Below are 576,716 nucleotides of genomic sequence, written 5' to 3'. Positions count from 1 at the left end.
GCAGGCCCGGTGTGCATGCAATATTTACTAGGAATACCACGAGTTTTATACATTAATATTTATCTGAAAGAAAAAAAACATTTTGATGAGTTCATCTTCATATTAGCAGGAATTTTTTTCATGTTTTGATTGATTTTATCTTTTTACCTTTTTTTAATTCTATACATTTCTTTTATAAGGAATGTAAAAATAGCATACGATAATGACGTGTGTCATATTATTTTGGGTAAATACTTTTATTTCACACACTGTGGTCTACTTGACAATTATTTGGATACAACATAACCTAACTCTGTCGTTATTGTCTATTTTTGTTGTCTATTCTTTGTGGTATAGTTGTAGTAATTATTCAAATTGTAGGATCTAAAAGCAACAAAAAATTGAAATGGCTATAAGACGATATGCCCATGTTTTCAATCGTCTCAAAGAATCTGAAATAATGGAAGAAATTCGAGCAAATTCAACAGTAGACGACTCCGAAACTGATTTGCAAAGCGAGGAAGAAGATGTGAATGATATTGCTTCCGACAATGAATCTGATGCAGACTCGGAAGAAAAATCTGAATATGTACTCCGGTTATGCATCAGAAGAAATTAATAGCAACCCAGAAACATTTATTGGTCGTGTTCAAACGAAATAGAGCTCAGAACCAATCGACAGTCAACGCGAACTTCCGAGTACTCACCTTTTGGAAAAATTGACCTTTTTACATCCATCGCCTTATACGCTGAAATCGGGATTTGCTGTGTGTTCGTACTCATCATCCTGTAATTCCGGAACCAGAAGTCGGATCAATTAGAAATTCAACAGCAGCCAATGGGAATGGTTTCATTTCAAACCAAGTTTGTAAAAATCGGTAAAGAATTCGCTGAGAAATAGGTATGCCATTATCTTAGGAACTTGGTAAGTTCCCCGGGGCATCAAGAACCGCCATAGCTGGCCAATGTGGTCGAAGTGCCTTCGGTGGGTAATTAATGATCTAGACATGCAAAGCCAAGTAATGTTGCACATATTTTAATATATATTGCTTCATTTGGACATCATGGTGGTATCAGTTTCTATGGAAATTCGCTGTGTGATTGTACTCTCCAACACGTAACTCCAGAACCAAAAGTCGGATTAATAAAAAAATCAATAGCGACCGATGGGAAGGCTGTACCTTTCATTTGAGAATAAATTTGTACAAATCGGTGCAGCCACCTCTGAGAAAAATCGGTGAGATTGTTTGCCACACACATACATCCATACATGCATACGTACACACACATACATAAATTTTACGATCTCGGCGAACTGAGTCAAATGGTATAAGAGATTTGGCCCTGCGGGTCTCGGTTAAAAAGTCGAAATTTCGACCGATTGCATAACCTTTGTATAAGAGAACGGCAAAAAGGAGTTTGAATTGTTTATTTGTTCAATACATCAACAGGCATATCAATCATTCGTTATCGAGCACTCAGTCGAGATAGAAGTCTTTTGTCATCGGTCCGTACACTCTATAGCGACAAATAGTGTTAATCCGCGTTCAAGGTTATTTACACACTCTGCGCCTAGTTGAGGTTTCAGTATTTTTTCCCTTCTTTTGTGTTTCTGTTTCTGAGTACCGTTAGCCGGTCAGTGAAGTGAAACAGTGTTCTGCTAGTAAGCCGTCTGGATACCGTTACATACACAAGCTAAGTATTAGTTTTCGTTTCCCCTTCTTGGTTGTCTTAATAACGTGCACTGGGCAATAGGCCCGTGCAAAAATGACTTCCCCTGACGGCGGTTCGTCTCAAGGTGAGATGGACGTCGAAATAAAATCGGCTCCCCGGCTCAAGGTATATCCGAGCTCGTGATCTTCTTTCGGACCAAAGAAAAAAAGTGTTTGAATCTGTTGCAGATTTCTCGAGTTCTGACGGATCGGTATTCGGCCGTGACAGAAATATCGAAAATTCGGCCTGATAAGCTTCGGGTGGTGGTTAACAGTTCAACTCAGGCAAACGATATTGCTGGATACGAGCCCTTTACGAGGGAGTACAGGGTGTATATTCCAGCTAGCAGGGTTGAAGTCAGTGGGGTCGTTTCCGATTCGAGTCTGAATTGCGAGGACCTGCTAAAATATGGGACTGGCTGTTTCAAAGACCCCATGCTTAAGCCAGTGAAGATACTGGAATGCAAACGTTTGCATTCAGCATCAGTCGCAGCTGACGGGAAGAAAACATACGTCAACTCAGACTCTTATCGGGTGACCTTCGCCGGCTCTGCCCTGCCTAATTACCTTCTTTTTGACAAGGTTCGTCTACCTGTTCGCCTCTTTGTGCCGCGGGTCATGAACTGTACTAATTGCAAACAATTGGGACACACAGCCTCCCATTGTAGCAATAAAGCCCGCTGTGGGAAATGCGGTGGGAATCATGCGGATGATTCCTGTGGTAGAGATGTCGAAAAGTGCCTCTACTGTGGGGGAAGCCCACATGATCTCCCTTCATGTCCCGCGTACAAACAGCGCGAGGAAAATCTTAAGCGTTCCCTTCAGGGACGCTCTAAGCGATCTTTTGCAGAAATGCTTAAGATAGCTACGCCACCTGTCTCTACGAACATCTTTACCAACTTGTCTACTGACGAAGGCGACTGTGATGAACCCCAGGAGGGAACATCTTCTGCTGTGCCTAGAAGTAGCAGAAAAAGGAAGAACATTTCCTCTTCCAAGCTTCGTCGTAAAGGCCAGAAGGTGTCTCTTCATGGTCCCCCTAAAATAACTACTCAAGGAAGTACTGGTGCAAAACCGAAGCAAGTCGCTCCCGGTCTCAGTAACCTGAGCTCAGAAAAGGAGTTCCCAGCACTTCCAGGAACATCAAAAACCCCAAGTGTTCCCATATCTCAGCCAGAGAAAGAAAACAGTGCTGGCTTAATAAATTTCTCTGACATTGTGGACCGTATTCTTACAGCGTTAAACATTTCTGACCCCCTTAGAGGTATCTTGATAAGCTTTCTCCCCGCAGTAAAAACATTCTTGATGCAGTTCACTGCGAAATGGCCCCTCCTTTCAGCGATTGTATCCTTCGATGGCTAATTCATCGAACGAGGTCAAGGATTTAATCACTGTTCTACAGTGGAATTGCAGAAGCATTATCCCGAAAATCGATTCGTTTAAAATCTTACTAAATAATTTGAAATGCGATGCATTTGCCCTATGCGAGACATGGCTCACTTCAGAAATAACCCTACACTTTCACGATTTTAATATTATTCGCTTGGATCGAGAAGACTCTTACGGAGGAGTACTTTTGGGGATCAAAAAGTGCTATTCTTTCAATCGGATCGACCTCCCCTCGACACCAGGCATTGAAGTTGTCGCTTGCCAAACCAGAATTAAAGGCAAAGACCTTTGCATTGCTTCCACCTACATCCCCCCTAGAGCCTCAGTTAGCCACCGACGGCTTTGCGATATTGCGGAACTCCTCCCCGCACCGAGGCTAGTTTTAGGTGACTTCAACTCCCACGGCACGGCATGGGGTTGCCTTCATGATGATAATCGATCTACCCTACTCCATGAGCTTTGCGACAACTTCAATATGACTATTTTGAATACGGGTGAAATGACACGGATTCCTGCCCCTCCAGCGCGTCCGAGCGCCTTAGACCTGTCCCTCTGCTCGACATCGCTGCGGTTAGATTGCATGTGGAAGGTAGTCTCTGATCCCCACGGCAGCGACCATCTGCCAATCGTAATTAATATTGCTAACGGTTCAGGGCCACCGAATACAATCAATGTTTCGTATGACCTCACACGAAATATTGATTGGAAGAGCTACGCGTCCGCGATATCCGAAAAAGTAGAATCGACACAAGAGCTTCCTCCGGAGGAAGAGTACGGGTTCCTGGCTGGCTTGATTCTCGATACCGCGATTCAAGCTCAGACTAAACGCGTACCAGACGCGAATTCACGCGGGCGTCCTCCCAATCCATGGTGGGACAAAGAGTGCTCAGACGTGTACGCGGAGAAGGCCGCTGCGTATAAGACCTTCCGGGACGACGGGCTGCCAGCTAGCTACCGACAGTACGCGATGGCGGAAACGCGCATGAAGAGTTTGATAAAAGCCAAAAAACGTAGCTACTGGCGCCGGTTCGTCGACGGACTAACGAGAGAAACATCGATGAGCACTCTTTGGAGTACGGCCCGGCGCTTACGAAACCGAAACAGTACCAATGAGAGCGTGGAATATTCAAACCGTTGGATATTCGATTATGCCAAGAAGGTTTGTCCGGATTCCGCCCCGGCACAGAAGATCTACCGCGCCGCGTCCCCTCACAATAACGCGAACGAAACACCGTTTTCGATGGTGGAGTTCTCACTTGCTCTCTTATCATGTAACAATAAAGCCCCAGGGCCAGACAGAATCAAATTTAACTTGTTAAAGAATCTGCCAGACTCTGCCAAGAGACGCTTGTTGAATTTATTTAATAAGTTTCTTGAGGGTAATATTGTCCCTCATGACTGGAGGCAAGTGAAAGTCATTGCCATTCAAAAACCAGGAAAACCAGCCTCCGACCACAACTCGTATCGACCGATTGCGATGCTGTCCTGTATCCGAAAGTTGTTCGAGAAAATGATCTTGTTTCGCCTCGATAATTGGGTTGAAGCAAATGGCTTACTGTCAGATACACAATTTGGTTTCCGCAAAGGCAAAGGGACGAACGATTGTCTTGCATTGCTCTCAACAGAAATTCAAATGGCTTATGCTAGCAAAGAGCAGATGGCATCAGTTTTCCTAGATATAAAGGGGGCTTTTGACTCAGTTTCCATCAAAATTCTTTCTGAGAAGCTGCACCAGCATGGTCTTTCACCGACTCTAAACAACTTTTTGCTAAACTTGCTGTCTGAAAAACATATGCATTTTTCGCATGGTGATTTATCGACATCACGAATTAGCTACATGGGTCTTCCCCAGGGCTCATGTCTAAGCCCCCTTCTCTATAACTTTTACGTGAATGACATTGACGAATGTCTTGTCAATTCCTGCACGCTAAGGCAGCTTGCAGATGACGGTGTGGTCTCTATTACAGGTCCCAAAGCCGTCGATCTGCAAGGACCATTGCAAGATACCTTGGACAATTTGTCTGCTTGGGCCCTCCAGCTAGGTATCGAGTTCTCCACGGAGAAAACTGAGCTAGTCGTATTTTCAAGGAAGCGTGAACCAGCGCAACTACAGCTTCAATTAATGGGTCAAACTATTGCTCAGGTTTCAACTTTCAAATATCTCGGGGTCTGGTTCGACTCTAAAGGAACCTGGGGATGTCACATTAGGTATCTGAAACAGAAGTGCCAGCAAAGGATCAACTTTCTCCGTACAATAACCGGAACATGGTGGGGTGCCCACCCAGGAGACCTGATCAGGCTGTACCAAACAACAATATTGTCGGTGATGGAGTACGGGAGTTTCTGTTTCCGCTCCGCTGCGAACATACATTTCATCAAACTAGAGCGAATCCAATATTGTTGTTTGCGTATTGCTTTGGGTTGTATGCACTCGACACATACGATGAGTTTAGAAGTGCTGGCGGGCGTCCTTCCGCTGAAAAATCGATTTTGGGAACTCTCCTATCGATTGCTCATCCGATGCGATATCTTGAACCCGTTAGTAATTGCAAATTTCGAAAGGCTTATCGAGCTCAATTCTCAAACCCGATTTATGTCCTTGTACTTCGATTACATGGCACAAAATATCAATCCTTCTTCATACTATCCCAACCGTGTCAATCTCTTTCATGCTTCTGATTCAACTGTTTTCTTTGACACATCCATGAAAGATGAGATTCGTGGAATCCCGGATCACATACGCCCGCAAGTGATCCCAAGCATCTTTCATAGTAAATTTCGAGAAGTCGACTGCAACAAGATGTTTTACACCGACGGGTCAAGCCTCGACGACTCCACTGGCTTCGGTATATTCAATCAAAACCTCACCGCCTCATTCAAACTCAATGATCCTGCTTCAGTTTACGTCGCAGAACTTGCTGCTATTCAGTATACCCTTGGGATCATTGATACTTTGCCCACCGATCATTACTTTATTGTCTCGGATAGCCTCAGCTCAATCGAGGCTCTCCGTTCAATGAAACCTAGAAAGCACATTCCATATTTTCTGGGGAAAATCTGGGAGCGCCTGCGTGCTTTGTCTGCAAGATCGTACAAGATTACCTTAGTTTGGGTTCCCTCGCATTGCTCCATTCCAGGTAATGAAGAAGCGGACTCTTTAGCTAAGGCGGGCGCTTTGCAAGGTGACATATATGAAAGACCAATTAGCTTCAGCGAATTTTTCAGTATTACTCATCAGAGAACCCTCGAAAGTTGGCAAACATCATGGAGCAATGGTGAACTGGGAAGGTGGCTACATTCGATAATCCCTAAGGTATCGACGAAACCTTGGTTCAGAGGGATGGATGTGGGTCGGGATTTCATTCGCGTGATGTCTCGGCTCATGTCCAATCACTACACGCTGGACGCACATCTCCGGCGTATTGGGCTCGTGGATAGCGGTATCTGCGCTTGTGGCAACGGTTATCACGAAATCGAACATGTTGTCTGGGCATGCGCCGAGTACTGTTCTGCCAGATCTCAACTATTCGATTCCCTTCGGGCCCGAGGAAGATCACTCAATGTCCCGGTTCGAGATGTACTAGCAAGCCGCGATATTCTCTACATGTCCCTTATATACACGTTCCTCAAAACCATCAATATCCAAATTTAAATGCCCCTATCTTTTCTCTTATCATTCCCAGAAATGCCCTCTTCCGCCTACCGTACCCCAACGATGGTTTGATACGACTCCAAGACGAGACAAAACATCTGTCGAATGAACCAACAACACGAGATCTACAGTACAACATCACACGCGCAGCGCGGTGTGTTCCCGATCCGTATCTGAGACGTACTACGAAATCGTCTGGAGGAACCCCTGCCGGCTCGAGGAAAACCGCCCGGCGTCTCAATACTTGATACATCCGTTCGAATCTGTAATCCTGGCTGTTGATTCCTGATGCCGGAAACTGAAGTTTATATCCCCCCCCCCGTTCAGTCTTGTCCACCCTCTCTCCCATGTCTCTGATACACAGATGTATGTCTTCACCCCCTTCTCCCCTTGAATATCTTCCCAAAACTTATGTGCCCCCCCTATCTTCTAGTGTTAGTTGATCAATCCATTCAAATCTGTAATCCTGGCCGTTAATTCCTGATGCCGGAAACTGAAAGTTTATATCTCACCCCCCTTCAGCCTTGTCCACCCACCCTCCCATGTCTCTGATACACAGATGTATGACTTCACCCCCTTCTCCCCTTGAATATCTTCCCAAAATTTATGTGCCCCCCTATCTTCTAGTTTTAGTTGAACAATATTTAATCTCGTTAAGAAATGCGCAACAGTACCACTACTTTAAAATAGTCCTAATTAATTCCCCTTAATCTTGAACCACTCTTTCTAGTTATCTCTAGTTAATAAGCTTGTAAAATGTTCCGCTTAGTTAATAATTATTTTTTCTACAATCTCCCTTCTAAAAATCATAAAGTGAATTACTATACAAAGAACACACAAATGACCCGTCCCCCAAATCTTACGAATATTATATTATACCCTCTTTTATATGTATAAGTTAGCTGTAGTTTTTTTTTAGTTTTATTATATAAAACAAAATAATATTGAAATGTGTATCCCCCTAGTTTTAAGAAATTCAAAATGTAAAACAATGAAAAAATGGCACCTTTAAGCTAACGCATACGTGCCTTATCAAATAAACAAATTGAAAAAAAAACAGGCATATCAAAGCCCCAATGATGTTGACTTAAATACTAGTCTAATTACTAGACTAATTAGACAGGCCTGAGAGACCCGGCTTGCCCTTTAACTTAAGGATTTTAGCTTGCCTTCACAAGGGTTAGTGGTGAAGCTGTGTTGTTCACTACATTGGAGATTAATCAGTGTACTTTCTCTTGTTTAATCGTTCTCTTCCATTTCGTCATCGGTATTACTCTCTTGCTGTTCACGGTCGAATGTTTTTGTATGTTTTTTTGTTCCTATGGGTCGCTATTGTATATCCATCCTCTAAAGTGTTCGCTTCCTTTTTTCGCGGTGCTGGTTGTTGGTTTGGAGACATTTGGCGGGATCGTTGTTAAGATAATATTTTTTGCTGCCAGATCCGCAGATATTGGTTTTGCATCCGTCTGTAGGTTAGCATAAGGTGATTGTGTGCGGTTTTTGGTTGTAATAGATATATTTTCCTTAGCTACTTCCGTGCAAGGTTTTCTGTGGTGTAGCGTCTTATTGCCGAATCGTCATGCAGGGATCTGCCGTAGGTGTGTGACTAACGTTGTTTGATTACACGTCCCATTTTCGGTTAATCTTCATAATATGGTTACATAAACTCAACACAAAAATCGTTAGGAGCACCAACGAAGAAATTTCTTCAAGCTGCGACGGAATTCACTTCTTCACACAAAACTGTTAATCACGATATCAGTGCATATTGTTCCACGAAACTTGAACATGATCAGTTGGATGTGGTGCATTTGCAGGGTGTCAACTTCGGCCAGATTGAGCTCCATCTGCACTTTTACTTATTGGTCCTCTTCTTGAATAGCTGGTCTTAAGGGATATTTCGAGAAAAAAAAATAATAGCTTCTTCCCTACACCAGAACCCTAGCGTGCGGTTGGCCGCCGCTATGGCTCCAGCCTTAAGGGGGCGCAGAAATCTTGATCTGTTTAATAAAATTCATGAGAATAAGTTTAAAAACAAGCTGGGATATGTGCGACATTTCAAGGTATACACTAGACAGTTTCACGTAGAATCCGGACACTATTTATTCTATAGTAGCGTTCTAGTGGTCGGATTTGCATTTTTTTCGATAGTGAATTATTTGGGAGAAATAGATGGAAGAAGAGAAAAGAAAATTGATCCTGCACACCTACGTGGAGAACCCGACACTAAACTGGTCAGCGGCAACATTGTGCAAGTGTCCTAAGCCGTGTTCTCCGGTTTTCTTTAACTTTCGATTGAGAATCGACCAATATTTTTCGATCGGGCGGAATTTGTACTTGGCAAATTTTGTTCATCTAACATAATGTCCTAATGAAATATCTTGAAGCTAGTGTGATTGAATGCGTCTCCAAAATCCATATACGGAAAGGGTAAAATTAAATAGTGCGGAGAACTCGTTGAATTTCTGAATTATTGTGATGACTGGACAGCATAATTGACCTCATGTCAGGAAGAAGCGTACCTCATAAACCGTCTCTTTAACCAAGCAACATTACAAGGATTCCAAATTTCATTGCCGAATTCCAGTATCGAACGCACCAACGCTGGCGATCTTAAACATGAATCTCAATTGTCGATTGTAACAGCGAGGTGACGAAAGTAAATTAGCTGGTAATCCATTTTTTATTTCGATTATAGAGGTTTCAACCTTGAGGTCATTCGCCTCTTCGGGTTAGAAAAATCTCTTATGAAAAATTTCTAACGCTATGTGCGGGGTCGGGACTCGAACCCAGGTGCGCTGCGTACAAGGCAATCGATTTACCACCTACGCTACGCTCACCCCCAATCCAAAATTTACACCAAGGTCTTTAGTGTAGTCGTGTAATTGCATACGGTTTCCAGTAATATTGTAGTTATATTTGATGGCGTATTCAGTTCAGCAAAAGTTGATGACAATGCAATTAATAATACACAAAACCATACTATTCTGCACAAATCAGTCGTTGAGAGTATCGAGAATGGTTTGTAGTGCGATGAAGCCAGACTGATTACGAATGACGAAATATATTTTAAAAGTGTCCTACCAGGACTTATAATATCAACAACGTCCTTAACAAACAGCGAAAAAAACAGTGGTGCGAGTGTACTGCCTTGAGCAACTCTATTATTATTTTCGGAAAGTAATTAAATTGAATTGACCAGTGCCAATGCAAAAAGAAACTTGACGATGAATGAGATACGATCTAAGTTAGTAACAGAACCTAGTCGTGCAGCCATCCGGACATTTGTAAGCCCTGATGAAATAATGTGTACATTTCTCTAAAGACTCCTGCTCATACAACTTCGACTCCATCGTTTGATGGTTCTGAAAAACTCTGTTTTGAGTCCAGATCATCAGTTTCCGGGCAAATTTATTGGCGAAAATAAACTTGGGAAACATTACCTCGTGTGGCGGCCAGAAAAACGATTGTCCGGGAATCTACAGAAACATGTACAACTTTTCGACCAGGTCGGATTTTCGGCGTGTGATTTGTAGGATAAAATTTCTTTACTCGTCTTCTTTCTACCACAACTTTTTCAATATTGCGCGTTTCAAAATGACACTTTCTCCTCTAAAATACGTGTATTTTTTAAATATTCCCAATCCGACCACTAGAGGCGCTGCTATAAAATAAATATGATGTCTAAATTCTAATGCCGTTCTTGATTCTGGTGAAACTCTAAGACAAGACGTGACTTCTTATTTTTCCTTGGAGTTTTGTTAATTTATTTTATGCGGGCAACATTTTGTATCTTGAATCCACTGTATTGATGAAGGGCATCATTTTAGTTTTAGGTCACGGGATGTTTAGTAAGGTGTGAAGAAGCCATTTTGTGAAAAATTATAGTTTATAGTGTGGTTTCTGTATTATTTTTGTTAAAGTTAATCAACCACGTATACTGTAAATGCATGATAAATACTTGTTTCACTTTGCGGCACAATTTCTTTTCAATTTAGTCACTTTTACTTTTATGATGATAATAATTTCATTTGTCAAAAGTAATGACAGTCTTTTCCTATAAATATAGCAACACTGCCAAACATTTTTTCGCTATCCCTACAGTAACATTTTGTACGGTAGAATCAATTGGAATCAATTGGAACAGAAACAACCCCTCCTATTGTCACGTCTTGTCTTAGGCGAAACTTAGTTAGGTTCGAACACCAACAGCACACCTTTGGGCAATATTACTTTTTAAAACAATTGATCGTAGTAGTCTATAGAAGATTTATCTTTTGAACCAGAAGAGATAGCGCTTTGCTGTCTTCGACAAAGTTGTTGAAAAGAGTATTTTTATAAATTTTGCAGAAGACATGTTGTCATTCCATCCAAAATTTCCATTTGGTTTATGAATCTTGAGAAAAGATGGGTGAAAGATAAATTTGCTTTAAGACCCTATTTGAATTTTCTTTTGCGATGAACATACGAGCCCCAATTATTTATACTGCATTTCAACTTCAATGACCCGGATAGAAATCGAAAAGCATGATACCAAAAATGATTTTTGAACACTAAAGTGTGTTTTACCATATGAAAAAAAACCTCAATATATTTTTCTTTGCCCTTTTCGAGAACAGAATTTTTGTAAATTAGTAAGGGAACATGATAAAAAACTTCAATGCCTCCTTAAATTATTTTTCGAAAGATCCGGGCCAAAAATATACCAAGGGGGCGCTAAACTGAAACCCCGCCAAGGGCGCCAAAATCCCGCGCTACGGCTCTGCGCTACACTCTCAGAAACGCAAACTTAGAGGTATCGGTCCTGATGCAAGTCTCCTCACCGATTACAATGCAAAACGGGTTTGTGGGCCACTTACCGGACAGTTTGAACCACAATACAAAGATGGTGAAGGTGAATTACGAAGTACCGAAAAAGTCCGTTTCGCCATTATTCACTTACTTATACAACATGTTAAAACGAGTTTAATCGTGTTTAATAAAAGTTCGCAAAGTGTCATAACATTGGAAAAATCATTTTAAAAAGAGCATTTAAAACGTTGTTTTAAAAGAGAGGTATAGAAACTGCACATACTTTGAAGAACTTTTCCGAGACCCGGAGAACCGGTTCTGCTCGATGATTTGAAACAACGTCCATTATGCAAACATCTTATTAAAAAGCATTCTTGCGAGATAAATTTATTCAGAAAAATGGTATTTGAATCATCAAATTTTTTTGTTCAGATTTTTATTGGGATATCTCGTGTAATTTAACCCCCGTGTACGAAGCGTTGCTGCAAATCGTCAGCTACGCAACAAATAAATGTATTTGACTCATCTTTCTCAGATATAAACATTTTGATGGATATAACAGCAGCACAATAAATGCCAGAAACGAAATACTACCAGTGATGCATACAGGAACGGAATAATACCTTGTACTCAGACACTGTAAAATATGCAATATAGTATAGGGAAGGAACTAAAACTACAGGGAACGTAAAACATCGTTATTAAGTGTGCTGAGTCGGCACACTGGTGTTGTTTTTCGATAAGTAGAAGGAAAATAATAAAAAATTGCGTTTATCTCTAGTACGTTATTTATAGGAATTTGAAGATTTTTGTACTATCAACTATAAAAATAATCACCAAATGAGCTTTGAAAATTAAGCGAAATGAGAAAAAGTGATGTACGGGGTTATTTCGGATGCAGATTTGAGTGCTGAACTGAATGCTGTAATTATACAAGGCCGGGTTCTCAAGTTATGCACTTTTAAAATCAATAATTCTAAAATAAATATTAAAAAACATTTTTTTGCGTATTTTCGAAATCGACAACTTTGAAGTTTTAGTATCTTCGAATACGTTTGGTAACACAATACAGCACAACTCTTGAGTAAGTTTGGTAATTAATCTCCCTAGAAGTCGCAAAAACATTATTTAGAGACTTGATGTCTTCATTAAAGTTGTTGAAAATCATTTTAAAAGCAATTTATGGGATATAAGGTTTTCAATAAAAAAATAAACCTACTAAGTGTGATGGACGAGCTCCTTGATAGCCCATTGCATCACAGTCAAGTAACTGTGTGGTGCGGTATGTAAACGAATGGCATTCTGGTCCCATTTTCTCAAACATGATGCTGGAAGCAACGACAACATCACTTGTGAGCAATATCGAGACATGGTTGAGGACTGGTTGCCTCTAAATGTTGTTATACGAATTTCGGAAGTCCTTTTGTCTAAATAAGATGAGGCAACAAGTCATAAGGCCATTCCAACCATCGTTTCATTAAAGACGCTACTCGATAGAACAGTGGTTTTCAACCTTTTTCGTTCCATGTATCCCTTTCCGAATATTGATCCTCATCATGTACCCCTTTGGTGAAAACTGCTAACCATGGGTACACCCCGTCAGAAAAGTAAATTATTTTCAATAGAATGAACACCATAGTATTTCGCTGTGAACTCTGTTGCTGTACTCTCTCATGCGGCATTTTTATTCTTGACTCACTGAGCCACCATGTAAAGGTTTCAAAAAATTAAAAGTTAAAATTTACTTCGCATAATTCACCCTTTACATTAGTCTAATTCACCCCTATTAAAGTAATGTCGATTGACTGCATGGCTCTTGCGAGTTGAGGTCTTTGGATTCTTTTTTCATGGTACTATGTTAAGTTTCTCGTCTATACCGATAAATCGCAAGCAACTGATGGGTTAGAGGCCAACATTGAATGCGTTATTCACGAAATTCACTAAACTAAAATTAGACCGACCGTGTTAAATTTTTAAATCGCGGTCGCGGTGAACCCTAGCAATATGGTGAACAACCTTTTTTGGAATTATCTCGAAAGATTTCGTATCGTTATTAGACCAGCTGATGACTTCTAAAATGTTTTCTGAATATAATAGTCGTGATGTCCATAGTTATTTGATTCACGGTTTGGAAAATGGAACTTGGAAACGCGTTTCCTGATATGCGTTGAGAGTGGTCAAGATTTTGGTAAATCATACACAGAAATTATTTAAGATGTACCTCAAGGAAGCCACTATGGACCACTGGTATCTGTTTTATTTATCAATGATGTTTTTCTTTTTTTTTTTGAGGAAAAAAATATTGATAAATAAAATAAAAATAAAACAGAGTCCGTTGTGGCCTCCTTGAAGTGCTACGGACCACTCGTATCTGTTTTATTTATCAATGATATTTAAACAATAAGCTGCAGTATACTAAATAAACACCTTAACATTAATGATTTACAAAAACAAGTAGGGGAAATGGTGGTAAAATGAACACGTTAAGCAAAGTCATTATTTTCTAACTAATAAGTGATCGAGATACTACAGTCACCTTATACGTTTCTTGTTAAACATGTTTTGTACATATTTGGTGAAAATACTTCGACATAAACACAAGTTTTCAAACATTATTCTTAATTTCAAAACATGTCCAAAAAAGAGACATGTTAATAGCGTGTGGGTAAAATGAACATGTGCTGGTGGTAAAATGAACAACTTCTAGCGACCTGCAAAATGTTCTGTATGTATGCAATGCTTAGCGTTGAAAACCATTTTCCGAGTAATGCTGATGTCCCACCGGCTCATGAGCATTGCATACACACAGGGCATTTTGTAGCCAAAAAAAACTTGTCACGGAAAAATTAAATTTTCATGTAATACTAACCAATTTACAATTCTGTGACATCGAAACACATCTACAAACTTGGGGTTATCCATAGGTGTTTAAACTTTAAGGATCTGTTGGAGAACAGTGAAGATATAGCAACTTGAACTTAGCGATTAATTTTGAGGCTTGGTACTTGGAGCAGCAAGATGGTTCATATTACCCCCACTACAACCTGTTCATTTTACCCCCTAAGACATTTTATTTTCAAACAGCCGTTCCGATTGAGCCAATTTGTCCTGATCCCTAGTACTTGTTGCTGTGAAATATCTGCAAGAGGTTCAATTACTGTCATGTAACACCACTTTCATAATAAAATTAAAATTTCACCACAAAAGACCTTATATTCTACATGCCGAATTTAACATCAACGACAAACATGAATGCCGATTTTGGTTTTCATCATATTTATTTCACATTCGACAGCTTTTTATCAAAAGAAATGGTTTCAATATCCTTTGAATACTTGGCAGGTCACGTTTCTGTGAAGTTTGATCTAAATTTTACTAACATTGACTTGATTTGGCTACCTGTTCATTTTACCCCCCCCCCCCCCCCCTGTTCATTTTACCCACAATTCCCCTACTCACGAAAATGTTGTATTCACACGCTTTTTATTGACACTTTCTGGTTGAATAGGGAGGAGAAGGGGACACGTGCCTCCACCTAGAACCGCCAGTGGCTATTGCATCTTGTAATCGTGTTAGCAATCATGAAATTTTGATTGAGTTTTTTTTAATTGTCTGGCCTGGAAAATTAAAAAAAGGGATCAAATTTCTTTAATCAAATGTTTCGATTTTAGTAGATCTCATCAGCTTAAAATGAACTCCATTTCTTGCGGTACATCACGCTTGACTAGGGGTTTGCTCAGGAACACAAATTGTGTCTCCGTTTTTTGTAGTTAGCGTCAATCTGGCGCTAACTTAGTCCTGTCATTAAGTTAGTGTCGGATTCTGATGAGCCGAAGTCGAAACGTAAATTTCATAACTAATTTAGGGATCTAAACCCAAACAGATGGGCGAAGAATTTATTGGCAAATTAATACATCCGTTCAGAGCACTTCTTCGTGCTCAGTTCGAATCACATTAACATTTCACATTGTGTGCAACTCGAACAGAAAGCCATAAACTTTGTTGGTCTGGTCTCGTTTCCTCCCTGGGAGGTTTGCGTTTTGTTGTCCAGCAGATAGATGGTCGATTGTTGAATAAATTTTATTTATTTTGTCGTCTGTTGTACAAATATATTCAATTGATTTCCTGTTTCCCAGGTACGTAAACATAATTCTAATTCTCTGTCCAAATTTTTGATTTGATTAAAACGCTATTGTAGTTTGCTTTTATAATGAGAATACCGAAAACGTATTGCCACTTCACATAAGTTATGGATTTTTCATTGAATCCTCAAATATTTTTAACACCGTCATTTGAAGAATTAAGATTCTTTTCACCAAAAAAATTAAAAGTGTGATCCAGTTCTGAACTTTCAGCGTCTAATTTCTTGAACATAATGATTTCAGCGAACCAACAATTCATTTGTATAATAGGTGGGAATGTTGCAAAGAGGTTTTCGTAGTAGTGAAAATATACAAGCGTGTTTCGAATATTTTATAACAAATTTTCCATAACCCGCCAAAAGGCGTGGTTGGGCAGTAGAGGGTAGTGTAGTGATCGACCAAAAATGTAATTTCAAATCACACACATGACATCATACTAGAACTTGTGCAAAATCATGGTCACTACAAAATATAAAAATTCCTAATATTTCGATTACGAGTGCGTAGCAAAACGTCACGGCACATTGATTACAGTTATTTACAACTTTTACGATCCTAACGGTCAATAAACCCTTCATTGACTGAAGTGTACCTTATGCGCGAAACAAGCACGGCCTAGCCGACATAGCCGTTTCGTTCGTTCCACATCCGGTGCATCGATCCGCGTTGTTTTCCACAGCACAATACAATAAAGCAAACCCTAATGAGGGATCAATTACCATTCATTATCAACCATTGTTTACCGGCGGTTTATGGTCAAGCTAGCCTGCGCGAATGTCCCATTGTGAATCGTCAAGCTCGCGCAGCAAAGCCATCCAAATTTTAATGAATGATCCAGTCTTTACAAGAGAAAGGTTAATGAATATTAAATTAATTATTTAGAGTATGAGTTCTTTATTAATTTCAGGTGGCATGTATACATTTCAATTGAATATTTGTCCTATACTAACAGTTTCTACGAATACGACCATTGAGTGGCAGCTGTTTGCTAACCAATTCTTCCGACCTTCCGTCGAAACATCGCGTACTGCCATAACTCAGGGTAGCGTGGAAAAAACACATTCATCGCGCAAACGTCTATCCGGAATTTACAACAAAAATTCGACGATAATATAATGGACGACACAAATAGTGCCAACGGATCTTGCATATTAGCAACAATGCTGGAGTAAACTGTTCATTCCATATCTTCTGGCCAAGCTTGTTGATTGGTGAGGGTGTTTGGGCGAGAAGAAGGAAACAATATTTACATCACTATATAAACAGTGTCTGGTTGGTTCAGCTGATACCAAAATTAGATTCAGGTTAATTAGAATAGCGAACCGAAATTGGTACGAAGTTTGGTAGCATTTGTGCAGTGCGTTATAGCCTGTACAGAAATGTAGGGCAATGGTCTTGAGAAACTGTTTTCAGCAGTCTTGGTGTGCTACGCAAACCATATGCCAAAACCTTCGAAAAATGTAGGGCTTTTTGTAAATATTCCGATCTAGATTCGTGTACAAGAGATTTTGACAGTAAGACATTGGATTCTTGCCACTCAGCAAACGCTTCTGGTTTTGCATTTTGTTCCATGTCATTTTACCACCCATAAACGATCTAATTAGTTTGTTTACACCAACACCATCTGAGCAGGGAGCTACGGAGAAAGGCCCAAAAGCAAATTCTCCACAGAACATAAACCGGGCCGGCACACGTCTCCTGACCTAGCTTTGAAGTGCTTCGCTTACCGTCCTGCTGTGAAGCAGCACAGCAACGGTAGAGCAAGAAAAAAGCCAAGACAAACCATGCAATGCTCCTATGTTGTTTACTGGCATTATTATGCTAAAAGATCGAGCGAGTTTATTTTCGTTTGCCAACATATGTCATAGCCAGTCACAACGCGCCTGTCGTCGCCGACGTCTTCGTCATCGACAACACCGACATCGCAAAGATGCTGCACTGCTGTCGCTACCTCTACTGCCAGTTGCCACTGCAGCCACTCCTGCCTAGTCTAGCTACATATTTTCCCTCCTTTCGGTGGGTACCGATGTATTTTGCATGTTCCGCTCTAACGCTTTTGTTTACGACCATAAATATCTTCGAGTGAGTCACACCGGCATATCCCGGATCGGTCGGGTTTGTGGTTAGTCGTCGGTATGCCATGGGAGAGACAGCGTTGAAGTGGATGAAATATAACTGAATTGTCTAGTGCTAGGCCTTTGTCAACAACAATTGCTACTGCACTTGGGAGTACAGGGTCATTGTTTACAAAATCGGGCTCTACGGTGGGTGGTAGTGCCTAAATAGGTGTGTGCTGCAAAATCTCAACTAGTTTAGTGTTATTGTCTGCTTGGCTATTACCAAATTGTTCGGGTTATGTTAGCAAGCCTAAAATCTAAATGATGTTATGCAGAAGGGGTTTTCAAATAATTCCCTGAACATTTGCTTCATGTTAATTCATGTAAGTATTTGAAGAGATGCATCAAGAACGTTGTATGATATACGCCTCGGTAATGAAGTAATAAATTATAGAAAAGATTGCATTGCTACCAGAGGTTAAATTTTACCTCCTCCTATTCCTCTCTAGTTCTTGTCTAGCAATGACGTAGGAATCATTAGTTCATTTTAACTAATGCTTCCTAGGTCATGGCTAGGCAAAAACTAGAGAGGAATCTAAAGAGGTAAAATTTAACCTCTAGGAAGAATTAGTTAAAATGTCACAAATCGGTCTTCATTCGCCAAACAGAAATCGTGTTCGATTCCATTTCAAATAAGAAATTTAATTGTTTTCACTGAATTTTGTTTTTTTATTATATGACATTTATTTTTAAAGAGATTCAATTTTTTTTTCAATCTAAAAAAACCTAAGCCAATGTGCCACGAATGAGAATTAAATGCCTTATTATGTATGGGGTCTATTGCCTGCAAAATCCGGTAAACCATAGAGAACCTAAAATTATCAGGGATGTTTGATTTATCCTGGAATCCTCAGAGAATTTTTCCAATTTACTGTCTCCTCTAGAACAGCCTTATTCCAACAATTAAAATTCACTAGCGCGGTGTATATAAATATATAAATTAACCTAAGTAAGTGATTCAGTTCAATTGACCCTTTTTGCGGATTATTATCCAATTTGTCAAATTTCTTTAATTTATCAAAGCGCCAGAATTGCAGTATTTAATTTCAAAACATTTTAAAAAATTGTATATTTTTACTTTATTCTATCGTGGTTACCGAAAAGCTGAACGTCCCTTCAACCAACCTAAGAAAGTGAAGTCGCAAGCTTAATAATTCTTTTCCCAAAAATGATCAAATATCAAAAACTTTGTCAACCAAAGGAGATAAAACCATAACATCCGAAGGACATAATATAGCATGTGCAACTTCAGGTCGCAATTCTCAATATTGCTGCTAAATAAAATCATTTTTACATCACTAATGTCAAAGTAAAGTTATGCCATTTCATTTCATAAAAGTAAAGCAAAGCCTTGGTGCTACATTTCGTTGCGGAACTTGACCTTCTGTTTCGATAAAACCGATTCTTAGTGCACAGGACATTTGCGAGGCTAGTGCTGCGAATCTATCAGCCCACTTGAACAATCCTCAAAAGCGCGTAAAACCCAGTTTACGTAGAGAGGAATCTCATGAGAAAGCGAGCATAAAACATGACCATCATAAATTCTAAAAAAAACTATGAGGTTGCATCATTTTGGACCAAGAACAATTTATCAAAAACTATCCAAGCATAAGTTAAAATAAATAAATAGCTCTAAGCAAAAAATATACAGAAAATTTTATACAAAATCAAACATTTATATTAAAATAAATTACCAAAAAGCAGGTCTTTGATATTTTTTGTTTTTTTTGTCAACAAAAGCCTTAAAAACACTTTAAATGCCATTGCATTATGGATAAACTATAGCTTAAAAAGTTTTTCTATCGATAATTTTAGCCATGATTTCAAATTTGCATAAGCATAGCATAACAGATCGTCCGTGGTTACTACTCCGTTATTGGCCAGAACCAATTGAGATTGCAAAATGTGGAGCAACACGCTTAGGAATAACATGACGAACCGCATTGTGCATACATTGATCCCTGCATGCTGATTAATACCAGCCAGTGCAGATCTTCTGGGAAAGGAAGGAATGTTAGTCCGTTACATGTCGCTGCTAGAGACCGAGGAATCCTCTGCATCTCCATATGTATCACGGGAAGGGGAGAATTGTTAGTAAGCATGCCATTAGCGTAATCATGTAGAATTGCTCTGGGCAGCCAGCTTCCGAGAATTAGGGAAATTTATTATTTGTCGTATTAAAGATTGTGCAGCTTCGCCAGTTTCCCAACGTTAGACACACAGGTAACTGATCCATGCATAATAACTCAACAAACGAAGAATGATACATTGGAGATAACCAGAGGGCAAATAATGTTGAAGATGTGGGTTGTGCTGCATTTTTGAAAGTCGAAAGTGTCTGACTAAATGGAAGCAATAATACACAAGGTGATCGAAACTGATGAAAACTGATAACAAGTATAAAAGGAGCATGTCTAGTTCAGCAAACCACACTCGTTCACTTCCGACAAGCACGATCGAGGATGGACCAGGCAACGATCCGTTATTTATCAACAAGGGGACTGATCATCTACATGTATATTCCAACAACGCGTACGATTCCGTGAAACAAAACAAATCACGGTAGATTGCTAGAACAGAAGTATGTATTGTCTGTTTCCACCACTGATCTGTGATGATGTGCTGTACCTACATACGGGAAATAAATTTATCGTTCAGAAAACCCGAAATGTTGTCATTCGCCATTTTTGTACAACATCCGCAAGAGGCCAAACACGTTGTGTTATAATAACTATCGGCGGATCAGAAAGGCTGAACCTGAGCATGTCCATAACTTGAATCCCCCGGTCTGCGAAGAAATAAACATTCATTTTCATAGAGATTCGCTGATCAGAACAAGAGCAAAGCCCATTACACTCCGCCCGTGGCTAATTTTTTAAGTCCCTTGAGTCAATCTCGGCCTTCAGCATGAAGAGTTAACTCAATCCAGAGACGCCTCCTGTTGCTATGCGGCTATTTTTTACCATCTTTTCAAATTTGATACTAATTGACAGACAAAACTGAAATTTTATTGTAGAATATGTCATTTCAACTTAAAATGCCTTCAACTAAAATCTCACAAAAGGTTCCAAATATTTCGAAAACTACCCGAGATATTTGGAATTTTGTTTCAACAAAAAAAGTTTTTCGTGTAATTATGCCCCTCCTTTAATTAATTCATGTGTTTGCATCCAACAACTAACAACAACAACATGTTTATCGTTTTAAAGACGAAAAAAAAATTTTAGTGCATTTCAGTCATGGAGATCAATAAAAAAAATTTACTAAAAACTTAACATTTTTTTTTTAATTTATAGAATGTGATTCTAAATGCATTTTCAAATCAAAGTGCTCATAACACAATTTTTAGAAAAATTTACCCGTTTGAAGAATATTTTAAATTTTGTTTCATCAAATACAATTAGTTCATTTGATTACGACCTTTTCGTAAGTTATTCGCTGATTTTATTTTTGGATCGCGGTCGCTCAAGGTTCGCTCTGAACTGTCATTTTAATATGGCTTTTGTAAAACCGAAGTCAGCATTAGTTTGGAAGAGAGCGAGTAAAGGCGCTTTAATCTAGGTTTAATGCGCCAGGGCAAGGTGTAAATACCTCTGTCCCATCCCAAAGGACCAAAGGAGTGAATTAACCTTCTTAGCAAAGTCACTCCCAACGTTTTATTCAAATCCCCTATAAACTGAAACGGTCGGTACGGTTGTCCTCGTTTCTTCCTCATTCAAGTTTCAAAACGATTCGTTGGTTGGATTGTTCATTAAATGAATAATTCAATTTCCGTATAATATTGAAACATCTTCAAACCCAACTCTGCACAATAGGCCTGGCCGTTTTAATATTTGCGACATATTGTAATATGCTTAAAATATTAATGTTGACAAGAAAAACACTAAAGAATATTTGCAGTGTTTTTTTAGGATGCTTTTCAATACTGGCTGTGTAAGGGTTAGAATAAAATAGAATAGAACTTTTGATTGCTTATCGCAAATCTAGCTTGGGCTAACTTTAAAGAGAAATTTAGAAGAAAGTTTACGAATGAGTGTAGTGCGATCGCGGGCGTCGTTTTTATGGCATTAGAAATTTGCGTTTATTAAAAGCTGATGACAAACAGCTATCTAAACAATAATAAGACCAACTAGCGACATATTGTGGGCGATTTTACGATGTAATTTAATCAAATGTATAATTTTCTTGAAGTAATGTATGCCATAAAATCTAAAATACTTTATTTCGAAAAAACTGATATAACCGTATGAGGTCGCTATGATCAAATTATGCAAAATGCACTAGAGTATGTAACGCTCTTTACAATGCTTCCAAAATTCATTGTACGTCCAATAACTTAGAAGCTCACACTTGTCTGTCTCTTCGGTACCTCCCTTTAATTTTTCGTCACTTTTGGATTAGGTAACTTAATATTTTTTCCAGTTCATAAGGGATCAACCCGCCGTTTAAGCCTTCAATGTCAATGCCTAGTAAAGTGCATTTTCGCACAAGCCAGATTTTTTGTTTGAGCCATTTCCAATGTTTTTTTTTAAATCGAGTTCTTTGACGATGTAAAATAGTTAACTTCTTTATTTTACCGTACCGTGCGCACAAAAATTTACGACGGTCTTATTTTGATATCTCAGTTTTCCAACTAAATGTCGCGTGTTACTAATAGCATAAAAGTTGTTCTTCATTCTGCAGAAACAGTTTTAACGATTTGGGCTGTGTTTCACATCCACTGACTGATTCAAAATTTGTTCGGATTTTATTCCTCACGCGTTATTATTCCCTATGTTTATGACATTGCAGAGCAGATCACGTACATATATAGATTGAAAGCGTCTGTTTTACCTGGGATATTACGGGAAGAAGTAAAGGGTAAATGCAATAGCGGCAGAGTTATTAACGGAAGGTAAATTAACAACGTATGACCTTTTGTAAATTTCCTCCAGATTTGTTATACATGACGAATAGGTAACCGTCGCCCATGTGTCCATGTGCAGATTTCAATACCCAGTTTCTAAATGTATATACTCTTACTATACTCTCAATGCTAAACTACACTTCAGTTCACCGCTGTTCCAAACAACAACAATCCAACGCCGCCGAGGATTCAGGGTAACAATGAATCCTCCAGCTCCAAATCACGCCTTCACTTTTCAGATCAGCCATTGCTACAGACGTCGCAAGTAGTTCGACACGGTAATTCAACAGAGGTGCCTTCCCATCGAAATCATCATCCTGAAAACGAAAATTGACGCATCACGTAAAGCTTTATCGACTAAACGTTATTCGTAGGTAGCGCGAACATGCTAGCGAAAAAGAGAACACGCGAATCCTAGAAATTACTTCGGAAGTAGGAAAAGCTGTGATTTAATCCGACGGGATTCACCTAGCTAGTCACGAACATTTATTCGTGTCGAAGTTTGTTACGCAACGTCGCCGGAATCCATTCAAGGTTGTGGAAAACACCTACAGTTAGCTGCGTGATATAGCCGAACGATCCGGATCCAACGAAGGAGCCAGTTGGAAAACTATTTTAACCGATGCAGAGAGTGAGAGAATCAAGTGTCAAAGGAAGAAAAGTGTTTTTAATTATCCCTCTACGAAAGAAGTTGTGTCAGCTGAAAAAGTTTTCTCAGCTCACCCAGCAGTAAAATGAGTGAGTTGAGCTGGTTGGAAAATTGCATCGACAACTTTGAGGAATGCAGATTTACGCGAGCTATACTTTGAATCAGCGGAGAAAAGGTTAAACAGTGTAGTGATTCACGGATGAGCCTTAAACGTTTAATATGTCGTTTTAAAAGGGAAATAGTTTAACTTTGCTGGAAGGAAACGATTAAAGTGCGAAATTAAATTTGTCGCTGACCATTTTAATGAAAATCTATTATGATGGTGGAAAAAGCAGAAGGATTCTTATTCCGGAAACCGGTGTACCAATATTTCCAGTATCTAGAAACAAGGTAAGTAATCTTCAGCATGTGCAACTTTCTGCATTCAATCCCATTACTCTTTGTTAATCTTTTCTCCTTTATTGCACTATGCATCGCTCCATCGTAATGGAACATAGTCAACCAATTCTCAATCTTCCCGCCACGTGTCACTAATCTTCCAGAACGGGAACGCTTTGGTCCAAATCCAATTACGCCTTCTCCGGCGTGCTGTCGCACTGTCGTGAATGTGGGTTAGCCGAAGACGAGGCAAATAAAGCTGTCCTGTATAAGTGCAAACAAAAGCAGTTCAATATGTAAACAGTTTGATATGCGCTAATATTAACATTTTCCAATGGTCCCCTATCAAGATCGAACTCGATGCACAACGGCTGACACGTCGAAGTTCGACCCCACGGAAGAAAGTGATATAGGGTAGACGAGCCCTTGTTCATCCCATTAGTATATCATGACCATTTTATTGATCACTAGGTGTACAATGAATGGAAGGCGCTTAAATAGGTTTCATTATATTTACATCGTTCTAAAGGAAGTTGTAGGTATAATAACATATCTAGCTTGAATTAAAATACCCGTATTTCAGCAAGCTCCCTCCTCACCATACCATTTCAACCAAGCATTGAAGAGATGGCAGATGCTGCACTTACCAATGTGTTCAAATGGGTGGGATGAATAGTGGGGCTAAGATAAAATAGGGCATAGTAACCCTAAATCCTGAAAAACGTTATTGAATCTCGCAACTGAACTCAGATCCCGCAGTGATGCGTCCGGAATAGCATTCCCGCTCACCGAAAGTACAATGTTGGAATCTTGACTAAGTATCTATTTTTAATTTTTATGAGCCGTATCGGAATTCAATTTTCTTCCGAACAACTTGCAACAGTCCGGATTGCGGACGATCCACTGAAAGGAGTTAATGCCATGAGCGAGAGATCAATAAATCAGTTTGCGAAACGAAAATTGAGACAGACGGGTATTATTTATGTTTATGGATTTTCGAGGATGCCTCACGGAGGTACAACAACATAATCACTCAGTGGGCCAAACATATGGTATATATGGTGGTGACGAAACGTGAACCGCGCCGACTTATCGTTTATGTCGTTTATATACTCAGAGAATGTGGCCGGTTAGTTTATTGCGCGCTCTTTCTCTTTCTCTCTTTCCACTCTTCGCCGTTTGTTTTATTCTCTCTGCATAACGGAGAGTGCAGTGTAGGCGAAACATGCTTTTAAAAATTATTCATCAGTTTGTTTCCAACCAGCGACAGAGTCGCATGTCTGGATTGGATGATGGTTTAGGTAATCAATTTTCATGGTGCATGTCTTCTGAAATCAGCAACATGTTCCACTTTCGTCAATTTATTCTGAATTCTACGTGATTTAACATTGCAGCTAATTTTTAATCAAATTGATTAAAGAGTGTATTCGCGAAATATACATGTGCTAAAGGAGAAAAATTGCTTTTAAACCACACCATGCTTGAGGGCACAAAACGTAACAATGAGTTAAGAACTTTACATTTAGACTTCGTCTGTTCAGACTTATGGCAGTTTATTGAGGCTGACGTTAGTCCAAAATTGGAAACAACTTGTAAACAGACCAAAGAACTTCTAACTTACGAAGTCCCGTAAGTAAAGAAGTTTTGTTTGCTGGTGAGACACACTGAAATTGAATCTTGTTTTCAACTAAGCAAGCCGCTGCTTGCTGCAGTATGTCTCATCAGCGAACAGAACTTCTTCCCTTGTGGGACGTCGTAAGGTAGAAGTTTTCAGCTAGCGTTAGCCTGGTGCCTTAGTCAAGTGGTACTGAAGAGACGAGATCAAAACGCAAAATTCTTAACTTATAATCATGATTGATTTTTCATTTACTCATTTTTATTCTCCTCTTCCCACATACTCGTATCATTATTTTCATTTAATTTTTTAAATCTTTTCTGAGGAAGAACGAACGAAACTTTAAGCCTGGTCAGTGCTTATATATTCGGAAATTGATGATTTCCTGTTATTTTTTAATTGTGTAGAATTACTTTAAATGTTGCCTTGAACATTACCGGATCTTGATCTACTATATTGCAAATTTGCTGCGAATCTTTGTTCGGAACTTTATCTTCCTCGATGATGTGACTTTACAATCTCTTCTCTCCGGAAATTAATTTTATTGTTTTTATCATTTACACCAGGGACAAGTTCGTCGCGAATTACTTCGACATAACCAAAAGGAAAATACCGCACCAACCGCTCGTTACATAATTGATCGTCATCCTGGCCGTGGTCGGACAGTCCGGGTGCTCCGAATCAAGGCCAAATGTATTTCAAACTTCCAGATTACTTAGTAATAAGCCACCATTCTCCATAGAGTTGGTCGGGTTTCAATTTTTTCGAGCCCGAAACCGACCCGAACCCGAGAGCTAGAAAATCGAAAAACCCGAACCCGACCCGAGTCCGAAATCATAAAATTTTAAAAATCCGAACCCGACCCGAGCCCGAACATTTTAAAATTGAAAAACCCGACCCGAACCCGAGAATGAAAATATTGTAAAACCAGAGCCCGACCGAACCCGATAATTTCAAAATTTGAAAACCCGACCCGAACCTAAAATTTATAGTTTGAGAAACCCGATCCGAACCCGACTTGTTAATACAGTGAATCAACTTAAGATCCCCAAGATTTTAAATTTTGGTCATCCGCACTGGATCTTAGGCTCATCTAAGAATTATAAAAATACTCGTACCTGAAGTAGCACCATAGGCGGTCAGTTATAGCTTCCTTTGGCAAAACGAATTACTGGCTTGGGGAATTCGCATTTATATATACTGTTATTGAACGTCGAATTTGTAATGTTTTGAGAAACTTATAAATCGCTGATAACTTCACCGGAAAGTAAGATAAATCGACGGTTAACTCATGTGGAAACAAAAAGCTTAAGGGGAGCATCTGGTATAAAGTGCTCAAAACGAAAGTTATTTTATTTTACGATTTTGAATGCAAGGCAACAATGGATCTTTTGTGTAATGTTTAGGATCGTTTTATACATTCATTGTGTATGAAAAAAAATATTTTCAGTCACACAGAGCCACACATACGGGCGTTCCAAGAGTATACGTCCAACCATTTCCAAGTTGAGGAGCGCCGCGGCGAACACGATAACTCTCGATAAAATTGTCTGATACGGGAAATTCAATAAGTTTTGTAAAGCTTAGACTTGTAGTTAGTCGATGAACTACAAAAAAGTTCGAGTTTCTGAAATATTTCATGCAATCATATTTTACTGTAAAATTTGCTCATTTTTCTTCAAAATAATAGGGAGAAAAAAAATTATTCAGCTTTCTAAGATTCATCGAAAGGCTGCACTTATTGGGCATCCTTATAAAAAAAATCAAGTCAATTCGTTGATTAGTTTTTGAGTTATCGTGTTCGCCAATTTGAAAACCGCGGTTTCGAGAAAAACGCTATTAACGGGTGTCCCACATCAAATTGCATCACGGAAAAAAAACGCTGTAGAAAATGACCCTTGGGTATTTTCTCTTGAAAATTTTGGTAGAAGTAGTTTAGACACTCTTGTTTACACTGAATTTTTATCGCTGTCAGTTTTTCGAAAATTGTTGCCGATAGATTGAAATCTGCGTGTGTTATAGCAAATACGTGCGGGGAATGCATGGCTGTTTAAAACAAAAGAAGTTCAACATGGCCCCCGAGATAGCGAGAGACCATTTTAGAGGTTCAATACTAATAATTAAGCGGATAAAAAAGAAGTCGATTATGTTTGCCCTCTGCACCTGACGCCCCCCTTAATGATGACAGTTTCAAACAACCTTTTAATTTTTTTATCGAAAACTATTCCTGCAAGAATAGTTTTGTATAATTTATTACATGTTATTTATTATTAAATTAAGCTATGGCAATTGGTAATTCGCATTCGAAAGTTTACACGACGTCACCCGCGTTACTGGTTGGTAGGTAAAACTTGTGTCGAAGAGTATCAATCAAGATTTTCTGACTTGTTCTTGATGTCACATCATTAGCGTTAGGATGATCGTCTATGACGGGGTATATAATTTTTTATGCTTCAGATTTTTTATGCTTCGGTATGCGCGCCAGTAGAGATGCTTTAACATCTCCAGTGGAATTCTCGGAACGACTCCAAACTTCTACAAATCCGCTATTGGCTTGAACAGAACACACAATTCTTTTACGATTTATTCCTTAAGATCGTGGAAATTCACGTATTTTTATAAAGGAACACTACATGCTACGGCCCGGACAATCTGACAGAAAGTGCGTATTTCATATATGTACCACTGATTTGATAGTATACCATCACCATATGAGTGCTATCGTTGTACATATCATGAAAAAAATCGCAGAGATTTTAGATGCGAAAAACTCATTGTTGAATGCTCTCTCATGAGTGCTTGCTTAAAAATTAAAATAATTCGAGCAGTTTGCGAAAGTGGAGAGAAAAATTTTCATACAGTAGGATTCCGTTTTTGGCAACAATTTTATTTTTTTTCAGTTGCCAAAACCGGAACCGTGCCAAAAATGGAACCTTTTTTAAACTTTAGATTTTCAATTTACGATTTCAAAAATGTTTCAAAGACTTTTAATCATATGTTAAATGGAATGAGATGAAAGAAAAAATAAGCAAATTCAATTTTATTCGTGTTTTTATCAAATTCAGACGTCGTGTGGTGGGGTAAAATGCTACTTTCGACGGTCAAAACCTCTAGCACCTTGGGTATATATCCTGGAGGATTACAATCTTTAGAAAAGTATCTTAGATGGAAATGATAATTATTTTGACAACTTTGGTTTTGATCTAGATAAGTAGAAACTGATCTAGATCAGTTCTATCTTTTGACAGAGGTGTTCTATCAAAAAACTTTCTTCGGCAAAGTTGTTTGTTTGATATTTTTAACACATGTACTGAAGACATTTATACTTTATAACTTATGTAGATGGCGCTACATGGCATTTAAAAAAATACTTGAGAAAATAAATTTTAACATTTTTTTTATGAAAAATATATATAGAAATAAATGTTTTATTCATAAATCTTCGCAAAAAATGCAATAATAAAAAAAAAGCTTCAAAGTGTGATAAATATTATCATGACATTCATTCCTGGGATTGTTATCTTTTCTTTCGTGAATATTAATGAACAATTTTGTTAAAAAACATAGCTCTTTTAAAAAATACATAAATTTTGTTCTCCATAACTAACCACGTCACTGTTGTGCTATCTTATGACAAACGCCATTTTGGGGTAAACTGAGTTAGATATGCCACATTACTTGGTTGAAAAATCTCTACAAAGTGGCGTTTTCAGAATTTTGAAATTCTACTTGGTTAGTTAGATATAGCGAGAAACATGATGAGAAATTGTGAATTTTTTGCATCAAATCACTGTATCTAGGGATTTGTTCAAGTTATATTGAAGTTTTAGATGTTTTTATGTGTGAAAATGTCTGAGGAACACAATGGCATAAACATTTTCAAAAGAAAATTACACGAGTTGTGAGAAAAACACAGTTTTAGTTTTAAACTGGAAATAAAGCATATTTGGCAACACTGTAATCAAAAATAACAATTTTTTCTAGATTCCCTGACCCATTTCCTTCAAAATGCAATTCACCGATTGTTTATAGATCATATGAACGCAAAGATATGAATAAAAGTTAAAAATTGATGATTTTTTTCTATGGAAAATTTTCCATGCACGATTATGACACGTCCTACAAATTTTGTCATCAATACACGCCTATGACACGTGTGAGTGCGACTTTTGTTTACATTCATAGTAAAAACTCGCAACATAGTCAACCGATCTTCGTATTATTTGAGAGATTAATGCAGAATAGATAGAAGCATCAATTGTCTTCTTTGGATTGTTTATACCATTTATAAGTTTCAAAATATTCAATCTCAAACTTTAAAAATCGTTTTTCTCGAAATGTGCTAAATGGCGCTTGTCATAAGATAGCACAACAGCGACGACCAATCGTCGATCATCCAATTGGAATTGATAGATTGAAAATCAAATTGCAATGTTTGAAGATAGTTAGGTTTAAAGAAACCTGTATAAATCACTTGCAACTATCAAAACAAAAGCGATTGAAACATCAGTGCTACTGTGAAAATGTGCTCCAAAAAAAAATTCCAAAAATCTCTAGAACAATGCATTTGCGAAAAATTAACACATCAAAAGATAATATAAGCAACCCTATTTTTCAAGAGCCACTCTACCTTAAATCTTTTTATAAAAAATCATAACAGATTAACCATTATAGATAGCCTTGTTTATTTAGCAAACTTGCTTCAATTCATTTGTGTTAATATATTGTAGGGCATTTCGCAGATAAAATTCACACATCTAAACAGTCGATACTTTGAACACCTCAACCACAAGGACCACCCTAATTCCATTCATTTGAAAAAAATCGCAAAAAAAACTAACAAATTTTCCAAAGCTAAACCAAACTATTTGGGGGCCATCAGTTTTGTATTCCCAAATACGTCTTTGGGACGCACCATGGTCAGCTTTCGATATGTACTGAAAATTTAGTGCCAAGTTTTGTATTGACGTCGTAATAATCCAAAGAGAAAGATGCTCGCAATGTTACTAAGGTTCTATTGAAAAATTTCTCTAGAACTAGTCTTATTATGCAGTGTTGCGCATTCCTCTTTACTTGACTCTTATAGTGCTCTAGGTCTTACTATAAAAATTTATTCCGTCCAAGAGGGTGAATGTTTTGACGTTTCTTTGTAAAATGAGTGAAGCCAACATAAGCTGGCTTGCTGGCTCGGCTAGTTGCCAAAAATGACAGCGAACGCGCTTTAAGCAACGTTTACATCGCTACGAGCCAATGTTGTTAACTCGACCTTAAAATTATCGAATGCAAACAAACTTCATTTGGTTGTGCTTAACTGGTACTCAGGTGATAAAAGCGTTCGAATTTTGTGGAGAAGAAGCGATGCAAGAGAAAGCGTGATTTTTCATATATTGTTAATAATTACTTGTTTTGAATCCAACTTTTAAACAGTGTTGTGCAGTTGATGTGAACAGACCTTGAACATTTGAAACGTAGTTAGCGCTACTGGCATTTGGTGGCAGCTTCAGGCAATAAACAGTTTTCACGGGGCTGATTCCGTCAGACACTAGTTACACTGTTACCAGTTATATTATACATAAATAATACATTTATGTGATCATTAAACACAACACGCATAGTGTACAATATAGTTAACCCTTAAATGCATAACACTGTTTCAAAACAACATTGCGAAAAACATCTCAAAATTATCACAGTAATGAATTGAAACTATGAGACAATTTTAACAAAATTTAAAAAAAATGATTTGCCCCTTTGAGGGTTAATATGACTTCCATGTTTGGAAATAAAGTCAAATGTGATGTCAATTGATATAAAAAATATTTATTGTACAGTTTTAAAAGACTTATTATGTACAACAAGAATGTTGCCAAAAACGTAACCCATTTGTTGCCAAAATCAGAGTGTGCCGAAATGGGAGCATGCCACAAACGCAACGTGCCAAAAATGGAATCTTACTGTATATGATTAAACAATACAATATTTGAGCACTAGAAAATATGACGAATTCTATTTGTCATTCATTCGTATCACGAAGTAAAGTTAATTACTGCAAAAAAAGACTGGGTGTTGTGTATAGACGTAACCAGCGTCAAGGGTGTGATCTGTTCAAAACCCAAGCCCGATCCAAACCCGAATATTCTAAATTTGAAAAACCGAACCCGACCTAAACCCAAAAGTTTAAAATTTCAAAAACCCGAACCCGAGAATTTCAAATTTGAAAACCCAAGAGGTTTAAATTCATAGAAACCTAACCTGAACCGAAACCCGCCGGGTTCGGGTCGGGTCCGGGTTTCGGGTTCAAAAACTCTTCTCTAATTCTCCAGTCTCCTTCAATGACCGCCGCACGCGTTTCTTCTTCGATTGCACGTAGCCACCGAGTGCAAAACAACAACATTAGCTGATACCTCTTCCGGCATTAGCGCTACATGACCGGTTCACTGTAGCTAACTATATTTAATCAGCCTTCAGATGTCAGCATGTTTGTATATTTGGTAGAACTGGTGGTTGTTGCATCTGCGCCATTTTCCATTTTCTACTATGCCGCCGATTATTGCACTCTTAAACACACCGAGGGCATACCTCCTTTAAAGCATATGCCTCTTGGCAGTATAGAACAACAGGGAGTTTCCGCATGTGTGCATAGAGGTTTTTGTTCGCATCTGTAGCCTACCGGATTTTTGCTGACTACGCAAACCATAGAAAGTTCTATTTGCAGCCGTAACATGCCCTTTTTACCTCGCAGTTAGCATGTAACTAGTGTTCCATGAATTCATCGACAACTTCCTAGTATACCTTATCGGTCTTCACCTCGGAACCAACATCGTTGTCAGCTGCCATGTACTTTTGTCTTGTCCGCACAAATGCCTTTTCCGCTGCTCTGCGATCAACGCCAATCATCTTGATGTCGTCTGCGAAACCAAGAAGAACATGAGCAAGCATTCGGCTTCTGGTCTGATTTTTCTCCTCCGTTGCTCTTTCATAGCATTAATAAATGTATTTCTGCTCAACTAATGTTACTTGTCACATAATGAAGCAAAATACATTTACAATTATTTAGACGATTTGCTTAACAAAATCATAATATACTGGAATTTTTGAATCAAATTGCGTTATAAGCCCTGATTATTTGTATATAGTTAAATTTATATAAAATATATAAGAGATATAGGTTTGATAACAATTTGTTGGTATGTATCTGATGATGAAACCATTCAGATTTGTCGAAATCATGTTAAATGTTATGTTCATAAGATAATTTTATTTTACGTAGATTATCACTTCGTGGAGGCAAATGGGACAGTAATTCTTTTAGATTTCTCTCTTTCGCCAAAAATATTTTCACTTTCCATGTATGGCTAACATTCCAGGTTTTGTCAGAAATTGGATGGCCATTTAATTAGTTGTATCATCCTCGCTGACATTATTCATGTCCTGTTTTACGATTGGTCGGTGCTAAGTCAGACTGGACTAAGTGACAAAGTATTGATTTCGAGAAAAACGAGTTTAGAGTTTGAACCGCAGCATTCTTTACGTTATAATTAGAAAATATTTTTGGCTATAATTCTCGTTTATTGTTAGATTTCAAATCTGGCATGAAGGCGAATGTAGCCGAAGAAATCCTTTATCCAGTGCTATCATTATCTCATTCTCTCTCATGTTTTGCGATTTAGTCCGGTCTGACTTAACACCGACCAATTCGATGTTAAGACTAACTAAGCCTGCAGCAGCCATGACGAGCCTCATAATATAGTGCAAAATCATTAAATTTCATATTAATAATCTACACTCAACTCTAATTCATTTAAAAATTCACGATTTCGTTATATGACCTGTTTACGAAAATCGTGACCAAGCTTCCGAAATCTTGAATAATAAACCACGTATTCATGAAACCATTTATGTTTTCCGAAAACTAGTTCACGCAAAAAAAATGCATGGCGTTAGACAGAAATGTTTGGTAGAGTTACTATGGTTGAGTCCTGTATACTTTAAGTTTTTTTTGATTATGTTTAGTCCATAGTTTGATGGTACACTGATTTATAATAACTATATCGACTAATGTCGAAAATCGAACGATGTTCATGATTTCAGGAGGTTAGTCACAATTTGCGTAATTTCTATGTGCGTTGCCATGATATTCGCTCAGGTCAAAAGCTTACTATCGGATTGTTCTGGTCAAGTAATATAACTCATGCTAATTATTTAAGGGCCTTAGTCACGATTTGCATAATTTCCCTACGTTTTATCGTCGCCTTTTCGTTCAGGACATCAAACTGAACCTTATTAAATGAATAACGGCGTGCGAGGCCCAAATAGTTTTGTTATATGTACTGCTCGTACCTATGACTGGTCGCTAGCAGCTTGACACAACTATGTTATATTTCATGAAGTAGTTGAACAGGATTGAATCCATGGATAATGTTCCAAATTTTGTGAAATAGCTCACGTAAAAATTTCAAGACCATGTAAATTCTCCAAATTTTACGAGAACATAAGCTAGATAATGAATAATATATTAAGGCATAATCGTGACAAATAGCTGGTTTCGGGAAGGTTTGGAATTACTTTTAAAATTTTCTTAACTTTCTTTAAATTTAATCTAAACTTCCTTAAAATTTTCATACCGTTTCGAGACGTAAAATATCATTTGAGCTCTTAAAACAAGTCGTTGACGAATTCCGGTGAGGGTGGCTGTAAAGGGATGTAAATCAAGTTGGTGGAAATCTTCAAATCGGCTCAGGTCTCGACAAGTTTCAATATTAGTGACAGTTGAGAGTAAACCACTTACATAGAAAAGGTCGGTCAACGAGATAGTGAGGAAGAAAAACAACAAAAAAATCATACAAAGTCGAAGACAATCGGAATAACGTTGCTCATAGAAATTTCACCATCGGTTATCTCTTCATCGAAGTGACTGAGAGCTAAATAGCTTGCTTGATTTCTAGATTTAATATCTAGAAGGTTGAAAGCTAAACTGAATGTTAATAGAGATTTTCATTGCTTTGAGATCTGAAACATTCCCCACATCAAACTTTTTTTTTAATTCGAAGATTATTTCTCGTGAGGTCCAATTATTTAGAAAAATATTAGTTCGTCTAGTTGATAACCGATTCGATAAAAAAAACGCTTTTTTTAAAACGGTATTTTAAACCTTAAATCCCCCCTTCCCCTTTTAATATAATGAACGAATTTCGTTCAAATTGTTTTTATAAGTAACCCAATGTCGGCCGAAAGAGCAATCTCTTGTTGCTTACTGGAAAGGTAACACGCTTTTCAAAATACAGGTGCAAATTGCCTGCCAAACCAGATTATTATTTTACAGCTTTGACAGTTACATATACCCGGAAATATCAGCCACCTTCTCCTTCCGCTTGCCATCATTTGATTTAGCCATTTATAGCAATTCCGCCAATTCAGTGTGCGAGCAGTTCGGATTCTTGCGATGCATGAGCAAAATCTTTAGACGTTACCCATCTTGCTTAGACGCCCTTTTAATAACTGAACAGCAAATCCAAATTAAAATATAGGCATCACTCTGAAGGCACGATTAAAATAAATACATTAAATTTGAGTAGAGAAAATTTTGATCGTAAACAACCTTCGAGAATATTTTTGGTGATCGCATAATTCATTGTATAAATTGCTGTAACTTATTGTTGAAGAGATCACCTGATATGATCATGTATGACACATTCAAGCTTACCACAGATCGTATGACGGCAGTATCATAAAATGAGTGGATACACACAAAAAAAAATTTTCTCTGTGGTTTGTTCGATCCGCAAACCAGCATCGACTGAGTGATTAATAATTCGATCAATTAGCCAAAGATGCATGAAACTTGTAGTGCGGTTGATTGCTTTACAATGTGCTTGACAGAGCGACAATAGCCACCAAACCACACTCTCTGCTGCTTTCAATCAATGATTAATAATTTGATAAATGGTGCTGTTCACGAACTTCTCAAACTGCGAAAAAACAACGAAAACAACAATTTAAATACAAATTAAAACATCTTCACATAACTATTCTGCAAAATTATGTAATTCGTAAAATAATAAATTGCAAACAATAAAATCAATTGCTGGTCAGCTAAGTCATCGCTACACTATTCGGCGAACCACAATCTCAACTTCACACTTCAGGTTCGCAATGGTTACAGCATAAAATTTTAATATTTGTACGCAATGCCCACTCTCCACTGTACATATTTGCTGCACCGCAGATAACAATTTTGCAATATGCTGCGGGTGGCAGTGGCAAACCATAGAATTGAACAATTACCGCTATCATCACCCAACATCACACTACACCGCATGGCATAGAGTCGAACAGGGTGAAGCAGCCAGCTTCTTTTCATTCACGCAGCCAACGTTTGGCCAAATCACTCGCATGTGACTGTGTAACTGGACTAGGATAGTCCATTATTAATGTTAGATTTACGAACGGCACCAAGAACTTATCTTTTCCGACAAGATCTCTGCAAATCGAAAAATGCCGTCTTGGCTGCATTGCCCCATTCGACTGTAACTCCTAGGTTAATGCGAGAATGGCTCCCCACTTTCCGCTAATTTGGAACAACGGTGTAACAGGCTCAACTCTCGACATCCAACTAGTTCGTAATGTAATAAATAAATACGTTTCAACTGAACGGCTGCCGCGAATGCAAATATATTTATATGTTTGTATGCTAAATAGAATCCGGCTCTTTGACTCATGCTCTGTACGTAACCGTTTTAAAATGCATTTCCCGAATGCGGGCAGCAGTGGGGGAGAGGCAGCGTTCAGGGTGCAATAAACTTTGGCCAGATATCTGTCCGAATATTTCGTTTTTGGAGCCGCAGCAGCTGGTATTTCATCAAATATTTACGCGATCTGAGCCGTAAAGCGGGTCATTCATTGGGGAATGTTAGAATGTGTAACGGTCTGGGAAATGGAAATAGATTCCGAGAATAAGTACGACGTATGCCGAACTCGAGCATCGCAGAGCGGAGCGACACATACTGGTATGTCCGAATGGTATAGAGTAACGGGAATCGGTTGCTTATCGGAAAAATGTGGATTCTAGTTGGTCAAGCCTGGTCTGATGGTATACCAGTAAGGTGCACGGGTCTTTTAAACTATATGTCATATGTTCGAATTTTCACCAAGAAATACCTCTAGGACCACTAAGTGTCGGTTGCGATGTCTATTGTTGATATGCATATTGTACTTGATATGGCATACGCATCACATAATCTCCAGAATATGTTTGGCGGAGTCCATGATTATGTAAAGCAAAGCAAGTCAAAACCATATAACAGAGTTAATTAATGTTTTAATAAATAAATAATCCAACTGAAACAACTGTTTTCTATCAAAATTAAAGCCAATAAATAGGTTCCATATTTGGCGGCTGTGAACTGTTTTTCATTTTCCATAGGCAAACTCTGTACTTCCTTCAGATGGTAACGATCTCGATCTTCGCATCGAATTGAACTTTTTTCATCAGAGAAGCCAGCGAGAGCTCTGTACTCTTTCTCCATACTTTTGGAAGGAAAGGTCGAGTATGCTCTTAACCTTTGGCGCCCCCATCGTTTTACTTCAGGGCTTGCACGGCTTAGTAGTTGTGCAGAGCTGTGGAATAGGCGGTTTCCGAAACACTGTTGGCGGTATGATGTAAGTAGCAGTAGTTGGGAGACTGTCGTTGAATTCTATCAAGCCCTTTTTGTTGTGTATCCATTTCTATTCATTCCTTTACAGTGAGCGACACGCCTTTGTCGTGGGGTTTACTTCGATGATATCTTCAAAACATTGGTTCTAACTAGATAAACTAGAAACAGACACTCTAACTAGTGTGATGAACTAGGGAAGAGTATTTCTACCCCAGCATATGCAATTTATCATGTTCAACAAGGTGAAAAAATCGGTATATTGTGAACTCTTGGGACCTCATTAGATGCTCGTTATAAAAACACGCTTCGTTTGAAACATGGAACACGGAAAGAAGGTATAGAATCTTCGTTTCGCATATGTAAGAGAAAATCGAATATTATACCACTAAATTAGGCTATAATAGTTATTAGGCTTATCTAACAGCTTAACAAAACAAAAGTTCCTACTGCACATTTGAACCAAATCGATTTAGTTTATATGCGATTTATTCCAGTTTATATGTAATAAATCATTTTGAACGTAAAATGACACGTAGACATTAGAACATCCCAATAAAAATGCAAAATGAATTTATTATCCATAAAGTTTTCGAATATTTTAAAGTCAATCTAAAACCATGGTGATCAGAATTATGTCACTGCTCGTATTGATGTGTTTCGATTTTGCTGGTTTTCTATAAACTAAATAGTGAGCAAGTAATTAATTTGACTGTACTTTTTTGGGTTATTGGGTTGCCAATACCTTATTTAAGACTTTTTTGGTGGTATCCAACGAGGAGAACAGATAAAAATGATGAGTTAAACAAAAGCAGTTATGTGAAAAATTCTCCCCAAAGGCGGATTCGAACCTGCAACCCTTGGGACCCCGGCCCAATGCACAATGGTATATCATTAGGTTTTGTGAATTGAGCCGAAGTCCCAAGAGTTGCTGGTTCGAATCTTGTCTCTGGGGGAAATTTTTTTCACATAATTGCTTGCGTTTAACTCACCATTTCTATCTGTTTTCCCCGTTGGATACCACCACAAAAGACTTAGAGAATGAGTTTGCTGGTTTTTATTATAGGTTTTAATGTGCTTAAGATTTTCACAAGGAAGTAGCCGAGCATTTTAAATTGTAGTATATTTTTGAAATATTCGCTTTTTTCTTGATTTTGGAAATAAAATATCTCATGAATAAAGTGACTAAAAAAGAAATCTTGGTCAAATATCCTTTGAGTCCGTAAAAATTTATGGAGCATGCCTTTTTGATTGGTGATGAACAAATTAAAAACATTTATTTTTTTACTTGAAAATATTGCAATTTTGAAAACCTTTTGCTTTTTACAACAACCTAATTGAGAATAGTTTTGTATCGGTAATAAGGCTGTAGTACCGGTATCAAAAATGCTGGGAATACCAACCCATTTTTCATTTTTGGTATCGTAATGCACGTACTGAATAAATAATAGTATCGGTATTTTCGGTACAATGCATCACTTTTGATGGGGAATATAACTAACGTAACCTTTCAGCACATGCAGCGGCCTGTTTCAGTACATCGACCAACAAGCTGGCATTAGAAGATTAACAAATATAGCTCCCATTGTACGTAACGAGATGTTTTAATATGTATATTGTTTTTATATTTATTAATGAATATTCATTCGAAAATTTTGACAACGATCTTTCCTTAAAATAGTATCTTTAGAACTTCTTGGTTAATCTTCTGAGCGTTATCCGTACGCCCGTAATCTAGTTCCTTAATTTTTAGGAAGTATGTCACCTAGTGTACGAGTTTGTTCAGTCGCAATTGTAATTTAGGAACGATACTAACTGTTTGTGAAGTGGATAAGCAACAACGAAGTATAAATTAATTGCTCGTTTTATTGATAGCTATAACGGCACAATTACACACAACTTTTTTCGTATGTTTTTTTTTAGCGGAATGTCCTTAGCACACTTATGTCTTCTTTTTAATTCCACTATGGCTATTATAATGATTTGCACTTGCACTTCTCTATTAGAAAACATATACTAGTACGACGTCTTCTTCAATATTCGTATCAGTCTGCGTGGAATTTCTAGTATTCTTCTCGGTCCAATATAAGCTTTTTCGCAATGTGAACATGATATTTTGTATACCCCCGATTTGCTCAATGTTTCTATCGGAATTTTTGTGGATCGCGGTATTGATTTTAGTTGGTAGTTTCTACTCCTGAAAACAAGATGCACTCCATTTTTTTGTATTTTGTTGTAACTGGATCCACTTGGCTCTTAAGTTGCAATCATTCGGTCAAATGGCCTTTTCGGCATAAAAGCTTTCGGTCAAACAATCCTTTCTCTAGGCTGATTGGATTGGCGGTATTGCAAAAATCTTATAGCAAAATTACATGTACATATTAGCTTGAATAAACCTAGTGCATCAATAATCAACAATTAATACTAGTTTATTCCTAAATCTGCATTTAAAGTGTCAACTAGGAAATATAGTTTTCATATTGGCCTCTAACAGTGAGTTGCTTTAAGATGTTGGTGGCAATACGCCTCAATAGCGGTGCATCGAGGAAGCCGGGAGGGCTTTTTTATGTTTTTCGTAATCTCCCCTGCCCAAACCAAAGTTCAGCTATCAGTTAGTGTTTTTACAATATATGAGGTGTTCGGAATACTTATCTTCCTTTTTCTATGTGCAGTATTTTTTAGCCTTTCTCACATTTAATTTCAATTCTTATTCGCTGTTCTGCGCATGATTGTCACAATATCTAATGTCTTTCTCTAATATATTCTAGTATACTAGTCGTTAGCCCGTCTAATCCTTACTGAATTAATGTCTAATCATCAATGTCCTGTACTTAATGGAATCAATGTCCTGGCAATTAAGTACACGTGGTGGCACTTACAAATTTATAAACGCGGTCTACTGTGCCAACATACATCTCGTCCGGGAGCTCCCACTCTAAAGTAAAAAATCCTCGCATGATTATTGAAACCAACGTAATTGGAAATGAGAGCTCCTCTATGCTTACTTTCTCTTTCGATTACTACGGCCTTACTACAAAATTTACCAATAATTTCACAGTACACATCGAAAGCTACTGCTTTTGGATAGCAAATTCTGTAAAGAGTTCAAGGGGTATCGCAAAATCGACCGAGTAATTAACGAAAGAGAAAGTAAACAAAGAGAGGCTTTCAGTTCCGTTGTTTCAACCCTTTCATGTACAACTTTTTTCTAGTACATGTAAAATTTTAAAACTATTTTTCCTTGAAAACGGTTGGGTCAAGAAACACGAAAAGCCATTTTTCATAAAGATAGGCGCTTCCCTCGCAGTGCTAGAAGCTGCTCGATTTTTACCTTCCGATGCTCAATACAATTCTCCTAGAATTTTTACAATAGTCCACTTGTGTGGAAAACGTAGCCAAAGGTACTCTAAATTGATAAGTTTTGTCAGTTTTCAATAATATTGCAACATAACGAAGATATATGAAAAATTCATTTTTCGTCGTCAACGTAAACTGTCCCTGGCAGCACTGCTCCTATGGAATGCAATCAGACTAACTGCAATAACTTCAGGTCTAGAGTTGATCCTTGTAACTGTTACTACTCAAATGAATGAAAATGGTCACAATTATTAGCCTTACTTGTTTTTGTGAGCAAATCTTGCCTCAATCAAAAGTTATAGCTGTTTAAAAACGTTGTTGTCCACAAACAACATGGGTATGAATGGGTTAAATAATCACGCGAAATTTCTGACCCCCCTCCGATTTAACAAGCCTCAGGGTGCCATTGTTATAGACCACAGTTGGATGCAGGAGCTCACTTTATTTCTTCATGCGAATCGCACACTCAAAATTAGACATCAGAAGGACGACTCGCGCGAACAATTAAAAGTCCATGCGAATATATAAACGGCTACACGGTTATCTAAACGAACGCAAGCCCGCGAAGTTATAAACATGCTAGCATACGAGACATAAAAACGCCCCTGAATACGTTAACATAGAAACGCTCGTGTCATTCGCGATAATTTAAATCAGGTCATATATCCGATCATCTGTGCACACTTACACCAGCGTTCTTGCATACATGGAAACACCTCGGTGGTTAAGTCACTATGTTAGCATTTACGAAATAATAAACGCCTTTTCGAGTGCATTTATACCAACATCCACGTTCCCAAGCGAACATGCATCGGTCACGTTCGAAAGCCACCTTTGGTCCTACCGGCCTATATTCATGCCTTCAATATTAATCTTAAAAATGATTAAAGGGTTGTGTACATTTTTTTAAATGTAGCTTTTTTCAACAGCGTGCAATATAATTCGCAAATGAATTTTGATGTAACACAACTATCGACTCACCTTCAAGCTTCCTTATTTTTAATCTATCACAACTATCTACTTACTTACTCACTTGCTCTCCTGCTACCATATTTTTCATTTTGCTATACTACATCCTCATTAAAACATAATTTATTGAAGGTCAAGAAGCAGTAACAAAATTCCAAAACGCAGTGCAATACCATGCTCTTTGCTATACTTTTAAACTAATCTATTATTTCAATTAATCTATTATCTTATTAGCTGATTGGCTTTATTTAGTTCAGTGGTTTTCAACCTTTTTCGTTCCATGTACCCCTTTTCGAATATTGATCACCCTTTGTGAAAATTGTTTATCATGTCAGAAAAAAATTATTTTCAGTTGGATGCAAGCCAAAATTTTACAATCAGAGACTGTTTCTGACCCCTTTCAGTAAGCTGAAACAAATATAAAGACAAATATCAGACGGAAATGTTTGGATAACAAATAAAACGTTGTCCCGCATAATTCACCCCCTAAATTAGTGTAATTTACCCCTGGGGATGAATTCACCCCTGGTTGAAAACCACTGATTTAGTTGATCCATCTAGCAAACACAGGCTGGTTTATCCATAAAATATATTCAAAACGAGTAGCGCAATGTAAGAACTGTGATGAGGAAGCCGACGCTCGCCGAAGGAAACATTCAGTTCTTCCACAAAATATGGGATTTCATTCTCCAATTAAAGTTTTCAATAATGTACTAATGAACGTAGGTAAACAATCTTTAGCTTAAGTAATTCTTAATTGATTATTGGCCAAACTAATGAAACTATTTAAAATATTACAGTGTTGTTAAGCCGCTTTTAGTTTGAAACTGAAACAAGTAGTGCATCTTTTGCAGTGTTTTATTTTATATACGTGTTTCTATGTCGAACTAGAACTCAAACAATTACATCCCCAGCATAGCGGTTTATTCTATAATTTAAAACAGTTTTGTCTGCTAATTAGTAATGTCTCAGTAATTCACGACTGCAGGATTTTCGCAGTAAAAATCTTTCGTGAAGCGGGATTTTGGGAGATCGTCTTTAGAATTGCCATTTTGGATTATTCATAGAATTTTTTATGAGACCAAAACTATTTTTTAATATAGGCAAGAAACGAAAACGTGTCGGGTTATCCAGAAAATTACGTGAGCTCTGGGTTGAGTGGTCGCCTAAAGCAGTGATTCTCAACCTGGGTTCCGCAAAGAAAAATGTATTTTCCGAGTGCATATTGAAATTTCAAGTCTTGTTTCCTAACAAACTGAAAATAACATATTGATAACATACAAAATCGATGTTTATCCGTGAAGGTCTGCAGCAACCCAGGATGATTTCTAAGGAGTCCATGGTACGAAAAAGGTTGAGAACCGCTAGCCAAAAGATTAGTTATCTCAATAGTGTACTGTACTAGCTTTGAAGTGTCTGCATAAATACATCTAGCTGAGTCAACTAGTATGATGAACACAACTCTCTTTAAATCCTATTTATAATTAGGAATACGAGAATAACAAAAAATCAAAGTCTACGTAGACTTTAGCAAATACCCCCCTTCCCCCTTGTAGGCAAACGTAGAATTTTGCTAGAGACCTCCCCCCATGAATCTACGTGGTTTATGAACGGCCCCTTACTGTGAATCGCTACAGATTATCTCGCATCTTTTTGAAAACAAATTAAAAGTAAAACTGCTCTAACATAACTCAATCTCCTCGCACAGCGAAATCTCCAACTAAACCCCGCCGTTCTGTAGGCGTAAATCCAGTTGAGTCCGCCCGTGCTTATGAAATAACTACAGAAGCATATTGTGTCTTAGTGATCACACACGAGCATGTAATTTTTTTTTTTCAAACGCAAACTCAAGCAGCACACTCACGTTGCACCCTGCAGTATTAAACTTGATCTAAAACTACCCCACTAATGTTTTAGTGGGTGACATTTCCCGTATCCTCTGCAATTGTAGTGTGTAATTCTGACAGCGAGCCCTTCCGAGAATCAAACTCTACTGCTTCAGTTGTTCCACTCCCAGAAAATAGAAAAAGACAGTATAGATTGTAACGATCGAGATGACCTGCAGTGATCGTGATAAGTGTGCTCTGCAATGTATCTGTATGGCCTATTCGAGAAGAGCCCGATTATGTTTATCGTTCTTGAGATATCCATTGCACCGAATGCCGACTTTGAAAATCTGTAAATTTTCCTAATTTTGAACATGTTGTGTTATTTGAAGTGATTTTCAATCTATTCCCCGAATGATTATATTTTTCGATTGTGCGTAAAAAGAGCTTTCAGTAACCGTAAAGATATTACTTGGTGGTGACATACACGGAGCAACTTGACGCTACTAATTACAGTGTGCTTCTTGGAAAACACACATATTCATTTGTTGTAGAAAATGCCTTTGCAGTAAACAATATTCGAAATACAAACTACAATCGGTATCCCATTCGGACCGTATAATATTCTCTATTCAACTTGTAGCGAAACTCGGACAGAATATCAATTTTCATTTAACATCAGAAATAGGAAAAGCCAATTTAACAATATTAAAATCAGCATACGCTTTCTAAATGCAAAGTTTTCTCACGCTTCCCAGCTCCGACGAACAATACACGTTTCGCAATCGTATTTAGGTATATTTGCACACCCGTGGTGTGCCAAACCGACGAGTTAGTTACATCTCGACGACGCGCTATGCCGGTAAGAGCTTCCTGGTCGCAGCGATTTACCGCGTACGATAATGATGATGCACCCTTCCTAACCTTTGTGTTGAACCTCAAACACCAAGGTATAAATGCACAACCTATATGGCTTGTTGGTTTCCCCCCATCAACAGATACGACCCCAAAACGAGTGGTATGGTCGTAGCCCGATTTGGCACTACTTTATTTGCAACCGGTGCACATGTATAATCATAATAAGGTATGGTTTCACTTTACGGCATTTTCGTTTACAGGAAGCTATCGAATCGGATAAATGGTAGCCTCTAAATAGCTGGCTGGAATTACATTGGTCGGAGCAATATTGATTCTATTGAATCATCAAAGTTCAGGATGTCCGGTAAATGGTGAGCACATTAGGTCGGAAATTTTAGCAGTTGATGCTTTCGTGTAGAGTACGTATTTTGTTAACCGAAAGCAATCCAATTCTCTGTAATCAAAACTCTAGAAAAGGTTCCGGTGGGAGCCAGATTCTTCACTTTGATATCGGTTTTAAATTGTGGTTTTTGTGACTCATTGAATGTACTTGACGCTTTGCAAATAAACGAAAGGAGTTACTAAATGAGTATGATGCTCTGTCTGGCTACAATTCGGGAAGTGATGTTCCGTAGCTAATTGAACACCGATCGATTGGTTGCGGTGATTTATTTGTGCAAAGGTACAAGGGTTGAAAAATTTCTTAATGGGTATTGGTACGAAAATAAACGAAAATGAATGTGAATTAAAGTCACTGGTGGGTTCGTAGGCTGCATCGTTCGTATATCCGGAAAGATGTAGTATGGCTTCTAAACAATTGAAAACGGTCAAGGGGTGAAACATCAAACGGGTTCAAAAGTATTGTAACTGCAGTAGTCTGATCGCTAGGAAATGCTACAGCATTGTATATTTCTTGCCGTTTCTAATTCTAGTTATTATATTCAAACATATCCAGAAAGCTTTGTAAACTGATTATCATTCATAATAAATAAGGCTTTCAAAAAATTGCTTCTTTCAATTGTATCTACTGTCTCAATACCTAATAAATCTTACTATACTGTACGATATGAAATTTTTAAACATAAACTAGTCAAACAGCTATTATGTAAAAATAATCAACAGAAAATATGTTGAAATCATTTTGACTAACCGGAAACCGTTTCTTTTTACTTTCAGGTAACAGATTCATCGTCAGATCAGCATTTTCGTGTCGTCGGACTAACCGATAAGTATTACACCATAAGAGTTTAACTAAACAGACAGCGATACCTGCTTAGGTTAAAGCCCACCTTAAGGAGGAGGTGATGAGCCAACATTTTTCCTGTGAAATTCAGGATGATAATCGAAGACCAGGCATTGCATTGGGATAATTTACCACTTCGACAACAAAAACTTCCATTTTCACATTAGAAGTTATTAGCATTCACGCAATTTTACCGGATAAATTAAACGAATTTTTCCGGATAAAAAAATCCGCCGGTGATTGAGCGATTGAGTTTATCACGGTATCCCTTTTGTGCTCGCTGCCTTGCTGGCGCTCATCAAAAACGTGACAAAACAAGTTGATTCTATTTCGGTGTCTGTTTTCTTGGCAATGAAGTGTATATTTGGACACTTTGGTTTTTTTCTACGAAAATGAAAAAAAATTCGTTTTCCGGTGAGAAAGGAGTAATCAGTTAAATTTTATCGGAAAAAATACTCACACGATAGTTGTGGAGACAGAGATTTTTCCAACTCATCTAATTCTGGAAAAGTTTGACATCGGTTAAGCTGTTTCTCGCGTGTGTCAGTGAGAATTACAATGCACGACGTAGCGAAGAATTATCACAACATGATTTTTTTCAAATTTGTGGGTTTGATATACAAGAAACGTAGATCTCGAAAGGAAAGGGAATGAATGTTAGTTTGATACTTGCTTTTGCTAGAGGCCGTATATACTACTGCGCACTCACGGGAGGAGGATATTTGTTAGTAAGTATAGAAGTTGGTGACTCCACTGTTTGGACTAGATATCGATCCATCAACTCATGGACCGGGGACCAATGGCTTTACTTCCCTTCAGAAAGAAGACGTGACCACAGATTTTTTTCATTTCAGAAAAATTTCAACGACCTCGGCTGGGATTGAACCCAGACCAAATGGAATGAGTGGCGGTCACGCTTACCACTCAACCACCGACGCCGTCGGGAAATCGAAGTTTTGGGGCTTTTAGTCACAAAAATCCCCTATTCCTATCACATTCATGCCCAACTTTTTTTTTCGCGCATACAGGGTTTCAACGTTATTCTTTAGGACTGTTGTGGTCAAGAAACGCGAAAAAACTGTTTTGATCAAGCATTGCTAGAATCTGAAATAGTCCAAATGCATCTTCTTCTAGAATTTTTGAAATAGTCCAAATGCATGGGAAAGATAGTCGAAGACAGTCTAAATGAATAGGTTGTTTCAGTTTTCAATAATATTGCAAGAGATCGAAGATATAATAAATTTTAATTTTCATCGCTACTTGAAAATGGTACTGGCAGCACTACTCCAGCGGAATCCTATCAGACCAACAGCAGTAACTTCTTACTCTAAGCGCTCAAATGAAAGCAGATAGTCCCAGTCTAGACTTGCTCATTTTGGTGAGCAAATCTTACCTAAAACAAGAGTTATAGCTGTTCAAAAGCGTTGATGTTTATAAACAACATGGGCATGAAGGGGGTAATAACCATTCTGCTCTATGCTTCAAATCATACATATTTTGTTGTTTTTCTAATCTCAGGAATTGAACGGAATCATTGTGACGTTTGTCAGAATACGAGAAGCTGGGGTTCTAGAGCATTTCGTCATTCATACAAAATTTTATAATTTTCTCTTGCATATACCTCTAATATTCTTCATTCAAATTTTATTAAATGGACCTTGTTTAATTCTCAGGAACAAAAAAGAAGTAGATTTGCTATCGGAAAAATTCAGATATGATGAGTTTGACATTTTACGGTTGAAGTGACACCAGTGCACATATGATCTGCCGTTGCCGTCAACGGAAAAATTCGTCCATCGAACAATTTCTCGAGATATTAAAGACCCCTAAAATCCTACATGAATACTTCTGTATGGTGCAATATGACAACCTGTTGAATGATATATTTCTTCCTAACAAGAACATTTAGGTAAAACCTCCACTAAGAACAAACTGGGTAAAACCATTTTTGTACATAATGAACACAAAGCCTATAACTAATTTAGTTATGGAACTCGCGTTTCGACCTCGTCTCATCAGAATCCGACACTAACTTAGTGCTAGGACTAAGCTAGCGCCGAAATGACACCGCGGCGAACACGATAGCTCTTCATAACATTGTCTGACACAGGAAATCCAATAAGATTTGTAAAGCTTAGACTTGTAGTTACTCGATGAACCAACGAAAATGGATGAAAATTCGAGTTTCAGAAAATGGCTTCATGAAAACAGAAAAATTAAAAACAATAGGGAAGATTTTTTTTTAATTTTCTGTGGTTCATCGACAGGCTACATGTACTGTGCATTCTCAGAAAAAAAAATCAGGTCAATTCGTTGATTACTTTTTAAGCTACCGTTTTCGCCAGTTTGAAAAATGCGGTTTCGAGAATAACGCTATTGAAGGGTGTCCTACATCAAATTACATCACGAAAAAAAAAACGCTGTGGAAAATGCCCTATTGGGTCTTTTCTCTTGAAAATTTGGGTAGAAGTAGTTTAGAGTGTATTGTTACACTGTATTTTGACCGCTGTTAGTTTTTCGAAAATCGTTGCCGATAGATTGGAATCTACGTGTGTTACAGCAAATACGCGCGTGGAATGCAGGGCTGTTTAAAATAAAAGAAGTTCAGCATGGTCACCGAGCTTGCGGGAGACTATTCTAGAGGTTCAATTACAATTACAATTAAGCGAATAAAAAAGAAGTCGATTTTTTTGCTCACTGCACCAGACGCGGCCCCTTAAATATTGTAATTTTAGACCCCTCCCGATTTTTTTTTCTGAATCCGCCCCTGATTAAATTGTTGCGTTTCCTTGAACGAAGTTTCTACCATCGATTCAGTATGTCTAAAACACATACGTCAGGTTTATGTACTTCAGTTATATTGAAATAGTCCCAGATCTAAGTTAGACGAAGTGCGAAACACCAGTCAAGAGCTACAAATGGTAAAACCGTTGGGAAGAATTGCCGAACTACTAAATGTAGGAAAAAGGCGACTATATGAAGTAATCCAGTGCATTATCGGAATGATCTAGTTGGAAGATTAAATGCCTTCGGATTGATTGAATGGCGTCGTATGCCTTATCTATAAAACCAACAACTCGACATCGAGTCATAGTGATCCTCAATACTCTCCTGTGCTCTATTCAGTAGATTGTGAAGTGGGGTCCCTGTCCGACTATACGGCGCACAGTGGCACTTGTTCATACAAAGCTGTGACAAAATTATAAAAATTGGTTTTTGTTGGGGGGTTTTACCTAATTTTTGGGTTGCTGAATCCATTTCTGCTATGAGTTTTAAAATTCCATAATTTTGTTTTTCGACTACTTTTTGATTCGTATTAAACCAAGGGGCAAAAAAAAGTGGTAATATGACAGAGAGTTAGTTAGTATTGGGTAATCTTTGCGTGACAAATTTTTTGAATGTTCCACCATGCCACTTTTAATCTCATTGTTTACGGTCCATTTTACATTGTCGACAACACTCCCGACAGCCGGCTGTCCGGAGTTCAAGTTGTTTTCGATGAAACAATCTCAATAAACGATTAGCCAGAGTTTAAACACCTAGAAGATTTACGTATCCTACAGTCAATAAACTATTCAAACATGCACGAAAATATAGTCTCTGTCGCATCGCTTGCTTGAAGCGAATCCTGACTAACAACCCACCCACTACCCAATCCGTGTTACTTATGGGAGTGTCACTGAGTCGGGGCCTTCCGTTAAGTAAGTACCACATCAACACTTCCTTTCTCATCCCAAGTTACGGTAAAGATGGTCGTGACCCGCAATGGTGGCTGTAAGCACCGCAGGGCACTTTGCGCATACCTGTTTGGTGCACTATCTTGATTCAAAATATCAGAGGTCGCTGGGAAGGGAGAAACGGAAAATCATAATTGTCAAAAGGGAGCATAGAAAGAGTTAGATGGTAAGCAAAAAGTAAAAATTGATGAAAATGGTTCAAAAGTTTTTCGGATTGAAATTATATTAATTAAAACGTTTGAAGGCAGTTGAATTATAGCTGTATTTAGCGAACGATACGTTTAGATTGTAAGTAAAACAGAGTTATAATATTTGGGTGAATCGGCTTACAACTATAACATTTTGTGTCCGATAGGTGAATTATATTTGCTGTACGAAGTCCGTGGTTTCTGAAACGATAAGTACAAAGACTCACCTCATGGTATCCCTGTACGTTGCAGTTCGGTACCTGTAAGTAAAAAATAAGAAAAGAATATAATTTAGAAAAACCCAATTTGACTAAATTTATACAGATTTCGGTGATTGAAGGAAAAGCTGAAAGCAGTTAGGATTAGAAAAAAGAGAAACTATTCATGTAAGCGAATTATTCTGAACTAAATGATTGAATATTTAATGATTAAATAATAATTGCAGTTTTAAGCTGCGCGAATACGGCTGCTATAAAAAAGGTTTGTGATTAATCCGAAAAAACTTAAAAATGAATAAAGCTGTTTTTAACCTAAACGACACCGAGGTAACTGGCTACAACTGTGCGATCTGCAACCGGCCGGATCATGCCGAGGATGAAATGGTCGCCTGCGACTGTTGCCGAAGATGGTTTCACTGTGGATGTGCCGAAGTTGGAAGCGAGGTAGGTGATATTTCTTGGAGCTGTCCAGAATGCAAAAGCAAGCCGAAAAATGGAAATGCGGAAGACAGTGACAAACTTGTGCCAGCCGCAGATAACGATAAAGCAGGAAGCGGGGGAACGTATAAACCAGTCGCTAATCCTGCTACAGATCCGGATGAGGTTTTGCAGAGTTTGCCCGAGAAAACAGGCACATTATCGTTCCAGGAGTTAGAGTTGCAGAAGATAGAGGCATCTCGTAAAAGGCAGGAAGAACAAATGGAGATGGAAAGAGTTTTATATAAACGACGGCTGGAAGTACAACGAGAGCTGTTTGAAAAGAGACAGCAGGTAGAGCGTGAAAAGCGGCAGATGGAACCCGAGTTTGAAAAGCAGAGTCTGCAAATGGCGATTGCTGATGAAGAAGAGCATCATAAGCAGCAACAGCAGATTAGAACCGAACTGACTCGCAAATTAGAACAGCTGCGAATGAGGCGGCTCGAAAATTCACCGGAAGGGATTCGAGCCTCGAATGTAAGAGCAGCCACGAATGACAAAAATCACCCGGATAACAAACAGCGGGGTGACGTTCAGGGAGCGTATCACAAACATTCGACTCCAAAGCCAACCGGGCAACGTCCACCGTTGCAAATAAGTTCTTCGAATAAATCGGAACCAGCCGAACGTCAGAAGAACAGGAGTTCAAAGCAAAGTGTGTCAGCACTGTCTGTAGGAAGCCAGTCGAATCTCGACGAAGATTCAGAGTCCGAAGCGGAGAGCGAGTACTCCATACGAACGCGATCGCAGCGAGATGCTCCTCGGGTAAGGGGGCCAACGAGAGCCCAGCTTTCCGCGAGGCAGTTTTTAGCAAAAAAGCTTCCAATATTTACCGGACGACCAGAAGATTGGCCAATGTTTATCTCCAGCTACGAGACGGCAAACCAGGCTTGTGGATTCTCTAACGTCGAAAACCTAGGACGGTTTCAAGAGAGCTTGAGAGGTCAAGCATTAGAAGCAGTCCGAAGTCGCCTGCTATGGCCAGATGCCGTGCCTCAGATCATCGAATCTCTTCGGATGTTGTACGGACGACCCGAGCAATTATTGAATATGCTGTTGGTCAAAGTTCGGAAGCAAGGCCGATCGTTTGGCGACATACATTGGTTTCGGTATGACAGTGCAGCAACTCGTCGATCATTTGGAAGCAACTACTCTAAAAGACCACTTGGTGAACCCTATGCTGATCCAAGAATTGGTAGAAAAACTACCAGCTAGTACAAAAATGTCTGTTATTCAACATCGCGCTGGAAGGTGTAATAAGCAGGGATCGACACGAGTGGTACGATTTTCACAAAGTCCGTTCAGCTACTTGGCTTCGCCGATGACGTTGATATTATTGCACGAAACTTTGAGAAGATGGAGGAAGCCTACATCAGACTGAAAAGAGAAGCCAAGCACATGATAGGAAGAGGTTCACGAGAAGAAAATGAGAACCGCCCGCTTCGAGTTTGCATCGGTGGCGACGAAATCGAGGTGGTTGAAGAGTTCGTGTACTTGGGCTCACTGGTGACCGCCGACAATGATACCAGCAGAGAGATTCGTAGACGCATCGTGGCAGGAAATCGTGCTTACTTTGGCCTCCGCAAGACACCGGTCGAACAGAGTTCGCCGTCGTACGAAGTTGACCATCTACAAGACGCTGATTAGACCGGTAGTTCTCTACGGGCACGAGACCTGGACCATGCTCGTGGAGGACCAACGCGCACTTGGTGTCTTCGAACAGAAAGTGCTGCGTACCATCTACGGTGGAGTGCAGATGGAAGACGGCACATGGAGAGGGCGAATGAACCATGAGTTGCATCAGCTGTTGGGGGAGCCGCCCATCTGTCATAATCGCGAAAATTGGACGACTACGGTGGGCCGGGCACGTAGCCAGAATGTCGGACAATTGCCCGGTGAAAACGGTTCTCAATTGCAATCCGACCGGTACAAGAAGGCGTGGCGCGCAGCGAGCACGATGGATCGACCAGGTGGAAGACGATTTGCGGACCCTTCGCAGACCGCGTGGCTGGCGACGCGCGGCCATGGACCGAGTGGAATGGAGGAATCTTTTGTATACGGCACAGGCCACTTCGGCCTTAATCTGTTAATAAATAAATATAAAATAGTACAAAAATGGAGTGGGTGCGCTACAAAAGAAGAGAGCGCCGCGTAACTCTTCGAACATTATCCGATTTTCTGTCGGAGATTGTGAGGGATGCCAGCGAGGCCACGTTGTACTGCGGAGGATATTCGCAACTTGAAAGTCATCCAAGAAGCGGGAAAGGTAAACCGAAAGAGCGCGAAGAATTCCTGAATGCTCATTGCGCTTCGGAAAGTGATGCTCGGCGCGAGGTAGAAGGAAAGAAGCCGTGCAAAATCTGCTCTCGGTCAGATCACCGCATCCGTAACTGCCCCGAATTTCGTAAATTGAATCTGGCGATGCGCTGGGAGGCTGTACGAAAATGGAGTCTGTGTAAAACCTGCTTAAATGACCGTGGGGATTCCCCTTGCAAACTAAGTTTTCGCTGCAATGTCGGCAGCTGCAGTGAATCACACAATCCGCTTCTACACCCGGAAGAATTTTACGCTAATTGCAATGTGCATCGATTCCAGCAGCAATCGGTGATCTTTCGAATGATTCCAGTAACACTGTACAATGGACTGTATGCGGTAGACACGATCGCGTTCCTCGACGAAGGTTCTTCATATACGTTAGTAGAGAAAGCCTTGATAAAACAGCTGAAGGCGAAAGGAGTTGTGCAACCGCTTCGTGTAACGTGGACTGCAGGTTGGAAAAAGACTCACAGAGGCTGGACTTGTCGATTTCAGCTAGAGATTCTACACAGCGCTTCCAAATTAAGAATGCACACACGGTAGAAGAGCTGAAACTGCCGAAGCAGACGCTGGGTTTTGAAGAAATTGCTAATCGGTTCAAGCATCTGCGCGAATACGGCTGCTATAAAAAAGGTTTGTGATTAATCCGAACAAGGTTTGTGATTAATCCGAACAGTGGCTCTCAGGCGAAACTCTCGCTTGGACTGGATCAATTGTTATTCCCAAATAATGCTCCTCAAGTAGTCTGGCTGGAAATGAGAGTCATCAGTCTGCAATCTACGAAGTATACCGTGCTTACGCAACGCAACGCAACGCAATTCTGTTTTTCGGCTACTTTTATGTAAACCCATTTGAAGGCATTGGTCGTTAAAAGGTTAATATACACGTTAATGATAATAGCCAATCACATCGGATAGCTGAAATGGTTGAAAAAAATTATAAAAATCACTATTTTTTCAGCAACATGATGTTGTTTAGGCAACCAATTTGTATGAAGATTCATGAGCTACAGGGTGTCTCCATATGGGTATTTTCAAAAACTTAGATATAACAACTTCGGCGCAAAAATTCGCAAAATGATGTCTGTATATCTTGAAACTACACTAAATTTTGAATCAGATTAATAATAAGTGTGATAAGTGAAGCATGGGAGACCATCTCAAAAATTGGAAGACGCATTAAGATAAATTACTGATATGACGTTGAATTTCTCAATTGCTTTTCCTTGATGCAGAACCAATGTAAATGATTTCTGCACCAAAACATTATTTCTATAGTTTAGCATATTCATTTGTCTTTCCAAAGAACTCAAAACTACTCCAATCGGCCGTGTAGTTCTTGAGATATCGCCATTCGTAGGTGCGAACAATTCTAATGAAATTGAATTGAACAGAAATCCTGACATCACTTGCTTCAACGACATGTTAAAAATTCATTTTACATGCGATGTTCTTAGATTTTTGAGATACTTTTATGCAAACTAAGAGAAAAGTAAAATAAATATTTACAAAATAATTACAATACATTGATTTTTGGGGTTTTGTCTGTGCGGCTTGGACGTTGGAAAGACGATCGGTGTTTTTAATAGAAGAGTTTTCCACGATCATTACTCGACGCATAAATAGCAGCACATGGGAATGTTTTGCATTCCTATTTGTTATGAAAATTAATTCCACTAGCTCCAGAATAATAATATGAGCTTTTTTGCTGTACCGGTGAACCGTGTGATCAATGTGGTCAAAGAGATTTTTATTTTTCATCAGTTGTCTAGACCTTCGAAACCAAGGTTCAAACATCCCCGAAAATTGTTTTGTTCTCTTTATATTTTACATTGGCTTAAGTTGCTTTACTTCTATTTTCGGAAAGGATAGGATAGTTTACGTGTTTGCATTTTTTTTTCAATGGGTATGTTTGGAATACGGGAATGAAGGTTACATTCTAGATAACCAAATTTTCATCCCAGAAGACAAACTTTTAATAATTCATTCTCATGTGTACAATTGTCTCATTTTTCCGTTGTTTATTGACAGTTTACCATGTACGGTTTGTAGAAACAAAAAGGAAAGCAAAGTTAGCAGACATAATACGTTTGAAATGGTAGTAAATGCAACCAAACCTAGTTCAATTCACCACAAACGCTAACTAAAGCTTGTTTATGCTGTATTGGTCACCCACTACACTAAAGCTAGCGAGGTTCAACCGCGCAATTGGTAAAAAGATTTGTAGACACGAAAGTGAATTGTTTATTGCACAATTTAAAAAGCCCACGTATTTTGACGAGAAAACCCGTTTCCCCATCAGTTTTACAATCATGCCACATCAATACTATCTATAGCTTTTTGCCTTGGTACATGTAACATATGTGGCATCTGTTCCATGCTAATCCCGAAACGTGTGGTAGTAATTTTCACCTATTCATGCTTTTTTCCACGGCAATAAAATGGGTCCACCACACCACCAACCGCGGCTGCCATGCACTGGTGTGATACAATAAAAATTTCTTTTCCGTTTTCCACGAAATAACAACGAACGAGAAGACACCTTCGTGGGAGTTCCGCTACCGCGAGTCGCCGTCGTTGTTAACATTTCTGTGCAGTAATTGGTGGAATTTATGCCGGAAAATCGAAGAAACCTAGTGCTCATAAATAATCATTCCAGTTTGCTGGAGAATTTATTGGTGTGGTTTGATTGGAATCTTGTACCCCACTAGAACGCGAGAGTATAATTGATTTTCGGCAATATAACGCAGATGTTAGCTTTTGAATGATCTCTCGAGTATACTTCTAACACAATTCAAATTATATTGGAGGGATGAAAACCTATGATTCTGTTTTCTATTTCATCATTTCAATACCAACAATTTCATAAAAAAATTTAAAAAAAGATCCATTTTCGAGGAAATTGGTTTTTCTTCTGGTTCTTCTTGGTTCTTCACAATATTTGAAAACAGAATTTTTCTATTTTCAACTAATCCAAGTCCCTGAAAATGCAATGGACAGAAGTCAAAACCTCAAACATTAACTCGTAAAACCTAACATTGCGGCTCTTATAACATTGCAACAACAAACCGACCCGTGCACGGTGCTACCACCGAGACATTGTGTCGCCTTACAGCAGACACTTTCCGATCCCTTCTACAGACCTGAGCAGGTATCTCAAGGTTGTCCAGTTATGTTGTATACTTTCTTCACCGTACAACCAGCTACAGAAACCCATAGCGAACCTAGTGCCCGGAGCGCTCCATTACGGAGCATAATTTATTGCCAGATGCTTTGTTTGCGTTCTGCGCGGTCTCGGTCAGCGAAGCCAGTTCGCCAAGAGCAGTTAAGTACGGAACATAGTATACTTTACTGTTACAAGTTAGTAGCAATAGTAAAATGGCTCAATTGAGAGGTGAATATAGTGGAAAAGTATAAATAAATACAACATCTTTAAACCAGTTTTTTTTGTTTTCCTGGCTGTTACGTAATGAACAATCGTGCTTTCTTTCTTCAAATAGTGTTGTTTAATGGCAAAATTGGCCATATTTTTACACCTTGTGGATGTTTTTTTGCCAGTAAACGGTCTCATTAAGAGATCGCAGTTGGTTAGATACCTATTTATTGCGATGCTGGCGTGTCGTAAATTAAATTTTCAAGTAATTGAATCAAGGGAAGGTTGGTGATGTTTTTTTCTAATGAAAGGCAATAATCTTCTAACGAAATCTAAACTGCAAGAAACTTTCAACTTGGAAAAGATCATATATGAACGGTCTTGGATATATGTAGGCTTGGGTAGCCTCTTCCATTAGGGGCAAAGGGGTGTAGACCAATCATATATACTTGTTATTAGGGTTTCATTGCCTTAATATTTTTTTTATGTCACACTAAACTATAAAATAAATAATATAAACTATAAACTAAACTATCACACTAAAAATAAACGAAATTTATGAAACCGAAGAACGGATAGATTTTTTTTGACACGGCTCAATGCGTTAGCTTAGAGGAGCCATGGGTCTTTTATAAAGGGCGAACACGAAATTATTGCTACACATTCAACAGGGCATAACTTTTTTACCATTGGGTAAAAATCAACTATATTTTGCACACTTTCTCATTGATGTGTATTGTTTACATGCTGTCAAACTCGAAGTCGTGTTTTTCGGTTCAACAAAAATGGAGGTGAACGCGAGTCGAGAGAACAAATTCTTTCCAAACACCTGGAATTTCCTGACCTGTCGCACCGGCAGTTGGGAAAAATGTTGAACATTCACCATTCAACCGTCTCCAGAGTGTTGAAGCGGTTCCAGGAGCGGTTGACGTTGGACCACGGCAAAGAAGCTGGAAGAAAACCGGGACCGGAGAACAAAAAGACGGAGGGAAAGGTGAAGCGGATGATTAAAGCAAATCCCAACGTCTCAAGCTGTGATTTGGTTAAAAAGATCGGCATGTCGCAGAGCTACGTCCAGAATGCAAAGAAGAGAGCTGGACTATATACATACAAGGTACAGAACTTCCCAAACCGCGATGAGCGGCTACAGTCGACGGCTAAAACTCGGGCACGGAAGCTCTACGAGAAGATGCTGCCAAATATGGCTGCTGTGTGATGGATGACGAAACGTATATAAAAGCCGATTTTAAGCACATTCCGGGGTTGGAGTTTTTCACCGGCTAGAGCAAGTTCTATGTGGACGACAAATTTAAGAAGAAGAAATTGTCGAAGTGCGCCTCCAAATATCTCATTTGGCAGGCCATCTGCTCTTGCGGACTGAGGAGTGAGCCTTTCGTGACAAAAGGCACAGTAAATGGCGAGATCTACAAATCTGAGTGCCTCGAGAAGCGCTTTTTGCCGTTCTTGCAGCAGTACGACGAAGCTCCGCTATTTTGGCCAGATTTGGCATCACGCCACTATTCTAAAAGTGTCCTGGAGTGGTATGAGGCCAATTCTATCCATTTTGTTCCAAAGGACATGAATCCGCCAAACTGTCTGGAGCTGCGCCCGGTGGAGAAATACTGGGCAATGATGAAGCGGGAACTTCGGAAGAGCAAGAAGACAGTTAGTATCTTTTCTGCGACAGATACTCCCGAACAAGCTCACAGAGCAAGAGACCGTGGATACTGTGATCTCCGGGTCGGCTTGCTACTGGGTAATCGGAGGGGCTTCGCGGAACAAGGTGGTGCACAAAACTATTGTCTTTCTAGGATGTTTCACGGTTCAAAAGGAAAAGCTAATTTAAAATGAAATAGGGAAATTTATTTAAGACAAAATGAGCAAACTAGGTGTGGGTGTGTGTGGTGTGGTTCATTGGGCTATTGTACGGGTTCAATGTGGGTAAAATTCCGTTGCGGTACGTACCGGTGCTGCTACGTTGCACGTGGTGTTCGATGCTGGCGAGCGCTCGCTGGTGATTCCGAACGATGCTCGCTGTTCGTTGGGTTCGCTGTTGGGACTGGTGGCACTGCTATGGCGTTCCAATACCCGTGGCTCGCGATGACGCCAGCGGATTGTGGTGGCGGATGGGTGGCGTGGCGGGAAGGGAACTGTACGGCGTCTTCCTTCTTTGGCTCGATCGATGGGCCACGGACGATACCGTATTGGCTTCACCGAGAAGGGCCCTCCTTTACGCTTAGGGCGCACTGCCCGAGGGTTCACAGGGCTCTGTGGCACCTGTAGGCTAACTCTTTGGCAGTTAGACTTCGGCAGATTCCTCTGCCTAGGCCGAAACGTGTGCAGTGAGGAATCCAATCGGTTACAAAAAAGGTCCTGAATGGGACATATAGCGAAAGTGAGACATACAGTACCAGGTTAGGTTCGACGGAGCCATTTACCTGAATGAACAGAAGAATTCTGGATCTCCAAGATGTCGGTTAGGTCCAGTCTCACAATTTAAAAATACTTTCCACTCACTTCTAAATCACACGAACGCCGCGGTACTAATGACCAATGGCGGGTTCCTTCGATTTCCTCTTCCCTTACTACCGCCACCCACAATTTCCACCTTCCTTCTAGGCGTAACCTATCACCACCCCCTTCAGGGGTGTATTATCTCTCCGTATAACACGTTCGACCCTTTCCAGCCCAATGTTTTTATATACAATTATCTGTGTTGTGTATTTGTCCCTACTATTTACATTTTATATTTTATTTATTTATTTATTTTAATACTAACCCTACTAACATTAACATTAAGAAACACAACAGTTTAAAAAAATACAAAAATGCACATAAAAATCATCGGGACTTGTAACGACGGTTACACTATCCTCCCGCCCGGTAAAATAAATAATTAATCTATGATGAATTATTTATTTTAACCTAAACACTTCACAAAATAAACTAATGAAATTGAAAGACAAATGCCAATATAAAATGAAAGTTATTTAAACGACACGGAACAATATAAAACTGATTTGAAATACTAGACATGAAACAACAGTTTAAGATCAACTGGCAATTATAGGTCAGATTTCCCTAGGAAATGTGCCATAATACAACACGTGTGATTTTATCCTGTATGTATACATGTAGATAGCACGAGCACAATTGCGGCGAAAACGATCAATCTAATTCATCCGTTAATCCATTTCATCTTCGAGCGATATCAGCAATGAAACGAGAAAGGATGATTAGTTGAGCTTCGCACGCGAACGCGACTATCTGTTATTCGTACAGATGGGGAAACAAAATGCAAATACAATTAATTAAACAGTTTCATCGTATAAAAACAAATAGTTACACGATATAGACAATGCTTCTAACTGTGGTGAATCTGTGAGATAGGTAAGTAAATATTACTGTATCGTTAATCGTTAAGCTGATTTTATGATTATTTCCAGTATTATTCCATCAGGCGGCCGTCCTGACTGATATAGGAACAATAATGAGAACAAGCTAAATCTGATTAGATACGGGTACATTCTATTGCTATGGTAGGTAATCTTGCATGTTGAGCTGATACGGATTTCTAAAATTCTATATGTGTTAAAACGTGTAAATGGTATCATGATTCACGTGTTAGCACCGTTCTTTTGTATGGCGCCTATACAAAAGAACCTCCTGTTCTCTCTATCCTTCTACCTAAAAATTCTATCTATTTGTGTGACGTCACGATTTCATAGTACTAATATTGATTGATTTTCTCCTAGGTTCATTTCCCATTAGTGAGTGACTCCACTCAGAGGATTTTATCCGTTTCCGTGATAGTGCAAACTCTCAGAGAGGTTTCTAGCGAGAGGAGAAGTAAGCACTTTTCGCGAGAGGAACACTCTCAGAGTGAGATTATTCATTCGGCCTATGGCTCACGATGACTACAGTCTTTACTACGTTGCTATAATTGCTGCCATAATGCATCACATGTTGCAGTTGTAAACACTAGTCAGTCTTTAAAAATTTTCATTCTAACACCTTTTTATGTTTTAGGATCATCACCAGGGCGAAGGTCTGCAGCAGAGAAAACACCAAGATTCCTTCCCGCTTCATCCGCGACCTCGTATGAACTGGTCCCGCGTCTAGCTACGATAACGCACGGTGTGTACACAGGCCCATATTTGGCGTTGTACTTATCCACCGCTGATGACTGCTTGAAATTTCGCTTGTAGACCTTTTGCCCTATCTGGTAAGTCGAACAAAAACGTTTGTGTCTTAAATTATACACCCTGCTACTTTTGTCATGACTTTTCCTCAGGTTCTGTTCAACGATCTGAAACACCTTCTCATTGATCTCGCTACGTCTACCATCCCTTTCTTCCGCTGTAACGTCTGTCCCATCTCTATCTAGCCTATGTTCGTCACCTTTTGTGACCTTCTCATGACCATAGAGAATCCTGTACGGCGAAAGGCCAGTGGATGAATGAATGGTCGTGTTAAGCATTTCCTCGACCTCTGCAATTTTTGTGTCCCACAATCGTTGATCCTGCTGCATATAGGTTCTCAAACAGGCGTTGATGGTCCTATTAGCTCGCTCCACAGGATTAGACTGACTGTGGTGGCGTGAATTTGGCCAATGTTGGATTCCACGGCGTTTTAGAAGAGCCTGGAATTCCTTTCCTACAAATGTTGTGGCATTATCCGTGATGATGATTTCCGGAGTTCCAAAGCGCCTCAGTCAGTAATCCTCCACGATTCGGCATACTTTTTTACTCTCAATCCTCCTTATTGGTACCAGGAGTGTCCATTTAGAGAACAGGTCCATCATGACCATCAAATGACACTTTCCCTGCTTGCTGCGAGGAAGGCTCTGAATAAAGTCCATCGCCAAGATCTGGAAGGGTTTACTACTAAGCCTCTGGTTCCCCATCTCCGGAGCGGTTGCCAACGTTGACGGTTTGCACTGCTTGCATGTACTGCACGACTGCACGTAACGCTTTGTTTGTAAGGCCATTTTTGGCCAGTAGTAGCGAATTTTTAGCTTGTGAATGGTTTTCTCATATCCAGGATGTAAGGATTGATCATGTTCCTGTTTTAAAGCTTCTTCCCGTAGATCGTCTGGCAAGCATAACTTCCATTCATAGCGATAATCCATTACATCCGTGGGCGAGGCTACAAATTTGAATAATTTGTCATTCTCGATTTTGAAATCGGCGTAATCTTCAGGGGTTTCCAGAACCTTCTGGTAGGTCTTGGAATACCAATCGTTTCGTGCCAACTCCACTGTTTCTACCGCGCGGGATAGGGCATCCGGAACCACGTTTTCGGACCCCTTGCGGTGCTTTATAATCATGTCGTGTTGTTGCAGCAACATGCTCCAACGACTCAGCTTGGATGACGGTTTCCATTTGGAGTTCATAATAAATGATAATGCAGAGGAATCGGTGATCAATGTGAACCGACTTCCTTCTACATATGGTCGAAATTTCTCGATGGCTTCTAAAGCTGCCACACCTTCTTTTTCCGCAGCTTTCCATGCTCTTTGCGACATGGTTAGCTTACGTGAAAAATAGGCAATTACGTGCTCCCTGCCATCAGTTTCCTGGGTCAAAACACCCGCGATTGCCGTGTCACTTGCGTCAGTCTGGATCGTGAAGGGCCTCTCGAAGTCTGGACAAGCTAGTATCGGCGCTGTTATTAATTTTTCTTTGAGGGTGGAAAAAGCTTGCTCGGCTTCTTCGTCCCACCGTACAACTTTTGGCTTTCCCTTTAGCAAATTCGTTAAGGGGGCCGTCACTTCGCTAAATCCTTCTATAAAACGCCGATAGTAGTTCACCATCCCTAAAAAGCGCCTTAACGACCTGACCGACGTAGGACGTTCAAAATTTACTATGGCCTCAATCCGATCAGGGTTTGGCCTTAATCCTGTCTTCGAAAGCACGAAACCCAAGTATGGTAGCTCTGGCACACCAAACTTAGATTTCTCCAAATTTATCGACAGATTGGCAGCACGTAATCGTCTAGCTACTTCTTTCAGACTTCGGAGGTGCTCCTCAAACGTGTTGCTTACAATGACAATGTCGTCAAGGTAAACAAACACGTTTGGTTCCAGTTCACCATACCCAAGGACCTGGTCCATAAGCCTAGACAAAGTGGCTGGGCTATTCACCAATCCAAACGGTAATCTGGTGAACTGGAACAGCCCTCTTCCAAACACCCTGAAGGCCGTATACTTTCGAGACTCGGGATCCAAAGGAACTTGCCAAAAAGCCTTCGACAAGTCTATGGTTGATAAGTACTTTGAAGCCCCTAATCTCCCTAGTATTCGGTCCTGATGTGGAAGAGGGTAGGCATCTCTCCGTGTCCTTAGATTCAATTTTCTGGCATCTATACACATCCTAACCTTTAGGCAATCTTCCCCGTCCTCTGCAACTCCCTTTTTCATTACTGGAACTATCAGAAGAGCCCAGTCACTATTCGACCTTTCAACGACCCCTGATTCGATCCATTTATCCAATTCCTCATTCACGCTCTTCTGGACTTCCGGTGACCATGGATACGGATTCAGACGAACTGGATCTGCATTCTTAAAATCTTCCATGAACTCAATATTGTGGGTTATTAGTGGTGTTACATCCAGTTTTTCACCCTTTTTGACCTTTTCTAACTCAGCCTTCTGTTCTGCTGTTAATATTGTCTCTTCATCATCAACCTCTTCTTCCATTTCCTCAAACGATGCTATCTCCGAGCTAACTGCCGGTTCAATGCTAAAAAGTTTCCAAAAATTCATCCCTAATATCAACCGACGACTCAGGGCAGGGGCAACGATAGCGGTAACAATCTTGGTTTGGCCGTTGAACGTGATTGGCACATTAACGAAACCCTTGACTTCCAAGGCGGTTCCTCCTGCGGTCGTTAGCTTCAACTTGGTTGGTTGCAACTTTAGCTTTAGGTCGCGTAACAACTTTCCACTACCTATCCCTAAAACCGTCATTTGTGCACCACAATCCAGCAAACCTAACACCTTTACTCCCATCACGTCTACCTTGGCAAATGGCCGATTATCTCCATCTACTCGCAAAATTAACTCCCCCACTTCTGCCTTAGCCGGAACGAATTTGGTTGAAGGCTTTTTGGAACCATGCCGACGACCTCCTACGACGACATTTTGCAGTTTTTTGCGCAAAAGGGACACTTTTCCTTTGTATAATCATGAAAACCACAATTTGTACAAAAGACTTCCCTTTCCTTCAAGCATGAGCTAAAATGATGATAACTTCCGCGACAATTAAAGCAAACCGACCTGGCCGGAATTCTGTGTGCTGCTATTCGGCTCTCCAGAGTTCCCTTGCTGCTTCCTTGTTGCGGATCTTGCGTGGGAGGGTTCTGCTTCCCGTTTGTTTTGTTTTGTTGGGGTGAATCCTTCTTTGGACCCCAAAACTCTTTTCTATTTCCACCCGGTCCTTCTTGTTTCGCGTTCCGCCAATCACCACTTCTTCCTGAGTCGCGATCTCTCCAGTTCCCACCAGAGTTTCTCGGCCCTCTATTAGACGAGTTGCCGACTATTTCGTGGACCTGGCTCGTTCTAGCGTTTTGTTCCGTGTGCTTTTTGTACAGGAACCAATTCGCTGAATCTAGCTTTCTTCCCCAAACCTTCAACATCCGTAACGATCGCACTCCTTTGACCAATAACGAGTTCTTGTAGTCAGACCTCAGGTTCCGAAATACTATGTCGAACTTTCTCTGCTCCGTTGGCGGAACTGCCATCTGATCAAAAATGTCTTTGATAGCGTTGTAGAAATCTTGAAACTTTTCTGATCGTCTTTGCCTTCGCTGTGCTGCTTGTTGTTCGTAATGGTAATCCATATCGGGGGGTTGGTATTCTAGCTTCAATTCTGTCACCAATTCCCTCCAGTTTCTAAACTCCTTGTTCTTTTTTCCCTCAATATACCAAGATCTGGCATCTCCGGAGAACAAGTGTATTGCTTCGCTAAACAAGGCGCGCTTGCCCAAGTTTTCAGCTTCTGCCATGAATTCCACCTCTGCTATAAATTTATTCAGGTTCCAGTAGAATTTCCAATCCGATACCGGCCTTGGGTTTCGCTTCCGCCGCGTTCTTCTCTCATCATTTTCCTCCTGACTATCTCTCGCGCTTTCACTAGAGTCCCTACACACTTTGTCTAAGTCGCTTTCTACTTCACTAATGCTACCTTCCAAGGATGAACCTGAATCGTCCTTGCTAAACTTCATTCTCTGCTTTTTTGGTTGAGCTCTACTCTTAATTTCCCTCATCATCTTCTTCTTTTCATTATTCTTCTTGCCTTCCTCAGTCTTACTTTTCATTTGCTTTCCTCTCGAATTTGCTGCCTGCACATTGGTTTCCACTCTATTGTCCAAGCCATTCAGCTTAGATGCAACGATCTTATCAATATGCACGATCAATCTCTGGAAAAGATCCTCTGAGCTTTTTGATTTCCTTCCCAAAGTTGCTGGAGTAGAACTCATAGTTTTTGTTAATTTCCTATTCCCCAAAATAAAAACATCCCCTTCATCATCAGAATCGGTATTCTCTGTCTCAGGTTCTAGGACGCTTAATTTACTCATTTCATTCAGAATTCTTGCTTCTGTCTCCCTTGCCGCATCTGGGTCAGTAGAAAACCATGAGAAGTATTCATTCAACAACATCATGGCTGTTTCTTCCAAGCCCATGGTATCAAATTTCTTCCTCAACCGTAGCAACCGAAAATACAAATGAACCAATCGTGTTTGCAACTGTGTCATCTCTGACTTCCTAGCTTTTCTATTTTCTAAAGCATACCGAATCTTAGCGAGTTTCTCATCAATTAGATGGAACTCTTCCTCACACTTTTCATCTTCTATTTCTCGTGTTACAAAATTGTTAGTTTCTCGCTCGATTTTCATTGTTCTGCGTAACTTTCTTCTTTTAATATCTCTAGATTCACCACTAGTAAAATCTGCATTTCGTATGGCAAGTTCGTGTTCCAATTCATCGTCCAGAAGGTGATTTACATTCAGGGAGCGATATTGGAGCGAAAATTCAGAGTTCATCGTGTTTAATTTAACGGAAAATCAATAAAGTTTTTATTTTACAAATTAAAATGAGTTAAATTTGAATTAAGAAAGTAGTAGGATAAATAATAAATTAAAAATATTATAGTACAATTTAAGAAAATTAATTAATTGTAAGATCAATTTGATCGTTCGTGCTATCTTTTGTATATTTGTTATTGTATAGTGTAGTTTTTGGTTCATTCAGGACCTTTTAGAATTGTATTAGTGTAAGTATTTAGTGTTGGTGCGCCAAGTTTGTAGTTTCAGAATCCGGTTATCAAATCAAATTTTTACTGTTGCTTGTGCTAATCTCTTTATTCGCACTTTCCGAACACGATCCTAGACTAATGTCTTGCAATTTTCCTCGTCTACTTTGCGCTATGCTGCGATTGGATTGCTACACAATCAGAGGATCTGAAAGTGTACTCTCCTACCGCCCTGTTAAAAATCCTTAGATTTTTACACTAATCGGACCTCCGATTACCTTTCACGAATTTACGTTGGTCGCCAAGTAGTATCTTTTCTGCGACAGATACTCCCGAACAAGCTCACAGAGCAAGAGACCGTGGATACTGTGATCTCCGGGTCGGCTTGCTACTGGGTAATCGGAGGGGCTTCGCGGAACAAGGTGGTGCACAAAACTATTGTCTTTCTAGGATGTTTCACGGTTCAAAAGGAAAAGCTAATTTAAAATGAAATAGGGAAATTTATTTAAGACAAAATGAGCAAACTAGGTGTGGGTGTGTGTGGTGTGGTTCATTGGGCTATTGTACGGGTTCAATGTGGGTAAAATTCCGTTGCGGTACGTACCGGTGCTGCTACGTTGCATGTGGTGTTCGATGCTGGCGAGCGCTCGCTGGTGATTCCGAACGATGCTCGCTGTTCGTTGGGTTCGCTGTTGGGACTGGTGGCACTGCTATGGCGTTCCAATACCCGTGGCTCGCGATGACGCCAGCGGATTGTGATGGCGGATGGGTGGCGTGGCGGGAAGGGAACTGTACGGCGTCTTCCTTCTTTGGCTCGATCGATGGGCCACGGACGATACCGTATTGGCTTCACCGAGAAGGGCCCTCCTTTACGCTTAGGGCGCACTGCCCGAGGGTTCACAGGGCTCTGTGGCACCTGTAGGCTAACTCTTTGGCAGTTAGACTTCGGCAGATTCCTCTGCCTAGGCCGAAACGTGTGCAGTGAGGAATCCAATCGGTTACAAAAAAGGTCCTGAATGGGACATATAGCGAAAGTGAGACATACAGTACCAGGTTAGGTTCGACGGAGCCATTTACCTGAATGAACAGAAGAATTCTGGATCTCCAAGATGTCGGTTAGGTCCAGTCTCACAATTTAAAAATACTTTCCACTCACTTCTAAATCACACGAACGCCGCGGTACTAATGACCAATGGCTGGTTCCTTCGATTTCCTCTTCCCTTACTACCGCCACCCACAATTTCCACCTTCCTTCTAGGCGTAACCTATCACCACCCCCTTCAGGGGTGTATTATCTCTCCGTATAACACGTTCGACCCTTTCCAGCCCAATGTTTTTATATACAATTATCTGTGTTGTGTATTTGTCCCTACTATTTACATTTTATATTTTATTTATTTATTTATTTTAATACTAACCCTACTAACATTAACATTAAGAAACACAACAGTTTAAAAAAATACAAAAATGCACATAAAAATCATCGGGACTTGTAACGACGGTTACACAGTCAAAGACGAGAAGGACATGTTAAGAAAATGGAAAAAACTGAGAAACTGGTACCGGATGACACTGTAAAGACTTTGATGGAGGGCATCAAGCGAAAATGCGTTCAATTTTACACTCAAGGCTCCATCGATTAACTTTTCTTTTGATTTTTGAAGTAAATATATGTATAAAATGATCTCAACTATATGTATTATGTTTATTTAGTGAATATGTTTGTATTAAAAATAGCGCCCTATCCATTTTTATATACTAGTTGATTGCAATTGCTGTATAAACATCTGAATGTCAAATTCTCATGATAAGTTCAATTCGATAATAAAACTGACAATAGTTAGAGATATGAGCAGATGAACTTGTACTAATAACATCCCCTTTGACCAGTTTTAACATCTGTCAACCCAACCAGCGAATCACGATTGTACAAAATTTCCAAAAAAACCGTATCATAACATAAATTGATCTGAATGAGCAAATATCTTCATATTTTTTAAATTTGTTGTTGTTGTTTGTTTATTAGGACCCTTTAAACGCAAAGCGTTCATTCAAGTCCTTTTTTTAAATTTATGGTTTTATTTTTCCATTATTTGTAGTTTGCGTTCGTTGCATTCAACTAGTGTATAGAAATTGATAGGTCGTCGTTTTGAATATAAAGATATTCACTAAATAGTGATAATACCAAGGGGTGAGTCGCTTAGAACAATGTGCCATACACATTGTATCACCTACGATAACACGATATAAGATTACGATTCACAGTAATACACGATCGTTTCACTCGTTACCACAATGTGTGGCACAATGAGGCACACTTTTGACAACTCAAAAACTGTCAACAAAGTGTAGTTGAATACTCATAGCAACCATTGCTTTTGTTTTACTGAACACCATGGCACACCGTGGCACATCGTGGCACATTGCGGCACAAGCTACCACGCTGTTTGTTTGTGAGCACAATTAGATTTGTGCCAAGCGACTCACCCCTTGGATAATACATATAGTTGAGGATAATTATGTTGTCTATTGTTTGAAGTAGGCAACTCTATTTTATATTCTTCTTAATGAAAATTAACGATGAAACGTCTACTTGATCAATAATGAAAAAATAATTAGAATCGGTCAACAAATCATTTAGATATGGCCTTTTGAAGTAAATATTCCAACTTGTATCCATTTTTTTTAATTTACTCATATTTAACGTTTGGTAGACAACCCTATTTTCATATTTTTTTCAGTGCACCATATAATTAACACCTTTTGTACATTATATTCATGAAATCAAATAATAAGGTTTTCCTTTAAAAAACCGCGACACGTATAAACGATCTAAATAGTCAATGGACAAATATGGATTCACGCTTGAAGTCTGGTAGAAAACCCATCTATGACAGTATACCACATCCAAACCGTTATAAATTTCGATTCCGTCAATGAAATGTTTTCAAACTTGCAGGGGATATACTTGATTACTATATCTTTCGAATGCCATGTACTAAATAAGTAGACAATTTTTTTTTTGTTTATAGAGATAGGACCAAACCCGTGGGTGTTTGCTGGTAGTCTTATGAAACGTGTCATAAAACTTCAAATCGCAATTTCTCTCGAATCTCTCGATGGATCATTTTGAAATTCACTGAGAAAATGCTTGGATACTATATCTTTCTAATGCCGTATGACAAATTTATGGTCATTTTTTGTTAGTAACGGTTTTAGGAACACCGTGATTGGTGTTGCATTTACAGCAATGAAGAATTTTATTGCATTACACGAACAACTCATTTAAGACTGTTAACTTTACATCATTTGATGCGTCGTGGTATATATAAAACAAAGTATCCACGCGAAGTTACTTACACACTAGCACACGCGACAAAAATGTCAACATACAAACGCTCGAGTCCTTCGCGATCATCCACGCACAACCACACCCACGATCTCGCAAACAGGATAACACTCCGGTGACTAAGGTAAACCTCCAAATGCCCGTGTTGGCGCGATCATGAATCGGTTTCGTCCAGAAGTCCCTATTCTCGGCCCTAGTAGCATAAGCCCAATGCTTTCAGGTGGACCAATCAAAAAGAAGACGCTCATATCCACTAAACAACACGTTCCATGGAGAAATAAAAATCTAATTTATACACGCGACAAACAAGCATACAAATGCTTGAGCCCTTCGCGATCATCCACGCAGCCTACAACGGATTCTCGCAGACATTATAACATCCCGGTGATAATATGAACCTCTTAGCACTTATAAACATTCCAGAAGTTTAGGTATATGCCTTCAACGGAACCAATTAAAAAGAAAGCTCTCATATCCACTGGATAACACGTTCCATGGCGACATGACCGGGAACTCTAGTGATATGGGATAACTCACTCCCTGTCAGAATGCGAAATGTACACCGAAAACTAAATATCAGAATGGCGGTCCGCGTGACCATCCAAGAACGCACGCGAATATGTGAATGGCCATACGGTTACAAACTCGAATTTATACACGCGAAGTCACATGTACGCAAGCACACGCTACAAACACTTTAATATACAAACGCTTAAGTCCTTCGCGATCAGCATACCTACGCCCGCAATCGCGCAAACTTGATAACACCCCGTTAATAAGGTGAATGTTTTAGCACTTACGAAGTTTCAAACGCGAACATACAAACGCCCGTGTTCGAGCGTTCATGTATCGGTCACGTCCGGAAATCATTACCCTCCGTCCTAGGAACTTAGGTCCATAAAACCAGTTGGACCAATCAAAAAATAAATCTCATATTTACTAGACGACACTTTCCATGGTGACCGGGAACTATAGAACTATAGAATATAGAAGATCTCACTTTCTTCTAGCATCTACACCGAAAATAAGTATCAGATTCACGGTCCGCGCGCGATCACCCAAGAATACACGAGGTTATGCGAAAGGCACACGGTTATAAAATAGAATTTAACACGCGTAATTACGTACACGTTACATTTTAGTTCTCCATCATACAATCACATTCAAAATGTTTATCTGTAGGTTTTTGTTGACAAAATATAAAAATTAAAAAAAAAAATGATTTTTTTGCAATTTAAATTTTTAACTCAAATTTTTGTTTTTGTGAAAAATGATACAATATTTTTTTCAGTATATATTATTTTCGGACAAAAGTTTTCATTCCTTGTAACTCGTTCTCAGACAGTTTTTCTGTTTAAAAAACAGTAATCGAACGAATTTTTTTTTGAAATTTATGCACGTAGAAACGTTTACGCCCTTTTTAAAAATTTCTGTTGAGTCAAAATAATCTTATTGACTATGGAAAATGTTTAGTCTTCCATGCCGGTGAAATGTATAAAGTTTCATCGGTATCTAAGGTAGTCGGTCACCATTTTAAAGATTTTCGGACGGATCTTCGTGGAATTTCTCAAATATATTGAAATATTAGCTGCAAGTGATAATCATCTCAGTCACGTCACGAAGTAAAATGGTACGTGGTAGCTACAAATAGAGTTTTTACGGTTTGGTTTGTCAGCTATAGTTTCGTAGTTTACATTGATATTTCCTGTTGTTCCTCTGTGCACCCATGAGACAGGGACGTTGAAGACGTGTTTGAGTGAAGAAATCTGCCCCTTAAAACTTGTTAGCAGAATAAAAGATGAGAGTAGCTTAGAAATATGAAACAAGAGCTGTGCAAAATCTAAAAGTGTGCTGACCTAGGAAGGTTAATAAAACACTTATATCGTCGCTGTTGTGCTATCTTATGACAAACGTCATTTTGGGGTAAACTGAGTTAAGTATGCTACATCATTCGTTTAAAAAATTTCTACAAGGAGACGTTTGCAGAATTTTGACACTTTGCATGGTTACTGAGATATAGCGAAAAACGTGCTGAGAAAATTTTAATTTTTTGATTCTAACGACTGTGTCTGGGGATTGGTTCAAGTTATCTTGATGTATAAGATGGTTTTATGTGTAAAACTATCTGAGGAACACAATGACATAATCCTTTTCAAAATAAAAATTAAAAATTGTGAATTGTGGTAAAAAAATGTACAGTAAGTTTTAAACTGGAAACATATTTGGCAACACTGCAACCAAAAATAACTATTTTTCTAGAATCCCTGACTCATTTCCTTCAAAATGCATTTCACCGATTGTTTATAAAACAAATGAAGCCAAAGATATAAATAAAAGTTAATAATTGATGATTTCTTTTCTATGGAAAATTTTCCATGCACGATTATGACACGCCATACAAATTTTGTCATCAATACTTCTATGACACCTGTGAGTGCAACTTTTGTTTACATTTATAATAAAAACTCGCAATATAGTCAACCGATCTTCATAATATTTGAGAGATTACTACAGAATAAATAGAAGCATCAATTGTCTTTTTTTAAATTGTTTCTACCATTTATAAGTTTCAAGATATTAAACTTCAAAATTTAAAAATTGTTTTTTCTCGAAATGTGCTAAATGGCGCTTGTCATAAGATAGCATAACAGCGACGATATAGTGTTTTATTATAGTGCAATTTTTATTTTATTTTGACGTAAGTGCCAATACTTTATTTAAGACTTTTGGTGGTATATACCAGGAAAACAGATCGAAATCGAAAGAAATTATGTAAAAAAATAGCGGGGAAATTAAATAGAATAAATGTGTTGGGTGGAAGCGGCGGTTGTGTGTGATCTCGCTTTAGTGGCAGTAGTACGATCACTGTCGGCAATGCGATCGTCATATGAACATGCTTGGGACATCATCATAGCTAAGAGATAGCATAAGGGTTTGTGCATTAGGCCGGAGTGACAAGGGTTGCAGGTTCGAATCCCTGTCTCTGGGAATTTTTCATCACATTATTGCTTTCGTTTCGTACTCACCATTTCGATCAGTTTTCTACGTTGGATTCCACGAAAAAAGTTTCAAATTATAGTAAGTTGGGCAGAAAGCGAAATTTCCAGAAGAGAGACCAGGTAGAAGAATGTTCTGCATGGGGTCATCGACTACGGGACAGAATTGGCTGTGGTTAATCAAGGAGGATATTCTTGCGGTGGGCGTTCATGGACGCCCAAAATCGAGTATTATGAAAATCTGTAATACTTTTGGTCATTATTCTAACTACCTACACTATTTGTACACTGGATAAGTAACAAAGCCGTAGATAGAATTGGATGCTTTCTATTGCAGAGCGATTTTTAGATTTTGCTCTGGGTGAGATGAGTTTAAATGTTAATATAATTAATGACATTAATATGATTAGCTGATGAAAAACTACATAAAGACAATGAATCCATATAGTACCCAATTATATTTAACTATACATGAAAAGATGAGTAGGGAGAACGGAGATTTAAAATCTTAGTTTTATTTTCGAAACACAACTATTAAGATTTTCAGTAAATTGTAAATATTTGTACCAGTATTTGTGGTAGATTTTCAAATATAATATTCAAAAACTTTGGAAAATTTTCCGTCTTGAAAATGTAGAGGATTGCGTGAAAAGTATATATTACATTCTCGTGGATTTTTATATTTTACTTCGGCTTCTCATCCACAATTTATTTTCAAACTGTGCTGATAGTGTCGGTCTTTGAAGAATTCTTCCTATACACTTCTTCAATTTCTGCTTTAAAACGACTTCTTAAAAAGCCGAAACATTATGCATTATTCGACAGCATTAGAAATTTATCCCATCACAGGTTTTTTTCCAATAATGTCCTTCCTGTATGTGTAAACATACCAAGTTATGAAAAGGGGCGTATCCTAATATTTACCGAGGAAACACATGTGATAATCATAGGGTTAGCAAATCTAGTTCCACATTAATTTACTCACTTCAATCTCGACAGGCACGAATGATCAGATCAGTGTGTTAGCAGTAGCCATACTGTCGGTTTTGCTACGACCAGACTTCGTAAAACACGTCACTAAATAGACTTAATTGCCAAGCGTGGCCGTTTCCGCTGAAGCTAATTGACATACGCGTACTCCGAAAGTCTTATTTTGTTGTTTGCTTCGAACGCTGAATGTGGACATAGTCCGGTGATCGCGACTTGATCGTCTAACTGGAAGCAAAAAAAAAAACTCACAAAGACATGAACACACAACTGCTCAAGAGTTTTTTATCTGGCCCTCTTTGCTATTGATATGCTAATATTTACTTTAAATGCAGTTTCACGGTGTTTGGATTTCTATTCGAATGAAAACATTTCAGACGCAGTTCAGTTTGAGTACAAGGCACCGTGCAACTGTTTCTGCCACCCGTTGTAACATGGGCCATATAAAGCGATGTTATCGCGTCAACCACAATTAGGTAAATTCCGTTGAAAAATAAATATGCGCCTAGCATCCAGGAGTTGTTATTTGTTACAATTATTGCGAAACCCGCACCATTTTTTTATATTCTATATTGTGCCGTTGTGCAATATTATTGAGCTGAGAAATTATAGACATTTCCTGAAATGTTAAATCTTCAGGCTCGTTCCGACAGATCGCACTATTTTTACTGCATTAATTTATGGGAACACCCTATGCATATGTAAATGCTCTGAAAACTTTTATCAACCGCATTTATCGCGCATACTCAACAACACAGTGTGTGCAGCTGTTCAGTTTCAAACTCGTATTCTCATGAATTCCCACTAGCAGACTGAGCCAGCACAAATTCTTGGTCCACTTTTCCTGCGTCAGCCGAAAAAGCCGCACGGAATGGCTGAAACTTTAAACGACATCAACTCACGCATTTCGTGAGAAGTGAGTACAAACTGGCCCACACCGTCCCGTGATGGTTTGATAATAGAGTAAAACATTTGTACAATGGTAAAACTGTACCCGCCGAACGCTACCGCAAAGGAGGGTTTTGGCGATGCCAAAATTCTATTTCAGCGAAATATTATGCCAGCTTTACCAAAACCGGTGAGGAAAAAAACCTCGCAAAACATGAGGAAACAACAATGGCAATAAATAATAGCTATCTGTCTGATTACCGTCGTTCCCAATGCAAACGGTTGTAAATTGATTTAATCCGACGTACAGCAGCAAACAACGGCGCCTTCCGCGGCAAGAGTTTGTAGCATTGAAAAAAGAGAATAGACCGTTTAATCCCATTTGAACGGACTTTTTCATAGGTTTCAGTTATTTTTGGAATTTTTATATTAGCGATTCATGAATTTTTCAATTTAGTATATAAACAAGTACCGAAAAAAATCGATGAAAAGAAACATTTTTTGGTTGTATTTAGGGGGGGGGGGGCTTTAAGAGTTTCAGCGTGAAAAAAAACCCTTTGTTTACGATTTTTTTAGAACTTTACGTGAAGCTAATTGATTAAAACTTTTGTACATTATAGTGTATCATTTCAATAACATTCTGTATTTTTTCGATACAAAAAAACATCTACAAACGACTTGGTGACGAAGCTACCATTCAAAAACTACTTAACTAATTTCTTTCAAACTTTGCATACACATTCTATGTAAAAAACACCGAACATTTTTGTTGAAAATACCTTATACATACTGTAGATGTATTTGTTGAACCGAAATCGTTGTTATTTGGCAGTTTAACTTCCAAATTTATATTTTTTAACCTTTCCATATTGTAATCGTAATTGATCAACTCTATATGTTTTACTTGCCTGTACAATATAACATTTTGTTATTTGTCAATAATGTATATGAATTAAAAATAATAAGAGCACATTTTATGTTATAAACCGTCGTACATGACTGGTCACTCAAACAATGACTATATACTGCTTCTGTGTAATATTAAATTTATTCTTGGAATAATAGAATATTTAAGTAGCCAAAGTTTAGGTACACGAAAGTACCCATGAAAACAGAAATCATTTATGAAAATAGTGTAAATTTATATGAAAAATCGTTTTAGAAGTCAAAATATTGATTTTACGTTGTTAGTTCCTTTATCAACAAGTTGTATTTTAGTGATACCTGCAAGTTCATAGCACATATTAAATTAATCAATTAGAGTTTTTAGCATGGAAAAACATAAGAGATCGCCCGTGGTTGCTACTCGGTTATTGACCAGAACCTATTGAGATTGCAAAATGTCCATTGGAACAACATGCTTGGGAATAACATGATGAGCCACATTGTACAATCCCACATTCTGGGAAATTTAGGGAATGTTAGTCCGATACATGTCGCTGCTAGACCCCAAGGAATCCTCTGCATCTCCACATGTATCACGGGAAGGGGAGAGTTGTTAGTAAGTGTGGAAACAGCGTTATTATGTAATAATTGCGCTAGGCAGCCGGCTGCCGAGAATTTGGGAAATTTATCATTTATCGTATTAAGACGATTGGCCGAATAAGCAACTTGAACTCCGGATAGCTGACTATGAGAAGCATTACTTATATTTTAATATATCGGTAACGTTTCGGTGCTGATTTTACCCGGCGATAGTTTGGATGAAATGCGGAATCTTATACAGTAGCAAACCTTCGACAGTGTTTGGCACAAAGGATTAATTGCCAAAATGTGGGATTTCAATTTTCCAATTTACATAATAAAAATAATTGAAAATTATCTTACTAACTGTACCCTACACGTTTCTTATCAGAATTGTAAATCTAATAAGCTACCCGTTAAAGCAGGCGTCCCTCAAGGATCAAGAGTCGCACCAATACTATACAATATTTTTACCTCTGATCTTCCATATCTACCTACAGGCTGTAAAAAGTCACTTTTCTGTGATGATACTAGCATCTCAGCCACTGGTAAGAGTCTTCGTATTATTTGCAGTCGACTGCAAAGAAGCTTAAATATTTTCAATGATTACCTGAAAAAATTGAAAATTTCCACTAATGCGGCAAAAACACAATTGATTGTGTTTCCGCATAAGCCAAGAGCTTCTTCTCTTAAATCAAACAATAACCATATTATTAAATTTAATGGTTTGAATTTAACGTGGACAGATCAAGTTAAATACTTGGGTTTGATTTACGATAAAAAACTCACTTTTAAGGATCACATTGAAGGAATCCAAACAAAATGCAACAAATATACAGGGTGTTTGGTTCATGGTTAAGAATCTCTCGGGGGGTGATAGACTGCCATATTTGGAGAAAAAAATTGTTCTACACATACCATCAAATCTCAACCGTTACAGAGTTATTGAACATGTAGTGTAAAAAACTTATTTGTCTTAAAATAAGTCTAACTTTAAAAGTATACTTTGTATTTTAAATGTTTTAGTTCCATTCGAAAGGTGAGAAAATTTCGCATTGAGTGATGCCCTCACATGTTTCAGCTAATGAGTTTAAATAGCCTTTTCAAAGTAATTTATTGAAAATTAAACCATTTCAGACGATTTTTCGTTCATTTCTTGAAAATCATAATAGTTAACCTCATCTTTTTAATAATTCAGATTGTTAGTCTTGATGAGCTGCTTAATTTGTTCTTTGACATGATACACTTACCTTTTCTTATTTTCATGATTTTGGGTTATTCAACTTGGATATTTTTATGTTATTTTCACTAGTACCAGCTCTAATTGAAAAATTACGGCACTTATTGTACTTTTTTTCTTTTTATTCGAAAGCCAGGAAAATTTTACAGTGAAAAATGTATTAATACCTTTCAGTTAAGTGAATTTAGTATTCTTTTAAAAGTAACTTAGTTTAAAGTTAGTGCTATTATTAGCATTTTCGTTAATTTTCTTAAAATAGTAAATTATAAACATCACCATTATTATCATGGAAATAATGCATCTCAGCAAGCTCTACATTTCTTTCTTTGACTCCATTCAATTATCTCTTTTGGTTTCGACGCAAAATCGTTTTTATCACATCGTTTCATATGCAAAAATAACGATTTCGAACCCACTACATTTGTGGCGAGCTCATGCTGTGTTAACTATTAAATAGCAGCAAAATGAAAAGAGATGTAGATAAAGTGTCAAATTAAAAGTTATAGAGAACATTAAGGGGCATCAAATGAACAATAGTAACGATAAATTTTGTTGATTAATAATTAGAATAATTAAAAAACTCTCCAAAAAACACAAATTTTGAGATATTTCGTTAGTAAAAAATCATTTAGTACACTTAACTAAAAGACATTTGTACATACATTGATAGGAAATTTTCTCAGCTTTCCAATGAAATCTTGTAAATAATGATATAAAGCATATTTTTTAGATTAGAGTCTTTTAAGCACTTGCAAGTCGGTTACGGGAAAAGTATAGTAATTAAATTACTAAGAAATGAGAAGAGATAGAAATATGACGTCCAAGAACAAATTATGAATCGTCCTAAAACTCAACTTTTGGATACTGGATATTGCTATAATCATACTTCATTATTTCGAGAAAATTAGCAAAAACCTCCACAAAAACACTAACTTTTAACTACTTTACAGTTAAAAGGTAATTAAAACTAATTACTTAAAAGATATGAGAACACCATTCAATAGAAAATTTTCTCACCTTTCGAATGGAACTAAAACATTTAAAATACAAAGTATACTTTTAAAGTTAGAGGTATTTTAAGACAAATAAGTTTTTTACACAAAAAGTTCAATAACTCTGTAACGGTTGAGATTTGATGGTATGTGTAGAACAATTTTTTTCTCCAAATATGGCAGTCTATCACCCCCCGAGAGATTCTTAACCATGAACCAAACACCCTGTATAAAATGTTTATACCCTATTATAAATAGGAATTCTAGGCTCTGCCTAAAGAACAAACTATTAATTTATAAACAAATATTTAGGCCGGCAATGCTATATGCAGTGCCAATCTGGGCAAGTTGTTGTGCTACTAGGAAGAAAACGCTTCAAAGGATTCAGAATAAAATTCTGAAAATGATTTTGAAGCGTCCTCCCTGGTTTAGCACAAATGAGTTGCACAGACTCGCAAACATAGAAACATTAGAAATTATGACGAACAGTATTAATCATGTAAACAATAGGGATGAAAAGTCACCACTTGTGGCTGAACACCCAATATACTAAATTAGAAATGTAATGCAAACAAAACAATATAATCAAATAGAAAATAATATATATAAAAAAATTATACAGTAGCAGGTACTATTCTTGTAGATAGTTGAAATTTCACATGTATAATGGTTTCGTAGTAAGAGGGTCTTTTATTAATATTAAACTGCAAAATAATATGACAACCACAATAGAAAACTGAGTTATTTCCGCAGTAATACTATAACAGAATGCCAAGTCTAAGCAAATAATAGAATGTCGATTCTAATAAATCACTTCTGCGCGCGATTTATTCATTTTCATGAGAACTACTGGTTATGCCAAGTAAGTACTAAGAAAGTATAAAAACATGATATAGTTGACATTATTAAAGTTCTGTGTGAAGATATAGATTGCAGTTAATTAAAACATTATTCATACAGTAAACAAACACCAGCAAAAGGAAAAGCAATAAAAAATCTTGTTGTTGTTTATTAACGACACTTTACACCTAAGGGTGCATTCGTGTCGGAAGAAAATTGGTTTCTATAATCGTATCAACATCTTATAACAATTTACAATTCAGTATTTTATATTCGTTTGTACAAATAAGTCTTGAATAGAAAAAAACAAAAGTGGAACCGAACTGGGAGCACAACTAAACATTATCAACCATTTCCGCGACAAACATGTCTTCGTGCTGATATGACTGCGAAAAATCAATAACTGGCCTTCGATTCCTATTGCGAATGGTGAATTTTCATACATGACTGAATTTATCACTCCGCTCAGGCAAGACCATGCGTCCTCCCCACGCACACCTAATTCCCCGTGGATTTATTGCCTAGTTTGTCAAACAAGCATCAAATAATCATAGAAATTAGTCGGCTCTTTCCAAAACAATGTCAGCCCTATTGACATCACCAGGCGGATACGTCCTCTCTTACAATGCCATCAGTACAACAAACATTTAAAATACCATGCGACAAAATATGTGCAATTTTGAAAATAATAAAATGAAGATTACTAGTTATTTACAACAAAATAGCGGCAAAACACACTGCATAGTGGTCCAAAATGTAAATTTAGCAAGAACTTTGAGATTTTACTAGAACTAAACCGCTTAGACCTATTATGTCTTTGAACCCCTACCTTTTGTTGAAACAACAGTATGGGTGATTCCAATTTATCCAAGATCAAAAAATTAACTTTTTAACCATTCTAGACAGAGCCTTCGGTGCAGTTGTAAAACGAAAAGATTAATAAAAGTGCTGAAGAAAAGTAAGCTCTATCTGCCATACCTTTCATTTTACAACAAATCTAAAATCAAAAGTTTGGGTGTTTCTTAGAAAAACCGTTTTGTTCAAATAAATTTTGCGGTATTAATTTAAAACTGAAGCAGTCTTCAGACAACTTCGAGGTTATTTTTACCAAAAATGGGGTTCTTTGTAATACCAATATCACCCATTTGGGAAAAAAGAATACTTTTTCAACTACATATACGGTCACGATTCGAGGTATAATTGAGCAAATTAAAGTTTTTAGCGTTGAAAAATTGAAAAACTGATTTTTCGGTCATATTTACAAAAAACAACAATTTCAAAAAATAGGTCTGATGTCTGTCGTATCTTAGACGAAGTTATTCAAAGCATAATATTGTACAACTTTATCGAAAACATCCACCGCGCAAATTTTTTTTTTGTTTTGGGCTCTACCTAACTAAAAAATATTCTATTTAAAAAGTTGCAGAATAATATTGTAAACATATCATACGAAGAAATGCTGGCTCTAAAATGACATCTAAGGTCTCAAATAGGTTTTGTCCCACCTTTTTTGGATTGGTCCCACTGTGCGACAGTTCTTGATTCCATTTAAGCAGGAACTGAAAAAAATGTTCAAAGAGGGGAGTAAAGAAAAATTTCAAAATCGAATTTGTATTTTTGATAGTAAGTGTCTTTCAAATGCCTGAACCATAGAGATTTGAAATAAAGCTGAATTTTTTTTTTGGCCGAAATTAACTCTTGGACTTTGGCACATTTTTGCCTTTCTTATATAGCAAGGTTTCACAAAGATCACACGAATAATACTCAGCACGATGAATAATAACCATGCGATAATTGAGTTTCCAGTGTCCAGTCAGTGTTATGACTAGAATGCTGCAATTGTGTTTTGGCATTTTCGAACTCACAAGTTTTATTTTGCACGCAAGCTTGCAAGTTTCGCCAATAGTTGACATGTTCGGATGCAGCCCAAGATTGAAAATTGTGCTTTATCCAGCAGGTGAAGCTGAGTCTGGACCAACGAGGTCAGCCGCAACGTAGCCCGTTCTGGCCAATTCGTCGGCAAAATACAAATACAATAATACCGGAATGACCGAGTACCCATAGAAGTTGGATGCATTTGAAATGCTAAGTTCTTCGATTTGCGTTCGACGTGCGATTACTAATTTCGATCTTGAATCTGCCGAAGTATTGGTTTAACAATTGTTGTATAGATTCACTGAATGTACTTGGGTTTGAGATTTGCCGATAGCCGGTCTACATTAGCCGAAGATCAAGCAAGCTAAAGAATTACCTTAACATAGTAAACTTGATCTTCGACAATACTTTCAGAGTCAACGAACTGCAACGGATGAACTCCGGGTAATGGCACCATTAATGATTTGTTTGGATTAACTGATAGACTAATATGAAGGTACGATTGCTCAACAACATCAAATCAAAAAATGTGTTAATGCAAATACCAGTGATCATTATATGATAATCATCGGCGAAACCACAAATCGGAAATCCAAGCTTACGAAGTTTCCTCAGCAAACCATCGGCGACAAGGTTCCATAGAATTGGTGACAGAAAACCACCTTGAGGACATCCGCAGACACTCAGTTTCCTTGTCTTTACTTGTCCTAACAATAATCACAAATGTCGGTTACTAAGCATTATGTGTATCCAGTTAGTTATATATATGAAGATAGGTACTCAATGACCTCGTGCTGCTTCCAAAATGGATTAGAAAGACACGTTGTCAAAATATACATGTTGCATGGTATGCAGCAGCTGCTTGCCCAAAGCTAACACCCCGAATGTAGTGGTCAATTAAACGTTCCACTGATTTGAGAAGGAAGGAGGTAGGACTGATCGGTCTCATACTTTTTCGCTTCTCATAAGTAACGCGACCCCTAAGTAATAAATTTTTCAATTATTTCTCACCACACTAATGGAATTTATATTGTTGCAAGACTACAAGTATGAACTGGAACGATTCCACCTTTTCCTGGAATCTTATACGGAGCAAAACTTTCAATCGCCTAGTGACCGATTTGGTTATCACAATTACACGAGCAAATGCCCAACAATCAGAACTACCTGGAAAGAACTCAGGAGCAATTGTCGGTGATGGGTCCGTACATAGCAAGTATGGGTGTCGAAATGACAGTTGAGTACTCTGCGATTCGAAGCTCTTCTGCATAACTTTTTGAGTCGAACAAGTTCGGTATTCCACCCTCTAGAAGTATGCATATCTCGAAATGAATAAGCCTCTTGGTATGCAGCTACTATGATAGTTTGGTTTATCCATGACTTCACCAAAGTCACTTGGAGATTCAATCGTCGGAAGATACCCATGAAACCTAGTCTCGAAGCCTTCTTGGTAGAGATCCTAGTTCGTATATTTGGGATTACGATATGTGACGATATTTTTCGAGACGCTGAAAGTATCCAAGATGGTGTACTTATGATCAGATAACGACGATTCGAGTTCGCTAGGTACGAGCCATTTCGCCAACTTATGCGTTATACCGCTAGAGCAAAGAGTTACATCTAACACCTCTTTTCTGCCAGCTCGTACAAATGTTGGGCGATTTCCTACAATAATTATGTGCAGATTAGTACTACTTAAGTATTCCATCAATTCGGTGCGCTCAAAGTGAGATCTGAGCTGCCTCAAATTATGTGGTGGGCATATGCATCACTGCCGATTATGAGAGGAAACACATGTTTGCCACAGTATGGTACAACTCTTTTGAAGTCATCAGAAGGTTGAAGCTTTTCCTTCTTGCACAAGGCTATACTTTTATGCTGAAGATTAATTTGTGCTACTCTAACCATACTCGATCACAGCACTACACATTTCATCATCACCATTTTTTTTTTCATTTTTCACTATTTTTGGCCCATAAGTAACATAAAAAAATATTTTTTGTGCTTTTCAGCCAAAAAGCAGAGCTTCAAAATAAAAGAAAAATTGAGCGTTTAACATGCAAACATTTTTTTTTGAACCACGCACAAAGATTCAGTATGATTTTAAACGTTTATATGATAATCCTCACTTAAGATGCTTAAATCTGTTCAATCAGTGCATAACAAGTAGTATTAGAATTTTACATATACATACAGCCATAGCCACAAATTGTCGAGCTAAAAAATTAAATGTATGTATTTATAGCAATAACAGGTAGATAGGTTCCATTAAAGGGCGAACACGAAATTATTGCGACACATTCAACAACATTTTTACCAAACATCAACCAAATTTTGCACACTTTTTCATTGATGTGTATTGTTTACATGCTGTCAAACTCGAAGTCGTGTTTTTCGATTCAACGAAAATGGAGGTGAACCAACGCGAGTCGAGAGAACAAATTCTTTCCAAACACCTGGAATTTCCTGACCTGTCGCACCGGCAGTTGGGAAAAATGTTGAACATTCACCATTCAACCGTCTCCAGAGTGTTGAAGCGGTTCCAAGAGCGGTTGACGTTGGATCACGGAAGGAGCTGGAAGAAAACCGGGACCGGAGAACAAAAAGACGGAGGGAAAGGTGAAGCGGATGATTAAAGCAAATCCCAACGTCTCAAGCCGTGATTAGGCTAAAAAGATAGGCATGTCGCAGAGCTACGTCCAGAATGCAAAGAAGAGAGCTGGACTACATACATACAAGGTACAGAACTTCCCAAACCGCGATGAGCGGCAACAATCGACGGCTAAAACTCGGACACGGAAGCTCTACGAGAAGATTCTGACAAAATATGGCTGCTGTGTGATGGACGACGAAACGTATATAAAAGCCGATTTTAAGCAAATTCCGGGGTTGAAGTTTTTCACCGGCAAGAGCAAGTTCTATGTGGACGACAAATTTAAGAAGATGAAAATGTCGAAGTTCGCCTCCAAATATCTCATTTGGCAGGCCACCTGCTTTTGCGGACTTAGGAGTGAGCCTTTCGTGACAAAGGGCACAGTAAATGGCGAGATCTACAAATTTGAGTGCCTCGAGAAGCGCTTTTTGCCGTTCTTGCAGCAGCACGACGAAGCTGCGCTATTTTGGCCAGATTTGGCATCATGCCACTATTCTAAAAGTGTCCTGGAGTGGTATGAGGCCAATTCTGTCCATTTTGTTCCAAAGGACATGGGCACTGGGTACTGGGCAATGATGAAGCGGGAACTTCGGAAGAGCAAGAAGACAGTCAAAGAGGAGAAGGACATGTTAATGGAAAAAACTGAGAAACTGGTACCGGATGACACTGTAAAGACTTTGATGGAGGGCATCAAGCGAAAATGTACTCAAGGCTCCATCGATGAACTTTTCTTTTGATTTTTGAAGTAAATATATGTATAAAACTACCCTAAAATTTTGGTTTGATTTTATATATTATAAGAAAATTGGCATGACATTTTCGGTATCGCAATAATTTCGTGTTCGCCCTTTATTTACACCAATTACAATGTGCCCAGAACGTGCTAAGACGCGTGAAAAAATTTTATCACATTGCCTCCATCGATCGTCGATCTACTGAGTAATATCTTTGTTGAACACGGAGGTATCCAAACTACCAATTATTATTTCGAACAATTTGAATTTGAATCTTAGGGTTACTATACGATGTAACCAATTTCGGCTGATCTAATCGTGTTGAGAACAGCGCACTACCCAAAGGCGTCGATCCACATCGTATTAGATTTACTTTAGATCTGATCTACTATTTCATTTGCATTTTTTTGCAATTTAACAACCCTTATTTCTATATAGTCATTCAACATCATCAGTTTATTGGATCTCGCGCAGCGGTTCTTCGTAGAGTGATTAATGGTACCGTACCAGTCACGCCGGATCGTGAAATTTTGCAATCGTGGGTCTCGCGAGAACAATCCTATAGTCGTCTGAACGATCCTATATATTTATTTCACATGCTTTCCACTCTTCATGGACTGTCATTTTTCTTCATTTTCCTCACTTTATATTTGCAATCGTTTTGAACTTTCCATGCTATACCTATTACTGTTGTTTGCTTGGCAAATGGGTGCCTTGGCTGCAGAACTGCAGCTCGTCGCGATTTTGAATAGCAAATTGAGTTGCTACGAAGAATGCAAAACATTACCCGCGCTATCTCTTTATTGATTTACTCAATAGCAACATTATGGAAACAACTTCATGAGGTATGCTAATGGATATGGGGAGGAATATTGTTTTACTTATGTCTTACTCAGCCCACTGAATCTTTTCGCTGCAACTACCAGACTATTGAGTGTGTGTTCCGATTTTTCGAAATATATATACAGTGATTTCTTTTTAATGTAATTTTTTGCGTGTTCTTTTCACTATTTTTCCACGTTGAGCTTTCATTAAATTACACCGACTTTTAACCTGCAAACATCAGCGCAAGAAGAGCATTCAGTATACCTGTATATTGTTAGTGATTTTTCAAATACAGCAGAACTTTTTTTCGACGAGATTGATAAAAAACTGCAAAATTTGCTTCTGTTCTACATCATAAACTTGTGCCAGTTTGACCATATCTTATCACAAGCAAACCTGTAATTATGTTGTACTCCATCATTTAAGCGAATAATTTGCATTTATCATAGCATTTCACGCGTCCAGGCAGCAAACTCGCGAAAAGATCGTAACCATATGCCTAGTACAACAGAGTGCACGAGTTTCATTTTTCATTGAACTGATTTGATGTCTTATTTTCTAGATTAACACCAATTACCATTTCCTGGTCAAGTACATCTCTCGAGTGATATCATTGTTGCGGCTTTTTGTTTCAACGTGCATTGCGTGCTCAGATTTGTAGTACTTAACCACTTAAATTCGTTCGCGCATAGTTCTATTTGGCAAGTGCAGAAATGCAACGTTATGCCATTTCTTTCCTAGCTTTGCTGATGCACAGTCACAGTTCTACGAGTATGAATACCTTCGACGCTGGACTCTGGTGAGTTGACGGAGTTTCTAAAGTTAAAAAAAAAACAATGTAACAGCTCTTCAATTTCAGGATCTTCGGAGCACTTATTGGTGCAGCCCTTGGCCTGCAGCTAAACTGCAGTACATTGCGAATGGACGTCTGCGAACTGAACAACGTAATTATCACCGAATACACAGATGTGTCAACATGGGAATTTCCCGATCATCATGATCTTGTCTTCGGTATCTATCCTATGTCGGACGAAAGTACCATGATCACCGCCGTCACCAAAGAGGTTGCGGAAAAACTAACAAACGCTCAAACGATCGCAATGCAAAACGTTTCCTTGATGTCCTTCTACCTTTGGGAACACCTGCTGAGCTTGGACGTTTCGTACAACTATCTGCCTGAATTGATTGTAAATCCCGATTCGACGTACCACTTAAAATCACTGAATTTGAGCCACAACAGACTTCAGTCGATCAACTTTCTCAAAGGCCTTTACAAACTGCGTGATCTTGACTTGAGCAACAATTATCTGGAGAAGGTTGACCTTTCCAGTTTCGATGTGGCAAAGGATCTCGTTACCTTAAAGCTATCGCATAATCGCATCCGTACCATCACAACCTTCACTGATCTGCTTCATCTACCCCGTTTGACAACCTTGATGCTTAACAACAATCAGTTATCGATCCTGGATGCGAGCCAGTGGCAGTTCAACGTTCTGCAAGAAATGTTTCTCTCCAACAATCGCTTGTCCTACATCAGCATGTGCGAAATACAGAACTCCTTTCCTCGGTTGCAGTCACTGTACCTGGACGGAAATAACTGGGAATGTTCGAATCTCAATAATACCATCTCCCAGCTGCACCAGTATGACGTTAAACTGATTAACTACAGTGCGCACAACTGCACAGAAGCCGTCGAGAACATTTGCTGTCACTAATCTGCCGAAATCACCTCTGGAGGCCACCATGGTTCGTGCCAGTCAATTTCGACAAGCTTACTCAATCCTCCTTATAGGGGGAACAAACTGGATCCAGCCCCGACCGACCCAACCAATGTAGCCAATTATTATTTGTTATACCGATATTTATCCGAGCTTAATAAAGTGAAGTTTGTTTTATACATTCGTTGAGTCAAGTTTCTGCGTGTTTGATAATATCAACCTATTGGTGTTTAGCATTGGTGTGTTGCTGTTTTTTCCGTGTCATCTTATCATACCTGATTAATCGTATTACTTAGCGTCACATTGTCGAAAAGAAGGAATGTTGTTTGGATGGTTGTGTGCTGTTGTTTTTTGGTGAATGGTGCGCTTGTACGGATATCGCTTGTTTTATTCTACAATGCGATGACGCCGTCGAACAATGTTCCCTTCTTTAGGTGACCTTTCTCGGTCGCAAGTAAATACAACGGAATGCTATTAACGTTTTGCGGCAAATTCTTTGTTTCGCTGTCTAGATGGATTTGTGCCAATGCAATTATTAGTAACTGATTTGTTGTTGGAGAACATTTTACTCATTGTATTTTTTCTTCTTTTTTCAGGTAATCAAATATCAGAAAAGCGAAGAAACGGTAGTGCAAAGGTATTTTTGAACAATTAAAATTGGTCGAAAATTTTATGACGAGAAATAGTTTTGTCGTAGATATATTTAGATTGAAAACTAATTATATTCACTCTTTCTTGTTTACGACGAATGCGAGATTCGTTCGAAAGCGATATGGACGAATAACAAGCCAATTTAATTTCGCTGTCGTAAATGAGAATACGAGCCACCTTCGCAAGGTTGTCGCATTCGTCGTGCACAAGAATAAGGGTGATAAACAATAATAAAAACCAAAACTAGTTTTATCAAGATTCAAACCATACATTTAGATATAGATATCTATAGATGAGTTTATTAAATTATAATCAGAATATGATACATGTTACATACCTAAGGTGTTCAGTCGCGAAAGGTCTCGAATTTTATAAATCCTTTATTAGACAGTGCAAGATACCGATTTATTTAGATAATCATAGTTCTCATGGACTCATGCAAAAACTTACTAGGGGCTTTCCCAGACCCAAGTGTTTCGGATCATGACCGAATGTATTTCCAGGTTGCTGGAAGATCTTAGGCCGACAGAATGAAAAAAAAAACAGCGAGTGTGGAGTCTGCTTCGTTCTCTATTTTAGATCTATTCTGACATGCACTACATGACCAGTAGGGCGACAAGAAAAAAACCGGAAATCGCACTGGAACACTGAGTAAGCCACGTTCAGAAGCTCTAGCAAAACTGCCATGAATTTAATTGATCCGGACCTAACCTCAGTATTCCATCAGGTATTGATCGATTATTTTGACAATCGCGAACGTTAGTAAAATTCTCAACAGAAATGCGATTGTTCAAATGAGCAGTGCTGCAGCATGATTTTCCTGGACATTACCAAGTAACAAAAGCGTATAAAATCAATTTAGGCGCTTGATGTTTCCAAATTTTCAGTGTCAGCTCCCGCCAAGCATTTCCAGCTATTTCTTTTGTTCAATTCTATTATCCACAAAGCAATATTATAAGTCCCGAGAAATTTAATTGGTGTCCCTGTAAAATAACCCGTACAAAACTATTAGGGAGTTACATACCTTTTTATTTTTCAAAGAATTACTTACTTATTACTTCAATTACTTATTTTTTTATTACTTTATTTGAAAGTACAACTCCTTGAGAATATTTTCCTAAATTTATATAGGGATCCGATAAATAGATTGAAAGTTACAGTCTACCAAGAGCAAGGTAACTTGAATTTTTAAACTCGATTATCTCGAAAAGACGTTTTTCCAAAAATAGTTTTTCCGTGATCACGAATTGCCGGAAACACACTCAAACTTAATTTTCTTATTAATTTTTGGTTTTTGGTTTTTCAGATGAGAATTTTTTAATACAATTTTTATAGCTTAAAACAGCGGAGGAATTCCACGAAGATCCGTCCGAAAATATTTAAAATCGTGACGGACCATCTTAGATCCCTATGACACTTTACACGTTTCCTTGGCATGGAAGACTAAAAATTTTCCACAATCAGTAAGATTATTTCGACTAAGGAGTAATTCTTTAAAAGGGCGTAAACATTTCTAAGTGCATCATGTTACAATTTTTTTTGTTCGATTATTGTATTTTATACAGCAAAACTTTTTTAAAACGAGTTTCAGGGAATAAATGTTTAAGCACGAAAAAAAATATGCACTGAAAAAAATGCTGTGTCGTTTTTCACAAAAACAAAATTTGTGTTAAAAATTTAAATTGCAAAAAAGCCCATTTTTTCTAATTTTTTATATTTTGTCAACGAAAACCTAAAAGGAAAAGAAACATTTTAAATGTGATTGTATGATTGAGAACTCATCGGTAAATTTTTTTTCTAGCAATAACTTTATACATGTTCTTAAATTTCATACTAATTGACATACAAAACTGTAATTTTTTTACAGAACAGGATTCTAAGTATCATTTTAAATCGAAATGCATTTAACAAAAATCTTCCAAAATGCGATAGTTTCAGAGATATTTGGAATTTTGTTCTAACAAAAACAGTTGATTAGTGTGATTATGCTCTTTTCAAAAGTTATTCGCATTACCCCATCATGAAATGTCAAAAATAATGTTTATTATTTTAAAGACGTAGAAGAAAATTTTTCAGTATATTTGGATCATGGAGAAGCTTTCAATAAAAAAAATTTCCTAACAACAACTTTCGACATATTTTTATAATTACTATTTGCAGTCAAAAATACAATTTTCTTTTTGGATATGATTCTAAGCGCTATTTTATATCAAAATGATTATAACAACAACAAATAATTGAAATGTTGTTGTTCTCGAGATATTTTAAATTTTGTTTTAAAAACACAATTCTTTCGTTTTATTACGGCCTTTTCAGAAGTTTCTCGCGTTTCTCCATCAACAACAATAAGTTTTTCAAAAGGCTCATAACATTTCCTGTAACTTTTTCTTTGACATCAATGTGATATAGTAAACCATTTAAAAGCTATACGAAAACAACCAAAATGCTATTCAACCATAGGGTCTTATGATTAAGCTAAATAGTTCGATCATATTTTGGGTATTTTCATATAACTTTCAAATGGGTTATAATATCGCCTTGATATCAAAAGAGAAGTTGCAGGAAATGTTATAAGACTTTTGAAAAACGTATTGTTGTTGATGGAGAAATTGCGAATAACTTCTGAAAAGGTCGCAATAAAACAAAAGAATTGCGCTGTTAAAACAAAATTTGAAATATCTCGTGAACCACTACATTTTAGAAAATTTTTGTTATGAGCATTTTGATTTAAAATAGCGTTTATTTTTGACTGCAAATAGTATGAATTATAAAAATATGTAAAAAGTTGTTGTTAAGAAAACATCTTTATTCAAAGTTTCTCCATAACCCAAATATATTGAAAAAATTTCTTTTACATCGTTAAAACGATAAACATTTCATTTTTGATATTTTATGACGGGGTAACGCGAATAACTTTCAAAAAGGACATAATCACATTAATTAACTGTTTTCGTTGGAACAAAATTCCGAATATCTCAAAAACTATCGCATTTCGGAAATTTTTTGTTAAATGCATTTCGATTTAAAATGATACATATAATTGTATTCTGTAATAAAATTACAGTTTTGTATGTCAATTAGTATGAAATTTAAAAACATAAATAAAGTTATTGTTAGAAAAACTTTTTTACCGATAAGTTCTCCATCATACAATCACATTCAAAATGTTTCTTTTCTATTTAGGTTTTCGTTGACAAAATATAAAAAATTAGAAAAAAATGGGTTTCTCGCAATTTAAATTTTTAATTCAAATTTTTGTTTTTGTGAAAAATATCACAAAATTTTTTTCGGTGTATATTTTTTTCATACATAATTATTTATTCCCTGAAACTCGTTCTCAGAAAATTATGCTGTATAAAATAGAGTAATCGAACAAACAATTTTTGAAATCAAGGCACGTAGAAATGTTTACACTCTTTTGAAAAATTGCTCTTGTATCACAATATTGCAATTGTCAGAGAAAATGATGGAGATTCATAAACCGAACACAACTTCAAAGTTTCGTTCGAATCGACGATGGTTATATTTTGTGGTCGGCCGGTTTCTTATGGAATCTCTCAGCGATTTTTTAGGAAAAACGTTCCCGAATGCAGGATAAAATTATTATTTAATCAACTAATCGTTAAGGTACGCAGAATACCCATATACTAATGAAATTTTTTGAGTTTCGTTATTTTAGTTGATCTATTGGTCTTCAATCGTGATCACCGCAAACCACTTAAATAAAAAGGGGTTTCGGGAAAACTGCGTCAATTACCATTTTATTTTATGAACTAATGCTTGTTTGTTTCACTGAAAAATGTAGTACCGAAATTCTTTAAATCATTGCTTTATGCCTTTACGTAAATTCAAACTTTCATGACATTTTTCGCACAAAAAGATATGTAACCCCTTAATGTATATAGCAATGAAATAGGATTTAGAGCGTACTAAACCCCTTCATGCCAATGTTGTTTGTAAACAACAACGACTTTAAACAGTTATAAATTTGAGGCAAGATTTGCTCACAAAAACAAATAAGGGTAATATATGTGACTATTGCCTTTCAATGAAGTATTAACAGTTACAAGGATCAGCCCTAGAATTGATGTTATTGTAGTTAGTCTGGTTGGATTCAGACAGAGCAGTGCTGCCAGGAACAGTTGACGGTGACGGCGAAAAATGATTTTTTCATATATCATGTTGCAATATTATTGAAAACTGATAAAACTTATCAATTTAGACTATCTTTAGCTACGTTTTCCATGCAATTGGACTATTGTAAATATTCTAGAAGAATTGTATGGAGAATCGGAAGGTAAAATTTTAGCAGCTTGTAGCACTGCGAGGGAAGCATCTATCTTTATGAAAAAAAGACTTTTCGTGTTTCTTTACCCTACCGTTTTCCAGGAAAATTAGTTTTGAAACCCTACATACTCCAGAAAAAAGTTGGGCATGAAAGGGTTAAATCATTGACTATAAACTTGATCCGATTCCTCAATTAAGGGGTTATATACATAGTTGAAAGAAAAAAGTGCGCTAAGCTCGAGAGTTTTTTAAAAAATTATGCTAGTTTGGATTTAAACAGCATAAATAAAAACAAGTTGTTTTAAAAGAAATATTGAAAATTGCCCGGAGTTATGGGCCCCTCTTCCAAAGCGCATTTTTTTCGCCGAGGCATGCGGTGAAAACTCCCAACTGATAACAAAAAAGTAAAAAAAAATATTGAAGTAAAATTCTATTCTGAACGATTCAATTTTCCAAAAAAAAATTTTGAGATAAAAAACTGTGTTGCGTTTGATGTTTTAGGTGTTTTTCAACAAAATGAATTTCTGTTTTTGTAAAGTAATGTGTATAACGCGAATCAATTTACATCCGATTACCAAAAACGTGGTACCGCTGGAAAGGGTATTCAAAACCCAACAAAATGGTATAACGGTTTCCTGTGTAACCTTCTTTTGTTTTTTTTTAAATCGTGATTGATCTCGAAAATCTGCATTGGGGTAGGTTGGCCGAATTTTGTGTGGGGTTGGTTGGCCGAGTTGTAAATTTAGAGAGCAATGTACACTTTGATATTCGTGAAATGCTAACATTTTTTCTGAGCGAAACTGGATATTATGCGAATATTGATGATTATTAGGAAAAATATGCATGATGAATAAGTAGTAAAAATAAATTTAAGTTAAAGTTCACTAAAATTGCCAGAACTAAGTCTAACAAAATTAAAAGGTAGTTTAAAAGTAATGCGTGGATTTTTTTTGTACCTATTGTAAGGGAATGTAATCTAGGTTGGGACGGGTTTGTTTATAGACTGATATCTTGTTTGCATGACAATATTTTTTAGCTTGTAGTACACCATTTTGTAAATATATTATGTGGCTTAATGTCTGCGAATGGAAGATGTTTACTTGCAATTTTAAATAAGACTCAGGATCAATTTGCTGCATGACGATAAAATGGCCAAAAAAATGTGTCGTATGGGTTGGGACACTTCAAACTATTTAAATAATTAAAGACAATTTGTACGCATGCGTAAGTGCATGGTGTCCCAACCTATACAACACGTTTGTCCCAACCTACTTTTCGAAGAAAAAAAATCCAATTAAACAAACGCAAAATCCTGATCGCTAATAACATTTCATTTAAGAAGTCTTAACACTTTTAAATTATTTAGGGTTACTGTGCCCTAATTCATCTTAGCACCTCTATTCATCCCATCCATTTGAACACATTAGTTAGAGCAGTGTCTGCTATCTCTATTCAACGCATTTGCTCAAATGGTAGGATGAATAAAGGTGCATTGTACTCGACTTTTCGCTTCGCTCTAGCGCGAGTATTATACATTTTCCAAGCTAGATTTTTTATTGATTTGCTTCTTAAGAACGAAGCAAAGATGCTGATACCTATTTAAGCGCAATTCAATCAGTTTAAGCCGAATTATCAGCGAAATAGTGTGATTCCGTGACTAATGAGATGAATAAGGGCACGTCTACCCTACGTTGCAATTTCGATGAAAAAGATTCGATTTATGGCCCAAAAATCAGCACAACAAAAGATTTTTCGCTCGTTTTTTGCTCAGAATGAATGAACTATAACTTCAATATGGCATCAAAAGTGAGCTACGACCGAGTCTAGTATGTGCTAAAAATAACAGAAGGCAACACTGCATAGGAACGAAAATATCGAGTTATCCCATCCTATACAGCGTCCCAACCTATACGACAATCCCTTACATTATACGAATCTATAACAAAGCGTCGAAAGTCAAAAGGTCGAACGACAAAAGGTCGAAACACAAAATGTCGAAAAATAGAAGGTCGGATAAATTAAAAGTAGAAACCAACTTTTTAACCTTTCATTTAAAAAAAATACCATTCAAGAAACTAAAAATCAAATATCATAACTAATATATTCATAGATTTAATTTTAAAGGATTGGCAATGTTCGAACAAAGGCGAATTTGTATTTTTGAAAATATAATTTAAGTTTAGAAAAATAGTTTATAATATATATAGAGATATATTTTTTTGGATATTATAGTGAAACAAAAGATTTTTTAACAATATTATAGGATAAAGTGCCTATAATATTGTTAAAGTGTGAGGGTGCCTCTCTTATTCTTCAACTCCTCGGCCTACAATCGATGGAATGCGTATAAATTGACATCAAGGAGCTTTGCTTCGTTGTTATGATCCAATATAATAACACAAAAGGCTTGAAAACGGTGAAATGCTCGTGTTTCAGTCCAACGAAAACTCGAATCGAGTGACCCTATTATTGGCCCTACCATTTCACTCAATGTGTTGAACAAAGATGGAAGACACTGCTCTAACCAACGGCTTCAAATGGGTAGGGTGATAATATAAACATGGTGGTAGAGCTCATTACCCTATATAGAACTAAAGGTGTCGCATACCAATCATAGTTACTTCATCATGTTTAACACTCGAAAGTAATTGTTGTAGTAAAATAAATAAATAAATAAATGAATATATAAATAAATGAAACAACACTACCGCCTAATATGGCTACGCCACATCGCTTTGCTTCGTATGTTGTCCGACGTTACTCCAATCAGTCGAACCTAAACTAATTTATAGCACCTATGGTTGAGTAAGCCTGGCAAACGAGGGGATCACAGGTTTACTTGCGAGGGGCCGCCGCTTTCGAGCGGGGTGGGGCTTCTGTTCCTTGGCCTTATTTATGCGGCTACATCGCATTACGCTGGCTATGCGGTCAACTTTAAAGCAGTTCCGTCCTAGCCTTTTCGAACATACTTTGTGTCTGGCACATTCGAAAAAAAATTGAGCTATTGGATATTGCAGTACTATTTTCTGTATAATTGATTGCGACAAGCGATCCAAATAAGTGTTGCACCGCAAATCGCAAACCATCATTCAGAAAGGAATATAATTATCAGATCAATCATCATATAAAGAACAGCTCATGTTATAAAAAAGGAAAAACACCGAAATATGTCTCTTCTATGAAAAGTCAGTGTTGGCGCCCTCTATGCTGTCACAGGAGGCACTAAAATTTTCTAACCAAAATATAACTCGCATTATGTACTACAATTCTTCTGAACATACAATTGAGCTAAGTCTAACCATTATTTCACAAAAATGTATAGTTCGTAAGAATCGAGTACTGATACACAACCATGCACTGCTAGGCCCCACGCAAAACTGACTCAGACATCACTTCGTTAAAAGTTTAGTAACTTCTTTTAACAATGCCAGCTTAACTAGCAGTCTTCAATAAAGTTGTAAACAATAAATACAATAATACAATGCATACAGTGCCACCTAGCGGCGAAGATGCGAACTAGTGTGTTTTTTACTTGTAAATTATCTAAAAATCCCATACAAATTTCAGGCACGTTGGTCCGGTAGTTAGACTTGTCCGATTTGTTTCAAATTTGGTGCAAGTACTCCTAGTGGGAATAGGAATCGATTCAGGGGTGGACCGATTGAGTTTTCAAAAATTCATTATTTTTCTGGTCAGTCTTTTGTCCACTGATACATTTGATATGTACTATTTTACTTATTTTACCAAACTCGGCCAACCTACCCCAGCTCAGGGGTTGGTTGACCGATTTTTCACTCCGCATTTGATTGTTAATAACATTTTCACATATGTACAGAAGAGTTGTATCTTCATGATAACGTAAAATGTTTATCAGAAAGTCTAACCAGAATGAGTACAGAAATTCCGAAAACAAAACTCGGCCAGCCGGCCCCGATCTCCCCTATACAACGGTGAGCTACAACATGGCACCTGCCGTGACAGAAATACATAACGATGCAATGCAGACTAAGAACTCACTCCTAAACTTGTTTTGCTGCTTCCTTGGATTCGTGGATGTTGAGCCCCATTGTACCGTTTGATCTAAAAATAAATGTTCGCAAAATCAGCTTCAATTTTTTTATCCCCAAGAAAATCATAGTGAGATAGAAAAATCAAGATTTTGGTAAATTATTGTTATCAATCGCCATATCACTTTAGCCAATGCATTGAACAGAAGGAGCACTCACGGCTCTAACTTAATTTAATATGGGAATATTGGCTTGGCACGTAAAGCATAATAAGTGGCATGGGGGAGTTTTCCGCAAAATCCTGAGAAACATAGTGGTTTCTAAACTAACTTGTTCGACGCCTGTTTTACTTCCACTTTCTGAACACCGTGAAGCAGGCATTAAATAACAGTTTTGCTCTGCCACGCGTACTGCACTTTCAAGCCTTATCCTTATGCTCCCTTGTCATAGCACCGGCAGCAAATTGATAAATCACTTCGCCTAGCCAAAGCAATCTCTACTCTTAATACCCCTTAGGACACAATTAGTCTGTCAAGGTGTGTAATTTCGCTCCATTAATCGAATCGTTTGGTCGTTCAAGAGTGCAGCGATACACCTAACAGCTTATGAAAATTATGTACCAATGCACTACTGCTGGTTTCTTATTTCAGTATCTTGAGCATAGCGCTTGATAAAAACGTTCACCACCGGGTACAAGTGTTCCAAGATAGGTCTAATTGATGTCAATTAGTAAATACTAAATCGCTTAACCGAACTAACGGCGTGTAACTCCATGGAGAACACGAGTCACTGACTACAATCGTACAATATCAATCAGTCGAGTAGCAAAATCAGCTTCAATGTTATGTGTTAGTATCTCGCCATCCTGAGGGCGACATCAGTACATCAAGCTACTCATGCACTTATGGCTGTACATATATTAAGCCAACTTATGACGGATTGTTCAACTCATATCAGCAGATTGCTTTTGCGTTTCTCTCATAGCAGCCGGAGACCGGAAGTCTAGTGTACTAATGACCACATAACATCGGTCGTGTGTAACACTGTTATATGTGGTATTGTGAATATTGCTAAACTTGTTTTAGGGAGTATGTATCAAATGTTGAAAGGATGTGGTTCCTTATAGACAAATGCAATATTTAGCATAACAACATTTTAAAGTTTCTCAAAATTATCGGAATACAACTTGATCAACGTTGCACTTGCACGACGATCAGCTTTATATGGAATGCATCCATTAGTCACAACTGCCTGGGATCGCGGTACGACTGCGAACTAATGTTCTATGACAAGGCGCGGGCTTGCACTTGTATAACGGCGACAATATCCTTCGTGAGCCACTCCAGCTCACGACTCATAAGTCTTATGGGAACTTTGCGCATTCAATGGTATGCCCTACAGCCGCGCTCAAAAAAATATTCGAGTTACAGTCTGTAATATTTCCCCACTTCTCACTGTGTACCTGTTATTATTTATACCTGGCTGGTATAACTTTTAAGTTTAATTAAAACAAAACACCAGCATGTCGTCGTTGGCTGCTTCACATGCAAACGACACCCGCTGGCGAAGATACACACACCCGGCCTGGCGACCTGTTCTCCTCTATGAGCCACCCTAGAGTACAATCACTCTTCGGGAGCTGTCTGTCCTACATTGAACACTAATACCGAGCCATGGTCTCTAATGAGAAAATACACCCAAAGCGATATTTATTCAAATTGAAAAAGATTAGAAATGCACGAAGGTAATCAATTTGCCTTCCTTCAGTGCACCCGCCGTTTATAGGTGCACTTACCTATCATTGGCTGAGACAAGCGATTGGGTTGGATTCAATAGGGCTCGCGCTTGGCCGTGCTGTGCGCATACTGCATCGAGTCAGTTTATTAGTTTGCAGTAATTATAATAAGCCATGTTTAGATTGAAGTATTCACTCCAGCTGGGAATTGTGGGTTAGTCGGTTGATGATTCCTCGTTACAAGGTTACGGCTAATGAGCGTATTACAATATTTAGCAGTGTGCATTGCACGGAACAAGAAAATTACAGCTATTAAACAAGAAGCTATCATCGTTGGCGATAATCAGATCACTTACATATCGGATACACAGAAACCGTAGCATATTTTTTCAAAGGATCTGCATAATTTGGCTCAAATGGCAAGTTCCCATGAGTAGAATTTGTGCCTTGCAGGTACTTTAAGCTCACGAGTAGTATGCGAATCTGGGGGTAGGCGTAGAGTAGTTGGTAAATCGATTGCGTTGTACGCAGCGCACCTGGGTTCGAGTCCCGACCCCGCACTTAGGGTTAGAAATTTTTCATAAGAGATTTTTTTAACCCGAAGAGGCGAATGACCTTAAGGTTAAAATATCTATAATCGAAACAAAAAAAAAGTATGCGAATCGCGTGCGGGAGAGCCTCTACATCACTCTGGAATAAAAATTTTAGTACTCATAAGTACCTCTACAATGCAATTGAGGCACTTTTCAGTAGTTGCATATCAGATGCTATGAGGTTCCGTAGAATGATTCACAAAGATCACATTGAAATGAGTGCACTGAATAGTAACCATGTGATAATTGAGTTTGCTGTTGCCGGTCTTTCACATATAGATAGGTTATGCCATCACTCTAAAAATCGACAACCTGATCGCGGTCTGGAGAGCCGAGTATCATATCATCCGACTCAGTTCGTCAAGATCGGAAAATGATTTTTTTCTAAGCCGATTTGCATTTCCGGAGTTACGGGTTGAAGAGTGCGGCAACACAGCACATATGGACATATAAACTGGTACCACCGTCATATCAAAAAGATGCAAAACTTCTTCAAATGGGAACAAAAATATTGGATTTTCTAATCACTAAACCTGTAAGTAGGGGTTTCCCCGCTACTTGGTCTCTGATATAAATTTGCCCGGCAGACCCTGTCTAAAGCAGGGCGGCCAAGATATCTCTACCGGTAAGACTGGATTTTCGTAACCACAACAAACAAAACAAGAAACAGGAAAACGAACTAACTTTACTAACTTGTTCCAATCCTGCGCTAATCTGCTGCTACTGACGGATACGAGTGGCGGGTTCGCCAACACTTGGCCCCCCGGCACTTCCGTAAGAATGAAATAAACGCTTATCGTGAAGAGGGCGATAGTATTTTTTTTCGCGGTTGAGATTTTCACACGCGGGTATCTTTCGCACAACGGTTTGCGATCTTCTCCCTATTTTTTCTCGTTTTCACACCGTCGCCACCAAAATAAACCTTGCATTTCACCACCGCCACCGCCATCCCTTGCAGAATCGCGAATTCAGCACTCCTTTTTCACAGCAAGCAGAGAATTAGAACCTAGCTAAACCCTAACATTTATATACAAATATATCATCAAATTTACTACACCTATCCAGCCCTACCGAAACGTTCAAACGAGCAAAAACCAACAGCATTTACAGAGAAATGTGAACGATCATGTGGGACAGTTTTGAGCATAAAAAACAAATACATTCTACGTAAAGAGTAACCAAAAACAGGTATATTTCCACCCAGTGCCAAATTGCTACCCTGACGGGTTGCAAACCAAAGTCAATTTGACCACATTGGCCATCTACGACGGAGTAAAGGAAAATTTAAATTTCTGAACCGTCGAAATTTGATTTGATCTCAAAACAATTTTTCGCGAAAATTTACTTGGTTGAACTTGAGTTGATTCTGCTCACTTTTGCCTTTCTCATATAGGAAGGTTAAGCCATCATACTGAAAATCGTCAAGCTAATCCCGGAGTGAGCGGCGAGGGGTTAGCTCTTTCCACATACCACACAACCCATTGTTTTGAACAAGAATTATAAGCAGTACTTTTCGCGACAATTAGGAGCTACAGTGACAAGTCACTGAATTACTAAAGAAGTCCGCCCTTTTGTAACATTTTTAGCGAAAAAAAAATTGTGAAGAGTGTCCCACATAGAATCGCATCACGGAAAAATTGCCTAGTGGACCGATCCTTTTCAAATTTTCGGACAATAAAATATTATTATTCATGAATTCAACTAATAATGTTATTGTGTTTTGGACTGAGTTCCAATCGCCAAATAATATTTTTAGTAGTATCCAATGGGTTAAACAGATTCGAAATATTGAGATAAACGGATGCAATTATGTTAAAAACACCCCTAGAGGCAGCATTCGAACCTACAACCTTTGGGTATCCAACCCAATGCACTAACCCTTACCATTTCCCATTGGACTTCGAATATTACCATTCGAAGTAATTAGAGTAGAAATTAAAATTGATCAAATCGGCGCTGTTGGGCTATCTTATGACAAGCGCGATTTAGCACATTTCGAGAAAAAACCATTTTAAAAGTTTTAGATTGAATATCTTGGAAAGTATAAATGGTAGAAACAATTCAGAGAAGACAATTGGTGCTTCTATATATTCTGTATTAGTCTCTCAAATATTATGAAGATCGATTGACTACATTGCGAGTTTTTAGTAAAAATGTAAACAAAAGTCGCACTCACACTTGTCATAGGTGTGTATTGATGACAAAATTTGTATGGCGTGTTATAACCGTGCATAAAATTTTTTGCATGCAAATAAAGCATCAGTTATTAACTTTTATTCAAATTATTGGCTTAATTTGGTCTATAAACAATCGGTGAGATGCATTTTGAAGGAAATGAGTTAGGGAATCTAGAAAACAGTTATTTTTGGTTACAGTGTTGCCAAATACGCTATATTTGCAGTTTAAAACTCAAACTACATTTTTCTCACAATTCGTGTATTTTTATTTTGAAAATGATTATGCCATTGCATTTTTCAGACAGTTCTACACAGAAAAATATCGTAAACATCAAGATAACTGGAGCCAATCCCTATACACAGCCATTTGAAGCAAAAACCACACAATTTCTCAATGCATTTCTCGCTATATCGCAGTAACCAAACAAACTGTCGAAATTCTAAAAACGCCACTTTGTAGAGATTTTTTTGACAAGTTATGTGGCATATTTAACTCAGTTTATCCCAAAATGGCGTTTGTCATAAGATGGCACAACAGCTACAAAAGGTTTTAGGTCATGGGGAAAGCGGTTTTGTGCGATCTCGTTTCAGAGGAAGTGGCACTGTCGCCACTCGCCAATGCGATAATCATGTGTTCTTCCTGCTACGCCATCATACCCCGGGAATAGCATAATGCATTGGTCGGATACCCAAAGATTTCAGGTACGAATGTTGCCTCAGGGGTGATTTTTTACATAATTGCTTCTGTTTAACTCAATATTTCAAATTACGAATGGATTCAATTTTGTTCCGTGAACTGTTTCATGAAGTATAACATGGTTTTTGATAAGGTTCAGTGGGATGTCCCGAAGGAACACATAAACTGCGCAGCGCAATAATTATGCATTACAGAGTCACAAGTCGAAATAGTTCCCAAAATCATAAGATACCACCGATTGGATACACTTTTATGATCCAGTTCATTTTGACCCGTTTTAGCGCGTGAAAAATCCGATTGGTAACTTATGATGATATCATGATAATGTACATAGAAATTGCGATAGTAAAAAGCTCCTAACATCATGAACTGTTAAAGCACTCAAAATCGTATTTATTTTTGAAAATGGAAACAATTTGGTAAAAGCAGAATGTAGCTGAAGAAATTCTTTATCCAGTGCAATCATTATCTCATTTTTGAAGATGTTACAACTTTGTCCAGTCTGACTTAACCCTGACCATTTCATGAAAATAATTTTCATTTGATAAAAAATGATTGAAGAATAATAGAGATACATATATGTATGAGAAAGTGATTAAGTTTGCTATAGATGACAAACGGCCCTTGAACGGGTTCGCGACAATAGGCATAAATACGTTAGGCGTAAGTACGTCAGGCATAATGTATGTTTAAACAGTTTTGATTCAAGCTCGTTTCAAGCCAATTTGATGTATTATCAATACAATATTCAATATTCAAATATTGAAAAATAAAGCAAAATTATGAATAAAAATTCAGTTTTGGAACCTATGGGAACTTGCAGTGTTATTGGCAGAATCAGCATTAGGGTACGGATGTTACGTTTGTTACGATACCTTTTTTATTTCGGTTACTCGTTACAGTATACGAAAAATATCTCACTCGTATCAGACTGATCCCGTAATTCTATCTCCGTTGGCCTCAAAAATATAATCATTGAACTGAATAACATGAGAGATAATCAATATAAAGCCGCCAATGCATAATTGTTTCCAGCATGAGCAGTTCTTCAAGGCATATATTTTCTTCTTGGATAACTGCAACTGTATGTACGAACTAATCTAAATTAGTGCGCATTATTCATACATTAATACAAATGAAATGGATTTTAAACAAGAATGTTTAGCCTCTTTTAGTAATGTGCAATGTATCGGTTGTACTTCAAGATATTAATGCAAGCTGAGTTTTCGCATGCCAAGCATTCGGTCTGCTTCTTTTATTTGTTGTTCGAGTTTGACCAGCTTCCAGAGTAAATCTACAACTTTTAAAAAAGTTCGAACATTCACGCTCTTTCCACCCGAGGTCATCACCGCCTAAGTTTCGTTAAGTGATAATTCAATGACATAATTTATGCCTAACGTCCATTATGCCAACCGTCTATTATGCCTAACGTATGTTATGCCTAACGTCCATTATACCTAACTTCAATTAATGTGGTACACCTCCTAGAACCTCAAAGGCGCAAATCTCCGATCAACATGGGGAACGTGCCATTTGAGCCAGACGCTACTGAAGGTTGCAAATATTCCGAAAAACTACCAAAAATCTATGAGTTCAGACGTAGAGCAGAAATATTTCTAGAAACAGAGGATCTTGTGCACACCAAAAAAATCTGAATTTTATCGTTGACGTAATTGAAAACATGACACAATTTAACAAACCGTAATTTACGAAATTACGGAACATTACCGTGTTCCATTCAATTTTACATGAAACATATACTTTACATGCGCAATGACGTAAAATTACACTTCCTACCATTCAGAACAAACGCTATATGTGGAGTAAAATTACATGATTTACGAAATTAAACGTCATGTAAAATTAAAATCAAACGTAAAACTAAGTCATTTTTGATGCTCGTATATGTCAGGGTCAGGAGACGTAAATTTACACTATTTTTTCTAGGTGTGTGGGCAACATATCCCAAAACCCCAACTTCTCGCCTTTTTCCAAGAAACGATCATATTTATAATCTAATACTAAGGTCGTTTCTTTTACAAAATATAGGGTGATGTATCTATTATGGCAGTAGAACCTATTGTGACCCTATTTCGTACCTCTTGGTTTCAAACCAAGCATACGAGACAATGACACTATCGATAAGGCTAAAACAGGTGTGCAAAAATAAGCTCAAGTATTATTCTTTATTAGTTATGCACATATTTATTTAATACTGTCCTCTAAATCCAACTTTTAATTAAAATAAAATCACCTTATTGAAATATCTGCTAATTCACCTCACTCACGTAGTGAACCGAAACAGGACGCAACGACGCTTAGCCAGCATTTACCGCCCCATATCTTGTTGTTCCGGAACAAATATATTAAACATTGCACTGATTTTAGCTGGAGAACTTTTTTACGATTATTTCACTTCAAAAGCGCTCGTCAAACACTAGGATAGGCCTAGTGTTATAAAAGGATAATATGAAATACGGGGGTTCACATTATCGCCATGTTTTGTCCGATAAAACAAACTTTTTGCATCCATCTTACAAAAATGAATCGCCAGGGCGGCCAAACTAGAACATGAACTTGCAAATATATTGTAATGCAGTTTCAGGTATGAGTAATCAATTATTCAACTAATTGTTGATTACAGAGATTTTATTTTCATCTGCACTTACAATTCGGATCGGGAAAAAGCAATGTGTGATATGAAACTTGTCATGCTAGTTGTTAACCTTCGCATGGTTATTTCCTGCGAGCGTAATTCTGTGCGCTCTTCTACTAACAGCTGATGAGGTTCTTTCATGTTTACGTTTGTTTTGACTGATTGGCGTCCATGATCTGGATACCTAGTTAGAATCGACGCAACTAGAATATAAGGCATTGCGTTTCAACTAGATTGTTTCTCAATGAGGTGGAAATTGTCACGCACAGGAGGAGATAATTGGATCGCTGATGTGAAAATAGAAGCACATAATAGAACATTTGTTTTCATTTATGCTGAAAATTGAGTCAATTCTGCTAAATAGGCGTTACATAGATGTTTAAGAAACAGTACACTGAAACTTTATTCTGTGAAAGGTTATAGGTAATTTAGCCTCTTTTAAAGTTGTTCTGTTCAAAAATAGTGCGACCCTATAAACTATATTTTTTCTCGGGCTACTAAGTTATAGCATTTAATGTATTTTTCCTGATGAATTTCCCACAGTGCCAATGACAATAACTTCAATCGACATGGGTTGTCCTAATGATGTGAAATTTGGCATATGAGCTTACTTTGATATTTGTAACAAAATAAAGAATGGCGGAGGGGGGGGGGGAGGGCTTGACAATTAAAAAGAATTGCTTGCCCAATTATAGTACAAAAGTAGAGAAGCATAAAACCTCCTCAAAATCAATAAAGTCCAGAATTTACTGACGAAATCATAGTTTCGGATATTTTAACGCGTATTAACTAGTGGTGACAATCATGACGCACAGGCATGCGGCTTGTAGAGCTTATTACCACTGCAATGAGCGGTGTTACGAACAAATTGTTGTAATATTTTTATCCGATTTTCTGTGTTCTTTTAACACAAATTATTTATCGATAGGTTAAATTTTACCATCATTTCGATCAATTTATGATTTTTTGACCATCGGCAAATTCAATAGCGATTATTCGACAACTTTCATTATACATAATATATAAGTCAAGTACTACTCGTAATTTACAATATGTTCTCGTTAAATTGTGTAATGAGTTTACCCGTCGTTTCTTGTCTAGAAATCTACTGCTTTCTGCAGTGATCCGTCCTTATCTTTCCCATACATTTTTAATTCGTAGCTTTTAGTATCTCGAGACATGATAACTTAATTATTGCCGTAAAAATGAAATGACAAGCTTCCCACCCGGTATTCGAAGCTATGAGAACCTCACCGAATTGAACATTTCGTTCGATTCATTCGATGACTTCACCTTTTGGCAGCGACAATAAATCACGCACTAAATCGCCTTCAATGAACCTCCCCGCCATCCATGAGAAACCGGTATCACCAACAACCTGTCCTTATTGCTACTAGGCTAAAAAGTGGCAGCTTTCGACGGCAGCGGTCATCCCCGATCGTGGTTGCTGGCAATACCAAGACCAACAGCCAATACCGACGCTAACATGTTGCTAAGGCGGGACACGATGTCTGTCCCCAACTTTTCTCAACAGCATCCGCGGTTATCCAAATCGCCTCCGGATGGGAGGGAGCCAGTCGGAGTGCAGTATGTCATTTGCATAAACAGAAAACACGATTGCACTTCCAGTTCATGGTTGCATGTACTCCACCCGAGAGATTGAAAACAAATAAACAATCCATTGCCGAAAGGTAAAGAAAAAACAAGAGCAATGTATCAATTTTCGAAAATAAATCAATTATGTACCATACTCTCTACTGCTGTTGTTGGTTGTAGCGGTAGCCCGAGAGTACTCTTGAACCTTATGCCCTCGCGCGTGACGTGGTGTCCATGTACCAATCATCAGATATTGTAGTCGTCGAGTGGCTAGTTGCCTACAATCACGATTCAGAGCTGGGAAATAAAAAGTGAAACACATTCACCACGAGAGACCCAACGGCTAGACGGAATGTACATGCAACCAAGAATTAATTGAATAATTGTATATTAATTCGGTACGATTCGATATAAACTGCTGGTAGAGACAATTGGTTCAGTCGAAGGTAGAGTGTACCGTTACTGGAGAACACCCAAGCGCACCTGTGGCGGTATGCCTGTAGGGTCTTACGGAATCAATGGCGATGGCGTATTGCATACCACGAGATTAGCTCTTTAATGAATATTACTTGCTATCATCCATGCTCAAATGAACCAGACACAAACGAGTATTACAATATAGTAGTAGGGGAATTATGGTTAAAACCGACACCTTAAGCTTAACACTTTTTCTAAGCTGCCACAAAACCAATAAAATTATAATTTTTATGCAGAATTCTTCTTCAGAAAATTCTTAACAAGACTTAATTTTTTCAGCGCTTCAAAAAATTAATTTCATTAAAAAATATTGGTTGTAAAACTTGGAAAACAAAGTGACTTTTTGTAAGCACTGCGGGTAAAACCGACACTCCATAGGGGTAAGATCGACACCCCCTTTAAGTTATTTTCTCTCCACTTTATTAAAATCTTTATCTTTATTAAAAATGAGATATATGCGTGATTAATAAAGTGTGAGTATGTATGATGCAAATATGTGCTTTTTATTGCTTCATCATGTAGTGAGGGGAAGAAAGTTCGAAAGCGTAGTACTATAAATAAGAGTATTTTATGCTATAGGATTATTTATTGATATGAGTATTTCCAAATAATCCTTGCGCACATCATTGGAACCTCCAGTGTCATTTTATTTCATAAGAGAAGATTTTCAAGCGCTCTACGTTCTGCTAATTGGATTCATTCACTTATAAGTGACACACACACTTCTTAGTAAAACTATCTTTTTCAGATTTGATTTTTCGGACTCTGATCATCAACGATCTATTGGGGTATACATAATATCATTGTCTCATTGTGATAAAATTCGTCTACGACAAACCAAGAGAACACTAGAAATTCGGTTTGATGACCTTTTTGCAGAAATAGCAAAAGCTTCGTTAGAATCAGATAAGCAAAAATTCCAATCTTTGATTTTTAAAGAGACTTACAAGAACTAAACACAATAAAAGTATTTCTGTGTATTTCTGCTAATACTATAGTGTTCTAATAGGCTAATTGAAGTGTCACAAAGATCCCCAGTATTTTGAAATGAATCGCAACTATACACAACCATCTTAACAGGGTGTCGGTTTTACCCTAACCATAGGGTGTCGGTTTTACCCCAACAGCGCACATTTTTTTATAAAAGCAAATAAAAATATTGAATTTTTCAAACTCGTCTTCAATGCACCTAGTTGATCATAGGACAGGCTTATAATAATAGGTACTGAAAAATGGGGTGATTTGAAAAGCTTTCGTTCGATTAAAACCTTAAAATCTACCAACGAAATTTTACATCCAGACGAGTATGAACGCTGCTGTCGAATGTTTTGTTAATTTTTATGACATTCGGCGCACTAACGTAAATCCAATTTTTCTTCAAATGCTCTAAATAAACGTACTTATAATATTGTATCATTATGAAACGAATAAAAATTTGATTTCTAGGAAAAGTTGAGGGGTGTCGGTTTTACCCACAGTGTCGGTTTTTCCCACAATTCCCCTAATATTTTAATGATGATATGTAATTTTCACCACTAAAGGCTTCATTAGAACATTAAATTGGATTTAAATTTGCATAAACTTAACATTTTTGTCTCGTTTGTTCATACATACTGAGCACGGTTAATCTGTTTTGTTCTGCTACGATGGGCTTAATTCAATGCGTAACTTCACTCGAAAGGGTTCGACCGTGCAGTAAGCAATTGTAAGTAATTGTTTCAGTTAGGCAGTTAACCGCAAGAAAAAGGAAGCCAACTAGGGTGGATAAGTTTGTGCTAGCCGATAAATTTATTTTTGTTTCTAACACTGACGTTTAGCCTTTCTCATATAGAAAGGCTATGAAATTGCTCCAAAAATTGGCTGTCTAACTGAGGTCCTGAGCGTCGAGTCTCATATACCATACGATTCAGTTCGTCGTCGATATCGGAAAATGCCTGTGTGTATGTATGTATATTGTTTTACAGTAAGCTTTAAAAAGCTTCAAAAGCCTGGAATGTAGTGTATTGGCACTGCGTGGGACTCGCAACTCACGTTCATACCTAACCACTAAAACACTCCTTACTCTTTTTTTCGCCCTGCTTTCCCAAGAAACTACAACAAGGTATTACTTCGCAGAGGAGGGGCTCGTTGTACTTTTATCGCACCTCTTTCTTCTTCTCTATCCCGGAGCCTCACTTGGTTCATGAAATAGCTCGACCGTTGAGATTAGATTTAATTATATAGATATTCTTTCACTATTTTAGCCGTGAGCCGTTCCGATGCTGACTCCATGAACCATTCAGCTCCTGTTTCCGTGAATCACTCCCGGCCTTATAACGATTTACTCGGATAGTCCTCTAGGTGGACTCACCCTACTCCAACCGATAGTTCCCCGACGAAGGAACTGCCAGCAATACCCGCCTCCTTAAGCCATTTAGCTCCCAGCTTTATCGAGATCTACTTCAATATTATCCGGCGGTGACTCACACTGAGCGTTTCCCGGCAACGAAATTTCTCTCGGTACCGGTGTTTGTTTTGTGAGCCAACTAGCTTCCATTTCGTAACGATTCTGTCGGGTAGTCCAAGGCGGCGAATCTACCTTACCGTGAGTTCTACGGCGGTAGATAGCTATCGATACGTTTTTGTGAGCCATTTAGCTCCCCGCTTCGTCCCGATATACTCGATTTAGTCCACGGCGTTGAACCTAGCCTATACAACGGGCCAGTCAGTAGGTGCTGAAGGCCATCCAGCGATTCCGGGTGGAGCGTAGCTCCTGGTTCACTGGCGCCCCAACGCCCCCCGGCTAACTGTTCGACGCGGTATACTCGGTCTAATCCCCGGCGGTGGATCTAGCCCACACATGAGCTTCCCGGTAGGGTGTCGAGGTCAGTCCGGCGATTCCGGTGAAGCCAGGTGTCCGGTTCGCTGGCGCCCCGGCGACCCGAACCCGGTGCTATGTCGCGTACTACTCAACTACTTCTCGGCGGTGGACCTAGTCTACACCGACGAAGAGTTCCCCAGCGACACAATTTCTCCCGGAATCCGATTTGTGGTTTCACGGTGGCTTTTCAGCTGATGGAGCTACTTTGTTGATCCCTTCGCCACTTCCTCTGCAGCTCGGAGAGTATTCTCGTAACTACTCTGTTGACAGCATCCCAGATATGCTCGTCGTGGCACATCTCTTCGACAATACGACAATATTGTCAACTGTCACCCCTACGAACCTCTTCGAATCTAGGGAATTTGAAGACCACGTGTTCCGGTGTCTCATGCACGTTCTCAAACAAAGGGGTGACGAAGCATGTCCAAACCGATACAGGTACTTCCGGAAGCATCAGTGCCCGGACAAAACTGCGTCAAATGGACACATTTGGGAAGAGTTGGTGAGTCCATCTTCCTTTCTCCGCGTTGTCTCACTCTTGCTACCACTTAGCCAATGAGTCCGCTCGGACCAGTCACCTTGCATTACGTGAATTTCTCCGCTGGTAGCATTCCACGTCCTCACCTAGAGTAATGCAGATTGGGATCGTCCCGACAATTACGCATACCTAATCCGACGATATCGTCCTGTACGCCCTCGCGACACGGAAAGCCATTAAGCGAAACGTGCTTGTCAACTTCGTCCGGTTCTGCTTTGAGTTCAGCGCAGCAGTCCAGGCCGGTACGCCATACGTGAGCATTGAGGGGTGTCTCGTGCTGCATCTTGCTCTTTCGTGATTCGGCGTGATCCTTGCCAATACGTTAGTTGTCCTTGCAGCCTTCTCGCATACATAGTCGACATAGCTGTTGTACTTTAACCGATCATCGACTATCCTACCCAGGTGCCTCAGTGCACGCATCGATGGAATTGATGAGCGCTGATCACGATCACGACACGCTGGATTTCTTCGGTTACTGACCAGCACTGGTGAGCCAACTACAACTTGACATCGGCCATCCAGGTTTCCACGATGCCTATTGTCTCTGCATTCAACATCTCTACTTCCTTGAGCGTCTCGCCGGTTATTGTCAAGACAACGTCTTCTGCAAAGCCGACGATCTCGACTGGGCAGTTGCAGTGTTAACATCCGTTGTACATTATATTCCAGAGCGTTGGGCCAAGTATGGAGCTCTGAGGTACTCCCGCCGTGACCCTAATCGACCTTTTCCCTATGTTCGTTTCGTAGAGCAGTACTCGGTTCTCGAAGTAATTTTTCAGAACCTTGCACAGATAGTTCGGATACGCATTCTGTGCGGCGCTACGGCGATCGCCCCCAGTTGGCACTGTTAAACGCGTTCTTCACGTCTATCTCTTTCGCTTCAATGCTTTCTCAGCGCTCGCGATGACTGTACGGATGGCGTCCATCGTCGAGATCCCTTTCCGGAATTCGAACTGGCTCTACGATACTCTGTTCTTACTTTGAGTGTAGTTCGTCAGCCTATTAAGGACGAAGTTTACCAAAAGTATTCAGCAGGCGTATACGGCCGATACGATGCTTGATCTCCTGGTGGCTTCCATGGGTATGACAGCAACTGAATCCACCTGTCCGGGAAGTAGCCTTCGTCCATCAGCCGGAAATGTCATCTTCGTTTTCAGCCCTCTTGCCACTATAAGGAGCTCGTCAGTGGAGACTCGACGTTAGCGTCACAGCTCCTTGTAGCAGGTGGACTTATTAAGCACTATCTAGGGTTTAAAAGTGGCCTTAGCCGCCCGGAATGTCTCTTTACACTCTCCTCTGACTGCCTCATCTTTCTCTCTGAAATCTCCTCCTTCAACAATCGGAGTACGTCCGATTAACGAATCGATTAATGCGTCCAGAATCCGATTGTACTGCTCTAGTGCCTTCGTGTGTGTTATCCACCACTTCTTGGACAGGGCCATCACTTGGATTGCCACCATCCCTGCACTATCCACCGCCCAGTTACCGTTATCGGGAGGAACACGATACGGCTCTGCAATGATTGCAACGTCACACTTCGTTTCTGTTGTTGACTGCCACAAAAGTTACTGTGCAATATCGCAATGATTGAGATTAAGCTGGGTTATCTTCATCATCACTGGCTTGCCTCCGATTTTTTGTACTCTGGGCATAAGAAGTCTTCCATCATGTGGTCCTTTGTACCTTCATTTGTACAGAACAAGCACTTTATGCAGTCTCTAGCAATGTGCCCCATCTTCCCACATTTTCTTGCCTGAAGGCCGAAACCCAGGCACCTGAAACACCTCTCCGTTTGTTTAGTTGCTCTAGGGATTAATCGTAACGAGCACACCGACCATCCGACTTTGATCTTACCGGTCAGCGATTAGCGCTGTCTGTGTGCCACTGTACGCCTTCCTCAACCTGATTGACATCTGGTCTTTCTCCAGGTTACATTACTCTATTAGCGCACTACTCACATAATCTTCCGTTGTGATCTTGTCCAGAATCATGCACTCGACCACTGCTTTCTGGACTAAAGCTCTCACGTTCGCTTGTCATCCCACCGCTTCCGCTTACTTACCTTACCGTTCAGACTAGAGCCTTGTTGTCTCTTGCTGTATGCAGAAGCCGTCTCCACTCCACTCGGTCCATTACTGCTTGTCGCCAGCCTCGCAGTCTTCGAAGGGTCCGCAGGTCGTCCTCTATCTGGTCGATTTACCGTGCTCGCTGAGCGCCCTCAAGAACCATCTTCACCGGGTCGTCGTCCGACATTCTTACGACGTGTCCAGCCCACCGCAAACGCCCTATTTTTGCAGTATGCGCGATGGATGGTTCTTCCAGCAGCTGATGCAACTCATGGTTCATTCGCCTGCGCCACGTTCCGTTTTCCATCTGTCTTCCATGGTACGCAACACCTTTCGTTCGAAAACTCCAAGGGCGCGTTGGTTCTCCACGAGAATAGTCCAGTTCTCGTGGCCGTAGAGGACCACCGGTCTCATCAGCGTCTTGTAGATAATCAACTTCGTGCGGCGACGAATGTTGTTCGACCGGAGCGTCCTCCGGAGTCCAAAGTTGGTACGATTTCCCGCCAAGATCCGTCTCTGAATTTCTCTGCTGGTGTCATTGTCGGAGGTTATCAGTGAGCCCAAATACACGAATTCGTCGACCATTTCGATTTCGTCACCTCTTCCTCTCATGTATTTTGTCTTCAAAACGTTGATGGCAAGTCCAATCCTGCTGGCTTCAGCCTTTAGTCTGATGTACGTTTCCGACATCGCCTCAAAGTTCCGTGTCATTATGTCAATGTCGAAGCCAAGAAGCTGGACGGACTTCCTGAAGATCGTGCCACTCTAACGCAACGTTGAACAGCAGGCACGATAAACCATCACCTTGCCGTAACCTTCTTCTGGATTCAAAGGGACTCGAGAGTGTCCCTGATACTCGAACAACGCACATCACCCGATCCACCGTCGCTTTGACTAATCGTGTTAGCTTATCCGGAAAACAGTACTCGTGCATTATCCGCCATAGCTGATCTCGATCGATTGTGTCATATGCCGATTTGAAATCGATGAACAAATGAACGTGTCCACTGGAAAACAGACAGAGAAAGAATGACCGGAACAGTGAGAATGAAGAAACGGTGAAAATTCACCTTTTTGTTGGAACCACCGAGAAAAGATATGTCCTCAAGCAGGAATCGAACCTGCGATCTCCCAGTCTCTAGCTGGGTGCGTTAACCACTCCGCCATCGAGGAACTGTGATGATGTCATCACAAATTCCCAATAGTATCGTGATTTTATTCGCGGCACTGCTGCAGAACCTGCCGAATCGCGAATATTTGGTCCGTGGTGGCGCGGGAACCCATGAATCCCGCTTGATAGTGCCCCACGACTTCCCTTGCAAATGGTGACTATTGACGGCAAAGAATTTGAGAGAGGACCTAGTAGGCGGCGCTAAGTAGTGAGATCGCGCGGTAGTTGCAGCAATCCAACTTGTCACCCTTTTTGTAGATTGGGCAAACGACACCCTCCATCCACACCTCCGGAAGAGTCCTCCGCTTCCGCTACGAGTTCCCGATAAGTCGAGCTCTTGATCAATGGATCTTTATTCAGCTCGAATAGCATCTCGCCAGTGCGCCTGGTTCTTACTACATTCTCGCCAAGCCTCTCGCACTGTTGAGGATCGCAGCGTACGTCAGGCCGTCGTTTGCTTTGAGGACTAGGACATTTCCCCTATACCTCTCCTGGCGCGGCCGAAGATCTACTTTTTTATTTTCCTTCTTTTCTGCGGCTCACCAATCGCTCTCCATGTTTCGGTTGTTTCGCTGTTTTCCCACGATCTTCTTGGGCTTCTTCGGTTCCTCCGCCTTTCTGTTTTCACAGAACGTGAATACCGGTCACCTTTCGGCGTCTCATAGAATTCTGTTTTTGATAGTTCTATGGTCAGTTTATCACGTGGTGAAGTTGTGTGTAGGTCATATTCTCGTGATTTAGCTCTATTTAGCTTCCATTTTTACAAGCTGTTCCACATAGCGAATTGTAGCTTGTCACATTCATAAGGCTCAATGTAAAAGTAAACCTTGAACAGCGTTTTTCTCTGTTTGCTATTTTACGTATTAAATAGGACTTATTTGCACATATTAAGTCTCCAAAACAAATTCCTTGACGGGTATTGCGCTGTTTTCGAACATTTTCTTTTATTTTTACTAGCACAACATTCATTCACATTCACACCGTGAATATTGAGCTTAAGGTTCAAGTTACCTTTTTTGAGCATGTGTTAGTTTTGAACGCTGGGTAGTATGGGTAGGAAAAATTGTGTTCAGCGTTGCCACCGGATTATACATTTAAACCTTTTCAAAACTCTAAAAGAAGAATATCAGCCGATTTATCAGATCACAACGATTCAAATCATACAAAATAGCTGCTGGAAAAACTATCGGTTTCGCTAAATGGTGCTTTTGAAAAAGTGGCTGTGATTTTTTGTCACACTACCACACCGTGCTGGGGTACGCAACACAACAGCGCAATGAAAAAACCACAGCCACATTTTCAAAAGCACCATTCAGCTAAGCCGATGGCTTTTCCGACAGGTATTTTGCATGAATTGAATCGTGATGATTTAATAAATCGACTGATATTCTTCTTTTAAAGTTTTGAAAAGGTTTAAATGGATAATCTGGTGGCAAAGCTGAGCACAATTTTTCTTACGCACACTACCAAGCCTTGAGGTAACTTGAGCCTTAATCGCTAATGATAAATCAAGCAGTGTCCAGCTGTCTTCACTCCTAACGCCAATATTAGTTCTTTACACTTTTCAAGCTAAATCCAATAAGGCGAAGGTACTTTTTTCGATGTTTTTAAAATCTGGGGGTACGATAGGTCATCCAGATTTTAAAAACATGAACATTCAAGGTTCAATAAAACAATGTACACGCCCAGAAAATCACCGGTTCAACTTTCATTTGAGGAGTATTAATACTGCAGATAATTTAAAAATTAAATTGACGTCATTCAGGTAAGAAAATAAGAAGTGGCAAGTGATGTGAAAAATCGTGAAACCGCGAAAAGAAATGTTGAAAAAACATGTTGTTTCGGCAGCTGCGTCTGGCTTTGTACTTGCGAATGAATTTTTCGGTGTTCTCGTCGTCGCCAGAGTGTGGAATTGAAGTTGTTCATTTCGGCTCACGTGGTTGCTTGGCTGTGAGACGATCAGTAGTGACCTATAGTGCCCCCACACAGCTGACCTATCGTGACCCCAAGCGTATGTTTCATGTTGATACTCGATTTTTTTAAACAAACAATATCGAAAAATAGCGCATTACTCGTGTTTAGCATTAATTTTTGCGTTAGAAAAAACTCACTTGACATTTTTTTACATTCAATAAATGGACTGTACTGAGAATGAAAGACAATGCGTTTTCGCAGAACAACGCACGAAAACATGAATGACGCCGTAACTAATACAGCTAATTCACGGTAACAGCCGAAATGACAGTCGTCAATGATGCTCTCTACCGTGTATCCAATTCACACAAGATGAGCTACCTCTGCAATAACATAGCAAAGATAATCCCTTTGCCTATTGTACCCCCATACATATTTGACCCCATTCTACTTTAATGTAAAAAGAGTCCTATTTTTGGCATAAAGTAACCCTCAATGACGGTAATAAAAATTTTAGCGTTGAACACAAAGCACTGCTATTATACATTCCAAGATCGATAACCAATCACCTACACCTAACAGCAATTTTTGTTTGTTCAGAAATCATGAGCTCAAAAAATTAATCACCCTAGTCTCCGTGCACTCCGACAACAATGTCGGTGTCGATTTAAACATGACCGTGGAATTTGAATAATGTGATTACAGTTGACTTTTTCTCGCGACAAACACTCTCACTTCGACCGATGTAGTTAAGCCTGCGTGGTTATAGACCGCAGATGTATTAAGTGTTGTTCTTTATGATTGTATGCGGAGAGCAACGAAGACAACAACCACAACAACAACAATAAAAGCAGCAAAAGAAGAGCGCGGGAACATTTTACGCGACTTCACAAGGATAGCTAAAAGTGAATGTGCGCTTTGTGTCTTGTTGATAGCTGCAACATGATACCTGCGGATCGCGAACATACCTCTCGACATAAAGCCGTCCTTTGATATGACCGGTCGGACACTATTTCATTCGCTTGATCAACCAGAGACGCCCTAAATCGTACCTGACACGGGAATGATTTGTCATGAGAAATTTTCTGTGCTGCGCGGTTCACATTTTTGGTGACGTTTAGGAACAAAGAGAAAAACGCAGCACTGTATCAATCGTGACATCATATCTGCCGGCCGCCGACGTGTGATGGTAATAAGGCGAGTATGGAACAAGCGCTGAAAACGGTGTGGAACTTCATACACCAAGCTGAATGATAGTCATCAATACCCACCGGTTCTCAAATAGTAATTAAATGGATGGTATTTATGAAATCCTTGAACTTGTTGTACGCTTTCAACCGTAAACTAGGACTTTAGTTTCCAGAATTATTTACGTCGCCTGTAGGGAGCTTAGCAGCAACAAGTCAAACCGGTTCATTAGACCGCTAATACCATCACGTAAATTTGATTTATTGCTTTATTTAGCTGCTTTAACCTTTAAGGTCATTCGCCGCAACGCAAATTTATGTGATGCTTACTATCAATGTCCAAGCTGTATATCGCTGCGGAATGTTTACCATTTTTGCAGTTTATTTGCAAGCCAGCAGCGATTTCACATACATACTTCTAATGGAAGGTATTTAAGCTGACGAAAGCTTCAGTGTGTAATTTAATATTGTTTAATTGCGAATGCAACAATATTAATGACTCCAGTTGATTAAGCGGCATTTAAATGCACTCGTCCAACCAGTCTGCCACAATAATTCGTTGCGCGAATCTTAGCTACGCTCAAAGCTAGCGTCAATGAAATGATTACATTACGATCCTGATTCTTGACCAAAGCCTCGCGCAGTTTTCCTCTTTTTTCATTCTCACCACAGTATCTCATTGTGAATGCATTGCCAGCGAAGGGAAAAACTTCGAACTGGGCAGTCGATCACATCTTAATAACAGTAATTTATAATTACCGCTTCACAACCGAGGAGGCGTCACAAAACTATGCTGCTGCCAGATCGGCTCAACTCCAATAGCCGTAGAATTTCAATCTTGGCGATATACAGATAGCTAAATCTTTCCGCGATACCGGGGTTGAGCTTTACGGTGCAATCGAGTTATAAACTGGGACTGGGAAATGGCAGTAGCACAGTTTAAAGAATAGGGCGTGAAAGGAGTGAAATGTATTTTTATGCGTGGGGCGTTTCGTAGCTGTGATCAGATGCAATGATTGTCAGCTGTGCTGAAAATGGAATTGATGGAGAAAAATACTGAATGAACTGCCCTGTTTGGTGCATATCTGTTACAGATATCTGCAGTAGATATATGTGTGGATTATGTAACGACCACGCGAGTTTTCAAATTTTGTTATATTCACGTGGAGCTAAGAAACAAAGTAAGCTGTCGAACACGAAACCAATATCTGATATTAGGTTATAACATATATAACATATATAATATATATAACAGTAGAGCCTATTCTCAACATATAAACGGGTCTGGCGTCCAAAAGGGGATACCCAAATTTTCCCGTTTTCGCATTTTTTGAACAGTTCTAAGTAGTTAAGATGTACTGTCTGAGAAATTTGAAAATTATTTCTAGTTTTCTGCTATTAGCAATCGAAGATGACAATGGAGGTAAATCTAGTACCAGCTGGCGTCAAAAAGAGGTTTTGTTTTAAGGAATCCCCAGGTTTCTCGTTCGTTTTCCGAGGTTTTAAGTAAAAGTAGTCTAGATCGTGAAGAACAAATTACAATTAGAAAAGATTAGATATAAAATCGTAAAGGAAAAAACATTTTTTTCTAAATCATAAAATGATAAACAAACTCAATTATTTTTTCTCAGCCTTCCAGATTTCTTCTAGATAAACATTTTTAGGTTACTTAACAACTATTTAATGCATATTTGATTATACAATCTTGCCACAATTGAAGCACCTCGACATGATACTTTACCTTGACGTGATCAGGGGATAGTATTACAGTGATTATATCACATACAAACTTTGGCTACGACAGTTTTCTCTTTAGTTAAGTTACATTGTGATAAAATTTAGTATGTACTTAACCTGGCGACCTTTATTACCCACGTAGGCCATAGTCGATATAATATACAAAGTGGGCTTAGGGCCATTTCTCGCTGGAAGTGCCAGGACTCCCGAAGATGACAATATACCAAACGATTTTTGGCAGCCCTTCGCGAACATTCACGCATACCTACGCTCACCATCTCCCAAACATGATAACACCCCGATGATAAAACAAACCGTCTGGTACCTATAAATTTACAAACGCAATCTCAAAAGTGAACCCACAAACGCCCGTGTTCGCGTGATTATGAATCGGTCACATTCGGAAATCTCTAAGCTCGAGCCTAGCAGCATAAGTCCATGCATTCAGTTGGACCACTAAAAACATAACGCTCATATTCACAACACGTTCCATAGCTAGTGATATGGGGAAATTCACTCTCTTATATACTCTTAGAAAAAATGGAAATTACGTCTGACGTAAACAACGTACCGACGTATTTTTTCTGTCTGATAATAGAATTTTACATGTTATGATATGTAAAACTCAGACTGAATAGCCCAGGAAAAGCCGAACACCTCACATTTTTATAAGTCATTAAATGTGAATTTATGTGCATTGGGATGCTCCTTTTATGTGCATCTGGTAAGACGTAAAGTTACAAGATTTTTTTTTGCTGTGTCGTATCGAACTGCACACTGAAAATTAAGTATCCTATTTACGATCCACGCGATCATTCAAGAACACACGCGAAATTGCAAATAGCCACAAGATTACACAATCGAATCAATACACGCAAAGCCATATACGCACTTACACACGCGACATACAGAAACCCACGCGATCGAACACGTTAACATACAAACACTCGAGCCACACGTCATGATACACAAACATGTAATCGGTATAATGCACGCACGACTACACCCAAGATTTCGAAAACATTACATTGCCTCGATGATTTAGTGAACGCCACTGCACTTACAATCTGATTAACGTGGTCTCAAGCGCGAACAGATATACGCTCATTTACACGCGATTGTAAAATCTCTACGCCCGCACATCTGATCCGTACGCTCTATATCACAATCAGAATCGTGGCAATTGGCCTTAAGCAATGTTATAGTGGGTGACATTTCCCGTCCCGTCTGCAATTATAGAGAGTGATTCTGACAGGGAGCCCTTGCGAGAGTCCAGTCCTACAGGTTCAGTAGGAAAACTCAAAAAAGAATCTTACCGCAATTCATTAATCATACTCAAATGGAAACCTGTATTATTTGTTATTTGTCAAAAATACTTTTCTGAGGGACACCCTAATCTCCAGATACCATCCAATAAAGCGCTAGATGCTATGCAATAACTTTGCCAAAGACAAAGCAATTATCCACACATACTTACGCCCGCGATTTCGCCTACATAAAAAAACCCCGGTAGTTAAGTAAACGTAGCATCTTTAAACTTCCAAACGCGGTCTCAAACATTAACCCACCACTCGCGCGATCATGAAACGGTCACGTCCGGAAGTCTTACCTCGGTCCTAGCAGTCTGGACTAATGTCTTCAGTTGAACCAATCAAAAAAGTGACACTATTATTCACTAAACAACACGTTCCATGGTGACATGACCTGGAACTCTAGTGATATGGGGCAACGGACTCTCTTCTACCATCTGAACCAAACACTAAAAATTAAGCATTAGACTCACGGTTCGCGCGCGATCAAGCAAGAATACAGACTACATCATTATAAAATCGAAATTATACACGCGAAGTCACATACACGTGACAAACACGTTAATATACAAATGCTTGAGCCGCGACCATCCACGGCACCTACACCCGCGATCTCGTAAACATGATAACATCCCGGTGATAAAGTGAATGTCTCAGACTTCCTGTCAGAATATGAATTGTACACCGAAAACTATCAGAATGAAGGTCCGCGTGACCATCCAAGAACACACGTGACATACAAACGCACACGCGATCAACACGTTATCGTACAAATGGTCGAGCTCTTCGCGATGATACACGCGATCGCTGGTCCCTGCGCCCGCACATACCTGAACCGTATAATGAATATCACATTCAGAATCACGGCCAGCTATAATTGGCCTAGAGCAGTGTTTTAGTGGGTGACATTGCCTGTCTCGTCTACAAATTGTAGTATGTGATTCTGACGGGGAGCCCTTCCGAGAACCTAGCTCTACAGCTCCAGTAGGACAACTCTCAAAAAAAGAACGAAAATTATTATAAAATACACCGTTTTCCGAAACGAAGCATTTTCGTGCTTTGTAATAGTTGGTTTCATTCAATTGACAAACTAAAAACATACACACCTAGAAAAAATAGTGTAAATTTACGTTTCCTGACCCTGACATATACGAGCATCAAAAATGACTTAGTTTTACGTTTGATTTTAATTTTACATTACGTTTAATTTCGTAAACCTTGTAATTTTACTCCACATACAGCGTTTGTTCTGAATGGTAGGAAGTGTAATTTTATGTCATCGCGCATGTAAAGTATATGTTTCATGTAAAATTAAATGGAACACGGTAATGTTCCGTCATTTCGTAAATTACGGTTTGTTGAATTGTGTCATGTTTGCAATTACGTCAACGATAAAATTCAGATTTTTTTGGTGTTAAAAAATTACGAAAATTTTATTTTATAAACGAAAATGAAATCGTGCTGCTAACGAAATATATGTGTTTAATACAAAAATTTTTGTACAATAACGAAACATTGCGTTTCAATCTCGAAAAATAGTTTCGTCTTCGACGATAAATTTCATGCGACTAAATATGTAAAATTACGAATATTTTCGTTCTTCAAGTCGTCACGTTTTTAGTTCCTGAAATTAACGGAATCAACTATTCTCAATGCACAAAAATGCCTGGATCCATGGAAGTTATTCGTAGCAGATTTACGAATAAATTCATTCAGCGATAAGATTTTTTCATGCCTAATTATTTCAGGAATTTTTTGCAAAAATCGCTCATATAACGAAAGATGCTTGTAAATATTTAAAATACTTTCGTCTAATGAAACCGATTCTTAATAAGCATGCGAAAGTTGTTTCGTGGTTTTTACGAAAAGCTCGTAATAAAAAGAACAACGAATGATTCATCATACGTAAAAAATCGTATATTTTTCGAAGGTTTACTGTACGAAACCCTCTCGTAGCAGATTTACGAATTTATTAATAATTAATATATTATTAATATAGGTCCGAATTACCCTTACATTGTAACAGGATGAAAAAACGTACAGGTTTGCAAATCGTCGCTAGCGCTGCCATTGAGGGGTGCAAATGAACCTTTTATGGCACCAAAATGTAGCTGAGGTTTCAAACTAACAATTAGGACTTTTGACCGGTAACTTTTTTCACATCTATCCACCTAAAAGGGCGATTTGCTTAAGTAGGTCCGAATAACCCCGGGTTCCCCTATAAATTGCATGAAAAAGCTAACGATATGTGTATTCATATTCCATCAAACATCAAACTTACAAATGATCGCAATACATAATGCAAGAGTCAAACACCCTTTCCATATTAAATTTTGAGAAATAGTTAATTCATTGTTGTGTAAACTCACTATTTTTTCCCATAAAATACCAGTTAAGCTATAATCTTTATGTAACGGTCTCATTTTTCACTATTGAAAATTGGTAAATGAGGAATAAACATACAAATTGTTTGATATATCCGCCGTTCGTGAATGGATTTTGACAATCTTGAGCTTATTAGAAAAGTAAATTTATACACACAGAGTGACTAAATCACTCTGTTTGAAAGTTAAGTGCTTAAAACATCGTGTTTTGACAAAAAATAATTGCGTCTAATGGTCATGTTAGGCGTTTCATTTGATAATTATATGACATTAGTGTACATACATACATACACACTCACATACATACCTTATCCCAATTTATCGAGCTGAGTCAATTGGTGCATAAGACTCGGCCCTCCGGGTCTCGGAAACAGCTTTCAAATTTGAAGCGAATCCTATACATTTCTTTTACCAAAATCTTTGTAAAATTTTGGCCGTCTGTTTCAAAAGACTTCGCTTCCGCTTCCCAGCATACATCACAATTTCAGGGATAGTGTTAAAATCCTGCTGATAGTGATAATTCTTCCTGTGTGGGGATCGCTCATTCGATGGCGTACTAATCAGACCAGCGCGTTACTAATATACAAGAGTGTAAAATTGGACAGATTTACATTTGAAAACCTTCTTTCTCAATGTAGTGTTTCAAACTTTATCTGCGAATGAAGATTTCTGCGGTAACGACATTCCTTAATGAAATTTGCACTGTGTTTTTCACATGATGAAACTGGATACAGGTGACCGCTTAACCAGGCTTCGTAAATGTTTATCAGACAATGCTCTTGAAAAATAATTGTTATAATATTTTAATCTTTTTCTGCGCTCTAAATTATTTCACTTTAGAGGAGAGGGGTAATCCCTGTATCCCCACTCGCTGGCTACGTAACTAGTCAGAACAATTTTTCTGCTCTCGATTTTGTTTTTCAAGCGGGAAACGATCAATTTAATAATTTGATTAATCATTACCTTCAATGACACAACATCAAGTTTAGTTTTTCGCTTAACATCAGACTTTGCTCGGGTATAGTATTAACTTTTGTTGCAAATCGCTGTATTTTTAGTACATATATCAGTTGAAGGGTTGTTTGAACAAATACATAACAATTACGACGAAAGCAATCGCATAAATCAGAGCTCCACCTTCACAACTACCGCATTATGGAACACATCGGAGATAGAAGTATAATATAATTAAATTTACCCTAGCGCACTTTATCTTGCACATGTAGCTGCCTGGTAGATATCCTCCTAAGTGCATCCCCAAGTTGCACTGGTCAATGTTCAAAAGTAATTTCAACTCTGTATGTCGTCCCGGCCATCAAGTCTACCGAACAGTAAGACATACTATAAAACTAAAGTTTTAAACTATTTGTCTTCTGTACGGCTTACTCACAGCGAACGGTGGTAGGTTCGTGAACTTGGGAATATTGGTGGAGTGGCAAAACATGTTGAAGCATTTTCGCACCCAGGACTGATGAAAGCTTGATTTAATGACTCCGATGGCCGCAAGGTTGCAATTTTTTTTATTCTTAGCTCTTACCAACTAAACTAGCCGGACAATACACAACCCGGCCGGTGCAAAGGGAAGTAATTAGCTATTTTTTATTGGAGAACGTGTGTGACTGTAGCATGGCAGATTGGGTGGTAAAATGTCTATTCATTTTGGACCCAGGTTCAATACGTGACAACCTGCTTCGTTCCGGTATGAAACCTACAAAGCAGTGGCTGCTGCTACCACCGACGAAGTTGTTGCACGAACCGGTACTTAACGCATCTTTGAACTGCATTTTAATGCAAATGTCTAGCCCGTGGGCTCCATCCCAGTCAGCGCCCACAGGCCTGTCTGCAAACTTCGTGTCAGCCAGCAGCAGCAAACCAACCGTGCTGCAGTTAAAGTTGTGTCGAAGTTTCAGCTAAATGACCTCAAAAAGGAAAGCTGATGTTTAGTGTACAACATTTTCGTTTGACGAAATTTTATTATATTGTAACAACATTTAATAGTGTCGCTAATAAATTAGATATTTAAATAGATATGTGTTTAGCGAATATGGAAGGAAAAATCTGCATACCACACGCACGGGAACGGAGTATGCCATTAAACAAGATTTTATCCAATTCGTTGCCCCTGTTGCATATTACCAACCATACGTGATCGAAAGCAAACGAGTCATCACATTCGCAACCGCTTGTATCGAAGGGCGAGGCACATTACGAATAATAAGCGCAACTGTGCAGAGTTTGTAAGCGATGATGGATACTAAAAGTGCGCCATCGGTAGTCTTTGATGTCGACCACTGCATTGGCGCTAACCGGCAGGCACAATGTTCTTCTGATGAACTATGTTTGATAGTCCGTGCTGGTTAGAGATGAAGGGAATGCCGAGTATCAGTTTTTTTGGTTCTTTTTTATCCATTTATTCTATTGGATTTAATCAATGTGCATGATTCGTAAAGTATATGTGTCTTTTTGTCTATTGTTAGGTTCTTGGAAAAGATAGTTGTTCTGATTAACTTTGTCTTCATGACACATTGTCAATATTGAGAAAGTTTTTCCAATGATATTTTCTGTATATTTCTAACACAGTTGGACATTGTAGTGCAGTGAATGGTTAAAGGGTTGAAACCGAATATGTTCAGCCTAGAACCGTCAAAGCACCTTGATTTACAAATGCGAGCCCCTCGCGATAATAAACAAAGACGAACATTAAAATCGCGATCATCCACGCACAACCACGCGCAAGATTTCGCAAACGCAATGATTTAGTGAACTCTACAGCACTTACAATCTGATTCTCAAGCGTGCACCAAGAAACGCTCATTCCCACGCGATCTTTAAGTCCCTATAACTGCACAACTGAACCTTACACTCAATATCACGCCTCGCTGCAATTGGCCTTAAGCAGTGTTTTAGTGGGTGACATTTCTCGTCTCGTCTGCAATTGTAGTGAGTGATTCTTACAGGGAGCCCTGCCGAGATTCTAGCTCTACAGCTCCAATAGGACAACCCTCGAAAAGCAAAGATCAAGTTGAGCACATTTTTGACTCAAAAATTAATCGGCCAGCTCAGATCGATTTTGGAATCAAAAGAGCTTACATGGTATTCGGCCAATGTAGACGGGCTTTGGGAAAATCTTAGGGACTCTAACCCAAATATATTCAGTGGATCTACACAACAATTGTTAGACCAATACTGGCATACGGGTGCCTCGTGTGGTAGCAGAAGGGAGAAGTAACGACAATTCAAAAAAAGTTAAACCATCTTCTGGATGGCGATGACTGGTTCATTCACATAAAACCATTATATATGTGTCTAAAACAAGATGGACGTTCTTGCACATACCGTCTTTAGGTTACTGGGCTCTGGAACAGTAATCCATTAGCTCGTGCAACTATCCTTACAAGACTGTGTGTGTTTATACAATCCATCTCCCACTGACTGGCAGTGCTTTTATTGAAGAAACTAGTCTGCATCTATGTAATGGTATACTTGGTTTTATCGATAGATGTACACATGTTTAGCCCTGGAGATGGAAGACGACAGCTCTATTGTACATACAACGACCCGCTCCAAGAATGCCTGTTCATACACGTACATTCTGAGACCGCTTTCATATACACTAAGTCCTGCGCGAATGCATCCACGTATAAATTCGATATTTGCAATATATTCGCACTTCCAGAATGAAAAATAATATTTACTAAAAGGAAAATATTTGGGAAAAACATATAATCGTTGAAAAATAACATGAAACGATGTCACCAAAAACATGTAATCTATTATTAACGCCAAAACGGCTGATTTTAGGTCAATAGTATATTCGGAGAATTTAATGGAGGTAATATGCCCTTTCTTTTGGTATTGTGCTTTTGCTGATTAATCCCCCTATGAGTGAGATATTTTCACAAATTTTCTTGGAAGTGATTATATCGAAATGATGTCTTCAGCAAATTTGTAGCTCTTACTTTTGCGAATGACTTTACTAAAGACTTTAAATATCTATTTTGAATACTTTAAAAGTTATGGCTTGTTGCTTGTGGATTACTCTTTGTCGCCTATTTATTGTTCAATATAGTAATAATCCATTGAAATAAGCTAAACATTATTTCGATAAAACGAATTTTGTATTTCATTTTACTATCTACAACCGCTAGAAATAATCACCGAACACTTCCAAGTTGTCTGGAAGGAACTTGATAACTTATCAGTACAAAAATGTTCATTTGTGCTAACATTCTGACTGCAATTTTTCTAACTTATAACCATCGTATCGATCAGAAACATATCGGAAAATGAAAAGCGAAATAAATAACTCCAAGCAACGGCGTAGCCAAGAAAAGGTTTTGGGGCTCAACACCATACAATCCCCCTCCCCTCCCCCCCTCCCCACCACACCAAAAAAAAAATATTGGATTGAAGTTGAAAATTTATTGATGCAGACTGATTTAATTAAATTTTACAATAACAATTATCTGATCCGTAGATTGATAACCTGTTGTTGTAAACATCATGAGGACTTTTGATAAATTGTCGGAATGTGGTCCTGACATGTAACTGATCTATTGGTCTTGATTTCACAGTTGTCTAATAGCATCAATATCAAATTCCTGCCTGAAAACATTCCAATAGAAAATTCCAGAGTTCTGCAATCAATCATAATCCTCAGATTTATTTTCAAATTGAGCTCGTTTTTTGTAGAAATGTACTGTAATAAGGGTCTTTATTTAATAGGAAGCGAAGTTAAAATTGATTTAATGTCTATGAAACATAGAACTGCTCACCAAAAAATGCATAACTTTCAACATTTGCTAAAAATGTTTTTGCCTTTCTCATTCACTCTAAAATTCGTCAATCTAATCCCGACCTGGAAAGCCGAGTGTCATATGCCAATCGACTGAGTTCGTCAAGATCGGAAAATGTCTGTGTATGTATGTGTGTATGTGTAAAAAAATGCTGCTATTGAATTGACCTCTTTCTCAGAGACGGCTGGACCGATTTGCACAGTTAGTCAGTTAGTCTCAAATTAAAGGTACAACCTTCCCATCGGCTGCTATTGAATTTTTTATTGATTGGACTTCCGGTTCCGGAGTTACGAGTTGAAGAGTGCAATCACACAGCAAATTCCCATATAAACTGAAAAGGAAAATTTTCAAAATCAAATTTGTATTTTTGATGCCAAATGACTTTAAAATGCATGAAACATTGAGATGTTTGACAAAAATTGACTTCTTTGGACTTTGGTACATTTTTGCCTTTCTAATATAGAAAGGTTATGCAATCACTCCAAAAATCTTCAATCATACCGGCCCGGAGGGAGTATGCAGTGAGGGGTTGCTACTTTAAAATTAAAACTAGTTTAAAATTACTTAACAAGTTGAAAATTTTCGGCATGACCTGGACCTCCCGGATCTTTCTCCATGATCCGCCGCTGGTTTCAAGCGATGTTTCAGTATCACATAGTATCTCAAGATCGTGGCTGTCGATTCATTGTATGTATGTGCAAATCGTACTGAACATGTAATATTCATTTCCACCATTGTATTGAACATAACCAGCCATGGAATCGTAGTCTGGACAAATGAGAAAAGCACAATTGCACCACTAGGTGGATTAAAACAGGTTTTTATTTTGGGAATGCGTCCAGTTGAGACGAAAACGTAATATGATTAATAACGAGGATAACACTTTCCGAATGTAGAGAGAAATTTATGAAAAATGACGATTTCCATTCGATTCTAGCAGGTTCTGATCGATTTTGATGAGCATTTGATTTTTGTTGTATGACCAATTGTATGTATAGGTCAAATGTTTAAAAACAGTAAGTTAAGGTCAAGATAGCATCATTTTGAAACCGCCAATTTCGGAGGTTTAGTATCTTCGATGAGTTTTACAAACGTTAAACAGGGCATCATTTGATAAAATAATGTTGACGGTATATCGTCCAAGAAGTATTTATGGTGAATTTTCTCCGGTTAATATTCATGACTACAATAAAGTTTCAACAAATTCGCTAAAGACACGAACTCTGTTACTATTTTCTGAAAAATTAATTCTGCATAATTTTAAAACTTCAAAAATTACGGTTTCGGAATTATGCCGTTTGGACAGTATGATCGATTTTCACCAAACCGAATTTATGGCTACGCCGCTGATTTCAAGTAAGTAGAAACAAAGTCGTTCTACACTCGTTCAAAAGAAACTTCTTCGAATGCTGAATATCTATTATAACACATTGAAACCCCGATTTTATCAGCCAAAAATGAATGATGGGCTCTAGCAGACGAACAAGACTGAATTCGACTAAATCCTTTCTTGAGCATGTTTTCCTTATCATGAAGATATGCGAAATATGCGAAAATAAAAAGTTCATCATAATCAGACATAGTTATCAGACTACATCAAGGGACGAGAAGAATATTTTAACAGCTTCAGTTTATTATAAAGAAAAAAATTGCCCGATTTAGTCAATGTCCCCATTTTGTCAGCCTAAAGTACACCATGAGATTGATAAAAATGGGTCTTTATTGTATGTATTATTCGCTGTGTTTCACATTAATAGGTACATTTCATTGTTGGAGATTTTTTTATTGCATCGAACTACAACAATTTTTAGGTAGTTTTCAAGGGGTTATTTTATAGAATTCTTCCAAAATTTGGCGAACCTATTCCAATTCGTATACCAATTAATTGGTATACTTAAGGGTTTATATGTTGCAGATAGAGAAAATACTGAAATTTTCAGCTTTTTTCCTACACAATATTACGAAAGCTTATTAAACAATTTTTCCTAATAAGTTTGTGAAAATTATAAACTATTTAAAATTTTTTAATAGTTTTATTTATAATTTAACCGTGATTTTTTAATAAATAGTGACCATCGCTTCACAACGTCTATTTTTCATGGCTTGCGGTGAGCACGATCTCTCGAATTGCTGAACTGAAAATTGTGGAATAGAAATTAATTTTTAGCATTCTTTACAGATTTAACTCGCCGCGCAGATAGCTCTGATTTAGACCCGCTGGTACCCTAAGACGATTTCGCTAGATTTTCAGAGCACTGTGCAACCAGTGCATTAAGGCAAGTGACGGAAGGTTATCGAAAAGTTTCGTGAAAATGAAAATTCCAGTAATGATGATGATTTTCCCAAACGGTTCGTTTTCGTGAGGTTTTTATTTGTTCTTTGGCATTAGGATTAGCGATAATAATTCAAATCAAGGATACTACTGGGAAGTCACCTTTAGAAAAAGTTGATGTCGAAGAAAAATTTGAAACTATGCACGCATGCACTTCAGAGATAGCGTGATATCAGGAGCTGTGAATTCATTTCAACGCTTTTTGTGAAAAGGGCGATACTTACAAATGTAAACATAGGGCTTTTTTCATACATGCGAATGAGGGCTTTGAAACGCAACAAATTAACCTAAAAATTTGGATTCTACGATATTGCTTTCTTAAACTACAGCAAAAAATACAACGGGCGAAACTGTATTTTTGTTTGTTTATTTAAAGTTTCACCCTCCACACTCCATGCAAACAAACAGGGCGATAATTTTTTTTGCTAGCAGTTTAGAGGCGAAACTGTTATTTTCGTATTTTTTTAGGATTATCAAGTTGATACCAGCTGTAAATAGTAACAATGATCTCTATTAAAAAACACGGACGAAATCGGTGGTGTAGAACGGTAGTTATTGTAAAAAAACGTAAGGGCGATACTTCAATGCTGATAGGTGGGACCGAAAAAGTAAACAATCGCCAAAGGGGCGATACTATCATTTTGTCAATTTCAATAGCAAAAACAAATTTTAATTTAATAATTTCAAATACTTTATGAAGTTTTGGGTTTCGATCACTGAATCATGCAATCTAGGATGTAAAAAAACAATAGTTCTTAAATAGGAAATAAAACCAAGTCTGGAAATATTCACTGTTGATTTTCTTTGAATTGTATCACTGCTAGTATCGCTTTTTTCAAGAAAAAGCGTTGATTTCTTAGTTCTCAGTCGCGTTGGAAATTTGAGTAAAGTATAAACTTCAAATCGATTCAAAAAAAAAATTTCAATTTTTTTTGGCTCAGTGCAATATATAACCCCTTTAGGAAAATTCAGTTTTCCCACCACAATATAGATATTTTATTACCAGAGCATTAACAATAATTCGTTGGTATATCTATTTTATGGGCCATTTTTTCGCTTTCCCATTGATTTGGTTTGAGATTTCTAGCACTGATGTTGTCCTATGCTGATTTGAGCGATTCTCTGAGTCCTGCCACTATCCCATGTAGTATGTGTTATCAAAAACATCGCGAAGCATCAAGTTCTAAATGTTCTCAAACGATATATGAACCGAAGAGTGATAAGAGTTATAATAAATGTCTCATCACACTGTTAGGTGGATTAAAAACGTTTTTTTTATCGAAAATTCAGTCCGCTCCCTCACAATTTTTGTTCTGGATCCGCCCCTGATTGGTTCCCAATCCCTGTGTTTTGCAAATCTTCCGAAAATCGAAGAATCGGGTGACCCTAAGCATAACATAATAAAATAAAAAACACAATAATTAAAATAATAGTACATAATATCGTCACAGTTGATAGTATGTACTATTGTATGTATATTAACTTGCGTTATAAATTATCATTTCACCATTATGTTAATGTTCCTTTTTTATCTTTTCCAGGTAAGAGCTATCTCCACGGCGTTGACCCCAAGTTGTTGCACCTACGGTAAGGTAGTCGTTGAATTAAAGTCTAACATAGCTCTACTGCTGCACTTGTTAACTGAACACAGCGCTCAGACAGGGCTTTTAATTTCTATAAGACCAATAAAGTTTCAACCGCCCACTTAGAAAAATGATACTTGCAATATAGACTACTACTACCGGTTCAATGAAAAGCATATTAAACTTGCTTGTCATAACATAACTTCTTGCACGAGACACTGCAAATACTGGACCGCGTAGGTTGCATTTATTTCCATCCCTTGCGAGAAGAGGCGTTTTTGCATACAACGATTTCCACCATTCTCCTGTCGGTTGCACGCCGCACAGCGAGTGTGAATATAGTGCGATCGTAAAAATAGAGCATGTATTTTGTCTCTCCGCTAAGCCACTCAACTCGATCTTCTACAGCCACGACCGCTTTCAGGCAAACCTGTTCCCCTGGATTTAGCTACACAGATCATTACAAGCGGAAATTGCACCGCTCTCGAACCAGTCACACCCGTCGACCGATCGTAAAAAGTCGGCAGCACGATTCGTAATCGGGCCCGCATCGTCAATCAGATTTGCAGTCTTATCAATTACTTACTCAATTGATGATCAGACTCACTCAAGGCTTGTACTTATCATGGCGCTAAGCGATTGCAATTTGTTTAATCAACGATTTCTCTTTCCGGCTGCGGGTACAGTAATGCACTCGAGGGGATCGCCCGAAAATTACGCCTTTGTTAGCAGCATTTTTTAAAAACATTTTTTGCGGTTGTCATACCACATAAAAATTTTGTTTTTTAAGTATGGATCGGTCTAGAATGTTAAAAACACATCGGTAACAGCTACTAACCCATTTTTAAGTGAATCCCTAAAGTTCCTATACTGGATTTCTACCGCACGGAACAATCTGACTCTTTGTATAGCACAGTATCGAATCATGCGCGACGTCTCACTCCAAGAAATCAAAACATTCAACAGAAAATGATCCAGATGGCTTACGTCTGTAATCTTGCCTCTTCACAGGCAGGGTTGCCAAAAATACAGAATAATCTGTATTTATACAGATTTTTCAGCCATTTTCAGACCAAGAATCTGTATGCACAGATATACAGATTTTTCCGTGTATGTACAGATACACAGATTTTTGAGAAGTGATGTTACAAATACTGTTTTTAGACATATTTTTTCAGTTTCAGTAATGCTTCCTCTCTGTCTCTCTCAGCTTAGCCCACTATATTAAAATATATCTTCACTTTTAAGATTGGTCGCTCACTCTGAAGACAAAAGTTTGTAATACACTCAGGTTAGCACCCAGCAAACGTCTGGCTGAAGTCTACTTCCAGAAACGTTAACGGCCAATTTCTTCAAATGAATGAAACGGTTTTCGGAAAATTGGTCACCAGCAACCTGAAAACTGGTTTTCATCCAGTGAAGAAATTGGCCGTAATTGTAATGCTCTGTGTCTTTGTTAATTCTCAATTTTTCCGAGAATTCGACAGCTGCATTGGTCGACTTAATGTATATAACATTATATATCAACAAAAGTGATTAAATGAAGAAGAAAATTATTTTTCAATTGCGCACATTGCTAAAGTTCAAGTTTCTGGATGTAAAATATCAGAACGACTTGTAGTGTTTTTTATAAAAATGTAAACAGGTCCTTGCTTGACTGATTTAAACCACAAGAATTAATATCTTCGATAGATTATCCAGCAAAAGGTTAAACGACTCAACAGATTCGATACAGATATCGACACAGATTTTGCGAAGAGTAAATACAGATGAAAAGATTTTTTAGGACAAAAATACAGATTTAATTTTGGCAACCCTGTTCACAGGCACTCGGTGCTCCAAAGTACGAGAGCGCTAATCCATGCTGGTCTGGCCTGCTTGTAGCTAAATCCTCAATAAATTTTAACGTTATGCAAATTCCACTGCGGACAAACACACCGCTTGTAACAAAGATTTTGCTTCCTTCTATGCGCTTTCTCGTCCGGGTCCGTTCTGGATCGGTTAGCAGTGATTGTAGACTTTTTTCTGAATGGACGCTTGCTGTTTTTTTTTTGCGCACAAGCAATGTTTAACTCGTCTTGTTAGCTGCTTCTGTCTCACTCACACAAACCCAGCATGAAAAGCGGCTTCTTTGTGCTTGTTTCACGATAATTAGAGGTTGTCCCCGATGTTTTTTTTCGTCTGCCTAAGCTGAGATTATCATGAAGCAACTTCTTAATTTGAGGACCAACTGTGATAATGCGAATATCAGCCGAACATTTCGCTGCTGGAATTGTTGAAAAATTAACATAGTTAATTATGTTTTGCTTTCTTTGGATACTGTTCGAAACATGCCCTTCACTTTCTACAATCGTTCGCAGATTTGTTGTTGTTTTTCATTTCGTCAGGTAAAGTACGAAAAGTTTCACAAAGTCACGCATAGCTATTTAATTCATATATAGAAAATAATGAATCAAAATCGAATTCTAAGCCAATAACAATCGGACTCTGCTACTACATTGCTGAATGATTTTTGAATCTTCTACTGATGTACTTATGCTGTATATTACAATTAATGTAGTATCTGGTTCGTTTAGCTTATCATCAAGCATTTCATCTAAATTTATCACATAATCAATTGTTTATTGAGCAAGTCTATTATTATATTTTACAATACCATTCCATTTAAACTGAGAGCCAAAATTTGCTAAAGATGTACTTGTCGATTTTGTCTCATCAGTACATAGGCAAGTCACAAGATAAACACTAAATACAAAAAATGGAACACAACTTTCGCTCACAAACCAACAATTAATCGCCGATGAAGTCTCGTAAGCATGCTGATGAGATCATAAGATCGAAACTAGAGATGGGCGAAACAGTTCACTTCGAAGAACCATTCCCGACTGAACAGTTCTATAAAAAGAACTAGTTCAGATGAACCGTTCTTCCGTTCAGCTGATATTTTACTTGTATCCAGCGAATGTCTCTCAAAACATTCGATTCTTGGAGAGGAACCAAACAGATGCTGCCCAAACTATTATCTGTATGCTTAACAAGTTCATCAAGGGTGGCGATTTCTTCATTATGTGTAACTAGAGAAATAGAGAATGAGATGAGTCGTTCGCTTATGAGTCGTTCTTCGCCGGTTTTATTCTGGGAGAGCACAGAGGGCGGTTTGTGGGACGGCAAGTCAGTTCATTTTCATTCGTTCGCCTAAAAATCGGTCCGAGAAATTCGCTAAACGGCTTTGGGTCATATTCAGTTCATTCGCTTTGAAGAGAATTGAGAACTACCGTTCTTTTAAAAAGAACTTCCGTTCGCTCATTCTCTTCAAAGAACCAGTTCACTTCAACCGTTCGCGAACGAATTGCCCATCTCTAATCGAAACATGTTTCGGTTAACAAACCAATACCCTTTGAAGACTGTTGGATTAAAACCATTTTGTACATAGTTCACAAAACTGAATTTAAATATCGACTTCGTTTCATTAGTATCAGGCTGAACAACTTGGGCACTAAGCTATTAAAATTGAATTAAAGCTATCAAATAATAATAAAAAGTATACATATAAGATTAATGTTTAAGTATTTTTTTAATATCATTGATCTTACGTCAGCTGGATATGGGTGGATTCATGTTTATTCTATTGAACTGCACTGATTCTTTGAACAGTGGGACCCACGAAAGCGAAATCTCACGAGTCACTCCTTACCACTCTTTTTCGCTCTGTCAAGCTCTCCGCGATCTTCCTTTCTTCGAACATATTTCATTGAGCCAAAGTTTCCTCGCATTTCGAGTACAGTCGTATTACAACCGAGATGTTTTCATAAGTTTGTCATTTCTGCCATTAACAAGAAGAAGGCAGTTTTGTGTCGTTCGTTGTGTGTCTCTACTCTGTACACGGCGTAGACACGCGATTGCCCCACGCTGACTTATTTTTGTTAACATTCGCTTTGCTTCTCCTGGGGGGACTCGTCACGCCATGAGCAGAAGGTGTGTTGTTTTGGTGTTCTCCACATCCTCCCCTGTCGTTAGTAGCAATCTACAGCGAAAGGAAATCTTCTAACCATACCTACACTCTCTCTCTTGTCTTGGGAATCGGCGTGAGTGACTTGAAAACATGTCTCCAATATCTTAGACCGTTTCGTGCCACACGGCGACATGCTAAAATAAAACAAAAATAAACGTTGCGTTCTCTTCAAGATGCTCGATTGGGGCTTAGCAGGGTGTGTTCCCCTAGTGTTTGGAGAGCGACTCTAGCGAGAGTTGCAAAATAATTAGAGATGCACAAATCAAAATATTTAATGCGATTAAATTTTTTGTTCAGGGGTTGTTATGCGAAATTACAACGATAAGTAATTTTTATTAGGATTTTCACAGTAAAATTTAGATTTCTTCTTCATGATGCAATCATTGTTAAAATATTTTTTTTCTTTGTACAAAAAAAAATAAAAAAAGATCAAATAAAATGGGTTTTATTGTATAAAATCCAAATATATTTTTGAGAGTGGTACATTAAAAAACCTATACGCCATTTTGAATTTGTTCTTGAGACAAAATTGTCCAATTGCTAGTGGAAAACAGGAAGATTTACCGAACACAACTACAAAGTTTTTTTTAGAATTGGAGATGGTCAAGTTTTACAATCTGCTGCTTTCTCATGGAATTCCTCATTTTGATTTGAAATGGAATTTAAATTTACATTCTATAAGAAAATTAATTCTATAAGAAAATTAATTTAATCGTCCACTAGCATGAATTTTAAAAATATGTTTAAAATTGTTGGGAGAATTTTTTTCATTGATAGTTTCTCCATGGTTCAAATGCAATACAAACTTTTCTTTTTAAGTATTATAATAAAAACGCTTTTAATCCACCTAACAGTGTGATGATACATTTCTTATAACTCTTATCACCTTCTTCGGGTATTATATCGATTGAGAAAATTTAGAACTTGGTGCTTCGCGATGTTTTTGATAACACATACTACAAGGACTCAGAGAATCGCTCAAATTATCATAGGACAATATCAGTGCAAGAAATCTCAAAGGTTAAACCAATTTAATGGAAAAGCGGAAAAATAGCCCATAAAATAGAAATACAAACGAATTATAGCTAATGCTCCGTTAATAACATATATAAATTCTTCAATCAATGCATTGTGTTGTGAAAACTGAATTTTCCTAGAGGGGTTATATATGTTGTGTTGAGTCAAAAAATTAAAAAAACAAATTTTCGAATGGATTTGAAGTTCATACTCTCAATAGCGTTTACTTAAATTCCCAACGCGGCTGAGAACTAAGCACTGAAATTTCAGCTCTATATATCTCGCTACCTCTAAAGTGCATGCGTGCATAGTTTAAACTTTAATTCGATATCGACTATTTCTAAAAATGACTTCCCAGTAGTATCTTTGATCTGAATTATTATCCCTAATCCTAATGCCAAAGAACAAATAAAAAACTCTCGAAACCCGTTAGGGAAAATCATTATTATTAGGGATCATCCATAAATGACGTAGCATTTTTTGAGTGATTTTTAACACCTCCCTCCCCCATCGTAGCATTTCGTCACAAACCTCTAAATACCCCCTGGTTATTACGTAGCTTGACGGTAACCCTGCCCCCCTTGTCACTGTATTTTTTTAAAATTCTATTCTATTCCCCTTTAAAAAAGCTACGTAGCATAACATGATCGCCTACCCCCCTGTCGTCACATATCATCACAAAATACAAAACTCCCCCCTCCCCCATATAATGCTACGTCATTTATGGATGATCCCTTACTGGAATTTTCTTTTTCACGAAACTTTTCGATAACATTCCGTCATTTCTATTAAAAAATTTCAAATGCTTTATAATTTACATAATCTTATTAGGAACAGTTGTTTACGGTGCTTTTGTAATATTGTGTAGGAAAAGCTGAAAATTTATGAATTTTCTCTATCTGCAACATATAAACCCTTAAGTATACCAATTAATTTAGGATACCCTTTTAACATAAACTATCGCACGAATGGGAATAGGTTCGCCGAATTTTGGAAGAAGTCGATAAAATAACCCCTTGAAAACTACCTAAAAATGGTGTAGTTCGATGCAATTGAAAGAAAATATCCTCAGAAAATGGAATGTAGCTATTACTGTGAATAATAAATACAGTAAAGACCCGTTCTTATCGTCTCCATGGTGTATTTTAGGCTGACAAATGGGGACATTGACTAAATCGCGACATTTTTTTCCCTCATAGTAAACTGAAGCTGTTAAAATTATTTTCCCTTCCCTCGATGTAGTCTAATAACTATTTCTGATTATTTAATATAGTCTTCTAGCGCAAAAATTTAGATAAATGATTTTTTTAGTTTTGCATATTTGCATCTTTAAGATAAGGAAAACATGGTCAAGGAAGGATTAACACAAATTCAGCCTTGTTTGTCTGCTAGAGCCCATCAAACATATTTTCATATGAGGCTGATCAAATCGGGTCTTCAATGTATTTTAATAGATAGGCAGTATTCGAAGAAGTTTCTTGTGAACGAGTGTAGAACGACTTTGTTTCTACTTACTTGGAGTCAGCGGTGTAGTCAGAAATTCGGTTTGGTGGGGATTCGGTGAAAATCTAACTTAATGATGTTTCAAACAATAGGTTATCAATGCACTGATCAGATAATTATCATTGTAATATTGAATTAAATCAGTCAGCATCAATAAAATTTTAACTTCGATCCATTTTTTTGGGTGAGGAGGGGGGGGGGGGTTTGGTTAGACCATAAAGCATTCTCTTGGCTACACCACTGCTTGGAGTTATTCATTTCGCTTTTCATTTTCCGAGATATGTTTCAGATCGATCCGATGATTATAAGTCAGAAGGGTCGCGTAAATGAAAATTTTTGCAACGATTTTATAAATTATAAATCATATAGTGGAGCTATGGTACATATGCTTTCTTGTTGTTAATTTTTCTAAATATCAAGTTTCTTTGCTTTTTAGATTCGAAAGGCATACGAACGCATACGAAATTCGTAACAAAGTTAAAAATAACAGCTCCCGACTCTCAGTAAATCAATTAATCTACAAAATGCGTGAGTCGATTACAGTCGTTTAAATATTGAGTGTATTTAAATAAATTAGATAAATAAAAATTATTGCGATTTTTTTTACTTCTCGAAAAGAAAGAGAAAATCAAAAGTTGTACAGTATTTACGCATTACTGACTTCTTCTAAGAAGTGAAAAATAGGTATTTTTTACTTATTCAAGAAAGTAAAAACTATAGTGTAAAAGTGTAGCATAATGCATATACAAATTGTATTAAACTAGAACAATTTTTAATAACTTCCAAGTACTAAGCGTAAAGATGATACATTCCAACCAAAACTCAGCATATATGAGCATCCCTATTGCCCAACAGTCGATGCATTGGCTGCAAAAACTTACAACACACTGCCGAAGAACCGCGAGACGCCAGAGATTGGCATACGTATACACATATGCCCAACACTCATTTTTATACTCATTCGCTCACTCATTTCGTTCGCTACACTTTGCCCCCTGATCGACACCGGTTGACAGATTAAGCGAAGGCGCGGACCGCTTCGGATCGTTGGATTCAGCTGAGGACGCGAACGTCGAAGAAATCGCACAAGTTTCGCGTAGCTCCGCGCATAGCTATACAGTTCACCGTCGCGCCGTCGCGTGTTTGTTTGTTGTTATCGGTAATGATTTTCCGTTCTTTCCTACCATCATCGTTTGAACTTGCCTTCCAGCAGGCAGTGTGCGTTGTTTGCAGTAAGCAAACAAGTCGTTGACTTGAGGATTTTTCGTATGACTAAGCAGCATGCTGCACTGTTTGCTGCTTCTGGTGCTTCTGCTGCGTAATCTTGGGTATAAGAAAAATAAAAGTGCACCGCTTGCCGAGTTCCGAGTACCCTAAGAATTTTCGCTCAGTGCCACGGACGTCGCCGAATGGGACGCATTACACACTTCCAATGTTATCGTACGTGCTAGGATGAAGAAAGTGCGACAACTGTTCAGAACCCTACCGGTCCGCAGCATGTGTTAGCGCTGTTCGAGGGTCTAGTGTGGGATAGTGCTTCCCTGCGAAATTTCAAAACAACATCACAGCGCGTCTAATAATAGCACTTTACCACTTTCCTGATTTCAGTGCGATAAAAGATTTCAGAAGAAGAGTTGGTTTGTGTATGCGAACAGAGCCAACCACGGTTGCGGAGTTCGAACGAAATTCGATCGGTTTTAGTGCTTCCAAGTGTCGAGAAAGTATTCGTTAGAAGGACATCTGTATTAGTCGGTAGAGCATAAAAAAAATATATTTACATCAACAGATAAGAATTCTCGTGCCTGAACATCATCGGAAGAGCAAAAATGTCGTTTAATAAATTACGATTACTTTTATTTATATGGATAAATGACCATCCACCCAGTCGGTGATAAATCTGTGATACTACTGGCACACCATAACAGCGGGTGTAACAAATCAAACGAATATTTACTGTGAAATCAAGATCATTTTTTGAGCTGCATGATTTTTTGTTTTGTTATTTGGTTTTGTTCGACACGTAAAAAACATAGCCTTAATACTACATTCCATGACGGAAATCGTTCCTCTACTTTGATAGGCTTCGCAGCCTAGCGCATTGCAAATCGCAGGGCAAACACTATGATGCAACTGATATTAGACATCCTTATGTCCTTGTATTAATGGGCAGGAATTGTTTCATGTAATTTATTCCAATCTTTTGTACAAGCGTTGTAAGATGTATAGCATACATTGTATACACACGAAAAAAAAATTGCCCCCTTCCATGAAATCTAGAATAATTACGTTTCAACGTTACGAAAATAATACCTCGATCAAAAATCATATCCTTTGTAACTGAGTTATATTTTCTGCCGTACTGTCTACATAACGCATTTATTTCTATTTTATGTTTATGTTTTTGCAGAACATCAAACACGGTCGCCTCTATATCGTTACCAAATCGTTTTGATGCTCGTGAACTAGTTCACTTTGTAAACATTATTCATAAACCAAGTTATGATTTAATTCACAGATTTAAAACACTGTTTACGGCCCGACTATACGACCTGAACTAATTCAAGATTCATTATATCTTGATAATGGTCTGATTTTCCTGGTTGTAAATTAGATCACAAAATAAAAACAGTTTTGATATTGTCTCGTGAGTTATTTCACAACATTCAGTATATTGTTGATAGATTAGTTCTTGCAACGTGAACTGTTTCCTGATTATATTAGATTGGCCACGACTCACCACTCTCAAGCGAAAAGTCGAACGATCGTTTACGCGTGTCTACTCATTGCTTCTGTGCTTGGCTACCCGAGACATCATTCGGGACCAGCCAGCTACTTTTGGCGTTTACATACGTTGTGTGAACTGTTTGGATTTTATATCTAATTGGCTCCAATTTACTGTTAGTTTAGATTTATCATCGGACCTGCAACAAGTTAGTTTCAGTTACTGACGAGTGGAACACGAAACATTTAAAAAGTATTCATAGTTCAAGAAACTCAGACTATGGTCTTCAATAATTTCACATGAACTATTGCACAAAATTGGGAATATTATTCATGGATCGAATTTTGCTCCGTGAATTGGTTCCTGATTCTTAGTACATTGATCATGATGTTATATTCGTGCTCGTTACATAGTTCAAAAAACCATGATTCCTCCCTCATGATTCAGTTCATATGTTATGGATATTTGAATACATCATGAATAGAATATTATGATAACGCGAAGAAAAATTATTAAAATCGTGACTAAGTTCTTGAAATCATGAACATAAATCACATTACTTTGCCAGAAAAATCCAATGGTAAACTCATGATATGTTACATGATAGCGTACATCGAACTAACGAAAATTATGATTAACCTCTTCAAATTATGAACATCGATTAGTTCTCTGCTCTCGTAATCGACATAGTAAGTACAAATTAGTGTATCTCCAAATAGTTAAAAAAAAAACTCATGTAAGAACTAAACTCATAAACAACTCAACCAAACATTCGATGTATACACATGCATTCCATCCGAAAGTGAACTAAAAAAAATTGAAATAGTGAACGTGAATCACATTACTTGGCCAGAAAAATCCGATAGTAAATTCACTAATAAAATAGCGCAATAACGTACATCAAATTAACTCTACCAAACATTTAAGTGTAACACAATATGTTTTTTGGGTATGAACTATTTTTGCAGAAACACAAAAAGTTTCATGAATACGACGTTTATTGTTCAGGAGTTAGGTAACGATTTTCGTAAACGGTTCACTTTACGATGTCATGATTTTTTTCACGAATTTATGAACAGATTTCGTAAAATCGTAAAAATATGGCAGGCATTCGGCGCCTACAAACAAGACAATCCGTAATTTGGTGAAAAATTTCTTTAAGTGCGGGTCTGTAGGAAGTTTCCTGTTTCCTATTGGACAGCGCCCGCAACGTTTCAATGAAGTTGATGTAGCGGTAAAAAAAGTGTTTCCGATAACCCGAATACGTCGTATCGCCGCCGATCTCAGGAGTTAAACGTGAGTGTAAATACTCAAAGGAGGATTATGAAGGAAGATCTCCTTCTATTTCCATACAAAGTGCAACTTACTCAAAGATTGCTGCCAACGGATATGCCACGTCGCTTGGAATATGGAAATGCTGTTGCAAGAATGAAAGTCTCAAAAAATGGTGATTTGGAATGGCCTACTCGTTCTCCGGATTTAACGGTACCAGACTTTTTTCTGTGAGGTTACTTAAAAAGTCAAGTTTATTCTAGCAAACCTAAGAACCTTGACAAACTCAAAGCTAATATACGAGCTGAAATTTCTGCGATTAAGCCCGAAATGCTGCCCAATGTCATAAAAAAGCCCGCAAAAGAGCTGCTTTTTGTGTATAAAATGGGGGTGGTCATTTAAACGACGTTGTATTCCAAACCTGGTTTATTATAAATGGCATAAAAAACTTGTTTACTTTAGAAAAGCGGCTGGAAAATGGCGGAGTTGTTCAATGTTGAAAAAAGATGCATCCAGCTAGCGCATCCTGTAGATCCGGCCAGAAGATCGTAGGGCCCTCGTGTTGCTTCAACAGAAGAAGCAGACGCTTCTGCAGACCCTCCTTGAGGTAGATTTCCCCGTTTATAGTCACACTCCGTTTGCCACATGAGCAGATCGTTTGCCAACACATCTATTTATTGGCAAACTTGGAAAGTTGCTACTTTCTTACTGCCTCTGGAAGATCAAACTTGTGCTGGGCGGTGTAGAACTGTAGCCCCGGAAGCAGCCGGAAGTCCGCCTTGACGTAAGCCTCATCATCCATGATGAGACAATGAGGCTTCGTCAGCATCTGGGTGTATAGTGTCCAGGTCCATGACTTTCCCACCGTATTTTGCGTTTGTCACGATTTTGAGCAGTATGCAGTCCCTCCCGGTCCTTGGCTCTCTGAACAAAAGACTTGGCCAGATTAAACTTTTTGACCATATCCCTTACCGAAGCATTGGGATTCCGCTTAAACGCTTTCACTACACGCTTGCGATCCTGGTCACTAATAAAACATCCATTCTCGCCGCAATTCTCCTTCCGTTCGATGCTCAGAGTTTGGTAGTCACGTTCAATCCCACGATGAGAGAGTTGAGGATTTTCCAGGTGCTTGCGCAAAATCAATTCGCTACGTTGCTTTTCGGGTGACGCCATTTTTTGGAATTTTCGAAAAACTGACATAAACATATTCTCAAGAAAAAATACCCAATGTGTAAACAATACACTCTAAACTACCCAAATTTTCAAGAGAAAATCCTCAATGGTTATAGCGGTTTTTCCATGATGCAATTCGATGTGGGACACCTTTGAGTATGCGTGTGAATTAATGTCATGTCATAATTTCAGGAATGACTGATCCGGTATTATACTACACTATGCTATATTTCCTTTAGTGGAGAGACCAATAGATTAACTAAAATCCCAAAACTCAAAAAATTCCATTAGTATATGAGTATTCCTCGTATCTTAGCGATTAGTTGAATAAATATAATTTTTTTCTGCATTTGGGAACGTTTTTCCTAGAAAATCGCTATTTTAAGCTCTTAAAATTGTATTAAAAAATTCTTATCTGCAAAACAAAAATTTATGCATGAAAAGGAATAGTTAAGGTACGTCAAAAATTAATTACGATCAATTGAAAAAAATTAAGAAAATCGGTTGAGTGGGTTTTCAGCAATCGTGATCACGGAAATACAATTCAAAAAAACGACATTTCGAGAAAATCGAGTTTAAAATTTCAAGTTTCCACTGCTCTTGGTAGACGAAGCGCGCTTGGAGGTGCTGTAACATTCGATCTATTTCTGGAATCTCTATAAAAATTTGGGTAAATATTCTCAAGAAGTTGTACTTTCAGATAAAGTAATAAAAAAATTTGATTTTTCGAAATAAGGCGACTTCATAAATGCGAACAACTAAATTCTTTGTGTAGTGAGTATCGAGGGTTACATTTCTATGTGATTTCTACATAGTATTTTACACAATATTATCCATTACTATATTAGAAAATCATTATTCTTATTATGGAATGGATAGAAAAGTCCAGGATCTAGTTTTAGTATAGATACGACTTACCCACCCTTAGGATCCGAACGCATGTATCTCTTAAAATTTAATTGAACCGAATAACAAAAACTTTTCAGGTTGGTGCATAAAATACAATTTAAACAAAAGGTTCATGATTTTTTTTATTATTTCGTTTATTTGACACGGCTCATAGCGGTAGCTTAACGGAGCCGTGGATCTTTTATGTGTTTACAATATGTAAAAAATAAAAATAAAACAAATATTATTGATTGTCCATTGGATCTCGTGCGCGCAACTTTTTATTGCGAGCGGAGACCTTCTTTTGCGGCTCGCCTACTGCGTCATGGGGACCATTTAATTCTCTCCTGTCCTCCACATCAAGATCATCATCGTGCCTTGGTGCTCGCGACCAGATGTTCTTTCCTGCTTCTTGCACTTACGGGTGACCAATGTAAATCCGTCGTCATTGCTATTATCTTCACCACCGATGTTGCTTACAGTGGTTTCTGGGGTGCTAGATGCTGCTTTGGCAGTTGTCAATATGGACTGAACAGCTGCCACAAATTTGGCAACCGTTTGTGGTTCAGGTATTGGTATTGAAATCTCTTTTTTTTGGTTGGTTTACCGTGGATTCGTTGGCAATCGGTAGAGATGCATTCTCCTCTGTATCTTCCGCGCAAGGTTGTCCGTAGTGTGCTGTTTGATTACAATACTTGCACGTGGGAGTTTGCCCCTCATGGGTGCATAACGTAGTTTGATTAATAGTAGCTTCGTGGGTTTTGAGTTTTATAGTCAAGTGGGAGGGGATAGGTTTTTTGATCCGCATCCTCACCACAAGAACACCGTTAGCTGTACCCGGGAAGAAATTTCTCCACGTATCACGTGTAACGGATTCTACTTCGCCGTATTGCGACATGTATTTTGCGATTAGATCAGGAGGGGTACGTGGTGATAGGTCATGTAACTTTCAAATCAATCTACATAGTCTTTTTCTATATAAACGGAAATCTTAATTCCAACTTTATCACTTTGAGCCACGTGCTTTAAGTTGTTCTGCAAAACGAAACGTTCGGCTTGTGCTAACGTGTTGAATGATATGAGTACGACATTACGAAGATGATGATACTGTAGATACATAACCTCCTTGAGCTTAAGCTGCATCTTCACCTTCAGCAGGTATTCCACTTCACGAAAACTCAATCTTATTGAACAGAATTTAAAGTCAACGACCGCTGCGTTGGGTCGGAGCAGAGATTTTCCGTCAACTTTACTCATGATGGCAAGAATAAATTAAGTTTCCTTTGTTCTCGAGACAATGCACACTAGACCGAGAGGTTGCTAGTTTTTGTTCACTTGGTTCGATTGTACGTCTGACTTGGGCAGAAGTAGAAAGTAAACTGGGGTTCATGATTTAAAGCTCACTTTAAAAATAACAACTTAGAGAATTGATTCGTGGTTAGCCAATTTTCGATCAATAAACTGAACGAGCGGCCAGCGTAATTGATTTAAAGCGACTTTTAACGATTTAACGCAAATAAAACAACGACCAACGACTGAAAAAAGCAAGCCAACTTAACACAATGCCGCCGATAAAAGTGAGAGTCGCCGTTTTGGTAGATGACCTCGAGGAGCCTTTTTGAACACGATTTTTTTTGTTTTGCTGCATGCGGATCCAATCGGATCAGCTCGGATTGAGGCAATAAATCGACTACAATGTTTCGCTGCTGTCCCGCCTGGAAATTAAGCAAGCATGTCTCCTTACAGATTTTGGAGGCACCATTGCTTCTTTCGCTATGTTCGACAAAAGCTTCAGTGGATGCACAACGATCACGGCGCCGGCTGTAGGCGGGCCAGGTGCTACCAATCAATGTGAGGTGTGAACGATCCCTACCGTAACACGGACCGCTTCGTCTCCACCGATGTATTGCGATTTCTTCGACAAGAAGAGCCCAGATGTGACTACGTGGTATCCCAAGAGTGAAGTAATAAATTGCGAAAAACATAAGTGGCGGTGTCAATTAATTTTGATTTATTTCGTATTCATATTGTACCGCCAATTTATTTGACATTTAGGATGAAAGTCTCACTTCTGACTAAACTCCTGGTGCCACCGGTGTCACGATGTTGGTAGTGCGATGAAACGTGAACGGACTGTAGCTGGTCTTCTAAATTTGGCTACCTCTCCAGATTGTTCAAGTTACGAGTTTATCTGGTGACTCATATCCAGTTCAGTTATTCATTCTCGAACGTTATTCCAATTGTTTCAATCGAGTTCAACTCATTATTCCAGATCAGTCACCGTCATCCTTCCGGCCTAGACGTCTGGTTTAATGACCGACCAGGTCTAGATATGTATTTATTATCGCAAAAGCTCTTCCAATTCTCACCTGCGGACGCCCATTGTACGCTTTTGTACGATTCTTCTGGTGTAGGTGGAGGCGTGCTATTGATTTAATAATTTCGCTATAGCTTTATTGCACAAAAAATATTGTCGAGCCAAATTTCCAGACGCTATTTCGATTCATATGGGTTTGGCCATGAAGTCGAATCACCGCAGAGTCACGTATCGATCCATATCGGATAATTTGGGTTGCTTCTACTGGACCACTCAACGTTTAAAATAGGCTGTTTCATCCGAACCTGCACGAACCGAAACAAAACCACATGGCGGGAGTGTCTCTCTTATTCCCTCATATAATGCATGGTAGGTCACGAGCGGAATATTTTATACTTTGTTTACATCCCACCGGCTGAATATTCGTCTATTGCCATTACCAGAGTCGATCGCAACCAGTTTGTGTATGATTTCTCCATGAAGGCGAGTTGACGCAGAGATAAGAGGTCAGAAAACAAGTGCCAGGCACTTACTGCTGTTATCAGCAATAAACTATAATATTTTATTGAACCTTCAGTTTTCTACGTGTTCCTTATTTTCAATTCACAGCCGGTTTTTTGTGAATTAACAAAATTTATTGTTCAATTAACGAGTTGTAATTAGCCAACGTGAAAGAAGAAATAATGTTTTTTTGAAATCCAGCATGAATGTAGTTATGTCCCACGCATCATAAAAAAGCGCAATTTCAAGACATGTAACCGAACCAAAGTTTATCGACGTATTGACAGATATTAAACAGGATCACAACGATCAACCGTTGCTCGTGCGTTGGCGGAACGTACCCGTTGCGTGACATCTTCCGTGTACGACGCGACGAATAACCTCGACTGTGGGACATAGCTTCGATTTCTTAATGGGCTACTTTTTGCGACTCTCGAGTCATAAAATGTAAATATATTACCTTCAAAAGAGAAACATTTGCGATACTTGAGATTGAGTGGGTTTCGGTAAATAATGAAAGAAAAGGAAATCAACGGCACTCTTTCGATAAATTCTCTTTTAGAACTGGGGCAATTATGTGTAGGAGCTCAGCAACAATGCTAGCGATAAAGTAGTTCCATAATGCAATTACGTGAACCACGCATTTCCACCGTAGCTGGTTTGGCCAAGCAGGTCGCCTGGTTGTATTTATAGACTCAGGCATTCGATTTGCAAAGTAGAGAATAGTGCACTACATGATAAATTCGAGAATATTACACTACATAACAAATTTGAAATGAGTGAGGTGGTTCATACTTTTGAGAACAATGAATAAACTGTATTGATGAACGGGTTTAACTTCCGGAACACGTTTGTACAAAATTTTCAAATCAAATTGATAGATCCCGAAAAAAGACAATCACTGCAACCTGTTCAGTCTCAAAACCCAAACAGTTACATTATTATTACAATTACATTGTAACTGTAAATAGTATGAATTATTAAAAAATATTATAAAAACTGCTGTTAGGAAAACTTTCTTATTGATTGCCTCTCCATGCAAATGAGTATGAGCATGAGCATGACTGTACAATTAGTAGTTGATACTCCGTGATTGACCAGTACAAGCGAAATTGCGCAGAGAATAAACGAATGAAGCCTGGGAGTAGCTATCCATGCTCAATGTGCACGTTTCGAGAGTTCTGTACTTTGAAATGCCAATAACGGCACCGGTCACGTCCTTACAGTCATCGGGTAAGGAAAGGAATGTTAGTGTAACAAACGTTGTTATATGGAGACCGTGTCTACCTCTGCATCTCCACGTTTGTCACGGGAAGGAGTTTTTGTTAGTAGGATGGGGTAAAGAGTTACACAAATCTGAATTCACCTTGATAAGTGATACGATCTATGCAACTCTCAGAAGTGTTATCATGTGTTTATTGCTCTGAGCAGCCGGCTGCCGAGAATTAATGATAGATTTATCGTTTGTTGAATTGATTTGGAAATGCTCGGTTTGCAAAAAAAGCAACTTCAGCTCCGGACTGCCGATAGTCGGGAGTGTTGCTTATGTTTAGTTGATTCTAACGGTATGCGAACGATTTCATTATTCCTTGTTTCTTTATTTCGGCGAAACACGCCATTACAAAAACAATAATATTATGAAAAGCGATTACTTTTATACTCTCGAAACATTTGTCCAAATACATATGTTAATACATATAACTTTGGTATTTATATAGCAAATAAAATGACAATTATATATTGGTTTCTTTCTCCGCGAACAATTGAGAAAGGTGTCGATTGTTATGTTATCATTATTCGCCTTAGTTGTTATGCTACATGAAGTGCATTTTAAACGGTATAAAATGAGCACTACCGTTATACCTGAAACGACTAGCTTTGATTGCTTCTCCATGCAAATACACTAAAAAATCTATCACGTTTTTAAATCTATGAACAATTTATACTGTTGAGATAATTCCTGCGTTCCCATCTCCATCTTATGTTTATTGTCCGGAGAAAGTTGACCCTTTGTTTGCTTCTCTTTTTGTCTTAGATACCTTATGTGCCATCCTTAGGTATCTTTATAATCGAACTATTCCACGAGGTATTCAAATTTCGGAAGCTGAGCGATTGCTTCAGCCATTAATAGAAACTGTAGTTGTGCTGGATCACGCTTCCTTGGAAATACAATTGGCTTAGTTATTTCCATGAAGATTACATACCCCCCTTCAGAGCTCGTACATAAATTATCCAAGGTGCCTTGCAATTGCCCCTTTAGATCGGTGGTTTTAGGTCCTATATCCGAGACCAGCCCGATCAGAAACACATAACAAAAAGATTTCAAAACTATATCTCGCGTTGTTACTTGTTATAATTTTCTGTTATTTTAACTACTAACGAGACCAAATTTATAACACAATCTGTTACGAAAATTGTGTTGTGTTATAATCTTGTTATTTCATTTTGATCGGGAGGCTACCACCCGCAAGTTGTCTTAGCATGCCAGAATGAGCAAGGCATTCGTCAATGTAATTCTCGTAAATGTCGTATGTAAGAGGGCTTAGACATGAGCCCCGAGAAAAACCCATGTAGCAGAATCGCAAAGTTTCCGAGTTGCAATGTGAAAAATACATATGGTTTTCAGACGATAAATTTTACGAAAAGTTATAGAACAAAAGACCATGCTGATGCAACTTCTCTGGAAGAATATTAACAGCAATTGAATCAAAACCTTCTTTATATGTTAGTTAACTGATACCATTTGCTCTTTGCGAGCCTATACCATTTAAATTTCTGTTGAAAGTATCGCAAGGTGATCGTTCCTCCATTTACCTATACGGAAGCCAAATTGTGTATTAAGCCATTTTCTAGAGCCCAAGCCTAGAGACAAATCAGGATTATCTTCTCGAACAACTTCCGTATACAATACAGCTTTTCAATCGGTCGATACGAGTTGTGATCGGAGGGTGGTTTTCCAGGTTGTTGGGGTGATAATTTCCTTAACTTATCTCCAATAATGAGGAATAATGCTACCCTCACGGAACTTTTTGAATATGCGCCTTTTCCCAGCGTATGGCAAAGTGTTCAACAAGTTTTATTTGATTACTTGTATCAGACTCAGGGGTTTTATTGGTGCATATCAATAGAGCAAGTGCGAATTTCACCATCAAAAATGGTTTGCGATATCGTGAGGAGATGCAACCCGATAGTATCTCTGTGTCTTTCGCTAGTATTGTTTTGGTTTCGCATACGTTGCGACGAATTCCGAAGAGTGCTGATCAATGTCTCGTCAATCCGAGTGCCGATCAATGTCTCCTTAAAGTAATTCGGTAAGAAAGACATTTTCTAAAAAAAATCGTTGTGGCAATACAGAGAATTCATCAAATGAGTCATATTTTCTCAAATTTTCATGGTGAAATACTGAGAATTGTGCGAATGACAATGAATCTCCGGAAGCACCTCGACGAAAACTTGTTTTGCGGGGTACATCATAACTGAAAATCTACTGGACCAATCGTATTAAAATTTTGCAGTTCTTCTTCACATCATTTTCCAAGTAATGATAGAAGTTGTAATTTCGTCACTATACTATATTTTTCTTCAGTGGAGAAAATTTTAGTTAAAAACGATTTTCCTCCACTAAGTAGAAAATTGTTTTAAACTACATTTGCGCGTTAAGGGCACAAAACTAAATAAATTGGTTATGGAATTTGCGTTTCGATTTAGTTTCTTTAGAATGTGACAATAACTTAGTGACAGGACTAAACTAGCGCTGGATTAACGCTAGCTCCAAAACAAAAACACTATTTGTGTTTCTGTGCAAACCCCTTGCCTTGCGTGAGGTCCCCCAAGAAAAGGAAAGCCGATGAGAATTAATGAAGTCGAAGCTGGGTGTGACTTGACAAGCCTATGCGATATTCACTATGCTTTATTTATTCTTTGTAAGCATAAGTATATGAGATTGCCCGTGGTTGCTACTCCGTTATTGACCAGGACCAATTGAGATTGCAAAATGTTCATTGGAACGATATGCTTGAAAATAACATGATGGATCACACTGTGCAATCTACGTATATTGATCCCTTCATGCTGATTAATACCGATGCAGACCACGTCCGAACGCAGATCTTCTGGGAAAGGGAGGTATGTTACTCTCCACATGTCTCACGAGAAGGGGTGATTTGTTCGTAAGTGTGCCAATAGCGTTATCATGTAATAATTGCTCTGGGCAGCCGGCTGCCGAGAATTTGGAAAATTTATCATTTGTTGTATTAATACGATTGGCAAGATAAGCAACTTGGACTGCTGATAACCGACTATGAGGAACATTGGTTATATTTAAATAAATCGATATCGTTCACTTTTCTATCACGCAATTAATTTTTCGTGGTTTCGTACTTACCTTACCGTTCAGGCTCGAACCTAGTTGTCTCTTGCTGTATGCAGAACTTGTCTCCACTCCACTCGGTCTGTTGCTGCTTGTCGCCGTCAAGAACCATCTTCACCGGGTCAGTGAGCCCAAATACACGAATTCGTCGACCATCTCGATTTCGTCACCGTCAATCCGAACTCGGGATGGGAGGTTCACATTGTCCTCTGTAGAACCTCTTCCTCTCATGGATGTTGTCTTCGAAACGTTGATAACAAGTGCTGGCTTCAGCTTTCAGTCTGATGTACGTCTCCGACATCGCCTCAAAGTGCCGTGCCATTATGTCAATGTCGTCGGCGAAGCCAAGGAGTTGGTCTATCCCGCTCTCCTTATTACACCTTCTAACGCAACGTTGAACAGCAGGCACGACAGACCATCACCTTGCCCTAACCCTCTTCGAGATTCAAAGGGACTCCTGATACTCGAACAACGCACATCATCCGATCCATCGTTGCTTTGACTAATCGTGTTAGCTTATCCGGAAAACCGTACTCGTGCATTATCTACCGTAGCTGATCTCGATCGATTGTGTCATACGCCGATTTGAAATCGATGAACAAATGATGTGTGGGCACGTTGTATTCGCGGCACTTCTGCAGAACCTGCGAATATTTGGTCCGTGGTAGCGCTGTGGTTGATCTACACCGGCAGCTTTGTTGTTTTTCAGCCGACCGATCTACTCTCTGCCTTCTTGGAGATCAGGGCATCCTATCGTCTTCTGCGCGCGCTCCAAGATCCGTTACCATACCACCTTCGTCCTTTGCTGCTTCACTGTTGAGGTGCTCGTCATAGTACTGCTTCCACCTCTCAATCATCTCACACTCGATCGTAAGAAAGGTTGCCGCTATAGTTTGAATAAAATGCAGATTTATACAACAGATATTTGTGTGCGATTTACATTTTTCTTGCGTCAGATACTATTTTTATACATAATTGAAATTGCATCGGTATAATGGATTCGTAGTAAAAGGGACTTTTATAAATATTGAACTGCAAAAATGATATGAATGGAAACAGATATATTTCCGTAGTAATAGTATAATAGAGTGCCGATTCTAAGCAAATAATAGAATGCCGATTATAAGCAACCAGTTCCGCGCGTAATCTATTTATTACTATGATAACATTCTAACACCATACATTTCCTTTGGCAAAGTTATTCAGCATATCCTGGACTATACTTCTATCTAATTAGTTGCATGCTACAGAAAGAAATGTAGTCTGTAAAATTGAAAATGCAAAAATTTAGGTTTTCCCATACTAATTTCCATACAAATTTCAAACGCAATGCGCTACGCCGGGTCAAAACCACTCTAGCCCAAATTTTGCACAGTTACTTGGGACCCCAAGTGGATGTGGCGATGATTACGTTTTTCTATATAACAATGCCCCACCCTAATATCCATTCATTCGGCGATTATGTTCCAACTAAGAGTAAGTTCAAAAGTCTGGATATTTTCAATCTGGTGTCAAATTAATAAATTATTTTATTTTCAAAATCCGATATTTGCATTGGAAATCTATACTAAAAGATTAAGAAATAAAATACGGAATCAAGCGTGTATTATCATGAATATTATATACGAATCAGATTAACGAAATCCTCGGATCAACTTCAACGCAACTTTTTTCTTTGCTCCCTCCAAAGACACTCTCAGATAGGTCCCCTCGACCGGTGTACATATTAAACTATGATAATGAAATGAATACTCGCTTCTTGAGCTTAATAAACAATGACATGAAAAATCTTGTTATACATTTATCCAATGACTCATGAATAACAAGAATAACTTCCTCCACCAGATCTATTGTCATTCAAAGTTCCGACATCATCCAACACCATAATTTTTCAACTCTCAATAACTCTGATGTGAGAAAAACTAATTTAACAAGTGAATCAAGTCATCTTGCAGTGTGATAGAACCATACATATTATTTTTTTTATTAATAATGATATTAATTTAAAGACTATCGAATTATGTGAATGAGCGTCATCGTTCATTTGTCTACTTTCCCAAAATACACTTTCTTTTGCCATATTAAACATATAATATGACAATTCGGTGGAAAGTATTAACAACAGCTTTAGTATTTTTCAAAATACTAAAATTATTTATTTTCCATCCATTCCGCGTGTTTTTTTTATTAGAAAGGTACACCTCAACTTCAAAAGCTTCGAATCGAAAACAACGCCTCTGCACCTACCTCTCCCCTCTCCGTTATCGATCAGTTGACTGAATCGATAGTTTTTGCCTACACACTCGCGCGCCACTCACTATCTTCACTCGTGGATTGCGTAGGTGTCATCCATGATCGCAGCTGACACGCTCCAAACTTGTCGGTTCTCGGCTTTTTATTCCACCACAGGGCATCTAGAAGATTGTTCAATCTAAACCCGCTTGTTTCGCTGTGTATAGGTACTGGTGTTGTATCCCAACCACCATTCCCGATGCCAACTAGTTGGTTGGTAACAGTATTCTTCGGTTCGCGGTTCACAACTGCAAGATTTGTCTTACGCTCGCGCGCCTCACTGAATCCGACGTGACGCGAAATCGTAGCCATCGAACGAACAGCTTCAATTTATCATCGTCAACAGAATTGAGTAGATGGTCGTTGGTTGGTTGACCGGATCGGGGGCACATTTTCACTGGCTCTCAAACTAATAGCAGTTTACCTCTGTCGCTGCTGGGTGGTGTGGTCATAGAACATCAAATTCGTTCTCGCGCGTAGTTGCTCGTTGTCCAGTTGGTTTGCGCGTGCGTTTGGGAACGATTGCCAATCGATGATGGCATAAATCAAAAGGTTACGCTAATCCCACTAGCCTTACCTGGAGCGGATCTCCAACGAATATGCTTTGGATATTACGTTTTGGGTGGCAGCTGAATAAATCTACCGATCGGACGACGGCCACCACAGTGAACAAAGCCATCGATCCGGCTAGGACGAAGTCGCAGCCAGACGCAGTAGTGTTGAGTGTTTTGACAAGTGTTGTCCGCTTTATCAAGTGCTGTGGGAATGAGGATTTGCTTGAAGAGCTAGCTAATCGTGAAGTTAAAGTGAATTGATAATGCATAATCATCGCGGTGCATCACGGTGCTGGTTTTCGCGGAATTCGTCCAGTGGCGTCAGTGAGCTGCAGAGTGTCTATCAGTAGCAAGGAATTTTCAGAGCAAGATAAGGTGTACATGCGTACGAATTGTTGTCGCCACCAACTTGGGGATTTTGCGGACAGTGTGGATCTGATGTACGCTGGGGAGATATTTGATCACCTACTTCGTTTTATAGTTTAGGAAGTTCGGTGATTGACTTTTATATTCATGACATGTTATCAGTAAAATTTCGACATGTTTCGAAGCATCGGAATTTGTAATTCCGAATCAATTCACTGAAAATTTGAAAAACATAAGCAACTATTATTATTTCTTTCCATGAATCTTCATTCTTTGGCAGATATTGGTCGTTAGCCTCACAGGTGACTGATCCGAAGTAAACGCGTGAGTGTGTGCGGAGTGTTCTTTTCTACCCGATTTTTTCTTCGCTAGTGTACAAAAACTTTTCCCACAGTGCTACAATCGCTAAGTGCGTAAAAACACAAAAGCGATGTACCTTACATATAAAAGAATCTGTACCATGTTTTTGAGCAAAAAACAATGACGCTCAAGATAATATTGCAATATGGACGATGGAAAAACAGCAGATTTCATTATAAATGACACGTTTGTTAATTATCTGTGCTAAAAAGATTACAAAATTCCTATATTCGAAATTAAAAAAAAATTTTAGACTCATCCTAGGTTTTAAATTTAGCGTTTTAGTTTAATTAAAGTCGAGTTCAGCTCATCAAAATTACCCTTAGATGATATTGATTCCATTTTAAACTACTTTTGAGGTTTTGTCCTGCTTTTGTATGGAGTCCATACAGGGCACCAACAATATCTTTTGAATGGAAATTCAATTGTCTTCAACAAAGCTTCAGAGCAGCCTTTTCCGGTAATTCTTGTGAACATATCCAAACTCTATCTCTTCCTTTAAAAGTTAGTGATGGCTTTCGCTATGCAGTGAAATATGGAACTAAAATTTTATAGTCAGTAGATGAATCATATGATGTACTAAAATAGTTCAAAACAAACTGTTCAACTAAACCTAACCATACTTTCGAAAAAAATAAAGTTAGTGAGAATCAACTACTGAGTTACCATCGTGTGCTGTTCTGCCCCATGCAAAACTGATTAAGACATCACTTTATAAAAAGTTAATAACTTCTTCTAAGGAACCTGCATTGACTTGCAGTTCTGGGTAAAGTTGTGGATAACAAAGACTGTAGAGACTCGTGATGGAACTAGAAATCAACTCGGGGGTTTCGTTTTTTGTAAGCAGTCAGGCGCTCTGTATTGTCAAAACAATTTTTTCCCCTTTTTAACAATTCTAAGCAATGTTTCGGGGATATTATTTATTCCAGTATTTTTTTAATTTATTTCTTCGTTATATTCTTTAGAAGTATTTTAATAATTTTCTTCGTATTGTATTTCTATAATTGCCTTCGTTTTCATCATTTCATTCATTTTGTTTAATTTTAACGCTTTAGTAATTTTGGTTATAATATTCATTTAATTCGTTTCATTCATTTATCTTAATTAAATTTTTTGTGTTTTTATGGATTACTATTATTTAATTCATGGTATTCATTTTCTTCATTTTTTGCATAATTATAATTTCATTATTTTGTTAGATTTCATTTATTTTACTAATTTTATAAATTTATTTTGATTATTGCAGTATAACATAAGGGTTTAGTTTTAATAATTTTATTTATTTTATTCGTCTATTTCATTTTATCAATTGTATTAATTGTACTCATTTTTATTCATATTGAATATTTCATTCATTTCTTGCTTTTTCTTCAATTTTTGCATTTTATGCATTTCATTCATTATATTCGTTTCAATTACTGTATCACTTTTATACGTTTTATTGTACTAGCGTATTTCATTAATTTATTCATTTGGTTCGTTGTGTTCAATTAATTAATCTAGTTCGTTTCTCTTATTTTATTAGATTTCTTCAGTTTATTTTATAATATTTTACTATTTTATTCATTTTATTCAGTTTTATGCGTTTCATTCTCTTTATTCATTTAATTTATTTTATTAATTTAATTTATTTTATTTATTTTATTTTTCTTATTAATTTTATTTATTTTAACGATTTGATTTTTATTATTTATGCTACTCAGTTTATGAATTTATTTATTTTTTTTCATCGCATGTAATAATTTTCTTTTTTGATCAGTTTATTTATTTTGGTGGTTTCATTTCTTAATTATTCATTTTCATTTATTTTATTCGATAATTAATTATTATACAAAATCACTAAAATTATTCGTTTTTTTAGGTTTTATTCTTGCAGGATTCGAAACTTTGTTAACCATATCTCAATTTAAGTGCATACTTCGAATGAGTTTTTCAAATTAATCAGCGTTTGGTGGTATGTATAAGAAATTCTTCATCACACTACGTGGAATCAATTGGGTTATTTGATGAACAGTTTTTACGCGTTGTGTAGCCCCCGCGTAAAAATGAGATATTAACACCAATGTCTTCTGCTGGGTTGAACCCGAAAGATACACAGCTTGTGTATACAACTGAAACGTCTGTTCGGGACTGATGTTCCGGTTGGTATGGAAATTCTGATTTTTTCTGAAGAGTATCTAACTTTTAGTTCTCAATAATAAAAATCAGAATTTCCATTCTATGAGGCCAAAATATGTTAATTACCCCATACGTTGTAAAAATGTGTTTTTGCCTTTCTTCTAAGGCAAGGCTATGCTATCACTCTGAAAATCTTTTTAACCGAGATCCGGAGGGCTGAATCTCTTATATTCTTCGTCACAGTTTGTCGAGTTCGGCAAATGTTTGTGTGTGTATGTATGTAATTGCACACTCGATTACTCGGAGATGTCCGAACCGATTTTTTCAAAGTTAGTCTCGAATGAAAGGTTCCATAGCTATTGAATTTCATTCAATTCCTACTTCCGGTTCCGGAGATACGGGTTGGAAAGTGCGGTCACATAGCAAATTCCCATATAAACTGGTGCCAGATTGATGGCCAAATTATTCAATACACATTAAAATATGTATGCAAAATTATCTGGATTTGCGATTCTAGATCACTAATGACCAATCGAAGTAGCTTTGACCACATTAGTCGCCTAGACGGTTCTTGAGGCCCCCCATTTATTTCTCAGCGAATTCTTTACCGATTTTCACAAACTTTATTTTAAATGAAAGATATGACACTCTCATTAGGATCCACTCATAAATTAGGTAACGCTTTTAAGGGGAGGGGAAGGGGTACTACAAGTTTTGACATAGGGAGGAGGGGGAGTAAGCTAGATCGGCATTTTTGCGTTACGTAATTTATGAATGGTCCCGTAACTGCTATTGAATTTTATTCAGATCTGACTTTTGGTTCCACAGTTATAGGTCGGCTAGCACTGTGTTAAGAAATGTACCATATAAACCGTTACAATCGTAATAGCTCAGAGGTTAAAAATCTACTGAATGGACACCAAATTACTTCGATTCGCAAATCTAGATCACTGATGCCCAGTCAAAGATTGTCCATTATCGACAATTCCGGAAGTCCCGGTCTTCGGGCATATTCCAGAATTAAAGTCAGATTGGAATTCGGTGATGACTAAACCAATTTTCACAAAGTACCAAACGAACGGTATAAAAAGAGGTTTACGCACCTCCCATCAACCCCCCACCGGAAAAAATGGCCGTCTTTCAAAATCACTGAACTCACATATCAATTTCTCGTAGATGAGTAGGCCAATTTTCATCAAATTGTGGATATTATCCCCACAGACAGCCATAAAATTTCGTACGGATCGGTATTAAGGATCCAGAAATATAGACTGAATCGTCCGGTCACATATGAAATTCCCATATAGGGGAACATGGGGAGACTTGACCAAGCGCAAAATTCTATTTTTGACAATGCCGTCTTCTATTCCATTCTTAAATTTTTTTCAAAAATATTTTTACACTTGTTTCGATCCCTTAAGGTATGAAAAATCCTTTCCTTACGGAAAATATTACGTGATTAATAAAGTTGCATTAAATGATGTAATTTTTTATCAAACTTTGTATGGACATATCTACTCGACTACTAATTACTAGTAATGTATTAATATACCATCTTAATCCTTGTGAAGCAGTAAAATGATTTTACATAAATTGGAACATTGGAATAGTTATTACTAGAATTTGCATGACATTGAACGCAATAACTAATGTTGGGGAGACTTGACCAAGATTTTATGGGGAGATTTGACCAAATGGCAATTAGCTGTAGAAAGCTACAAAATTCCTGATATTTATTATACTTTGGTATCTACTGTTAATGTGAACATGCAATGCAAGCAGTACAGTTAATCCTTGAAAAGAAATGCATTAAAAATCGAGATTTGTCAAATGCAACCCTTTTATATTTTTTACTGCTACCTAAGGATCTCGACAATATGGAAAAAAATAATTACAGTATGTTTTATGTCATTATTTTTTGTTATGATTTTTTCAAAATTCTCTTGGACAAGTCTCCCCACGCCTTGGTCAAGTATCCCCGCAGCGGGGAGACTTGACCAAAAAAAAACGATCACAGAAAAACTTTTGTAACTTTTCAAAAATTAAATTAAAAATTCTGCACAATAACTTAGTACATTATATCTCAATGACTTTTGAGGGATTGAAGGCTTTTTTAGAGATTTATGCAGTTTTAGCTGAAAACCTGGTCAAGTCTCCCCATGTTCCCCTAAACCAGAACCATTCTTTTTCAAGGGGGGCCACGTGAAATTTAAGTAATCGATTTCGTATTTTGTATGCCAAGTGACTTTAAAATTCATGAAGCGTTTGATGTCACCTCGAAAAAAAATATTTTGATGAAAATCGACTTTTTTTGGATATTAACTGATTCTGTAACTTTTTGCCTTTCTCCTATAGAAAGGCTATGGAATCACTCTGAAAATCGATGGTTTCACCGAGGCCCGGAGGGCTGAGTCTTGTAGCAAATGACTCAGTTCGTCGGGTTCGGAAAATATATGTGCGTGGGCGTACCACAGGTACCACCTTCCCATAGGTTGAATCCCCATATAAGCCGGTAAAATTCCCATATAAACCGGTAAAATCAGTATATCTAAATGATGCAAAACTAATTGAAATGAGTTCTAAATTGCTTGAAATTGTTGGTCCAAATTACTAATTGCAAATCAAAGACTCTTAGACCACACTGAGAGCAGTTGAGGATTGCGCAAGATTCGACGGAATAGCCAAGTGCCGAAATTAGATTCACACCTGTTTCTCATATATTGCTGACTCGATTCTCACAATCTTAATCTTAAATGAAGGGTATAGTAGTAATGAGGTGTATAGGAGTTTTCATCCCCCTCTGACACCCACCTCGGCATACCCGAAAAAAATTGGCAAAAAGACAACAATGAACTAATGCAAATTAAGCTAATTAAGTATGATATTTTTGGTTTCAAGTTTTTCAGCATCGACACGTAGCTTATTAAGTTCGTGGCTGGCAAGCCGTTGTATATAGGTGCAAGGTGTACTGAGAGTATAATAAACATTTCCACAATTTTATTGAACATCATCAGCCATGGAATCATAGCTTGGAGAAATGGGAAAGGCACAATTGAACCACTGGGGGGATTAAAACTTTTTTTTTACGATTTAAAAACCTTGACTTGTCCAATTTATCATACATTTCATTTATTTATTATTACCACAACCAAACTTTTAGAGATAGTAACAACAAAATGCACTTTTCCCACTAAAAATGACGATGTCTAAATATTCGCGTTTTGAGACAATTAATTTTTATAATTAATTTAATATTTAAAAATAAAACGTTTGTTTAGTAGCGTATATTCTTTAAGAGTGGCTATATTTTTTATGTTCATTGCTACTATTTTTGCATAGAGTCCTTTTTGGAAGGTCAATCGTGACTCATTATGACGTTATAATATCTAAAAATGACGTATTACATAAATAAGAATAACTTTACCGATTAGTAATTTTCGACCAAAACAGATTCGTGTAGTCCCGTGAAAAGAAACTGTTTAGAAATAGCATGTAAAATGTTGTTTAATCAATAAATCAGCATATAAATTACCGTTGGAAAAAATCACATGAAAATATGATTATATTCAGTTATGGTTCCAGTTGTGCATAATACTCTACCATTTCAATACTGCCTATTTTTTTTTATTTTTAAGTCTTTGATTCATGCTAAATCTGAAAATTAAACAAATCACTTCGCGTCAGATACACACCGTCCGCAACCCACGATAAGCAAACCAAACATGCAGCATTTGAGAAGCACGAAAACTAGTGAATGAATTTAATCGCGTAGCAAAGCAAACCGAAACCGAAAATGATGATAAACGGTGACAGAAGTGGCATGAGTGGTGCGCTGTTCAGCAATCAAATGGCAATAAATGGCGACCGGTATCAACAGCAGCGTCAGCGTTCGCGAGTGACGGAACCGGTCGAGATGACACCGCCGGTAGGGGAAGGTCGGTGGCACGCATCGTTTATCGATGATGTCAACCGACAGCAGCAGAATCTGCCACCATCGCAGCACCAGCAGCAGACAAAAGAAAGTGTAGTTATGCGAAATAAAGTGATTGATCTGGACAAGAATCGTATAAAATGTAGCCGCAATAAGCTCTGGTCAAGGCCGCTGAGTTTCTCCGGTTTCTTCAAAAAGTCGCTGAGCCAGGGCTCGATACAGCTGGGAGCGAATGGAGGTGAAGGAGGTGTCCGACATAGCACGAATTACGCTGTCAATCACGACCTGTCCGATCCAAATGGCAACGATCCGTCAGGGCGTGGTGCAAAGTTTGATCTCAACATGATTCGTAAGCTGGAAGATGAAATATACAAAAGAGGCCGAGAGCAGCAGCGAGACGAGTGTAACGCGGAAGCAAAAGATTTTCACGATTTCTATTTTAGTCAGAGAATGTTTGGCGAAAAGAAGACGTTCTCCAGTGATACCTCAGCATTCAAAGGAGATGCCAAAGCGGTGCTGGTAGTTGACTCACAAGCTCTGGAACCGATGCTACTGAAACGACCGCTCAGCACCGATGATGCACTCTTGCAAAATAGATCTCGCGTGTCGGACGGGCACGTGGACGCATCCAACAAATCGATCATCATCGTGGACAACTCCGAGTTCTATCCAGTGCTAATGAGGTATGATATTAATAGCGAACTAGTAAATCGTCAGCTTAGGGAACAAGCTCAGAGGCGTGACGAAGAAAAGCTAAAAATATCCACCCGAAACGGGGGATTCCCACCCAAGACTGTGCCAACGACGAGTGTTGCAAACGCATCATTAACGGGCAATAATGGCGACAACGCCAAGATACCACTGTCATCGTCAAAATTAACCACTGCCATGAAAGACTCGGCACCGCCAGCGCCAAAAACTATAGCAACGCGTAACGAGTCGGTTGCGTGTTGTGAAACCAAAAGTATAAACAATAATAATCATGCTGCTCAGCAGAAGAAACTAGTCGTTAGCGCACGGCCGCCACCTCCTACAGGGTCTGGGAGTGGCGATCGCTCTAAAAAGGCCCGCTCGAACCTCTTCCAACGATTCCTCCTACAGCGGAGAAGTCTTAACCTTTCTGTCAGGCGTCGTCGGCGTCACGAGTGTCACTTCCGGCCGCCACCAAGGCTTCCTTCAACGGATTCAAGCTCTTCATCGGATGGTAAACCCACAAGTAACAACAAACTTAAATTTGAATATCTCAAAAAAATGCAACGATATGACCCTGAAACACCATCCATAAACGACCGATCTACGGCCGTCGCTCACGCTAGCAGTGAGCCAAATCTTTTCTCGCGGGCTAACTGGAAAAGTGCATATTTTCTGCAACATCTCCAGCACACACCCCGCAGTTGGAGCACTGGTGACCTGAACAGTCTGAGCCATCTGATGTCATCGAGCAAAAATTTCGCCAACATTTTCGAAAGCACCAGTGACAATCTGTCCCGACTTTCGGCTATCGTAATCTCGTCCAGCAGCAATGGTTCCCCTTCGTCTGGCTCGCTGACATCATCTTCGTCAATGTCATCCGGTTCTAGAATGCAGTCACTGTTGGAAAATCATTACCGCCAACTTCAAAGCAGAGAACGTTCAACGAATAAAACTCATTCGGTTGTAACGAAACCTCCATTGGGATGCGCCAACGCATCTGGAACGGGGGCTGGGGCTACAAATCCACCCAACAGCGGTAACATACTTCGAAAAAAATCTTCCTCTTTCCGAGGAGTGCTGAGACGGGGCAACACTTCGGACGTGGTCAATACCTGGATCTACAGAAAAAGGTAAGCTCTATCGTTTTAATATATTTATTGCTGTACATGACTGATCTGTTAAACCGAACAAGCAATTTGAAATTTACACAAGTCATAAAACATATTTTTGGTTCTTCCAATAATCCGGTTCTGAGTCTATCCGCGTCAGCGTCAGTCAACATCTAACAACTAACTTCCTCAACAATGCGAAACCGCAAGTATTTGAACAGTTCAAGTCAGTAGTTTCAATGACATTCATACACACACACGTCTAATGGTAAAGTAAGAACGTTGCGAAACAATTCGATTGCGAAATGGAAACGATCTCGTCATCATCGTCGTAATAATAGAACGAGTAATGTCTTCATTCATAACCTGCCCCGCTGTACCTACTCTGGGTGCCTTCATATACGCGGCGAACAAATGATCGTTAACATCAGGAAAGAGTCGAAAAGAAGCAATTCACCTCCCCTAGCGAGTGCGAATGACTTACGCCACTTCCTGAAGATGGACGTTGAATAGTAAATACTGCTATGTTATACAGCGACTCGTGGGATTTTCCCATTTCACCCGCACAACGGCTACTGCTGTGTGGTTCTTCATAAATGTCATGTTTAGCATAAGGTGCCAGCCGTCACCAGTTGTGGTTTGGCAGTTTTTTTTTGTGTAACATTTTTCGAAAAACACGTTCGAGTCATCGTTGGAATGTGTAGAATTAACTTCGGGAAAAAATGTGCAACCTATTCGTCAAGATTAGTTTTTTGACTTTGATCAGTATTTTTTCTTGCGAGCTAGTAAATCATTTCGTTGTTTTTAAGTTGCGAAAAGCCGTATTCAAAATGAAATTTGGAATCACCGTGGAATTTTCGGAATCACAAAACAAATTATGGTGTTATGTTATGGTTGTGCAATTTAGTCTACACATAATGTCAAACACAACATGATTGTCGAATTTTCCCGTTGATTACGGTTTAGTCCTTGTAGCGAAACTTTGTTACTACTGACTATGACTATTATCACCGATACTTGCGCAACAATTACCTGACGGAAGATAAGATAATTTAAAAGTTGTCCTGAAAAAACACTAAGCTTTGATTCTAATCTCGTATATACCGAATTACGGAAATCAATTTTACGAGTACCATTTATTTATTCTTGCTAAATTAAGAGGATCCTCTATCCTCTAATTTTCGAAAATTCAAAGCATTTCCTCATTCTGACGTCTTCAAATGGTGCTTGTTTTTTACATTTTGTTAGTTACAAGTATGAATCTATTTCTCTGTTTATTTCTTTGTTGTTAGTACTGGTTTATTTAGGAATACTTGGTTGCGGTTTTAGTAAATGCATTTTTCTTGGTGTTTGTTTACTGTAGTCCAAGACAAAGCTCACTAGGGTTATCCTTCACAGCGAGAGTGGCTGGTGCCTTTTGATTCTTTATGCATATTCGAGGAAGTGAATCACTACACCCAACTTAATCAACAACACTGTTCACAAATGCGAAAAAACACACCTAAATGTGAACAGTGGTGTGCTCTACCTAAACTTTCACTCTACGGTGAATGTGAAGAAAATGATATTTTTGCTCCTAATTATGTTTTCGAAACCAGCATAGCGTAAAATCCAACCACAACCCATTTGAAATTTGATCCATGTTTCGCAATTTTTCCCATTTTTTTATTTTTGCTTGGATTTTTTTCAAATTTTGTTAAAATTTCATCGATCTTTTTTAAGTTTCTGAAATTTCAGCATTCTGCTTTTTCGTCTATTTCCATTGTTACCAAATGATTATTTTATCCATCTTTTCACTCCATTTTGACATTTTTTTCCATTTTTATCATTACCGCTTACTTTAATTTATAGTCATTTCTCTGTTATTTCATTTTATTTGCAATTTTTGGAGGAAATTCCACTTTCTTTATTTTTTTCTATTGTTTAATATTTAAATACCCTGCTTTTTTATTTGTTTCTTTTGTCATTCGATCCAATGTATAAAATTTGTCCATTTGCTCCATTTATTCTTATTATACTCTTTTACTATTTTCTTTTTTCTCCATATTTTTCTGAATTTCTTCAAGCATTTTTACTTTTTTTTAAATTCATTCCAATTAGTCTTTTTGCCCTATTATTTACCTTTCTCGTATTTGGTTTCATGTTTTCTAGTTTTTAGTTTTCCGTAATTTTTTCCCATTGCTAATTTAATATGATTTTATTTATTTTTTACACATTTTCATTAATCTTCAATTTTATCATTATTGTTATTCTTCACTTTTTTCCATTTAACCTATTTTGAAAATACTTCCTTTTGTTGGCTATTTTCCTATAGGATTACTTTTCATTTTTTTTTATTTTTCTAGAAAAAATTTGATTTATCTTTTTTTACATTCTTCGTTCCGTTGTTTGAATTTATTTCAAATTTCATTTCTAATGTTTTTTTACCATTCTTCAAATTATTTAATCCATTTTTTTTAATTTCTTCATTTTGTGTGTTTCTACAGTATATTGGTTTTTCTACTATTTTTTGTGTTTCATTTTGTCCGTTTTTGTGCAATCCATACCTTCCAAATTTCTTTATTTTTTCAACTTTCCATCATTCTAATTTTCCAAAAATTTCAAAATTTTTAGGTTAGTCCATTTTTTAATTTCTTCGTGGTTATTTTATTTTCGTCTTTTATATCTATTCCTCAACTTTTATGCTTTCTTAACGTTTTATTCACTTTTGCTATTGCTTTGAATATTTCTTGTTTTTAATGTTAAATATTATTCTCGATTTATCGAGTTATTCAGTTTTATACATTTTTTTATTTTATATTAATGTTCGTATTCGTATTTGTTGTTTTTTCTCATTTTCAAAAAATTTCTACTTTTACAATTTGTTGACTAGTTTCCTGTTTTCTTTTATCGATTTTTATAGGTTCTGTTTTGGATTCTTTTAGATTATACATTTTTTTGACAATTGACTTTAATTAGTTTTTTAGTTGATTTTGCTACTTTAAGTTTTTTTGTACATTCTTTCAATATTCAGTTTTCCCATTGTTTTTTTCCTTTTCTATTGATCTCCATTTTATATGTTCTTAATTTTTGCAATTACTACTTTTTTAACCTTTTCATTTCATTACTTTTACTAATACTTTTGACAAAAATGGCTCTTTTCCAAGTCAAGTATTAACAGCCCAACGTTTTTTCCGTCATTTCCACTACAAACAACTAGCGCAAAAACTGGTACATAACTATAAAATTTCAGTGTAATATACATAATATCAGTGAAATCTAATGGAATTCAAAATTTAACTCTTTGGTACACGGGCAATATAACGTGATGGGGGCCCTACGTTGAACCCCCCGGGCCCGTATTTTCTTTCAATGGCCCCAACTCTATCCCTAATATTCTAGAGTTCTGATCATAGCACTTCCCGGTTAACTGTCGTGTTAACCGGGAAGTTCTCGAAAGATTGGTGTTCAGTATCACTAGAAAAGTTTAAATACGCTCAGAAGTTTAAATCCTTGAGCTCCATCGATGCAACTATGGTGTATGCGATTTTGTCTTCAAATTCATGAATCTGCAGACTTGATTAATAAGACAGCCGAGTTTTTAAATCATTCCATATGGCTTCTGTAATAAATGGCAACCATAAAATTATTGCAACACAGTAAATTAAAAAAACGAAAAAAAAAATCAGGCATGTTTTATGCACAATTTAAAAAAATTGATGAATATTTGGAGGTTGTCTGGTGAAAATCTCAACACTTTCGCGTCACGTCAGGTTGGTGCACTATGCATAAAACGAGATTGAAACGTTTTTGTAGATTCTTCCTTCAACATCTAGATTTACCTCACTTTAACCCTTTCATGCCCAACTTTTTTGTAGCGCATATAAGATTCCAAAAATATTTTTCCTTGAAAATGGTGGATTCATGAAACACGAAAAACCTTTTCTCATAAAGATAGGTGCTTCTTTCGCAGTGCAAGAAGCTGCTTAATTTTTACCTTCCAATTCTCAATACAATCCTCCTTATAATAGTTCAATTGCGTGTAAAACTTTGGTGAAGACAGTACAAAATGATAGGTTTTATCAGTATTCAATAATATCCCAAAATAATGAAGATATAGAAAAATTTAATTTTTAGTCGTTAATGTAGATTGTCCCTGGCAGCACTGCTCCATCGAAATCCACTCAGACTAACTGCAATAATTTCAGTTCTAAAGCTAACAATAGGTTATAATCATATTCCTAAGCCTTTCTTGTTTTCATAAGCATATCCTATTTATTAGTCAAGGTATTTGCGTTTCGACTTCTTCAGAACCACGACCAATGCACCGGGCTGACGCCAGCCGTTTTTTTTAAACAGGGCCTCTATATTGAGGCGTACGGCTAATAACTGGGAGTATTACCTTTCATTTCATTCAAATTGATTGGTTTCCGTTGGATCAGTGCTGCAAGGGTGTTAACGGTGAAAAATAAAATTTTGGAATGCCTTTGTAGTCTAGAAATATTATTGAAAACTGTTGAACCTATTAATTTAGAGCACCTTCGACTACGTTTCCCATGCATTTGGAATATTGTATATATTCCAGAAGAATTATATAGAGCATCGGAAGGAAAAGATTGAGCACCTATCTTGATCCAAGTAGGTTTTTCGTGTTTCATGATCTCAGTAGAAAAATAGTTTTAGATAGAAAAATTTTTGGGCAAGATAGGGTGAAAAAGATTCTGATAAGAGACCTAGTAATCATTAGAGGCGATTTTACCAAGGTAACTTTTGTTAATCCGTTGCTGGTGGCAAACGTGAGCTGGATAGTTTGCGAAGACTTTATACGTAGTGACCACCTAGCAATCCGATACGTACGACATTGGTCAACGAAATTATGCTACAAGAACAATGACAAGGTTCAGTTTGTGAAAGCACTACGCGCACACTTCTAACTTGAATGAGAGTTAAAACAAACTGAAAATACAAATCACACTTCGAAATTCTGAAAATTTACCATAAAAGAAAGAATTACCCCGCCCATTTAATTTCTAATTTCTTTGCGAATGAACCCTAAATTCATAAAATGACACAAAAAAAGTTTGACTCGTTTATCCGGGCGAGATTTTTTTTAGATCCCCGAAAAATCGAGTCTGACCTGTAATAGGGTAAGTGTGCCCTAATTCATCCTAGCATCTCTATTCATCCCACGCATTTGAACACATTAATTTGAGCAGTGTCTGCTATCTCTATTTAACGCATTAGCTTAATAGAAGGATGAATAAGGGTTCGTTGTACTCAGCTATTCACTTCGCACAAACGCGAGTATTTTACAACTTTTTCTACGCATTTCAGTGACAGTTAGCAGAGTTTTCAACGAAATAGTGTGACATTCTGACTAATTGAATGAATAAGGGCTCGTCTACCCTACAAAAATAAACGATTATAGCTGTCTTTAGTTTTTTTCCTAACGGACGATAATTAGCATAATTTTGCACAGTATTCCTTTACATCCATGCAATTTTATAGTATACTAGCTAATACTCATGGCCCGCTGCTGCGACTTTCAACGAAATAAGAGGAAAACACAATTTGTTCCGAAGCGCCATCTGGCGGGCAGATAATCCCCACCTAACAGCACACAAACACGCTCCATAACAAATACCTACTATGTATAAATTTTAACGGCAATCGGTCAAGCCGTTTGGGAGTCCGTAAATGTTCGGTGTTAAGTCAGACCGGACTAAGTCGCAAAACATCAAAAAATGAGATAATGATAGTACTGGATAAAGAATTTCGTAAGCTACATTCGGCTTTTGCCAGATTTGAAATATGTAACAATGAACAAGAATTATGGCAAAACTTAATTTCCAATCATAATGTAAAGAATGCTGCGATTCAAACTTTAAACTCGTTTTTCTCGAAATCAATATTTTGTCACCTAGTCCGGTCTGACTTAACACCGACCAAATCATATACATACAAACATTGACTTTTATATAGATAGATTTTTTATTTTGCATTAATTTCGTGTTTGCCTTTTACATATATCGAAAGAATAAAATAATGACAATTGAAGGGTGTTCCTCAACTGCATCCTTATACCCCGTAAGGGCTTTTTGTAACACTTTTTAATTCCACTACCACTTGTATCTGCTACAGATACGCGTATTTCACACACTACTTGTCCGAAACAAATCTTTCTGTAATTCAGTGCGTCTGTTCCGAAGCCAAATTTTTATTACTATTCCCAACGTTTTCACAGTTTTATAATTTATTTATTCCAATATCGTGAACAGCGTTTCTTGTGTTCTACGATTATTGCTATTATTCATACTTGCTAGTGATTTTAGGCACCTTGATGCAGGTTATATTTTTCAAAATTATCCTTACACGTGATATTTTTGAACCCATTTGTCATCGCCAACAACACGTCCCAGACCGGTAGTAGCAAGCACACAAAATGAGTTTTTCTTCGACCCGCGAGCGATGCTACAAATCATGGTTTTTCTATGTGGAAGCGTAGTAGCTTAATTCAGAATTGAGTTGTTTGATTCATGCCTATCACAGCATTTCACGTTGGAAGAGTGGAAAAATATTAGAAATTTATTTCGCTCGTTGACAATATTTCTTAGATCTTTGTCTTCCAAGCATCGTTGTTGATTTTAAATTTAACTCTCTTTTAAGATTAAAATGTTTTTTTTTTAATTTAACTCTATCCGAAATTTACAGGTCCACATGAAAGAGAAAGAGAGAGAGAGAGAAGATTTAACTTAAAAATCATTTCTCGCAAAATTCGGAATTGGTTTGGAATATTTATTTATTATATTCAGTGGCAGGGATACTCGCTGTTTGGGTAACCACTTAACATTCCAGCACTCGCGCCGTTGTATTTTGTACAATACCTTCAGAAACTTTTTTTGAGCAACAGCGGCTGCTCATCAGGGGAGCATTCTCTCTATATCAATTCGGTTTCATGTTAACCAGCAAAAACATCAACACTTTTCTATGTAAATTATGTTTGTGAAATACCTGACGATCCCTTTAATCTTGTATGCATTGGGAAAAAAGTGCAAAATACCATCTCAAACGAAACCTACACCAACCGATGACATTCTACTGCACAGTTAAAGCATGTCAACAGGTTACCCCGACTAGATTAATTGCTTCGATAAGCTCACTCCAAACTGGACTGGGAAACATACGAAGTACATTACACAAAATCCAGTGCAGTTTCGTGACAGTTAATTTGTCGAAAACCTAACGACCGTGCATACATCGATATTTATTTGTATGTAGGTAATGCATTGACAGCGCGCAAGAACAGCAACAAATTTGCGATGACGACTGCAGATACACCGCGTATACACTCGCCTTGGGTCAGGTGCCCCCAGTTACGTTCAATAGGCAAGCCTCGCCATGGTGTCCTGAATGCCAGCGCACATTAAATGCAATACGTATAGGCCAGGAAGTCATAAGGCAGCGTAAATTTATCTGCACATCAGACACATTTCAATATATGTACTTGCGGCGTGGCACTTGCTTGCTGCCAGTCGGATTTAAGATAGGATGCGGTGAAACAGGATTCGATCAATAAAATATTTCGATTTTCGATATTTTAGTACTGGGTTTGCATGTATGAAGCATGATTTGCAGAGCGCGATACGGTTTGTCTGAGCAGGAACAAATTCAAAGCCAATCTCGATTGAATACTCTGGGCAGGGCAACCGAAATAGCCTATATCAGTAGCTCGGCTGCACGTACACATACGTACAGTGCTGCATTTATGCGAAAAACTGTCTGCATCATTTAAGCTCCAAACTAGTTTATCCAACCTACGATTTTATTTCTCGCATTGCATCGATTCCATCTCCTCATTTTTGCATGCGTCAATTGCATACTACTTTACCGTGGGCAGTATTGCCGCGAAACTGTGCTTCTTTGAAAAGCATTCTGTTTTTTCGGTTTTGCAGTACCGTTAACGTGGTCTTATTTATCGCATAGCACAATACATATATGTTCGTTCCGGTGTCCTCTAAAATGTGCATTAGAAACAGTGTACAAACGAAACAGCCTTTTCGCTATCCAATCAGTTCTCTCTTTTTTCACTGTATGTAAACGTGACATCATCTGACGAGTACCGAAAATGCGTAGGGAATGCAACGGTCGGCTGTTGCAGAGGCAGACACGTGATAACAATAAATTGTTCTGTCTCGAAGCCGGAGGTGTTTAAAATCTGGGTCATATGTAAATCTCACTTATGGCTGCGCACCGTCATCCGACGCTGTTCGCCGTCTGTATCCAATGATTCAAGCAGCTTTCAAGTCAAAAATGATGGCGATTATGATGGTTACTGCAAAGTCTCCAGCTACCAATGCACCGTAATGAGTGCGACAATCGGTATTGTAGTTTGAGAGGTGATTCAGAGCTGTCGTTCCTGCTTTATTATGGGTTCGTGACAGAATTCAGCAGTAAAATTAACTAGGAGTAGTGAGGGACCGACACTTTGGGTAGACCCATAACTTTTCCAAGAAAACGGTTTTTGAATCATTTAAGAACGACATGTTATTACTAGTTCGAATATTCTGATAATATCAAGACATAAGGATTCAGTAAACAGCAAAAATAAACAAAACATACAGAAGCGATTTTGATGCCCATGTGGGTGTTATTTGTAGTTGGTATGTCAACAGTTGTTACGGCATTTAATTAGCAAGGGACTGGAAGGTGAAGTATATTTTTCAATATTTAGAGCCATAGTACTCAAGGGAGAGCAAGGAGTTGAAGGGAGAAAGTTTAGAAAAGCGTAGAAGGATCATATATGCTAGCTTAGAGCTCACCGGCGACTTAACTTTTTGTCTGCTACCGTAGGAGTCAGGGTCTTTTGGCATTAGAAATGCGAATCACCTGAGTCTACGGCATGTCCGGACAAGCGTAAAGTAACTTGTTACTGCATGCTGTCCCTAAATGGAATTGTTTATAATATTTTAATTACACTATTCTTACATTATGTTAAAAATAGAAAAACACAGAAATATTCTTTTCTCTAAATTCATTCGACCAAAAATTTTTCATTACATTATTCGAGTTCTTTCGCCACTTGAAACGCACGTTCTTTTATTCGTAGATTTAGGAAAATTATTCAGAGTCGACTGATACGAACTGATTCGTGATCAATTACATATTGAACGTGATCTGTTTTTCGTGGTTGTGAATTTGGTCCCAAAATCAAACCTATTTTCCCGTGAACTGTTTTACGAAACTCAAAATATTATTCGCGAATCTTTTCAATCATCTTGAATTATAATGATAATTTCTAATGTATTGCCCAAGATTAAAGATCTGTGCTTGTTAAATAGTTCACAAAATCATAAAATGTTATTCATGTATTCGTGAACTAGTTCATGATTCCTAGTAAAATATTCAGGACTGACCATTCGTGCTCGTGAAATAGTTTATAAAATCATAAAATATTCATGAATTCGTAAACTGGTTCATAATTCCTAGTACACGATTCACGATCTATCTTGCGTCCTTGTGGTATTTAGAAGAGATCTCGAATCATTTTCAATTTCATACAAATCTGCACATGGTCATGAAATTTTCACGTGAATCATTTCACAAAATTTGGGTTTATTCATGAAATATCATACAGTTATGTACAACTGCTAGTGACTAATAATAAGTGCGAGCGACAAATGTAAGAAAACTGTTAGGACCTCGAACATCGTTATTCATTTGATAAGGTTCAATGTGATGTCCGGGCAGCACCAAAAGTGCATCATAGAGCCACAAATCGTGTTTGTGATATAGTTCACAAGCCAAGATACCGCGAATCAGTCACGTTACTCCGACTAAAATCTCCGATAGCAATTAAAAACAGCATATCACGATAAGACGAAGAGAAATTACGAATATCATGAACATGAGTAACATTGCTCCACGTGTCAAATTCGCAAGTGAGCTCAAAAATAAAATATCACGAGAACGTAAATAAAAATTACGGAAATCGTAACTAATATCCTGAAATCATGAACATAAATCACACTACTCTGCCAGAACAATCCAATACGAAACTAGTTACTAAAATATCACGATTACGTAAATATAAACTACGAAGTGACTAAGGTACCGTGCTCACGAACATACATCTCGGTACTCTGCCAGAAAAATCCGATAGTATACTCATGAATCCAATACAGGCCCGTACGAAAGGTGGGTTCAACTGCCTGTTCAGGAAAAAAATATACTGCAAACAGTTTTGACACATAAAATGTCATTTGAGTTCGGTCACTCTAGAAACAAGTCAATGAAGAAACCAAGGACGAACCTTTGCGAAGGTAAGGGATGTATGTCAAGTTGGACGGCTTCTCTGAAGGATCGGTTCACGTTTCGACAAGTTTCGATATTAGCAGCAGTAGTGAGTAGACAGCAGATGTCGGTCAGCGGGCTAGCAACGGCAGCTAAGGAGCAAAAACACCAAGTTAGGGAAAATCGGGATATCGTTGTCTAGAGAAATTTTACCTCCGATGATTATTCCGATTGAGTGACAGCGAAATGGATCGCGGAAATGGGCATCGGTATAAGGTGAAATACCGCTGCCGAGAAGTTATCAGCGCCAGCTAGCAGAGAAATAGGAACGACTAGCACCAAGAAGGATAAGAAGCCCGGCGAAAGTGGTTGTAAATAGATGTAAATCCTTATGGTCGACACCTGCGGATCGGTTCATGTCTCAACAGGTGACGATATTTGCAACAGACCTAAGCAGGTCAGATATAACGCGAACGTTGGACAGCAAGTAAGGAAAAGTAGCTATGGATAACAACATGACGATTAACACAAAACAAAATAAGCAAGATCACAATCCCTACTACTAAAGCAGTACTAACGGTTGCCCTGGATGGATGAGTATTGCGAGATACAAGAGGTTTAGTCGGTTGGCTTAACAACTACTACAAACCAATCCGTATCCGCCACGAGCCAGCAGGTAGCGCACAGTGGTCGGATATGCCAAAAACGTGAACTTAATTCACTAGAGGCCAAACCATCGAATATATTCACAAGGTTTCTTTGGAGGAATTGTTCTTATGAATATTCCCCACAGTCTGATATAAATTAAATTGAGGCATGGCTTATTATGATCGAACTAGAAAAATCAACTTTTTATACTGACGAGGTAGAAAGTTGGTGTCTTCGACAAAGTTTTGGAAATGCTCATAATGAAGAATTTTGTTCAGCAACTTGAACTTGTAGGACTTAAGGTTATCGATTTATAAAGCGTTTTCTAAGGCAACTCCCTTAAATTTATTTTTTTAATATAATTTTTTCCACTGTGACTTTTCGTGCAAACGATGTTCCAGACAAATGTTGAGGTATTAAAACCACATAATATTGCTGAAGACTTGCATGTTAAAATTAAATTGTTATTGAAAACTGCATGTAAAAATATTGTTGAAGACTGCATGTAAAAAAAATTACCTGAAATCTGCGGCGCAACGCACACCTCTTGTAAAAATACTCATTTGTTTTAGAAATATTGAAGAATTTTAAATTTTTTTACACCAATTTCAATTGCGTATAAAAGAGAAAGGTGCTATCGAATATGCTATATAGACGACCAGGCACTATTTTCAATGTCCAGACTACGCACAATGAAGGTAAGAAGGTTATATGCGTAGCACTCTAGAACCCTATGAATATGGGCTACCTTTGCAATGTTTTTTTTTACTTTTTCCATATAAAAATCCACAAAAAAATGTTAAAATTTTCAATCATTTTGAAACGAATGAGTATTTTTACTAACAGTCTTCAACAATATTATGGGGTATTGATGCCTTCACATTTGTTTGGAACATGGATTGCACGAAAAGTCACAGTGGAAAAAGTTATATTAAAAAAAATAAATTTAAGGTTGATGACATAGAAAACGCTTTATAATTCAATAACTTTAAGTTCAAGTTGTTCAACAAAATTTTTCATTATTCAGTATTTCTAAAACTTTGTCGAAGACACCAACTTTCTACCTTGTCGGTGTAAGAAGTTAATTTTTTTAGTTTGATCTTAGTAAGCCATGCCTAATTTTAATTTTTATCAGGTTATGGGGAATATTCTTATGAACAATTCGTCCAAAGGTACCCTGTGAATAAATTCGATGGTTTGGCCTCTAGTGAATTATGTTCGTTTTTGACATTTTCGACCACTATGCAGCGGTGTCTTTTGATTACTCTTTCTAGATAACAAACATTTACCCATTTTGTTGAGCTAAGTCGTTTGGTTCGCAAGACTAGGTCCAGGCCTCTGATAAAATCTTCAAAGTTTGAGGGTTTCTGTACGTTTCTTGATAAATGTTAAAAACAATATTAAAAAACTCCACCTTGAGAATTTTCTGCGTACGGGCCTGAACAATATGACATTAACGTGATGAAAAATTACAGCAAAGCTCTTGAAATCATGAATATCGTTTAAATGTCGGTTCCAGTGTATACCCAAATTATGAACAAGAATCATAACAAAAACTAAACATGCCTAGGGAGCAACCACAGTAACTCAACCAAACATTGGAATGTAACGCCATGTATATATTTATCGCGAACTAGTTTTTGGATTTCATGAATACGAGGTACATTATTAATGATTTCAGGAACTTGGTTACAATTTTCGTTAATCGTTCATTTCACGAAATCGGGATTTTTTATCATAAATTTATGAACGGGTCTTTTCCCGTGATTCCAATTCCACGAGAGCACAACTTTGCTTACTATGTTCTATCTCAAACCGTTAAAATGCTCAATAAAAGATCTTGCTAAAATTAACCTAGCTGCTATTTCAATGAAAAAAGGGCCTTGCAAAGCACACGAACTTGTGTAAAAGTATCACAAGGGTAAGCAATTTAGTTTTAGTAAAAAGTTGAAATTTCTAGTAAATTCTCATTCTGGAGCACTATGCAATGGGAAGTCTACGGAAAATGCCTAGGAAGTACTTTGCACCTTTGTTTTTCGTAGAGTTTTCAATTTTTATATCGCATTGGTTTCCTTTTCGATACGGAACATTTTCGCACGAGGATATTTGTCATACATGTTTATAAATAATAATATTAGACTAATGCAACAAAAAGTTTGTGTCTCACAAGCCCCCATATAATCTCATCTCACGACACACTAAATGTCCATATTTTTATAATGTCTATCGATTTTTGGACACTTGAAATGTTTATGCCAAATGCATTTTTGTATCAATAGACTACTAGCAAAGGAAAGTTAAAGTGCACACACTTTTGTAAAAAACTTAAAAAAACTATCTAAACTGAGTTAGATATGCCCCATTATTTATGTCTATAAATCGGCGCTTTTAGTATTTGAAAATTCTGCTTGATTACTGAGGTATAGTGAGAGAAGTGACGAGAAATTGTGTATTACATCTGTATTATCTTGAGATTGGTTCAAGTTATATTAAAGTTTTCGAAGCTTTTTAATAATTTTCAAAGTAAAAATACTTTTATTGCGAGAAAAATGCAGTTTTAGATTTAAACTGGAAATATGGCTTATTTGGCATCACTGTAACCAAAAAATACATTTTTTCTAAATTCTTTACATCTCATCTCACTGATTGTTTTTAGACCAAATTAAGTCGAGAATATGAATAAAAGTTAATAATTGTGTCGAAACAATATGAAAATTTCTCTTTCTTTGTGATATTTTAAAGCAAAATGTGCAAATGGTTCAACAGTTTCCAAAGGCACGCCATAGTTCTAATGATAATTCTAAAGAACATTTGATTCCGCGTCCAACGACATTTTGATGATCAAAATTGGTCAAAAAATGCCGAATTTATTCCATTTTCCCCGATTTAAAAGTTGTCTCACATGGACTCTATGCGAAAAATGCGCTTTCTGAATAACCACTGTGGTGTAGTGCCGATCTTAGTAATAATGCAACATAGCCCCTTACGAGTCACGGGAGACAATTCCTAATTTGGGAAAAATTGAAACTCTCCGCCATTTTTCGAACGATATTGTCGGTAGACGCGGAATTAATTGTTCTTTCGAATTATTATTAGAACGAGTACATGTCTTCGGAAAAATGTTGAAGTATTTGCATATCTTTCACGAAAAATTCGCAAAAAATGGCAATTTTCATATTGCCCCAAATTGCATAATATTACTTACAAAACAGTATAATGTAAATGTTAAAAATCAAAAATCGGCTAAATAATGTTGTTTACGCAATAAATTCAGATTACAGGGGTGGGGTGATGAACCTATTTTCGCCATGTTTCTATTATCACTCTACGCATTTGAAGCCGTTGGTTAAAGAAGCGTCTGTAATACTTTTTCAACGCATTGAGTCAAATGGTAGCGCAACCATAAGGACACTCAATTCGAGTTTTCGTTGCGCCTAAACACGAGTGTTTCACCGTTTTCGGGGTATTTGTGTTATTATCTTGGCCTTAAGAACAACGCAAAGCTGTCGGTGCAAATTTGTACGCATTCCATTGATTGTAGGCCGGGTAATCAATGAATTTCTGAGGCAGCCTCCTTAATGTAGTGAAAATAGGGTATTTACCCTATATTGAACCGATCAAATGTAGCTTTGTGCTGCATTTGACTGGATGTACAACCTCTGGTAGGTCACTTGAAAAATTCATTCAATGTTTGTTTTTTTTATTAGCAGCGTGAAATCTGCGCAAACGTGATGAATGTTATGAAATGTACACTTTGCCATTGCCATTCAGTGCGTGTACGTCCTTGACCGCACCGCAATAGTATCCGCAGCAGGCTGCAATCTCACCAACTTTATTCTAAAACATTTTTTGCCTCAACAAAAATGAGTGGTTAAACCCCCAGACAATTAAATTTCTTACGGGCGGGCCAACGACAGTGTCAATAAAATATCGTGAAACCTCTTAGGTTATCTTATACAGCCTTCGCTAATATCCCCATAATCAACAAAATCGAGGTAGATGCAATTCCAAGAAGCACAAAATTGATTCAAGACGAAAATCATTAGGTACTCAACTCAGGTGAAGACTACACGACGATGGTCGTTTATTCACGGCGGGAGGACGATCGTTGCCAAGTTTATTGATGGGCCAGCCCAAGCCTCTTTCACGCTGTGAAGATGATATGATCAGCCGTCTGGCTTATTCGAGTGGTCGAGTGGAAAATTGAATTTAATGAATTTGAAGTGCCAATTCATAATGGTCTACAGCGATACCTGAAAGGTCTCCAACACTGCAGACGATGTCATGTTTATTAGTGGTGCTGTTTACGTTGGCGTTGAAGGGTAATGATCGGCTAAGCTACTGGATTACGCAGTTTGTGCTTTGTTGCGCTAAGTAAAAATACTGTTGACTACACATAAGACTTAGTACTAAAAATATATAACATACACCCTATCACATTCAAAGTATAATACTGATTGTAATGAATAATTTTAAACTTGATTTTGATAAAACTCATCACAACCTTCTATTTTTTCTTCTAAATTACAGCTACGATGCTTCCGGCAGCGGTCTAGGTGAGCCCCCGTACCGGGGGCATCACGGTAGCCCACACTCGTCACCATCGCGTTACTCGTACAATAATTCTGCCAAAACCAGTATCCAGCACTGGCGGACATCCAGTGGGGGTGCCTCGGATTTTAAACGAAACTCCAGACTCCGCAGCTCGACCAGTGCCGTACCCGGTGGTGGAGCTGGGGGAGGCAGCGGTTCTAGTACAAGCAGCAGCAGTACCGGATCCAACATGGTCGACCTCAACATACCGCGTGGCCACTCGCCACACTTTAGTCCCTCTAGGCAAACCAGTAAGTATATGAAGATTTTTGCACTTCTGGCCCATCCAATGCAAACGCCACGTAAAGACTTTTTATTGCCGATCGTCCCACAGTAGAAAATGATAATCGATCTCCTCCACAATCCAATGATTGTGTAAATATCAACAGATGAAACCTGATGCGTTATATTTCGCACTCGACCTGATCTCAGCACTGATAAAACTACAGATGAGGCCAGTCTTTGTGCTCAGGTGTCGGTGTTAAATTTTACAGAGTGTATAATTTCGCGAATTCGTTTAAAACCAGTAATTACATCAAGTTTTTTTCCTTTTTCATCCTCCCCTTGTCGATTTTCTGTCGGCTACTTTTGCTGGTTCTTGCAAAATATGTTTCACACGCTTCAACTGTCCATGACGCGTAAATTAATTATTGAAAATTATCACATTTTTGTATAAGCCTTGAATAAAAATTAATTAAATCTAGAGGTAGTTAATTGTATTCAAAGTTGTAATAGTGTCAAAACTCGTGGTGATCATCATTTTCAGATAGGTAATTCAAATACAGCATTAGGCGGAGGCCTTTTTTAATGTTATACATTATTATTCAGAGCTTGAAAATTTTAAATTTGAACCGCATAACATAGTTATCTCGTCACTATTCAGTCCTGATGTGAACAAAGTTGAGTACTCCCTATCGCTAACCCAATTAGATTTTTTCTCTATTTGAAACCTCGAAAATTGGTAATTTTTGAAAAACAAATTTAAACAATGCGAAAGAAAAGTGGTCATTTGTGTTTATTAAGATAACATTACTTTTTTATTTATCTGAACATTACATTTTTATTTTGAACATATTAAAAAAAATTCAAAATGGCGGCTGTAGTAGCCATCTTCTGAAGGCCCTCCGTTATATTTTTTTTCTGTAATCACGCTACAACTCAGGAAAATTGTCTGAAACATATGAAACATTTTCCTTTTTTTAGGTAAGGGTTTTTTATGTGCTTAAAACAAATTATCAAATTATTAAACATTATAATTTATTAACAATTTAATGCAATAAAATCGGATTTTCACCCTTTCTTTTTTGACATAAAACTGTTAAACAATTAGTTTTTACTGATATCAGAGTACAAGCGGTGCATTTAATCTAAAAAATAAATTACGCGTGTAGCATTTCGTTCGCAATCGTGATTACCGACAGAAAAAGCGGTTTCGAGAAGGCGCGCTCTGAAAGGTGCGACAAAGCTACAAAATTATATTTTCGGATTGTATAGCTAACAACTAAAGGTTAAAAAAAGATAATCAATTTTTGTTAATCAATTTTATGAAAATTGTAAATAGAGTTCTCCCCTTCAAGCTTTTTTTTTTCATTACTAGAAATCTAATCCATCAATCTTTCAGAAATTTTGCACAGTACATCATTTCATAATTTTCCAGGATAGAAGTATTCGTTCATTGAACACGGCTCACGTTGTCGGCTTCACGAAACCGTGTGTCTTATATGTTTATACGATATAAACAATAGGACTAAAAAGATTAATAGTGAGTCTTTCCGACCACGCACGCGAGATCTTTTTTCGTGGTGTGGAAATATTTGTTTCCTCGCCAGTTGTATCATCATGGTCATTCATATTTCCGTCCGTGTTATCATCGCTATTACAGCCTCGATGTTCCCAATCAGATATTCTTCCATGTTTCTTACCCTTACAGGTCACGAGTGTGAGCTCTCCGTCATTGGTAGTAGCTTCCTCACTAATGGCATTGGCTGTTGTGTTTGTGGCACGCAGCTTTTGACGTGGTAATTTGCCGTGTGTTCACAGAACTTGCACGTTTTCCCCTGATATGTAGAAAGAGTTATCTGTGTAATGGTACTTTGTGTTTTGTACTGCAGTGTAAGCAAGGAGGGAATGGGTTGGTCCACCGATCTCCCAAAATTTGAAGAAGATTGATCATCTGAGACACCACTGGTTAGCGATCATGCATGGATCATTATATGCATGAACCATTAAATGTTCATAAATGATCAAAGTTAAGTATTAAAACAAGCATGTTAACAAGAAAAGGCACACGCGATTGAACACGTTAACGTAAAACGCACGATCCGTTCGCGATGATACACGGGATCGCGAAGTCCCTACGCCCTCACATACCTGAACCGTACAACGAATATCACATTCAGAATCACGGCCCGCTGCAATTGGCCTAAATCAGTGTTTTAGTGGGTGCCATTGCTTGTCTCGTCTGCCATTGTAGTGTGCGATTCTGACGGGGAGTCCTTCCGAGAACCTAGCTCTACAGCTCCAGTAGGACAAATTTCGAAAAAAAAAATTAATGCCACGTGGCGTAGATGGTGGATTTTTTTCTAATTTAATTATAGAGGTTTTAACCTTATGGTCATTCGATGGATGATGCAAATTCATGCAGATTATGTTGAACGGAATAATAAATATACAATGCTGATATAATTTTCAAATATTATTATTAGACATAGAACCGATCAAGCGCAAAGGTAAATCAAGTTAATTGATCGTTTGCCGGCACGGCTCATACGCGTGGTACAAACCAACAATTCGTTATCTCGATATATGTTGTGCCATCCTTGCTTGGGCCTACAAACGGCGAAATCCTTCAAGAATGCATCAACGAACGTTCCCCTTCCGTAACTCACTCCGGTCTAGAGATGGAAGAGCAATTCGGCATCTCACTATTTTTTGTGCAATCATCGCCGCGAAATTCTACCATGGAGCAATAATCTTATACTCATTCTGCTAACAGAGTAGGCATGTCAATGAAGGGATTCTATCAGAAATATTACTTTTATATCAAGCGATGGGATTTGTGTGACGCTTATGGGTATTGTGATGAGGTCTATGCTAGAGAGAGTCTTGCACAAGTTTACAAAAACTGTATTTGTTTTGGCTATTTTTCTGAAGATTTGCGGATTTTTCAGTAACTGAAACCTCCATTTACGAACTCTTTTTTTACGTTATATTCGATTTACGCAACTTTTTTACGAACCTAATTCGATATAACGAACTCTTTTTTTACGAACCAAGTTCGTAAAAAAAGTTTGAGGTTGTACAGTACAGTATGAAGTTTCACGTATTCTTAGCTAACTGTTACTAATAAAAGTTGGGTATTTTCGGAATGGGGTTGACGAGTACATGACGGAAATAGAGCCATTTCGTAATCTAAGATGGCGACTTCCAGTTTAGATAAATTCTCTTTAAACTCAACAATATGGGTATTTTCGGAATGGAGTTGACGAGTACATGACGGAAATCCATGTCTTGAGCCATTTCATAATCCAAGATGGCGACTTCCGGTTTAGATAAATTCCCTTTAACCTCAACAATATGGGTATTTTCGGAAGGGGGTTGACGAGTACATGACGGAAATCGATATCTGAAGATATTTCGAAATCCAAGATGGCGACTTCCGTTTTAGATAAATTCTCTATAACCTCAACAATATGGGTATTTTCGGAATGGGATTGACGAGTACAAGATGGAAATCGAATTGTTGTTCATGGTACTTTATTTTGTAGAATTTTGACAACGCATAACTAATTTTGAAAATATAATGTACCTAGCAGTGTGAAACAACTTTTCTCATAAGAAAATTATAGTGGTTCCATAAAAAGACGCCGGAATTTTTTTTTCTTATATGAATCTAATTTATTGAAAATATTCTTATTCCTAATTATTAAGTCATTTGTCATTATTATTGTGTCTGTGCTTCTAAAGTGTTTTTTATTATTCCTACCGTGTGCGCCTTATCAAATAATTAGAATAGAATATAAAGATGCACTTATATCCACGATTTAAGAATCTCTGAAAATATATTTCAGTCCGCTAACCGGTTTCCTAAATACACCAAACCGGTCGTAAAACGTGCACAATTGTCCGTGTAACTACAAATAAGATCTCTCACTTTCATTTATTTGATGTGACCCATAATAGGATGTGAAAACAATCTTCTCTAGTAACCGGATTCAGGAGTCTCAGAAACGAGCAGCAAAATTTTGACAAATATCACTGGATTCCTCATAGATCATCAAGGGGACGTAATTTTATGCGTCATATGATGGCGACATCAATGCAAAATAGACAAAACAGTCATCAGCTCAGGGAACTGATTTCCGGAATATCTGAAATTGGAGTTAAATGTGTCCGCATTACTTTCAATATGATTCGTAGATCATACGGTTGATGTAATTCGATGGCCCAAATATCGAAAATGATAAAAAAAATCTCTAATCCGTAGGACCGAATTCCACAGTTTCACGAAGCGATTGTATCTGATTGTCATCAAATATGATTGCATTTCACAGACTGTTTTTATGGCAAAGCATGCCATGGAACATAAACATTGTCACTCGGCTCAGAGAATCAGATTCCGCAGTCCACAAGCAAACTATCAATGGTCACACTAATTTTGATTTTTTTGCTTATAATTGGTTAGAATTTACTGATCTGGTATTATTTGTTGAGATAACTGATTGGTTTTAAGAAATGACCATCATACGCAAATGGAATTGGAAAAAAATGCTCTCGTAGCTTTCAATAAATAGCCAATTGCTAACATGCTCATTAGAAGCCCAATTATTACGTTTTAAGATAGTGTGAACTATATTAAATGCTTAAAACATGGAATACATGCGTAATTGAAGAGTGTGAAAAAAAATTATAAAATATGTACGTTATATCGAGGAAAAATGTACGATACATCGAGGGTACGTTATATCGAAGATTACCTGTAGATAGATATAGATAAAGTGATAGTAAGACATGTAAGATGGTTATGGAGAATTTTTCTCAACCGGAAGTCGCCATCTTGGATTTCAAAAAGTTTCCAGTTATCCATTTTCAGCATCTACTTGTACATACCGTTCCAAAAATACCCATATGGTTAAGGCTATCAAGAATTTTTCTCAACCAGAAATCGCCATCTTGAATTTCAAAAAGGTTCCATTTGTCCATTTTCATCATCTATTTGTCAAACCCGTTCTCAAAATAGCCATATTATTATGATTATCGAGAATTTCTCTAAACCGGAAATCGCCATCTTGGATTTCAAAAAGGTTCCATTTGTCCATTTTTAGCATCTACTTGTCAAGCCCGTTCCAAAAATACCCATATTGTTATGGTTATGAAGAATTTTTCTCAACCGTAAGTCGCCATCTTGGATTTCAAAAAGGTTTCATTTGTCCATTTTCATCATCTACTTGTAAAACCCGTTCCAAAAATAGCCATATTGTTATGGTTATCGAGAATATGGCTCAACCAACGAATTTCAATAAGAATGTGGAGCAAACTTTTTTTACGAACTAAATCCCAAATAACGAATACTTTTTTTTACAAACTAAATCCCAAATAACGAAACTTCTCACATTTTCATAATGTTACATTTGAAATACCAAAATAAAGTTCCAAACAATTTTTAAGTTGAACTTTTTTGAATCGATTACAGGTAAAATGACCCAAAACCATCAACAAATGACAACGCTCCTTTAAAATTATACATTTTCGTGATAGTGATTGAATTTTAACTTTTAGTTTTACGCCTAGCCACAGCCCCATATAGTCGAGTAAAGCATTTTCAATACTAAAAAAATTATCCACCTCCGCAGCAATTTCAGTATTTATTAAATATTTTTAACGAAAGCGTTCAAAGGTACAATTTTATTTGCATGTTTTGTTTATGATGTAGATAATCAAATTCATTACAAAAATGCTTGCATTTTTCTTTTTGTGTGATGCTGTTTTATTGAAAATGGTGTGTTGGTAATGAAACGTCGCAATAAAATATATCTATCGCAAATGTATCTAGTTACGTTTGAGCGTACAAAAATGGGAACACAAACACAAAATATTCAATAGTGGTCTTAATCATATATCGAAGCAAAACATATACAAGAATCGAAAATAGTTTTATAGATGGACTAAGATGCATTTTTTGCAGCGATTTTTTAAGTAACAGTGCAGCCATTCATAAATAGGCTTTGTAGTACCTATGTATTGGTAGAATCAAAGTGGGATAGGTTGAGTGGAAATGAATCTCGTGGAATCAATAAATTGATGAAACGTTAATAATAAACCTTCGTTGCACCTTCTTCTATCCATTCGCGTGAATTTGTTGCTAAGAAAGTTTTCGTCTCCTTAGCCTGTCATGGAGACGACAACGCAAAGAAAAACCGAAAGCTTTTGCTTCGCGCAACGAAAGCTCAAATTTCTATCATACACGCAATACTTGGTTATACCTACACATTCGCCTCAAACAATAAACCCAAACGAACGGTGTACCGTGCTTGAAGCTGTGCCAGTACATCGTGTCCGTACACGAATGGAAGATACGCACCAAGCAAAATGAGTCAACTTGATGATGGGTGGTACGAAAGAGACAACTAGTACCACGACGCTAGCCTCTGCTACACTGGCTGTGGGAGCATGCAGCGCAGTGCTCTGCTCTGCCTGCTGTCCAAGAGGCAACTGAGCTTGCCCAACCAAATCTGCTCTTTAAATAGTCGATGATGACGTCATTCATAGAAGCGTTGCGCGTTAGGTACATAAATCTGTCGTGCCAGACTAGAGAAGCGCAGTCTTCTGTGTGCAAATGCGTGGTATTTTAACTATGTTGAACATTATTTAAAATTTTAATGCCATGATATCAAAAATCTTTGGGTTTATCTATTGGAATCTATTCTTACAAGTATTTCTGAGCGATATGTGCAAAAAAATTGAAAATTTACCGTAAGATGGCTGAATTATAAGCGTTTAAAATTGGACCACTTTTCGTTACATACCATTTTTGTTGAATTTGCAAAGTGCACCCCCATATCGAAAACAAAGACGTAGTCCTACGTCAAAACATGACAGAGCATCGTCAAACGGGAAAAATTGCAACAAAACTACCAAGTTTAAACTAAAAATATAACTAGGACCTCCAGCTTTTGTATAAATAGACAATCAAAAACAGTTAAGACTACTAAGTATAAGTCTTATACTTTTTGAATCAGAATTCGAAATTCTGATAAATTTACCAATGCTGAAAGGCATTGCAAAATACCACAACATACCAAACCAATCGTAATAGCCACGGCATATAAATTACTAATGTTGGTTTATAGACTCGAAAAGAATTTCACCAAATAATATATGTTTTTAATCAAGCTCCACGGTGAGATCGTTTGTCTTAGCAATTCATTAGTTGTTGCAATTGGATTGGATTACTCCCGACATCGCTCACCATGAGGTAGTTTAATTACACTTGCCATTTTCCCACTGAGAACCTCACATATGCATACGAGGGTTGTATAAAATTTTCACTAAATATTTCACTTTTCGATTGAGGTCCCTACAAATCCTATAATGTTTTAGTGCAGCTTGAGGATGTCGAGTATACTTTAAAAGCTTAAAAAATGAAAACAGGAACATGTGAACGATTATTTTATGTCTCGAATTGACTATCGCAACGATATAAACACTCACAAAACAATGTTACAAGCATGTAACACAATTGAAATACAACACTGGAGTTGATGTTATGCACGATCCCATAACTTTTAACATTTCCTTGCGATTCTAAATATAATCTTTTATACGGTGTACAGCAACAATTTAACTAAATGCACCACCCTAAGGCATATGCACCCGAAGAAGTCGCTTCACGGGCATCGTTTTTCATTCTCGCGTTTCGACCACTTATATGTTGTCCGGTCTCATGCCATTACCGCTTCAAGCTGATACATGTGTTTATTTCTTTTGCGCTTTCATTTGCAGCACAAACTGGCGACACGCAGACACTGCATGTGTACCTGCCGAACCACGGCTTCCGCATGATTCGCTTCGACGAGGCATCCGATGTCCGACAGATAATAAATCTGATTGTGAATTCAATGTCACCGGGCCACAAAACTAACCCACAGAGTTATGCGCTTCGTCTGAGGCACATGCTGACCAAAGAGGTGCTCTGGATGCCACCGGACACATCCATGACTCAGGTTATGGCACACATTTTCAATCCATCCTGTAGCAACGCGGACTGTCCTAATGTGGACAAAAGCACGATTGCTAAAAGGATGCAGCAAAAGACCAGTGGAGTTGTTGGCCACGCAAACAGTGTGTGGAAGGCGGAGCTTCGCGTACGCTACATACCAAAAAGCCTGAAGGAATTGTACGAAAAAGACCGAACCACGTGTCACTTCTACTTCGATCAGGTCAAACAGGATTACATCCAGTCCAACATACCGAATATCGATCAGGATATTGCGATTCAGCTGTGCTGCTTGGGGATCCGACATTACTATAAAGACACGAACCACTCTTCGAACGATCGAAAGCACCATCTTGAGTACATAGAAAAGGAAATGGGCTTCAGCAACTTTATACCCAAATCTGTGATAGATACCATTAAGCAGAAGAATCTGAAAAAGCTAATCCAGGCTGGCTACAAGAAGGTTTACAGCTATACCGAGATGGAGTACATGCTCAAATTTTTCGATCTGCTTCGGACACAGTACACCTTTGATCAGGAGCAGTTCAATGTCCAACTGAGTAGTGGGTGGAACATTCGGGTCGATTTAATTATCGGCCCTCACGTTGGTATTTCTTATTCGGTTAACCCACAGGCACCACCCACGAAAGTAACCGATTTTGAAAATATCGAACGAATAACAACCAGTGTGGTATCGTCCTCGCTGACCAAGAGTGGACACCAGGCTGTCAAACAGCCGGGTTCCAAAAATTCCAAAGACCAACCAGATCTCACCAGTTCCTGCGGTAGCGGCGGAAGTGGCGACAAAAAGGATAAAAAAGGAGTCACCTGCCCGTGCAGCGAAATAAAGACACAGCTGAGGATTAAAGTCAGCGGCAACAGTGAGGACTTAGCGATCACGTGTGATGGTATAAAAACATCCGAAAGTATAGCTGATCTAGTCGATGGTTACTGTAGATTATTCAATAATACTGATATTAGCTTATGGGATCGTACCGTCATACCAAAAACTACCCCCAACAACAGCGCAACGAACTCGCTGGAAAAAAGTCAGATCAAAAGAATGACAGATTCACAATCGTCTGAGAAGCAAGATTCACCACGATCGAGTAGCGATAAATTGAACAATTCCATGCATAATGAACTAGAAGCAAGTACCAGTTCGAATTGTAAGCCAACGCTAAATGACGATTATGCAGAGTTGGGAATGTGCGATGAGGAAGGTGACTACTCTACACCAGCCGCACGAAACTACGAACTAGATCGGACAAATATCACTCTAAATGAAATCATTGGTGTGGGTCAATTTGGTGATGTGCATATTGGATCATGCAGACTGTCGAGCAAGTCCAGTCTGGCCAATAAACTCAACCAATCGCTGACCAGCGAGTTCGATGATCTTTCGTTGTCAGGTGGTAATGGAGAGAACAACAACAGCGAAACACCACAGAAAGGTGGTGTCGTCCAAGTGGCGGTAAAAACCTGCAAAGCTGATGCAGATTTGGCTACCTCGGAGAAGTTTTTAGAGGAGGCATGTAAGTGAAATTGTTTTTATTTTTTTATTCTGTGACCAAATACAACCTGATGAATATGTTATGTGTTTTATGATTTGTTCCATACGCAGACATCATGCAAAAGTTTGAGCATCCACACATCATCAAGCTGATCGGTATCTGTAGTGGTCCTCCGATCTGGATCGTGATGGAATTGGCCCGATTAGGCGAATTGCGAGCGTACCTCAAAAAGAACGGTTCCAAGTAAGTTTCATCATTTCTTGCCCTTTATCTGGTTGGTTTTCTTCTTGCCCTTCGCTCCGTGTTTTTTCATTCCTGTTACTACTGTTTTGTTCAAAGCGGTTAGTTCTTGAATTTTTGACGTAATCACCGGTGCGTACAACATTCCTGCCGGACCCGCCTGGTGGATTCTAAAAAGACGTTTCTGACCAGCAGTTGGTAATTTCGTAGCCCTCGTTCGGCAGGGAAAAAATACTTCTCCCTTAATTCCAGTTTGAGTTTCGAAAAGCTCTCCATAACCCCACGCGCTAACCTCTCGCCTCGGCGGATCTGGCCGACGAGTTTTGATTTCGTTGGGTGGTACCGCTCCGGGAACCAGTTTCTCCACGTAGAAAAAACAATCATTCTCCGGATAGTAACGAACCATTTTCTGTATTTTGTTACTTTTTTCAGATTGAAGTTAGGAACACTGTTGCTATATTCCTATCAACTATCAACGGCGCTCAGTTACTTGGAATCGAAAAAGTTCGTTCACCGTGATATTGCCGCCCGTAATGTGCTCGTCAGTTCACCGACTTGTATTAAGGTGAGTTTTTGATCGATTTTTTGTTTTATTTAAGTGTATTTTCTATTTTTACATGTACTTAAAATTTTGACATGCTTCTGGCCAAAACGAATATAAATGATAGAAACTATCAACCAAAAGCTACTATGATTGCTTCTTTTCTTGAAATAGCTTGCCGATTTTGGACTCTCAAGATGGGTTGAAGATCAGTCATACTATACTTCCACGAAGGGAATGTTGCCGATCAAGTGGATGGCTCCTGAATCGATAAATTTCCGTCGGTTCACAACTGCCAGCGACGTTTGGATGTTCGGTGAGTGAGCCTAGCGTTGCTATCTTGCTGATTGTAATCCCATCCATTTATCGTATCATAGGAGTTTGTACTTGGGAAATCCTGATGCTCGGAGTAAAACCATTCCAAGGAATTAAAAATTGTGATGTAATTGGAAAGTTGGAGAACGGCGAACGGCTACCACTTCCGCCTAACTGTCCCCCACGATTGTATTCGCTGATGTCTCAATGTTGGTCATACGAACCACATAAGCGGCCCAATTTCAAGAACGTCAAGGAGGTACTTTAGTAAGTATCAATCATTAGTGTTGAAGGCAAAAAAATTCTTTCAAATTAAATTTTTAATTTTCAGTGAAATACTCATGGAAGAGCGCCACAGCGACTGTGAAACGATGCGTCGCGAAAATCGTCGTGTTGCTGCAATGTCTTGGGGTGCGGGTGACGATATGGCACCTCCCAAGCCCGCTCGTGGACCGATGATGGGAGGTGAGTGTTTAATCAGACGTTTCGATGATAAATCAAATAATAGAGATTAATTTTTGATTTCTTTAGGAGACGGTTCTCAGCAGGCCCTCGGTGCTCCGCAGACTTACATTATCGCACGTGATCCTGCTGTGTTAGCTGCACTTATGCGCGAAAACGAACAGCGTGGAGTTAATGCATCATGTTACACGACACCTGCCTCGGTATTTAACACTTTAGCCGTAGATATAGATCCCAAATCACAAAATAATACTGATAAAACGACGCATACTAATGATGCGAATATCACTGGAAATCTACCGTTGAAAACCGTGTCCTTGCCCGCTACCGAACTGCTAAAACTAGATCCTACTGTCGACGAAGCAAATAAGCAACCAACGACGATAAACCCTATCAATGATCCCAACCCCAGTGCGCCATCATCTTTGGAGATTGAAAACCAAAATTCTTTAGTTACGTCACCTTCCACGGCTACTTTGGTACCCTCGACCTGTATAGATAACACAGCGGATCAATCAGCAGGTTCCGGATCTTTGGAACCCCATAAGACCTCCCATGATAGTATATCCACTAACAACAACCAGATTCCTCCTAACCAACCAAACTCCACCTTTCCAATCCCTTGTGAAATCATCAATGCAATCACACAGCAAACTCATTCCATTGAACCGACATATAAAGCGATCCAGAAGAACCAAATCACCAGTAACTCTACTGTCATAACCGGCATGAATCATTCCGCACAAGCGAACAATAATTTCGTACATCCTAATGCTCCTCTACAGCAACAGCAGCAGTTCTTTACATCTTCTGCCATCCAACAGCAGCCGGTCCAATCGATGCCAGCCAACTTGGTAATGTATCAGCAGTATCATGCCCAGCAGCAGCAGGAGCAGTACTTCCAACAGGTTTGTTCGGTTTTCATTATCGGCATGTAGCAACGGTTTAATACTGGTGGAATGTGTATTTCCGGGAATGGGTACTCGAATAGGTTGTAATTTTCATTGCTAGTCTTGATAGTTAACGGGATGTTTCCATTTCATGTTGCTCGATGGAGCAGCGTGGTCTTTTCCTGTTCCGATTTCCTTGCCGTGACTGTGGGTTTCATTCGTAGTCTACAGTGTCATGTCTTTTGCAGAATAACAACGACCTTTATTTTTATTTATCTTATCTTTGCATGTTTGTCCTCCTCAATTGTACGTCATATCCCTAAAACCGTTTTCAGTACAATTCCTCGTCTATCGTTTTAAAATTATGTTGTTTCAGCAGTATGCATTCCATGCTGAATTGTGTCAACAGCACGCCTAGCGTTGCCTGTCAGGTAACCGGTGCGTATACTTCGGTGAAATCGATTGCAAAAAACTGAGTGTAGCCATTTACTTTAAGATCCATTTCATTCCAATCACTTTCTTCCCAGAGAGTAAAAGCATCAATTTCCAAGTTGGGTTCGCGGCATGTGCTGCAATTTCCGCATTCATAACATTTTTCCATTCGGCATTAGCATTTTCTTTAATCTTCTAGATCTTTATCTACAGTACTTGTGCCACTACAGTCTTCGAAACGTCCAGGCAACTCTCCGCGAGTACGTCAAGATTAACTTCCTCTCCACAATCTCTCACAGCACTACCACTCTGCTCAGCAGGAATCTGTGAACCAACTGGCTTCTCCTCCGAGTGTTTTGAATCTAAACCCAGCTCCAAAAAGCGCGCATTACGCTGTATGGATACAGATTGCACATCACTTCAGACAGTAAGAAGAAGTCTCTATCGATTTTCGGCAGCATAATCAACTTGTCATTTGTTCTTTACTGATAGATTAGCTTTACTGAGCAACAGTGAAAGTCTGAATTTCTCTGCTAATCCATCAAGAAGCAATAAGTGACAAGTTGATTATGCTGCGATAGATTTCTTACTTCTTACTCTTCGTATTGAAGTGCAATCTGTAGCCACATGCGGAATTTGTTGACTTTTCAGCAACACCTTGTTAAGTGTTCCAAAATGAATCGGCTAAAAGCTATTCATCTTAAACATCATTTTAAATTTTGGTCTTTAGGTGGAACAGTGCCCTTTGAGAACCTAACCTCATCCGCGAGCAATTCAACTATCAATACAGTCGCGATTCGCTGGTTGGGCCACAGCCTTGTCCAACTGACGAATTTGATTCGCTAGTTGCCCGAAAAAACTGACAGCTGATGCACTGTACACCTGTATACACCTCTGGTCCAACCAGCGGAGATCCAACTAAAAAGCGGTCCAGTTAAAAAAAAGTCCAACCAGCGAATCACGACTGCACTGGATGTCATGGCACTTGCAATTCTTAACCTCTCGCTGGTATATTCTTTTTCATCCACTTTTGCAATATCACTTCTTCACACTATCGCTATCTCACCATTTCAAAAGGTCCTAGGGACATGGAAGATACTTGGATTTCGTTGAAATGGTCAGCGTGACATTCCCCGACCCGTAAGGCTAGTCAGGTATCTTCGGTTCAGCTTTACCTTCTGCTTCTCCTCGTTGAGGTGTCACTTTTTCTATGCCGATACCCGTCAGCTTTGCTATTGGTCGATGCACCTTTTCGTCGAAAGTCTGCACTACGGCCTCACATACTCGTCCATCTCGGTCTATGATGACCTTGGCTTCACGTCCTCGTATCTTCTCTTCCACGAAGATTACCGAATCTCCTACCTCGATCGGTTTCGTCTCCTCGAACCCCTTAATACGACTTGCAATGGTAAGAAGGTTCGGCATAGGTACCAGTTCTCCCTGCAGGCTTGCCTTGGATCCATCAGCGCCTTCCGAGTCTGCGTTACACCGCTGGAGCTCAGTAGAAGAAAGTGGTGGTTGAAGAAAGTGAAGCTTCTTGCTGTGCCGTCTCCAGACGAACGTATGTTAGCGGTCTCAAGACGCTTTGGCGTTGCTCGAACCCACGAAAATTGTGTCCCTGTCGCTGCAAATCTAATATATGGTGCTAATATGCGCTCGATGGAACGCCTGATCGCCATCTTGCAGGATTCCGCTGAAAGTGGGTGAGTGACCTCGCGAAGGATTGCTCGTGTGGTCGTGAACAGCACTACCCATCGTTTTGCGATTCTTCGGTTCACCCACAGGCCGATTGGCCCGAAATAGTCGACAAAGAGTGAAGCCATTCAGGGTGTCGCTTTCTGACTTTACATAAGGTACATTACCTCGTCACCATGCGCACGAACATGTATGGCTACGATATATAGAAACGCTGTCTTACCTCGTTCGCGACAGTTTCGCCATTCGCGGGAAGAAAACATTGGTGTACAATTCAACCTGGATGTTCCTTTGGCAATATTATTGGAAACTTCATGTTAAACGCAGCGACGGTCGCAGCAGAGACACTACTATCGAAACGTACAATACCTGCTTCGTCCATGTACGGGTACAGTTTGTGTATTTTGCTGATTTTCACCAGCCGCGCCTGTCGTCTCGACTGCTTGATCCACACTATTGACAAAGTTGCCACTTCGCCCGAATACTGCTCACAGTGCACCTAGCAAAAGATTGTTGTCCCGATCTTTGCGAATTCCTCTCGAGTGACTGGTCCGTCCAGTCGAGTCTCTCTTTTCACCATTCGCCTTAGATTTTGTACACAGCGATTAACATGTGCTACCGATCGATACAAAAGCGTCAGTTTCGAGAATCGCCTCGACCTCAAGAGCTACGGTACGATGACCTCTTTGTGCTCCAGACACGACCTAAGCTCGTCATCGGTTGTTGCGCTGACAGAATTTGAATCCACGGTCTATTGATTTTCGGGCAAATACAAATCGTCCTCATCATGGAACCAACGGCCATCAGAGGACAAACACGATCCTTTTCCTCACTTTGTCACACCACCGGCGGCGGTCTTTCTAGTTGATATCCAACGCCATTGCTCCGCATACTTGGACAAAATCTCGCCCACTTGGCAAACAACGCACTGGCAATATCCTCGATGATCCGAATTTCCGAATTTATATAGTTAGTCACACCATAACACTGTCTTCTCGACTACCAGCGAGTGCCTAGTGAGGGTGGTCTTCATCAAGCGTACTCCGATTACCACTGCCATCAACTCCAACCGTGGGATGGAGTGTACCTTCAGTGGAGCTACCTTGGATTTCCCACCGACTAACGCAACAGAAATTCTACCCAAAAGTAAGCGACGCACGCATAAGCTTCCTGGCTAGCGTCCACGTAGATATGCAGTTACAGCGACATGATATCTTTCATCGAATGTTGAGAAAAGTAGCAGTGTGGAATGCCAATCAAGCAACTTCTCCGCGGTCAGCTGATCCCATGCCGTCTTCGCCCTCCGAAGCTCCTGGATCAGTACATCCCGAGCACGCGTTCGGTTGAGCTGTCGTTGTCCAGCTACTTTTCGGTGACTAGGTCACTCTCCCCGACCCGTACGGGAAACTCGGCGGAGTTTGAAAACTAGTTCCGCAGATGGAATCGACCGAGAGAGTTGACCAGTTTAATCTCGTGTGCCAGCTTCACGCGGCTTCGTCAACGTCGTCAGCGCTGTCCAAGTAGTCATCTACGTATTGTTTCCGGATAATTGCGTTGAATGCAGCCGGATACTGTTTTAAATGCTCCTTGGCGCACAAATTCTTCAAGAAGCTGAACACGGTGAACACGTCCCACCAAACGGAGGTTTGTGTCGGACCATCACACCAAAGCAGTAGTTACACATGTCAATCTTCTCGCCGAATCAGGTCTGATGATACATCTCCTTCAGATCTGCGCACAGAGCGAATCGTTTCTCCCGGAATCCTTAAAGAACATCGAGCAACGTATTTAGCAGATCCGGCCTTTTCAACACATCATGTTGAGTTCGACTTCCTCCACCTTGGTCGCAGCATCGCAGAATATACTAATCGTCCAGCTGCTCCCAGGTCGGTTTGTGTATGTACCCTTTCGCTAGAACTCAGAAAGCTGTCCCCTCACACTTTCACCGATGAACAAATCGTTCTGCATATGCCGCTCCAAGCACTGCAGTCGCCGAACTTTCATCTAGTTGGGCGGGAACTCGAAACAATCGTACCTTCAGAGAAGCGTCTCGAATAGCTGTCCGACTCGCTTAGTGGTTTTCCATCAGGATCCGATTTGATGGTTGAACTTCCGTAGACTCAGGATGCGCGATCTCTATTATACCCATGCTCTCGACCGAGCTCGTGTAGCCTCTGGCCAGTCTCCTGGCACTCGCATATGCGCCATATCGGCTGACTTGTCTTGGTTTGATCCGTAAACCATCTTTCCCAGTCTTGACTTTGCTGTAACCGGTTCCCCCGGCTGGCCTTCATGTAGCTTGAGTGTCGACGTAACGTGAACATTATCGTTCCCGATGAGGATACGAGGTACCGCTTGATCGTAGTCATCGACCGGTAGGCCCTTCAGGCACGGAAAGACCTTTGCTAGTTCCGTGTACCGCAGTGATTAGCGTGGTAAGTCCAGTTTACTTACAGTGCGCACGTCCACTGATGAATGTCTGGCTACACTCGCACGTCCTGCAATCTCCAAAACGACCCGTTGAGAATTAGCATCTGACCTCTCCACGTTCGCCGTCCACTGCAGGCACAATGGTTGGGGATCTCCTACAACCCCAAGGTCCTTAACTCTTTACGTCGATCAGTGTTCTCTCCGCGCCGTCGTCCATGAAAGTGTACCCGGGTACATATCGATTGTTTCCATAAAAAGTTACCGGAATAATACGAAAAGCGTAGTGTTCCCAGCGGAATGATGGTTAGTGACAGCTTTGGAACTACCTGGCTTAGCCTTCATCGATTCTTACTTGGACCCCTTCTTCGTCGAATTGACGTTGTTCATAAACTTCTTACAGTTACTTCCTGACGACTTTCCGTTTGGAGTGCAGCTAAGGGTGGTGTCGCCGTTGACATCCGTCGATATCGCATTGCTTGCGAATCTTGCAGGGGCGCCTTCCGATTTTCTGTGTTGTCTTCCAGCGTTCATCGACTGTATTCTATTCGAACCCTGAGCAGTCTTTCACCCGTCATAGTCAACTGCTTTTTCCTTCGTCATCATCGGAGAAGATGCCTCCATAGAGGGAGCTCCGCAGAAGTTATTGTCCTTTCTGCTCCTCTCCTTCACTATTCGCTGCTGCTGTACAGATTGCGGCCTAGGATAGTACTTCACTGTCACGTCGGATGCTGCTCACACCAGCGTCTGCATATACTGTAAGAAAGAACGAAGGTTCACCTCCCCACAGCGTTACTTGTACAGCGACCAGTTCCATATGTGCAGAAAGCTTCTCTACCAACTCGAACAGGAGCAACGGATTCTTGAGATGTGCTTCATCTCTCCCGGCACAGCAAAAGCATTTCGAGTCTTTCCTGTTTTTCCATCCCTCGGATCCTCTGCAACAACGTATGGGTCAACAATTCCGGTTTACTGTATAGTGTATCCAGCGTAGTTAAAACTTGCGGGACGCTCGCTGGTAGCAATAGTCGTCTTCGCACCGACTCAAGTGTGTGTCCTTTCAAACACCGTTACGACTTCGCCAAATTTTCATTGTCCAACAAAACTGCACGTCTAAGTAGAGTTAGCGTACGAGCTAATGAATAGCGGCCAATCTTCCGGATTACCAGAAACGATTGGCAACTCTTTAGTCATAACGTGGCTTGCTGCCAATTGTCTCCAATACGCCTGCATCGGAGGTTACTCCGTACTAGCCTGGAACTTCTCAAGTTGCGGTTGTTCCTGCAGGCCTAATTGGATACCTGGTGGCAACGTCTGCCTTCTCAAAAACCTTTCTACAGTGAGGATCACAGACGGTAATGGTTGGCCGACGTACGACTTCTAGTAGTTCTTCCACTTTCACTTGACCCTCTGTAAACTTGAAAGAAAGTCTAGCTGACCAAAACACGAAAAGTGAAACAGAATGCATGAGGAAGGGGAGATATTTGTGCAGACTTACCGCTCAACTGTCGTGATTTCCTCGCGTTCCTTTCCTGTGCACAGGGGTTCCGGTGTTCGGTCAGAACACCTAACCATCTGCCACTTCCTCCTCCCGGTACTCTTCCGGAAGCTATTCAATGGTAGCGCTGCGGACGAAGGTACTCCTTTGTGCTCTTTCCTCGTGTTCCCTTCGCGAGCTGGTTGATCCAGAAATGAGTCTTTGCACCGGTCCCTTCCGCGCCTGTCCGCCAAACGTGCTTGCTGTTTTTTTGAGATTCAGCAATAGAGCCACATGCTGTGCTTTGTCGAGACCCCGAAGTAGAATTATACGCGAACACTCACTCGTGGTACACCCTTGATACTTGGGATTCGCGATCCGATAGGGAACGAACCGTTCTTCGAGTTCTCGTCGGAAAGCGTTATTCTACCTATTCATCGGCGGAATCGATTCCCGCAACGCTCGGGTTTCCACGCACATAACGCACATGGCTCCGGTTGATGGAAACGTGAAGGTGCCGAAAATTTACAATATTAACTATACCAAACGTTTTTTTACTTCACTTGTGACTGAGCAGCGGGGTTTTTCCTTTTCTTCCAGTTGCTGTTCCCGTGCACGTCTGCACTCCGCTGGCTCTAGAAACTTGTGGTTTTGGCTTGACAGCTCCAGTACTGCCGTCATTCCACGACTGACAACCCATCGCGGGTGGGGTGCGTTCACGCCCTCCTATCTTTTTTGACTGCGTGCTACACTCTCTTGTCTAACACCTCCTTATTGCACTTATGATTACCCTTTACCCACTTTAAACAGTAACACCTCGATTACGCGGCCATTGCAACACTTGCGAAATGACAAACGATATGTCTGCTGGAGGCTGGCTGAGAGGAGAGAAATAGTTTTGGAAAGCATACAACTGCTTGTTAGCCATGCGCCTACCAACTCTTGGCACTGTTGTGCTTACGACTCGACCGATAATACCCCATACCTGTCAACGCCGCATCTAGAATGCTGACGTGTTGCTGTCGTCGCTACTCATGTCAATAGCTGAAACCTTCGTCCGGATAACCAACCGCGAATGTCCAGTTTCCACTGCTGTATCTTTCTGAAGGAACTCTTCACTGAGGCGACACTCCGGTCATCTTTATCGCCTTCCCCACCTAGGTCGATCACCTCTTTCAAACGGAATGACTCGTTCATTACCGCCTGATCTAGTTGCAATTGCCTCCGCTCACACTCTATTTCCTTTTTGTGTTTCTCTCGCTCCATCTTCCGCTCATGCTCCCGACGCTCCAACTCTATACTCTACTTCGTCGCCAAAACCTTCTGAGCATCAAGTCTCTCGAGCTATATGCGAGCCTCTTTTGTTCCAGCACTGTAGGTTGAAGAGTTCGTTCCTGCTTTGCTGGTTCCGGGTGCGTTTACCACCGGAATCTGTGCCGACGGTCTCTGACAGTTCGGAAATGTGAACGATCGGTCTGTCGATGCAATGCTGTCGTTTACACCCACACAGGCAACATGCCACGACGAACCGTAATAACAACAGCTTACCATCCAATCCAAATCTCAAGTTCGTTGCACATTGTGCTTCCCCGATGCAGGTACTTCTTGCGCTATTTGGCATAGCTTCGTGGTTATCTCGAACGATTTTTTGGTTTGTTTGGGATGAAAAGCCTACTTCAATCCATCTCAACAGACTTTTCACACTAGAAGTGCAAAAATCTAGTTACATATTTCATTCTGTGCCTGCCACTGCTGATATTTTGAAGTAGGCCCCTATATTGAAAACTTAAATGTATTCTCCATTAACCCTCCGAAAGTCGCGCAAATGGCTCACTGAACGAGCAGCCGCAGCTGCTCTAAGACGATTTCGCTATATTATCAGAGCAGCGTGCACTCAGTGCCCTAGTGCGACTGCCGGAAGGTTAAAAATCGCCCAGAGGTATGCAACAAAGGCGTTAGTATAAAGGTACGCAAAAAGTGTGCAGAGAGTGAAGCCAAAAAAAGTCTACCGATCGAGCAAAATTAGAATCCAGCTATTCTGCAGTGGTATCAGAGATAGATTCCAATTGTGCTCCATGGATCACATAACCCACCACTCACCATATTAATTAATCTATTTCAATTCCACGCTGGACACCACATGATGGGGTTTTGTATATCGTCTAGTGGTATCTCAGTTATCTGAATGATATAATACAAGAGATTACTATTTCTCAAGGTTACTAAAAATTCACAGTTCCATCAGTAACCAAACCAATGTATCCAGCTTGTCGATAATGAAAACCGACTAATCATACCTAACCCACTCATAGGTTCCATATCAGCAGCAGATCTTCCAACAACAACAGCAGCACGGCGGTTACATTCAATATCCGGGCCAGTTCGTTCAAACAGGCATGGTTAAATCACCCCAAGAAGATCAACAACAGCATACGTCGAATAACTCCCGCAGTTTAGAGCGAAGTGCCGTATCTACCTATGCTGCAAGAATCAATTCGCTCGAGCGGACTCGTCAAATGGGAATGGATTACGGCTCAGCCAAAGCGATGCGATCTAACTCTCTCACGCGACAGTACAGTGGAGGGAATCAAATGGAGTCTTACCCCGTCAACCATGGAGTTCGATCGGCCAGCTTGGAACGTGGTGGACAAATTGGGCAGGCTTACATGAATAGAATGGGTAGCCTGGAACGCAATCAGAACCAGGCCATCTTTATGAATAATGCCAAGGGAGGAAGCTTGGAACGTAATCAATCTGCCGCCATCGTCAATGATATGATGAACAAGACCGCCTATAAAGGTGGTAGTTTGGAACGCAATCAACACGTTATAATGAATACCGGCAGTCGGGGTGGTAGTTTGGAAAGGAACCTATCTTATCAGGGTTATCGCAATCCAGTTTCGGCGGCTCCGCGTGAACAAGAACCATTTCAGGAAGAAATTTACGATTTTGGTGGTGTGAATGTTAAGTCGTGTGCTTCAATTGCTCTAAAAAAGAGTGTCGAAAAAGGAATCCTCCCTCCTAGCACATTAGTGTCACCGGGAGTCAACCAACCTGCAGCGAATTTCTCCCTTCCTCCACCGTATAGTTCGGCTCAGAGCTCCAAGTTTAACGTACAACTTCAACAACAGAATACTCCGCAACGTTCAATCTGGCAACAGCAGCAGCAGCAACAAATTTTTCAACAACAACAACAAACACCGTTTATAACTGCTAGTCAATCCCCACTTCCCCAAGGCGTTATGGCTATAGCTTCCTCTCAGCAGGTTCAGTTCCCTCATCAACCAGTTCAACTAAAAGCAGTTGGAATGACACAGCAGATGCCGATGGTGGCCGCAATTCCACAACAGGCAACTGGTCCTGTACAACAACAACAACAACCACCGGTACAGCCAACTACTTGCGGCTCTGGACAGAAGGTTGGCCACTTACAGACGAACATACATTTTCGGTTGAAGCCGTTGTGATTTGAGTTTACCGCATTTTTTTCTTCGTATGAATTCGGTTCTCTCAGTGCATCCAGTAGATTTAGTCCTTTACGTGGTATTCATATGTTTTATTATGTTTCAATGTCAACGTTTTCGCGGATGGTCTTGGTAGATTTGCATGATGGTTATTTTTTGAACGCAATTTTGTGTTTTATCAGTATAATTTTGTTTGCCTAGTTTGCGTAACTATTAAAACATCATTTCTTTTCGTTGTTATTTGATGTTTAGCAGACCCCTAAAACATGTCTGTAGTAATGTAATGTTTCCGCATATTTGACCGGTGTTCTTACAAATTTTCTTTAGGTCCAGGAAACGCAGCAAATTCTCGAAGCCAAACTACGCAAGCAGCAGCAAGAGAGTGAGGTCGATTCCAAGTGGCTCCAACAGGAGGAGAACAATCTCAAAAAGCGGTTAAGTCTGATCACATCCGCTGCTGGCAGCGTATCGTTCGATCAGCAACAGCAGGAGCTCAACAATGGCAGTGGTTCTTTGTCCGGCAGTTACCATTCCCAGCAGAGCCCCCACTTTTCTCCCCAGAATACCATGTCCGGACCGCAAAGCCTGGGTGACCATTATCCCACCACACCAAATACTTCAGATTCAAGGTAATTATCAAAAGGTCCTTACTATCCCATTGAAAATTCGCCTAATAATGTTCCTTACAGACCGCACACACCTGGATCCACATCCGGTATGATCAAATCCAAGAGTTCATCGATGGAACGCTGCACAACGCCACTGTCCGGAGATGAGAAATTTGTGATCAAGAAACTGGAACCAACGCGAACAATGCCTCTAGATAGGAACGGCGACATTGTGTACATTGCTACAACCAGTGTGGTCAAATCCATCATGGCTCTTAGCCAGGGCGTGGATAAATCTCAAGCGGCTGACTATCTGGACCTGGTACGAAACGTAGGGATCGAGCTGCGTACATTGCTCGGGGCCGTTGATCAAATCTCGGTGTCATTCCCAGCGCAATGCCATAAGTACGTGTGATCGTTTGAGAATTGACACTGAAAAGCAATGGATTAATGAGACTTTGTTTTTGCTCTTTACAGGGAGGTTGAAATGGCGCACAAAGTATTATCCAAAGATATGTTCGAGTTGGTGGCGGCTATGCGATTAGCGCAACAGTACAGCGAGACCACGCTCGATGCTGAATATAGAAAGTAAGTACATCTTTATTATGCAATTCTAATGCAATAGTTTTCTCTTTCCACAAGTTGATTAATCGACTGAGTGTCATTTTGTTGTGTATTCAGTTGTACTACTTATATTATCTTGCAGATATTCTCCGATTATCGTTCAATCGGAGCTAATATAACTCAGCACCCCTAAGCATATTTGTCACACACGGTCTTAGTTAAATTACCTATTAAAACTATGCAGCGCACTGTGCTATTGAATTCTGTCCAATGAACTATTTGGAACTTTACAATATTTGCGTAAACTGAGTCGATTTTTTTTTTCAATTTTGCAGAAGTATGTTATCAGCAGCACACGTGCTCGCCATGGATGCCAAAAATCTGCTAGACGTCGTCGATTCGATTCGTGTGCGTTTCCCCAATCTAGTGCTCCCCAAGCAACCAAGTCTACCGACCAGCCCTACCCAAAAGCAGCCGCCCCTGTCGGCCACCTCGCATCCCTCGCCTTCCTCGGTTTCGGTAACACCAGCTGTATCATTAGGAAACACAAGCAACAGCGTTAGCAATCCTCCGTCCAGCGGTACCACGTCGCTCTCCTATCAGCAGCAGCAAACTTTCGACATGCAACCTGCCGGTGGCGAGTGCTACCAGAATCTACAGCCAAAGCAAATTTTTCACTCACACAGTTCACCACCAAGCTCACTAACGCATTCCTACGAGGTTAATCAAACCCAACTATACACCAACCAGCAGTGTGGAATCTACGACAATGATTGCGTGATAAACCAGCAGCAATGGTCAAATGACAGTAGACCGAAAAAGCCACTGATTGCGATGAAACCACCAGCTGCAGCGTTGGCTTCCCATAAGTTAAAATCCTCCAGCGCTTTTTCAACTAACAGCCAGCAAACTTCTACCGGTGATGAACTGCTGAACGAACCGTTGAAAATTGTGGAAGATCCTGCCGAACTTTACTCGAATACAACTACTGCCAGCACCACCGTAATTAGCTCCAACTCTAGCAACAGCGTATCGGTGATGTCCTCTAGCAGCAGCTCCGGGGCAATCAAACTGCCCGAGCCAGTGTCCTGCACTATCGTTCAGGAGAATCTGCTGGTGACCAACAATCAAAAAGTTATGGCCAACAAGCTGGTCTAGGCTGGTGGAAGCACTAGTACACACTACTATCTCCTTATCTAGTGAAAGACATACGGTATTGTACTATTTTTAGGTGAAGAAAAGTATCATTAAAAATTTTACTACTCTTCTAAGTAATAACATTCAGACGTATGTGACTAGACCGCAAAACGGAGTTTGTATTATTAATATCGGCATTATTGTAGATAATCAATGCAAAAATACAATAACGAATTATAAATGAAAACGTGTTAAAACTATTGCAACATTCCGCGAGAAATATCCCACGGAGATACGCTTCCAATGAATTTGCTACTCTACTGAATGAAACCGCTTTCGATGTTTGCTACCACAATGCTATTGAATATATGGAATTTCAGTTATTAAAACATTTGGAAAGAAATATACCTATCTTCGAATGGTAAAAAAGAATAATCAAAGTCAAAGAAACAACATACCCTCTAATATAACAGGTGATCCCTATTCAGTAGAACATTTTTGAACAGTATATTGATAGCCATTTACAAAACAGAATTCGACTGATGAAAGCTTCACTGCTTTCTTCGCTAATTATTTGCAGAAATCGAATTTTTGAGTAAGTAGTATTTCTAAAATCACTTTTTAGTTTTGCTAACAAAATTTTATGTACTAACTTTCGAAAAGTTTTACAAAGTAAAGAAACAACAAATAACAGGAACGGTAAAAACTTAATACCTGATATCTAAACATTGTAAATACTCTTCAACGTTTAATAAATCTCAGCTAATTCATCCCGAAGCATTATTCTATTGCATAATACATAATAGCAACAGCTTTGAATAAAAGCACACTAACTTAGAAGTGCTATCCATTGCTTACTGTATTATCCCTAATTATCAATATGCATTTGTTACTACTACTACTATTACTACTACCACTACTACTACTACTATGTATTTGATTCTTATATAAACAGAACAGAGCAAGCATGCAACATCATTTAGACTAAATAATACTACAACAGTGAATTGTGAAGCAACCGCCAGTAGACAAAATAGAACTTGTGCTAATGCTAACGCTAAACATTTCGTAATCAGTAACTGCAAATTTGAAAGTCACTAATTTATTCGAAAAGAAAAGGAAAATGTACCTAATAAATAAAGGTTACAAGAGATAACTTCATTGCTTTACGGATAGCGGTTTTATTTCACATTCGATCACATTTTCCTTTAAATTATCACCCCATTTCTTCGGATATTATTCAGCATTCGTTGGATTGTTCAACTTGGGTAGAGTTACAAAAATGAGGTAATTTTTCAAAGTGTCTAAACTAAGGACCAATTAAAATGCTATGTATCTGTCAGGCAGGCAACGTCAGATTTAATTCGAAAAGTTTCAAAGCAGTCGTACCAACAGCAACAATCACTCAAATCGTGCTCTAACGTTCCTTTAGTGACGGAAGATTTTATTTGATCGTTGAATTTTGCTGAAAAATGACACTAGCTGGATTTGAACGAAATCGGTCAACTCTAACCCATTTACATTTTTATACCTAGGATGTTTATCTTTGCTCGCAAAACCACCGCTAGAGGTCGCTGTATACATTAGTACCTACAGATACGCTGAAGTTAAGCTTTTGAAGATATACTTCGTAAGTTTGTCGAAGATTACAGGACCACCATTCACATTTGCAAGGAGTTTAAGACTAAGTTAATGATAAAAGTTTGATACACAAACATGTTTGTAAATGTTTACCTGGTTGTTCTGAAATTTTTATTAGATGAACGGCCTTGTCCTGCGCGGCGTGTGACAAGAGGCGATTAAACTCACCTCACTTTACGTGAATTTTTCCACCCGATTCTGAGATTCGAATCGGGTGAGGAGATTCCCCATTGCGGTTTAATGGGCGTCTCACGTCACCCGAAGTGACTCTTCGGAACTGGGTGAGAAAAATAACGTAGAGTGAGGTGAGATTGGTCGTCTCACGTCACACGCCGCGCAGAATAGGGCCGGTATAGTCTAATGTGCATTGTTTATGCAGTAGGATTCCGTTTTTGGCAACAATTTTATTTTTTCCAGTTGCCAAAACCGGAACCGTGCCAAAAATGGAACCTTATTTTAAAAGTTTGGATTTTCAATTTACGACTTCAAAAATGTTTCAAGGATTTTTAATCATATGTGAAATGAAATGAGTTTTTTTTATCCCTTTATGGGCAGCTAGGGCCGAGGGTGGTGGCTAGCGGGTTTCATACATCCTTGACCTGACGGACAAAGCTATGGTGCCTTGAACACAGGCAACGCAGATCCAAGGCCATTATTGAAATGATAAGTTCTACGTTTGAGATGTACTTCCCCCGGTTGCCAGACAAATACCTGTAATCATTACTTGTTGCTTTGTATGTATGAATCTAATGTTCAGTCCTGGGTGGTGTATGCGTGGAAGGTGTGGTTTTTAGCGTTCGAGTCCAGGAGTGCATATCTGTCTGGGTTAGCGTGGGCGTTTACTAATTGTGTAATAGTATGATCGCCAAAGGCTCGAGCATTTGAATGCTAGCGATTCGATTTTATATTCGTGTGGCCATTCGCATATTCACATGTATTCTTGAACGATCGCGCGCGGACCGTGAATATGATAATTAATTTTAGTGTATGGTAGAAGAACGTGTTGTTTGGTGAATATGCATCATTCATTGCATCATTTTTGATTGGTCCAACTGAAGGCATGAGTCGAGAGTAGAGAATTCCGAACGTAGCTGGTCTATGATCGCGCGAGTGGTGGGTTAATGCTTGAGACCGCGGTTGTAAAGTTATAGGTGCTGAAAAGTACACTTAAGTAAGGGGGTGTTTTAATGTTGGCGAAATTGCGAGCGTAGGTGAGTTTGGATGATTGAAATTGTAATGTAAATTCGCGTTTTTGACCAGGTTTGTGTTATCGCGAAAGTTAAGGGCGTTTGTGCGCTTTGGATGTGAGTGTATATGGCAGAATATGCTATTGATTGTGTTAGTGAGTATGAGTATGAACCTAACTTAAGATATAGTAATAAAAGGAAAAATAACATGCCGAATGTTTCTTTTTTTAGGTCGCTAACCGTGCATTGCAGAATGCCCGAAAACTCTGAACTAGGCCTCGTCTAGTCCAGTCTGTCCGTCTCGTCCTGTCGTGTCTGGGGTTTCCAGGTTACATGCATTCACCAGATGAGACTAGCTTATGTCAGTTTACTTGCGCACTGGTTTCGTAGAATCGAGGCGATCATCGAAATGATAGATCCTACGAGTGAATGCACTTGGCCTAGTCACCTGTCAAGCATTTGTGTATGTTGAGATATGTGTGGAGCCTGTAAATAATATTTTAATGCGAATAATACTTTATACGTTAAAATAAGAAATGTGTTATATACTACTTGCAGTTTGTTGATCGTTCCTACTTATCTGATTCCATCGAGTATGAGAATACATCTCCATTGTTCTAAAACCTGGCGACGTCTGATGGCAGAAAAGAATCATTGTTGGCAGCAATGTTGCTCTTCTTGGATGTATGAGCTCGAAAAGGTCATCACAAGAATATAACGCATGAGACCGAAAATAAATAAAAATAAAATAAAGAGAAGAGTTAGTATTGTTATTGAGTATTAATAATATTCCGATTTTTTTTTCGAGAGTTGTCCTACTGGAGCTGTAGAGTTAATTGATTCAATTAAGGCGTGGACCTAGACTTCTGGAACCGAGGATAAAGACTTCCGGACGTGAACGATTCATGAATGCGCGAGTACGGGGAACTGTAGGTTCACGCTTGAGACTGCGTTTGAGTGATTGCAAGTGCTGAGACGTTCATATTATCACCGGGATGTTATAATGTCTGAAAGAGCGCGAGTATAGGTTGCGTGGATGGTCGCGAAGGGCTCAAGCATTTTTATATTTGTTTGTCGCGTGTATATGACTTTGTGTGTATACATTCGATTTTTATGTAGTTTAGTGGATATGAGCATTATATTTTTGATTGGTCCACCTGAAGGCATTGGACTTATGCTACTAGGGCCGAGAATAGGGGATTCCGGACGAAACCGATTCATGATCGCGCGAACACGGGCATTTGGAGGTTCACTCTCGAGACCGGGATTGTTAATTTATAAGTGCTAAACCATTCACTTAGTCACCGGGGTGTTATACTTTTTATGAGATCGTGGCTGTGGTCGTGCGTGGATGATCGCGAAGGACTCGAGCGGTTGTATGTGAACGTTTTTGTCGCGTGTGCTAGTATGTATGTAACTTCGCGTGGACGCATTATTTTTATAAGCGTGTGACCATTCGCATGTTCGCGTATTCTTCAATGATCGCGCGCGGACGTCTTGTCTAGTTTTTATTTCTATTGGTCCAACTAAAGGCATGAATTTGGGCTGCTAGGATCAAGGGCGGAGACTTCCGGACGTGACCGAGTCATGATTGCGCGAGCTTAGGCTCTTAGGTTCCAACGTTCACCTAATCAATCGGGGTGTTTGAATATTGGCGAGATCGCGGGCGTTCGTATTTGTGACCAGGTTTGTGTTATCGCGTAGGCCACGTTTGTACGTTTGGAATGAGAGATTGTTAGTGTATATGAGAGAATAAGCAATTTGTGTTAGTGAGTGTTATCATGGATCTAATTGAAAATATAGCAACAAAAGAAGGGTGCCTGCAGAGAGAATTGGGCCCTAAACGCACATTGTATATTATTTGACCATGGCAGTGAATAATAAAGGTTGCCAAGTTAAGTACTAAAATTGATCACAATGTAGCTTAACCAGTGTTTCAAAAATCACTCCAATCAGCAGGTGTTGATGAAACCATAGTTTGACAAATCATTAAAATCCATAATTTCATCACTCATGGTTTTTTGGCTCCTGAGGAGTGAAAACCGCCAAGGAGTGAAAACAGGTTACTAGATTATAATTGCAGCATACAGTTTAAAAGCCCGAGCTCAATTTAGATTTGCAATTTTCATTTTATCAAGCACAAAAGCAAAACAGATCCTTGGTACAGTTCATGGCGAAACCTTCTTTTCGAGAGACCTCGAAGGCCAGCATTCAATGGTTAGCGTACTAGGCTAGGCTTAGGCCACTACAGTAATAAATAGTACACCTGTTGTGCATCCTTCCGCTATGCATTTGAACTTTTGGATTTCATCACTTCAGCAGAAACTTTTTGGGACGGAGTGAGCTCCAAAACAATCATCGGTAATTTTTTCAAAGAGGGATAGACCATCGACAACGCACGCTACTGTTGGATTTAAGCGCACTTTATCTGTCCAGAAATGCATAAAGAAGGTCTGAAAAACTTCTAATTTCAACAAGACAGGGCACCTTTCCACACCGCAATCAAGTTCTTACAGAGCAAATTCACAGTACGCGTTGTCTCAAAAAATGGTGATTTGGAATGCCCTCCTCGTTCTCCGGATTTAACGGCGCTGGATTGTTCTGTGGGGTTATTTGAAAAGTATAGTGTATTCTAGCTAACCTATGCATCTTGACGAACTCAAAGCTAATATACGAGCTGAAATTGCGGCGAATAAACCCGAAACGCTGTCCAATGTCATGCAAAATGCCCGCAAAAGAGCTGCTTTTTGTGTATCATATAGGGGTGGTCATTTAATCGACGTTGTATTCTAAATTGGTATTGGTTTATAATAAATGGGATAAAATATCCTAACAAAACTTGTTTACTTGTGAAAACGGCTAAAAATGGCGGAGTTGTTCAAAGTTGAAAAAGGATACATCCAGCTGACGCACTCTGTACAATCTGCTGGGATAATTGAGAAATTAAACATACAAATCTTGAAGCCCTACTAGCAAAGTTTGAAATTAAATTCGTTCTATAAGCGGCGCCAGAACAAGAATCACAAACCGGAGTGGACTAGAGGAGCCAAAACCAGGAGTGAAAACCTAGGAGTCAAAACCAACTTGGATTGCTTTGATTTTTTTACTCACTCCCAGAAACGTGCATAACAATGGTTGGTTTCCACCGCTCCTTTGGAAACAGGCTCCTTGGTGTGAAATGTGTGGTTTAATTGAAACACTGAGCTTAACTAAAAAGAAATTAATCGTATCCCAAGTTTCTGTGATATAATCACTGTAATACTGCTTTGGTGGAAAAGCCCCCGGACCACATCAAGGTACAGTATCATGCCGAGGGTTTTAATCATATGTGAAATGAAATGAGTTGAAAGAAAAAATAAGCAAATTCAATTTTATTCATGATTTTATCAAATTCAGACGTCGTACAGTGGGGCAAGCTTTCGACGCTCAAAACCTCTACCGCCCTGGGTGTCTTTAGCAAAGCATCTTAGATGGAAATCAGAGATGCCAGGTACTTTTTTCAAATGTCTGCAATAATAATTTTAAAAGTCTGGGAAGAACAAAAAATGTCAGGAAAGCTAGTGTAACCAAAAGCCTTTATATTCAAAAATCTGCAAATATCTGCAACAAAACATAAAAATCTGCAAATATCTGCAACCAAACTAGAAAATCTGCAAATATCTGCGTCATCCAAAAAATCTGCAGCTTAAATTAAAAGTCTGCGAATTTGCAGACTTGTCTGCAAATCTGGCATCTCTGATGGAAATGATCATTATTTTGTCAACTTTGGTTTTGATCTAGATAAGTAGAAACTGATCTAGATCAGTTCTATCTTTTGATAGAGGTGTTCTATCAAAAAACTTTCTTAGGCAAAGTTGTTTGTTTTGATATTTCTAACACATGTACTGAAGACATTTATACTTTATAACCTATGCAGATGGCGCTACAAGACATTTAAAAAAATGCTTAAGAAAATGAATTTTAACATTTGTTTCTGAAAAATATATCTAGAAATGAATGTTTTATTCCTAAATCTTCGAAAATTTACAATAATAAAAATGCTTAAAAGAGTGATAAATGTTATCATGACATTTTAAGTTGTTTTCATCAAAAATATTAAAAAAATATGTTCCACAAAATTTGTAATAACCCACGAAGCGGCAGATGGCGACAGCTGGAATTTTGTTTGTGACTAGTAAAAACCTTTAACAAATGAAATGAGGAAAAAAATATAATTCAAGTTAAATAGTTCCTACTTCGCTAGAGAATTTTTGAGTAAACTAAAATATATGCAAATATTTTCTTGTTTTCGAATTCAAATATAATATTTCGAACTGAGAATGAATTTATCAAGTAATTTATAAAGTAATCTTATTTAATTCACTGCTATGACTAGTCCTTTCTGCAGTTTTCCGAATTGTAGTTCAGTCATAAGGCTATGCTTATTCTTTGCAAGAAACGTTTATCAGTCAGTTGTCAAAATAATGCTCATTTTCATCCAAGATACTTTTCCGAAGACACAAATCCTTCAGGATACATACCCAGGGCGCTAGAGGATTTGAGCGTCGAAAGTAGTATTCTGCCCACTGTGCCGTCCTGTAGAATTCTCACAATCTTCGCGCACTTCTCGAGTGCAATTCCCCTCATTACGAATATGTAAAATAGCATTTAATTCGAATCGCTTTTCTTCGGCCCAATGAACGTCAAAACTTGAACAATTCACTGAATGGTAGTGTTGATTTCGCTCCTGGGGCCGTTATGTCTTCTTTCTAAAAATTATTAAACAATTTTGTTTAAAAAACACAGCTCTTTTAAAAAAATAATAAATTTATTAATATTAGCGTGATCTTTTTGTGCCGATTGCTGAAGCAGACTCGAATGTTCTGTTCTTCAACCAATACATTTTTTGAACAAGTGAAACTCTACTCAAAAGTTTTTTTTTGATGATATGCTTAGTGTTACAGAAAGAAGTAAATCGATCGAAAAAGTATGCGCATTGAATATTTACGATGTGAATTTATTCTATTTTGTGAATCAACGTTGAATGGCGCCGAAATGTTCGCCACAAGTTTTGTTTTGATCAGTTTTCAAAAAGGTTACTAAAATCGGCTGTCGGCACCCAAACATGGTCGGTTGTCGGCACCCAATTTTTTGTGGCAAATGCTCTCAATAACCTAATCAATATGGGTATTTTGGAATGGGCTTTACTAATAGATACCAGAGATCGATCTTTGGCACCATTCTGAAAACCAAGAAGGCGACTTCCGGTTTAGCGTTTTATATTTACATGAAAAAAGCCCACCTGGTCGTGTTTTCGCTGCTAGGTAGCACCGTATATACCAGATTGTCACGACCAGATAATTTGGTGGGGGGCTTGGGGCTACCCTGGAGTCCCCCTCCCGTTTTGACTGACTTCTATCTGATCTGTCTGAGGCTTTAGTAAAAAACTGGAGCGCCTGAAACTAACTCAATGGCAGTGAATGCGATCCGTCAGTGCATTAGCAGTGCGTAATATTCGCACTAGTTTTTCACATACACATATTGTGGTACTGATGAAGAATGATGTTCATAATGCCTTTGATGGGTATTGAACTGAATAAATTTCCTTTTCCCTTTGAATCGTGATGATCATCATTCATATTTTTCCATTTTTAGTATTTTTTTTAGGATGCCGACAACCGATCACATTTTTCAAAATGGTAAACAGTTATTATTTTACTAAATTGTTAATAACTTTTTTTATGTCGACAAATGAAATTAAATTCTTCGATAAGTTATTAGCTAAGGCCTCTAACTTTCGATTGGTATGCTTATTCCCATATTGTTAATTTGGAGTAATATTGTGAGCCAAAAACAAAAGTATTCCGACAACCGAACACATTCCCCTACATAAATAATGCATCTCTACACTTATTGTAATGATTAAATAAAACACGTATAGTGTAAAATATAGGTAACCCTTAAATACATAAAATTGTTTTAAAACAACATTGCGAAAAACATCTCAAAATTATCACAGTAATGTATTGAAGCTATGAGACAATTTTCACAATAATAATAAAATTGATTTGCGCCTTTGAGGGTTAATATGACCCCCATGTTTGGAAATGAAGTCAAATGTGATATAAATTGATACAAAAAATATCTTTTGCACATTTCTAAAAGACTTGTTATGACCAGCAAAAATGTTGCCAAAAACGGAACCCATTTGTTGCCAAAATCGGAGTGTGCCAAAAAGGGAGCATGCCAAAAACGGAACGTGCCAAAAACGGAATCTTACTGTATATGCAGAATTTATCAACACCCCAATGTCTGTTGCCCTACTAAACAGCGGCTTTTGTCTCCTAGGTCCGAAGCGGCTCAATCGACTATTAATTGAAACATACATACTAGCAGTATTAGTTCTTACTCGCGAATACTTTTCCTACAACTGTGCTATTTCATCTCTATCTTATAACATAATTCGATTATCCCTGTTCTAGTCAATATACGTATTCATTACATTATGGACCAGGCAACCCTCAATTTTTCCATTATTATTATCCTGAGTAGACCAGTGAAGATATTTTAGGATTTCGCAAAAAGAATCCGTGCCCATAAAGGCGCCTGGTTCGACTCGAATAGACCACACCGACCCGAAAGGGTTGCTTATCATTTCTGAGAGCCGGTGTGCTTGATCGAGTTTAATAATCATAAGAACAAGTCCTGAATAATTAACTATCTCTTAGGTGCCAGTGCTGCACTCCTTTCCTGAACTAGCCTCATACCCACGATCAAAAGAGTCGACAACTAGTAGGATCCACATGTCCCCCACCCAAGCGAATTGATCAACTTGCAAGTAGGAGCACATATCTACCAACCAGCCAAGAAGACTTCTGAATCAATCAGAAAAGGACCATGCCAGTCGAAGACCACAGGCCCAGCGCTAACTCGTACAGTTTCTGAAATTAAGAATTTTGTGTTGTTAAACTCGCTTGCCGCCGCTCGTCTCTTCCGGCATTTCGACTCCGTCGGTCGACCGTCTCATAAGAGATTTCTTTCATCGAATCCTCAATTTCCGTCGGAACTCGTATATGAGACGCTCAAGGGATTCTAAAAGCTCGACTATCAACTACCTGAAGCAAAAATAATATATAATTTTATAAAAAAACTCTCTGATTCTATAATCAACCAAGGCTGTCTGACGATTCTAATGCAGAAGCTAATGATGTGACCATCAAAAATACGTCACACAACCTCAATTGACTCCCCTCGACACCAGTTTGGCCTTACCAAGCCGTAACACAGGTGGCTTTGTGAGAACTGTCGAATAGGAGTTGAGAACAGTTTGAAACATCTGATGTTGTTCCAAATGTATATGATCGAGACACTATGTCTTGGATCCGCCATCGAGCCTACCGTACATAACTAGACTCACTGTTCTCCGTTCACCCACTATTAATATTTTTGGGTTGAGGCAAAACTGGACTAGGCCTTCTGCCTGTTTCGGTGTCAAACCAAACGACATTTAAATGGCCTGCGTTAAGCCGAACCGAACTGTATTTTCTTGTATTTTCGTGCCAAAATTCACATAAAAGTACATAACTTAGCATTCACATAAAAGTTAAAGAACACTTACTTGCTTTCGTTAGCTATTTGAGTTCCCAAAAAATAATAGATATTGAAGTTCCTAGTGTTACATTGGATGCTATAGCGATTTTAGAGCATACACCTCAAAATGGCTCTTGCTTCTCTTTGGCTTAACACAGGCCAAATGCAAATCAAATTCATCCGGGAAAGTAATCATAGTACAAAAAGAGACTGCGATCTTCAGTTCAGTGCTTTTGTAGGTGGGTGTTTTTATTCAGTATTTCGTTGACATGTTTACATGTTACAATTCAGTAGAAACAGAATAGAGATGAATTCAACTAAAAACAACAGAGTCCTCGATATTTAATTTTTCGTGATTTACCGAAATAAACTATTTGCAAACATTGTAGTAGAGCTTCTTGAGCAGTGCTTACCTCGAAATTTGGGTACTGATTGTCATATTCATTTAGAAATTTGCAAAGCTGTGGAATTTTCTTTACGGCCTTTGCAATGTCGTCCCACTCTAACGTACCGAAATTCTTATGACCAGGTGAAAGTTTAAGTCTTTTTAAATGATAATATAGAGGATAATTGTTAATGCATGCTTCACATTGACACTTGAAGTTAAACCGTTGAAGGAGACCGATTTGCCGCTCGTATAATGTTTCAATGCAATGATGGTAGCTTAAAATCAAAGTTTTTGTCAGGTATGTTAATTGCTAGATAACACCAGACTTACCCATAATCGTCGTAAAGCTGACCGCCTTTTTTAATTGGTCGGTTGAGTATGGCTGCAACTTGTCCAGTTGGCAGTGTTAGTCGTGTCAAATTCGGAGCACAGGAATGATTCAACATACTTAGAATTGGGAACGAAGCACATCCCAATTTGGCCGACTGAAACGGGTCTTCTTCATTCGGGCAGTAATTGATGTACCCGGTTGAGTGCATGCTTACAGGAGAGGTTTGTGCATGACGAAAAATAAGTAAGCGAATGAGATTACGATGAGATTCATTACTTCCACAGAGACTGTTTAATGGGGTATTGCTCAACAGAGCACTGCTCATCACTATCGAGTAGATAGAGCGCTGAATGAGATCGCTGGGATAACGTATCTTTTGATTAGTAGCTAATCCGTGGATCGTACTATAGATATCCTTGGCATGTGCGTTACCCCAGTCCAGATCAAATGGATTTGAGGATGTTTCTCCAAGCATTTCAACGTGTTGCTGTAACTCCTCCAAATTATAATCGAATGTACTGATGGCCATTGTGGTGGTTCTGAGAGCCATCAGAATTACCTTTGTGAATAACGATTGCATATGCTTGATGACTGGGCACTCTATGCGATGGTAGCTTTCGTAGGCCCTTTGGAGGCAAATCTCTGAGCAAAACATTGTAATGGAACAATTGCTGCATGGTATCAAAGTAAGGAATTTGTCTTGCTGGCAGTAATCACAGTTGAGGTAACGAAGCTCTGCTTCTAGCAGCACAGAAAACGGTTTTTCAATTATAACCACATCTCCAGCTTTTAAATTTCGATTCGTCACTAAGTGTCGGCCAAAAAAATCATCCCGCTTGAATTCCAAACAATCCGAGATGTGAGGTATCTTTGGGTTCGGTTTATAGCACAGTTTTGGCTCGAACCGAACATTGCCGGGTTTACTTACGTGGTTATTGATTATCTCCAAACAGTCGTTTTTTCTTTTCAATAATTTTGGTAGCAGATGTACTGGGTATGGATTCTGTTGCGCCAATCGAATGTTCTCCAAACATTCATGGTACTCCTTCAGCTCAAAACAAATCGCTGAACGATTGGCATATGCAATGGCCAAGTTTTCAGATCCAACGTTAGACAAAGCAATACTCTCGTTGTAGTGCTCAATCGCTTTGATATATTTCTTGATTTTCGGACGAAAGCTCTCGTTACCAAGTTTACGAATTTCTATCGCTTTAGCTTCATTTTTGCAGTCTCCTGAAAAATAAATCTGTTGTAACAGACCTGAAGCATCCAGTAATTGTTGTACATAGGAGACAAGTTCGCTATCAGTGCGACACGCTTTCACATCAGTCGACACTATTTCTTCCCGGCCACTAAGCACTATTCTTCTCCACAATACACAATACAGTTCATATGCGTCAATCATACTTGAGGCTTTTGCTTGATATGCTGATGCAATTTTTAAATTCCCGCACGGAAGTATACAACCATGGATTTTTTTGAACTTTTGAACGGAAGTGCACCGAGCAAAATTTGCATTGAATTTCCATAAGAAAGACTTCCAGATATAAGGATTATATTAGCGCATTTCCCCAAAATTCCGCGCGCCTTTTCCCGATCGATTGAAAGAAACGGCCGCACCCCATGAAACGCCGCGCCTAGTCCATCTGTCATAATATCGTGATTTTGCATAGCGAAGGGCTGAATGATAACACGTGTTGTTCCAAAAAATAGCCCTGCGTTATGCAACGCTTTAGGCTGGTTGATTATACCAGTTGCAAGTGGTACCAAATTCACCACGATCAGTATAATTCAAAAATTCTTTTTAGATTACAGCGGATTACAGAATTGATAAAATTGGTTAAATGAGTTTTTTTATGTTGTTTTTTATAATAGCCCGCCTCTTACCCCCACGCCAAAAAGCTCACAACTCAGCGTACAAAAAAAAGGTCAGCACAACAAAACAAAGTTACGAATCGCGGAAACGCTGAGAACAAAAAAAAACAATACGAGACCGACAAAACACAAAATTTGACAAGAAGCTACGGCGAGTACCCAGCGGAAAAGAATCCTTTTAAGGGTCCCATCGTAGCTTTGCAGGAAGCTTATAATAATTTAATTTTTTTTTTTTTTTTCAATTATAGAGGTTTTAACCTTAAGGTCATTCGCCTCTTCGGGTTAGAAAAATCTCCTGTGAATTTTTTTTTTACCCAATGTGTGGGGTCGGGACTCGAACCCAGGTGCGCTGCGTACAAGGCAATCGATTTACCAACTACGCTACGCCCACCACCAATTTATTTATTACTTATTGCTAGAAAAAAATGCATTTATCAATTGTTTTTATTAAAAAAATGTTAACCAATTATAACTAAAGGAATAAGCTCGATTGGTGGTGAACGAAGTTTATATTAAAAATTCTCCTAATTTATTTTTTTTAAATTAGTTTCAATTTTGCTTGGAAACGAGTGCGACATGTTATTTGCTTTAAATCAATAGGAAGCTGGTTGAATAACTTAGGTCCGATGAAAGAAATGCGTCTTTGACCAAGGTTCGTGGATACTCTGGAGTATAATCAATGCTGTGAGCTCGAATGCCTGTGGTAAATTCTAGATTATAATGAGCAATAGTATTATGCAAAGCATTGTCGATGTATATTATTGTTTGGTAGTTTGTCAACCCAAGCAAAGGTAAAATGTTATGGGCATTATTATTGTGTAACACAATAGTAGGGTACATAATTGTTTTTTTATAAATAATTTTAAGACATCTGTTTTGAAGCGTTTGTAGCTTTTTCAGATTCGAAATACTGGCACGGCCCCACACAGATACAAGGTAGTTCAGCAATGAGTGGATGTGCGCATAATAAAATTTTAGAAGTACATGCTGGGGAACAAAAGAGCATACTTTACGCATAGCCCCACATAACGATGCAACTTTTCTCTCTATAGATGTTATATGCTCAATCCAGGAGAGTGTGGGGTCTAAGTGAAGTCCTAAATATTGGAAGCAGTTAGTTTCCTGAATTACAGACTGTCCCATTCTTGGATCTGGATGCACGCCTATAGCTCTTCTAGATGAACGAAACAGCATATATTTAGTTTTTGATAGGTTCAAGGATTAAAAGTTAAAATAATCAATCAAATTCTGTTTTAAAAACTGTCCTTGCGTTTAAACCAAAATGGGAGGCTTATTACTACCACTACATTACTTAATTTCAAGCGCAAATAGCAAATACAAGTGCTAGTTAAACCAAAAATTTACTGTCAACCTTACAGCGGCATTTAGGAAGCAGTTGGTGCGGCGTATAAATAGCGGACATTTCTAACCAAAAAATATGGTATTTCTATAGAAATAATGATTTTCATAAAACAGTCCAGTCTTATGAAATTCATTACAATTTTCGAATGAATGACATAGGTTTTTTATGGATATTATTGCATTTATATAAAAATTAGGACATGGCTAACATTTCCCGCATGTTTTAAATAACAAATCAACTGTCAAAATATACACATTGAGAGGAAATTTGGGACAAACAACCAAGTGTAGATTCCTTCAGAAATACTTTCATTGAAAGTTAAAATTTGTGTTTAATGAGTAACGGTCCATCTCTAGGTCCATCGGCATTTACCAGAAAAGTGCATTTAGACAGAAAAATTTACAGCTGAATGATAATTGTTACTTCTCAAATGATTTTAATATTCATAAATTCGCGTCAGACACTTATGATATGCACAAGTGATTACAAAGTTCATATCAACGATAATCGGATTCTTCCTGAATTTAAAAATCATAGCATCTATTTTAATCCACAAAATAATTTATTGAATAGCATAAAAACACTAATTTAAGATTTTATTTCAATTGGATTGCAAGTTTCAGGCTTTTCGCTTAGAAAAGTAGCAACTGATAAGTGCTGACTTAAAATTATTAGCTCCTGGTCTGCCAGAACTGAATTCATAAAATCCAATTATGAACTTTTCACAAAAGCGACGTTTATGAAAAATGAAATGAATAACATATCTCATACCAGTTTCATAGGAAAAATATAAAATTCTTAACCGCATATATTGGAGCGGGGTCATAAGACTGTCTCATGAAATACATAAGTTGGACTACCATGGAGTGCATGAATAAAAATAAATAAATTCATTAGCCTGCTTATTAGGCAATCCATTAGACGTTTGTTTGACAATTCAGCGACAGTGGGTTCTGTCAACAAGTCTACTCCTGCGAACAAAAAAACTCGTCCGACAAACAACTTTCGTTAGTCCGATTCGTTTGATGTTGGATCGAATCAACGATATTGTCGGACGTCGCACCCCTCGGAGTGACGTCAGAAAAAGTAAACAAGAAATAATCAGCTGATCAGAAACGTCTCATAGATTGCTTAATTACATTCTAAAGCGTTTAATGGAATCGTGTTAAAGGCTAGTGTACAGTTCGGGAAATTGATCACGGGATTTCGCACGGGATTTGCGTCGGGATTTAATCAGGGAAAATTTCCCACCGAGATCTCTCCAAACTGTCAAACCAAAAACTCAACTGGTTCTTAAAAATACAAACAGTATCAAACTTGCAGCGAATTGCAAACCTTATAAAAATATTTCCCCGAAGGAAACAATTTGTGTTGAATAGGGATCCTTAGGAGTGTGCGGGTTAAGGCATATTCAGATGCAGATTAGTACCGTGAGTTAATATCTCAGTCCTTTTTCAATTTTTTGGCCCGAAACTATTGAAAAATACATTTTTTAGTTTGTTTCCTTTTAGGACAATAACACATCCAAACCATAGCGACTTGCACGACTCTATAGGTTGCCTTATCAGATCTACCCTAGTTTGCAGATGAAACTTGGGATGGCAGCCTGCTGGCGGATTGAAAAAGTACCAGATCATGCTGTGTGGGGTGCTCTCCCGGTTAACAATGAGGCGAACGAGATATTTACAGATACGTCATTTAGTAGGACAACTGTCAGTTTGCTGGTTGAATTTAATTTGGTTTTTTTGAATTTAAAAATCATAAAAGAATAATTAAGGTTTAAGAATAATATGAGTGTACTCGTAAGGACACCCGCTATCAATACATATGAAAAACTGGCACAATTTTTCCAAATTGAAGATCCCTATTGTTCCCGGCCGGATTTCCGTGTGGAGAGTTTTTAAATCCCGTGATGTTTCCCGCGGTTGGGTTTACACTTCAGGAAAACTGTTATTTTTGTGTAGACTCATTTCCCGTCACGGGTATTGAAATCCCGAGCTCCACTTAAAATACACAGGGACCCAAATTCTGTGACACGTTTTCCGAACTGTAAACTACACGCAAAAATAAAACAAACCCACAGAATAAGTTCTTTTAACTTAAATTTAGGTATTTTTGAGTTGTGCGTCGCTTTCGCACTTATTAGTTTTGTCAAAAACAAAACGAGAGATTCGACTCAGTCGAGGTCTTCCGTGCAGTAAGGTATTTTTAAGTAGTTTGGGGTATACTCAAAATTAGGTTAATTCAACTTAAATTTAAGTAAATTAAACTCAAGGTTGAGTTATGATTTTTGCCGTAGTTAAATGGAAACTACACTGAGAAAAGAATTATAGTATCTACGACCAGACTTTTCTGGTTATTTCAACCATTCGCCAAAATAGTAGTACTGACCCTAAGATGGGCAAAGCCACACTTCTATATTGTATAAAATACTAGAAAAAATGACTACCGCTGAACTATGCTCTTGGTATTCATGACGTTTCGACTATAGGGATCTTCAATTTGGAAAAATTGTGCCAGTTTTTCATATGTATTGATAGCGGGTGTCCTTACGAGTACACTCATATTGTTCTTAAACCTTAATTATTCTTTTATGATTTTTAAATTCAAAAAAACCAAATTAAATTCAACCAGCAAACTGACAGTTGTCCTACTAAATGACGTATCTGTAAATATCTCGTTCGCCTCATTGTTAACCGGGAGAGCACCCCACACAGCATGATCTGGTACTTTTTCAATCCGCCAGCAGGCTGCCATCCCAAGTTTCATCTGCAAACTAGGGTAGATCTGATAAGGCAACCTATAGAGTCGTGCAAGTCGCTATGGTTTGGATGTGTTATTGTCCTAAAAGGAAACAAACTAAAAAATGTATTTTTCAATAGTTTCGGGCCAAAAAATTGAAAAAGGACTGAGATATTAACTCACGGTACTAATCTGCATCTGAATATGCCTTAACCCGCACACTCCTAAGGATCCCTATTGTCACTGCAACAATATTTAACATCTCAAAAATGGCCATGGAATGTCATAAAACACCTTGTATGGCGATTCAGACTATTCTATTGTCAGTTTTGAAATGGCAATTATTGTTGGAATGACCATTTAAAAGTAAAAATGAAAATTCGAACATCCTAGATATAATCAGTATCAATGTCATGAGTACTTTTCTTTTCATTGTCCTCTTTACAACATAATAATGTCACAAAGACAAACTATTTAGTGCTTATAAGAATGCAAATGTTAAAATAACTAAATACATTGTTTGCGTGAACGTGATTTCATCGGAAGCACCATTGGCGTATAGTGTTTTTCAGCCGACTATGCTTTGTACTACTATTGACTATGCATCTTGTCAATGGTTTTGTTCCCATTTTTGTATTCCTACATGACGCCACCATTACAATCAAAAGTTTCACACAAAAAGCTTTTAAATTATTCAATTTTCACGGATTTATTGGATCAATATTGCGTCAAGTAAGTAAATACTTCAGCATTTTCTTAATGGAAGAATATGGACGTCCTAAAATTATTTTTTCAATGTTTTCCGGATTTAGAGTGATGGCAGATAAAGAGAAGGCTGAGGGCTATAATTGCCTATTACATTGCAGATATTCAATACTCAATAATAAATGGATGGTACTTGGATACGTACACAATTTTACTTCTTGTTGGTTTGCTTTTGCGTGTTCGAAGTGAATGATTGGGCATTTAAATCTGCAGTTTACAATGCAGAAGCAAACGCTGAGCCTCCTCTAAACATTTATAAAATTGACAACATGTACCTGATTAAGTTAAAGAAGTAGGTACTATAAATAAGATACAACATTATAAACAAACCAAATATTATATAAGATATATATCAAGATTATAAAAAGAAAAAGCTCGAAATAAATTCAATTCCTATTTTTTTCAGAATTCGTTATAATTTTGTCCCTCGTATAACTGGTTATATTACCCTACGTCATTTTCAATTCAACCACAAATTCCATTTTGAAATAACCAATCAACAAATGTCAAAATCACACCGTTTTAGTTATTACAAACAGTCCCAGGTTAAGATGACTAGATTTCTTGTTATGTCAAGCATCCTACTTGCAATGGTGATTCACACAACGTCGAGTATTCAATTTTACTATGATAGTATGACTCTTCTGGGTTTGTTATTACAAACATTTTCAGCTAAATATTACTATGCATATTGTTACGCTGATCGTTGTACATACATTGGTTATACTTACAATGGAGTGTTCAATATTACTATTATCGTACTGATCTCATGTATAGTATACTTGAACATGCATATAGTTAAAGTCACCTAATGCTGTAGTCGGCTAATAATCACTATACTCGCAAAGTCGAATTTACCTCCTCATATAGTAAGTGTTACCACACTATTTTTCTTAGTGTACCTTCAACACGGTTTACCTAATTTTATGTTCCTGCACGATACAACGAGATTGATACTCAATATTAGGTAGTTTTTCTGGCGAACACCCAGCGACTGTGACACAATCCTCGCACGCAGCGATTGTTAAAAAATCGCTGCGATTTCGCAACAGCCGACGCGAAAAGTTCGCGTCAGTATGGGAGCGCACATCTGTCGCCATGAGCAGAGTTGCTAGCGACAAGTCGCTTCGCGAAATTTTCGCAGCCGCTGCGACAAAATCGCGTCAGTGTGGGGGAACCTTTAGGCTGCTTCATAGGGTAACCAACCAATTTTGGACCCCTAGAGGAAGTGAAATTACGTGAACGTCAAAAAATATTTGCTTGCCTATGTTTTTAATGCAATACATGCACGAGTCTGCTCCAAAATTACTGTTCTTGAAAGAAAACTGTCAATGGATGTTTTGTACATTGACATAAACTCGAAATTGCCAAATGAGTGTTCCAAGCATATTTTGGACACACTGAATATGACTGAATATATTTTGGAAACAGTGAAGTTCTTTCTACTAAACTGATCTACTGACTCGTTCTCTTTGCAGTATATTTAATGCATGAAAGTAGAACATAAGCAAATCAGTGACTGCCAATCAAAAATGATACATTAATCTTTATATGGAAGGCTTACTGCATGAAGTACTTTTTTTAGTTCTATCATTTTGAGAAATAGAAAAACTTTCGGAACAATTAGGTTACTGCAGACTTAACAAAGCAGCATTAAATGTTATGCAATAGAGTTAACAATAATATATTTCGTGTAACAATTCATCTGTAGCAGTATTATGGAGTAACATCCTCAATATTAATTTTTAATTCTTTTGTTTACGAGGTGGTTTCTTGTTATTCTAAGCTCAGTTTTTCTTTGTTTCTCTTCCTTTACTTTCCTTTTTTCTTCAGTTTTCGCCTTGTGGTATTCAACTGTTCGGTGCAATGTTAAAACAGCAGGACTACTTCGCTTGAATCGTGATGTTCCTGTTCGTGTGAGTGTTTGAGGCGATTCTAGGAATTCAGCAAGCACTCTCTTATTATCATTATTTAGCTGTGATATGTCTCTTAGATTTGTCAACATATAGCTCGTCGAATTCAACAAATTCGAACTACAAATTTTCTTCAACATGGATTTCAGAAGTCTCTTTGGTCGTATTATGGTCTTCAATGAAATGTTCCTCAATCGTTTGATTTTCGACATCCATTGGTTTGAACATTTTTAAATAATTTGACCAAAAAGAGCAGGCGACCTACCGTTACGAAATTTTTCACTTTTTGATTATTCTAATCCGATAAACAAATAGCTGTCAAGAAAGAAAATCGAGGGGTGTCCAAAACAAATTGATATCAATTTTTTAAGACATATTGTGGACACCATTTATTTAAGATTTTTTAGATAAAACATTTCGAAGCAACCTTTTCAAACACGTAACATGCATAATACCAAATCGCACAAACTAATTAAATCAATAAAAAATATTATAATTGTACATTTAAATCCAATTTGAAAATGTATCATTTCCACCGGTTCCTCTTGGCTATCGTTGAAACATGAAACCACAGAAAACAGACGTCCATCTTCAGCATTCAACTTGTGTAAAATCTCTAACGGTTTCGAAGGTAGTTTGGATATCTAAACCAGGTGCGCTACTGTCGTCATGTTTTTTTTGTGGCTGAGTGCGACAGAATTGACAGCGGTTATTTCTATACCCAGTCAAACTAGTCCGGAACCGATTCGGACATCCAGCATGAATTCCAGCTCAAATGCGTCAACCGATAGAGTCGGTATCGGTTGTTTTCTTTGAGCTAGATTCCATGCTGAATCCATCCAGGATTTCGAACCGGTTCCGGAATCGATTTGACGGATAGTTGGGATAGGTTGGTGTGGCGGCGCTAGTGTTTTTCGTATATTAATTCAAATGTTTACACACGTTTTTTAAATATTTTTGTTCGATCATGGATGTCTGTTCTCTGTGATGAAACGTTTTCGGTGATATTTTTGAAAACTGTGGATTCTGTTTAATTTTAAACAATTAGAGATGAACTAATGATATTGAACCTAATAGACAACCCAAGGAATGTAATTGCTGCATCAAACCAAACAAATTCAGAGAAACTTGGCAGTGTAGGAGGCAAATACATTAACAGGGTCCAAAATATGTAGGGGTCCAAATTAGGTTGGTTACTCTAAAGGTCCTAGTATAAAGGTACGCAAAGAGCGTGCAGAAAGTGAAACCGAAAAAAGTCTACCTATCGAGCAAAATTAGAATCCAACTTTGCTGCAGAGGTATCAGAGATGGATTCCAATTGTGCTCGATAGGTAGGCTTTTTTGACTTCACTCTTTGCGCAACTGTTCTCTATAGACTGTGGGTTACCCTAAAGAGTACTTGACAATCTGTAATTGTATTAGTATGTTCAACGGTTTGTTTTCCTCCACCTGTCATAGATGGAGGAAAACAAATCGAAAGTAAGTTTTCGGTCGGATTATTTTCATGATGCAATAGAACCAACTGGAATTGTACGTCCCCAGAATAAGTTTTACAGCGACATAAAGTATTTCAACACCATCATAAATACTTTACGAGAGCTAATTTAAATGTTTAAATTGGCTGACAGTTTTATATATGACAGCTGGAGGAAAACAAACCCCCAAGTAGTGTGAGTGAAATCATTTGCATAGCACTCTATATGCCGAGATTTATGAAATTCTTGGGTTTTTTCCTCAGTGTGCGAAAATTGACCTGCAGGGTCCCAGTCAAAAGGGAAAATTGCTGGCTAACGGGGGGCTATTTGCCAACTCGGATGCGCTAATTGCCCTTCAATTTGCCAGCAAATTTCTGGCAATTAGGGGGCTATTTCAAATGCAACATTTGGGCGATTTAAATCGCCCACGGAACGCGCCATTTAATCGCCCTTAATTGCCTAATATGAAAATTAAAAATAATGCTTATTTTCGGATTCATTATCTACTCACATATACTTACCGGTATACTAGGTAATCACCACCAAATTATAGGAATAATCAATGGTGAAATTGGTATTGCACTTCAAAACTTATCACAATCTGACGTTCATTAAGACTTTAGGTCAGAGATCTTGTTCTACTATACATACACACGATTCCATAATTTCCCACATTCGTTGGCTAAATGAAGTGCACTAGACGGTCATTGTTCCGAATCGCGGTTTTTCGAAAAGAGGGTTAATTTCTTTTGGAAATGGTTCTAATAAGCCTATTTTATAACAAGCAATGAAAAAAAATTCGGGGGGAAAGCTTTAAAGCAGTTTAAACTGGAAAAATAAGTTGTTCTCACTTACCTTACTAACAATGGCATTGCTCATGAGACAGTGACGTTAAGGGTGAAGGTAGTGTGATGCGGCTTTGCCGCATAGTCGGGTCCAATGATTCGAAGCGGCGCAAAGCTGCTGAGAAACCGACGGACGAGGTGGTTTTGATCTTGCTATCGAAGGGTGCAATCAAACCTGTAATCCACTCGTTTGCCCGGTATACTCAAACAAAGGGGCTATTCCTAGTTTAAGTCCGACTGAGCGGCAGCGAAGTCGGACAGCACTTGAATGAAGCGATGTGGCGTAGCGACATTCGGCACTAACATTTTATTTTTGTAAATAAATACTATCCTATTGTTACTAAATAAAATATTGTTAATGCCTAATGTGGCTACGCCACATCGCTTTTTGTCATGATGTCCGACTTCGCTTCCGCTTAGTCGGACTTAAACTAGGGAGAGCCCCTATGTTTGAGTATACCGGGCAAACGAGTGGATTACAGGTTTGATTGCACCCTTCGATAGCAAGATCAAAACCACCTCGTCCGTCGGTTTCTCAGCGGATTTGCGCCTCTTCGAATCCTTGGACTCGACTATGCGGCAAAGCCGTATCACACTACCTTCACCCTTAATGCCACTTTCTCATGAGCAATGCCATTGTTAGAAAGGTAAGTGGGAACAACTTATTTTTTCCAGTTTAAACTACTTTAAAGCTTTCCCCCCGAATTTTTTTCATTGCTTGTTATAAAATAGGCCATTTAGAACCATTTCCAAAAGAAATTACCCCTCTTTTCGAAAAAGCCGCGATTCGGAACAATAGGGATCTTTAGGGGTGTGCGGGTTAAGGCATTTTCTGATGCAGATTTGTACCGTGAGTTAATATCTCAAGCCTTTTCCAATTTTTTGGCCCGAAACTATTGAAAAAAACATTTTTTAGTTTGTTTCCTTTTTGGACAATAACACATCCAAACCCATGAGACTTGCACGACTCCATAAGTTGCCTTATCAGATCTACCATAGTTTGCAGATTAAACTTGGGATGGCAGACTGCTAGCGGATTGACAAAGTACCAGATCATGTTGTGTGGGGTGCTGTCCCGGTTAACAATAAGGCGAACGAGATATTAGCAGATACGTCATTTAGTAGGACAACTGTCAGTTTGCTGGTTGAATTTAATTTGATTTTTTTTAAATTTAAAAATCATTAAAGAATAATTAAAGTTTAAGAATGATATGAGTGTACTCGTAAGGGCACCCGCTACCAATACATATGAAAAACTGGCACAATTTTTCCAAATTAAAGTCAGGTAATTGACTATTGATGAATCTACACACTACGCGAATGGCGAAATGCACCTAATTTATGTGTTCATGCCTGAAAAATGCATTTAATTTTGTTTGTAGATTTCTCGCGTGGTGATTTTTGAAAACAACGTAACTGCAAATAAGAGTATCTGAAGACTTTCTTTTCAATAGGTCCAATCTACAAAAGAGAGCCTCTCTTTGTTTACTTTCTCTTCCGTGAATTACTCGGTCACCTTTCTGATTTCCCATCAACTGTTTTCATAATAAGATAGTAAAATCCATGGTTTCGAAACATACTGATAAATGTTTAAAAAGTTTTATGGTTCTGCAGTAATAATCGAAAGAGAATGCGAAAAAAGAGGGCTCTCATTTGCAGATTCGACCTAATGAAAAAAAGTCTTCTCTTAGTTTACTTTCACTTTTTTGATTACTACGGCCTTATTACAAAAGTTACTAATAATTTCACAGTACATTATATGATATTATCGAAAGATGTTAAAGAATGGGATATCCTATAAGAAATTCAGTTCAGTGTAAAAATAAAAGTGCAAACATAATTTTCTGCATTGTAATTTAAATAATGGAATGTAGTTGAATGAAACAGATTTATTAAAAAATAATAAAATAGTAAATGTTAAATTCACATATCCTTGTAATTTACGAAATATGAAGCCAGTGAAATATTAGGATAGACTGATTGATTTTCCGTGTTGGGACAATAAAATAAAAGGGAGCTGTTTCCAAAGATGGATCGAACCCGTACATCGTGATCACCAACATATCGTTTCCTGGATGCGTTGCTGTTGTGCCTACGATGGGTACAATATTTTCGTTACCTGTTGTATCAGAAACCACCTTCAAATCAGTTCCGGATGTAGCGGCTTGAAATGGTGTATCTTCTGCTGATTCCAATTCAGACAAACCTATTTCTGAAACCGGCATCTTAATAATGGATGGTTTGTTAATGTGCTGTGGTGTTCCCGGCTTTATAATATTTGACATAGTGTCTTCAAGACTAGGGGTATATAAAGTACAGGATTTTTTTGAATCTGTAGTCGAGCTTGAATTATCGTAATCTAATTTGGATCCTGTTTCTGGACTCATATCCGGATGAAACTCAACTGGTATGTAAAAGTCCTCGTCTGAGTCACTTTCTTGTGTGTTTGAAGAGTTTTGCAGTTGTTGATGAGGATTAAAGTAATCATAACTAACTGATGATTTTGGTGTACTTGATACTTGTGCACGTCGAATGTTACTGGTCGATGGATAAAACTGTTCTGACATAGCAATTTTTACGCAACCATTGGTCAGATTGCCGAGTGTTGCTTCATATAGCACATCATTTATCGCCTTTTCAGTGTATATACGCTGTTTTTCTTCCAGCATCAACAACTTTTCTCCCTAAACTTTTGCAATTGCGGGAGTTACTTCTTGTACCTGTACATCTTGCTCCAAGTACCTGCAGGCCTTAGCCAAGAGCTCGTTTTGTTTGCTGATTGGACCAACAACTCGTGTTTTTTACAGGCGGTGGAATTTCGGCAATGGACGTAGTCGAGTGCTTTGGAGATTTTGAGTTGGTCTGGGCTCCGGCATTATTGTTCTGATTTCGACACACGACTGCTTTTCGGTTTGCTTTAATATTAAATAGCTATATTGAAATGCTAATTATCGGAATCTAGGGTAATATACTTACTACGTCATCAGGTCGTTTTTCTGTTAATGTCGGTTGCTCGGTACTTCGAAGGAATTGTAGTGCCTCGAAAAGCCAAGATTCTGGTTGGTAGACATCGTCTACTCCAGCTCCCGATCGCTTGGACACAACAATTTTCTTCTATTCTTTCCGAAAATTCGTCCTTAAAGAATTTATTTTTTTCGTCACATCCGCTCGAGTAGCTTCCGGTTTTAATACCTTATAAGGAATCAGCAGTGTATCCAGTGCCTTATTTCTTGCCGCTTTGTTCTGATACCTTTCATTACTGCTGTTCCATAGAACCGGAAGATTCATAAACCTCGACAAATGTGCGAAGACCTTCCTCCTTCGAAACGGTTTTCGAAACCAACAACTCATCATCACTTTCAATGCCATTTTCGAAATCCATAGTTTTTATTTTGTATCAGCACGGGTAGAAATAAAGCACGTTAATAGAAAATCCGACACGAAGCCATTTTATAATTCAAAATAATTAGCGCTAAAAAGTTCATTACACACACACTAGCAACCAATTATCACACTCACATTCACACAAAAAAGAGTATGAAGCCTTCCCCTCGTGAAGGGGATATATTGACGGAAAAATCAAAACTTTTTTTAATTTTCGCCAATATTTACTTCAATATTTTCAACCAGCCCTCACACCTTCAATATATTGATCAATAAATTCAATATTGATCAATATTTCTGCTCGTGTAGGGTCCGCTTCAGATCGTTCCGTGGTTTTCGAGACTTTGTTTCTTTGTTAAATTTCCTATAAAAGCCACATAACGATTTTTTTTAGGAAGCAATGGGCGGCTCCTGGAGGAATTATTTTGTGAAAATTAATTTTCCCATGCAAAATCCCATGTAAACTTTAAACAGTGGGCGCAAAAATATAGTTTCAGGGATCGAGCTAAGAATTTGCACAGTTGTTCTAGAACCCAAATGGCACTTAAAAAGTTGCTCGGAGCTGGAATCTAATTTTTGTCCCACGCTAGTGTGCAGAGCTTTATGGTTACACCTACTACCGCGCACCCGGTTTCCCATGAGCGTTTTGGCGGCTCAGAGGCTGTCTGTGTTGCTCAGGGATACATTGCTCCTATACACATCCATGCCTACAGCATACATACGGGCTTACATTCATACATATAACCATACTATTTGGCACAAGTTTAGAGAGTGTAACGTTGTGTCATCTAGTCTGTCATCCTATGGAAAATCATCCTACTATCGCCTTGAGACCAACGTCATATTGGCAAATTCGCATTGAATCCGCTTCTGTCTCTTCCTAATCTCCTTTTTGTTTACTAGGTCCGAAGCGGATCAATCGACTATTAATTGAAACGGTAAACATACTAGCAGTATTAGTCCTTACTCGCGAATACTTTACCTACAACTGTGCTGTTTTATCTCTATCTTATAACATAATCCGATTATCCTAGTATTCATTACATTATGGACCTGGCAAACCCTCAATTTTTTTCTATTATTACTATCCTGAGTAGCTAAACCAGTGAAGGTATTTTAGGATTTCGCAAAAAGAATCTCTGCCCATAAAGGGCATAAGAAATATTTATACACTATTCCCCATAAAGTTTGCTCGAACCGAATGTCCGCCTGGTTCGACTCGAATAGACCACACCGACCCGAAAGGGTTGCTTATCATTTCTGAGAGCCGGTGTGCTTGGTCGAGTTTAATAATCATAACAAGTCCTGAATAATTAACTATCTCTTAGGTGTCAGTCCTGCACTCCTTTCCTGAGCTAGCCTCATACCCACGATCAAAAGAGTCTACAACTAGTAGGACCCACATGTCCCCCACCCAAGCGAATTGATCAACTTACAAGTAGGAGCACATATCTACCAACCAGCCAAGAAGACTTCCGAATCAATGAGAATGGACCATGCCAGGCCACAGGCCCAGCGCCATCTCGTATAGTTCCTGAAATTAAGAATTTTGTTAGTGCTACTTAAAGATTTCATTTCAAAGGTAGTTTCATTCTGTCATGTTAGACTCGCTTGCCGCTGCTCATCTCTTCCGGCATTTCGACGCCGTCGGTGGATCGTATCATAGGATCTCTATCGGATCCTCAATTTCCGTCGGAACTCGTATGTCAGACGCTCAAGAAGTTCTACTGGCTCCAATATCAACTATCTGAAGCGAAAAAGACATTATTTACCAAATTAAATATAAGTCCCTAATCTTATAATTAACTAAGGCTGTCTGTCGATTCTAGTGCAGAAACGCTAATGATGTGACCATCAAGAACACGTCAGACAACCTCAATTGACCCCCTTCGACACCAGTTTGGCCTTACCAAGCCGTAATGCGGCGTGAAAACTGCCGAATAGGAGTTGAGAACAGCTTGAAGCAACATCTGATGCTGCTCCAAATGTATGTGATCTCAAGACCGACTTGGATAGTTCCATCCAGCCTAGTTTGCATGCCTTACATAACTAGACTCACTGTTCTCCATTCACCTACAAATAGCATTGTTTCGTGTTCTATTTGTCATTGTCATTTCTCAGCCCACACCATGGCAGACGTTTATACACCCATCTAGACTCTGTCAAGATGAGGACCTACAAAGCCTAACTGTTCGTATGTGCTAGTCCGTATAGCACACCAGTTTCTTCCACAAGCAGGCGCCGGCTGTTAACCAGTCCCACAAGTTTCAGATACATTACATAGAGGATAGTCGAAGGCAGAAAATGAAGAGATAGAGATTTTGTTTTGCTGAAACGAGACAAGAAAGGCAAAACAATTGTTATTAGTATCGTAGTTATAATAAATACGTAGACGATTTCTCATGTGTTGTTTGTTTCCTTGTTCGTAGTCCTCCTTCCTGGTTCCTGATCTGTTTGGACTATTGGCTTTCCGTTTCCTTGGCCGTCACGTTCTCTTGCACCGAGTTGCATATATTGTAGCAAGAGAAATAAATGAAAAGACAAAAAAATGAAAATAAATGCGAAATGCTCTCCTTCCAGACCACGAACATAACCCTTACTTTCCCCTTTGCTTATCATTTTGGTACCATTTTGGGAACAGGGTTGCCACATTGAAATCTGTATTTTTTCGTGAAAAAATCTGGAAATCTGCATCGCGGGAGAAAAATTCGGTATCGAAAATCTGTATTCGAAAATTAACTAGAAGCTTCCCAAAAAAAATATTTTGACAATGAAAAATTAGTTAATCTTTGTCTGAAAAACAATTGATATCAAAATTTGGCACTTTTGTTCCATGGCTTAGTAGTTTCTTAAGATCTGAACTGTATAGGGTGCCTTTTAATTGTTATCCGAAATTCTGATAGGCTGGGTACTACATATCTACACTGAAAATCTGTATTTTAGCCAAAAATCTGTAGTCTGTACATACAGAATCTTGGTCGTAAATTATCGAGATTCGTAAATTGGTCGTAAATTCTGTAAAATACAGAATAATCTGTATATGTTGTAACCCTGCCCGGGAAGCACTTGGCCTTGTACCCACTGCTCTTCCATCATTCTCGTGGTTTTATCCATTTATCACTGGCGTCACATGTGATATTTGAATACGGAATATGATTTTCTGAACGGACAATCAAATGAAAGAAGATTGCCAGGTAATTAGTACACTTTCTGCACCAGGTTTCATATCGCATTTGTAGATACACATATTAAGTGTATCTACTATACGATATGATGGCCGGAAGGATAGATAAGCAACCCAAGCTCCCCATATACCATTCTTTCGTGTTCTAGTAATAAAAAACAATATGTTTCCTTCTCGTCTTATCCATATCATTATGTAACCGTTGTATTGTTCACAAATGTTTTCAGCATGACAAATACATCTCAAGTCGTACTTCGCCTCAATCGATTTTCGCTTAATTTTTGTCCCTATCTTAAATCCATGCCCATTTTCAATGTTTTGTTAATAAGTATAATAGTACTACAATCGGTAATTAACATTTTTTAAGAAATAAGAACGCTATCTTGCGGCAAGCTAAAACGCACACACCAAGAGAATTGCTGGGAATGAAAATAATATGACAGGTTATTTATCGAAATATATGACATATGCAATCGTAAAGTTATCCCAATAGTTTTCCATCGAGATACTTGCTGTATAAGAAATGAGGCAAAAATTAAAACAACACATAACGAATAAATTATGATTCTTAGACTTCTAGAATTTAAATATGATCCAGTATGTTCACATTATATCGTTATTAACCAGAATTGGTTCTCATAAAAATCATTTATCGGTTAGAAGAAAAAGCTAGCAGTTGTTCTCTACAGAGTACACTCAAGTTTTTTTTTACGCGGTTTTTTTTTGCGCGGTATTTTTTTACGCGGTTTTTTTTTACGCGGATTTTGAAATTTACGCGGTTTTCATTTACGCGGATTTTGAAATTTACGCGGTTTTCATTTACGCGGTTTTTGAAATTTACGCGGTTTTCATTTACGCGGTTTTTGAAATTTACGCGGTTTTCATTTACGCGGATTTTGGAATTTACGCGGTATCCATCAATGAGGTTCCCTTTATCGCGGATTCTTAAATTTAAGTGGTCTTCATTTACGCGGATTTTGAAATTTACGCGGTTTTCATTTACGCGGATTTTGAAATTTACGCGGTTTTCATTTACGCGGATTTTGAAATTTACGCGGTTTTCATTTACGCGGATTTTGAAATTTACGCGGTTTTCATTTACGCGGATTTTGAAATTTACGCGGTTTTCATTTACGCGGATTTTGAAATTTACGCGGTTTTCATTTACGCGGTTTTCATTTACGCGGCTCGTATCCCCCGCGTAAAAAAAAACCTGAGTGTATTAGATTTCTCTCATCTCGACTTGACAGAACAACTGTTAAATTTACCTTTCGATCTTGGGTGGTAACATAATATAATTCTGTTTTTGTGTAGCCTTTCAAAGTTTATCAATGTTACCATTAAATTGTTCGAGTTGTTAAATTTTTGTATTCATCCGTTCATTCTTCGCCGTTTACTCGATCGCCGCTAGCTTTTTTTTTATCTCGTACGTACGTTTACAGGCATAACTGGTTTCTAACAATCTAGAAAATTAGCAGCCATCAATAGCTCTAGGGCGATCTCCGGTGCGATTGGGAACTCGGGAATTTCTGTCGAACTGTTTGTGTAGCGTACCTTGTACGTGAAGTACATGCAAACTTTTTCTAGGACGTGCGATCTGGAAGAAGTGAACAGATGGTAAGCGGTTACTAGGCATATTAGTAGAAAGATTTTTAGGATTTGTTACATATTCCCAGTAAACCGTGAACTCCACATCGCATGTGACAGATTTCCGGGAAGTTACGATTTTTTTTATATTTAAACCTTAAAAAGCTTCTAATTCAAACCAATTATTTAAAAAAAAATTAAAATCCATCTACTTCAAAACGTATATGCTAAGAGGTTGTCGATAAATATTCAAAAATGATTAACCATTATTACAAATCCTGCATTCTATGTAGAATCATTTTCTAATTCGCAAAGAAAAAAAAGTTGTTTATCTTCTCTACATACACGTCAATGAAACGTGCCGAAATATAGACGACTAAGCAATTGGCCGCCAGTCATCAATCAGAATCCAAAGTTCATGTTTGATCAGCCGTGTTGAACGAGTCAGCAAGTGAAACGAAAAAAAAACAAAGCGCCCGGCGTAATCTCATCGCAGGCTGGCTGGCGATAAGCGCCTTACAAACGGGATGAACTTCAATTATGTAATCTAGTAGGCTCATCCCGTTAGAATGGGTTACGAATGCTTAATGTCCACTTACGGAATTTCTCTAAAGTTGACCTCGTTCGCTTCGTTTTCGGCAAACTGACCCGGCCCGGAAAGCATAGCCTTAATTGTTCCCGATGTGAGTGCGTGTTCTCGCTTCACGATGAATTCGTGTCCATCCGATGAGATCAGTTTTACGTACATAGCGTCCGGTCCCTCACAACCACCGTACACACGTTCCGAACCAGTGCGTTCCTCCATTGTATAATTACTGGGGCTGGACAATGGCACGCGAATGTGAAAAAAATCATATTAATGTTTTGAGGCCTTGATTTAGTCGAATCAAGGTAGGCACAGGCGAATGATGACTATACATTTCTCGTAGTTTAGACTAATTTCTACTTTTGAATATTATAGAACACGTACCTTATTAATCTACCCTCAAACCGCTGCAATACAACTATTTCCTGATTACACTTATACCGCAATATATAGGGCAGTGATATACGATTAAAATAGATTTTTCGTCTGGAAATTTATGAAAACACACGCACTGTAAAGACAAAAGTGACAAAAGGTAATTTTTCTCGGCAACTCTTAGCGCATTCTGTTGAAGGTGAATACAAATGCTAGCTTTGATAGTGTGAAATTTTCTTTATTGCATTTAACAAATTCTGTCGGTTTTTTTTAATATGAAGATATATTACTACCAAAAATTTGAAATAATTTGTAGTATATTAAATAATTAAATATTTAATAATGCTGCGATAAACTCGTTCAACTTGAATTTTAAATGCTATGAGAGTATTTTTGCGGTCTGAAGACAACCCTAGGAGAAGTTAACCTGTCGATGTCAAGTGTCCTTTTCCTTTGACAAACAAAGACAAGTTCATTCTGAAACATTTCACCGAGGGGCAAATGCTGCTGACACAAAACGAAACTCGTCGAATCCTAAGGGGTCGAATCCAGTAGTAAAACGGCCGCACTAATTTTTTTTTCATTCGTCGAAATTACAAATAACAAAATCATCCGAAGCATGCAAGATCCATATACTGATTGCTGGAAGTCTCCTGAACAATTACATCGAGGCGGCACCGGTGGTTGACTGGTAAGCGTGACCGCCATTCACTCAGATGGTCTGAGTTCAATCCCAGTCGAGGCCGTTGAGATGTTTCTGAGATGAAAAAAACTATGGTCACTTTGGAACGGAAGTAAAGTAGTTAGTCGCCGGCCCATAAATTGATTGGTCGATATCTAGTAAAGATAGTAGTAACCTCTCGGGCGTCGGTGTTTGGCCTCGTAACGAAAATATGCCAACGACACTAGAACACGAAGATAAAGAATGAGGTGGCAAGTTGCTACTGACTGCTGTTATTTAAAATGACAGTTATTTTTCTTACGTAGGTACATTGAAAACTTCACTTGAATGTCAGTTATTACTGGTTCAATTTAAGTACCCAACAAATGTTTTTACATTTTTATTGCGCTTGATTTGACAATCTGCCACCTTGGTGATCTGATCTCAGTCTCTTTAAAGCACGGAAATTAATACCGTTTTCGATACCAGTGCACCGGTGTAGTGGAGTGCACTGGCTTTGCACTTTTGAGCAGAAGTGTCAACGCACTTCTGCTCGAAAGTGCATGGAAGGTGCAAAACCAGGGCACTCCACTACACCGATGCACATCAATCGAAAAGCCCATAATTAAAGCTCAGTAATCAGGCAGATTTTGCATATTCCAACTGGTGTACCTTGTTGCTAGTGAAGTAAGTGGGAGTGAGTAAGTGAAACTTTGCGGCAAGTAAAAGAAATGGAAACTCATGAACCCTCAATCTCCCGAAAGTCATGTTAACCGTTATGTGTCCGACAGGGTATCGGGTATCCTCAGATTTCAATCCATGAAATTCCATTGTTCGTAGTATGTGACATCGACGATTTTCCTATTTCGCTTTTAAATTTGACAACTGTAAAAATAATCCCGCCTTCCATTTATGATTTGGCTAGCAGGGAGGTCACTGTTAGAGCTTCGGTTAAAAAAATCATTTGACATGGTTGCAAGAATCAATGACTTTTTTCAGAATTCTCTTCAAGCTGTCAGGTCAGTTTGTATGTGGCTGTATGCTGCGAAGTCCGTTACAAAAGAAACCGAAAATTTGGGAAAGGAATTGTACCGCCAAGAATTTTTTTAGTTACATAAGCGTCAGTATTCGCACGCCGACATACGCCGGCGCGCCGCCGCCGATTGGGTCCAACGGCGTGACGCCGCCAACGCCGCCGGCCAAAAATGTCGCTTACGCCGCCGCCGATTAAAAACACATCGGCGCACATGGCTAGTATCATTTCTATCATTATTGAAATACATGCGTTTTGATAGCTCGCAGTTTTCGGTAGCAGTTTGATCACTCGCACTTTGAAAGTGCAGAGTCCAGGTTGGTGGGAAGTCCGATCAAACCCTCAGAATCCGAATCAGAATTTGATTCGGAATCCTGAATGGAGTCAGTATGGATTCCAACTCAACCATAAACCAATTCTGAAACCGATTGAGTCGAAATCGGTTGTTGCATTTGAGTTGGAATCTATAATGACTCCATTCAGAAATCCGAACCGGTTCCGTAATGAGTTCAACTGGGTAGCAGCACTGCTAATATAGTTCGTCTAACCAACACTGAAAAATAAAACATCCCAAAGAATAAGTTATTTTAACTCAAATTTGGGTCGCTTTAGCACACTAACGGCCAATTTCTTCATTGAATGAAAACCGGTTTTCGCTGAAAACCAGTTTTCGGGTTGCTGGTGAAGAAATTGGCCGTAATAAGTGTTGTCAAAACAACGAGAAATTCGACTCAGTCGAGGTCTTCCGTGGAATAAAGTACTTTTGAGTTGTTGGAGGTATACTCAAAACCTGGGACGGGACATGCGAAGACGGTCTTCTTTTTCCCTCCCGATGTTGATGTTATTTTGCTGGGAAAAATCCACTTGCAAAATAATTTCAAGCAAATGTCGATGATAGTGCTGTGCCGATGCGGCATAGATTTCTGCCGATAAGGTACATATATGTGCCGAAAATAATAGAGCTCAAACATGACATGAATTATGTTATCGTTTGTCTGAGCTGTGTAAAACAACATTAACCATAACAACAGATAACAGACATTTAGGCTAGAACAAATTTTTTTCAAAAACCTGTGTAAACTTTCAAATTGATAAACGTTGGAAATCCGTGTTTCACTATTGCCATCTGCGCAACTGTTTGCTATACGTGTTTGACAGCTGCACTCTAACTGCATTGTATCGATCACTGCGCCATCTACAAACGTTTGCCAAACGTGTTTCAGACGTCTGATTTATTCGGAATCTCAGTAGCGGGTATTTACACACGATTCGCATCGAGCCTAAACGTCTGTTATCTGTGCAATAACTGTTGAGCAGAATAATAAAATTGCACTGCCGTTGTTGCATTTTGCATATTTGTTTCTGTGCATGTACATGCATCTAAGTAATATGTAAAATATAGTTTCTACAAACACCGTGTATATATATACCCACTGACACTGTCTATTACAAGAAAATGAAAATCATGAAGAAAGGTTCGGTTCGCAATGACAGGCCATTGCCGGTTCGCGGTGACAGTTAATTAATTTCACTTTGCACGTCCCGTCCCAGCTGAAAACTAGGTAATTCAACTTAATTTTAAGTATATTTAACTAAAGGATGAGTATAACAGACCTATCAATGAGTTGTGATTTTAACTTATTGCACGATACCCCGAGATCGAGCCAAGAGAACTCGATTTTAGGTAGTAGGTAGAGAAACAGACAAATAAGAAGCAAGTTGTTTCATAATTTTAAATTCGCAAAAAAATTTCAAGTGAAGCATTCGACGAGTATTAATTCGTTCAGACAGCACTATGTACTTGACGATTTGACGTTGAAATTATTGTATTGTTTTGAAATATTTCCAGAGGTTGCAATGTCATTGCAGGCAGAGCTGCCATTTATAGAAATTTATCTACATGACACAGATTTGTAATCGCATATACGGCAGATACAGATCTGATATAATGTAGCTCTTGTAAAAAATCGATTTTGAAACGTTGTCGGATTCTTCTTGCTAGGCTGTATTCATTTAGAATCATTTAGAATATATGAACTATAAAGCTTATATTATTGTTCTTATTTTGAATAAGTATTAGAATTATTTGTTCATAATAAACGATGCTTTAAACTCTCGAACTTGTAAATAGACAAAATAATAATTAGGTTCTTTACTGGCACAGTTAACCTCACTTTTCTTGACAGTTCGCTTGTACTGTTTACATGGACTTAGAAAAATTTGTGGACGACTAGATTCGCTCGAAGAAAATCGTAAAGAATTTTTATGAGTCCATGTAAACAGTACAAGCTAACTGTCAAAAATGAACACTCAGTTCATTTGTGACGTCAGCGTAAAGTATTCAATGTAATGCAAATTCAGCTTTTTGTTGGTGGCTGCGTCCCCAAATGCGCACCCCACTTTGACAAGTCGTCCGTCCAATGTCAATTTTGACAAATCATCAGTCTTGTCAAATTTGACAAACCGTCCTTCAGATTCAATTTTTTGATCGTGGTAGGCGTTCACTTCTGCTCTCAACTATAATTGAACGTCAAATATAAATAGTTTTTCAGTTGAAAAACTAAACTGATTTCGGTACGGATCCGCAGTCAACTGTAGTCCCATTAAACAGCGGCACTTAACTCGAAATGTGGATACAGAACATCTGCTATTCAAAACTATTCGCTACTCGCAATCGGCATACAAAAATCGGTCGACCAATACGGCAATTAATCAGTCTTGTCATGTAATTGGGCGATTAGCAAACTGAGTAAAACCAATCAGCGATACTCAATCTAGTCGAAACTAATAAGTCAGGTGAATTGCAACCGATTTCTTCGGTAAACGCAGATGCAGCTGTAGCTGACAATTATCAATTCTTGGTGCAAAATTTTGCTACAAATTTGTATTCAAAATCAGGTGTGAACAAACATTGTTTAGGTCTAAGTTTAGGTACTTTATCGTTAGAAGATGCTTTTCCGGGTAGTTTAAAAGCAAGTTTCGTGTGCTATTATTAGTCAATTTCATGTGGGATGAATTTGGGTAAGAGAAGAGGTTCAAATCGCATAATTCTCTCGACACTTTCAAACAGCTGAAAATATGCTTATAAATAAATTCACGAAGAAATTAAAATCATCGAAAAAGGCGTTTGAAAATAAACTAATAAATTTTAAATTTGACGTTTAACGTTTATTAAGAAAATAAATAAGCAGGATACATGATAGCCGTGAAACTCAAGGCTGATGAGACCGCTTGTCAAAATTGACACCGCTGACGAGTTGTCAAAGTTGACACTGTACAAACGACTTGTCAAAATAGAGTGCGCATTTGAAAACGCAGCCACCAGCAAAAAGCTGAATACAGTTTTTTTAGTCAGGCCAATACAGATTTTCCACAAAAACGTCTGGCAGCCCTGATCGCATAAGTTCATTTGAAAGCGCTTTTAAACTGCCTCCATTTGAGTCTGCTGATTCAGTCTTGAGTAATTCACTATGGCGGCTGCAGATGTTGAAGTGATGAAGGTAAAAAATATTGTGATAGTTTATGTTGAGTGCATTTAAGTTTTATGCCAGTATGATAATTACTTGCTGGCGTATTATAGAAAAAGTGATCTTTGGTAGTTAGTGCATAGACGATCGAATGATAATACATTATTGTTGAATTAGTTGTCAATAATTTGGATGGGCGTCGCAGCAAACTTTCATTCTGATGATTGGATGACGTCGCAATGGGCACGAAGGCCATACTAATAACTACTTGGACAGGTTTGATGTTTTATGGAAAAGCATTTCCAAAAAAATGCAATAGTTTTATATTACACACCTACTCACAAGGATTGGGCATTTCTGTTCAAAGCTGATTCACTTACGTATGCTACGCAGGGAGATTGATGCCAAGCGAATGCATCCTATGCTTTGCAATGCATCTTCGTCCAGTGCGCATCTTGTTCTGTTTTGTGGTCGAATTTCGTAAAATGATCTCGAGCGAGTAGAGTGCATTAAGAAGGCTCCGGGGAAATGAATGCAAGTCTATTTATTAATGGTTTTATTTATATCCGAGAGCTGCAGCAGTTGTGTGCATAATTAAACAGTCTATGAGCTGTGGAAAGGCTCTTGTTATGCTTCTACAATTACGGTGCTGGTTGTAATATAATAACATTGTTTTTTTTTATTCAAACGCTGCTTAAGCTGGAATATCCAAGTGTGCTGAACAATTCTAGGGTTTGATAAGCTTTTTATAGTTCAGGTTCCTTGTGAACCTGCATTTTTTTCTTTCTGAGAGTAGATAATAAAGGCACAGCGCTGATGAAAAACTTGATACGTGACGTTCCTAACAATATTTCGTTGCATCACAGGTGCATTTCAATGTACATTACGGGCTACGAGCGAAAAGCGAGCCAACCCAGTTCCAGTAAAAACTTTCATTTGCATTCAATCGATAGTTTCCCCTTTTGCCCGAAAATGGAACTGAGCCGAAAGTTGAAAACTCGTATGTATACATTGGAGCAAAGTAAACAATGCCCAATCAAAATATGTTTCGCTTTATTGTTCTGTTTTCCTCTTTCCCCAAATCTATAATAGGCAATCGATAGGTATGTGTAAAATTGTAGATACCTAGCTATGCGCAAAAATATCGAAACACAATTTCTGGCGTATCGAGAGAACCGTTGGATTAAACAGATGGTTAATTGGTGCTGAATTTCAATCCAGATCGAATCTAATATGCTCTCTGCGCTTTGATCTTACATTGAAGGCAGTGTAGTCTGGGGTTCTTAAGGTGAAGCACATCTTTAGTGGAGCGAGCGGATAAAAGTTAAAAGTTTACTCTAACTTTGATTAATTTCGAATTGTGATTGATTAGGTTGTTCGGGTTGTTCGAAAAAGATGCGTCACTATAACGCTAAGGTACGTAGGTTCACCATGGTTACCAGATAGAATTTAAGATCGATAGACTAGTCAAAACTAGGTAGGCCGTATTTTTGTTCCAAAAAGCGTAATGTTGATAAAGTATTGCGGAATACTGATGCAGAGAAACGACACATCGAAGAAATTGAAATAAAAATCTTAATATTGGACCACCCATGGAATATCTTACCATCAGAACGTTTTTAGTCCCAACCCGAATGAAATATGGTTGATGATGTAATTGTGTCCAAGATCAATATGGATTATTAGCTTTGGTAGGAATAGAAAAATATTGGTACTTTTACCCTGGTCGTCTGTGAATCGGCAATCGTTAATTTTGTGTAGGTTGAGCTAAAGTGTACGTCAGTTGATACGTGATTATTACAACGCAGCGTTTAGAGCTTGTAGCTCTAAATAATGGGCTCGAAACTCATCCGTACATTTGAGATGCTTACGGAAATGTTATTTCGATCGAGCCGGAATGAGAGCGAGACGAATGGTGGATAAGTACGAAACGATTAAAATTGAACGCGTATCTTTTGGAAATTGCCCTTTCTGGGTGCAACACTTTAATATTTCTCACATCTATGACCCCAGTAACGGTAGTTTTTAGTCTAAAATAGAAAATTCGTTCGAAACAAAATTGGAAATTCATGTTTTTAAGTATTTTATCAGTTTAGAGCATTTCAAATTATGTATGCGTATTTGTATTACTTTCAATTTTGAATGTAAACCCAACTGTCGGTAATGCGTTTAAAATCATCCGCATGTAAGGGACATGCCGAAACATTGACGTATTTACAGTACAACATGCATAGAAAATTGACCCATGTTTGACCCAAAGCTATTTTTTCAGTATAAGGCAAAAAATTCAAAATCAAGTTCAAAAGAAACAGCTCCTGTTTAAAAGAAAGCAAAACTTTCGATAGAACGGCATTCACAATAAATTCAAGAGTACTTATTCAAAAAGTTCAAAGTGACACCCACATCGAATTGTTTTTTTAAATTTTGATTGTAGAGGTCGTTTCTTTTCGGGCTAGAGAAATCGCTTTTAGAAAAATCTAACTTTATTTGCGTGGTTGGGAATTAAACCCAGGTGAGCTGCGTACAAAGCAATCGATTTACCGATTTAGTAGTTGTGCTTTGTTAAGCCAAAGCGAATTGACCGCCATATTTTTTTTTGGTATATTAATATGCATTTTTCGAGAACTTACAAGTAACATAGCAAGTTAAAAAACACCTATTTGCTTTCGTTTACTATTTTTGTTTACAAAAATAAATACATGTGGTAGTAGCCAGTGCTATGTTGTATGCGATAGCGTTTTTAGACCATGTATCTCAATATGGCGGTAGGTCGTCTTTCGGTTAACACAGGCCAATTACACTATGTCCGCCCCGAGGTTCAAGTTTCATGAACCTAAAACAATCCTATTTGTGAAAAAATGGTTTTGTTGGAATAATTATTCCAATTGAGGCTAAGGACTAAGGATTGCTCTTTAGTTAAACATTATTAAAATCTAAAACGTTAAAAGTTATCATGGTTTTAAAACTATTTAGTAGGATTCGCCCTTTTCAAAATTATAGGAGTTTTCACATGAACGCATTTCAGTATACAGGGCTTCGCGGTGCGTGTGTGTGTTTCACAGAATGGTCGAGAGTAATGGACAGCCATCCGATTGAAGCTTTGGCCTCTTGCGGTATAAGTGACTTCCAGTGTTTTAAAAGCTATGTTATAGGGATTCTGTCACGTTCGCCCGAAAGCCATTTACCCGAAGGACATTTACCCGAATTTCACATAACCCCGAATGTCATTCACCCGAATGCCACGAACACCCGAAAGACATTCGCCCGAATGCAACATAAACCCGAATGCCATTCGCCCGAATTCCATATACCCGAAAAACATCGAAATGTCAATCGAAAAAATTTAATTTATTAAGATGAAATACAAATTTTATTACATTTGATGCTATGAAGAAATTAACACTAAAGCTATACCAGTCAAATAGTTAATCCAATCACCTGGTTTGTATGATTCAACTAGGGTTTCCAGTTTTAGGTCCTTTCGTGAGTTCTTTTTAGACTTTTTAGCTGTTGGTACCGCTTGTAGTGTACGTAAAACATATGTACTAGGGTTTTTCTCTTCAAGCTGCAACTTCTTCAACACACCATAGAATTTCCACGGCTTAACAAACCGTTCCATTTATTGTGCTAGTCCTCCACATTATTGGTGGTTCTAGGAATCTTTGTCGATACATTTTCGAAAACTGACCACGAAGCGGGGGGCAAAGAAGGGTTATCGAGAAACTTTTTGATTAGTTTCCTTCCCACCAAAAATACATTTTTTACTAATGTAATACAAAAAATCGTCGAGAGCCTTTGGACAACTTTTCCTCAATTCTTCGAGTGCCATTGGAATACCTTGATGGGGCAAGAAAGCCAAGGCAACAACTTGTTTGTAAATTAATTGTATTCGGTGATCTTCCGAATATTTTGTCTGACGACTAAGTCGTTTTATTTTTCTGAAAAAACTTTGGTTTAGATGGAAGAATCATCCGTGAATTAGGTGGAAGAATTATCCTGTCTTGAAATCCAGTATTACGTAGAGAGCTATTTGGTATATAGATTCAAGAAATTGCTGTTTTGACAGAAGGAATCAACTCTTATGTTTGAGTATACCGGGCAGACGAGTGGATCAACAGTTTTTTTGCAAACTTATTTTGCATGCAGATCCAAGGATTTGTCATGTTTGAAAGAAGCAATCAACCCCTAATTGTGGGAAAAGAGCTGCTCATGTTTAAAAGAAGGAATCAATCCCTAAGTGTGAGTAAACCGGGCAAACGGCTGGATTACCGGTTTGATTGCGAGGGCTATTTGGTATACAAACTCAAAGAACTGCTCATATTTAAAGAAGGAATCAACCTCTATACTTCAGTAAACCAAGCATACCAATGGATCACAGGTTTGCTGAGTAGGGACCTCCGCTTCGGTTCCTTGACCTCGGTAATTGTGGCAAAGCCGCATCACACTAGCTTCGCCACATAACATTAATTTATGAGCTACTATTTACTAACGGTGTTGTGCCAAATGGACTTCCACCATGCAAGATATAATTACTAATTTAATTGATTCAATTCGTTAACTGAACATCTTAATATATATTTACCTCGATCGATGGTGTTTCCGAAAGATTTCTTATTATTTTGTCCGCATTTGTGGCGTTGGCAACAGAACCTCAGTGACGTCGGATAGTACACCTAAAAGTGATGTCGCATAGCCACATTGGTCAGTGTACGGTTGACTAATGTGGCTACGCCACATCGCTTTCTGGTTCACTGTCCGACTTCGCTGCCGCTCAGTAGGCTTTAAACTAGCTATAGCCCCTACGTTTGAGTAAACCGGGCAAACAAGAGGATCACAGGTTGGCTTATAACTCCGGCGACGGGTGGATCAACGCATCGTCCAACAGAACCTCAGCGGTTTTGCGCCGCTTCGGATCCTTGGCCTCGGATATGCGGCCAAGCCGCATCACACTAACTCCGCCGTATAAGCTCACTTGTTATTGTTCAGTTTATCAAACTTTGGTTAAAGATTTCACATTTCACGCTCGGATTTGGTTTATTTAGGTTAAAATACATCCTTTTGGCAAAAAAACCGCAACCGACTTCTATCACTAAAGTCACTAAACTAGACAATTACCGATTTTATATTATGCTTGAGTAAATGTAGTATTTGGGTTAATGACATTCGGGCGAGTGGTCCATTCGGGTTGATGGCATTCGGGTAAATGGTCCATTCGGGTTAATGACATTCGGGTAAATGGTCCATTCTGGTAAATGGTTTTCGGGCGAATGTCATTCGGGCGAATGTGATAGTACAGTTATAGGATGTCATTTTCCAGCCAGTCAGTCGGGTTCAACAAACTGTCGAATATGCGAATGGATAAAGCATCTGATAAAGCATCTGCCGCGAAAGCTGGAGTCACGCTATAGACGGCGTCCAGCTTACTGGTGGAACGAGATGTTCAGTACGCCACGAGCTGCTTATCTCAGAGCTAGAAGGCAAGCTTAGAGAGCAGTATCGGAGCCAGATAGAGGGGAATACAAGGCAGCGTTTCGGAAAGACAGGGCCAATTCAAAACGGAAGATCAAGCTTAGCAAGTCAGAATGCCACAAGGAGCTGTGCCATGAAGTAGACGCGAATCCTGTGGCCATGCGTACCGAGTCGTGATGGCAAAAATGAAGGGCCCGTCGACGCCAGCCGAAATGTGCCCGAGTAAGCGGAAGATAATCATTGAGGGTCTCTTTCCAAAGCACGATTCAACCACCTAGTTAACGACACCTTACGGCGAAGAAGAAGGAGCAATCAAATCAAATCAAAGAAAGTTCCCGGTTCTGAAGGAATACCAAACGTGGTGTTGAAAGCTGCGATTTTGGTAGACCCGGACATGTTCAGCGTGGTACTGCAGAAGTGTCTAGATGAAGGTAACTTCCCCGAAATGTACAGGTACAAAAGCTGGTGTTCCTTCCAAAGCCAGGAAAACCACCAAGCGATTCGACCTCGTATAGGCCTACTTGTTTGTTGAATACACTCGGAAAATACCTGGAAAGAATAATTTTTAACAGGCTGACGAAATGCACGGAGGGCGATCGCGGACTGTCCAAGATGCAGTTCGGATTCCGTAAAGGAGCATCGACCGTGGATGCAATTCGGACAGTGGTCGAGACTGCGGAGAAGGAATCTAAACGGAAGCGAAGAGAAGATCGATTCCGCACTGTGGTGACAATAGATGTGAAGAATGCATTTAACAGCGCCAGCTGGTGAGTCATCGCCGCAGCGCTGCACAGAATGAGGGTTCTCACTATCTATGCCGGATCCTGAACAGCCGCTTCCAGAGCAGAGTGCTGCTGTATGAGACGAACGAAGGGCAGAAATCAATGCGAGTGACAGCGGACGTTCCTCAGGACTTTATTCTCGGTTCAACTCTTTGGGACGGGATGTACGGTGGGGTCTCTACACTACGGCTAACCAGGAAAGTGAAAATCGCGAACTTCGCGGACGACTTGATGAATGAGATACTTGAAGAAGTGGAGATGTCGGTGACGGAGACAACAGACGCGATCGAGAACAGATAAACGAGGTCAAGTTGCAGATAGCTCACCACAAGACGGAGGTGTCGTTGGTCAGCAACTGCAAAGCGGTTCAGCGAATGCAGCGTGCACTGCTGCAATTGTTAGTGATATTCTACGGCCGGTTGAGCAACAACCACGTAGATTACGCCTGCAAAAAGTCGGCGAAGGCAACGAACGCTATAGACGTCTGCTATCTACTGTTTCTTCATCGATACTGCGATATGGGGTTGCTACCTGGGGTGCAACGCCGAAAATCAAGCGGAACCGTGAAAAGCTGAACAGGACATTTCGGTTGATGGCCGTACGAGTCGCAAGCGCGTGCAGAACAATATCGTCAGAGGCAGTATGCATTATCAGCGGGATCGACTTGGGTTAATAGAAAGCACGTGGAGGTGAACTTTCACCTGACACAGACACGTCGAGGAGACACTGGAGCATGTGGTCTTCGACTGTCTGAGGTTCGAAGCGATGCGCAAGAAGAAACTTGAAACGGGAGGACCGGACATCTTCCCGGATAATGTCTACAAAATGACAAGTTACAAAAACAAGTGGGACGCGGTCAACAGAGCGAGTGGTGATTCACATCATGACCGCCTTTCAGTGGAAATGGCTTGATGAACAGCGAGAAACGGTTTCGAGAGAGCAATCACCACCGTGCAATCGCCGGACTTACTATGGCATCCTATCGGTTGACTAATAGATATATAGCGAAAACTAATGAAGAATCGGTATCAGAAGAACTTCTTTCGCCGGGGAACTCTCCGTTGGCGTAAGCTAGATTAACCGCCAGGAATTAGATTGAAAAGACCGTGACGAACCACCACCAGCGGTGGGTTGTCGGGGCACCTGCTCTACCGGAATCACCGAACTGACCTTGGCACCTGGCTGGTTGGCTCGGTTTCGGTAGAACTTCTCTCACCGGGGATTCTCCGTCGAAGTAGGCTAGGTCTATCGTCGGGGACTAGAACGGGTAGTTTGTGAAGCAGTAGGGAACTCAATAAGGAAGTTGTGCTAAAAGGACACAAGGAAGCCGAAGGGCTAAGTAAATTAGCCTGAAGTTTGCGCCCAGATTGAGCTCGTAGGGGAAGAGCAATAATTGTCGGCACACAGTCCCATAGAAAATGGGACAAATATGCTATCATGGGTAGTAATGCCGTAAGGTAGTGCCGGCGAGGAATCAGGTTCCGTGCAAGAGTATTTGTTTTAGCGGGTCGGATGGCTGCCCAAACCCGTTCCCTGTGTTGTTAGTTTTTTGTACATTTTTTCTGCTCTATAACGAAACACTGATGTTTGCTGTACTCGACAAACTGAATCGAATGATATATGATACTCGACCCTCGGTAGAACAGCCGATTTAAGAAAGGCAAAAATGGTTCAATGGTTCAATCACGAAAAAAGAGAATTACAAATAGATTTTCGGACTAGTTTGGATGCGTCTAATATGTGAGGAACGCAGTTTACAAGCTTCGGTACTTTCCCCTTTGTCTTCAAATGGCTAGCTAGACAATATCGTTTAACCTTTTTTACAATACCTCGACAGTCTTTGTTGAATATTTTTAAATTTGATCCAATATATCAAGAGACTTGCGTCCCCTTTCTGGTTTTTCCTCAAAGATATCTCCCGAGAGAAACTAATGTTTTTGTTGTTGATATACACGAACGTACCTCAAATACTTCACTACCCAAGTAACAATTAAGGTTTTAAAGGAAGCTACAAGTGCAATTTAAATTTTAGGAGTGACTATAAAACTACCATAAAATCTTTATTGTTTACATGTTTAATCCACATAAAAAACACAAACGAAATTCTGGTTACAACCGAGCACTTTTAGCTATTTTATTATTTTTTTAAACAATATTCCACATCACGTAACATCGATGACAGAGCAGTGGGATTAAGGCCAAGCTCCCCCTGGGTCGTACAAAACCTAGAAGCATCATCCATTTCGGCACAGAGAACAGACTTCCATCACAAGCGTAAACGTTGAGTATTAAGCCCCTCCTGAGGTGTTACCACCAAAGGGTCTGTCATCATTCCGTTTAGTGCGCGAGTTTTACTGAATTGATGTCCAATTGACCGTTATAATTATGGGATATACCAGTATGGTGGTCGTAGTGGTCTAGTAAATATTTGTTCAAATGACAAAACAAGTAATTTAAGCCTGTTTGTTTGAAACTGGATGTATGTTCTCTGTGACTTAGTTGTAACAATTAAAATTTGAAATTATTTCTGATTATCACACAAAACAATAATTAATACACACTAGAACTGGGATAATAACTGGCAGAATATATAGTTACAGGGAAATTAGTATTCGTGGACATTACGGTTATCAGCGCTCTCTGATTTACTTAATAGTCGATTGATCCACTTCAGACCTAGGGGACCCAAGAGGAGATCAGGAACAAGACAGAAGTGGAATCAGTGTGAAGCTTTAATTGCATCACTGACGATTCAACACGCGTTGTTAAGAGCGTGGACTAGACAAAATAGAGGCCTTGACGTTCCACACTTCGAAACAGGCCCGGTGTTTACTTGGCAGACAATTGCTACTTCGTCCTATTAGCCCGTTGAAAAAATAGAGCAACGTGCTCCTTTTGTGGGGAAAGGATAGGGGTTTAAGGGGGTCCCACATCAAACTGTATTACGGCAAAAAAGTTGAATGGTTCAGACGTGTTGCAGCCATGCAATCTCCAGCTTGTTTTGTAAAAAAACGATGCATGGATGCCGAACTGTTTTTGCAAGACAATACAGCACTTCACGAAAATTAGAACCCAATTAATTATCGTAATAACTCAAATATGTGGAGAACAAACGTAGTTGTCTAAAGAGAATAAATGCAATGCATTGTGGCCAACATAGAAACAAATAATGTTCGACTATTTAACCCTTGTGAAGGCAAGCTAAAATCCTAACATTAAAGGGCAAGCCGGGCCTCTCAGGCCCGTCTAAATTCAAGCTCCTGTTTGTCGTTCTCATATAGAAAGGTTATGCAATCGGTCGAAATTTCGACTTTTTAACCGAGACCCGCAGGGCCAAATCTCTTATACCATTCGACTCAGTTCGTCGAGATCGTAAAATGTCTGTATGTGTGCGTGTATAGATGTATATATGGATGTATGTATGTGGCAAACAATCTCACCGATTTTTCTCTAAGGTGGCTGGACCGCTTTGTACAAATTTAGTCTCAAATGAAAGGTGCAGCCTTCCCATCGGTCGCTATTGATTTTTTTATTGATCCGACTTTCGGTTCTGGAGTTACGTGTTGAAGAGTACAATCACACTGCAAATTTCCATAGAAACTGATACCACCATGATATCCAAATGATGCAATATATATTAAAATATGTGCAACATTACTTGGCTTTGCATGTCTAGATCATTAATGACCCACCGAAGGCACTTCGACCACATTGGCCAGCTATGGCGGTTCTTGATGCCCCGGGGGAACTTACCAAGTTCCTAAGATAATGTTATGCCTATTTCTCAGCGAATTCTTTACCGATTTTTACAAACTTGGTTTCAAATGAAAGGTACAGCATTTCCATTGGTTGCTGTTGAATTTCTAATTGATCCGACTTCCGGTTCCGGAATTACAGGATGATGAGTACGAACACGCAGCAAATCCCGATTTCAGCGTATAAGGCGATGGATGTAAAAAGGTCAATTTTTTTCCAAAAGGTGAGTACTCGGAAGATCACGTTGACTGTCGATTGGTTCTGAGCTCCATTTCGTTTGAACACGACCAATAAATGTTTCTGGGTTGCTATTAATTTCTTCTGATGCATAACCGGAGTACATATTTAGATTCTTCTTCCCAGTCTGCACAAGATTCATTGTCGGATCATATCATTCGCATTTTCTTCCTCGCTTAGCATATCAGCTTCGGCATCGTCTGCTGTTGAATTTGCTCGAATTTCTTCCATTATTTCAGATTCTTTGAGACGATTGAAAACATGGGCATATCGTTTTATAGCCATTTCAATTTTTTGTTGCTTTTAGATCCTACAATTTGAATAATTACGACAACTATAACACAAAGAATAAACAACAAAAATAGACAATAACGACAGAGTTAGGTTATGTTGTATCCGAATAATTGTCAAGTAGACCACAGTGGGTGACATAAAAGTATTTACCAAAAAAATATGACACACGTCATTATCGTATGCTATTTTTACATTTTTTATAAAAGAAATGTATAGAAATCGCTCAAACTTTCAAGATTTTTTTCTTATCAGAAAAGGTAAAAAGATAAAATCAATCAAAACATGAAAAAAGTTCCTGCTAATACGAAGATGAACTCATCAAAATGTTTTTTTCGGATAAATATTAATGTATAAAACCCGTGGTATTCCTAGTAAATGTTGCATGCACACCGGGCCTGCCAGGCCCGGCTTTGCCTTTTTGTGCATGTAAAAAATTCAAACATAGCTGCGCATCACTCCATCGATGAAAATTTCACAATTCTTTATTTTTGTTATAAATTTCAAAGCTACTTATCAAAATTTCCATGCCCAAGCTTATACTGCATACACATTTTTTTGTAACTAAAAAATTGTAACGTGCCGGGTCTCTGGGACCCGGTTGCCTTTTTGAGGGTTAAAAAGTGAAAAAACGCAGTTGGATTTATTGGTCAACTGTTCATTGAACCTTGTCCATGTAAATGTTTATGTTTGTCTGAACAAGCTATAGCTGCTAGCTGATTTGTATTCACGTTAGTGCAATGCCCGTTTTGTTTTAATTTCTTTGAGCTAGATACCCATTGCCTTCGACGTAGGCGAAAGTGATGCCCATTATTGATTGGAAACTTCAATGTCGCTTTAAATTCCAAAATAATAGGCCACTGACTTTCTAGTTAGTAATTTTCCCTTCTTATTTTCCACCACTACCAATGCTATCCAATAGGTTTGCGTCTTCATGCTGGCGAGAAATTATTAGGAAATGTTATTTCAGTTGGACTTGGAAGCTGAATTCGCTCCGCTTTTGAACTGTTTAGGTCCAGATTTTCTCTTAATCGTATCCAAAATAGACTCGTTCCGTTACAACAGATCTTATTTATTAAGTGTTGTTCCATAAATAATGCATTCAGCAAACGTTCGCTTGCCAAACGAGGCGGCACGCAATCAACAGTCACTCACTCAGCCATCAGGTCAGCAAAACGCACAACTTTACAGACAACAAAAACAACATGAAAGGCACGTCTGCAATGTGTGTAGTAAACAATCATTGCAGTGGAACATGATCCCATCGGGAGTGTAAAATCGTGTTTGTAAACCGTAGTGTTCACTAATGCGTTCGATCTCAGTGTGGTAATAATTTTCGATCATTTATTTTTTTTTTTGCAGAGCGATCCGCGAAACCTAAAACTGTCCGGTCATGTCGGTTTCGATAGCCTACCCGACCAACTGGTCAGCAAGAGTGTCCAGAATGGGTTCGTGTTCAACATCCTGTGCATCGGAGAAACCGGTCTCGGCAAGTCCACCCTGATGGACTCGTTGTTTAACACGAATTTTGAATCGCAGCCGAGTCCGCACTCGCTGCCGAACGTCAAGCTTAAGGCGCACACCTACGAATTGCAGGAGAGCATGGTTCGGTTAAAGGTAGTTATATCAGCGTTTTGATTCTGTGATTTATTTATGACGATAAATGAGACGTTATCTTTTGCAGTTGACCATTTGTGACACGGTCGGTTATGGCGATCAAATCAACAAAGATGATTCGTTCAAAGCTGTTGTTGATTACATCGATCAACAGTTTGAGACATTCCTTCAGGAAGAGTTGAAGATCAAGCGTTCGCTTGCGACCTATCATGACAGTCGCACTCATATATGTCTTTACTTCATCTGCCCAACCGGCCACGGCTTGAAGTCGCTGGATCTAGTATGCATGAAGAAGCTGGATTCTAAAGTCAACATCATTCCAATTATTGCCAAAGCGGACACCATTTCCAAGACAGAGTTATCGAAATTCAAAGCTAAAATAAATGAAGAGCTTCGCCACAACGGCGTTCAGATTTACCAATTCCCTACGGACGATGAAAGTGTGGCTGAAATCAATGCAAACATGAACTCGCACATTCCGTTCGCCGTCGTGGGAAGTACAGATTTTGTTCGTGTTGGCAATAAGACTGTTCGTGCTCGTCAGTACCCCTGGGGAACTGTTCAGGTGGAAAATGAAGCTCACTGTGACTTTGTCAAACTGCGGGAGATGTTGATTCGAACCAACATGGAAGATATGCGAGAGAAAACGCATACCAAGCATTATGAGCTGTATCGACAGAAACGGCTCGAACAGATGGGCTTCACTGATGTTGACAGCGACAACAAGCCGGTCTCATTCCAACAGACTTTCGAAGCCAAAAGGAGCAATCACCTCGCAGATTTACAGGCTAAAGAAGATGAGGTTCGACAAATGTTTGTAGTTCGCGTGAAGGAGAAGGAGGCCGAACTGAAAGACAGTGAGAAAGAAGTAAGTTATGCGTAATGTTTAGAAAAAAAAAACATATAGGTATAAATGTGTTATCAATTTTAGCTTCATGCCAAATTCGATAAGCTTAAGAAGGATCATGCCGAGGACAAGCGTAAATTGGAGGAATCTCGTAAAAAGCTGGAGGAAGAATTTGTCGAGTTTAACAGGCGCAAATCCCAGATGGCGGCATCCCACCATACGCTAACCCTGGGCAAAAGTAAAAAGAAATGAAACTTGTAGATAACTGGAAGAACAACGCCCTGAACGTATCTGACGTGAACGGTCGTCATTTTAATATTCACATCGCGCACCATTTAATGTGAAACATTGAAGATATAGGTTAAGTATGTCGCCTGCACTTCTGCATGCAGCTACTTATTGCTACTGCTTTATCATGACTGTTTAGACAGAAAGCCTAAGCTGAAATTAAGTTTTACTTTTCCCCAAAATGCAACTGTTACCAAATGTATATTTTTTAAAGAATACCTTTGGATGGACCCTAAGTACAAAGTTTCCGAAACTTTAAAACAAACCTAGACTCGAATAAGTACAGACTCCGATTTCTCCATATTGCAGATTGACAAAACAAGTCAAATATAGTAATTTTATCTAGTGAAAATTATTTAAATATTTAAACCCGAATGCAGCTGCGATCCTTAATCCGATGAAACGCACAGTACAGTCTCGTTAGCAAACCAGGCGAGATTGTGTTTACTTGGGCGCTAAAACAATTGCTGCTTAAATCGCTTTCGCTTCGCTCGGGCGGCAAACTGCTTGAATGAAACATACATACTACGTACACACTATTGATAAACGACGCTTGACTGTCACTGCACACAAATAACGTGTTTTGATGGAATTGTTTTTAGAGCTTTCTGTCTAAGAAATCTTCATATTTTTTTATTTCACAAATAAAGTATTCAAAAGCTAAGCATTTAAGATTACGGTAAAGACGCAAAGAAAAAAATATTTTGACTTTCTTGAACGTACAACCAAAAGAAGATTTCCGAATCATTGCAAGCATGCAAAGCATAACTATGCTATATATTTAAAACACATTTCTTAAAAAAAGGAATAATATACTTTCTTTGTATTACTAGGCACAGAGAAAAGTTTTCCATAATATATCGATATATTCCAACTATAGAACCAATCGAATACTTGTTTGAAATAGAAATGTGAGAAAGCCTGCTTCGGAGCTAAACTTGTGCAGTCATGGTGTATCCCCGAGTCATCACATTTAATGTAATGTATATTCCTTGCGAACGACCTCCATGTTGCAAACTCACTGCACGCGCATGTTTCTTGTTCGCATACAACTGATAGCGGGGCCGGAATCAATGTTGATTAGCTCTTCTAGGTTTTCTGCTGAACATAACATAGAGCTTTCATACTACATGTCCAGCCCACTGTAGCTTCATTCTGAGCATGTGCATGCCTGTATTACCGACGTTAGATCGTGCCTCGGAATTCTCGCGGCCACGTCAGGGTTATGTTAACGGGTGCAATGTGTTAAGTAGGATATGAGATAGTTATTTATGCGAGAGGCCAGCGCTGCGTCATAGGTCGTCAACGGTGAGATAACATAGTCTTCACTAAAAAGATTGGAATGACAAGGAGATGCCATGGTCCGTTTGAAGTTTCAATTCAGCTGTAGAAGCTTATAGCTGAGTTCGGATTCAGGACGGAGCATGTCGTTTCTTTGTTTTTCTAATCTTTTTAGTTCTGACAGGTCTCCTATCTCATGCCTCCACGCGAGTCTAAGTCTATTGATGACATTTGGTCCTTAGACCGGCGATGACTGGGTGCTATCAGCCTTAACAATTCTTTGTATTTCTCTTCAATGGTCGTTATTATCGCTTGTATACGTGTATTTTACAAATCATCCGATACGCAAAATAGGAAATACATACCTTAATTTATAACATCTCGCGCTATCATAACTCTTTGTCTGTATAACCTGTTATCACTCGGTAGTTTTCATCCAAATAAATATACCGGTGAGAAGAAGTAGCGTATTCTGTCTAAATACTGTTACAATAGATAGTGATCCGGTCCATTATGCAAATAAGATTAGCTTTTCTAGGCAATACTTTTACGGTCGGCTGTATAGAGTTCAAATTGCTTTTGTTTAGAAAACATAGGATACTCTCGGTAGCCGGCTGCCCAGAGTTTGAAAAGAACCAAAAAGTAAACAAGATCTTTTCTTTTTCGAGTGATCGTGTACTCGAAGACTGACTAAACAACTAATTCTTTACAGGTCGCATCGCTTGCTTGGAGCGAATCCTAGACCTTATATCCTTCCAAACTACCAACTCCGCGACACCTATGGAAGAGTCTGATGAGTCGTCGTCCTTCCGTTAAGTAGGTGGAGCATCAACACTTCCCGTCTACCTTATCCCTTATCCTTCCCCGTGAACGATGGAGATGGGGGCGGCCGGCAATGATGGCTATCATGTGTTGAGGTTTTAATATGGGTCGGATTGGCATGAATTCCTACTAACCACTTCCTAAGCAACTCTTATTAGATAATCAGCAGTCATACATGATGTTGTATTGACATTACTCACATATTTGGAATGTAATTAAAGTAATAGTATTTAAAAATACTTCTTTTGTACCAAATGGGAGCCGCCCTCGCACTTAAGGGGTTACACCCTAGGTTACACCACTGTAAAATTTAAAAAAAAATATATGTTTGGACCCAAAATATGCTTTAAAATGGAAAGTGACCATAATACATGAATGTTCTAATTTTCAATACTGCTGTAACGCCTCTTATATGGTCGGTGTTAAGTCAGACCGGACTAAGTGACAAAATATTGATTTAGAGAAAAACGAGTTTAAAGTTTGAATCGCAGCATCCTTTACATTATGATTGGAAATTAATTTTTGTCGTAATTCTTGTTTATTGTTACATATTTCAAATCTGGCAAGAGTCGAATGTAGCTGACGAAATTCTGTATCCATTGCTATAATTATCTTATTTTTTGATGTTTTGCGACTTAGTCCGGTCTGACTTAACACCGACCATATATACCCTAGTGTAAGTGTACTTAAAACCTCAACCGAATTGTTCTCGAAACCACTTTTTTGAGTTGCCCGGTTTTTGTTCATTATGAAATTTATATTTTGTTTTTGTTCATTCTAAAATTTATATTCGAATCAAATATTTTGCGACTTCTAATCAAATGCAAAGTTTTTTTTTGAAACGGAAATAAATTTATTTTTTCAAATACCAGACAATGTTAGAACTATAGTTTTAAAATATTGACATTAGTAACAAAAATACTGGGCTAATGACCACCCGGTTAAAGCCCTCAATTTACAACTACAGAAAAAATACTGCATTTTGACTCTAAACTGTGCCAGAAAAATGGAATATTCGTATCAAATATGTTAAAACTTTGATTCAAATTCTATGCAGCAACATATTTGCTACAAACGTCAACAAGAAGTAAAGCGATACTTACAAAATATCAGAAGATCAAACTTTTTTTGACAAAATGATAATTATATAATATGTAATAAATATCGTTTAAAAGCCGAAAATCTCGAACCTGCGTTTTAAGGTTCAACTGAGAACGCCTTAATAAGCGGCCACCTTGGAAGGCGAAAAAAAAAACAGTTTTTTCTCCCACCGTTGGGTAAATCTTCATGAAAATGAATCAATGTATTCGGGGCATTGGTAGAGTATTCATTTTCATGAAGATTTTTCCAACGGTGTGAGAGAAAACTGCTTTTTTTCGTTTTTCAAGATAGCCGCTTTTCCAAGCTTTCTCAATTGAACCTTAACTATAACGAGATGCTACAGTATTTTGCACGGGCTTCTAATTCTGTTCACGATCTAAACGCAAAATTCAAAACAAAAATATAAAAATTATTTATTTTTTGTGGTTTGACATATATTTTTAAAATCTTGGCATAGATTACAATGACCGAAATTGGGAATCGGCGCAAAATGTGAGCACCACAGAATACAAGAAAAAATAATTATCAGAATATTAATATCAATCAATCATTTTTTAAAAACAAAAGATTTTAGGATTTTTGGATTAAATATATTTTTTTATCGTTTTTAAAAGAATAAAACATGCCTTGTTACAAAAAACATGATAGATTTAAATAAAATTTTAAATCTACGCAAAGTCCTACAAAAGTTTGCTAGTAGAAATAACAAATTTTATTTTGAGGCTGAAAACAAATATTTTTGAATCTAAAAGAACTGTAACCAGGCCCTAGTTCAAAAAATATGTTTTTAAATTCAAAGCGGATTATTTTGGAATTCAATATACATTTTTCTGCGTTGATATATCAAATCCATATCAACTTTTGAATCCAGCTTTTTATGTGCCATAATGGCGGTCTAAATTGTTCAGTTTGTAATACGTTTAATGTAAAGTGACCAGATGTCCCGGATTAAGCGGGACAGTCCCGGATTTCGAGGTCTTGACCCGCATGGTAAAACGTCCTGGAAAGCGTCCCGCATTTATCACAATGATGATTTTTGTTCCAAAATACCCATATTGTACATTCATACCCAACAAACATTTCGTGGTTTTATAAACGTTTTAACAGTTGCTTTATTCAGCTCTAGCTGAACATTGGAAGTATACGTGTAATCATATATCGTTTATTCCACCCTTAAACATCCGGGATTTGGAGAATTTATTCAGCTTGTCTGATTAAGACACATGAAAGAACAATTCTTCAGCACGTATGTATACAGCCTAAAGAAAACCACAGTTCAGCTTTATCAATAAACCTTTTCGTTACCGCTATTCAGCTGAGAGAATTATCATAGGAAAATTGTTAAAAAAGACATTTATTTCAAGTTACACACGCCATCAATCTCTTTGGAAGCCATATTCTTTTATTAGTGTTACGTTACAGTTAGAGAAAAATTGTATTACCTTGTTGGATATCATATCACGTACCTGGATCCGAACCAGCAACCTGTTGAATACTAAGCACTTACCTTACTGTCTGCACCAATCTTGCATACATCGAATGCTTAAGATTTCACCGATGTACCGACAAGTCTGGGCTGCTGAATAAAGTCTGTACAAAGGCTACAGTAGCCTTCTATAGATTTGAGTGAACCTAGTCGGCTTGGGTTCGAATCCCAACCTACGATAATTTTTTTATTTAATTTTTTTTAATTAATAATTTTTAGAACATTCGGGAATTTTAAATTAGATAATTTATTTATTTCAAAAATGTTGATTATAGTCGTTTTTGTTTCCAAGGTGAGGATTTATGGTTGTCACAAAACATTTAGATAAGTAAAAATGGGTGTTATACGAAAGTGGTGGTAACTGAATGATGGATTGAAGTCATTTATAATTCTAAGGTGGCAATCTCCTCAATTTATTTACCACTCCCTGCCAAATGATATTCTTTCCATTGTGATTTTTTTTGTAAGCGGAAGTCGCTGTTCGAATTCAATAGTTTATTTATTTATATCAACTAAGTTCGCCTGCGTGAATAATCATTTCGTTGTACCTTTGTTTGCAAGACGATGGATAGAAAAAAATCATGGTAACAATGCTGGTGTCAAAAATTTATAGCGACGTTGGAACAAAAAGTTTCTCTTGTGTTCAATATGAGAATATTCATGTTTCACAAGTAAACAGGCCGTTTCGAATTAAAAGGTAAATTTACATAAACGAGGGCGCGTATGATTTGGTAAGCTTGTACATTGAAAAACTGTAAATCGTGTATTTCCCGTGGTGAGAACTCAGTAGATATAAAAAAACTAAATAAACTTTCTTTATTTCTTTATTCATTTATTGATCTATTGCTCCTTAACTGTAATATATGCAAAACATCTCAATTGGAATATACCGAAATAATAAAAAAAAAATTCTTCACTTAATAGTAAAAAAATATTGTGTGTGTATTGGGACTCGAACCCAGGTCGGTTGCCATTCCTCATGATTTGCTAATCGCGCCAATTTTTGCAGTAGTTACAATTACCTTTGTTAAACACATAATTCAGCTAAAAGTCAAAGGTGGTACAACGGCAAATGTAAAGGTAGAAACAACCTTTTGAAGACATGTAGTGCAGCTTAATGATTAAAGGTAATACTATTGGTAACAGCATCGTTTATTCAACTCGCATTTCAGTCTAATTAAGATGGTTGAATAAAAGCTTTAATATTGTCGCTATTACATTTATTAGCAGTATAGTTCAGCCTAGTTGGAACTGGCGAATACTGGATTTTAAATAGGCTGAATAAACTGTTAATGTTTAAATAGTTCAGCGAAAGTTTTATTCAGCTTACATAACCTTTAATCTGCTTTAAATCAACACGTAGTCTTATAGTTCAGCTCCTAATGTTTGTTGGGTATTGTTCAAATAACTCATAAAACTTTCGAGTCGTGCTGCCAAATCTCCCAATTACGTTGGGAATGTGCAAAATGAGCCAATTTATCCTGATTGTCACAGTGCCCTTGTCGACTTCTGATATGACCCAGGTCATGAATCCTTACGAAAAGTTTCTCAATCTTACACAAGTTGTGCAAATATTTAGGAAATGTAAGGATCATGAGCGCGTCCCGCATTCGTCTTGAAAACATATGGTCACTTTAGTTTAATGGCCCTTTTTTGACAATAATCGTTTACGTTAACCGCCCAGTGAGATTAAGTCATCCTACGTTAGTCCAATGCGTTGGATGTTTATTCAATGAACGCCCGACATTTTCAACTGGGTGTTGCTGTCGAGCTATCGTAAACGATTATTGCCAAAAAGGGCAATTAAACGTATTACGAACTGAACAATTCAGACCGCCATTACGGCACGTAAAAAGCTGGATAGGGCTAATAAGCGGAGGTGGGTAAGAAAACCAACCGGTACGTACATTCACCGGTACGGTTGTCAAAATCTCAACACGTGTAAACGAGTGATGCACATCGTATTCGGTTTTGATTTCGTTCTCACGGTAAACGAAGTCAAAACCTCCACCGGGTCTCAGTTTCTAAAACCAAACCGAGTCACTCAGCACCGTTTACATGTGTGCACGAGTTTCTACTTGTGTTAATGTATTCTTAGCAGCAGTTTCGGTTCAGCTCTAGAAAACCAAACCTAGAGCATATAAATTGATGTTAATGTCGAAATGTTTAAATTGAAATTAATGAAAACAATGAAATCAGCGAAGTCAATGAAGTAAAAAAAAAACAATAAAATCCATTAAATTAATGAAATCAATAACTTCACATTCATTCAAAGAGGTCTGTTGTAATTATATCGCCAATAGTCGTATCAATGAAATCTACTCCATGTCTGGTTGTGCTGGTTAGGCGATTCTCGAATAATCTCGAGCACATAGTCACATTACGTATACATAGGGTGATGAGCCTATTTGCGCCATGTTTCTATTATTACCCTACCCATTTGAAGCCGTTGGTTAGAGCAGTGTCTGCCATCTTTGTTCAACGCATTGAGTCAAATGGTAGCGCAACAATAGGGGCACTCGATTCGAGTTTTCATTGTGTTCAAACACGAGAATTTTTCTGTTTTCAACGCATTTGTGTTTTTATATTGGTTCTTAACAACGAAGCAAAGCGGTTGATGTCAATTTTTACGCATTCCATTGATTGTAAGGCAAGAAATTACCGAATTAGTGAAGCACCTTGCTTAGTATGGTGAAAATAGGCTCATCACCCTATATCCTTATTATTACTGTAGGGCGCATCGAATTGATACATTTATCCTTGCACAGAGTCAATTGCGTGTATGTGTGTGGTAAGTAACTCAGACGCAAGTGGGGGAAACTCACTGTTAAACGATTAGGTCCTTATTTATTGAGTACTGGTAAAACATATTTCCGTTATTGTTGCTGTTACTGTACATCGTTTTGACACATTATGGAGGTCCTCTAGAAGATTTGGTCACGAACATTCGAGTTAAGAGAAAACTACCACTCAATTATTCAATTACTAAAAAAACTTAATTTATTGAGAACAGCAACCAACTAACGAATAGCAAGAATACTTTCATTTAATAGGCCGCCGCCGTTGGAAACTAAGTTTCTTTAAGGAATAAATATTTCCAGCGATACCAGTCGATGTGTGTATACAAATCCACTGCAGAACAATCAAATTTTTAAAAAAAATTGCGCAAACATTCGAATGAAAAAAAAATTATTCACATTGTAACCAATCACGAAATTGTCTGTCTCATTACAACAAAACATATAAAACGTCCTTCAATCATTAATGTGGATATTGGTCCATACTGTAACCATGCTAGTTGTTAAATCATCATGAATTATGGCCTATTTTTAATATAATTCCGCCATTTTGAATTTCTAATTAACGACGCAATTTAAGTTTCGTTTCCTTGGAATTATATTCCTATTTAAATATTCATGCTTTTAAATACTAAATCGTCGTGAAAACAACCCCATATTGGGATGCAAATTTACGACGAATAACAATTTTAAATCTCTAGACAACTTTTTGATATCAAAAATACTCAACAAACATTAGGAGCTGAACTATACGACCACGTGTTGATTTAAAGCAGATTAAAGGTTATGTAAGCTGAATAAAACTTTCGCTGAACTATTTAAACATTAACAGTTTATTCAGCCTATTTAAAATCCAGTATTCGCCAGTTCCAACTAGGCTGAACTATACTGCTAATAAATGTAATAGCGACAATATTAAAGCTTTTATTCAACCATCTTAATTAGACTGAATTGCGAGTTGAATAAACGATGCTGTTACCAATAGTATTACCTTTAATCATTAAGCTGCACTACATGTCTTCAAAAGGTTGTTTCTACCTTTACATTTGCCGTTGTACCACCTTTGACTTTTAGCTGAATTATGTGTTTAACAAAGGTAATTGTAACTACTGCAAAAATTGGCGCGATTAGCAAATCATAAGGAATGGCAACCGACCTGGGTTCGAGTCCCAATACACACACAATATTTTTTTTTACAATTAAGTGAAGGATTTTTTTTTATTATTTCGGTATATTCCAATTGAGATGTTTTGCATATATTACAGTTAAGGAGCAATAGATCAATAAATGAATAAAGAAATAAAGAAAGTTTATTTAGTTTTTTTATATCTACTGAGTTCTCACCACGGGAAATACACGATTTACAGTTTTTCAATGTACAAGCTTACCAAATCATACGCGCCCTCGTTTATGTAAATTTACCTTTTAATTCGAAACGGCCTGTTTACTTGTGAAACATGAATATTCCCATATTGAACACAAGAGAAACTTTTTGTTCCAACGTCGCTATAAATTTTTGACACCAGCATTGTTACCATGATTTTTTTCTATCCATCGTCTTGCAAACAAAGGTACAACGAAATGATTATTCACGCAGGCGAACTTAGTTGATATAAATAAATAAACTATTGAATTCGAACAGCGACTTCCGCTTACAAAAAAAAATCACAATGGAAAGAATATCATTTGGCAGGGAGTGGTAAATAAATTGAGGAGATTGCCACCTTAGAATTATAAATGACTTCAATCCATCATTCAGTTACCACCACTTTCGTATAACACCCATTTTTACTTATCTAAATGTTTTGTGACAACCATAAATCCTCACCTTGGAAACAAAAACGACTATAATCAACATTTTTGAAATAAATAAATTATCTAATTTAAAATTCCCGAATGTTCTAAAAATTATTAATTAAAAAAAAATTAAATAAAAAAATTATCGTAGGTTGGGATTCGAACCCAAGCCGACTAGGTTCACTCAAATCTATAGAAGGCTACTGTAGCCTTTGTACAGACTCTATTCAGCAGCCTAGACTTGTCGGTACATCGGTGAAATCTTAAGCATTCGATGTATGCAAGATTAGTGCAGACAGTAAGGTAAGTGCTTAGTATTCAACAGGTTGCTGGTTCGGATCCAGGTACGTGATATGATATCCAACAAGGTAATACAATTCTCTAACTGTAACGTAACACTAATAAAAGAATATGGCTTCCAAAGAGATTGATGGCGTGTGTAACTTGAAATAAATGTCTTTTTTAACAATTCTCCTATGATAATTCTCTCAGCTGAATAGCGGTAACGAAAAGGTTTATTGATAAAGCTGAACTGTGGTTTTCTTCAGGCTGTATACGTGCTGAAGAATTGTTCTTTCATGTGTCTTAATCAGACAAGCTGAATAAATTCTCCAAATCCCGGATGTTTAAGGGTGGAATAAACGATATATGATTACACGTATCAGTGGGGCGGATCCAGGGGGAGGGTCTTGGGGGTCCGGACCCCCCCCCCCGAAATTTTTTAACATCTTGAGCATTTTAAAAAAAGTTTCGTTTTTTAAATTCATTCTAAGTTCAAAATCTTTGCAAACCAGATTCGATTACCAAAACTGAGTTTAATTAAATGAGGTGTGGTATCTTAAGTTGAGAGAGTGAGTGAGATGTGATGAGATGAGTGAAAGAACCGGGGGCTTGGTCTCGGGGAGAAAGAGTAGGAATCGAGGATGGAGGGTACGCAAGATATCGCATTGGCGATCCTGCCATGATTAAAGGATCTAAATTCACAAGAATAGTTTCATTTGTTTCTACAAAGTGAACCAGGTAGTGAAGTGGTGAAGTAGCGAAATGAAGTAATTTTCAATAAAATAGAAAAAAACCGCTTCAAGAATGAGAGACTAAAAAAAAACTGTGAGGCCAAACAAAAAAAAAAGTTTGCTTGCGTTGAGTAGAGCTCATAACCAAGTCAATCAAAGAAGTGAGTAGAGTTTTAGCTCATTACCACAATCTAATTTTATGGTTGCGTCGGGTAATGCCCATGACCAACAACAAGAACATTGCGCTGAGTTAAGCTCATGGCCAATCGTATAAAAAAAGATGCATAAAAACTGAGTTTTGACTCATAGTCCTTATAAACGCAAAAAAAGGATAGAAAACTTCCAACACTGCAAAAGAAAGAGATTATTTTTCGTACACCCACTACTACGCAGTATACAAGAAAAAGAATGACAGTTCGAAAGCGTACATGTGGTAGTCCTTTGCGAGAGTTGGGTTGGGATGTCTGTTCTGATATTTCTATTGCATGCATATTACCTGCATTCTCATGAAAGATAACCAGTGCTAAAATGAGCAAAGTAGAGTAGCATAGATATAAAAACGGTTGTCGCATAGCAAGTGTTATGCAAAGCATTCCACTCACACTATTGAGGGCTGTCTCCAGTTATGACGATATTATATTAATATAGTGTACTGAGTATTTGTTACGATCACAGCTCAGACCGACGAGAAGAGATATTCAGTTATTCGTTGTTGAACCTATTAGTTGGACGCCATTTTGCAGACAGGATTTTTTTTGTGTTTATACGAACTGCCGACTGTTTTTCTTCGTGTACTATTTTAATATTCAGCGTATATTGTAATGAACGGATACTGGCAAGAAACTGATGTAAACGCAGAGGAGATTGAAGATGATATTGGTGGTGATGACGTCACAGAAAATTTCGTTGTTCCCTGGCCGAGAAAAATTTCAGCTGACTCGAATGCCGCCCCGGATTCGATGAAACAAATAGCCTGTAGCGATTTTGGCAGTAAAAGGACCAAATCAGAATGGTTATCAGGATCGTGGCCATTACGACAATTTGACGAATCATTGCCTACAAACAAGCGCAAAGCATGAAGTGGTAAAGCTATCAGGAGCTGGAAGAGCTACGATAAAGGATGTGACTACCGATAAGGTGTATGAACGTAACGTCAAGATGTTGAAGAAATATGTTGAACGGTGCGAAGATCTTACACAGACGGAAGTGGAGAAGTCTGAACCATTGCACGCTAAGGAAAAGGGGCAACAGGGAACACACAACTCACATGAAGTAGAAACTTCGTCTATACCGTACGAACAAAACGCTGATGTTGAGGAACCGAGCCGCAAGAGACGTAGTGTTAGGGACATAATGTGTCCGAAGCGATATCTAAATTTGTGCGAATAAATCGATGAATCTTTGAAATAAAATTGGTTTTCAATTCTGTGCAAAAGGGAGGATGTGGTATCTTAAGTTGAGAGAGTGAGTGAGATGTGATGAGATGAGTGAAAGAACCGGGGGCTTGGTCTCGGGGAGAAAGAGTAGGAATCGAGGATGGAGGGTACGCAAGATATCACATGAGGGTATTACATATTACGTATTATACAATGGACATTTTAAAGTCGAAATTTTGGACCCCCTCCGAAATTTTTTTCTGGATCCGCTCCTGACACGTATACTTCCAATGTTCAGCTAGAGCTGAATAAAGCAACTGTTAAAACGTTTATAAAACCACGAAATGTTTGTTGGGTACTATTGTTTCATGATTTTTTACCATTAAAACGTTATTGAATGCCAGTAGTATTGAATATAGCTCATCATATCATATTTTTAATGACGGCAGGCATCAATTTGCGATCTTTTAACATTTTTCTTATACTAAAAATTTCCATGTCGCATGATATCTTGAATATACCGTCATCTTAAATTTTGATTACCGAAAAGATACCTTATACCCAAAATAAATTTGTTTAGAATTCGTAATAAAAATACTAGCAGCACTAGCTTAGCCGATAAACATCAACCCGAATACACAACCGCAACACAACAGAAGTTTGGTTTCGTTATTCTCGTGTTTCCTTCCCATACTCGTGCACCGGTAAACGAAAATCAAAACCAAACCGCGGTGATGTGTAAACGAAACTCGGTTTGGTTTTCGTGTCTCGTTAAAACACAACCAGCGGTAAGACCGCACACAATGTAAAGGAAACACAAACACGTGTAGGAATTTGGTTTACCGTACCGGTACTCAACCGGTATTTTCCCACCTCTGCTAATAAGATTTGTAAACAAACTTTTGTTTTGATCATTTCTCTTAATTTGTATTTTTCATGAAATTCAACTCGGTGGCGGAATAATGAGCGAAATAAATTTGTTTACAAAAATCTCATTAGCCCTTTTGAAGAATTACTATTGAAATATTAAATTAAAATTCTTAAATATTAAAAATTCAAATTCTCCAACGAAGAAAGGCGTGGCCCTAGATTTTTTTTCACCTCAGATAAATCGCAACGACCTCGGCTGGGATTGAACCCAGAGCCAGGCTTGTTATTTGCTCACATAATGTGTCACAAAGAGCGAAATACACCGATGAAAAATAGAGCAGCACAAAAACACTGCGATGTGCAGAACGATCGCACAAAGAGAAACTTGAAAACGAAAAAGATAAAGATTTGTGCACCAAGAGCTGCGCAAGTTCGTCCAAAGAGTCCTTGAAAAGCCACTTTTTTGTGCCTCCGCTTACTGGCCAAATGGCAAGCAGGTAGGAAGGCGAATCAAACTACAATTCAGATAAAGTTTGATTGGAAGAACGTTTTAAAATGTTTTTTGTTGCCTTCTCAGCTTCCGTGCGCGTGGGACCAAGATTCACACTAAAGAGCCTCTTTATTTCTATTCTTTAAGGTGTGCAGCCATGGAGTGGAATACACGTATGGGAGCAAAACACATCGGAGTGAAGAGGTTTATTGTGAAAGAGAAGGGCGGTGGTTCGCATGAAAAGTGCAAAGAGCGTTTTTTATTCTTCTCCTTATTTGCTCTGAGGGGCATTACATCTCTGCCCAGAGCAACTGGGATGAGTGGCGGTCACGCTTACCACTCAAGCACTCTACTCTACATTGATGAAAATCCAAACGTTAATTCCATTTGCTTCAAACCACTTAAAACCCATATGAAGAAGAATGGCTAATGTTATCATGCGCACACTTAGCTTTTATGTGTCAACTTATAAACTATTAATTATAGTTGATCATCCTGTTGAGTTATTTATTTTAGTCAATTCACCAGACTTTCCACCGCATGTGTTGCCTTTGAAACTTTTTGTACCATCGATCCACCACGACTGTGCCTTGGTTGAAAAATTTCATTTAAGCGACCATTATAACTAGAAAATATAAAGAAGCAGATGTACTGCTACCAAGAATTCGAATGATGCCAACAGATTGCAAACGATTGTGAGTAGGAAACTGACCAAATCAAATAATTGTGCTCCAGATGGTCAAACCAAGAACATTGTCTAGCCGCGAAAAATACAACAAGTATCTTCTTTGTAATAAAAATATTTGTTATTTTTCATATATGTCGCATGTCTCGTGTACTAGTCGTTGATATGTTTGTAAAAGGTATTATTTATTGCTATTTAACCGTGATAATCAGGTCCGGTCCAACTGATGTTGGGTACGAAATAGTTGCTAAACAGCGTCTCCCTGCCAGGGATGCCACATTGAAATCTGTGTTTCGGCCAAAAAAAATCTTTTTACCATCTGTGATGACTAAAACAGGAAAAAAACTGCGATAAATTTCCAAAAAATCTGTAAAAAATCACAATATTTCCAAAAATCTGTGAAATTTTTATCAAAATGCCATCTATCATCTGCGAAAATGCAGAATGCAGAATTGTGAAAAAAATCTGTGACATTACAGAAAAATCTGTGAATATGGTAACCCTGCTCCCTGCTGTACCTAGCAAAATTTCTGTGCGTGATACCAAATACATATTTGTATTTGGTGATACCAACAAAAACATAGGAATCAAATTCTTTGTTATATTGTTATAAGGTTTAATTTGTCTTTGGTTTAACCGTAGATGCTTAAGGAAAAACATTGCCATTAAATAATTTATATCTACAATAGAACCTACATTTAGGAAAGTATCGTAGAATATATTCAAATTGATTTTTCTCCATTTGAGTACTTAGGCCTCAATGAAAAATCTGTATAGTTGTTTGCGAATGTGGCTGAGTACGTTCACACTTTCCAAAAATGAGTAGCTGGTTGCAATCTTTTGTGTTATTTTGATTGAGCGTGTACTGCGTTCGTGTAGAAGGGGCGTCAGCAAAGTAAATTTTCAGCTGTTGGATTACAAAATATTTAGATAAATTTGACCGGAATTGAGTGTGTTCAATGCAATTTTTGTACCGTACGATTGTGTCTTAACGAAAATAAAATGGAAAATCCATTTAAATCAATCGAAAAGTGCTTGATTGGCTAATTTAAAACGGGTTTTTGTTTCTTGGTAAGAAAAGCTGACGTATCGTACAGTGACAGATTTGGCCCCATTTTAGGATTTTGCATGGATTGTGAGCTAGTGGTAGTGAAACAGTCTGCACCCAACGATCAGCTGTGAGCTGTTGCAGTCGTAGCACACATTCATCCTGGCATTATTTGGAAAAATCTAAACAAAACGTAGCATTCCCTCTGATTTGCACTATACACCTTTCGAGGTCATTGTAAGGTGCTAAAATGGCTGATAAGAACCTTGCGAAGCGATTATCGGTCTCTTCATCGGCAAAGAACCGAATGAGTTTGCCATCTGGCAGTGGTGGGTTGGGCGGTGCTTCGGGAGCATCATCTTTGCCTTCAGGATCGAAGTTACCTATGCCGAAAACGCCCGCATCAATTGGAGTCCCATCGCCAGGATCACCATCTGAAGTGCCCCTAGTTCCTTACATAAAGTCTGCCGACAACGGAAAAGTTCTTCCTAAGTACACTGCGGGTAAGTCGCTGGTAGATAAAAGAACATTATCCTTTATATAAATTTGCAATTTATAGCATTGTCCAGTAATACAGAGGACTTGGTGCCTGCGGAGGATTTGGACATGGTACAGCTTGAACTGGAACTGCTTCTGTCTACGGTTGCTCTGCGTTATCGTGTGTTGAAAAGTGAAATCGAATCTATCGACAAGGCAGACGAACGTCGCGAACGGAAGGGTAAATTTATTGATAAGGCACCCTCATCGCCGGGTAAAAAGAAACGATTGGACGAAAAACAAAAACTACGCGAAAGTGCTGGGAAACTATTTGGTCATCATATGAGACTGTCGAAGATAAAGAACATGTCATCGTTGATTCCTCCGTCCCCAGCTCCATCGCAAAATACGGACGACAGTATGGATGCCGTTCCGTTTTTGCCAGCCAATCATCACATACAGCATATTATTTCCGATAATGCAAAGATGCTGCTCCCGAAAAATGATACTCCGAATAAGTTTTGGATGTCGGTGGAACCGTACTGTATGTCTATAACACATGAGGATTTAAAATTGTTAGACGATTTGCTCGAAGAATATTCGGGACCATTGATTCCCCCTATTCCTGAGCTGGGCCCCCACTATAGCACCCAATGGGCGGCAGATGATATAAAGGAAGAACAGGATAATTCTAAGAAAAGTAAAGGACTCACAAATGGCGATGTTGGCAAAAAGGAGAAAACAATGTTTGTAAATTGTGTATCTTTGCTCGAATTGCACCAGTAATTCCAATTTTCTTTTAGTGGCGAAGGAATCACTGGTCCGTTAACTCAACGCTTGGTGTCCGCTCTAATGGAGGAAAATCTTCTGCCCGATTGTAACAGCACTAGTAACGAAAATAGTAATAGTAGCTCAGACGTAGGTCACAGTAACTCTCGAAGTGCGGTTTCGTTGCTTAAAAACGGCATCAGCATCGAACGTCGGCTGCGCAAGGAACTGATTGAGCAGGGTATCTTGGATGATGATGATATGCCCAAAAGTCAGCAAGACGATGAAATACTTTCGGAAATCAATCGCGTTCGCACGGAAATTGCTGTTATCGCGGACTATAATTCGAATGAGATCCGGAAGTTGCAATCGATGGCCAAAGATGAAATGAAGAGAATCGAAGTTAAGAGGAAATTGGATCGTGTCGATCAAGAGGTAAATGTATAGTTGAGCAGCCATGCGTGGTACTGGGTGTAATGTAACTTTTTTTTAGATTATGGAATGCTATAAGAAGATTACGGCTGCTAGACTGAAACGTCGTCCCCTGACCAAGCAGGAGCGAGACGAAGCATATCGTCTTACGGAAGAGCAAAAGCGTTTGTCAGATCAGCTTGAACTTATGCCAGTACATGGACCTTTTGTAAGCAATTAAATTTGCAGCATTTATCTCGAAGCATATGATGAACAACTAGACGACCTACAATTTTCTTAAGAGGCATTTTAAAACATCTGCCGATAAGTACAGATTTTAATGTTTATTCCAATCATGGAACAATTCTAATTGTGAACAAATTTCCATTCACTGTTAATTCTACTAATACTAATAAATTCTACGAAACTCGATACGATTGCTTCTCCGACTTCTACATGGTGTTCCACAACTACTATGTCATTTGAATGCAGGAGCAACTAGTTAGTGAATTCTGTATAACAGTGTATTATAGCCGTAAAAGATCACCCTGAGTTTTCATATCGAAGGCACTAATTATGATGTTCATCACTACGCTAATCACAGTGAAGATAATCAAAATATTGTTAACGATATCGGTTTTCCTGTGTTGCTCAACTTTGTTCACATCGAGTACGATGGCCAAAATTATTATCATCACCGCTTGAAACACCTGTGTAATATAAAACAATGGAATCGTTACATTCATGGTTTTGTGTCATTTTTCAAACACTCACTTGCAACGAAATGGAGAGTAACACCAATGTCATCAGCAGATAGTAGAATTCATGCGCCTCGCCAACCGTCAGAAGGTACTTCAGTTGAGATGCGTTCGCTGTCAGTACTGCCAAATCCAACATTCCTTGAGCGAAGGATTTCCGTGATGCATAACTGTTCAAATCAAGCCTGGTGATTGATTGTACCTGAAATTGTATTCGGTTAGCTCGTTAAACTGATATAAGAATACGTCACTAACAATATCGCCGATGTTGAGATCCACTTGTGTTGAATTTTTTCGATTAGATGAATCGTCGCTTTCTACCACGACGTTTGGTTCTGTGGTGTGCGCATTTTCTGTTAGATTTGTCCTAGACTCTGAGATCATTGTGAATTTATGTTGTTACTTTGTAATTGCTACTGCCTGTTCCAGGATAAACCTGTACGTTTCAGTCGCAAGTATAGAATGAAATATACCTCCCCTGGTCTCCGTCAGATATTTTTCAATTTTCGATTGATAAGGAACCAATCTCTTATCGTGCAAAACGAGCGATACAATGCTTGTACTGTCCATAATAGAAGTTTGGCTCTTTGTTTTAGAAGGTTTCATATCCAGGTGGGACAGATTTATGATAATAGACAGTTTTGGTGTCAGCTTAGGTAGTTCATTCGATGCGTTTTACAGATTAGGTATACAATAAAAATTAACAGTGCTTTGGTACATGTCTGCGCTGAATTATTCTTTCGAGATGAGTTAAATGACCCGATTCAGTGTTCGAAGTCTGGTTATGATTATTTCATAAATCCACTTTTATACTGAAATTTCTCTAAAATATTCGAGGTAGTAAGTAATACGTGCAGCATATGCGCAAATGTGCATTTTTTTATTTTGCAGGCGAGAATGTATTCGAAATTATTGCTCATCATGTAGAATTCAGTATTTTTTCTCGAGAATTGTCCTTCTTGTGCTATAGAGCTAGATTCTCGGAAGGATCCCAGTCAGAATCATTCACTACAGTTGCAGACGAGACAGACAAGTACGTAAGTAATACATGCAGTATACGCGCAAATGTGTGTGTGTTAACCATCCTATCTCCCACTCGTTGGTAGTGATTTTCAGAAAAAAGATGTTTGCATGTAATTAAACATATTCATGCAAATAACTTAGTTCATGGATTTAGGTAGGTGTTAGTTCAATTGACTTTCCGATGACCCATTTCGTGTATAGCGCCAGACATGTTCCGAAGTCATCGTTCTATCAATCAACCCCGCCTTAATGTAATGTTTGTATCGATCGGATTTTAACGTTACATTAAAACTTTCGATTCCTTACAGTAAGAAAGAAATCGACGCGTATTTAGTGTATTGCATTGATTCGTTTATATAAATTTACACATGTATAATAGAAACAGCTTTTCAGTTTTCTACCTGCTTTCATATTTCCAATTTATGTCTCATTCATTCTCTCTCATATAAATATTTCCACTCATATAAATATTTCTTCCATTTCCTTAATCCACCTATCAGTGAGAAGAGACATTTCTTACACATATCACTGTTGTATTATCCATTAGTTTGCCGATCACACGCTAAGTTTACAAGCAACTAGATGTGAGATGCGCACGAATAACGCTTCGAATAAACTGAATAAATAAAGAAAAATAAAACAAAATAAATTTTAAAATAAAAAAAAGTTATTCATAAAATTGATAGAATGCATAACATAAATCAAATTAATAAAATAAATAAATTAACTCAAATTAAAATTAGACAATATTAAAAAAAATTAAATTGTTTCAAGATAACAAGCTATCACACAATAACAAAAAGGACTGGCTAAACCGAATTGATAAAATAAAGAAACTGAATAAAATATGTGAACTGGGAAAATAGTTTTAATAAAATGATTAAAATAAATAATATGAATAAAACCATAAAAAATTGGAATAATTAAATAAATAATATTAATAATATGGATTAAATTAACTCTTTCATACCTAATTATTTTCTAGCACATAGGGTTCCAAAACCATTTTTCTTTAAAGTGTTAGAGTAAAGAAACACGAAACACCTGTTTTGATCAAGATAGATGCTTCTCTAGCAGTGTTAGAAGCTGCTGAATTTTTACATACCAATCGTTAATACACATCTCCTGCAAAGTTTTCAATAGTTCGTTTGGGCAGAAAAGGTAGCCGAAAGCACTCCAAATTAATAAGATTTATCAGTTTTCAAAAATATTTGAAGAAAACGAAAATATATCAAAATTTATTTTTTTTACCGATAACTGAAAATGTCTCTGGCAGCACTGTTCCAGTGAATTCCAATCAGAGCAATTGCAATAACTTCAGTTATACGGAACTTTCTTGTAACTATTAGCGCTCAAATAAACGGTGATTGTCACAATTATTAGTTTTACTTTTTTGTGAAGATATCTTGTCCAACCAAAAATGTTATATTGCCCATGAACGCACATTTGTCCCGTTTTCTATGGGATTTCCAATCTTTATAGGACTGATTTGCGAGCATGGGCAGTAGAGCTATTTGAAAATGTTGTTGTTCGTAAATAACAGGATAAACAGAGAGTTAATAAAATCAATAAAATGAATGGAATGAATAAAATAAACAAAATAAAATAGAAATGTTTTCTGTCTATACTTTCTATCATTTTTCCATTTTGTTTGTTTTAAGCAGTTAACAGTTAACTTATTAAAATGAAAAAAATCAGCGATATTAAAAAGTAATAGAATTAATAGAAGAAATTATATTGTGTCTAATAAATGTTCTAGATGAAATGAATAAAGTGAATGACTGAACACAATTAGATTATTAAAACGAATAAAAGTGTGAACCGAAAAAATATCAGAAAATAAATATTAGAAAAAAGTGCATAAAATAAGTTAAATGAATAATTCGAATAAGATGCATGAGATAATAAACTGATCGGAATGCATACAATGAATTAAATGAATACAATAGAAAAAAATAGGTCAAATAAACAAAATAAATAAAAACAATGCTAAATGAAAAAAATCTTTAAAATGAAATGATCATATATTTATTACTAGTCAAATATTTAAAATGCAAAGAATAAACAAATCGAATATAATTTATGAAATGAATGAACTGGAAAAATGAGCATAACATTTAAAGCAAAATTTATTTAAATGAAGTAAATGAATAAAACGAATTTCACGAATTCCAAAACCATTGTTTCAGAATATTCCGAAATGTTTGAGAAAATCCCATTGCAAAGAGCACATTTTCGTTCTTCTTTTCTTGACGGAATTTTTAGGCTTTTCTGGTGTTTCTACTTTATTGATGGTCCTTAATTAGTCATCAGAAAATCTAGAAATCAGGAATTTGTTTTGGAATTAAAAGATATCTTTTTGGTTACAGACATCTGAAAAATGATATTCTATAGAATGGAAATTTCAGGTCCAGTATTTTAACGCGTAATTAGAAATAGTAAACTAAGAAAAGGCCACCTGTAAATAGTATTCATTCGCATTGAAATATCTGTCAAGTGTCCAGTCTATGTTGGCAATTATATTATTGTCGATTGCATAAAACCCGTACATTCAGTCGATTACAATGCAGTCTTTTTCCACTCATCCTTATTAATTGCGAATTGTTTCGTTCGGGATTCTCGTTCTGAAGATAGGGTAATTTGGGGATGCCGCACATTTCTAAATATCGATCCTGCATCAAAGTAAATCATTCAATAATTCATCAGATTTCCATGAACATTTTACAAAAAAAGGTCATTGCGGGAGAGATGTCGCATGTGCTGGTGAGACGCCGCATCATGGTCACAAATTGAAAAATGGTGGACAAAAGTATTTTTTGGCACTCATTGATGTTTTTGAGATTAAGTGTCTTCAGCTGAGTTTAATGAAGTTTGATTACACCTATAAATCGGCTAGCACCTTCACTTTTCTTCAGGGGGTACTACCATTTCCAGAAACATTTTTTTATTCAATATTTTAAACATATTTTTCTTTCGCAACCTTGTGTAACGGTTAAGTTGGAGTAACTTAATCGAGGGCACTATTTATCGATATGTTTGTACGAGCGATATACATATCTATGTGTTGGTAGCAGTTCCTTAAAAGCACTATTTGGCTGTTTCTCCCAATGAATTTATACTACTTAGGATTGTTCTTGAAAAATTCATTTTGAAAAAGCATCAATTTGTTCAAATTTTCGCTTTTATCCCAATATTGACATCACTACAAATCAATGCGTTCACGAAAATTAGTGCATGAAACTTTAAAGAATAAACCGAAGTAACTAATACTATATCTGACGCAAATGACCATTTAATGACATTCCGAGGTGAAAAAATACATTTTAGCTATGCATCCCCTTCCATTGAGTGCGGCATCTCACCCGCAATTTTGATGCGGAATCTCTCCCAATTGTAGGGGAGAGATGCCGTACGACGACATTTTCCTCTAAAATTATGGATGACCGTGCTCATGATCAGAATGCCTTCTAAAAGGTCCCAGATATTCAACCGATACATGATTTACCAAAAAAAATCGAACTATTTAAAAAAACGAAATTTTAATGTGGTGCTGAAAAATTTTCGGCACTCCGTGATGCAACTAAACGCACAAAATCATTAATAAAATTTTCGTGAGTAATTAAAAAGCATTATTTTACATCTCTACGGTTATAATTCTCCGAAAGATAAACTCACAATATCATATAAAAGTATAAAAGTGACCCTATATACGAGATATAGAGAGTGCGGCATCTCTCTTGACGCGGCATCTTTCCCGAAATTTCCCTATGCGTTAACGAGTCCTATACAAAGCAATACCATTGCAAAGAAATTGTTCAAACTACCAGAATAAGTATTTAAATTCATCGTAAAGCCAGTTAGTATTGAAAGTGCCCCTGGACTGCTTTGAGACACGAACATTATTGAAATTACATGTCGTATTTTTTCGCAAATAAATATGCTTTTAGTCACATTGATCATGAAAAATGTATATTGGGGTTTTCAGTAAAACTCAGTGTCAGTTGTGAGGAATGCTAAACGATGGTTAGAGCTGTGACATTATTTTTGTTTAAATTGCGAAATTTTGATTCCTTACATCTTTATTATTAAAAATGCAACTGATAAACGGGTAAATACATCAACTCTGGACAAATTTGCACTTTGAAGTGAATTTACACATTGTTTTGTCTTTGAAATTAACTTGTTTAATAATTTTTGAGAAATAGGTAATTAATTATTAAGTAAATTCACAAAATGTTTTCGGAATCAACATCCTTGAATCACGCAGATGTGTTTTCATACCCGGATATTCAAAATCGGTTTAGTTTTGATCCTAAAAAACCAATAAAGCAATACTCTGTATGAAATGGTTTCACTTTTAGTTAGTGGAAATTGGTAAGCGAGGAATGAAAATACAAAATGTTTAATATCTCCGCCGCTCGTATTTTCATAAGCTTTCTATTTGTATAAAGTACGCGCGATGTGATCGCTTTGTTTGAAAGTTATTTGCTTAAAACCCTTTTGACAAAATCACTCATATCTCAGAAAGTAAACAACATATCGAAAAACAAAAATAATCGTGTCAAATGGCAAATGGCCTTTCATTTGAAACTAATTTCGTTAAGGTTGCACAGAGAATGCGTAAAATTCGCAAACGAAAAAAGCAGTTTTTTTCCACACCGTATGTCAGATCTTCATAAAAATCAATCAGCAGTACAGTGACAACATTCTACATACGCTGATTGATTTTTATGAAGATCTGACATACGGTGTGGAAAAAAACTGCTTTTTTCGTTTGCGAATTTTACGCATTCTCTGTGCAACCTTAAGATCGGTTCAGCGGTTGCTGAGATAATTACATGACATTAGTGCACATATATACATACCCACACACACATACACACACATACAGACATTGTCCCAATTTATCGAGCTGAGTCGATTGGTGTATGATACTCGGCCCTCGGAAAAAGTTTTAAAAGTTTGAGCGAACTCTATACATTTCTTTTGTAAGAAATGTAAAAAGGAGAAGAAAGAAAAAAAGAGAAAAAAACAAAGAACTGATTGACATTGTCTCCCCCGGTGCTGTCGTTTCTTTGAGTCTAATATCCATTTCTTTGAGTCTGCCTGTTGGACTTGTGTGAGTAATTCCATTAGAGATCACCATTAGAGATCACACTATTGGAATTATCAAACCAGACTTTTATGACCTCCAAATCGAATAAAATCGCTATGCATAATGTTTTAATCATATATTTAGAGTGGCTCGACATATCGTCGCTGTTATGCTATCTTATGACAAACGCCATTTTGGGGTAAACTGAGTTAGATATGCCACATTACTTCCTTGAAAAATCTCTACAAAGTGGTGTTTTCAGAATTTTGAAATTCTACTTGGTTACTTAGATATAGCGAGAAACATGATGAGAAATTGTGAGTTTTTTGCTTCAAATCACTGTATCTAGGGATTTGCTTAAGTTTTATTGAAGTTTTAGATGTTTTATGTGTGAAAATGTCTGCGGAACACAATGGCATAAACATTTTCAAAAGAAAATTACACTAGTTGTTATAAAAACACATTTTTAGTTTTAAACTGGAAATAAAGGATATTTGGCAACACTGTAACCAAAAATAACATTTTTTTCTAGATTCCCTGACTCATTTCCTTCAAAATGCATTTCACCGATTGTTTATAGACCATATGAACGCAAAGATATGAATAAAAGTTAAAAATTGATGATTTTTTTCTATGGAAAATTTTCCATGCACGATTATGACACGTCATATAAATTTTGTCATCAATACACGCCTATGACACGTGTGAGTGTGACTTTTGTTTACATTCATAGTAAGAACTCGCAACATAGTCAACCGATCTTCGTAATATTTGAGAGATATAATGCAGAATAGATAGAAGCATCAATTGTCTTCTTTGGATTATTTATACCGTGTATAAGTTTCAAGATATCCAATCTCAAACTTTAAAAATCGCTTTTCTCAAAATGTGCTAAATGGCGCTTGTCATAAGATAGCACAACAGCGACGATATGACATTTTTCAGCACAGCACTTTTTGAGTTCCTTTTGTGGTCCCAAATGCATGCGCAAAATTTGGGAGCGATCAGTTGCTACCCGGGTTTGCGCGTTCAAAATTTGTATGGGATTTTATATGGAGAAATCAATTGTTTTGCATTTACGATAATAAAGATAACTATTTCACTCAATATGAAAAACCAGCTTTATAAAACACTAGTTCAAACCTTGGTTAACAACTTTGTCGAAGACGGTAACTAGTTACGAGTTTTCAAAAAATAGTTATAACGATTTTAATACTTACACTAGTTTACAAGAAAAATGAAGCTTCAAGAAAAAGTATTTTTTAGACTAATTTTGGGTCGAAATATTCATTTTTTTGTTCAAAGAAGCCATTTTGTGATTTTGTCAAAAAACTCGTTTTTAGCGCGTTTTGTAGTTTTTAGTCAATATTTCGTGTCAAAATCATTCAATTAATTTAGTCAATATGCAGGTTGAAAGGTACCGAGATGCCCTTCCCAAAAACATAATATGTGTCGATCATACGTAAAATTTTTAGTGCTGCAAGCGGCCAAAGTTTTAAAAAAGTGCATTTTTGATTATTTTTAAAAGTTACTCATTTTTAAATGATTTTTTTTACCGAAAAACAAATTTTTCTTTCGGACTTTTTAGAATCTAAGATGACAGATAATATGTTTACGTTAAATTTAAGCCCAATATAATTAGGGATCGTCGCGGTGCGGATGTGGGCGGTAAATGGATTGTCCGCACCGCAACCGCAATAAAAAAACCGCACCGCTTACCGCAACCGCACTTTATTTACCGCACCGCACCGCGCGGTAATGCGGTAAATGCGGTAAAATTTTTATATTTTTAAAAATAGTGTTGAAAAAGTGTTCATTTTTGTAACCATATATAATAAAATGACATTCTTATTCACACGAAATTTAACTTCAAGAGACTCCTCAGAATGTAATGTTCATGAAAAAAAATCAACTTTTGCATTTTATATTAATAAAATTCCGTAAATTTTAAGGCAAACATTATACATTCAAAAACGTTCTAATGCAGTAATAGGAAAACTTTTATTTTAGCAACCCTTCAGTGAATTGAAAAAAGTGGAATAAAAATGTAATAAGAAATGAAGTTGCATATTTTTTCTTTAAATTTTCATATTTTCAATGTTTTTGACATATTAAAATGAAATGGATGATTTTCGCATTTACGTAGTAAAAACTTAAACTCATTCTTAAAGGAATTTCACAAAAAAAATTTAAAGTCGAAATACCAGTACTTCTATATAGTAGCGCATATTTTCCAATACAGTGAAATAAAAACATATTGTATTTCATCAATAAGAACGACGCCATATTTGACAAAAAAATTGCTCTATACATTACATCTAATCAGGAGTTCGGTCTCAACCGGTACAGTATTATTGAACATTGGAAAAACTGCAAAAAAATATATGATTTGTAGCATACAGCAGAAATGATTTGCAAAAATAGGGGGTTTTACAGACAAAATATCCCAAAACTCTAACTTCCGCGTTCTTCAAGAAACAGATGTATTCTCATTTAAAAACTAAGATTGCTCCCTTTAAAAATCTATGAAGCATAATTTTCTAAAGGTTAGCTCGAAAGTTCTGGCATTCAATGTATTTTCCTCTAATATTTTCCCAAAGAGCCAATGGCAAAAAACTTCAATTGAAGTGAACGGGAGTCAAACTATGTGATATTTGGCAAAAAAGCTCCAAAAAAGCTACAAAATAGTCTTAACTGAAAAATATTAGGACTTAATTTGGTAGAAAATTATAGCACATTTGAATGAAAGTATGCGAAAAAAGTTATGTAGCATACTTTTTGAAAAAGAGTCAAATAAAATTGACTGCAGAAAAATTCACAAAAATTTTACACAGCAATCAAAGAAGATAGAAATACGATGTTGATGAACGAATGATAGAATAATCATCCTAATTTGGACCCCTCCTTACTTTGGACGCTTTCATACATTTGTATCCTTTATTGTCAATTATTCCAAATTTATTTGATTTGATGAAGATAATTATATTCTTTGGGTTCTGTTTAAGTCCCAGCATAATTAGTTCATCTCTAATTCCTTTAAATTAGTTAAAATTCACAGTTGAAAAATTGATATCGAAAACGATTCATAATTCCACAATTTCCAACAGAAATCGGGAGAAGTGATGCACTTTTAAATTGGATTTAAGAGTACAAATTTATTGTTTTTAATTGATCTAATAATTTTGTGTTTATTTGGATCTTGCATTTTATGTATTTGAAATGGTTAGTTTGTGAAGTTTACTTAGAAGTATAAAATAACTAGCCCAAAATATGTCGTAAAAATAATAGCGTCAAAATATTTCGGACACAGCTAAATTTTCTTTCGTAATAGCAGTTTGTTTATCAATTTAGAATAATCAAAATTATAATTAATTACCGCGACCGCGATGAACCCTAAATATAATAATATGTTTACGTTAATTTTAAGCCCAATATTACTAACATCGGATGGAAAATGTTGATGCTATGGCACATTGAGTGAAATGGAAATTTTATGATTTTAGCGGACCCTGCCCTGGTGCGGCGGTTTAGAGGGTGTAGCACTGGTCTCATAAGCCAGTCGTCAAATATTTGTCTCTATCGGGAAGGAGCCTCAGTGGGATCGTAGCACTAGCCACGTAATATTCTGTGAACTGAGAATCTGCTGTGAAGCCTGTTAAAGCAGAAGGCTAAAATTCCTTTAATTCGTAAAATATGTACTCATCACAGACAAAACAAAATATTTCCAACGATATTTCCACATTTTAAAAAGAGCACTTAGTTGTACAATGAAATATCCAAAACCATTCAAATGCCGCAGGATGGATGGATGCAAGCTCGAGAAGACAGTACCCAACACATACAATACTATCAAGTATAGAAGATTATTTCAGCCGAAAGTATGATTGTGCGAAAAATAAAGTTACAATTTTCACTCAGTGATTCATACCATCTACATTTTTCATCTGACTTTTGTGACCATTGGATTAAAATTTATGCAAAAAGATTATTTATCTCATTGGATTCTAAAAGAATTTTCTTCTGTCCTTGATTTATTATAAAAAAAATTATTAGAAATATGCATTTTTTAAAGGTCGAACATAAGACTTTTTTACTTTGGTCGATTGTACTGTCACAATTCTCTTTGAAAGGAAATTCCGGACAAACCGTTACTGGCTAAACGCAGTTCATATCAGTTAATGCAAGAGAAAACTTTTTTCTTTTGTTTACTATAAACATCTGTGATTGGCGGGTAACAGTTTGTCTGAAATTTCCTTTCAAAGAGAATTTTGACAGTTGGCTTTTAAGCCGTAATCATATGTTTGTCGAGATTTGATCTACGCATATTATACATTTTCGGAAAGGGCACATCAATACCTTTCGAACTGTTTCGATCGGATCCTATTTGAACGAGATATTCTGGTTGCAGTTGAAAATCGAAATAGTGAACTTGCGTCTTTCGATTTTTCTCCTATTATCAGCGTGCGGAACTAAAGCGCAACTGGTATAGATGATGCGCAAGTTGATTCTCTAACATCTACACAAGATGCGCATTAGTTGCCCACTCTGCAAATAGGGGAAAAAACGAAAGGCGCAAGTTCAATTTTTCGATTTTCAACTGCAACCAGAATATTGACAAATAACTAAAATAGTGCCCAAAAATACCTTTTTCAAAGAAATCTTGAAAATGCTTCTTTGGAAAAAATTGACTTGGTTTTCGTATTCAGCGATCCAAAATTAACTGAGGAAACACCTTTCTTCTTAGCTAATCGCGATTACCTTAAAATTGGTAAAATCTGTCACATTAGATTCTGAAAATATGAAAAAAAAAATTTCTGTAATAAAAAATACAGCAAAAACAAAAAGGCGGAAGCAAAAGAAAAACTTTTTTTTAAACTCAAACTTCTTTGAAAGAGAAATCGAGTGTTATTTTCATATTCAGCAACCCAAAATTAATCTAGAAAACACTTTTTCTCGTAACTTCATTTTTCTTGTAAACTAGTGTAATCTTATTTAAGAGTGTTCAGCACATATACTCAGGTTCAATAGATTGGATAACATAATTTCAAGTCAAGTTTTTGTATTTGCTTGTTAATAAGCCGCCATATGCCTTATCTCAGGTCAAGGAGGCAAGTAACGAGCTAAGGGCACGCCCTGGAGTGGTTCAGTTTTAGATTTATAATTTTGACAGTTCAATAACACAAAACTGAAAATTTTAGAACTAGAACTTATTCTCCCTGGCTTGAGCGGGTGTTCGTTTTAGTTTGAAATTCATTCCACGTTGTGTCTTAAACGTTACTGGACTGAAAATAATTTCCCCCAGTTGATCCAGTCTGAGTGAAAGATTATTTTTCACAAAGTTATTAATTGTATTCGATTAATGCCGAGAGATAATTCTAGAGAAAATTTTCAATAGGACGTAAGTAACAATGAGAGATTCTCTTTGAGGTCTTTCTCTTCTGTTCATTACTCGGCCATTTCAACATTTACTACTCTACTCTTTGCATAATATTGTAGTAAAAACCGTCGGCTTTCGATATGTACTGGAAAATTAGTACAAAGTGTTGTAATGACGTCGTAATAAACGAAAGAGAAAGTAAACAAAGAGAGGCTCTCAATGTTACTTACGTCCTATTGAAAATTTTCTCTAGAATTGATTAATTAATATAATGGATTAGTATAGCAGAGAGAATGGTGTTATCCAGCTTTTTACCTACCATAATCTTCAATTTTATCTTGTTCAAAATTTTCAAATAGCCCTTATTCTGACAATTGATGTTTACGCCAGCGTGGCAGCAACGTTCAGTTCGTAATTTTTGGTGATTGTTTGTATAAAAGTCTAACGCATTGGACTCACGTTGGACGACTTCCTCAAACTTACTTACTATTTGGATCACCATTATGGCACGTGAACAGGTTTTAGAATTTTGTTTATAGCAAATTGTAACATATGGTAAGCAGAAGAGTAAGCTATAACGTGACGTAGCATGTTTTTACTGAAGACTATATAGTTTTCAGCCTTGAAATGAGTTGATAGTTTTAAGAGATTAAATTATATTGCATGCTCTTGAAAAAACCTGAAATTTTAATGTCACCGTGGTCAAATAAAAATTCATCCCAAACGACTTTCTGAGATTTCGATGACAATTTACCGAATTTACTGCTTAAGTTAGAGCTTAGCTTAGTTGACAGCCCGTGAGTTTCCCGTGATTGACCAAAGCCTGTTGAAATTACATATTGAACCAATTGTATGATACTTGGGAGTAGTACATCATACGCAACCGCAACGTGCAACAATTTGGTGTATAAGATAGAAGGGAAAACTTAAGTGTATTTTACTTCATTGTGGTTATGTCTCTGGCATTACTCGCCCATTTTTTATTGTTCACGAATTGAACTTGCAAAAGAAGCATGATTCAATGTTTTAATAAAAAGTTTGACCGATTTGCACACATTATTCGCTTACCAAATTTTAATCGTTGTTAAATAGATTGACGCATAAAAATTGTCCAAAGGCGGTGTCAGTAGTGTAAATCCATCTGTTTATATTGTTCTGTTGCTAGTTTGGTTGTGAAAGTTAATTTGACATGAGTTTATGACCTTCAATTACCTACTTTTTAGTTGGTCCAACTAGTAAAGGTCCAATAAAAAGCAGCTCATTAAAAAAGTTTCCAATCCGCGAATCACATTTGTATGACATTTCTACGCCGATCAATTTTATTTCCCCAAGAGTCTGATTCGTCACTCGCTTTTGATTCCATACTAAAACGATTGGTCTCACTATTTATTATCGGCCATCGGAAGCTTAAAATATGCAAATATATGCATGCTAGTTTACCAATTTTACCAAGCAAGGTCTGCAGTCATCAGCCAACAGTGATATGAATAATTATGAATTTGCATCAGATATGCTCACAAAATCGTCTAGTCTTTTCCATTCAACAAAAATGTGTGTATTAGATGTTCAGACACTGAGACAGCTAGGAAGGACCATCGGACAAGGTCACCAGTATAAATACAGTACCGGATTGTTTCATATTTCTGACACTAGCAACTTTCAAAGTCAAATGCGTACCTATATGAAATCAATGCAATTAGGATTAGCACTGATGCCTGCTGATACTATTACGCTTATTAATTGGTATTAAGCTAGAAAGGATTGCAATCCGGATGGCGCTGGATTTCCGTTCGCGAATATCAATTTTAATAATCAAATATTTTTTCATGGTTCTGGGAGATATTTCTGGAAATAGTGCTTTGTATTGTTCAAACAGTCGAAAGGATTATAAATAATTTCAAAATTTGAATATTGTAATTGACACATATCATTGTTCTCAGAAGTTGATTACCCTGCAAATTAAAAAAAAGAGTGTATTCGTTTAGTAATGACCAATAAAGAGTGAGTCGCTAATTATTGTGACACTTTCAAACCTGCATAACTTTACTCATACTTGCTCGAAATGAACCCAATTGTGCCCAGTTTCTCTTTAGAGTATATTGTTTACATCCGCAGTTTTGTAGGGTAGAGAATTCGTGCTCTTCCCCCACGAGGACAATCTCGCGGCATTTTCTAATTTACTGAGCCCTTCAACTCACTTGTACCCAGGCCCGTGCGCAGAAAATTCTCAAGGGAGGGTTTTTGGTTTTTTTCGTTCCTTATATGAGGAAGATATAGAAACCCTCAAACGTTGAAGATTTTTTTTGCGATTCCCGGAGGGCTGAGTCTTGTGGTGGGTGAAAGGAGAACAGTGAGTCTAGTTATGTAAGGTTAGTCTTGGATGACATACAATTGGAGCAACATCAGATGTTCTCAACCTCAATTTGGAAATTTTCACGCCACCATCCGCGTTATAGCTTGGTAAGGCCAAACTGGTATCGAATGGGGTCAATTAAGGTTGCCTGACGTATTCTTGCTGGTCACATCATTGGTGTCTCTGCATTAGAATCGGCAGATAGCCTTTGTTGATTATAAGATTAGGGATTATGCATGAAGGGATAAAGAATGTCTTTTTAGCTTCAGATAATTAGTATTCGCGCCAGCAGAGCTCCGAAGGAAATGGCGAATTCGATGATAGAGATTTCGATTCTATGAGACGATCGACTGACGATGTCGAAATGCCAGAAGAAATTAGCAGCGGTAGCTGCAACTTCGTAGGAATTGAGTTTTAAAAGAAGGAATGATACACTTACTACCACTGAAATGAAATCTGTAAGTAGTACTGGCATACACTATAATTCCAAATCAAACAGTTCAGGAAGTGTGCGTGATGGCACTGGGACTGTGGCCTTCGACTGGCATGGTCCATTCTCATTGGTTTGGACGACTTCATGGTTGATTGGTAGACGTGTGCTTCTACTTACAAGTGGATACATTAATTCACTTGAGTGGGGGGACATGTGGATCTTGCTAGTTGTCGACTCTTTTAACCATGAGTATTGGTTAGTTCGGGCAAGGAGTGGCACCTAAGAGATAGATAATTATTTAAAACTTGTTTTCATAATTATTTAACTCGACCAAGCACTCTTGGAAATGCTAAGCAGACTTTCCGGGTCGGTGTGGTCTGTTTGAGTCGAACCAGATAGACATTTGGTTCGAGAAAACTTTAGAAAACTTAAATCGTGAATAAATATTTCTCATGCCCTCTATGAGCAGAATTTTTTTTTGTGAAACTCTAAAATGCCTTCACAATAACGATAATAGAAAAAAATATAATAAATACGAAGATTGACCAGAACAGGGATAATCGAATTTTGTTATAAGATGAATATGAAACATAGGAAAAAGTAGTCGCGAGTAAGGACTAACAATGCTAGTACCGTATTTATTAATAGTCGATTGATCCGCTTCGGGTCTAGGAGTAAGATCGTATGTACGTATATATGCCTGTATGTGTATAGGAGCAATGTCTCCCTGGTCAACATGGAAGGACAGCCTCTGAGCCGCCATAACACTCATGAGAAGGCGGGTGCGCGATCATAGGTGTGGCCATAAAGCACTGTACACACCGACAAGTGCAACGATGAGACGGTAGGTAAACAGTTGATGCACATAGGTTGCAGAAATAGGTTCTTGACACAGCCTCATTGCGCACTGATAAATAACAATAACAAAATAACAATTCCCGGAGTGCTGAGTTTGGTGTCGACTTGGCTCAACAAATTGGTACAATACAGACATTGTATCGAGAAAGAATCTTGATCAGACACCACTGCCTGCTGACTCATGGTAGTGTTGGATTCTTACTGTTGTACTCAGACACTCTGGCGCAGAGATCACTTACGGTGAAATTTCTCTAGACAATGATATCCCGATTTTCTCCAAGTTCATGTTGTTCGTTCGTTATTTTTCCTCCTTAGATGCTGTTGCTAGAGCGCTAACCGACCTTTGTTGTGTAACAGATCTACTCACAACTGTTGTTAATATCGAAGCTCATCGAGACGTGAACCGAACCAGCGCTTCCGAGCAATTTGATTTAGATCCTTTCACAGTCACCCTCGCACGGTTTCTTCAAACACTTGTTTCTAGAAGGACCGTGTGTCAAAATCGGTCGCAGTGTAAATTTTTTAATACCTGATCAGAAAGTTAAGATATTTTCAAAAGTAATTTAAAACGCTCATGGGAGGCTCTCGACTTGGTCGCAAACTACTCGGTCTATTACCCGACAATGTACCTAACTTATTCCGACGGAGAATTCCCTGGCCAGAGAAGTTCTCCCAAAACCGAGCCAACCAACCAGGTTCCGAGGTCGGTCCGATGATATTAATGAAGCAAAGCGTTCGGTTCGCTGGTGCCCCGACGACCCGCAACTGGTGGTGACTCTTTGTGATCTACACAGTTTAGTCCCAGGTAGTGAATCTTGCTTACCCCCCGGCGGAAGAAGTTCTCCGATATTTCCTCTGTTTTCGGCATATTTCCCCGGTAGGGTGCCGTGATCTGACGGTATCTACTCTACTAATCCCCAGCGGTAGATCTAACCTACTCCGGCAGAGTTTCCCGGTGGTGATTACCGTCCCGAAACCGTTGCTCGTTGTTCATCCCGCCATTTCGTCGCTGTTGTGCTATCTTATGACAAACGCCATTTTGAGGTGAACTGAGTTAGATATGCCCAGCCCGGGGGCAACTTGACAGATAGTGCTTGTTTCATATATGTACCACTAATTTGATGGTGGCGCTAGTATGCCTTCTCCGTACGAGTACCACGAACAACGAAACGAAATTGTTTCAAGAGAAAAGCGTGTTTCGTTACGTGTGTTATGAACGCCGTCAATGCAGCAAGAACAACATTTAGAAAAAGCGTATTCCAAAATGTGGATAAAGAAAACAATTATTTGAGAATAAATTTATCCCTAACTGGAAACTACAGACACTTTATACACAGACTAGCGAAGTGTCAAAAATTGCACCCAAACGGACTGTCAAAAAGTGCAGCCAAACGAGCATGAGGGTTTTTGTAGGGGGAGTGCAAGAGGAAGCCCATGCAAAGCTTATGGGAGCTTCCGTGATGCCAGTTTACATCCATGGTTGCTAGTTTTTCTGTTTTTGTCTCCGCTAGTCTGTTATATAAAGTGTCTGTACTGGAAACTGTCAGCAAGGTACATAAATCTTATTATAAATTTAACTGGAAGTCGTTGTTTTTTTTGTTTTATTGTTGTGTGATGTGTGTAATCGGTAAATCATTTGTGCTTTTTGCCCAAGAAATATGAATGAAAATCATTTTGGCCAATGAAAGTAAATCACCAAGCCTAACAATTCGTGAACATATGACATCTTATTTCAAATTAATTAAGAACGTCAAGAATTCTAGAATTTCGTTTGGGAATATAAACGAAATATGTAGGATTTTCTACACAGTTAGCAAAATTGGTTTTGGATAGAATTTGTGCGCTTTTACCAGAATTCTGGCAGCAAACCGGTAGTGCCCGGTTTTAACAAGAATACTGCCAGGAATATACAATTATGTTCGACTCTTGCCAGAGTTTTGTTCGACTTTTGCAATAATTCTTTCCAAAAGATTTTGCGATGGTTTTGGTACTGATCCCTTCAGAATTCATTTCGCATATTACTCAGTTCCAGCCCGACAGAAAACTAATTGAACGGCGTCTACCGGAGGATTTCATGTTGGTTCGATCCCGAAGATTTTCGGAAATTTCAATATAAGTGGAAGTGGCTCGATTTTGAAAGCCATTTTCTTGTATTCCTGAAAATCGATTTATTTTTCTTTGATTTTGTAGATCCAAAATGGAATCTATGTTTCTGCTAAGGTATGGACAGTTTCTAATTTGAAGAGCGAAATAAATTTGGTGATAGAAATGCTTAAATTGTTCATTTTTTACAGATATAGAACATAATAGGTGGGATGCGCCTTTTTTAAATTTTGTTCCATTCGAGCCGCCATGACATCACCAAATCACCACAAAATTCGCTTAGGAGCTCAATATATGGGAGCTGTCAAGTTGTCCCCGGGCTGGATATGCCATGTTACTAAATTTTAAAATCTCTATAAAGTCGCGTTTTCAGAATTTTGAAATTCTGCTGGGTTACTGAGATATAGCGAAACACGATTATGACAAGCGCCAATTTCACGAGTGATCGAGTTGTGCTATCTTATGACAAAGAAAAAAGAGACAACATTCTCAGTTTGTTGGCTTGCTATAAGCCAAAAAGCTTATAGCACGCCAACAGATGTCTCTGATGACATAGGTAATTTCTATGCAGATCAACCATAACCATTAGCTAGCTTCTTGTCTCGGGAGCAAAACTTTTCCTACCATAGTTTTTTTCTGGGAATTGTTGGCTTACATTTTCAACATTATTGAACAAATTTCCTTTGGAGATTTCCACTAGTTTTGGAAAGTATACCGAAATGTAATGATGGATTATGCAACAAGAATATTTGTTTCTACTAGTCGCCAGACAACAATAACATTATTTGATATATATATTGTCTTTAAATTGTTGATGAAACCAACTTTTGTGTATTGTTTTTCCCGAATGGAGGAGGAAAATTGGGAAAACTTTGTGTTCCAATACAATCATTTTGTAACCTGATGATCGCATGGAAAAGTATAGTATTGGACATAGCTATCTCTAACTCATAATTTTACGAATCAGTTATGATTCATTTTTATATGAAATCTTCTGTGTTCATTTGTGACACGTCATACATATTTTATCATCAATATACACTTATGACACGTATGCGAGCGACTTTGGTTTACATTTTAAGCAAAAACCGTAGATATAGTCAACCGATCTTCGCACAAATCGAGAGATTAATTCAGAAAAGATAGAAGTATCGAATGCCTTCTCCGAAAAGCTTCCAACATTTTTAAATTTTTAGATATTCAATCTCAAACTTTAAAAATCGTTTTTCTCGAAAAGTGCTAAATGGCGCTTGTCATAAGATAACACAACAGCGACGATTTATGCTGTAAGGTAGTCACGATCTGCGTCACCACTCTGTGGATCGCGTTCCACGTGATTATTGTGCTTATCGTTTTATGGGCAACGTTATCCGGGTTGATGTCCGGCTCTCCCGTTCCAAGCATCACTCTGCGTATCGTTTAGAACCTCAGACAATCGAAGACCATGTGCTCCGGTGTCTTGTGGCGTTGATTGGATTTTGGCGTTACAAACTTTCACAATCCTTCTTGTTAGATCAGTCGCATTGTCGGCCTCACTGTCCGGCCGAAGTACCTTAACGAAGAGGTTTTCCACTTTCTCTTGCCTGTCGTCCTTCTCCATGTTACAGTAAGGTTCTTTGGATGATTGTTGTAGCGAGTCGCCTGTTGTTTGCTATGAGTATACTTCTCTCGCACTCGCAGTCCATGTTCGCTGTCAGTGAAGGACTACAGAATGTAACGTCGATGATAGACTCCCTCCCGTCTCTCCGAAATAAGGTAACGGAACCTGCATGACACAATCGCTTTCTAACTTCACCAGAGTTTCTTGCAGGGTATATCCTATTGTGTTGGTTACTCTACTGCCCACTTCACAGCCCAGGCATTGAGGGCCTCACTAAGGACTACCGGCCTTCCACCGATTAACTACTTGGTTAACTGTTTCAACATTACGCTGAACTGCTCCACTATCCAACTTGTAGGTGTGTAACAGCTGCACTTGAAGACGCCGTTAGTTTTGTCGATCACGAAGCCTTTCGCTCACGAGTTTTCTGAAGTCAACTCGGAGCCGCGCTTGATCCATGAAATGGTTCGACCTTTCATCCATTCAACTCTCGACATTCCTCTTGCTTTCCGTTATTCTCTCCATCTATTACGCTCAGGGCCGGTGGAAAGCGTGGGTAGTATGGGTAGTACTACCCACTCGAAAATAACCGAGTGGGTAATTACCCACTCGAAATTTTGAACCATTTCAAAAAATTTAGATGCCCAACGCATGTATCTCGCACTATACACATTTGAAAACATCGATGTACCACAATTCCATTGGCATAAACGAACATGATTTAATGTGAATGTAATGTAAGCGTGTGCATTGCGAAAAGAGAAAACATCCTTACTAATGGAACCCTCGCCCTATGCTTTCTACCCACTCGGGCGTAAAGTGTTTCGCCGCCCCTGATTACGCTATATAGATCCTCTGCGTACCTGAACCATTTAGCCAAGAATTCCACTCGAACATTACCCAGCGTAAGTTATCGCAAGAAATTTCTGTGAGCCGTTTAATTCCCGTTTTCGTGAGCTATTAAGCTTTCGTCTCAGTTATCGATTAGCTCCTGATACCATGAGCAATTAAGCTCCGGTTCCCGTGAGCTATTTAGATTCCAACTTTGTCGCGATTTACTCGGGTAGTCCCGGCGGTAAACATATCTGAATCCGACTGAGAGTTTCCTGGCAGCGGAATTTCTGCCGAAACCGATATTCGTTTTCTTAAGCCATTTAGCTCCCAGGCGGCGAAGCTACCCTACTCCGACTGAGAGTTTCCCGGCGGCGGATTTTCTCTCGGTATCGATGTCCGTTTCGCGAACCAATTAGCTTCCAGTTTTGCCTCGATACACACACTTAAATTTTTCTACCGAATCTCAGCTTTTTTGCATCTTTTGCCGAAATCTCAACAGCTGAGATCTCGGCTAACAATTTTTTTGCTAAGATATCAGTAAATGTGACGTTTGATAACTGAGACTCGGATAATATTTCGTCAAAAATTAGTAAACAAATGTCACTTTGCTGAGATATCAGTATCTTAATTTACTCACTTTACGGCTGTTGGGAAATTACCGATCTGAATTGAGTGTGCAAGTGATCCATTTAAGGGATGATCAGGCTAACTAGTGCAGAATGCAACACTGGTGCAATTTCTTAATGTAGCCTACCTTCTCATCTCACCTAGAGCCGAAGCTAAAAATCGTACCGCAATAGCCAGCCACTAGTAAAGCAAGCAAGTAATCCAATCACCAGTAAAGCAAGCAAGCAATGCCTACTGCTTGGTTGCTTATCTCCCGTACAAAGAGTATAGTATCGTTGTAAGTCACAGTCGCAGTTTACAGAAAACAGTTGCGCAAAGAGTGAAGATTGGAATCCTTCTCTGATATCTCTGCAGCAAAGCTGGATTCTAATTTTGCTCGATAGGTAGACTTTTTTTGGCTTCACTCTCTGCACACTCCTTGCGTACCTTTATACTAAGGCCTTTGGTCGCCGTGAGTGTATACAATCTACTACTAACCTGCAGTGCTTTTTTGGAAGAAACCTGTCTGCATCTATTTCATAATATATTTATTAGGGTGGGGCAAAATGATCGTTTTTTCAGCACAGCACTTTTCTGGTTCCTTTTGGGGTCCCAAACAACTGTACAAAATTTTGGGTCGATTGGTGTTGACCCCGCGTAGCGCATTGCGTTTGAAATTTGTATGGAGATTAGTATGGGAAAACCTACATTTTTGCATTTTTAATTCTACAGACTACAATTCTTCACCTCTCACTACGCCCTATTGCTCAACTACCTACGCTCATGAAATTGAGCTAAGGCTTTTGAATAATTCATCCAAACATACCAATGTGGTAAAACTAAAATATATAATGTTATTTTGGAATGCTATATGAAATACCATTGGTACACCCGCAGTGTTGTCAATAAAAATGATTCGAGGTATCGAACTTTGAACAGCTATAACTTGGCTTAGAGACATTCTAACACCATACATCCTTCGGCAAAGTTGTTCAGCATATCCTACTACAGGAAGAATTGTAGTCTGTAGAATTAAAAATGCAAAAATGTATGTTTTCCCATACTAATCTCCATACAAATTTTAAACGCAATGCGCTACGCCGAGTCAACACCAATCGACCCCAAATTTTGCACAGTTCGTCGCTGTTGTGCTATCTTATGACAAACGCCATTTTGGGGTGAACTGAGTTAGATATGCCATGTTACTAAATTTTGAAATCTCTATAAAGTTGCGTTTTCAGAATTTTGAAATTCTGCTGGGTTACTGAGATATAGCGAAACACGATTATGACAAGCGCCAGTTTCTCGAGTGATCGAGTTGTGCTATCTTATGACAAAGAAATATCAGCCAACATACCCAGTTTGTTGGCTTGCTATAAGCCAAAAAGCTTATAGCAAGCCAATAGATGTCTCTCATGACATAGGTAATTTCTATGCAGATAAACCATAACCATTAGCTAGGTTTTTGTCTCGGGAGCAAAACTTTTCCTACCATAGTTTTTTTCTGGGAATGGTTGGCTTATATTTTCAACATTATTGAACAAATTTCCTATTGAGATTTCCACCAGTTTTGGAAAGTATACCGAAATGTAGTGATGGATTATGCAAGAAGACTACTTGTTTCGTCTAGTCGCCTATCAACACAAACATTGTTTGATATATATTGTCTCTAAATTGTTAATGGAACCATCTTTTGTTTATTGTTTTTCCCGAATAAAGGAGGAAAACTGGGAAAACTTTGTGTTCCAATACTATCATTTTGTAACCTGATATTGCTGCTATCGCATGGAAAAGTATAATATTGCACATAGCTATCTATAGCGCATAATTTCACGAATCAGTTATGATTCATTTTTATATGAAATCTTCTATGCGTATTTGTGACACGTCATACATATTTTATCATCAATACACACTTATGACACGTATGCGAGCGACTTTGGATTACATTTTAAGCAAAAACTGTAAGTGTAGTCAACCGATCTTCACACAAATCGAGAGATTACTTCAGAAAACATAGAAGCATCGAATGTTTTCTCCGAAAAGCTTGTAGTATTTATAAATTTTAAGATATTCAATCTCAAACTTTAAAAATCGTTTTTCTCGAAAAGTGCTAAATGGCGCTTGTCATAAGATAGCACAACAGCGACGAGTTGTTTGGGACCCCAAAAGGAACCAAAAAAGTGCTGTGCTCGGTTGATGTGGCAATGATTACGTTTTTCCATATAACAATGCCCCACCCTAATATTTATTTTCAGTAATTGTACATTCTACGGAATTGACGTACACTTATTTAGCCCTTGAGATGAAAGGCGATGTACATCCAACTACCCATTTCAAGCAGACCTGTTAATACACGTACATTCTGAGGTAGGCCCGAGCGCAGAAGCTTTTCAAGGGAGGGGTTTTGATTTTTTCGTTCCTTATATGGGGAAGGTATAGAATCACTCAAACGTTGAAGATTTGAAGTTGGTGGATTGAGTCTTGTGTCGACTTGGCTCAACAAGATCGGATAATGTCCATTATCGAGAAGCAATCTTGATCAGACACCACCGCCTGCTGCACTGTGCGTAGGGAGGTCCGAATTACCCCTACATTGTAAAAGGGTGGAAAAACGTAGAGGTTAGCAAATCGTCGCCTAGCGCTGCCATTGAGTGGTGTAAATGAACCTTTTATGGCACCAAAATGTAGCTGAGGTTTCAAACTATCAATTAGGACTTTTGACCGGTAACTTTTTTCACATCTATCCATCTAAAAGGGCGATTTGCTTAAGTAGGTCCGAATAGCCCCGGGTTCCCCTATATGTGTTTGGCATATGGTTTAAGGAGAAAAAACCATTTGAAGTCGCAGTTTCCGAAATAAAAGTCAAAATTGTTATTATAAATAGTAGTCAATGTTGATATCAGTCGTTTGTAAAACCAACAAGAGTGATCGGCGTTTTTGAGGATAGCTTACTTTACAGACCATCAAGGTGTGTGAGAAAAGTTATTAGATTTCAGTAAATGCGTTGGTCGATGGGAATTTTTCCTACGTTGGAGGTGGATTGGATTCCACGTGAACAGGATAGCCTGGGAACAGTATGAAAATCGAACGGTCTGGATTACCTCATATGCCAAATCTATAACATTTACACAAGATTGATTGTGTGTAGTAGCTATCGAGACATTATGAGCCTCAATGCCATCCGACAGGTATTTACTTTGCCGCATTTAGTACAGCAAGTGGCGTATAGATCATTTCACTGCTGATCAAGCCGGCACATCCAACAAAACCGTTTGCTTTTTGACAACATATTTACGCGCGTAAATCCCATAAAAAATTGGTTTGAATTTACACATTGTGAGTAAACAGCTACCATCCCAACTTATAATGTTATCGCGCTTTGGTCGACAGCTGCAAGACAGTGACCCTGTTCAAGTGGCAGTTTCGGATAAAAACCAGCTTTGTTCATACGTGCAGGGGGCCAACTGGCTGTCTCGCGACGCTCTACTATCTCGCTTAGTCGTATTATGATCACCAAAAGTGGCAATATTATTCATAGAAATGAATAAAATCAGTACTCCTTACTTTGAAATTCATTTCTAAAAGTCAAAAAGTTTAGTGAGGAGGAATGTTGCCGTTGTGTTTTCTCAGCCAAAAATCATAAACGTATGGGTCGAGCTCCAACACCGTCAACCTGAACAACTCGTATTACATCACAACAACTTCTGCCGACCCGGCTCCGATCGATTGATGATGACCTGTGATGGTATAAAAGAAGACGATATTGGCGGCCCGGTGTTCAGTGAATTCGGTATCAGCTGGTTGCAGAATGAAGGCAGAGGTATAATACGATTTAGTAATTTGAGGATCGCATCTAAACGAGTTCGAATTGTCATTCAGATTTCGATATTTGGCGCCTTGATGCTAATAACCTTCAGCTGCGCACAACAGGTGGAGATTGTGGAACACGATCAAAACATCAACCCAGATGGATCATACTTTTACAACTATCAACTGACGGATGGAACCCACGTTCAGGAACAAGGAGTAGGAGGGCAGTCGGCTACGGGTGCCTATAAGTATACGTCGCCCGAAGGAGAAGTGATACAAATCACCTATACGGCCGACGAAAATGGATTCAATCCGCAGGGGGATGCAATCCCACAGCCACCACCCATTCCCGATTCAATTCTGCGTGCTTTGGAGTACATTCGAACGCACTCGCAACCCATCAGGAAGTGATAAAACTGGAGTTATCTTAACATAGTTTTTTGTTTATTGGAGCTTTAACCGTTTGGTCATTCGCTCAATTTTAACATAGTATAACTACAAAGATTTTAGTGACAAATTAGAATTGTGAGTTATGTGTTACTAAAATTGCAAAGTGTGATAATACGAAGAAACGATTTAGTGTCATTGTGTGATTTGTGAATTTACTATTCAATCTTGAATAAATTTTATTGATAAACACCACTTACTATAGAAACGAGAACAGAAAAGTTGTTTTATTCGGTTGATTTGGATTGTTCATGTGCTTCTGTTGGTGTTCTAATCTACGCTGCTTCGTTTAAGACGTCAGTTTTCGATGTTGGTCATCGATGTTCTTACTAGTAAGTTAAATTAGACGGCATAAAACTCAACTGTCGATGTTATGTCGAACTTTTTCGATGTTTTATCCGAAAGAGAAGCTGAAGAAATTTGTAAATTTTCACGCATTGTGAGTAATGCCAATGAGAAGAAACCTCTTTCTCCTCCGTCGATATCATTGTGATCTCCGACTTCATAGTTTATCAAACTGAGCTTTCAATGTTCCTACCGGATGGGAAAGTCTGTTTTGAGATTGGTCGTAGTGGGCAATGTCGAGTTACAGCGGATGGATTAAATTTCTACAATCGTGTATCTCACAAAGAAATTATATAAATTTTAGAGATATGATTTCAAGACAGACTATGCAAAGCAGTCTTGAATGAGCTACTGCAAGGTCATAGTTTGAACCAAATATCCAATGAATTGGAAGATTTACTTGACTTCACCCCTTCCTAAGTTATTCTTATGAAGAGAAAAGCTAACGGAACTAACACGCAACCACGCACAGAGGAGTAACTGAGGTCGAATCCTGGCCAAAATTATTTACTGCTGCTATTGCTGTTATTATGCCTTAATATGAACAAAAAATAGACAATGATTTGTTTTTGGAACAATTTGGTATCTATCCACCTATCAGTGCAGAGGTGAATTTTCTATATCCTTTCGAATACTAGTAATCTCGAGAAGATCTTTGTGAATACATTTGTTTTTTCTAGTTGCATAAACAAATGATCAGTGGACAAGGAAGAGTGGAAGGGACGCGTGTGCACATATTCGCAGAGATACATTTTTCCAAACATAGTATTTGGCCCTACAGCATTACAGCATAAACAATTCAAAATTTTCAAATCACTTGGAATTTGTGGATCGGACAAGTCCGGAAGAGTTCTTATGCTTTTTTATATAGCTGGAATCTTGTTTTGTAATAGTGCTTCACCAACTTTGCCGGATCTAGCCGTTTAATGTAACTTTTTTATCATTCAAGTTTGTAATAAAACGTTTAAAAAACTTATTTTTTAGAGATGGTGCAATGCACAGCAACACTACTATTTTCAGTATTTTGAGTTAGTTTTAGGCTGAAGTTATACAAATAGTTGTATTCAACTACGTTTGTAATAATATTGTCTTATTTAATACAGTCAACATCACTAGAAAGCGATATTGCTGGATATATAATGAAATTGAATACAAAACCCTTAAAATGTCACCATTTTGCATCAATGCAAAAATTCTTTAACAATTTTTGACATATTCATAATTCTGCCACGTTATACAGTAGGCTTCTAGGTATGTAAAAAAAATATAATGAAACAAAAAATCGAAAAAAAAATCTTTTTGTTATTGGTCAGGAATTTGTTCTAGTCACTTCTCTGTGCCACGCTGTGGAATTGTTCGGGAGCTTCAGAGCCATCTTAAGGTCATGCGGGGCCCCAGGGCACTACGAAGCTAAGGGGCCCTCATAATTGAACAGGTATAATTGCTGTAGAGTAGGATGATAAAAAAATGACCCCAGTATCCTTCATGCAACCCAGACCATGTTTTCAAAATTTGAGCCAAAGTGGTCAGCCATGTTGAAATTACTAAATAAAAATGTTATGGAAATCAAAATATACGGAGAAACACACACGATATCAGAAGATCCACGAAGATCCGTTCGAAAATCTCTAAAATCGTGACCGACCATCTTAGATTCCAATGAAACTTTACAGGTTTAACCGGCATGGAAGACTAAACATTTTCCACAGTCAATAAGATTATTTTGACTCAAGCGCAATTTTTTAAAAGCGCGTAGGCGTTTCTACGTGCAATAATTTCAAAACTTTGTTGTTCGATTACACTATTTTAAACAGTAAAACTATCTGAGAACGAGTTACAGGGAATGACTACTTCTGCACGAAAAAAATACACGAAAAAAAATGTGTCATTTTTCACAAAAACAAAAATTTATGATAAAAATTCAAATTGCAAAAAAACATTTTTTCTAATTTTTTATATTTTGTCACGGAAAACCTAATGAGAAAAGAAACATTTTGAATGTGATTTTATGATGGTGAAATCATCAGCAAAAAAGTTTTTCTAGCAATTACTTTATACAAGTTTTCAAATTTCATACTAATTGACATACAAAACTGTAGTTTTATTACAGAATATAATTCTAAGTATCATTTTAAATCAAAATGCATTTAACAAATATCTTCTAAAATGCGATAGTTTTCGAGATATTTGGCATTTTGCTCCAACAAAAACAATTAATTCATGTAATTATGTCCTTTTTAAAAGTTATTCGTATTAACCCATCTTTAATTGTTAAAATTCTAATGTTTATCGTTTTACAGACATAAAAAGTGTACTTGGATCATGGAGAAGCTTTTAATGAAAAAGTTTTCCTAACAATAACTTTTGACAAATTTTTATAATTCTTACTATTTGCAGTCGAAAGTCGAAAGAATTTTATTTTTGAATATGATTCTAAACGCCATTTTAAATCAAAATGCTTATTACAATAATGTTCTTAAATGTAGTAGTTCTCGAGATATTTTAAATTTTGTTTTATCAGCGCAATTATTTTGTTTTATTACGACCTTTTCAGAAGTTATTCGCGTCCCCCATCAGCAGCAATTACTTTTTCGTAAGGCCCATAACATTTCCTGTAACTTTCCCATTGACATAAAGGCGATATTGTAAACCATTTGAAAGCTACATGAAAACAACCAAAATATAATTAAACTATATAGTTTATTCAACAGATCCTATGGTTGAATAATATTTTGATTATTTTTGTATAGCTTTTAAACGGTTTACAATATCGCCTTGATGTCAATGGGAAAGTTACAGGAAATGTTATGGGCCTTACGAAAAACCAATTCTTGTTGATGGACAAACACAAAAAACTTCTGAAAAGGTCGTATTAAAACAAAATAATTGTGTTGTTAAAACAAAATTTCAAATTTCTCGAGAACTACTAACTTTCAGAAATTTTTTGTTATAAGCATTTTCAGCGATGTACCTAATTCTTGCAAATGAAATAAAACATGAAATATTGATTTTTTATCAGCTAGTTTGACTTTTTTCTTCTATTTTTTCGAATTCGAATATCTTTTCTTTACAATCTTCTGTCAAATCTTGCCCGGATTTCGTGTGTAACGCGTCGGGCTGCATTGTGTTTACGTTACGGCGATCCACACACCAGCCGAAACGTGCCACGAAGGACATGCGCACAGGTTGGATGTTTAATATTATTTCGTAGCTTGCAAATTTTTTCCAACTGTCAATTTCAGTGAGGATTTTGCTGTGTAGTGGAGAAGATTCTCTATTTCATCCTGCAGTTTTTTTTTATTTCTTCAAGTTTGCAGTGAACATTTGTACTGGAGTGGATATACATTTGGGTGAATTTTCATTGCAGTGGACATATATCTTACTTAAACCATGTTCATCCTAAATTTGTTCTTTTACATTGTTGCAACATTATATTAAAGTGTGCTTTCACAACCGTGAGAAATTCATCTGTAATTAAGTGCTGTCAGCTACCGACCGAGCAAGGGTAAGAGTGATGGCATTTTTGGTTGTTCCCCTTCTAATCCTTCGTTAGAAATTACATCGAACAGTTTTGCTTCGTAGGCCCCGAGAAGTACGCTCATTAATAATTCATTCGGTATTGATTTTGCAATAATGGTATCACATCGTATCGATAATCGTAAATTCTCTACCCGACAGACATCGGGAGAATGCTCATATAGGGCCTCTAACAGCTTTATATGCTCTAATGGCTCACTCGCCCTTGTTGAAATCTGTATATACATAGGTACTGACATATGGAATCGATAATAAAAAATCTTCGCGCAGACCTCAATTATCGTTAATCTAGAAGAAAAGTCACTAATATTCGACTTAATTTGCACTTAAAATCGTTATACCATACCAATATGATTATCTCGACAATAATTTGGGTCAGAAATTTTCTGACAACGAATTGACTGTTGAACTTCTCATTACAGTGATGATTGAATATACGAAATGTAAAGTATGTCACGTTAAATATGTAATATTTGGTTGAACTCCGCACTACTGGCCACTACTTGATGATTTTTGCGGATCCTATGGTAGCTGAACTTCTTTGGGTTTTTTTTATTATTTCCGCTTGATCAGTGTTTCGCCGCTGTTGTGCTAACTTATGACAAACGCCATTTAGCACATTTCGAGAAAATGATTTTAAAATTTTGAGATTGAATATCTTGAAACTTATAATTGGGAGACACAATTCAGAGAAGACAACTGATGTTTATATTCTCTATTAATCCCTCAAATATTCCGAAGACTGTACTTAGCTTTTGCTAGAAATGTAAACAAGTCGCACTCACACGTGTCATAGGTGTGTATTGATGACGAAATTTATATTTCACAGTTCACACCAAATTGAACTGCACAGTATGAAAGTGTGATAAATAAAAAGAGCGATTTAAAGTACAACTCCTCCATACCTGACAGATGTTTGACTTTGTCAACTGTCAAAAACAGACTTCTTGCTTTTACTATTTGGTAGGTTAGCATGACTGTCAGTCTTGCGGTTTTCATAGTACATATATGTGATCGAAAAAGTTATTTTTTGTCGATTTTATACCATTTCATTTGGCAACCGTGAAAAAAGTGTAATAGTGAAGTGCATCAAAAATCCAACTTTCAAAGCAATAAACAATATGGCTTGTCGTAATCGCGCATGGAAATTTTCTATACAAATAATACATCAATTGTTATCTTTTATTTTAATTAACTTTTATATCTTCGGCTTAATTTGGTCTAGATACAATTGGTGAGATTTATTTTAAAGGAAATTGGTCGAGGAATTTGGAAACAATAGTAATTTTTGATTGCAGTGTTGCCAAATATGCAATATTTCCAGTTTAACGCAACACTTGTATTTTTGCCTACTCAATAGAAAAGTATTGCAACTGCTCTGAAAACCAACTTGTTAACAGAGGCCCGGAGGGCCGAGTAACATATACCATTCGATTCAGTTTGTCGAGTTTGGCAAATGTCTGTGTGTATGTATGTGTGTGTATGTATGTGCGTCTGCGTGTGTATTTGACCAAAAATGTCACTCATTTTCCTCAGAGATGGCTGAACCGATTTTGACAAACTCAGTCTCAAATGAAAGGTACAATGTTCCCGTAGATTGCTATTGAATTTCTAATGGATCCGACTTCCGGTTCCGGAATTACAGGGTGATGAGTACGATCACGCAGAAAATGTCGATTTTAATAAATTCTGCAATGAATGTATAAAGGTGAAAATTTTTCCAAAATGCAACCACAACTACTTCGATTTGTAGTATTAGGTCACTAACAGCCATTCAAAGTCTCTTTGGCCACATTGACCACCATCATCGGTTCCGGAAGCCCCGGCGGAAGTATCTAAATTCAGAATAACAGTCACATCGGTTTCTCGGAGATAGCTAGACCAATTCAACCAAACTTAGTCTCAAATGAAAGGTGTTGTGCCCCCGTAAATGGCTATTAAATTTCATCCTGATCCGACTTCCGGTTCCGGAGTTACGGGTTGTGGTGTGCGATCACATAGCAAATTGCTATTTAAACCGATACTCCGATGAAAGTAATCTCGAAAAAAAATTGTTTTGACGAGAATTGACTTTTTTGTACACATTTTTGCCCTTCTTATATAGAAAGGTTATGTAATCACTCTGAAAATAGTCAACCTCATCCCGGCCGCAATTTTTTTTGACTTATAAAGGCGTAGGTAGGGGTATGCAGCGAGGGGTTCACCCCCTCCCCCTCCCCACATTACACACCTTCGCTGAACCCCCTCCCCCCTCAAGTCACCCCCATCATGTCCCTCCCCCCATCTACCCGAGCAAACGAAAAGTCCATAATACCCCCATGGTCATGGGGTTTGACATGGGTGTTTGAAATGGGTTCAAACCATGAAAATACCATCGCCATGGTCCGGTAGATCCCATATAAAATACCATATGTTGGTGTATTTATGGGTTATTGAGGCCATTTTATGGCATCTTGGTGGTTGTGAATTTTGTCACGGACCATATTTAAGGTCTTTTCAAGGGGCTATGTGGAGTTTGAACCCATGGGTATTTGCTCGGGTAGCCACCTCCCCTTAAAGCCCCCTAACAGATCCCCTTCGAACGTCCACTTTATGCACCCTCTTCAAATCCGCTCCTCTCTCATCCCAATCACCTTCACCCAGTATAGGCATACGGATATAGGCTGGGGGTTGTTCGGTTGTGGGTTATTTATTCCCTTCACACACACCCGCATGATGTAATGCGGTTAGCCGAATGACAACATTGAGTTAATCCTAATTAAGCTAATTAAATATTATATATTTTTGTTTCAACTAGGAGCTGATCCAGAATAAAATTTCCTAATGGGTCTGAAATTTTAATTTTGGTTTGAAATGATTTCTAGTTTGAAACTACTTCAAAATTGAAACTAGTTTAAAATTTCTTAATAAGTTGAAAATTTTCGGCGGGGATTCTTTCTTAATAAGTTGAAAATTTTCCCCTCGGATTCTCCTTCTTGATCCGCCGCTGGTTTCAAGCGATGTTTCAGCGTCGACACATAGCATCTCAAGATCGTGGCTGTCGATCCATTGTATGAATGTGCAAATCGTGCTGAATATGTAATATACCTTTCCAGCCATAGAATCGTAGTTTGGACAAATGAGAAATGCACCACTAGGTGGATTAAAACAGGTTTTTTTCAGAGAAGTTCCACAAAAAGTCTTTGTCGATATTTTTGCATAAAAAATTACAGAATGTTATTGAAATAATGTATTGAAATGTATATGTGACAGCGAGTACCCCTCGGTTAACGAAAATATGAGCTAATCACAACTAAATATCTATCGTCTATAACGGCGCCAATAAACCACTGTCAGAATTAAAGGAGTAAAGATAACATGTAGGAAAGGAGGAAAAATTACAGTTATTTGGAACGCGGAATTATTAATTGTTATAAAACTAAAGCTTCATTCTGTGAACAAATTATTTGATTTGAATTCGTTAATGTTAATCCTAGGTACTATAATTATTCTTAATTCTTACGATAAATTACTACATCTAATATTAAAATTATAGTGAACTCCAGGAAACTTAACCCAAACTTACGATTAGTGAAAGTGAATACGGTGTTATTGGGTACTGAAATTTTGTAAGTTCGATCGTGAATTGAAATGAGCTATACTAAAACAATAAAATATTTACAGCTAAAGCTGGTCAAGCAATATACAACGTTTGTATCAGTCTAAGGAATTCAGTGATAACAGGACAAAAGTTTCGATCAATTCGCTTCACCCAAATTTCGAAAAATAATTGCAAGAAATTTTGTTTTTTCACGCTTTTGCGTAGTTCCACCGCCAGATAATATCCGAGTAGATCTCGATTAAGCTGACAGTTAAATAGCTCAAGAAAGCTGGTGTTGGTGACGGGAGAAATTCCTCCGTCGGCGAACTCTCAGTCGTAGTAGGATGAGTTCACCGCCGTACGACGAGTGACAAAACCTCAAAAATCAATGTCTTGTAATTCTTTTATAAACATTTATTTTTTTTCTCTTGGTTTGAATAAAAATATCTCAAAATCTCGGATAAAAAATGAATTTTTAACATGTCGCTGAAGCAAGTGATGTCGAGGATTTCTGTTAAATTCAATTCATTCGAATCGTTTGTACCTTCGAACTTCAAATGACGATATCTCAAGAACTACGTGGCAGATTGAGGTGGTTTTGAGCTCTTTGGAAAGATGACATATTCATTCACGTACTATAGATGTATGATTTTCGTGCAGAATCGTTTGGTATGAATCAAGAAAAAGCAATTGAGAAATTGAATGTCATATCAGTAATTTATCTTTATACGTCTTACAATTTTTAAGATGGTCTCCCATGGGTCACTTATCATGAATCTGACTCAAAATTTAGTGTAGTTTCAAGATATATAGGACTCATCTTGCGCCGAAGTGTTCATATCTATGTTTTCGAAAACACCCATATGGAGACGCCAAGTAGCTCATAAATCTTCTTACAAATTAATTGCTTAAACAACATCATACTACTAAAAAATAGTGATTTTTACCAGTTTTGACAACCATTTTTACCATTATTAACGTGTATATCAACCCTTTAACGATCGACGCCTTCATATGGGTTAACATAAAAATAGTCGGAAAAAATACGGGAATTTCAAAACTGACAGCAGAAATGGATTCAGCAACCCAAAATTAGTTAAAACCCCAATTTTAGCCATATTAACCAATTTTTATAATTTTGTCACAACTTTGTACGGAGAGGTGCCACCGTGTGTTACTATCCGAGTAAATCGTGGTAAGGCTGGGAGCTGAATGACTCACGAAAACAGGAGCTAAATGGCTCATGAAATAAGCTGCTCAATGGCTCACTGAGACGAAAACTGAATGGCGACTTAATAGATGAAGACGAAAAGCTAGACAACAGTCGAGAGATAAATGGCTCAATGGTCGAACCATTTCATGAATTATATGAGGCTCCCAGATGGAGAAGTAGAAAACACGTGAGCAAAAGAAAGGGGCGCTACGAGAACACGAGCTTCCCCACAGTAATGCCTTGATGTAGTTCCGTTGGGAAGAAGAGCGAACATAAAGTAAGGAGTGTTTTGAGTGGTTATGCATGAAAATGATTCGTGAGTTCCACACAGTTTCAATTCACTACAGGCCATCTATTGAAACTTTTTGAATCTTACTGTATTTAAAAAGATATTCGCCGTACTCGACGCACTGAAAAGAATAGTATATGACACTCAGCCCTTCGGTCGATTTTCAGAGTAATTTCTATGCCTTTCTATTGAGAAAGGCAAAATGTACTGAATTAGAAAAATCCTTCATTTAACTTGTTTTATCTTTGCGCTTGTTAACTTTCAGTTCTGTGCCTTTACCATAGAATAATATCAGTTGCAAATTATATCAACATTGAATAGTTATTAATCAGTTCAACATAAATTTTGTGATTAATCATAATAGATAACCAACCAAATAAAAATACGTATCAATGTAAAATTGTTTTCATTTATTTGTTTCATTCTACCGTATATTTTGCCACATTGATTTATGTTCTTCGATCAAACAATTATCTGTGAATAACAACAACAATCTGCAAATATCTCAGATAATCTGGGAACTATTGATAATCTAAAAATCTGAAATTCGTGCATGGTATTAGCTACTCATGGTGAATTTTCAATGTAACAGTCGTAACGGTAACGGCCGTACACAGCTGTTTAATTTTTTTGCATAGGCAAAATCAATGGATCAAGTGATCATCTTCTTCTGTGGTTTTATTATCAATCAAAAAGAGGTGAAGCTAAGCATATTTTGTTCTATGCGTGTAACAAAAAGAAACCTGTTACTTATTTAAAGTAGGGCTTTTGCATAAAATTGATCCTATTTCTCTTTTTCAGATTTTTGCCGTTTATAAATCAAACCCGCTCCCGAGTAAAAAATCAATCAAAAGGTAGGTGGTATCTTCTTAAACCAAATTTTCCCAATCTACCGTTTATATTGCATTTGAACCCTTCGTAAAAGGAAATTCATACTACTATCCTCCCAGTTGTTCACCGCAAACATACAATATTTCCCCTTCAAAAATCCAAAAATCAACATTTAGTGAACGAATGTTTCTATTGGCAGCCGTAAACATTTTCGAGCGACAGTTGGTGTCTGACAAAACTTTTGTACAAACTTTAGCATCTGAATGAAGAAGGAAAGAGGCCAAATTGAGTTTTTGATATTTTCCCTGACTGCCATGTCTAGCGGTATGTAGTATTTTCGTTGTCCTTACTCTATTGGAGCTCAATCGAAGCAAATACAAACAGCGAATCGGGATGCTTTGCTGATGCGTACGTTAGAATACATAGCACATGTAAGAAATTGTTCGATGGCACACGTGCAAAAAACTTCTGTGGAGAGGTTCGCGGTACGCATCTATTTCATGAAATTCTTTTTTTTCCAGGGTGTTTTTTGTATACCGGCCTTGTGGGATGAATAAACATGAAGAGAAATGGAAATGAAATTGTAAGATATCCGATTCGTTATCTCGAGTCCCATATTTTTTCTCAACATTGGTGTAGTTTGATGGAGATTCTGTATCGTTGAATATTGAGTGTTTTTGGATATCATTTTACATTTGGTTGTAGCGAATAGGTACGGTCATCCAGTTCAGCAGCATATTTGTCAACATTCAGTTCTTGAGAAAATTGTGTAACTACATTGCTTTAGTACTTTGTCTAACAACAGTGTAATCCCCTGATATTCGTAGCCCCCTTGCCGAACATATGAAACAGCTCGGTGATCAACTATTTTTTGCCGACATTAACAAGTTATATTGTTCATAATTCCCAACCTGTACTCTTCCAGCTTTTGGAGCAGCACAACTGAAAATGGTTGTCTGTGTGGAAGGAATCGAGATAAGAAGCAACGGTCCAACTGTACGACTGGCTGGACTGGGTTGGAGTTGCTGTCACTAACCTGCAAATCTTGATTCGGGTACATGAAAGCATCTTATATTTTTATATGTATCTCAGACATTCCGCAGTGGGATAGCCCCGCAGGGAAAACATGCAAAGAAAACCGGCAGACGAAATAAGCGAATTGCAATTCTTTTATACATATATTTTTTTATTTATTCAGCATGCGAATCTTCCAGCATACTATGGAAGCAGCCAAATCTGTTGGTTCGGATATAGCTCTGGATCGCAAGTAGAAGTGGATACCGGTTGAATTGTTCTTGAGTAGTACGGCTTGATTCTGAGAGTATGCAATTGGAAGGAAATGTTTTTCGCTTTCAATTTTGAACGGTTGATGTGTAATTGGATGGACAAATTACAATAACATGGTCGTCGTGACTTCCAGTGTGATAGCTGATATGTTTTTATCATTGTCTTCATGATCACAACCCTCAATTTAAATATTTAGAAGTAATGTTCACTAAATATGCTCGTAACTACCGATTGGGGTTAAAAGATGTGACCTATTTAATTCTGAGCTGCGTTGGGAAGTCAACCGCTATTTAAGCATTTCTCAACATACTGAATATACCTCTTTCCAAAATTCCTGCGAATAAGGCAGTTTTGCTGTTTGCATAATTAATAAACTCGAAACATTGAGTGAAATAGAAGACATCTACTCCAGGTACCCTTTTTTCGGAGCCCTGTAAGTGTATTACACTGGCAGAAAACAAGCGGGAACACGGAAAACTCAATTATAAAAGAAAGCCGAATTTTGCCACAGAATATTTAAGTACGAAAACGTTTGGCTGCTCTTTGTCTCAACCAAGCGAAGTCTCATCATCAGGTGTGTTTCAAGGAATGTAGGAAGCGTAAATTCCTATAAAGAGAAACATTAATAGTGAAAGAGTATTACCAGCGTAATCGTGGGGGAATTTGGTGAAGGTGGCGGCCGTAATAATCGGTGAGCCAAAAGGTGGAAACAGAGATGAAAATTTAAGACAATCACTGCAGAGAACGATGCCAATAACAGTAAACTAATCCTTATACATTCATTTTTGTTTTTTTTTATTTGTCCTGTGTAGTACCTTCCCGATGGTCTGAATTTCGTTCAACCAGTTCGTGCGGAATGGGAAAGACGAAACGTGCTCTTTCGCAAAGGTGCTGCTATTTTGTTTCATTTTATGTTCTCTCTCATTTTTAAGATTTTCCACCCCAATTACTGCACTGTTTCCGAGCTTTCCACTCTGATTGGCATCATTGTTGTATCAAAGCCTGGGCTTAGGATTTCCCCACAGCAATGTAAAGAATGCATCACCGGCGCCACTTTGTTGTACTTTCCGTCTGTCTACATTCTGCTGGAGTAAACTCCGAGTAGGATCTTCAGCTTTTTATTCTTTTCATTTGCACAGAAAGTTCCTAATTACATTTTTGTTATGTTGTGTTTGGCAAGGATGTTTTTCTGCACATAACTGTTAACAATGCTGACCGGTGGGAAGTTTATTTGTGTGTGCAATTGTTAAAGTTTTTGGAACTGTTTTTAATGAAAGCTGACTTAAATGGTGGAAAAATGTGATTTCCGGTTTAGTAACATAAATGTAAGTGAACATGGCTGTTGGAACCTACTGAATGTACTTTTAGTATCTTTCCAAAGTTAGGAGAGAGCGGGTAATAGTGGATCAGCAGGAACTATGAAACATTCGCAATAAAATCATAATGCATGATCAGAATCGTCTGATTTCACGATTTCTTATTCTTTACACGAGTTGCTATATTTTGAAAGAGATCTGATAACGCTACCTCTTTTAATGGATATTTGTTTGTTTTGTGAGATCCAAAGTAAATTTGCAATGAAAAACATTATTCTATATTTATGAGTTAATTGAATCAATGTTTAGTCTATTGCTATTTATAGAAAATTTTATGCTCAACATTTGCCGTGAGCAATGTTTTTTGGTAACTAGAATCAAGGTTCTGTGTAATTTCACAATTTTCATGAATATGCGCATTGGGTAATTGTAAAACGATGGCGTATGGTGAGCAGTGAAATTTTTATTTTTTGTGGTATGTTTCATAATGTGAATGAGTTTCGATTTTCCACTGAAAATACTACTCATATAGTGCAAAATTGGTAAATTTTGGCAAGTTTTGTAGAAACTGTCTCTGGATTGCAGCTAATATGCATATATGGTGGTCCGATGTTACGCGATGATATAGCGACTTCTTTCGGAAATAAAAGATTTTGGCGTCGATATAACTGTATTTCGAAGCATTAGTATCATTCTTCGTCAAAACAAAAGAATAAAATTTACAAGTAGAATATTTCACTATAGACTACGTCGTGTTTCATATTTCGTACCTGCCCCATGGGTGGTACAATTTACCACCGACTTTTTATTACCCATAAAAAGTAATTTTCCGTGAGTTTTACCAGCTGGAAAAAATTAAATTGACTTAGTTAATAACAGAGTGGCACTTTTGGCTACACAAATAACATGTATTATCATCAAATTTAAATCGTAGAAAAAATGTGTTTCACTGTTACCCCCTCCCCCCTATGCTTTTCCATGAGATGGAATTGGTGATTATTTTAAAGAAGGCGCATGGTTATTTAGGAACTGTTTGAGCTAAACTCTGCTAGTCAAATTATTGGTCCTCTTGTAGTACTGAATGTAGCTGGTTTGGCGTTATACCGTGCAGATATTTATTTATTTTTTAAAGCAGATAACTTCAAAAAAATTTGCTGATGTATTTTCCCAGTTTTAAAACTTCGATTGTACTGAACGAAATCACTTTTTTTTTAATTTTTTTTACATTTTGAAAATCTTAAAACTAAGAGGTTGCAATGCACAAATATTGAGAGGAACATTTTTTACAACTATCTAAAACTAAAAATACGATTCGATATACAAAAGACACATTCCACGTACTTGTATCGCTTACTTCGTGAAAATAAATCTGCTAATATAAGTAAAAGGTGTTCTGAAATATGTTGGTATAGGTTTAAGGCTCCCAAATCATAGATATATAGAAATTTTTAAAAAGAATATTATTACGGTCGTCAATGAAAACCAGTAATACATTTATGACTCGTTTTTAATAATTGCATTGGTTTTTCCGCACCCGGCGCACACCCGGACAACGTGATCGATGTCGTGATAACCTTCATTACAAGCGCACCGACTACTCTCTATGAGCCCAATGCGCCGGAAACGTGCATCCAATGTGTAGTGATCGGACATAAGCCGGGACATTACACGTATGAAATCCCGACTTACATCCATCTCGCTAAACCAAGGCTTCGTTTATATCTTCGGGATAATCGAATGTAACCATTGTCCAAGTTCCCCATTGCTCCACGAGTTTTGCCAACTGTCGAGTGTCCTCTGATGACAAATACTGAAAAAAATCGTTGAAGCAAATTGGTCTTTCGTAGATGTCACCTTCTAATGTGCCAACCTTTGCTAAAGAGTTTCATTGCCCAGGATCGAGCAATGAGAGGGAACCCAAACAAAGGTAATCTGGTAAGATTTTTCAGATAACTTGCGCAGAGACTCCCGTATCTTCCCAAGAAAATACGGGAATTGCTTTTTAGGCTTCACCGCACGAAGAGCCTTGATAGAGCTGAAGCTGTCCGAAATGATGAAGTAGTGATCTGTGGGCAGAGTTTCGATGATGCCAAGGGTGTACTAAATAGCAACTAATTCTGCAACGTAAACTGAAGCGGGATCATTGAGCTTCAATGAAGCGGTGATAGTATTATTGAAGATACCGAAGCCAGTGGACCCATTGAATTTTGATCCGTCAGTGTAGAACATTTTGTCACAGTCGACTTCTCGGAGTTTATCATAAAATATATTGGGGATCACTTGCGGGCGTATATGATCCGGGATTCCATGAATCTCTTCCTTCATGGATGTGTCGAAGAACACAGTAGAATCAGAAGAATCTATGAAACGGAGCCGTACTCCATCACCGACAATATCTTTCCAGGACATCCGCAGGTACCTTTAGAGTAGAACCAGAACCCGAGATATTTAAATGTGAAAACCTGGTTGATCGTTGCACCCATTAATAGAAGCTGGAGTTGCGCCGGCTCACGCTTCCTAGAATAGACAACCAAGTCAGTTGTCTCCGTGGAGAACTCGATACCCAGCTAGAGAGCTCAAGCAAACAAATTATCCAAAGTATCCCGCAATGGTCCGTGCAAATCGGCAGCATTGGACTCTGTAACAGAGACCACCCCGTCGTCTGCAAGTTGCCTTAGCGTGCATGAATTGGCAAGACAATCGTCAATGTTATTCACGTAAAAATTGTAGAGTAGGGGACTTAGACATGAGCCCTGAGGAAGACCCATGTAGCTAAATCGCAATGCTGTTAAATCACCATGCGAAAAGTGCATCTGCTTTACAGACAACAGGTTTAGTAAAAAGTTATTTAAAATCGGTGAAAAACCATGCTGGTGCAGCTTCTCTGACAGAATATTGATAGAAATTGAGTCAAAAGCCCCCTTAATATCCAAGAAGACTGAAGTCATCTGCTCTTTCTTAGCATAGGCCATTTGGATTTCTATAGACAGCAACGCAAGGCAATCGTTCGTCCCTTTGTCGTTGCGGAAGCCAAATTGTGTATCTGACAGTAAGCCATTTGCTTCAACCCAATTGTCAAGGCGAAACGAGATCATTTTCTCGAATAATTTCCGAATACAGGACAGCATTGCTATCGGTCGATACGAGTTGTGGTCGGAGGCTGGTTTTCCTGGTTTTTGGATGTTGATGACCTTCACTTGCTTCCCACGAAATCACTTTATTTTGTCTGATAGGAAATATGTGCACGTACATTGTATTTGATTCAGTAAAATATCGTCGCTGTTGTACTATCTTATGACAAGCGCCATTTAGCACATTCCACGAAAAATGATTTTTAAAGTTTGAGATTGAATAGCTTGAAACTTATAAATGGTATAAACAATACAAAGAAGACAATTGATGCTTCTATCTATTCTGCATTAATCTCTCAAATATCACAAAGATCAGTTGACTATGTTGTGAGTTTTTACTATAAATGTAAACAAAAATCGCACTGACACGTGTCATAGGTGTGTGTTGATGACAATATTTGTATGGCGTGTCATAAGCGTGCATGGAAAGTTTTCCATAGAAAAAAAATCACCAATTATAAACTTTTATTCATATCTTTGGCCTTATTTAGTCTATAAACAATCTGTTAGATGCATTTTGTAGGAAATGAGTCAGGGAATCTAGAAAAATAGTTATCCTTGGGTACAGTGTTGCCAAATATGCTATATATTCAGTTTAAAATTTAAACTGCATTTTTCTCACAATGCGTGTATTTTTGTTTTGAAAATGATTAATCCATTGTGTTTCTCGGACAGTTTTACACACGAAAATATCTTATACATCAAGATAATTTAAGCCAATTCCCAGACACAGTTATTGAAGCAAAAAATTAAAAATTTCTCAGCGCGTTTCTTGCTATATCTCAGTAACCAAGCAGAATGTCAAAATTCTGAAAACGCTACTTTGTAGAGATTTTTTAGACAAGTAATGTGGCATATCTAACTCAGTTTACCCCAAAATGGCGTTTGTCATAAGATAGCACAACAGCGACGATATGGTACAAATTGAAATTTAGTACAAATTTAGATCAGTCGCTAAGTAAATCGAGTTCAACAAATTTAAAAAAGGATATGATACTATGTGTCCTCATTTGTTGCTGGCAAACCGCAACCATTAGCTAACGGTGAACCAACTGACAAAGTTGTATGCATTTTCATATGTGCAAGAAATAGAAAACATATTTTTACTATATGTAGCGCGATTCGGTATACGGTGGCAAACATGAAACTTATTGTTTGGCTGAAGTTTACACTGTGGTATTCATGGAAGACTGGAGAAAACCATGTTTCCGTTTCAAATAAACATGTATGCAGATGGCATCCCGATCCTCCGAACAATAAGTAGGACATATGACCAGTTGATGAAATGTTTTCCCGTGCAATAGTTTTTCAACGCTATTATATTGCAAGTGAGTTTGTAATATTGCTGTGCTAATAAATTTCACTTCATGACTTTGCAATATAATTTGTTTTTTTGTGTTTTTTTGGTTTTGACGTAATGTTGTCAATATCTATTTTATTAAAACAGCGGTCTCTGGAAGCGGATCGAAAAATGAGCAAATGGAGTAGCGCGGATGAAGTCCTTTGAAATTTTTGTCTGCTTCACCGACTTGGTTTGAACCTAGCGTCTTCAGCGACTCTGGCACTACCGCATTACTCTATAAAGTACAACGATGATTGGAGAAATGTCACTGTATGTAAACATAGTGCGTATATTGACATCTCGCGGAAGACCAGATCTAATTTTTTGACGTAGGACTACGGTGCACTTTGCAAATTCAACATATTGCTCAGAAATACGTCTGCGAATAGTTTCTAAACGATTAAACTATAATAATCAAAATACAATTCCACACAGAAGATTTAGCTTCCTAGGTCTGGTACGAAAGATTTATGCATCCAGCACGGTACGCTTCTTTTAATGACGTCATCATCGACTATTTAAGGAACAGAAGTGATCGAACAAGCTCATCCGCCTGTTGAACGGCGAGCAGAGCACTACGCTACATGCTTCCAAAGCCAGTGTATCAAATGTTCAACAAACTTATTGTTTATTACTAGTCCTCCCAAACCAATATAAAACATAATTCTCTTGTTCCGGTGCTCGTTTCAAACACGTATTCTGTGTACATACTCCACGCATTAATTCCTACAAAACACGTGCATGGGTGTACACCATTCGACAGAAATACGTTAGGCATACGTAGGTACGTTAGATAATTTTGAAGTATCAGAATCTGATAATGATGATAATCAGATCAAAAATAATGGCATGAGAGATGCTGTAATATTATCGATATCCATATTATCGAGGTCCTTAGTACCAGGCAAAATATAAAAGAGTTGCATCGGTCTATGTAAGATGAATTTAGATTTTTTTATGGCGTTTTCTTTTTGGAATTAACTGTACCGATTACATTGCATGTTTACGCGTTAAGAAATCAGCCATATAACTGCAAACTTTGTTGACTAGTACTATAAAGATATAGACTGGTGTTTAAGGTGAGATTTTTTGTGACGTGATTGACATTAACAGTACGTACCACAAAATAGTAAATATCAGAAATTTTTATCGTTCTTCAGCTTATTATAAAATTCTGGTCAAGTTCCCTCAACATTAGTTCTTGCCTTCAATGTCGTGTTAATTTTTTAAATGACTATTCAAATATTCCGATTAATTTAGAATTATTTCACTACTTCATAAGGACTATCGGTGGAGATTAATTACTCTAGTAGATATGCCCATACAAAGATTGATAAAAATTCCATTATTTTATGCAATATTTTATATGCGTAAACGATTGTTTATTCCAAACTTTTAAAATTACCTGATGGGATCGAAACAAGTATAAAAAGACTTTAAAACAGTTTTTAAGAATCAAATAGAATTCGTTATTGATAATTGTACACCATTTGTCACATTTCGAGAAAAACGATTTTTAAAGTTTGAGATTGAATATCTTGAAACCGTTAAATGGTATAAACTATTCAAAGAAGACAATTGATGCTTCTATACATTCTGTATTAATCTCTCAAATATTACGAAGATCGGTTGACTATGTTGCGAGTTTTTACTATAAATGTAAACAAAAGTCGCTCTCACACGTGTCATAGGTTATTGATGACAAAATTTGTATGGCGTGTCATAATGGTGCATGGAAAATTTTTTCATAGAAAAAAATCAGCAATTACTAACTTTTATTCATCTTTGGTTTCATTTAGTCTAGAAACAATGGGTGAGATGCATTTTGAAGGAAATGAGCTATATTTCCAGTTTAAAACTTAAACTGCATTTTTCTCACAATTTGTGTATTTTTGTTTTGAAAATGATTATGCCATTGTGTTCCTCAGATGGTTTTACACATAAAAACTTGTTAACTTGAGCCAATCCTACGACACAGTCATTTGAAGCAAAAAAATAAAAAAATCTCCGCACGTTTTTCGCTATATCTCAATAATCAAGCAGAATGTCAAAATTCTGAAAACGCTACTTTGTAGAGAGTTTTTAGAAAAGTAATGTGGCATATCTTCTCAGTTTACCCCAAAATCGCGTTTGTCATAAGATAGCACAACAGCGACGATCCCGAAGCGAATATAGAAGCTCTGGTTTGCTGACGAGAAAGCGAAAACGAACACTTGTCTTTTGGTTGAAGAACCGAACACCTGGTATTATGAAATAAATTCCCAAATAGGAAAATAGGATTAAACTATTGCGCATTAAGGGCAGAAGACCTAACCTTAAGTTTTGCTTTTTTGTGTTTTTTTCGTCAGTAACTACACACCTAGAAAAAATCGTGTAAATCTACGTCTCCTGACCATGACATATACGAGCATCAAAAATGACATAGTTTTACGTTTGATTTTAGTTTTACATGTCGTTGAATTTGAACACGGTAGTATTTCGTCATTTCGCCAATTACGGTTTGTTAGATTGTGGAAAGTTTGGAATTACACTAAGGTTTTTTTTACACGGTTTTTTTTGCACGGTTTTTTTTACACGGCTTTTTTACACGGTTTTCGCAATTAGCACGGTTTTTTTTTGCACGGTTTTCGCAATTAACACGGTTTTTCGCAAAAATATTCTAAGTCCTTTTAAAGGCAAAAGACTTAGACGATTTCTCAACAATTTTTTTTGCACGGGTTTTGCAAAAATGTTCTAAGTCCTTTTGGAGGCAAAAAACTTAGACGATTTTTGATCAATATTTTTTTGCGCGGATTTCGCAATTAACACGGTTTTAGCAAAAATCCTTATGAAGGCAAAAGACTTAGACGGTTTTTGACCAAGTTTTTTTTGCACGGTTTTCGCAATTAACACGGTTTTTCGCAAAAATATTCTAAGTCCTTTTAAAGGCAAAAGACTTAGACGATTTCTCAACAATTTTTTTTTGCACGGGTTTCGCAAAAATGTTCTAAGTCCTTTTGGAGGCAAAAAACTTAGACGATTTTTGATCAATTTTTTTTTGCGCGGATTTCGCAATTAACACGGTTTTAGCAAAAATCCTTATGAAGGCAAAAGACTTAGACGGTTTTTGACCAAGTTTTTTTTGCACGGATTTTGAAATTTACACGGTTTCTGCTTTTCCATTTTGAATGCAAAGAATTTCGAAGATTTTTGGAAAAGTGGAAGTGATTGCTTTTGGAACAGCATTAACGAGTAGATGCCAAATGTTCATGTCTGAGGCCATTTAGAAAACCAAGATGGTGACTTCCGGTTCTGCGGAATTCTCCAAAGCCCAATCAATATGAGTATTTTTGGAACGGGATTGACGAGTAGGTGCCAAATATCAATGTCTGAAACCATTTCGAAAATCAAGATGGCTACTTCGGTTTAGTAAAATTTTCAATTACCACAACAATGTGAGAATTTTTGTAATAGCGTTAATGAATAGATACCGGATGTCAATTCCGGAAGTCATGTTTTCATCTAAGATGGTGACTTCTATTTTAGTGCCAAGACGATGTTTTAAATATAAAGACACGCGGCGAGAAAAACAGTAAATTTGGCTGCACGGTTTTACAAATTATTTGTCTGCTAGTTTTGGCAACCAGGAATATTGTGTAAACAGCGAGTGACTTGTAGTTTTAATGAATGCTTGGCGAATTCCTTTTTTGAAATATTTCCCACAATACTCAATCATGTAACTTGGAAACGCATTGATTTACGTTACTGAGCCTGTCTACATGTTTTTCGTTGCACTAGAAAAAATGTATCGATGATGCAGGATGCAGACATGCATTTCTTTTCATTTCAATCTCGATACTCCCCACGCATTACTTCCTAAATCCGCCGTATTTGTTTACATTGCTAGTTTGGAACCGTTGTTTTGGGTTCGATTGGAACTTTTGGCTTCAGTCTTCGCGCATCTCTATAAGCATCATCTCTGCTTTAGTGTACATCTCATTCATCTTAAGGGGGCTTCTGGTGTAGTGGGCAAAAAAATCGACTTCTTTTTTATCCGCTTGTTAGTATTGAGCCTCTAGAATCGTCTCCCGCAATCTCGGTGACCACGCTGAACTTCTTTTGTTTTAAACAGCCATGCATTCCTCGCGCGTATTTGCTGTGACACACGCAGATTTCAATCTATCGGCAACAATTTTCTTAAGACTGACAGCGATAAAAATACAGTGTGAACAATACACTTTAAACTACTTCCACCCAAATTTTTAAGAGAAAATACCAAATGGATTGTTTTCCACGTCATTTTTTCCGTGATGCAATTTGATATGGAGTATCATTTAATAGCGTTTTTTCGAAACCGCGTTTTTCAAATTGGTGAACACGATAACTCAAAAACTAATCAAAGAATTGACTTGATTTTTTTTATGAAAATGCACAATATTTGTAGCCTGTCGGTGAACCACAGAAAACGGAATGAAAAAATTGTTCTCTCTATTATTTTGAAGAAAAGTGCACGAATTTTACAGAAAAATATGAGATTTTTCGGTTTACATGAAGCCATTTTCCTAAACTCGAACTTTTTTTTGGGTTCATCGAGTAACTACAAGTCTAAGCTTTACAAATTTTACTTAATTTCCTGTGTCAAACAATTTTATCAAGAGTCATCGTGTTAGCCGCGGCGCTCCTCGACGTGGAAATGGTTGGACGTCTACTCTTGGAACGCTCGTATGTGTGGCTCTGCGTGGCTGCCGACCCTATTCTGCGCGGCGTGTAACGTGAGACGACTAATCTCACTTCACTCTACGTGACTTCACCCAATTCTGAAGAGTCACTTCGGGTGACGTGAGACTCCCATTTAACCGCAATGAGGAATCTCACCTCACCCGAGTCGACTCTCAGAATCGGGTGAGAAAAGTCACTTAAAGTGAGGTGAATTTCGTCGTCTCACGTCACATGCCGCGCAGAATAAGGCCGTGCAAATATTTTTTTCGTACAGAATAAACGTACAAATTTAAAGCTTAACATTACATAAAAGATGCATTGTTTCCTTGCCTTCAAACTCGTAAAACAAAATAACTTTCGGTTTGAGCACTTTACACCAGACGCCTTCCTTAATAATACAGCGAAGACCTGATTTTATTATTTCCCCCTGATTATGTCAGCTTTTTGATTCGACTTTGAGTCTCGCATGAAGATTCGCTCGATGAGCTCTAGCAGACGAACCAACTCAAATTCGAGTAAATCCATTCATGAGCACATTTTTCTTATCTTATAAATGCAAAATATACAAAAATAAATGTATCTTTTTGTTTTACGCTGGATATTTATACTAAATAATCAGAACCATCTTGGGTGTTACAATGACGCCAGACCTCTGGCAACTGCATATTTGTCAATCCAGTTCCAAAACACTCCATGTTGTGAGTTATACAGAATATCGCTAAGCCGATAGTCTCAATGTTGTATTTCAAAATGGCCTCAGACGTTGATCTCTATCATGCGCTCATTAGGCCCGCTCGGAAAATATGCATACTGATTGGGTTATTGAAAATTCTGTTAGACCGGAAGTCGTCATCTTGGTATTCCAAATGGCCTCAGGCATCGATATTTGGTGCCTACTCGTTAACACTGTACCGAAAACAACCATATTGTTAAAGTGCGGGACAAAAGGAAACCTCAAGATCCGACGTTTCCACTTTTCCAAAAACCTAAGGAATTGGAAAAAGCAAAAACCGTGCTACTTGCATAATCCGTGCAAAAAAAACCTGTTCAAAAATCGTCTAAGTCTTTTGCCTTCAAAAGGACTTACAACATTTTTGATAAAACTCCGAAATCATCCCTTTTCCTAAAATCGTCTAAGTCTTTTGCATTGAATGTAACGCGGTTTTTTTGCACGATTTTCGGAATTACGCGGTTTTTTTTTGCACGGTTTTCTGAATTAACACGGTTTTTTTTAACACGGATTTCGCAATTAACGCGGTTTTTTTACACGGATTTCGCAATTAACGCGGTTTTTTTTTACACGGATTTCGCAATTAACGCGGTTTTTTTTGCACGGTTTTTTTTTACACGGTACGTATCCCCCGTGTAAAAAAAAACCTTAGTGTACGTCAATGATAAAATTCAGATTTTTTTGATGTGTAGCACACTCTGATAGTTCATTTTAGATTCATCAAAATAAACTTAGAAATAAAACAAAATCAAAATATTTTACATTTAGTAGTATAGTCCTACGTCGACAGTTCATGCAACCCCATAGGGCTGTCCTTTGTAGTTTTATTCAGTATCTTTATCTGATAAGGCACTGAACCGTTGAAGTTCGAAGGTACCGTTTACACTTTTAATTTTCTTAAAATTAGGGGGTTACAATATGAAATTATGTGAAGACTACATTTAAGATTTTAGTAACGATTTCAGATGAGGATAGGAAGGATCAATAAAAATTTTACTAAACACTAAGAAAAACGGAAACAAATGGGGCCTGTTTGCTTGATAGAGATAGTAACACCGCTTTGGAACTCATGAGGAGGTGATGAATCGTTATGCAGCGGATATGCCCAAAAGCTCCCTCCGAACGCATGGGATTCCATGTTCTGTTTATTGACGCTATGTCGTCGCGTTGGTTGAACCTTTGTCTCGTACCTTCAACCAATCATTTGACCAGGCTAAGTTCGGTGACGTTTGGAAGCAATTCTACATGTTCCTGGTGCCTATAAATGAAATATGAAGCAGTACCGCAGAATAACGAATCTTTCTGCTGGTTATAAGATGGCTGAAATAGTTGTCAATAAATTTATTCTCAGCCGGATAACAAGTCATATCTCACCAGAATATGGCTTCATGCATTCCGTTTTAACGAACCTGCTTAAATTTATGTCAACTTGCATCTATTGTATGAAGCAGAAAACACAAGTGGCCGCCATATATACGGAATTTAAAGCAGCTTTTGACCGAATCGACCATGAGATTCATCTCAGTAAGTTTTCCAAATTAGAAGCGTCGGACAAGCTTACGTCGTGGCCTTGCTCTTATTTTACACACAGAAAGCTTTGGATGAAACTGGATTCTCATGTATCGCCTTCGATTACTAATAGATCAGGTGTGACATTATGGAACCATTTCGAATCGACTTTTTCATACAAGCTTGCATACAATAAACCTTTCGTTTCGAGATGCGTCATGCCACCCCAGGTGTACCGTAAGGCAGCAATCTGGGTTCGCTGTTTTTCTCATTGTTTGTAATGATGAGTTCATAGTGTTGGTTCCGGGGGCAAACCCATATTTGCCGACGACCTTAAGCTGTACGTAATAATCCAGTCAATCGAAAACTGCATCCGACTGCATGCTTTATTGGATCGGTTTGTGAAGTGGTGTTGAAATTCTCCTTGATGACGCTCAATTGAAACAACGATCCGTTCGGCTTCAATTACAGTATCGATGGGGTTGCGCTACAGAGAGTCAATGAAATCTGTGACCTAGGTGCAATACTTCACCATAAACTGTCCTTTAATTCCCATATGACCAATAGCTAACCGGCAGTTGGGATTCATTTTGAAGACTCCACGAGATTTTACGGATCCATACTGTCTAAAATCTCTATACTGCGCATTGGTCGGACCAATCCTCGAGTTCCTCTTATCGGTTTGGAATCTGCATCACCCAACTTAGTGTTTAAAATTGGAAATGGGTCAGAAAAGGTCCAAAAGGCTCTTTGGAATTTATCTTAGCATGATCTGCAAAATTAACACCGTATCGTGACCGTTACTAGCTGCTCAATTTGGAGCCCTTAGAATATCGTCGCAGTATCCAGCAAGTTGCTATCATGGTAAAAATTAGGATGTGATGCGTCCGAATAGCTGTTCCGCTTAAATTTTCGAGTGGTGAGGAAAACACGCGATACATAATTAGTATTACAGATGTTCCATCGGACATTTTTTGGTTTCTACGAACCACTTCAATATTTTCAGATCTTTTTTCGTGCAGACAGTGCCTTTGAATTTGGTGACTCAACGAAAACATTTTGAAGCAGACTGAGAAAATTGCGGCTGCTGTAATTACCGTGTGTATTTTTAAAGCACCTATAATTTCACTTGGTTTTGTACTTGTTACATTTTATCTTATGAAAAAATGTGGATTTTACGTCTATTTGAAGGTGGCGCTTGATAGGAGGAGGCCAACTAAAACGAACTTTTTCCACCCACACCATTTAGATTACTATGATGAATAAATAACTAAACTAAACTAAGCGGTAGTCTTTTGCACGCAACAGTGAATCGAACTGACTATATCGAAATAATCCATAAACAATTCAGTTGGCAACACGACAGACGAAAACGAATTGTTCAGGATCATTGAAGGGCACACTATAGGATTTGATTAGAAAACGGTGCGTCTTACACGAGCAGCTCAGGTGAAAAAGGCTATAGGAGACAGACATGAACAGTAAGTGATTTTTCGGCATAGATGCATGCAGAGGGGTTGCTTAAAGGTAGTGCGAGCTGTGTAAGGACGAACAGCGTGTGGTGCGTTTTGTTGTGGAAAATCGTGGGGGAGGGATTGAGATGTGAAGGTGGCACGCAATAATTCCAATACAACTTCACCACAAACAGCCGCTAGAACGATAAGCTTTCCGAGCCTTTTCGTTGATTGTGGGTGTGACGACCATAAGGTAGATAGATCGTTTACTCGGTCTGGTAGTTTTTGTTCGGCTGTCTGAATTTATGAACATCAGGTCGGCTAGGACTGATACAAACACAAACAAATAGCTTACATATTTGGGGTTGATATCTGATATGTTTGCAAAAGAATAATAGGGAAAAAATATCAGCTCGTCTAAACTATTCCCGGTTCTCAAGTTCCTTGAGCAAACAGGAAAATTTTGCAAAACAAATTTTAGCGAGACTACGCTAAGAAATTGAAATTGATAGAAACGTAATGAAATCAGTGAAGGTGTGTGCGTCTCTTGATTGCTCTACAGAATATTTAATAAGTGAGGATTCAAGTTCATCCGGCATGCACCGATGCTTATGTATAGACAACCATGAGGTAAATTAAAACAAATAGATAAATTTAGGAACGAAACAAACAGTTTCAATCAATTGGCACAAATGCCATTATGCTATTGCATGAAATATAAATGCAATGCATAACTTAACACTCTCACCGCCCGGTGACGTCACGCGTGGCTCTGTCCCATCTGCGCACGCTCGTTTCCGGCATCGTTCGTGCTCGTCCGTTCGCTGAGAAAAGACACTAATACACACAGTGAGTGAGGTGGTGTGTTGGAAAATTCGTCCCAACGTGCGTAGGAACGGGTGGAGTTTGCCTCAAAGTATGCAACTCGATTCAAAAGGACGTCAGCTTTCGTGTCGGTCACAGTGCGGCTGAAGTGAGTAACCAATTTCCCAGCATTTCTCTGCATCGGGTTGCGCCGAGGGTGTTGGGTTCGAGGGGATGTCGGGCTGTATGGTTTTTCATGCAAGGTTCCCTTGGGTAGTGTGGAAATAAAAAAAGTTGTTCCGTCACGTTTGCAATGTTATGTAATTAAAAGCGTTATTGAAGAGGACTTGCTCAAGATGTTATGAATTGCAGTCGGTTGATGTAGATGACAAGGTGCAGAAATATGACGAGAGTTGTGTACATTTCTAAAACCGCGTATGGCCATGCTCTAATACTGAAATGGGGTGGCTTTTTTAAAGTAAAGATATGTGAAGTGAAATGAGAACAACAGTGGTGGAAAATAGCATAAATTAGATTTTTGACATACGATGTACGACTAACGTGGAATGAAGCTATTTCAGTTTGGTACCAACATCAAAGTGTGTAACATTGGGTACTGCTAGAAGTTGAGCGAGGCGGTGGCAAGTTGAAGTGGAATATTCGTCAAAATGAGAAAGAGTGCAAGCGAGTAACGCCCGGTGAAATGTTCTAGAGAAGAAGGAGAAAAGCTGATTAGATTGGCAACTTCTAAACGAAAACTTTTTCCTCGAACCAGTGTGTACCATTTTGGCAGGCGAATTGAAATTAATATTTAAAATCCAATTTGCAAAAAAAACTGGTAGAAATGTAGGCAACAATAGCAGTGTCGAAGTGAGTTTCCTCTGATGGTAGATTAGATTTTCATTTAATAGGAGATCCGAAGAAAAGGCTTCGGCGATTGTGTAACTCATCCAAATGCGAAGAGCGACCGCATTTATGTAATACCGACATTCAAGTTTTTTTCATGTGGTCAAGACGAACGGGCCCCCCTCAGTTTCTGCTGTTCGTGACGCAGTCAAAACAGACTCCAAAGTGGGTTCAAGGAATCTCCTACACAAGGTATTATACGGAATGGCTTTGTTGGCTGTGCTGTGCTGGTAGGTGCGTGCGTGCCTGCGTACGGTGTGCCATCTCCCGAAGAGCACAAACGTCAGGAGAAAAAGGAAATGTTTCCCCCTCTGCTCGTTTCTGTCTGGCTTTCGTTGCTGACAGTTCAAGGATAAAGGTTTGGGTTATGTTAGTAAGCGAGGCATGGCAGAAAAGGCTTATAATAATTTCCAAACGAAATGAACGAAACTTTTTCTCAGAATAGTTTGCTACGAATTATGGTTATGTTGTGGTTCAGCTTCAACTTGTTGAGATAACATCTGCCTGCTTATTGCGCAGGGAACTGCAAAAGTACAAAATCAATATATGAATTTTGATGAATCGTGAATGTTTTAATTATATGCAACTATTACTGTTACAGACGATTCTCGAATGGATTATAACTGTGTTTTGGGTAGTCTGGGATGTGCTCTTGTTGTTCATAGTTGCGTTGGTGCTATATACTGTATGTTCGATTTATCAAAATCAATGCTTTTCGTGATTTCTATAGATCCTACCAAACAGGCTATTTGAGCACATTTCTTCAAAGGTATTACTTTATTGTATAACCATACCATAGTTACATGCATAACCGGAAAGGGGTGATGATAAGGAAAAGTTTTGTGGATTGTTTGTTTTCTTTTCCTTATTTTTTCGAGTTAGAAAAATCTTTAATCGTGTAGCCGTATACGGTTGGGAATCGAACACAGGTAAGCTGCGTACATGACAATCGACTTAGCATCTACCCTTCATGCGTTGGTTCCACACAAGTAGCAATGTGTTTTGAAATGCGCATCTTCTATGTTCTAGGGATCTGAAAACCAAGAAAGATATTCTGGAACAGTTATGAATATTTTCACATTGAAGACTGTCGTCCAAATTATAAAATCGATTTTAAAGTTTTCTCAAGTTTGCAAAATTCGTTCCTTAAAATCGAACATTAAACCAGTTATTTTTCAAAACTGGTACAAAACAACTGTAAACCTTGCTTAAAATTAAATACAGAGTGCGTGACGATTTTTTCGAAAAAGATTTGGTGAATGCTTCAATTGACTCAGCAGATTTTTAACTATCTCCAATTGCCGTGATTTGGCGAAGAAGGACCTAATGAAAATGGTTCAGACTTCAACCAAAGAATATCATACGCTTCTTTGCTCTTTTGTCATATTTCCATGGAAATATCTCATTTCTGAACAACATCATCGTTTATATTTATGATTTAAAGATTCATTATATGAGCGTGAGCATGAGCATGATGGTCATCATGCCCAACTTGTAGTTGCTCCTCCGTGATTGACCAGAACAAACGAAATTGCACAGAGAATCAGCAAATGGGGCCTGGGAGTAGCTGTCTGTCCTCAATGTGCAAATTTCGAGAGTTCTATACTTTGAAATGCCAATAACGATGACGGCAACGTCTTTACAGTCATCGGGGAAGGCATGGAATGTTAGTGTATCAAACGTTTGCATCTCCTCTTATGCCACGGGAAGGAGTTTTTGTTAGTAGGACTTTCTCGTAACCCCTACCCTCCCCTCAATTGTCCACGTGCTATATGGATGGCCTTTTATGTAAAACTGTTCTTTCCGACACATTTACCGATATAACTATCTTCTTTACGCATACTTCTGTGCGAAGTAAAACGATAACGACTGAACGATTGTTTTTTTTGTTACGGTTAAGGCCTGTTCGCGCTAAAATCTGGAACAGATTTTTTGAACTATAGCTAACCAAGAAATGGAAAAATTTTCACAGATATTGCAGTATTTCTGTTCTATATAAAAATTCATAATTTGTAAAAAGCACTCTTAAAAATAGTGTCAGAAGAAATGCGTGTTAGAAAAGTTATTTTGTACCGTTCAATCGAAAATCAGGGATATATAATTAGAATACTTCGAAAAAAGCTTGGTTGATCTGTCAGATCTGTTCACAGTGTTTCAAAATCGTCTAATACTCGATTGCCAGCAACTATGAATAAAAGAAATGCAAAAAAAAAACAAACGTAAGAAACGGCCAAATAGGATCGATAGTGAGACAAACATTCAGAAGAAGGCCAGAGCTTTTTGTTCGCATTGTTTCTAGGAAAATAAAAATGTCAACAGTGTTTGTACATAATTCGAAGCATCGTGAAGGAATTAAGCTATTCAAGGTAATGCCGGTTCCGTACCATTATGATAGGCAGAATGTGAGGGCTAAAAACTTAATTGAAAATTTTACGTGAATATTTGACCAAATTTTGCTGCGTGATAATAGATAATAAAATTTAGTATGTAAAAGACTTTAATCAGCTACATGGCATGTTTTTCTATACTGCTATGCAACGAAATAAGATAATAATGTAATTGTAAACGATAGAGAAGACTAAGTTTCCCAAGAAAAAATTGATTTGGCAGGTCATCTGCAACAGTGGATGACCCAGTAAATACTTCATTCCAACAGGAGGATTCCCCAAAATATTTACCAGGAAGATTGTTTACAGAAACTAGTTTAGTGCAGTAGTAATGTACTCTTTCTGTTCTGATCAGATTTGGCATCTTCTCACTACGTCAGTGATGTTTTGGATTGTTACAAGTATATGTACCGAAAGAGCCAAATTCACCGACCTATCCGGAGCTACGTCCTATCATTGGATTCTCGTGATGAGAGAGCAGCCTTAATGCCAACAGCAGGTATCAACCAGAGGAAAATGCCAATAATTGTGGAACAAAACAACTAAATTGGCTATCCCTGATATTCTTTTGGGGCGCACATAATAATTTTTCTATCAAACACTTCTTTTGACGCTTTTTCTGAAAGCGCTTTGAACATATCAACGAATTATGTACTTTTAGATAGAACAGACAAACGTTAGTTTTTGTGAGAAATATTTCATTTATTGGTCAAATATTTCAAGAGAACGATGTGTTTTTAGGTACCTAGGTTTTGTCACGAATAAGCTTCACTCAACACTGTTTGTTTACATTTGAAACCTCACAGAGTGAGCAATCCAGTGATGCCAAATATGTCTGAATTATGCTCCGCAAGCATGAAAAATTGCTATTTGAAAGTTTATGGAAACATTCGTCATGAACCCTGTAGACCCAGAATTGCAAAGGTTTTCGAATGAATATTCAAGGGTTTGCTTAAAACATAATAGTTTTGTTGATATTAGGACGGTCAGTGGCGTAGTAAGAAAATTTTTCGGGGGGGGATATGAATTTTTTTTTATATATTTGAAAAAATGTTCAGAAATATTCTGAGCAGGAGAAAAAATGTTCAAAAACCAACAACTCAGGGAACGGGTTTGGGTAGTCAAGGTAGGAAAGCTAGATGTTGGTATAGAATAAATGCTCTTCCTCTACGAGGACAATCTGGGCGGCAAACTTCAGACTGTCTAATTAACTGAGCCCTTCAGTTCCCTTGTGCCATTCAGTACCACTTCCTCGTTGAGCTTCCGACTGGTTCGCGAACTACTCGGTCTAGTTTCCGACGCTAGATCTAGCCTAATCCGACGAAAAGTTCCCCGGCGAGATAAGTTCGAGCCAACCAGCCAGGTGCTGCGGTCAGTTCGGCGATTCCGGTAGAGTAGGGCATCCGGTTTGCTGGATCCCCGGCGCGACTGGTGGTGTATCGTCGCGGTCTCGTTCCCGGCGGTGAATCTGACTGTAAGCTGACGGAGAGGTCCCAGACGAAAGAAGTTCTCCCGATACCGATTCTTATTTGGTTTCAGTACCACAACTTCTTGATCCCTTTGACTCCGTAACCGGTGCCATTTAGCACCGCAACTCCTTTAAGCCATTTAGCACTACTTCCTTGATGGTCCATTCAGTCCTCGACTTGTTCGCGAACAACTCGGTCTATTCCCTGACGATGGACCTGACCTACTCCGACAGAGAATTCCCTGGCGAGAGAAGTTCTCCCGAGATCGAGCTAATCAGCTAGATGCCGAGGTCAGTTCGGCGATTCTGGTGAAGCAGGGTATCTGATGCACTGGTGCGCCGATGACCCGCGACTAGTGGTGTCTCGTCGCTGTCTACTCAGTCTAGTCCCCAGCGGTGAATCTAGCTTACTCTAACGGAGAGTTCCCTGGCGAAAAAAGTTTTCCCAATATCGATTCTTCTTTGGTTTTCGCTATTTTTCTATCGGAACAACCGGTGGGGTGCCGTGGTCGGTCGGGCGAATCCGCATGGAGCGTGACGTCCGGTTCGCTGGCGTTTCGACGACTCATACTCGCTGCTCTGTTGCAGTCTATTCGACTAGTCCTCGGCGGTGGATCTAGCTTATACCTGCGGAGAGTTCCCAGGCGGTGATTACTCTTTCGAAACCGTTGTTCGATGTCCATTCCGCTGTAAGACGGTGTCGATCTACATCAGCGGTTCTCAACCTTTTTCTTACCACGGACCCCTTAGATATCACACTGGGTTGCTGTGGACCCCCACAGATAAACATAAATTTTGTATGCTATCAATATGTTATTTTCAATTTGTTAGGAAACAAGATTTGAAATTCAATATGCACTCGGAAAATATATTTCTCTTCGCGGACTCCCAGCAATGACTTCGAGGCCCCCTAGGGGCCCGCGGACCCCAGGTTGAGAATCACTGATCTACATCATATCTCTGTTTACTGCGTTCCACGTCCCTACGTCGCTTGTAATTCTGTAGGCTACATTATCCGGGTTGATGTCCGGTCCTCCCGTTTTAAGTAGCTCCCTGCACGTCCCTTCAAACCTCGGACATTCAAAGACTCTACTCGGACATTCAAAGACTTCAAACCTCGGACATTCAAAGACGCTCCGGTGTCTCCTCGACGTTCTCACACTCCCGGCACAGTGTTGACGTTGCGTACCCACACCGATGAAGATACTCCTTAAGCATCTGTGGCTCGGTAGGAGCTGTTTCAGGTGGAAGGTTATCTCTCCGTGCTTTCTATTGACCCACGTCGACAGGATTGGATGAGCCGGTTGGTCCACTTTCCTTTCTCCGTATTATCCCAATCCTGCTGCTACGTCACCATCGAATCGATTCTCATCATCTTCCGGACGTTTCTGACGTTTCATCGATTGTAGCACTTGATATCCTCCGTCAGGGTAATGCAGATGGGAATCATCTCGGCGTCAAGGCATACTGCCTCCGGTACGCAATCGCAACTCGTACGACCAGCAGTCGAAGAGTCCTGTTCAGCTTTTCGCGGTTTCACTTGGTTTTCAGCGCCGCACCCCAAGCAGGAGCCCCATATCGCAGTATCGATGACGAAACACTAGATAAAGACCCGACATTTCGCATGTGTAATCAACGTGGTTGTTTAAGCTCAATCAGTCGTCGATTATCACTCCCAATTGCTTCAGTGCACGCTTCGATGCATTCACATGCCCTTCGATGGTGATCTGTATCCGCTGAACCGCTTTGCAGTAGCTGTCCAACAACAAATCCGTCTTGTAGTGAGCTATTTGCAGCCTGACCCGTTCATCCAGCTCTCGATCGCATCTATTGTCTCCGTCACCGACACCTCCATTTCTTCAAGTGTCTCACCGTTATTGACACATCGTCCACGAAACCAACGATTTTCACTTTCCTGGGCAGCCGCAGTGTTAAGACCCCACACTAATAGAATATATTCGTAAATCGCTAGGAATTAATTTCGTACAAACAACTTTCATAAAATATACGAATTTTTCGTACATATGATGAACCGTTCGTAGTTCCATCGAAACTCTTTTATTTTGTATTACGAGTTTTTCGTGAAAACTACGAAATGACTTTCGTTGGCTTATTATGAAACAGCTTCATTCAGCAAACGAGTCGTTCGCTGTTATATACGAATATCTTTATAATATTTACGAGCACCATTCATCAAACAGTCCACGTCAAAAGAACAATATGGAGCCATTGTTGATATTCGTCAGATAATTGTTGTTGTGTGACTATTTAGTAGTCGTATCCGTGTCCGCCGGTTGCAGGAAGATTCCTTGAACCTCTTTCGCTTCCAGTTGATTCAGAATCTGGAGCAGTACAGAATCGATTGAGCCGTCGCGAACTGCTCGTTGATTTTGTATGAACAATTTTGAGTTTTTCTCTGCCGGAGCAATATCGGTGCTGTCAAACATCGATCCTAAAAGATCGAATGCGACCAACGAAATCGTTTGTAATATACATAAACGTTTATTAAAATAAACGAAACATTTCGTTTCTTTCACGAAAAATAATGTCGATAACTTTCGTGCAATGTAAACTAAATAAGTAAAATTTACGAAAACTTTCGTTCATCAAGCGGCCATTTCTTCGTACCACAATAAAATCGATTTGGCAACATCGATTTTTTTAAATAAAAAAACGATTTTGTCAAACATCGATCCCAAAAGAACAATAAGAGGCTAATAAATACGAAAACTTCTAAGATAAACGAAAAAATTTCGTGCGACCAACGAAATCGTTCGTAATATACACAAACGTTTATTAAAATAAAAAAAAACATTTCATTTCATTCACGAAAAATAATGTCGTTATCAACGATAACATTCGTGCAGTGTACATACATTAAATGTGTAAAATTTACGAAAGCTTTCGTTCACCATACGGCCATTCTTATTCATAAAATGAACGAAACTTACTATTTACAGGGCACGAAAATACTTCGTTGCAGAAAACGACGCATGAATTCGTGCATTACATGATTCATTATATTCACTAATTTATATTATCAGTGCATCCCATTCCAAAGTGTTGGACAGAGAATGGAGCCCTGAGTAACGCCCGCTGCGACTCGCATCGCCTTCTGCCCTTTTGTTTTTCTGGTATAGCAGTGCTCTACTCTGGAAGTAGCTCTTCAGGATGCCACATTCTTTTATGCCACGCTGCGCATTGGTCTATTCGAGGCTGAATGGCCCGGTGACTTCCGCCATGGTTGGTATTCCATCCGGACCGGGGGTTTTCTTTGATTTTAGTCACATCGACGTGTCTTTGAGCTCGTCGTTAGTCACTTGCCACTCGTCTGTGTTACCTCCTTCTTCTTCACCGTACGGTGTCGGTGACCAGGTATTTGTATCGTGATTCGGGAAGAGACCCTCAACGATTATCTTTAGCTTACCCGGGCATGTTTCAACTGGTGTCGACGAACCCTCGTCTTCGTCATGACGACTCAGTACGCGTCCCCCAGGGATTGACGTTTATTTCTCAGCACAGATACTTATGGCAATTGACTTGCTAAGCTTGATCTCCCGTTTTGAAGAGTCCCTACCTTCTAGATGCGCTCCTATCTCAGTCTCCGATCTTGCGCTCTGAGCCCGCCTTCTGGCTCTAAGACAAGCAGCGTGTAGCGTACTGAGTTACTCATTTAACCAGTAAGCTGCACGCCGTCTACTGCATGGCTCTAGTTTTCGTGACATTGTAACGTCACAAGCCGTCGCAATCCTTCTTGTTAGCCGTCAGCCGTATCAACGTACTTGATTCCGTTGTTCGCCGAAGTAACTCAACAAAGAGGTTTTCGTTAAAGGCGTTCGTCTTCCACTTTAGCTTGCCGCCCGTCTTTCTTCGTGCTGCAGCAGGGTTCCATTGGCCGATGCGGTAGCGAATCGCCTGGGGGTCTCTATGGGGATACTTCTCTCACACTCTCCAGTCCATGTTCGCCGTCAGTCAAGGACTACAGAATGTGGCGAAATTTCTCTCGGTGCCGATATCCGTTTCGTGAACCATTAAGCTCCTAGATCCTCGCTTCGCCGCGATCTACTCGTTATAGTCCTCGGCGGTTGAGCTAGCCTCCACAACGTGCCGAAAGGAAGGTATCGAGTCTGCAGCCAATTTTCACTACAAGGAAATATTTTCACAAGATAACTTTTGCAAATGAAACTTTGAGAATTTCATTTAAAATATTAGGCATTTTTTTGTTCAACATATTCAATTTTCTCAAATTTCTCCAAAATATTTCGGGGGGGGTTTCGTCCCCAAAACCCCCCCCCGCTACTACGCCACTGAGGACGGTGTTTCTAATCTGATTAAAACTATTACGAAACCACCACCAACCTTGTTTTTAGATAGTTTGGTTAATATTTGATTGGTAGCTGCTTGAGCAGGAAATCTATCGGGTAATTTTAAGCAAATTGTACAGATACGAACCAAATTTTCGGGCCATGTTCAGTTTATCGGTTTTATGCAGTATTATAGTTTGAAAAACTCAACGCCATGAAGCAAAGGTAAACTTCCTTGACTTAAATTAAATACATGTAACAGGTTACCGTACGTTTAATAAATTACAAATTAAATAGGCTAACAAATTTATTTACAGAGTACCCGAAATAAGTGTTTGAAGTGGTCGAAAAATTCGCTTATCTTGGAACACTTGTGACTTGCGACAGCAATGTTTCCCGTGCGGTAAAAAGGCTACCAATAGAGCCTTTTACGCTCTACGTAGTCAGCTTAGGTTCCGTGCAAGATTCAGAATATAATGCATTGATCTATTCCGGCGTGATGAACTGCTTCTTAATTCTTACTATATTGACCACGATTTCCAATTCATGCTTGTGAAATATTTCACAATTATTTCATTTCCAGGTTACTCAATCTCGCCAGTCCCAAATCCCCTCGAACTCCCAGATCTGCCCCGACCTCTTCAGAGTTTTTTGCAGAGGATGACTGTAACTGGTCTCTCCTTCGGAAGTAATTCGTGCGATGATGACCCAACCGGCTTTTTAAAACCAAAAATTTAAGCTGTTTCTTTAATTAAAATTCCAGCCGGAACCACACGCACAAGTCACTTGAAAAAAAAAACAGCTGTACGGTAGGCACAATGGACGTTAAATATAATTGAAGTTAAGGATACGTTAGGCATAGTGGACAAATGGCACAATAGACGATTGGAATAATTGACGCTAGGCACACATTATCACTTAAACAACTTATTCTTCAGCGGTGATGGCGTCGGATGGTAATACCCAAGTAACCATAAGCATTAAGCGATTGAAATATATTGGCTATAAATTTGCACTAATGTTGCATTGAAACTCCATTACAGAATTAACAATGCAATAAAGCTCTATATTAACATCAATAATGTATAAATGCACACCCGAAGTATAGCATTATCGCTTGCTCTATATGAGCATATAAAGCTGATATAACGCGCACATGCTTCAAGGAAAGCATGTAAGCTTTACATGTGCATTTAATGCCATTATAGAGCAAATATAAAGCCGATATAATGCTATTGTAATGCTGTGGGTTTATTCGTTATGCAACTCTTCTTGAAGATTATATTCGGCATATTTCATTCCAATCGAACATATGCTATATAGTCCAGGCAGCAAACGCAGCGCACTTACCGTGAAGGACGAGGCAAGGTACTTCAGTTCGAGACTTACTAAAGGTAATTTTCGTAAAACATTCATATAATGTGAGAAAGGAAACCCATTAAGGAAATTCATTACAATGCATTAGAAAGAGTCAATTACAGTTTTAAACAGAACATTTTATTTTGATTTTTTTCCTTTTTGATCACCATACCGAAAGGAAACATAAGAAATGGTTTTACAACCATGACAGCCAGCTGAAGCTTTCTAATAGCATTAGTAGTGCCAATATTAGGCTTTCAAATTTGACATTTGTACGCTGGTGCTATATAATAGCATTAGTGCTGCAAAAACGAGCTGTCAATCTCTGCACAGTATTAGCACTAAATTTCGCATTTTCTGGCATAATCCCAGCATTATATCAGTATTTTAGGCTTCACGGCTTTATATGTGGATTTAAAGCAAATATTAGGCTACGTTATATTGCTTATTGGTTACTTGGATAGCATGAATGAATACCTATGCATAAATTTGGGGGTTAAGCCAAATTCTTAGGAAGAATCAGCCAATGTGAACACAACTAATATCACTAGTAGTGCATATGGTAAAAAGTGTCAAACTTAATGATAAAACGTCAAATTTGTCGTTGCGAAATAGGGACTTTCCATTCCCGAAATGTATGAAGTTGTCCACTTAGTAGCAGTTATTCGCAGCTTGTAGCTACAAACAAGAATGATTCGAATATTTCTTGGGATTGCCTTGAGCAGGTTTGAACGGTAATCGACCTTGGTGACAGTAAATTGTATCTGTATGTATGGATATGTGTGTTGAAGCATAAAGCTCGGTTTTTTGCTATCCTCGAAGATTCCTATACAATCAATGAAATCATTGTACTAAGATATTTTAATCTTTTTAGCATTTTGTGGAAATCTTCCCACAATAGACTTATTTTGCCGGATTTCGATCATTCTGTTTTGAATTTGTTTGAGCTGGTCATTATGGAACCTCTTCAGGCTCACTGTAAGCAATACCTGTCTGACGATCAACATGGCGAATAAGGATTTGAATTATTGTAACTATCATTTATTAGGACAGAAATTGAACGCGTCTGTCACAACAAGAATCTGGGAGTGATTCTGGATTCTCAATTTACGTACAACAACGTAACAACATTGTGTTTCGGTTACCAGTCGGACCCACCATTTATAGTCTACATGATGTAGTGTGTCCCAAAGCTACATCATGTTGAAAAAGTCTTTGGGCTAATTTCTTGAATGAAAAGTTAGGGTATTAGAACCACTTTCTTTTTCGAAGTGAGTTTGCTAAAGCGCTTCCTACTGGTGGTGAATTTTGATTTTTTGAAAAATAAGCCGATTTCGGGTAAAATTTCAAATTTAATTTAATTCTTAATTGTTGAAGTGCTCCTGAACTGTCTTAGATTTTTTCAGCATTTGTTATAATTTTCTAGAGATCTGAATGGAGACGTTTGGTGAGTTAGTTTGTACAATTTTTAGATTATAAGAGCGGCAGTGCCATTAAAACTTTATAAAAAGTGAAATTTTTGGTGTTTTTGAGTAGTTTTCCTTCAAAACTGGGTATCTACAAATTTTGAAAATATAGAAAGCACTTCATATAGTTGAGCTGATATAGGAGCGTAATTTTGATGAAGAAAGTGTATAACTACGGCGAATGGGGTATGAGACTATGAGTTATTTTTGTTTTTGACCTTTGACATTTTATGCTAATCATCAAAAATAACACTGATCCAAAAAATAAAACAATTTTATTGTGCTTAGACCACATATTGTTGTTCGGAAAATAGAAGAAAAGTGATGCAAAATGGCGATCTCCAGAAAAATAAAAAAATGCTGAAAAAATCTATAACAGATCCGGAGCACTTCAACACGCCTAAGTTTTCCCCAAAATCGGCCTCTTTTTCAAAAAATCAAAGATTGCCGCGATGTACCAACGAACTCTGCAGCTCAACCATCCATACTTTGCTTTATCGAAAGGTTGTCACTAATATTATCGCGTTTGTGTTGTTTCGTGTTTAAAACCGTTTTTCAACTATTTAACAAATTTCACGCAACAATCACATTCACAAGTTTAACGATAAAACTAAAAAGTAGTTTTCAAAAAATTATCTCAAATTTAATTGCTTTAACAAGCAATTCAATTCCAGTGTGAAACTGCACTAAGTAGCAACACCTTCCCTTTACACGGAACGAACGATGGAAACATAACTTTTTTGGTTTTATGGTCGAATACCGTGTACATGTAATCGATTTTTGTTTCGATTCTCGCGTTAAAAAGCATACATTTACGATGTGCTTTATAAAAAACTCCCATGGTTCCGCATTTCTCGAAGAACTGATCTCTAAATCCAGATGGGATGGTAGGGTGTTACGGAATCTTCAACGACAAAAAGTGGAGATGTTTCATACTTGGAGAAGTATGATCCTTGTGCTCTGACTGATGATTTATTCCAATATTCCGCTGAACCATATATTTTTTTCTGTTTGCGATAAAGGATAACAGATAACGGCGGTAGTGGTGAAAGGGGTGGCCATCGTTGAAATTGAGTCTACAGAATTCTCCCTATAGGTTTTCGAATAGGATATTCGTCGAGGATGTCACTTCATCCAGCTTTTTATAGTACCCTGCTTGCTGGTGGTATGGGGCAGGGGGCTTTGGGGGATGTTGACTGTTGCATACTAATGGGAATCTTGTAGCATGGCATGCCTATTGCCTGCGAGGAAATTTGAATAATTATAGTGACAGAAGCTAGGAGCTGCACGAACACTTCGAGACGCTTTGCTAGATTTTATGGACGTTACGAGCGCAAGATGTTTCAGTCTATGGCGGTTGTCATCGTCTCGGTTTTCACAATAAATTTGAACGGTGGGAGAATCAATATTTTGCCAAAAATAGTGCCGCTACGTCGTGCAAATGGATGTTGTGAACTTTAAATTATTACATTTTCATAATTTCGCATAACAAATATTCTATTCAATTATAGGGTGGTTGTTTAACCTGTTGTATTTTTGTTATATTGACATACATTTGTAAAATGTTAATAAAACTGAATTGTAAAAGGTCTACGAATTATTAAAATTAACAAAAAATGTTTCATGTATCCTCACTCTCCCCTCTCTCGTTAATTGGGATTATGTAGATGGATTCGCACAAAAATACAACAGTGAGCAGAATCCGTCATATGCCAAATCTTTTCCGGATCACGAGTGAGCACCTAGTGACATACCGGAAAAAGATTAAGGGGAACTTATATACTGCCCATGATAGCATTCCAGTCACATAAAGATAGGAAATCCCATAGAAAACGGGACAAATATGTGATCATGTGTGGTATAATAATCAATTTGGGAGGGGGGATGTGAATGGGGGAAAGTAACCCCCTAAATCGCACCCTCTACAATTTGTTGGGGTGCGTGACGTTAGGCATAAATACGGTAGGCATAAGCACATTAGGCATAATGGACGTTAGGCATAATGGATGATAGACATAATTCACAGAAATATGAAGGTAAACGCAAGGCTTTCTTTATTGTTGCGATTTCAACCTTGCACTCGTTTTGTCGGGTTAGTAGAAACTACGCTTTACTATACTATACCTTTATGTATCTTGAACAGAAGACTGCAAGATGAAAATACTATACGTGATATTTATTGCTTACAAGTGTAAAGTTAATTTTTCTATTTTTTCCGCGGATGAGCTGGATACTTTCTTTATTTAAGGAAACAGTTTGGGTTCAAGCACATTTCAAGCCTATTATATATATTAGCAATACAATGGGATCAAAATATTGAAAAATAGAGCAAAATAATGAACTAACTTTATGTTTGGGATCCTATGCAAACTTGCAATGTTATATTCAGCATCGGCATTAGGCTATGGTTGTTACGTGTGTGACCATACCTTTTTTGTTCCGGTAATTGGTACAGTACACGAAAAATTTCTTCTTCGTATCAGAAAGTGTCCGTAGTTTTACCTTTGATTGCCTCAAGAATATAATTATTGACTGAATAATTTGGAAAATTACCAATATGAAATCAGCATTATTAATATATTCGTTGAATGAATAATAAAATGCAGGCCCGTGCGCAAGAGGAGGGTTTTGGGGTTCAAACATTTCTAAAAATTAATTAACTTCCTGTTTAGGGGAAAAATTGTACTGCGTTTTGATACATGAAATGTCACTCTAGGAACTGTTTGTTGAGCTCAATGGCTCGCGAAAATGGACATCGGTATCGGGATAAATACCGCCACCGAGGGACTCTCCGCACCAGCTAGCAGATAAACAGGAAAGAGTATCACCAAGAAATATAAGAAACTGAACAATTTATAGACAATCAATAAAATAAATGAAATTTAAAAATATATTAGAGCTAAAAATTGATAAAAAGTTATCAAATTCATAAAACGAGTAGAATTAATATAAATCAAATCAATAGAATAAAAGAGACAAATTAGTTCAGCTCATTGAGTGAAAAATTGAATAATATGAAAATTAGTTATAAAATTAATATAATGAATTAAATTAATTCAAATTAACATATGTCATACAATAATATTAATAAAAAGAATAATTGAACAGAATCAATAAAATTAATTAAACGAAAAACTGAATACAATGTATGTGCTGGAAACAATCATAAAATAATAAAATTAAAAACGAATGAATAAAATAAATAAAATGAACGGAACGGATTAACTAAATTAATTGAATCAAATAAACTAAATAAATAGAATTAGTAAAACAAACAAAGAGAAGAAAAAAATAAGCAGAATCAAAAGTATTTAGTGATTAAACTGAAAATTAAGCGATATTAAAACAGTTATAAAATCAATAGAATGAATTAATTGGTGTTAAATTAATAAATTCGATGGAATGAATAAAATGAATAACTGAAAAATATTAGTCAGATTATAATGAAAAAACTTAATAAAACGTGCTGTGGAAAAATGAATAAGATGAAAACAGTAGTACAAAAAATATGTTAAATCATTGGTATGAATAAAATGCACGAAATGAATAAACTGATCAGGGTGAATCCAAAGATTGAAACGAATAAAACAGATAAAATTAGCTCAAATGAACAAAATGAATAAAAAGAATGAAATAAATGATTAAAATGAAATATGTTTTATTTAAAATCAGTCATATGTTAAAAATGAATAAAGTAAACAAAACGAATAAAATTCATGAAATGAATAAACTGAAAAATGAGAATATATAATCAAATTTAAAAACAAAATTATTTAAATTAAGAAAATGTATAAAATGAATTGTGCGAATTTGAGACCCATTGCTTCAAAAAGTTTTGAAATATTGGGTAAAAACCCATTATATAAAGAATGGCTAATTAATATATAACGAACTTTCTAGTGATTCAATTCTTTCCTGTTTTCACCTTTTTAGCTTTCATTCTTGTTTTCTCGACGGTGTCGTTTAAGATTATCTGTTACTTACATTTTATCTATAAACCTTAATTACTTATTAATTGAAAATTGAAACGTTCAATTTGTTTCGGAATTCAAGATGTCTTTTGGTCTCAAATTTCTGAAAAAAATTTATATTGCGTCAAATGGCCAACGCACTATGGGAATGTTTAATACAAATGGTTATAAAAATATTATGTCTCAAACTATTGCGTAAAAAGGTTGTTTCAATTGATAATAATGAACGACACCAATAAAGAAATTTGTAAACACGACAGGATAAACAAGCAGTAGTTTTGTACAGAATAGAATTTTCAGATGCAGTATTTTAAGGTGTAATTGGAAATAGTTAACTGAGATAGGGTCACATTTGCTTTCAAACCCCTTGACAGAGAGCAACAGAGAGAGAGAGAGAGAGAGAGAGAGAGAGAGAGAATGCTATTCGTGAATGGGACAGATAAATATTTCAAAGTATTCATTTGTACTGAAGTGTTTGGGCTATGTTGGCAATTATTATATTATTGTGGATAGCACGAAAGCCGCGCATTCAGTCGATTACAATGCAGTCTCTTTCCAGTTATCCTTATTGCTTGCTAATTGTTTCGTTCGGAATTCTCATTCCGGAGATATGGATGATTGAGTCCTATTCAAACCAAATGCCACGAAAAAGATTAGTCATTGTGACAGCCATTGAAACTCCAACTGAAGCGTTCTCAGCATGGAGTTAGAAGAATCGTTATACTTTCATTCCCCTCGATATCTCATGGGGGGTTTGTGAGATTTTTCTTCCCGGATCTAATTTGTGGATATTTTTAGAGCGTTACGTAACATGTTTTGACTGAAGAAAAAAAAATTGACGAATTTGTTACGGAGTAGGGGAAGAGGGGATAATGAAATGTGTGGCAATTTGTAACATGGCGGAGGGGGAGTCCATTTTGGGTAGTTTTTGCGTAACGTAATTTATGAATGGTCTCTTGTACATTAACAAATAGTTTAGATTATTAGAAGATCTTGTTTGTTTGTTTGTTTATTATTGGCTTTAACCTGAAGGGTCATTCGCCTCTAGAAGATCTTATGACACAACCTAGAAATGGATGAAGAAATAGCAAGATAGATATGAGTCGTGACAGCTACGAACACGACGAGAGAGAGAGGTAGAGAGAAAAGGAGAGAAGGGGTACGTTAGGAATGGTAAGAGATGGTTAGTGCCATCACTGAAACCGGTGGATTCCTTTTCGATAACAGACATTTATCCAATCTATTAAACTGAGTTGATTGGTACACAAGACTCGGCACTCCAGGCCTCAGAAAAATCTTCAAAGTTCGAGAGTTTATATACCTTTCTTTTATAAGAAACGTAAAAAAATCAAAAGCTTCAAGTAAACAAAATTTTTGAAAATCGATTCTAAGCATGTGCGAGAAAGAGAGGCAACACATATTTTATATGAGAATATCTTTTTACTACAGAATCGGATCGCTTTGCTGTCTTCGGCAATGTTAGTTCTTACACCTATCTGTGGATTTTAGAATGCAATTTTTTTATTGAATTTATTGTTTTCCTTGCCGATTTTTCGTATATTTTATATTCAATCTTATAAGTTCTTATAAATAAATTAGAAGCAACCACCCAAGCTCATATTTGGCATCCGTCTTCTAAAGTCTATCACCTTTCTATTGAGATGTGTTCCGAAAATAGTCAATTTTCGTACCGTACCGTACCGTAAACCGGGGTGACATTGAGCACTCTTCGAAGTAATCATAACATACGTTAAGATGCAACACATTTTTTTCAAGTTTAATATTTTAATACCATGTACTGATGTATGAAGAACAAGATTGGATGGTTTTACCTGAAATTGTCAGTTTACTACTATTTTTCGAAAAATGATTTTAATTTGAAGTCTGTTTTCGTATTTCGCATGCATGTTCACCCACATTAAGTTCCTGATGTCAATGTTTTTGCCTTTCTCGTATAGAAAGGTTATGCAATCGCTCTAAAAATCGTCAACCTAATCTCGGTCAAAAGAGGGCCAATTTTTTTTTGGCTTTTATAAGCTTAGGTAGGAGTCTGCAACTTGTTAAAAATTTCTCATCTCAAAATCGTGGCTGTCGATCCATTGTATGTACTATGTGCAAATCGTACTGAATATGTAATATACATATACATTGTATTGAACATAATGAGCCATGGAATCGTAGTTTGGATTAATGAGAAAGGCACAATTGGCCCACTAGGTGGATCCAAACAGGTTTTTATTCAACAAACTATTTCTGAAAAGATACTCATTGTTAAATAGATGTTAATTGGTATTGTACAAAGTGTCTCAATATACTGCAAACTTCGAGTGATTAAAATTTGTATAATTCGAGTCTAACTAGAATAAAAGAATCTGAAAACATTTTTAACCTTCTTTAGGTGTTGGGGTCAATATGACCCCAAATGAACTTTCAATATGCAATAAATTTTTAAGTTTTTCACCTAGAAGTTTGAATATTCTTGACTTCTACTCTTTATGGAGAGCAACGATTTCCAATAGAGTTCAAAATTTACGGACATTCCTGAAGGTGTTAGCGGGTCATATTGAACCGGATTTTAAATTCAGTATTAAGACACATATTCGAATCTGTATGTACTTGTACCCAAATTGTTTGTTTGAGTGCCAATTTTCATTTTCTGGTAAATATTACCGTTTTTGACCAGGTAGGCCAGTGAGAATCGGTGCCGAATGGGGTCATGTTTGGCATACATAGATGTAAGCAGAACCGTCATCATAAATTACAGATTTATTGTCAGAATACTAATAATAAACACAAACAAAACAATATGAGACTGTACAGCACATATTAGTTTTGTGCATGATATGACCGATTTGGGGTGATCCAGATTACGGTTCCGATGCCGATAGTATTTCTCATAATACTGAACAAGCGACAATGTGGTCAATCAATGAAACTGATTCCAATTTTTTGAAATATTCTTGAAAGCTTATATAGAATTCCATATAAAATTGTCTTGATACTCTGATTCGAATAGTGACCCTGGATTCTACAGGTTAATGGGTCCCTTCATAGTCACAAATACGAATTCATGCGAATAATATACCCTTATATGTTTTCGAAAATAACTCAGAGCTCTAGGACAAGGTTCATGAATTGACCAGCTGCACGGATGTTCCAGATCTTTCGGAAAGTCAATATGTGGCCAATAGGGTCCATATACCAGTAATAACTACGGATTTATGCCATTACAACAAATATTTTCGAAAAAACTGCGAAGTTCTAGGACCAGATTCATAAATTGACCAGCTCACGTAGAATCCAGGGCCAGGAATTGAATCATAGTATTAATATCATTTTAGATGGGATTTAATATAAGCTTTCAAGCATACTACAAATTTTTCGGACCAGTTTTATCGATTGACCACATTTTCGCTTGCTCAATATTATGAGAAATACTACTGGAATCGGCATCAGAATCGTAATCTGAAACATCCAAGAGCGTGTCAGGTACAAAACTAATACGTACATTCTCATTTTTGTTTTGTTTGTTTTTATTATTAGTATTCTGTCAATGAACCTGTAGTTTATGATGACGATTCTGACCCCATTCGGCACCGATTCTCACTGGCCAACCTGATCAAAAACGATAATATTTACCAGAAAATTGGAACTCAAACAAACAATTTGGGTTCAAATTTACATATATTTGGATGAAAAATGTGTTTTGAAACTGAGGTCCAGGTCAATATGATCCGCTAACACCTTATTCGTTACAAAAAGTTAACACCTAAAGAAAGTTAAATTTGTTTTATTTCAGTGGTTTATCAATTAACAAAGAGTTTCATTCATTTTAACACGTTGAAGGGTTTAAATTTAAATATCAATTTCGCACATCCGACTCTAACGAAAAATAAGAACTTGCTTGGAATTTATTACTCTTGCTAAAATCTCAGATTTATATGTTGTAGGAAAAATCGACAATACGAAGCTTCGTAAAAATAAGGTAAAGTAAAATTTCGGTTTTATGTAGTTTTTGTACCCAAAAATCGAACGATATGGTCAAAAGGTATAACAAAGCAGTGTTTTATAAGTTTATAGCGAAAGTTAATTCAAATTTCAATGATTCGGTGGACTATTCTGGCTAAATAAACAATCTACGAAAAGTGTTTCAAGTGGTCAAAGTCACCCCGTTTTACGGTCTCAATATTACTATCAACAGAGCAAACTTTACTTCGTTGAAAGACGCTGCCTGCTTTTCTGGTACACTAGTGCAACCTCTGTCTGTCAGTGAAATATGGCAAATCTAATAGCGATAGACTGATTACACCCAAGTTTGAATGAGTGTAGCACCGACTACACAAGTGCAGTGCACCTTCAAAAACAAAAATGACAAAATGAATTAAATTTCGTTCCAGCTAATTGAATGGCATTTTCCAAAGAGCAAACATACGACCGTTTAAAATACTCACCAACAGACGTTTAAGAATCAATAATATATACACAAATCGATACTAAGTGAATAATTTCCTGGAAGGGCATTCGAATAAAATCCGAGTAACAATAACATCAACTCCACAATCCATTCGCCATTGCAGGATAAAAGTGAAAGCAAATAGTACTCAGCTGAGAAGTGTATCCGAGTGAAAGTCAAGAAGTGTTATTAGTCCACGTTATGTAAACCACAGCGGAAAAGGTAACAAATTTCGTGTGGCTTTCTGAAGCCGAAGAAATCGAATGGAATGAAACTAGCCCATTGTGGTGTGTTCTCTGTGACTATACTATATATGTTTAGTGCGATTTAGCTTCCTTCGAGAAACAACGGAAAAAACCGAAATAAGCATACTCCGCACCATTCGAACGTCATAGGATTTTATGAGCGGACTCAACCGGTGAGGAAGGGTGTGTGCGGTAATCGTAGAGTAGCATATTTTTCGCCTCATTCCCACATCAATGTTGCACGGGGGGCGGGCGTAAAGAACAGCTCGTTAAGTGAATAAACATTGCCTGCTTCCTTGAACAGTAGGATTAGGTGGGTGGAATAGGTGGGAAAATATTGCTGCACGATTATAGCAATGAATGCGTTCTGGGTATACAACTCCCCTTTGGCCGTTAGTTAGTGCTGCTACCGGTGTGCTGTGGGAGGAAACTATCAGCCATTTGCACTTACCGTTGGCGCCATTGCTGGCCCGTTTGTCGGGAAGCGGAAGTTTACTGCTGGGAAATTCTGGCTGACTCCGACTGAATGGAGCAGTATTTTATGATCCCTATAATGCCATTTGATACGTCATAGTCGTAAAATTAAACAATTTATTCGCTACTTTGCATAAGTGTTGAACAGGGTGCTCTTGGGCGTTCAGGCGAGAATAGCCAAGAACTGGTTCTGTTTCGGAAGTGGTGGAAATAACTAGAACGAGACGATACAAACCATGGCATTACTTCATATTTGCTCGACGAGACATGCCCTCTGAGAATCGGGACTCGGTGTATCTTCAAGTGCTCTACAAGTGGTATGCTGGAATAGTTTTGCGTGCAGAGTAGGGCAGAGCTTCTTTTGATATATGTGAGTTGTGCTAAGTTTGCATCGAAATAGATCCTATCACGTGTTATGCTGCTATTAATCAAGCAAAAATGTTACTTGCTGACAGAAAATAATGACTTAATAGTTGATAGACGTGCTTGAAGTTCAAGTGTTCCATTAAGACACTCTAATGTTCTTGAAGGACGACGAAGTTATGGACAAATAATTGACAGGATACAAGAAAATTTGTGTGAAGTGATCGTGTGGATAGATAATAAGTTAAATTGACGCTTCGTGTGATCGTTGTATCAAACTACTCAAGCTACTATTGGATATCCGATTTTCAAGCGTAGATCTGAAGCTCTTCATTGGTTTATAAGCAACTCTTTTGCATTTTTTGTGGTTCCTTTGATTTGAAGGTAAGTGTTTTGATATTTATTAAATTACCTTTCAATAAAAAAGCATTTGAAGCATCCTACGATCCTATTTGATCGTACCAGCTATGGTGTACTCCATAGATATTTATGTATGTATTGTTATTTTAACTATATTTTGCTGTATCAAAAATCTCCGCAGGTTCATCGCCTGCCTTGTCGATGACACTACGAAAATCATATTTCATAAATTCATGAACAAAATCGCGATGTCGTAAATTGAACCGTTTACGAAAATCGAGGAAAAGCTCCGGTAATAACGAATAATAAACTTCGTATTCATGAAAATATTTGTGTTTCCACAATGCTAGTGCACGCCACTGTTATTCATAATTTGGAGATGCACTGATTTGTATTGACTATCAACTAAAAGAGGCTAATTTCAGGAACTTAGTCACGATTTTCATAATTTCTTCTCGGGTGACCGTGGTATTTTATTAATGAATTCGCTCTCGGATTTTTCACGAGAACTTTTCTCTCCTGTAACGATATTCATGAAATCAGCCTCGGATTTTATGATTTGTGTTCATGATTTTACATTACGTTATGATTTACATGTACGTTATCGTAGTATTTTAATTCATGCGGTTACTATCGAAGTAATGTGATTCATATTCAATATTTCAGGAGCTCAGTCACAGTTTTTGAAGTTTTTTGGGCGTTATCGTGATATTTTAATCCCGAGTTTACTGTCAGATTTTTCGTTGATTTCGCGGTATGTTATGATTTTGTGAACACTAACGTGAATTGTTGCTCTGTAATGTAATTTAGGCGTTCAACCTAGTTCTCGTTTTCTTTCCGGACTTAAAATTGGCCCTATCAAATGAATAATAATATTCGAGGTTCAAATAGTTTTCTTTTACCTATCTTCTTCTCGTACCTATGCCAAGTTGTTAACAGCTGGACACAACTATGTTATATTTCATGAAACAATTCATGGAACAAAAAGGAATCCATGAATAATATTCCAAATTATGTGAAATAAGTCACGTAAAAATTTCAGCATAATTTACCGAGTAAGTGAAAATGATTAGGGATATTGTATATTCCTTGAAATTTATCTATCATGAAAATGGAAACGTTATTTCAGGAATCTGAATTGATTGACGAGCACAATTGATGAATAGTGACTAATACACTAGGCATCATAAACCAGTTCATGAATATTATTCGGAATTCTGTTAAGTTAAACATCAAGATATCAAGATCATACTTCAAATCGCATATTTCGTGAACTATTCCACGTGCACGAATTTTTAATATACTCCGAATCATGAACAAGTTCACGAAGTATTTTATTTTCTTATTTAGTTATGTAATCGATTTGACAAAAATAGTCTTAATGAATATAAAGTGGTCAAGTTATAAATTGAGGAATGGGACACTTTATGTGCAAACCTATGCGATAGTTGACTTTAATCAAACAGATGTTCGATTGCGAAAAAGGTTCGAATGCATTCTGTTATCGGTGCTTTGAGTCCAATCGTTGTTCGATGAAATCCTTACTGAAATCGGGCAGTAGAGCATAGGGATCGTTGGAAGGCGCGAAATTCAAGCATAAACCGTATCGTCTGGGAGTCGATTGTTGGGGAACCGTATCGTCGGAGAGTCGATTGAAATTGGACCATTACTATGGGGGTATTATGGGCTTTTCGTTTGCTCGGGGTGGCTGTGGTCCACTATCAGGAATCCGGAATCAGTAGCGTCTGGCTCAAATGGCACGTTCCCCACGTTGATCGGAGATTTGTGCCTTGCCAAGAATCGTCTTTTCATCATTTCTTCATGGGAAGGATTGGGGAACTGGTAAGGTTAGGGGTAAGGAAAATAACGACACATAACAATTAAAACAGAGCATTCTGCACCCCCGGAGGGATGCCGAACAGTCTGCAGGTGTTATAATAGCAGTAATAAAACTTCCAACCCCCGGAGGGATTTAGAATTTTTATTTAAGCATTGAACGGATACATAAACACCCTCGAGGGGATATTGAGATAACAGAACGATAACACCCCCGAAGAGATATTGTCATTCAAATACAGCTCAATCTAAAGCTCTTTACCACACTGGGTTAGGAACAATATCATATCCTTCAGTTTCAGCTCTCTGTACATAGGTTCATCTATGTATGGAGAACCAAAAATCTGGATACGAAATTGCATTACTAGAGGGCAGTTGCATATTAAATGATATGATGTTCCGTAATCGGATTCACAAAGATCACATGAATAATACTCAGCGCGCTGAATAGTAACCATGTGATAATTGAGTTTGCAATGTCCAGTCAGTGCCCTGACTGGAATACTGCAGTTGTGCATGAAAATATGCAACAAATTCTTTGACATTTTCGGACTCACATCTAGCAGAAAAGTCTTTGTTTGAATGCAAGTTTGCAAGCTACGCCAAGGGTTGGCATGTTCGGATGCAGCCCAAGAGCGAATCTTGTACTTTATTCAACTTATCGACAGTTGTAGAACTGGTTCTTGACCAGTGAAGTCAGTCGCAACGCCAGCTCTAGCCAATTCGTCCATTTCTAGTAATACCGGAATGACCGGGTACCCATAGAAGGTTGATAGCATTTGAAAGGCTAAGTAATTCGATTTGCGTTCGACATGCGATTACTAATTTCGATCTAGAACCTGGCGAACTGAGTGCTTTCAGGGCAATCTTATTGTCAGAGCAAAAATAGATTCTTTTACCGCCCTGTTGAAGTGCTGATTGTACGCCACACCAGGGCCGGCGGAAAGCGTGGGTAGCATGGGTAGTACTACCCACTCAAAAATAACCGAGTGGGTAATTACCCACTCGAAATTTTGAACCATTTCAAAAAATTTAGATGTGCAACGCATATATCTCGCACTACACACATTTGAAAACATCGATGTACCACAATTTCACTTGCATAAACGAACGTGATTTAATGTGAATGTAATGTAAGCGTATGCATTGTGAAAAGGGAAAAAAAATTCTTACAATGGACCCCTCACCCTATGCTTTCTACCCACTAAAGTGTTTCGCCGCCCCTGCGCCACACAGAGTCGCAAAGGATTTCTGCTTGGAATAAGGTACAGTATCTACCAAGCGAATGAGATTGGTTTAAGTTCATTTCATGACAATAGACACCAGCACCGGCTTGGCCCTCCAACAAAGAACCGTCAGTATAACAAACTACGTATTCTTCAAGTTGTCGCTCCATCTAGCCAGACAGCCATTCCTCGCGAAGAGGAATTCTCACATTGAAAGTTTTAAAAGGAAAACTACATGTGAGTGTAAGGTCACTGGGAGCAAGTGTATACTCATACCAAGTAACCATTTGGGGCCACCGTCTTGTATGGCTAGTTGCACGATCTATTGGGTTACTGTTCCAGGGCCCAGCATCCTTAAGACGGTGTGCACAAGAAAATGTTTTTTTGTTTCAGAGACACATGTATTGGTTTTATGTACAAGAGCAGCAGTAGGTGTTGTCGAGAACGGTGATCATTATATGATAATCATCAGCGAAACCATACGTCGTAAACACAAGCTCATTAAGTTTTCTCAACAAGCCATCAGCGACAAGATTCCATAGAAGTGGTGCTAGCACATCACCTTGAGGACATCCGCAGACACAGTTTCCTTATTTCTACTGGTCTTAACGATGAGCACAGATGTCGGTTGCTAAGCATTGCGTGTATCCAGTTCGTGATATACGAAGGTCCATGACATCTTGCTGCTTCCAAAATGGATTCGAAAGACACGTTGTCAAAAGCAGTTTCAATATCGAGAAAAACTCCTTAACTTGATTGCTTTTGTGAAAAAGCTTTTTCAATTTTGAAGACAACATTGTGTAACAGGGTGATAGTAGACTTCCCCTACTGATATGCATGTTGCATTTCATGCAGCGGGTGCTCGCCCAAGCTAACATCCCGAATGTAGTGGTCGATTAAACGGTGAAGTGTTCATATCCTTTTTGTAGTAGAACTGGAATGATTCCATCCTTTCCCGGAGACTTATACGGACCAAAACTTTCAATCGACCGTTTGATTGATTCGGTTGTCACAATTCTACGAGCAAATGCCCAATAATCAGAACTACCAGAAAAAACTCAGGGGCAGTCGTCAGTGATGGCTCCGTACAGCCTGGAAAATGTGTGTCAAAAAGCCAATTGAGTGCTACATCTTCGTCAGACGAGTATTCACCATCAGCAGTTCTAATTGAACCAACATGAAAGTCTTTCGATTTCCAAAGTAACTTATTTAATCTACTAGTCTCGTTGAGACTTGAGACATTTGTGCAGAGGCTTTTCCAACCACTTCGGTCAGAGAATCGAAGGGCTTTGCTGTATGCTTTTCGAGCCGACTTAAATACCTCCGATCCGTCCCTGCGTCTGCGATTCCAAGCTCTTTTACATAACTTTTGGAGTCGAACAAGTTCGGTATTCCACCAAGGTGTTCCTCTAGCAGCACGCATAGCTCGAAGCGGACAAGCCTCTTGGTATGCTGCTACTATGAGTGCGCTTGTTTTATCCACGACCTCATTCAAGTCACTTGGAGATTCAATCGTCGGATGATACCCATGAAACCTAGTCGCCAAGCCTTCTTCGTAGAGGTCCCAGTTCGTAAATTTTGGATTACGATATGTGACGATATCTAGCGAGACGTTTGAATGATCAAAGACGATGTACTTATGATCAGATAACGACGGTTCTAGCTCGTTTGGTACGAGCCAGTTTGCCAACTCATGCATAATACCGTCAAAGCAGAGAGTTACATCTAACACCTCTTATCTGCCAGCTCGTGCAAATGTTGGCGGTTTCCTGCATTAAGAATGTGCAGATTTGTACTACTTAAGTATTTTTTACATGTGTCACTGTGTCTTATCGGCATAAACAGAACTTCTGCTCGGACGGGACATCACGTTTGACCAGTCGTTCGATTGAAATACAAAGTGTGTTTTAGTTTTAGGGTTTTCAATTCAAGCCGGCGCTCATCTATTCCGACAAAAAGTTAGTGTCGGTTTCTGAAGAGACGAAGTCGAAACGCACCCATGTAAAAAGTAAGGGCGAATATGTGCTCTTCAAGTACAAAGACTGGTTTCACCAAAAAATTTCGTCCTTGTGAGAAATTTTGGTGTTTACCCAATTTTTCTCCTTAGGGTGAAATATAGCATACTACTTAAGTATTCCACTAATTCGGTGCCTCTCAAACTAATATCTGCGCTACCCCAAATGATGTGGTGGACATTTGCATCAGTGCCGTTTATGAGAGGAAACCTATTTCTGCCATAGTATGAAACAACCCTTTTGAAATCATCAGAAGGTAGACGGTTTTCTTGTTTATGTTGTCAACTTAGCGCTGTATTGACGTTAGCTGCAAAAAACGAAAACACTATGCGTGTTTTAAAGCATACCTCTAATCCTGCGTGATGTCCGGAGCTCCGATTAAGCTGATGAGAATCAATGAAATCGAAACTTGGTGGTGGTGGAGAAAATTTTGGCAAAAACTATTTTCTTAATTTAGGAGAAACTTGTTTAAAAGCAGCTATGTGCGTGAAGAGCACAAAACCTGTAACTGAATTAGTTATTGAAGTTGCGTCTCGACTTTGGCACACCAGAAGCCGACACTAACATAGTGACAAAAATAAGCTAGCGCCGAGTTGGCGCTATCTCCAAAAACGATTTCTTTTTCTGTGTTAAACTAATCAAACACAAGCCTCATACACTTTCGCCGTGTTCTCTTCACACATTTGTTTGTGGAAGTGAATATTTAAAAATCTTTTCCTGGTCAAGTGGACAGCATGCAACCCGCATCACTTTTGCTTGTCTATTTTGTTCTTAGCTAGCATATGTCGTACATCTTTATCTTTAGGCCTTCTTTCGGGAGATAAAAGATGGAAAAAGATCAACATCAACACTCTCAAAAAATACACTTTCACACACAAATTTAACTTCACGGTTAATATCTACTTTGTAGACATTAGAATTATTAATAAGAGGGAACATTTACTTACCTTCTGATCTTTGTACTTTGTGGATTTTGCGACACCGTTACAACACTGGGTGAAAAATACCCGGGAAATTTTTTCCGTGTTCTCCACTCCGAAGATTTGTCAAAGACTGATGCTACCGAGACAACCCTACCCTCTCCGGCCTACAGACAGCCCTTTCCCTTCTCTTTTAAATGGCTGACCCTTGAAAAACGCCACTGGGTTAGCCTAACCCAGCGATGTAGCCAAAGGTTAACAATGCTATAATCGTTTGAAATTATGCTACAATTTCGTGACGCGGATCGACTTCCAAATTTCACTTTTACACCTAGCCTCAGCCCCGTATAGTGGAGTAAAACATGTTCAGTGCTAAAAACACTAGTAATAAAAAGCTAAAAATATTCCCACCTACATCAATGTATTTGTTGACCAAATTTTTCCACCGACTGGCTGGCTCCGCATTTTTGCACACGAACCCTTGGTGGCAGCAGTCGATAAATTTCCTGTAGAAAACAGTCGTAAAGGTGTATAAATATATTATGCGCCCATTTCCCACTTGCTCAGTTCAATGGGATGTTCTTTGACATGCAAATTTATTTTGAAAAATGTGTGTGTATCCGTTTGTGTTAGAGAGTGAGAGAGCGAGATGGGGGACAAGAAGACGCGTAGAGTACTGATTCGAGGGGTGGTCGCTATAGATTATGTCAGTTCACTGCTGCGCTGCACAGTGGCACGACGAGTGACAAAATCCCACAAATCAAAAGTCTTGTAGTTTTTTGCAAATATTTAATTTTTTTCTATGTTCGAGTATGATTAACTTAAAATTTTACGACTATATTTACATGATTTTACCCTTTGTAGTAGATAAAAGTTAGAGGTATTGAAATATTAATAATGTAGATAGGGTCTCGGAGACGCCTTGTAGCTCATAAATCTCCATACACTTTACCTAGCTAAATAAGTTCATATTAATGATAGTCAGTTATTTGTACAAGTTTTGAAAACCGTTTCTGGTATCATGTTTAAATGGTAACTATTATTGACGAGCATATCAACTTTTTAACGAAGGGGCGAGCATCGTGTAGTTGGTAAGTCGATTGCCTTCGATTCCCAACCCCGCACATAAAGTTTAGAAACAAATCCGAAAAAGGGGGAAATGACCTTAAAGACAAAAGCTTTACAATTAAAACAAAAAAAATCGCTTGAACGATCCCCACGTTTAAATCGGTTTACACAACATTGATCGAATGTGGGATTTCAAAACTGATAGATGAAATAGTTTCCGCGATGCAAAGTTAGTTAAAAACCCAGTTGTTAGACATTTAAACCAAATTTTATGTCACGACTTTATGGAGAGGTGCTACTGTGCGTTGTTCGGTTCGGTTAGAACAGGTATGAATTAGGGCTTACAAGGAAAGCCAATACCTCTATCCAGCAACAGCGGAGGGTGCTCTGTTCAGCTGCGAGACTGACAAGCAGTGCGTAATCGTGAGTACGGCTCACCGGGAAATTATGAAATTTTCTGGACTGTCAGATAGCATACATGCATACGACTTTACGACACTGTTTGATTATGCTTTTTCCTCATGACACAGCCATTCCGTCATTTTGTGGACTCGCTGGTGCTATTTCGTTTGAGACCTTTAAGGGATAGTCGTGTCTTTGCGCATATACACCGCATCGCTACCGAAAATGGATTTTCATTTCAATTGGGAACGGAAATTCGATAATAGTGTGACTGTCGGAGACAAAATAGGATATGATGGACCGGAAATAGCACTTCGAATCTAATTGCTTTTCAAATTGAATCGAATGGTTATTGAATTCGTGCAGACCAATCGCAAAGGAAAGAAACCATGTCAGCAGCATTAATCCATTGGTCGTCAAGATGCCACTGTTCGCTGGCCGCATTATTGACGCTTACACGAAAGGTACGGGAAGCAAAATAGCTTCTTATCTTGAGGGTGAAGTTTGATCTATCTACACGGAAAAAATCCATTCATAAATTCCCGCCCCCGGGATTACTATGCCAGCCCCTCTTTGTACCTTTGCTAGTTCCAGACAAGCTTTTTTTACTTTCCACCCTGGGCGACATCATTGTAGCATATACAATTATTGGTCTGATAATTGAAGTGTAAAGTCAGTGCGGCATTCTTGGTTTTGAGCTCCATTTTTTCCCAAAGAGACTTCGGTAAGAAATCATACATTTTAAGGCTTTTTCCCTAACTCTTTTGATATGCAGATTCCGCAGCAGTTTATTATCTAACGGACGTTCAATAAAATATGAGAATGATTTCAATACCTTTCTGTAATCAAATTAAAGAGCGTAAGCTTTTTTCTCTCCAAGAGAATTGCTCTCTGGACTCCCTAGAAATGGGTGGCATGTTTCTTTTCGCTCGGGTGCTGTCAGTTCAATCGAATATGGCGTCGAAACAGCAAGCACTCCGCGAACGTGTTGTACGGTTTTACGAAACGCATGGTCATCATGGGAAAAAAAATTTAAGGTAGACCACTTTTGAGACAAAAACGTGCCCGTGAGTATAGTTTAACGGATCCTGGCATCCCTGAGCTGGTAGTGGCCGTCCGGCGAAGATAATGACGAAGAAGAAGAAGAAGGAAGCGTCGACAAAGCTATTCGACATCAAGGACGGAACGAGTTTGCGTTACGCCGGCCGAAAATATCACTGCTCCCATACCTTGATTCACCAAACCCTTAAGATGGAGGACATCATTTGTCGGAAGAAGACTCGGTCCCCCGAGTACACGGTAGAGCGATCGTGAAATCGCAGTGCCGGTGGACGACGAAGAACTACCGCGGGACGTCGTTCGTGCTGGACGACGAAAGTTACTTTCTGTTCTCGAAGATCCACATTTCAGGAAATGACAGCTTCTATTCCAGAGACAAGTCGGCCACACCCCGAAATAAAATATAAGTTTAAGTATGAAAAGTTAAGCTGTGCATGTGTACCAGGAGGAGTGTTTTGAGAAAATTGTTCTGCTGTTCTTAAAGGAGCATCATGCGGATGGAAAGTACGTCTCCTGGCCGGATAAGGCGTCTTCCCATTACGCCAAGAAGACGCTGGAGTATCTTGAGCAGAAAAAATACCGTACGTGCCGAAAGAGAGGCACCCGACCAACTTGCCCCTTTGTCGTCTCACTGAGGATTCTTTCGGCTCCCTCAGTGCCCTTGTGTACAAAAATAATTGGCGGGCCAAAGATACGAAGCAGCTGACCACCAGGATCCAAAATTGTATCCGGAAGATGGACGTAAGTGCCGTCCAGCGTTCTTGTGAGAGCATCGCGACTAAGTTGCGACGTACGGCTGACCAGGACCCCTTCTCTAATATTCATTGACAGTTTTCTGAAGAATAAACATTACGTTTTTAATAAAAAATAGGCGCTGAATTCGTGGAAATTTTTAGTTTGTTTTTTAACTACATGACTGAGAAAGTTCTTATTTTTAATTGAACACCCGCTATGTTGTGTATTTATTTGATTTTCTTATATGTTATGCTAAATGAATCTTATCAGATTAGAATTGAAATTCTTGATTAATATTGTATGTTTTGATTCGAAATTACACAAACGTTCGATTTAGGGCTGGAGCAGTGACTTACCGTGCTAAGAAAAGGAGATCAGCAATTTACTCGTGTATTTTGTAGCATCCTACTGATATTAAAATGAAATTGCTGCGTCCATTAAGAATTGGTCAGACAACCACACTTGACCCCCTTCGACGTCAAGTTGGCCTCACCAAACCGTATCGCGGGTGACATCGTTAAAACTGTCTAATAGGAGTTGAGAACAGCTTAAAGCAATAGCTGATTATCCAGCCTGATTTGCAAACCGTTCTCACTGTATTCCATTCAACCACCCATTTTTGTTTGAACTCTTAATACGGGAAAATGCTGGACATAAAATTGCACTGTATTTAAGGATTTACAATAAAAAGCACTGTAAACACATCATCGCAATTAATGTATCATTGAAGGACACTTAGTCTTAGAAATACTAAGACTCCGTACCCCGTACTGATCCCGGTTGTTAACTGCCAACTTGTAAAGTGAGACAAATTTATTTTCGAGCTAATTATTCGACGAGACGTGGCATTACGAGAAAAGGGTAACACATTTTTCATCACGAAATGTTCAGTCTGGGTACGGACTACGCTCGGGCAAGGATGGGGGATGTGGATGGTATCGAGTTGGCCTTTGTTTGTTTCATTGGGTGACAAAAAGGATACATAACTCGATTTGACGACACGAAAAGGTCATGGCCTATAAATAAGCACGTGCTTGGAAGAAGGGTGAGAATTTTATTACTTTGATATGATGAAGTAATAATGAACCTTAGTATTACTCAGGCTGGTGTTAATTAATATGATTTATTTGGTGAAACACAATTAGTTTTAAATATTAATATTGTACGTTAATTAAAATCACATTAATCAAACATGTATTTATAAATGATAATGGAGAATTAGTATAAAGAAGAACAGTTTTTGTGACACTACCTCTACACCTCACCGAAGCTCAGTTATGTATCATGGAGTTGAATCGCAGATACGGTATTATTGTAAATGAAGCTGTTTTTCAACATCAGAATTTTTGAAAATCAAGCTTTAATTTCAGACTTTTAAATGCTCAAAAGAGAGCCATAGGGGTGAATTAACCATGCTACACTACATTCGGTCATCTATGGTATGGGCGTATGTTTTTGTAATCTTCACTGATTCACGCGATAATAGAGGGCAGTAAAGTGGCAAGTTAACACGCAAGCCTTTATAAAACAAAGCGATGAATATGATGGTTATTCAGATTCCTAAAAGCAAGATAGAAATGTATTATTGTATCATAATTTGGTCTGAAATGCTACTTTAAATGTTCGATTGATATTTGGTAAAATTTATGATTATGATTGTTGGTAATAACATACGGGTATGGGAAGCTATTTCCTTTTTAAGGTCACACACAAAATCTGAAAAATGGGTAGTAAGAAGTTATATGTTGTAACCAACAATTGAGCTGGTTCTAATTGCTTCGATGCTTTTATATTAGCAGATATCACATTGTATTTGTTGTATAACTGCCTGTTTGTCAGAGTTTAGCATGTAATGTTTTGGGCGAATAGTTTAACGGGATTATTTCTTAGTGATAAGATACTTCAATTCGTAAATTTAACTCATTGAAAAAGGGCAAATGTATCTTAGAACTCAGTCATTTATAGCATTTCAAAAATTTCGATCCTTGATTCGGGTACTTCAATTTTAATCATTTGTGATTTGAATTCAACAGTAATTGAAACTCAAATTAATGATGAAGGTTGTTCTTTGTCAACATAATCCAAAGCAATCTTACATTCAAATTAACATAAATAAAAAATCACATCACTCATAGCACAAAGCTACAGCATATCTCAGTCAATATTACAGCAGAAGATTGAATCTTATCCAAGCGACGTAGAAATTTCCATGATTCATAAATCTCCTCGAAATTTAATGAGTTATACATTTGGTGGAGTAGGTGTACATTCTCAAGATTATTTAGTAGCATTCGTATTACGAGAAAGAAATCTTCTTTTTTGTAAAGTTATTAGGCATTACTTTGTAGCTTTCAACACCAGCGGCTTGACAAACCTATACGTGAAATTCTCCGTGTATGAATACTTGTGTTAATGAAGCATATCTGACATGCGAGTTGAAATTTCGCAATATTTGTGTTGTCACAGGCAATTGATTATGCTTATTGTTCGGAAAATTTGCCCGTCATAAATCGTCCCCATTCAATTAGTTCGGAAAAGGTTGTAGAAATGGGTTTTCATCCATAAACGACGATAATGCAAAAGCACACCCCATCATTTGGGTCAACTCATTTATCAATTTCAGAGGCTCTTAATCGATGGAATACATTGTCTGTTGTGGAATGGTTTGGGTGAGGTCGTGGATACTGCAAACACTCTGATATGTTAGTAGTAGCATACGAAGGGACATGTCTGCTACGAGGTGTGCTCTTTGTTCGCCTTCGTTTCACACATACTAATATTTAAATATCAAATAATAAAATTCAATGAATCAATTATCTCTTGACATTAATCGATTATGTTAATCAACTATGTGGAAAATGATCTATTTTCTAACTCGATCAACTAAAAAATGGCAGTATATACCTATTCATGTAGAAATCCATTTGAGGACTGTGCCTACGTTAGCCCAAAAGCAATACTCAGTTCTTCCAAGCAATATGAAATTGCCGTTCCGCTTCGGTTTCACTTTGAAACTCCTTTACAAAATCCTACGCCACTGAATATGCCCTAAGGAATTTAAGTAGTAATGCATGCTGTTATAGCAATAAAAACCAATCAGTGCTTTCTCTTGTTCAGATGGCATTATTTTTTGGTTGACTACCATGAATCGCTATAGATTAGCTTCTCAACGTTATGAAAACTGGATCTCTCTGGTATAATGACTCGCCACCAGGGTTGTTAACGTTGAATTCAACTTTACCGCCGATAACGATGAATTTAGTGCCATTATCGGCGTTGATTTTCACGTTAATTTCATCCACACTTCGTTGAATTCAACATTAGCGTATCGGAAGTTTTTGCGTTGAATTCTGTTGAAGAATTTTTTTCGTCAGAGAAATTGTATATTTTTTTCACATGGAGTTTAAATTTATACAGTATAGACCCGTTTTTATCAGCCCCTTGGCCTTTTTAAGAAACCGAAGATCTTAAAATATTCTTCTTTAGTCCCTAGATATAACCTCATAACCTCATAACATCCTTAGTATTTAGCTTAAAATTCCCTTAAGGGGGTCTGACAGTGCAAAAAAATTTTATTTGCTTATTTCGGATCTCTAAGATAAGAAAAATATGCTCAAGAAAGGATTTACTCGAATTCAGCTTGGTTTGTCTGCTAGAGCCCATCAAACTACCAACTATCAATTTTCATATGAAGCTGATGAAATCCGGGATAGATAAAATCCTATGTTGATAAAATCGGGTCTTTACTGTATTTCTGTAGGAAGGTATATTTTTAATTTTGTTTAATGTACAGATTCTGAGGTTAGTTGTTGGAATATTCTTAACGTAGGCATAGAATTAATGAAACAAATCCAAATCGCGCGATCTTGGTGGCCAGTAGATGTTCCTTTTGTGCAAGTCTTAGCGATTGTCGTTTATCCATAAATTATGAAGGTTATGAATTGAATCTGGGTGAATTAAATAAAATGTTTTATTCTTTATTTCTTATGTTTTTAACGACATTCAATTAGCAAGCAACTGGAAAGTGAAGTATATTTTTCAATATTAAAAGCAATAGTATTCAAAGGAGAGCAAGGAGTTGAAGGAAAAAAGTTTAGAAAAGTGTCCTTGCTCTCCCTTGACTACAATGGCTCTTAATATTGAAAAATATATTTCACTTTCCAGTCCCTTGCCAATTGAATGTCGTTAAAAACATAAAGAAAGAAAAATTGACTCACTCTTAGTCGTTAATAAAAAAGCAAAAAAAATCTTTATTTCGCAACATAAAAACGTTATTCATGGTAAATTTCCCATAATTCAAAAATTCTCACGAAGAGCCTAACTTGGGAAGAGCTGTCAATAAGAAGCATCATTTGAAATCCCAAGTTTTGTTCATTTCTAATATAGTTAATTATTAAATTTATTAAATATTTGCCGCTACCAAAATTCACAACAATCTGTTTAAATACGACGAAACTACTGCTTCAGGAGTGTACACAAGCTAGATTGATTGCTGTTAAAATGTTGATTTCAACACCTTTGTGTCGTTCTGTGACTATGGCAGACCACATATGTAATGCATTTTCTTTCCAATTTAAAAAAAAAATAGACAGAAGTGACGCTCTGGTGCTGCGATTTTCAGACAGCAAAACGAATGGCTTAGAGGAGTTTAGGTCTAATTGATAAAATTATTTCGTCTTGCAAGTCTCGCCCATATTCATTTCGTTACTGATATGGCGTCTTTAATTAGACTTCTTCAGAAATATTTTAGTTGTACTCATGTTTGGATCCTTTTGGTAGTCATGTTTGGATCCTTTAGGAGAATCAAATTGCAGCCTTATTATTTTATATCTTACATAAGTGTGGCTCGGTGTGTCAGTGCGTTGAGGCGGTTCACCTTTTCGACTTCAATATCAGCAGAGAAATGTTCAAATTAAAATAGAATTAAGTTGGCGTAGCATTTTAGTAAATACGAAACATTATTTATTCAAAGACAATATGTAAACATATATAAAAAAATACATTGGGGTGGGCGTAGCGTATTGGTAAATCGATTGCCTTGTACGCAGCGCACCTGGGTTCGAGTCCCGACCCCGCACATAGGGTTAGAAATTTTTCATAAGAGATTTTTCTAACCCGAAGAGGCGAATGACCTTTAAGGTTAAAACCTCTATAATCGAAATAAAAAAAAATACATCTACTAGATAGCATAAGCACCATTGTATACGTGCTCAAAACAGAAAACAACGCAAAATTTTCGTGAACGTTGACGTTACATTCATCGAAGTGCGTTAACGATGAACGAAGAAATTAACGCAAAAATCAACGCCGTTGAATTCAACGGAAAAATTATCGATTCAACGATATCGCGTTGAAACGATAACGTTGAATCCATCGCATTAACAACCCTACTCGCCACCTCTGTCGTTTGTTTACTATTTATCTGAAAGTGTCATTTCAATTGAGCACGAGACCTGTCAAAGGAACTCAATCCAAAGAAAATCTTTTCGAATCCTACTCGAACGAGGGGCATTGACAGGTCTCGTGCTCGATAGGAATGACACTGACAGATAAATGGTGAACAAACAATATAGATGACGTGTCATTATTCCAGAGGGATTCAATGTATTTAACCAAAATCTTCAAATAACACCCGCCTTTCAGTAGGCGTAAATCCAGCTCAGTCCGCCCGTGCTTTAGAAATACCTACAGAAGCATGTTTTCAGATACCTTAGTGATATAAACCACGTATATCCAAAATATGTGTGTGCCAATAGGATCGTTATGCTACATACCTACAAATCGCCAAAAACATGTTGGTATTACAATTCCAACGCAATGCAGAACCCTAGCATAAAAAGAATCCGATCGACGCAGGCTCACAAGCAGTGCACACACGTTGTACCCTGCAGTGTTAAACCACGCTGCTTGTCCTACATTGCAGATCGTATGTAAACGACTCGAACCAGTCGCATTTCTATACTCGTTTGTGCATACAAGGTTTCGGGTCGAACGACGTGCAGAGTGCATGTTTGACTTTGCACACAGCGGTGAGGTAGGTGGAAGTGGTACTGGGACCCGAAAAGTTCGTACACTGTTTGACTGTGTGCGGGATAATGCCACAACTGACGAAGGTCCATTGCTCCTACTGCTTGATGTACCGTCCGGACGCTATAGTCATGATGTAGCTCGTTTGGCATGCGAGCAAGATAATGATTCAAAAAGACACGCGGCACATCTATTCAAAACCTCTCGTATTTGATTGAGGCACTTAGGTGTTTCCTAGAGACGGCTCAGCCTGAAAAAGCTATCATCAATTGTATTTTTCTCTTTTTTCGTGAACTTTTAAATTTTACAGGTTTACACTACTTTTATTGCACAGCTATTAAATTATTACCAATATCCAAGCTATGCGTTTTAGATTTTAGAATGACACCTAGCCACAGATGGTGAAGTAAAACATTTTCAATATAAAAAATTTCTGCTATTCGAATATAACTAATATCCCCTTTTATAGGTCCGATTTAGACCAGCAGTTACTCTATTTCACAAAGTTAAAATAAATTTAAATTGCGTATTCACTTCCAATACAAAAAGATGGGTGAGTAATGTCTACGACATAACCGGAGAGATGTAGAATACATAAGAAGTCCGTTCTGCGTCAATACCGGAATTTTCAGATAAAAAGTGATTTGGGCAAGGAATATTTCAGATTACTCTTTATACAAATGATGGTGGTCCTGAAAAGGACCGTTTTTGTAGGCGTTGTTGTCGTTCGCGTTGGTGGGGGAGATGCGCTAGCTTCGATTCTGGTTGGGTGCTTCTGACTTCTTACTATTTCCGGACTTAGCTTTTGTCCTGGATGCGATTCTGACATGATTGGTGTAGGTGGAGGTTGTCAACCGGTTATAAGTTCACCAAGCGTCGTATATTTTGCATTACAAATTAAACCACTGGATCAATTATTGAAAGTATTGGTCTATGATATAAAAAGTACGAAATATATCTTCGGATTTCTACATTGACGTTTTTTGGAAAATCATGGTTGGCGAAGCATAAGATTTTCACATTCAATTCTTCTGAGTGGTTTGATAGCGCCAATAAGGGTTAATTTGTTTGCCAAAGAAAATATACTCCGTGTGGGAGATTATTGTTCCGATTGGTCCTAGTTAGTAGCACGGAGCTGAATATATTAATCCACGGAGATGTATCCTAATAATCACCTTCTCTACCGGTGTTGACATACAGTCTGCGGACACCTGACAAGTGAACTTGCTGAAACCGACCAAAATCACAATTCTTTCTGTTCAAGATTTGCTGCTCGGTGCATGAAATTAACGGGAACCAATCATGAACGACCTTTGGTTAGATGATTTAAAATCTGTGTATGCTACCTTCCACCCATCGGAAATGATGGCCTCTGCTAGTAGCACGTAACGACACAAACTGATTCATCCACCAGCCGTGTACAGCTCACAAATGTTTCTTTCTCGGTATTGTACAGCCCTCCGTTCACCCCAAGCAGCCAAATACGAATGATAACAGAAACTACTCTGTAGCGGATCAATATTTAAAACCTTTCATCATTTAAATGTTTGGTTGGTGCACCATATTGACGGTTCTGACTGAGATGTGCTAAAAATTTTCATCATACCCGAGTAGTTTTCGAAAGATTTGTCAAGACACAGTTTTTTCATTATTAATGCATGTTATGCATAGTCCAAATTTTAATTGTACATTGTTGAACATATTTTCGACAGAATGGCCTGACCCATTAAATCATTATGTTAAGTATAAAAGAAGTTATTAACATTCAAAACTGACGCGGCTGCCATAGCCGACATTTTGAAACGGGATCGCTACATTGAAAGCTTAAAAGTATTCTACATTAAAAAGTGATATCGGGTCCGACTTGAGCCACAGTTGGAATAAATCGTGTTGGTTAATGCATTTTTACGCGGAAGCCTTTATACATAATATTGTGAAAAATCGAAAAAATCGTATTAAACAAAATATGCGCAATTGACCTGGTCTTCAGAAAAAATATGTAATTGCAGAACCATAGCTCATGGACTCTTACTAGGTCTCAATTAAACTTGGTTCGCCTACACTCAACAGAATCTGTAACAGTAACGAAATTTCAATGATATTGGGAATAAATGGTTGTAAATTGATTTGAATAAGAACATTTTTCATTTTCATGTAGAAGAATGTATGATAGATAAGCTAAATTAAATTTTTATCGCAAATCTTAGAATTTCTAAAATTTTTGGATGTTTTCAGCTAATTGAGTTAAAGATAGCACAGGAACTCCTAGAATTTTCTTACAACGCCAACACTTGATAGCAAGCACTTTATATGCAACGACCTAACTCCCTCCATTCATTTAGAATTTTTATACCACCACTGTAATGCAGTTGCAGGTCGTCTGAGTCACGTTCGAGCGTGGGGGTTTCTTGTGCGGCGATGCTACTTCTCACGTACAGAAGGACGACTTTATTGGGCTGGTGTAACTAGGGAGCAACACACACACACACCAGAATCGTTCTTTTCCGTGACTGTGTTTCATTCAAATGGAAACTGGGTGTCCACAGTAAGTCCCACAGTGAGTGCCTTAGTTTCCAATTATTGTATCATTACATGAGGCTAATGAAGGGGCTTTATTCATTAGCAGGGGTCGTTTTATTTGACCGAAAACAAAATTAGGCTGATCGATGTGAATGTCAGCAAGTGAAAATGAATATTCAAACTTGTTTTTATAACCAGGAGGAAAATCAGATAATACGGCTAGTACACCGGGAGTTATCTGAAGGACCAGAAAATATAAAATACCACATTAACTGTTGTGTTGATTATTCTTGTTATTCAACGTTAAACGAAACTTCTGGTGCCTCTCTTGTTCTCCGAACCTGTATGAACCCGTTCCTATTTAGAGCTTCAGCTTTGTTCAATAGGTATGGCAAAACTATGAGCTATAAAACGTTGTGCGGTGGATTTAGCATTTATATTTTTGAATATACGGACCATGGTAACCAAATTAGCCAAATAAAAATTAATATGTTATGTTTCTAAATATGAATTGTTTCATTTATCCACCACCATTCCGATAGGTTATAAGTTAAAGTACAAAAAAATATCCGCGGGATTGCGTGCAAAATCCGATAAAAAATCTTTTAATCTGAAATCGGCATTAAAAAAACTGTGTAGATGTTAAAAAAATAGCGTAGAAATACTGAAATCCCTTATATAGATCGAGACAGAACATCACAGTGAAGAAAACTAGGGGATTGAATTCAACTGGTTCGATTCGGAAACAACAAATTGGTCCCGGTAGGTGTGGTTATTTAATGGATTTTTAATTTCATTACTATTCGAAGCTCAATTCCGGCATCCATTCTAGCATCCATCGACTATTAGAGTTGGCGATAGGCAAAAAATCAACACGACGTAATAGACTACGACTCGGTTCCATCACTAGTTTGAGGGTGTGAAATTAACGACGGAACTAAACTCAGGGGTAATAAAATAATGTTTGTACACTTTTTCGATTGGTTTTCCGTTTTTGCCAGTGTAGGTTTATGTTTGACTGTTTATCTTTCTAGTATGCATGAGCCCGAACGAAGAAGTACATGCTAGCAAGCTAGGGAACTAGGGTTCATGAAGCTGGAAACAGTAAACCCGCTGAGAAATATGAAATCGTTGGATGTGGATGGGGTGGCGGCTTTTGTCTGGCTACCCGTGCTCCACAGTGAGTAATATTTTAAATTTTACGACTGCAGATCATATTTTTATGCTTTATTTTGATCGTTAGGGCAACGGCTGCTGTTTCCAGCTAGCGCTATGCTCGTTAGGCCTGAATTCTGTTTCCTTCATGTTTTGTAGTTGTTTGGCACGTGGTTGGTATGAAATTTTTCATTCGAATTTTCGGTGTTAGCCGTAAGCGGCATGGCGATGTCCGAACCGAAAAAAAACACACAGATTCATTATATGTACATAATTCATTGTTTGCACAGGATCGGCATCCGTGCAAGTTTTGGTAATTTATCCTGTCGGTAAAACCAATAAAATTCGCCCGACAATGGAAGTTCAGAATTATACTGACATTCACATGGAATCCCGGAAGGTGCTTTATGGGTTTTTCCGTTTCACTATAACAATGTAAAAAGTTTCCACATGGGATCACCATTTCTAATGCATTCAGTCCTGATATCAATGTTTGGTGCTATAGATAGCACGATATCATGTATTTATCCCGTATGAAATTACTTTGTAGGACTTTTCCGCTGCGCTAGTGTTCTTTCTTTTCACACAGTTTATACAATTAAAGTTCAATGGAACGTATTTGCTGTCTGATTTATTATCAAGTTTGGTTGCTTTTTATGGGGTAATGGAAGAATATATTGGAGCGGCATCTATTGCTAACAAAAGTTTTTTGTAGCGTTGCTGGGATTCAATCCCAATTCGAATTATTTGTAGATTAAATGGGCTAAAGAAAATCAATAGTCGAAAAACATTTTCATTCATCGTTAGATCACCATAGTAATATAGGTTTTTTGTTTCTTTTCAGGTGAGCTTTTATTCTGCAATCATTCACAAATAGTACGTATAATATATACTGTTATAACCTATATATCACCAATTCATTCGATTATACATTTTTATGGATAAATTTGTTTTTATTAAAGCTATGTTTGGTTTTTTCAGCTTATGGCATTTTATGATTTCTATATTATATTCTAAATTATATTCACCTTTAGCGTTAAGTTCCAAAGAGCTAAGCGTATGAACTTTTTTGTTCGCTTTCCAATTTTAAACACCAATTTAGGTGATGCGGATTCCAAACCAGGGAGACAAACTCGAGGATTGGTCTGACCAATTCGCAGCATAGAAATTTTATCGCAGTATAGAAATCGCAACGGAATACATTATAGGAACAGTCGAAAAGTTGAAGAGACTCGATCAGATCATTAAGCCAAATTTCTGTCATAGTAAGGACATCGACGTTGTATTCACGTAGAGCAGGAAAAGCAGCATCAATTTTGGTTCGCGAGCCACACACGTTCTGGTAATAAAGCCAGATACCGTTGAGGTGGTCAAGCGAAACAGTGAACAATTGTGTCTGCAAAAGGGTAATCGTTTTTAGAGTGTGTGTAGCGTCAAATCTAGCTCCAGGAAGACATATCGCTCTTTATTTTTACCTGACGAACACGGGTTGGCATTAGTTTCCAATTGATTTCCCGAGACTATAGTTGGTGGCCTAGGTAGGTTGTCGAGGGTGTACTTCAACGTCTGTAATTGTGAGGCTTCTCTTAATGTGATTGCAGTATCAATCCTAGCTTCGTTAAGATATATACTTTAATTTTTTTTACCTGGCGAACCAGGGTTGGCACTGGTTTTCTTTCCGGACAACTCCATTATTGCGAGTTATCAATCTGCGATCTAGCCATCTTCAAGCGCCTTAAATATAGTGGGCAACACAAAATCCACGCAGCGTGACACACGTTCATTTTCTCAGTGGCAGATTGTGCGGCTGCATTCATTCCAACACAGCGCACACTCTTCGCGTTAGCGGCATCGCAGTCCTTGGCTTTGTGGCCTTTCATACATTTTGGGCAACATACTGGCTTGAAGCAGGCGTGTGTGTTTTGTTGCCATATTCGGAGCAATTTTAGCATCGCAAAACATCGACGTCTTCGAAGATCCGGCAGCAGTCCCAGCCAATGTAGACATGATGAAGTTTCAGCAATTGTAGGTGTTGGCATCAGTTTCCAATGTTGTTATGATGGGATTGTTCTGCACATGTTCTCGTTTCTGAGATTTCACGATATTGAGCTCGCACGATTCCGGCGTGTAGTGGATGCGACACGGCGGACTGTTTTGTGCTTTTAGTTTTCCAATTAATTCACCCTGGGCAAATTCTTCCGAGATTCCATTGATTTTGATTCTAGGTTTGAGCGGTTTTTGAATCTCGATGTCATTTTTCTCGGAGAGCAACGCTTTGGAAGAGAACACCAGTTTTAGATCAAGCTCACTAGATACACATGTAACGGCCATCATCCTTAAATATCACATCTTTGCCTGAGAATGTGGAAGAATCGACGTTAATTCGGTTGTCTGTTTTGGTTATTTCAATTACTTGTGAAGTTTTTAGCTTGAAAATCACTGTTTGCTCTATCTTTCGCTTAGTTTTTAGCTCCGGCGGTGACGTATTATTTTTACATTCAATAAAAGCTGGTGAACATTTTATAATCTTCACAAGGTTGTACTCGTTATCATAGACACTTTCCAGACCTTGAATGACCACCCTCCTCAATTGTGGGAAATTCGAATGAGCTCTTTTCAAGTGCTGGTCGATATATACCTGACCTGTCTGTTTTGACTTCGAGCGTGACAGACTTTCTGTACCACGTACTAACGGCGCTTGCTTGATTGAGTCGACTTTGGACGCAAATAAATGCTCCAGTAATTTCACTTCCTTTAGTGTAGACATTATTCGGGGGAGCATGGATTTTTAGCCACGCAAATACCAGCTATAGAAAATAGCTTTTCGGTCGGATTATTTGCATGGTTGATCGCGACCGGTATTGTACGTCTCCGGAATAAGTGACGCAGAGCATTTAAACGCATTCATAAATACTTTATTTTCTAAAATTGCTATTTCAAATGTTTAAATTGACTGACAGTATTACATATTTACAACTGGAGAAAAATAAACCCCCAAGTAGAGTGAGTGAAATGATTTGCCTAGAACTCTATAAAACCCTTTTGTTTCGCGCCTTCGAGATATTCCACAACCTCACTCAACACTTGCATTTTCTCGGCAATCTCAACGCATCTTTTATGTGCGCCATTATGGCAGAGTTGTTTTTTGTGGTACTTTTTACGGTTTTGTTTCAGCACGTCCAAGAGGTGTCTCATTCGGAGTCGGTATTTAATTAGCTTAATCAGTGTGAGTTCAATGTTGTCTTCATGTTAACATATTTTGAAATGCGGGAAAAGGGAGAAGATGCGGCGTCGAGAACCACTTATTTTGGCTGTACAGGGTGGATGAAAGGAATGCGGGTGTGAGGCCCCAAGCAACCAAAAGTTCGTATAAGGGAGTTGCATAAGATTCTCGTTTTAAGTAATTTTTCAGTACGTTTTGTGTTCTAATAGCGGCTTAAGCAGCTTTTAAGTTCAATTAAAGCTTAAGCAGCTTGAAAGTTCGTTAATAACTTTAAGTGAACTTAAAAGTGTGCTTTTTAAGTATTATCCGAACTTCTGGTTGCTTGGGGTTGGTCTGAAAGAGAGGTGTGAGAGTGAGGGGGGTGGGGGTGTAAAACGTCAGGTGTGTGGGAGGGGTGGATTGGGGGATGCAACACCCAACTGCATATTATATCTACCATTTGAGACTAGCTTACTGACAATTGGTTCAGTCATCAGAAAAGTGGATTTAGTTCAGGAATATTCCCAGAACCCGCCACTTCCTGAATCATCCATAGGGGACATTCCAAGAATGAGTATTATATCTTTCATTTGGGAGTATTATATCTTTCAAGTGTGTAAAAATCGGGTAAGAGTTCGGAATAGCTTAGGAAATAGGCGGGTCCACCGGGGGCATCAAGGCGGCCAATGTAGCTTTGACTTACTTTGATTGGTCATGAGTAATCTAGACCCGCCAATCCAAATAGTTGAGAGAATATCATTGAGTTACCAGTTTATTTGGGAATTTGCTGTTTGATCGCACTCTTAATCCCGTAACTCCAGAACCGGAAGTCGGATCATTTAAAAATTCATTGGCAGCTTATGGGACTGTTGCACCGTTCATTTGAAACTAATTAAGTTTGTACAAATCGATTCAGCAGTCTCTGAGAAAATTAAGTGACATTATTTAACATACACTTACACACTTATACATACAGCCAAAAATTTTACGATCTCGATGAAATGAATGGAATGGTATATGACACTGCACTGAACAAGAAACCACAATTGTATTAAAATGAGTTTAACCAAATATTATGTTTTCAAATGTGTGCCATAACGGGTGTTCAACACAAAAATGAGAATTTTTTGTCATGTAGTTAAAAAACGAAAAAAAAAAAATCAGCGAGTACAGTATTTTTTATTGAAAACATAATGTTTATTTTTCAAAAAGCGTCAATAAATATTGGAGAAGGGGCCCTGGTCAGCCGTGCGAAGCAAACTTAGTTGCGATGCTCCCACAAGAGCGCTGAACGGCACTGACGTCCATCTTCTGGATACAATTCCGGATCCTGGTAGTCAACTGCTTCGTATCCATGGCCCGCCAATTATTTTCGTGCACTAGAGCGCTGAGAGAGCCGAGAAAATCCTCATTGGGACGGCACTGGGGCAAGTTGGTCGAGTTCCTTTCATTCGGCACATACGGTACCTTTTTCTGCTCAAGATACTCCAGTGTCTTCTTGGCGTAATGGGAAGATGCCTTGTGCGGCGAGAAGTCGTACTTCCCATCCTCATAATGCTTCTTTAAGAAAGGCAGAAGAATTTTCTCAAGACGCTCCTTCTGGTACACTTGTTTGATTGATGGCCAGACCGCTCGGCTCTGAAATCCCTCTGTCCGATATGGCGCTGTACAGCATAACTTTTTTTTTCGAATTTATGCTTAAACTTATAGTTTACTTTGGGGGGTGTGGCCGAATTATCGCTGGAATAGTAGCTGTCATTTCCTGGAATGTGGGTCTTCGAGAGCGAAAAGTAACTTTCGTCGTCCAGCACGAACGACATCCCGCGGTAGTTCTTCGTCATCCACCGGCACTGCGATTTCACGGTCTTGATTCTTCCGACAGATGATGTCCTCCATCTTGAGGGTTCGCTAAATCAAGGTATGGGAGCAGTGATATTTTCGGCCGGCCGTCACGCAAACTCGTTCCGCCCTTGTTGTCGACCAGCTTGTTCAACGCTTCCTTCTTCTTCGCCATTACCTTCGCCGGACGGCCGCTACCAACCTTCCGCTCCACGCTCAGGGATGCCAGGATCCGATAAACTGCACTCACGGGCAGCGTTGCCAACATTTTTTTCAAAAAAACTGTAACTTTTCTTAAAAAAAACTGGAGAAAAATTGGATGCTCTAAACCACTTACTTTACCCTTGTAATGTTTAAGTCAACGATTCAATGAGCGTAATTTTAAGTAAACACGTATGTTTCACACCTTTTATTGAAAATTTGAGTCGGTTTTTTGATATTGTTGTCCAAAAAATATTAAAACATTATAATTGTAATAGTTGCAGTCGAATTTTACTGTTTTCAAGGTTTCAATCTACAAAATCCTAAATTTAAGACCATTTGCAAAACTTGAGGATGCGCTTAAACCGTTCTTACGATACCACCATAGCAACTAGCTGAGAACAACTGTTCATCAAAATATTTGACACAATGTACTCACATCTTTATGCTTGAGTAAAATTCATTTGAAACCGAATCAAAATGTACATTCCCGAACCGTTTTACTCACAAGTGGTATAAAAAGAGTTCAGGGTACGGTGGATTAATATCTTATTCTGGGGCACTCGGCATCCCTTGCTTGAAAATTCTATGAATCAAGTTACAATTTGTGAGAAAATGGATATTTAAAAAAAATTGGATGAAGCTGACTCAAATTTCAATAAACTGGAAGAGTTTTACGATTGTCTGTTTAACTAGATGTTGTAAGAAAACTGGAAGAATCCAGTTTAAACTGGAAAGTTGGCATCGCTGCTCATGGGCACATTTTCGTCTCGAAAGTGGTCTGCCGTAATTTTTTTTTCCACGATGACCATGCGTTCCCTTTTTTATTGAACACCCGTTATTTAAAAATTTCAAGGGCCTACAAAGTTCGTATCTTCAGTAGATATTCTTAAATTACTCAACCTACAACTACTCCGTATACACCATCTTTCCATCTGGTTCAATTGGAAGGTTGATAACAGTGCTTCACTAGTGACTGCATTTTGAACTAATATGATAAGATCAAATAAAGCGCTAGATGTTATTCAACAACTTTACCAAAGACACTATAGGTCGGAAAACAAAAGATAAGACGTACGAATTGTAGGTTACTCCCCGAATTACAGAAATGCTCATGAAATAAAAAGTACTACATGTAATGATCTCATTCTAGAAAACATTAATCAATAAATTACTAATAAAACAATGTATTTTTACATGAAAAATTTGTTATTTTGATTTTTTGTGTTTGAAAATCTCTGCCGCCTTTCCTCTTTCAGTTGATGTATAATATTTTTGTCCAGGAAGCGGTTTGAAGTCTGTCTTCATATAGGCTTCATTATCCTGTACCACGCAATCAAACTTTATCAGCATCTTCATGTACAGCATCCGCGATCGTTCTCTGATCGACTTGTTTTGCTTATCCTCACGATTTGAAGCCACCACCTTATTGTAAGTCGACAGTTCGGCTCGTTTTAAGCATGATGTATGGTTATATACGACACACCCTGCTTGTTTGCAACCTCCCGGATGGAGCGGTAGGAGTTCCGCTTGAAACTTTGGACATTCTTTTCATCATTCTGCATTCTCCGTCTTTAAGTTTTCCCACGAACTAGTCTTTCTGGCTGTCGACAAACGTTTTCCGAACACTTTTATTACGTTGCTGATAGTTGATTTAGCCACATTTAAAAATTTCCAAATTGGTGTATGAATTTTTGCGATGCGCGAGCAAAATTTTGCTCCGTTGTATCTCATACTTCGATGTCATTTTCACAACTGAAGATCACATGTCAAAATCAAACAGTAGGGATGATGCTACACATATACAATTTTAAAATGAGAGGTGTGTCGCTTTTTTATGCACGATGAAAAAAAAACGCGTCCAGTTGAAGTTGATCAATTTTTGATCATAACACCCTTTATTTTGTATGTTATGTAAATTTGATATCATCTTCAATGCTAGGAATCTTAATTTGACTCAGAAAATGTGTTCATCTTCGCGGAGCCCGTAGAATTTCATGTATCTTTAGTTGAGGATTTCTGTCATACAGATTACAATTTTTGTTGTAAAAGATTTCAAATAAATAAATAGCGCAGCATTATTATTACACCTTGAACTATTTGGATTTTAAACAGGTATCATCGCAGTACAGTTTCCATAGCTCTGCACAAGTGCACAAATATTTAGAGCATTTATGACCGATTACTCTATGCAAATTTACACATCTCATGACAAACGATGACAAAACTCTTGCCTTCCTTTTCTCCATGCTTCATATTTAAAGCGTTTCATCATTCCATCCACAGAGTCTTTGGGTGAACCGATCGAGATGATTTCCCTGGTACTCCATTTTCACCATACCGTAGAATGGATGACAACGAAAACACATCCGACGGACTGGGGACCCACTTTCCAAGTGCCGTTGAAATTGTGACCGAGGCCGGATATGGTGGTGGCAGGAGAAGAAAAAAAAACACGATGCAGCAATATCATGACACGTTTGCCAGCATTACCAGAAATAGTAGGATGGGTGGGGGGAATCTTTTCATTTACTCCCGGATTTTCATCCCGGTTCGGTCGTTCGTCGTAGCTTTCGCTCGGATGTGTTTGGTCGGTATACCTCGATATTATAGAAAGCGATGGTTAGCTTCCTGTGTTGGATGGTATGACTCATAGTTTTTTTCATATTTGTTTGTGCGGTTGCCGATTTTCGTTTGCCATGCACATCACGTTCTAATGTCTGCACGATAGCTTCGAAAATTAGAAGATCGACATTTTTGTCTTTGTTAAAGATTTTCTGACGTTTTGGATGAAACTGAGTCAGTTTCGGACTTAAGTGATGTCAAAACGTTTTTACGAAGCAAGTTTCGAACATTCTTTGCAATTTAATCTAAAATCGGTTTGAGATAGCATGCGTCGATTTGGAAAACTTGTGCGTGCTTTTGAAAATATGCAAGAAACGCTTTGAGTTGAATTCGGAAGAAATCAACCCACAATGTAGAAAAAATTATCTCGTTCAAAGCTAAATGATTAAAAAAGCCTGATATAGGTGATAAGTTAGTAATCGTTCAGTGAGAAAAAATATGTAATTTTATAGCGAATTATGTTGTTTTTTGCGAAATCAGTGTTCATTTTTAAATAATTAAGTTTGCAGAATGTAATAAATGCTAAAACAATAATAAAACTCTAAGGAATTTATTTCACTACATAAATGATTGAGTGTGTGAAATGGTGTTGTATTCCTTGTTTGAAGTTGAGCCACCACAATGAGATTAATTTGGGAGCGTCACCATATTTATCCTATTTATCGTTGTACACAGGACAAAAAATGCAATCCAACAGAAAAAATTTTGCATATTTAGTACTTAACTTTGTCGCACATATGCTGCTAGCATCTCACCTTTTAACAGTGAATTCTAGTGGTTTGGTGTTTTCGCAAAAAGTTCCACGAATCCCATTAATTCATTCAAATATGTAAGTTTGTTTAACTAACCTTTTTATTGAAGCAAGTGCACACAAAAATCATAAAATGGGATGTCCTGGGGGCTAAAAGATATCTGTTTTGTAAAAATTGATTCTAAAGAAGGATATTTTTTCGTTTTCTTGAACTGATTTGTTTTGGAAACTAATTCCTGCTATAACTGAATTACAAAACTTACGATTGCAGTGTTTCCCACGTATATACAGCAAATTGTGTTACGCACAACTTCACCAAATACAGCAGATCTTTATTCTTAATTGCTACAAAGATAAATAGGAGAAGGAATTTTAGAATCGGTACACTCGTCAGTGAATTTGTGATGTATGAATGCAAAGACCAAGATATGTTATTCCCACTGCAAAGCACATTGACAATTGATTTTAGGTGCAATATGATTCGACCCTCCCTGTTCATGAAATGAACATTTGGAGTCAAAGTACTCAGGCAAGGTTGTTTTTTTAATTCGTTTATGACATGGCTCATAGTAGTAGCTGGCTGGAGTCGTGGAGCTTTGTTATGTTTGCAATATAATTGCAAATCAAAACAAATTTTATTCATTATTCGTTGGATCTCGTGAACGCAACTTTTTATTGCGCGCGGAGACCTTATTTCATAGATAGGAAATATTTGTCCGCTCGCCTACTGCATCTGCGTATATAATTCTCTCCTATTCTTCACGTTAAGGTCATCGTTAAGCTATCTTAGTCCTCAAGATCAGATGATTTTCTCTGCTTCTTGCATTGCTTTGTAAATCCGTCGTCATTGTTATAGACTTATCGACCAATGTTGCTTACAGTTTATTTTGGGGTGCTGGATGCTGCTTTTGCGGTTGTCATCATGGCCTGAACAGCTGCCACAAATTTGGCAACCACTTGTGGTTCAGATATCGGTACTAAAAACTCTGTTTTGGATTGGTTTGCCGTAGATGCGTTGGCACTCGGTTGAGATGCATTTTACTCTGCATCTTCCGCGCAAGGTTGTCCATGGTGTGCTGTCTGATTACAGTACTTGCACGCAGGAGTTTGCTCCAATTGGGTGCAAAACATTGTATGCTCAATAGTAGTTCCGGGAGTATTGAGTTTTAGAGTCAAGTAGGAGGGAATAGGTCTTTCGACCCGTATCCTCACCACAAAAATACCACTAGGAATACCCGGGAAGAAATTTCTCCACGTATCAGATGTAACGAACTCTACTTCTCCATAGTGCGACATGCATTCTGCAATTCTGTTTCTGCTCAGGAGGGGTACGCGGTGGTAGATCATGCAGCCTAACCTCTATATAATCATTTTATAGAAAATACACACAGGAATCTTATTTCCAACGTTATCCTTTTCAACCGCCTGCTTTAAGTTGTTCCGCAAAACGAAACATTCGGTTTCGACTGCATAGTGGAGATGAAGATGAAGATAGGCGACTTCATTAAGCCTAATTTCCATTTTCACCTTCAGAAGGCTTTCCACTTCACGAAAGCTCGGTCGTATTGAACACAATTTAAAGTCAACGACCACGGCATTGGGTTGTAGCAGAGATGTTTCGTCGTGTTTACTCATGATGGCAAGAATAAATGAAATGTTTCTTTTGTTCTCGAAACAATGCACACTAGAGGTTACTAGTTGTTGTTCACTTGACTCAACTGTAGATCTGACCACGACAGAAGAAGAAAGTAAACTGTCAAACAAAGTTGTGGAAAAGAAACTACAGGTGAATATATCCCGAACTGTATACACGCAATGCTTAGCAACCAACATCTGTGTTCATCGTTAAGACAAGTAGAGATAAGGAACCTGAGTGTCTGCGGATGTCCTCAAGATAGTGTGCTGTCACCACTTCAAAATCTTGTCGCTGATGGCTTGTTGAGGAAACTTAATGAGCTTGTCTATATATGGTGATTTATGCTTTATAATTGGCTTCCTAAGTCGTGTATATGTAAATCAAAGTATGCCACTGTCAGATTTTTCTGATTGTTGGCTACTGTGCCAACAATCAAAGTATCACATGCGAGACCGAATACCCACGACTAGCACTTCAGCAACGCGTGAAAAAAAACTGATGAGAAGTATACAGTTCTATGCTAAAATTGGGTAAACACCAAAATTTCTCCTTAGGGCAAAAATTTTTAGTGAAACTGCTCTTTGTACGTAAAGGGCACAAATCCTAATTTAACAAAGTCATGGGTGCGTTTCGACTTCATCTCATTAGAAGCCGACACTAACTTATTGTCGGAATAGATTAGCGCCGACTTGACCCCCTGGGGTGAAATGTTGGTGTTTATCCATTTTTTGGGAGGGGGGGGGGGGGGGGAATATAGCATATTGCTTTCGCATTGGCCTGCTAAGCCAAAACAAGTTTCGGCTTCACGGTGTCAGTATAAGCAGAATTTCGGCTCGGACGGAACATCACGTTTAACCAGTCGTTCGATTGAAACACAAAGGGTGTTTCCGTTTTAAGGATTTAGCGTCAAGCCGGCGCTAATCTATTCCGGCAATAAGTTAGTTTCGATTTCTGATGAGACGAAGTCGAAACGCTCCCATGACTTTGTTAAGTATACAGCTCCTATCTTGCCTTTATCTCGATTTCAGATTCAGTTTTCAGTCTGAGAGATAATCAGCTAAAGATAAAGAAAACGCACAGGTTAGTGTTTTGATCTTCACACTATTTAGATGACATGTGCAAATGAAGTTCAGCTATATACAAATCTTCAAATATTATTTTTTACCGTTCTATGATTTTCTGCTAAGGATATCCAAAAATGGTATCCTGTAGCCGAAAAATTACAAAACATCTTTTGATATTATAATGTACTGGGGGATTCAAAAGTTTGTAACTCCAATGCTATGTCGGATAGCAATAGTCGTATTAGCAGCTCCATCAACGCACGTATCACTCGAGAGTGTATTTAGTACACTTAACCTTCCGGCACTCGCGCCGTTGTATTTCGTTGCACACCTTCCGAAACTCTAGCGAAATCTTCCAGCACCAGCGGCTGCTCATTCGGGGAGCCATTCGCGCGAGTGCCGAAGGGTTAAAATTGTTCTTTCTGATCTTCGAATGAATTTGTCTGAACGATCTGTCGAGAATTTACTACTGACCAAACTAAATACAGAGAAAGCTGCCGAGATGGACGAAGCCAATCAAGACGCAACAAACGTTTTAATATTTTAAATGTTCCTTAGAACTAATTAATAAAATTTGAAAAACTGTTTTATAAATAGACATTTATTCTTCAATGCAGGCTAGAACAGTAATAGTTAACAAACAATATAGTAGTATTGAAAATAACAGAACTCAGCGATGTCGGCGACTTGAACTCTAATCAATCCATCGACTTATCTTTAGCTCTTTAAGACACTATAACAATGCTCAACAACACATAAGGCTTGATGCATCAAATCAAAAAGTGAGTTAATACAAATACCGGTGATCATTATATGATAATCATCGGTGAAACCATACGTCGGAAACACAAGCTCATTATGTTTCGAAGTCGAAGAAGTCGGTTGCTAAGCATTGCGTGTATCCAGTTCGTGATATATGAAGGTGCTTCATAACCTCGTGCTACTCCGAAAATGCATTCGAAAGACACGTTGTCAAAAGCACCTTCAATATCAAGAAAAACTTCTAAAACATGACTACTGTTGCGAAAAAGCCTTTTCAAAGCTGTAAACAGCATTCTGCTCCCCCTCTGATAATCACGTTGAATTGCATGCAGCGGGTGCTTGTCTAAGCTAATAACCCAAATGTAGTGGTCGATTAAATGTTCGACTGATTTGCGAAGGAAGAAGATCAGACTGATCCATCTAAGGTATTTTGCCTCCTCATAAGGGATGCGGCCACCTCTGGGAATGAATTTTAAAATTATTTCCAGGTACGCTACTAATGTATCCTGTTGCAAGACTACAAGTAAGAACTTTTTTCAAAATATGTCTGTAGTATTCATATTTTCCTTGAAGTGGAACTGTAATGATTTTATCTTTTCCCGGAGACTTCTACCGAGCAAAACTTTCAATCGCCTATTTGATCGATTCGGTTGTCACAATTCTACGATAAATTGCCTGAATTGCGTGACCAGCCTGGAAAGTGTGTGTCAAAAAGACAGTTGAGTACTACATCTTCATCAGACGAGTGATTACTATAAGCAGTCCTAATCGAACTGACATGAAAGCCTTTCGATTTCGGAAGTAACTTGTTTAACCTACTAGTCTTGTTGACACTCGAGACATTTCTGCAGAGGCTTTTCCAACCACTTTGCTTAGAGGATCGAAGGGCATTTCTGTATGTTTTCGAACCAATTTAAATGCCTCCGACACGTTCCTGCGTCTGCGATTCCAAGCTGTTCTACATAAGTCAAACGAGTTCAGTATTCCACCGAGATGTTCTTTTAGAAGCACGCATAACTCGAAGCGGAAAGGCTCTGGGTATGCTGCTACTATGAGTAAGTTTGTTTTATCCACTACCTCATCCAGGTCACTTGAAGATTCAATCGTCGGAAGAGACCTATGAAACCTAGTCGCCAAGCCCTCTTCGTAGAGGTCCTAGTTCGTTAATTTGAGATTATGAAATATGACGATATCTAGCGCGACGTTTAAATGATCAAAGACGATGTGGGGAGAAGTGGGCCAATTCGGACCGCTGGCCAATTCGGACTACCAGCTGTTTCTCAACTACTGTAATATTATGAAAAGCGAATATAGCATTTTCATGGCTATCATGTAGCTCTGTTCTATCGGAAAAAGTCGCCTTAGAAAAAAATGTTTGCAACTGATCAGGCTTTCAGAAAAAAATATTTATTTATGAATCGGTTGACAGGTTCCAGTTGTATAGCTCATAAACCCTTACTAAGTCCGAATTGGCCCAGTTTTCTCTACTTTTGATCAGATACCGATGGTTCGAGCTCGTTTGGTACGAGCCAGTTTGCCAACACATGCGTAATACCGTCCGAGCCGAGAATTACATCTAACATGTTTTCTCTGCTAGCTCGTGCAAAATATGGGTGATTTCCTACATTAAGTATGGGTAGAGTTGTACTGCTTAAGTATTTAATTATTTCGGGGCGTCTCAAATTGATATCTGAGCTGTCCCAAATTATGTGGTGGGCTACATTTCTGCTACAATACCATACATCCCTTTTGAAATCATCAGAAGGTGGTAGTTCATTATGCTGTAAATATGCCGAACATATTCCTTGTTTTTGTTATCGTAACAGTACAATTGTCGTGAGTTGTGAGGTCGGATATAAGACATACGTCAATAGCACTATTCGCATGTATACATGCACGAGGCATTTTATGTGAATTTGTCATGCCATTTTTATTGAAGCCTACAAAGATTGGATACGGGATTGAGTAGCTTTCCAACATAGAAGTTACCTTTATGGTAATACGGGGTTTTAACCAATGCTATGGAAGCCTTTCCTTCCTGCAAAAAGCTGGGATAGATTCATAATTACTGTACGTTTATGCTGAAGACTAATTTGTGCTACTCTTACCATACTCGATCACAGCACAACACAATTCATCATCAGCACTTATTGTACAGCAACTAGAAGATACCAAACACGTTGGCTTATAATCACCTATAGCGAACCTCAAAATGGGTATAAGGGACATGACCATCGTTTGAATCTAACAATATGCGAAGAAACAAACATCTACCGTGCCAGAGATTCGCTTAACACAGCAAGGGTAAGATCCACGACACTCCGTGCGCTACTGGTATTTTATAGTACTGCCAGCCATTAAGTCCTCGGCACGGAGAAACACCTTGACTTGGGGACTCCTATTTTCAGTCACCTCTTACGATATGGGAGTAGAAATCCAGTGGATCAATGCTTGGTTGAGATACTTTAACCCACCGGCAGCCACACGGCCTCTAGGCTGCAACAATTTCAAATAAAGTTGTTGCACCTAACGCTGAACGTTGTGCGGGTAACGAAGAAGTAAGGTGCTTTTGAAAATGCCGTTTTATTCAAACCGAAGCGATAGGATCAGAGCGCGATTCCGAAATCCCTCGTTCTGAGTGCATAGAAAAGATAGGAGAGATGCACTTGTGGCGACTTAGATTCCCAGCAAATAATGAAAGCTGAACAACTCTTTATTACGAGGGAACAAGCTGAACAAGAACTGTTTAGGTCATTATCCAGCTAAATTGTTTGTTGGGTTAGCTGATTCTTTTATCCTCCTCCGTGATTTTTGAACATCTTTTTCATTTTATTCCAAAACGAACCAAGAGACTGTCATATACTGAAGACATGAAATCGAAATTATTGACTTATAGATTCAATTAGTTGCAACATTTTAGTCGCAAAAGTGATTTAATTCGGCACGAATTCCACTCATGAAAACGAAATTAAGTGCCAATGAAAATGATATTGCGTTAAAATGACGCGAAAATAAAAACTGTCGTTTCGGCTACATCGTTCTCAGTAAATTGAAATATTTTTTGCCTTGTTCGCTTGAATGAGATGCCTAGTAGTCATACAAAGAGTACAGAGTGCAAATTCAAATTCATTTAAATTTAAAATAGAGCTGCCGATATCGAGTATTACATTACATATTAACAAAACACTTTTGGAGAATGCTGAGTAGTCCATAAAACTTCTACTTTTTTTAAAATAATTCGTTTAGTGGGACCGGTTCAATGCTTTAGCCAGTCGGTGCAGTAGTTCTTTTATCTATTTGTAACAATAAAAACAATAATTCGAGTTTGAATGGTTGTCCAGCGGAGCTCGTGCAAGCTCTTAGCTATTGCACGTGTTTACGAGGAAGCAAATATTTTTTCCACACCTGCTGCGTGTAGGGTGTCGTGTATATCTATCTCGCTATTCAACCCTTCCTTGTCATCATCGTGGTTGCTACCTTTATGTTTGCGAACATCTGATTTCTTCCTTGCTTGTTGCCTTTACGAGAGTAAATTTCCTCAATGATTGTGCTGCTTATAGATTTTGAGATACTTGACGCAGCTATTGCCGTTAGCAATATTATCTGAACAGGTTGGAATTTGGTAATTGCTTATGTTCAACGGTTTCTGATCAGGGTAAACCGTAATGTGCCGTTTTTTCACAGAAGTACAACGTACTAGTTTTTCCTTGATATGTGCAAATAATATTATGTGTAACTGTACTATCGCATTATGTTTTGTACTGCAAGTAAGCGGTATCCGATCTTGTAACCGAACGTTGATTTTATCACTGTGCATATATATGAAGCTCTTACTTATAGCATTGGCACACACAACCATGTGTTTTAAATTATTCAAAATGGATAGTTTTGTCTGGGCCATTTTGTCGAATGCTGTGATCGCTGGATGCCTGACATGGTAGAACTCGATAAAGGTGACTTTCTTTAGTCCAACTTCCATGTTCACCTTCATGTTCATGTTCCTCATCACGAATACTGCGAGTCAACAATAATCACAGTATTTGGCCGGAGCACTACTGCTTGCTTCTTCGACTCACTCATCTCGACAGATTACTAAGGCAAGAAGTATAGAAACAGTTTTCTTTGTTCTTCAGACAAGGCACACAATATAAACGTAACTGTATTTCTCGTTCGCTTCGCTCTGAAGCATAAACCACACTGAGTTTCGTGACCATTGTTTTTTGTTGTTGGAAACAGCAATCTTCTTTTACTTTTACTCAATAATGTGTTCACACCTGACTAGCTACATTTTGTCGGATAATCATGTTTTTTAAATTTATTTTTAAAACATTTCGGGGGGCTTTAGCGCCCTAGCCCAGTATTTTAATGAACAACGAAAAAAATGAAGTTAACCAATTTTGAATAGCAACATCCTTTTTATCCACTTGTGCTGTAATTGCTTTGCTCACATATCTGAGAGTTCGTGCACAGTCTTTCCGAAACAACAACTAGAAAAAGTTATAATTAATTTTTTAATAAAAGTCGTAACACGGTAAAGTACCTATTTTCACCATACTAAGCAAGGTGCCTCACTAATTCGTTAATTTCTCGCCCTACAATCAATGGAATGCGTGAAAATTTACATCAACAGCTTTGCTTGGTTGTTGTTAAGAAGCAATATAATAACACAAATGCGCTGAAAACAGTAAAATTCTTGTGTTTGAGAGCAACGAAAACTCGAATCGAGTGCCACTATTGTTGCGCTACGTTGACTCAATGCGTTGAACAAAGATGGCAGACACTGCTCTAACCAACGGCTTCAAATGGGTAGGGTGATACTGCGAAGACTCGTTTTTATCAGCCCCCTTTGTTTATGTTAGATTGACAAAATGGGGACAATGACAAAACATATTTGTTTATTTCTTTTTAATAAACCGAAGCTCTAAAAATATTCTTCTTAAATCCCTAGACATAGCTTCATAATACTGGTTGGTCGATAAAATCGGGTCAAAAAACTGATAAAAACAGGGGCTGATAAAAACGGGTTTTCAATGCAATAGAAAATGGGCTCATCACTAGACTGGTTCAATTTTTGACTTTTAGCTCCACCAGGCTCTACTGATTCCTTTTATGGCCCTTAGTAATTGTGCAAATTTTGATACCGATCGGTTGTGTCTACGGTCTCTCCAAAAATTTCAAAGTTTATATGGAAATTAGTATGGAAAATCGGTTAAAATTGAAAATAAATTCTTTCAAAATCACCTCATCAATCAATTCATGAGAACACTATATAGTTCTACAGGTATTCTTCTACTGAACACATTCGTGGAACATTGTAAGTTTGTGAAAATTCGCTGACAAAAGTTATTAATTAATGAAGTAGCATGACTTCAAAACAAGTGGATTTTATTATTAATCATAGCGACCCTGTTTGAATCGCTCCATCGTTATACAAGTTAAAGACGCTGAATCCCTCTGGATAAAGACTCGCCATCTCTATCTTATTCTTCTTATTTATATGTAAGTGTCATTCCAATCGAGCACGAGACTTGTCAAAAACACTCAATCCGAAGAAATTCGTTTCGAATCCTTCTGGAACGAGGGCCATTGACAGGTCTCGTGCTCGATTGGAATGATACTGACAGATAAATGGTAATCAAACAATTGACGTGTCGCGTCTTTATCCATAAGGATTCAGCGTCGTTAATACAAGTGTAAACTAGACTTACCACCCACCGCTCGCGTATGGCAGATGCAGCTATTTAAACAGGGTTGCTATGATTAATAATTAAATCCACTTGTTTTGAAGTCATGCTATTTCTTTAGTTGATAACTTTTGTCAGCGAATTTTCACAAACTTACAATGTTCCACGAATGTGTTTAGTAGAAGAATACCTTTAGAAATATATGGTGTTCTCATGAATTGATTGATGAGGTGATTTTTTAAGAATTTATTTTCAATTTTTACCGATTTTCCATACTAATTTCCATATAAACTTTGAAATTTTTGGAGGGTCCGAAGACACAACCGATCGGTACCAAAATTTGCACAATTACTAAGGGCCATAAAAGGAATCAGTAGAGCCTGGTGGAGCTAAAAGTCAAAAATTGAACCAGTCTACTCATCACTCTATTTTGTCTCCAACAGTTATAATTTGTCCCAGATTTGGGAACGCCGTTACGTCATAGGGTGGATTGGAAGACATCATGGTGATCCTTCACCAAACAAAAAGAGTTTACATTGAGTAAATACTTGAGATATGTGACAGTTACAAGTGAGTAAACGTACTTTCTAAAACACTGTTGGAACGAGAGCAGGAAAAAGCTCTTCGAGCAGTCATTTCACCGACATTCGAAGAAAAGAACGAAAACAAAGAGGGAAGTTCCTACCAACTTTTTTTCGTTGCAGGCGTCACAGCTTTACAGAAAAATTGGAAAAGTTTTTTCGCAGTAAAAAAAGTTGGTTGATGCTGACGTTTTCATAAACATGAGGTATTTCTTCTCCTTATATCATCGAAAAAAGCATAAAGTATGTTAGCATAATAGTTCAATTTAATCGAAGAGCAAAAAATAAATGCACATTGATGATCGAATATAATGGAAGTCACCTTCTAAAATTAAAAAAAAAATAACCATAGGTAATAGATGATGTTCAGCATTAACGATGCGGCACGATACAAAGCATCACTTTCCGGAGCAGATTGCTGCTAGTTCAGATTTAACTAATTTAACTTTGCCAGATTTTCTTCCGCTTTGAAGGCAAACTTCCGACACCGGTGTCTTACGAGAAGGATCCACTGCAGCTTTCAAAGAACGTGAAAATTCACTACAAACCACACACTTCTTCAGCTTCCAACTTCACCGCTTGCAAAGAGTTTTTCCGTATCGCTGCGCTCCGGGGTGGCAATCTACTCGTTAGGAAAACCATTTTCTGCCAGCTGCTGCACCAGGCCATTGTTACCACGATACGATAGTTGCAAAGGTTTTGCTATCAAGAACCCGTGATGGGTACGTAGTTACATCTTTTTGAAATGTAGAAAAGTGAGGGTACCCTCCTCAACTTCATTTCCTAGCGTATCTTGCTGGCTCGGTTTCTCGTAGTTTTGAATAATACACGCGGTCGTTGAATGCATCGTTACTATGCAGACCTTGGTGAATTTACGGTCCTGTTGGGGAAAGCAGTCGTTGGAGGAAGATACAATTTTTCGCTTGAATACACACGTAGGCACACGAAGCAGTTCACATAAATGTCAAAGGTTTATGTGTCAGCTTCTCAAATACGACCGTGGTATTAAATATTCAACCGCAGATTGCTCCCGTTGCGGGTAGTTTTAAATGGGCGCGATGTATAGAAACTATATGAATGGTAGCACGGTTTTTATAATACTATGTGGGTCAATTTGTTGTACGACATGGAATTCTTCATTAGAAGGCAAGTGAACCTGATTATTTCATTCGTATAGTCTAGTTTTCTGTTCTATGTTCGTAACTGATTATTTTGGAATGTCTTGTCCGTGTTGTGTCTTAATTTACAATTTACAGCCGAAGCAAAGAATTTTTGTAGTCAGTTCTACTATTTTTCACGCACCTTCACTTTTCGTCTAAACTTGTTTTAAATCTATCTGAAAAAAGTTGTGTCTCACAAATTCATTTTTACAGACGTTACTGCTTCACGTCATTCTTACCACATTAAGGTAAATGTTATATAAACAGTTTTTGGAAGTTTTTTCATGCACGTAATACAACTGTTGACGTCAGACGACAAACCCATTCAAAAAATCTAATATATAACACTTCTTCAGAATTTTCTCTGGAAGAAGAGCATCGTACCTCTCGTACCGCTGCAGTAGAGCAATATGCGCAGTTTCGTTATCAGCATCGTAAACTTTACCATCGCACCATTCAACTGCTTTCCGGAAGGAGGTAAAGAATGTAACCCTCGCGCGCTTTTGTCTGCTGATTACATGGCCACGGCCACAATAGCCCTCCACTAATGATAGAGCTAGGCAAGGGAGACGCTTTAATTATTTCTCTAATTAAATTTATCTTCCCCTTCAATGCCGCACCACGACAATTTATCATTAGGTATGTATGCTGTGCAGAGCATGATGAAGATTTGGATGATACGGTCGGGGTGGTACCGCTTCCTCAGCTTTAAGGATTGATATGGGCTGCAGTCTCTTGTCCTAGTATAGGCTACGTACTCTCGAATGGAGGGCACAAAAGCGCGGCTAACTATAATAATTGAGTTTGTCACGGTCGAATCACGCGGATCCTTCGCGACGTCGGTCACCGGGGCAAACCAATTTACCTGAATTTTCTTGGGTGGGCTTACAACTATTGCGCCAGTCTGTAGTAGCGTTTTATAGTACTCTAAAATCGTAAAGTGCATAGTGTCATTAGAATCTGAATATATTGGCTCAAATGGCACATTCCCCGTATGTAGTCCGGGATTTGTGTCATTAGGAAGTTTTCTTCTTTTTCGACAAAATCCTTATGTATCAAAGTGCTACTTGTATCGTCAACCGCCTGCCAGATCAGATAGATTTCAACAAACTCAAGCACTTTCATATGATTAAAAATAACTGCTACCTTTTTCCTTCCTGTTGTCATATTTTTGACCAGGATTTTTTGAAGTCTGCCTTGACGTAGGTTTCGTCGCTCATCGAACTTCGTCAACATCGTCGTGTACAGCTACTGGGCTCGTGTTTTGACCCTTCTCCGCCCGACCTAGTGTTCCAGGCTTTCAACAAACGTACATGGAACCCTTTTATGACGTCGGTGTTGATTGATATGCTCACTTGTAACGATTTCACTTACTATTTTCTTGCTTAGATGCAATTTTGATAAATGAAGAGCAAAATTCGAAATCAAAATAGTGGTATCATCTTGCACACATACACCTACGAAATGAGGGTTGGAAGAATCCGCGCCAAGCTTTTCGTAATGTGCAGTTTGTTATACGGAAATACATCGTAGTGTGAGTTCTCAATTCTGTCAACGATCGGACAAAATTTTATTCAAAGTCCATTTCTAACCTATAATATAATATTATAACATCAATACTATATTTAAGTCTATAATAGTAAGCGGTGTGAAAACGCAAAGAATCTAAATTTTGGCTGATTGATTCATCAGTTTTTACGGTCGATTTATTCAATGTACAGAATAATTGCAGTGCTAGTGCTGCGAGCTTGCTGACTATAAGAATCTAGATTAGAAAGACTTTTTGCAAATTTTTTGTGTAAAGTTGTTTCGAGCAGTTAATTGATACTTGCAAGAGATGCGAAGCAGAAACGAGTCTGAGTGGGCATAGAATTTAGTTCCATCCTTGGCAATTGTTGCTGAATATAACTACTTACATTTTAATATCTGAAGTAACGTAAACAATAGGTTCTTGGAAATCCCATACACAAACAGATTCTCACACGGTGGATCCACCAAGTGACTTTCGATCTCAAATTTATGATTGGACACCAGAGATACAGGGAAAAAAGAACCCATATTGATCCAATTCGATTCTTAGCCCTACCAGGAGTTTTTGCTCCAAATTTGAATCAAATCGGACATTGTCATTGTCAGTTATTGGGCTGGTTGTTGGTTTGTAGAAACTAGAGCAATCCTTGTTATTTCGTTGTCGGTGCAGGAAGTTAGTTTCGATACACAAAGCGCAATTGATTGTGTTTTATCAACATCTGTTGAAAACTGGGTTTGGTGTTGGTTGTAGTAGGTTGATTTTTCTTAGCGATTTGGAAGGATTGTTTTTCGTAATGTGCTGTCTCGTTACAAAACTGTCACGTAGAAATCTGACCAAGACACAGTGTTTCCGAATAGACGAGAAATTCCACGAAGATCCGTCCGAAAATCTTTAAAATTGTGACCGACCGTCTTAGATTCCAATGAAACTATACACATTTCACCGGCATGGAAGACTAAACATTTCGCACAATCAGATTTTTTTGACACAAGAGAATTTTTTTTTGTTCGTTTACTGTATTTTATACAGCAAAACTTTCTGAGAACGAATTACAGGGACTGAATATTTCTGTACGAAAAAATATACACTGAAAAGAATGTTGTGTCATTTTTCATAAAAACAAAAATATGTGTTAAAAATTTAAATTCCAAAAAAAAAAAACAATTTTTACTAATTTTTTTTATTTCGTCAACAAAAACCTAACGAGAAAATAAATATTTTGATTGTATGATGGAGAACTTATCGGTAAAAAAGTTTTTCTAACAACAACTTTATACATGTTTTTAAATTTCATACTAATTGACATACAAAACTGTGATTTTATTACAGAATTTAATTCTAAGTATTGTTCTAAATAAAAAAAAACATTTAACAAAAATCTTCCAAAATGCGGTAGTTTTCGAGATATTTGGAATTTTGTTCCAACACAAACAGTTAATGTCTTTTTAAAAGTTATTCCCGTTACCCCATCCTAAAATGTCAAAAATCTAATGTTTATCGTTTTAAAGATGTAAAAGAAACTTTCTCAGTGTATTTGGATCATGGAGAAAAACTTCAATAAAAAAAGTTTTCCTAACAACAACTTTTGACATATTTTCATAATTAATGTCAAAAATACAATTTTGTTTTTTGAATATGATTCTAAACGCCATTTCAAATCAAAATGCTCATGACAAAAATTTTCTGAACTGTAGTAGTTCCTGAGGTATTTAAAATTTTGTTTTAGCAACACAATTACTTCATTTTGTTACGACCTCTTCATAAGTTATTCGCATTTCTCCATCAACAACAATAGGTTTTTCAAAAGGCCCACAACATTTTCTGTAACTTCTCCTTTGACATCATGGAGATATTGTAACCCAATTGAAAGTTACAAGAAAACGATCAAAATATGATCGAATTATTTTGTTTAATCATCAGATCCTTTGGTTGAATAGTATTTTGATTGTTTTCGTTTAGCTTTAAAATGGTTTACAATATCGCTTTGATGTCAAAGAGAATACAGGAAATGTTATGGGCCTTTTGAAAAATTTATTGTTGTTGATGGAGAAACGTGAATAACTTTTAAAAAAATATGCCAAAAGTTGTTAGGAAAACATTGTATTGATAATGGAATGAAAAAGATTCTTTTAAGGTTCTAACACGATAAACATTAGATTTTTGATATTTTATGATGGGGTAACGCGAATAATTTTTGAAAAGGGCATAATCAGTCGAATTAACTGTTTTTGTTGGAACAAATTCCAAATATCTCGAAAACTATCGCATTTTGGAAGATTTTTGTTAAATGCATTTTGAATTAAAGTGATACTTACAATTATATTCTGTAATAAAATTACAGTTTTGTATGTTATTTAGCATGAAATTTAAAAACATCTATAAAGTTAAAAACACCTCCAATAACTAATTTGATTTTGATGTTTCGTGTTCCATTCGTCAGTAGATGATACCAACTTGCTTCCTGTTAGACGATATATCCAAACCAAGTAATGAATGCAAATTTCATACTTATTAGTGAAGAAAAGGGATATGACTGTGCAAGCTCTTATTGACTAATCTATGTGCAGTTGCGTTAGTGCGAGATTGAGGTTAAATCGGGTGGAATTTTTGCCAAATGAGGTTAAATAAGATGGAGAATCGTAAACATCGCGCATACATATATGTCTATACACATTGTAACTGTGTTGATGTCAAATCAAATAAGTTAATGGGTAGCGTGAAGCGAATATTTCGAGAATTTTGACAAACAACCTTCAAAAATAAGTTCATTTATACTACAATGTGTGAAATAATTATACCGTACACCATATGAATCTTGAAATAATAGTTGTACGACCCAAACTAAAGTGAAATCAATTTTTGTGTGATACTTTGAACCGAAACAAGTTACATGGATCATATCGTGACTTTGTTGTCACGCTTCTTATTTTTGAATTACATTTAATTTACAAACAGCCCATAAAAATAATTAAACCGTAAAAAACCGAATCAACTATTATTATTATTCACAAATCAGGGGTGGCATTGCGCATCTGGAAACGAATGGTTTATTGCATGCAAGCTTGTATGAAAAAGTCGATTCGAAATGGTTCCATAATGTAGATGGTAGATTTCAACTACGAACTTAACTTGCGATGGACATATAAACTTACTTACGATGGACATATAAAATAAGTAGTTTTTCACTATTTTATAATGAATTTGAATAGATATTTTCCTTTGACAGTTATGGTTTTCAATATAGAAATCTTTCTACTTACCTTTTAATAAAGAGGAATATTAAAAACAATTTGGGATACAATTTGTGGAGTGAGCTCATGCAGCACTAAGATGTTACGCGTATTATGTACTTGACGCATCGAAAGAATACAACCTGTCGTAACAAGTTTGTTTGTGATCTACGTGTCACTCAAAGGCGTCAAACCCCCTCCTACATTCTGACCAGTAGCGAGTAGCAACATGATATAGTCAAGACACACGTGCTTGACAAAGTCTACTGAGAAACCCACTCCTATTATGTAAAATTTAAAAAAAGCAAGTGAACTTAAACTTTTGACCGGTAGTGTACTTTTGATTGAGATACAGTACAAATTGTCAGATTGGTGAAGAGTTTTTTGAAAAAAAAAAAAATACGGCGATTTTCTTTTGGACAATAAAATTAGCTCGATATAAAAAAACTCTAGACCCTATAAGTCGGTAATGCAAATTTGTAAAAACAACTATTTTTAATCCGAAAATTTGGTTTATTTTTCAACTTATTCTCTGAATCCAGGGGTTATTTACTGTTAATCAGGTTAAAACCAGTAACACAACTTAATTTCTTTTTAAATTTCTGATCCAGCTCGATATTTCTTTATATTTGCACCAATCTTGTTGGAAATACATCAAACATTACAAAGACTGACGTTTTCGAATGGACGTTTTCAGTATATTTTCAAAACAGTTTTTATTACGATATAAATGTAAATATATTCTAAACTATATGAGAGAACAGTGTTTCTATTAATATAACATTTATTAATAACCCCAAACGCTGGGCCTTATAAAGGGTTAAGGGTTGGAGTTGCGTGGGAGTAAGTTTAGTTCTGTAAAATGGCACATTAAAAAAATGTTTTGGCGATACAGAGAGTGGTAGTATATTTATTCAATTTCCTTGTGACAATGCCAAAATTCAACAATATTTTCTCAAAGTTTCATGGCAAAACAGTCACAGTCAACAAGTATCCAAGCAACCAAAAGTTCAGATAAGGGAGCTGCATAAGCTTCTCGTTTTAAGTAATTTTTCGATACGTTTCGTGTTCTAATAGCGGCTTAAGCAGCTTTCAAGTTCAATTAAAGCTTAAGCAGATTTAAAGTTCGCTAAGAACTGTATATGCATTTTAAAGTGTGCTTTCTAAGTAGTATCCGAACTTTTGGTTGCTTGGGTAGCCTTCTTAGAAATGTTATAACAATGCTGATCCAGAAAGGCGCGTGCGGAGACAGCAGGTGACAGCAGACTATCCCCCGTTTGGCTCTTCTAAAGTTGGCAGGAAGCTCGTCATCATTAATTGTTTGTGTCACAATTCAGCTCTGTACCGCGCGGCCCGGGCAGCTAGCTCTAGCGTAAGAAGGTTAATTACATTGTTCTTTAGTCCGTGCGCTGAGGCTAATTGAATCAGAACTGTTTCTTACGGAGACTGTTATGTACCTGGTTCACGAAGAAGCATTGACGGTTTATGACGTTAAATGCAAATGAATCCACAAATTTCAGTAGCAAACAGTTTTGAATAGTTTTAGTTAATAGTTTTACTAGCGAATGTTTCGGTTGCATATGATAGTATATTTTTATGCACTATTACGTGACGTTAGCGCTCGCTTTTTCCAAGATCTAAGGCTAAAATTTACAAGCAATAAATCGGTTCCATCAAACGTTGTACAATGGGGCAGCTCGGTCATCTGTATCCATCGTTTCTAAAACTGTCAATGTGAACATTTTCATTCCAGTGCAGTGGGATGTGAAAAAAAAGTTAAAAACAACGAGCTATGATCACTGAGAGCATCATAAAGCTGGGTCAATTAATTGAACTTCCCGTTCATAAACACCTTCACCGTGTCGGTGAAAGACTTGCGACGCGAGACTAATAAAGTTTAAACAATGACATAATTAGTATCGATTCGCGCATATAGCTGTATCAAAGAGAAATTTAAATATCAAAGTTTTACACTTTGTCGTTGCATGATAAAATGATTTTTGACGACTGAACTTTATTGTTGTGTTATTAAAATGACGAGAAAACCTTAGATCGTGTTAACTTTTCCCATTACTTATGCGCTGTTATTTATGGTCTCGTTATATAGGTGCGTGTGACCGGTTTGTTTTGTTTGTCATAAAAGAAAATGAAATCTTTTCGAGTCATCGAGTGAACTTATTAGTCGAAATATGATCCTGCAAAATAATTCCCCATGAAGCCGTAAACAAAATCAAAGCATTGAACCATCTCCCCTGCCTCGCCTGTTTTCCGTTAATTCCATCCAGCAGGCGTGTACCAATGTCGGAAAATCGTTTTGCAATGGCTTCCTATGTTACCAGACAGCCATAGCAAATCAGCCAGTTGAGTCACTGGTACATAGTTTTCCGAAGAGCGACATAGTTTTCCATGCTCACACCAGCATTTCTATTGTTGGTTCGAGTGTAGCCACAGTTGCTAATAAAGTGATTGCTGTTAGGCACCGGCCATCAGGATTACATCGATTCGAAGATTGGGGTATTGTGGTTTTGCAAAATGTATCCTGTTGCAGTGGTTCTGCTCCTGTTAGCATTGTGGTCCCCTAGACTGCAGTTAAAGCGGAAGAATTGTGCAATGTCCGGTTTTGGCACTGCTGAATGGGTACCGGTGAGAGCCAATCGGAAACTGCATGTGCCCAGGCAGTAGGAAATTGGTCAAATCATAGTTGGTTGCAGGTACTTGATAGAAGGTTTATTGCGAGTATTTTCAAATGAATCGATTTATAGCTCAAATCTGAAATATATTCAAATCAATACCCAACACGCGTCCACCAACGGCATTTTCGTTTTCGACATTGCACTACACAGGTTTATTCGGTGCTATACGGTGCGTAGGTGTAATTTGTGTGTCTCTTTTTTGCGCCCCATAGGTGTAGCACCACGTAAAAACGGAAATGCTGTAAGAATCACTTCCAATGTGCAAAACATGGAGTTCTTGGAAATAATGCTTACTGAGCAAAGTCTCTCGGTTTTATCTGGGCCCTATTGTTGTGCTTGAAATGGAAATTAGTTTAGGGTGTTTTAGTGCTAATTTCTTTATGGTTGTTAATTCTGCAATTTTCTAATATTTATGTCCTTTGTGGAGGAGTTTTCGAATGTTTGGCACGGTGTAAGCAAAATATGAACCATTATCCATCACGATTTTGAAGCTCAGTTTTATCAAAAACTTGAAAACCGATGACCATTGACCAATTTTCCACCTTGAGGGTTCACTAAAAATAGTGAATACAAAGAATTTGTAGATTCTGAAGGTCATTCCTCCAAAGAAAAAGGTTTTCTTTCGAGAGGTCAAAAGATAAAGCGTGGAATGGGTTTTCGCTGATTACGATTCTGAAATCAGTGTTTTGAAATTCAAAATGGCCGATCCAATATGGCGAACCCCCGCGAAAAAATAAACGCTATTTCAGCCAAAATCTAGAAAAAAAAGTTTTTTGATTTATCAACACAAATTTGAGTTAATATATATCAAGAACAAAAAAAATGGAAAGGGCAATTCCAATATGGAGGACTGAAATGTGATTAAAAATTTTGACCAATTTGTTTTCATTTTTCATCGCTTGTTTGATAATTCACGATTATGTTTATGTCAATTTTTACGCATTCCATTGATTGTAGGCTGAGAAATTAGTGTATTGGTGAGGCACCCTGCTTAGTATGGTGAAAATAGGCACTTTACCCTTATCTGTCAAAAAATGAAACTCAAAAATTTTTTTTTGGAGAATTTTAAATGAGAACCTCCTCTTAAATATTACATATAATAATGCATCATCTGAACAATTTTTCAATTTTTTCTGCAAAATGCTGAAAATTGTGCGAGTGACAGTGAATTGCCGGAGGAGCATCGAAATAATTCTATTTTGTGGTGCACATCTTAACTCAAAACCTACTCGACCACAAGTAACCGCGGAAGCTCAATTTTTTATAGGTCTAAAACAGTTGATCCAGTAGATTTTGAATTATGTTGGGTCTAAAATGTTCATTCTCACCTCGAAGATTTTATTCTTTTATTTTAATACAAACTGTGGTTTTAAACTGTGAAGTCCCGTTCCATTTTTTTTTCAAAAGATTGTTCACAACGGTTTAGTTGGAAGCCTTGCCATCTTTTTATTTGTTCTACTCCCAAGCTCAGTTCGTTGGGAAAATTCAAATCATCGATCAAAGATGCCCGTTTTCACCTAAAAGATGTTATTTAAAAAAATCGCCAAATTTTGGGTTTAAGCTGTGAAGTCCCAATTTTTATCAAAAATTACTTTACGATGATTTAGTTGGAACCCTAAAGCCCTGCGACTTTTTTATTTGCTCTGTTCCCAAGCCCAGTTCGTTGAGAAGACTCGATCAAAGATGCTCATTTTCACCTAAAAGATACTATTTTTAAAAAAATTCACAAAACTTTGGTTTTAAACTGTGAACTCCAGTTCCATTTTCTTTTCAAAAATTACTTCACGATAATTTAGTTGGAACCTTAAAGCCCTGCCATCTTTTTATTTGTTCTACTCCCAAGCCCATTTTCACCTAAAAGATGCTATTTAAAAAAAAATCGCGAAACTTTTGGCTTAAACTGTGAAGTCCCGCCCGTTCCAATTTTTTGACGTAGGACTACGTCTTTGTTTTCGATATGGGGGTGCACTCTGCAAATTCTACAAAAATGGTATGAAACGAAAAGTGGTCCAATTTTAAACGTATATAATTCAGCTATCTCACGATAAATTTTCAATTTTTTTGCACAAATCGCCCCGAAATACTTCTAAGAATAGATTCCAATAGATAAACCCAAAGATTTTTGATATCATAGCATTAAAAAATTAAATAATATACAACCTTATCAAAATATCGCGCATCAACACACAGAAGGTAGCGCTTCCCAAGCCCTGTACGACGGATTGGTGTAGTTAGCGCGCAACGCTTCTATGAATGACGTCATCATCGACTATTTAAAGAACGGACTTGGCCAGACACGCTCAGTTCCCTGTTGAACGGCTGGCGAAGCAGATCACGGCGCTGTGTTTTTTACAGCCAGTGTAGCTGAGCTAGAAGTCCGTTACACTGGCTGTGGAGGGACGCTACCCTGTGTCGTCCAACAGGCGACCGCTCCAACTGCTTCCTAAATGCCGCTATAATGTTGCCAGTAAATTTTTGGTTTAACTAGCACATGTATTTGCTATTTGCGCTTGAAATTAAGTAATGTAGTGGTAGTAATAAGCTTCCCATTTTGGTTTAAACGCAAGGACAGTTTTTAAAACAGGATTTGATTAATTAGTTTAGCTCATCTAAGCAATTTTATCAATTCTGTAATTTAAAAGGAATTTTACGGAACTTGGTGAATTTGGCCCCACTTGCAAATGGTATAATCAACCTGCACAAAGTGTTGCATAACGCAGGGCTGTTTTTTGGAACAAAATGTATTATCATTCAGTTCTTCGCTATGAAAAATCACGATATTATGATAGATGGGCTAAGCGCGGCCGTTCCTTTCAATCGGGAAAGGCCGCGTGGAATTTTGGTGAAATGCGCTAATAGTGTCATGGTGGTACTAGTTGTCTCTTTCGCTCTACCCATCATCATCAGTGTTGACTCATTTTGCGTTGTACGCTTGGGTTCAATGTTTGGGGCGAATGTGTTGGTAGGTAGGGGAACTGGCGGTAAAATGAACACGTTAAGCAAAGTCATTATTTTCTAACTTATAAGTGAATGAGATATTACAATCACCTTATGTTTCTTGTTAGACATGTTTTGTACATATCTGGTAAAAATACTTCGTCATAAACACATTTTTTCAAACATAATTCTTGATTTCTAAACATGTCCAAAAATGAGACATGTTTATAGCGAGTGGGTAAAATGAACATGTGGCGGTGGTAAAATGAACAGCTTCTGGTGACCTGCGAAATGTCCTTTATGTATGCAATGCGCAGCCTTGGAAAGCATTTTCGGATCAATGCTAATATCCCAACAAATCATGAGCTTTGCATACACACAGGGCATTTTGCAGGCAAAAAAAATTGTCACAGAAGAATTGAATTTTCATGACGTAATATTAACCATTTTACAATCCTGTAGCATCGAAACACATCTACAAACTTGGGGTTATCCATGGGTGTTTGAACTTTTAGGATCTGTTTGAGAGCAACTAGGAAGCTTGTTCTATACATGAGATGTGATTATATTGTCTAAAATTTGATTTTTCTTCACCGGTCCGGGTGTTTTTTCCCACACACTAAGTACTAAGAAAATAAATATTTTACATTAAGTAGTATAGTCCTACGTCTACAGTTCGTGCAACCCCATAGGGCTGCCCCTTAAAGTTTTTCAAAAAAAACTTTGAGATGATTTAGTTGGAACCCTAAATCCATGCCATCTCTTTATTTGTTCTGCTCCCAACCCCAGTTCATTGGGAAAATTCGTGATATAATGGCCCTAACGACGTGTTTAGGGTATCATACAAACATGATGTGGAATCGTTGCACTATTTTGGTTAAAGTTCGTGTATAATTAGTTATTATTAGGGTCCAGAGACTCACTGTCACTCGCAAGATTTTCAATATTTTGCTATGAAAATTTTAGGAAATGTTGTTCAAATGTTGCATTATTGTGTGGAAATTGACTGAACGTACTAACACTTTCTATATCGCCTTAAAAGATTTTTTTAAAAACGATTGTTTTCATCGATAATACTTTAATACTTCTTGCTGCCAACAGGGCTCTTATATTTGGGCAAAACCTTCGGTATAAAAAACTAAACAATAGTGCTTACGTAACTTTTCTAGTTGACGATAGTGATTGCTATTAAAATATCTTTCTTTAAGTCACAGGTATAGATAGCTAATTAAACCACTTTTTGCTTAGCGAACTTCGAAAGTTTCTGAATTTTTTATTTCATTGTTACATTTTCTTTTTTTCTTGTAACGACATTCGGTTGGTTGGATATTACTAATACTCTTCCGTACTAATCTTTTGTCTTTTGCTGGTAGAAGTTGAGCTTAGACGGAGTTACTACTAATCACTCAAGTCTATCAACATGTCTCACTCATTCGTACCGTGTGATGTGATGATATACGTTTTGTTTCGGTAACGCTTTGTACATGTAGCACGTTGTATTGTTCGCGTCGTGTGAATAACAATAACCAGTTTTGTCGACTGGATCGATGTGTCGCTGGAAACTGAATTGCGGATAAGTATGTTTTATTCTCCTTAACCAATTTTTATTGCTTGCTGTGTTTTCTCGTCTGCGCGGTCGCTGACCCCGCTCGATAACGGTTCCATATTCGCCGAATGTTAAAATAAAGATCGAAGCAGAATCGACTTCTAAGATTTCTAGACTAACACGATACCCAGAAATGTCAACCAGTCCCTTTGTGGTGTTTTTTCCGGTTCAAAAATCGAACCAAACATTTACATTGAATGAAAATTTCGAGGAATCTGACGAGACGCTTATCGGCTGTGACCGAAATAGCAAAGATCCGTCTGTACAAACTCAGAGTCGTGATAGCCAATTCAAAGCAGGTAAATGATGTTGCTTGCTGCAAGTTCTTTAGGCGGGACTATAATGTCTCTATACCCGCCCGGGATGTCGAAATCCAAGGTGGTTGTAAACGATGAGAGTTTATCGTGCGACAATCTGCTGGAGTACGATTGCAAACGTTTGCATTGAGTAGTAATAGCGGGGGATATAAAGAAAACATGCTCTAAATCAAACTCTTATCGGCTGATATACGCTGGGTCCACTTTGTCAAGCTATAGCCTGTTACATAGCATCCGGCTGCCTGACCGTCTGTTTGTACCACGGATAGTGCACTGCCTTGCAATTAACAATTGAGACCCGCAGTTACCCAGGATTAGGGATGGGAGGATTAAGATCAGACAGTGGTCTTTCTTATGATTTGGAGGGGAATTTTTCAAATCCGTCTCTTACTATTTTCATAAGACAGTCTTACGAAATTCATGTAAATGTTTATGAAAACTGATAATATTTCTACATAGAAAACATGTTAGAAATAATTGTTTTCATAAAACAGTCATAAAAATCTCATCACAATGTTCGAATAAATGCCACAAGCTTTTTATTAATGGATATGTTTGTGCATTTATATAAAAATTATAAAATGGCTGATATCTCTCGAGGATTTTTATATGATCAACTGTCAAAATAAACCTTGAGAGAAAATTCGGGACAAATGAACTGCCAGGTATGAATTATAATGATTTTTACTTCTCATATGATTTTGATAATTATAAAATTCACATCAGACACTACTCATAAGCACAATTTATTTCAAAGTTCATATCAATGATAAAAATCTCGGTTATTTTGCTTCAAAACGCGGCAGCCTAAAAGTACTGGCCTACACCAAGGGTTGAAATATGAGCTCATTTTCACGATGAACAGTTTATCGCACATCGTTTTCATCCATAGTAGGCAAGAACCCAACTTTTCACCTTTTAAGAAATTGGGATAAGTAGCTGATTATTTTTCGACATCATGGCTGTTTTTTACTGTGTGGATCAGTATCTACTTATTTTTGTGATTTTTGCAAAGCCATTAGATATTCATCAGTGTCCTATTGGGCGCGAAAATATCATCTCATATTATACCATGAAAATATGAGGTCGAAAGCTATCTTGTCGCGAAATCTTGGAGAGCAAACAATGTAGAATCACATGCTTGCTTTTCTATTGCTGGTCTAAGTAGGTCCAAACACAAATATGTTGTAATTTGTATTTGGTAGGTCTAAGTCTAAGAAATATCGCCTATTTTTGATCACGACTCCGAAAATTTCAAACTTTGCCTACACACCAAAAAACAATGAAATTACGACATGTAAATCAATACGAATGTAAACATACAAAGATTGAATCAAAAATTTGATTGAAAATTACGTTAAAAGCAATTGGAGCATCAAACAGCATACAATTTTACACTTTCATTCGTGTAATACTACATGTCATTCATTTTACAACAATATTCGAGTAAAAATACATTGAAGTGCATTGGTTTTCCGTTTATAGAAACTGTAATTTTCAATCCGCGTGTAAAATTATAATAAAATTCGTTGAAGAAAGCACGACAAGTCATGTGTATTTGTGGTGGAACTTAATTTTACATTTATATTCATGCTCCAAATATGTGCATGAAAATAAACTTAAAATTACAAAATATTATTAGCTCCTGGTTAGTCTTCTATGCCAGTACTGAAATCATAACATATCTCATACGGCTTTCATAAGGAAAACTTATGAAATTCTTTAAAACATATATTGGAGCGGAGTCATAAGAGTGTCTTATGAAATAAATAATTTGGACTTCCATGGAGTGCATGAATAAAGATTATAAGCCTGCCTATGGCATTCTGAAGCGTTCCATGGCATAGTTCATATGCCGAAACTTATGAAATTTTTAGGTGCTTCTTCGTCGGTGTCGAGGAGTCACTCTTTGGCACGGCATGCCGCAGCATAATTACCAATTGTTACAATCTCACAGAATGTCTAAATCGTTAAAGGATGTCCATTTCTTTTCACTGCGAGGACCTAATTCATCGGAGGTCGCGAAATATTGTATAATACCAAGGAGAGTCAGGTCCAGTAAAACACTCGTTTGGTCGGTGTTAAGTCAGACCGGACTAAGTCGCAAAATATCAAAAAATGAGATAATGATAGCACTGGATAAAGAATTTCGTCAACTACATTCGACTTTTGCCAGATTTGAAATATGTAACAATAAACAAGAATTATGGCAAAAATTAATTTCCTATCATAATGTAAAGGATGCTGCGATTCAAACTTTAAACTCGTTTTTCTCGAAATCAATATTTTGTCACTTAGTCCGGTCTGACTTAACACCGACCGTTTATTCCACAAACATGAATATTGTAGTGGAGGAATTTTTTTTACAAGTTTTGTATAGTTTGCTCAATTTTTAAAAGAGTAATCTCAAGGGTGTACCAGTACTGCCTTCAATGTTTGAATACATTTTTATTGATCAGCTGGCTTTCAACTGATTATGGTCGATTGTTACGTACTCCCCTGTTATTGACCATTGGCCGCATAAGTTGGCAAGAATCCAATATGCCCGAACGGTGGGCTCATTGGATTTTTGCCAAAAAGTGAAGTTTATGCCGTAGAAAGTTGATGAACTGTTAAAGATTAAAAACCCGATTGAACGAATTGGGAAAGTGATATTAGCCAGTTGTGCCATTTTTCGGCACAATGCTGGTATTCATGAAAGTAAAATTTTATTTTCCAAGTGTTATTCTAAACGGACGAAACCAATTAATGCTAATATTGAGTAAATGAAATTTAACGGTAGTCGAGTTACGAACGATCGCGTGTAGGATAAAATGTAATTTAGTGGTCGTTAACAATATGAAAGCTCGTCACATTTTTTGTTTTGCATACCAGAAAGCGAAAATCGTAATTCCAATAAAGGTCGAAATATTTCACAAAGCATTGCAGTCATGATGGAGAGCTTATCGTATCGGTTATATAGATTTGTAAAGTAACCCTCGTAGATTGAAAACGAAACGACCAAAGCTAAGTAGAATTACTCTCTGAATCTGTTCGCTGATTGCAAACGTGTCTAGCGGTGCAGATGCTGATTCGAAAAGCTCGTACCTACATACATTCCACCACAAGCAGATACTTTGCACTAGCTCAGCATTATATCGTGGCGGTACGAACATTCTCCAACTCAGAGTCTCAACATTCGAAGGATGGTACGATGCATTTATCATGTCGGTGCTGACATAATTCAGTTATATGTACGATGCACTCCTGTCCCAAATGGCTGATGCTGTGGATACCTTCTTGTATTTGTAGCCAAAGTTGGATATAAAAATTAGATAAAACAGCGCGTCGATGTAACAGCAGTGGCAACACTTTGGAAACGTGAGGTGCATGTAAGCAGCATAAAAATGAGATGGAAAATTAAACATTAAGTCTGCCAGCATCAGCTGGCGTACGAGAAGTTTCTGGTACTGAATAGTGAATATGAACTAGTTTCTGACTTGCTGTGAAGTAGAGAGAAATGTTCAAATAGTAGAGCATGTAACATGACGAATGGTTGAATCGCGCACGATGCGGCAAAGAGGAGTGCCTAACAAGCAGCATTAAATGTTACTTTGTTGCTCCTGGAATGCTCCTTCATCACTGGATGACGCAGCATTGCGCGAGGTATAAAGTTTGGTTCTTTTTAACGAGGAAACGGGACCACGCCAAGCTACGTAGCTTTGTGTTAATCACTATCACAAAAAGCTCATCGCACCAGCGTGATACTAAACGTCTGCTTTTTCATCAGAATCTGATGACAATCGATCGTATTCCTATTTTTGACGACTGAAGAATGTTCGAAGATGTCGATATCTACGTTCTCGCGATTCTGCTATGAAAATTATTTACAAAAAGAACTTAAGCATAGATTCACACTCTTAAGAAATGAAAAATTTGCGAAAGAGGTTGAACATTATTTTGGAAACTTTCTAAGGTTCTTAAGGCTGTGAAGATTTTTGCGGCTGTTCGCCCATCTAACTATGGAAGCTGTTCTTCAATGTCAGCTTCTTTCACCGAACAGCCTAGATAAGCCGTGTAGTGTCGGTAGTGGTTGTTTCAACCGACTAAGAATTACACTACGGACTACCTGTTTCAGTGGTAAAAATCTACCAAACAGGGAACCCCAATTCCATAGTGTCATGCGACCCGTGCTACGGGTAAAATTGTTGAGGGGGTTTAAAACATTCTCAATGGCGAACGGAGCCTGGGAAGAGTCGGGCGAACTCCCCAGTATGCTGCATTACGCAGCGGAACGTTCACTCTACACACCGATTTTTTTTTTCACCGATGATCCACTTAATTTTGCCGAATTTTTGTTGGCTGGGGGTTTGCTGAGACTCTCGGCTGATGGTAGTTCGGTGAAGTTTTGTTGAGTTTCGATTATCAAATTTCGATGTGTACAGATGAACCTGCCCAGAGGCCGTGTGGTATCCGGCCTAGAATTGAGCCACTGGAGTCCTGCTCCCATGTCGTAGGAGGCGACTGAAAGTAGGAGACCCTAAGTCAAGGTGTAGTTCCGTGCCGAGGACTTAATGACTGGAGGGTCTAAAATATGCCAGTCGCGCACGGAGCGTTTTGGGTTTTGCCCTTTATAAGGCTCTCGCCTCGGAAGGTGCAAAGTCCCAGATGGGGGTTTTGCCTAAGCTCCGACTCCTGGTATGGGAGTCCTGGAGTGGGCACTCAAGGCCTCTTTAGTTCCGAGTCCCAGGGCGTTGTGGAAGTAGGGGAGCTTTCGGATGTGTGGCGGTCCTAAAGAAAATAACTCACTTCCTACCTTACGTACAAATTTATTCCGGTTCGGGTGCGGTGGTGACGATGGCGTGAGTCTTCGATGGCGGCAAGCAGCGGGCGACGATGATCAGGGATGACACGTGCGGCAGGCAGGTAAGTTGAGCTGTTTTGTGGGCTACGAGGCCGGGAGAGCTACGGGGATTTCAATTCACTGTATCCGGGACCACGAGAAACGGGTGGTTCTGCATTTGGGCGCGCAGGCCTTGTCGTCCTTGGCGTTTAGCAGGCGAAAGTGCCGGAATGCACGAGGCAATCGTGTCCTGCGACGGGGTCCTTGACGGTGAGCCGTTACTTTTAGTTTTAGGAAAACGGCGACCCAATTTGGGAAAAGGACATAGCGGTAACTGTCTAGCTAATAATGTTCGTTTAAACTTTTTCCACGAGGGTCGTAGCGATGGCACCTCGAACACGTCTTACACTTTCTATCGTCCAAGTCCAACTATCTAATCGCTCCAAGTCCAACTATCTAATCACTAGCTTCGGCTGGACATATACTAAAATTGGAACGATACAGAGAAGATTAGCATGGTCCCTGCGCAAGGATGACACGCAAAATCGTGAAGCGCCCGGCTAGCTCAGTCGGTAGAGCATGAGACTCTTAATCTCAGGGTCGTGGGTTCGGGCCCCACGTTGGGCGCCAGATATAAGGCTCTCGCCTCGGAAGGTGCAAAGTCCCAGATGGGGGTTTTGCCTAAGCTCCGACTCCTGGTATGGGAGTCCTGGAGTGGGCACTCAAGGCCTCTTTAGTTCCGAGTCCCAGGGCGTTGTGGAAGTAGGGGAGCTTTCGGATGTGTGGCGGTCCTAAAGAAAATAACTCACTTCCTACCTTACGTACAAATTTATTCCGGTTCGGGTGCGGTGGTGACGATGGCGTGAGTCTTCGATGGCGGCAAGCAGCGGGCGACGATGATCAGGGATGACACGTGCGGCAGGCAGGTAAGTTGAGCTGTTTTGTGGGCTACGAGGCCGGGAGAGCTACGGGGATTTCAATTCACTGTATCCGGGACCACGAGAAACGGGTGGTTCTGCATTTGGGCGCGCAGGCCTTGTCGTCCTTGGCGTTTAGCAGGCGAAAGTGCCGGAATGCACGAGGCAATCGTGTCCTGCGACGGGGTCCTTGACGGTGAGCCGTTACTTTTAGTTTTAGGAAAACGGCGACCCAATTTGGGAAAAGGACATAGCGGTAACTGTCTAGCTAATAATGTTCGTTTAAACTTTTTCCACGAGGGTCGTAGCGATGGCACCTCGAACACGTCTTACACTTTCTATCGTCCAAGTCCAACTATCTAATCGCCTTCCCTTATCGTAGCCTTCTAACCAACTCCAACTCCCGCTCACTATCTCTCTCGCTCTCACTCTTTCCGTTTCATTTTCCGCGTCAATCCACTGCATTTTTCACCCAAACTCTGCGTTCTAATCCACATATCTTCTTTACCGACCGCCCACTTTAAATTCACCGTTGCTCCTACACTAATTGATTATAATTTTATCCCTACGGTTCACACATCTTTAAGAAAACTAAGTTGTGTTACGGTAACACCTTGCTGTGTTATGCGAATCTCTGACACAGTGGACCATTATTTTCTTCGCAAATCGTGGGAATCAAATGATCATGTCCCATTTAAACCTGATATGGCTCGCTAAATGCGTTAACATCCCAACTCGCTTGGTGTCCTCTAGTTGTTGTGCAATTTGTGTTGGAGATGAAATGTACAGTTCTCTAATCAACAATGGTTAGAATAGCACAAGTCAATCTCCAACATAAACGTACAGCAACTATGAATTTATCTCGACTCATGCAGGAAGGTAAAGCTTCCATAGCATTGGTTCAAGAACCGTAATAAAGGAAACTTCTATTTTGGAAAGTTACTTAACACTGCCTTCATTGCTTACAACAAGACAGGCATGACTAACCCACGTGAAATGCCTCGTGCTTGCATTCTTGCAAATAAGGCTATTGACGCGTGTCTCATATCGGAGCTCACAACTCGCGATATCTGTGTTGTCACAGTTTCACTGACTGTCGGAAACGTAGACAAAAAATACATATATTGTTCAGCATACCTACCGCATAACGAATCATCTCCTTCTGATGATTTCAAAAGCGTTGTATCATATTGTAGCAGAAATGGGCTTCCGCTCATTATCGGCAGTGATGCGAATGCTCATCACATCATTTGGGGCAGCTCAGACATCAATCTGAGAGGCTCTGAACTGATGGAGTACATAAGTAGTACAAATCTCCATATTCTGAATGTGGGAAACCGACCAACTTTTGCGAGGTCTGGAAGGGAGGAGGTGTTAGACATAACATTTTGCTCTGATAGAATTTTGCATGAACTGGGACATTGGCAGGTTCCAAATGAAACTGAACCGTCTCTATCCGATCATAAATATATATTTTTCGATCATTTTGATGTCACCTTCAATGTGGTGACATATCGTAATCCTAAGTCTACAAACTGGGACCTCTTTTTGGAAAACTTAGCGACTAAATTTCATGGATATTTTCCAACAATTAGTCAACTAGACGACTTAGATGACGTCGTGGATACGACAAACTCATTCATATTAGCATCCTACGAAGAAGCTTGTCCACTTCGTACTGTTAAATCGACTAGGGGAACCCCTTGGTGGAGGGCTGAGCTTGAAAGAATGAAGAAAGTTATGAGAAGAGCATGGAACCGGCGTCAGCGTGATGACTCCAGGGCTTTCAGGTCAGCTCGTAGTGCATATAAGAAATGTCTTAGATCTGCAGAACGGGCTGGCTGGCAAAGCCTATGCACTAATGTCTCTAGTCTGAACGAGGCTAGCAGATTAAATAAAATTCTCTCCAAATCGAATGATTTTCAGATGAACTCCTTGGAAACCAGAGATGGTTTATGTGACGGACGAAAAAGATGTTCTTAATTGTCTCTTCGACACACACTTTCCGGGTTGTATCGATCCGGAGTTGAACAATGTTCACCGATCTCATTCTGGTGATTCGGACTCGTGGGCGTTAGCACGCACATTGGTTTCCACTGAATCGGTCAAGTGGGCGGTTGACAGCTTTGCTCCATACAAATCACCCGGAAAAGATGGAATACTTCCCGTGCTACTGCAAAAGGGATTTGATATTCTTAAACATGTCTTGAAAAAGATTTTGCTTTCCAGTCTTGCTACCGGGTATATCCCGAAAGCATGGCGAGAAATAACTGTTAGATTTATTCCCAAAGGGGGGCGCTCAAGCTATGAAGAAGCCAAGAGTTTTAGGCCTATCAGCTTAAGTTCTTTTCTTCTGAAAGCTTTGGAACGGATAATCGATCATCACATCAGGAACGTTAGTTTAGTTGAATATCCACTGCACAAAATGCAACATGCATATCAGTGTGGGAAATCCACGATCACTTTGCTTCACGATGTTGTTTACAACATTGAGAAGGCCTTCTCGCTCAAGCAATCTAGCTTGGGTGTATTTCTAGATATTGAGGGTGCTTTTGACAATGTGTCCTTCCAGTCTATTCTGGAAGCTACGCACGGTCATGGGATACCTGCATGTATCTCAGGTTGGATAAACGCAATGCTTAGTAACCGCATACTTTGCTCGTCACTGCGACAGGCTGAGATACGGAAGTTGAGTATTTGCGGTTGTCCTCAGGGCGGCGTTCTGTCACCTTTGTTATGGAACTTAGTAGCTGACGGCTTGTTGAAGAAACTCAATGAGCTTGGATTTCCAACCTACGGGTTTGCTGACGATTACCAAATACTAATTACTGGATTTTGCATCGGAACAATCTTTGACTTAATGCAACAGGCATTAAGAGCTGTCGAACAGTGGTGTCGACAAGTTAAACTATCAGTTAACCCAAGCAAAACTTCAATGGTTCTTTTCACGAAGAAGCGAATAACAACCGGGGTTCGTCCCTTGCAGTTCTTTGATTCTGAGCTGCTGTGTGCAGATCAAGTCAAATACGTTGGAGTCATATTGGATTCCAAACTGAATTGGTCTGCTCACATTGAGTTCAGAGTCAAGAAAGCGTGCATGGCCTTCGGGCAGTGCAGACGAACTTTTGGAAAGACCTGGGGTCTCAAACCTAAATACATCTATTGGATTTACACGACAATTGTACGTCCAATACTGTCATACGGATGCCTTGTGTGGTGGCAGAGGGGAGAGGTGGTGACGGTCCAGTCAAAGCTAAACCATCTGCAAAGAATGGCGCTCATGGCGTTGACTGGTGCTTTCACCACGACTCCGACTGCTGCTCTTGAGGCACTTCTAAATATCAAACCATTACACATACACTTAAAACAAGAAGCACTATCATGTGCATACAGACTGCAGGTTACTGGGATTTGGAACAGTAATCATGTTGATCTTGCTACCAGTCATACACGATTGTGGTCACAAATGGTTACATGGGGTGAAGATATTCTTGCTCCCAGCGATATTACACTCACTTGTAGTTTTCCTTACAGGATATTCCATGTGAAGATTCCCTCTCGAGAGGAGTGGTTGTCTGGCTTTATGGAAAGACAACAACAAACGCAAGTGGTTTGCTACACTGACGGTTCTCTGATGGAGGGACGTGCTGGTGCTGGTGTCTACTGTCGTGAAATGAGATTTGAACAATCTCACTCACTAGGTAGATACTGTACTGTATTCCAAGCAGAAATCTTTGCGATTATGTGCGGGGTGCAATCGGCCCTTCAACTGAGTTTATCCGGCAGAGTTATAAACTTCTGCTCCGATAGTCAGGCTGCAATCAAGGCCCTTAGCTCAGACAAATCCCGGTCCAAGCTAGTGATCGCGTGCCGAACCCAAATCGAAGAACTAAGCATTGTCAACACTATCTACCTTGTCTGGGTGCCCGGACATTGCGGTATTACTGGAAATGAATGGGCTGACGAATTGGCCAGGGCAGGTTCAGCGATTGACTTCGTTGGTCCTGAGCCCGCGCTGCCAATTTCGACAAGTTGGATAAGGGAAAAATACGGTCCTGGGCTTCGTCCGAGCACCGCAATTATTGGAGAAATCTACAAACGTGTCGCCAAACAAAGGCGTTTCTAGAACAACCATGCCCAGTGGTTTCGAAAAATCTCTTACATTTTTCAAAGCTCCACTGCGGCATGCTGACCAGGGCTTTAACCGGCCACTGCAAACTCAATTATCACATGGCAATTATTCAGCGCGCTGAGTCTTTTTCATGTGATCTTTGTGAATCCGACTACGGAACCTCATATCATCTGATATGCAACTGTCCAGCGGTAGCGCAATTGCGATTTCGGGTCTTCAGCCGTCCTTATATAGACGAAACCATGTTTGGTCGACTGAAACTCAGAGACATACTAAAGTTTCTTGTCCAATGTGGTAAAGAGCTTAAGGCTTATTCGCAGGCAAGTTGAACTACTTGTGAGTTTAACTTACCTGTTGTTTATTTTTGTTTTGTGCTGTTATTTTTCCCACCCTTCCAATTCTACTTCCCCACACCTCCTTGTCCTTTCCTTCCGCTCAGGAAATGATGAAAACACACGGCATGGCACAAATCCCCGACTATGTACGGGGAACGTGCCATTTCAGCCAATATTTTCTGATTCCTGAAGGTTCTTAAGGCTGTGAAGATTTTGGCGAAGTTTTCAACTTTTGGTTAAAATCTGGCACTTCGAAAGTTATTTGCAAAACAGCCCTGCTCTGGAGCATGGTTAAAATTGACAGAACGATAGTTAAATTTGACAGCTCGATAGTTAACATTTTGCCCACGGTGCAGAATGAAAAGGTGGAAACATTTTCTGTACCTAATTGAGGTTTTCAATATTATTCAATACAAAATGTAGGGATAAAGATGCAAGCGATAACGTGTTGTGTCAAGATTTGTTTGGGTTATTTTATGATGTGGATGTTTACGTTTCGAGGCTATGACTGTCATACTTAATGTAATAAGAAAGAAAAAACTAATTTTAAAATATCGACAAATGTTCACACTTCTACCAACTTGTGGTCATTGCAGTTGTCAATTTTAAATAACTATCCAAATGTCAAGTTTTGAAATGGTTCGCTCTCTCGGTTAAATTTTACCACTCGAACGAAAATAACTTTCGATCTATCAAATTTTAACTAAAAGTTTAAAAATTGCCAAATGGTTCACAGCTTAAGAACCTCAATATTAAATGTTACGTTGTTTTTTTTTAAAGGAGAAGAAAAGTAGGTTGATCTCACTTCACCAGATTTTGAGTTATTTAGTGATTTTGTTAGGTGACAAAATATTTATTATTTTCTTCATTAATAATCCAGCTTTCGTATTTTATTTGTAAAGGTTTGAGATGGGACCATTCTCATCATCTTCATCATTTCTAGGATCAAAGTGGACATGTATATTGCATTGTATCTGATTAAATATGAAAATTTGTTTTTTTTTCTTTTCAGGAATGAAAAAGCATTCTATGTTGCCACAAGTTTTCTGACGAATGCCTGGTAGATGGTAAGTAGTGCGAAGCACATTTTTTTAGCACCCATTGTACTCCGCCCAAATTCCGCCTCGTATAAACAAACGCAAATTTCAACAATTGACAAACCAAATGAGGTAATAGAAACCGGGAACATTGTCGGTTCAAAAAATCGTTTGATGTTTTCCACGCCTCTGCTTCCGTCTTGGTGGCACATTGAAACGGAACACTCAGCGTCTATTACCGCACCGTGTCAAAGCGACTGCGAGAAACTGCAGAATTCCACAACAGACGGTCATAGGAAAATGTAAAATATATCTTAGCAAATTACAACCAGAGCTTCACGAAAGGGAATGACACCAAAACAGCATGTTAAATTACACCACCTCGCAAACTTTCCGGCGCGCTTTTAAGCCGTTCGCACACGAGGCGGAAGGACACACGCTACACAAATATTCACTATGGATTTTGTTCTACGTATTTCAACGCGGTTGTTGTTGCTGGCTTGGAATAATAGTTAGAACAAAATCCACAACGAATATTTTAGTAACGTGTGTCCTGTCGCCTCGTGTGCGTACAGCTTTATTGTATTTCAAAGAGCACCGTAACTGGTAAAACTACACGATGGGTGGAACCGTAATAAAATGAGGATAAGACCTTAACAATAGCTTGTTTCTGCACTCGGGACGTTAGGTCGATATCAATTCGTGAACTTGTTTTTTTTCTGCTCCACAGAATTACGATGGAAAAGTGTCCCTCTTGTGATTCCTTTGTCATTTATTGCTGAACGGAAATGATTCAAACAAGGTTAAGAGACTGCTCGGAAATATTTGAGAGAAGGAAATTTTCAGGGCTCAAGAGAATTTTTTGTGGGAAGGATGACTCGCCTCGGATCATTAATCTTTTCAACGTAAAAAGGAGCGGAGCTATAGTCGAGCATAACACGTGGGTTATTTGTCGTGTGTTGGAAAACACATGAAATATTTACAAATGACTGCTTCGTGTCATTAGGGTCCGGTAGCGTGAAGTTTCGAACGGATCGAAGAGGAAAATCGTTTCAGTGTTTCGTTGTCGTTATCAGTTTAATGAGGGCGATGAGTGTTCGCGAGTTGCATGTTTAATAGTAACGTTTATTGAATGATCGAGGTTCGAATGTAGGTCGTTCGATTTTTTTCTTCTAAAATTTATTGTTGGTTACATTAAATTGAAAACCAGCGTGTGACTGAACCGTCGTCGGTTCGAAATGAAAATCATTAGAAGGGAGAAGGAACATAATGTACTGCAGCCATTTCACGATTCATAAGTTCTCTTACTCTTACTAATAAAGCGACAAGAAAAATACAGTCATTACTACCCATCAGACCAATATAGAAACGACACCAGCAGGAACCACGTGGACACGTTATGCTGCTGGTAGGCGTCTGACTGCGAAGGAGAAAGGGCTGTAATCAGTTCCAGCAATCACAACAAATCGAATTTCCCCAAGGCGTCTCAAAGTCTGTGATCGATCGAAAACCCAAACAAGGAGTGGGCACCCCCTTTTCTCTCCAAAGTGTGTACCATGCTGTGTTTTGTTGTTGTGGGTGGCGGCGGCGGCATTTTGCGGCATGTTAGTTCATTGGATACTCATACTACTGGTACTGTAGTAAAGGCTATATGGTATAGTTTTTATTGTTGTCGGTTTCTTTTTATTGCAGCGCGTACAACATCGACATCGTTTAAACGTTAGTACTTAGCCTAATTTAAATTTTATACAAATTTGGTCTACCGCTAAACTTTTTTAGCACTCAGATTTGTGGAATGTTGTGAATTTTTTGACGTTGAAAATCTCTTACTCCACTATCTGGGTGTCATTCTAAAATCTAAAATATCTATGTAAGATTTACATGCTAATAACTACGCTATTACCAGATGGATTTTAATCATTTATACAACAGCCGATTCAGAAACGCCTATCTTAAAGATTGGCAATGATCTATTTACTTCAATTCATATGAATGCTTTGAAATTCAACCTGTTTTATTCTTCTTCATTTCGAATCGCATTCTCACTCTATTTAAGAAATTTCGACGCACACGCGACCTTATCTCAGTTTACTTTTTCCAACCACGCGTTAAAATACCTGAACCTGAAAGTTCTCTTCTGTGCAATTTTTTTTCAGGAATCTTTGACCAAAAAGACATCTTTTATTTTCAAAACAAATTAAACGTTCCAGTTTCCTGATAACGAATTAGGGTCCATCAATAAAGTAGTAACAGCAGATAATCTTAAATGACGCCGTTAAGAAAAAAAGAACGAAAACGAAACGATGAAAACAGAAATGAATGGAAACACTAGAAGGTGCATTTATTTGTTATTTTATATTAATTAGTCATTTTCACAAACATTTAAGAACTTTATGAAACAATGATTCTCAAATTTGTACAATTGGTTTTATTGATTTATATTATTTAAATTATTTTTTTATTTCATTCTTCATACTCAGTTTTTTTCAGTTTACTCATTCTATGGAGCATATCCGATTTGATTATTTTATTCTTTTTGAATACTTGACTGGTTTTGAATGTATGATCATTTTGTTTATTTTATTCAGCATTTCATTTTCTTCATTTGGGTTAATTTTATCTATTTTATTCGCTTCATTGTTAGGATTCATTCTGATCATGTATTTTATTCATTTAGACGAATTTCACGCCAACTCGAACAAATGTTGGCAGCACCCTCTCAGATTTCAATGAAACTATCTGTACATGAGAATTTTGTCACAAAAAGCCACTTTGCATACTTTGGTTTTTCAAAAATGATCTAGACTGTCTTTTGAAAAGGGTCCGCCTTTTTACCAATACCAATATCCTACAAAAAAATATTGTAGGAGTGATTTTCACAAAATTAGTCCAATTTTTAAATAAAAATGTTGAAAAAATTCTTCATTGACTCCTACACTGAAAAAAAAATGATTTTAAAAATTTAAAGTCGATTTACAAGAAAACGCCATCTTTGATTTAGATGAAATTTTGTTCCAAGATAGATAATTATGTCCCCTACCTATCGTCCAAAATTCAACTTTTAAACAAAAAAAGGTATTTGAAATAAAGACCTTGTCCAAACTGATTTTTTTTCAGTACATTTTCATCGAAAACTAAACCAATAAAAGTCATAATCATCTCAGGATCCAATTTTCCAACTGGCCTGATACATGCAGAAAGCATCAGCAACGAATTTGGTATATATTCATAACAAACTTGAATGAGGGCAAAGATAAGCCATTTAACATCATCGATATATGCGAGATTTAACTAAATACCACTTGGCCGTGTACGAAGAAGTATCTTGTCTATGTACCCACCCGGGAAGTAAACATTGATGGTGTAGTCTCCAACAGGGGCCATAATTGCGACGTATGGGGTTCGCTCCTTCAAGAACCCTTTGCTTTGGCCAGTGGCGGTTAGAGTAATTCACGAAAATTATGATGGTGACACGGACTGCGTGGACGTTTACCGATACATTCAGTTCGGTTGCCCGACTAGGATGGCCACGCACGTCGCGGTTGCCAAACAAACATGGGTCCTCTAAACCACCCCGGCTTGATGGTGAAAGGTCAAGAATCGTTTGCCACTTCGTCCCGTCATCGGCAAATTGGTTAACATTTCAATATTTTAAAATCGCTTGGAATTTGTGGATCGGACAAGATCGGAACAGTTCGAATGTTTTTTTGGATAGCTGGAATCTTATTTTGTAATACTGCTTCAGCATCTTTGCCGGATCTCGTCGCCGGATATAACTTTTTTATCATTCAAATTTAGAATAAAATGTTTAAAAAAGCTATTTTTAAAGTTGGTGCAATACACAGCAAGTCTACTGTTTTCAGTTATTTTTTGGCTGAAGTTATACAAACGGTTGTGTTGAACTACGCTTTTAATAATACCGCTTTATTTAATACAGCCATCTCCACTGGAAAGCGATATTGCTGGATATATAATGAAAATGATCAAAAAACCCCTTAAAATATCACCATTTGGCATCCACGCAAAAATTCTTTAACAATTTTTGCCATACTCTTAATTTTGCCACGTTAGGTTTTTGAGTGTGTAAAATTATAACGAAATAAAAAATCGAAAAAACAATATTTTTTTGTTATTGGCCAAGAATTTGTTCTAGTTACTCACGGTGCCTTTGGTAGATATTATTTAGACAATAAAATCAGTATCGCTGAAATACCTATGTTCCTATGTAAACAAAAATGCGAATATACATGCAAAATTCTATCATATGCATTCTTCGAACAATTTTTGCTCAATTTGGTTTAGTTTTAGTTTTTAGTTTCCTTGAAAATTACGAATTGAAACACGATTGAAAGACTCACCCTTTAAAAACACATAAGATCATTGGTCCACATTTCAGCAGAAAATTATATTCTCTGCAAAATCATTTCACGCTGTCTGTTTTGTAGGTGTTCGAGAAAATGTTTGGAAGCAGCACGCTGTTATCTGTTGTTAGGGATTGTTTATTCTAATTATCAATTCTATTATAGGGAATAGGGGAGAGTTGAAATTTTAAAGAACCCCTTATCAAGCATTTCGATATGATTAGTCAACGAAACAAAGGATCTAAATACAGCAAATAAAGGAAAAAAACTCTGAGAAATCCAATAATTATATAATTTTGACCAAGAAATGGATTGGAAAACTATTTACATAAACTATGAACAAAGGGTATTGTTTCGCTGATTTGAAGAAATTCTAAAAAGTCATTATAACAGGTTTATAACTCTATGTTGGCCCAAAAACTCATCTGTTTCAATATTTTCACAACTTGAAAGATACTGAAAATTGCAACGTTTTTTATAGAAAAGTAATTTTGCGGGAAAATATAATGATATTTTAGTGTATTGATCGCAAATCAAGGAGAAAGTATTCAAAATTTCAACCAATTTCGGATGGTTTAATTCACAAAGACAGTTTTATTTCACCATTGAAGTAGGAAGCAGATATTAGTAGGAGTAGGAGGCAGATGTTAGGCCAATGTTCTTATAACATATGTACTAACACACACTGTAATCATTGAGATCGGTACACATAAAATGCTCTTAATTTACGTATTAAATAATACATACACATAACTCATTGAAAGAACACAAATACATCATTAAATAATTTATTTTCTAATACCAATTATTCATCAATTTTCAAAAAAAGTTGGCATCTTAGATCGGCGTACAAACGAGTAATGAAGCGTCCATTTGTATTCTATTCTATTCTATTCTATTCTAACCCTTACCCAGCCAGTATTGAAAAGCATCCTGGAAAACACTGCAGATATTCTTTAGTGTTTTTCTTGTCAACATTAATATTTGAAGCATATTATGTGTAATATGTCGCAAATGTTAAAACGGCCAGGCCTACTGTGCAGAGTTTGGTTTAAAGATGTTTCAAAATTATACGGCAATTAAATTATTCATTTAATGAATAATCCAACTAACGAATCATTTTGAATCTTGAAGGAGCAAGAAACGAGGACAACCGTACCGACCGTTTCAGTGTAAAGGGGATATGATAAATCGTTGGGAGTGACTAGGCTAAGAAAGTTAATGTCACTCCTTTGGTCCTTTGGGATACGACAGAGGTATTTACACCTTGCCTTGGCTAATGAGCCTAGATTATAGCGCCTTTACTCGCTCTTATGGACGACTGCACCCAGTAAGGCAATAAACCTCATACGTTCTATAATACCTCACTGGAATCGCGCCTATAGTCAGCAATTGGGAATCACTCAGATTAATAATGATACAACACCTTGATGTGGCATACAATAAAAAAAGGGTCTGCCACAGTAGATCAAAACACTGGAATATGTACCCAACAAGAGAAATACACTATATTTGATATCAAATGTATGGACTGATGTCAGTTAGGGTTAAAGGGACTCGGTGTTGGGTAGAAAAACAGCCTCAGTGTACTAGGTGCTAGATATAAAATGCAAACAGAAAAATATTCCCTTATCAAACAAACATCTTAGGCTTGTTCAAGATGACTTTATCTGCTCTTCTTGGTATCCTTCCAGATGACAATGGTCATGTTTAAATTTCAAAAGAAACAGCCTCTTACGGTGTAACCCTTGTTGAGCAACTTCCATAATCCCTCCGAATAATCACAAATTGAAAAAATGGTTAGCATCCGACGCGTATGGCTAATACCATTCATTAACAACTTCATATTAAATATTGAAATTAGATGTAAATTAAGGACATACTAAGATTAAAGTGTTTTGATATTTAATGTCGTAGTCATTTTGGCAACCCTAAAGCACAACATATCAACCGCTATACCCGACTAACTCTTGTTATGACAACATCGGATTACCTATCTACGGTAGCACCAACGACACGACTAGACACTTGCATTCCAAAATTGTATCTCAAATCTGACTACCCCTCAGTAACTCAGGTAACTGGTAATGTCAAATTTGACGTTTGGTAATAAAAGACACGAAACTGGCAACATTATTTAATCTTCTATTATTTTTTCATAATAATAGTTATTCGTCTATAGCTACCGTTATAACCCTTGGTTACCGTCGTGTTATAAACAATAAACGGAGTTTGTTTCAGTGCCTTCACTATATTCCTGAATTCTCGTGCTGTCTGGATATTTGGGACAGGTATGATAATACTTTTGAGCTAGTTAATTAACTAGGTATAATCTGTTATGAGGTGCTAGTTTCCGTTCGATGCTACGGCATCAACAAAACCTTTGATAGAAAACTGCGTCTCAAGTTGGATTACCAGACTGTTTAATTAGATATCCATATATTTTAACAGGGCATTACTTCCTTACAGGGATGACGTGCACACTAACGGTAATCTATTTCATGATCTTCAGGCAGCATATTTCTACATCCATTGATGCCATACAAATTTGAGCCTTACGGAAAGCGAAAAGCGATTTTTCCGGAAGGAACAACCTGGCGGACACGTCTGGATACATCTTGGGAAATATTTGTACAGTCACTAAACGTGTGGCACAGCATTCTTCATTTTTAGCATAATCAATTATCGATTTGCATGCACTCTAAGAGACCGTACAAATGCACTGTATGTGACAATTGCTCAAATTTTTCCCCAAATCTTACACGTTCACCTAGACAAGGGTGAGTGACCGTTCAACTGCACCTTGTGGGGTAAAGATGTTATGTCCAAGTCTGCCCGCATCCAAATGAATGGGCTCCGTACAAGTAAATCGGACGTACAAGTGCAGCGCGTGTTGTAAAACATATTTACCGAAAACACTACTCACCGTACAACTGCGGCTTCGTACGGGCGAACGACCGTACAAATACACCGTGTGGCAAAGAATTCCTTGCAGCTGTTTCCTGGACTACATACGAATGAGCAGCGCTATAAGTGCACCCGGTGTGGTGTGGTAAAAATTGTGAACCCAAGAAACACACGCGCATTTATACTACCGAACAAGTGAGTGTGCATATTTTGTGCCAGGCCAAATATTTGGATGATGTTCGAGTATTTTCCGCATTACTCATCTCATTTTGCCAAACGTTTTGCTCATATAGCGTTCTGTATTTAAAGCGAGCGATGAGCTGGTGACAAGAGACGACTTGCAGACGAATAGAAACGTGCACCATAGCTTGTACGTAGCACTCTCTGCACACAAATGCGAAATATGTGGCAAACTATTCGGATGGATATACCAGTAAACCATTGCATCGGATAGATCCGTGATACAATTTCGGTGTTTCGATAGTAAATAAAGAATATTGAGCAGTATTGTATTTGATTTTTTAACCGAAAAAACCGATTTAGAACCACTGCAAAAATTTGGTGATGGTCGATCTCGTTCTGACTGTAACAAAACCAGAAAATATTGCCCCATTTACTTCTTGACCAAAAACATTTCTGAAGGAGGATTTCCTTCGCTCTAAATCACACAAGCATAGACTCCCCGGATCCAGAAAAAAGATTCGGAGGGGGTCTGAAATTTTGATTTTGAAATCTTCAGTGTACAATATGTAATATCTCATAACCTCAAGTAAGTTTTGGTGGTTAAATCTGATTTAAAATGTTTTTGAGCTTACAACGAATTTAAAATAGAAATTATTTTAAAATTTCTTAACAAGTTAAAAAATTTCGGAGGGGGTCCGGACCCCCAGGACCCTCCCCCTGGATCCGTCACTGACTCCCACATCGCAGCTTCCGTTCAAATGATCCTCAACATTTGCATCAGTTGCTTTTGATAGGTTTATACTACCCATGATCGCATATCAGTCCCATAAAGATAGGAAATCCCATAAAAAACGGGACAACTATGCAATCATGGGTAGTATAGCGGATACGATCGAATCTTCCATAACCGCAGCTGGATGAAGGACTATTCAAAACAAGGAGGACACACTGAAGACGAAGGACAATGACTACGTACACATTCGTGTAGTTCTATGTATAAAACGAGGGTTTCGTGTAAGAAATTCCTATCAGCTCCGTTGTCTGAATAATATGGATTGTTTTAAATTGAAGGACCAGTACGATGCACGATCGATGTCTGAATGGTAGTCCAAATTTAAAATCACATGTAATGTTGAATTTTTTGCTGCTATCAACATCCTTTGACTCGTTATGGCCATGCTCATGGCACAGAAAAAGGCTCGGTGATCTTCAGGATTGTCCAATCATTCTTTATAATCGGCAAACATTGGTGTCCACACTCACTACTTGAACAAGGGATCATACATGGCATACTTGTGAAGAAAAATCTTGTTGAACCCAGCTATCGGCACTATAAAACTATAGTACAAATAATCCATTTATTTTTCTCGTTTATGCGGGACTGCACACCAGAAATACTGCAATGAAACACTGTAGCCAGGTTTCGGTATAGCACACGGTAACTCCGGCGAGTGAAGTAATGAGGTGCAGAAAAGGAATTTCAAGCAGCGGAGAAAACTCCCTGTACAGGAAATTCTACGAATCCAGCTGAGTCGTGTCGAAGAGCATCCTCTGCAGATTGCCGAGCAGCGTTCGGGAGGCTTGTTGACAATGTGAAAATCGGAGTGTAAGGAAGTTTTCGATTGTTTTCAGGAAGCCCTGTCCTGCTCCGAGTTGGGGACAATGTTCAGTGTGTTCAAATATTTGATGTCGGCATGTGGTCCAATCAGGATCGGAAGTCGATCGATCGTGCACATCAAGAAACAATGCATTGAAATGGGAGACATGACTTTCTTCTAGTGTGTGCTGAAACAAAGATACATTACCAATAAATTGCCAATCGAATAGTAGCACTCGCTAACAAGTAACATGATTCCAACTCACCAAAAAATACAATTCCAGCTGGACTGACTGTTTTATTGGTTTTCCATTATAAGTTTTGTTTATTTTAATAATGGTTTGTTTGGTATCCTAGCAATATCAAATTGTGAAAATCCAAGCAGTGTTGCTCAAAACCTTAATTTTTTGGTATTACCGGGGGGTGAGCCAATATACGGGTAACTGGCGGTTAATTGCTCGGTCACATTTTCAACAGACTGTTCCATGCAGTGCCTGGTCGTGTCGTTGGTAGCACTCAAGAGAATATCTTCGTCCTACTATATTCGAGTTTTCGATTGATGTGCGCCGGAGTAGTTTCGCGCACAGATTTAGCACTTCTGAGCAAAGGGAAAAATGGATTGTTTCATTGATACTGGTCGAAAGTGCAAAACTAAAGCACTCCACAGCATCGGTGCACGATTATCGAAAATGGTACATGAAAACGGCTTCTTCATTTCAACTACACATCTCGTCCCGTTCTGTCATACTTCACAAACATCCTTTCGTGCACGTCCCTCCATTTACAGAAGAGCAGCAGTAAACATTACTGTAGCTTTGACTTAAAGGCCTTTCTTCAAAAGTGACAAATATGATCACCAATCCACCCGCGCCACTCAATACAATATACAAGAAATTCAGAAAATTCAGATGATGTAGGAAATGAATGTTCCCATCACCTCCTATGACATGGAAGAAGGAATTTAGTGGATCAACTGATTGCAGCCGTCCGGTATTTTACATCATTTAAGATGACTACACCCGGAAAAAAGCAGGCGTTACCAACACACTAGTGCAGCCTTCAATTAAATAAAAAACACAGTAAATCCTGATCAACCAACAAAAAATATACAAAATTTAAAATATATGAAACATAAAATATAACCGGAACAAGCTCACCGGGAACAGATCTGGGGGTTCAATGCTCTTCATACCAGACAGCTTCATACTTCTTCTTCTCTGGATTCTTCCTTGTATCTTCCTTTTCTGGTTCGGATCGCCTGTCGTAAGTCGATCGCTCACCTCTTCAGCTCTTCCGGAAAGTCCCCTTCACTTCCTCCGCGAATTAACAGTCAAACACAACCGAAATTTAAACCACCAAACCGGTGCTACTATGAAAAAAAACTTCCAAAATAGTAGAAAATATCGCGAGAAAAATTATCGACAGAAAAAATGAACTGTTTCAAATCAGATCCCGCCTACTTCGAGCCATTGCTTTTCGAGTAATGAAGTGTCCATTTGTATGTAGGCATAAACTTAGATATTTATTTTTCCAAAATAATATTGTAATGTACACTTAGGAAGAATAATTCGAAATTTGTCTCGTTTAAAAGAGAAGCAAGTTTCCAGATAGTGAGTACATAAGAGATATTGATGTGTTTGTGGTAATATATTTCAACCAGAGAAAACAAATATCAAGAGTAAAAATATTATTCAAATTTAAAATTTCAATCAACGCGAAATTGGCTGAATGTCGGTCATTGGTGTCCTCGGAGGTATTTATTAAAGTAACAAGCTCCTCCTTTAGAGGACAATCTAAGCATTCGATTAGTGAGTACTTCAGCGATACTATAAATATTGTTCTACCAAAGAACCCGCGTACTCCTCTGCGCAGCGCTGTATTTCAATTTGCAAATTTTTTAGTGGGAATAACCAACCGTGGAATCAAAGAACAGATATTCATGTTCATATAAATTAAGTATATGCTAGTAGTAGGTGTTCTCTTGTAAACATTAAGCCATTCTGAACGCTCTATGTGATCAGTTACCAATTATGTTGAATTCAGTAGCACACTTGGTGGTGATAGCCCAATTACCTTCCAACTTTAACACTTGAGATGGGCATCTGTGCTCTGTGATCCAAGGGTGAATACAATTGAAACAGGTTTTCATTTTGTTATCAACGAACTCTCAGTGCAAATGACATTTTCTCTTTGTTTACTTTCTCCTTCGCCAATAACTCGGCAGTTTATACGTTTGTTACTCAACTCTTAGCAGAATAAGCTAGTCGGAATCAGAGTTCTTCGATATATCCTGAAACAATATAGAAAAGTTTTAAGATGACGCCGTAATAATCGAAAAAGAAACTAAACAAAGAGCTCATTTGAACTTAGGACCATTTGACATGTTTGTCGAGAATTGCTTCCAAACTATAGCATTTCCATTTGTAGCATATGTCAGCACAGATGGATTGAAACATTGTCTTCGTCATGGTGCAAGTTTATCGCCACTCATCGCGTTCCGCTTAGTGCTAAGGACGAGGTTTTTCAGCATACAGTTCGCATACAATGTATCGAAGCATCGCCATCTTTATTGTTTACGTTGCTGAGATGACGATGACACTTTCAAGTGGTAGTTTCAGCGAAAAATGTTCTGATTACTTAGAGCAGCTCAACGTGGACTGAGCTACTCTGGTGATGGGGGATGGAAAACAGTTGGAAAATCCGGCCGTTCCTTCGAATAATGAGAGAGAAAGTAGATGTATTACAATTTTCTACATTACCGTCTCGATTTTCGGCTCAATTAAGATACTAATTAAATTCTACAAATATTTTATACTAGAAAGATTGAAAAAGATATATGAAAATCCAAAGATGTATCATTCCAGAAAAAATGTTGATTTAGTTTCATAAAAAGAAATTTGACGATAAAGCCTTCAAAGTATTATGAAAATGAAATTCCGTCAGTCAGTCAGAATTTTCACAACAAATTGCTCGGTACTTTTGGGACTAAACAAACCTAATCTTCTAGCATCCCCAAAACAACCACCTCTGCTCTATGGCGTGTATATAACACGGCATTCGCACTGTTGTGTCTTAGCCGTAGATGGAATTTTATTATCCTCAGTTCACAGATATGCTCCGGCCAACGGTTTAACGTTTATTCCTACACCAGTAGCCAGACAGCATTTGTAAAATCTCTTATATATTTGTTTTGGCTCGGATAGCTCCTGAAAGCTAACTGTGGTGGTTCTTGGTTGCGGTTTGTACGTATGTACTCTATTCCGGTCAGGACAATTCAAATCCGACCTACCCTAGATTGGAAAGCGTATTTTTGATGTATTTCTAGAACAAGTGCGAAGAAGCACAGGTCACGTAATTCACTTCGTTGGAGGAGGGTTTGTTTGCTTTGGTTTTATTTTATGTTCGTTCCTGTCCGGAGAGCGAATCAACCAAGTGCCGAGGCTGGATGCGATGTGATCTCGGAGTTGAATTGTAGCTACATTCTTTGTGGCGTAATTGATTTATACTAGTTCGCAGATTGAGATTGATTGCGGTTTAGCGAAATAATATGATGGATTAGTTCTCTGCTGGAGTTTTTACGACGAAATCCAATGCGATTGCTACAGTCAGTGGTAAGATGTGTTACGTGATGAAATACTCATTTCGCGGTTTACGAGTAACAAACAATGTAAATTAAAGCGAAAATTCACGCTTTTCATGTGCATTGAATGAAGATCGTAAAATATCACGAATTCCTGTATTGGTTATTTATGTTCTACCGAGAAACATAAGTTATAATTTTTTTGCAGCCACTATTTAGACAGGAATGTTTGCACAATATATTGAAAGCAAATATTCGCATCGTGGCGGATTAAACCGACAATGCTGTATGCCGGTTTGTACGTTTGCTACTAGGAAGAAAAAACGCGCCAAAGGATTCAGAACAAAATTCTGGAAATGATTTTAAAGCATCCTTCCTGGTTTAGCACAGACGACTTGCACAGACTCATAAACATTAGAAATTTTGACGAACAGTATTATAAGAAATTTCTGACAAAAATTGTTACAATCATCAATTGCAACGATTAGTTCTTTATGGTTTATAAGTTAATTTTTAAGATTTGTTTAGGTTTTTTTGTGCAAAAAATCACTTAGCTTCGTGTAATCGTGTAAGCAATAAGGATAAAAAGTCACAACTTCTGACTTATCAACCAATACATTGAAATAGAAATGTAATGTGCACTAAACAATATAATTAAATGCAAAATAAAATGTAAAGAATATCTAAAGTTAAAATATAATAACATAAAGCCTTATTCTACAAATCCTTTGCACAAAAGAAAGCTTTCTATTCCTAGGTGCATTTTCTTGACTAGACAGCTTGTGTGCACAATTCAATGGAATTGAATATTTCCTTCCGTTGTGTAGAAGAAGTATCTCTGCTGGACGAATAAAGCCATGTAATGCGAGGTTTATGGCTAAGCATAAAAAATAACGCATAATAAAACTCTGGTTGTCCTTTTAATTTTTGCAGGTCCGCTGCGATCCTCTTAGCAGTAAATCTCGGTCGGTAGGTACACTTCGGCTCGAACATCCTCCTACGAGCCGTTCTTCTTGTCATATATCGCTTCGTAATTTTCTGTCCGGTATTTAACCGCACATTTTATTAGTCTGCAGCTGGCCTCGTTGAATACTTTCGACTAGTAGTACGACATGTTATTTTTTCGAACGGGAGGAAAGAATACACGCAGACTTTCTTGGGATATTACGAATCTTACAGTTTGGCTAAACTAGAGGATTTTGATGGATTGAATTGGACCGACACATAGTAGTTCGTGTTCATGCGAATCATTCAATTTGCAAAAAGAATAATTTTAACAGGCATGAAAATGAAAAAAATAGAGCCTTTAGCGTTCATTTTGTGATCTTCTAAAACGTCCATGCAATTCAGTTTCTTCTAGTACACCGATGAAACCTACTTCCAGGCACACCGTGCAAATATGGTCGCTATTCCACCGAAGGCAAAAGTTTCCCGTCGATTGGGTTGATGAGAAATGGTGTCGTAAAATTACTAGACAAAGTACAGTGCATTCATTCGTAGTAAGAACGGCCATGGAAACAGTAGCAAAATTGATGAATATTGCACGACCCATCGCCAGGGATCGTAAATTGTACGAACATATTGTAAACTCTTCCGGGCGCATCTCGGGGAAGTCAACGACGGAGCAGATGGTAGCTGGTTGATGAGATCGCTAATGAGACAATTTCTGGAATATGGCCGATAAAGTGGATACTGGTAAAACGGGGCGAATTGCAGAGACGGAAGCTGTCTTGAAACATCCCCTTGTTCGGTTGGTTGGCTACTCAGAAAATCATTCGTGAGATAACATAAGCATGATCGGTGGGAGGAAGTGAAGGAATGCAGCAGATAAAATGAAAAGAAAATGATAAAACCAACCAAATAATTCATTTCATTTTGTTTGCATGTACTTTGATATGACGTTTTTGCTGTACAACGTATTGTTAACTTTTCTGGAATAATATGGCAGCGTAATTTTTTTTTAAAACTAATCACTCCATTCAAATTGCAGTTTTCGACAAAGTTATTATTCATTGAAAATCTACTTTATTCTATTTCATTTTACTTAATTTTGTTCTGTTTTATATTACTCTATTTCATTTTTATGAAATGCTCGCATGGAATTTAAGTATTTTTACTACCGAAATTTCAAATCAACTTTTGCTTATCATTCGTTATCGAGCACTCAGTTGAGGTAGAAGTCTTTTGTTGTCGGTCCGTACACATTATAGCGACAAATAGTGTTAATCCGCGTTCAAGGTTATTCGCAAACTCTACGCCTAGTTGAGGTTTCAGTATTTTTCCCTTCTTTTGTGTTTCTGTTTCTGAGTACCGTTAGCCGGTCAGTGAAAAGTGAAGCAGCGTTCTTTTAGTAAGCCGTCTGGATACCGTTACCTACACAAGCTAAGTATTAGTTTACGTTTCCCCTTCTTGGTTGTCTTAATAACGTGCACTGGGTAATAGGCCCGTGCAAAAATGACTTCCCCTGACGGCGGTTCGTCTCAAGGTGAGATGGACGTCGAAACAAAATCGGCTCCCCGGCTCAAAGTATATCCGAGCTCGGCCACCGGGCCATTTGTGATCTTCTTTCGGACCAAAGAAAAAAGTGTTTGAAACTGTTGCAGATTTCTCGAGTTCTGACAGACCGGTATTCGGCCGTGACAGAAATATCGAAAATTCGCCCTGATAAGCTTCGGGTGGTTGTTAACAGTTCAACTCAGGCAAACGATATTGCTGGCTACGAGCCATTTACGAAGGAGTACAGGGTGTATATTCCAGCTAGCCGGGTTGAAGTCAGTGGGGTCGTTTCCGATTCAAGTCTGAATTGCGAGGACCTGCTAAAATATGGGACTGGCTGTTTCAAAGACTTGCTTAAGCCCCCAGCCAACATTTTGATTCACTTTAATAAGTTGCAATTTGATTAACTGTACTCTTCAACGACATGAATTGATTGTATAAAATGCACAGATCTCTTCTATGTGAACAAAAGTGGAGGCCATATATGTACAACAAATCGGTATAGTAGAACTATGTGATTTACGACGAATTTTGATCCCATCAGAAGCCATATACAATCATCTAGTTTATCATTTTGAGTTTATATATGATCAACTTTACAATCACACATGAAGGTTTATGCAGCTTAATGTCCCCAATGTGGTAACAGGAAGTATTTTTAAAAAAATAATATCATGAAAATAAAAAAACAAGATGAAATTTCCATAATTCTGTTATAAGACACAGTTACGCCCACACTGGTAGATATGTTTTTCATGGGTGAGGTTGGAGTAACTGGCACATCAATTATTAAAATTACCTGCTACGATTTACTTCCAGTTTCGAACCTGAGATCTTCGTATTCCCAGCATAGCCGCTATGTACTCTTCTATTTATACACTGTCAAGCAAAGATTATATTTGAACATTTTTATCGCTTTGTGATTACGATCTAAAAATACCATAATCCAACCTAAATATGGCACTCCAATGATGCCTTCTATACCTTTCAAATCACAACCTACATTCTGTACTCAAGCCATTTTTTATTGCTCAAATATTGAACTAGTCTGGCAGAGAATTTGCGAAGTGCTATAAGGAGGTGACTATTTTTTGAACGATTTTGCAGTTTAATCCAATTGCAAATTAATTTCTATATAATGTTTCAAAATTGTCTTTATTATTCCGCATGTACAATTTTGTTTTAAGTTGTAGTGGACTAATAAATAACTTCAAGTCAACCTTGTATTTCGATCACAGGTTTGCATTTTATGTGAACTTTTTACAACAAAACATAATTTTTGCTTGCACTATTTGTAATTTTGATTTAGTCTGTCATTATTTGTAATTTATTGTAAACTTTTATATACGATTGCTGGTTTGCTGGGCCAGTGAAGATACTGGAATGCAAACGTTTGCATTCAGCATCAGTCGCAGCTGACGGCAACAAAATATACGTCAACTCAGACTCTTATCGGGCGACCTTCGCCGGCTCTGCCCTACCCAACTACCTTCTCTTTGACAAGGTTCGTCTACCTGTTCGCCTCTTTGTGGCGCGGGTCATGAACTGTACTAATTGCAAACAATTGGGACACACAGCCTCCCATTGTAGCAATAAAGGCCGCTGTGGGAAATGCGGTGGGAATCATGCGGATGATTCCTGTGGTAGAGATGTCGAAAAGTGTCTCTAGTGTGGGGGAAACCCACATGATCTCCCTTCATGTCCCGCGTACAAACAGCGCGAGGAAAATCTTAAGCGTTCCCTTCAGAGACGCTCTAAGCGATCTTTTGCAGAAATGCTTAAGATAGCTACGCCACCTGTCTCTACGAACATCTTTACCAACTTGTCTACTGACGAAGGCGACAGTGATGAATCCTAGGAGGGAACATCTTCTGCTGTGCCTAGAAGTAATAGAAAAAGGAGGAACATTTCCTCCCCCAAGCTTCGTCGTAAAGGCCAGAAGGTGTCTCTTCATGGGCCCCCTAAAATAACTACTCAAGGAAGTACTGGTGCAAAATCGAAGCAAGTCGCTCCCGGTCTCAGCAACCTGAGCTCAGAAAAGGAGTTCCCAGCACTTCCAGGAACATCAAAAACCCCAAGTGTTCCCATATCTCAGCCAGAGAAAGAAAACAGTACTGGCTTAATAAATTTCTCTAACATTGTGGACCGTATTCTAACAGCGTTAAATATTTCTGACCCCCTTAAAAGTATCTTGATAAGCTTTCTCCCCGCAGTAAAACATTCTTGATGCAGTTCACTGCGAAATGGCCCCTCCTTTCAGCGATTGTATCCTTCGATGGCTAATTCATCGAACGAGGTCAAGGATTTAATCACTGTTCTACAGTGGAATTGCAGAAGCATTATCCCGAAAATCGATTCGTTTAAAATTTAACTAAATAATTTGAAATGCGATGCATTTGCCCTATGCGAGACATGGTTTACTTCAGAAATAAACCTACACTTTCACGATTTTAATATTATTCGCTTGGATCGAGAAGACTCTTACGGAGGAGTACTTTTGGGGATCAAAAAGTACTATTCTTTCAATCCGATCGACCTCCCCTCGACACCAGGCATTGAAGTTGTCGCTTGCCAAACCATAATTAAAGGAAAAGACCTTTGCATTGCTTCCACCTACATCCCCCCTAGAGCCTCAGTTAGCCACCGACGGCTTTGCGATATTGCGGAACTCCTCCCCGCACCGAGGCTAGTTTTGGGTGACTTCAACTCCCACGGCACGGCATGGGGTTGTCTTCATGACGATAATCGATCTACCCTACTCAATGAGCTTTGCGACAACTTAAATATGACTATTTTGAATACGGGTGAAATGACACGGATTCCTGCCCCTCCAGTGCGACCGAGCGCCTTAGACCTGTCCCTCTGATCGACATCGCTGCGGTTAGATTGCATGTGGAAGGTAGTCTCTGATTCCCACGGCAGCGACCATCTGCCAATCGTAATTAATATTGTTAACGGTTCAAGTCCACCGAATACAATCAATGTTTCGTATGACCTCACACGAAATATTGATTGGAAGAGCTACGCGTCCGCGATATCCGACAAAATCGAGTGCACTCAAGAGCTTCCTCCGGAGGACGAGTACGGGTTCCTAGCTGGCTTGATTCTCGATACCGTGATTCAAGCTCAGACTAAACGCGTACCAGACGCGAACTCACGCGGGAGTTCTCCCAATCCATGGTGGGACAAAGAGTGCTCAGACGTGTACGCGGAGAAGGCCGCTGCGTATAAGACCTTCTGGGACGACTGGCTGCCAGCTAGCTACCGACAGTACGCGATGGCGGAAACGCGCATGAAGAGTTTGATAAAAGCCAAAAAACGTAGCTACTGGCGCCGGTTCGTCGACGGACTAACGAGAGAAACATCGATGAGCACTCTTTGGAGTACGGCCCGGCGCTTACGAAACCGAAGCAGTACTAACGAGTGCGTGGAATATTTAAACCGTTGGATATTCGATTTTGCCAAGAAGGTTTGTCCGGATTCCGCCCCGGCACAGAAGATCTACCGCGCCGCGTCCCCTCACGATAACGAGAACGAAACACCGTTTTCGATGGTGGAGTTCTCACTTGCTCTCTTATCATGTAACAATAAAGCCCCAGGGCCAGACAGAATCAAATTTAACTTGTTAAAGAATCTGCCAAGAGACGCTTGTTGAATTTATTTAATAAGTTTCTTGAGGGTAATATTGTCCCTCATGACTGGAGGCAAGTGAAGGTCATCGTCATTCAAAAACCAGGAAAACCAACCTCCGACCACAATTCGTATCGACCGATTGCGATGCTGTTCTTTATCCGGAAGTTGTTCGAGAAAATGATCCTGTTTCTCCTCGACAATTGGGTTGAAGCAAATGGCTTACTGTCAGATACAAAATTTGGTTTCCGCAAAGGCAAAGGCACGAACGATTGTCTTGCGTTGCTCTCAACAGAAATTCAAATGGCTTATGCTAGCAAAGAGCAGATGGCATCAGTTTTCCTATATATAAAGGGGGCTTTTGATTCAGTTTCTATTAAAATTCTCTCTGAGAAACTGCACCAGCATGGTCTTTCACCGACTCTAAACAACTTTTTGCTAAACTTGCTGTCCGAAAAACATATGCATTTTTCGTAAGGTGATTTATCGACATCAAGAATTAGCTACATGGGTCTTCCCCAGGGCTCATGTCTAAGCCCCCTTCTCTATAACTTTTATGTGAATGACATTGACGAATGTCTTGTCAATTCCTGCACGCTAAGGCAGCTTGCAGATGACGGCGTGGTCTCTATTACAGGACCCAAAGCCGTCGATCTGCAAGGACCATTGCAAGATACCTTGGACAATTTGTCTGCTTGGGCCCTCCAGCTGGGTATCGAGTTCTCCACGGAGAAAACTGAGCTAGTCGTATTTTCAAGGAAGCGTGAACCAGCGCAACTACAGCTTCAATTAATGGGTCAAACTATTTCTCAGGTTTCAACTTTCAAATATCTCGGGGTCTGGTTCGACTCTAAAGGAACCTGGGGATGTCACATTAGGTATATGAAACAGAAGTGTCAACAAAGGATCAACTTTCTCCGTACAATAACCGGAACATGGTGGGGTGCCCACCCAGGAGACCTGATCAGGCTGTACCAAACAACAATATTGTCGGTGATGGAGTACGGAAGTTTCTGTTTCCGCTCCGCTGCGAACATACATTTCATCAAACTAGAGCGAATCCAATATTGTTGTTTGCTTATTGCTTTGGGTTGCATGCACTCGACACATACGATGAGTCTAGAAGTGCTGGCGGGCGTTCTTCCGCTGAAAAATCGATTTTGGGAACTCTCATATCGATTGCTCATCCGATGCGATATCTTGAACCCGTTAGTAATTGCAAATTTCGAAAGGCTTGTCGAGCTCATTTATCAAACCCGATTTATGTCCTTGTACTTCGATTACATGGCACAAAATATCAATCCTTCTTCATACTATCCCAACCGTGTCAATCTCCTTCATGCTTCTGATTCAACTGTATTCTTCGACACATCCATGAAAGACGAGATTCGTGGAATCCTGGATCACATACGTCCCCAAGTGATCCCAAGCATCTTTCATAGTAAATTTCGAGAAGTCGACTGCAACAAGATGTTTTACACCGACGGGTCAAGCCTCGACGGCTTCACTGGCTTCGGTATATTCAATCAAAACCTCACCGCCTCATTCAAACTCAATGATCCTGCTTCAGTTTACGTCGCAGAACTTGCTGCTATTCAATATACCCTTGGGATCATTGATACTTTGCCCACCGATCATTACTTTATTGTCTCGGATAGCCTCAGCTCAATCGAGTCTCTCCGTTCAATGAAACCTAGAAAACACATTCCATATTTTCTGGGGAAAATCTGGGAGCGCCTGCGTGCTTTGTCTGTAAGATCGTACAAGATTACCTTAGTTTGGGTTCCCTCGCATTGCTCCATTCCAGGTAATGAAGAAGCGGACTCTTTATCTAAGGCGGGCGCTTTACACGGTGACATATATGAAAGACCAATTAGCTTCATCGAATTTTTCAGTATTACTCATCAGAGAACCCTCGAAAGTTGGCAAACTTCATGGAGCATTGGTGAACTGGGAAGGTGGCTACATTCGATAATCCCTAAGGTATCGACGAAACCTTAGCTCAGGGGGATGGATGTGGGTCGGGATTTCATTCGCGTAATGTCTCGGCTCATGTCCAATCACTACACGCTGGACGCACATCTCTGGCGTATTGGGCTCGTGGAGAGTGGTATCTGCGCTTGTGGCAACGGTTATCACGAAATCGAACATATTGTCTGGGCATGCGCCGAGTACTGTTCTGCCAGATCTCAACTATTCGATTCCCTTCGGGCCCGAGGAAGATCACCCAATGTCCCGGTTCGAGATGTACTAGCAAGCCGCGATATTCTCTACATGTCCCTTCTATACACGTTCCTCAAAACCATCAATATCCAAATTTAAATGCCCCTATCTTTTCTCTTATCATTCCCAGTAGTGCCCTCTTCCGCCTACTGTACCCCAACGATGGTTTGATACGACTCCAAGACAAGACAAAACATCTGTCAAATGAACCAACAACACGAGACCTACAGTACAACATCACACGCGCAACGCGGTTTGTTTCCGATCCTTATCTGAACCGTACTACGAAATCGTCTGGAGGAACCCTTGCCGGCTTGAGGAAAACGAAGGAACCCGCCCGGCGTCCCAATACTTGATGCATCCGTTCGAATCTGTAATCCTGGCCGTTGATTCCTGATGCCGGAAACTGAAAGTTTATATCTACCCCCCCCCCCCCCCCTCCCCTGTCAGCCTTGCCCTACGTCTCTCCCATGTCTCTGATACACAGATGTATGACTTCACCCCTTGAATATCTTCCCAAAACTTATGTGCCCCCTATCTTCTAGTTTTAGTTGATCAATACTTAATCTCGTTAAGAAATGCCCAACAGTACCATTACTTTAAAATAGCCCTAATTAATTCCCCCTAATATTGAACCACCCTCTCTAGTTATTTATAGTTAATATGCTTGTAAAATGTTCCGCTTAGTTAATAATTAATTTCTCCAACAATCTCCCTTCTAAAAATCATAAAGTGAATTGCTATACAAAGAACACAAAAAATGACCCGTCCCCCTGATCTTACGAATATTATATTATCCCCTCTTGTATATGTATAAGTAAGCTGTAAAGTTTTTTTTTTAGTTTCATTATATAAAACAAAATAATTGAAATGTGTAACCCACTAGTTTTAAGAAATTCAAAATGTAAAACAATGAAAAAATGGCACCTTTAAGCTAACGCATACGTTATCAAAAAAACAAATTGAAAAAAAAAAAACAAAAAACTTTTGCTTATCTTTGAACGATTGCCTTGTGTAATTAATATATGAGGAATACGCTTTTATAATATGAAGCGACGACTAGTCTGCTTTCTGTCTTACGACGGTTAATAATGATGTTATTTTTTCATGTTTCCTCTTTAGCAACACAAATTGTTGATACAGTTTCAACCCGTTTTTATGTTCCCCCGATTTTATAAACTTTTTGTACCCAATTTTCTTTACCTTCCATGAATTCATTTTTATTAAGCCAGCAATTCATACCTACAATCTTTCAATTGTATTAAATCAAGGATATGTGTCCTGTCCTGTTAGGTAGTAGTCAAAATGTAGGGTAGTTTACCATTTTTTTCTTCCCATTTGATGAACTAAAATCATATTTTAACTTGACTTTCAAATAATGCATTGATTTTCTGTGGTTGCTCTTTTATTCAACTCGTTTATTTGATAAGGCACGTTTGAGTTAGCTTAAAGGCGCCAAATTTGTATTGTTTTACATTTTAAATTACTTAAAACTAGGGGATTACATATTGATTTTTTTAATGAAACTAAGGAGATTTTATAGCTATCTTAAACAAATTCACAAGGGGGTAATTTAATTTTCGTAAGATTAGGGGGGTCATTTAGTTTTAGGGCAATATGGTTTGACATTTTAAGCAGGGAGATTATTGGAGCAAATAATTTTTAATTAAGGGGGTCAATTTTACAACTACCTTAAAAATAGGAATAACTAAAGGGCGTGATTGAATTTTGTAAAGATTGGGCATTTTCAACGAGATTTTGTAATATAATAGTTAAAACTAAAAGAGACAAAAAGAGCTAAATTTTTCGGGAAGATAATTGTGGCGGTGGGTAGGGATTATACTGCTGGGTATAAGTGTCAGGGTAGGGAGGGTGGACAAAGATGACAGGAGAGAAAATTATAAACTTTCAGTTTCAGGCATTATTACATTACATTGCAGATTCGGGTGGCCTTCAACAGGAAGAATCATGTACCGGGACGCTTGGTGGTCCTCCTCAAGACGGCAGAGGTTTCGATTTAGTAGTACGGCTCAGATGTGGATTCGCAACACTTCGAGTTGCGCGTGTGATGTTCGTACTGTAGGTCCAGTGTTTGTTGGCTTATCCGACAGAGATATTTTGTGTCGCCTTGGAGTCGCATCAAATCTTCTTGGGTGTATGGTACAGACGGAAGAGAGCGTTTCTGAGAATGATAAGAAATAAGAAGGGGCAGTTAAACTTGTATATTGATGGTTTTTAGGAAGGTGTAAACGAGGGACATATAGAGCAGATCGCGGCTTGCCAGCACATCTCGAACCGGGACGTTGGTTGGTCTTCTTCGGGCTCGCAGGGTATCTATTAACCGAGATCTGGCGAAACTGTATTCGGTGCGCGCCCAGACAATGTGCTCGATGTCGTGATAGCCGTCGTAAAGAATAAATAAAGTGGGTTGGTTTAATAAATTCAAAAGGAAAATAGCAGGACACATTCTAGTTAGATTAAAGAAAGGTGTAAAAATGTTGGATTGAAAGCTAAATGATTGGTTCGATGTTCAGAAATTTATGAATGTTAGTTACAATACAGTTAAGCATGGAGGAAAGAATATTACGGTTGCGGGTTGTTTCTCTTTATGGAGTTGGTCCTATCTGCCGGATCAAAGGTATTATGAAATGTATATTTTCATGCTGAGATCTATGAAGTTTCCATACTTCCATATCCGTAGTGATGAATGTCTTTGCTGTCTCAGTTTATGTGAGATAATGAGCCGAATAATTCCGGCGAGCGGAATTATCAAATCACTAAAAAGTGGTTGGATTATTTTAAAATCTACGTAATAAGATGGCGATTTTAATTTCCTGTTCTCAAGCCAAATAAAAACTTGTGACAGATGGTTAAACAACCAATTGACCCTGAAAACCCATGAAATAAAAATGAATAGTGGAGAGATATCCAAGAAGCATGGTTCGCCATTCTAACTACTACATGTTGCACTGTGGCTCAGTCAATGTCTAGTATGGAAATCTATAATTATCAAACTTTCCCACTGAGCATTTTTCTTTAAATTTAACGTAAATTAAATCTTTCTGAAGAAAAACTTGACTAACTGTATTGGAAACGCTAGATGTGAGCCTAATTTTAGACGGTACAGCATTATTTGAAGTACCGTTCGAGAATCGCTAATAAAATAATTATCTTTGGCATTAGATTTAACTAGACACAGTAGCGTAGCCATTGGGGTGGATAGGTGTGTTGAAACCCTTACCAAATCAAAACTAATTGGATAGAAGAAATTTTTTATTGATGCTGCCTACAATAATAACATGTTGCAAGGATAATTGTAAATATAATTTAATTCCTTATATAATGATAGTTTTAAGCAACAAGGAGACTTTTGGAAAACTGTGGGAATGGGATCTTGTAACTGATCCCATAGTCGTCAAATTATGCCATTATCATATAAAATACATACATGAGAAGACTCCACTAGAAAATGATTCCGGCTTTTTGTAACAAATCACAGTCGACAGATTTCTTTTTAAGAGCTTGTAGGGTTAATATGAATAATAACGAAAATAACACTTTCTGAAAGTTGAAGAAAAATGAATAAAAATGGCGTTTTCCGTTTGTCTCTAGAAGGTCAGGAATGATTTTTATGAGCATTTGATGTTAGCTATATTATTTTTGATAATAGAATTGAAGGTTAAGATCACATCATTTCGAAATCGTCAACATTGGAGGTTTAGTAAAAAATCCGAAAAATTTTATAACGTAAAAAAGCACATCTTTTGATAAAAAATACTGGATCTTCATAGAAGGAGTCATGTAGAATTTACTTTTGAAAGAAATTTAGTTGTCTTCAGTAAAGTTTTCGAGAATGCTATTACACACAATTTTCTTGAATACATGAAGGCTTTAGGCTATCTAAATATATTAGGCTTCGTAAAAAATCTATAAAGTATGTTTTTCTGATATTACTGTATACGATAAATCTCTTCTGTTGTTTATGAACAATGAAATTCACATTTGTCGAAGGTCTGAGATTCTGAATCTTAAAATTAAAATCTATTGTGAATTAAATACGTATCTTGAACAAAGTTGTTTAAAATGACATTCTCAACAACTTTTCTAAATACACGTTGTTGAGGCACAGCATCATTTATCGACCATCCCCTCAGCTTATCATCATTCGCCATCATCGATCGATCTGGACAGGCATCTGTCAGTAGAATCTCACTAAGGATGGTGAGAGAAACTTACGGGACGTGAGACTCTACAACATGCATCGTCCGTGTTGCCAGTCGTGCTGAGAATAATTTAGGCTCAAATATGTTTGTAGAGATAGATTTAATGTGTTGAACTAAAAATCACGAGCTAGTCGTAGTCTAGCCATCGCTCTATGCGGTTTGTCTTTAACCCTTTTTGGGTTTAGTGGGAAGTTATCCGCCTTAAGCTCAGTGGAGAGTCACAAGTCTTGGGCTTAGTTGAATGTTTTACCCGTCGCTGGGATTAATGTGAATAAATGAATGGGTCGTCGAAATAAGTGTTTTGATTTCTTGGAGTGATTCCCTAATATTATTGAAACGAGTCGGTCTCTATGCCCTATTAAAACCGAACCTAGAGAACACAATGTAGGGCATGTTAGAACACTTCTTCGAAGTTTTTAAACATTAAAAAATTACGATTTCGGAATTATGTTATTTTGACCGTAAAAAAACTTCGAACATTTATTTTACTTTAAAAGTGTATATTCATTAACTTTTAAAACATATTTTAAAAGAAAGTTATTTATGGAGGTTTGAAAGCTGTTCTATATTGATTCTTCATGTTTGTAGATTATTACATTAAAGTTTTCGAAAAAATCATCGATTTTCATCAAAACCCCCACCAAACCGAGTTTCTGGTTACGCCACTGATCAGACAATTTGAGATAGTTCTCAGGTTGCTTCTAGCTATGTTGGTTGAAGAAATTAAGATAAAAATTTCCGACTTCATCCGTTTTTATACTTTTAACCTTTTTGTCCGTTCCAAAACTTTTCGTTTGGTTGATAAAAACTGATCATTGCTGTAATTTAATTGCAGAAGGTAGTTTACTTAAATAAAGTCAGACCTTGGTTATGGGTCGTGAGAAATGGAAATTGTATTTGATGTGATACTTTCCATAGGAATCAAACAATGGCTTGAATAGCTTTAACCCTCCGGCACTCGCGCCGTTGTATTTTGTGCAACACCTTTCGAAACTCTGGCGAAATCTTCTTCCATCACCAGCAGCTGCTCATTCGCGCGAGTTCCGGAGGGTTAATAATACCTCTTAGTTCTGAGATTTAGTAAATGTTAACTGCTAATTTTGAGGAAAGTTTAATCCAATTCTTTGACAATAATTTGGTGGCCCTGAAAAGGGCCGGGTTTTTATTTTTGCAACGGTCACAGAGCTTTATCTGGAGCTGGTATACTTGGTGACAGCTTTAGTGCCTTCGGAAACGGCGTGTTTGGCCAACTCTCCCGGCAGCAGTAGCCGAACGGCGGTCTGTATCTCGCGGGAAGTGATTGTGGAGCGCTTGTTGTACTGAGCCAAACGAGAGGCTTCGGATGCAATGCGTTCAAAGAGATCGTTGACGAAACTGTTCATGATGTTCATGGCCTTCGAGGAAACTCCGGTGTCCGGATGGACTTGCTTCAACACCTTGTAGATGTAGATAGCGTAACTTTCCTTCCGGCGTTGCTTACGCTTCTTCTTGTCTCCTTTGACAATGGTCTTCTGCATCTTGTCGCCTTTTTTGACAGCTTTGCCACTCACTTTCGGCGCCATTCCGCTGTTGTATTTCGCTTATTGGTGCTTCAAACAAACTGATGGTGATGTAATCGATGCTAATCTATTTATACAAGAATAGAAAGGATTGATAATCCATTCCTTTTATATTTGGACGACCTCATTACGTTGGTAGCTCCTCCCTAGTGATGAATAATGTACGTTGAAACGGGTATATAACGGGGGTCTAGCCAGGCATCTGGCATCAGTCTAACTTTATTTCAGTTGGAAGTTGCTACCATAATCGATCAACCTAACGCATTATGTCTGGTCGCGGTCAAGGAGGCAAAGTCAAGGCAAAAGCAAAGTCGCGCTCAAATCGTGCTGGTCTTCAGTTCCCCGTGGGTCGAATCTACCGTCTGCTGCGAAAGGGAAACTACGCTGAACGGCTTGGAGCAGGAGCACCCGTTTATTTGGCTGCTGTGATGGAATACCTCGCCGCCGAAGTACTGGAATTGGCGGGAAACGCCGCCCGGGATAACAAGAAAACCAGAATCGCTCCGCGTCACGTGCAGTTAGCTATCCGTAACGACGAGGAACTGAACAAGCTACTCTCGGGAGTGTCCATCGCCCAGGGCGGTGTGCTGCCAAATATTCAGGCCGTGCTGCTGCCGAAGAAAACCGAAAACAAGGAATGATCTAATGGCCGACGCTAAACCTAAACAAAACGTCCTTTTCAGGGCGACCATTTTGCTCGTTTAAGAATTTAATTTGAATCATTTCACTCTTATCGTAAGGGAATGTCTTTACAGAAAATGGGAATAACTTTACAGAAAAATCCATTATTTTAGGCGAGAATGGATCGATTTGGACTCGCATTCAAAACTTTCACCTCGCTAAAATCCGTTTTGAAATTTGCTGGCAAAGGTTTTTGTGAAATTTTGTGGATAACGTAGGCTATATTTCCAATTTGGTATACTTATATTTTAGTATTTTTCCCTAATCATTAATTTTTAGTGTTTAATGCATGAAACTGAGCAAATGTTGTGGGTGACAATTTCCATTTTGTGTGTCTCCCGTTTCGTCTAGTTCTGATTTTACAAACAAGTTGTGCATTAAAATAATGCGTTTAAAAAGTGTCACAAAATGAATCTGATGGGACTGACAATATCGGTACATTGCTGCTATCCAAACTAGCATGTTCAGTTCTATGGTTATAACAATATGCCAGGAAATTAAAAATGCCTTGAAACTTTCATGGACCGCACAAATTTTTATCGTTATTCTATAATAATAGCGTATGGTTCCTTTTCGGTTTACATATACCTATACGCCATGTTTTTATATAAGACAATATAAATCAAGATCACTTCGGTTTGTTTAGACAAAAGCAATACGATTTGGTTCTTGTTGTTTTGGTTACTACCTAAACTTCTTACGATCAATCGCTATTGTAATGAGGGGATTTTGATCTAATGATAATGATTGTGAGAGAGATATGAGACATTGTGAAGAACACGATTTTAGATTTTTGTATTGATGATTCTAACAATTATGAACAGATCGTGTTTGGGCAGATCTGCAAAAGGATTTTCCAATCTACAAGCGGAAATTTTGACTTTCAATTCTTATTCAAATATTCGGTGGTCCTGAAAAGCACCGTTTCTATGGAATGCCGTCTATCCGTGATGTGTAACCTGTAAGTTGCCTTATATGCCATGTCAAGTCAGTCAAATGTTAGTTTTAGGCACGTTCTCCGCGAATGCGTCGGGCCAACTGGATGTCTTTAGGTATAATTGTCACACGTTTGGCATGAATGGCGCACAGGTTGGTACCCTCGAATAGACCGACCAGATACGCCTCACTGGCTTCCTGTAGAGCCACAACGGCTGAACTCTGGAATCGTAGAACCGTTTTGAAGTCCTGAGCTAATTCACGAACCAGTCACTGGAATGGCAGCTTGCGGATCAGTAACTCGGTTGATTTTTGGTAACGGCGGATTTTACGGCACCTGGCCTGTAGCGATGAGGTTTCTTAACTCCTCCCGTGGCTGGGGCGCTTTTTCGGGCAGCTTTCGTAGCCAGCTGCTTGCGCGGTGCCTTTCCTCCAGTGGACTTACAGGCAGTCTGCTTGGTACGGGCCATGGTTGTTTGTAGTTTTTCTGTTTTCTTCGGGATGCGGGTAAATTAGAACTGTTGAAATTTGCATGGATCGGTTTCTTTTATACTGGAATAAAGGACGCCTAAATCTTCACTCTCGCGCCTTTTCCAAACACTAACATTTGCTTATCCAAAAACATTTGATAAAAGACAATTGTTACATTGTATTGTAAATTGTAGGACGATGGAATGGAGGAACCTGAAATAGATATTTGTATGTATGGGAATTCGCTATCATACAATATCAAAGCGCTTGATAACGGGTACACATCATTTCAGTATTAAAATATTACTTCGAAGTGAAACTACTCGTCAATCTACTGCTCAGAAATGACTAACCCCGGCAAAGGTTGTTAAGGGCTCGGCGAGGGAGGCGCCATGCGGCATCGTTAGGTTCTTCGTGATAATACCAAGGAAATTACAAAACCATCCGTCTGGCTCGTCGTGGAGGAGTTCAGACTATTTTCGATCTAATCTATGAGGAAATTCGTGGCGTGTTTGGGATGTTTTCGAAAAACATTATAAAACGCTGTGACTTACTTTTAACACGCCAAGCGAAGGACCGTCACAGCTATGGACGCCGTTTACGCACTGTAAGGCCAGGGACGAACTACGCCGTTTAAACTCACTAGTTTACAAGAAAAATGAAGCTTCAAGAAAAAGTATTTTTAGACTAATTTTGGGTCGCTGAACACGAAAACAATATTCATTTTTTGTTCAAAGAAGCGATTTTGTGATTTTTTAAAAAAAAACGTTTTTGAGCACTTTTTGTAGTTTTTAGTCAATATTTCGTGTCAAAATCATTCAATTAATATAGTCAATATGCAGGTTGAAAGGTGCCGAGATGGCCTTTCTAAAAACATATAATATATGTAAAATTTTTAGTGCTGCAAGCGTCCAAAGTTTAAAAACGTGCATTTTTGACCATTTTTAAAAGTTACTCATTTTTAATTGATTTTTTTTCCTGAAGAACAAATCTTTTTTCAGACCTTTTAGGATCTAAGATGACAGATAATATGTTTACGTTAATTTTAAGCCTAATATCACTAACATCGGATGAAAAATGTTGATGCTACGGCACATTTAGCGAAATAGAAATTTTATGATTTTAGCAGTCCCTGCCCGCCGCACCAGGTTTAGAGGGTGTAGCACAGGTCTCATAAACCAGTCATCATATATTCGAGTCCCTATCGGGACTCAGTGGGATTGTAGCACTAGCCACGTTATGTTCTGTGAACTGAGAATCGGCTGCGAAGCCTGTTGAAGCAGAAGGTGAAAATTCCTTTAATTTATTAAATATGTACTCACCACAGACTAAACAAAACTTTTGCAACGAATATTTCCACATTTTAAAAAGAGCATTTAGTTGTACAATGAAATATCCAAAACCATTCAAATGCCGCAGGATGGATGGATGCAAGCTCGAGAAGACAGTAGCCAACACAAACAATAACTATCAAGTATAGAAGATTATTTTAGCCAAAAATATGATTGCGCGAAAAATAAAAAGTTACAGTTTTCACTCATTGCTTCATACCATCTACATTTTTCATCAGATTTTTGTGACCATTGGCTTAAAATTTATGCAAAAAGATTATTTATCTCATTAGATTTAAAAATGTCCGTGATTTATTATAAAAAAATTAACTAGAAATATGCATTTTTTAAAAAAGGTCGAACATTAGACTTTTTTTTTCTTTGGCGATTTTAATCATAATAAATGTACACACAATGTATCTACACATATTACACATTTTCGGAAAGGGCATACCAATACCTTTCGAACTGTTTCGATCGGTTCCTATTCGAACGTGGTATTGACAAATAACTAAAATAGTGCCTAAATTACCTTTTTCGAAGAAATCTTGAAAATGCTTCTTTAAAAAAAGTGGACTTTGTTTTCGTATTCAGCGATCCAAAATCAACTTAGAAACAACTTTTTTTTTAGCTTATCACGATTACCTTAAAATTGCTAAAATCTGTCACATAAGATATTCAGAAAATATGAAAAATCATTTTTCTGTAATAAAAAACAGTGCAAAACCAAAAATGAGGAATCAAAAGAAAAACTTTTTTTTAACTCGAACTTCTTTGAAAGAGAAATTGAGTATTATTTTCGTGATTAGCTACCCAAAATTAATCTAGAAAACACTTTTTCTCGCAACTTCATTTTTCATGTAAACTAGTGTAATCTTATTTAAGACTGTGAAAAACAGAACAATTTTCACTCGGTGCTTAATAACACCACCAGTTTATATCGGATTTTTGTGATCCTAGGCTTAAAATTCACGTGAGAAGTTTGTCTGTCACATAAGATTTCAAAAGATTTTTTTTGCCGAATTATTTTTTTTATGAAAAATCAACTAAAAATGAGTAATTTTACCAAACATTACTTTTTTTGACTTTGGTTGCTCTTAACCCTAAATTATTGATATTTAATCCAACCATGTTATATATTTTTGGAATGGGCACATCAATACCTTTCGAATGGTGAGTCAATTGTGTTAATCGGAAGATTTGTTTCTGAGCTATTGACCAATAACTGCAAAAAGTGCTCAAAAACACGTTTTTTCAAAAAATCTCAAAAACGGTTCTTTGAAAAAGAAAGTGAATATGATTTTCGTGTTCAGCGACCCCCAAAATTGACTTAGAAAACACCTTTTTTCTTAACTTCATGCAATCACCCCAAAATTTGTAAACTAGTGCTATCGATGAAAACATGCCGTTATTCCTTTTTTGCTCATCATACCGAAAGGAAACATAAAAAATGGTTTTTAAACCATGACGGACAATGACAGCCAACTGAAGCTTTTAAATAACATTAGTAGTGCCAATATTAGGCTTTCAAATTTGACATTTGTACGCTGGTGCTATTTAATAGCATTAGTACTGCAGAAAAGAGCTGTCAATCTCTGCACAGTAATAGCACTATATTTCGCCTTTTCTGGCATAATACCAGCATTATATCAGAATTTAGGACTTCACGGCTTTAAAGACAGCTTTATATGTGGATCTAAAGCATATATTACGTCTTAATGCTAATTGGTTACTTGGGTAAAATGGTGGGATCAATACAGGGCACAGTTATCATTTAACTTTATTTTATTTACTGTTTTCATTTCTTGCAATTCATTCATTGTTTCCAACTCATTTTATTTAGTTTTTTTGTTTTAATAATCTGACTAATTTTGTTCAGCCAACTATTCTTCCATCCATATTATTCATTTGACACAAATCAATTTATACTATATATTTATAACTATTTTAATGTCGCTTAACTTTTCTTTTTAATTATTGAATTCATCTTATTCTGTTTATTTTGTTCTTTTTATTTATTTTCCCATATCTATTTATTTTACTCATTGTATTGATTTAATCCACATTTTATTTCATGTTTGATTTATTGTATTTATTAAATTATTTTGTTTCATTTTCTTGCTTATTTTATTCATTTGGTGCATTTCACTCATTTAATTGTTTTTGTTTTAATAATCATTTCCTTCATTTCAATCATTTTGTTCATTTTATTTGTTTTTTAATTTTCTTTAGTTTTATTAATTTTAGTATTTTTTCCAGTTCATACATTTTATTCAGATTCTTAGTTTTATTTATTTAATTGATTCTGTACAGTCATTCCTTTTATCGGTTTCATCAAATTTGTTAGTTGGAATCAATCTATTTTATTCGATTATATTTTATATATTGTCTTATTTTCACTTCGTGAGATGAACTAATTTGATGTGCATATTTATTTGATTTGTATTAATAATTCTCCTCATTTTATGAATTTGATTACTTTTTATCAATTTTGTGCTTTAATAATTTTCAAATTTCATTTGTTTTATTTATTTTATTAAATTCAGTTTATTCGAGATACTATTTGTGCAGAGCTCGAATCTGTGTCCTTCTCTAGTTGGGTGTCTACTTTGCATGAGTTCTGCAAACTAATGTCTCATCTCACTTATCAGTGGATTAAGTCGGTTTTTCATTGAGTCTTTGCTTCCTCCTTATATCTCTTTGCAACTACTTATCTACTCACCCTGATGGATTCCCATCAGTTCCTTTTTCTTTTTTCCTTTCCTTTCGATGTGTCCCCATAAGTTACTTTTTCTTTTGTTCCTTTCCTTTCGGCCGGGTTGGTAGCCGCTGTAGACACAGCCATAGCCTTACAGAATGTAGCAAACCCGCAACGACTGTAAGCACAGTGACAATAGTCTAATAAAAATCTATCCCGGCATTCGAAAGGCAAACAGAGATGAACAGCAGCAATCATCGTTGATTGATGCTAACCGTCGACAGGTTTTCAGTGGTGATCTTGCGTGGTTTAATATTTGTCGGTTGTCACGATAAAGATGGACTTGTCTGTCTATACCAAGACACATGCTAGTGAACTCGGGTGATTCGTAGTTATGTTGCCTAAGCTCGACCCTCATTAGCAGAAGACAAAAGTTAAGCCCGTAAGATATTAAGCCTGGTCTAATGACCCTGCCACCTCTAGTTTTCCGATCTGTTTACTTCACATCCTTGCTCTCACTTGAGTACTATGGCTCTATTTTTATAACTTTCCCTACCCAGTAATCTCTAGCTAACTGAATATCGTTAAAATGTAAAAAAGAAAATGTGACTAACGAAATAAAAAAAGAAAAAAAGCAATAACTAATGTTGGGGAGACTTGACCAAGTGGAAATAAGTTAAGAAGGTTAAATATTTTCTGATATTTACTATGTTGTGATACCTACTGTTAATGTTTATCACGTCACAAAAACCCCACATCAAACATCAGTATATCTTTTAGTACTAGTAAACATAGCTAGCCGTAATATGGTAGATTTCGTGACGTGTGAACATGCAATGTAAGCAGTTCAGTTAATCCTTGAAAGGAAATGCAAAAAAAATTGATATTTATGAAATGCAGCCATTTTTTTCCTGTTACCTAAGGATCTCTACAGTATGCTAAAAACAATTATAGTATATTTTATGTCATTTTTTTTGTTCTGACTATTCAAAATTCTCTTGGTCAAGTCTCCCCAGGCCAAATCATCAAATGGTCATTAAACCCGATCTTGACGTACTTAAAATAAACGGAAAACGCTTTTTTTCAACGAAACGAAATGCGGACTAAGTATATTTGAATTCTTTTATTTTGTAGTAAAGTGTTATTTTTGAAGAATAGCATAAAATGCCAAAAGGTTATCTAACAAAAACTTATATAACTCATACCCCATTAGCCGTTGCTATACACTTTCTTCAGCAAAATTGCGCCCCTACAGTTGGCTCAACTATTTGAATTGTTTCCTATACCTTTAAAATTTTGTAGATACTCAGTTTTGAAGAAAAACAATTTTTTTATTTCGGTTTTAACCTTAAGGTCATTCGCCTCTTCGGGTTAGAAAAATCTATTATGAAGAATTTCTAACCTTATGTTCGGGGTCGGGACTCGAACCCAGGTGCCAACCAAACACCAAAAATTACATTATTTACTATGTTTTAATGGCTCTGCCACTCATATAATTCCAAATTTGTACAAACTAACAAACCAAACTTCTCCATTTGGATCCCCAAAAAAATAAAAAAATGCTGAAAATCTAAAAAAGCTAAGTTCAGGGGTACTTCAACAAGCATGAATTTGAAACTTTACCCAAAATCGTCTCATTTTCAAAAAATCAAAATGCGCCACAAGTAGGAAACGTTTTATCAAATTTACTCCGAAGAAGAAAGTGATCTTGATACTATCCTAACCTTTCATTTCAGAAGTGAGCCGGATGAATTTTTTTTAACATGATGTTATTTTGGGACATCCTACTCCCCATGTTCCCCTACTGCAGAAGATTAAGTCTCATCCATGTTTTCTTTAAATAGAAATCGCGTAAATTTCAAATCATATGTACAGTTAAGTTACAGATTATGTAGCGCAATTGTTACGCTCAAGTAAATGTAAATTTGCTGGTTTTATTCGAATTGTGTGGGTATGATTATGCTCGTAAGGATACCCGCTATCGACACATATGAAAATGTGGTTGTTTTTTTTCTTTTCGATTTAAAGAAATCTGTTCACAACAGCTTGAAACCTTTGCTGATTGTGATGTAGCAAAAACTGCGTGCATGTGTAAATACGAAGAGAAGCTCGGCGATCGCATTGTCACGAAAGACATTCTGGCAGAGTTCTGCTGACAGGCCCACAGAATTTTTTTATGTTTGCCGAAAATTCGGGGAGTATTTCGCCAGGCTCGTTGGATCGAGAGGTGACAACCCGATCAGAAACACATAACAGAAATATTTCAAAACTATATCTCGCATTGTTATTTGTTATAAATTTTTATTATTTTAACTACTAACGAGACTTAATTTATAACATAATATGATACAAAAATTGTGTTCTGTTATAATCTTGTTATTTCATTCTGATCGGGAGGGGGGGTTCTCCTTTCCAAAATGTCTTGCTTTTTTTGCTGGCTTGATATGGTCACCTTATACTTCTTGATTGATTTGTTTTGTTCGCATGAGCTGTCAAACTTGCAGTAAATATTTTAATCCTGAAAATCCCATACAAAGCACTATGGTCGCAAAGCTGTATTTAGGAAGACAAAACTCTTTGCGTCTAAACCGTTGATTTTAGATATATAGTATCTTCGGCAAACTTTCTTAGAACTTTCTTGCCGATTTTTTTATATTAGCTGAATTAGGGTGGTCCTTGTGGTTTGGGTGTTCAAAGTATCAACTTCTTAGATATGTAAAATTCAGCTACATAATGTTCTACAAAGTTATAAATCAATCAACTTGAAGCAACTTTTCTGAAGAAACTATGTGACTATCTCTAATGGTTCATGTGCTATGATTTTTGCAATATTTAAGGTAGGGTGGCTCTTTAAAAATTGGTTTTCTATTAATATCTTTTTATGTGTTAATTTCTTGCTAATACTTTGTTCTAGTGGTTTTTAGAACTTTTGTAAATACACATTTTTGCTGAAGCAATGAAGTTTCTATCTCTTTTGTTTGCATAGTTACAGGCGATTTTTAAAATAAAAATGGTTTTTTTCAAAGCTATATATGTTCCAACACTGCAAATGGATTTTCAATATTTTAATTTCATTTGAAAGATCGGAACTTTTCTAGTTTTTGGTGAAAAAATTGCGAGAGCATTATTTCTGTAAAATAATTAATTAATTTTTGAAAATGGTGTATTTTTCAACAAAAATCGTTCATAACTTTTCAAATAGACGAGATAACAACTTTGTTACTTCAGCAAAAATACTCGCCATACAAAGTTCTAAAAGTGCTGCAAACAAAGTATTCACGATAAAACAATGTATGAAGTGATAAATGAGAAATAGTGGTTTTAAGGGGTCACGTTTTCATCGCTCAATCTCTTATGGTTCAATCAACTGAGAAATAGTCAATGTGTGTGATAATACCAAAAATCACAGAAAATCTATTGACATCTATGTGACACTACATTCTACCGTACAACTACATGTTAGTGTGAATTTACAATAGTGTTAAAAGCGAACTATAGTAAACTCTAAATAAAAGTTATCTATTACGTGGCCAATGAAGCGACCGCCATGCATTATATAGGGGGGAATTATGCTTTATGAGTTATTTTACCAGTTCGCGGTTAGCGATTTTCAGACCTCTTACTTTTATTTGTTTTGAAGTAACAAAAAATTGAGAATCTTTCCTTAACTTACCCACAGCCGTCATTATAGTTTCGAACATTGCATAAATGTTGGAAAAGCATACAATAATTTCCGCTGCTATGAATAACAAACTCGTTTCAAGATTTTATTTTAAGATAACAATACGTGAACTAAATCATTTTCTTTCTAGCACTCGTTTTGAGCACTAGTCCAAACCAAAAAGGATTTACTTAAGTGAGCATAGATGACGTTTGTTGGCCGATTTAGAATTAACGATAGTTTGCAGCTAAAACTACTGTTAATCCACTGTACCATTTAGATGTACGGTAGACTGTTCTTTGAAAAACGTTTACAAATCCAATAGAATTGCCATGACATACGGCATACAAAGCTATTTCTCAGTTGATTGTACCATAAGAGATTGAGCGATGAAAACGTGACCCCTTAAAATCACTATTTCTTATTTGTCACTTCAGACATTGATTTATCGTAAATAGTTTGTTTGCAGCACTTTTAGAACTTTGTATGGCGAATATTTTTGCTGAAGTAACAAAGTTGTTATCTCGTCTATTTGAAAAGTTATGAACGATTTTTGTTGAAAAATACACCATTTTCAAAAATTTATTAATTATTTTACAGAAATAACGCTCTCGCAATTTTTTCACCAAAAACTAGAAAAGTTCCGATCTTTCAAATGAAATTAAAATATTGAAAATCCATTTGCAGTGTTGGAACATATATAGCTTTGAAAAAAACCATTTTTATTTTAAAAATCGCCTGTAACTATGCAAACAAAAGAGATAGAAACTTCATTGCTTCAGCAAAAATGTGTATTTACAAAAGTTCTAAAAACCTCTAGAACAAAGTATTAGCAAGAAATTAACACATAAAAAGATATTAATAGAAAACCAATTTTTAAAGAGCCACCCTACCTTAAATATTGCAAAAATCATAGCACATGAACCATTAGAGATAGTCACATAGTTTCTTCAGAAAAGTTGCTTCAAGTTGATTGATTTATAACTTTGTAGAACATTATGTAGCTGAATTTTACATATCTAAGAAGTTGATACTTTGAACACCCAAACCACAAGGACCACCCTAATTCAGCTAATATAAAAAAATCGGCAAGAAAGTTCTAAGAAAGTTTGCCGAAGATACTATATATCTAAAACCAACGGTTTAGGCGCAAACAGTTTTGTCTTCCTAAATACAGCTTTGGGACCATAGTGCAAAGTGCTAAAGACTCAAATATACCGCCATCTCTAGAAGAAAAAGAATACTACCTAAAATAAGTATAATCTAAATCAAAATTCATTTAATTGATATTTTGAGTGCATCTGGCAGTGATAATAATAGATCACAGTTCCCTCCCAACAAATGTGTATAGCATCTAGAATTTCCTCTCGAAGTATATTTTGACAGTTGACTTTTATGGTCTTATCACGAATCACTCGTATAACTGGTGACGCTCTTACTCGGGTAAGTTCAACAACCGTGAACAAACGTGATGGACAAATATTGTTCCTGGTGTGCTCTATAAAATTGTGAACGTGATCGCTCGAAAACTTGAAGCGCAAGCAGATATTTATTCCATTGCGGTAGATATGGCGATGTTTATTTGCACTCCAATACGCTTTCAAGTGCGAACAAGTGCCGGAACTTTATTGACTTGGAATTCGATGGGGTTTTGTTATCCCCCATGATTCCCATATTGGAATTTTGCACAGTATTGAAGCAACAAAAGCTATTCTATGTAGATAAATGTAGACGAAAAAAACATTACAATATTTTTTTTTTGTTTATTTATGTTTATTTATGTTGCCGATATGTGTTATCTTACAACTTTCCTTCCACTTATAATTCAACGCCACCTCCCAGCAATTTTCGAAAACTACTATATGTTTGATAAAAGTACACAACGTATTTCTATTATTGCGAGCAAATGGTGTTTCATGGCATTGCATTGGTTGCCATTAACGGTATACCTGTTTCAATAAATATGGGCAAAACCACTCTCAGCTACCCTAAGATGCGATTCAGTATGCTTTGCTGGTTGCAATCAACCATTCTACAAATTTTCTGTAACAGAACTTGACATCGTTCTGTTACAGAAAACTTGTAGAATGGTTGTTTGCAACCAGCAAAGCATACTGAATCGCATCTTAGGGTAGCTGAGAGTGGTTTTCCACTCCAGGATTAAAATCCACATTCATGGGTAAAATACCATTAAATCTAGTGTGAAATAGATTTCCTCTGCACATAAACTGCAATGTGAATGCACCTTTTCACTATCGAACGCTTTGATGATAGCTTTCGTGCTTCAGAGTACTGTAGTGCTGTTATGTGTTGGAATAAAAGTTTCTGGTAGCAGCGAACGAATGGTAATACCTGGAAATTAAATCCAAACCGTGTATAAAAAGGCTTTATTCAACCCACCGTACTCTGTACCTAAGTTGTGATCCAGTGTTAAGGACTTTTGAAACATTTTTAATATGCCACATCGAACAATGTTTCGATTTCATCGATGTCGTCATGAACATTTTGCGTTTCTCACATTGAACGGTTATGCAATCACTCTGAAAATCGCCAACCTAATCACATCCCATTTTTTATTGATTGGACCTCCGGTTCCGGAGTTATGGGTTTAAGAGTTCGACCACACAGCAAATCCTTATATAAACTGGTCCCACCATGACATCAAAATGATGCAAACCTATTAAAATAGATGCAAAATTATTTCGATTCGCCAGTCTAGATCAATAATGGCTAACCGAAGTCACTTTGACCGCATTGGCCACTTGTTCTTGATTCCCTATAAGCATGATCTGAAAAAGTAAAGGAAAATTTCAAAATCGACTTTGAATTTCTGATTCCAAATGTCTCTAAAAATTGTTTTGACGAAAATTGACTTTTTTTTTAAATTTTGGCACATTTTTGCCTTTCTCGGCGGTGGTCAGCTATTTTCGTCCGCGTCCCTTATCACCAATTTTTCTAAAGTGATTCATCAGCAGTGCTATCTTTGAAAATGAACCACCTTGGTTATGCAACTAATTTTTTCCGATCTTTTTTATATGCAAATAATTAAGAATCATCATTTCGTTATATTCTGAGTTGTACATATTTTGTCGCATGTAATTTTAAATGTACTTTCATTTGATGGCATTATTGTAAGCGAACACGTATCCGCCGGTTGATGCCAATCGAGCTGACATTTCTTTAGACTGAGCAAACTAATTTATTTGTTTGTTTATTGTTTATTTGACCAACTCGGAAACGAATCCACTGGGTCTTTAATGCGTGTGGGAAATATGCATGGTCTTGTCTGAGTGAATGACTTTCGAATTATGTATGAGGGTGGAGAATTGACAATTCGCAAGATCAATTCAAATCCAATTACCAATTTGAGGCAATCATTTCAGCACGAGGAACAAATGTTTTATGGTCATATTTAATGTTTTACTTTTAGTCCATTAACTCATCAGTAAATTATAATGAGCTAACAATAATCACGTACTATTTGGAAACGGGAGGTGTTTTTTTCGCGCATGATGTTAATATCGTTTAGGGATACAGCATTTATATCTTTTCTGTTTCGCGTCTTCATTGTAATATCGGAACGCTTACTCGAACGAGGTGGAAAGTTTCAAGTTACGGGATCTCAATATGCTTGTGATTATACCAATAAGGACCATTTATAAATTCTGCCACGCTATTAGGAGGAAGAGATATGACTAATTGTAACATAAATGGGAGGGGAGCACGTCATGTGCTTTGACGCAATCGGCCGTCTTACGCACGATTGCGCCATGTATATAGTAAATTCCATAGAACATGAACACTTTTGCTTGTAGCGGCATAAAAGTGCTACTACAAAATGAAGGAAAAACTAAAATAATTTGATTCGTATTAGACCAAGGGGAAAAATAACGTGGTAATATGACAGAGAGTTAGTTAGTATTGGGTAATCTTTGCGTTACATAATTTATGAATGTTCCACCATAACACTTTTAAACTCATTGTTTGCAATCCATTTTACATTGTCGACAACACTCCCGACAGCCGGCTGTCCAGAGTTCAAATTGTTTTCGATGAAACAATCTCGATAAAAGATTAGCCACACACCAAAAAAATCTGAATTTTATCGTTGACGTAATTGCAAACATGACACAATTCAATAAACCGTAATTTACGAAATGACGGAACATTGCCGTGTTCCGTTTAATTTTACATGAAACATATACTTTACATGCGCAATAACATAAAATTACACTTACTACCATTCAGAACAAACGCTGTATGTGGAGTAAAATTACATGATTTACGAAATTAAACGTCATGTAAAATTAAAATCAAACATAAAACTAAGTCATTTTTGATGCTCGTATATGTCAGGGTCAGGAGACGTAAATTTACACTAATTTTTCTAGGTGTGCAGAGTTTAAACGCCTAGAAGATTTACGTACCCTACAGTCAATAAACTATTCAAACATGCACGAAAATATATTCTCAGTCGCATCGCTTGCTTGAAGCGAACCCTGAATAACAATCCACCCACTACCCAATCCGTGGTACTTATGGGAGTGTCACTGAGTCGGGGCCTTCCATTAAGTAAGTACCACATCAACGCTTCCTTTCTCATCCCAAGCTACGGTAAAGATGGTCGTGGCCCGCAATGGTGGCTCTCAGGCGAAATTCTCGCTTGAACTGGATCAATTGTTATTCCCAAACAATGCTCCTCAAGTAGTCTGGCTGGAAATGAGAGTCATCAGTCTGCAATCTACGAAGTATACCGTGCTTACGCAACGCAACGAAACGGAACTTTGACACATTTTTGTCTTTCTCATACAGAAAGGTTCTGAAATCGCTCTGAAAATCGCCAACCTAATTACGGCCAATTTTTTTTTTGAATTATATATGTTTTCTGTAATTGGACAGGGACGTAGCTAGAGGTATGCGGTGAGGGGCTGCTCCCCCCACATTTCACACCATCCTTCTCATCCATTAGGTGGATTAAAACAAGTTTTTTCTTTAGTAGTATCACGCTTGATTAGTTGTCTACTCAGGAAGACAAGTTGTGTCTCCGTTTTTGGAGCTGAGGGATTCCATGAGAAAGCGGCCGACCGCAAAATATGTCTATCATCGATTCGATCGAAGCTTTGTAGTTGTGTTCGGTATATGAATCTCCATAGTTATCTCTGGTAATTGCAATATTTTGATATAAGAGCAATTTTTCAAAAAGGCATACACGTTTATGCGTGCATTACATTAATTTTTTTTTGTTCGATTACTGTATTTTAAACAGCAAAACTGCCTGAGAACGAGTTACAGGGAATGAATTCTGATTTCAGAAAAAATTATGCACTGAAAAAATGTGTCATTATTCACAAAAACAAAAAAAAAACTATGTTAAAAATTGAATTTTTCAAAAGCCTTTTTTAATTTTTTATATTTTGTCAACAAAAGCTTAAAGAGAATAGAAACATTTTGAATGAGATTGTATGATGGTGAACTTAGCAGTAAAAATGTTTTCTAACGATAACTTCATACGTGTTTTTAAATTTCATGCTAATCGACATATAAAACTGTAATTTTATTACAGAATATGATTCTAAGTAACATTTCAAATTAAACTGCATTCAATAAAAATCTTCCAAAATAGTTGTCGAGATATTTGGAATTTTGCTACATCAACAACAAATAATTGAACATAATTCCATTTTCAAAGTTATTCGCGTTACCCCATCATAAAATGTCAACAATCTAATGTTTATTGTTTTAAAGACGTAAAAGAAACCTTTTCAGTATATTAGGATCATGGAGAAGCTTTCAATGAAAAATTTTTCCTAACAATAACTTTTGACATATTTTTATGATTCATACTGTGTCAAGTGTCACATGTTTCATTGGAATTTAAGATGGTCGGTCGCGTTTTTAAAGATTTTCGGATGGATTTTTGTGGACTGCCTCTTTAGCGTCAAGCCGGCGTTAGCTTATTCCTGGAATAAAAATAGTGCCGGATTCTGATGAGAAAATCTCGAAACGCATCTCTTTAAGAGGGGCGTCTGGTGTAGTGGGCAAAAAATCGACTTATTTTTTATCCGCTTAGTTGTTAGTACTGATTCTCTAGAATAGTCTCCCGCTGAACTTCTTTTGTTTAAACAGCCATGCATTCCTCGCACGTATTTGCTGTAACACACGTAGACTTCAATCTAACGGTAACAATGATCGAAAGACTGACAGCGATAAAAATAAAGTGTAAACAATACACTCTAAACTACTGCAAGCTAAATTTTCAAGAGAAAATACCCAATGGGTTAATTTCCACATCGTTTTTTCCGTGATGCAATTTGATGTGGTGCACTCTTTAATAGAGCTGACTTGATTTTTATGAGAACCCACAGCCTGTAGCCTGTCGGTAATCTACAGAAAACTGAATAAAAAAAATATGTGTGACTCTGCGTGACTGAATTGTTTTTCGTACACAATGTACGTATAAGTAAATCTTAACAATACAGTGAAGATCCGTTGTTGCAGTTGTTCGTAAAACAAAGAAACTTTCGGTTTTAGCTCTTTACACTAAACGATCCCCTTTAACAATTTAGCTTTACGTTTTGTGTTTTGAACGAGCTGTCGTGGTTTTACCCAATTTTCTCATTTGGGGGTATTTTACTCATAAAATGGCGGAATTTTTCGTTAAAGTTAGCAATTTTTATTCCAAATGAGTAAAAAGCACAATAAATTGAATAATTTTCACAAAAACTCAACGTAGGGGTTAGATATTTTTTACATACAATGTGCATGTAAAATTTGGAAAGAATCGGTTAAGTAGTTTTTGAATGGCAGTTAACACCGCAAATCGTGTTTTTTCAGAGATGTTCTACAAAAAGCTTCGTCATCACGACGCTCGTCGATAATTTTGCATGAAAAAATCACAGAAATGATGCATTATAACACACAAAAGTTTTGATTAATTCGCTTTATCTGAATTTGTAAAAAAATCGCAAAAGGAAGTAAAAAAAAAATTCTTGCTGAAACCCTTGCCACCCCCTTAAGCGCGTCCTCAAGTTTAGCAAATGGCCTTAAATTTAAAATTTTATGGATATGTACATTGAAACCTTCAAAACAGTAAATTTCTACTGTAAATATTACAATTACAATCAAATTCGAATATTTTAATTTTTTTTTTTAATTTGGACAACAATATCAAAAAATCGACTCAAATTTTCAGTAAAAGGTATGGAGCGTACGTGTTTACTTAAAATTACGTTTATTGAATCGTTCACTTAAACATTACAAGGGTAAAGTAGGTTTTTTTCGAGCACCCAGTTTTTTTTTCAAGAAAGGTTCCAGTTTGTTGGCAGCGCTGGTTCTAAGGTAGAAAACGCAAGTGCAACGTTCTAGGGTTAAAAGTCAGTATATATTTCCACGTACTGATCATGAAGGATGTTCGGCATCAGTTCGATTATTATATCCGAAGTTGGACTTGTACGCAAAGAATCTGTGGAGTCTGTCAAATTAAAATAAGGACAAGTATCTGGATGAGATGAAGCACTTTGCTTTTCTACATACATATATTGCGAACTTTCCACGATAAGACTTCGTATACGCTTTAGGCACAAATCCCCGACTATGTACGGGGAACGTGCCATTTGAGCCAATATATTCTGATTCCTGATTTCTGATTCGTATACGCTTGTCGCAATTCACGGCGACTTCATTATCTGCTCGGATGTGCTTTATTGTCGCCTTAAAAATGATAATGTATTCATTTTTGCCACTATAAAATAGTTCCAACGAAACCCCCATTCATACTCGCTACCCTCCTACTCGGTAGTTCATTAAAACTGTTCACTTCCCTGCTTGGATCCTTGAACCAAAATGAGAACGTTCTCTAAGGTTTCTGTTGAAGGGTCGTTTATCTTGCTTGTTGCAAATCTGCCCCGAGTAAACATGATTGCCTGCTGCTATCATCGCTGCAACAAACAGCCTGGAATAGAGAGATTACAGATTGATTCATACGTTGCTGTGGCTTCTTCAGAAAATGTGGCTACCATAGTGACATCAGCATTCATGCCCCTCATCGTCTCCGTACCCGATGTCCGGAACTGTTCCAATCAATTTGGTTTGCCATTAGCTGGTGTCTATCGTTACATATTGTACAGCGTTCAACGGCCAGAGGTCATATCGATTCGTTTTCTTGGTTCTTCTCGGTATAATGCATTCTTCTAGAACGAAGATGTTGGAGTCTATTCGTTTCGCCAGTATAACGATGGGCTGCACGGTACGATCTGAGCCATTCTCGTATCCTTTCAATTTCGATATCCAACATCCGACCGATAAATGGAATATTTTACCCTAGCGTTGCACATTGCTAGCAGAGCGATGGATCCCCATATTCAGGAGTGATGAAAATGGGTAAAGGAATACACTGCACCATCGTACGGTTGCCTTTTTCTACAGTTCCCATATCCATTCAGGGCTTGGTTGAGGAGGACTTGTCTTTTTGGAAGGGTTGAATTTTTCAACGGGATCAGGAGAAACAACTATGCTATGCACTTTACACAAATTGAGGAGATGTATGGAGTTGGGTATTCAATGGGTTTGTTATTCGGCATCATTACCGATGATTCAAACATTTATTATCTAGGTGTCAAGTTTGTTCCGTTAAACTGAATTATACGTTAGATTGAAACAAACAGATGCTGAGTGCGGTAGTTATGCTCCCGAAATTACGAAGTTTAATACTTACCCTACACTCTTCCCAATATTTTCAGCCTCGTTTCAAACAACCGTTACATTACTGGTTGGGTGGAATAAAACCCTCCCCATCAACATAAGCCTGTATATCGTAGCAGAGTAAGATATCACCGTATCTCGTTTAGAATGCATCGCTTGAATGTTTGGTTCCACTTTGCAGGAAATATGGCAACAACAGCAACAACAACATTCGATTCTAAAAAACCGATGAGACGACGACGGTGGGAAAGTCGAAAAGTCGTTGTAAGTTTTTCTCCGGTTATTGCCAAAATTAAATTGAACTTTGCTCGCGTCCCAGCCCGAGCATTGTGTCCTTTTTCTAGCTTTTAAACGGAAGTTCCGTGTAGAGGTTGGAAAGGTTCCGACCACCAGTTGGTGCCATAACGGGAAACCATTGCGTTGTTGGGGGCGGTGAGAAGAGATTTCATCCACGGATTGGCAATAAAACTTCGGAAGTGGATATGAAGGGTCCTTTGAAAAGAAACTCTATCTTTTAGTTAACGTTCTGCGCTAGAATTGAAAAGATCTTTGTGTGAGCAATGATTGCTTGCTTTCGAGCAAAGTGAGTGTAAACACAGAGGTAGAAACTTTACAGCAATTTAAAAAAGATGCAAATTTGTTCGGCGTAGATATTTTTCATTTGTTCTACCGACCATCTCAAACTTTTATCGGTTTCATAAACGTCTATAATAATATTTGTAATCCGGCTGATCCAAATGATGACGTGTTCGCTCTCTGGGAATACTTACGGATATAAGATATCTATTCCTCATCTATCTTCATTTTAATCCCTGTTCTTATGTTATCATTAGCATTGCCTACTACTTTTTAATGCATAACAGACTTTTCACGAAACAATAATATTGTCAAAAAATATTGACAAGACGTTTCAATACACTAATCCTATTGGATTTTATTGAATCAATATTCTCAAAATGCTCCTACATCATTATTATACATTTTGTTTTTTTTTGTTAATAAATCTGCTCGGGTAAGTTGATCGATTCGAATAAAGATGCTGAATCTCTGGCGAAAAGACTCGCCATCTCTATCGTTTGTATAACATTTAACTGCACCCAAAACTACCTTGCCCTGCAATAAGAAAAACTTAATAGCAAGTCGGTTAATACTAAAATGGTCCCAACAAAAAATTCCCTAAATGGAAATGACAAACACATTCAAGTTCTCTCTGCGTCACACCCGTGTTTTGTCAATTCTTATATACTAAAAATTAACGCGTCGGATTGTCTAGAAGCGTGTAGTATTTCGATTGTCATTGTATTGTGCACCTAGCAAAGCGAATACATGCACAGCTACCGTAATTCGTTATTCCACCGTTTATCCGCAATGCGCAATTGCGTGGTCTGTTACCAAAAAGATAATAGAGTCATCGTATAGTAATAGAAACCTACCCGTCAGAATTTGAATGTATCAGTGTCGAGGTACGATTGAGGAAGGGACTCGATTCGACTTTACGCTTCACTAAAGTACGATTAAGTACCTCATTCCCTTATTTGTAAATGACCTTTTCAAACCTATTCATCTTGAAAAGAAAATGTCAAAGTCTGTTCAATACTCGTTTGTTTAATTCTCGACCCCTCCCCTCACCCTCTCTTCGTAATGTGATAAATGTCAAAGTAAACTCAGATGCCAAATCTCACACCAATTGGACAATTTTTGATACCCAGTTATTTCGATTGAAAATTTTACCATTTAGCACCATGGGAATAAATGAGGAAAAAATCCATAAAATGCTTTTTGAACCAGCTCTCAGACAATTATAATGTATATCATTTTTTAAACGAAACAATCCCAGTAATTGGGATTTTGCGATATTTTGTCCCCGAAATCTTCTAACCTCTAAACTTGCTATCGCTAGTATATGTGGAGATACTCACGTTTTTGGATTGTAAATAGTTCTTTTTACAATGCCGATAACTTTGAACCGAGCCAAAACGGGCAAACCACTCGTGAAACAAATTAAAGTGCAAGAAAAGCAAATTCTGGAAAAATCAAATGCCCCCAAGGCGGCCTTCTATGGAAAAACTCGAGTTGAAGTTTGTTTCATTCCGTCATGATGAAAAAACTGTTTTTTTGGGACCATTCACATATAATGCCCTATATCTCAAAAAGTTTAAAAACTAGAGAGTTGAAGTGTTGGTAATGAGCTTCTCTATTACTTTGCTGATGTAAGTATTTTTATATCTGAATTGTTGAAGAAAATAAATTTCGTAACTCACTTTTAGGGGGATTAGCCATAAATCTGATAAGACGAAAAGAAGGGGAGTCATACAATGGCGATTTGATGAACGAAAATTTTCGTGATTTTGCACATTTAGCGTACGTCACTCGGATGTTATAGTCGACGACGAAACTATTTTGCGTTAATGAAACGAAATGTTTCGTTCTTTTACTAAATGTTTGTCGCACGATCTAATTTTCGTTCATCGAACAAAAGCTTTCATATTTTTGCTTATTATTTTTTCATCTGATCTTCTAGGATCGATATTTGACAACATCGATCTCAACACTTTGGCATTTTTTGCTCGCGATCTTTACGAAAAAATGTTAGAAAAGTTAGATGCGTTGTAACTATTTTTTGTGAATAAATATTCTATTCTATTCTATTGAAAGTATTGATTGAAAAGCTTTTTCCTGGAAAACACTGCAGTTATTCTGTAATGTTTTTCTCGTCAACATTTATATTTAAAGCATATTTCCATATGTCGCAAATATGAAAACGGCCAGGCCTACTGTGCAGAGTTTGGTTTGAAGATGTTGCAAAATTAGACAGAAATTTTATTATTCATTTAATGAATCATTTAATTAACGAATTATTTTGAATCTTAAAGGAGGAACAAACGCGGACAGCATTATCGACCGTTTCAGTTTGGGGGATATAATAAATCGTTGGCAGTGGCTTGACCCTTTAGTCCTTTGGGATGGGACATTTTTTTGTGATAAAATATAGGAAAAAATCGTGAATAGCGCATAACTAATATCTACAAATATCTTTAGTAATGATGGGCATCTTGAGAATAACGATTGATTTAGCGGATGAAACAAATCGATTTTTTGAAGTGAAAACATGACACATGAAATGAATTTTGTGAGTTGACTACGAATCTATTTCGTTATTTAGCTCGATTAATTTCGTTCGTAAGATTATTCGTATTATTTACGAAAATAGAAATTGTTATGTGTTCTATGCGATTTTCGTACGTTTTTCATGTATTTCATCAAACAATTCGTACGATTTGAGAAATTTATTCGAAGTAATTTCATGAAAGTTGAATCTACGAGCAACTAGTTTAAATAAAAACTTTCTCTAAATACCCCAAAACAATTCGTATATTTTACGTAAGTTAGTTTATTCAACCTAGTCGTAGATTTACCAATAGATTCGTTAAGCGAAATATTTTTTTTTGCGCAAATATTTTGAGGATTTTCGAAATTAAAATGGTTTATATTACGTAAGCTGCTCATGAATGTTACAATAACTTACATTTATATCACTAAACGATTGGTTTGACTAATGAAACCGATTTGTTATAAGCCTATGAAAGTAGTATCGTAGTTTTGGTGAAAAACTCGCAAAAAAACGATAGCATTACCAATGCGTTACGAATGATTTATCATATGTACGAAAATTCGTATATTTTCTGATTTTTTTTGTACGAATCCTATTCGTAGCTGGTTTAGGAATATATTCCTATGGACGTTAGGCATAATATGCGGTAGGAAAAAGGGCTGTAGGAAAGATAGACGATATACATTGAAAATGGTTTACCTGTGTTATTTCAAAATTTAACTTTTGGCAGTGATCGCGTTGAGAGGAACGATCGCCAAACCTTGAACTTTTTAATCGTGTTGAATACCGTTAAAAGCTAGCCATATACGACCAACCTTTTACGCTGCGTAGAGCGTAACGCCGTCGTTTAAAAAATGAAATTAAACAAAATGCAGCAAGGGGACAAGTTACAGTCTATTTCCAACTAGTAAAGGCATTGGTCACGATACTCAGCTACTTCTGAGCCAGCGCAAAACGAACCGCAAAACAGTTGCTTTTATCTTTTGTGCATTGTCAGAAGAACAAAGGGAACCATTCGATTTACTTTACACTTCTGCCGCGTTAGAGTAACAATCCAGCAAAGTGAACGACAGCTAGTAGATCGTAGTGTACTTTGTGTCTAGAACAAAGAAAACATCGTATTTATTTTTGCCGTAATGAGTGAAGTGGACAAAAAAGTGCTGCTTTGACCTGATACCACAGACTAATAGACATAACACTATGAGGGTATTCCCTCAAAAAATATCGATCCGGCAATTTTCCAAGAACACTAGCTCCACCTTTTATTCACGGTCCCAATCTCTTATTTGCTGGCGGGTTACCCCTCAGGGTTGGAAACAATTTTTCACTAGTGGTCCATCCCCCATATGCTTGTTCGTATGTCAGTGGCGCTATAGTTTCAAATGTGGCCACAGTCCCAATTTCTAATCTATTTAAAACAACCGTTAACGTGGGCGAAGCAATGTTTTCGAGAGTTGTGTCTGTTAGTCTGTGCTAACACCACGGTCGTTGACTTCAAATTTTCCATTATACGACCGAGTCTTCGTGAGGTGGAATATTTTCTAAAAATGAAAACGAATCTAAGGTCTTTGGAAGTGTCCTATATATTCAGTACCATCACCTGCGTATTGCAATACTGATATCATCCCATACTTTAGGCCAAGCATAAAGATTCGTTAAACAACGTTTCGTGATATTTTGTTTCAATGGCTAAGTTCAAATTTACCCTTCGTAAAACGGCCCATTTCTCCTCCATGGACAACATCACGTCTGCACGAGTTAAAGTGGGAGCGCAACGCTTAGTAGCGTAAACACCATCGTTGGCGCAGTTCAGAAACAAAGTGCAATATTAAAAAAATCCAGTGACGAGTATCGTGGATTGAATACCGGATTATTCAATGCGGGTTCAGACGGATCTTCGCCGAAATCCTAATAACTTTTGGAATTTTGTCAACTCGAAACGAAAATGTTCATCAATTCCTCCGAACGTGTGTCTCGACGATATTGAATCAACGCCTGCCTTGAATTCGTGTGAGTTGTTTGCAAAGTTTTTTGCTTCTGTTTTTGCTGAGAATATTGCCTCCGACAATGAAGCTGAAGCTGCTTTGATAGATGTTCCTGAAAATTCTGTGGACTTGAGTACATTTTTAATCACTCCCGATATGATTGTTACCGCTGTGAAAAGATTGAAAAAATCGTACTCAGCGGGACCGGACGGCATTCCAGCTGTCGTTTACAGTCGGTGTACTGCTTCATTAGCTAAACCTTTGTGCAACATTTTTAACAAATCGTTTGAACAAGGCGAATTTTCGGTGATTTGGAAGCAGTCGTTCAAGTTCCCTGTTTATAAGAGCGGCGATCGTCGAAATGTTAGAATCTACCCGGGGCATAACTATCCTCCAAGATACTTGAAATTGTGGTAAGCACTTTCGTACTCTCGCGCGCAAAATGTTACATTTCTACCGACCAACATGGGTTTATGCCCGGACGATCCGTAACCACAAATCATCTAGATTTCACATAAACTTATATCGCGCAGATGGAAGATAAGATGATGCAGTTTACACAGACTTAAAAGTTGCATTCGACCGAATTGACCACCGAATATTATCAACCAAAATGTCACGGCAGGGCGCACCACGGCATTTTGTTAAATGGCTGAATTCTTACTTAAGTGACAGAGTTCTACGTGTGCAGGTTGGCTCTTGTGTTTCCTCTCAATTTACGAACACATCTGGAGTCCCTCAAGGCAGTAACATGGGACCCCCACTGTTTGTATTATTTTTCAATAATGCTGCTTTGCTGCTTGGTTTGGGGTGCAAATTGGTTTACGCCGATGACTTGAAATTGTACCTCGTAGTCTGATCTATCGACGACTGCATCTGTCTTTAAGAGCTTCTGGATACATTCGTTAGCTGGTGTCGTAGAAACTGGCTAATTATTAGCATTGCAAAATGACAAGTAACAACTTTTCACCGCATGTTCAATCCGATACGTTACGACTAACAAATCGATGGGCAAAAGCTCACTAGAGTTGATTGCGTCAGAGACCTGGGCGTTTTGTTGGATAAGAAGTCAACATTCAGTTTGTCATCGCTCAGCTTTAATCTCTAAAGCATCCCGACAATTCAGCTTCATTTCTAAAATCGGCCAGGATTTCAAGGACCCGCATTGTATGAAGGCGTTATATTGTTCGCTGGTTCGCCCTTTTCTGAAAAATGCTTCTTTGATTTGAAGCCCTCATCAGCCTATCTGGAACTTACGGATTGAACAGGTGCAGAAGAGATTTGTCCGACTCGCATTACGGAACCTTCCATGGCGGAACCCTCTAGACCTTCCACCGTATCCTGCTCGATGTCGCTTGATCGGTCTCGACACACTGGAACAACGCAGACAGCATCAGCAAGCGGTATTCGTAGCAAAGCTTCTCAACGCTGAAATTGACGAAGATCCTGCCCCTTCTTGATTTTCGTGCCTCGCAACGTTCTTTACGCTCCTCTGGCTTACTGCAACCTAGATTCCACCGTACGACGTTTGGATTCCACGAACCGATAACCGCATGTATTAGAACTTTCTCCACGGTCGAGGATCTGTTCGAGTTTGGCGAACCACCGCATAAGTTCGCACAGAAAGTTTCGCGGTCAGCAATTTTTATGACGTGACTCCTGCCATTCATTAAGATTATTTTTTGTTAGATGCATTATTTTAATAAATAAATAAATAAATGAACAGAACCACCATAAACCATGTTTTTGAAAGTGGCAGCGTTGAGATTATGGTTCCCGTGTATGAATTGATTATATAGAGATAGGGCTACCGGACTGAGAAGTATAATCCGTTGCACCTTATACTTGGAGAAATTTCTTCCCGTATGTTTCTGAAGTTGTTCTTGTAGTGAGGATGCAGGTCGATAGATCTATTCTCGCTCACTTGACTATACAATTCAAATATAACGAAACTAACAATAAACAAACCATGTTATGCACCCACGAAGAGCAGATTCAAACGTGCAAGTACTGTAGGGAAAACCTTGTGTGGAAGATGCCGAGGAGAATGCATTACATCCGGTTGGCTACAGAACTACGGTAAAACCAATCCAAAACACAGTCACCTGAGCCACAAACGGTTTCCAGTTATATCCAATACTTCAAAATCAACTGCTAGCACCATCGATGAGAAAGTTAAATAAAGTTATCAAAGACGACGGCTTTGCGCTGGTGTCTCGTAATAGGCAGTGAATTGGCAAGGAAAAACATCTGATCGTGAACATCAAGACTGCTTCAACGATGATGATACTGATGTGACCAAGAGGAAAACAATTGACACCCAAGATACAGTAGACCAGCAGTGAAATATTTTTCCGCCGCGAAAGAAGGTCTCCATGCGCAATAGAAAGTTGCATGGACGACATTCGCAAGACACGTACCGTAAACCGGGGTGACTTTGATCATCGGGGTGACTTTGATCACTTGAAACTTTTTTCGTAGATCGCTTATTAAACCAGAATAGTCTACCGAATCATTTTAATTTGAAATGATTTTTACTCTAAACTTATAAAACACTGATTTGTTATACTTTTTGAGTATATTGTTCGGTTTTTGGGTACAAAAACTACAAAAAACCGAAATTCGACTTTACCTGATTTTTACGAAGCTTCGTAACGTGTCTATTTTTTATAAAACAAATAAATCTTAAATTTGAGCAAGAGTAATAAATTGCAAGCGAGTTTCTATTTTCCTTTATATTGGGATATGCTAAATTTAGTTTTAAGAGTTTGTTTATTTTTAATACATTTTTGGTGAAACTAGTTGGCAATTATTTCAAATTATTTTAAGCTAAAATTCGCAATATTTTTTTTATTGTTCAATATTCCAACGTGTTAAAATGGATAAAACTTTTTATACATTGATAAAACTCTGAAACAAAACAATTTTAGCAGGTTTAAAGGTTTTCAGAATCTTTTATTTTAGTTGGACACAAATTATACGAATTTTGGTTACTCGAATTTTACAGTACATTCAAATACTTTATATAATACTAATTAACATCTATTTAACAATGAGTATCTTTCCAGAATTAGTTTAAACAAACATTTGAATGAAAAAATTGACATCAATAACTTAATGTGGGTGAACATGCAGGTTATTAAAGTCACCCCGGAACACGAAAACGGACTTCAACTTGAAATCATTTTTGAAAAAATAGCTGCAAACGGACAATTTTAGGTAAAACCATCCAATCTTGTTCTCCATATATCAGTACATGGTTTAAAAATATTAAACTTGAAAAAAATGTGTTGTGTCTAAAAATATGTAATGATTACTTCGAAAAGTGATCAATGTCACCCCGGGTTACGGTAGTGACATAGTGTTTTAATTTTTACATATGGTGTCGTTAAGTTACCGCAACGAGCGGTAAACGAATCCAAATAAACGTTCCAAATAAACGAACTAGATACAGAGGGCGCAATTGGGTCATTAAGCCATATTTTACGTAATCGAACTTTTTCAGTTTTTTGTACGCCAAATAGCAACTAAAAATTATTTTATAAAATTGAATTATCACTACCACACCTTCCATTGAACTAGCTTGATCTCTATCCCTTTGCTGGGATAACTGTCAAACATGCTAACCCATGTGGCTAAACTGTCAAGGAAGACATGGCAACGTGCTTACATTTTTTTAGTAAAACAATTAAAAATAATTCTGAAGTTTTAATGGTCAAACATCATTGCTATATTTAGAAAGATGAGCTCTATCGGTTTATGAAATAAAAGTAGAATTTTATTCCTCATTTAATGACACAATTTGTCTCCTTTCAACAATGTAATAAACTAAACGTATTTCATTAAATAATCAACGAACTCGCGACTTTTCTCTGCAGCTAGCTTCGTATCTGTCACTGTTTTGAGCCTTACCTAGGGTGTAGACAACCACCCTTGCTCTTAATTTTGGACACATTGTCTGTTTCCATTTGCCCAGGGGTATCCCGCAGCGATGTTTATTTTAACCTAAACTACCCGCAATGTCGTTGGAAGTGCAACCAACTCGTTCTGTTCATTTATTCATTACTTCGGAATAAACAACGCAAAACACCCACAACTGTGCACCGTAAAAAAACCACCATATTCTTTTTTTTTGCCAAACCAGCCTAGCACGATACGGTGTCTCATTCTCGGTTTGGCGCATGAAAGCGTACCCCACAGCGGCCATTTGTTTCCACTAAAACCTTCCCAACCAAACATCCACCAGGTCGTTTGCGTTAATTTGCGAGATTCAAACTGTGACCTGTTCTCTGAGGCAGCTTTTCCAGTAGCAGAAAATAAAAAAGAAAACAAAAAGCCACAGCTTCCGTTCTCATCACAGGTGGTTTTGGCGCCTGCATGTCGCTTTTCCAGCTGGGAAAAATACCATAGCAGATAGCTTGCATCATCGTCGTTAGACTCGTCGTCCTCGCTTTAAAAATAAATATTTATTAAAGGTTGGTTTATATTTTCAATAAATCCCTACTAGTGATTAAATTCACACAATTTTATGTTTTAGTAGAAATAACGTCAAATGATGAGACCGAAGTACGTTTTCTGCCAATAATGTAGCGATAAACTGATAAAACGAACCCTCATCATCATGCGGGTACAGATTACTCTCTCCGACACCGTCAAGTGTTAAAATAACTTTCCTCTTAACTCGTCCAATGGTTTATTTATGCGCTCATTTTCCGATGAATCACCACCGGTAGCCTCGTTATACGTTTATGCTTATGGTTTATCGTACCAGCGATGGATCGTTCCGCACGCAAAACCTCGTTGTGCAGTCTCGCTTCACTAGCTTTTGCACATCAGGTGAGGAATTCAAGAACGAAATCAATACCCTGGACCGGTTGCAACTAGGTAGTGCTTCCTTCAAAGTAAAAATGAGTACAACCATGCCGGACAGATTTTCCCTATATATCTGTGTATAGCTACAAGAAGCTTATATAGCTTGGCAGGTCGTCTCGCAGGCCAGGAGTTAAACGTACCTTCCGTATGCAAATCTGAACAGCGTTCTCCTGAATTGAAATGAAATATGCATAGGTTAAACGGTAGCCGATGCACTCGAACCAGCCTCAGTTGAAATCGAGAATCCTTCTCGTGAACCGCTTCGAACCGGACCGAGCTGGGTACGATTTTATTTCTTTCGTTGGAAGGGGGTAAATTTGTGACCATTTGCAGTCGATGATGATAATCAATTTCTATTTCAAAGAAATATCTATCCCGTAATGTGCTGGTTTGCCAATTTTCGAACGATATTTCAAGCAGATTTCTTCGTTTCTTCGGAAGTTTTTCGTAATCCAATTTTTCCGAACAAGTCTTAATATTCTTATGCACCTAATGGCATGATTTTGTGTTTCTCGATTTCCATCGTTGATTATCCATCGTTTTCGATTTTAATGATTGATTATATCGTATATAATTTTCAAAATGCAGGCCTATTGCACTGTTCACCAATATACAAAAAATATAATGTTGGATTATTATGCCGTCGCATGTGACCTCTGTACAATGATCTGCTCATATTTCAGCGAAAAAAGTAGTGTCAAAAATATACTTTCTCCCATAAAAAACATGAGTGGGTAAGGGTAGTATGTCTTGGGATGTGGAATAGGGATTGACTCTTGTAAGTTGTGCCGTCAATTGCCATCGGAATCTTCAGAGAATCAAACAATACCGTACCTTAAGCCAAACCCACTGAAATTGAGGATGAAAGAGTTAGAAGGGATTGAAAAGAGACACGTGAAGATCTTTTAACAGATCATCCTTCAGCACAATCATGTTTATGTTTATGTTTATGATCTTCACCAATAGGCCCCTTGACCCCAATGGTGGTTTCTTAAACTAATTACATTTTAAAATTTCCAACATTTTCGCTTTTATCGCATTCCGCGTCCGGTTGAAGTCAAAGGCCGTCACCACACTGTTAAAAATTCGCTGGAGTCCGGTAACAGCGCTCTGATAACCATAGTTGGTTCTCCTGAACGGAACTCGCAGAAGAGAGTTATTACGTAGAGCTCGAACGCGGGTTTGAAGATCCAGACGTCCGAGGATTGTAGGGCAATCCACTCTGACAGAGAGTAAGTCCGCGACGAACAAGGCTCGAGAGCAGTCCCTCCGAATACTGAGTGTATCGAGATGTATTAGCTGGCAACTGTTTTCATAGCTCGGCAGCTGAAATTTGTTTCGCCATGGGAGATGCCGAAGGGCGAAGCGCATGAACCTGCGTTGAACAGCCTCGATTCTGTCAATCCCGTTCTGGTAGTACGGATTCCAAACAGCCGAACAATATTCTAACGTTGAGCGGACCAACGCACAGTAAGACAATATACGTCCCTGAAGTTTTTCGCTATTCGGAAGATGAACCCAAGCTGTCGTGATGCCTTATCCACGATGTATGAAGTATGTGGTTTGAATGTTAGTGCCGAATCCATGATGACTCCGAGATCTTTGATGTGAGAGTGTCTTGGAATACTCGAGCCGAAGAAATGGTAGTTAAACTGACTCGGATGGCGTTTCCGCGTGAACGTAACGATTGAGCATTTGCTCGGGTTTAAAACTATTCTGTTTAGATCACACCACGTACTAAAGCTGTCCAGTTCCCTCTGAAGAAGCTCGGCATCGGTTTTATCCGGTATTTGTTGAAAAAATTTCATGTCGTCGGCTAAAGAAAGGCGGGGTCCTTGTAATGTGAAATTGACGTCATTAAAGTAGAGGAGGAATATTATTGGACCGAGATGACTTCCTTGTGGTATGCCGGATGTAGCGAAGAATGGTGCAGATAGACAGTCCTTAATGCTGATTTGGAGTTACCTTCCATCGAGGTAGGAACGAAACCAGCGCAGAAGTTGTCCATGAATGCCGAGTTTGTCCAGCTTCGCTATTGCGATATCATGGTTGATTTTGTCGAAGGCCGCGGATAGATCCATGTAAATAGCATCGGTTTGCAATCTGTCGGCGAATTCATCCATTACATATGTTGTGAACGAGAGCAGGTTTGTTGTTGTCGATCGTCTAGGCAACCTCCAACCTTTGTTGCACTCCATAAGTACTGAAACTCGAAGACTATACAATGAGTCGAAGCGTTGTTGGAGAGAGCACCTCTGCGATTGTGCTACATTTTACTAAAATTGTTACCCATTTTTAAGGGATTAGAAGGAGCTCGCTTCTCGCAAATGGACGTGACTTTCGATTTGCCGAAAATCCAAAAAGGACTGGAAATGATCTGCACGCATTAACGGTTTGATCAAAAAGAGTGTGCTCTAACAAGGTCCACACAACTAAATCGGATTCATTGCAACCACTTTCAATATTGAATTATTACACAGTTGAACCGCTAGAGGGTACTACATATAGACGTTTAAATGATCAAAGACGATGTACTTATGACCAGATAACGACGGTCCGAGCTCGTTGGGTACTAGCTGATTCGCCAACTCATGCGTAATACCGTCAGAGCAGAGAGTTTCATCTAACGACTCTTCACTACCAGATTGTGCAAATTTTGGGCAATTTCCTACATTATGTATATGCAGATATGTGCTACTTGGGTATTCCATCAATTCGGTGTCTCTCAAATTTATATCTGAGCTACCCCAAATTTTGTGGTGGCCATTTGTATCACTGCCGATTATGAGTGAAAACCCATTTCTGCCACAGTATGATACAACCCTTTTGGAATCATGAGAAGGTTATGATTCATTATGGAGCAAATAAGCCGAGCAATAGGCGTATTTCTTGTTTATGTTATCAACAGTCATATTGACTGTGACAGCACAAATATTGCGAGCTGTGAGGTCGAAAAATACCTAACACGTATTGGGTGTATGACCATCCCACGATTTGCGAAGAAACAAACGCCACTATGTCAAAGATCAGCATAGCATAGGAAGAGTAAGGACTCCTGTTTTCAGTCACCTCTGATGACATGGGAGCTGGAACCCAATGGATCAATTCTTGGTAGAGATACTTCAACTTGCCGGATGCCATACGGCCTCTAGGCTGATTTCAATCTCCCCAGCATTTCGTAGAAATCTACCCGCAATAGTTTTCTTTACCTGGACTCCGAACACTGCTTTCCTCACTCAGGGACGGCGAGGTTTCTTGGCTGCTACAGCTAAGCCATGTTACTACAAATTTATCCTATTGCTAACGAGAATAACCGCCACCTTGATCTTTGTTTTATCAGCGATCAGATTTCTGCTGCATCAGTAGTGATGGCTCACTCTCCTCTAGTGAAACCAGTAGCACACCACCCACCATTGATCGCCACGATGGATCGCAACCTGGCACTCGATTACAATGTTGCATTATCGCAGATCTCTTCTCAACTCTCGATTGGTTAAATATTCTGGACCCCGAAGATGTTGATACCGCAGTTCAAACATTTTCCAACGTTTTGGGTTATTTTATTGACAGGCACGTCCAGAAGAAAAAAAACTGGCCCTCCTTGGCAAACGAGCACGATGCGACGACTGAAGTCAATTAATAGAGCTGCTCTGCGGAGGTTTACCAAGTATCGCGCTTAGAAACTATTACGCCAGTTTCAAATATGCTTATAAACGAGCTAATCATGACTTTTTCCTTCGATATCAGCAAAACATTCAGCGTAATCTCAAGTCGCACCCTAAACGTTTCTGGAGATATGTGAATGAGCAGCGCAAGGAATCCGCACTGCCGGTTTCTAGGACTTTCAATGGCCGCACAGCTACCACATCCCAAGATATGCGCAGTTTTTTTTCGAAGAAATTCGTGAATGTGTTCACAAATAAAGCTTTAACAGTTGATCAAATTGAACTCGCTGTTAATCAAGTTCCGGTTGTGCTTATCAGAGCTTCTTCTCGGCTAGAATCGTCTTTAAATCCGGGACCCGACGGCTTCCCTTCGGTACTTTTGAAAAGACACATCAACGTTTTAGCGACTCCACTTCTGCACATCTTTAAGGAATTTATTGCCAGTAGCATTTTTCTATCCAGCTGGAAATCCGCGAACGCGTTTCCAGTCCATAAAAAGGGTAGCGAGACGTCAATAATTACCGTGAAATTACTTCATTAAGTGCTGTCTCGAAGTTGTTCGAGCTGGTGATTATGGCACCTCTTCAGGCTCACTGCAAGCAGTACCTCAGTACCAGTGACGATTATCATTGCTTCATGTCTGAGCGTTCCACAGCGTCTAACTTGCTTTGCCTAACCTCCTATATAACAGGGAGTATGGATCGTTGCGCTCAAACCGATGTTGTCAACACAACTGTCGCTTTTGACAAAGTGAACCATGATATAACAAATTACTTCTACGTCAGGAGTACCCTAAGGAAGCCTCTTGGGACCGTTGATGTTTCTGCTTTACTTCAACGACGTTCATCTAGTTCGGAAGACTCCACACCTGTCCTTCGCAGACGATCTCAAAATGTTTCTTCTCATATGCTCTACTGAAGATTGTAGATTACTGCAACGATAGTTTGAAACCTTCGCTGACTGGTGTAACATAAACCGTATGTGTGTAAATTCAAAGAAGTGCTAGCTGATACCGTTCTCACGAAAAAAAAGACTCGGTTTGTTTTAACTACCGTCTACTGGATATTGAAATTGAACGCGTTAGTCAGATAAAGGATCTGGGAGTGATACTAGATTCTCAACTTACGTTTAAACAGCAAAAGTTAGCAGTTAGCAAAACAACTCGAATACTGGGATGCATCTTCAGGATAGCCAAAAATTGTACGGATGTTTATTGTCTCAAATCGCTGTACTGCTCTTGGTCGCGGTTAATTCTGAAGTACTGCTGTCAAGTTTGGAGCCCAAACTATAACAATGGTGTTGAGAGAATTGAGTCTGTGCAATGACTCATTTCACGTTTTGCGCTTCGTAGGTTGCCGTGGAAAGATCCCATCCGTATCCGTCTGTCAAGTTACGGAAGCCGGTGCCAGCTGATTCATTTGGAGCTCCTGATTATTCGAAGGAATGCAGCAAAGGCTTTGTTCGTTTCTGATACTTTGCGAGATCATCTCGACTACCCAGCCATGTTGGAACAAATTATCATAAATGTCGCACCTCGAGCAACGCGTAACAACCTTATGCTCCGATTACCATCTCGACGCACTAATTATAGTATGCACGGAACCATTACTGGCCTACAAAGGATCTTCAACCGGGTCGCATCAGTGTTCGACTTTAATTTGTCTCGCCCAACTCTGTGTCTACAATTTTCCAGTACCTTCAACGGACCCGTTAATTTCAGCTGATTCCTTGATTATCTATTGTATAGTTGTTATTTTTTCATTTTATTGTAATTATTTTTACGAAAATTTATAACGATTTGGCTGTTAGCAATAAGTTTAGCATTGAGATACCATTGGGGCTTTGAAATGTCTGTTGGTGTATATATGTCAAATAAAAATACACATACAAATGACACTGATTTGTACTGGGATTTATTTGCAAAAAGTTAAGACTTCTGATTATAAAAAATCTTATTTCTCAATAGCAGTCTATACATTCAGGCTCCCTTTTAATGGTACTTGCTTTTCTCACAATTAAAATACTTATTCTGATAGCTTGAACCATTTATATTTTATGGTATGGGTTTGTATGGAACTCATTAATCCATATCTCCAGAACGAGTTTTCCGAATGAAACAATGCGCAAACTATATGGATGACTGGGGTTTCTAAGCACATGTAACTCAGTTTACTATTTCCAATCACCGTCGTGCGGGGCTACTTTGGATAGCCCCTACTTTAGTTTTTCAATATTTACTAACATACGTGCGTTTATAAGTTTTATTATACTTTTGACATTTGTAGAGACATGTATTTTACCCATGTTGCATATGTCTTTTGTCATTTTTATTAACACTGTTTACCACAATAAACAAAACATTTCAAGGGTCAATAAATGTGATTGGAGGCTTGTAAAATGAGACTGCTCGACAAAACAAAAGATCTTAAGTGTACTGAGACCACATACTAGATTTCGGAAAGAAGAAAAAAATGATGAAAAACGGTGTTTTCCATTTATTTAGTACGTCAGGATCGGTTTCTATGAGCATTTGAAGGTTTTTGTGTGATGAAAAATTGCATTTTCAGTCTGTTTCTAGTATATCAGGATCGGCTTTTATGAGCATCTGAAGGTTTTTGTGTCTTTAAAAAAGTTGTTTTGACGTAGGACTTACGTCTTTCTTTACTATACTGGGTGTCATTTCAAAATTTTCAAAACGGATGCGTTACGTACACTTTGAACCTTAATAACTTTTCTCCTACTAAAGGCATTACTAATATTGTTTCATAAATCGAAAGGAAAACGTTCAACGCTTGCTATTGATACCTTGTTTGCTATGTAAAACTTGTTTAAAAAGTTCAAAAACTACTTTTAATGCGAATCAACATTAATGCTAGAACCTATAAATATGGGTGTCACAGTTTTTCTTAAAGCCAGGCATGTCTAAGCCACAGAGCAGAACACACGTACGTGTGCTGCTCAACGAGAAGCTGCATTTGGACCACCAACCAAATCATAACTACTGCCTTATCGCTGCCAACCAAGAACTGTCGTCGTCCTGCGTGAAATTTATCGCTCTCAGAAGTGGACAGAGTTACTAATTCGCAAGCTGCTCTTCCAGTGCCAAGTCCGTGAGATTGCACAGCATTTCAAAACCGATCTACTCTTCCGGAGCTCAGCCGTAATGGCCCTCTAAGAAGCCAGCGAGGCCTGCCTGGTTAGTTTGTTGGAAGATACCAATCTGTGCGCTATCCATACCAAGCGAATAATCATCATGCCGAGCGGGAAATGCCGAAATAATATTCACAACAAACGGTTCTTATTAGGACCACAAAATCGTTCTCAGAAAAATTACAATTGCAATTTCCATTTCGTGCTTTGGAAAATAACTTCCCTCTTATCGGGTTAGTTATTTTCTATAATAATATCCGAAAAATGTACGATAAAACTAATAAACTGACCAATTGGACGGATGCAAGAAAATACCTACAAAAATTTGAGTCAGAAAAGTGACATTGACGGAAAAATGCTTCGATCGTTTCTAAGTGTTTGGCAGCTGAAGTAGCCGATTTGTTTTCCAACGTTAATTATTTGCGCTGTGCTGTACGGAACAAACAGATTTTTGCGCGATTCGTTGGGAAATAATCAAAACAATTGTGTAGTATATTTCGTAGATTTTACCGTAAGTTTTAATAGATTTTGTAAAAGCATTAATTAGCCTGCTTTGATTGGTGGTTTTTGCAAATCTTTCAAGAACATTAGTGAATGTGGCAACCCTGCTACTAAGCGAAAGCCACACCAAAAAGAATGATGAAAATATTTCCATTTGTCACACAAAAGGATGGACTTCCATCTGTACTAAGAAGTTTATAAAAGAGATCGCATTGCGATATACAATGCTCATTCGATGTGAGCTGCGAAAGGGGAATGTTCGTGTATGTACGCAGCAGAAGCGAATTCGGGCAAGGTTCGAATCGTTAGTAAGGATTCTCGTCTGGTATCACCAAAAATAGTTATGTGCAAACCGTTCTTTTTAGGATGAAAACATTATGAAGAAAGTATTGAATTATAAAGTTCCATTTAATAACTTGGATTGAGTTTGCGCCTGTCAAGTCTGCTGTACTTTATCAGTGACACATATAAACCAATGTTTATCGAATTAATCTACAAACTACTAAGCGAAAGCCACACCAAAAAGAATGATGAAAACATTTCCATTTGTCGCACAAAAGGATGGACTTCCATCTGTACTAAGAAGTTTATAAAAGAGATCGCATTGCGATATACAATGCTCATTCGATGTGAGCTGCGAAAGGGGAATGTTCGTGTATGTACGCAGCAGAAGCGAATTCGGGCAAGGTTCGAATCGTTAGTAAGGATTCTCGTCTGGTATCACCAAAAATAGTTATCTGCAAACCGTTCTTATTAGGATGAAAACATAGTGGAGAAAGAATTGAATTATAAAGTTCCATTTAATAACTTGGATTGAGTTTGCGCCTGTCAATTCTTCTGTACATGTACCAGTGATTCATATAAGCAAATGTTTATCAAATTAATCTACAAACCCGAAGGTTTTTGCAAGTCCTAGAAAATCAGTGAATGTGGCAATCTCATTCGACATGAAATTTCCAGTAAACATTCATTCAAAAAGTGCATTGGTTCAAATTATCCATGAGTGTCATATGATATGCCCAAGTTTAGTCCTACGTCAACACCGCGGTTATGTCCCGGACATTACCCACTCCTAGTTTTTAATATCATTTTCAACAACTTTACGAATATACCAAGTTTCTAAATCATGGTTTGAGTTCATTCTTCGTAACTATTTCCAAGAGGGTTAATTTCCAAAATTGTTGTTTTGCTCTGTATTATATTGTATAATTTCTTTGAAGACATTGAAACGTTTGCGAAATAATGTGATCTTGGCCGTGAAAAAACTGGTTTCGAACCTTTATTTCAGAATTCTTGACATAAAAAGCGCATAACTTGAGAACGTGGCATTGTGTACTAATTATCAATTTAGCACTCAAATGTACATCAAAAATAGCCCATTATTTCACTTTTTTTTATTTTGTGAAATTTTCAATCCCACCGTGTGGTTATTTTTATTTTTGATAATACAAACAATCTTTAAATGCTCTTAAAAACCTATGCTGACACACTAGAGATAAATGGATATCGTCATTTTTCATCATTTTCCTTTTTAATCTCTACGAAAAACAATATGCAGTCTCAACCCACTCATTTTTTTTGACAAGTAGGGTTGTAAATGTTAAATTAAAATGAATCCCTCATTTTTGAAAATGCGATAAATGGGTGATGTTTTATTGTTGAAAAAGCCTCTATTATCAGTATGAATTATTGATACTTCAATAAAATAAAATAAAATTGGTTTATTTTCATTTTCTAACGAATTCAAGAAGTGTGCAAAGTAGCCCCAGATAGTCCACATAAAATATTTTAAACGCTGTATGAACAACTTTTCTATGTGTAAACCAATTCTGCTCATATTTGGCATACATAATACATACACGATGACGATAAATCTGTGCTGATATGATACAAATCCATCAATTATCAAAGGCGGTATAATTCGTCAAAATTGAAAAACTTGCCAAATTCCTAAGTTAATATCCCGTCTATATCTCAACGAATTCTTGATCGATTTGAATAAACTCGATTTTAAAGGAAAGAAATGACACTGCCATTATCTGCTATTGAATTTTATTTCTATCTGACTATAGGTTCCGGAGCTATAGGTTGATTAATGCGGTCACACAGGAATTTCCCATATAAACCGTTACAATCGTAATATCTCAGAGGTTCAAAATCTACTGAAATGGACAAAAAATAACTCTGATTTGCAGATCTAGATCACTGATGACCAATTAAAGATTTTTTGAAGTTATTGTCCACTATCGACAATTCCGGAAGTCCCGGGTCTCGTGTATATTCCAGAATTAAAATCATATCGATTATTCGGTGATGACTGAACCGATTTTCACAAACCAAGTATCAAATGGAAGGTATACAATGCGGTTGGTTACACCTCCGATAAACCCTTCTCCCCACCATTCTTTCGAAGTCTTGTTGGCCACATTGCCCACCGTAAAATGTTTCGGCAGTATCGGGAAAACTGTCCATCGTTCAAAATTATCAATCTCACATTAGTTTCTCGGAAATGGTCGGGCCGATTTTTTTGAAATTAGTCTCAAATGAAAGGGATATCATCCCCATAGATTACCATACAATTTTGTAGGAATCGGATTTATGGTTTCAGAAATTTAGACTGAATCGTTCGGTTACGTATGAAATTCCCAAATAAGCCGGAACAATTTTTGCCTTTCTCCTATAGAAAGGTTATGCAATCACTCTGAATATCGTCAACTTAATTCCAGCCCGGAGGGCCGTCTGTCATATACCATTCGACTCAGTTCGTCGAATTCGGCAAATGTCTGTGTGTGCGTATGTATGTGTGTATGTATGTATGTGACCAAAAATATGCACATCGGTTACTCGGAGATGGCTGAACCGATTTCATCAAACTTAGTCTCAAATGAAAGGTACAACATTCCCATAGGCTGCTATTAAATTTCATTAAATTCCGAGTTCCGGTTCCGGAGTTACGGGTTTAAGAGTACGGACACACAGCAAATTCACATTTTTGCCTTTCTCCTATAGAAAGGTTAAGCAATCACTCTGAACATCGTCAACTTAATCCCGGCCAATTTTTTTTTGACTCACATAGGTTTTCTGTATTTTAACAGGGTCGTAGTTAGGGGGATACGGTGAGGCCCTCCACCCCACATCACTCACCACCCTTCCCTAAATCGCCCTTCCCTCATCAAGTACCCCTCCACGCGAATTAAATTTTCTAATTCCTCTAGAATAAATTTTCCTAGTGGGTCTGAAAAATCAGTGCAAAATTTGGTTTGAAATGATTTTGAGTTGAGAAACTAATTTAAAATTTCTTAACGTTTCAGCGTCGACATATAGCGACTCAAGTTCGTAGCTGTCGATTCATTGTACGTATGTGTAAATCGCACTGAATATTTAATAGACATTTCCACCATTATATTTAACATAACCGGCCATGGAACCGTAGTTTGGATAAATGAGAAAGGCACAATTACACCACTAGGAGGATTAAAACGGGTTTTTGTTTATTCATTTCCAATATTTGACTAATTTTAAATATAGGATCATTTTATTTTAATCATTTATTTTATTCAGCATTTGTTTTATTTATATTGTTTATTTGAGTTCATTTTATCTATTGTTTTTGTTTCATTCTTTCAGTTCATTCTGAACGGTTTTTTTCATTTTATACATTTTATGTATTAACTATTATTATTATTGTTATTTTGTTTAGAGCGATCTTCGCGTTCAGCGTATCATCGATCAAAACCAACGCCAACATCAAAAGTTGGTACCAATAAATAATTTGAAAATTTTCCATTCAAACTCAACTCCGTTGAATATTATTAAATTTGAATAAATAGCCGAAGTGTAGCAACGACACTCCGGTTATATCACAGACATTACACACCCATCCTTTTAACTTACCTATGGTAACAATATGTATATCGATGCATATGAAAAATAAGTGATATTCCCAAATTTAAGAAGTCCATTAAAGGTGTCGTCAGAGATAAATACGATTGTGGAACTTTGCGAACCTGTAATTTATTAAGTATCAAACCTGAATCGCACCGTTTTACCCCGTCATTGGTTGCATCATTTTCGCTCTCAGTGCAGTTGTATATTATTAATATATTCTTATCAAGCCAGCAGCTCAGTTTGACCTACAATTGTACAAACAACACGTCTAGGGGAGACTGATCCCAACCTAATTTTGCAAAGCAGCGAAACATTAGTAGTACAATTCTGGATTCAAGGATTTTGATCTTGTGTTTCGATTGACTTCACATCTGACGATGTTCAGCATACGTGACCACACATTCTGTTCTTAATTTATGTACCGTAAACCGGGGTGACTTTGATCACTCGAAACTTTTTTCGTAGATCACTTATTTAGCCAGAATAGTCTACCGCATCATTTCAGTTTGAAATGAGTTTTACTCTAAGCTTATAAAATACTGATTTATTATACTTTTTGAGTCAACTGTTCGGTTTTTTGGCACAAAAACTACAAAAAACCGAAATTTGACTTTACCTTATTTTTACGAAGCTTCGTAAAGTCCCAATTTTTTATAAAACAAATAAATCTCAGATTTTCGCAAGAGTAATAAATTCAAAGCGAGTTTTTATTTTTCTTTAAAATGGGATGTGCCAAATTTGCTTTTATGAGTTTGGTTATTCTAAAAACAATTTTTTGTGAAACTAGGTGCCAATTATTTCAAGCTAGAATTGGAAATATTTTTTTAATATTCAATATTCCAACGATGAAACTTTTTGTACATTGATAAACCACTAAAATAAAACAAATTTAGCAGTTTTAAATGTATCAGATTCTTTTATTCTTGTTGGACATAAATTATACGAATTTTGGTCACTCAAATTTTACAGTATATTGAAACACTTTGTACAATACCAATTAACATCTATTTAACAATGAGTATCTTTACAAAATTAGTTTGAACAAACAGTTGAATGGAAAACATTGACATCAAAAACTTAATACGGGTGAACATGCAGGTTATCAAAGTCACCCCAGAATACGAAAACGGACTTCAACTTGAAATTATTTTTGGAAAAATAGCTGTAAGCGGACAATTTGAGGTAAAACCATCGAATCTTGTTCTCCATAATTCAGTACATGGTTTAAAAATATTAAGCCTAAAAATATGTTTTGCGTCTAAAAATATGTAATAATTACATCGAAAAGTGATCAATGCCTCCCCGGTTTACTGTACAACTCATTGGTTCAATTTCGTGTCGAGGACTTTCATATGGTCGTAAACTCAATGGTGTAGTAGTTTTTGTTGATCCAGAACTGGACACTGAATATTGTTTGGCAAGCATCAAAATTCAAAATTTATCGAGCAGTATGTGTTGCACCTAGGAGTATTTGACTGAAAAAATTGGCCGCATTTCCTTGTTGAAGGCTTAAACTATTATTTTTAAATTTTGAAGACATCATTAATTTTTTTCGTTTAAAAATATTCGTGCATTTGAGAGATATGATAGCGCAAAGTCGACATATTATTGAAAGAAAACGTTTTGATCGATTTTCATGCCATTGAAGCCAAATGAAAGATAATTTCATGGTCTTTCTAGATTTTTAAAAAATTTAATTACCTTTTGCTCTTAGCAGTCAAAGTTGACCATGGAGGAGGAAACTATAATAGCTGATGCAATGACAATAATAAATAGTCTACTTCGCTATACATTTTCCACCAAAAAATAAAAAATGAATAGCAACGCGACTAACGTATTTTTTTTAAAACTAGAAGCATCGTTTACCACTTTACTTTGTTTATAAACAACAATGTTTTTAAACACTTTTATGTTTTGTTTTAGGCAAGCTTTACCCACAAAAGTAAGTAAGGCTTCTAATTGCGACTATTACCTTTCATTGGAGCGCTTATAGTTATAAGAGTTATCCGTACAATTGAGGTTATTGCTATTCATCTGACAGGATTCCGCTGGAGCAGGACTGCCAGGGTCATTTTTAGTTAGAGATCAAAATTGAAATTTTAATATAACTCCGATATTTTGCAATATTATTAAAAATTGATTAATCCTATCAATTTGAACTGTCTTTGACTATCGTCTCCATGCATTTGGACTATTTTAAATATTCTAGGAGAGCTGTGTAGAGCATCGGAAGGTAAAAATTGAGCAACTTCTAACACTGCGAAGGAAGTGCCTATCTTGATCAAAACCGGTCAGATGAAAAATAGTTTTGGAACCATACATGCACTAGAAAAAAGTTGAGCATGAAAGGGTTAAAGAAATTAGCTCTGAAATGATTGACACTTGTTTGGTCAAGGTGCTAGTACGGACGTGATTGTCTAATCATGTGTTAGGTACGAGGCCTTATCTTTCCATCTCCAGCCTTACCCCGGTGTACTCTACTGATAATCTCGATTATTAAAATACGATTTGTTTAAATTTTCTCTAGCTGCAAGATTTCAGAAGGGCAACTGATTTGCATAGATTAAAATCAGTCCATCTGGATCGTTCAAAGTGGTCGGTTCATAATGATTACTAAATCAGTAAACTGTCTCCTTGTGTTACTAGGACTCCTTTCATTCTCTGGTAAATCATGGATTATAGTTTTTCAACCGTTTGTATACCATATGAAGTGTTTGAAATCTAAATGAAAAATAAGGTGTTGAAGAGTCAATTAATAGAACACAATATTTAAATTGTGTTTTATTTGCTTGAGGATACTAGTGAAAATCAATGGTTTCCTTCATACCAGGCTTTGACTAACATTAAAACTAGCTCATCATACAGGCTTCTTTTAGGCTTTACGTGTATACATTTGGCTATTGCAAAATAACGCAAATCATTTCTTTTCTTAGCTTCCCAAAGAAACAAAAAAAAGATTGTTTGGGTTTTTTTTACGAAATATTATTGTGTTATTTTATTTTATTTTTTATTTTTAATTTTGATTTTCTCGAATTCACAGCATCTCATAAGCTCCCGGAACCTGGAACGTGTGGTATCCAAGTTTCCGATCGGATTTATGGTGGAAATATCACAAGCATTGACAGCTACCCATGGACCGCCATTTTGGTATTTCGACAAACTGGATACAAATCCGATCTATTCCATTGTGGCGGCAGTTTGATTTCAAATCGTTACGTTCTCACTGCGGCACATTGCACCGATGGACTCTCCAAAGATTATAGGATGTATGTTTTTGACAGTGTTGTTGAGTTTGAATTCCAATCGAATTTGAAAGGCGCAGAGTTCAAAGTGTTTTAAAATTCAAGCGAAATTGTCTTAGGGCCGATTTCTTCACCTTCGCTTCGCGCCTAAGCCGGGTTTAAACGTAGTGGTGAACCTGGTGTAAAAGTTAAGCGAGGGTGAAGAAATGGTCCTTAGAGTTTCAGGCGGTCGCCTGAATAAAAATTGACAATGACGCGACTGTTGGAGGGTTAAAAGGGGCGACCTGTGTGATTGTACAATTTGTAGCTGATTTTTTAAAGCTAGTAATTTGCAGATGATTTCTTCGCTATTTTGTTAGCCTATAATTAGGTATTCTACGGAACTATTTTTATATCTGTAACTTATTACATCTCTTAGTCTACAGTTTTATTTGTAATTAACTTGCCGAAATACTGAAGTAGGGGGTTCTGGAAATGTTCAAAATTATCAAAATGGTGCAGATTCTTGTTCAAAATCTAACTTCGAATAATTGTGATGTTTTGTGCTGATTTATTTGTGATATTCTATGCTGAAAAATCAGCAAAACAGGCTGTCAGCAACTCGGAAAATAATCAGGAATCAAACTGTATACTTCGATTTTAATGATCCCAACCGATTCGAACTAAATCGGGACGCCATTTTTTTAAATATGGTTTAATAGACTCACAAACGCTGACGGAATTGCATATTCAAATATTTTACAGTAGAGTACAAATAATGTGTAAAATTTGTCTGAAAATCACAGCTAAACCAAAATTCAAACTTGGCAAAACACAGGTGCCCCACATTAAAAATCATTTCAACTATATACATGTTTCCAAACTTAAACTTTTCAGAGAGCGCGTTCGACTGGGCGAATGGGATTTAGAGAGCGAGACTGATTGCAATTCAGAATCTGTTTGCACCGATCCACCGGTTGACGTAGAAGTTGAAAGTATAATTAGTCACGAGGACTTTAATAGATTGACTCTCCGAAATGATGTTGCACTGATTAAGTTGAAACACAGAGTCAATTTTACGGATTTCATATCACCGGTTTGCTTGCCACTTGCTGATAAAGCTAGAACACTGGACACAGATCACACGAGATTTACTGCAGTTGGTTGGGGAAATACGGAACACAAAAACGGATCTTATGGTAAACTAATTTAATTAGAAAAAAAATTCAATTACTGTTAATGCTGAATAATTTTGTAGAATATGGAAGCCGTTATAAACTTCATGTATTTTTGAATGGTGTCAGTCTGGAAACTTGTGACGCGGCGTATGACGAAGACATTATTGACTCTCAGCTATGCGCTGGAGCGGAAAAGGGCAAAGATACTTGCCAGGGTGACTCAGGCGGTGGACTGGTTGCACCTGTTGATGGTCTTTATTACGAGTACGGTGTTGTCAGTTGGGGCTATGGTTGCGGCCGTAAAGGGGTTCCCGGAGTGTACACTAGAGTAACCAGTTTCTTGGACTGGATTCAAAACCATTTGAAATGAAATGAATGAAATGATCACAATGAATTGTAAATTGAGTAGCATGTTAGCTTCAGCACAAATTGAAAACAAATACATTTCAAACCTTATATTGGCAGTACACACCAGGGTTGTTGAGGTTGATTTCGACGTTATCGCTGAATTTTGCGTTGATTCCATTGTCATCGTCAACTTTAGCGTTATGGGAAATTTTCACCAGAGACATTACGTAGATTATTCACAAGAGATTAAATATTATATTCAGCAATATTTGTGTAAGATGGTATATAAATTTTGTTTAAAATACAGATTCTGAGGTTAGTTGTTGAAGTATTCTTATCGTCTATTAAAGTCTATCTCGCGTGGTCAGTCAAAGTCTCCGTTTCTGAAGTTCACACGTACTGGAAATGGATCATGCAACTTTTATGCCCCAATGTTTGCACAGCTATGTAGCATGTTGAGTTGTACTATATATCCATATCAACATTTGAATAGGGCTAATAAGATTTGTAACCAAACTTTTGTTTTGCTGATTTCTCTTAATTTGTTATCATTTCAACACAGAAAACATTTGAAATTGATTCTGCCAAGGGTAAATATGTTGATTCATGTGTATTTTTCATAAAATTCAACTCGTTGGCGGAATAATGAGCGAAATAAGTTTGTTTACAAAAGTCTCATTAGCCCTATTGAAGAATTACTATTGATATATAGAATATGCGTAGTCGTCATACAAAGCCAAATGTTTTATCAAAACGAATATGTGAACATCGTTTGGCATTTGGCAACGTAATTGTCAAATGTGCATAATTTTTTAAGAAATTGGAATCAATAACAGAAGCTGCCTCAACCAGTCAATCACTGTTGGCTGAGTTGTTGATCGACTATTAGGCGAATATATTAGATTTCAGGGAATCAAAAAATAACACATTATTCATATTGGTAATACTTAGGAGAAAAATTCATTTTAATCCTCCGAGCAGCGAAATGAGACATTTCTTATATTAATTTTCTCAGTGGTGCGAAATCTCAAATTAAAAAGTCTATTACCGCGTGAATTTTCCGCAACTACCATTACACTCCAAGTCGAATGGTTTCGGTTCAGATGAAATATAAATGTATTCACCAACCAAAGAATTCATTTGCTGAACCACACTGTCATCTGCAACTAGTAGTCTTAACGTGAAGGAGTTGTCAACACAATGTCGTTGACACAAAAAAATTGTAGCCCCGGGGAAGACCCAAGAAGCTAAATCGTGATGTCGGAAAATCATCATACGAAAAATGCATGTCCTTTTCCGACAACAAGCTGGAGCAGCTTCTCTGAAAGCATATTGATAGAAACTGAATCAACTGCCCTCTTAATATCTAAGACACTGATGCCATCTGCTCTTCTAATCGTTCGTCCCTTTGTCTTTTCGGAAGCCAAATTGTAGATACCCAATTGTAGATACGGAACAGGATCATTTTCTCGAATAATTTCCGAATACAGGACAGCATTGCAATCGGACGATATGAGTTGTGATCGGAGGCTGGTTTTACTGGTTTTTGGATGGCGATGACTGTCACTTGTCTCCAATCGTATGGGACAATGTCACTCTCAAGAAACTTATCAAATAAACTCAACAAGCATCTTTTGGGACAGTGTGGCTGAATCCTCACAAGTTGAATTTGATTCTCTCTGGCCCCGGGACTTTATTCTTGCATGATAAGAGAGGAAGTGAGAGCTCCACCATCGAAAAAAGGTGTTTCGTTCGAGGTATCGGGCGGAGACGCGACGCGATAGGTCTTCTGTGCCGGGGCGTAGCGTGGACAAATCTTCTTGGCGAAATGGAATATGCAATTGTTTGTATATTCCACGCTAATACTGTTTCGGTTTCGCATTTATCGCGCCGTGCCCTAAACAGTGCTCATCGATGTTTCTCGTATTAGTCTGTCAACGAACATGCGCCAGTAACTACGTTTTTGGCATTCATCAAACTCTTCATTCGCTTTTCTAACGCCGCGTATTATCGATAGCTAGCGGGTGACTCATCGTCCGGGAAGGTCTTCTACGCAGCGGCCTGAGAGTAATTCATGACCCGCGGAACAAACAGACGGACAGGCAGACGAACTTTGTCGTTCGGTAGAAGGGCTCCAGCATATGTGGCTATGTTTTCGAATAATCCGCCGTGATTGACACTGAATTCAAATGTTTTGTAGTCCAGTATTTCCACCGGCTAAGGTAAGTGATCTCTAAAACAGCCAACTCTGTACTGCAGCAGATTCTCGCGTATCAAACTCTTATCATTAACAACGCCTTCAATTTCCACCCTTACTCCGAATGATAAAATGTTGACGAAGGTGTCATGGATCCTCTTGAAATTCACCTTTTGAATTTTAATAATAATTGATATGTTCATCATTTTTTGTTTAATTTTAACAATAATTGATATGTTCATAATTTGTTATACTGAGAAAATAAACGAAAATCCTGCAAAAATCACGGGTTATTACTTCACCACTTAAAAGTTACCTTATTGCATTAACGGACAGATAGGAGGACTTTATGTCGTAGATATTTTTTCTCCTTCCAAATGGAACTAAAAATGGTAATATAAAGCAATAATAATATTTGACTTACAGGTATTAAAATACAAACAACTTATTTACAGAAAAAGTTTAATAAGGGTGAGTTTTGATGGCATGTGCAAAACGATTTTTTAATCCAAATATATGATCCTCATTCACAAAAGTAATAAACTCCTCGAGCGATTCTTAACCATGAATCATAGTATAGTTATTATTGTGTGCCGAAATAATCGTTTATTTCGATTAATGAGATAAATTTTTGTCGGTTGCGGGGAACAGTACATTATTTTTGGATAAAATTGGGCTCACTCTCTTTTAATTTATGTTTGACGCTAATTTGAAATCCAAGATGGCGACTTCCGGTTTCGTGAAATTCGCTACAACTCAATCAATATGGGTATTTTCGGAATGGTTTTGACGAGCAGGTGCAAGAAATTGATTTTTGACACCACTTTGAAATCCAAGATGGCGACTTCCGGTTTGGCTTAATTCGCTATAATCCATGCGATAGGAGTATTTTGGGAATGGTCTTGGCGAGTAGATGCCAGAAATAAATAAATAAATAAATAAATAAATCTGTATCTTCCGCAAAGGTTGTCCATGAAAAATTGATTTTTGACGTTATTTTGAAATTCAAGATGGCGACTTTCGGCTTAGCAAGATTCTCTAAAACTCAATCAATATGAGTATTTCCGAAATGGTTTTGATGAAAAGGAGACAAATGTCGATGTTTGACGTCATTTTGAAATTCTAGATGACGATGTCCGGTTCACCGAAATTCCCGCATGAAACATCTGGGCAATCATCTGAAACACCCTCGAATATAATATCTGATCATAAAAACCAGCGAAATGCAAAATATTTGTATGTGTTCATCCAGAAGAGTGCGGTGAGATTGGAAGTGAGAGAAAAAAGAGACGTATGTGGTGTGAGTTGGGGGTTTTAATTGATTCAAATTAAACCCATTGCCAAAATTCAACTAAATTCAACTGTTTACTTAAAACTATTTGTACTGCAACTTCAACTTCCAAAAATACCCTAATTGATTGGGTTATGGCTAATTTCACTAAACCAGAAAGCGCCATCTTGGATTTCAAAATGACGATTTTTAGCACCTATTCGTCAAGTCCATTCCGAAAATACCCATATTGTTGAGGTGCGGGTCATAAGGAGTCTTCCAGACCCGTCCTTCCATCTTTCCGAAAATCTTCTAAATCTTGAAAAAGGAATATTTTTTGCAAAAACTGTGTTTTTTTGCGAAATCCGTGCAAAAAATTAATTCTTCTAATTTTAAAAGGACCAAGAAATTTTTTCTGAAAAAAGTTTAAGTATTTTGCATTATTGCATTGCTGTTATTCGAAAATCCGCGTAAAAACAAACCTCGTAAAAACCGCTTAAAGAATCTTAGTGTGCATTATTTTTTTATTTTGCAGCACCGTGTTATTATTGACAATTATGTATTGGCTTCTTTCTCCGCGGACGACTGTTTTTATGTTATAATTATTCACGCACGTTGTTGTGCTATCTAAAGCACATTTTAGATAGTATAAAAAAGCCCTATCAATATACCTGAAACGACTAACTGTTTATGTCGGATATACAACCGATGACATATGCGCGTTTTTCACGCTAATTACTTTCACAAGATTGAAAACAATACGAATTAAAAGCAACTAGTTTGTCACCTTTTACGTCAATAATCAAGCTATAGTACTTTTAAACTCATGAAGAGATGTGGTTAATGTAACAGTAATATATTGCATGTACCGCTCCAATGCATATGCAAGTACTCAGTACAATAAGAACAATTAATATAATTTATTGATGATTAAATAGACTAAAAGTAAACCAATGAATATTACAATAAAACATTTGTTATTCGTGCTGATATGGCTGCCGAAAATGGTAAGTGCTTTTGAATTCCTCTTGCGAATAGTCAATTCTCAACCCTCATAATATGTCAAAAGTCATGATTCACTCAGACAAGATCATGCGTATTCCCTACGCGCATTAAATACCCAGTGGATTGATTTCTTAGTTGATCAAATAAACACTAAACAAACAAAGGTTTCAGCGTGAAAAAAAACACTTTTTGTGATTTTTTTTAGAACATTGCGTGAAGCAAATTTATCAAAACTCTTGTATATTATAGTGTACAATATCAATAACATGTTGTAATTTTTCTATGCTAAAATATCGACACGCGACTCGGTGACGAAACCTTTTGTAGAACGTCTCTGGAAAAACATGATTTGCGGTGTTACCGGCCGCTGCCATTCCAAAACTACTTGATCGATTTCTTTCAAACTTTGCATAGACATTTATGTAAAAAATACGTTACCTCCGCGTTGAGTTTTTGAGATAAATTTTCAATTAAGGGTTTTTTTTACTCATTTAAATAAAAATTACAATTTTTCACGAAAAATTTCTCCTTTTTATGAGTAAACAGCCCCTTAAATAAAAAATTATCTCAAAAACGCAACGTAAGGGATAGGTATTTTTAACATAGAATGTGTATGCAAAGTTTGAAAGAAATCGGTTAGGTAGTTTTTGAATGGCAGGTATCACCGGAAATCATGTTTTTTCCAGAGATGTTCTATAAAAAGGTTCGTCACCGAGTCGCTGGTCGATATTTTTGCATAGAAAAATTACAGCATGTTATTGAAATGATACAATGTATAAAAATTTTGATCAATTCATTTCACGCAAAGTTTTAAAAAAATTTAAAAAAAAACTTTTTTTCTTCACGCTGAAACCCTTAACCCCCCCCCCCCCCCTCCCTTAAGGAAATAGTTAATCTAAAGGCCTGGACAGGATGTCATTGCCAACGCTTTTTAAACAGAACTGCCTTGTCAAGTTTGCAAAACTTCTTATCCATAAATGAGTAAATAGCAAACTATATTGTAACGTTACTTTTACGGGTCCTCGTTATTCACGAATGACCTTTTGTTATCGAAGTACGTGCTCCTCTAGCTTATGGCATATTATACAGCATTTGTTGTATTCACATGTCAATTGTCCTTTTCTAAAACCTAAAGTCTTGCTTAGGAGTCATTATAATATACATAGTGTAACAGTTAGATTCTGTTAACAAACACTTAACTTTATATTTACCGCTACATATGCGCTGATAATGCTGACAATTTCCATGTCCTACTAAATTAATGTACGAAAGTCACTCTGAAAAAGAAAGCTAAAGCTAACATCAAAGGGGCGCAAAATTGAGACTTCGCAAAGGGCGTAAAAGACCATCCCGGATCGAATTTTACAATAGCATTTACAATAAATATTATAGTTATTACAATTTCATTATTGTTCGATGCAGAGTTCTCGCAGTAGATTTACGATAAAACTTCATGTAACAATAAATTTTACTGTTCAACAAAAAGCTGATATAGTAAATTCACATTAAATTTTACTGTTTTCGAGAAAAAAATGTATGGAGCAGAATCGATTTTTTTTATGTAAAGATACATACCCACCTCCCTTTTTGCCTTTCTCCTATAGAAAGGTTATGCAATTACTTTGAACATCGTCAAGTTGATCCTGGCCCGGAGGGCCGTCTGTCGTACACCATTCGACTCAGTTCGTCGAATTCGGCAAATGTCTGTGCGTGTGTGCGTATGTGTGTGTATGTATTATGTAACCAAAAATATGCACATAGGTTACTCAGGGATGGCTGAACCGATTTTTTCAAACTTAGTCTCAAATGAAAGGTACAACGTTCCCATAGGCTGCTATTGAATTTCATAAAATTCCGACTACCGGTTTTGGAGTTACGGGTTGAAGAGTGTGGACACACAGCAAGTTCACATTTTTCCTTTCTCCTATAGAATCACTGTGAACATCGTCAACGTAATCCCGGCCAATTTTTTTAAACTTGTATAGGTTTTCTGTATTTTAACAGTGGCGTAATTAGGGGAATACGGTGAGGGGTACCTCCTCTCCCCCACATCACTCACCACTTTTTCCTAAACCGCCCTTCGCTCATCATGTACCCGAATAAAATTTTATAGTTCCAGAATAAATTTTCCTAGTGGGTCTGAAAAACCAGTAAAAATTTGGTTTGAAATGATTTCAAGTTGAGAAACTAATTTAAAATTTCTTAACAAGTTGAAAATTTTTGGTGGGGTCCAAACTCCCGAACTCTCCTCCTGGATCCGCCGCTGATTTCAAGTGTTTCAGCGTCGACACATAGCAACTCAAGCTCGAAGCTGTCGATTCATTGTACGTATGTGTAAATCGCACTGAATATGTAATATACATTTCCACCATTATATAAAACATACCCAGCCATGAAATCGTAGTTTGGATAAATGAGAAAGGCACATTGGACCACCAGGTGGATTAAAACGGGTTTTTACAGTAACAGTCGATTTTACATTAAAATTTACTGTAAATATGTTAAAGTTTATTGTTTTTGTGTTGTAGCATAACACTAAAACTTACTGTAAAATATTGTAAAATTACTGTACTGTCACAGCGAAAATCATGGTTTTGTTACTGTACATTTCTATTCGGGATGTTACGGCCCTGATTGTGGGTTCTCCACAGACAAGAATGTCAGTGCAACGTACTTTTATGACGGTGAGAAAAGATATTGTACCGCTCATCGCACTTTGTTTTGGTTCACAATGTAGGGAAATTAACCTACTTCAGCCTCATCAGGGAGAGTGTCGCACTATTTTGTTAATTACTCGGACTTCAATCGATGTTTCAAAGAACCAGTATAATAACAAAAATAGCTTGAACATGATGGAATCCTCGCATTTGAACGCAATAAAAGCTCGAATCGAATGTCTCAATTTTCATCCTACCATTTGCTGAAAATAAGATGGCAGATGCTGCTCCCAACCAACGGCTTCAAATGGGTTGGGGGATACTAGGACTAGGGTTAAAAGGGGTTCGCTACCCTACATAAGGGGAGGCAACTAACATTTCATGACGGTGTTGTCGTGAATCGATGAGAACACTGTACGGACGCGTCTATTCGCGGTAAACGTGGTTGGGTGAATGACGTACGAGGTTTATATCTTTTCGCTCGTCGATCTGTATGCATCGTACATACTCACACGCGCACACTGGCCTCTCGTTATTCCGATCTCGGGTAATAGTTCTCGTGCATCAGAATATTGCTCTCTGCCGCTCTATCGCGATTCTTCCATGCACGATGCACACATACCCTTGCAGATAGGACGATGAGACGGCGACAGGCTCTGCGGTATAGAAGCAACGAGATGCTTACATGCACACATCAGCCAGTTGCTATCCCGATTTGAGTATCGAGCGTCTTTTAATGTTTATTTACCGCTCTTTCTCTCAGTATGGTTTCGCTTTCGTGCATGCATAAACATGTAGGTAGAAAAGTGAACGAAGAATAAAATGTTCGCTTCGTACATCTTCAACATATGTGTTCGTTCGTTTATTCATTCGGATCATAGTTGTATATTTTTAAGAGAATGCGATATCAGAGGCCAACCAATAATACATGCAAGGTCTGTATTCACCAGGAGTGAAATAAAATAAAATGATACCAACATTTTACGCTTTCCGGTATGACTCATTTATCTAGGCCTTATTCTCCACACTAGCAACCAGCGTTCCAGTATCTCAGATACTTGCTGTATGACACCGCACAAAGGCTTTGTCTGGTAAGAGTCTCAATAAGATGCCAACGTGAGATCACGCTAGCAAGTCTTGTAGGTTTCTATGCCATATGATCAACGACCACCTATAGGAGACACTGTGGAGAATAAGGCCTAGATAAATGAGTCATACCGGAAAGCGTAAAATGTTGGTATCATTTTATTTTTTATTTTTTTTTTTTTTTTTTTTTCAACCTCCAAGCAAGGGTAGTCTTTTTTTTTTTTTTTTAACAATGGAGAAGACCTTTATGTCCTAGCCCAGTACACGTGCTAACGGTAGGGTCCAATCTACCACACGGGGTGCACTGGGGGCGTGTCGGACTCAAATGGTGACCAGCCATTAATACCGACTAAACTCCATTGGGCTCCGCCATCCATCCCCAGGAACTACCTTTCGGCATTACTTCTGGGGGGATGGCCGTACTCAGCGTACGCTCTCACTCGTGCCTTACATTATCGCACACTCACTCCCATCTTGGCATGGGTAGACCATACCTTCGTCTATCATCCGCCAATTCACTCACTCTAACTCCTCGCCTGCTGCTCGGCGCTCCATGCTCTCTGCAGCCGGCAGGCAATCTGAGTGGTGGCAGTCGAAACTGCGTTCCACTTCTCTACCGCTTGGCACATCCCCTGTACAAGGGTATCAGGGGTTGTGTCCAAGCCGCAGACGCCTAGCATAGCGCCTCTTTCGACGTCGAAGCGGGGACATACGAATAGTACGTGCTCCGCAGTTTCGTCGACACCTGGGCAGTCTGGGCAGACTGGGGCCTCAGCGTGCCCAAACCTGTGGAGGTACTGTCGGAAACAGCCATGGCCTGACAGGAATTGTGTCAGATGGAAGTGAACTTCCCCATGGGGTCTTCCCACCCAGCTAGATATGTTGGGTATCAGCCGGTGGGTCCACCTACCTCTCGACGAGTTGTCCCATTCGCGTTGCCATCTGGCGACCGAGGTCACCCTGGCACGCTCACGGACTCCCCTATTGCCACGCAATTCGAAACAATCTTCGTCTTCCCGGATGACCAGCCCGACTGGCATCATACCCGCTATCACGCAGGATGCATCATGTGATACCGTGCGGTAGGCAGATATCACTCTGAGACACATCAAGCGATAGGTGCTCTCCAATTTGCGACGGTAACTGGTTACTCCCAGTGCCCTCGCCCAGGACGGTCCACCGTACCTAAGAATAGATACGGCGACACCGGCCAGTAGCCTGCGTCTACTGGCGCACACCTTGGAGCTGTTGGACATCATCCTCGATAATGCCGCAACAGCCACCGAAGCCTTCTTGCACGCATAGTCGACATGACTGCCGAAGGTCAGCTTGTCGTCTATGATGGCCCCAAGAATCTTCAGACTCCGCTTAGAAGTTATCTCAACTTCTCCCGCTTGGATAACTGCTTGTTGTGCCGACTTGCGGTTATTGACAACAACCACCTCCGTCTTGTGATGGGCGAGCTCTAGGCCTCTCGCGCTCATCCATTCCGCTACTATGCTTATCGCGTGTGTCGCCGTTAGTTCTACCTCTGAGATTGACTCCCCGTAGACCGCCAGGGTGACATCGTCGGCGAAACCGACGATTTTCACACCCGGAGGGAACTTTAGTCTCAGAACCCCGTCATACATAAGGTTCCATAGTACCGGGCCCAGGATTGAACCTTGCGGAACTCCTGCGGTAATAAGAACACTTTGCTGACCGGCATCGGTCTCGTATAATAGTACACGGTTCTGGAAGTAGCTTTCCAAGATCCGGTACAGGCCCACCGGCAGGCCAAGCCGGTGTAACGAGAGCGCGATGGCATCCCAGCTTGCGCTGTTGAATGCGTTCTTCACGTCAAGTGTCACTAACGCGCAATATCGAATGCCCCGCCTCTTCCGTTGGATCGCTATCTCGGCAGTCCTTACCACTGAGTTGATAGCGTCCACCGTGGACTTTCCCTTTCGAAAACCGAACTGATTACTTGACAGGCCGTCCATACCTTCTGCGTATGGAGTTAGCCTGTTGAGGATAATCCTCTCAAGCAATTTGCCCGTCGTGTCAATCAGACAGATTGGTCTGTACGCCGATGGGTCGCCAGGTGGCTTCCCGGCCTTCGGCAACAGTACCAGCTTCTGCCTTTTCCATCTATCCGGAAAACGGCACTCGTCAAGGCATCTCTGCATAGCCAACCTGAACATGTTCGGGTTCGCCATGATTGCTGACTTGAGAGCGCTGTTTGGAACTCCATCAGGCCCTGGAGCTTTATTCACCGCTAGAGAATTAGCAACTGCAAGTAGCTCTTCGTTCGTCACCGGGGCCACCATGTCGTCCGTACCCGCCGTGCCTTGCGGCGCTGGGGGCCAGGGACTTATGGTTCGGGACGGGAAGAGTACTTCGATAATTCTCGCCAACCGTTCTGGCGACCGTTCAGGAGGTGAGGAGCCCCCTTTGGTCTTTGCCATCACGATCCTGTAGGCATCGCCCCACGGATTCACGTTGGCCTCCTCGCACAATTTGTCAAAACACGCTCTCTTGCTGCGCTTGATGGCCTTGTTAAGGGCCGATTTCGCAGCACGAAACACTTCACGTCGTTCCACTCTACCCTCCTCAGTGCGGGCTCGCTGCATCCTACGTCTAGCTTGTAGGCAAGCTGACCGTAGGGCTGCGATCTCAGCACTCCACCAATATACCGAGCGTCTGCCATTTCTTGGCAGGGTCTTCCTCGGCATAGTGGCGTCGCACGCGCGTGATAGAACAGCTACCAGCGCATCCCCGCTTAGACTGTCGGTGTTGACCTCCAGTCCCAGGGCCGCGGTGAAAACTTCGCTGTCGAAGTGATTGGTCTTCCACCCGCGTACCTGACAGGGATTACCCGCCCTAGAATGCTGCACACCAAAGTTGATCTTGAAGCGTATTGCTAGGTGATCACTATGGGTGTAGCCTTCGTCTACCCTCCAGTCCATGTCTGGGACCAAACTTGGACTGGCAAACGTTACGTCAATCCACGACTCGACCCCATTCCTACGGAATGTGCTAGCGGAACCATCATTGACTAGCACTGCGTCGAGTTTCGCAAGCGCCTCCAGAAGCGCTTGGCCCCTACCATTTGTATAGCGGCTGCCCCACTCCACCGCCCAAGCGTTGAAGTCACCCGCTATGACAAACGGCTTTCGTCCCACCATGTCAGACGAGAGCCTATCGATCATCTGGTTGAACTGTTCTATTGGCCACATAGGTGGGGCATAGCAGCTACAATAGAACACACCATTGATCTTGGCAATCGCGACACCCTCCGCAGAGGACTGTACTACCTCCTGGACCGGGAACCGACCCGTTGCACAGATTGCCGCCATTCCAGACCCGTCCGCCACCCAGTTGCCGTTGTCGGCAGGGACGTTGTACGGGTCGGATAGAAGGGCGACATCTGTCCCCGACTCCAATACCGACTGCCACAGTAACTGCTGAGCAGGTGCGCAGTGGTTAAGATTCAGCTGTGTGACGATTGCCATTACTTCCTCTTTCCCGCCTCCCCGAAGGGACAAGCAGGTCCGCCCATAACATGGTTGCGGCCCTGCTTCTTGCTAGCGCAGATGAGACACTTGGGTGCCCTCTCGCATTTCAGCGCCTTGTGTCCCTCCTCGCCGCAGCGACGACACAACTTGCTCCTGTCTGGGCCCTTACAGTCGTATGACTTGTGGCCTGGCTCCAGACATTTAAAACATCGGTCCACTGAAGGCGGCTGGAGTATGCTAACTGGGCATACTGACCATCCGATCTTCAACTTCCCTTTGTCGGTTACTTTCTTGGCTTCCGCGGCCGGTAACTTGAAGTAAGCTACCTGCGTGCCAAGCAACCGCTCCCTGATACGTACAGAGTTCTGATCGATCTCGACGCCGCACTGCTGCTTAACGGCCGAGACGACGTCCTCTGCGTTTGTGATCTCGTCCAGTTGCTTACACTGGAGAGTCACTTCCGCTCCCAACGACCTCACCTGAGCGCCGTTTCCCAAGACCTCTTGGGCCAACCTCCTATACGTTACTCCATTGGATTGTGATCCACGCTTCAACACCAAGATCATTTCGCCATCTTTGGTGCGTCTGACGCTTCGCACATCCTGTCCTAAATTCGAGAGGCTTTCAGCCGCCCGCATCGATTTTAGGACATCCGCATAGCTGCCCCCGTTGGTTTTCACCAACAGGGCCTCTCCTCTATCCCTCGCCTTCTTCTTAGCGGGTCGAGGTGCGTTGGACTTCCGCTCCCTGCTAACCACCTGCCATTCGCCATCTTGTACCGATGGCGCCGGCAGGCTGGTGCCAGGTCGCTCCGCAGTGCGCGCCCGATTGGCGGCTTTCGCCTTTTTTGGCTGGGAGGTCGCCTTCTCGGGACGCCGCCCTGCGGGATCCTTCGCACCCGGATCCGCACCACCCAAGCGACGTTTGGCCTTGTTGGTTGCCCGTCGTTTGGCATTGCTGCGCGTGCCTACATTAGGCCTAGGCCGCTTCGCAGTCTCCCCCTCCATTAAGCGTTTGGTGGCCGATAAGGCGAAATCTATCGCCTCCTGCGCCATCGTCGCTCCGCCATGGAAGGAGAAGGCCTCGGTTTGGATACCGCGGTCGGCCTTCTCTCTTTCCGTCCACCTCTTCATGTAGGCTACTTGTTCTTGTCTTGCGACTCGAACAGCCTGACGAAGCACCAGCAGGTTCTGTTTTAGATCCTTACTGATGTTACTCCTCCCGCTCGTGAATTCGATGATGCTATCCAGCTGCTTGGCAACTTCCTGCATCGCAGGTAGTGGTCCGCCAAGCGTGCTGGTAGTATCATCTCCTACCACCTCCATTTCACCATTGGTGCCGTTATTTGCGGCCACCTTCACTCCGCTGTCAGCCCCTGTTGGGGGAGACCTCGCCAGACCCCCTTTGGCAAAGGGGTTCAGCGCCGTAAACACTTCCGCCTCCTTATCGCATACTTTTTTATTGTTATTGCAAAGACTCATATTAAGACCCACGAGTTGCGCGAGAAAATAGGTCCGCCACGCCAGAGCTCCGCATTAACGTGGTAAGAGACACTTACTGTGGGGGGTGCCCAGGTACCCCACAGGCTCCGTTAACGATCGGGCATCATTTTCACCCCCCCGATCATTCATCCCTCGGCACGGATCGCTTCACGCCTTGGAATTGGGGTTACCCCGTTTGGTGGGCCCATATCACCGGAACGGGTGGTCCGTAGCGCTATTGTATGCCGGCAACTACACGGCCCCCCTTCCCTGTCAGCATACGACCATAGTCCCAACGAGTTGGCTACCCGAACATTCCTATGGCTACTCGTATCCCAGCCGGTTCCGCGGGGAGGTAGAGATAGGAGTTCCTGGGCAAGAGGCTAAGGACCACTGTGGCTAACCACCGGGTCTGTATTGCGCATTGCCCAGGCATTTGCCGGCCAAGCAAGGGTAGTCTTTTTTTTTTTTTTTTTTTTTTACAATGGAGAAGACCTTTATGTCCTAGCCCAGTACACGTGCTAACGGTAGGGTCCAATCTACCACACGGGGTGCACTGGGGGCGTGTCGGACTCGAATGGTGACCAGCCATTAATACCGACTAAACTCCATTGGGCTCCGCCATCATTCCTCCCAGGAACTACCTCTCGGTATTACTTCAGGGGGGATGGCTGTACTCAATGTACTCATTCACTCTCACTCGCGCGATCATACATCCTGTATGAGGCTTACTTGGGTGCTCTCTCAATCACACTTTGATTCACTCTCAAACACTCCCACATGAGGCTGACTTTTGTGCTCACCTTTTACGTTCCATGCGAGGCTGACTTGTGTGCTCACCTTACTCATTCCTTGCTAGGCTTACTTTTGTGCTCGCCCTACCCATACATGTGAGGCTGACTTGGGTGCTCACCCTATCACCTGATTCACTCTCAATCGTGCCACTCTATTGTACCTTTGTCACTCCCTCTGGCATCCCATGTGGGACATTTTTCTTAGGCCCCACTTCTGACATACCATGCGAGGCTGACTTTTGTGCTCACCTTTTTCATTCCTTGCTTGCTACCAACCTGTGAGGCTGACTTTTATGCTCACCCTTAACATGCAGTGTGAGACTGACTTGGATGCTCACCCTTTCACTCCTCTGCCACGCCATGAGGCATCGATAGCTTAGTTCCAACATACTACGCTACGACCCTCCCGTCTTGGCATGAGGCAGTCCACTTATACGCCTATACACTCACTCTTCTGTCTTGCTTCGGGGTGGCTGGGTTTACCCCTTACGCGGTTGCCATTCGCTGCGCCAACCTACCTCGGCATGAACAGACCATTCACTCTCTTATTTTGCGCTTGGCCTTTTTCGCTCCAACTAACCAATCACTAGTTAGCCGTGCCCGCCGTCTGTTGCTCGGTTCGCCAGATTACCTGTAGCCTACTGGCAATCTGGATGGTAGCAGCCGAGACTGCGTTCCACTTCTCCACCGTTTGACACATCCGCTGGATAAGGGTATCCGGGGTTGTGTCCCAGCCACAGACGTCAAGCATTGCTCTTCTTTCGACGTCGAACCGATGACATACGAACAGTATGTGCTCGGCAGTTTCATCTACACCTGGGCAGTCCGGGCAGACTGGGACCTCCGCGTGTCCGAACCTGTGGAGGTACTGACGGAAACAGCCATGGCCTGACAGGAATTGTGTCAGGTGGAAGTGAACTTCCCCATGGGGTCTTCCCACCCAGCTCGATATGCTAGGTATCAGCCGGTGGGTCCACCTACCTTTCGAGGAGTTGTCCCACTCACGCTGCCATCTGGCGACCGAGGTCACCCTGGTGCGCTCGCGGGCTCCCCTATTTCCACGTAGCTCAAAGCACTCCTCATCTTCCCGAATGACCAGCCCGACTGGCATCATGCTCGCTATCACGCAGGATGCATCGTGTGATACCGTGCGGTAGGCAGATATCACTCTGAGGCACATCACGCGGTAGGTGCTCTCCAGTTTCTGTAGGTAACTGGTTACCCTCAGTGCTCTTGACCATGACGGGCCGCCGTACCTGAGGATAGATACGGCAACGCCTGCCAGTAACCTACGTCTACTGGCGCACACCTTTGAGCTGTTGGACATCATTCTCGATAGTGCCGCAACAGCAGTCGACGCTCTCTTGCACGTATAGTCGACATGGCTGCCGAAGGTCAGCTTGTCGTCTATAATGACTCCGAGAGACTTCAGACTTCGCTGTGAAGTGATCGCGACTTCTCCCACATGGATAACTGCATGTTGTGCCGACTTGCGGTTGTTGACGATAACTACCTCCGTCTTATGATGAGCGAGCTCCAGGCCTCTCGCGCTCATCCATTCCTCCACCGTGCTAATCGCGTGTTCTGCGGTTAGTTCTACCTCAGGAATTGACTCCCCGTAGACCTCCAAGGTTACGTCGTCGGCAAAGCCGACGATCTTGACCCCAGGAGGGAACTTCAGTCTCAGAACCCCGTCATACATGAGGTTCCATAGCACCGGGCCTAGGATCGAGCCCTGCGGGACTCCGGCGGTAATCGGAACCCTTTTCTGACCGGCATCGGTCTCGTATAGCAGTACGCGGTTTTGGAAGTAACTTTCCAGGATCCGGTACAGACCCACCGGTAGGCTAAGCCGGTGTAACGAGAGCGCGATGGCATCCCAGCTTGCGCTGTTGAATGCATTCTTCACGTCAAGTGTCACTAACGCACAGTATCGAATACCTCGCCTTTTTCGTTGGATCGCTATCTCGGCAGTATTTATCACTGAGTTGAGAGCGTCCACTGTGGACTTACCCTTCCGAAAGCCAAACTGGTTGCTTGACAGACCGTCCGTACCTTCCGCGTACGGGGTGAGCCTGTTGAGGATGATCCTCTCAAGCAGTTTGCCAGTCGTGTCTATCAGACAGATTGGTCTGTACGCCGATGGGTCGCCTGGCGGCTTCCCGGGCTTCGGCAACAGCACCAGTTTCTGCCTTTTCCATCTATCGGGGAAACGGCACTCGTCAAGGCATCTCTGCATAGCTAGCCTGAACATGTTCGGGTTCGCTATGATCGCTGCCTTGAGAGCGTTGTTCGGAACTCCATCCGGCCCTGGAGCTTTGTTCATTGCTAGGGATTTAGCCACTGCGAGTAGTTCTTCGTTCGTCACTGGAGCCACCATTTCGACCGTGCCCGCACTGTCTCGTAGTGCAGGTGGCCAGGGGCTTGTGGCTCGAGACGGGAAGAGTACTTCGATAATCGTTGCCAACCGGTCCGGAGACCGTTCTGGGGGTGAGGAGCCCCCTTTGGTCTTGGCCATCACAATCCGGTAGGCGTCACCCCACGGATTCGCGTTGGCACTCTCACACAGGTTGTCGAAACACGCTCTCTTGCTGCTTTTTATAGCCTTGTTAAGGGCTAATTTCGCAGCTCGAAACACTTCACGGCGGTTCTCTCTTGCATCCTCGGTGCGAGCTCTTTGCATCCTACGTCTAGCTCTGAGGCAGGCTGACCGTAGAGCTGCAATCTCGGCACTCCACCAGTATACCGGGCATCTGCCGTTTCTTGGCAGTGTTTTTCTCGGCATAGTGGCGTCGCACGCGCGTGATAGAACAGCTACCAGCGCATCCCCGCTTAGACTGTCGGTGTTGGCCTCCAGTCCCAGGGCCGCGGTGAAAGCTTCGCTGTCGAAGTGATTGGACTTCCACCCGCTTACCTGACAGGGATCTCCCGCCCTCGGATGCTGCACACCATAGTTGATCTTAAAGCGGATTGCTAAATGATCACTATGGGTGTAGCCTTCGTCTACCCTCCATTCCATGCCTGGAGCCAGACTCGGGCTGGCAAAGGTCAAATCAATCCACGCCTCCACTCCGTTTCTACGGAATGTACTAGCGGAGCCATCATTAGCTAGCACAGTATCGAGTTTCGCAAACGCTTCCATTAGCGCTTGACCCCTGCTATTTGTACAGCGGCTGCCCCACTCCACTGCCCAAGCGTTGAAGTCTCCCGCTATTACTACCGGTTTCCGGCCCACGAGGTCCGACGAGAGCCTGTCGATCATCTGGTAGAACTGTTCTATTGGCCACCTTGGTGGGGCGTAGCAGCTGCAATAGAACACACCATTGATCTTGGCAATCGCCACACCCTCGGCGGAGGGGTGTATTACCTCTTGAACCGGGAACCTTCCCGTTGTACAGATTGCCACCATTCCAGACCCGTCCGACACCCAATTGCCGTTGCCGGCAGGGATGCTGTACGGGTCTGATAAGAGGGCGACATCTGTCCTCGACTCCGAGACCGACTGCCACAGCAGCTGTTGGGCTGCTGCACAATGGTTAAGATTTAGCTGTGTGACTCTCACGGCTTCTTCTTATTTAACTCGCCGAAGGGACACGAAGGTCCGCCCATAGCATGTTTATGGGCTTGCTTCTTGCTGGTGCAGATAAGGCACTTATATGCCTTAGTGCACCCCCGCTCTTTATGCCCCTCCTCGCCGCATCGACGACATAGCTTGCTCCTGTCTAGGCCTTTACATTCGTAAGCTTTATGGCCGGATTCTAGGCACCGATAGCACCTGTCCACTGAAGGCGGCTGGGGTATACTAATAGGGCATACCGACCAGCCGATCTTCAGCTTCCCTTTCTCGGTTACCTTTTTGGCATCCGCATTCAGTAGCCTGAGGTAGGCTACTTGGGTGCCAGAGGGTCCGTCCCTCAATCGCACAGAGGCCCGCTCGATTGTGACGCCGCATTGCTCCTTGACGGCTGCGACGACGTCTTCTGCGGTCGTGAACTCGTCCAAGTGCTTGCACTGGAGAGTTGATTCCGCACCTAGCGACCTGATTTGGGCGCCCTCGCCAAGGACCTCTTGAGCCAAGGCCTTATATATTGCACTTGATTGTGCGCCTCGCTTCAGCACCAGGAGCATCTCTCCCGTGTTGGTGCGTCTTACGCTACGCACATCCTGCCCAAGGGCCGAGAGGCTTTCGGCCGCCTTCATCGATTTAAGGACATCGGCGTATTTGTCCTTGTCGGTTTTTAACCACAAGGCTTCGCCTCTGTCCTTGGCCTTCCTCGCAGGCCGCGGTACCTCCGGTTTCGGTGCCGGCTTCTTCTTGGTAACCAGCGTCCAGGGGTTTGAGCCCCCCTGCCCCGGTCGTGTCGGGTTGCTGGTACCATCGCTCTCCACAGCGAGGTCACTCTCGCCCTCGCTTACCTCACCCAGGCGGCGTTTGGCCTTGACGGTTGCACGCCGAGTGGTGTCGGTTTTGGCACCCTCTCCTGGCGACTTCCTAGGGCGCTTCGCATTCGATGCCGTCTTGCGATTGCCCTTTCCCTTTCCCTTCGAGGGGAACTCGGTCGCCGCTCCGATCGACGTGGCTGCTCCATAGAAGGTAAAGGCCACTGTCTGTGAACCTCTATTAACCTTCTCTCTTTCCTCCCTATTGGAGGCCACTGTCTGGGTTTCTCTGTCGGGCCTCTCCCGACATTCCACCCTCTCAACATATGCCTGCTGTTCCTGTCTTGCGACACGAACAGCTTTCCGGAGCTCCAGAAGGCTCAACTTCAACTCCTTGGCTATGTTCTGCTTTGCGCTAGCGAAGTCGATTATAGCATCGAGTTGCTTCGCTACTTTGCGCATCGCAGCTATTGGCCCCTCCGATGCATTGGTAGGGGTATTGCCTACCGCTGCTGGGGGGTCACTGGTGCTTTCGAGTACAGCACTCATCGTTCCACTACTCTCCCCACGGGGGGGAGACCTCGCCAAACCACCTCTTGCGAAGGGGTTTGGCACCTCCGTCTGTTTATTTTTATTATTTTTATTTTGCTCCATGAAAATTCCCACGAGTAGCGCGAGAAATATATGTCCGCCACGCCAGAGCTCCGCATTAGCGTGGTAAGGGACGCTTACTGTGGGGGTTGCCCAGGTACCCCACAGGCTCCGTTAACGATCGAGCATCTTTTTCACCCCCTCGATCACTCATCCCTCGGCACGGGTCGCTTCACGCCTTGGAATTGGGGTTATGCCCTACCTTGCTTTACGTGGTGATCTCGGCCCGGATCATCACAACCATCCTCCTTTACCAGGGCTTTGGACCTGTAGCTCTGGATCTCAATAGTTCCATGTACGTATGTTATTACAGACATGCTACTATTGGGATCCGTCATTCGCTAGCGGAGCAAGGGTAGTCTGAGAGGATCGAAATGTACACCTCTCTGCAACTCGCAACTCCCAGCCTGTAAACCTATCGTTTGTAGGAGGTCTCAGGTATCGAAATCATATATTGATGCTTAGCAATGCCACCAGCGTTCCAGTATCTCAGATACTTGCTGTATGACACCGCACAAAGGCTTTGTCTGGTAAGAGTCTCAATAAGATGCCAACGTGAGATCACGCTAGCAAGTCTTGTAGGTTTCTATGCCATATGATCAACGACCACCTATAGGAGACACTGTGGAGAATAAGGCCTAGATAAATGAGTCATACCGGAAAGCGTAAAATGTTGGTATCATTTTATTTTATTTCACTCCTGGTGAATACAGACCTTGCATGTATTATTGGTTGGCCTCTGATATCGCATTCTCTTAAAAATATACAACTATGATCCGAATGAATAAACGAACGAACACATATGTTGAAGATGTACGAAGCGAACATTTTATTCTTCGTTCACTTTTCTACCTACATGTTTATGCATGCACGAAAGCGAAACCATACTGAGAGAAAGAGCGGTAAATAAACATTAAAAGACGCTCGATACTCAAATCGGGATAGCAACTGGCTGATGTGTGCATGTAAGCATCTCGTTGCTTCTATACCGCAGAGCCTGTCGCCGTCTCATCGTCCTATCTGCAAGGGTATGTGTGCATCGTGCATGGAAGAATCGCGATAGAGCGGCAGAGAGCAATATTCTGATGCACGAGAACTATTACCCGAGATCGGAATAACGAGAGGCCAGTGTGCGCGTGTGAGTATGTACGATGCATACAGATCGACGAGCGAAAAGATATAAACCTCGTACGTCATTCACCCAACCACGTTTACCGCGAATAGACGCGTCCGTACAGTGTTCTCATCGATTCACGACAGGTGTAAGTATGAGTTAACCAAAAGTTTTGAACAAACATGTTTATTAAATGTAGAAAACAATTTTTGTCACTGCGCAGTTTTTTGAGCAAAATTGATATTGCCACTGCGTGATTCGGCACCAAGAGATGCGAAATATGGTGTCAATAGACTCTTATACTGTAATAAGCATACTCTATTTATATTTATATAGAACGAAGCGAGAAATTTGATACATTTACATGCATTCCATCAATTCTAAACTTAGGATTATTTAACGAAATAGTGCGGCACTCTTCCTAATAGGGTCAACATAGGCTTACCACCATACATAATTTCTGTGCCCTTCATTATAAGCAGGTAGACGAGTTGTGGTACACGTCGTAGCCTTTCGAATCCATCCTTATATATCGATAGCGGTACGATCCTGCCCAAAGTGACTTCATTTGCATGCACCGTGCTCAGGCATACTTACCTGGCACAGGGGCTACCGTGATCAACAAGGCGGTTCCCCCAGGGCGAGACCCTTCCATTGCACTTACGGTTGGGTTGACCTCTGCGATTATCCCTCATGTGGATAACTCGTGTGTGTAATTTTTGGTAGTCGGGACGTGCGTACGCGCACATCCCGATCCTTCACTATGGTAAATTGACGGTACGATGAACCTAGCGCACTAAGTCCAATGTATAGAAAATAACGAATCAAAGCCACAAAAATTTAAATTCGATTGTTCGCTAATCTGATATGGCGTTGATGCAACAAAACAAAAGTGCGCATCTGCTGTGTTACGTTTGAACACTGCACAGTTAGTTCTGCTCAAAAAATAACCGCCTGTCTACCTTCTAGTATGAATCCGGATTGTACATATATCCTAATCCCACAACACAATATGACACTATGTAAGATAAAACTTGCTGTTTTACCGGTTAGTCTGAGTAATGCTACAATGTGAGAATAATTAGGGTGGTACTTCTTGCTAGTAATCTCACACCCCATCAATTTAGTTGTTTTCGTACAACCCCAAGCGAACCATTCAGTGCCCAATGTGTTTGCGTCAAAGGTATTCTCCTGTTTTCTCATGCTTGTTTGTGTCCGAAACCGACATGTTTGAGTGTCGACCCGAAAGTTTTACTGTGCACCCAGAAGCAGACGACAAAGAGCCGGGGAAAGCTCAGAGAGCTTTTCTTCGGTGAGCAGATCAACATACCAGCAAAAAAACAGCGCAATAAATTTTCCGACAGTTTAGAGTTTTCAACTGTGGAGTGCACTTCGCCGCGTGGTCATTAGGGAGTGCTTCCTTGTGACTCATCTCTGGTACAACTTTGTTTGTTCAGACAAAAAACAACAGCAGACCGTGAAATCCACGAGTGAATGATTTACTGTGAACAACCGAGGCAATTTGGGACCCTTTGTAGGATTATTTGTCTCTCAGCTGGTTGGTGCAGGTTTGGTGTGTGGTTTTTCTCTCCGCCCTACTGGCTAAGGATGCACTAGCTCGTGGGCTCTCGTTTTATTCGGTGTCGCCGAACCGTCTGGGCGTCGATGAGTCATCGTGAAAAACCTGAGAACGCAGGAGCCTGGTGGGATTTATTGTTTCAGTTCGTGACGGAAGCGCATTTAAATAACCGTGGAAAACTGTTCAGCGGCTCGTTTGTGAGAACAGAATGCAGCTGCAGTTGAGTTTTGATCTCGTGACTGTAAGCGTCGAGTTCAAGGAAAGCGCCGAGAAATGAATGTCAGACAAAGCAAGGACAGTAAAGTAATGTTGATGATTGGACAGATTGGCATCTCTAGTGTTTGGTAGGACTTGCCTTAGGAGCAAACTATTAAGTGGTGTTTTGTGATAGTGCGGCGAATTTGGGTACTTACTTTTATTCAAATAACTTAAAAATAAATTCACACGTCGTGTAGTAGTGTGGTGAAGGAACTCGGATTTGTCTGGCTTGGTTGAAAAGCAAAACGGTCTCAAAGTGGCGCATTACAGAGCTTTCATCGAGTACCGTGCCGCATTACTGTGTATGTGTTTGTTAATAAACACAATCAATAGTGTGCTGATTGATGTGCTGATCAAGCTGAATTTGCTTACAACTGGAATTATTCTTTCGTTCAAAGTTGGATCTGAAACACTGGCGATCATGGGACTCAAGGGAGCTAACGTTTTTGTAGGTAAATAAAAAAATAAATAATTTCTTTTGGATGATGTTTTACATATTCTTTATTACTATGTAACCAACTCAAAAGCAGCCTCGGGCATATCGCATTATACATTTTATGAATTTTATTATGAAATGCTGGATTGTCCATTGAAATGCATTTCATTTCATAATAAAATGCATTGGCAGCATTTACAAATTTCATATGGTCGGTGTTAAGTCAGACCGGACTAACTAGCAAAATCTCAAAAAATGAGATAATGTAGGCACTGGATAATGAATTTCTTCAGCTACAGGCTTTTACCAGATTTGAAATACGTTTCAATTACAGTAAAAATTCAATTCGAATTATAACGTAAAGGATGCTGCGATTCAAACTTTAAACTCATTTTTATTTATTTATTTATTTATTTATTTATTTATTATTTATAACCTTTTAAATTTTTTTTAGAAGTAGGGAAAAGCCACTTTGAGTGAAATTTCATTTAAATCTCTTCTCAAAAAGGCATAAAAACTTACTTGTCTTTTCCAAAATATGTACAATAAATTCTTAAACTATTTTAGCTCCCTCGGTTAAAAATTAAACCATAACGGAGCTATGCTTCATCTTGATTCATTCATCGGTTATTCATTGCGTACCTGTAAAGACATTAGAATATATGAAGAGTCAAAGTTTGATATTTATTTTTAAAAGAAATTCAAATATGATTTTGAGGACAGCTAAGTTATTACTCAATACATCAAATTTTACATGGGGACTTTTTTCGAAGTATTGGTTTTGAAGTGCGTCCGATTTAAAATTTCAGGAAGAACATTAATATTGGCACTCTACCGTATATTAAGTGTACTCCTTAATTGACCCACATGATTCTAAAATGGATGCGGAACAAGATTCGCCACCAAAGGTCCGAGCTTCCATTAAAAATCAAGCATAATGAACTGGGTTCGACCGCATCAGATCTTTCGGATCAGTGATAGTCCGTGAAGTATTCTGATATTCGGCAGGACGCAGAAATATTCTGTTGTGCCAGATATCTTGAACGTTCGACTAGATAAGCTCAGGATTGTGATATTTTGTCTAAAGCAAACAAATGACGTTACTGGCGACAAAACTTTCATGAAGAACTAACGCGTTTACATGCCCGCTCACAAAGCTGAGATCGACAGTGTTGTTATCGATTCGAATTTGACATGCGTTGATCTACTGAAGGACGGGAATGTCTGTTTCAATGACCCGTTGCTTCAGTGAGCGAAGATAATGAATGACAATCGTACCGAACCTTCAAACTAGTGTCGGGTGACCTTTTGGCGAGGCTGCTTTGCGTTTTCGCTGTTGAAAGGCTGCTAAATATACCAGCAAGAAAAGTTCTGCCACAAATCCGAAGCAAACAGCACCTGGTCAATTCAGAAGAATGAAAGAGTTGCCTACGCTTCAAGGAACACCAAAAGCCATGTGACATTTCAACCAGAGATTCAACTTAGTGCAGAATTGGTTAGACCTAGGTTGGGAACTAGGGTTCGCAGTACCGACCCTTTTAAGCGAGAACCGGTACTACGGTACTGAAGCTCTCAGTACCGGTAGTACCGGTAAAGTACCGGTACTGGAATATTTTTTTTAATTTGAAAAACACTTCAAAGTGAAATTGAATGCTCAAACTGATGACCTTATTCTCAGATGATTGATTTGTGCTGATCAAAACAACGTGTTTATTGTTTTTATATGCTTCGGATTTTTTTTCATTTCACAGAAGATATTTTTCGTATGCCGCACCTTCTTTTATTTCGAAATCTTGGACACGTTGAAATCAATAACTGCAAAGCGGTGCGACTTTCGTCGACTTCAACAGATGGTAAATGTAAGAAATCATATTAACAACAGTAAATCAAAGCGAGAATGGCAGTAAATCCGAGCAGGTTGCTCGCATTTCCTCTCTTGCTTTTCTGTCAATTAGTTTCGACCTTTATGTCGTTTGCCTACTATTTTCTAATGCATACCAAGGTTCCTTGCTTTCCTGTAAACTATGGAGTTTTGCTGAATTTTCACCAATAATTATAAATCGCCCCATTTGAAGCAATTCACCAAGTCTAAAATTGTTAGCTACTAAATCGCTGTTCGTTATTTTATAAATAGATAAAGGTTTAAGAGCAAACCAAATACAGACATGACTTAGACCATAGTCTTATTACGCGCCACCCAGAGAATAATAGAAACCAATCAGAATGTCGCTAATAAAACTTTAACTTCTAGAATTATAATGATGATGGCCCCACCTCATTCCCACACAAAGGTGTTATGTCAACGATTTATCTAGCAGGCAAATTAATATAATTAAACGTTATCTTGCAGACCGATATTTTGAAACAGATCCCCCTGCAGAGTTAACATATTTGTCATAAAAGATTGTATAGTACCGAAAATACCGGTACTGGCTTTTGTTCAGTACCGGTATTACGGTACCAAAAATGGGTCGATATTCCCGGGATTTTGCGGAACTCCTCCCGGTATTGAGGAGACTTAAATTTACATGGTACGGCATGGGGTTATCTTCTCGATGATAATTTATCTAACTTGCTCTACGATCTTTGCTACAGCTTTAAAAAGGCGGCCTGCTTTACTGACCATGACCAGATTTCCGTTCCTCTTGTTCCTACGAAACTGAGAAAACGAGCGGAAAAAGTGTGCAATATTTTTCGCTATTTTTGTTGAAATTTGAAGCATTTGTCTTGTTTGTTGTGTATTCTGGACTAACAGAGCCGTCTTTTTACGCTTTTGGTAGAGTCTCAGTTATGCACCTTTTTGCTGTCTGCTTTGGCTTTCTTTTTCAGCTCGACTGTCAAACAATAATGTGTACCTGGGAATGATACTCCTATCCTGCCTATTTTCATGACTTAACCTCACTTATTTTAAAAATCAGATCAAGATTTTAGCGCCCCCCTTAGGTTGGCGCCCTTGGCGGGGGCCAACCTGGCCAATCGCACGCTACGGCTCTAGATATGCCATAATAGATAGTACACTTAGATCAAGGAAGGGGCATACTACAATAGATCAAAATACTGGTCGCAGTGGTTCGTCTCCAAAAAAAAAAAACTAGAAGCAACCGAACAAGCTTATATTTGGCATATGGACACAATTACCCTTCGATTGAGCGGTGTTCCGAAAAATAGTCAATTTTTGAGCCGTTCTATTGGTTACACCGACTACACCGGTGTAGTGGACTGTCAAAAACGAAAATGCCATAAGTTGTCCGTATCTCGGGAAAAAGTTTTACTTCATTCCAGTTTAGTTTTGGCGTTAAAGTTGTCGGTATGTATGACAGATGCATGCAATTGCAGTCAAAAGCTGATTTTATTAGAAAAACGCTTTTAATCCACCTAACAGTGTGATGAGACATTTCTTATAACTCTTATCACTCTCTTCGGATATTATATCGTTTGAGAACATTTAGAACTTGATGCTTCGCGATGTTTTTGATAACACATACTACATGGGATAGTGGCAGGACTCAGAGAATCACTCAAATCAGCATAGGGCAACATCAGTGCTAGAAATCTCAAACCAAATCAATGGGAAGGCGAAAAAATGGCCCATAAAATAGACATACAAACGAATTATTGCTAATGCTCTGTTAATAAAATATCTAAATTCCTCAATCAATGCATTGTGGTGGGAAAACTGATTTTTCTAAAGGGGTTATGTATATTGTACTGAGCCAAAAAAAATCGATTTTTTTTTTAATCGATTTGAAGTTTATACTTTACTCAAATTTCCAACGCGACTGAGAATAAAGAAATCAACGCTTTTTCTTTAAAAAACCCACCATTCCACTATGGGTCACAAGGGCGGTTCTTCGGTACAAAAATCAATAACTTAAAAACCGTTCGTTTTAGAGAAATTATGTCTGAGAGAATATTTTTGGAAATTAAATTTTCTTACTTTTAAAGCAAAATGTAGCTAGGGTGGTCCTCTCAAACATTATTTTCGAAAAATTATGTTTAGAACTAAATGGTATAGCAAGGTACTTACTTCAGCAAAGTTGTAGAAAAATGTTTTTCAAGTAACATTTTCAAATGCATCAAAGTTATAGCATTATAGCATTATCGGTTTTCATGTTATAATTATTTTTCTTCTTTATCTTAGGGTGTCATTTTAGTGTTTCTGAAAAAGTCAGTTTTTTAACTATAACTTTTTAAATATTTAGTCTATCTTCATACTCTCTATGAAGCAATTTTAGTACTTTTCATTGCGCATATTTCTGCTGAAGAATGTGAATCGATATCATTTTTCGTTATCGAATTACGATCATTTTTTTAAATAAAAATGATAGTTTTCAATGACCTCTAACTCAGAAGGTTGCAAAAACTAGCAGCTAAATTTGTACTCTTTCGAAGGTGCATCAAAAATACTGTAAAATATCTCAAAATCAACTTTTGCTTTTTTGTCATTCAGCGAAAAATGTTGATATCAACATTATGATTAAATGACATCAGCATACGGCTGTTTTTAAGGGTCTGGTCATTGCCATTTAGAACCTGCTTTACTAGATCAAAAAGTCGAGTTGTTAAATGATTTTTTGAGCTTGTCAAATATATGTACACAAATATTGAAAACGTTAGGCTCAGACAGATATTTATTTTACTATTCTACGTAACTACTTTATTATCATCGTCATCCTCATAATTATTATAATCACAATCATCAACATCATCAGCATCGTCGTCGTTATAGTTATCTGAATCGTGTCTCCTTTCTCAAAGTGCTAACTCATTTAATATTGAACTTATTTCAGTGCGTTTACTGTATCGGGATCTTCTAACTGCAAGAACCGGATTAGACGAGTCCATTGCTCTAAAGAAAACATCTTCCATGTTCGCGACTCTTGAACAATTTCTACCGTGACTCAGTCGATCGTTCCGAGCCTCAGCTCCTTGTTCGCTCATGAAACTTGTTGGTAATGGAAGTGTTGACATAATATAAAATGTAGCGCATTTTGCCTTAAAAAGCAAATGAATTAAGGATTACCCTTCATTCTGTTCTAAGTAAGCGACGAATTTCTGTGAATGCTGGTTTGGGAGGAAGTGCAGTTTGAATCTTTTGTAGGAACTGTTAACGGCTTCTCAAAATATTTCGAATTTTTATCGAGCACTTTCGTCACAATTCGATTACTGTCTTTCCAAAATTGATCAAACCTTTTACATGTTTTAATTGTTACAGCTTTTGCATTCTGAGTGAACTTATTTTTTTCATTTTGTCCCACATCAAATTATCTCATTATTTCCTCAAACACAACTTTTATTTTATTTTTATTTTCACCTTTGGCCACTTTCCAGAGATCGAACAACTTTATTTTATCCATTTTAACAGCACTAATAATACAAAGCACTACACGCGTTGATCAAAGCAGTCGTCGGCTACTGCGATTCGATTCATGAATGAGATTGATACCAATTAAACTGTCACGACTCGTGGTGTTGTTGTTTATATTTGACATCGAAGGGCAAAAATGCTGACTTTGATTTTGAAATATTTTATAGTATTTTTGATGCACTTTCAAAAGAGTACAAATTTAGCTGCTAGTTTTTGCAACCTTCTGAGTTAGAGGACATTGAAAACTATCATTGTTATTTAAAAAAAAATGATCGTAACTCGATAACGAAAAATGATATCGATTCACATTCTTCAGCAGAAATATGCGCAATGAAAAGTACTAAAATTGCTTCATAGAGAGTATGAAGATAGACTAACTATTTAAAAAGTTATAGTTAAAAAACTGACTTTTTCAGAAACACCCTAAGTTAAAGAATAAAAATAATTATAACATAAAAACCGATAGTGCTATAACTTTAATTCATTTGAAAATGTTAACTGAAAAACATTTTTCTACAACTTTGCTGAAGTAAGTACCTTGCTATACCATTTTGTTCGAAAAATAATTTTTCGAAAAGAATGTTTGAGAGGACCACCCTAGCTACATTTTACTTTAAAAGAAAGCGAATTTAATCCCCAAAAATATTCTCTCAGACATAATTTCTCTAAAATGAACGGTTTGGGAGTTATTGATTTTTGTCCCGAAAAATCGCCCTTGTGACTCATAGTGCATTCAAAGAAAATCAACAGTGCATATTTCCAGACTTGGTTTTATTTCCAATTTAGAACTATTGTGTTTTTTTCATCCTAGATTGCATGATTCAGTGATCGAAACCCAAAACTTCATGAAGTATTTGAAATTATTAAATTAAAATTTGTGTTTGCTATTGAAATTGACAAAATGATTGTATATATAGTATATAGTCCCTTTGGCGATTGTTTACTTTTTCGGTCCCACCTATGAGCATTGAAGTATCGCCCTTACGTTTTTTTACAATACCAATTTTACAATTGGTGGGGGTTTGGTGAAAATCGATCTTACTGTCCAAACGGCATAATTCCGAAACCGTAATTTTTGAAGTTTTAAAATTATGCAGAATTAATTTTTCAGAAAATAGTAACAGAGCAAATAAGTACCAAAGTCCAAAAAAATCAATTTTTGTCAAACGTTATTTTTCGAGTTTACATCAAATCTCAATGTTTCATGCATTATAATGTCATTTGGCATCAAAAATACAAATTTGATTTTGAAAATTTTTCATTTCAGTTTATATGGGAATTTGTTGTGTGATTGCACTCTTCAACTCGTAACTCCGGAACCGGAAGTCCAATCAATAAAAAATTCAATAGCAGCCGATGGGAATATTGTACCTTTCATTTGAGACTAACTTTGTGCAAATCGATCCAGCCATCTCTGATTAACAGAGGTCACATTTTTTCCACATACACACATACACACACATACATACAGACATACATACACACAGACATTTTCCGATCTCGACGAACTGATTCGATTAGCATATGACACTCGGTCCTCCCGGTCGGGATTAGATCGACGAATTTTAGAGTGAATGAGAAAGGCAAAAACATTTTAAGCAATTGTTGAAATTTATGCATTTTTTGTTGAGCAGTTCTATGTTTCATAGAATTAAATCAATTTTAACTTCGCTTCCTATTAAATAAAGACCCTTATTACAGTACATTTCTACAAAAACGAGCTCAATTTGAAAATAAATCTGAGGATTATGATTGATTACAGAACTCTGGAATTTTCTATTGGAATGTTTTCAGGCAGGAATTTGATATTTATGCTATTAGACAACTGTGAAATCAAGACCAATAGATCAGTTACATATCAGGACCCCCTTCCGACAATTTATCAAAATTCCTCATGATGTTTACAACAACAGGTTATCAATCTACGGATCAGATAATTGTTATTGTAATATTGAATTAAATCAGTCAGCATCAATAAATTTTCAACTTCAATCCAATATTTTTTTTGGTGTGGTGGGGGGGGGGGGGGGTTGTATGGTGTTAAACCCCAAAACCTTCTCTTGGCTTCGCCGTTGCTTGGAGTTATTTATTTCGCTTCTCATTTTCCGATATGTTTCAGATCGATCCGATGGTTATAAGTTAGCAAAATTGCAGTCAGAAAGTTCGCACAAATGAAAATTTTTGTACTGATAAGTTATCAAGTTCCTTCCAGATAACTTGGAAGTGTTCGGTGATTATTTCTAGCGGTTGTAGATAGTAAAATGAAATACAAAATTCGTTTTATCGAAATAATGTTTGGCTTATTTCAATGGATTATTACTATATTGAACAATAAATAAGCGACAAAGAGTAATCAACAAACAACAAGCCATAACTTTTAAAGTATTCAAAATAGATATTTGAAGTCTTCAGTAAAGTTATTCGCAAAAGTAAGAGCTACAAATTTGCTGAAGGCATCATTTCGATATAATCACTTCCAAAAAAATTTGTGAAAATATCTCACTCATAGGGGGATTAATCAGCAAAAACACAATACCAAAAGAAAGGGCATATTGCCTCCATTAAATTCTCCGAAGATACTATTGACCTAAAATAAGCCGTTTTAGCGTTAATAATAGATTACATGTTTTTGGTCATATTTCTGCCTATGGGAAATGATAAAAATCTTTTGGCTCTTTTGATAATAGTACGATTTCAACAATCTATAGCTTGTTCGAAAGGTATTCGTTAAAGCTGTCTAAAAACATATAAATTGTTAATCTACATTGTCAATTTCGGCAGATAATTTAAAAAAACTGCAAAAAACGCCATTTTTGCGCATTCAAACATTCATATCTTGGAAACTAAACATCAGAATCAAAAACAAATTAATAGCGTTCATACTGTTTTTTAGTTCTTTCATTTAAAATCGGTTTGGATAAGATCGGTTCAGCCATTGCTGAGAAACACGAATGAGAATTTGTCCGTTACATACACACACACAGACACACACACACAGACATTGTCCCAAATCGTCGAGCTGAGTCGATTGGTATATAAGACTCGGCCCTCCGGGCCTCGGAAAAAATCTTGAAAGTTTGAGCGAATTCTATGCATTTCTTTTATAAGAAATGTAAAAGGATTATTTTGAGCTATTTACTAAATTTAACAATTCCCATTTATATCGGTAAGCTCCGATCTAGTTGATACCGCCACATGGTATTATCCTTAATATCAAGCTTGAGTTTAGTCCGGTTTAAGCACGTATATGGCATCTCTATCCCGTTTGCATTGAACTGGCATGGGGGTGGGCGTAGTGTAGTTGGTAAATCAATTGACTTGTGCGCAGCGCACATGGGTTCGAGACCTGACCCCCCGCACATAGGGTTAGAAACTTTTCATAAGAGATTTTTCTATTCCGAAGAGGCGAATGACCTTAAGGTTAAGACCTCTATAATCGACATAAAAAAATTCTGTCCATCTTTACCGTGACAACGTGTCTTATCTAGAAGTGGCTCCTTCCCCGCTTATTCAAAAATTCCGCATCGAAGAGTTATACTGTAGGTTCGCATAAGTCAAATCTTTTTGAAACAAAACAAGAAATAGGTATATGTAAGAGTGCATTGTTTACACTGTATTGTTGTCGCTGTCAGTTTTTCGAAAATTGGGAAAAATTGCTTAACCCGAAAAGCAAAATAGCGAATTAATTTTGCGCAGGTATCTGGAAAATTCTCAACTCTCTCATCGGGATATCGGAAAACAACTCGGAATCGTGCAGTGATTAAATGATACTACGGAACTGTGAGCATCGACCGAAAGGAGAAAAGCGGTCAGAATGGATGTTCTATCATTGATTAGGATCACAAGCTTGTAGTGAAAGCGTTTAAGCGGAATCCCAATGCTTCGGTCAGGGATCCCGATCAGAAACACATAACAGAAATATTTCAAAACTATATCTCGCATTGTTACTTATTATGATACAAAAATTGTCTTCTGTTATAATCTTGTTATTTCATTCTGATCGGGATTTGGCGAAAAGTTGAATCTGCTCAAGTCATTCGTTCAGAGAGCCAAGGAACGGGGGGACTGCATGCGTACAATGTATAGAAGGCTCCAAATCGTGACGAACGCCAAAATACGGTGGGAAAGTCACTGGCCCGGAAGCTGTACACACAGATGCTGACAAAGCCTCATTGTCTCAAAATGGATGATGAGACTTTCATCAAGGCGGACTTCCGGCGGCTTTCGGGCTACCTTTTTACAAGTTTGATGTTCCGAAGAAAGCAAGGAAGCATAAATTTTCAAAGTTTCCCAATAAATACATGATTTGGCAAGCGATCTGCTCATGTGGAAAACGGAGTGCGTCGTTCGTGATTACGTACTGTAAACGGGGAGATCTACCTCAAGGAGTGTCTACCTCTGTTGAAGCAATATTACCGGCAACTTTTTTATTATTAAATATTTTTTCCAAACATCGAATAGTTTTCGAATTATCAGTGAGTGAAAAATATTCAATTTGATGAACTTTAAAAGTTCAAAAACTCATAACTTTAAAAAACAAAACAAAAAGTTTAGCTAAAAATACAAGATTTTTTTTTGGAAAGGATTAAAATTTTGGTTGTACAACTGACGTGTAATGCCCCGTACGTTGTGTGAATGTGATGGTCGATGACTAATTATTTTTCGTGACTCGAAGTGATTCGTTTTTTTACTAATTATATTTATATAGTACTAATTATGCTTATATGTAATGTTTTTAGCAAGGGCGAATTTATTTTTCGTACATTAAACGAAAAAAAAGTTTTTGTATTTCTACATATTATATTGCAAATTGAAGTTGTCACACGTGGTTCACATACATGAGATAAGTGGAGTACGTCCTTTGCGAATGTTAAGCAGCAGTATCCCACTTCAAACGTCAATAACTCTTTAACGGTTCTTTGGATTGTCTTGCAGTCTTCTACAAAGATGTTTGGTCTATCTTCCAAAGCTTAACTCCTTCCTAGGCTCGTGTTCGGATATTTACTGCGACCTCTAGCGGTGATTTGGTGAACTGCGAGTATTTCTCCACACATTTTGGCCGAAAATCCCATACAAACTTTAAAGCTCGGCTAATCTTGTGACATCTAAACCCTTCTACTAACTTGGGGTTATCCATGAGTGTTATAATTTTTAGGGTTTGTTGGAGAACAGTGGAGTTATAGTCAATTAAAAATAGCGTTATGGCTAATTTTGAGGCTTGGGGTTAAAGGTGTGAAATAGCTTCTGTCCATGGTTTGCCAAATACTTCGCCACTCTTCCCGCATGTCAGAACGCGTTTCCAAAATTCGAAATTCCATTTTTCATATCATCCATCAGATACATTTTACCAAGAAGGCATGCAACCCCCCCCTTTACCGTCCTGCTGGATCCAGCTATGCCTGTATGATTAGGTAAATAAAATGGCAAGTGGTTAGAGAATTCTCTCTGATACTTCCCATGCAGCTATATATGTATGTCATATGTAAACACATCTGCCGATTATTTGTTGAACAGACATAAACAATATTATCCATATAGTGTATCGTAAATATTTAACGCGAAAACTCATCAGAACATGTAAATACCGCTTACATGATGCGTTCGTATGCCAAGTTTATATGTTTCTATTTTGCTTGAGCGACTTCTACATTTGGGCTTGATAAAGTTCTTCTAGTTAGTTACCTTAATTTATCTGGGAGAAACGTAAAAGTGTGGTCAAATGTTTCTTTTCTCATCAGCTTACAGGTTCCGAGTTTAATGAAATTCATTGGAAGCTGATCGTAAATAGCTGGTTGGTGAGCGGGCGGAAAGTGATAGGTGCCAGTTTCTTACGACTTTTCCGTCACACTAATAATCTTATCGTAGACAGAAAAGTTGACTTGATGGAAAAGGCTTAATCTGTTCCGTTTGTTTAGTTACTGCTCTGCAAGAAACCACCGAATGTGAACGAAAAGTTTGTTTCGTTCACACACTCACTAATCAAATAACACATGATTGGGAAATTGATAAATGACTTTATCCTGGAATAAAAAATATGCATTATATTTTTTTACCGTATAACACTTTTATTAATGATGGCTTTCTCTATCTCTATTTCTAGGTAAGAGCAGTGACCCGCCCACTTTTGAATGTTGTCGGGTGAAATTTTGAACCGATCGCCATTGAGCGTGGTGCTGCTACCGCCACCCTCATTAATTGACTTTTGTAGAACTATGGCGGCTATTGCCACGCTCGCCAATCAGCAAAATATCGATGATGACGACATTTTCCTAGGTAATTTGACGTTGGTTCAGTTCGAGTTATTTCTTTTTTCGTACCTCTGTAACCTATCCCCGTTGTATCCTTTCAATTATGTCAATGTCCACCCAATCGTTACAAATTTTGGTTATTTTTTTGGGAAATAGAACAGAAAATACACCTTTAGAAGAAACACCCACATTGCTTCCGTAAACCTCTATCCAATCGGGCTGATCTGATTCTAAAGTTTTGCGTTTCTTGCTTCATCCTGTAACTTTGTTTTTTTTTCTGTCTGTTGATTTTTCGATGTACCCGCTTTAGGTTTTTGCTTTTGGAACCACGAGAAAGCAGTTCAGTCATCACCGGTATCACCTTTTAATTTCCTATAGATTTTGTTTTTAGTTTTAGTAGTACATAGTACGTAGAATAGGGTGTCCCAAAATGACATCATGTTAAAAAAGTCATCGGGCTCACTTCTTAAATGAAATGTTAGGGCATTAGGACCACTTTCTTCTTCGGAGTGAGTTTGCTAAAACGCTTCCTACTGGTGGCGACTTTTGATTTTTTGAAAAATGGGCCGATTTAGGATAAAATTTCAAATTTATGCCTGTTGAAGTGGTCCTGAACTGTCTTAGATATTTTGTTAGCATTTTTTATTATTTTGGTGATCCAAACGGAGAAGTTTAGTTAGTTAGTTTGTACAAATTTTGAATTATAAGAGCGGCAGATCCATTAAAACTTAGTAAAAAGTGAAATTTTTGGTGTTTTTCAGTATTTTTTCTTCAAAACTGGGTATCTACAAAATTTTAAAAGTACAGAAAACACTTTATATAGTTGAGCCGAATTCAGGGGCGTAATTTTGCTGAAGAAAGTGTATAGCTATAACTAATGGGGTATGAGTTATTTAAGTTTTTGTTAGATAACCTTTGACATTTTTAGCAATTTATCAAAAATAATGCTGTTCCAAAAAGTAAATCAGTTCAAATGTGCTTTGACCACACATTGTTTTTCGAAAAATAGAAGGAAAATTATGAAAAATGACGTTTTCTGTACGTCTTTAGTATGTCAGGACGAGATTTAATGAGCATCTGATGATTTTTTTTTGTAACTTATATTATAAAAATAATAACTTTGCTAATGACGCCAAGTCTCTAATTATTTTTTGAAGAGTTAATTCTCCATAATTACTTCTAGGATGCATCTTCAACAAAACGATTGTGTCAGAAGATGCGCTGTATTCTGTTGTAAAACTTTTTCGAGGATATTGGCCCAAATTTGACTATTTCGGAGTTATGTGATCTAAATAGTAAATATCAGTTTTTCAACACTCACCTCACTCTTCTGCATTTTTCTTCACTTCAAAGTTCCTAACATGAAAATAAGACTTTATATGCAAAATGTAAGTACTTTAATCAATTTAGCCTTCAAATATACGCCATAACTTGCCATTAACTCGACATATTTGTTTAATTTTAATGATTTTCAAACACGCTAGGTGGCTATTAGTATAGAAAATATTTTAAAAAAAAATCGCCAAATGCTCATAAAAACCGATTCTGATGTACTAGAGACAATCGAAAAACGCCATTTTTCATAATTTTCCTTCTATTTTCCGAAAAAATAATATGCAGACTAAGCCCACTTAAGTTGTTTTATTTTGTAGAACAGTGTTATTTTTTATGAATATCATAAAATGTCAAAAGGTTATTTAACAAAAACGTAAATAACTTATACCCCATTGGCCGTAGCTATACACTTTCTTTAGCAAAATTACGCCCCTGAATTCAGCTCAACTATATAAAGTGTTTTCTGTACTTTTAAAATTTTGTATATACCCAGTTTTGAAGAAAAAATACTGAAAAACACCAAAAATTTCACTTTTTACTAAGTTTTAATGGCCCTGCCGCTCTTATAATTCAAAATTTGTACTAACTAACCAAACTTCTCCGTTTGGATTTCCAAAATAATAAAAAATGCTGAAAAAATATCTAAGACAGTTCAGGACCACTTCAACAGGCATAAATTTTAAATTTTATCCAAAATCGGCCCATTTTTCAAAAAATCAAAAGTCGCCACCAGTAGGAAGCGTTTTAGCAAATTCATTCCGAAGAAGAAAGTAGTCCTAATACCCTAACCATTCATTTAAGAAGTGAGCCCGATGACTTTTTTAACATGATGTCATTTTGGGACACCCTAACGTAGAATTGTTTGTAATACTAGCGGAAGTAATTTGGCTTAACGCACTCCAATCGAGGACAGGTTTTATACGACAGCAGTTTAATCAAGTGTGCCATAAAACTTGATTGATACTGTGCCATTTTATGATCATATTTTCTATGTTGTTTTAGTTGCACGTTTTTGTGTATTTCAGTGGCTAAGTATTTATATGAATCACATTTGCATACTTTCTAGTTTGTAATTTTATTTGCAACAATTTTTTTAAATGTTTAATAGAATTGGTTAAACCTGCTTTTAATGTACGTACATTGTTTTGATAACGTCAAAACACCGAATAGTTGTTGTTGAAGAAACGATAAACTATATTAGATTAGTTTTCGCTAGCAACCCAAATTTTGGAAGTGATAAATTAGAAAAGTAACTCACGTGATGAAATTTGTTTTTCGCTATGGTTATTTATTTAGTCAGTTTTATCACCACCATCTCCGGTGAAGTAACACTTTGTTGGCAACACATGCCCTTCTATTTCGAACTGCTCGGACATAAAATAAATATCAGATGGTCAATATTCTATGGGAAGCGTAGTCGATGACTTTCACCATCAAGATTCGGAAGGTTATGCGAACCAACTTTGTTTATCTTGGCACGACAAACTGATAATAGGATTAGTTGAAGATTAGTGTTATGTCGTTTAGGAAATGGACACTGATTTAATAGGCATTAAATTCATTCCATTCGAAGTGATCAAGGCACGACCTTCACGGTTCACCAAATTTTGGAGGAATTGTTCATCTAGGACCAATATATAAAAATCCAAATTTTTGTGTCAATTGAATCACCCCTCGGGCCATGGGAACACCCCCGTTTTGACAAATTGCCAAAATCCTTGATTTTCTTTTGATCCTATCTCTGGTTCTATTTACTCTATAATCAAACCGCAAGATGGTTTTTGAAGAAAATTGTTCAAGGAGTCTAGAAAAAATATTTCAGTTCTAGAATAAATGTTAATTTTTCTTTTAATATTTTAATTTTGAAAATTCTAACGCCATCGTGTTTCTCAGACATTGTTACATAAAAAACACTTATAACCTCAATAAAGTTTGAGCCTATACTGAGATACTCTGTTTTGAAGCAAAAAATCGCAATTTCCCATATAAAATCGCAAGCTCACAACAAAACCAACTTGAGTATTCTGGGTTCACACATTATTTATCGTGGAGTAGACGAGAAATGATGAAAAAAATAACAGTTTCAACATGAAAAAAAAAACACTTTTCTGCGAATTTTTTTAGAGCTTTGCGTGAAGCGAATTGATCAAAACTTTTGTACCTTATGGTGTATCATTTAAGTAACATTGTGTAATTTCTCTATGCAAAAAAATCGACAAACACCTCCTTGATGAAGCTTTTTGTAGAACGTCTCTGGAAAAACATGATTTGCGGTGTTACCTGCAAAAACTCTCAAAAACTCAACGTAGGAGTTAGGTATTTATTAGATAGAATATGTATGCAAACACGGTGTCCTTGTCGAATAACTTTATTCAACAAAATTCGGCATCCGCGAAACATCAGGATACGAAAGAATGGACTTTTCCCTTTCATTTGCAACCGATCGCAAAATAATTAGTCGGGGGGTCTAGAAGCAAGGAAAAAAAACTAGAAACATTGTGGGGATAATTATATTTGAATATTTATTGTTTTCAGGAAATGGTAAATTAGGCCCATGTATGTAAGATCTCGTAAAGCGAGAATATCACGAACAGGAACATAGGGTGGTTTTCTTCTGGCTCGTAAGGAGTCTATTAATTGGGATCTGGCTTCACGATATTCAGTGCAAGACCAAAAAACATGTTCAATGTCTTTGTAACCCTCTCCGCAAGCACAATGCGACCCCAATGAGGCGGAGATGCGCATTCCACGTATAATGGTTGGACATGAGCCTAGATATCACACGAATGAAGTTTCGACTTACCTCCAACCCTTTGAACCATGCCTTCGTTGATACTTAATTGGGTGCAACCACCGTCCCAGATCTCCATTGTCCCATGATGTTTGCCAACTAGTAAGCGTCCTCTGACGAGAAGCGCTATAAAATTCATTGAAGGCAATAGGTCTTCCATAGACGTCATCTTCCAGTGCCCCTATTTTGGCTAAATTATCCGCTCTTTCATTACCCGGTAGGGAGCAATGAGCGGGAATCCACACTAAGGTAATTTGATAAGATTTATTTGTTAATTTAGTTAAGTATTCTCGTATCTTCTTCAAAAAGAACGGAGCGTGATTATCAAGCTTTAATGAGCGTAGTGCCTTAATTGTGCTGAGGCTATCTGTGAGGATGAAATAGTGACTCGGGAGTAAAGTAACAATGATTTCCAGACTATTGTGAACTGCTGCTAGTTCGGCTGTGTAAACAGAGGCAGGTTCTGCAAGCTTGAAAGAGATCGAGGCGTTATTGTTTATGTTTATGTTTATTACCTTCACCAACAAGCCCCTTGGCCCCAATGGTGGTTGCTTAAACTAATTACATTTTAAAATTGACAACATTTTCGCTTTTATAGCATTCCGCGTCCGGTTGAAGTCGAAAGCCGTCGCCACACTGTTAAAAATTCGTTGGAGTCCGGTTACAGCGCTCTGGCAACCATAGTTGGTTCTCCTGAACGGAACTCGCAGAAGGGAGTTATTACGTAGAGCTCGAACGCGGGCTTGAAGATCCAGACGTCCGAGGATTGTAGGGCAATCCACTCTGGCAGAGAGTAAGTCCGAGACGAACAGGGCTCGAGAGCAGTCCCTCCGAATGCTGAGTGTATCGAGGTGTATAAGCTGGCAACGGTTTTCATAGCTCGGCAGCTGAAATCTGTTTCGCCATGGGAGATGACGAAGGGCGAAGCGTATGAACCTGCGTTGGACAGCCTCGATTCTGTCAATCCCGTTCTGGTAGTACGGATTCCAAACAGCTGAACAATATTCTAACGTTGAGCGGACCAACGCGCAGTAAAGCGATTTAAGACAATATACGTCCCTGAAGTTTTTCGCTATTCGGAAGATGAACCCAAGCTGTCGTGATGCCTTATCCACGATGTATGACGTATGTGGTTTGAATGTTAATGCCGAATCCATGATGACTCCGAGATCTTTGATGTGAGAGTGTCTTGGAATGCTCGAGCCGAAGAAATGGTAGTTAAACTGAGTCGGTTGGCGTTTCCGCGTGAACGTAACGATTGAGCATTTGCTCGGGTTTAAAACCATTCTGTTTTGATCACACCACGTGCTAAAGCTGTCCAGATCCCTCTGAAGAAGCTCGGCATCGGTTTTATCCCGTATTTGTTGAAAAATTTTCATGTCGTCGGCGAAAGAAAGGCGGGGTCCTTGCAATGTGAAATTGACGTCATTAAAGTAGAGGAGGAATATTACTGGACCGAGATGGCTTCCTTGTGGTATGCCGGATGTAGCGAAGAATGGTGCAGATAGACAGTCCTTAATGCTGATTTGGAGTTGCCTTCCATCGAGGTAGGAACGAAACCAGCGCAGAAGTTGTCCATGAATGCCGAGTTTGTCCAGCTTCGCTATTGCGATATCATGGTTGATTTTGTCGAAGGCCGCAGATAGATCCATATAAATAGCATCGGTTTGCAATCCGTCAGCGAATCCATCCATTACATATGTTGTGAACGAGAGCAGGTTTGTCGTTGTCGATCGTTTAGGCATGAAACCGTGTTGGTCATCTGCAATGTAGTGTTTGCAGTGAAAGAAAAAAGGATCTAACACAACCAGCTCGAACAGTTTTGATACAGCACTTAAACACGAGATTCCCCGATAATTGTCAATGTTCGATTTGTTTCCTTTTTTATGAACTGGAAACATGTGCGCTGCTTTCCAGCAGGAAGGGAATGTACCAGTAGTGAGTGATAGCTCGAAGACTCGCCGAAGTGGTTTAAGAAGCCCGATGATGCACTTTTTGACAAAAATCGAGGGAACACCATCTGGACCTGGGGAACAAGATGCTTTCAGTTTGGCATTTGCTGCAAGAATGGCAGCATTATCGACACAAATTCGGTTGATGGTTCGTCCTAGAGAAGGAGTTAAATTAGCGGCGGCAGCGACTTGTTGTGGTGGCAAGCGCTCGTTGGAAAAAACGCTTGAAAATTTGTCGGAGAACAGTTGGCAAATTTCCTTAGTGTCGGTGCCTAAAACTACATTAAACGACATACAAGATGGCAAACCGGATTCCTTTCGCTGCATACTTCCAGAACGACTTGGGCTTGGATTTCAGTTGACGCTCGACGTTTCGCTGGTGTCTAAAAAAGGCGCGTCTGCTTTGTTGTTTGTATTCGTGGTTGAGTTGAAAGTAGTGATTTCGTAATGCAAGTGTCTTATGCTTCGAGAATTTTTAAATGCAGCTCGTTTGGCAGATTTTAAACGTCTTAGGACGGTTGATTGCCAGGGAGGGTGTTCATCGGTACTAATTGTTCGTTTTGGTACATGGCGGTCGATAAGGTAGTTAAGAATACTAGAAAACGTCATCGCTGCTTCGTTCGCGTCGTCATTGTTAATATTTTCGTCCCAGTTTATATCCAACAGCGTGCTAACGATGCTGTCGTAGTCAGCGTTTTTAAAATTGTAGACGATAGAGCTTGAGACGTCTTCAAAATTCACTCCTAAGTTACCAGCGAATACAAGATGTAGTGGGGGATGATGACGCACCTGCTTGACTAAAGGAGTCGGTGCAGTGCAGCAGTACGGAGCGCAGTCCCGGGCACTTACAAAGCAGAGGTCCAATGTACGTCCATTCTCGTTGGTGACATTATTAATTTGCCGAAGAGTTGCGCTGCTGTAGTTGTCCAAAATACAACTGGCATTGTTAATAATCGCAGATTTTTCGATATCCAATCGTAGAAAACCATTACTTGCTTGGCACCACGTCAAGCCAGGTAAGTTGAAGTCGCCCAGTATAACGATATCATCAGACGGGGCGGCGATCGAGGCGATAAAAGAAACGGAGGAAAGATGTACATCGATCAGGCTGGAATCACGAATTCTGTCAGGTGGAAAATACACAACACACAGGAACAGATTGCGATCGGCAAGTTTCACTGATATCCACACTTGCTCGGAGGTCGCCCACCGGTCATCGTTGATCACTCGGGCTTTTATACCACGCCGAACGGCGATAAGCACACCACCGCCTGATGTCTTGTGGCTGTTGAGGGCATTACGGTCACAGCGGTAGACATCGTATGTTGAACCAAAGACCTGGCGAGACAGAGTACGGTTGTCGAGCCACGTCTCGGTCAAGGCGATAACGTCGTAACAGCAACCCGTGGTCGCGAGCAAATAGCTGTCCGTTGATGAATTTAGGCCACCAACATTCTGGTAGTAAACCTCGATGTTGTTGGAGGACGGATCAGGTACAGCAGAGAGCGAAGCCATGTTGCCGTGTAGGAAGATCCTTTCGTCAATCTCACGAACAATATCGGAACGGTTCACGGTCGCCTGGTTATTGTTAAAAATACCGAAGCCAGTGGCCCCATTGATTCGTGACCCATCAGTGTAGAACATTTTATGGCAGTCAATGTGTTGGTATTTACTTATGAATATTTCAGGGATCTCCAGAGAGCGCAGGTGATCCGAGATTCCACGAAATTCCTCTTGCATGGACGTGTCGAAAAATAAAGAGGAATCGGGAGTATCTAGTATATTAACACATGTCATAACATAACTAGAAGGCGTTATGTCTTGTGACATATGATTGAAGTACACTGTCATGAATCTGGTTTGGGATTGAAGCTCGACAAGTCTTTCAAAATTTTCAATTACCAGTGGATTCATAACCTCACATCGTATAAGTAAACGAGAGGAGAGATCCCAGAATCGATCTTTTAAGGGAAGAACTCCCGCTGGAACTTTAAGACTCATCGTATGTGTCGATTGCATGAAACCTAAGGCGATTAGTAAACAACGATACTGTATTCGTTCCAATTTAATAATGTGAGTGTTTGCAGCTGAACGGAAACAGAAGCACCCATATTCCATTACTGAAAGTATCGTTGCTTGATACAATCTTATCACGTCACTTGGCTGAGCACCCCACCAAGATCCGGTTATTGTTCAGAGAAAATTTATTCTTTGTTGGCACTTCTTCATCAGATACCTAATGTGGCCTCCTCATGTACCTTTAGAATCGAACCAAATTCCGAGATATTTAAAGGTCATGACTTGGGCTATCGTTCTACCAACCAACTGAAGCTGAAGCTGAGCTGGATCACGCTTTCTTGAAAAAACAACCAACTCTGTTTTCTCCGTAGAGAAATCGATGCCTAGCTTCAAAGCCCAACTTGATAAATTATCCAAGCTATCTTGCAATGGTTGTTGTAAATTTATAGCTTTTGGTCCTGTAACAGAAATCACGCCATCATCTGCAAGTTGCCTTAGAGTGCATGGGCTGACAATTCAATTATCAATGTCATTCACGTAAAAATTGTAGAGAAGGGGCTTAAACAAGAACCTTGTGGGAGGCCCATGTCACTCATTCTGACTGTTGCCAAATCGCCATATGAAAAATGCATGTGCTTTTCTGACAATAAGTTGTATAAATAATTATTTAATATTGGTGAAAGACCACATTGATGTAGTTTCTCTGAGAGAATATCAATGGAAACAGAATCGAATGCTCCTTTTATGTCTAAGAACACAGACGCCATTTGTTCTTTTTTTGCGTAAGCGAGTTGGATTTCTGACGAAAGTAGCGCTAGGCAATCATTCGTTCCCTTTCCTCTCCGAAATCCAAACTGGGTATCTGAGAGCAAGCCGTTCGCCTCAACCCAATTGTCGAGACGTCGTAGGATAATTTTTTTTCAACAATTTCCTGATGCAGGATAGCATTGCAATCGATCGATACGAGTTATGGTCGGAGGCTGGTTTTCCCAGTTTTGGAATGGCGATAACTCTCACTTGTCTCCAGTTGTGCGGGACAATGTTCTGCTCAAGAAGCTTATTGAATAGATTCAACAAGCGTCTTTTTGCTAGGTCATGCAGATTCTTCACCAAGTTGAATTTAATTCTGTCTGGACCCGGAGCATTATTGTTGCATGAGAGGAGTGCAATTGTAAATTCCAGCATTGTCAAAGGCGAATCTATGGAATCGCTACTTGTGGGAGCATTGCGAATGATTTTCTGCGCAGCAGCAGAATCTGGACAGACTTTCTTGGCAAAATTAAATATCCAGCGATTCGAAAAATCTTCGCTTTCATTAGTAATGTTTCGATTCCTCATTCTTCTGTCTGTATTCCAAAGAGTACTCATTCATGTTTCTCTTGACAAGCCATCATCGAAGCGTCTCCAATAACTAGACTTTTTGGCACGACGGAGACTGTCAAATTTGTTTTGCAAAATCGAATAATTTTCAAAGTTCGCACGTGTACACCTTTTCCGTTTCATAATTTCTTTGTAAGCAACTTGTTTAGCTTCATTTGCATCCGAGCACTCTTTGTCCCACCAGGGATTAGGAGGCCGGCTATTCATTGTCATGCCAGGATTGCATTTCGTTTGAGTTTGTTCTGCTGCTTCAATAATCAAACCCGCTAGAAATTCATATTCTTCGGTAGGTGGTAGCTTTTCCGTCGAAACAAGAGAAGTGGAAATTAAAGATTGGTATTTTTTCCAATCAATATTTCGTGTAGAGTCATAAGTGACATTGATTGAATTTGTGAGGCCTAATTCACCGTTAATTGAAATAACGACTGGCAAATGATCGCTACCATTAGGATCAGGTACAACCTTCCACGTGCAATCTAACCGAAGTGAGGTCGAGCATAGAGATAGATCTAATACACTTGGTCGTGCGGCTGGTCTGGGGATGCGTGTTATTTCGCCTGTATTTAAAACTGTCATATTGAGCTCGTCACAAACATTGTCTATCAAAGAGGATCACCAACACCTCTTTCGGGTAAAGGCTGTAATTTATATATTTTCTTTTATATTGAGCTCCCTATTTTCGTACAAGAGACAAAGCTTTTATTTATCGTTGACTCTTGCGATTTGTGTTCAGCGTATAGCGATTCCAGAATTTCTTTTTGAAGAGAATTATGACAGTGTGCTTTGGCTCCTTTCTCCTAGGTTATGTGCAATGTGTTCCTTTTAAAGCCAAAGTGAGATTGAAGTACAAGAAAAGCCTTGTAGGTATATCGTTCGATGACTAGAAATCCTCCAATTTTTCCTAAAAGTTAATAACCTTGAACTCAAAGCTCATAGAATTACATTTTTTCCATTATTTTTATACTAATTTTAAAATGGCCAATCAGGATTTTCAAATGACTAAATATCTAATCGAGTTTGTTGAAATATAAATGTTAAAATTAAAGCCAATTTTTTTTACTACATTACCCAGCATCTTTGAAAAGAGTCTCAATTTAATACAAATTTTGTCTGCTCCTTGGTCATAAGATATCATTAGTGCATAAGAACCAGTGGAATCAGGAATTATGTTTTTTCTGCTTTCAGGTGGGACTTTGTTAGCACTCAGATTCCTCTAAATACACTGTTCAATTAAAGCAAACTATTTTTCGCAAATGAAAATATTTTTTGAAATTGGCTTATTAACCAATAGGCTCTGTTTGCGCCAGCTTGAGGATTGCATAAGTTCGAGGAAGTGAGACTTCACTGTAGTACACGACAGTTAGGTATCGCATAATGAACCAACTAACGTAGGCGTTACGGAAGAGTTTGTTGCGTTCAACACTCATACTGCAGTCAGATTTCTAGAAGATTCTCACTTCCTGAACAGAACAGTAGTGTTCATTTAATAATTGGAGCAACCAATATATAGTACAAGTTGCAATCAGAACTGTACGTCATTATTCATAGTTAATCAGTATCAATAGTTATCCCTAATAACTTGTAACAAACCTTATCATACTACAAGGTCACAATATAGAAGAAAATGAATTACATACAGAACATTGCCACGTTTTATGCTGATCAGTTTGGGCCAATAATCAGTGCCTAGTTCTACTGAATAAACCCACGGAATTTATCTAAGTGACCGCGAGTTCTTACTGCACCATGAACCGAATAGTTTTCTCTCGTCATAAAATTCGACAGCTCTACAGACGTTGGGGTGCGGAAAAAAGCTCCATGTAAATTTAAAACTTTGGGAACATTTTAATAACTTTCCCGAACGATTTTTAGTTCTCTACATAATTGTAGACAATGAAATTGCCCTTCCCATTTTCACTTTTAGTAATATTTGAATGTCTATAGCAATACCTAATGGCGAAAATGTGAAAAAGTTTCATTGGAAAACCTACGTTTTCAAGCAAAAAGTCTTTGAAATAAAAAGTTGTTCTGGAGCCTCCGACAGAATATTTTACTTTTGATTGCAAATGAAAGGCAAAGTCCATTCTATCATATACTGACGTTTTAGAGAGTCCGATATTTTTCGAATAATCTTGTTCTACCAAACACACCGTGGCATAGTTTGAAAGAAAACGGTTAAGTAGTTTTTGAATGGCAGGTAACACCGCAAATCATGGTTTTTCCAGAGACGTTCTAAAAAAAAGCGTCGCCATCGAGTCGTTTGTGGATTTTTTGCACAGAAAAATTGCAGAATGTTATTTAAATGATACGCTATAATGTACAAATGTTTTGATCAATTCGCTTCACGCAAAGCTTTAAAATAATTCGCAAAAAAGCGTTTTTTTCATTCTGAAACCCTTAAATAAATACATAAATATTTTCAGCGTTATAGATAGCGAAGAACTATGTTATGACTCATTGAATTTGATTTCCAAATGATTGGTTTTGTTTTGCTAGGAGTTAAACCAAAGTGAAGTTCAGAAATTTCAGGTGGCGGCGATGACAGTTCTCAACACTGTCGGTAGAAAGGCTTTCACCGAATGCAGTCAGTGGTGTCAGTTGACTTGCCACAAAATTAGAGTAGGTTTAAATAGTAGTTATAATAGTAAGAAAAATCATCTTTCCCAATTGAACAGTCGAGAGGAACAGACCGTGAATAAAACTTTTTCCGCTGTGCTAGTAGTGTGCCTTCAAGAGTTGTCTGTGTGTGAGTCCCGAAAGTTCGAACAGCCGGAAATAACGATCCTGCCTCAACAAGTGTTTTTTTATGTAAAAAGGGCAGAGGAACACGATGGCTTTGGGATTTTTAAAATTAAAATATATGTATTGGAAGTAAAATTAACTTTTATTATTTAACTAAAAAATCGCATAGTTGGCAGCACTGCCGCCAAAAGTTATTATTTTTTATAAACTCCTTGAACAATTTTCTTGAAAGACCATCTTGCAGTTTGATTCTAGAGGAAATAGAACCGGAGATATGATCAAAAGAAAATCAAGGATTTTGGCAATTTGTCAAAACGGGGGGTTCTCGCATTGCCCGAGGGATGGTTCAATTGACACAAAATTATATTGGCCCTGGATAAACAATTCCTCCAAATTTCTTTCAAATCCGTGAAGGTCGATTTCAAGTTTGCATCTTTTTTTGATCACTTCGCGCGGAATGACCCACATGAATTTCCTCGCAATCCCAAAAAATGTGTTTTTTCACGCTTCACCCCTACCCCCTTTAACCAGAATAATAAACCCCTGGATTTCCCATTTTGGGAACATCCATTATAGATGTTCCCAAAATTACTCCCTTTCCTGATTGTCCCAATAATCTAAAAACACAAAAATATCCAGTTCATTCAAACGGACGCTGTGGGAACTAGCTCTGGCCCGATTCAAAATCATTGAATATGTTAGAAATCCAGCTGGTTGCTCACTACTCGACTGTAACCCAGATAACACGTGTTCGAGCTAATAAGATAACCTGTTATAGTGAATAATCGCGATCAGAGTGCTCGCTGCGAGCGTTTTACGAAGCAATGCCGTTGTCTCCAAACCAGGTTTGAAGTGTGACCCCACTTCAACAGTCGAAGATTTTGGAATTCAAACAGTTGTAGTCAGTGAAAACAGTGGGGAATAAGTTTCCAACTTTTTCTCTATCAAACTCGTGACTTTCGTTAAGTCTTTTTTTTCCTAACTATGTCCTCCCGGGTAAAATTCAAAATTCGTTTACTTGTTGTCCCGTTTGGACCGCAAGTAATAAAGTGAATCAATAGCATACAATTGGACTACCTATTCACCTTGTTGCAAAAAGAGGACTGTTTCATTGAAGACATTAGATTGATTCTTGAGGCAAAGATACTGAGAAATGTATTAACTTCGGGGGGATTCCGCATGATATTTGATAAAACTTTCCGTACGAGCAGCGTGGGAATAAAAATAAGCACTCCCTTTACCCTTAAGGTTGGACAGAGAAAGTGCAAAATTCGCAAACGTAAAAGCAGTTTTTTTCCACACCGTATGTCAGATCTTCATAAAAATCAATCAGCAGTACTGTATCAACATTCTACATAGACTGATTGATTTTTATGAAGATCTGACATACGGTGTGGAAAAAAACTGCTTTTTTCGTTTGCGAATTTTGCGCATTCTCTGTCCAACCTTAACCTTCCGGATGTCGCGCTAGTGCACTGAGTGCACGCTGCTCTGAAAATCTAGCGAAACCGTCTTAGCGCACCAGCGGCTGCTCGTTCAGTGAGCGACTTCCGGAAGGTTAAAAGCGCAAATATTTTTTTTCAAATTTTATGAAAATTATTTTATAGTGTCAATACGTTACTGTAATATTTTTGAAATGATTTTCGCAATGTTGTTTTAAGGCTCAAGAAACCTTTTTTGAGCATGTGTAAGAATTGACCGCTTACTAGTACACACTCAATTCGGCTCGGTAATTTTCCAACAGCCGTGTAGTCAGCAAATTTGGAAACTTCTATTTCAGTAATGTGAGATTTGTTTGCTGATTTTTGGGGAAATATTTTCCGAGTCTCAGCTATCAAACGTCACTTTACGCTCTTATGCAGAAATGTTAAAGAATGCCCCTGTCCACTCCGATAATTTCTATGCTCCTTTGACTCGTGTTGAGTATGTATCTGGTGTTCCGCAAGCAGGAACTACTTTTGTTAATCCAAGCGTGTCCAGGAAGAGCAGAAAGGTGGCCACCTATTAGAGTGCACCCTTATGTATTTAATTTATCCAATGGAAGTACTGCTTTAAAGTTGAGACAAGATAATTTAATTTTCCCAGCTTTCAATGTTATTGATCCTAGAAGATATAGGGTAGGTGCTTTCTGATTCTTCTAATTAGTAAAGGTAATGTTTTAAGTCATAGAGGTACGAACTATTTATTTTAGACGACCTCATTAAACTTCTCGAAAAAATCGAAAGCCTTACAGAAAATGTTCAAAAAATCTACATTCGTTCCAAAAATATTTAATCACTTTACGCTAGTATCATGTGTCTCAATTCCAACATTGCACGAGAGTTAAAATTAAAGTTAGTTATCCAATTCCATTTAAGCTTTTTCATGACGAAACGTATCCGCCGAAAGGCCAAATATCACCAGTAAAACATGTGTAAGGATAGCATCACTTGGCGCCAGACATACTGACTGTTGCGTAGGTACCTTTATTATTTCCTATACTTTTCGCCCTCGACACAGCCGGTACGAAAGCTAAATGGCAAAGCCTTTTAACCCCCATACCACGAATGCATGACCCCCGGCGCTATACCTCATCTACCTATGTATATACAGGTATAGTAGCAATGTTGAAACCGGAAATTTTCATCCGTTACGGCATTTGCTTACTTCGTCAGGTCGGAAAAAGTGTGAATTAGAAACGAGGCGTTCTACGCTCACACACGGTCTGGTCGTTCAGAACGGAACCGGAAAGGTAGAGGTGACGAAAACGGGCTTATTTTTTGCGTAGCATGCATGTTGGATTTTTCGGCCGATTACCGTACTTCAAACATAATCGGGTTGTCTTATGAGAAGATAAATCTTTGGCAGGGAAAGAGCAAATTGGAAGGATAAATATTTAATCGAATCCTTCTCGGGGGTTGGCTTTGTTTATGCGATATATGTAATGTGTCTGTGATACGTGATGCGCGTTCCTGTTCCGTAACATTTTGGATCATGTAGCCACGGATTACATGTAGCTTAGAAGGCTGAAACTATGCGGACAACATCAGTGAGAAAATGTCTGGATATAAAAATGTCGATTCCAGATATAAAAATGTTTGCTCGGTGAAATTTTCAAAAATTTCGTAAATTAGTATATTGCATAACATATTACTTTGAATAATAAATCCCAAACAAATAACGGTGTAAACGATTCTGTATTACTATGATTAAAGCTAAATACAGTTAATTTGAAATATGGCGAAAAACACAATAAAGGAAAAGTTGCTTTCATCGATGTTCCCATTCTGGGATACCCACATATAAATACGTGCCAAGAATTACCGTTGCTATAGGATTTTGGTTCAGCTTATTTAATTAATTATGTGTGATAGACATAACTAACGTTATGAAGTGTGTAAGTTTAGGAACTAATTAGTTCGCCGACACTGGTTATTGTGATACCCATATTAGCGTTCCTAGTGCCGATCATTTTTGGCGAGATTCAGTACTGTACAGTACTGAACCCTTCTGTATCGATAAATTACGAGTACTCGAAGATTTTTTATCAAAATAGTACTTAGTAACCTATTTTGGTTAACAAACCATGTTCAATCTCAAATATTAGTGGATTTTTTCGAATCTGGTACTTTTTTACCTTTGAGGCTTTCATTTTTTATTCTTTTGGTTTAATCTTTCTTCAGTTTCAATAGCTGCTGCTGCAAAAAAACCCCTATTGCATATTGCAATTCAAAGCGAATATGTCAGTAATCCATGAGCAGATTGCTAGCAGTTACTTTTGATATTATTGCTTTGTTGTAAATCGGTGTCTCGCTTATACCACCAATCGAGTACAATTCAACGCAATCCATTCCAAAAGCGACTTTAAGTAGCAAAACGGGTTGGCTGCTATCCCCCTTCGCGATCTTTCGAGGGAGTTTATTGCTGGCTACTTTCTTTTCCGCTAACCAACAAATGATGATGCTACGCCATTCGACACGAATCGTGCACCTGCCAAATCCTAAATGAGCTACTTAGTGCTCGGTGTTCGTTAATGCGATATAATAAAAAATAAAATAATGACGTAACTTACTTTGTTACTTATGTAAATTACTTTCAACCGAACAGTGCAACAATTAACAATATGACGCTCAACTTCAGTACAATGCAATTTATTGCCGTTAAATGCTACTTTGCTGACCGTAAAGGGTTTGAAAGTTTAGGGGAAGCACTCGATTTACAAATCTTTAAAAAAAATTTTTTCGAAAATATAATCCTGAAGTTGAAGAATGTTGTACTGAGAATAATTTTGAACTATCCTCCCAGGAATCGGAGCGTGAATCCTCTATTTAAGTCATAGATATACGAACTATTTATCGGGCTCAAAATCCCTTTCTAACATTTAGTATAAGTTTCCGTTAAAAGGGCATTCAGCGCAAAATTTAAAAAATGGCTATTTTTATTTTTGTACATTATGCAAATTTGAAATAAGAAAAAATGTGCTCAAGAAAAGATTTACTCGAATTGGCTTGTTTCATCTGCTAGAGCCCATCAAACAGAATTTCACATTCCATTTCTAAAATACTCATATTGTTGAGGTTATAGAAAATTTATCTCAACCAGAATTCACCATCTTGGATTTCAAAATGGCTTCAGACATTGATTTCGTCATTTACTCGTCAATTTCATTTTAGAAATACCAACATTGGTGAGGTTATAGCGAATTTGTCTAAGCCGGAAGTCGCTATGTTGGATTTTCAAATGATTTCACTCATCGATTTTCGCCATGTACATGTTTACCCTATTTCGAAAATACCCAGATATAGTAAATTTATCTAGACCGAAAATCGCCATCTTGTGTTTGGCTTTGGCTTCAAACATCGATTTCCGTCGTGTACTCGTCCACCCCTTTCCAAAAACACCCACAGAAGTCTGAAATACCAAAAACGTGAGCTTAATTCAATAGAGGCCAAACCATCGAATATATTCACTGGGTGTATTTGGAGGAATTTTTCGTGTGAATATTCCCCACAATCTGATAGAAATTAAAATTAGGTATGGCTTACTATGATCGAACTAAAAAAATAACTTTGAATACTGACTAGATAGAAAGTTGGTGTCTTCGACAAAGTTTTAGAAATGCCCATAATAGAGAATTTCGTTGAGGAACTTGAACTAGTAGGACTAAAGTTGATCGATTTATAAAGAATTCAATGACAACCCCCTTAAATTCAGTTTTTTTAATATAACTTTTTCCGTAGAGATTTTTCGTGCAAACGATGTTCCAGACAAATGTGAAAGCATAAAAACACATAATATATTTAAAGGCTGCATGTAAAAATATTCATTCTTTTCATAGTTATTGAAGATTGTTGCATTTTTCAGACCAACTTTAACTACGCATAAGAAAGAAAAGTGCAAACCAAAATGCATGAGCAGACAATTTTTTCAATGTCTAGACAATGCATAATAAAGGTGAGAAGTTTTGATCCATGGCCCGTTGTGGGATGTGCGGTGGGAATCATGCGGATGATTCCTGTGGAAGGGATGTCGAAAAGTGTCTCTACTGTGGGGGAAACTCACATGATTTCTCTTTATGTCCCGCGTACAAACAGCGCGAGGAGAATCTTAAGCATTCCCTTCAGGGACGCTCTAAGCGATCTTATGCAGAAGTGCTTAAGATAGCTACGCCACCTCTTTCTCCGAACGTCTATATCGACTTGTCTACTGATGAAGGCGACTGTGATGAACCCCAGGAGGGTACATCTTCTGCTGTGCCTAGAACCAATAGAAAAAGGAGGAACATTTCCTCTCCCAACCTTCGTCGTAAAAGTCAGGTGAATAAAGGTCATGCCCCCCCCCCCTAAAATAACTACTGAAGAAATAACTGGTGTAAAACTGAAGCAAGTCGCTCCCGGTCTCAGTAACCTGAGCTCAGAAAAGGAGTTCCCAAGTGTTCCCATATCTCAGCCAGAGAAAGAAACCAGCGCTGGCTTAATAAATTTCTCTGACATTGTGAACCGTATTTTTAAGCACTAAATATTTCTTACCCTCTTAAAAGCATCTTGATAAGCTTTCTCCCCGCAGTTAAAACATTCTTGATGCAGTTTACTGCCAAATGGCTCATCCTTTCAGCGATTTATCCTTCGATGGTTAATTCATCGAACGAGGTTACGGATTTAATCACTGTTCTACAGTGGAATTGCAGAAGCATTATCCCGAAAATCGATTCCTTTAAAATCTTACTAAATATCTTTAAATGCGATGCATTTTCACTATGCGAGACATAGCTTACTTCAGAAATATACCTATATTTCCACGTCTTTAACATTATTCGCTTGGATTAAGGAGACTCTTACGGAGGAGTACGTTTGGGGATCAAAAAGTGCTTCTATGCTATGGTTATTTGAATCGAATCGACCTCCCCTCGACACCAGGCATTGAAGTTCTCGCTTGCCAAACCAGGATTAAAGGCAAAGACCTTTGCATTGCTTTCACCAGCATCCCCTCTAGAGCCTCAGTTAGCCACCGACGGCTTTGCGATATTGCGGAACTCCTCCTCGCACCGAGGTTAGTTTTAGGTGACTTGAACTCCCACGGTACGGCATGGGGTTGCCTTCATGACGATAATGGAGCTACCTCAATTCATGCGCTTTGCGACAACTTCAATATGGCCATTTTGAACACGGGTGAAATGACACGGATTCCTGCCCCTCCAGCGCGTCCGAGTGCCTTAGACCTGTCCCTCTGCTCGACATCGCTGCGGTTAGATTGCATGTGGAAAGTAGTCTCGGATCCCCACGGCAGCGACTATCTGCCCATCGTAATTAATATTGTTTGCGGTTCAGGGTCACTGAATACAATCAATGTTTCGTATGACCTCACACGAAATATTGATTGGAAAAGCTACGCGTCCGCGATATCCGACAAAATCGAGTCCACTCAAGAGCTTCCTCCGGAGGAAGAGTAAGGGTTCCTGGCTGGCTTGATTCTCGATACCGCGATTCAAGCTCAGACTAAACGCGTACCAGACGCGAACTCACGCGGGCGTCCTCCCAATCCATGGTGGGACAAAGAGTGCTCAGATGTGTACGCGAGGGAAGGCCGCTGCGTATAAGACCTTCCGGGACGACGGGCTGCCAGCTAGCTACCGACAGCACACGATGGCGGAATCGCGCATGAAGAGTTTGACGAAAGCCAAAAAATGTAGCTACTGGCGCCGGTTCGTCGACGGGCTAACGAAAGAAACATCGATGAGCACTCAATAGAGTTCGGCCCGGCGCTTACGAAACTGCAACAGTACTAACTGGAGCGAGGAATATTCTACCGCACCGCGTCCCCTCACGATAACGCGAACGAAACACCGTTTTCGATGGTGGAGTTCTCTCTTGGTCTCTTGTCATGTAACAATAAAGTCCCAGGGCCAGACAGAATCAAATTTAACTTTGCCATACTCTGCCAAGAGACGCTTGTTGAATTTATTTAATAAGTTTATTGAGGGTAATATTGTCCCTCATGGCTGGAGACAAGTGAAGGTTATCGCCATCCAAAAACCAGGAAAGAACTATTTCTAAACTTATGTGCGGGGTTGAGAATCGAACTCAGGTAAGCTGCGTATAAGGCAATCGACTTACCAACATTGCTATGCCCCTCTTACTGTAATTGAGAAATCTCTTCTACTGCGCATAATCAATAAAATTCACATTCTATTCAAGGTAGTCTCCAAAGTCTAGTTTTAATGAAAAGAACTTACTTTAAGAACATTTCTTAAATATTGTTTTGTATATCGATATAGTGCATGCCTTCAGATTTTTCTAAAAAAGTTATTTAACATGACATTGTGAAAAACTTTGCCGAAGACACCAACTCTCTTACTATTTTTGAAGAAATGCTTCTCCTTAATTATTTTCTAGGAGATTTAATCGCCACAATTATTATATCAAAATATGCGCTTTGAGTGTTGGAAAGCTACTTTGAGATTGTTAAACTTTCAAAGTTGATGGTTTCGAAAAGATGTAATCTTAACCGTTAGAAAAGTGTTAGAACATGTATTTCACTTTAAAATTGCACTTTGTATTTCCATTGTTTGAATTTACTGTTATATTATAAAATAAATTTTAAAATGCTCCTGTTAGATTAATTTTGTGTCTGAACTTTCACTAATTTATCCAACTTACTTTAAATTTTTGCGTTTTCGAGTTGCACCCCGACGTAACTTTTAACAGAAAGCAGACATGGTTATTTTGATAATTATTATTTGTGTGTTATATTATCACGTTCTTTTTGTGCCAATTGCCGATTTTTGATAGTTTTGTATGTCAATTAGTAAGAAATATAAAAACATATATAAAGATATCGTTAGAAAAACCTTTTTACCGATAAGTTCTCCATCATGCAACCACTTTAAAAATGTTTCTTTTTTCTTTTTGTTTTTGTTGACAAAATATAAAAGATTTAAAAAATGGGTGTTTAAACGGGGGGGGGGGGGGGGGCAACAACGTTTTTAAACAGCCATAACTTTTGATTGAGGTAAGATTTGCTCACAAAAACAAGTAAGGCTAATAAATGTGACTATTGCCTTTCATTTGAGTATTAACAGTTAAAAGGATTAGCTCTAGAACTAAAGTTATTGCAATTAGTGTGATTGGATTCCGATGGAGCAGTGTTGCCAGGGACAGTTTACGTTGACGACGGAAAATGAATTTTTCATATATGTTAGTTATGTTGCAATATTACTGAAAACTGAAAAAAACTTTTCAATTTGGACTATCTTTGGCTACGTTTCCCACGCTTTTGAACTATTGTAAATATACTAGGAGAAATGTATTAAGCATTGGAAGGTAAAAATTGAGCAGCTTCTGGCACTGAGCGAGAAGCACCTATCTTTTCGTGTTTCATGGCCCATCCGTTTTCAAGGGAAAATTGTTTTAAACCCCTACAAGCACTAGAAAAAAGTTGGGCATGAAAGGGTTAAGATAAATTTTTGTTTTTGTGAAAATGATAACATTTTTCTTAGTGTATATTTTTTCGTATTTATTCCCTGTAACTAGTTCTCAGATGGTTTTGCGTTTATAATACAGAAATCGAACAAAAAAAATTTAGTTATGCACGCGCATAAACGTCTACATCCTTATCAAAGCAAAAAAAAAAATTATGCATCTTCACAAAAAGCGATCAATGTTCCCTCGTTTTACAGTTTCCTCTTATAACAGTGCAGGATTTTTATTACTCTCTTGGTTTGTCCCAAATGTATTGCACACCCGCCTGAAATCCTTCGGATCAGATGAGTTTCTGACTCTCAATATTTCTTGTGCGGCGTATGAGCTGAGGTGAGCAGTAGGTACTTACAACCCCTATGTATCATAGGTCAAAGCTTACGACTAAATATTCTGGCTGTGTAGTCGTAAAACTGGTGGGCTGAATCGTGAGCGAAAAGGATAATCAATAAACCTAAGGCACTCAATGTCAAATGCCAGCTTTCCTACAGAAAGTTGTATTTGTTGCTGTTGCTTCAGCTGGCACCCGACAAGTACCCAGGTTGTAAACTTGTCGTGATGGGGTTAAACGGTGATAGTGACTCATCGTTCTGGTTTGATGGTGGTGTTGCATGATTGAATGTATTAATACTGACCTTGAACTCGGATTAATGGAATTGAAAATATTTTTCAATTCGTGGTATTGTTTTGCGTTCGTTTAGTTTATTAGATTTTAAAATTAGCTAACCTATTTTGTATGCCTTTTCGTCTGAAACATTTTACAGCTTTCTTTTCAAATGCTTGCCTCTCAGTAATTCACACCATTACCGATTTATTTTTTATTTGATGAATGCATTTATAAACCTTTGAAGCAAACAATTCACTATTCGCCGATTCCTTTGCAGAAAACGGTTTGTTGAGCTACGAAAACCCAAACTATCACATGGATCCGCTCCGAATGGAACGCAATTCGCACCTATACGAGGAGATCATCTCCGAACTGCAACAGCAAGGGACACTGCGACCAGCCGGTGCAGTGAACTTGGTTCGAGATCCTAACCAGATGCTTGGCAGTAACCGGAAAGGATATCTGGACATTGGCACGATGGGTGTCGATTCCAAGGAAGTTGACGGGTAATTGATATGGAGGAACTTAATCAAAAGAAGTCGCTATACCAAAGTTTACTTTTCTATTTTACAGGTCTCCCAAACACAAACAGAAATTACTGGACGGATCACCCAACGAATCTGAAACGCAGAAAGATGAAATGTCGGAGAAAGGAGAAAAAACTGAGGAGGAAATCCAGCACATATCCGGAACACTGAATGCGGAAGATTTGTACGCGTTGCCAAACAAAAGGAAACAAGAAGTCGGTGAAGTTCCTCCGGAAGATGAATTGGACGACGATGAAGAGGAAGAGAAAGGGAAGCATGAAGATATCGAAGGCATTGAAGATAAGGACGAAACGAAGGATCTTCCCCCTGGATGGGAAAAGCACGAAGGTCTGCTTCTACAATCATTTCAATGCTGTGATGTTTGATTTATGTGGATACTTTTCTTTCAGACAATGGCGGGCCTTACTACTGGCACATAAAATCTGGAACGATCCAACGGGAACCACCGGTATGGCCCAAAGAACCACCGACAAAGGATAATAAAACTACAATCGTACCGACACCCCGTTGCATACAGAATTCGATGTTTTCGCAAACACTGGCCAATCTCTACGGTACTCCCAAGCCGGAATCAAGTTCAGCATCGTCCAGCAGCGGCCGGTTGCACGATAATATTTCATCCGTTACCCGTAGCAGCACTAGCTCGGCCCTGGACCAGGAAGATGAACGGCGACGGAGGGAGGATATTGCATTAAAGTAAACCAACTTATTACCAAGGTTACAAATATTATTCAAACATTTCTGTTTCCAACTACTAGACGCCGTAGCTTTCCACTCAAGTCGGATTCCGAAAGGCCAATTCGCTTCGCGGTACGGTCGCTTGGTTGGGTTGAAATAGCCGAAGAAGATTTAACGCCTGAGCGATCCTCCAAAGCGGTAAACAAATGCATCGTGGATCTTTCGCTGGGTAGGAACGAGTTGCTGGACGTTGTTGGCAGATGGGGTGATGTAAGACTTCTTGATTGGGAAAAGCAGTTTGGGATAATCATTCATAATGTTTATTTTTGTTTTAGGGAAAAGATTTGTTCATGGACTTAGACGAAGGTGCTTTAAAATTAATTGATCCTGAGACGCTGACAATACTGAACTCACAACCGATTCATACGATTCGTGTGTGGGGTGTTGGCAGGGACAATGGAAGGTAATATATATTTATGTTTTTTTCCTTTTTTATTTCGACTATATGTAGTCACATTTTTTTTACATTTTAACGCCATTCAATTAGCTAGAGAATACTGGGTAGGGAATGTTATGAATGTTTTGAGCCATAGTACTTAAGTGAGATCAAGGATGTGAAGTATACAGATCGGAAATCTAGAAGTGGCAGGATCATTAGAACATGTCTATGTTAAAAATTTAAATTGCAACAGAACATTTTTTAATTTTTTTTATATTTTCTCAACAAAAACCTGAAAAGAAAAGAAACATTTGGAATTTGATTGGTTGATGGAGAACTTATCGGTAAAACAAATTTTATAGCAATAACTTGATACATGTTTTTAAATTTGACACAAATTGGACATACAAAACTGTAATTTTATTACAGAATATTTTTCCAAGTATCATTTTAAAACAAAATGCCTTTTAACAAAAATCTTCCGAAATGCGATAGTTGTCGATATATTTGAAATTTTGCTCCAACAAAAAAATCAATTCATGTAATTATACCTTATTTAAAAATTATTCACGTTACCCCATCACAAAATGTCAACAATCTAATGTGTATCGTTTCAGAAACTTTTTCAGTGTATTTAGATCATGGAGGAGCTTTCAATGAAAACATTTCCCTAATAAATCATTTGCAGTCAACAATACAATTTGCTTTTCGAATATTTTTTTTGCTGAGTTTTTAACAGCATTTCAAATCAAAATGTTCATAGCAAAAATTTTCTGAAATGTAGTTCTCGAGATATTTTAAATTTTGTTTTAAGGTCACAATTATTTTGTGTTTTACGATCTGTTCAGAAGTTATTCATATTTCAACCATCAGGTTTTTCCAAATGACCCATAAAATTTCCTTTTATCTTTGACATCAAGGCAATATTGTAAACCATTTGAAAGCTAAAGTTTAAATTTAAACGACATTTTTGATGGGGAAACGTAAATAAATAGGGCATAACAAATAGCACAGAGAACGTGACGATCGAGACAATATATTTTTATTAAAGACTCCATTGGAAAGCGGATAAAATTACACTAAAATGAGAGAAAGAACTAAGATATTGAAGAACAAATTAGGAACCGCCTTGAATCTCACTATTTATTTGATAAAAAAAACTCAAGACACTATCAAAAACGCTGGGGCTATGATGAGATTATTAAGTTGGAAATTGTCCCAGTTTTCGAATGATACTAAACGAACGGAAATATTCAGTATGATTTTTGAGTTAGATGCATTTAAAGTCAATAAAAATGAATAATTCACTCTGCAACGGTCGAGATTTGATAGTGTGCTTCCTCCTAATATAATCTTCTATCGCCTCTCAAAAGATTTTAAATTGATAACCAGACACCCTCGGTATTCTATAAACCTATTGACCTTGAATAATGGTGCAATCACTTTTCCGCTTCAAGTTCTCTGTTCACCACTTTCTTCCTAAATTTCTCTTTTTCGTATTTTCTTTTCACGCCGCTCTGCTACCGCTATGCTGAACTGTTGCGAATCTGCCATGCTTCTTCCATATGTGTCGTGTTGATGTACGTTTAGGGAAAGGTACGATTTTGCGACCTGTTATGACTAGCAAGTGGACCAAGGAAGCCATGGGTTATTCTGACACCCATCGTTCCTTGTTATTATATATTTCGTGTTATTTCGTTGAGACAGCGAGATAAACGAGGCAACCGGTTTCTATTGCCTTGATTGACATGTTTTATTATACATACTGCCCCCTTTTATAATGCCACATAGTTTTACTAATTATTCTCTTTAATCAAGTAAATAATTCAGGAAATTCCATACGCCTACTTGAGGTTGTTTGGTGAAAATAGTATTGATCTAATTCTGTGTTTTTCTTCTTTCTGTCGTCACCACCTCTATATGATGCAGAGATTTTGCTTACGTAGCGCGAGATCGACTCACCCGGATCCACATGTGTCACGTATTCCGATGTGATACGGCCGCCAGGACGATTGCCAATACGTTAAGGTAAGATGCATTATTTAGTATCAAATTTGGTTTAGAAATATGAAGTCTACACTCACAAAAACGCGATGCGAGACAGAACACAACACTTATTGTTCTTAGTAACGATTTAATAAAACTGAAAATTTACCTTTTCATCGACCGGCTTCAAGCGATGTTGCTTATCTCCAGTAATAGGCGGTTTGACCAAGCTTTTTATAACTAAGTTAATTCATAACATGTGAAACAAAAAGGTGAACATGGAGAAGAATCTTATGGATAATGACATACTTAGGCAATGTAAACTCAGCGGAAGTTCCTCTAACCAAATCTGGCAGGTGATAAACTTTCTTACCTCCTTCGAGTGATACTGAATGCAATTGCTTGCAATCAAGTATCTTTCCATCTTTAAGTATGGTATCTTTGAAACGACCAACTCCATACTCAATTAACTCATCGACAACCAGACTTAAATCAGTGATAACACCGTCGACTTCAACGTCCATTGAAGGAATATACACTCTTTATTCATGCGTAAATAGCTCGTAGGTAGTAATACCGAAGACTACTAATGACGATACGAATTTTAACTTTAACGATCTCTTTTACATCGGAGAATCGCAAAGTCAATCGCTCTACTTATGAAATATGTAAAATCTTCCTCGTTCCTCTGCTGTCTCTGTAGTTCTGTTATGATGAACGCCAATACTGCCAGAAAAAAAACTTTAAAGCTTGAGCTTGTGCGACCACCCCTGGCTGCTACTCCGTTATCGATCTGGACTAGCTGAAATTGCACAGGGAATCAGTAGATAATTATGCTTGGGAGTAGCGAAACATCTTTCAATGTGCAACCTCCTGGTAATCCTAAAGTGTTTATTAATCAATACCGGCGCCGGCCAGGCCCAAACGTAGATCGCGGAAGGAAAGGGAAGGAATTGTTAGTCCGATAATTTATTTTGTTAGAGGCCGTATATGCTACTGCACACTCCACAAGTATCACGGGAGGAGGATATTTGTTAGTAAGAGTATAGAAGTTGGATCACTTCTTCTTTGTTACTATGTTTTAATTGCCGCAAGGTTCTACTGTATCGATTTTGTTGGCTATTTCGGCAAATTTGAGACCAAGAGAAACGAAAGCAATGAAATTGAAAGACGGATAGGTATTCTAGAGCTAATCAGTTATAAACTTAGAACGGAAAACTAGAACTAGGCAGGCTCATATGGGCATGATCGAAAGGAAATGTGAAGAATTTTTTGCCTTCTGCAGAGTAGGAGTTGGGCGTTTCACCCAAGTCTACCGCATGGTCTATGGTAGAACATAACTCATCATCATGCCGGCATCGGCGGTAAAACAGGCGGCTCAGTGTGTTTCTGCTTCTATTCGAATCAATCCAAAGCGAACGAAAAAACAGTTACTTGTGTGCATTGTCTGAAGCACAAAGGATACCTTTGCTTTTATTCTTGCGTGGTGATATGTCAAGATGGCTCAGTCTCATCAACAAAACGTGATTATTCGCACTATGCTCTATTTCTCCTTAGTGGAGATACATTTAGGTAAAATCTTCTTCAGCAAGGGGAAAATTGTTTTAAAATACATTCCCGCGTTAAGGGCACAACACCTATAATTAAATTAGTAATTGAATTTATGTTTCGACTTCGTCTCATCAGAATCCGATACTAACTAAGTGACAGGACAAAGCTAGCGCCGGAAATAGCACAACAGCGACGAACATGTTAGTCATTACAGTTAGTCAGTACTCGGTAGCGAGAGATACTTTGACATGGAAATAGGTGAACAATGGATTAATTCTCGACTAAGGTGCTTCAAACCATCTGATACCACAAGACATCTGGACTATTTTCGTCCAGAGAAAATTAATAAAATATCCGTTGGATATTCTATGAACTTGGACGCAACTAAACTCATTCATGGCTGAAATATCAACGACTCACCCAGCTAAGCTCATAGTGATGGTAACTGTCAAAAACAGACAATAGATATTACTTGCCACGGGCCTTTTTGGAATGCCGAGTGTACGTATCCGCGCGCAAAGTTGAGATCGACGGTGTGAGTACCGATTCGAAATTGACATACATGGAACAGCTGTAGTACGGGATTATCTGTTTCGAGAACCGCATGCTTCAACTAGTGAAGATTCTAAAGTGTAAAGGGATTGCATTCTCCTTCCCCTTCGTCATGTCTGATTGTCTAACTGACGGACAAAGGGTCATCTACCAGTTCACTTTTTGTACTGTGGGTCTGGAACTGTGTAAATTGCAGGTTTTCTATGAAAAATGCCACGGTAGTCTTGGAGATTATTCTTGTGGGGAGAATGCTGAAATTGTCTCTAGTGTTAGAAGAGTCCCCATGATCTGTTAACATACCCCGTGTACAAACAGCGTTAGTGGAAATTGGATAGTTAACTTATGGATCAGCGGAAGCTATCGTGAGAACGTTTTACTCTCAAGGTATGAACCTTGCTGATGATTATGGTAGATCTGCATTGGAATAATCAAGACAACCATGTTAAATTGGCTTTGTTCTTATGCACCTGTCCTGGGTTTTACTTGGCTGATCTGGTCATCCTATCTACCAGCATTTCGACCACCCATCTTGCGTACCACTTCTATTCCGATTTGAGCTAATTATTTAAAAAAATATGAATATCTCTCACAATCAAGCTTCTAACATTCCTCTAGCCTTCAGCTATTCACCACCACAAAGATTGTTCAAAATCCCAGCGAATGCAATCGTAATTAAACATGGTTGTTGTACCTTATTATTACTGCCAGTCAGTTTAACGGAGCAGCACAACAAAAATGGTTTGGGAATACCTTGATTTAGATGAGTCGTCAGTATAGTAGTGAAGCTAATCTCTCGCCGGAAAAATGCACAGGAATTGCACTACATCTCATATAAAGTTGGCAGTGGATTGAAACGTAAGCAAATCGCATTAACTGAATCAACGTGGCTTAGAGGAATATGTTTCTGAGAATTCGAATCACGTTTGCATCAACCGTGGTTGCCGTGAAACGAGTCCAATTCCGAAAATGTGTACTTTTTGCATTATAAGTTGTTTGATTTACGTTAGTTGGTAAGACGTTATCATAAAGTAAACAACTTGTTATAAGTCTATTTGATATATGTCAGTTCTTTGTGTTTTGCAAGTGCTCTTTATATTAGCGTTAAGATATTTTCAATTAGACAACATTACATCAGATGAATTTCTGAAATACCAAATTTAAATACACAGATTAGCACTTAGAAGATTTAATGGCGGAAACGAAAATCGTTTATTGAACAATACATTCATATATTAATCGCAAAACTGTAAATCTCCTACAAACAACCAATTTACTATTGATCAAACAACAGATTACAGCTTTAGTTTAGCTGATATTCAACAAATACTCTAATCGTTTCCAAAACTGCGCAAACGAGTTCTGAAAAAGCAAAAGAAAACCAATGTAAATATCCCACCGCTACTGGGCACCTAACGAACATCAACTATTTATCGCAGCATGCATCCATCCACCCACCAGCCCTAACTCATTTCTTCGAAAACGCTATGCCATCACATACTCTCCGGTCCACCTCCAACGGGCAATCGTAGAAGTACACCAAGGGAACATCCCAGTTGTTGAATCCGATGTACTTGGCCGATAGCTGGGGGTCACGAAATTCCAAAAACGGGAACGCATCTTCGTCTCTAGTTAGCTGAACCAGTCCGTTCGGATGTACCGCTATCGTAAACATGAAGGGTTCGAAAGGCGACAACATTCCAATGCTGGATTGTTCTTTCAGAACTTTCAGGTTCTTTGTACTATTGGGGGCAGTACGTGTGTAGCGTCTGACTTCGATTTTTGTGTTTGCCCAGCCGGAAAGTACTGTGGAAATGATAAGAAACTGACATCAGAACCTGTTTGTGTTGTGTTTTCATCTCAGTGTGAGCTGCGGGAATCCCACATTATTATTATGATCCACTTACCGATTTCATTCATATCGGTACTGTTGTACGGGTACATGACCGGGGCAAGCCGGACGTGTCCATCGTTGTTCCCCAGAATTCCCATCCGCATTATCATGACGTCGTCCTTAGTGGTTTTCACGTTTCTGAACCGGCTGGTGGGGAAGTACGGATGCCTGTGGTTATAGCCATGATCGGTATTGTACTGTAAACAGCCCAATGTTACTAAAAGAATTAAACACTTTGACTGTCGTATCCGTACGGTTCGAAAACAGGGAACCTACCTTCAAATTTGTTCGATGGCTCGCCGTTGCAGGTAGCTTGGAGAAGAAGTAAAATGGCAGCGTTTAAAACTAACATCCCGGCGCGAGGTTTCATCTACGACTGAACTAGTGTGATCTTCGTTTTCCATTGGGCCCAGCAGTATCGTCGTTGTAGCATGTAATCGCATCAAACTGGTTTTGAACGGCGTCTTGACACTGCGGATCTAGTAATAACAAAAACTGGTCAGAATGGAAACGATGGGTATAGTTGTGTTACAGTTGCTCGAAGCAATATTTTGATGATTCACCTTTGTTTTAGTTTTAGAGATTTATTATTGTATTTGTGGCTCAAACAGCAAGTTTAGTATTATCGAATGTATTATGGCGAAGTCAATTGTCAACACAATGAACAATTTAAAAAAACTGAATTATCAAATGAATTCAAGATTTTCTATTTCCATGCAAAATACAAACTATGAATTGCTAATCAGTAAATTTGTTCTTGCTTAGATCAAATGTGTCTATGTCCTTAGAAGTTTGAACTTACAATTGTATATAGGGTTACTGTGCCCTAATTCATCTTAGCACCTCTATTCATCCCATCCCAACACATTAGTTAGAGCAGTGTGTGCTATCTCTATTTATCGCATTAGCTCAAATGGTGGGATGAATAAGGGTGCGTTGTACTCGACTTTTCGCTTCGCTATAGCGCGGGTATTTTACATTTTCCAAGCCAGTTTTTTTTATTAATCTGCTTCTTAAGAACCTTAAGAACGAAGCAAAGATGTTGATACCTATTTAAGTGCAATCCAATCAGTGTAAGCTGAGTTATCAGCGAAATAGTATGACATCGTGACTAATGAGATGAATAGGGGCACGTCTACCCTATGTATTCAAAATTGGTTTAAATTTATCAACTTCTGAATATGGGTAGATATATTGTTAAAACCTATTCAAAGTTATTCAAATTCTGGCCATTCTTGTACCACTGTTGAAAAACATCTTGACATGATGATTGTTTTTATTTTCTTTCTAAATGTACATTATTCTTTACGAGTTCTTCAGTGTAGGGGCAGTTCGGTCGATAAGTACATAATAAATCAAATAATATTCATTCAGTTCTAATGATATTTCAATCGGCACAATATTAAAGTTTCTCGTATTGCTGAAGTTTTAAGTGTTTATATATATATATATATATATATATATATATATATATATATATATATATATATATATATATATATATATATATATATATATATATATATATATATATATATATATATATATATATATATATATATATATATATATATATATATATATATATATATATATATATATATATATATATATAAAGTAGAGGGGAAAAAGTGAGTTCGTGATTCTTAAAGAGTTTTATCAAATATTATTTGAAAAACCGAAAGACAGGTTGATGGTAGTATTAACGAAGAAAGTGAAGTTGAAATAAAAAATCTGTTTTAATCCACCTAGTGGTGAAATTGTGCCTTTCTCATTTATCATAGCTATGATTTAATAGCTGGGTACGTTCAATGTAACATTGTGGAAATGTCTATTACATTATTATTGAATTTGGTAGGTATATATGAGTGCATGACTGCCACGAGCCTGATGAGCAACATATCGACGCTAGCACATTTCAAACAAATATAATATTGAGGCTGGTCTGAGAGGGAGGGGTGTGAGAGGAAGGAAGGAGAGGGATGTATGGGGAGTTCAACACCCAACTTCATATTATACCTTCCATTTGTGACTAGGTTAGTGATAATTGATTCAGTCATCACCGAAGTGGCTTTAGTTCTGGAATATGCCCGGAACCCAGGAATTATCGATAGTGGACAATATATTCCAAGAATTCACCATCAATGGTCTAGGCCAGTTTGTAAAAATCGGAAAAGAGTTCGGTGGAAAATAGGACAGTAAATTAGGAACTTGTCGAGTTTCCCGGGGGCCAATGTGGTCAAAGCTACTTTGATTGGTCATTAGTGATCTAGACCCGCTAATCCAAGTAATGTTGAATCCATTTATATATGTATTACATCATTCGGACCCCATGGTGTTACCAGTTTATATGGGGATTTGCTGTGTGACTGTACTTTTCAACCCGTAACTCCGGAACCGGAAGTTGGATCAACTAAAAAATCAATAGCAGCTTATGGGAGCTACCTTTCATTTGAAACTGTGTAAAGCAGTTCAGCCATCTCTGAGAAAATTGAGCGACATTATTTGACACACGCATGCGCACACACATACATACATACACACACACACACACACACACACACACATTTAGCGATCTCGACGAAGTGAATCGAATAATATAAGGGAATCGGTTTTGCGGGCCTCGATTAAGTCAAGACGAAATTTCGACTGAGTATGCACTCAACAAGACGAAATTTCGACTGAGTGCATAGCCTTTCCAAAATGTCCCAAAAAATCGATTTTTCTCAAATTATTTTTTCGGGATAACATAAAATCTCGACGTTTCATGCATTTTAAAGAAATTTGGCATCAAAAATACGAATTCGATTTCTGCAATTTCATGTTTCGGAAACTGTAGTCCCGGCTTATTTGGGGATTTCTTATATGACCGGACGATTCGTTCTATATTTCCAGAACCATTTAACCGATGTGTACAAATTTTCATAGCAGTCTGTCGAGATAATGTACATAATGTAGATTCTAAGGCTAAGTTCGTGAAAATCTGCGCAACCATCTTCGAGAATCTAATGTGAGTTTATTACGGTGGGCCTCTGTAAAGTGCTCAAACCGAAAGTAATTTTATTTTAGGCACGTCATGGCTAAACACATTTGTCCCGGGAAAGGACCCAAGAAGTGACATGAACCCTCTTAGCCAAGTCACATTCAACGATTTATCAAATCCCCATCAAATTGAAATGGTTGGTACGGTTGTCCACGTTTCTTTCTTATTCAAGGTTCAAAAAGAAAGTAATTTTGTTTTACGATTTCGAAAGTAAGGCAACAATGTACCTCTTGTATAATGTAAGGATTTATTTATACATTCAGTATGTAAAACTGGATTTTCAGTCATACAGAGCCACACATGCGAGCGTGCCAAGAGTCCAACCATTTCCACATCGAGGAGTGCCACGGCGGACATGATAACTCTTGATACAATTGCCTGAAATAGGAAAATCAGTAAGATTTTTAAAGCTTAGATTTGTAGTTACTCGATGAACCAAAAAAAAAGAAAAGTATGAATTTCGGAAAATGGCTTCATAGAAACCGAAAAATCTCATAACGGCGCCGGTGATTGAGTGGTAAGCGTGACCGCCACTTATTCCAGTTGGCCTGGGTTCAATTCAAGCCGAGGTCGTTGAGATTTTTCTGAGGTGAAACAATCTGTGGTCACGTCTTCCTTCGGAAGGGAAGTAAAGCCGTTGGTCCCCGGTCCATGAAATTGGTGGATCGATATCTAGTCTAGGTAGTGGAATCACCTCTCTGGCGTCGGTAAAGAAGAAGTAGATCCAACTTCTATACTGATACTAACAAAAATATCCTCCTGACGTGATACTTGTGGAGTGCGCAGTAGTATATACTGCCTAGCAAGTATCGGACTAACCATTCCTTCCCTTTCCTTCCGCGATCTACGTTCGGGCCTGGCCGGCGCCGGTATTGATCAAAAACACTTTAGGATTACCAGGAGTTGCACATTGAAAGATGTTTCGCTACTCCCAAGCATAATTAATATACTGATTCCCTGTGCAACTTCAGCTAGTCCCGATCGATAACGGAGTAGCAGCCAGGGGTGGTCGCACAAGCTCAAGCTCAAACTCATAGAAACCGAAAAATCTCATATTTTAGTGTAACGGGGAGAAATTTTGTTTTATTCAGTTTTCCGTGGTTCATCGGTTGGTTACAAATATTTAGCAGTTGTTAAAAAATCAAATCAATCAAGTTGAATAGTTTTTGAGTAATCGTGTCCGACAATTTGAAAAATGCGATTCCGAGAAAAACGCTATTAATGTTGCCAATAGATTAAAATCTGCATGTGTTACAGTAAATACGCGCGAGGAACGCTTGGTTGTTTGAAACAAAAGTTCAGCGTGGCAACAGAGATTGCGGAAGACTATTCTAGAGATTCAATACTAACAATTAAGCGAATAAAAAAGAAATCGTTTCTTTGCCCACAACACCAGACACCTCCCTTAATTTTGAAAGATGATCTCTTTTCCCGGGCACGTCCACCATAGACGTGTGGTCAACACGACTTCGATGGGGCGTCAGTAACCTAGAACTACAAATGCAAAATGTTTGACTGCCATTTTAGCAGAAAAATCCTTTTTGTATTCATCGCGGTATCGGTTTGAATAGGAGTCTTCTATGTGATCACACTCCACAACCTGTAACTCCGCAGGCGAAAGTCGGAGCGAAATTAACAGTTAATAACAGTTTTTGGGAACGTACCACCGTTCATTTGAGACTGAGTTTGGTCAAATCGATCCATGAATACTTTCGCCGGGGCTTCCGGAACCGTCGGTTAATGTGACCAAAGAGACTTTGAATGACTATTAGTGACCTAGAACTACAAATCCTAGCAGTTGTGGTCACATTTTCGAAAAATTTTCACCTTATTACATTCATGGCAGTATACGTTGAAATCGGGATTTGTTGTGTGTTCGTATTCATCACCCTATACTTCCGGAACCGGCAGTAGGATCAATTAGAAATTATTTAGCAGCTGATGGGAACGTTGGACTTTTCATTTGAGACCAAGTTTGTAAAAATCGGTAAATAATTTGCTGAGAAATAGGTATGATATTAAGGTTGCACAGAGAATGCACAAAATTCGCAAAAGAAAAAAGCAGTTTTTTTCCACACCGTATGTCAGATCTTTATAAAAATCAATCAGCGTATGTAGAATGTTGTTACAGTACTGCCGATTGATTTTTATGAAGATCTGACACACGATGTGGAAAAACTGCTTTTTTCGTTTGCGAATTTTGCGCATTCTCTGTGCAACCTTAACTAAAGGTGTTTCAACAAGTTTCCCGGGGGCATCCGGGGGTAATCCTATGTTTGTCGAGAATTCTATTATTAGCTATGACGTGTTCTATTAGGTTCCTAAATTTCTTTCAAAAATATGTTTATACTTGTTTCGACCCCTTAAAGTAATTTTTAAAGTTTGGAATGAGAAATACTTCCCTTATAGAAAATATTCCGTATTTAATAAATTTGTGTTAAATGATGTAATTATTTGTCCAACTTTGTATGGACATATCTACTCGACTAATAATTACTTTTTAATTACTCATATATCATCTTATTCTTTATGAAATGGTGAAATGGTTTTACATCAATCGGAACATTGGAATATATTACTAACATTTGCACGACAATTCACACAACAACTAATGTTGGGGAGACTTGACCGAGATTTTATGGGGAGACTTGACCAAGTGGAAATAAGCTGAATAAAGATTCAAAATTTCTGTTAGTTACTATGCTGTGGTAGGAAAGGAATACATAAAAAAATCGAAATTTATAAAACGCAAACCTTTTATATTTTTTACTGGTACTTAAGGATCTCAACAATACGTAAAAATAAGAAGACAGCATGTTTTATGTCTTAATTTATTGTTTTAATTTTAGAAAATTCTCTTGGTCAAGTCTCCCCAAGCCTTGGTCAAGTTTCTTCATGGTGGGGAGACTTGTCCAAAAAAACTCATCTCTGAACAACATTTATAACTTTGGAAAAAGTAAACCAAAAATTTTACAAAAAAAATCATGAATATGCGCAATACTGCTGCGTATTATGATTAAATGAGTTTTAAAGGATTGAAAAGGTTTTTAAACTTTTACGTAGGTTTAACTGAAAACCTGATCAAGTCTCCCCATATTCCCCTACATACAGACATTTTCCGATCTCGACGAACTGAGTCAAATGGTATAAGAGATTCGGCCCTGCGCGCCTCGGTTAATAAGTCGAAATTCCGACCGATTGCATAACCTTTCTATATGAGGAAGGCAAAACGTGTTTTAATTTACCTAGTAATGCAACTGAGCTTTTCTTATTTCTCCAAACTATGGCTAGTTATGTTCAATATAATTGTAGAAATATCTATCTCACGGTAAAGAGGGACAAGTCTGCCTTTGCCAAGAGACATGCTAGTGAACTTGAGTGATTCGTAGTTATGCTGCCTAAGCTCGACCCCTATTAAATGAAGACAAAAGTTAAGCCCGTAAGATATTAAGTCTGTCCTAATGACCCTGCCACTTTTAGTCCCAAGCAACACTTGCAACATGTAATAGCCGCAGTTTGTTGCATAAGCATAAACTTTTGCTGGTGCGCTTTTTCAGTTGCTAAATCAGTTGAATAATGGTTTATGTGCGATTCTTTTCAAGAAGTTTTGTTGTAGAAACTGCCAATCAACAAGCGGTGCTGCTCGGGGTTTTCCGATCTGTATACTTCACATCGTTGCTCTCACTTGAGTACTATGGCTCTAAATTTTCATAACTTTCCTTACCCAGTAATCTCTAGCTAATTGAATGTCTTTAAAATGTAAAAAAACAAAATTTTAAAACTTTGACGGAAAATTAGGTGAAGGTATGAAAAAGAATCAACTTGAAAATCAAAACATTAAAATAATAACAATGGTTAGTTTTGTTTTTGTTTATTCGCGGTGACGATTGTTTTGAATTAAACCAGTTAAGGGGGTCTTCTCATCAGTCAGCTTAAAAAAATCGATGGTTTTTGCTTCAATTGGTAGAATTAGAAACTTTAGGCATGACCTTGAATGGCTAGTTGTAGATCATTATCTTATTTCTCATTATCCAACAAGGGACAATCAAAGAAATAGATAGCCGGAACATCCCAGTTACAGAAACCTATGTACTCGTGGGGAAGCGCATTCAAGTCATTGACTTCTAGAAATGGGTTCCGGTCACCGTCCTTCGTAAATCGTATGCCCTTCGCTCCGAGAAATTCCATCGTGAACATATACGGCACAAACTCTGACAGCGCTCCGTGACTGGATTGATGCGTGTACGCCTGAACACTATCCCGTTGTGCTTCATTGATGGTATAGTACGAACGCACTTCGTGGTTGGTATTCCCCCAACCCGAAAGAACGATTTCATACAGTTTATTCCTTGAGCTAAAAGGATGCGGAGTCGATGCAAGCCGAATGAGTCCATCGTGTTTGGCCAAAACTCCCAATCGAATTATGGTGCGGTTGTCATCCCTTTCTTTACCTGGTCGTTGTATAATGTTTTTAAATTTTAGTGTTGAGAAAAATGGATGCGCGACATTGTATCCGTGGTTTGAATTATACTGCCGACAACCATTGGTAGCTGGTGAAAGTGGTAAAACATAGTTGACGATTTCAGCAAATATATGTATTCTCCTTACCAACAAATTTATTTTCGTAAAGTGCACTAGCGGTCGTAAAGAAACCGATTAAGAGTAAAAGCAACATTGTAGTAGTCTCACAAGAGCACAGAACACTGACTGATCTAAACTGAGATTTAATTCCCCTATTGTACAGCTTTTATTGGCTTGATATTCTTTAGTGATACAAGGGGTTCTTATTTCGAATGTACTCGAGATAGCATGCAGCGGAATCAAACTGATTTAAGATGCTTTATATGTTTTCAACTAAGTGCTTTATGTCAATACAATTTTAATTACATGAATTAAATATTTACCCGCGCGCCGCTTGGTCTATTTGCAAAGGCAAAAATTGATTCATTTTACCTAGTGTGTGAAACATGAACAAACAATGAGTGACAATACAAAGCAAGAGTATGTCCCGTTACGGGTAAACGGTGTTGCTGTTGACTACTCGAAATATCCGGTAAGATTGTCAACTCGTGAAGTGGAGCAAATATTGAAAGTGAACATGAAGCTCAACGTAGCAGAAGTTAAGGCGGTGCAATTCCATCATTTACGTCATGCGGTACTGATTATGTCCAAAGACTGCTAAGGAAATTCCACCTGATACAACCAAAACCTGTATACAATCATCGTATGCTAATCCACAACCGGTTGTTAAAACAACTACTGCGGACCAGGCAGTAAACAACACCAAACCAACTGCCATTTCAAACAGCGGAGAAATAACGATTACACCAAATACCTCTAAACCAACAACCACCACCCGCAATAAAGAATCAAATACCGATGACGAAGGTACAAGTACAAGAAACAAACAAGAACATCGGATCGTGAACATTCACTCTACTCTGACCGATAGTTCCCCGACGGAGGAATTTCTACCCGCTTCCTTGTGCCATTTAGCTCCCAGCTTTATCGAGATCTTTTCGGATATTATCCGGCGGGAAATGGCGAATCTACCCTACTGTGAAATCCCAAGCAGTAGATTTCTACCCGGTACCGATGTTCGTTTCCATGAGCCATTCAGATCCCCGCTTCGTCCCTTGGTCCCCGGCGGTGGACCGACGGAAAGTTCCCCGGCGGTGAAATTTCTTCCAAAACCTAATATTTGGTTTCACGGCGGCTTTCTAGCTGATGGCACTACTTTGTTGGTCCCTTTGCCACTTCCTCTGCAGGTCGGAGAGTATACTCGTAACCACTCTGTTGACAGCGTCCCAGATATGCTCGCCGTTGCAATCCCTTCGACGATATAGTCAACTGTAACACCAGGCATACCCCTTCGAACTTCTTTGAACCAAGGGCATTCGAAGACCACGCGTTTCCGGTGCCACTTGCACGTTCACACACTCCGGGCAAAGGGGTGACGAAGCACGTCCAAATTGATGCAAGTAGGGGAGACCGGGACTAGTTGGCGGTGTTTTCAGTTTTCATTTCTTACCGCTTTGATTTTGGTAGATCTTGCAAAATAGAATACGTTACATGAAAGGGCAGACTGTTGGCAACATCTCTGAATTTTATGAAAATGCTTGATACGTTGTCTTTATTTCTAGAAAACAAAAATATGTGACGCGGAAAAGCCGCCAACTTACCCCAGCCCCGGGGTAAGTTGGCGGAATGCCATAAAATCAGTGGCGTAGTAGCGGGGGGGGTTTGGGGACGAAACCCCCCCCCCTGAAATATTTTGGAGAAATTTGAGAAAATCGAATATGTTGAACAAAAAAATGCCTAATATTTTAAATGAAATTCTCAAAGTTTCATTTGCAAAAGTTATCTTGTGAAAATATTTCCTTGTAGTGAAAATTGGCTGCAGACTCGATACCTTCCTTTCGGCACGTTGTGGAGGCTAGCTCAACCGCCGAGGACTATAACGAGTAGATCGCGGCGAAGCGAGGATCTAGGAGCTTAATGGTTCACGAAACGGATATCGGTACCGAGAGAAATTTCGCCACATTCTGTAGTCCTTGACTGACGGCGAACATGGACTGGAGAGTGTGAGAGAAGTATCCCTATAGAGACCCCCAGGCGATTCGCTACCGCATCGGCCAATGGAACCCTGCTGCAGCACGAAGAAAGACGGGCGGCAAGCTAAAGTGGAAGACGAACGCCTTTAACGAAAACCTCTTTGTTGAGTTACTTTGGCGAACAACGGAATCAAGTACGTTGATACGGCTGACGGCTAACAAGAAGGATTGCGACGGCTTGTGACGTTACAATGTCACGAAAACTAGGGCCATGCAGTAGACGGCGTGCAGCTTACTTGTTAAATGAGTAACTCAGTACGCTACACGCTGCTTGTCTTAGAGCCAGAAGGCGGGCTCAGAGCGCAAGATCGGAGACTGAGATAGGAGCGCATCTAGAAGGTAGGGACTCTTTAAAACGGGAGATCAAGCTTAGCAAGCCAATTGCCATAAGTATTTGTGCTGAGAAATAAACGTCAATCCCTGGGGGACGCGTACTGAGTAGACCTCTCCACATTTTGAAAAAGTTTTGAAATATACATGGGTCAGCTCAAATTTTTGCTCTAGGTGTGAATTTAAGAACTTTCGCAAAAATGGCTTAATTTGGACATGATTTAGAGGTGTCTCCAATCACAAATCGTGTTTTTGCTATGTATCCATGAGAAGATCACTTACACTCTGATTTGATAGACCCTACATGCCCACATATCATCAAAGGTTGTTCCTTACACATATCTTAACATGTTTTAACAGATGATCATAGCTCTAATCGCAATAGAAAATTTGTTAACTGGATTTTTATATAGAAAAGAATACCAAAACCAAGAAAAAATACTGCTAATTTTCCTTGGTTTTGATATACTTTTCTATATGAAAATCCAGTTAACAAATTTTCTATTGCGATTAGAGCTATGTTCACCTGTTAAAACATGTTAAGATATGTGTAAGGAACAACCTTTGATGATATGTGGGCATGTAGGGTCTATCAAATCAGAGTGTAAGTGATCTTCCCATGGAAACATAGCAAAAACACGATTTTTGATTGGAGACACCTCTAAATCATGTCCAAATTAAGCCATTTTTGGCGAAAGTTCTTAAATTCACACCTAGAACAAAAATTTGAGCTGACCCTTGTATATTTCAAAACTTTTTCAAAATGTGGAGAGGTCTAGTACTGAGTCGTCATGACGAAGACGAGGGTTCGTCGACACCAGTTGAAACATGCCCGGGTAAGCTAAAGATAATCGTTGAGGGTCTCTTCCCGAATCACGATACAAATATCTGGTCACCGACACCGTACGGCGAAGAAGAAGGAGGTAACACAGTCGAGTGGCAAGTGACTAACGACGAGCTCAAAGACACGTCGATGTGACTAAAATCAAAGAAAACCCCCGGTCCGGATGGAATACCAACCATGGCGGAAGTCACCGGGCCATTCAGCCTCGAATAGACCAATGCGCAGCGTGGCATAAAAGAATGTGGCATCCTGAAGAGCTACTTCCAGAGTAGAGCACTGCTATACCAGACGAACAAAAGAGCAGAAGGCGATGCGAGTCGCAGCGGGCGTTACTCAGGGCTCCATTCTCTGTCTAACACTTTGGAATGGGATGCACTGATAATATAAATTCGTGAATATAATGAATCATGTAATGCACGAATTCATGCGTCGTTTTCTGCAACGAAGTATTTTCGTGCCCTGTAAATAGTAAGTTTCGTTCATTTTATGAATAAGAATGGCCGTATGGTGAACGAAAGCTTTCGCAAATTTTACACATTTAATGTATGTACACTGCACGAATGTTATCGTTGATAACGACATTATTTTTCGTGAATGAAATGAAATGTTTTTTTTATTTTAATAAACGTTTGTGTATATTACGAACGATTTTGTTGGTCGCACGAAATTTTTTCTTAGAAGTTTTCGTATTTATTAGCCTCTTATTGTTCTTTTGGGATCGATGTTTGACAAAATCGTTTTTTTATTTAAAAAAATCGATGTTGCCAAATCGATTTTATTGTGGTACGAAGAAATGGCCGCTTGATGAACGAAAGTTTTCGTAAATTTTACTTATTTAGTTTACATTGCACGAAAGTTATCGACATTATTTTTCGTGAAAGAAACGAAATGTTTCGTTTATTTTAATAAACGTTTATGTATATTACAAACGATTTCGTTGGTCGCATTCGATCATTTAGGATCGATGTTTGACAGCACCGATATTGCTCCGGCAGAGAAAAACTCAAAATTGTTCATACAAAATCAACGAGCAGTTCGCGACGGCTCAATCGATTCTGTACTGCTCCAGATTCTGAATCAACTGGAAGCGAAAGACGTTCAAGGAATCTTCCTGCAACCGGCGAACACGGATACGACTACTAAATAGTCAGACAACAACAATTATCTGATGAATATCAACAATGGGAGCCTTTGCTCTTTTGACGTGGACTGTTTGATGAATGGTGCTCGTAAATATTATAAAGATATTCGTATATAACAGCGAACGACTCGTTTGCTGAATGAAGCTGTTTCATAATAAGCCAACGAAAGTCATTTCGTAGTTTTCACGAAAAACTCGTAATACAAAATAAAAGAGTTTCGATGGAACTACGAACGGTTCATCATATGTACGAAAAATTCGTATATTTTATGAAAGTTGTTTGTACGAAATTAATTCCTAGCGATTTACGAATATATTCTATTAGTGTGGGGTCTTAACACTGCGGCTGCCCAGGAAAGTGAAAATCGTTGGTTTCGTGGACGATGTGTCAATAACGGTGAGACACTTGAAGAAATGGAGGTGTCGGTGACGGAGACAATAGATGCGATCGAGAGCTGGATGAACGGGTCAGGCTGCAAATAGCTCACTACAAGACGGATTTGTTGTTGGACAGCTACTGCAAAGCGGTTCAGCGGATACAGATCACCATCAAAGGGCATGTGAATGCATCGAAGCGTGCACTGAAGCAATTGGGAGTGATAATCGACGACTGATTGAGCTTAAACAACCACGTTGATTACACATGCGAAATGTCGGGTCTTTATCTAGTGTTTCGTCATCGATACTGCGATATGGGGCTCCTGCTTGGGGTGCGGCGCTGAAAACCAAGTGAAACCGCGAAAAGCTGAACAGGACTCTTCGACTGCTGGTCGTACGAGTTGCGATTGCGTACCGGAGGCAGTATGCCTTGACGCCGAGATGATTCCCATCTGTATTACCCTGACGGAGGATATCAAGTGCTACAATCGATGAAACGTCAGAAACGTGAGGAAGATGATGAGAATCGATTCGATGGTGACGTAGCAGCAAGAATGGGATAATACGGAGAAAGGAAAGTGGACCAACCGGCTCATCCAATCCTGTCGACGTGGGTCAATAGAAAGCACGGAGAGATAACCTTCCACCTGAAACAGCTCCTACCGAGCCACAGATGCTTAAGGAGTATCTTCATCGGTGTGGGTACGCAACGTCAACACTGTGCCGGGAGTGTGAGAACGTCGAGGAGACACCGGAGCGTCTTTGAATGTCCGAGGTTTGAAGTCTTTGAATGTCCGAGCAGAGTCTTTGAATGTCCGAGGTTTGAAGGGACGTGCAGGGAGCTACTTAAAACGGGAGGACCGGACATCAACCCGGATAATGTAGCCTACAGAATTACAAGCGACGTAGGGACGTGGAACGCAGTAAACAGAGATATGATGTAGATCAGTGATTCTCAACCTGGGAACCGCGGGCCCCTAGGAGGCCGCGAAGTCATTGCTGGGAGTCCGCGAAGAGAAATATATTTTCCGAGTGCATATTGAATTTCAAATCTTGTTTCCTAACAAATTGAAAATAACATATTGATAGCATACAAAATTTATGTTTATCTGTGGGGGTCCACAGCAACCCAGTGTGATATCTAAGGGGTCCGTGGTAAGAAAAAGGTTGAGAACCGCTGATGTTGATCGACACCGTCTTACAGCGGAGTGGACATCGAACAACGGTTTCGGGAGAGCAATCACCGCCAGGGAACTCTCCGCAGGTATAAGCTAGATCCACCGCCGAGGACTAGTCGAATAGACTGCAACAGAGCAGCGAGTATGAGTCGTCGAAACGCCAGCGAACCGGACGTCACGCTCCATGCGGATTCGCCCGACCGACCACGGCACCCCACCGGTTGTTCCGATAGAAAAGTAGCGAAAACCAAAGAAGAATCGATATTGGGAAAACTTTTTTCGCCAGGGAACTCTCCGTTAGCGTAAGCTAGATTCACCGCTGGGGACTAGACTGAGTAGACAGCGACGAGACACCACTAGTCGCGGGTCATCGGCGCACCAGTGCATCAGATACCCTGCTTCACCAGAATCGCCGAACTGATCTCGGCATCTAGCTGATTAGCTCGATCTCGGGAGAACTTCTCTCGCCGGGGAATTCTCTGTCGGAGTAGGTCAGGTCCATCGTCGGGGACTAGACCGAGTTGTTCGCGAACAAGTCGAGGACTGAATGGACCATCAAGGAAGTAGTGCTAAATGGCCCAAGAAGAGAACTAAATGGCTTAAAGGAGTTGCGGTGCTAAATGGCACCGGGTACGGAGTCAAAGGGATCAAGAAGTTGTGGTACTGAAACCAAATAAGAATCGGTATCGGGAGAACTTCTTTCGTCTGGGACCTCTCCGTCAGCTTACAGTCAGATTCACCGCCGGGAACGAGACCGCGTGGACCGCGACGATACACCACCAGTCGCGCCGGGGATCCAGCAAACCGGATGCCCTACTCTACCGGAATCGCCGAACTGACCGCAGCACCTGGCTGGTTGGCTCGAACTTCTCTCGCCGGGGAACTTTTCGTCGAAGTAGGCTAGATCTAGCGTCGAAAACTAGACCGAGTAGTTCGCGAACCAGTCGGAAGCTCAACGAGGAAGTGGTACTGAATGGCACAAGGGAACTGAAGGGCTCAGTAAATTAGACAGTCTGAAGTTTGCCGCCCAGATTGTCCTCGTAGAGGAAGAGCATTTATTCTATACCAACAGCTAGCTTTCCTACCTTGACTACCCAAACCCGTTCCCTGAGTTGTTGGTTTTTGAACATTTTTTTCTCCTGCTCAGAATATTTTTGAACATTTTTTCAAATATATAAAAAAATTTCATATCCCCCCCCCCCGAAAAATTTTCTTACTACGCCACTGCATAAAATAAGCAATCAAATGGAAATCCGATTACATCAGTGGTCCTTATGAGATGGGGCGATTGTCTTTTCAATAAAACTGTGTATTATTCGACACTTTTTACTATATTTCAGTCTCAACGCCCCGTCATTTTAACTTCGACGCGTACTCCATATTCAAAAGCAAATTTTCGAAGTTATTCAGGCGATTGTCCGAAATAATTGTCCCTTGCATTGACGAGATATCCAAGAAAAAGTTGTTCTTACTTTGGAGTGAATTCCAGAAATGAAAATATTTGATGACTATTTTTGCATTGTAAATAGTACCGCCAACTTGCCCCGTGTGCGTCACGCCAACTTACCCCAGCAGTATTTTATGAAAAAAGGATTTAAAAAATTACTTTTGTGTATAGATAGATGAAATATCCATACGGATACTGAAAGCTCCTTTCATGCACTATGGAAAAATATAATCATTCGAGGAATAAAGGGCGAACACGAAGTTATTGCGACACATTCAACAGGGCATAACTTTTTTACCATTGGATAAAAATCAACCGAATTTTGCACACTTTCTGTCAAACTCGAAGTCGTGGTTTTCGATTCAACGAAAATGGAGGTGAACCAACGCGAGTCGAGAGAACAAATTCTTTCCAAACACCTGGAATTTCCTGACCTGTCGCACCGGCAGTTGGGAAAAATGTTGAACATTCACCATTCAACCGTCTCCAGAGTGTTGAAGCGGTTCCAGGAGCAGTTGACGTTGGACCACGGCAAAGGAGCTGGAAGAAAACCGGGACCGGAGAACAAAAAAACGGAGGGAAAGGTGAATCGGATGATTAAAGCAAATCCCACACTGATAGAATATATTCGTAAATCGCTATGCATTAGTTTCGTACAGATAATTTTCATAAAATATACGAATTTTTCGTACATATAATGAATCGTTCGTAGTTCTATTGAAACACATTTATTTTTTATTACGAGTTTTTCGTGAAACCCACGAAACCACTTTAGTTGGCTTATTATGAAACAGCTTCGTTCGGCAAACGACTTGTTCGCTGATATATACGAATATTTTTATAATATTTACGAGCACCATTCGTCGAACCGTCAACGTCAACAGAGCTTCAATAGAGGTGGAATATGGAGTCATTGTTGCTATACGTCAGATAATTGTTGATATTCACGACGGTCTCGATCTGTCTATATAGTAGCCGTATCCGTGTCCACCGGTTTCAGGAAGATTTTCTAAACCTCGTCCGCTTCTAGTTGATCCAGAATCCGGTGCAGTACGGATTCAGTTGAGCCATCGCTCGATGGTTTTGCATGAATAATTTTGAGTTTTTCTCTGCCGGAGCAATGTAAAAGAATATGTTATTAAATACGAAAATTTCTCTTAGATGAACGAAATGAATTCGTGCGATCAACGAGATTGTTCGTAATATATATAGACGTTTATTAAAATAAACAAAACATTTCGTTTCATTCACGAAAATTAATGTCGTTTTCAACGACAGCATTCGTGCAATGTACACTAAATAAGTAAAATTCACGAAAACTTTCGTTCATCAAGCGACCATTTCTTCATATCACAATAAAATCGATTTTGCCAGATCTGTCTTTTTAACTAAAAAATCGGTGTTGTCAAACATCGATCCCAAAAGATCGAATGAAAAAATAAGAAGATAATAAATACGAAAATACGAAAGATGAACGAAATGAATTTGTGCGACCAACGAAGTCGTTCGTAATATACACAAACATTTATTGAAACAAACGAAACATTTCGTTTCGTTCACGAAAAATAATGTCGTTATCAACGATTACATTCTTGCAATGTACACTAAATAAGTAAAATTTACGAAAACTTTTGTTCATCAGCGGCCATTTCTTCGTACCACAATAAAATCGATTTGGCCACATCGATTTTTTTAAATTAAAAAAAATCGATGTTGTCAAGCATCGATCCCAAAAGATCGACTGAAAACAATAAGAGGATAATAAATGCGAACACTTTTCTAAGATAAACGAAATTAATTCGTGCGACCAACGAAATCGTTCGTAGTATACACACACGTTTATTAAAATAAACAAAACATTTCGTTTCATTCACGAAAAATAATGTCGTTATCAACGATAATATTCGTGCAGTATACATTAAACGTGTAAAATTTACGAAAGTTTTCGTTCACCAAGCGGCCATTCTTGCTCATGAAATGAACGAAACCTACTATTTAGAATGCACGAAAAACTTCGTTGCAGAAAACGACGAATGAATTCGTGTATTGTATGATCGATTTCATTATATTTACGAATTTATATTATCAGTGCAACGTCTCAAGCCGTGATTTGGCTAAAAAGATCAGCATGTCGCAGAGCTACGTCCAGAATGCAAAGAAGAGAGCTGGACTACATACATACAAGGTACAGAACTCCTCAAACCGCGATGAGCGGCAACAATCGACGGCTAAAACTCGGGCACGGAAGCTCTACGAGAAGATGCTGACAAAATATGGCTGCTGTGTGATGGACGTCGAAACGTATATAAAAGCCGATTTTAAGCAAACTCCGGGGTTGGAGTTTTTCACCGGCAAGAGCAAGTTCTATGTGGACGACAAATTTAAGAAGAAGAAAATGTCGAAGTTCGCCTCCAAATATCTCATTTGGCAGGCCATCTGCTCTTGCGCACTGAGGAGTGAGCCTTTCGTGACAAAGAGCACAGTAAATGGCGAGATCTACAAATCTGAGTGCCTCGAGAAGCGCTTTTTGCCGTTCTTGCAGCAGCACGACGAAGCTCCGCTATTTTGGCCAGATTCTAAAAGTGTCCTGGAGTGGTATGAGGCCAATTCTGTCCATTTTGTTCCAAAGGACATGAATCCGCCAAACTGTCCGGAGCTGCGCCCGGTGGAGCAGTACTGGGCAATGATGAAGCGGGAACTTCGGAACAGCAAGAAGACAGTCAAAGACGAGAAGGGCATGTTAAGAAAATGGAAAAAACTGAGAAACTGATACCGGATGACACTGTAAAGACTTTGATGGAGGGCATCAAGCGAAAATGCGTTCAATTTTACACTCAAGGCTCCATCGATTAATTTTTCTTTTGATTTTTGAAGTGAATATATGTATAAAACTACCCTAAAATTTTGGTTTGAGTTTAAACATTATAAAAACATTAGCATGACATTTTCGCTGTCGCAATAATTTCGTGTTCGCCCTTTAGATTGAAAACCACCTTAAATAACACAAAATGTTTAAAATTATGAAAATTTACAAAGTATGTTCAAAAACACAATATCGCCCACAGCTTCCACTAAACAAAATGTTTTGCAACAAAAACTCATTGGATAATGCGTTTCACATTACTTGAGGTTCACAATGAGAGACAGCGCTTTATGTATATTACAAACGGAGAAAAGGGGATTCCGCCAACTTACCCCAACTAGCCCCGGGCTTCCCTACTTCCGGAAGCAACCGTGCCCGGACAAAAACTGCGTCAAATGGAAGCTCACCTCTCCATGGTTCCTATGCAACCAAACCGACACATTTGGGATGAGTTGGCGGGTCCACCTTCCTTTCTACGCGTTGTCCCACTTGTTGCGTGTATTTCTGCGCTGGTAGCATTCCACGTCTTCTACGTGAGTGATGCAGATGGAAACCATTCCGGCAATTACGCAAACCGCCTTCGATGATATCGTTCTGTACGTACACGCGGCACGAAAAGCCATTAGGCGAAACATGCTTGTCAACTTCGTCCGGTTCCACTTTGAGTTCAGCGCAGCCCTGGTCGGTACGTCATACCTCAGTGTTGAGGATGACACACCCGCCAGGAAACGTCGCTTGCTGCGTCTTGCTCCTCCATGATTCGGCGTCATCCTTGCCTATGCGTTAGTTGTCCTCGCAGCCTTCTCACTTACATAGTCGACGTGGCTGTTGTAATTTAACCGATTGTCGACCATCACACTCAAGTAGTTCAGCGCATGTATCGATGAGATGGATTGTCCCCGACAATATTTTAAATTTCAACTTTCAATCACGATAATAGTCTTTCTTGTGCAAAAAAGCCTTCCGAGTAAGAAAGTATTTCACTTATTTATTTCAGGTAAAAATTGCGGGCTGAATCTTGTATGGGCTGAAACTTACACAAAAGATAATTTGTTTCTCAAGTTGATTTTATGTTCAAAAAAATCTTAAAAAAACCTCTTTATGAGCCACTGATGTTAAATAACTACATCAGTGCAGTTTTACATTAAAATCTGGAACATCGTGTGCAGCATTTTCCATCCATTAATCAAACATATATTTTCGCAATACTTTAGGCATGACCTTGAATTTCTAGTTTTAGATCATTATCTTAAATCTCATTATCCAGCAAGGGACAATCAAAGAAATAGATAGCCGGAACATCCCAGTTACAGAAACCTATGTACTCGTGGGGAAGCGCATTCAAGTCATTCACTTCAAGAAATGGTTTCCGGTCACCGTCCTTCGTAAATCGTATACCCTTCGCTCCGAGAAATTCCATCGTGAACATATACGGCACAAACTCGGACAGCGCTCCGAGACTGGATTGATGCGTGTACGCCTGAACACTATCCCGTTGTGCTTCATTGATGGTATAGTACGAACGCACTTCGTGGTTGGTATTACTCCAACCCGAAAGGACGATTTCATACAGTTTATTCCTTGAGCTAAAAGGATGCGGAGTCCATGTAAGCCGAATGTGTCCATCGTTTTTGGCCAAAACTCCCAGTCGAATTATGGTGCGGTTGTCATCTCTCTCTTTACCTGGTCGTTGTATAATGTTTTCAAATTCTAGTGTCGAGAAAAATGGATGCGCGACATTGTATCCGTGGTTTGAATTATACTGCCGACAACCATTGGTAGCTGGTAAAAGTTGTAAAAAATAGTTGACGATTTCAGCAAATATATGTATTCTCCTTACCAACAAATTTATTTTCGTAAAGTGCACTAGCGGTCGTAAAGAAACTGATTAAGAGTAAAAGGAACATTGTAGTAGTCTCACAAGAGCACAGAACACTGACTGATTTGAACTGAGCTATAATTCCCCTATTGTACAGCTTTTATTGGCTTGATATTCTTTAGTGATACAAGGGGTTCTTATTTCGAATGTAGTCGAGATAGCATGCAGCAGAATCAAACTGTTGTTGTATAGAAATCCTAGTTTTTCCGACTGATTTTGCTGTCTTTTTTACAGCGATTGTCGTAAATATGTTTTTTCAGTTTGCCAGTTTATCCCAACTACAATCACCCCTCGGTAAATCAGATTAGCGCATATAAATTATTTCGGTGATTTTTTTACACGCATGTCCCATTACGTGAATTTCAAGAATTCTTGACGCAGTTATTTTGGGATAGTACTTCATTGTTCAAAGTCAACACCGAGATATATTTCCACAGAATCGATGTTGTATACGAGAAAGGAACCAATTTTTTTAACTGAAGAAACTCGCTAGTCATAGAAAATATCGGTTCATAGTACTGAATTACTCGTGAGTATAAGACGTTGGCTGGATTAGCGTATGTAGTATGAAAATTTTTCGAAGAGTTTAATCTGTGTTGAATTATTTAGTTTATTTTCGGTAAACTTCGGCTTGACTGTTGGTACGACTGATTTTTTTCGCTGCAGAGTGTAGGAGGTCTTTTGCTTCGGAGTCCGAATTTCCCGCGTATTTTTACGATGGAATGCGAATATACCACATATAAACGTTAACCACACATAATATTAAGATCAGAGTTAAAAATATTCAAATTCATTGAATGAAAATTGATCATATTCAGCCGCATTCATTTTCAATATTCAGTGACGCAGCTGAAAACGTCAAACGAACAAACCGGCCATTCATCCATGCAGATTTTCATTCGTCTCCGATTATTACACGAAGCGACCGTGCAGTAACGAATCAAATGCATCAAAGTAGGCCGAGGCACAATGTAAGCGATGATGATTGTTGTTTCATATGCTTTACCGGCATTTGAAATCATTTTCCTAGATAATTAGTGAAATGAAAATATTGTACGATATTCAACTGAATGAATAACATGGATATTTGAATGAATATTTTTTCTATTCACCGCGAGTCGCATCAGGTTCATTTTCAGCCGTCAAAAAAGAGCTTCGATTATTTTTAACTCTGATTAAGATGTGTTTTTTTTCGTGATTTTAACCTTTCTTATATAAAAAGCCAATGCAATCACTCTGTAAACCGACTTCTTAAAACATGTCAAATAATGTCGCTCACTTTCCTCAGAGATGGTTAACCTGATTTCAACAAAATTATACTCAAAAGAAAGGCTACTACTATTTTATTTGTATCACAGTTATTGTTCCGTAGTTACGTATTCAAGAGTGCGGCCACGCATCAAATTGCCATATAATTCGATAAAACCTTGCTATCTAAATGTCGCAAAAATTACTTATATTTTTTTTATATTGGTGATATTTGTGATTCTGGCTCACTGACGCCCAATTAAAACCTCTTTGACATTTTCACAAACTCAAATGGATGAGATATAGCATCCTTACTAACTGCCTTCGACTTCCATTTGGAGCAAAGTTAAGGTTCCAGAGTGGCGAGGTGAAGAGTGCGATCATACAGTTATGCAGTTGCTCAGAAACCAACTCGATAATCGATACCCGGAAGGTCAATCCATGTGCTATTCAAGTCAGTACGTCAAGATTATAGAGTGTCTGTTTTTTTATAATACGGTTTAAAAAGCTTTAAAAGTCTGGCTTGTGGTGCATTGGCACTGTGAGGCTCTTACGACCCACGTTCGTGCCTAACCACTAAAAACACTCCTTTCTCTTTTTCCTTCTCCACTGAACAACAACAAGGTACATCATGGTCGCACCTCGTCCTTCTGCTATATCTCAGAGCTGCACTTGGTTCGTGAAATGGCTCGACCGTTGAGCTTTGAATTTACTTTCGACTATTCTTTTGCTTCTTGTCTTCATCTATTACGTCACCTTCTTAGTTATCGTCCCCGTGAGCTGTTTAGATGCTGATTCCATGAACCAGTTGGCTCCTGTTTCCTGCTCCCAGCCTTAGCACGATCTACTCGGATAGTCTCCGAACGGTGAACTCACTCTACTCTGACCGATAGTTCCCCGACGGAGGAATTTCTACCCGTTTCCTTGTGCCATGTAGCTCCCAGCTTTATCAAGATCTTTTCCGATATTATCCGGCGGGGAACTACCCTACTCCGACTGAGAATCGTAGAGTATACTTGTAACATCTCTGTTGACAGCGTCCCAGATATGTTCGCCGTGGCATATCTCTTCAACGATATAGTCAATTGTAATACCAGGCATACCCCTTCGAACTTCTTCAAACCTATGGCATTCGAAGACCACGCGTTCCGGTGCCGCTTGCACGTTCACACGCTCCGGGCAAAGTGGTGACGAAGCACGTCCAAATCGAGTACTTCCGGAAGCATCCGTGCATGGACAAAAACTGCGTCCAATGGAAGTTCACCTCTCCATGCTTCCAATGCACTCAAACCGACACATTTGGGATGAGTCGGTGGGTCCACCTTCCTTTCTTCGCGTTGTCTCACTTTTCACTGTCTCGCGTTGCGTGCATTTCTCCGTTGGTAGCATTCCTACGTCTTCTGCCAGAGTGATGCAGATGGGAACCATCCCGGCAATCACGCAAACCGCCTTCGACGATATTGTTCTGCACGCACACGCGACACGAACAGCCATTAGGCGAAACGTGTCAACTTCGTCCGGTTCTGCTTTGAGTTCAGCGCAGCAGCCCAGGCCAGTATTGAGGATGAAACTGCTGCTCCTCCTTCTTCTTACATAAATAGTCGACATGGCTGTTGTAATTTAACCGATTGTCGACCATCACACCCAGGTGCTTCAGCGCATGTGTCTATGGGATGGATTGTCTATTGTCTCTGCCGTCAACATCTCCACCTCCTCAAGGGCCCCGCCTGTTATCGTCAGAACAACATCATCTGCAAAGCCGACGATCACAACTCCCCTGAGCAGTTTCAGTAAAAATATTCCGTTGTATATAATATTCCAGAGCGTGGAGCTGATTATGGAGCCCTGAGGTACTCCCGCCGTGACCATAATCGACCTCTTACCTATGTTCGTTTTGTAGGCCAGTACTCAGTTCTGAAAGTGATACGTCACACGCCTTTTCAGCACCTTGCGCAGATAGTCTGGAACCCGCATTCTGTGCAGCGCTACGGTGATCACCCCCCCCCCCCGCTGGCACTGTTGAACGCGTTCTTCACGTTTCACGTGTGTGGTGTGAATAAATAATGACTGTGCGGATGGCGTACACCGTCGATATCCCTTAGCGGAACCCGAACTGCCTCTGCGATAGTTCGTTCTCACTTTCAGCATAGGTCGTCAGCCTGTTGAGGATGACCCTTTCCAGAAGTTTACCAAGAGTATCCAGCAGGCATATAGGCGGATACGATGCTGAATTTTCTGGTGGCTTCCCTGATTTTGACAGCAACACCAGCTTCTGGATCTTCCATCTGTCCGGGTAGCTAGTCATCGTCCAGGCATTTCTGTAGAACTAGCCTGAACATGTCCGGAAATTCCAGGGTCGCGGTCTTCCGTGCCACGTTGGGGATACCGTCCGGACCGGAATCTTTCTTCGCTTTTAGCCCTTTTGCACTATAAGGAGCTCGTTGTTGGAGACTCGATTGTCACCAGCATTTCCATCGTCTGCATCAACGTACGGTGTAGATGGCCATGCGGTTGGGTCGTGCTTCGGGAAAGACCCTCCACGACAGTTTTCAATTTGTCAGCGCATTTTTCAGCTGGCGTTGTTGGACCCTTGATCTAAGTCATCAGGACACGGTAAGCGTTGCCCCAGGGGTTAGCGTCTCTGCACAGCTCCTTGTAGCCGGTGGATTGGCTTAGCACAATCTTGTGTTTAAAAGCGGCCCTGGTCGCCCGGAATGTTACCTTACATACTTCTCTGACTGTGTCAGATATTGCGCTATAAACGCGTCTTCTAGCTTTCAGGCAGGCAGCACGGAGGATGGTGAGCCTTTCATTCCACCAATACGCTGGACAGCGGCAGTTTCTCGGCTCCATTTTCGTCGGCATTGATACGTAACACGCCCTCGATGATGTTTCCGACAGCTCATTGGCGGTCGGAATTGGAGTGACGCTGTTAGCACGAAGTGCTTCCACAAAAAGGTCTTTGTCGAAATCCTTTATTTTCCACTTCCGCTCGCCAGTCGTCACTCTCCGCGTTACAATAGAATTCCGCCGACCAATGGTGTAGTGGATCGCTTGGTGGTCACTATGTGTTTACTGCTCACTCACTCGCCAGTTCATGTTATCCATCAAAAAAGAACTGAAGAATGTTATGTCGATGATGGATTCTTGACCCTCTGTACGGAATGTGCTACCGGAAGCTTCGTTGCACAGTCTTACTTCCAGCTTCGCCAGGGCTTCCAACAAGCTTGCGTTGCTCAGCTTGCTACCCCATTCCACGGCCTAAGCGGTAAAATCTACTCCTATAACAACCGGTTAGTGCATCTAGCATTGTACTGCTCTGGTATCCACCGTGGAGGAGCATAACAGCTACATACAAATATGCCGTTGATCCTGGCGATCACGAAGCCTTCGTGTGTGCTATTGACCACCTCTTGAATAGGGAAATCGCCCATTACTAGGATTGCCGCCACCGCTGCACTATCCACCACTCAGGAGGAGCACGATACGACTCTGCAATAATAGCAACGTCGCACTTCGTTTTTGTTGTTGAGTGCCACAACAGTTGCTACGCAATGTCACACTGATTGAGATTAAGCTGGACTGGTTCGATCATCATTGGTCTGCCTTTGCCTATTTGTACTCTGGGCATAAGAAGCCTTCCGGCATGTGGTCTTTTTCGCCCTCATTTGTGCAGAGCAAGCACTTCGGTTGCTTTGTGCAGTCTCTAGCAATTATCCCAACATTTTCTGAACATATCAAATTTTTCCGTGCCTCGCTACAGTTTCTTGCCTGATGGCCGAAACCCAAGCACCGGAAACACCTCTCCATTTGTTTAGTGGCTCTAGGGATCAAACGTAACGAGCACACCGACCATCCGATTATGATCTTACCGGTCGACATAAGATTGTTGGCTGCGGTTGGCGATAACCGTCCCAACAAACAACGAAAGCTGAATAAGCCTTTGATACGAGAGAATAAGCTGAACAAGAGCTGTTTAAGCAATTATTCAGCTAAATTGTTTGATGGGGTATCACAGCTGTCTGTGTACCACGCCTTCCTTAACCTGATTGATACCTGATCTTTCTCTAGTTACATTGCTCTATTAGCGTGCTCCTCACTTTGTCTTCCATTGTGATCTCGTCCAGATTCCTGCCAGGTATGGGAAAAATACATTCGAAATTCATTCATCTGTATTCATCTTCTGATACATCTCATGCTACCAACCGTTGTGTTTGTCTCACGAAGTAAACGCCAGGAAGTATACACTGAGCTTGTCGCAAAGCTCATTAGCGATAGCAGCTGTGCGGCACTCAATTGACTCCCGTTCGTTCTAAGTCGGAGAGCCTCTCATTCTCTCAATATTTTCTAAGAATGATGTTTGGATGTGAGTGAATCAGATTGGAATATTATTGTTTTGGTTTGCGAGCCACTCGATGAGTCTAATCTTGATTCAATCATCATATCCAATCATTGAATCGTTCAATCGGTTCTCTATCCTTTGTAGAGGTAATATATGGGTAGAAGTGCAAAGGTAACATAGCTCAAGATGCAGGATTTTTAATTTTTACATACGCAAGCTTATCGTTTAACGGTTAGCGTGACCTACAAGTTACTGACTTTATTTCTTCTGTATTATGTTGAAGTACTTTTTACTATTTCAGTAGGGGAACCGGGGGCAAGTCCGACACCCTAAGCGCAATCATTTTTCTAAAATACCACGAAGCTCCAAAAATTGTATATTCTGTGCATAATCCTTGTTTAGATGGTTCTTAACAAGATATAATTTTTTCAGTGTTTCAAAAAATTGGATTCATTAAAAATTATTGGTTGCCAAAAGGAGAAAAAGAACATTTTAAAAACGCTGCGGGTAAGACCGACACCCCGAAGTGGCAAGAGCGACAAACTTGTTAGATTTCTTTTTGTCCAATTTTTTCATTAAAAATGTGTTGTGTATGTGTGATAAAGTGTAATTATGTGTATATGAGTATGTGTGATGCAAATGCATGCTTTCTGGAACATCATCGCGTAGCAAGAGGAAAAGCATACGAATGTGTGGTGTGAATAAATAATGTTCAACACTTGGTTTTCCCCATTAATCTTTTCTAGCTTTATTACCGCTTGAGAAGCCATTCTAAGAAGTAAGATCCGTTCTGCAAGAAGAATATATCCCCTGTTACTAAGATTCATTCACTTAGAAGTAACATACCCTTTTGTAGTGAGCTATCCGGTTCGTGTTATGATTTTTCGGAACTTTGTTGATCAACAATCCGGCAGAATAGATTAGAATGTGCGGCAAAATACTGGTAATTTTTAAAGCTTTTGTGCTGTTAAAACCTTAAAATGTTTCAACTAAAAATAACATCCAAGTGCGCATCAGCTTTGTTTTCGCATATTTTGTTTATTTTGTGACGTTGGATGAATCTATATGGCATATATGTGTCTCGAAATATTCAAAATAATCGTACTAATGATATCCTGTTATTATTGTATGATTTAAAATTTGATATCTGGGAAAAGTTATGGGGTGTCGGGCTTGCCCCCGATTCCCCTATTCATTAATCTGTCTATCTTTTGTGCAGTTAAAATATAATCGTTACAGTTGAAAACTGGAAAATCCTATCAGCGACAATTTTTTTTCTCTTTTGTTCAATGCTAATTCACGACGTCGGGAGTAGTGTGTTCCATTGCTAAAAACAAAAGAAAATACGATTGTGTCTGGTTGGATTTTCCAGTTTCCAACTACGACCACAATATTAAACAATGGCTTTGGATATCATGACGCACATGACATTCAAGGTTATAAAGTTCAAAAATAGTGTACGAGGTGTTATAACGACCAAAGGGTAAATTTGAAAAAAATGCATCAAAACATCTAAAATGATCCCAACGGAACATACCTGTAAATACTATTAAATCCTAGTCAAACCAGCCACAATCAGTTTTAAATGAAGCAATGAGCCGCGATCGGTTGTTTTATTTGATTCAAAATTCTGACAGAAACCTCAAGCCAGCTTAAATTCTGAATGTGCTTTACTGGAATGAAACCAGCTTCTCCGGTAACTACCGATCATAGTTTAAAAACTCTTTAATCGCGTATGAGCACCCTTAATTGCTAAATTGGACAATATCTTTTGACAAACTGAGTTTTATTGGATTCTGAGATGATTATGACTTTCATTGGTTTAGTTTTCGATAAAAATACACTAAAAATCAGTTTGGGCAAGGAAAAGTTTGTTTCAAATAACTTTTTTTTCTTGAAAGTGCCCAACTAATGACTAATTTTGCGAAAATAACTCCTACAACATTTTTTTTGTAGGATTTATCATTTTTAGACAATAGCCATTTGAAAAAAATTGGTTAAAAAAGTTTGACCCTCTCAAAGGCTTGTCTAGATCATTTTTGGAAAAACAAAGTATGCAAAGTTGCTTTTTGTGACAAATTTCTCATGTACAGAAAGTTTGACCCTCTCAAAGGCTTGTCTAGATCATTTTTGGAAAAACAAAGTATGCAAAGTTGCTTTTTGTGACAAATTTCTCATGTACAGAAAGTAAAATCTGAGAGTGTGCTGCCAACATTTGTTCGAGTTGGCGCGAAATTCGTCATATTATAAATGGATATGTCATAAAAGATGGATGAACTGACCTGACAATTAAAACGTTTCTGTTGGAAAAGCCTTTGCACTCCGTAACACAATTAAAACTACTTTTAGAAAAATACAAAAACAAGGTGGTCTAATTCTTAAGGCTCAATATCATCAATATCAAGTATATCATGTAGAGCTTTTTTTCTCGGCTTGCTTTTTTCATTGTAGGACTTATCGACTCTCCAAAACAAGGTTATTGGATGCGTGGTACGCAGTTGTTGAACACACCCTTTTATTTTTACGAGCACTACATTCATTTGCTTTCACACATAAATAACGAGCATAATCCATAACAATAAATCAAGGAGTTAACATGATTTTGTGAAAAAAAAAATTGGCGTAAAGTAGTCCCCTTGTGGGAATGACTTTACGCCAATTTTAGCTCTTTAGATTTCACGTTCAATCTTGATTTTCCAAAAGTTCTTTTCAATGTCTTTGGAGGTACTTGTGCCATATGTAAAACATTGAACAGTTTCAAATTTGAAGTTGCCTTATCGTAGTTCTTGAGCGAAATGTACAAAACGTTCTATTTTTGGCGTAAAGTAATCACCGATGACAGTATTTCAAAACCCACTCGTCAAACTCGTTCCAAAAACAAAGATAATTACAAAAATATTGATATCCGTCATTATCCCGACGAACTAGTTATGAAAAAATAAGTTCAACAGACGTATTTTTGGAGTCAATACGTTTTTATGTACAATGTATCCAACACTTAAATTTATTTAGCGCAGCTCTGTCTACAAATCAATATAATCTTAACAATAGCAAAACAAACTTTAATTTCGTTTTTACTCTTAATTTACTATAATAAACAGCTGTGCGATTGCTACTACGAAGGGTGAGGAAATTACGCTCCGTGGCGGTATAATGAATTTATTTACATTAAACATCGCGTTAGCCTTTTAAAAGAATTAATTTAAAATTTAACAATTTCTATCGCTTTCCGAATGCGACGATACTATCTCAAATCATTCCCAAAAGCGACGTCGAGTCCTTGCCTATGAAGCAATGATTATTATAGAAGGCATATGTCACAGACACAGTATTCAAACTGTGCTCTATTTTCATGTAATTTCCCGGCTAATAATCACCAAAAGGTTTCCGAGCCGAACAAGAAGTTTATAGAAAAATCTAATTCCTACAGCTCTGCGTAAACGATATATACAGCGCCTCATACTTATTATTGGAATTACATACAAGGAATCCTCTGAATGAGTCAACAAATGCATTCGATGAGTGAGTGAATTTTGATTCATCCAGAATTGAAGTCCTGCCTGTTTGCTGACGTTCGGTTCGCTTCAAGTATTTTTTAACCACTCACTTACATAGTGCGTTCGCTGACCGTTCGGAGTGCACAAACATGGTGGTGGAGAGAGGATTCATCGCATTCTCTCATGGTTCGTTGCTCCATGCTCACTATGATGATTGTGTGCGGCTGAACCAAGGATGAATGGCTATCAGATGCAATCAAACGAATGAGTAAATTTTCCCATGCCTGATTCCTGCACTCGACCATTACTTCCTGAACTAAAGCTCTCACATTCGCTTCTCCTCCCACGAGTTCCCGATAGGCCGAGCTCTTGATAAATGGATCTTTCTTCAGCTCGAACAGCTAGTTCTTATAACGTTCTCCCCCAGCTCCTTCAGCTTGGGATCCTCCCTCACCCTTTTGAGGATTGCAGCATACGTTGCTTTGACGACTAGAGCGTCTCCCTTATACTTCTCCTGGCGCGGCCGAAGGTCTTCTTTCTTCTTTTCCTTCTTTATCTCCTTCTCTTGCTGTTTTTTCTTCCTCTCTTCTGCTGTTTCTGCGGTACCCCATTTACTCTGCAATCGTCGGCTGCTTCATTGTCTTTCGCCGACCTTCTTGGGCTGCTTCGGTTCCTCCTCCTCTCCTGGTTTTTCCCTTACTCTTTTCACAAAACGAGAATACCGTTCACTGTTAGGCGTTTCATAGGCTTCTGCTTTCACTATCTCCGTGTTCTTCAGCGTCTTTTCGGCGTTTTTAGACTGCTCTGTTCGCATTCGGCCGCTTCTACGGCGGATTTGATGCTAATCACTAGATCCTTGATCTGGCCGTGCACGTTGCCCTTGCTTTTCGCGAATTCGTAGAGTTCTTCGATTTGTTGCCTTAATTTCATCACTCGAGGTAACCCAGGTCTTCTTGGGTAATGCTTGGTTTCGACGTGCGCACCTGAAACCCTAGCTTTTCTGGGCGTCCAGTTGGTTTGTCGCCGCTCGTACTCGGTATGGCCTCGCTGTGCTGTTCTCGCTGCTCCTAATGTTTCGGTTGCACTTGCTGTTGCACTTGTTCGTCTTGCTGGGTCGGCGACAAACTTGATTTCATATGAAAGACATAATACTCCCATTAACTGCTATTGAATTTCATTCAGCTCTGACTTTTGGTTCCTGAGTTACAGGTTGGTTATTGCAGTCTCACCTGCACCTGACCTACAATTTAACCTCATAAGTTAAAAATGTATCCAGTAAAGGCGCTACCCAAGTAACAATTGAAGTTTTATAGCACGCTACAAGTGCAATCTAAGTTTTATCAGTGGCTATAAAACTATCATAAAACCACAATTGTTACTAGGGCATAATCGTGGCTCATTAGCCAGGACAGGGCTAATAACCTGTCCCATCCCAGGAGCCCCAGGATCAAAGGAGCGACATTAACCATCTTAGCCAAGTCACTCCCAACGATTTATCAAACTTCCATCAAATTGAAATGGTTGGTACGGTTGTCCCCGTTTCTTCCTTATTCAAGGTTCAAAATAATTCGTTGATTAAATCATTCATTAAATGAATAATTTGATTGCCGCATAATTTTGAATCATCTTCATTTTGTACGCGTGCACAGTTGGCCTGGCCGCTTTAATGATTGTGTCACATACTGTATGTGCCACTAACATTAATACTAACAAGAAAAATTCTAGGCGATCGTCTGAAATTTTCCAGGATCCCTACATGTATTGGCTGTGTATGTGTAGACTAGACTAGACTTAGCTCACTAATGGCGAATCGAAGATACTTGGAATATGTTGTCCACTATCTATAATTCCCAATGTCTCCGATTCTAGAACCAAACCACTTCGGTGATGACTGAACCTATTTCAACTAACCGAGTCTCAAATGGAAGGTATAATATGCAGTTCAGTGTTGGATCCCCCATCTACTCTTCCCCCTCCTTTCTCTCGGCACCACCTACCCACTCCATCCACTCTCAGACCATTATGTTTATGTTTGTTTCAAGTGTGTCAGCGTCGACATGTTGCTTATCAGGTTCGTGACAAACGTGCACTTTTTTATTTCGATTATAGAGGTTTTAACCTTAATGTCATTCGCCTCTTCGGGTTAGAAAAATCTCTTATGAAAAATTTCTAACCCTATGTGCGGGGTCGGGACTCGAACCCAGGTGGGCTGCGTACAACGCAATCGATTTACCAACTACGCTACGCCCACCCCCAGACGTGCACTTATATATCCCTACCAAGTGCCATAAAAATGTAATAGACATTTCCAAAATAGTTTTTTGAACGTAACCAGCTATTAAATCATAGTTTGACTACTCTGGGACTATAATGATAGTTGAATTCTTGTCAAAAAAAAACTTAAAACTGAATTTCCAATCTTCTTCTTCAAACAGAGATATCTGCAAACGGATAATGATTGAACGATCCCTCCAGCTCGATACCAACAGTTCCAGCTTTAGCAGCTCGCGCTGTGCAATACGTCCCACGGATCTGCCGACCGAAAATCGCCGATGGATCCGACATCGTGAGACTCGTTGTTTTTATTACGTTGAACTTCTTCCTACATCAACTTTCTTCATAGCAGCCTCCTTTCCGACGCCGATGGAAGAACCGAAAAAGGTGCTCAAAGCTCAGTATCTCGGTTCGCTGGAGGTGAACCAGCCAACCGGCATGGATGCGTTGAACGACGCCATCGATAAGGTGGTAGCCGGTAGCTCCGTGGAGAACTGGGAGAGCGTTAACGTTTCGGTGGCGCCCAGTATGATTAGTGTTAACACCTCGGTAAGTGTATAGCTTTCTATTGACCCAAGAATGCATTCATCGGGTTATTTCTGTATTTCAGGATCCGGAAGCGCGGCTGTTGTGCGAATGTCGTGTGAGGTATCTCAGTTTTCTAGGAATCGGAAGAAATGTCAAATGCTGTGCATTTATTATGCATACTGCGCAGGATAAATTTTTGGCACATGTGTTTCATTGCGAACCGTCCAGCGGAGCACTGTGTAAGACGATAGAGGCTGCATGCAAGGTTGGTTGTTGATATATTATTGGGAGGTGTTGGATCAATCCGTTTCATTTCAGCTTCGATACCAAAAATGTCTCGATGCTCATCCGGAGGGGAGTGGTCGCTACTCGGCTGATTCACACACGCCCGGAAAGGGAATTGGTGCGACTTTAAAAAACTTGATGAGCTCGTTCTCACTTAAAAAGGATAAGGCCAGCTCCTGAGAACGAGCTAAATCACTGCAGGTAACGTCAGTTTTCAAATAGTGTGTTGTTCGTTTCGCTTAAAGGTGTAAAATTCCTCGTTTCTACCTGCCCCTCCAACCTATCCTGGATCTCTTGACCGATCATTAACAAACCGTTGTACCTGCATTTCCAACTGTAGTAAATCAAGCCCCCGATTGTAATTTAGGAAATCTGGCCACAAGCCCCGGAACGGGAGGTAATTCCCCATCGGCACCTGCAGTCGCCGCTGATAAACAAAAAAATCTTCGAGTATCCCAACAGTCCGTAGCATTTGATGCTGCCAGTAGCCTGGCAAAAAACTGCACTCTCCACCAGCGTTAGTCGTAAACCATCCCTATCCATTGCATCGGCCGCATCCACGGTGCTGTCAACGGAATCGATCCTCACAGCAGAGTCACACATTTACAGTCATCGTGCCGCAATCGTCGTAGCTGCAGCCAGAAACAGTAATCATCTTAGTACTAGTACTGCTACCACCACTACTGCTACCAATACCAGTAGAGCTAGTTGTGATAGTGACAAAATTATTGATAGTATTACCAACAGCACTACCAAAACCACCAATAGATGCACTACCAGCGCCGTAGCGTCGATGACTCCATCGTTGCTGCTATCGTCGGCGGAGCATCAAACGGAACATCGGGAACTACCATCGATGGACCGATTGGGTGATCACCGCGGTGACGATGATGCAAGTGATTATAGTCATAATAGTAAGCTGAATTGTGTGATAGAAGAAAGCTTATAATTGTGTGTTGATATTGGTTTGATTTGATTTGTACGACGGCTGTATTTTGCTGCCGCAGTAAAAGGCTCAACAGGGTGTTTGCACATATATATTGGACTAAGCTTTCGTTGGAGAATTGAGTTTGGCCAGCGGCCAACTGTGGATTGATAAGTTGGTCATTCACGTAGTAGCAAGCTGTCTGGGAGATTGTACGAAGCAATCGGTTACCTATGAATTGGATGATTTGGTGGCACACGTTTTTAAAAAGGCAAATTTGGCAATTTAGTCAAGATATATACATCACTAGTAGCTGTGAACTATTTATACTATCGCTTACTTTTTATGAATTGATTTCATTCGGAGAGAGATCTGTTTCTTGGAAAAAATTGTTTGGTGGAACTGATGCAGTTTTTCGTTGAAATCTGCAAAACATACTAGTTAAATATGAATACATTCCAAATGAACACGATTGCTTGGATATACTTGGGTATTAGCCTAGTACCCCAAAAAAGAGGTAAAAGAATTATTGGTCATATTTTGTTCATATCAAAACTTCTCAAAGTCAGTACCTTTATTAATTCGTCCATATATTGTCAGTTAAGATAAAATACATGAGTTGTTCATAGTAGATCCAAAGACTGTATCTGAAAAAGGTAGAATATCTGAATTTTTAAAACTTTCCGAGAATGAAACAGTTTTTTATTACTTGCAATGAAATAACATTTCCGATTGACTGAGATTTCTAGTACCAACTCTCTTTGATGTGTCCCGATACTACGGTACTGGTATGGTATGGTTGCGACAGGAGCCGCAAAACGAAAGGAAGACAGTTTTGAACGTTTAGTTTTATCTTTAATATTTCCTGTCCGCACCAGTACCAGTATCCTCTCCACGTGCCTGGTAGAAGTTTTCCCAGGTTTTCGACAGAAAAAAAATTCGCGGGATTTTTCCTGAGAACTTAGTTAAAAGAAACCGTGTCTTTCTTTCGTGGAAAGGAGAACGCTGAACTCTTCTTTGGATTTATTCACATGTGGTTCTTGCTATACCAACCAACAAAAACTGGAAACTGATTTTGAAGAAAGTTTCAATCTTCAATTAAGCGAATCAGACGAAATACCTGGAGATCGCAAAGAACAGTGGTGAAGTCTTCTGCACTAGATGTACATCATTGAAGCGCAACAAAAATATCAACGGTCCGAGATGCCTTTCTTGCGGTATGCTTGAAGTAGAAGTAAACGAAGGGTGTTTAGCAATCTTTTTCCCTAGATCTGTCGGGTAGGACCGAAAGTACTACAAAAATTATCGTTGATTCCAAATTCCTGCGTTTTAGCAAAATTATTATAAAATGGTTCATTTTATCAAAAGCGGTGTATAGGTTAGGTAAATAACATCAGCATGAATGCGACGTTCCATGGTATCTGTTATGTGCGATATTGTTGGGCTTTAGGCACAGAATGTTAGTGCTATCGAACGTGCAGACGTGGGGCAGTGCTGATAATCACTTAGTTATTGCTGAGAGTAAGCCTGAAGAGGTTCGATGATGAACAGCTCAAACAACTTCGAGATTGCACTCAACGACGTTATTCCAGGATTGTTAGTTATGCCTCCCTTATTTCCCGTTTTATACTGAAACCGCATTCGCAGATTTCCAGCAAAATGGAAAAAAATCCACTGAAAAGAGATGCTCAAAAGATTGAAATATACAGCGTCACTGTAACTTTTCAGAAGTAGTAAGGGAACTCTCTTGGATACCGAATTGAAAGGCGATTGAAGCCAAGAAAAAGCTCTGGTGATTAACGTCTCATCAACATCGATAGCTGCCAGAGTTCGGGTCAGGACCGGAACCGGTTCGATTTGCTCTTACAAACTAAATGCAATTTCCGTCTTGTGTTATTCAACTGTCAAAACTATCCATCTTTGAAATTAGGCATTCAAAATGTAAAAATGGCGAAATTTAAATGAATAGAAAAAAAAGTTAATCGGTGCAGCGAATTTATCCGGCATAGCTGGCAGAAGTTTGTATAGTTGAATGCTATTCTATAGTAAATTTAGCAAAGACCCACAGAATTTATTTTTTGACTTAGAAGAGAAAACCCAGGACAAATTAAGCATCTTTTATCGATGTCCCAAAATACCACGACCGTCAGTTAAAACCAGGACATGTCCTGGGTCACCAGGATGGCTGGTCAACCTAACCAGTACCGTGTTTACACATCGACACATTGGGTCGGGGCCAAGGGCCCTGGGATTTCGGGGCCCCGCACTGATGATGCATATTAATCCATACTAATGCCTGTGTTCGAAAAACGGCACACTCTAACATTTGTAACTCCTCAGTGCGTTGCTAAAAGTGGCAGAAATTTGAATTGAAAGTCACTTACAGTTTAAAAGTTTTTATTGTTATTGTTTCATCAATATTCCAATGGCTCTTATCGATGAATTGGTAGCAGAGCAGTTCGCAGTCGAACATTGATTCGTATCCCGTTCAAAGAGACAACCAAACCAATCGTTGCTCAAACATAATAAATCAGTACCAAATAATCGAGTATCGGAAACAGAATTATCGGCTCCGTACTAGTATCGCAGCGTTCCAAGAAACCACCTTAAACACATCACGGAATACGAAGATTTTTTCTGCTCTAGACAACGTTAAAATGGTGGATGGTAAACTCCTTGGCACTTCATCCTCAAACAACGTCATGCAACTATGAGGGTCAGATTAGCACATGTTAATTTTGTCAGGTTATTGTTACATTATACAAACGTTATTAGGCGAAACGCCATGCAATATCTTGTATTTCTAACCTTCAAATGTCCTGTTTTTTCCAATTGTCATTACAATGTCTCCTTTTCAAAATCTTCTCTATGATTTGATGCTTCATCATTTTAATCACCACACGGAAAAAAATCCGTTCATAAATTCATGAACAAAAGATCACGATTTCGTGAACTGAACGATTTATGAAAATCGTGACCTAGTTCCTGAAATTGTGAATAATAAAAATCGTATTCATGAAACTATTTGTGTTTCCAAAAAAAAAACTAGTTCGCTCCGAATATATACATGGCGTTACATTCGAATGTTGTTGTTCCCTGGACATGTTTAGTTTTTGTTGTGATTCTTGTTTATAATTTGAGAATGCACAGCCTCCAGTCACGTGATATTCATGATTTCAGGAGCTTCTTCGTGATTTTTCTGATTTCTTATCACGTTACCTTGCTATTTTATTCATGAGTTTTCTATGGGATTTTTCTGTCAACCTGTCAACCGCGAATTTCGTAATTTCTATTTACGTTATCGTCATATTTTAGTCAAGAGTGGATTGATTCATGTTCATGGTTTCAGGATCTTAGTTGCGATTTTTGACAATTTATAAACGCATAATGTGATTTATGTTCATGGTTTCAGGAACTTTGTCATGATTTTCGTAATTTCCATGCACGTTATCGTCATATTTTACTCATGAATTCAGCTTCATAGTTATGTGACCCATGTTCATTCTGTGAAATATATCATGAACACGATTTATGGTACTCAACGCAGTTTTCGTTTTCATCACACTGAACCTTACCAAATGAATAACGATGTTCGAGGTCCTAATAGTTTTCTCATATCTGCTGCTCGTACCTATTGCTGGTCACTAGCAGCTGGACATTTCATGAAAAAGTGCCTAAAACAAAAATGATTTTACGAATAATACTCCAAATTTTGTGAAATAGTTCACGCGAAAATTTTATTACCATTTTGCATGAAATTAAAAACAATTAGAAATATATTCTAAATATTACAAGCGCATAAAATAGATCCTAAAACATGTGCTAGAAATCATGAACTGTTTCACGAATCTATGAATAATAGTTCATGATTTTATTGACTATTTGACGAGCACGAATGGTCAGACGTAACTATTATACTAGGTATCATGAACCAGTTCACGAATACATGAAAAATATTTTGTGAACTGTTTCACGAGCGCGGAAATTGGATCGTGAATAATATATTAGAAATCATGAACCAGCTCACGAATACATTAATAATATGTGATGATTTCGTGAACTATTTCATGAGCACGGATGGTAAGTCGTGGCTATTACACTAGGATTCACAAACTAGTTCACGTATAGATGAATATTTTATAGTTTTGTGATTTATTTCGTCGTGTCTATTATACTAGGAATCATGAACCAGTTCATGAATTCATAAATAATGTTTCATGATTTTGTGAACTATTTCCACGATCACGGATATCGGATCGTGACTAATGTATTAGGAATCATGAATTAGTTCACGTGGATTGAACGGATTCATGAATAAAATTCCGAGTCTGGTGAAAAAGTTCATGATAAAATATCCATAATGTTTTGATTTTGTGAACTAACGTTCCTAAATGTATGAATAATATCATTCGTGAACCTTTGGTTTTATGAATAATGTTCATAAAGTTGTGAACTAGTTAACGTACAGAAAATCGATTTGGTAGTGACAGGGCGGAAACTGTGACTAAAGTTCACAAAAGCGAATACGCAGCCGACAGTCAAACCTTATTTATGATTTTTGTTATTTTTCATCAGGTTAGCGTGCTATTTTATTCCTGAGTTTACTATTGGAATTTTTCTATCAAATTATCAGGGTTTATGTTCATAATTTCGGGATCTTAGTCGCGATTTTCGTAATTCCTATTCACGTTTTTGTAATATTTTAGTGAGAAGTAGCATGATCCATCTTCATGATTTCAGGATTTTAGTAACGGTTTTTGATATTTTAATCACTAGTAATGTGATTTATGTTTATGATTTCAGGAACTTTGTCATAATTTTCATAATTTCTTTTTACCTTGTCGTTATATTTTAGTCACGAATAGAGCTTTATGTTTATTTTTGTTCATGATATCAGGATCCTAGTAACGAGTTTTAAAATTTTTGTCACGAATTGTGTAATTTGTGTTTATGATTTCAGGTTCTTAATCGTGATTTTTGTAACTTCTGTTCACGTTATCGTGATATTTTGTTCTAGAGCTTACATTCGAATTAGACACGAGGAGAGCAATGTGGCTCATGGTGTCAGCAGTTTTATCATGGTATTCGTCATTTCTCTTCACCTTATCGCGATCTGTTATTTTTAGTTACTATCGGTTTTTTGCTCGGAGTAACGTGACAATATGAACTGGATCTAAAAAGTTTCATGATATATTAATTTGTGAACTTTATCTTGAATGAGATTTTTGATGCTCAACGTAGTTTTCGTTTTCAGTCCAGATATCACACTGATCCTTATCAAATGAATAACGATGCTCGAGGTACTAATAATTTTCTTATATCTATTACTCGTACCCATAACTGGTCGCTAGCAGCTGGACATTTCACGAAAAAGTGCATGGAACAAAAATGATTCCACGAATAAATTTTGTGAAATAGTTTACATAAAAATTTCTTTATCTTGTTGCATAAACTTGAAAATAGTTAGGGATAACTTCTAAATATCACGCAAAATAGATCATAAATCATGTACTAGGAGTCATGAACCAGTTCACGAATACATGAATAATGTTTTACATGAATAATAATTTTGCAAATTATTTTACGATATTGGGTCGTGACTAATATATTAGGAACCATGAATTAGTTCACGAGGATTGAATGGATTCATGAATAAAATTCCGAGTTTCGTGAAATATTTGACGAGAAAATATCCGGAATGTTTTGATTTTGTGAACTAATGTTCTTATTTCTATGAATAACATCTATCTAGTTTGTGGGTCTGGATCACTAATGATCAATCAAAGCAGCTTTGACAACATTTACCACGTATGACGGTCCATGATGCCTCCGCCAAGCTCCTAAGCTAATATCACACTTATTCCCCAGTGATTTTTACAAACTTGATTTCGAATGAAAGATACCAGTAATGCCATTGACTGCTGCTTAAGCTCGGAGCCCGTAAAATCCAGGGGCCTCTGACCTTGGACCAATGTGCCCATGCGTAAAGGCGGTACTGCATATAATGCACTTGAAATAGGGATTTGTATTTCTGAGAACATCCTCGAGTATATCCAAGTTACCGTGTATGAATAGTTCTTTCTGTTTGCTACTTCGAATAGTAGGTTGAACGTTTCTGAATAATCCAAGAGGTAAGCAAGTTCGACAATTTCAGATGTGCATAGTGCATTTATTAACAAAGAAAAGACGTGCTTTAGGCTACTATGTTCTTTGTCCAATGCAGGCAAATGTTTTTTGTTTTGTTTATTATAACGTCTATATAGGTTTGATGTTTTTTGGTTTTTATATGAACTCTGTCGTTCGAGAATGTGAGTGTAGATGGTATTTAGAAAACTGCTGAAACACAACTAGCATTATAGATAAATATAGTCAAACATTGTACACTGTTACGTGCTTTTGTTAGAACCATCCAACACGAAAGGATACATATCCAACATTTTCTATAGAATAAAATGGTTCAATGGAAATATTTTTTTCAAAATCATTTTCCAACTCACTCCAAGAACTACGTTTACAAATGATCCATATTAGTATCAAATATGTTTCAAGCATACCATTATGTTGCAGTTGCATTTGTTTAGTTGTCTACTAGTTAATTGTACCCAGCGATTTAAGTTTAGAGTGCCGGACCAATTCTCACTTCTACTTCAGGAATTATACAAGTAAAAGAAAATGTACATTTTCTGTGAGCTCAAGCTATTTACACACCGAAAAGCAAACCATTGCCACAGTGGATCCTTCGTGGATGAATATGACCACATATACAAACAGAAATGGAGCTATCGTGCAAAGAGTAACAATCGTTTAAGTGCTTGAAACCAACATGTTTTAGAATGCAGCTTATTTTTGTTCGTTTCCCAAGGCAGAGTTTTCTTTGTGAAAATAAAGCCAAACTTCAAATATTTACATAGAGAAACACTACAAACACTTGGTTTATGAAACTACCGATCCACTTGGAAATTGTTCCAGAACAGGTCAGCTGTACCAATCTATGAATATGACAAACTCTCATACAAAATCAATACTAAAAAACATAGAAATCAATTATTGATATACAATGTGGCAAACAGCGAAGGCATTCGCTTTGTAACTGAATCACAAGAAAAATTAGCAACAAAATGCAGTGCACTAAAAGCTGAACAAAAAATAAAACGTTCTCACATTCACGCTAACTGCATCCAATCGTATGTATGTAAATAATCGAAAAGAAAAGTTTCCATAAATATTTCTTGCCTTCAACCAAAAAAAGTGTATTCAGAAAAAATATATGAAAAAAAACTAGCTGAAACAAAACAGTATATTTATAAAAAAATGTATTATTTTTTATCTAGGAGCTTTTGTGACAAATTACTGGAAAAAAGCCATGAATGTGAAACTTGAAGAAGAGCTATTTATATTCGCCTGAAGCAAAATAGTTGAAAGCAGCTGCACATAGTGATATTATTTTTCGATTGCTTCATTAAACGAAGGTGGTTTTAAGTTTCATTTCTGGCAAGCCGGACACTGCATAAGTTGACAGGAGCAACTGAGTGAAGTTTGAAGGTTGCAAACATTTCGAAATACCTAATGAGCAAAACTAAAAAAAAACAAAACAACAGAAAACTGCAATGTTAGATTAAAACGCATCCAATGCCACAAAAGCGAAAATGAATGGCTGAAAAAAAGAAAAGAAAACCGCTAAAGATAAGGCAAAGCAAACAGCATAAACTAATCTTACCAACAATAACCAAACTATGGCTTGCTTTTCGCACTCGTGCACAATTGTACTCAGAATAAACGACAAAATACAAACAAAACCGTTCGTAATAAAAGCTGCTGCAGCAAATGGCTTGAAGTGAAATAATAACAACTAAAGTTTAATGTAAGCAAATAATATGTATAGAAATTGCTTTGTTGCTAGGGAAACGGGATGGCGGAAAAGCCAGCTGAAAACAGTTTTTTGTAGATCATGCTTCGAAGAATCACTACGGAAAAGGTTATTTCCAGTAGCTGTAGATCAGCTAGACAGTGCTAATATGTGGCAATTTCGTAATTGACCAGAAGCAGGGGGGAAATCCACTATAGACTGTTTTCAGCCTAAACTCAGTGAGTTGTAAGCAAAGCACGTTCAATGGAAGGTACAACTTGATCGTTGTAAAACAAAAATGGAAAAATCAGAATCAAGAAATGACTGCATCGCTTTTGATTACTATGTAAAATTGTATAAAAATAAATGAAAAATCTGGAAGAAACAAAATACGTTGTTTTCAATTTTTATCACGATTTTCCTGTTCTTATGTTCTAGACATTACCATTTGTAAACTAAGCCGATCACAGTAATGGGTTACACAACTATGGAACACGAAAAATAGGCATATTTCGGTAGTTTTCCTTGGCACAATGAAGAGATGAATCGAAATGCCGTATTTTCCCGCCGGCCAGTTTTTTTGGAAAGGGTCTACGTCCGAAAATTTATTTTCCGTTATTTTTAACCTTGAGCTAAAAACCAACGTTTTTTCGAGTCCACTGAACGAGAGCAAGCGATGAATCTTGAATTTTTTCGATTCGATTAACGCTGAAAATGTGCTTAAATTCGACACAAAATTGTTTAGTAAACAAAATTTACCCAATGAAAAAATAAAATCCTACGTATGTTGCTGAAGAAAGGAATTTTGAATATACACAAGGTTTTTTTACACGGTTTTTAAGCAGTTTTTACATGGTTTTCGCAATAAGCACGGTTTTTTGCCAAAGAAAAACAAGGTTCTTTTTAAGTAGAAGACTTATTCGATTTCTCAAAATTTTTTGCACGGATTTCACAAAAATATTCCTTTTAAAAGCAAAATACTTAAACGATTTTTGTTCAAGATTTTTGGAACGGTTTTTCGCAAAAGTCCTTTTATAGGCGACTAAGACGATTTTTTGATCAAGATATTTTGCACGGATTTTGCATTTAACATTTTGCTTTTATTCCAAGACCTTTTGAATACATAGAATTTGGAATATTTTCGGAAAAGTGGAAAAGGCGATCTTGAGGATTCCTTCTTTGATATTTTGTGTAAATGATATGCTTAGGCACAATCACCGTACGTTTTGTGGATACCAAGTTACTGCAGATCCCATCGATATCGCTCAGTAGGCTTAAAATTAGCTAGCACCTACCCGGTGGAACCATTGTTGTTGAGCGGAGCCGGAATCTATATTGAATCCATTCGAGATTCCGAACCGATTTCGGAATTGGTTTGACTGGGTATTGTTATTTAGCACAACCGAGAAATCACAAATTCA

At 38.5% G+C, this 576,716-nt stretch overlaps 14 protein-coding genes, 2 long non-coding RNA genes, 4 other non-coding genes and 1 pseudogene across 51 annotated transcripts in view; 11 read left to right on the top strand and 10 right to left on the bottom strand.

Moving 5' to 3' along the window:
* Positions 1 to 199,971, top strand: part of LOC131692484 (uncharacterized) — a 273,903-nt gene extending 73,932 nt beyond the window's left edge. The window contains exons 1-16 of one of the 9 annotated variants that reach the window (XM_058979563.1): positions 135,657 to 135,802; positions 157,263 to 159,332; positions 174,759 to 175,072; positions 182,823 to 184,571; positions 184,661 to 184,793; positions 185,223 to 185,355; positions 185,506 to 185,647; positions 185,709 to 185,913; positions 185,978 to 186,111; positions 186,178 to 186,311; positions 186,933 to 187,016; positions 195,342 to 196,448; positions 196,821 to 197,122; positions 197,183 to 197,506; positions 197,579 to 197,689; positions 198,001 to 199,971. In XM_058979563.1, coding sequence (XP_058835546.1) covers positions 157,372 to 159,332; positions 174,759 to 175,072; positions 182,823 to 184,571; positions 184,661 to 184,793; positions 185,223 to 185,355; positions 185,506 to 185,647; positions 185,709 to 185,913; positions 185,978 to 186,111; positions 186,178 to 186,311; positions 186,933 to 187,016; positions 195,342 to 196,448; positions 196,821 to 197,122; positions 197,183 to 197,506; positions 197,579 to 197,689; positions 198,001 to 198,823 — 7,656 coding nt within the window. In that variant the 5' untranslated portion in view covers positions 135,657 to 135,802; positions 157,263 to 157,371 and the 3' untranslated portion in view covers positions 198,824 to 199,971. Of the gene's footprint in view, positions 1 to 22,927; positions 23,728 to 135,656; positions 135,803 to 136,269; positions 136,396 to 150,924; positions 151,110 to 151,156; positions 151,175 to 157,262; positions 159,333 to 174,758; positions 175,073 to 182,822; positions 184,572 to 184,660; positions 184,794 to 185,222; positions 185,356 to 185,505; positions 185,648 to 185,708; positions 185,914 to 185,977; positions 186,112 to 186,177; positions 187,017 to 195,341; positions 196,449 to 196,820; positions 197,123 to 197,182; positions 197,507 to 197,578; positions 197,690 to 198,000 lie in introns of those variants that run through there. The other 8 variants (XM_058979562.1, XM_058979556.1, XM_058979561.1 and 5 more) reach the window with 8 other exon arrangements.
* Positions 84,298 to 85,538, top strand: LOC131692485 (oligodendrocyte-myelin glycoprotein-like). Its single transcript, XM_058979566.1, has 2 exons — positions 84,298 to 84,438; positions 84,499 to 85,538. Exons 1-2 carry the CDS (start codon positions 84,353 to 84,355, stop codon positions 85,352 to 85,354), a joined length of 942 nt encoding a protein of 313 aa, XP_058835549.1. The 5' UTR covers positions 84,298 to 84,352; the 3' UTR covers positions 85,355 to 85,538.
* On the bottom strand, positions 110,798 to 110,870 carry Trnas-aga (transfer RNA serine (anticodon AGA)). The gene has a single exon. It is a non-coding gene; the product is annotated as a tRNA-Ser (tRNA).
* A 9,472-nt stretch (positions 199,972 to 209,443) lies between the features above and the next one.
* On the bottom strand, positions 209,444 to 211,324 carry LOC131693005 (SET and MYND domain-containing protein 4-like). 2 transcript variants are annotated; one of them, XM_058980442.1, is made up of 3 exons: positions 209,918 to 210,690; positions 209,613 to 209,862; positions 209,445 to 209,516 (listed from the first exon to the last, which is right to left on the bottom strand). In XM_058980442.1, the coding sequence occupies exons 1-3, from the start codon at positions 210,571 to 210,573 to the stop codon at positions 209,487 to 209,489; spliced, it is 936 nt and encodes a 311-aa protein (XP_058836425.1). In that variant the 5' UTR covers positions 210,574 to 210,690; the 3' UTR covers positions 209,445 to 209,486. The 2 variants fall into 2 exon arrangements, with proteins under 2 accessions (XP_058836424.1, XP_058836425.1); XM_058980441.1 differs by having other exon boundaries at positions 209,444 to 209,862; positions 209,918 to 211,324.
* Positions 211,325 to 227,630: 16,306 nt separating this feature from the next.
* On the bottom strand, positions 227,631 to 230,203 carry LOC131691013 (elongin-C). 2 transcript variants are annotated; one of them, XR_009305673.1, is made up of 4 exons: positions 230,022 to 230,203; positions 229,651 to 229,872; positions 228,733 to 229,061; positions 227,631 to 227,883 (listed from the first exon to the last, which is right to left on the bottom strand). XR_009305673.1 is itself a non-coding variant. In XM_058977138.1 (3 exons), the coding sequence occupies exons 2-3, from the start codon at positions 229,854 to 229,856 to the stop codon at positions 228,920 to 228,922; spliced, it is 348 nt and encodes a 115-aa protein (XP_058833121.1). In that variant the 5' UTR covers positions 229,857 to 229,872; positions 230,022 to 230,203; the 3' UTR covers positions 227,631 to 228,919. The 2 variants fall into 2 exon arrangements, 1 of the variants encoding a protein (XP_058833121.1); XM_058977138.1 differs by having other exon boundaries at positions 227,631 to 229,061.
* A 4,889-nt stretch (positions 230,204 to 235,092) lies between these two features.
* LOC131689171 (septin-2) lies at positions 235,093 to 248,812 on the top strand. Of its 2 annotated transcripts, none has more exons than XM_058974078.1 (4): positions 235,093 to 235,206; positions 247,071 to 247,325; positions 247,393 to 248,193; positions 248,257 to 248,812. In XM_058974078.1, the coding sequence occupies exons 1-4, from the start codon at positions 235,177 to 235,179 to the stop codon at positions 248,422 to 248,424; spliced, it is 1,254 nt and encodes a 417-aa protein (XP_058830061.1). In that variant the 5' UTR covers positions 235,093 to 235,176; the 3' UTR covers positions 248,425 to 248,812. The 2 variants fall into 2 exon arrangements, with proteins under 2 accessions (XP_058830061.1, XP_058830062.1); XM_058974079.1 differs by lacking the exon at positions 235,093 to 235,206 and adding an exon at positions 235,300 to 235,449.
* A 14,233-nt stretch (positions 248,813 to 263,045) lies between these two features.
* On the top strand, positions 263,046 to 268,040 carry LOC131688683 (transcriptional adapter 3). The gene is made up of 4 exons (XM_058973132.1): positions 263,046 to 263,730; positions 263,787 to 264,450; positions 264,508 to 264,907; positions 264,966 to 268,040. Exons 1-4 carry the CDS (start codon positions 263,478 to 263,480, stop codon positions 265,122 to 265,124), a joined length of 1,476 nt encoding a protein of 491 aa, XP_058829115.1. The 5' UTR covers positions 263,046 to 263,477; the 3' UTR covers positions 265,125 to 268,040.
* Positions 265,411 to 266,025, bottom strand: LOC131687159 (ninjurin-2-like). Its single transcript, XM_058971213.1, has 3 exons — positions 265,897 to 266,025; positions 265,658 to 265,843; positions 265,411 to 265,593 (listed from the first exon to the last, which is right to left on the bottom strand). Exons 1-3 carry the CDS (start codon positions 266,023 to 266,025, stop codon positions 265,411 to 265,413), a joined length of 498 nt encoding a protein of 165 aa, XP_058827196.1.
* A 21,618-nt stretch (positions 268,041 to 289,658) lies between the features above and the next one.
* LOC131687158 (pupal cuticle protein Edg-78E-like) lies at positions 289,659 to 290,147 on the top strand. The gene has a single exon (XM_058971212.1). It carries the CDS (start codon positions 289,659 to 289,661, stop codon positions 290,145 to 290,147), a length of 489 nt encoding a protein of 162 aa, XP_058827195.1.
* Positions 290,148 to 293,775: 3,628 nt separating this feature from the next.
* Positions 293,776 to 575,685, top strand: LOC131688679 (protein Fe65 homolog). 17 transcript variants are annotated; one of them, XM_058973123.1, is made up of 15 exons: positions 293,776 to 293,878; positions 293,969 to 294,033; positions 299,949 to 300,001; positions 400,006 to 400,060; positions 505,061 to 505,233; positions 527,266 to 527,494; positions 527,562 to 527,863; positions 527,926 to 528,232; positions 528,295 to 528,484; positions 528,550 to 528,677; positions 530,583 to 530,681; positions 565,873 to 566,260; positions 566,322 to 566,504; positions 566,558 to 566,725; positions 566,865 to 575,685. In XM_058973123.1, exons 5-14 carry the CDS (start codon positions 505,089 to 505,091, stop codon positions 566,702 to 566,704), a joined length of 2,118 nt encoding a protein of 705 aa, XP_058829106.1. In that variant the 5' UTR covers positions 293,776 to 293,878; positions 293,969 to 294,033; positions 299,949 to 300,001; positions 400,006 to 400,060; positions 505,061 to 505,088; the 3' UTR covers positions 566,705 to 566,725; positions 566,865 to 575,685. The 17 variants fall into 17 exon arrangements, with proteins under 17 accessions (XP_058829106.1, XP_058829100.1, XP_058829112.1 ...); XM_058973129.1 differs by adding an exon at positions 505,519 to 505,562 and having other exon boundaries at positions 293,782 to 294,033; XM_058973117.1 differs by having other exon boundaries at positions 293,781 to 294,033.
* On the top strand, positions 394,072 to 394,176 carry LOC131694360 (U6 spliceosomal RNA). The gene has a single exon (XR_009306474.1). It is a non-coding gene; the product is annotated as a U6 spliceosomal RNA (small nuclear RNA).
* Trnak-cuu (transfer RNA lysine (anticodon CUU)) lies at positions 394,164 to 394,236 on the top strand. The gene has a single exon. It is a non-coding gene; the product is annotated as a tRNA-Lys (tRNA).
* Positions 408,790 to 409,528, bottom strand: LOC131688690 (uncharacterized). The gene is made up of 2 exons (XR_009305286.1): positions 409,345 to 409,528; positions 408,790 to 409,266 (listed from the first exon to the last, which is right to left on the bottom strand). It is a non-coding gene; the product is annotated as an uncharacterized LOC131688690 (long non-coding RNA).
* On the bottom strand, positions 426,266 to 426,848 carry LOC131688688 (histone H2B-like). Its single transcript, XM_058973139.1, has one exon. It carries the CDS (start codon positions 426,790 to 426,792, stop codon positions 426,418 to 426,420), a length of 375 nt encoding a protein of 124 aa, XP_058829122.1. The 5' UTR covers positions 426,793 to 426,848; the 3' UTR covers positions 426,266 to 426,417.
* On the top strand, positions 427,056 to 427,430 carry LOC131687157 (histone H2A-like). Its single transcript, XM_058971211.1, has one exon. It carries the CDS (start codon positions 427,056 to 427,058, stop codon positions 427,428 to 427,430), a length of 375 nt encoding a protein of 124 aa, XP_058827194.1.
* On the bottom strand, positions 428,415 to 428,876 carry LOC131688687 (histone H3, embryonic-like; annotated as a pseudogene).
* Positions 468,954 to 471,515, top strand: LOC131688684 (CLIP domain-containing serine protease B4-like). Its single transcript, XM_058973133.1, has 4 exons — positions 468,954 to 469,104; positions 469,481 to 469,706; positions 470,559 to 470,860; positions 470,920 to 471,515. The coding sequence occupies exons 1-4, from the start codon at positions 469,047 to 469,049 to the stop codon at positions 471,207 to 471,209; spliced, it is 876 nt and encodes a 291-aa protein (XP_058829116.1). The 5' UTR covers positions 468,954 to 469,046; the 3' UTR covers positions 471,210 to 471,515.
* Positions 491,909 to 492,073, top strand: LOC131694401 (U1 spliceosomal RNA). The gene has a single exon (XR_009306497.1). It is a non-coding gene; the product is annotated as a U1 spliceosomal RNA (small nuclear RNA).
* Positions 533,913 to 535,056, bottom strand: LOC131688685 (uncharacterized). Of its 3 annotated transcripts, XM_058973136.1 has the most exons (4): positions 534,910 to 535,056; positions 534,647 to 534,850; positions 534,161 to 534,545; positions 533,913 to 534,101 (listed from the first exon to the last, which is right to left on the bottom strand). In XM_058973136.1, the coding sequence occupies exons 1-3, from the start codon at positions 535,001 to 535,003 to the stop codon at positions 534,208 to 534,210; spliced, it is 636 nt and encodes a 211-aa protein (XP_058829119.1). In that variant the 5' UTR covers positions 535,004 to 535,056; the 3' UTR covers positions 533,913 to 534,101; positions 534,161 to 534,207. The 3 variants fall into 3 exon arrangements, with proteins under 3 accessions (XP_058829119.1, XP_058829117.1, XP_058829120.1); XM_058973134.1 differs by having other exon boundaries at positions 533,913 to 534,545; XM_058973137.1 differs by having other exon boundaries at positions 533,913 to 534,545; positions 534,647 to 534,830; positions 534,910 to 535,033.
* Positions 541,532 to 542,445, bottom strand: LOC131688686 (uncharacterized). Its single transcript, XM_058973138.1, has 2 exons — positions 542,285 to 542,445; positions 541,532 to 542,226 (listed from the first exon to the last, which is right to left on the bottom strand). Exons 1-2 carry the CDS (start codon positions 542,349 to 542,351, stop codon positions 541,694 to 541,696), a joined length of 600 nt encoding a protein of 199 aa, XP_058829121.1. The 5' UTR covers positions 542,352 to 542,445; the 3' UTR covers positions 541,532 to 541,693.
* On the bottom strand, positions 550,221 to 554,503 carry LOC131688689 (uncharacterized). Of its 3 annotated transcripts, none has more exons than XR_009305284.1 (3): positions 554,312 to 554,491; positions 552,804 to 554,253; positions 550,221 to 550,717 (listed from the first exon to the last, which is right to left on the bottom strand). It is a non-coding gene; the product is annotated as an uncharacterized LOC131688689 (long non-coding RNA). The 3 variants fall into 3 exon arrangements; XR_009305285.1 differs by having other exon boundaries at positions 552,879 to 554,253; positions 554,312 to 554,490; XR_009305283.1 differs by having other exon boundaries at positions 550,221 to 554,253; positions 554,312 to 554,503.
* Positions 575,686 to 576,716: the final 1,031 nt, after the last annotated feature.

This window comes from Topomyia yanbarensis, chromosome 3 (genome assembly GCF_030247195.1).
Source record: "Topomyia yanbarensis strain Yona2022 chromosome 3, ASM3024719v1, whole genome shotgun sequence".
NCBI lineage: Eukaryota > Metazoa > Arthropoda > Insecta > Diptera > Culicidae > Topomyia > Topomyia yanbarensis.
This window is presented reverse-complemented; position numbering and strand designations above follow the sequence as displayed.

Excerpts from the sequence above, each read along its gene's own strand:
- LOC131692485 (XM_058979566.1), top strand. The coding sequence starts at position 84,353 with ATGCAACGTTATGCCATTTCTTTCCTAGCTTTGCTGATGCACAGTCAC. Across the intron at positions 84,439-84,498 it reads ACCTTCGACGCTGGACTCTG|GATCTTCGGAGCACTTATTG; the intron begins GTGAGTTGACGG and ends CTTCAATTTCAG.
- LOC131693005 (XM_058980441.1), bottom strand. The coding sequence starts at position 211,323 with ATGATTGACGCATATGAACTGTATTGTGTATTGTGGAGAAGAATAGTG. Across the intron at positions 209,863-209,917 it reads CAGCTTTACGACGATTATGG|CTACCATCATTGCATTGAAA; the intron begins GTAAGTCTGGTG and ends TTTGATTTTAAG.
- LOC131691013 (XM_058977138.1), bottom strand. The coding sequence starts at position 229,856 with ATGGAGGAACGCACTGGTTCGGAACGTGTGTACGGTGGTTGTGAGGGA. Across the intron at positions 229,062-229,650 it reads GTCAACTTTAGAGAAATTCC|ATCGCACGTCCTAGAAAAAG; the intron begins GTAAGTGGACAT and ends CACTTCTTCCAG.
- LOC131689171 (XM_058974078.1), top strand. The coding sequence starts at position 235,177 with ATGGCGGCTGCAGATGTTGAAGTGATGAAG. Across the intron at positions 247,326-247,392 it reads AGAGCATGGTTCGGTTAAAG|TTGACCATTTGTGACACGGT; the intron begins GTAGTTATATCA and ends TATCTTTTGCAG. Across the intron at positions 248,194-248,256 it reads TGAAAGACAGTGAGAAAGAA|CTTCATGCCAAATTCGATAA; the intron begins GTAAGTTATGCG and ends TATCAATTTTAG.
- LOC131688683 (XM_058973132.1), top strand. The coding sequence starts at position 263,478 with ATGGCTGATAAGAACCTTGCGAAGCGATTATCGGTCTCTTCATCGGCA. Across the intron at positions 263,731-263,786 it reads TCTTCCTAAGTACACTGCGG|CATTGTCCAGTAATACAGAG; the intron begins GTAAGTCGCTGG and ends TGCAATTTATAG. Across the intron at positions 264,908-264,965 it reads TGGATCGTGTCGATCAAGAG|ATTATGGAATGCTATAAGAA; the intron begins GTAAATGTATAG and ends ACTTTTTTTTAG.
- LOC131687159 (XM_058971213.1), bottom strand. The coding sequence starts at position 266,025 with ATGATCTCAGAGTCTAGGACAAATCTAACAGAAAATGCGCACACCACA. Across the intron at positions 265,844-265,896 it reads ATCTCAACATCGGCGATATT|GTACAATCAATCACCAGGCT; the intron begins GTTAGTGACGTA and ends ATACAATTTCAG. Across the intron at positions 265,594-265,657 it reads TACTCTCCATTTCGTTGCAA|GTGTTTCAAGCGGTGATGAT; the intron begins GTGAGTGTTTGA and ends TATATTACACAG.
- LOC131687158 (XM_058971212.1), top strand. The coding sequence starts at position 289,659 with ATGACCTGTGATGGTATAAAAGAAGACGATATTGGCGGCCCGGTGTTC.
- LOC131688688 (XM_058973139.1), bottom strand. The coding sequence starts at position 426,792 with ATGGCGCCGAAAGTGAGTGGCAAAGCTGTCAAAAAAGGCGACAAGATG.
- LOC131687157 (XM_058971211.1), top strand. The coding sequence starts at position 427,056 with ATGTCTGGTCGCGGTCAAGGAGGCAAAGTCAAGGCAAAAGCAAAGTCG.
- LOC131688684 (XM_058973133.1), top strand. The coding sequence starts at position 469,047 with ATGATTACTAAATCAGTAAACTGTCTCCTTGTGTTACTAGGACTCCTT. Across the intron at positions 469,105-469,480 it reads AGGACTCCTTTCATTCTCTG|CATCTCATAAGCTCCCGGAA; the intron begins GTAAATCATGGA and ends TCGAATTCACAG. Across the intron at positions 470,861-470,919 it reads ACACAAAAACGGATCTTATG|AATATGGAAGCCGTTATAAA; the intron begins GTAAACTAATTT and ends ATAATTTTGTAG.
- LOC131688679 (XM_058973116.1), top strand. The coding sequence starts at position 493,461 with ATGTGTTTGTTAATAAACACAATCAATAGTGTGCTGATTGATGTGCTG. Across the intron at positions 527,864-527,925 it reads TGGATGGGAAAAGCACGAAG|ACAATGGCGGGCCTTACTAC; the intron begins GTCTGCTTCTAC and ends CTTTTCTTTCAG. Across the intron at positions 566,505-566,557 it reads CGATAGAGGCTGCATGCAAG|CTTCGATACCAAAAATGTCT; the intron begins GTTGGTTGTTGA and ends GTTTCATTTCAG.
- LOC131688685 (XM_058973134.1), bottom strand. The coding sequence starts at position 535,003 with ATGAAACCTCGCGCCGGGATGTTAGTTTTAAACGCTGCCATTTTACTT. Across the intron at positions 534,851-534,909 it reads GCCATCGAACAAATTTGAAG|TAACATTGGGCTGTTTACAG; the intron begins GTAGGTTCCCTG and ends TAATTCTTTTAG. Across the intron at positions 534,546-534,646 it reads TACCGATATGAATGAAATCG|TACTTTCCGGCTGGGCAAAC; the intron begins GTAAGTGGATCA and ends TCATTTCCACAG.
- LOC131688686 (XM_058973138.1), bottom strand. The coding sequence starts at position 542,351 with ATGTTGCTTTTACTCTTAATCGGTTTCTTTACGACCGCTAGTGCACTT. Across the intron at positions 542,227-542,284 it reads TTACGAAAATAAATTTGTTG|CTACCAATGGTTGTCGGCAG; the intron begins GTAAGGAGAATA and ends CACTTTCACCAG.